This window comes from Pelodiscus sinensis, chromosome 9 (assembly GCF_049634645.1).
Source record: "Pelodiscus sinensis isolate JC-2024 chromosome 9, ASM4963464v1, whole genome shotgun sequence".
Lineage (NCBI taxonomy): Eukaryota > Metazoa > Chordata > Testudines > Trionychidae > Pelodiscus > Pelodiscus sinensis.
The window spans coordinates 32,035,278-32,601,360 of NC_134719.1; the positions used below are offsets into that span (position 1 = coordinate 32,035,278).

The 566,083-nt window shown below is 44.0% G+C and overlaps 5 protein-coding genes and 2 long non-coding RNA genes across 39 annotated transcripts; 4 read left to right on the forward strand and 3 right to left on the reverse strand.

Moving 5' to 3' along the window:
• Positions 1–10,720: 10,720 nt before the first annotated feature.
• On the reverse strand, positions 10,721–195,206 carry LOC112543756 (uncharacterized). Its single transcript, XR_003086975.2, has 4 exons — positions 195,018–195,206; positions 172,256–172,424; positions 12,124–12,252; positions 10,721–11,086 (listed from the first exon to the last, which is right to left on the reverse strand). It is a non-coding gene; the product is annotated as an uncharacterized LOC112543756 (long non-coding RNA).
• A 113-nt stretch (positions 195,207–195,319) lies between these two features.
• Positions 195,320–302,153, forward strand: PKN2 (protein kinase N2). Its single transcript, XM_075936412.1, has 22 exons — positions 195,320–195,697; positions 246,802–247,102; positions 252,572–252,723; positions 263,381–263,498; positions 267,100–267,245; positions 267,340–267,553; positions 272,965–273,150; positions 273,724–273,833; positions 276,456–276,599; positions 276,740–276,815; positions 277,130–277,304; positions 277,584–277,713; positions 278,370–278,506; positions 278,611–278,683; positions 278,768–278,859; positions 282,874–283,050; positions 283,723–283,785; positions 284,121–284,197; positions 285,881–286,023; positions 289,509–289,616; positions 299,591–299,671; positions 299,757–302,153. The coding sequence occupies exons 1-22, from the start codon at positions 195,344–195,346 to the stop codon at positions 299,958–299,960; spliced, it is 3,261 nt and encodes a 1,086-aa protein (XP_075792527.1). The 5' UTR covers positions 195,320–195,343; the 3' UTR covers positions 299,961–302,153.
• A 4,316-nt stretch (positions 302,154–306,469) lies between these two features.
• Positions 306,470–335,175, reverse strand: GTF2B (general transcription factor IIB). The gene is made up of 7 exons (XM_075936445.1): positions 335,038–335,175; positions 332,114–332,220; positions 314,126–314,259; positions 309,448–309,594; positions 309,182–309,311; positions 308,268–308,549; positions 306,470–306,930 (listed from the first exon to the last, which is right to left on the reverse strand). The coding sequence occupies exons 1-7, from the start codon at positions 335,052–335,054 to the stop codon at positions 306,797–306,799; spliced, it is 951 nt and encodes a 316-aa protein (XP_075792560.1). The 5' UTR covers positions 335,055–335,175; the 3' UTR covers positions 306,470–306,796.
• Positions 335,100–353,462, forward strand: LOC142830577 (uncharacterized). Its single transcript, XR_012905950.1, has 4 exons — positions 335,100–335,236; positions 336,156–336,450; positions 351,694–351,789; positions 352,383–353,462. It is a non-coding gene; the product is annotated as an uncharacterized LOC142830577 (long non-coding RNA).
• Positions 342,047–395,907, reverse strand: KYAT3 (kynurenine aminotransferase 3). 6 transcript variants are annotated; one of them, XM_075936440.1, is made up of 15 exons: positions 395,769–395,903; positions 381,513–381,637; positions 381,038–381,138; positions 376,687–376,745; positions 374,503–374,647; positions 371,833–371,982; positions 370,623–370,709; positions 369,221–369,346; positions 368,997–369,117; positions 361,298–361,374; positions 358,618–358,707; positions 357,703–357,889; positions 356,343–356,416; positions 355,713–355,799; positions 349,718–350,126 (listed from the first exon to the last, which is right to left on the reverse strand). In XM_075936440.1, exons 3-15 carry the CDS (start codon positions 381,134–381,136, stop codon positions 349,956–349,958), a joined length of 1,473 nt encoding a protein of 490 aa, XP_075792555.1. In that variant the 5' UTR covers positions 381,137–381,138; positions 381,513–381,637; positions 395,769–395,903; the 3' UTR covers positions 349,718–349,955. The 6 variants fall into 6 exon arrangements, with proteins under 6 accessions (XP_075792554.1, XP_075792559.1, XP_075792557.1 ...); XM_075936439.1 differs by lacking the exons at positions 349,718–350,126; positions 381,513–381,637 and adding an exon at positions 342,047–344,180 and having other exon boundaries at positions 395,769–395,899; XM_075936438.1 differs by lacking the exon at positions 381,513–381,637 and having other exon boundaries at positions 349,719–350,126; positions 395,769–395,899.
• On the forward strand, positions 395,811–453,116 carry LOC102448694 (leucine rich repeat containing 8 VRAC subunit B). Of its 25 annotated transcripts, none has more exons than XM_075936420.1 (8): positions 416,509–416,566; positions 423,119–423,738; positions 427,319–427,374; positions 431,552–431,585; positions 432,719–432,858; positions 442,989–443,202; positions 445,019–447,180; positions 449,725–453,116. In XM_075936420.1, exons 7-8 carry the CDS (start codon positions 445,045–445,047, stop codon positions 449,995–449,997), a joined length of 2,409 nt encoding a protein of 802 aa, XP_075792535.1. In that variant the 5' UTR covers positions 416,509–416,566; positions 423,119–423,738; positions 427,319–427,374; positions 431,552–431,585; positions 432,719–432,858; positions 442,989–443,202; positions 445,019–445,044; the 3' UTR covers positions 449,998–453,116. The 25 variants fall into 25 exon arrangements, with proteins under 25 accessions (XP_075792537.1, XP_075792545.1, XP_075792544.1 ...); XM_075936419.1 differs by lacking the exon at positions 416,509–416,566 and adding an exon at positions 418,630–418,720; XM_075936422.1 differs by lacking the exons at positions 416,509–416,566; positions 423,119–423,738 and adding an exon at positions 395,811–395,949.
• A 34,874-nt stretch (positions 453,117–487,990) lies between these two features.
• LRRC8C (leucine rich repeat containing 8 VRAC subunit C) lies at positions 487,991–523,617 on the forward strand. Of its 4 annotated transcripts, none has more exons than XM_075936447.1 (4): positions 487,991–488,367; positions 488,925–489,008; positions 507,898–508,039; positions 513,718–523,615. In XM_075936447.1, exons 3-4 carry the CDS (start codon positions 507,902–507,904, stop codon positions 515,986–515,988), a joined length of 2,409 nt encoding a protein of 802 aa, XP_075792562.1. In that variant the 5' UTR covers positions 487,991–488,367; positions 488,925–489,008; positions 507,898–507,901; the 3' UTR covers positions 515,989–523,615. The 4 variants fall into 4 exon arrangements, with proteins under 4 accessions (XP_075792562.1, XP_006137355.1, XP_075792561.1 ...); XM_006137293.4 differs by lacking the exon at positions 487,991–488,367 and adding an exon at positions 488,412–488,819; XM_075936446.1 differs by lacking the exons at positions 487,991–488,367; positions 488,925–489,008 and adding an exon at positions 489,013–489,117 and having other exon boundaries at positions 513,718–523,616.
• Positions 523,618–566,083: the final 42,466 nt, after the last annotated feature.

The window sequence follows — 566,083 nt, forward strand, 5'->3', positions numbered from 1 at the left end:
GAGGGCTCACAGCCTCGGACAAGGTCTTTGTTTTCTCCTTCCCTGCATCACAGATCTCCACCAATTTTCCTACTTTAGATCTTACTTGGATCAGAGAATGTGGCCACTATGCTGTAAAACCCCCCAGGAGTCATGTGAATGTGAGCCAGACCTTGTGGGGGGGCCATTTGCAGTGATTACCAGCAGTCACACCGGAACCCACATAAAAATCCCAATCTGCTTCTCGTGGCAGGTGACTCTCTAGGCCTCTGACTCTCTTGAGATCTTCTGGGGTTTGGTGGCCACTTCTGAACACACCTCAGTAGTCTCAGGTTGCATGCTCACTACAGTTATCCCACATGTATTTAACAGCGCTCTCCACAGCAAGCTGTTTAGGGAACCACCAGTTAAAGTCAGAAAAAATCATCTCAGGTTTCATAACCTCATCAGTAACCTAAAGTGATTTTCATGAAGGTAATACAACCTGATTGTGATTCTGGTTAGATTCCCTACAGTCCACATGTGCTATAAGGACCCATCATTAATAAACACTTGTGCATTTCATCAGTATTTCTGATCATTCTTGTATTCAGTATGATGAGTCAAATAAGCCAGAAGTCACCTCGATCTCATCCATGCTGGTATTAGCCTTGATGATAATGATAATAAATTATCATTATTCAGGGAATCAGCCAAACACCAAGGGTATGTCTACACTAGCTCCCTAGTTCAAACTAGGGAGGCTAATGTAGGCATTCGAACTTGCAAATGAAGCCTGGGATTTAAATATCCCGGGCTTTATGTGCATGTTTCCGTCCGGCCGCCATTTTTAGATGCAAATAGTCCGGACTAACTGCCTGCGGCTACACGCGGCAGTTAAATGGTAATTCGAACTAAGTCCTTAGTTTGAATTACCTGTTACACCTCATTCCAGGAGGAGTAACAGGTAATTCGAACTAAGGACTTAGTTCGAATTACTGTTTAACTGCCGCGTGTAGCTGCGGGCAGTTACTCCGGACTAGTGACATTTAAAAATGGCGGCTGGACGGGAACATGCAAATAAAGCCCGGGATATTTAAATCCAGTGCTTCATTTGCAAGTTCAAATGCCTACATTAGCCTCCTAGTTCGAAGTAGGGGGCTAGTGTAGACATACCCTAACAGACTCCATTGGAAAGTAATGGCATAAATTGTCTAATATGGAGTTTCATGTACCTTCCTCTAAAGAAACTGGCACTGGCTAAAGTCAGAGACAGAGCACCAGGCTAAAACATGGGTAACATTTTCCATAGTGCTGATGACATTGTGCCATTGCTATTTTGAAATTTTACCCTAGACATGAATTGCTGAATACTCCAGTATGGCAATTCTTATATCCAGATACAACCCATGTCAAAATCCTCAGGCTAACCTCAGGCCAAAATCCTCAAGAGTCTCTGGTGCACAACAGAAATTGAACTGAAATTTAACATAGAATGCATGTATTGTCTGGGAAGGTGGGATCTTTCACACAGAATCATGGAAGATTAGGACTGGAAGAGATGTCAGGAAGTCAACTAGTCCAACTCCGTGCAGAAAGCAGAACCAACCCCAACTAAATCATCCTAGACAGGGCTTTGTCAAGCCTGCCTTAAAAACCTGTAAGGATGGAGATTCTACCACCTCCTTAGACAACCCATTCCAGTGTTTCACTACCCTCCTATGAAACAGATTTTTCTAATATCCAGCCTAGATCTCCACAACTGCACCTGAGACCACTGCTCCTTATTCTGTCATCCCGGGATTCTCCTTCCTCTTTTTTTGTTGTTTTTGTTTTTTGTTCCTTGCCTCTGCAGAAGTAGCTTCAGCTGTTGGTCTCCTTCAAGCCTCTTCAATGACATTTTTAAGGCCAGCTTCATTCAAAAAAAGGGCTAAAAATATCTTTTTAAAAATCAGTGTGATATGAGTGTCCCTTCATGAAGCCCAATGGCGGATTCTACTAACAAATTATTCATGCAGGGCCCTTTGAGTTCATCATTGCACCTGTCCCTATCACTTTGCACAGAACTGCTACAAAGGCTTTTCTTTGCTGCATTCAAGTGGGAATAAAGCTGATTCCTGGCACCCCAGAAATAGGTTTTTCAAAGCCTCAAAAGCTAGGGTTGCCAGATGGTTTCAACAAAAATAGCGGACACACTTGACATTAGATCACAATCGACATTACATCTTATTTAGACAATATCAGACATTTATATTTTCTCATTTATATTTTCTCAATTTGTTTCCCAAACAGAAAGCTCAAATCCTGGACTGTCTGGTTCAAAACCGGACACCTGGGAACCCTATCAAAAGCAGTGCTTCTCAGGAGAATGAATCCATGAATTTGCAGTTCCTGTGAAATTACATAGACTAGTAGAGATTATTCCACAGGTCTGATATGTTTTAAGCAACAGTTTTATATGCACAGTCAAAATGATTGAATGTATGTCAAAAGCCTGCTTTTTCACATCAGACTTGTAGGTATTGCCCGTACTTTCCTGGTGGAGAATGGGGGGGTGAGCCAACAAATCTTTTCTTGCCTTATTGTTGCAAAAGAGGATATCATTGAAATACATTTAACAAGGCATCTACTGTTTGGGGAATTCACAGTGATTGAGTTCCAGTTCATTACTTTGAGGGCTATGGTGCTATTGTCAAGGCCTTGAAACCAGTAAGATGGCCTAACCCCCAGGTTAGAAAGGCTACAATAGCACAAAGGCAATTATACCGCAAGAAAAATGTTGTCCACTAATCAGCTAGCAATCAATTACTAAGAAGAGAAGATAACCCTATCCCCACTCAAGCTCTTCAGTATTAATAGTGCCATCAAGTAATTACTTTAGGCATGGGCAGGTGCATGAAAGGACAGACTCTATAGTACACTGCATCTAAGATTAATGAGTTCTGTCAATTCGCTCAGCAGACATCTGATTCTTCTGCTTTATGTAGCTACTAGTTTTACACATGCCTTAGGGTTTTCTCCCCTTCAAAAACTAGATTGTAATTTAAATAATTCAGTAAACTTATATCTTTAAAAAAACCCTAATTTTGTAAGTAATTTGATTGAGAAACACAGCAAGTAGTTCCTAATGACTGATATTTTAGTCATGCTTTATTTTTACTTGTAATAATTAGTGATACACAGGGTCCTGAGATCACATAAAACCCCTCCGACTAGCCCAGAATCCAACAGTCACTGTATCCTTCATATAACCCACTCACTGTGCTAAATGCTGTCAATTTCAAGAGATAAAAATGTGACAACATTTCATTAAATAAAAGCATTGCCCAGAAATCAAGATAAAGCAAATCACCTCTCTAAGGAAGGATACTGTTGTTCAGAGTTAGTACACATGCTGAATGAGCACAGCTATCAAAAGCAGCTACATCCTGCATGACAAGCCCTGGCCCAGAGTTAAGTCAGGGATTCCCATCCATTTGCGTCAGGGCAGAAGTTACTTAGATGCTGAAATTAGTATCTGGAAATTTCCTGCTTCCTTCTTAAAGGTTCTATTTATACTGTATTGCAAACAGCAGAGAATCTCAATCTTTAACGACAAAGGGCCCCTTTTAGAGCTGAGGTCAGGGCCAGCTCTAGGCACCAGCAAATCAAGCACGTGCTTGGGGAGGCACATTTCCAGGAGAGGCATTTCCAGGTAAGCAGCCACCCCCGGCAATGCCCCGCCCCGCTGATTTTAAAGGGCCGCGGGAGCTCAGGTCTGGCTGCATGTCCCCGGGAGCTGGCTGCGGAGTGCAGCGCAACCAGGCTCTGCCCTGCCCCAGTCCTGCCACGGCCCCAGCCCCCTTCGCTGTTGAGAGACCGCTCCCTGCCGGCTGCCCAGCTCACTGCGCCTGCCCCACCCCGCACCCCTCTGGCTCCACACTGCCTTTAATCCGCACCACCCCTGCACTCCGCACCCTGCTCCCCTGTACCCCGGTCCCTCTGCTCTCCCTGTTCCCTGCGACTCTCTGGCCCTTGCACCCTGCTCCCCCCGATCCCTGCGCCCCTCTGTCTCTGTGCCACCTGTTCCCTGTGCCGCCCCTGAACCCCGGTCCCTGCGCCCCTCTGGCTCTGCGCCCCCTCTGCATCCTGCAGCCCCTTTTCCTTGTGCCCCTCTGGGTCTGTGCCCCCCATTCCCTGCACTGCCCCTGGACCCCAATCCCTCTGCCCCTCCCATTCCCCATGTCCCATTCCCTGTGCCTCCCCTGCACCCCGCTCCCCCCAATCCCTGCGTCCCTCTGGCTCTGCACCTCCTGTTCCCCGTGCCACCCCTGTACCTCCCCCCACTGTTCCCTGCACCCCTCTGTCTCTGCGCACCCCAGTCCTCCTGCTTCCCCCGGTCCATGCGCCCCTCTGGCTCTGCGCCTCCTATTCCCCATGGTGAATCCTGCTCCCCCTGTTCCCCATGCCCCTCTGGCTCTGCGCTGTCCCTGCACCTTGCTCCCCCTGTGGGTCAGGAGTGAGGGGTGCTTGTCCACAGGGAGGGCTGGGCAGAGCAGGTTGTGACCCAGCAGCGAGTGAATGGGGGGGCGGGGAGTTTACTTGAAGCGCCTTTGCCTTTATGAAAAAAAATTAAAATTATATTTGGTATTTATAGGGCTAAAATGCTGGGACGAAAACGAAAACAAACAAACAAAACATTGCAAAGTGCAAACATGTGTAAAAGCCAACAAAAAAGGGGGTGGGTGGCCAAAAATTTTTTTTGCTTGCGGCTGCAAAAAACCTAGAGTCAGCCCTGGCTGAGGTGCATACAAATATTAACAGGTAGATACTATAAACTATTCAGGCACAGGATGGGGCAGTCCATTATGAGGGACCAATTCAGTAAAATACAGAAGCATATGCTTAAGTCCTATTTAAATCAATAAGCTCCCAGTTTTGTATCAGGTATTTAGACTTCCTGAAAAAGCAGATAGGTGCCTAATGAGATTTTCAAAAGCAGCAGGCGTCGATCTGCATCTTTGAGGACCTAAACACCTTTATAAATCTGGCCCTAAGTGCTTAACTGAATTGGAATGAGATTACCCACATGGTTAAAGTTAAGCACATGCTAACACATACTGCTGAAGCTAGGTCTCTATGTTCAGCCCCTAGCACTACAGGGACCTGCTCTCAGCATGGGAGTCCTGGTGTTACTACACATTAACAAGTAGGACAACCATCTGCTTGCTTTGCCCTTGCAAATCAGGACACTACCCAAATGTTAATATTTGCATGTATAAAGGATTCACCCCTGACATTTTGTAGGTAAAAACTGTATGCACAAAGGAGGTCAGGTGGATATTTTGGCTAGAAAAATAATTCTCAATTGCTTTTTGGTGATGGTACAAGTATTGTCCTATTTCTCCCCAGAGCCAAAGTCATACTCCTCCCTTCCTTTTCTGTCACTACTATTTCTGTGTAAAAAATAAAACAGCTCAGGGGTTTTGTTTTCTTACCTTCCATTTAATGTCACAGTTGACCACCCATGAAATCTTTCTTAAGACTGCATTTATTGGATATTAGATTTTGCTAATTAATTCTCTGGATTAATTTCTTCTGAAGTAATGTTATCAATTGTTTCCAGTAAAGGGGGAAAAAAACCAGACCAGCAGTAACTTGATTTTCACATAAATGGATTAAACCTACACAAATGCGGTGGCTGCAGATATCATTGATCCATGTTCATTGGCTGTTGCTGTTTCAATTGTTATTTGATACGGTAAGGGACAACAGAGCAGGAAATGTTTTTGATCTGGAGCAACTGTTTCTAAGAAGATACCAACACAAAATTCATTCTGTGCCTCTAAAGCCACTAATTCTTTAAGTCAGAAATATTTTTGAAACTCATAGTTAAGGACTTCATCCTGAAAGATGCTGAAGACATGGAAGACATTGGAAATAAAGGACACTCAACACATTCAGTACTCTATACAGCAAAATATGCCAAGAATATCACCAAAAGGAGAAATAGTTTTACAAATAAACAGGAAGCAAGAAAAAAAATCAAGTCATCTTTAAAACCATGAACAGTATATTATCAACTAAATGATTCAGCACACAATAGCAAATATTGAAATACAACTGTATACAATATTTTAGTGAGTGATTTTCAAAGTCACAAATTGTAGACACCTAATTTCCATTGAAAGCTAATGGGAGATGAGCATCTAACTTGTGCTTGTGCCTGTGAACATTTCCTACTTTTATTTCATTGTGCTGCTGTCATTAGAAACACTGTTTATCTTTCCAGAGTAAAGTCTACAGTGCAGACTATTGGGTGTAGTGTGGGAGTAGAGGAACTCAAAAAAGGGAGATAACTGAAGTCATTCAATTCTGATGCCCTTTCTATGCAAATCTATATATTTTAGAAATGCCTGTTGGTCTGTCTGCACATTTGTGCAAGAACTCCTCCTAAAAGATAAAAACTAGGACCACCAAATTTGGAAAGCAGCTTCTTCTTATCCTGACTTAAAGCAAGGTCAAGGCTTGGTTGTGCCAGGAAAACAGGAAGTGCTGGGAATGGGACTGTTTTCTATAATAGGGAAGGGGAGGGGAACAGAGAGGAGGGTCAGAATACTGAGAGTGACCACTGGGGGCAGTGAGGCTGCACAGGAGAGTTATATGCAGAGATACCATTGGGGGCATCCACACAACTAAGGGTATGACTACACTACCCCGCTAGTTCGAACTAGCGGGGTAATGTAGGCATACCGCACTTGCAAATGAAGCCCGGGATTTGAAGCCGGAATGGCTTGCTAGTTCGAACTATCTAGCCCGTGCTGTGTGTAGCCGCGCGGCACGGGGTTCGAACAAGCCGGCATTTAAAAATGGCGCCGGCCAGCTTATGCAAATGAAGCCCGGGAAATTCAAATCCCAGGCTTCATTTGCAAGTGCGGTATGCCTACATTACCCTCCTAGTTCGAACTAGCGGGGTAGTGTAGTCATACCCGAAGAGAGTGGCCAGCTGGGCTGGGGCTCACCATCTTGCCTGCCACCAGACCGAATAAGTGGCTTCCCTGCCCCAAAATCTTCCCCTGCCCCCCGGCCCTTGGCAGAAGTGCCAGAGGAGGGGAGAGAGAAAAGGACCTAGGTAGCCAGGAGGACTGGATGGAGACAGAAGGCCCCTGGCAGCCCATGGGGGCTGGAGGGGAGGAAGGCCTCACCGGCCAGGAGGAGAGACAAAATCCCACTGGATAGGAACCCCCCTGCACTCTGAGATCCTTTTCACCCTCCCAACATTCACTCTCACATACCCTGAACCATCCCCAAGGCTCTGCTCTGACTCCCGCGCCCACTACACCACCAGCTCCCTAATCTGAAGGGACCAGGCAATACTAGGTAAGTCTTCTAGTCCTGATATAATTTGGAGAATCCTGTGCTGCTGGCCAAAATCTCAAGGAGATAGTTGTTCATCCTAACTCTTCCTGTACTGGAGCCAGTGTCTGTCTGTAAGAGGGGAAAAGGTTTGGAGTCTCTAATCCCTAAAGATGTGTCTATTAGGTTACATTTATTTAAGTCACAATTTAGCCTCCAATTTTAAAAAGTCCCCCTTTTGCACATTTGGTAAGCAGAGCACATCCTCAGTACAGGGGCTTACATTCGCCTGATGAAGCGATGCACTGCAGCAGCTATCCCACAGTTCCTAGAGTCGATTGGATTCTGGGTTAGGTTCCCATTGCCTGATGGGACAAAAGCATTTTTTAGGGTGGTTTTGGATACATGTCGTCAGCCTCCCAAGACACACTTGCCCCCCTCTTTCTCTTTATCCTTGAAAGCAACAGCAAACAATTTTTTGCCTATTTTTGCAGGCAGCCTGGTAAGCCCACAAGAAAGAGAAGGGGGGACTTTGGCTACTACTTTTCAAACATCCGTGACTGATCACTTCAAACGGTAGCTCCCCTTTTCCATAATGTCCTAGATGGTGCTTGAGGATGGGCATCAGCATACATCCCTGCAAAAACTGTGTGTGTTAATCTACTAGCTTCTGCTTTTTGTTACTCCACTGTGGCACCAAGTCAGGGGTGGTTAGAGACAGGATTTGTACAGACAATGTGCCCCCCTTCCGCCTTTCTTGAACGTGCTGGCTGTGGTCTGAGATGATCCCTTCCAAGTGCAAACAGGAAGGGGACTTTGTGAGTGGGTGAGAGAGAGACAGAGAGAGAAACTTCCCCCATTTCACTTAGGTACCCATATGCAATGTCACTGTGCTGAGAGTAACAGAGGAGAAAAAAGAGTGGATGCTGCAGGCATCTGGGCACAGACCCTGACCACTTGCAGATATGCTGTGTGCCATGAGGATGCCAGAACACATAACGCTCACAGTGGACTGAGTAAGACAGCCCTTCCCAGAAATCTTCTGCAAAGGATTGCAGAGTACCTTGGTGAGAGCTTCCTAGAGATATCCAAAGAGAATTCCTGGTCCATACCCAGGCATAAGCAGCCTTTTCCAGGGAGCAACCTCAGTATAGCTGAACTGGCCACCACTGCATCCCAATTATTTAATCGGAGGTAAACATACTTGCATTTAACCCCTGTACTGTGATTATAACTGTTTTCTCACAAGTAGGATCCTCCCCATCATCATAGTCAAGCAACAATATGTCCTGGGAGAGGAATGGCTGCTGAGTTAGGAAAAGTTCCTGGCTGCCAGGGAGAATGGATCCTCTGCTTGCCTGCTGAACATTCTCCTCCTCGTTGTTTCCCCGAGGCTGCCTAGTGCTCCTGGGAGGAATCCACAGAGAGTCTGTGTGTACTGATGGGGTCTCTGCCTAGAATGGCAAATAAATGCTCACAGAAGCAGCATCTCTGTGGCTCAGAAACTGAGCGACTTTTTGCCTTCTTTGTCTTCTGGTCAGATCTCCTTTATTTTCACATAGCACTGCTGTTTGTCCCTGCAGCATTTCTTCTGCTGGTTTGGAGCTTTGCCTAGACAAACTCTTCTCACACAACAATCAGATCCAATGTCTCCTGTATGCGCCATGATGCAGCACATTTGCGGCCCTGGGTATCAGCATGATCAGCTGGTGAGCTCTCCACACTGATCACACAGAAAATGAGAATTCAAAAGGTCCTGGGGCTTTTCCTGTGTACCTGGCTAAAGAGCAGTAGAGTCTGCAGTGACTAGGTCTCAGTTGGAGTAGTGTGTCCATTTCTGGGCACCACATTAGAAGAAAGATATGGAGAAATTGAAGACGGTCCAGAGAAAAGCAACAAAAATGATTAAAGGTCTAGAGAACATGAGCTATGAGGGAAGACTGAAAGAATTGGGTTTGTTTAGTTTAGAAAAGAGAACACTGAGAGGGGACATGATAGTAGTTTTCAAGTATCTAAAAGGATACATGAAGCAAAGAAGAAAAAGTGTTCGGCTTCACTTCTGAGGATAGGACAAGAAGCAATGGGCTCAAATTGCAGCAAGGGAGGTTTACGGTGGATATTAGGAAAAACGCCTTATCTGTCAGGGTGGTTAAACACTGGAATAAATTGCCTAGAGGGGTTGTGGAATCTCCATCATTGAAGATATTTAAGAGCAGGTTAGATGATATAGATTAGTGGTGGGCAATAATTTTGGAAGGGGTGGGCACTTCAAAAAATTTCAAAGTGATCGCAAGCCGCCCTGGAAGGGGCAGGGCCTCAGGCAGAAGGAACAGGGTCTTTACATAGCAGCAGTTGAAAGGGTTTGTGCCTACCTTGTGGCTCCCAACATGTTAGCAGTGGGGAAGGAGCTGCGAGCACTTTCAGCTCCTACTATTTCAAGAGCTTGTGCCTTAGTAGCCACCCAGAAGGCATGAGCCCTTTAAATAGAAGCAATTGATAGGGCTCACAGCTCCCAGCCCTGCCGCTAACGCATTGCCTGAGACCCGCCAGGCAGGTGCGAGCCCTTTCAAATGCTTCTCTTTAAAGGGCTTGTGGCTGCTGGGCAGCTGCTAACGTGCTGCCTGGCAGCCTATCGGCAGGTGCAAACTCTTTAGATAGAAGCAGTTGAAAGGGCTCACGCCTCCCCGGTGGCTCCCAGACAGTGCATTAGGGGGCAGGGCCGGGAGCTACTGCACAGGCCCGATGAAAGAGCTTGGTCAGCCAAATCCGGCCCACTGACAGGCTCTTGCCCAGCCCTGATCTAGATGGTGCTTGGTCCTGCCATGAGGGCAGGGGGCTTGATGACCTCGGGCAGTCCCTTCCAGTTCTAGGATTTTAGGATTCTATGAAAGTCACAACAGAACACTTAGGGACACTTCCTGGAGGCCAATCCCTCTGAATTACACAGCGCTAGGTCTACATTACTCCTAAATTGACTCAGGATAATCAATTCTAGCTCTATGTCTCTTATGGCGGTTGAGCACAGGAACTAGTTTTAAAAGCCCTTTAGGTCAGTGGAAGGGGCTTGGTAATGTGGATACATACATTATTAAATTGAGCTAACATGACTTATTTTGACCTCACACTATAGTGCATACCGGACCTGAGTATCAAGAGGAACCTCCACTGTAGTACTCCCAATCACTTGCCGACATTTTGGTGCCAGAATGGTGCAAAGTGTTGAGACAATGAGGCCCTTTATCCTAAAACTGGAGGACATTCGAGTACAAGGAGGAGAGAAATAAAAGGGAGAAGAACCAAACATTCAGAGCTTATTAATGGCACTTCTGAAATCTAGCCACAGCAGTAATTTAGTCTCATTGAATTTTGTATTTTACAGATTTAGCCTAATGTTATTAGACACTTGGGGCCAAATTATGCCCTCACATTAGTTCACATTGCTCCCATTAACTTCTGTCAGGGCAGAATTTGATGAGATATGCATGGAGTTTGTCTCATCAGGCAGGAACTCTGCATTCTGATTTTCAGTATCTTTGGCCTGGCTATCTGAAAACATTTTGCTCAGTCTTTCCTGACATTTTTGAAAAAGCATACCAGCAAAACTTACACTGATAAATACAGTATCCGTGTCCTTCATTTATTACAGATGCTGGATAATACAGTGCATTTTTTTCTTAGTTTAACTACATACTGAATTGACCATCATTTTTAATAGAAGTACTACATTTTTGCACTGAGAATCTCTCTTCTGAAGACATTCCAGTATTGCAATTCAAATGCTCTTCTCAAATTGCTGTAAAATAAGGATATAGCAAAAGAGAGAGAGAGAGAGAGAGGGAGAGAGAGAGAGAGCAGTGCTATTAGTGATAATGAGGTAAATGCTGAAAAGCTTTGAATAACTAATATTTACAGGTTACAACTTGGAATTCACAATACTTTGCTAAGACAATGATCTGTTGCAGATCTGTTATTTGCATACAGGAACCTTCCTGGACATTATAAATGCTGCACAAAATACAGCTGCACTTTTCTAGTGTACTAAAAAACATCAAATACTGTCTGTCACAGAGTTAAACAAGAATGTCATCACAACATGAAACTCAAAATTTGTATTAAAAAATAGGTCACTAAAAATAAAAAAAAGAACTCTGAGTAGTATATAGCTCTATTTTTTAATGTGCTCAATAGAATATTGATATGATCAATATATTTGGTTCATCTGAGCAGTTAACATGAGATATGAATGCAGATGCTGCATTTGTTACATAAGCAGTTGCGTGCTTTGACTATGTACCTAGAAGTGAATAAGCTCCAGTTTCACAGTCAAGAGATCTTTCTCTTATATGTGTATTTATAGTTTTACATACTGTTGTTAGTGTCAAAAAATAATAATATTACCTATTAGCCCTTTTAGTCCAGTGGATACAAGCACAGCTAAAATAGATTTGATTCAGACTCATCTATTGTTAATTAATAAATTGCATCACTCCAACTGCAAGAACCAAATTTTATCAGTCCAATCATTGCAGCTGCAAAAGCCAACATTCTGCCCATTTTGCACAGTGAAAACTGAAGACAGAATTAGGCCTATTGAAATTTTATTACTGGTGATGATTTCGTGAGCTGGAAAAAAAACACTGACTGCTGAACTGGCGGCTAGGGAGTCATCCTTTCCTTGTCAACTCTGCAATTTTAATAGGAAATCACTGAGAGCCAATAAGCATGGAATCCAATGCTATTTTTACTGGGTCACTTTTTAGAGTACTGTTGAAGTTGACAACAAGGACAGAAATCCAGAAAAAATAAATAACCTAACCTTGCTGTATTTACCTGTTCAAATGTATCAGCCACCCATTTCTTTATTCCACTAGAGTCATCCTTTATTGTCCACTTGACCACTTTTGCAGCAAGCTTTTTAATGCTGTAGTCCATGCTTCCCACCCTGATTCACAGAATGCCCTGCAAACAAAACAAAATCCAAATCCACAATCCATGAAACCACTATCCTATTATTCTTCAAATCCCTCCTCAAGACACACTCATCTAGGGACCCCTAGAGAACACTGCTAGATATTAATGGCTAGGCAGGTGGCAAGATGAGACTACTGATCTGCTTATTTGTCTCCATTAGTCCCCAGTAACACTGTATATATCACAAGAAAGCTAATCTACATAACCGAGCTTATTGTCAGTCTTCATTCTTTTCACCTTTTCATTCTTTGATTAATCCATTTAACATATTGTCAGAAACTAAGACTGTAAACTCTTTGGTGGCAGAGATGATCTCTTACTAGATTCCTACACTGCACTCAATACAATAGTGACTGGGTCTTCTCATTGCTACTACAGGTTGAACCTCTCTAATCCGGCAACATCCATGACCCAGCATGATTTTTGGTAGCTGGATGCCCACTTATCATAGGAGTGGCCAAGTTTCCTGTGGTCCCATAAAGTAAAGAACACTGGCTCTCAGTGCTCTGTGCTATTATTTAACTCTAATTTACCCCTAAATGTCTTCTAAAAGCCCAGTAAGCAGTGGAAATGTTGGTAATGTTGCTATACAATATTGATCTCCTGTGACTAGGCAAAGTCTCTGGTTCAACACTGGTCAAGTCCTTAGGGCGCCAGACTAGAGAGGTTCAACCTGTATATTACGAATAAATTAGATTAGGACACTGTGTAGGTTTATTCCAAAACCACTGGGATGCTACTTCTAATGCATAACACAGCTGTTCTCTGTTGTTCAGTGGAGTCACCTGTAGGTAGTACAAAACACTACTACCACCAGCATATCTGCTTCAGATACAATCCAGAGTGCTGATTTTGATATGTATAGTTTAGATCTTGGCTACCTGCTACACTGCCTTTTTTTCCCTAGATCTCCTTTGAGAGCAAGGATTATCTATTACAATTATGCCAACAATCTCTGGATTTCAAAGAGAGATGTCTGCAGAATATTTTCAGAATATTTTCAGCAATGGGACCCCTGATTCAAACTCCTTACTCCAACCAGTGCATCAGAACCTGGCACTGTTGAATTGCAGGCATAGTCTAAAGCTCTCCTATTCCATCAGAACTGTGGTTGGAGAGCAGGGAAAAACAAGACCATTCTTGGGATAGAGTATGGTTTAACACCTCTTCAGTGTTGTCCAAGCTCTTATCAGAAAAAACTATTTTATAACAAACATATACACAAACAAAAGCTTCAGAGGGGTAGCAGTGTTAGTCTATAACTGGAAAAACTTTAAAAACAACAAATAATCTAGCAGCACCTTCAAGACTAACAAAACATGTAGATGGTATCATGAGCTTTCGTGGGCACAGACCACTTCTTCAGATGAAATATTCACATACAAGAATAGTTTGTTTGAACTCTGCAGTCAATTTACCGTTTTCTTTGGTAATATAATTTTTCCCATAAATTCTTGGCATTGAGATCAACTTTCTCAAGAAGTCACCTCATGGGGAACCAGACTATTTGGACACTCTCGGCTAGCAAGGGCCACCACTGTAACTGCAGCCCTCTCCTTCACAGCTTGAGCAGCAGGGTTCAGCAGGGCATTTGCTTCTGGCATATCTTTAAAAATAAGCATTTATTCAGATGGTTAAGGCCTCCCCAATCCTTAGTCCATGCAACATGGCACTTAGGGAGGCATGAGCAAATTCATGATCAGGAAAATGGATCTACTTGTACCCCGATTGGTGGTGTGGATGCAGGGGGCTCCCTCCTCCAATTTTCACTCTCCAATTACCGTTTGTCAAAGGCGCAGACGTATAAGGAATTATATGCCGTTGCTTCTAATGGGAAAGAACCTCCTCTGATTAAGAAGCAGCCTCTTTCTCCATGACTAGCCTTAGGTTTGTGGATCAAGACTCTGTATATAAAAGATCTATATTAAAAGAAGAGCCAGAATTTTATTCACTGGCTTAGATTATCAGAGGAATGAAAAGAACTTCAGAACTGAATTCACTGGGCACTTACTGGCCACCTAACTCTCACAGTTCCATTTGAAAATCCCAGGCTTAAAATGAGTTTTGTACCCTGCAATTTATTTGCTTTGAGTATTAAGGAAACAAAAAACTTCACTTTTCCTCATCTGCTAGTTCAATTTTCTAAATGTTTCTTCTCTTAGACTGACTCAGTAGCCACATTAGAGTAAATCTAAGTGGAGTAAGAATAAGCTTCTTATTCAGCCACACAGTACACTTGATTGGAATAGATATTGTACATAATATGTCCCTGCAGATGTTTTCTCCAGTGGGGCACATTGAATTTCATTTAAATGCCAAGGCACAAAATCTAAAACAATGTGACTTTAACAAAAAATCTGATGAGGAATTTGATGAGAAAATGGCAAGAATTCCTGTGGCATTTGGGTAACAATTTCAAGCCTTCATTTTAATAGAATAAACAGGATCATATTTCATTCAAATCTGGCAATGAGATGAGCTTTGGGTATTACATTGATATAAACCAATAAAGAATTTGCAAATTTGAAGCACTAATTAACAGACACAATATTAAATGAAAAAAGTTTGCTCGAGGGGCAAATATATTTTGAAGACTTTCAACTTTTATTAAAAGACATTTTGAATAGCTTCTTTTGCATTTGACTATTTTGCTAATATTCAAGGAATACGGAGTTTTTAAACTAATGCATTTAATATAGTAGGATCCAAATTACTAATATAAATGTTTCATTTCCTCCATTTTGAAGCAATACCTCAAACTCATATCAGCTCAAGAAAAAAAAATCAGATTAACTTAAGTTTGTTACTAGAAGGGTTCTAGCCATACTTATTCTCAGTTTAATGCATATGTCACCTTCCAGTAAACTGTGTCTCTAAAACCAAGCATTAGTTTATTTTATTTTTAAAATAAAAAGCATTACCACTACAATCAAAGTGCCATTACTGCAGTTCTAGTTGGAAAGGATTCTGAAGCTTTGGTTTACCAGTCACATATGTGCCATAGTAAGAGGATTTTCTCTATCTAATTGCAATGCTGCACATAGTAGCTTTCGTGATACTACAATATCTAAGACTTATGTATCCAAAGACTCATACTTCAGAAAATGGGAATGTCAGCTAGAATATTAAGGAATCAAATCTATGAGACCGACCGACCTTCACATAAGATATTAGAGTCTGTTTTTTGAAACAAGTGGTTATTTCATCCTACGTACGCATATCCTCATCATAAGTCTGCTGATGATAAAGTCACCTGCACTGACAATTCAGCAACTATGCTGCTCTTAAAAGTTGTCACATATTTAATTCATTAGCATGTGAGCAATCTACTTGTTTCAAGAATGAAAATGAACGTATTACATACCATTTCCTTCCATGTAGGGTAATGGGATTATTCAGCACAGGCATTTAATCCTAAAACTGTTTAATCCTAAAACTGTTGTTCTGGAACCCCTCCCTCATACCTTCAGCCTGGCCTACTTTTTTATTTTTATTTTTTTAAGCCTTTCAATATCCCTGTCTTCAGATAGCTGATTGTGGTATCATTTTTTCTTTTTTATTTAAAGGAAATTTTGGAGGTAACTTTTTGAAAAGGTAATTGATCTGCACCTTGTAGATAGAAGACCTGAGCTTTTGTTCAGATACAGAATGTACATCAAAGTCAAGTTTAAGCACTGTGTGTGCACTGCTTAATTCTGCCAAATGAAAACTTGTAGAAAATGGAATATAAAAAAGCCATTAACCATAAAAATAAGTGACAGGGAGCTGGGGACCTGTTGACTGAGGATTTGTGTATCATTTGATTTCAAAATTCATGAACTTTTAACATGCCCACAAAACTGCATGAGTTTTATGAACTTCTTACTTCATAGAATCATAGAATCATAGAATAATAGGACTGGAAGGGACCTCGAGAGGTCATCGAGTCCAGCCCCCCGCCCTCAAGGCAGGACCAAGCTCCGTCTACACCATCCCTGACAGATGTCTATCTAACCTTTTCTTAAATATCTCCAGAGAGGGAGATTCCACCACCTCCCTTGGCAATTTATTCCAATATTTGACCACCCTGACAGTTAGGAATTTTTTCCTAATGTCCAATGTAAACCTCCCCTGCTGCACTTTAAGCCCATTACTCCTTGTCCTGTCCTCAGAAACCAAGAGGAACAAATTTTCTCCTTCCTCCTTGTGACACCCTTTTAGATATTTGAAAACCGCTATCATGTCCCCCCTTAATCTTCTTTTTTCCAAACTAAACAAGCCCAGTTCATGAAGCCTGGCTTCATAGGTCATGTTCTCTAAACCTTTAATCATTCTTGTCGCTCTTCTCTGTACCCTTTCCAATTTCTCCACATCTTTCTTGAAATGTGGCGCCCAGAACTGGACACAGTACTCCAGCTGAGGCCTAACTAGTGCAGAGTAGAGCGGCAGAATGACTTCACGAGTTTTGCTTACAACACACCTGTTGATACAACCTAGAATCATATTTGCTTTTTTTGCAACAGCATCACACTGTTGACTCATATTCAACTTGTGGTCCACTATGACCCCTAGATCCCTTTCCGCCATGCTCCTTCCTAGACAGTCGCTTCCCATCTTGTATGTATGGAACTGATTGTTCCTTCCTAAGTGGAGCACTTTGCATTTCTCTTTATTAAACCTCATCCTGTTTACCTCTGACCATTTCTCTAACTTGCTAAGGTCATTTTGAATTATGTCCCTATCCTCCAAAGAAGTTGCAACCCCACCCAGTTTGGTATCATCTGCAAACTTAATAAGTGTACTCTCTATCCCAATATCTACATCATTGATGAAGATATTGAACAGTACGGGTCCCAAAACAGACCCTTGAGGAACTCCACTTGTTATCCCTTTCCAGCAGGATTTAGAATCGTTAACAACAACTCTCTGACTACGGTTATCCAGCCAATTATGCACCCACCTTATCGTGGCCCTATCTAAGTTATATTTGCCTAGTTTATCAATAAGAATATCATGCGAGACCGTATCAAATGCCTTACTAAAGTCTAGGTATACTTACTGGGTCTAAGGCAAGGTCTACACTATGCAGCAACGCTGACCTAAGATACAGTACTCCAGCTATGTGAATAGCGTAGCTGGAGTCAACATATCTTAGACTGAGTTAATATGGTATCTCCGCTGTGGAGGGTCGATGAGAGAAACTCTTATGCTTCTTGATCAAGTTGAGTACCAGAGCCAAAGAGAACACAATCTGTGGTTGATTTAGTGGGTCTTTACTAGACCTACTAAAATCAACCCCCAGGCAATTCCCAGTAAGTATAAACAGAAGAGTAAGGAGATAGGAGGTTGCTTATGTTTTTAAGGGGGAATGAAGGAAAGTTTGAAACACACATAAAACCCCTATGCAGGACTGAGGGTACGTCTACACTACAGCGCTAATTCGAACTAACTTAGTTCGAATTAGTTAATTCGAACTAAGCTAATTCGAACTAACGCGTCTAGAACTAAAAACTAGTTCGAATTAGCGTTTTGCTAATTCGAACTAGCATGTCCACATTAAGTGGACCCTGAACCGGGCTTAAGGATGGCCGGAAGCAGTGCCAGCAGGGCATCAGAGGAGGACTTAGAGCGTGGAGAGGCTAGCCGAGGGCTGTGCTTAAAAGGACCCGACCCCCACCCCGGACAGACAGTTCTCAGGGGTGCCCTGCTTGCAAAGCAGTCCTGGCTTGGAGTGCCCTGAGTGCCCACACTGGGCACATCACAGCACTCGGCCATCAGCCCGGCTGCACTTGCCGCAGGCTGCCATCTGGTGAGAGGGGGCAATTGGGGGGCTGCAGGAGAGCTTCCACCCCCAGGAGCCCGCAGAGCCAGCCCAGTCCTCCCCATCGGGGGCTCGTGCCCCATTCCTCCCTCACCTCCTTCCACTTACCCTTCCCTAGCCCCCCTTCCTGATGTACAAAATAAAGGACAATTGTGTTCAAAAATGGAATCTGTCTTTATTGAACAAAACTGGGGGAGACTGGGAAAAGGAGGTGGGAGAGGGGAAGAGAGAGGCTGGGAGAGGGGAGGGCAACTACAATGATCAGGGGTTGGGAACAGGTCCCATATGAAGAGAGGCTAAAGAGACTGGGACTTTTCAGCTTAGAAAAGAGGCGTCGGAGGGGGGACAGGATAGAGGTCTTTAAAAGCAGGAGTTGGGTGGAGAGGGTGCATACAGAAAAGTTCTTCATTAGTTCCCATAAAGAAGGACTAGAGGACACCAAAGGAAAGGAATGGGTAGCAGGCTTCAAACTAGTAACAGAAAGTTGTTCTTCACAAAGCAAAGAGTCTACCTGTGGAACTCCTTGCTGCAGGAGGCTGTGAAGGCTAGAACTGGAACAGAGTTTAAAGGGACGTGAGATCAAGTGATGCAGGTTGGGTCCATGGAGTGCTATTAGCCAGGGGGTAGGAGTGATGTCCCTGCCCAAGGTTTGTGGAAGGCTGGAGAGGGATGGCACGAGACAAATGGCTTGGTCACTGTCTTCGGTCCATCCTCTCCAAGGTCCCTAGAGTTGACCGCTGTTGGCAGACAGGCTACTGGGCTAGATGGACCTTTGGTCTGACTCAGGATGGCCATTGTAAGCTCAGGGCTCAGGGTCGGGGGTCTCAGTGGACCCCCTTGATTTTCATGCAAACCTGCTCCTGGGTGGCCAGGCTGGCAGCTCCCCTGCCCTAGACGGCCACTTTCCTGTGCCTAGTGCAGAGATCGTGGACAAGGTCCACGATGTCCGCACTAGCCCAGGCGGGTGCCCGCCTCTTGCGGTCCCGGGCAAGTTCCCGGGAGCCGCCAGCCTGGTCCCGGGAAGAGGGGGAGGGCTGGGGGGCATCGGGTGGCTGGCTCGAGCCGTGCCAGGTGCAGGGTCTGCTGGCTGGGTGCTGGCAGGCTTGCACCTGGCACGGGCACTATAGCCAGCCCGTGCCCCTTTAAGGAGTCCGGGGCCGGGAGGGGGGCAATAGAGTTTCCCTGGTGTTGGCCAGAGTGGCCACCAGGGAAACCTGGGTAGGGCTAGCCTCCCACTAGTTCGAATGAAGGGGCTACACACCCCTTAATTCGAACTAGCTAGTTCGAACTAGGCTTAATCCTCGTAAAATGAGGTTTTCCTAGTTCGAACTAAGCGCTCCACTAGTTCGAATTAAGTTCGAACTAGCGGAGCGCTAGTGTAGCGCCTATCAAAGTTAGTTCGACCTAACGTCCGTTAGTTCGAACTAACTCTGTAGTGTAGACATACCCTGAGACAGTATGAAATCCACTCTCTGTTCTCTAACCTAGAGGTATCACTCAGGATTATAGCATGTACCCCATATGAACTAGAGGAGTGGCTGGTGCCACTCAATACCTTGTAAGTGGGAATTTCCAGCCACAACGTCCATGTGCAATTATATCTAACGTCTCCAGTTCACCCTCAATTCCAGAATATGTTCAGAACCAGCCTGGAACCCATTTTTCTGGGATGTACAGATGCTGTGTGTGGATGTGCATATACATTCTTTAAGCAAAAGGCCACAGCAAGCCCTGTACAATAGCAGGAATTTCACCCTAGTGCAGGGGTGGGCAAGAGGCAGCTAGAGGAACAGATCCAGCCCACCAAGCTGCTAGATCTGACCTGCAGCCATCTCACCAGCACCCTTATTACAGAGCAGCTGCATCCAATTTAAACAGCAGGCTGCTAATTGCTATGCCATCTGAGCAGGCAAGAGAAAGCTTCATGCACTGTCTCTACCCTCAGCAAAATCCCTCAGCTCCCATTGGCCGGTTTCCAGCCAATAGGAGATGAGAAATTTTGCTGATGGCAGGGGCAGTAAATGAAGCCTCCTCACTCCCTCCTTGTCTCCTCCCATTTTCTCCCTCCCTGTGCTGGAGCAGAGTCACATGGAGCAGCCTGCCCAGCACATAGGTAGGGAGGCTCAGGTTCCTGCAGGGATGCTGGCTGGGAGCTGCCTAGGTAAGCCTCTCCAGGCCAGAGCCTGCCTCTGGCACCCCACCTCCTCTTTTCCCCCTAACTACCTGCCCCAGGCCACCACCCAAACCCTCTGTATCCCCTCTCCCCACCTGCTCCAGGCCACAATTCTCTCCCAAACCCTGCATCCCCTCATAAATCCCTCCCCCTACCCAGAATCCTTTCCTGGACACATACTCCTCCCTGACCATACACCTCAATCCCCTACCCCCACATCACCACCCAACCCCTCTGCACTCCCTTTCCCTCCTTCTCTGAGGTCACAGCTCCCTCCCAGACCCTGCACCCCGTGTGTGACGGCGCGTTGGGGGTCCCCCGTCTCCTGCACCCCGAAATGGCACAAACAGACTGCACCAGCCAGTGGAATAGAGGAAGTTTATTGCCTCTCCAGGATACAGCACAGCACAGATGGAATCTGGTCACAGAGCTGGGCTAGGATGCCTCAGGCCCCCTTGAGATGGGGGAGACTGGGCCCCTAAACTCCAGCCCCTTTCCCTAGGCTGTCTCCACCATGCTCCCAGCCCGCAACTAAACTCACTCTCTTCCAGCCCTGCCCCCCAGCCAGGGCAGCCTCCACCTTCCTTTGTTCCTCTCCATGGGGGGTATCTGGTTCAACCAGTTTGGCATCACCTTTGCATAGTGAGGTTTTCCCTGCTGGGTCTTGCTCCAGACAGCAGAGGTCACCACAGCCCAGCAAGTACCCCCACTACGTCACACCGTGCTACAGGCCAGAATCCTCTCCTGCACCTATACCCCCTACTGAACCCTGTGAGCCTCTGTCCCAGGTCATAACCTCCTCTTTCACCCAGATTCCCTCTCAGACCCCACACTACCTCTTGCACCCCAGTCCTCAATCCCAAGCTCCCTTCTACACCGACCCCCATCCCCATCCCCTTGGTAAGTACGGCCCTTGACCACTTACCAAAATCTTGGAGTGGCTGCCCATTACAAATTATTGCCCACCCCTGCCCCCACTGGAAATTAATGCAATTTATTTTCTCCAAGAAAAATACATAGAAAGCAAAGGTTTTAAATGCTCAGGTTCAAAAGTTAAGATTGCAAGGGCTTATCACCTATGCTGGGTTTACCCCAGTAACAATGGACTTTTATGGAAAGAGAAAAGTTGTATGATGGACCGAAATCTGATAGTGGAATTATTGATCAGTTTTAATTTGGTGAGAAGTTAATCTAGCCATCGATTGTAGATACTTATATGGCCTCTATTGCCTTAAAACAGAACATCACACTGGATCAGACCAGTGACCCAGCTAGGCCAGTACCCTGGCTTTTGACAGAGGCCAATACTGTGATGCTTCAGAGGGAATGAACAGAACAGGCCAGTTTTCCAGTGATCTATGCCCCATCAATCAGCCCCAGGGGCTGGCAGTCAGAGGCTTACGGATGCCCAGAGCATGAGTTGCATCCCTGATGATTGTGGCTAATAAACAAGGTTCCCTCTAAGCTGTGCAGTAGCACAGCCCTGCAGCTGCTTAATGAGCCACTGCACAGCAAGGGGCTCAGGACTCTACACGGAGCTGCCTGGCTGGGAGAGGGGCACTTCTCTCTCAGGTACAGCAGCAACTCTTTGCTGAGGACAGAAAGTGAGTCTCTCCTAGCTTATAGGAACACATCCCCTTCCTATCAGCAGGGAGAGACTCGCTGCTCTGTCCTCAGCAGGCAGCTGCTACTGTAACTGAGGGAGAAGTGCCCCTCTCCCAGCCAGGCAGCTCTAAGCATGGAGCCCTGAGCCCCTGACTGGGTGGGCCTCATTAAGCAGCTTCAGAGCAGCGCTACTGTGCAGCTAAGAGAGAATCTTGCTAATATCCATTGATGGACTTATCTCTACTAACTTATCAAATTCTTTTTGAACCCATTTATCCTTTTAGCCTTCACAACATCCTGTGGCAATGAGTTCTACAGATTGACTATGTTTTGTGAGATGGCGTACTCCCTTATGTTTGTTTTAAACTTTATGCCTATGAATTTCCTCATGTGAACCATTAGCTTGTGTGTTATGTGAAAGGGCAAACAACACTTCCTTATTCACTTTCTGAATACCAGTCACGATTTTATAGGCCTCTGTCAAATCCCCCTAGGCTGAAGAGTCCTGGGCTTTGTAATCTCTCCCCATGTACAACCTGTTTCATGCCCTAATCATTTTTTGTTTTCCTTCTTTGTACCTTTTCCAATTCTTATATAACTTTGGGGATGAGGCAACCAGAATTGTATGTAACACTCAAGGTGTGGGTGAAAAATGGATTTATCATCAATCCCTTCCAGCTTCTGATGTATTTTTTAAAATTTTGCTGTTAGTTTGAGTCCTTTACTAGCTGCTTTCCAAGTCTTTATTGGCTTGCCCTTACACTTGACTTAACAGACTTTATGTTCCCTTCTATTTTCCTCACTAGGAATGAACTTTCATACTGATTTTTTTTTAAACTCTGGATACACATTAGTTTGGAAATAATTATTGTGTTTTTAATTTATCTTCATGGAGTTTCCAAGGCATTTCACCCTTGTGAGACAGCTAGCCTCCTCGTTTTTGTGAACTTTCTCTTTTTGAAGTTAAATGCTACTGTGGTGGATTTCTTTGACATTTTTCCCCCTAAAAAGATGTTAAATTTAATTACATTCTGGTCTCTATTACCAAGTAGTTTGGCTATAATTACCTCTTGGACAAGATCCTATGGTCCACTTAAGACTAAACCAAGAATTAGCTCTCCATTTTTAGGTTCCAGGACAAGCTGCTCTAAAGAAGCATCTAAAATGGCATCTAAAAACTTTATCCCTCTTGCGCAATGCCGTTATTCCTGAAAATAATCGGCATACCAGCATTGCGCAAGAGGGTTTTTCTGGCGCAAGAGCTTCTTTTGCAAAAATGGCGGCTCATTAGGTATTCAAATGAGGCTTGGCAATATTCCATGCTTAGTTTCATTTGCATATTTCTCGTGCAAGAAGCTGCAAATGTAGTCATAGCCTTATAGTTCAAGCATGGAATTTCTACCCATAAAGATTTCGTGGTAAGTTTGAGTCATTTAAGATTTTCACTTTGACACCACGCTTTCTTTCACATATAGTGCCACTCCCCCACCTACTTTGTTATTCTTATATAGTCTGTACCCTGGTATTATTATGTTCCATTGATTTTCCTCATTCGCCAACTTTCCACAATACCTGCTCTATCGAGAGCCTCATTTAATGGAAGGCACTCAAATTCACCTGTCTTAGCATTTAGACTTCTAGAATGTGTACATTTTGTCATTATTCAATTGCTTGCCTTTATGTGTTACTTTTTAAATTAGATTCTTTTATGTTCGACTGATCCTCACTATTTCCTACTTCACCAACTGCTTTTCTACTCTCATTTACTAGTATTTAGAGTTGTCTCTTTAATAAACCATGTGAAGTCCTGTGTCACCTTAGCCCTGGTCTACACTAGGCTATTTCAAAATAACAAGCAGAGTGTCCACACTACCAAACCGATTGTTTTGAAATAATGGGCTGGTTATTTTGAAATAATTCCTCCTGTTTTCCTTAGGAAATAAAGCTTATTTCAAAATAGTTACCAAAATTTCCACTGCTTCTATTTTGAAATAACTACTCCCCAGAGTCATTCAAAGTCATTACTCCCCAGTGCTTCCTGGGGCCATAAGTTGAGGTAGCATGTCCACATTCAGGGAGCCTGCCTTGGACTAATTTTGAGGCTTCCCTGTAGTGTTGACATGTTATTTCAAAATAGTTACTTCAGGAATTGTTATTTTGAAATAATTTCCTAGTGTAGACATGCCGTTAGAAACTAAAATATATATATATATATATATATATAGTATCATGAGCTTTTGTGGGTAAAACCCACTTCAGCGGATGAGCTGGGGTGGAAATAACAAAAATCAGGATATACATAACAGCAAAAAAAGATACCTGCCAATTGTAGGACCAGTGCTAATGAGGTTAATTAAGTGAAGTGTCTCATTCTTAGCTTTTGATGTAAAAATACAGTTATTAAAGGCAAGGGGGACTGGCTTTATAATGTGACATCCAGTTAATGTCTATTCAAGCCCAGGGTAGCAATATCAATTTTGTAGATGAATACCAATTCCACACTCTCTCTCTGTAACTGGCTGGTGAAAATTCTTTGTGGAAGAATGGCTACTCTTGAATCCATGATTGAGTGACCAGACAGATTAAAATGTTTCCCCACAGGTTTATGTGTGTTACTATTTCTGATGTCTGATTTGTGTCCTTTTATCCTTTGTCATAGAGACTGGCCATTTTGGCCAATATACATGGCAGAGGAGCATTGCTAGCATTTGACAACATATAACATCAGAGGATGTGTGGCTGTATGAGCTCTTGATGTTGTGGCTTTTATGGTTATGGCCTGTGATTGTGTCGCTGTAGAGATATGTGGACAGAATTAATAAGGAGATCTGTTGCAGGGATAGGTTCCTGAGTGAATGTATCTGAAGTGTGGTATGTGGCTGCTGGAAAGGATTTGCTTCAGGTTGCAGGCTCCCTCCATTATAAGGAGACAAAGAAAACGCTTTAATCAATGAACTGTACTTATTGATTGCAACTGGGTGATGAGGGTCCACCAGTTCAAGCATTTCATCAATGGTGCAAAAAAGAAATTGCTTCAGAGTGGGATTTTCAAAAGTTTTCAGTGTTGGTTTAACTCTACTCTCACTGAAGTCAATGGGAGTTATGTCTGACTTGGGTGGCAGCAGAGTGAAGCCAGCCGACACTGAGCACTTTTGAAAATTCTGCCCTAAGCATTTGCCACTTTAGTTTTTTTATTAGAAAAAGTATATACAAGTCTGCAGAACTTCAGTAAAATATTCAGGGCTGCACATTCATGAAACCAACCCGTCACAACATGGGCATTTATATGTACATCTGGTCTTATATCTTCATATTCTCCAATGCACCTCTATCTTTTCTTATTCTTTCAAGAGTAAATCTGTTTTTAAAAAACACACATGTTGACAATTAAGCAGACAGAAAGTGTAAGTTGTTACATGTGTAAGATCCAAAAGAGCTACTCAAATAAAACCAAATACTCAGAATGAACTCTGTATCATCTTCTTCTGAATATATTTGTTTTAAATAAAAGCCTTTTCTCAACCACTGATTCCAAATTCATAGCAACATGAATGAGATGTTATGTGTATGGATCAACAGGTAAATAGATTCTAGCAAGGGGAAGAAACTGTATGCATCAAGCACCGAAACACTAAGCAGTGGTTCCCAAACTTTTCAGCATCATGCCCCCTTTTTGATTTTTGAGAAACCCTCACACCCTGCCTCCCTTCCCCCCCCCCCCCCCTCCCCCCAGTAGCAAAACTTGTTGAGGAAAAAAAAAAAGGAACTGACCGGGGCCAAAAAACAAAAATAGCAGCAAAACTTAGGGGGGAGTATTGACTGGGTGGGGGGGCTGGGTCATCTCACCCCCCCCCCCCGGAGTTTCTTCATGCCCCCCCAAGGGGGCACACTCCCCAGTTTGGGAACCCATGCATTAAAGCAACTACTTTGAGATGAAAAGGAAATGAGTTTGTATGAATTCTCAAGAAAACAAAAACACAGATCTACTGGAAGTTCTGCAAGAAAACAAAGCTATTACGTCTCCCAGAAATATTGGCTCCAAAAAGTCACACAAATCTCAGGCAATCAGTAACCAATGATTCATTGAAACAAAGCTCATATTTTCTAAAAGACAAAATGAATCCACAGCCTTCCAACAATGCTCCAGAGTACTAAACTTCTCTCCACTCCATTTTTACTTTTCAGTGGAAATAGTTGCAAAGAATTTTGGATATTTCTAGAGGTAAGCTAAGTTTACACTGACACTTTACAGCACTGTAACCTTCTGGTTCAGAGGTGTGGAAAAACATCCCCTCAGTGCAGAAAGTTACAGCACAGTAAAGCACCAATGTGAACCGTGCTACAGTGCTGCTAGCTACTCACTTTGTGGAGGAGGTTTACAAAAAGCACAGTTTCTGCTGTAGCTACATTTTAAACTTTTAAATGTAGACCAAGCCCAAGTCATGATGCTGCTCAAACTGGCATTTCAAACTGAAAGTGAAGGGAGAATAAGCACACCTTCTCTGAAGCCATCACTTGTTTCATACTCCTTTCTCTGCAACTTCCTGGCATTTTTTGACAGACATTTAAGTTTGCCTCTAATTATAGGTTACAGGCCAGCGAATACAAGAGACTGAAAAAGCCTGCTGGAACTGTGCAACACAGATTTAAAAGTATGCATGCTACAATAATTCAAGGCAGGAGCAAGAAAAGACATGGAGTTAATTTTTTTAATATGTGCAACCCAGTTTCATGACTTGCCATTTCAGAAATTAATATTAACAATATTAAAACAAAAACATTTGTTAACTCTTAGCACCCCTGGGAGGTTGATATGTATTATCTCCATTTTATAGATGAGCAAGATGAGGTACTTGCACAAGGTCACACGGTAGTGGCGCAAAGTTCCCTGGTTTTTAGCCAATACAAAATGTTCCCTCACTCAGGAATAGAGGATGATTCAAAAATGAACGAAGGTGAAAGACATGCCTCACATCTAAGGATTTGATGTTGTTGACAATCATCTGAGGGTATGTCTACACTACCCCGCTAGTTCGAACTAGCGGGGTAATGTAGGCATACCGCAATTGCAAATGAAGCCTGGGATTTGAATTTCCCGGGCTTCATTTGCATAAGCGGGGCGCCGCCATTTTTAAATCCCCGCTCGCTCGAACCCCGTGCTGTGCGGCTACACGCGGCACGAACTAGGTAGTTCGAACTAGGCTTCCTAGTTCGAACTACCGTTACTCCTCGTGGAATGAGGGTTCGAACGAGCGGGGATTTAAAAATGGCGGCGCCCCGCTTATGCAAATGAAGCCCGGGAAATTCAAATCCCGGGCTTCATTTGCAATTGCGGTATGCCTACATTACCCCGCTAGTTCGAACTAGCGGGGTAGTGTAGACATACCCTGAGAGAGTTAACATCAAAGGTTTTTCTTCCAAAAAATATAATAAAATTTGTCATTTTCCTTTTATTGCCCAGTGTTTGTGGGCTTGAGCGGAGCAAGCATTATTTAAAGTCAAGAATTTTGTAGGTTGCTCACTATATTGTTTACTCTATGCATTAATTTTATGAAATCAGGACAGAGCCTTAAAAATGTCATTGCACCATGCTATGCTATCAGCTTTCAAGCAGAACTTCCTGTTGAAATGAGTGAGGAATTCTTTAAACAGGCCTGTACTCAGGAATATCTGTGTGGGGAGGGGGGGAAGGAAGGCTTTTTTTGTAAATGTGGACTGCATTTTTTTTAAATATAAAGGAGTTCAAAATAGTCATGCAATGAGTGTTCATAAGAGCAGTTAATGAAAAATTTGAGTGAAAACAGTTATTGGCAAAATGATTTTGTTATAACATACTAAATGTGTACAGTAATAAAGGTGTTATACAAATTGCCTTCCAGGATTATGGCAGGCAGTACAGTCACTATGGCCCCCTCTTCCTCAGCCGTCTCTCCCTGATGCTCCTTTACTTGCTTAGCAAGGTGAGTGCTAGGTGAGTGTGGGCAGGGCTTCCAGCAAGCAGGCCCAGGCCCAGGCTGCTCTTCAGAGGTGGAGGGTACTCTTCTCCCAGCTCTGCTGCACTGCCACCAGCCCCGCCCACCCATCTGTCCGCAACACAGCACTCGTCCATCCCCCTGACACAGTGGTTCTCAAACTTCCTGGCCAGTGGCCCACCTGGCTCAATGCAAACATTTCTGTGGACCGCCTATGGAAATGCACCATTAATTACATAATGACGCACGAGACATTTTGCTAGTGCTGCAGCTAGGGAGAATGATTTAATTTAACCTGTAAGAAAGGAAATATTAAATTACTAAACAGGCTTAGCGCTTTAACTTTCTCCTGTTAGTTTATCAAACTTCATTTTAAATAAAGTAAAATATTAATTTATGTCCAACGCAAAATGTTTCCATGTTTTCTTTATTTATGCTCAGGGTGGGGAACCTTTTTTGGGTTGGGGGGCCACTGACCCACAGAAATAAAAATGGTTGGGGACCACACAAGTGAAAAGCAAAAAAAAACAACCCTCCCAAACCCTCCAACCCTTGCTGATGTGGCCCCCAACAGACACTTCATTCCTCTAACACTCCAGCCCCACCAGTGGAGGGTGAGGGACAGGAAGAACTGAGGTTCAGGACTTCCCATAGGCCAGATTTACTCTTCTGGGGTTCTAGTGTTAGTGGATTTTGTGGACCCCCCCCCCCCAGGCTCTGGGTTGGGACAAAAATGAGGGAGTTCCATGTGTTGGACAGGGCTGCCAGTGAGTGGGATAGTGATAGGGATGCAGGATCTGGGCAGTAGGTGAGATGCAGGAGGAAGGGTGCAGGAGCTGGCTGGGAGTAGGGTGTCTGGCCAGGTGGAGTGGGTAAGAGCAAGGGAAGGTGCACTGTGTGGCCAGAAGGGAGGGTGCAGGAGTGGGCTGGGGGTAGGGTGCCTAGCCAGGGGAGGGTGCAGGAGCAGGGGAAGATGCAGGGACAGTCTGGGGGTAGAGAGTGTCTGGACAGAGGGAGGGTGCAGGAGTAGGCTGGAGATGCGGGGTCTCAGCGAGGTGGTGACACGTGAAGGGGCTGGCACTTACTTGCCTTCATGCCCCACGCTGGTCCCAGGCACTGCCTTGCACTGCTTCCATTGGCCGGATTCCACTGGAGCACCAGTGCCAGCTTCCCATTGGTGGGGGGGGGGAGGGAGGAGAAGAAAGCCCTGCGAGCTGCTGTTCCCCCAGCTGGGAGACAGGGGCGGGTGCTTCTTCCCTGTAAGCCAGATCATGCAGCAAGGCTTAGGGCTTTGTTTTCCTTCATAATTATATAATATTCTGGCATGAAGGGAACTTGACACATTTTTCCACTACAAAATGTATCGAAAGAAGAGAAGTCACATATCTTTAACAGAAAGTAAGAAAGGGGAAAATCTGGGTTCTCCCCTGTCTTTTTTTCCCCATTTGTAATTCCCAAGTAGGCACTTGACATACACTTCATCTGTCTATAATCACACCATGACACACAGGTTAACTTGACTATAGTGCTTGAGTAATACAACATCAACACAAATTTGTCAATTCATTTTTTCCCATTTAGTTTTGCATATTCTGATCCTGAGTGTAAATTCATCTGTACCACCGACTGCTGTAAGTTATTTGTTAATAACAGCATTTGATACCTAACACAAATGGGTGGAAAAGGCAGGCTCAGGAAGGCCCATCATTCAAGAAAGAATTAGTGGGACATAGATTAATAGATTGCAAGGCCAGAAGGGACCCTTACTTCACCTAATCTGACCTCCGGCATACCACAGGCCATACAATTTCACCCCCATCAACTTTTCAGTAACTTATATTTGACTAAGCTACCACTTCCCTGAGCCACTGCACACTGAAAGGAAACCTTCTGAAAAAAAGACAAACGTTTCTGTGCTGGCTGTGCGCATGGGGGCAGGGTGGGACGTAATTCAAGTAAACAATTACAGCATCTCCTCCTCTAGCAGCAAACTTCTAACTCTAGGGCAAACAGTCACTTTTCAATGTCCACTAACCAGCGCATTTACAGCAATTGCCATGCAATTCTAGCACAAGCGCTCTCTCATTCAGCTATGACTCAGCCCCAGTACTTGGAGTATTAGCAATAATTTGGATACAGGAATCTTTCTCTAACTGAAGCAGGGGGGATTGAGGAAAATTTCTCCCCATCTCTCTGCTGGCTGCCTAGTGACCAAAACATATTGGAGTGGCGCTGCAGGCTCTCCTGTGCTAAATGCCAGGGGTACATCTGATTTGCACCAGTTCCCATTGAAACTTCACTGAAAGTACCAAGCTAGTCAGATCAAACAATAACCCATTAAAATATTTATGGGGTACACAATAGAAAAGGATTTTAGTACGCAAGAGCTCATCTCTACTCTAACTCTGCCCTGCCTGTCCCAAAGCCCCCGTCTCTCTCCAACACATTGATAGAAAAGAATAAACAAGAAGGAAAAACAGGAGAGACCATGCTGAAAAAAGGATTTAATGGACACAAATAATTAAATTGTTATATTTTTGACAGAATCAAGTTTTGCTGATTAACAAACAATAGACGTCCTTCTCCCTCTCATTCTGACATTAATTGAACTTCCAGATTGGGAAACTGCTAATCTGTAAAAAGAGACAATCATTCTTCCTAGTCAACTGAATTTACCAAAGAGCAACCAACTCTAATCTGGTCTATTTAGTGGCTGGGATCTGGGAGCAACCAAGTGTTATACAAGATGAGCCAAGCTAGAGAATTACTTTTGAAATACTTTCCATTAAGAAAACCTTTAACCTAGGGTTTCCCAAAGTCTGTGGAGCCTTGGGGCTTCATGTGATGAGTCCAGGGGCTCTGCAAGAGAATATTAATAACAGTTATATGACCCTGTTATTTTGTTACTAATTTTCTAATAGTTTTCTTTTAAAAAAAGAATTCATAAGAAATAAAATACAAAGTTTTGGAATTCTAATATTAATTTGGGTACCTGTTGTGATCACAATATTTTAAGGGCTCCACCAAATTTTCAGGACCCCGTAGGGGCTCCATGGATGAAAATGTTTGGGAAACCTTGCTTTAACCCAGGGCTATTCAACTGTGGAAGCCCCGGGGGCCACAATGATACTCACAGCACATGCCAAGGGCCACAACTTAAGTCTGATTGCATATACATGCAAATATATATGCAAATATATACAAATAGCTTCTTTCACATTGACGGGCATGAATACAAAGATTAAGGCAAGACTACATAACACACAGGCCCCATTTAAGTCAGTTCCTCTGATATTAATAAAATGCAATATTTACCCGATTTCCAGCCATATGACAGCACTGTTTATGAGCAATGACAGTCCAGGAATTTAACTACTAAAATGCATATCAGCACAAGACCATTATATTGACATGCCATTATGGAGCGTGTTTCCAGTGGAGGCCATGTTCAAAGGATCTCACCCGTAGGCCACATGTTCAGTCCTGCTCTCATGGTCATGAGGGATGGCCAGCAGCCTGGGGACTAAGGGGTTAACTGTACCCAAACCAGGTAGCAGTTAGCCAATAGAAATGCAGATAGGGATTTCAAACTGGAACAAAGGAATTTTTGGTTTTTCCCTCCTTTGTCCCTGGGCAGTTTCTCTCCAGATACTGAGGGACAGACATCATGTCTCTCTCCAAGCAAAGACTCTTCACCATCTGTAAGTAGGGCAAAGTCTAGATAAATCCATTAGATTTTATTGTTTTATGGTTTGGGAATGGGAATCTGATGTCTGTGCATTTGAAAATGGGTTTTTCTCTCCTTTGTAACTAAGTTTTTGGCCCATGGGAATTCCCCATGAGTTTATTAATTAGTGGCTCTTACCATCTAGCCAATCCAACTATGCCTGTAACAAGAGTGTTGTTGTGATAATAAAAGTTCTCTTTCTTTTCTTTTTTTTATTAACCTGCTATTGGTTAATTTTTGTGTCCTGGTTTTACTTTAAGGCTGAGATTTCCCCAGTGATCTCTTCCCTGGTTTTCTTACCATTACTTGGGTGGCGGTAGTGGATTTTTATCCCCCAAAATCTAGGTTTTTAAGATTTTGGGTAGGGAGGGAGTTTTATACTAAAGCCTGGAAAGATAAGGTTTTGGGGATCTTTTGCGGGCCCCTACTTCCGCATTCATCATGCCAGTGATGGGATCTATCCTTGACACCCGCGTAAACCCAAACTGCATACATCCCATGGGCTTCATGTTAAGTAGCCCTGCTTTAACCAATAGGCATCTGTCAACTGAAGAAAAGAGAGTCTCCTATACATTGCTTTCAGTAGGGTCGCCAGGAGGTTTCAACAAAAATACTGGACACACTTGACATTACATCACAATCGACATTACATCTTATTTACAAAATACCGGACATTAATATTTTCTTATTTATATTTTCTCAATTTGTTTCCCGAACAAAAAGCTCAAATACTGGACTGTCCCATTAAAAACCAGACACCTGGCAACCCTATCAATAGTAGGCTACAGTTAGGGTTGCCAGGTGTCCGGTATTCTACCAGACAGTCTGGTATTTTTGCCTCCTGTCTGGTAAAAAAAATTTAGAAAATAGCAGACACCTGAAATGTCTGGTATTTTCTGTTCTTTTCCCAGCCAGAAGGCGAAAATACTGAACACCTCGCAACCCTACACACTCGGCAACTGGGCCCAGCCCCCAGAACTCCTCCCCCGGGCCCAGGCCCGGGCCCCTCTGCTTACCTGGTTCTGCAGGGAAGCTCCCTTGTGGCTCAACCAAAAGAAAAAGATGGCAGCTGGCAAAAAGCCTCAAGACCTGAGCAAGGGGAACCAATGCTTCCCATGCGTCTTAGTGCTCAACCTCTCCTCTTCCTATCCCTATTCTGACTCTCCATGCAATTAAGGGGGCCATACTGTTTTAATGCTGTTTTTATTTATTTAATGTATTTAATTTATTTATTTTTGCTTAATAACTCTTGGGGTCCTTTTTTTTTTGCTCAACAACTTTGGTCTCCCCCCCCAAATTTTTTCCCTGGAGTTTTTTTTTTGGGGGGGGTCTGTATTTTTGCTGAAGCCATTGGCAACCCTAGCTACAGTCCATTAGTTTGGTTTACCTTAGACATTTCTCTGTTGCATATCTCTATAGAATCTGAGCACCTTCTGCAGTAATTAAGATTTCTATGATAATTTCCATTGTAGACAATGCAGACTTACTAATGTAATTTATATATCAGAATGGTGCAAATGCCAAATGAAAATAACCCCATTTTACAGCCTGGAAATGTTTACAATAGTTATAGTTTTTAAAAAATCAAGATGACTCTACAGCTGTCAAAAACAACAGAAGTTATTAATGGTATTACATAAGCCTGACAAGACTAGTGGTACTACTTTTTTCATATTTGCTAATTGTGAAGAAACAAAAAGTTGAAACGGTTATTTTAAACTTTTGAAAATAACTTCAGGAAGCTCCACAGCCCCACTTTTCCTTTTAGCCAACTGCTCAGCCACAAGCAGTACTGAAAAGTTATTTTTCCTTTTTAGTACGACAGGTAGGACTGTCACTTAGGGCATCAAGACATTAAAATTGATTCCATAACACTAGCATTCTAGATCATCTCCCATTGCCTTTTCAATCAAGGAAATCTGGCTAAAATTGCACTACCTGACCTTTGGAGTAATGGCCCTGCTTCTTGCTTGTCATACTAATAGAGAGTTTAGGGGATAGTAAAGCCTCATCTGGAAGCAATAGAATTTCAGTCTTTGTCTTTCTTCTCTGGACACTAATGGCTTTTGGTCTGTCCTTTTCACTCAATGTATGACACATGTAGCCATTCCATTTTAGTTGTCCATTAACTTAAGCATTATGACAAGAACAAAGCAACCCCCTAAAGAAGGGGAGTTTGGGTACACAGATTAAGTTTCTACAAAATGCTTTGCTTATAAGGTGCTGTTTCCAATTGTCAGTAATGTTTATCTGAGTGCAACAGTATCCATTACTAATTAAAACAGGCTGCTTAAGCAAATACAAAAGGTCACAAGTCCTGCAGATCAACATATTGGTGTTACTGTTTAGTTTCTCGATGTATCACTGTGGTCTGATGATTTATTTGTGTCTTCAAGTCATCTAGTTTTCTAAGTAAGAAGTGTGGAAAATCAACAAGCAGAGAGCCACAATAGGTGGTCTTATGCCCAAAGCTCCAATGTGGCACTGGATATTGTTTCTTTAAGATCTAGTAATATACAGCATAACATTACAAATTAAAGTTAAAACGTAATTCATTCATTTCCCTGGAGGGTTTGATGATCAAAGCCATAAACTATATAGGAAGAGTACTTTTTATTAGGAAAAGTGACACCAGTATTCTACCACATTTTTAAACAAGATTTTATCTACTGTATAAATATTTGCCATTAAGATACAAATAAAATGTATTAAACACCAGAAGTAGTATTGTATAGAGGATAATTCTTGAAGTATATATTGTCTGTTTATAAGAATTGTATTCTGTTCTGTAATTTGCAGTCCTATATAGCTGGTTGCTTTGTTATAACACTGAAACTGGAAGGATCTTTCCATTCAAGATTTACCTCTTACACTGTATTAAAAATTCCTTTTTAATTAGGACACTAATTAGATAAGACAATCAAAAGAGTTGCTATGAGGTTTGATAAGTTATGCTATACTTGCTGCTGCTTGTTTAGCAAAGAATTAGAAACATCATATTGAAAATTTGAACTTAATTGGTGTGTAGGACTGATATGGAATGATGGCTCTTTATTCTGTTCTGACTCAATTATAAAGATGTTTGGTCTGAACCTGCTCCCACAAGTCAACAGCAAAATGCTCAGAGCCAAATTTTCCAAGGACCAGCTGTGCAAGTGCAGTGGTGCCTACAGCAAGGTTTTGCTATGCCCCCCACAATGATGTCTTTATTCCAAAGCCCGATGGGCAAATGCAGGCAAGCTTAAAATTAAGCCTGACAAGAGCATGTCTAAGATTTGCTTGAGATGAGATTCTGAAGATTGCCAAGCTTCTTAGGGTGAGAAGACAAGGAGAACCCATAATTTTCCTTGCTGGCCCAAGCGCAACAGACCAATATAAGTCTGCTCTCAACTAGGCTCTGGTGCCCCCCACTCCTCTACTTTCAGTTTCTGATGGTCTGAAAGAATCCAAGACATCACTCAGCTGCTCTCCATTTAGTTACAAGATGGACAAAACAACAAGCAGGATAAATACAATGTTTATCATCATCAATGTTAAACTTTTACAATAAACAAAACCAGGAAATCTGATCCAAATGATCCAGCCATTGCAGAAGACCCTCTAATCAGCTTTTCTCTGGCTTTGGGAAAGAAAGAGAGAAGTGTTCATTTACCACTTTAAAATTACTTCTCATTCTCTACACTTTATCCTTACACGGGTCCCAAACCACTAACCTACTGTACCTATGTTTGAATCACTCTGTTTGTTCTCTGGCAGAGTGATGAGCTTTCAAAAGATGCCTCATTTCATCAAAGCACTAAGCACAGGGGGAAATGTTGAGGCGTTTTAAAGGTATATTTAAAATTACATATAGTCAAAGATCTATCTGTGCCATTCAAAGCTAGATCTTCCTCGTCTCTTCGCCCAGCCACACCTCACTTGAATGCCTCCACTCTGGTCCTCAATGATGAAAGACTTGTTGTTTCTCTCTGGCTGCTACTTTTAAATTTCCTTTCTCGTGTAACCCCTGCATAGCTAAGGAGGTTAATGGTGTGCTGTGTGTCATGGAGAGAAATGAAGAATTGTCTGGGTCACTAAGAGGTGTCTGACAGCAACAGATAATTCCAGACCCAGGCCTTCAATCCATTAGTCTCTGAACCCTGAAGGAAAAAGCAAGCTACTAGCTAGAACTGTAACACCTAGACTCAACCTTTTGTCCACAGAGTCGGGCCCACAACTATAGCACCAAAACGCAAGTTCAGAAAAATAAACAAGTTATTTGCCACCTGGAGCACTGTTGTCCTGTTGTGGCAGTACTTGTCTTGGTCCATGCCCAGAAACTGGGCTTCCTGGAGTCAGAAAAGTCATAGAACAGACTCACAAAGATCCTCTTTCATTGTGAACAAGTATCAGAGCTGCAGCCATGCTAGTCTATACATTTAAAATGAGTAGTCCTGTGGCACCTTAAAGACTAACATATATATATATATATATATATATCATATCATGAGCTTTCATGAGCAAAGCCCACTTCATCAAATGAGCTACATGCATCTAGCTTCCATCCAGGACACATCACATGATCTTTCATTGTGATACTGGGGATATCACCTTCAAGATACTTGCATAGAACCACAGTGTACTAGTATCACTGAAGGACCACACTAGTAAACTATAATGGCTACTAAGTTAAGTGGATGCACCCTTCAACACCACTAAGTATCTTCTACAATCCTGTGCAGGGTTTTCCAGGGCAAGGCTGAATAGCAATGACCCTACCTATGACATAGCATATGCTAAAAGGATTAGTCTAATTCCTGATGCAAACCCAAAAGCTCTCACAGAAAGGTACTTCAGGCTAAAAGCAAGATCACGCAGCTCCCTGGCTGGCTCCAATATAGTCCCCTCAGCATAGACTTCTACTGGTTCTTCCGCCCCTTCCACTCCCACAGCAGACTGAACCAGCAAGAATATTTATCCAACACAACCAATTTCTGCTCTCTTACCTTCCTAGAATACTGCCTGGCTCTTTCTTCACACATGCATAGGGACACCACCTGTTCCTACAGTTGCTTCTTCTTTTGTAGGAAACATACAGGCCCGGAAGACACCAGAGGGGTGATGAGAGGGCCCCTTCCATCTACTCCTTATAGCTCACATCTCCCTTGAATATGCCTAAATCAGCTTCAACAGGACCTGTGTAATTCTGAAAATATGTCATTCTTGACTATCTGCATGGTCGCACCCAACTCAACTATTGGCACAAGGCCATGGTTTAGCATACAAAATCCATTCCTGTGCCCATCCACCACCTTTGGAAAACCTATATACACCTAAAGGTTGGACTGCAAAATAAGCACCCATGTGGGAATCTGTAAATGCATGAACTTTAAAAATTCAACCCTGACTGACTTCAGGAAGGAACAGGATCTGTTCCACCCACCCCATGACTTTTTTCCCCAATTTTATAGCACTGTGGATACTTAGTACATGACACCGCTTCATTCACACTCTGGCAATGCTGCTGGCAATGTTAGTTTTGTCCTTCAGTGTGGCCTCATTTTTTCTGATGTGTGTATCTTAGGATACGTAACCGTAAGACATATGAAAACCATGATTCTTTGTCATATTATGAAATTCTGCAAACTTGTAGCATTCACTGTAAAAATCCATTCACCATTTGCACTGCACACAGAATAAAACATTACATTTTATGTTTAACATTACAGCTTTGTGCAGCAAGTGTTCCCAAAGATTCAGAACCATCTACAAGAAGGTTATTCCTAGGTTCTCTGTGTGCATCTATGTAATGTACCATTAAGGCACTCACTATTTCTACTAATGACAGAAATAGCTCAAATATAAGCCTCTATATAAAGGCACCAGAAATGCCACCAACCCGCATAAAAGGGGAAGGAGGCCAGCAGTGAAAGGGAAACCGCCTCAGCAACAAGAAGGAGAGGCACTTGCCAAGTGATAAGGAGCTCTTCCCATAGGAGTTCCTAGCAACCATTGGTGAGATGGGGAAGAGGGGCGCTGATTGGCCAGCAGCCCCTAGCTTCCAGGTTTTAACCAGTGCAAAGACCCTATGGAACCTCTTTTGGTTCCATTCCAGCAACCCATGTGAACTAAGATTGGGAACCCAGCATGACAGATGCTGCAGGTCTAACCCCTTGCCTATTTAAAGGGTCTGGAAGAAAATGTTTTTCCCATAAGCAAATTGGCAGAGGACAGGGAATCTTGTGCTGCTCTTATGTCTGGTTTCCAGTGCTGTTAAGAGAATAAAAGGAAAGAGATCTGGGATTTTGGTGATGGCCCTTGGGTTGACATAATAGGGTGAGATCTTGGAGTCTTTGCAGGCCAAGGTCAGATCTTGCAGCCCTCACAATGTAGGCCATGGTCCCCCTGCTGCACCCTCAGTCCCCTTCCAGAGAGAGCTGAATGCTAAGGATACAGAGGCAGATGAGAGCCTATGTCACATTGTGGGTTATATGATAAGGAACCCTGTACCCCCACATTGGAATCAGTTACATGCCTGGTATAGGACTGTATGAGTGACAAGCTGGTGGTGCTCCTCCCGCCGTGTTAATTAAAGTTGAGGCCTGCCACTTAATTCTATGCATATGTCTGTCCTCATTCTGCTGCTGTGTCCACATCAAGTGCCTTGAGCTGCATAGCATTTTTCAAACCAAAATGCACACATGGTGTCCTCTGGATATACTCTCTATACTACAGTCTATATACACTCAAATTCATGGGATCAATTTTGCCCTTAACGCATGGCTACATCTCCCACTGACATTCTATGAGAGGCCAACATGCTCAGGGAAAGCAGCACCAGCAGAGACACATTTCATGGTCAGATGGATTGTGTTAAGTGAATAAGAGAAAACTATAAGGATGAATTACAGCATGACGATGGAAATCAGTTTTTATTTTAAAATCAGAAGACCGATTTATATGACATCCAAACATTATCTAAATTGACTCAGTAACATGAGAAAGTGTGACTAATTTATAGGATGGGATGAGATAGGATATTTACAAGGGCAGGCTTTGATATTTAAAAACAAGAAGAGCGATATGACCTAGAGAAGAAAGGAGAAGTCTAGGAGAAGTTGATAATATAACTCCACCTATAGCATATACTTTTAAAATACATCTATAATACCATAAGGTTTGACTATATAAAGCAAAAAATAAAATCTGCAATGACATTTTGCTAGTCTATTACAAGCTAACAAAACATATGTTATGCTTTTCAAAAGAATGAGTATTTATTAGAACATAAGGTTTCAATGTCCAGTTATGTAGATCATCTTGCCATAAGTGTTTTAGCAATATTGTGGCTCATGAACTATGCTGCTCATGAACTGTTCAATGAAACAATAAGGTTGGTTGCAACTAAACAGCTAGCTGTAACATTTTCTTCTGATTACAGAGTTTGCATAAATTATAATTATGTCAAGAACTAAGCAGGTTGTTGAAACTGATGTTAATAAACTGTGAAGTACATTGATTTATGACAAATAATACCAATGCACATAAAATTTTGCTTATTCTGGTTTTGCTTTCAGCATTCAGTCTATATTAAGCTATCCAATGTTATGTACTGATTATGATAATTACAATCTATATAATTTATCAGATTTTTTAAAAAAAAATTAAACCCAAGCAACACCTTTCCATATGGCCAATTAGTGGAGTCATAAAATGCAGCAAATATATGATGCCGTATTGAACATCTGTGTTGGTTATCCTATGGGAATTTTTAATAAAGGACCAAACAGCACATTGATGTTAATTCTACGTTACCGGGACTTTAAGTAAAAAAACTAAAATAAATAGCATCCATTAAACTGATCATACTGTTGTAACTCAAATTGTGTTTATTATGCTAATGGAACATGAAATTAAGAAAAAGACCTTTATGCCAGTGGAATTAATTAATGAGCTTTATGAAGGCATTGGGATGTAATTTATTTCTAGATAAGTAAGTCTAATTTGCAGTTCCATGGGTCTCTGCAATGCTGATTGTAATAGTTATTCCTGCAGATGTGCTGCTCACAGCATGTCTTTCCATTAGAACTGAACACCTCATTATATAAACTGTACCTAATTAAACATAATACAGTGGTGACTTGTTAAACTGGCCTTTTTAAGTCAGCAGCTGCCTAAGCTAATAATACCATACACAAGATTTATATCATCTGCCATATAATACTGATATTAAAATATACTGCCCAAGGGACTGATAACTAATTTACTAGTATTTAACAGGTACACTTCAGATTCTGTGATAAGAGATTAAAGACTACTAGTCTATTAAAAATGAAGTAAAATCTACTTAAGGCCATAATTCTGAAAGGTTTTTTTTAATAAAAATGTTATTTTTAGTAGGCAACTGTAAAAGTCATATTAGAATAACCCCAGTCATGGATGCCTGTCTACTTATCTATCAGGGAATTATTCTCACATGTTGCCATTGCTACAGTATTTGAGCACACCTGAAAGATTTTAAAAACTCCATTTGGTTAAAAAAATTTCATCTCGAACTAAAACCCCAGCTCCAATCACTCCCTGAGGTTTGGATCCAACTTCAAACATTGTAAATATGACCTTCTCTAATCTGAACACAATAGGTATCCAAATGTATTAATATTTGTCGCAGGGCAGCCAAACTAGTTTGGTCAGAAAGTCAGGCTGTATCCCATGACAATGAACAAGTTATGTCGTAAGATTTTCAGTATCACCTGATACAGGGTGCATCAGAAACATGGAGACACTAGCCAGGGATGGATTAATACTAAATAACACTTATAGCCACAAAACATTCATGTTCTATACTGAATTTGTATTTGGTATGATGTGTTCTCTGGGTCTTGCATTGTGAGTTCAGATCTAGCCAGCTACAGGGGCAGCACACATACACTGTGCTTACCCACAGACTCATTTTTCTGAATTCTCATTTTGTTGTACTCAATATAAAAGAAATATTTAGACAGCAGTTCAGTTCTCCCCCTCCCCCCCCAAAAAAAGTATCTGTGAAGCCCTTTTATTAGGGTGACCATACATCCCATTTTTACTGGGACAGTCCTGTGTTTAAGGGCTGTACCCAGCATCCTGACTTTAAAAAAAAAAAAAAAACAGGCACATTGTCCCATATTTCTCCTGCAGCAGGGGGCAGGGAGGAGATGCCAGCACTCAGGACTTCAGCTGCTGAAGCCCCAGCACCAGCCCCTCCCCACCCTGCATACTGCGGAGCTCAACTTCAACCCTTCAGTGGGGCAGGGTGGGTGGGCAGCCGCGGTACTTGGAGCTTCAGCCTCTGAAGCCCCAGTGCCGGCGGTTCCTCCTCCTACCACTCTGGGGCTAGAGCCTCGAGCACCCCTGAATGCCAGCGGCTTCACTCCTCCCCCCTCCCAACCACACAGGGCTGGATCTCCAAGTGCCAGCAACTGCCCCACCTTGGTGTCCAGTATTTGGCATGGGGAAATATGGTCACCCTATCTATTATACACACTTTTCTTTCCACCCAGGCTTCACCAGTTTAGTTCAGTCTCTCCTTTCCAGGGGTTCCAAGACTGACTCGTCTTTGACTGATCCTTATTATCTCTCCTCAGAGAGCTCACTCTAACAATCAGCAGTGAACTATGCTGTTCCCCACGACTCTTGTTCCTATATAACCATGGAGCTCAACTCCCAAACATCGTCCTGTAAGACCTGGTTCAGTAACACCCTCAAGCACATGTTTAGCTTTCTGCCAAGGCTTGAGTCCCTCCCTACTGTACAAAACACTTGGGTGCATGTTTAAAGCTAAGCAGTGCTCAAGGAGTTTGGCAAATCAAGACTTTAAATCTGCCCACATGACAGGTCTCTTGCCATATTACAGTACATCTTCTTCTGTACAAAAATTAGGAAAGGCTAAAGTTCACAACAATACCAAAAGAAAAAGCAACCAAGTTATTTCAAGTTTCACAGGAAATTTTGGTTTGGCTTCAGTGCAAGTTTTAGGGGAAGAAGATATGTTCATATTTTATTTCATCTGAGCATCTCCCCCCACCTGCCTTCCTGACAGAGCATATAATAGAGAAACCATGTTTTTATTCTTGTTTTCACTAGTCTGTTACAATTTAACCACAACCCCTAAAGACTGCTACTCTAATTATCTGTTAGTCTCAACCACTCATCTTCCTAGTAACTGCAGTGTCATACTTCCAAGTCTTCTTGGCAAAGAAAATTTGACAGTTATTTCCCTCCTTCCCCACCCCTTTCTGCTAGAAGCCTGTAACCATTTAAAATGTAAGATTCTGAAAATTTTTGGCAAGATCACTGTGTAAGCCAGAAGCTGCACTTCCAGAGAAGAAAGGTCAGTACTGTCTTACAAGGAGAAAATCTAGGAGTGCACAGACAACACAGGACCAGTTCAGAAATGTTTTATTGGCAGGATTTCAATAGCAAGCTTCTCACACTGAAACAGCGAATGTACAACTAACTGAACCTGCCACAGAACAAGAGTTCTTGAGTTACAGCTGATAGCAACCTTAAAAGAATAAAACTGGTATTTACATGGGATCCCAGGATTAGAAGGGAAACCTATAAGAAAACTTGTACCATAATCATTCTGTTTGAACTCTGCCATTATCTAGGTTAAATTATAATCTATTTAATATCAGCCATTGTACTCCTTTAAACAAAATTCACCCACTATGAGCCCCCCAAAATCAATATTGCAGAGATGCAATGTCTTTGATCTTTACCATAGAATCCTCGGGATATTTTCTTTTAATAAAAAGGACACTTCTAACTAATAAAAATACAGGTCTAATTTAGGATACAAATACTATTTAACTCACTTCAGTATCTCTCAGTACTCCTGTGTGAGGGTAACAGACTAGAAATATACATATCAAGTTAGAGTTAAAACTCTGCCAAATCAAGTGACAAGAAGAATACACAGGAGTTTGAAAGAACAGGGGGTCTGAATTGATTGTTAGTTTTAAATTAATATACCGGGAACAGATTAATTTTCTTTGCTTAATATTTTGTTTATTTTAAAGTACTACTTTGATTACTTCTTTACTTAAAATTTGTATTATTTCCACCTTGAAATGGGAACTGCAAGCACTGATAAATTAATTGGAAGTTTACCTAGTTTCATTGCACATTCAGTAGTTACTTCTATATTCTCTGCTGAAATGATCTTTAGTAACTTATTACAGTTAAACCTCCCCCATGAGTCAACCAAGATATCCTTCTACATCCTAGAGCAAGAGGAAATTCAAAGAATATTTCCCCCTTTTTTCTCTTGCAGTATAAATACACAACACTAATAAAAAAAGTTGTGATAAACCAGAAGCACCAACCCAGTGCATGCATGCCAGTAGATCTTGCATTTGAAATGCAGATCTAAAATGTGACGCTTCTCCTTCCTCAATTATGTTATAATACCAATCTTCATTACAAGGCCTCAAAAAGAAGGAGTATCATTCCCCCACCTTCACATGAAATCTAAGATTAGAAATGCACAAAACAGTTCAGATAAAACAGAATAAATACTCAATTTTTACATAGTATCTGAATAGAAAGATTTATTAAGTTCAACCAAATCAGAGAATCATAGAGCTGGAAGAGACCTCAGGAGGTCATCAAGTCCAGCCCCCTGCCCAAGGCAGGTCCAATCCCAACTAAATCAACCCAGCCAGGGCTTTGTCAAGCCGATATTTAAAAACCTCTAGGGATGGAGATTCTACCACCTCCCTAGGTAACCCATTCCAGTGCTTCTCCACCCCCCTAGTGAAATAGTTTTTCCTAATATCCAACCTAAGACTCCTCCACTATAACTTGAGACCATTGCTCCTCGTTCTGCCATCTGTCACTACAGGCAGTCCCCGGGTTACGTACAAGATAGGGACTGTAGGTTTGTTCTTAAGTTGAATCTGTATGTAAGTCGGAACTGGCGTCCAGATTCAGACACTGCTGAAACTGACCGCCAGTTCTGACTTACATACAGAATCAACTTAAGAACCCCAGGCGTCCCCAAGTCAGCTGCTGCTGAAACTGATCAGCAGCTGATTCCAGGAAGCCCGGGGCAGAGCAACTCTGCCTGGGGCTTCCTGTAGTCAGCGCTGGTCAGTTTCAGCAGAAGCTGACTTGGGGACGCCTGGGGCAGAGCAGCTGGGGTGCTACTGGACCAGCCCAGCAGCACCCCATCTGCTCTGCCCCAGACGTCCTGATTCAGCCGCTGCTGAAACTGACCAGCAGCGGCTGAATCAGGACCTGGGGCAGAGCAGCTGGGGTGCTGCCGGGTTGGTCCAGTAGTGCCCACGGGCGCTGAAGGACCAATCGGCAGCGCCCCAGCTGCTCTGCCCCAGAGTCCAAAACAAAAGCCTGGTCTGCTGGGGGGGGGGGAGCACACTAGCTGCGTCCCCCCCCCCCAGCAGACCAGGGACACGGGGAGCAGAGCCGCAGCGGCAGCGGGGTGCCGCGCCTCTGAGGCTTTGCTCTGGCAAAGCCTCAGAGGCGAGGGACCCCGCCACGGCTGCGGCTTCAGTCTGGGTGCCTGTGGTCTGCTGGGGACGGTCCCCAGCAGACCACAGGCCCCCGGACTGAAGCCGCAGCCGCGGGGGGGTCCCGCGCCTCTGAGGCTTTGCCAGAGCAAAGCCTCAGAGGCGCGGGGAACCGCCGCTGCTGCCGCTCCAGTCTGGGGGCCTGTGGTCTGCTGGGGACGGTCCCCAGCAGACCACAGGCCCCCGGACTGAAGCCGCAGCCGCGGGGGGGTCCCGCGCCTCTGAGGCTTTGCCAGAGCAAAGCCTCAGAGGCGCGGGGAACCGCCGCTGCTGCCGCTTCAGTCAAAGCGGCAGCAGCGGCGGTTCCCCGCGCCTCTGAGGCTTTGCTCTGGCAAAGCCTCAGAGGCGCGGGACCCCCCCGCGGCTGCGGCTTCAGTCCGGGGGCCTGTGGTCTGCTGGGGACCGTCCCCAGCAGACCACAGGCACCGGGTCTCAAGGGGCAGCAGCAGCGGTTCCCGCGCTTCTGAGGCTTTGCTGTGGCAAAGCCTCAGAAGCGCGGGAACCCGCCCGGTGCCCCTGGTCTGCTGGAGACGGTCTCCAGCAGACCAGGGGCACCGGAGCAGCTTACGAACGGGGCTTTCTCGCCCCGACTTCCGGGGCGAGAAAGCTCCGTTCGTAAGTGCGGATCCGACATAAGTCGGATCCGCGTAAGTCGGGGACTGCCTGTACTGTGAATAGCCTTTCTCCATCCACTTTGGAACCTCCTTTCAGGAAGTTGAAGGCTGCTATCAAATCCCTCCTCACTCTCCTCTTCTGCACACTAAACAAACCCAAATCCTACAGTCTCTCCTCATAGGTCATGTGCTCCAGCCCCCTAATCATTTTGATCACCCTCCGCTGGACTCTCTCCAATGCATCCACATCCTTTCTATAGTGGAGGGCCCAGAACTGGACACAATATTCTAGATGTGGCCGAATAAAGGGGAATAATCACTTCTCTGGATCTGCTGGCAATGCTCCTCCTAATGCACCCCAATATGCCATTAGCCTTCTTGGCTAGAAGGGCACACCGTTGACTCATCCATCTTCTCATCCACTGTAATCCCCAGGTCCTTTTCTTCAGAACTGCTACTTAGTCTTTCGGTCCCCTGCCTGTAACAATGCTTGGGATTCTTCCATTCCAAGTGCAGGACTCTACACTTGTCCTTGTTGAACCTCATCAGATTTCTTTTGGTCCAATCCTCTAATCTGTCCAGGTCACTCCGGACCCTATCCCTGCTTCCAGCGTATCTACCTCTCCCCCTAGCTTAGTGTCATCTGGAAACTTGTTGAGGGTGCAATCCATCCCCTCATCCAGGTCATTAATAAAGATGTTGAACAAAACCAGTCCAAGAACAGATCCCTGGAGCACTCCGCTAGAAACCGACCACCAACCTGACATCAAGCCATTGATCAGTACCCATTGGGCCCAACAGCCTAGCCAGCTTTATATCCATCTTAGAGTCCATTTATCCAATCCATACTCCCTTAACTTGCTGGCAAGAATATTGTGGGAGACCATATCAAAAGCTTTGCTAAAGTCAAGGTATATCACATCCACTGACTTTCCCATATCTACAGAGCCAGTTACCTCATCATAGAAGCTAATCAGATTGGTCAGACACTACTTGCCCTTTGTGAATCCATGTTGACTATTCCTGATCACTTTCCCCTCTTCCAAGTGCTTCAAAATGGATTCCTTGAGAATCCCCTCCATGATTTTTCCAGGGACTGAGATAAGGCTGACAGGTCTGTAATTCCCTGGATTGTCCTTCTTCACCTTTTTAAAGATGGGCACTACATATGCCTTTTTCCAATCTTCCGGTATCTCTCCCGATCTCCACGTGTTTTCAAAGATAATGGCCAAAGGTGCCGCAGTGACATTTCCAACTCCCTCAGTACCCTCGGATGCATTAAAAATGGACCCATGGATTTGTGTATGTTTAGCTTTTCTAAATAGTTCCTGACTTGTTCTTTCCCCACCAAGGGCTGTCCACCTCCTTCCCATACTGCGTTGCCTCGTGCATTTGTCTGGGAGCTGATCTTGTCCATGAAGACAGAGGCAAAGAAAGCATTGAGTACTTCAGCTTTTCCCCACATCATCTGTCACTAGTTACCTCCCTCATCCTCATGCCCCTCCCTCTCTGATCACCCTCTTCTTGCTAACATGCCTGTAGAAACCTTTCTTGTTATCCTTCACATCCCTTGCTAGCTGCAATTCCAACTGCGCTTTCGCCTTCCTGATAACTCCCCTGTATTCTCGAGCAATATATTTATACTCCTCCCTAGTCTTCTGTCCAAGTTTCCACTTCTTGTAAGCTTCCTCTTGTGTTTAAGCTCACCACGGATTTCGCCGGTAAGCCAGTCTGGTCGCCTAACATATTTGCTTTTCTTGCTGTGCCTTTAATAAGGCTTCTTTAAAATACTGCCAGCTCTCCTGGACTCCTTTCCCCTTCATTTAAGCATCCCAGGGGATCCTGCCTAACAGTTCTCTGAGGGAGTCAAATTAGAATGATTTTTCTCCCATTGCTATTCTCCTGTACATCCTAATTCTGGTTGTGTCTGGAAGCAAAAATGTCAAAATTCTACAAGAAAGGGTGACTTAGTATTTCTGGAGTGACAGATTCTGGTCTATGTTTGGAGATTCAAGAAATATGGAGAAGGATCAGGGAAGCAACACATCTTACATAAGTACTGTATAGCCAAACTGGGTCAGACCAAAGGTCCATCTAGCCCAGTATCCTGTCTTCCAACAGTGGCTGATGCCAGATGCACCAGAGGGAGTGAACAGAACAGGGAATCATTACATGATCCCTCTCCTGTCATCCATTTCCAGCCTCTGATAAAGAAAGGCTAGGGATACTATTCCTACCCATCCTGGCTAATAGCCATTAATGAACCTAACCTCCATGAATTTATCTTAAAGTCTTGATCTTCACAACATCCTCTGGCAAAGAGTTCCACAGGTTGACTGTGTGCTGCATGAAGAAATCTTCCTTTTGTTTGTTTTTAAACTGCTACTTATTAATTTCATTTGATGCCCCCTAGTTCTTATGTTGTGGGAACAAGTAAATAACTTTTCCTTATTCACGTTTTCCACACCAGTCATGATTTTATAAACCTCTATCATATCCCCCCTTAGTCTTCTCTTTTCTAAGCTGAGAAGTCCCAGTCTTTTTAATCTCTCTTCATATGGGACCTGTTCCAAACCACTAGTAGTTTTTGTTGTCTTTTTCTGAACCTTTTCCAAAGCCAATATATCTTTCTTTTCAGATGAGGCAACCACATCTGTATGCAGTATTCAAGATCTGGGCGTACCATGGTTTTATATATGGGCAATAAGATATTTTCTGTCTTATTCTCTATCCTTTTTTTAATTATTCCTAACATTGTGTTTGCTTTCTTGACTACCACTGCATACTGAGTGGATGTTTTCAGAGACCTATCCACAATGACTCCAAGATCTCTCTCTTGAGTAGTTATAGCTAAATTAGTCCCCATCATATTGGATGTATAGTTGGGATTATTTTTTCCAATGTGCATTACTTTACATTTATCAACATTAAATTTCATTGGCCATTTTGTTGCCCAATCAATTAGTTTGGTGAGATCTTGTTGAAGCTTTTCACAGTCTGCTTTTACCTTACTATCTTGAGCAGTTTGGTATCATCTGCAAATTTTGCCACTTCACTGTTTACCCCTTTCTCTAGATCTGTAGTCCCCAATGTGGTGCCTGTGGGTGCCATGGCACCTGCCTGGCCATTTATGTGCGCCCACAGAACAATCTGGGCCGGCCCTGCCCCCCGGGCGCGTGGCACATGCCGGTAATGGCCCCAGGTGCCAGCACATGGGCAGCCTCTGCCCGGGGTCGCAGCACATGCCGGTACCGGCCTCTGGCGAATGGGCAGCCCCTGCCCGGGGTCGCAGCACATGCTGGTGCTGGCCCCGGGCACCTGGGCGGCCCCTGTCCGGGGTCGTGGCACATGCCAGTGCCAGCCCTGGGTGCGCGGCACATGCGTGGCCCCACCCCCAGGTGTGCGACCCATGAGTAGCCCTGCTCCCGGACACACAGCACGTGAGCGGCCCCACCCCCGGGCACCCAGCAGTCCCAAAAGGTTGGGGACCACTGCTCTAGATCATTTATAAATAGGTTGAATAGAGCCTATCTTGGAGGTGCTTACCTGAACAGAACCTTCACATCTTCTGAAAGGTCACTCCATATCTGGGATTATTCAGAGGCCAATTAAGTCTATTCACACAAGCAGTTGTCATGGGAACACTGACAACCACTCAGCATCATCACTTGTAATGGACCATTGGCTACTCCTGTTGGATTTTTGCAACTCTTGCAGTTAGCACCATAGTACTGTTGCAGAATTCCAACAGGAGTCACTGCCTTTTCAGGCTGCTGAAAGAACAGAAGATACCTGTGATTCAGAGATTGTCAATACCTTCTCTGATGTGGGAAAATCTATCACCCACCTTAAAATATGCAAGAGTATGACAATACTAAAGAAACCACAACCCCATACTGGAACCCTCACAAACCACCAGGCATTGTCTTACTTCCCTTTTCTAAGAAAACTCACTGAGAAGCTGGCAAACTTCAAATCAGTTTGTGGTACCAAGTCAGCACTTGCCCTAGCGCAGTGTTCACCATCCTGTAGATCAGGATCTACTGATGGATCCTGCAGCCTCTGGCAGGTGATCCCAGATTTGGCTGGGAGCTTTTCAAGTACTGGCACTTCACCTGCCTCTCCCCAATTGCCATGCTGCTCCTACCCTCTCCCTAGAAGCTGACTCCTAGGAGCCTCCTGCAGTTGTGTAAAGTCTCTGCCCAAGACAGAAAAATGTAAATGTAAGTTTCAGAATAATGTGAATGCAAGTTTTGTAATCTTGGGAGCTCTGTAACCTTCCATTATGTGAGAAAGAGACCAAAAGGATTCTGGTGATTCAGCATGATCACACAGTTGCTCTTAGAAGTAATTAGAATATAGATTGTGTTATAAAGAAAATATGATGAATAATTACAAGTTTGTACTAATAGAAGCTTTGTATTGAAATAGAGTAATACCTTTTGCGTGAACAATTATATCCCTTTTCCCATATGTGAAATGACTGTGTAGTTCCTGGGGACAGGAAGTGAATGAGTTTGGAATGTAAGAGTTTGGAGAAGAGTCTGTAAGACTCAGAAGTGTCAAGATACCATAAACTGAGGCCCAAAACAAAGCAGACTGATGCAGGATATTATAGAAGACCTCAGAGTGTTAAGGGCAATCATCCCATTACAAACTAGACAGCCTTGAAATAACACTGGGAAGGAAGCACCAACATACTGATGTCAGAGTAAAGAATAACTCCCAGATAAACGGTTGTTAAACAGAACGGAGGGTGTTTAAAAACTGACACAGCAAAATGTATAGACTTGAATGGGAGAAAAGTCTTATAAAAGATAGGGTGTCTTGCATGACTCTCTGGATCTCGTCTTGTCAAGATCGGAGCATCAGCATGGACAGAGAGAAGCCCCTGATCTGCCCCCTCACATTTAATTTGCCTGGCCAGTGAGTTTATATGAGCAACAGACTGGTAACTTTAAGCAAAAGCAAGACGGGGGTTGGTTTGTATTTGAGTGTATGGATGTATGTGTGTGATCAGGTTCAATCCCCTTTCCAGTGGCATATAATCCTGGGTTGTTCTTTAGTGAAAATAAAGTAACACCTGCTTTCTGTGAAGAGTGGGGGAGACTGTGGAGGAGGATGCCAAGATGTTAGAGTGTCTCCCTCCTCCTGCCCTGTACTCCATCTCCTGCCCTGTACCCCATCTCCACAGAGTGAAAAGGTTGGTTCTTTGGAGAAGAGGTGCAGCAGGGGCAGGGTCTTAGGAAAGGAGGTAGGGCAAAGGTGTTTGGGTTTGAGGTAAATCCTGGATTGACAATTCAAAAAGTGAACTTGTGCTTTAAAAGGTTGGGAACCACTGGCCTAGTGAACTGAAGTGTATCCACATTTATTTCTGCTCCGTCTTCCTGCGGCATGTAATACATCGATAACTAAATACTGCTGCCTGACCTTCAAAGAATATGGAGGGGTGAATGAAAATGCCTTGAAATTGCACAAGTCTTTCCTCTCCGGTCAAAAACAGAGCATTGTTACTGGCAACTGTATCTCCATGTCTGAAGTCTCATGTGTGGCGTTCCTAAAGACTTAGTTTATTGACAGCTGATATAATACAGGCTGAAGTGCCAGCAGTAAACAGTTGACACACAGTTCCATTTTACAAGGCACCAACCATCCAGCTATGCCTATGACAACTCAAAATCTTCATGTGAGTGAAGGGCAGCTGTCTAAATTTGAATCCTGGCTCCTACATTTAAACACAGGCAATCTTGAACTGACGCTAATAGGAAAAGGGATACATTTTGGAGACCTCCACCCCGTAATATCCCACACTATCAAGGGTATTTGTCCTCAACTATTAAATGGATCTTTAATATTGGGGCCCTTTTGAACTTCAAGATGATTGGATGCCCAATTTTAAAAAAATACCAATTTTCAACCAGACAGAATATTGCTCTAAATTCTGCTGCGTCACATCCAGCCATGGCAACCCGTAAGTAGCATTGATGACTTCTGACAGATGTGCATTTTGAGTAAACTGCTGTATGGTAGTGAGACCTGGAATACCCAAGCAGGCATATCTGAAAACTAAACATCTTCACCACCTGCTATCTTCACTATAATCCTGTAATTAATCCTGCTTATCAAGTGGAGAACCAAAATTCCTGATGCCAAAGTACCTGAGAAAGCAGATTTCCAAAGTCTAATCTCTACTCTCAAATACAGGTGTCTTCATTGGCTTGGTGATCTCCACCTGACTGATGACAGATGCATTCCAAAGGATCTCTTGTCTGGAGAACTTGAAGATGCTCCACAGCCCCTGGGCCAACCAAGACTCAGGTTCAAGGATGTTTGAAAGAGGGACTTGAGAACTTTCAACATTTATACTGCAAACTGGGAAGATGCAGCTAGCAACATGACCCAGTGGAGGGCTGTGTTGTGCTAGGGAGTCCAAGGAGGTGAAGAGGGGTGGTTGAGAGAAAGTGCAGTAGCCATCATGGGCAAGTGTTGTGACAGCTTCATCCTGTAATCCTGTGCCTTATGCCTGAACTATTTGTGGCAAGAACTGAAGTTTGAGAATTAGACTTTATGGCCACTCACAATGCTGCAGCATTTAACTGAACTGCTTTGGCACTTATACCACCATCTTTTGAGACCAACAGTTGACACATTGATCACTGCAACTCATCTATAGGGACAAACCACTTCAACAAATGAAGCTCACGTGTGAAAATCTAGGTTTTAGGGGGTTTTGATGAATATATCACTTAAATGCTCTGCTTTTTTTTTTTTTTGGCTTCCCAAAAATCAGTGTCTTCTTCCTGATGTTCAATACTCTCCGTGGGATTGGTACTAGACAACTGAGAAAACGCTGCTCCCTCTATGATTAGAGAGTCAGATTTTAATGCCAGAAAAGATAATTTTGATTATCTGGTCCAAGCTCCTGTTGGCTTGAGAGGATGGGAGACAGAACTTGCATAAAAGCTTGTCCTAGGCTATGAAACTTGTTTCCTCAATATATCATGCATCTCATCACTTTCAAAATTAAAAGATTATTTTCTTCAACTTTTCCTCAAAGGTTTTTGCATTAATGACACCAAAGATATCCCTTTGATCCTTTAAAAAGCAAACCGACCTTGAAACTAATCAAACCATTTCTCCTGTAGACTGGGAAGGAAGGAAGAGGCAGAACATGCTATTTCTATTTCAATGTTTTGGAGAGTCCCAGAAACTGCAAAGATGCAGGGCCATGTAGGTGCCTAGACAGAACAGTAATGAACAAACCTTCATCAACTCTAATAAATTTATAGCGCTAAAACATGCAGCCAATGGTGTGATCTCCCTATTTGTAACAATTTTGCCATGTGTACAGATAATCCTGTAATTAACATTAATAGGATGTTTCTAATATCATTCAGAAAGCTGATTCTTTTCCCATTGAAGTCATTGACAAGAATCACTATTCGACTTCAATGGAAGAGGGATCAGGCCCCTTGTGTGCGTATCAAATGAAGCAAACACTCCTATCTTAATATTTTCTGAATACAGCCTTGTAGGGGGGTTCTCCCCCTGTGCGGAGGGGCTTACGTCCGCCCCCCTCGGTTCTCCGATTATCGACGCCTTGACGCGACCGATTCCAATTGGTTTGGTTAGGCGGTTGGGGGAAGGGGGTCCGGGCCCGCCCTCTCTCCGGACCCCAGCCCAGGGCCCTAAGGTCGGGGAAAAGGCTCCCCCACCTAGCAGGGGGGGTCGAGACCCCTAAACTCCCCTGCCCTCAGGGTCCGCGTCCCCGCCCTGGGCTGCTTCTTCCCCCAGGTCCCATAGGCTCACCTGGGCCCTTCCTCTGACCCTGCCCAGGGCCTCCAATAATGTCGACCACTCGCCGGCTCGCGGGGGGGGTGCGTCTCCTCGGCATTCCCCCTTACGGCTGGTCCGCTGCGACCTTTTGAGGTGCCCGCCGGTCGCAGGCAGATCACGTCACCCCCCTCGTCGGCCTCTGGCCCCTCCCAGGGCCGTCCTCCCCGTGACGTCTCTGCCACGTCTGCTCGGCCCCGCCCCCTCTCTGCGCTGCCGGCCGGCCCCGGCTCGTCACCCCGCCGGTGTGCCGGCGCCCCCGTCTCTGCACTGCCTGTCGGCCCCGGCTCGTCACCCGGCCGGGGTGCCGGCCCCGCCGTTCGGGGACGGCGGGCGGTGATCCGCTCCCCTCCGGGGGGTGAGTTCTCCCCCCGTGGTTGCGGTGTCCCGGCGGTTTCCGGGAGGGGCGGGGCTACCCCGCCACACACCTTCCCCCTTAAGTCTGGGGCCATACTCGCAGTTCTGGTCTCTGTGTTTTCCGCTGACCGGGATAGCCAGTCCGCGTTCCCGTTGGCGGACCCCGGGCGGTGCACGACTCGGAATTTGTATGGCTGTAAGCTGAGGTACCACCTCAAGATCCGTGGGTTAGTGTCCTTCATTTGCTGCATCCATTGCAGCGGGGCGTGGTCCGTCACCACGGTAAATTCATCGCCTAAAAGAAAGTACCTTAGTGAATCGACAGCCCACTTGAGGGCCAATGCCTCCTTTTCAATTGTCGCATATCCCTTCTCCCGAGGGAACAGTTTACGACTCAGATAGAGGATGGGGTGCTCCTGTCCCTCCTCCTCTTGCGTCAGTACCGCCCCTAACCCCACTTCTGACGCGTCGGTCTGCAAGGTAAAAGGTTTGTTAAAGTCGGGCTGGGCCAGCACCGGGGCCCGGACCAACCGGTCTTTCAGCTCCTGAAACGCGTCGTCGCACGCCGCGGTCCACCTCACCCTCTCGGGTTGCCCTTTCCTTGTGAGGTCTGTCAGTGGCGCGGCCACGGAGGAAAAATTCGGGATAAACCGTCTATAATAGCCCGCCAATCCCAGGAACTGCCGTACTTTCCTCTTTGTCGTTGGGGTGGGGTGTTCCCGTACCGCCTGGACCTTATCTACTAGGGGCTTCAGCTTCCCTCTCCCTACCGTGTACCCCAGATACGAAACTTCGGCCCTCCCAAATTGACATTTCTTTGGGTTGGCCGTGAGTCCTGCTTCCCTCAGTGCCCTTAATACACTCGTAATGTGCTCTAAGTGCCTCTCCCAGGACTCACTGAATATCACAATATCATCAATGTAAGCCGCTGCGTAGTCCTGATGGTCCCTTAAGACCTGGTTCATGAGTCTCTGAAAGGTCGCAGCGGCCCCGTGCAGTCCGAACGGCATGTTTTTGAATTGGTACAACCCAAAGGGGGTGGCGAACGCCGTTTTCGCCTGGGCTTCGGGGGAGAGGGGGATCTGCCAATACCCTTTCGTTAAATCGAGGGTCGACAAATAGGCCGCCCTCCCCAGGCGTCCCAGTAACTCATCTATCCGTGGCATGGGGTATGCATCAAATCGCGAGATCGCGTTGACTTTACGGAAGTCAATGCAGAACCTCGTTGATCCATCTGTTTTGGGCACCAGAACAATGGGGCTTCGCCATTCGCTACGAGATTCCTGTATGACCCCCCACTCCAACATGGCTTGGAGTTCTTCCTTCACCGTGCCCCATAACTTCCGGGGAAGGGGGCGCATATTATCTCTTACCACTCTGCCGGGTTCAGTCTCGATCTTGTGTTGTACTAACGAGGTCTGTCCGGGTCGGCTGGTTAGTACCGTCCTGAACTGGTCGAGAAGGTGGTGCAACTGTTCTCGCTTTGGGCCCGGGAGCTCTTCTCCAACCCGTATGCCCTCGATCCTCACCTCCGGCTCCCCCCACGGACCCAGCTCAATGTCAGTGTCCCGAGGGTCAATCAGGAGGGCCTCCCGTGGATGCCACTTCTTTAAGAGGTTGACATGGTAAATTTGGGTTGCCCGGCGGTTCCCGTCTACCCGAACCTCATAGTCGACCGGGCCAAGTTTCCTGATTACCCGGAAGGGTCCCTGCCAGTGGGCCAGGAGCTTGGACTCCCCGCTAGGCAGCAATAGTAGAACCTGCTCGCCTGGTTCGAACTCCCTCACCTGCGCCTTTCTATCATAGTAGGCCTTCTGCCCTTCTTGCGCCTTCTCTAGGTTCGCTCGGGCCCGGCCCGCTAGGTCGTGGAGGGTTCCCCTCAGTTTCTGTACGTACTGGGCGGCCCCCAAGGCAGGAGACACTGACGTTTCCCATCCCTCCTTTACGAGGTCCAGGATCCCCCGCGGTCGCCGCCCGTATAACAGCTCGAAGGGGGAGTACCCGAGCGATGCCTGCGGTACCTCTCTGACGGCGAACATCAGTGCAGGCAGCAGCTTGTCCCATTCCCGGGGTTCATCTTGTGCGAACTTCTGCAGCATCCCCTTCAATGTGCGGTTGAATCGCTCCACCAGCCCATCGGTTTGGGGGTGATATACCGACGTCCGGAGCTTCCTGATCTGCAAGACCTTACACAGTTCCGTCATAACCTTCGACGTTAAATTCGTCCCCTGGTCTGTCAGTAACTCCCGGGGCAGCCCGACCCATGAGAATAGCTTAACTAATGCCTCCGCTATGGCGGGGGCGGTGGCTCTTTTCAGGGGCACTGCCTCTGGGCAACGGGTGGCGTAGTCTACGATGACCAGGATGTAATTATGTCCGCGCCCAGATTTCTCGAGTGGTCCTACCAGGTCTAATGCTACCCTCTCAAAGGGGGTCCCTACCACCGGCAGGGGCACCAGGGGAGCCGGCGGGACCCGGCCCCCGGCTGTTCTTTGGCACTGGGGGCAGGAGTTACAAAAATTCTTAACTTCCTGGTACACCCCCGGCCAATAGAATCTCTGGAGTATCTTCTGTTGGGTCTTTTCCCTGCCCAGGTGCCCGGCCCACGGGTGTTCGTGGGCCAATTCCAGGACCTTCCACCGGTACGGTCTTGGGACTAACAGCTGCCACCTTTCTTCCCCAGGGAGTTCCCCCGAAGACACCCGGTACAGGCGGTCGTCTTTTACCTCAAATCGCGGCCCGTCCGGCTGATTGGGCAGGTCCCCCTCCTGTGACTCGCTTGTAGTGCGCACCTGCTCCCAGGCCGCCCGTAGTGTGGGGTCCTCGCGTTGTTGAGTGAGGAAGTCCCCTTCTTCTACGTCAAGACGGACGGTGGGCGGTGTCCCGGCGTCCGGGGCCCTTGCTGGCTCGGCCCCCCCCTCATCTTGCTCTCCTTGGGCTACCAAGGTCCCCTGCCCTGTTTCTGGCTCCCTTTTAGGATGTCTTCCGCTATCCCACTGTCCTAGGAGTCGCTTCAGGCCGGGCCAATCCCGCCCCAGCAGGAGGGGGTACGCTAACTTAGGGCCGACGGCGACTACACAGTCTCCTTCCAACTCCCCGTCCCCTATCCGTACCCGGGTCGTAGGGTAATAATGAATGTCTCCGTGGACGCACCGGAGGGCTATGGGGGCACCCCGGGCCCGCCCTGGAAGAATCACGTCCCTTCGGACAATGGTTTGCCCGCATCCCGAGTCGAGAATAGCCTCCACCGGGTTCCCATTAACCCACAGCCGTTTAATTACCTGAGCTGCGCCGGCCGCCTTCCTGTCCGTGCTCCCAGCACGCCTCTGCCCGAAGGTGCAGTCCATCAGGGTGCAGTCCCTCTTGTAATGGCCCTCCTGGCCGCACTGATAGCAGACCACCTTCGGAGCTCCCTCGGGTGGCGGGGTGCCCGGCCTTGTTTCGGTCACCCGGTCTCCCCTGGCCTCACCGATCGGCCGGTTCCACCGAGGTGCCAACCTCCTCGTCGGGAGGGGGCCCAGGGAACTCCCGGCGCTTTCCCCAGCCCGCTGGGCTCCCGTGGGCTTACCCGTCCCAGCCTCGTTCCTTCGGGGTTCTCTTGGTGTCCCAGCGGCTCCTTTCCCCTCTGGCCCTTCTGCGGCTAAGTAGTGTTCCATGAGGGTCACCGCTTCATCCAAGGTCTCCGGAAGGTGCCGCCGTACCCACCGCTGCCCTTCCGCGGGGAGGATGCTGACGTATTGTTCAAGTATCACGAGATCCGCCACCTGGGCCCCCGTCTTAGTCTCTGGTTCAAGCCATCTCATCCCCGCTTCCTTAACCCGTTGCGCCACCGCCCGTGGTCGCTCGCGGGAGTCGTACCTGGCCTCTCTAAACCGCCGGCGGTGGGTCTCGGGAGTCACCCCTAATTGGTCCAGAATAGCCTCTTTAACTTTATAATAACATAAGGCATCGCTGGCGGACATCCCTCGGTATGCTAGCTGGGCCGGCCCCGACAGGTAAGGTGCGAGGAGGGTGGCCCAATGCTCGGGTGGCCACTTCGCGGCGGCGGCCACCCTCTCGAACGTAACCAGGAATGCCTCGGGGTCATCTTCCGGCCCTAGTTTCGTTAGCCGTATGGGCAATTGGGTGCCGACCCCCTCTCCTCCTCCAGACCCCGCTACCGCCCCCGGTACCGTCATTGGTGCGCCTCGCGCCATCTGCTCCTGGCGCTCCTGGAGCTGGTTGAGGAGCTGTTGCAGCGCCTGCATCTGTTGCTGCTGTTGTACCTTCTGGGTCTCTGTCCACCATTCCAGAATTTTATTGGCTTCCATTGTCTCCTGGCAATCAAGACTTTGTTAATCCTTTCCCTTATCCGAACCCCCGTTTCGGGGTCCACTATGCCCACATTCTCCACCACGTGTAGGGGGGTTCTCCCCCTGTGCGGAGGGGCTTACGTCCGCCCCCCTCGGTTCTCCGATTATCGACGCCTTGACGCGACCGATTCCAATTGGTTTGGTTAGGCGGTTGGGGGAAGGGGGTCCGGGCCCGCCCTCTCTCCGGACCCCAGCCCAGGGCCCTAAGGTCGGGGAAAAGGCTCCCCCACCTAGCAGGGGGGGTCGAGACCCCTAAACTCCCCTGCCCTCAGGGTCCGCGTCCCCGCCCTGGGCTGCTTCTTCCCCCAGGTCCCATAGGCTCACCTGGGCCCTTCCTCTGACCCTGCCCAGGGCCTCCAATAATGTCGACCACTCGCCGGCTCGCGGGGGGGGGTGCGTCTCCTCGGCATTCCCCCTTACGGCTGGTCCGCTGCGACCTTTTGAGGTGCCCGCCGGTCGCAAGCAGATCACGTCACCCCCCTCGTCGGCCTCTGGCCCCTCCCAGGGCCGTCCTCCCCGTGACGTCTCTGCCACGTCTGCTCGGCCCCGCCCCCTCTCTGCGCTGCCGGCCGGCCCCGGCTCGTCACCCCGCCGGTGTGCCGGCGCCCCCGTCTCTGCACTGCCTGTCGGCCCCGGCTCGTCACCCGGCCGGGGTGCCGGCCCCGCCGTTCGGGGACGGCGGGCGGTGATCCGCTCCCCTCCGGGGGGTGAGTTCTCCCCCCGTGGTTGCGGTGTCCCGGCGGTTTCCGGGAGGGGCGGGGCTACCCCGCCACAAGCCTTTTGATGGAACAGAGGAGATAAGACAACCTGATAAAAGTAATAGATGAAAGCATATTATTATCTATACCATCTCTATTATAAGACATAAAAAACTCTACAGTATACACATATATTACTATATGCTGCTATGAAAGTTGACCTGGTTTCTGGAGGACATGTTTTTAAGTATGATGCTGCAGCAATTTTCAACTGCACACATTTCTACAACATTTCTCATGCTACTGAAGATTAGATATGTCTGCAAAATACAATATAAATATAGCACCAGAATTTTATCTCATCCTTTCTTCACTGCTATCAGTAAAGTTCTTCAATATTCTTTTCTAAATAAGCATGAATCATTGGTTGTTTCCGTTAGAATTTTTTAAAGGGAAAAAAATAAAACAAACAGCTTTTTAATTGAATGCTTTCTCTCTTTCCTCCCAGAGCTTTCTGGAAGGTGCACAGTATTCTGGCTGTAATGTATTTTTAAGAGCTTTGGCACTTTGGGCTAGATCTATTCACAGTATATGTCAAATTCTCCCACCTCAGGGCTTCAAGCTGCAAAATGCCCACAAGAAAGGAGATGTGCAGCACTATCGCCCTCTGCCAGGGAGACCCATATGGCCCCCCAAATCACTGGAAGAGAGTAGTGAGCTGGAAAGTGGTAGGCTGACCAGATCACAAAAATCAGTACTGGGGGGGCAGGAGGTAAAACAATCCTATATAAGACAAAGCCCAAAATAGCAGGACCTATGGTCACTCTAGAAAGTGGATTGATTCTGTACATCCACTAAGTAGCCTCTAACAGTGAGGCTGCTATGGAACCTCCAGCATAGACTTAGGCCAGTAGCCTTCCCAGGAATTGAAATTAGGGGCGGTGTTCGAATTTACAAGGGGCGGTGTTCGAATTTACAGTGTCAGGGCCAATGAGGGGTAACACCGTGAGGGTGAAGGTGGGCTGTATGGCAGCATAGTTCACAAAACTGGGGAGGTGTTGGGGAAATTCAAGGGGGTATATACTCCCATGGGGGGGTGTAGGGAAATCCCTGATTTAGGCTGTTTCCCTTCAGGCACATTGGCACAATTCAGTGCATTTGCATTCAAAACCCTGAAAGTATGGGACAGTATTACAAACTGAATACATTATTATTTGTATTACAGTGGTACCTATAGGCTCCAGCTGAGGCTGCCTAACACAATGGGGCAGGCCCACCAATGGGGGGAAAGGAGGGAGAGGCAAAGGGGACAATTGCACATGGGGCCAGCATTTCAAAGGGGCCCTGAGCTCCCAGCCACTGCTGCCATAGAAGCAGCAGCAGCAGCAGCAGCAGCTGGGAGCTCCAGGCCTCTCTGAAATGCTGCAGGAGCACCGTTCTGCTGCTCTGTGGGGCTCTAGAAGCTGGGAGAGAGGGCCCAGCGCCATGCTCTAGGTGGCAATAAGGGCTGATTGCCCTCAGCCCTGCCCTTCTGCCTGAGATTCTGCCACTTCTGGAGGCTGTCAGCCCCACTGCAATGGGGATCCAATGTTCAGCCACAAAATAAGGAAGAATACCCCCACCCTCCCAGAAGAGCATATAGTCTACACAGACAAGGCAAAAGGTGGGAGAAAGGAAGTGTTATCTTCCTTGTACAGAGGGAAAACTAAGGCACAGAGAAATTACACACGACTTGCTCAAAAGCACCATTGGAGTCTCATTCCAGTGCTCTGACCACCCCCCCAAAGCCATCCTCTCCCCAAAATAAGGCATCAGCCCCACTTCTTCTGTATTCACCAGTGGCACAAAGTTGCCCTGAAACCAAGCAATGGAAGATTCCTCCATGTAGAAGAATCCCACTTGGCATAGATCACCACAGGCGTGCTTAAATAAACTTCCCCAGCTTTTGCAATGGTTCTTTGGGTATAGACGCAAGCTCGTTCTGAAAACCAGCTTGTTACAACTATAGAGCAAAGACTGATGGAGCAGCAACTGTAGCTTAAAGAATCTTTTGCATTCTCCATTCTGAGTTGTGCCTTTGCTCATGATCTGAGATATATTCTGAAATTAGTTTTGGTATTTTTATTTACCAACAAATATGCTGTTTCAAATGAAACAATTGCCTTTGTTTTGTGCCACTCTCTCATCTATCAACATAAACATATTACTCTTAAACTCTGGAAACTGAGTGCGCATTCTGAATAGACTCTCAAGGTTCAGCATTTGTACTGTCCTAAATTCCCCCATCAAATCACCCCTATGCAGATAGTAACAAAGTTTTGGTTAAGAAGTGATTGAAAGTTCTAGCCCAGCTCTGCAACGGCTCTGTGTCAGAGTGCTAGGCTCTGTACCTACAGAGCCAGTTCCTAATCTAGTGAAAATAGTCATAGTTCCATGGACTTCAACTGAGCTATGAAAATTTACACAAGTTGGGGATCTGGCACCTTTACTATAGTCACTAATGTGACTATCAGACTCAGTGCATGGGGCCTGGCACAAGACTTATTTAATGCTAAGGGGAATTGCATATGCAAATCTTTATACTTAGAGACAAGAAAACGTGCACATTAGAGCTTCTTATTTGTATTGTTTTTCCACCAAATCTGTTCATTTTGCTATACTTTCCTGGCTTACTCCAAAAACACAACATTTGAATAATTACATTTGCTGCTCTGCTAATTTTGCTGCTTTGGGAACACAGTGAAATTTGGCTCCCACACATGTGATTTTTGTGTGTGCATTCAAAATTGCACCACTCATGTATTTAAAAATACATATGATATTTATAAAGCCTACTCAAAACATTACCAAACAGGCCCATGTTCATGTTTTCATGACAATTTCTATGTTTTCCATATGGGCAAGCACTGACAATATGATACAAACTTAATGGAACAAATTGTGGTTTCTTTTTATTGTCTTGGCATTGAAATCTGCACTTGAATAAAAATAAATCTCTCTTCAACATTTTCCAGAAGAGATTTTTTATTAATTTATTACTAAGTAGTGCTCCCGGCTCTTCCCCCACCTCCCTCAAAAATATATGAAGGATTTTTGCTGCTTCTTTTACCACAGTCTCTGCATACCTTAAATTATTCTGAGCAACTATATTCTACATAGAAAGTAAAGTTATTCAACTGAGCAGTCAGTACTCTGTTGTGAGTTCTGTAGAGACCTGACTCTTTGCTTTGCCCCTTTTGTCCTGAGTCAGACAGGATTCATTCCTCCCATCTTACCCTTCTCTGTTCTTCTCTCTCCTTCCCAAAGGAGAAGAATTAGTGCCTGTGTGATTAGAAGAAGGCTGTGCCAACACGCTAAGCCTGAAAATGTCAAAAGCAAAAGATTTTCCATACAAGTTCCCTGGAATGCAGGTATGGTACAGTAAAAACCTATCCTTCTTCCACCCCAATGTTATGAATATTGTAGGCATCCCCATGCAATGTTGGTCTCCCTCCCCCTATATTATTGCAGAGCTGATCTCCTCCTCCCCACAAATACTGCAGTCATAATTAAAAGGATGCTGTCCCTGACTTGGAGCTGCTGGATTGGCAGTCAGATGAGCAAGCTGTCTTTTCATTTGATCTCGTTTCTGCACATTCTTCACAATCATGTCAAATGAGCCACCTGCCAGGCTACTGCCAGCAGTTTTTTGGGCACCCAAGGGGATGCTGGAGAGCAACCCAAACTCCAGGAGAGTCTTGAAGATAGTCAGGAAGATAACAGAACAGGCAAAATCAGGAGCTCCTTGGTGAAATCTGAAGGCTTAATGGATGTGATACCATCCTTTGACTTATCTACTTCAAGTTTGAGAAAGAGAGAGAGAATAGTTCTCCCCCTTTCCCCCCATCATTCATGATAAAAACTTAGTTGATGTTAGAGAATATAAGGTGACGTACGGCTGCATAGGTGCTGGAAGCAGGGATGCAGTGGGTGCTGCAGCACCTCCTGACTTGACATGGTTTCCATTGTATAAAGGGCTTACAGTTTGGTTCAGTGACTCTCAGAACTCCCACCACCAGAACTGTTCTGGCACCCCTGTACAGCTACCCACTTAGAGTCAGGCTCTAGGATCCTCAACCCAAGAACAAACTGAACATTCATGAATGTTGCCAAATTGGTAGAACTGGAAAACTGATCTATTAGAGCATCAGTTTTCAAACTTGGATCCTGGGCCCACCTGGGAAAGCCGCAGCCAAGGCCATGATGCTTTTGTTTATTCAAGTGTCTGAAGGCTCACAGCTCCCATAGGTGAACTGCAGCCAAAGTTTGAAAACCAGTCTAGTAGAGAATGCAGGCATTTAAAGTAATGCAATGTTCCATTACAAGGCTGTTTGGTTCACTCTGCTCTGCCAGCTCAGAGTTCCAGCCAGGGAGCCAGGCAAACCCTGGTGCCCTGACCCCATTACACTCCTGCCTCAACCAAGCTTCACAATGGTCATTAGTCAGTACAGTATTGCTTGTTTGAAGTCACTTAAAGCTCATATTGTATATGCATATTATATCTTTTGTATGACAAAAACAAATTCCCTGGAACCTAACCCCCATTTACCTCATGGGGAAATTGGATTCTCTTAACGTCGTTTTACTTAAAGTAGTGTTTTTCAGGAACAGAGCTACAATGTTAAGTGAGGATTTACTGCGTCCACAAAATATGCAGCTGAAACAGAAACTTTCCTTTCCTGCCTCACTCCTATCTTGGATCGACACTCTCCAGGAAGAAGAGGCTCATTGTGGCAATCTTTGGACACTTTGCTAGTGGAGAAGGGCGGCACCTACCAGGAGATGGGTGGTTCAGGGAATTTCTAGACTCTTTAGGTTAAGCAGCGATAGACCATACACCAAAAATGAAACTGCCGTGATAGATACAGGAGAGCAGTGATGCCACAAACCACGCTCTTCTGGGATGAACTCTCCCACTGGCACAGTATCCCCAGTAGGTTCAGGGTCCCATCTGGACCTCTTGAATATTATGAAAGACTCTTTAATTAATCTGCTCAATGACTGGGAGCATACAGATTGTAGCTCTCCCCTTTTTCCTCTTAGTGAGAGACGCTCTTCTTTTCTTTATATCTTATTTCCGAGCACCCTCCACGAACCTACTAGTTGAGGGTATGTCTACACTACAAAGTTAGTTCGAACTAACGGATGTTAGTTCGAACTAACTTTCATAGGCGCTACACTAGCGCTCCGTTAGTTCGAATTTAATTCGAACTAACGGAGCGCTTAGTTGGAACTAGGAAAACCTCATTTTACAAGGATTAAGCCTAGTTCGAACTAGCTAGTTCGAATTAAGGGGTGTGTAGCCCCTTCATTCGAACTAGTGGGAGGCTAGCCCTCCCCAGGTTTCCCTGGTGGCCCCTCCCGGCCCCGGACCCCTTAAAGGGGCACAGGCTGGCTACGGTGCCCGTGCCAGGTGCAAGCCTGCCAGCACCCAGCCAGCAGACCCTGCACCTGACACAGATTGAGCCACCCACCCGATGCCCCCCAGCCCTCCCCCTATTCCCGGGACCAGGCTGGCGGCTCCCGGGAGCTTGCCCGGGATCGCAAGAGGCGGGCACCCACCTGGGCTAGTGCAGACATCGTGGACCTCATCCACGATCTCCGCACTAGGCACAGGAAAGTGGCTGTCTAGGGCAGGAGAGCTGCCAGCCTGGCCACCCAGGAGCAGGTGTGCAAGAGAATCAAGGGGGTCCACTGAGACCCCCGACCCTGAGCCCTGAGCTTACAATGGCCATCCTGGGTCAGACCAAAGGTCCATCTAGCCCAGTAGCCTGTCTGCCAACAGCGGCCAACCCTAGGGACCCTGGAGGGGATGGACCGAAGACAGTGACCAAGCCATTTGTCTTGTGCCATCCCTCTCCAGCCTTCCACAAACCTTGGGCAGGGACACCACTCCTAACCCCTGGCTAATACCACTCCATGGACCCAGCCTCCATGACTTGATCTCACTTCCCTTTAAACTCTGTTCTAGTTCTAGCCTTCACAGCCTCCTGCAGCAAGGAGTTCCACAGGTAGACTCTTTGCTTTGTGAAGAACAACTTTCTGTTACTAGTTTGAAGCCTACTACCCATTCCTTTCCTTTGGTGTCCTCTAGTCCTTCTTTATGGGAACTAATGAAGAACTTTTCTGTATGCACCCTCACCACCCCACTCATGCTTTTAGAGACCTCTATCCCGTCCCCCCTCCATCTCCTCTTTTCTAAGCTGAAAAGTCCCAGTCTCTTTAGCCTCTCTTCATACGGGACGTGTTCCCAACCCCTGATCATTTTAGTTGCCCTCCCCTCTCCCAGCCTCTCTCTTCCCCTCTCCCACCTCCATTTCCCAGTCTCCCCCAGTTTTGTTCAATAAAGACAGATTCCATTTTGGAAGACACGTTATCTTTATTTTGTACATCAAGAAGAGGGGCTAGGGAAGGGTAAGTGGAAGGAGGTGAGGGAGGAATGGGGCATGAGCCCCCGATGGGGAGGACTGGGCTGGCTCTGCGGGCTTCTAGGGGTGGAAGCTCTCCTGCAGCCCCTCAATTGCCCCCTCTCCCTAGATGGCAGCCTGCGGCAAGTGCAGCCGGGCTGATGGCCGTGTGCTGTGATGTGCCCAGTGTGGGTAGTCCGGGCAATCCAAGCCAGGACTGCTTTGCAAGCGGGGCACCCCTGAGAACTGTCTGTCCGGGGTGGGGGTCGAGACCTTTTAAACACAGCCCTCGGCTAGCCTGAGAAAGCATCTCCACGCTCTAAGTTCTTCTCTGATGCCCTGCTGGCACTGCTTCCAGCCATCCTTAAGCCTGGTTCAGGGTCCACTTAATGTGGACATGCTAGTCCGAATTAGCAAAACGCTAATTCGAACTAGATTTTTAGTCTGGATCTGTTAGTTCGAATTATCTTAGTTCGAATTAACTAATTCGAACTAAGTTAGTTCGAATTAACGTTGTAGTGTAGACATACTCTATCTGTGTAACTAATCCTGCTCTCTGAAGTCACTGGCAACATTTCCATTGATACAAATGGGAACATTAATCTCCCTCCTGAGATATTCTATCCTGATTTTCTTCTGTTAACACTCTCTATTCCAATCTGCATTTTCATTACCTATGATCTTCATTTTGTTCATTGTCATTACTGTTTGGCTATGAGTACATACAAAGAAAAGTCAGAAAAATATACGCAAATTGTGAACCACAATTTGCATATTTTTTTCCACTTTTCTTCTGAAAGAGGCTTTTACGACATTTGGCCCTCTACACGGGGCCAAATGTTGGGAAAAAGCCCTCTTTTGAAACATCCCTTCTTCCTTATAGAAAAAGGTTTACAGGAATGTCAAAAAAGCGCGTCTGCTTTTCTGAATTTTTTTTTCAGAAAAGCAGATGCGTTCCTTGTACACAGCAGAGCTTTTCTTGGATACCTCCAGTATTTTGGAAAAGCTCTGCAGTATAGACATAGTCTTCCTGTTGGAGCTCCACATCCTCTTTCAACAGTTTATGCTTGAGGTCTAAGAAAGTTCAGTTGCTCGCTGCTAACTCTTTTCCCATAGCAGTCCACTGCCAGAACAGTCTTCTCAAAGATTTTTCCTAGTCAGGCAATAAAAAACTTTGGAGCAATAATGTCTTATAGAACAGAAATAATGGTTAATTTGCTCTTTTGCTTTCGTATTATGTACAGTAAGTAGGCAGTTTCAATGAACCAAGTTCTCTGCTGACTTACACATAAACTGTGCCATCCTAGAGAACGCAAAAAAATTGCACAGTGTGCAAATCAATGTGGTGTTTGTGCCATCTCTCAAGTGATGAGCATGAGTGTGACGAAGCTCGATCACTAAAAAGCTCGTAACATGGAAGTTTTTTTGACGCAGAACTGAGTGCTCTCTGTTGATGAGTACTATACAGAACAGTAAGTTTTATTCATGTATCTGCTGCATGGGCTCATTTATCATCTGACAGAAAACTGATTAAACACTTTCTATTCTCCTTGTTTGTCAACAACTGATATTTCAGAGAAAACATTGCTCAGTCATGTGGGGGGAGTCTGCACACAGGAAGCTGGTAGGCCTATGCTGTATTTTCTCAAATCTTCTTTGTCTCCTTTGTGTATGAAAACATAAAGTACAATGGAAATAGTGGAATTACATAAGGCATCCTCTAACCCAGGGGTCTGACCATTGTGGTTCATATGCATTACACCTAGAGCTGCCCAAATTTTTCATTTTGAATTATCTGTTTGAATTCAGCCCCTTCACCAATTAGCAAATTTTCTCAAACCAACCCTGATTCCTCCTTTTGTATTTGTCATTTTTAAGTATTTACCAAACAATTTCCTAGAATAATTTCAACCAATGGGCCCTTTGTTTGCACTGGCATAACAGAACAAAATTAGTTACTTTCTGTGTGCAGAAATGTCATCAGGCGAAATGTTTACATTAATGCTTTGAAATGCTAATCCTACTCCAATAGAGGTAGATTTTCTACTAATTTTGAAAAATGTGAATGTAAATATAAAGCAGCAAATGGCTAAAAACACCTTTGAGTTAACACTGTTTCTCCACTTTCCTTGCTAAGGAAAGATATCATGATTTGCCAGCATTTCCATAAATACATCAACCATGCAAATGCTGACAGATACCTTAATCCAATGAATTACAGCAAACTGAATTCAGCACTTTTCACAAAACATTTGTAAATTGGGGGGGGGGGGGGGGGGTTTCAGACTGTTCCACAAATTCTAATTATGTCATAAGCTGCAATGCACTTTCCTCAGGCACTTTTCCACTTGTCTCCCTCACAATTTGTTTTACTGTTAAAATATTTCCACTAAAAATGAGTTATAAAATATGGTCACTAGCTTTGAATGACATTTGCTACAAGTTTCTATAAAATTTACCAAGTTATGGGCATTTAATTATAAAGGGCTAATATAAAGCTAATATAAAGGGCTTCTACAGAGATAAAAATATAGAGGTCATGTAGCTTGTACTTTCACAAGGAATTCAACAGTTTTATCACCAGACAAGACAGTAGATTTGGCTGGCCGTGGTATTGGGAAGAATGCCAGACAGGAATAGCAGCTTTTAAAAAGCCAGACAGTGAAAAGATGGATTGTTACCATATTTGCCTGTTAGTTTTGGGTAGACTCATTTAGTAGGGTTTCTCTTTTGGGATGGGGTGGTGGTAATTCTATCAATGTGCTGCTTGTATCTGTGTGTTCTTTAACATCTGGAACAGAGATTCCCCATGATGTAATGCTTCCCTGCTTTCTTAGTCCCAGAGTGCAGTGTGGTTCTTGCCTTGGAATTTGTTCTCCATTCCATGTGCTAATGAAGCACTGGAATGGGTTACCTGGGGAAGTAGTGGAGTCTCCATCCCTAGAGGTGTTTAAGTCTCGGCTTGATAAAGCCCTGGCCAGGTTTATTTAGCTGGGATTGGTCCTGCCTAGAGCAGGGGGTTGGACTTGATGACCTTCTGAGGTCTCTTCCAGCTCTATGGTTCTATGATTCTATGAAGATGCAAAATAAGCTGGGGGAGTTTCTTTAATCCTGTCCCCTAATGCCAAGGGGTTTGTGTGTGTCTTCTGCCTTTTTTTGGGGGGGGGGTCAAGTCTTTCTTCTCATTGGCTTTGGTTCAAGCAGAGGCTGGGAACGGGTAGAGTCCTTCATGAGACAGACAGGCTGGATACTTTGCCTTAGTTCACCAAGAACACAGAGCTTGATAGGTAAGAAGATCTCAAAGAGCAAAGGGTTTATTGTGTTTGTAAAATGATTTTAAATAAATAAGAAGGCACTTTGCATATTTTCCAGCATTTTCTCAGGATTCTCATTTTGTTTCCTTCCAGACTGACTTAAAGTGAACAAACACTCAAAACCTATATCCTATTTTTTTTAATTATTTTCTACCTTAATTATTGTTTATATTAGACCTCATTTAAGTGTAATTATGTTATATTTAAATATTCCTAAATTAATCCACATTACTTTACCTACCTCAATTATATTTGAACATTTATTTTAAAATATGATAGCATAAGAATTTAGTCCTTTGGTAGCTCACTTTTATGTCCCTGGGGCAATACAACATCATCCCATCGCCAATGAAAGAGTCTCGGAGCTCTAATACGTGGTATGAATTTGGGACTTTGACCGTTACCATAATGGATTAGATTAATGGTCCATCTAGTCTACTATCCAGTCTCCAGCAGTGGCAATGCTTCAGATTCAGGTGAAAGTAACCCTTCAGTAGGCAGTTATAGTATAACTTTCAATATGTTACTTTGCTTTGTGTAAGACGGGAAAACAGCCACCTCGTATTAACTCTAGGGATGTAAAATATCGATTGAATAAGAATTCTTATCAGTTACTCGACTACTCTATAGGCCCCAGGGAGTCAGCAGACACTCCCAAGGAACCCCCTGCCACGCCGTGCTGCTGCCTTTGTATCAGAGGCAGCAGCATGGCATGTCAGGCAGGAGCTGGCCTGCGAGGGGAGCCAGTTTAAAAAACAGCTCCCCTCATGGACTGGCTGCCTATGGCCCCGCACTGCTGCCTCTCGAGCCATTCCTGCGCCCCGGGCAGCAGGCACGCGACGCATGCGCGGCTCCGCCCTGGGTGCACAGTGCATGCGCGGCCCCACACCTGGGATGCTGCGCCCCTTAGAGCTCCATCAGGTGCCGCACAGCCCCTGGCTCCTGGTGCACGGTGCCTGGTGGCAGCTCTAAGGGTGCAGTGTGCTGGGGGGCGGGGCCACGCATGTGCCGTGCGCCCGGGGCGGAGCCGCACATGCGTCGCGTGCCCGCTGCCTGGGACACAGGAATGGCTCAAGCCAGCCCTGCCTGTGCACAGGCCTCATGCCTGCATCTCTGTCTGAAGTGGAGTCTAGTCCTCTTCCTGAAGTAGAACTCAATCTGCCCAAACACAGCATATCCTCTCTCACAAATGTGTTTCACACTGAGGACTTTTGTAGTGGAGAAGCCAACACCACCCAATTCTAATTAATATTTGTCAAATATGATACCATAGTTTTCTTCCACAGACTGAGGGTATGTCTACACTAGAACCGAACTAGGGGGCTAGTGTAGACATACCCTGAGATACATATGGCTACGTCTACACTGCAGGCTTCTTGCGCAAGAACTGTTTTGGACAAGAGTTCTTGTGCAAAAAGTCTTGCACAAGAGCGAGTCCACACTGCCATGTGCTGTTGCCCGTCCACACTGCCTTCTTGAGAGGGGAGAGGAATAAATCTTGAGCAAGAAGCCCTCTGTTCCGATGCTTTACTGTAAATGTACATGCGCAAGAACGCGCGTGCAGTGTAGATGCTCTGCAAGTTTTTGCGCAAGTACGGCTGTTCTTGCGCAAAAAGCCTGCAGAATAGACGTAGCCATAGGCTGCGTCTAGACTGGCATGATTTTGCGGAAATACTTTTAACAGAAAAGTTTTTCCGTTAAAAGTACTTCCGCAAAAGAGCGTGTAGATTGGCATGGATGCTTTTGCGCAAAAGCATCTGTGCCCAGTATAGATGCGCTTTTGCACAAGAAAGCTCCGATGGCCATTTTAGCCATCGGGCTTTCTTGCGCAAAAAATTAAGGTGCCTGTCTACACTGGCCCTCTTGCGCAAGTATTCTTGAGCAAGAAGGCTTATCCCTGAGCAGGAGCGTCAAAGTATTTGCGCAAGAAGCACTGAGTTCTTATATTAGAACGTCAGTGCTCTTGCGCAAATTCAAGCGGCCAGTGTAGACAGCTGGCAAGATTTTGCACAAAAGCAGACGCTTTTGCGCAAAATCTTGCCAGTCTAGATGCACCTATAGTGTATAACATTATGAAATATTTTCATTGCTAAAGGGCTAGTATATCTTTGCTGACAGATTTTTTATGATTAAATTCTGTTCTCTCTCTCTATATATATATTATTTTAGTCAACAGCCACATATTGACCGATACTTTTCAAACAGCCTTTCTTAGATCCAGTTTAAGAAAACAGAGCGTTAACTATGAAACTAACTTAGCTACAAGTGAAGATAAGCCTACATATGCCAGCCACATCTCACAATTTGTCAATCTGTGGTAAAAGTCACCCAAAATACAGAACACCTGTATTTTGCTCTATGCCACACTTTTTTTTTTAATTATAAAAACTATTTTAAGGAAATGTTTGCCACCATGTTAATTAAATAATACTCTTTATTTAAAAACTGCAAAGAAATTTTGTGTGTAGCCACATAGATTGTCAGTGGAGTTTGAAACTTGGGTCTTCATACTTCTACTACTGGACTAACAGCAAACTGCACCTCTGAGTTTTAGAACTATTGATTAGACAACAACAGAATGCCAGGAATCAAGAATCCTATGATCTGTTCATAACTGTGCAATTGGAATATAGGTCATATGACTAGAGACAGAGTAGCCAAGACAGGGGTTCTCATAATAGGGGTCTTGTCCTCTCAAGGGGTCACAAGGTTATTACTGGGGGAAGGGAGCAATGAGCTGTCATCCTCTACCCCACACCCAACGTAACCTCCAGCATTTATAATAGTATTAAATATAAAAATCAATGTTTTAATTTTTAAAGGGGGGAAGGGTGTCACAGGCTTGCTGAGGCTTGCTGACTGTAAGGGGTCACCAGTGGTAAAGTTTGAGAACCACTGACCAGGAGTGCAGGTTCAGCCTGAAAGGCACAGTGGCTGAGACAAACAATTGACTTGTGTACTTGTCATACACATTGCTAATGAACTTAATCTAGCATACAGATCCAGAGAGGTAACTGTGTTTGTTTTTGCAGATACAGATTATAAGGAGTCCTGTGGCAACTTGAAGACTAACAGATTTATTTGAGCATAATCTTTCATGGGTTAAAAAAACCCTTAGTCAAGTGGTCCCCAACCTTTAGAGGCTGCCGGGAGCCAGGGGGCGTGGCCGTTCGCCTGCCGGGCGCCAGAGGGCGGGGACACATGCACGCCCGGGGGCGCCCCCCATAGCCACGAGCTCGGGGGCGGGGGCCCCCCGCAAGCACCCCACTCCAGGGCCGGCACTCCTCCCAAGCGCCACGCGCCTGGGGCTGGCCCCCCCTCCCCCGCCGCAAGCGCTGCGCACCCGGAGCCGGGCCTCCCCCGCAAGCATCACGCGCCCGGAGCCGGCGCCCCCCCCCAAGCGCCGCGTGCCCGGGGCGCCAGCAGCCAATTCGCGGTGCTCCCGGGGCCGGCGTTTACCATGCGCCCAGGCCGACTCCGGCCCCGATGAATGCACCGCGTGCCCGGGGCGCCAGCGGCCAATTCGCGGTGCTCCCGGGGCCGGCGTTTACCATGCGCCCAGGCCGACTCCGGCCCCGATGAATGCACCGCGTGCCCGGGGCGCCAGCGGCCAATTCGCGGTGCTCCCGGGGCCGGCGTTTACCATGCGCCCAGGCCGACTCCGGCCCCGATGAATGCACCACGTGCCCGGGGCCAGGCCAGCCCCGAGCACTTGGCGGGCGCACACAAATGGCCCTGCGGGCGCCATGGCACCTGCGGGCACCGTGATGGGGACCGCTGCCTTAGTCAGAGACAGGAACCTGTTGTATCTAAGTAGTTTTTACCCACAAAAGCTTATGCCTGAATAAATCTGTTAGTTTTTAAGGTAACAGGACTCCTCATTGTTTTAGCATAAATAGAGTATTACATAGTGCAAGATGCCACCCTAACGAAGGTGGTAGCATAATTTTATTGTACTTGAGAAATAGTAGTTTGCACCTAAAAGGACACAAAGTAAGCTACGTTTAACATTTCTGAGTTTTCAATGCTTATCTGTGTGACTTAGCATGTTCTCTTAGCATGAAGACGTGCACAGAGGGATGGGGTTTGTGGAAGTGCTGGTGGGACCTGTAATACCACATCATTTGGTTATCAACTGATTAACTGAAGTTATGCAAAACTGTTTCTTAATGTGTTATTTTTCATGTGTACCAACATCAACAAATAAACTAAACATACATAGTAATAAATATTTATCAGCTACCTTCTGCAGTCTGGCCTTCCTGGAAAAAGGTCAAGGCATTCAGAGTGCATTTACTCCTGGCTCCAGTGGGTGAAATGTACCCTGTTGACCCTATCTATAATAAAATGGTTTCTCTTTCCTGTATCTTCCCCTATTCTTCTTTGAGGACTGACCAACTTTGGAGAATTTATCAGATAATACTTGTTACACTAGCCAGAACTGAACAATGTCCTCTGTGATATGGTTTAATTTTCAATCCTTTTATTTGTACTTGTTAAAATGTTATCAGTCTTTCTGGGGGTCCGGGACTTTGCTGGTGAGTATGCTTAGATGGTTGGCAGGGCCTCTTTCTTTTCTAAGGGTATGTCTTCACTTTCACTCTAGTTCGAACTAGGGATGCAAATGTAGGCATTCGAAATAGTCAATGAAGCGGGGATTTAAATATCCCATGCTTCATTAGCATGATCTCACCGGCGCATTACTCCGATCAACAGCTGTTTCGAAAGTGAAAGCGCATGATGCGTTAGTTCGAGCCAAACTCCTTGGTTCAAACTAACATTAGTCCTCAAAAAATGAGGTGTAACGTTAGTTGGAACCAAGGGGTTTGGTTCGAACTAACACGTCCCAGCATGCACTTTCACTTTCGAAACAGCTGTTGATCGGAGTAACGCACCAGCAAGATCATGCTAATGAAGCGCGGGATATTTAAATCCCCGCTTCACTGACTATTTCGAATGCCTACATTTGCCTCCCTAGTTTGAACTAGGGTGCAAGTGTAGACATACCCTAAGGGAGTTGCTCCATTCAGGGCCGGACTAAGAGGTGGGCTAGCCGGGCAACTGCCCAGGATGCCAACCTACGGGGGGCGCCCGGCTCCCAGTAGGGTGCAGCGGCCACCCGGGATGGGGGCCATGTTAACCCCTGCAGCACTGGCCAGCAGCGCCCTTCCCCCCATGGCCGCAGGGCCCTGCATGGCCAGGCGCAGCCCGCTCTGAGCAGCCCCAGGCTACACGCCAGCAGCAGTGACCGGGCCAACTGGGCAGCGCATGCGCCGTGCATCCACCCACGTGCCCCGGGGGCAGGCCCGCGCATGCATCATGTGCCCGTAGGCGGGGCCACACGTTTTGGGGGCGGGCCTGCACATGTGCCATGCACCCGGAGGCAGGGCCGCGCGCCCCAGGGTCAGTGCCACGTGCCTGGGGCCCGGGGCACAAAAATGGCTCAGGCTGGCCCTGGCTCCATTCACACCATTTAGTTTATGGAATCAACTTATTGAGAGAAAGAAATATGTTTCCTGGGGTAAAGAGCCTTAATTTAGAAGCTAAACCAAAAGACACAATCAGAAGTCAAACTCAGTCCTGGGATAAGCAGGATCAGCTGTGCTAACGACAATAAACTTCTATCTAGATAAGTCTGTATTTGGTCACGTTTTGTAAGAAGGAAATTACGCACTATACAGGAGTACAGGACTGTTTCAGCTGAAAGTAAAAACTACTGTTATGCTAAGACATTATGCCCAATGGGTTTACACAGGTGTTGCCAAGAGCATAATCAGGCAGCAATGGAATTGAGGAGCTGTACATACGGGCAGAATTTGGCTGCATAACATCAATTATTAGTGGTAATGTTTGGGATGGCAAAACCAAGCTTGATAGTCAGAGGCCAAAGTGAGCTTCTGGGACTTGCATAGAGAGAAAGATATTTTTAATTACAAATTGAGAACAGTAGATAAGGACATTAGTAACGCATGTTGAGTATAGCACCCCACAGGACTATTCTTACAGAGTTAAATTTTAGGATAGGACCACACTGTAAGGGATATGTATTTCCCATTTTAACTCTTATTTTTCTCCTGAGTTTTATATACAGTAAATAAGTTGTTGCAACAACATCTGTCTGTGCACCTACAGCTCATACTCAAGGACCAACTTTACAAAAGTATTTAGGTGCCTAAAGATGCAAATAGCACTTAGTGTCATTTACAAGAACTATGGGAGCTAGATATCTAAGTCACACAGGCACTTTTTAAAGTCCTACTAGGTTACTATGTGCCTCCTCAGATACCTAAATACATTTGTAAACCTGGCCCCAAATCCTGAATACACTATACAATGTGACAATGATCCAGTTTCTGAATTGAATATGATTGTTATACATGTATCATAAATGAGTATACTTAAAAGAAATATACTCCTTATATGTAACTGAGGCACTGAAAACATGTTGGTGGTGGCACTTGGGATTAACAAACACTTTTGCCTTCCATGAGAAAAATCCTAGCCCAGTTTCATAAAGAAAATATTTTTTTTTCCTTTCTCCAGTAAAAGAGAGAGAGAGATCAGCATGTCAAAACACAAGCCAGGATTTTCAAAAATGACTAGTGTTTTTGGATTTTTAACTCAAGGCACCCTATACAGGCCTAATTTTCAGAAATAGTCAAGCACCAAGCATCTCAGAATCAGGGCTTTTTGAACTGGGTACCAAATCACTAGTCACTTTTGAAGCTCTTAGCCACTCTGAACAAATATATTCTTCAAAAAACAGGACCTGATCCCATAGACTTTATTTGCCTACTTAACCCCATGAAAGATAATGGGTTGCTCAGGTGACTAAGAGTTGCACAATGAACACAACATCATTATAAAAAAAAACTCTACTAATTCTGCCTACTTGTTTTTAGTAGGGGCAGTAATGCTATGCTTAATAACCTGAGGTACATTTTAATGAAAGATCCTTGCATGGTTAGCATTGACCCTGATTACTGCAAAGATGCTCATGTAGCCCAGAGGACAAACAGAACAAAACAAAGCCTCGCTGCTTCTCCTCAGTTTGCAGCTTCTTGCAAGGAAGTTAAAATGAGAGGGGTATACAAGTTCATGTTACAAGATAAATCCTCCAAAAAAATAAACTCATAAAATTGCTCTTTAAAAAAAACCAACCCTGATCTGTGTTTTCAGCCCACATAGATATTAAACCTAGTTTCCAAGACCCTGAAAAGCTAATTATGCATTCAATTAGAGTTTCTTAATAAAGATTAAAACTCTGAAGTCTATTACAAGCCCATATTTAATTCAACTGCCATTTTATCCATGCCATGAAAGTGTGAGTGGTAACAATGAATGTAAATTATAATACATGCCATAGAGTGAATGCTATTTGTCCAAGTACGTTACTATAAAGAATTAAATTTTGCTATCGGTTCCATAATCTAGTTAAAATTGGTATTCTTTATTTGGTCTTTCAATGTAGTCCAATTTCCTACTTTGAAAAACAAATTCTAGGGAATAAAGAAAAGAGATTAATTTATCATTAAGACTCTGCTTAATTGAAGTCAATTCCGAACAAACTTGAATTCAATTTCTGCTCATTAAATTGAATGTGCTCTGCGTTTCTCTCTGCATTGCTTTGAGCAGGCAGCTGAGAACAAGGGACTAACATCAAAATTATTAAATTGAGGAGATTTTATTTGGTCTTCACATGCCAGAGCCGCTTTGATGAGGAGCTGTTTTGGCACTGAAAGGAAACGAGAGCAGCTGGAGGAAAAATCAAATGAAACTACGCCTTGGAAAATTGAAGAAAACGCAAGCTTAATAATATTTAATAATTAAATTTCCACAAACAATAGCGGCAAATGAAGTAATCTGCAAAGTCTGCGAGCTCATTTGCATAATTGATGCCGGTCCCCTGTAAATGAATAATGAAGATAATAAAAGATGTTGCTAAAAATGGGCACAATAACAGCAAATTTCATCAAGCCGCGCGCTCTGATTAATCTGCTCTTGCAAATCAGCCGCGAGAGGGGGACGCGTGATTAACCGCGCGGAGGCTGCAGCAGGCGGCAGGCTGCCCTTTCTCCCTGGCTCTCCGGGCGCCTCGCGAGCCCCGCTCCCCCGCGCCGCCAGCTGCCGCCGCCCCCGGCAGGCCCGAGCCCAGCCTGGGCGCCCCTCGGGTAGGGCGCGCCAGCTCCGCCCCAGGAGCAGGGGGTTCGGTCGTTTACTCCCTCCCCTCGCAGGGGCTGTATTGCTGGGGCAGGTCACTGTGCGAGGGGCGAGCTGAGCGGCCAGTGCACACAGATTCAATTCCTCCCAGTCAGCCAGGCCTCCTGCAGGGCCAGTTTCCACGTGCTGGCCTCCTAGGCAGCTCTTCCCCCAGCTGTGGCAGTAACTGCATGAGGGCTGAACATCTGCCACTTTATAGCAGGGCCTGCAAAAGCGAGGGCTGGTGCCCACATTGAGCTTTATTGCACCTGTTATATCTGCCGTATCTATCCCCACTGAGTGATGCAGGAGAGTGATGTCAGAGAAGCTGTAGCCCACTAAACGTTCTTACTGATATTACCAGAGCATCATGCTCAGTGCCGGGTATAAACACACAAGAAAGCCCATCTCTGCCTTGAAGCATTTACAATCTAAATAATTATCTGTGCCCAGATTCTAAACTTTCAGACAGTTCCCAGTCAGGGAATCCATTTGGCCCATCTTCTTTACAGTCTTCTGTGATGTGGTTTATATTCTTCTTTGCATGTTGTTCAATTAGAAAGGCATTTCTGAGATTTTTTTTTTTTTTGGCAGTGTCCCACATGCCAAGGATTTCAAATATAAATCACTAATTAGCCCCAGAGATCCAATTTAACTCTGTCATCTCTGATTCTAGATAGGGGATAATGGTCACAGAGAAGAAGCCACTGTTGACCCTCCAAGAAGCACAATCCCCAAAGCTGGCAAGCTCACTAATCTTTCTTTTCATCACCTAGGGAGGTCACAGTCAGACCAGCCCTTTTCTTCCTCCCATTCCTGCAAGAAATCATATCAGCAAACCCATGGAGAAGGCAAATTTTTCCATGAACCTTCTGTTGACACAGAGGTTAGTGGAAAGTGAGAGCCTTCAACACCTTGCTGGTTGAGACCACCAAACAGCAACTTTAAATACCATTATTTTCCCCCATAAAAGGATTGAGGTAATACAACATGGTGGACTGATTAATCACCTTCAAAAACAATAGAGCTGCAGAAAGAATTAAATGGGTGCAATACAATCCCTATGGACATAAACTGTTGACCAGTTTGTATTCTGCCTCAAAATGGTGTTTGACCTAACTAGTTTCTGGTTTTGACTGTGACATTCATGCTCAGTTTGAAATGTACTACAGATTGGACCTGCCTGCACTCTGTCTGGGATGAGGAATTTTGCCGAACCACGGGACATCATTTCTGGCCCCCTGCTGAAGTCCCACCACCTGCCATGCTGCCCTACCGGGCTTTCCGGCTCCCTCAGCAGCCCAGCTGGGTCACTCGCTGGGCTTCCTACAACCCCACCGACATCTCCCAGCCCAACTGAGCCGCACACTGATCTTCCTGACTCCACCCCTCCCAGCCCACCTTGGCCAAGTGCTGGGCTCCCAGCCTCATGACTGTATCAAACTGGGACTCTCTAATCCTGGAAATTTCGTGGTCCTACTAGACCCCATATGTTGCTGAGCCAGAGAGCCCCGTTTACAGAGGTGCAACCGAGTTCTGTTTATAGAGGTACAACCGGTAGCACATTCTGCAAGGGATCAAGTCTGCAAAATCTTTCTTCCCCTAGTATTTTTTATGGATAAGGCCTAAACGAGGTCTGATAAATCAGGTATGCTACTTCCCACACTTCAGAAAACCAGAAAAGCAATTGTCATTTTGTATGGTAGGAAATAAACACTGACCACGGTAAAGAAGACAAGGCTTTTGTAATAAGGCCATAGATTGAGAACATTTAAGATTTTGAAAATAAGGCTTTCATATAAGAGTAAGAATAGGTGTAGTCATGCAAAATCATCCTCATCCGAGTAGCTCAGTACCCTCAGCAGAACGACTCACACATGTAAGAATCTGCAGGATTGGTCCCAATATTCTTATTATACAGAGTCCAGTTGAATTTTTTATTTTCTTAAATTTGTAATTTATCACACCATCAAATTACTGAAATTACTGATCAAGTAATCAGAGGGGTAGCCGTGTTAGTCTGGATCTGCAAAAGCGACAAGGAGTCCTGTGGCATCACAGGACTCCTTGTCGCTTTTGAAATTACTGAGGGATTTTCACTGTTTAAAATATGTTAAGTGTATTGAATCTAAATGCAGCATACCATCTATTTGGTTTGTGTTATTTTCTTCAAATTCTGGATCCACCTTGACAACTGGCATTTGTTTGAGGTAAAGGGCATGTATTTTATTATAAAATGTAAACTTCAATACTCTGCACATCAAAAGAAGAGCCTTTTTATCCACCTAGTGAGAAAGAAAGGACAGATATATATTCTCCTGTTTACACTCATTTGCAAACTGCAATTCAGTTTATTTAACTCGGCCAGCTTTAATCAAGTCTCATAAAGTACAGCCTCCTTCCTTTAAACTCAAAGCCTCCCCTTTGCAGCAAATACATCCCCTTCATCTTTCCTTTGCACAGGTATTAAACAAGGCCCTGGATCTGACTGTTTAAATCTACATAAAGCATTGTAGTTGGATGTAATATAATTCAGACAAAAGTATCACAGAATGCTTCATAGCAAATTTTATTCAATACACGTACAAACAAGTCTTCTACAAAAGCTCATGCAAGTAGTTTGGGAGGGTAATGCCTAAGATTCTAAAGGTGCATCTACACTATGGCACTATTTGGGGATACTTCCGGTATCCCAAAATAGCTATTCCGCATAATTGAAACAAGCCCATTATTTTGAAATATAACGAGCTCACTATTCCGATGTCCCTGTAAATCTCGTTCCACAAAGATTAAGGGATGTTTTAAAATAGCAGTTCATTTTGAAATTTGGTGCTGTGTAGACAGCGCCAAATTACAAAATAAGCAATTTCAAAATTGACTTGAAATAAGCTATGCAATTTGCATAGCTCAAATTGTGTAGCTTATTTCGAGCTAAGGGTGCAGTGTAGACATACCCTAAGACAATAACAGAGCATAAGGAAATTGGACGAGGGGTGGGGAAAAGTGGGATTTGATTGGTGTCCTTCCTCAAAAAATGAGGTTTACAGAATCTTGTGCAAAAGGGTTTTCTTCCGAAAAACGTCCGCGTTTACACTGCAGGTTTTTTCTCGTAAAAACCTCTTCCGCAAAAAGGATCAGAAGAGAATATGCAAATGAGAGTGTGAGATTTGCAAATGAGCGCTTCATTTGCATTTCCTATACTGCAAAAAACAAACAGTGTAGACCTAGCCTCGGAGATGTAGGGACATATCTTTAGTGTGGAATTAGAGACATAGGGACAATCATAGATTCCAAGGCCAGAAGAGAACCACTGTGACTATGTAATCTGACATTTTATATAATACAGGCCATAGACCTTCTACAAAATAATTACTAGAAAACATATCCAATCTTGATTTTAAAATTGCCAGTGATGGAGGATCCAGCACAATCCCTTGGGAAATCGTTCCAATGGTTATACTCACTAGTAAAAATTACATCTTATTTCCAGTCTGAATTTGTCTAGCTTCAACGTCCAGTCATTGGATTGTGTTACATATTTCTCTGCTAGACTGTAGAGCTTATTATTAAATATTTGTTCTCCATAACTATAATCATGCCACTCTTTATCTTTGTTAAACAAATAGATTGAGCTCCTTGACGATATCACTGTCATGCAGATTTTATAATCCTTTATTCATTCTTGTGGCTCTTGTCTGGACCCCCTCCAATTTTTTAACATCCTTCTTGCTATGTGGACATCAGATCTGGACATAGTTTTCCAGTAGCAGTTGTGACACTCCCAAATACAGAGGAAAATAAACCCCTCCACTCCTAATTAGGGATGTTAAATACTGAGTAATTGACTAATCGAACAGTCGATGCATTTTGCATTGACTATTCAATTAGTCGATAGGATGCCTCCGCCTTTCAAGTGTAACAACCCTAGGGCTTTCAAAGGCAAAAGTGCTGCGTGGAGCCCACAGTCAGCTGGGGACTTGGCAGCACCGCATGGAGACTGGGGTCAGCGGGGAAGTCCACAGCTGATCCTGGGCTCCATGCAGCGCTGCTGCTTTGAAGTACCCCCTTTCCTTCCCCCTCCCCCCGCTGCCTCTATTAGAAAAAGACAGCACAGGGTGGGGGAAGAGGAGGGGTTACTACAAAGCGGTAGTGCCGCATGGAGCCTAGGATCAGCTGTGGACTTCCCCACTAACCTCAGGCTCCATGTGGTGCTGCCACTTTGAAACACTGCATAGAACCAGGCGTCAAGCTGTACGCGGCATTTCAAAGCGGCAGCGCCGGATGGAGCCCAGGGTCAGTGAGGGAGTCCCCAGCTAATCCCAGGATCCATGCGGCACTGCCACTTTGAAGTACCCCCCACCACTTCTCCCTCCCTTGCTGCCTCTTTCTGATAGAAGCAGCAGAACCAACTCGTCAACTAGCCTGTTGACTATCCGATAAGCATTTGCTTATCGGCTAGTCGACTAGTCATTGACATCCCTACTCCTAATTGAGATTCCGTTGTTTATGTACCCCAGGATTGCATTAGCCAATTGGAACACAGCATCAGCTGATTATCTACTATGCCCCCATATATTTTTCAGAATCACTGCTTTCCAGGGTACAGTCCCCCGTCCTGTAAGTATAGCCTCTATTCTTTGTTTCTAGATGTATACATTTACCCTTATTAAAATGCATATTTTTGTTTGGACTTCTGTAAATTCAGCCACCTTATTATGGCTCTCAGAGGCCACTATTTTGGATGATGGTGACTGGGTTTTAGTGCACATTGGCCGTGTCCCCAAAATATCCCCTTCTGTGGAAGGAAGCATTGTAATAGCTATATCAGCTCCATGCTGCCTAGAGCAGTACAAAGAGAGAAAGATTCAGGATCTGATCCACTAAATTGAAATAAGAAGAACTACAGTAATCCAGGAAAAAAAATAAGGCATGAATAAGATTTCTGACATAAGGGATTTGGAATTAATTTCTGATATGGGTGATATTTGAGGCAATAGTAATTAGATGTACATGAGTTTTTAATCAAAGACTGAGATTACTAACAATAGGAGTTCTGTTCAAATTTTAATTGGAGAGGGAGGTGGAAGAATTTTGGCTTAGTATCCTCCAACCCCCGCCTAAAACACACATACTTGTTGATCAGTTTAGGATATGATGAGTCAATGGGTGATATTATGGAATTGGGAGGCTGATAATGCTAACGTGGGGATGAAGTGATAAAATGGTCAAAACAAGAAGAGAAACAACTGAAATATCCACCTGGAGAAGTGAAAAAACAGAGCCAGAAGAGTACCCAGGCATGAACTACTTCAAGACAGGCCAAGAAAAGAAAACAACAGGTCACCACTTGTCATCACCTACAGCTCACAACTTAAACCCCTCCAACGCAATATCAACAATCTATAACCTATCCTGGAAATGACCCCTTACTCTCACAGGCCTAGGGGACAAGCCATTCCTCCCCTACAGACAACCCCCTAACCTCAAACAAATTCTTTCCAGTAACCACATAGCACACTTCCATCATAATCATCCAGCAACCAGCCCCTGCAATCAATCCTGGTGCCAACTTTGTCTACACATCTACACTAGTGATCACAGGACCTAATCACATCAGCCATCACATCAGAGGCTCATTTAACTGCACATCCACTAATGTGATCTATGCCATCAAATACCAGCAATGCCCCTTTGCCATGTATATTGATCAAACTGGACAGTTTCTATGGGAAAGAATTAATGGACACAAATCAGATACCTAAAAAGTTAACACACAGAAACCTGTTGGGGAACATTTTAACTTGCCCTGGCACTCATTAATGGATCTCAGTCACCATACTGTTTCAGGAGAAGTCCACAAGCCAAATATACAGGGAAGCCTTGAAACTTAACTTCATTCACAGGTTTGATTGCTATCACAAAGATATGAACAGAGATATTGGCTGGATGGCCCACTACATTCCACATCCTAATGACATAAAAAACAAACAATGGGTACGTAAGAACAATTTGCAACTTCTCTATCAGCTTCATGTAGCATGGAGACTCTAACTGATGATTTCTTCCCCCTCCCTTTTTTTCTTTGCTCCCCCCATTCCTTAATTATTTCAAAACTGGACCTTTAATAACTCCATTCATCTGAAGAAGTGGGTTGTGCCCACCAAAGCTCATGATACCATCTACATGTTTTGTTAGTCTTTACTGTGCTGCAAGACTATTTGTTGTTTTTTAAGTTTTATCATTTGGGGGGTCATCTGCATGGAAGTAACATGTAGCTTCAAATTCAGAAAAGGGGCAGAAAAGGAAGATGAGACAAACAAGAAGAAAAGAGCACCAAAAATGAGCTCTGAAGGGCACAGTTGTGGAGGTCTAGAAGTAGAAGTGACTCCACTATCACAAAAAATGAAATTGAATTTCAAAATGTCAGAATGTTGCAATAGGGAAAAGTAGCATATAGAATATATAGAATACAAGAAGAAAGACAGGGAACAGGGATAAAGGTTGGAAGCACATGGGTGGGGGGCAGTGAAAGATGTAGTATTGCTGAAGTCATTCTGAAGACAGTCTAGTCAGGACCTTCCATATAAAGTGTTGGATGGACTTGTTCTTAAGGACACTTCCACAATTTGACTGTAGGGTCAAGTTTAGCGGAATTGTTCTGCAATGGGTAGTAAAATGGGAACTAAGGGCAACTCCACCATAACAGTTCCCCAGTTCCTCTGACTAAAGCTAATATAACTCTGCCTTCGTCAATGTCCACTTGTATAGACATCTATTCTTGATTATGGTCATGAAAACAAGGAGGAGCCAGAATTGGAAGAAACCAGAAAGGTGGTTTGTAAATATGTTTCACTGTTTGATTTGAAAGTTACGAAGAGGATTTCCTGAGTTTAGTTATTAAATTCAGATATTAACATGTAAATATCTTAATCTTTGATCTAATCAGCATTATAGTGTAATTTAAAAGTATATAGCCAGCATATAGCATGATAACATTATATGCTTATTTCTAAAGTGTAGTGACAGTTAATGCTGCTAAAGATAAAGGTTTTTGAATGTGGCATTTATAGTTCTTTTTATTCAAAAGTTTATAGCTTAGCAATAAAAGTTTGCTCCAGGCTGAAATTGGCATGTAACATCTCAGCTAGGAATTTAATTGTTCTTACCATTTTGGAAAATGTTTATTTCAATTTAGTCCATTTTTAAGTTATACGTGCCAATATAATAAAAAAGTAAAGTTGACTGGATGTGAAGTTTTCTTGTGCTTATAAAAACAAACAAAAAAACCTTTGAAATTAAAAATACGTATTTGCTAACAATTAGCCCATAATTTTGGTGATAATTCAAACATACATTCAGTCCCCCATTATGTGTCTCTGTCCTGCACAGGTCAGGACCTATGAATGCCAGCGTAAAACAACTGGTATTATGGAATATAATTGATGAGGTAGTATTGCCTAGTCATTAAGACATGGACATTGTCTTAGGAGAACCGAGTCTGAGTCTTGATTCTGCCACTGCTTTGCTGGGTGACATTCATCAATAATGCCTGCAAAATAGGAATAATGATATTGACCTCCCTTGTAAAACCTACTGCCAATAATATTTTTAATGTTTTGTTTTTAAACCAAAAAATTTCCAGCAAAGTTTTTTGGTAATTCATTTCACAAGCTTTTGCATGCCAAACAATATGATTTTTCAGAACATTTCTCCAAGCCAGGTGGGTGGCACCAAAACTGGGAAAGCTGACTATATGTGAACTTTCAACCTAGGAAAGTACTAATGCAAAATTTTAAGGACAATAGGAAAAAAAAGTCAGACTGATGGTCATGCCCATTTGCACAAAATATCGCCTGAGTTAATACTGGTCTCCTTGTGTTCCATTCCCTCCATCAACAGATAAACATCACACCCAGCGAGGCCCAAAAATGGGACACAGTGTGGAATAAAGATTCAAAGTTATTTCTGTAATTTCTGGTTCCTGATTCTTGAGGCCTGGATATATAAAGGGGTATGTGTTTTATGGGTGTGTGATTTCTCAATGGCACTAATGTGAAATAATACAATGTTGAAGTGCATCCGTGCGGAGGGAAGTCTACACAGACCAATGAATGCACAACAGGTTAATGTACTTCCTCTTGTCTACACTAGGACATTATTTTGAAATAACTTTCCCCTCCAGTTGAATTTATAAGCAGAGTATCCACATTGCAAAGACTGTTATTTCAAAATAACAGGCTCCGGAATTCAAAATCTGTACTCCTGCTTTTCATCAAAAGTAACACTAATTCCAAAATAGTTATTTTGAAATAGCGGTAGTGTGGACGCTCCAATTCCATTATTTCAGAATAATTACTCCCTAGAGTAATTCAAACTAATTACTCCTCCGTGCTTTCTGAGGCTCTAAGTCCAAGGTAGCATGTCCACATTGACGGAGCCTGCCTTGGACTAATTTCGAGGCTTCCCCATAGTGTGGACATGCTAGTTCGAATGTGTAAAATCGGGGGTTATTAAGTTGAATTTACTAATTTGAAAATAGTTTCCTAGTGTGGACATGGCCCTTGAGAAATCACACCCAGAGTATTGCCTAGAAAAGTACTATGTATGCCCTTATCTCAGAGGAATCCATTAATTATGAGACGTTAAGATTAGTGCAATATCTTGATAAAAACATATGATTTTAAAAAGCATGCAATTGTAAAAGCTTCATCCAAAGGCCCTTTCTTGGCCAAATCTGGACTCGTATGTATAATATCTAATCACACACTGGTACTGAATCAACATATATTCCAGCCTCCCAAGATGTGGTAGTTCAGCAAATCCCTGTTTAGATCTCCATAGAAAGATTAGCAGCAGGATTTAGAAAGTCTCACGGAGAAAAATGTTCCATTTATAAATTTCACTTGATGTCAGTAGGTCATTTTTCAAACATGAGGTATGTTTGGGTAGGTCTACACTACAGCATTAATTTGAGTTATCTTAATTTGAAATAGTTAATTAGAATTAAGATAATTCGAATTAACACATCTACACACAAAATGCAGTTCGAATTAGCATTTTGCTATTTTAAAATAGCACGTTGACACTGAGTGGACTCTGAATCGGAGTTAAGGCTGGCCGAAACCAGTTCCAGCAGGGCACCAGGTCAGGACTTAATGTGTGAGGCTGCTGTCTGAGGCTATCTGAGGTCTGTGCTTAAAGGGACTCTACCCCCACCCCGGACAGACAGTTCTCAGGTTTCCCTGTTTGCTGTCAGTATCCAGGGGGCCCTGCGGGAGAGCTTCCACCCTGAGGAGTACTAACAGTCTCCCTGGTCTGTCCCCCTGGGGGCTAGTGCCCCATTCCTCCCTCACGTCCTTCCACTTACCCCTCCCTAACCCCCCTTCTTGATGTCAAATAAAATAACTTTTTTTCAAAAATAGAAACTCTGTTTATTTAACAAAATGGCGGGGGGGGGGGGGGATGAACCTCTGGGAAGACCGGGGAAAGGATGCAAGAGACGGGAGGAGAGAGGGTGGAAGAGAGGAGGGGGAAAACTGGGAGGAGGAAACTGGAAGGGGGAAGCAATGGGAGGAAGGGGGAGGGGAAGCTCAGCGTTCAGGGGTGGGGGTCTTGTCAGGCCACATGTCTCCCAGCATGGCGGGTGCGGGGGCCTCGGCATCCCCAGGAGTATGGGGAGGAGGGTGTGGAGATTGAGGTGGGGGTGTGGAGATTGAGGAAGAGGGTGCGGAGGTTGAAGAGGGAGAGGCGGGAGGGGGAGAAGAAGTAGTAGGAGGAATGGTAGCTGGGGGGGCAGCAGGCGCTAGAGCGGCACGAGACAGCACACTCTGCACCAGGGTCTTCAGATGGGCACAGATGGCACGACCCTGAAAAAGCAGCTCCCTCCAGAACTCCCATTCTTCCTGTGCCCACTGCTCCATGCTGTGGGTCAGGGCTCGCAGGGCCCCCAGGTGCTGCTCTCAGTACCCCTGACATGTTGCGGTTGTCCTGTGGAGCCCTCAGGTGCGGGAATATGTCCCGGGCGGGGTGGTGCACCCTGCACGTGCAGCTAGTGTGGCTCTGGAGAAAGAAGAGAAGTGGTCAGTTCTCCCTGGGGACACAGTGGGTGAAGCCCAGCCCCCCTCTGCAAGGTGAGGATGACCATGTCCTGCACCATCAGAGCTGCTGTGCTTGCACAGAGGCCACGGTTGGAATGTCTGGATATCCCCGGCCCGTATGGCACGCAGCTGGAGCCACCTGCCTAGGGGTGGCACGGTACATGCTCGCACATGCACAGGTTGCTGCGTGATGCGTGGTAAGCAAGGGCCATGCGCGCGGTCCCTGGTCTCCCTCCCCATCCCCCAGGAAGGAGTTAGTGACAGCACTTACATGGTGTGGCCTCCCTGGACAACCCTGCTGACTCCTCTCCTGGGACTGCTCGGGGGTCCTGCTGGTGTGGTGGCTCCTCCTCCGCGCCCTGGTCAGGGTCCTCTGGTGCCAGCTTGCTGCCCCCTGGGGTGGCACGGACCATATTGGCTCCCAGGATGTGGTCCAGGGCGTCAAAATAGGGGCAGGTGTCTGCCCCTGCTGAGGAGCTTCCCTGAGTGGCCTTAGTGTACCCCTTCCACCGCTCTTTAATTTTCAGACGCATCTGCTCCTGGGTGTGCTCCTGTGGCCTTTCTGGGCCATGGTGGCAGCTATGCAGCTGTAGATGGCTGCGTTCCTCCGTCTAGTGCGGAGATCATGAACATTGGGGGCCTGTCCCCAAACCTCAATGAGATCCATGATCTCCTCACTAGTCCAGGACGGAGCGTGGCGTCTATGACCCCTGGCTGGCTCCTGGGTGCTGGGGGACTGGGCAGGGGATGGCTGGCTGGCACTGGCTGCCCAGCTCATGGTGGGGCCACTGGGTCAGGGGCAGAGACTGATGGCAGGCCTGGATTTGGCACATGCAGTCTGGCCAGAGTCTACCCCTTTAGGGCTCCGGGGCTGCAGGAGAGGAGAGGAGTTTTCCTGGTTGGGCCCCAGAGCAGCCACTAGGGGAAACTGGGAAGGGCTGGAGGCCAGCTATTTGGAATTAAGTGTCTACACAGCACTTATTTGGAATTAGCTATTTCAAATTTGGCGTTACTCCTCATAGAATGAGGTTTACCAAATTCGAATTAAGCGCGCCGCTATTTCGAATTAATTTCAAAATAGCAGTTTGCCTGTATAGACGCTATTAAAGTTAATTTGAAATAACGGCTGTTTTTTCAAATTAACTTTGCAGTGTAGACATACCCTTCCCGAGTTCCTTATTGTCAATGGATTAACAGAGTTTTGAAAGATTATGTAACACTCACCTATTAGAGGAGAATTGGTGGGATGAGTTATCTGGGCAATACAGGTAACATTTAAAGTACCCTAAGCCTAGCTTCTGACTTAGTATCTGCATATCTGGTCAGCAAACTCAGCCAATGTCTTTTCCACTGTGCAGATCAAACAGATGGGAGACATGTCCATCTAATAAGTTGTGTTAGTCCTTTTGCATTCTGTAGTCTTTTTATCTTTCAGCTGCCAGGATCCCCAGTGTAATCATAGCCAACTTGTCTATTTAATTGCTAGGAAACCAGTTTTCTTGTGAGCATTCCAATTGTTTATTTTAGCTAAAGATTTAAATTGTGCACGATAGACTTCCCATACTGATTGCCCCTAAAGACAGTAGACTTCAGCTAAGAGCTTTGTGGTGCTACTAAAAAGTAATAATATAAAATTGACATGCTGAAAACACTCATTTTTTTTTAAGTCTGAGTTATTCCTGTTGGAAGATTTTTTTCAAGTCCTATGATTTTCTTCAAGTCATTACAGTGCCTATGTTAACTTTTGTTGGACTTCAGATATGAAAAGAAAGGAAACATTAAAAGTGAATTTACATTATTGTTGCTTTGTACTTAGCTCAAGATGGGATTGGACAGTACAAAATTATAGTGAGCAACTTTGAACAGAGCAGTAAAAATACTAGCTATGTCACTGGAGATTGAATTCCTTCTTTTAAGTCCCATTATGAACTTCTCATTCAATCATATATTCATGTATGGATAGTGAAGTTTAATTAACTAACATGATTTTCCACCACGTCTGGTAGGAAGGAGGCTGCAACTGAACATCAGAACTCTAAATTCTCTCTTCTTTCTGTCATCTTCATGACAATCAAATTACTTATCATTCTCTCCCACATTCCCTATATCAAGAATAGCACTGAATAGTTAAACTAATTTACTAACACTGACTTTCTGATAAAGTGTTTGTTCAGAAGTTTTCCAAAGGACTTAACTTGTTAATTACTTTATATGGAACTGAGAAATCCTTGGAAAAAATCAGAATATTTTTATTTAAAAATACTGTAGCCACTCAAAAAATGCAATGTTCTGGAGCAATTTTTCAGGTTTGGCCAGCTTTCTTGTTTCATTAATTTTAGACGGTGTTTTCAACGTAGCTTCCTTAGAGGAACGATATTATACATTCACTTGTAAGACCTTCACCTTGTATAAAGAGAATGAATGAAAATTAAGCTCTTAGCATTGAACTATTCCAGACCAGCTATTTTCATTTATAAATTAACTTAACTTGGAGTTGTTTGCTCTTCAAATGTGATGTGTATGGACAGACTTAGGTCACACTCAGCCTCTTAAAATATAAAGGAAGTCATAGTTTGGCCCAGGTATTGCTATTCTGAATTTTAAAATGTCTTTAAATCTCTTAGTCTCAAATGGAGCTTTTGGACCACTTATATCATACGATTGATAATAATGCCCCAGTACATGTACAGGTCACATGGCTGCTGGATTTACTGTCAATATCGTTTTAAAATAGATCAACATTTTAGGCAATATATTTTGAAGGGATTACTGCAATTCTTAGGTACTGCATCTACATTAAGTGCTTGCTTTCTAATTGATGATTTCTGAAGCATTTAAGAATAGTAATCTATTGAGATCACTTAGCTGATTTAAATTTTCCTTTTTTTAAAGGAAAAACCACCTTGGGGTAGATATAGCCATACTGAAGTGAGGCTCAGGGCAGGATTTAAGCCACACAATTACTATTTTTTTATTACTACTAACACATGCCAAACATCTTCTTTAAAAATATATGGACCCTATTTCTTTCAGTAGTAAATTGGGGGTGGGAGGGAGGAGAATTTGATCGAGACTATGCATTATATATTTAGCAAATACAATCTCAACATCATTAATTTAACATAAAGCAATCAGGTTAGGATGAACAATTTAGCAACTATGGTAGTTAATAAACTAACCACAGTTAAATAGGGTAGCACTGAAGGTGCTTGGTTGCTCATAAAATTATTGTAGAGCCCTTTGACTTCTTACATTCAGTGCTGTGAATAATAAACTGTGGTGTGTTTGTTATACAGGCAGTCCCCGGGTTACGTACAAGATAGGGACTATAGGTTTGTTCTTAAGTTGAATTTGTACGTAACTCGGAACTGGCTCCAGATTCAGCCGCTGCTGCTGAAACTGACCAGGGGCTGACTACAGGAAGCCCGAGGCAGAGTTGCTCTGCCCCCAGCTTCCTGGAATCAGCCACTGATCAGTTTCAACAGTGGCTGAATCTGGAGCCTGGGACAGAACAGCTGGGGCGCTGCCGGGTAGGTCCCCCCAGGACCAATGCTGCAGCACCCCAGCTGCTCTACCCCAGGCATCCACAACAAAAGCCTGGTCTGCTGGGGGGGGGGGGGGGTCGCACTAGCTGCGCTCCCCCCCCCCTCCAGCAGACCAGGGAGACCCGGAGCAAAGCCGCAGAGGCGGCGGGGTCCCGCGCCTCTGCGGCTTTGCTCCGGGTGTCCCATGTCTGCTCGGGATGTCCCTGGTCTGCTGGGAGGGGTCCCCAGCAGACATGGGACACCCCAAGCAAAGCCGCAGAGGCGGCGGGGTCCCGCGCCTCCAAGGCTTTGCTCCGGAGCAAAGCCGCAGAGGCGGCGGGGTCCCGCCGCCTCTGTAGCTTTGCTCGGGGTGTCCCTGGTCTGCTGGGGACCCCCCCAGCAGACCGGGGACACCCGGAGCAGCTTTTCTCGCCCCGGAGGACGCGGTGGCAGGACCACTGCGCATCTGGGTGGTCCCGCCGCCCGCGAGTTCCGGGGCGAGAAAAGCCCCGTTCGTAAGTGCGGATCCGACATAAGTCAGATCCGCGTAACTCAGGGACTGCCTGTATATTAATTTGTCATTGTTCAAAATGTATTATTGAAAGATGCTATATTGGCATAAATGTTGTCATCTTAAATACACAGGAAGTCCAATATTAACAATCTGTAGAGTACCCTAAAAGCAAGGTTTTTTTCATACCTCCTTTAGAAACTAACTGTACTTGCCTTAATTTATGCAAGTGTAGCCTATAGCTAACAGCTTTGTATATTTGTTTCCCCATGGTATTAGTGTTCAAAAAATAGGACACTCTTTCAAGGGCACCTTATAAAAACACAGGACTATAATTTATATAGCAAATTAAAGCTCATATAAAATGTGCACACTGAGGTACAGATTAACATATTTAATTTAAATATTACCTGGAAACCTATTTTTTCCCAAGCACTGCTCTAATTAGTCATATAAAATCAAATCTGTATAGTGTAAGCAATTATTTTAGTGGAAGTAGAAGGATCTGAATTAAATATACTGTAAGAGATAATATCTTATGGAAATTAATAAAGCCATTTGTATCAAGAAAAAATGAGTTCTAGTTAAATGTTAGAAGATTGTTTGGAATTGAAAAACATGTGCTTCAAGTAGAAGTTTTAGTTTCATAGTTACTCACATACCATAATATGAAATTTCTTAAGATCTCAAGTGATGTGCCAATCCTCTTTATTTGATAGCTACAAGTTTATAGATCAGACAATGATGCTAGGAGTTACTGAGGATGTGGAATTTCTTCTATTATGAATATTCACTCCCCCTACAGTCAAAGGTGCAAATTGTTAGCAACAACAAATTATAGAAAATGATTTTCCTTTGCCTATTTAAATATATGTGCCATGCTGAACTATTTATATTTATTTATGTAAATATACATTTAAAATATAAAGATTCAAGATGGACTTTGCACAGTACTATTAGTTTGGATGAACATAAAAGATAAATCTGCCTTCTCCATTTTGCCCAGGAGAAGATCTCAGACTTGAATAGGAAAATAAATTTTAAAGCATGGAGGATTAAATGGCTGTCCATGTGGTACTGAGCCATCACCATCTCTCAGTGCAAACTCCTCGTTTTGATGAGAGTTGAACAGCATGGGCCACTTTTTAATAAGACAGCCTGCCCCATCAAATTGCTGTAATTCATTCTCTCAGATTAGATTTCAGTTGCAGAGACCAGTGTCATAGCTATGCTCACTACACAAGCAGAGGAGAATGTCTGGATACTTTGAAGCTCACAGTTTTCAATGGATCTACAGAGTCCAGAAGCATCTGCACAAAAGCCTTGTGTCTGCACAGCCAGCTCTATGCCTGCCTGCAATTCTCCCTTCTTTCTTGGCATAGCAGTTCCAAACTTCCAGGGCTATTCCACTGCCAGCTTTCCCTGGGACTATGAGGAGGAGTCCTACTGCCTGGAGTGGCCCACAAAAAAGGCCATATAGGCAGAATCCGTTACAGTAGAATTTAGAATCCTAGAATTGTAAGAAACTTTGAGAGGTCATTAAGTCCCATTCCCTGCACTCCATGGCAGGACCAAGCACCAGCTAGACCATCCCTGACAGGTGTTTCTACTAGGTGCTGCAAGAATTATAATAAATCCTCTGACTTTGGCCCTAGTCCACTCTGCTGCTGCCTCGGCCATATCTTTTCCCATCACACTCTACATACAGGCTGTGTCTAGACTGGCAAGTTTTTCCGCAAAATCAGATGATTTTGCGGAAAAACTTGCCAGCTGTCTACACTGGCTGCTTGAATTTCCGGAAAGCACTTACGATCTCATGTAAGATCATCAGTGCTTTTCCAGAAATACTATGCTGCTCCCATTTGGGCAAAAGTCTTTTTCCGAAAGACTTTTGCGCAAAAAGGCCAGTGTAAACAGCACAGTAGTGTTTTCCGCAAAAAAGCCCCAATCGCGAAAATGGTGATTGGGGCTTTTTTGCGGAAACCCACGTCTAGATTTTCGGAAAATCATGCCAGTGTAGACGTAGCCACATAGCTCTGGACTTGTGGCAGTTGCTCCAAAGATTACAGGGTAGAGTGTGGAAAAACCACCATAGACATATGAAAACTGTGTGCCTATAATTTTGTGCCTACAGATTAGTGAAAACAAGGGTTTGCACACACAAGCTGTTGCATTCATGTACACACACTGGGCAGATAGACATTATATTAATAGGTAGCAGGCATGGCCTAAAATCTTATATAGCAGAATTTAGGCACACTATTATGGGCTTACATGTTTTAAATACCATCTTTGAGATTTAGACCCTGAATTAAAAAGGATAATGTATCAAGCTAGCTAAAAATTACCACTGCCATATAGTACCAACACAGGTCAATATTCACACTAATCCAGTATTTCATCAACAGCTCTGGATAACAGCTGATATCCTACCAGAAGTTCTAATGTTGCTCTAATGTTGCCTTATTAAAAAAAACTAATTGTGAATACTAACATGTAATTGTGGCCCAGCTAGTGTGTTCCAAATTCATTTTTAAAATTGTGAGTTCCACAGGCAAATAGTATGTTGCATAAAAATACTTCCTTTTATCCATTTCTAAAATTACTGACTTTATGTCATGTTGTTTATTTCTGTTAAAGATAGCATGGAGCAACTTTTACTGTATGAACCATATATAAACAAATATCTCTCAGTATAGCATTATTTTCTCTTTTTCATAGCTTTTCTTGTGCTGCTTTCCAAACTAAATAGCTGTAATATTTCAAATCTCTCCTCAGAAAGAATGCCTCTGTCCTCTACTAATTTTTTATTGTTTGCCCCTCTCTGAATTTTTAAGATGTTGTTGGAATTCATACTTTCCTCAGATGAGAGTGATTTTCATGTAGCAAAAGATGTTGAGGCAGAACTTAGATTATTTGGGACCTTAATTGAAATTATTTGACCATATAGCGTTTTGTTTTTTTAAAGCTCTTACTGTATTATTTTAAAGGGCAATATACTGTCTACAGTATCTGTCTGAACAGAGGCTATAATAAAAATAGGTTTCAATGTATTCCTCTAGTAGCATGAGAATCCTTCTCAGTTTGATTCACACTCAAAATCTAAAGAGCTTTTGGTAGTTTTCTTGCCAGCACATCAGTAAAATTATTTGGGGAGATGGGGTTGAAGGAGGTAAGACTCATAATATGACAGCTATACCTTGGGCTCACCATAAAGTGAAGTCAGAGTGGCAGAAAAAAAGACAGCCAAATTAAAGAACAAGCTTTGTTTTAGCAATTTTTTGTGACAGCATTTTAAAAGTTTGCTGCGCCATTGCTTTAAAAGGACAGCATGCAGCTGAGCAAAGAAATGTACTGAGTATTTATAAAGGAACTGCCCTGTGGGTATTACATAGGGACTTTAACTTATATCACTAAAATATTAAATTATTTAATCTTTCACAGATTCTGCCCATTTTGCTAATTACCCATGGTTTTTGTGTTTATAAAAACAAGATGTTTATCCTTTTCGACATGCTTGCTTCACCATTTACTTGATACTATAGTCAAATCACAATACTGAATTTGAGAGGTCATGATGTTAGAACAGTTCACGAGACGCTCTGATACATAAACTTGTAATACTGGCTGTGCAACTTCAGATAAGTTTTTTAACCTTTTTGCAAAATTCCTCCCTCTGTCAAAATGCTACTTTTCAGCACTGTTGTGAGGATTAGTTGGTTATGTCCATGAAGTGCTGTGAAACCATTAAATACTAATGCCTAGTCTACACTATAGTTTTAGATTGAAATAATCTATGTTGGCTCAATTTAATAATGAATGTGTCTACATTGCCAAGCGGTGGCTCCTGGCTAGGCTCTGCAGATACTGCAGAATAATGCATGAAGTGTTTGCGATGCTCACAACAGTGTGCAGCTGTGTGGGGTGCATGCTTGCTGTGCTACGGTGTCTGCATAGGTAATCTGGGGCTTAGGAAAAAATGTGTGAAAATGATTGTTTGCCATTGCTTTCAGGGACAGAGGGAAGGAGAGAAGGAAGCAAGTGCCTCATGAGATGTTTTCGCCCCATTAGGCATTGGAAGCCTAGCCCAGAATTCCTATTGGCTCCAGGAACTGTGGGATAGCTGCCCACAATGCAATGCTCCATCCATCGATGCAAGCCCTAGTAGTGAGGATGCACTCTGCTGACCAAATGTGCATAGTGGGGACATGCAGCATCGACTGTAAAATCAGAGGCATAATGACTTAAATAAATTCGACCTACTTGTATAGTGTAGACATGCCCTCTCTCTCAATTCTTTTAATAGCCACAAAGTGTGAAGTCAGAAGTGAACATGGGTTGTGATTTTACTCCAGGATCAAACATCAGGCAAAAATGGCCTACTGAGAAAGCATAAATTTTCTCCACCTAACAAAAAATGGGCAGTTAATAATGAGCTGTAGAATCAAGCCTGTAAGGAAATGACTTGTCATCTCTTTTGCTACTTCTTTCTGTACTTGGGGTGTGGAGGTGGGTTGTTTTTGTTTTCCTTCTTCTGTTGCATTGGCTTATAGTTAGCAAATTAGCATTTGTTTTGAAATTTTGGAAGGCAGATAGTGTTGCTTTAGCAATTGTTCATATTTTAGAAGAAGCTCAAGTAACAAGGATGGAATAGATTTTTCTTACCTATCAAAGGTTTTCCAGCCATTTAATCTATTGCAGTCTTACTCTTCTCAGCTAGACTCTGATACCAAATAACAGTCAAAATGTTTCTGAGGATGAGGTGCTGGAGAGGGAATATTCCAAACAGGATAATATGGCTTACAACTTCCCATATCCTCCTTGGGAGGACTAAGTAGAACCATTTCACTCTAAATTTAACTTGAGAGAAAAAAATCTTTCTGCTTCCTCCCACTCCAAGGGTACGTCTACACTACAGCGCTAATTCGAACTAACTTAGTTAATTCGAACTAAGCTAATTCGAACTAACGCATCTAGAACTAAAAACTAGTTCGAATTAGCATTTTGCTAATTCGAACTAGCGCGTCCACACTGATTGGACGCAGGGGCGCATTTAAGGGCGGCTGAAACCGGTTCTGGCAGGGCATCAGGTCAGTAGTTGCTTTGTGTGGCTGCTGTCTGAGGCTATCTGAGGCTCGTGCTTAAAGGGACCCCCCCCCCCCCCCCGGACAGCCGGTTCTCAGCTTTTCCTGCTTGCTTGCCAACCTTGCCGAGGGACAGCAAAGCGTTGGTCTCTGCGCCCATGTGTGTCGGTGCTTCCCTTCGGGGACGCCGCCACAGGTGGCAACATGGAGCCAGAGCTCGCCCTGCACCTTCTGGTGCACTTTCTGGACTTGCTGCTGCAAGCCTGCCAGCAATGGCTCGAGGCTGCCTGGCACCTCCTGGTGCACGTCAGCCCCCTGCCTGGCCGCCCTGGGGGCCGTGGAGGAGCCGCGGCGGCTCCCCGGCACCGGCGTGCCCCGCCGCATCTGGCGTCTGGACACCAGCAGCGACTGGTGGGACCGCATCGTCCTGGAGCGCTGGGAAGACCGACAGTGGACCCAGAACTTCAGGATGAGGAGGGACACCTTCCTGGAGCTCTGCGAGTGGCTCGCCCCTGCTCTGCGCAGAAGGGACACTCACATGAGGCCCGCCATACCCCTCCAGAAGCGGGTGGCCATCGCCCTCTGGAAGCTCTCCACGCCGGACAGCTAACGATCCGTTGGCAACCAGTTCAGCGTGGGGAGATCCACCGTCGGAGCGGTGCTCATGCAGGTATGGCACTCGTCGGCCACTGCACCGGGGGGGGGAGGGGAACTGCAAGGAGGGGATGGGCCGCCCCAGGGACAAAGGGGGGGAGGGAGGAGGCGAAAGCGCCCCGCACCAGAGGGGTCGGTCTGTCCCGGCCGTACTACACGCCACCAGGGGGGTTGCTTCCGGGAGTGGGGCGTGGGGCACTGCCAGGGCACGAATGCTCCCAGCCACCCGGGCGCCCCACTGATTGGCGCTTTGCTGTGTCTCTCTCCGCAGGTGGTCAAGGCCATCAACTGGGTGCTGCTCCGCAGGGTGGTCCGCCTCGCCAACCCGGACGCCATCATCCGGGGATTCGGCGCCCTCGGCTTCCCCAACTGCGGGGGGCCATCAACGGGACGCACATCACGTAACGGGACGCCTGGTGTTCCGGGGCACGGATGGGGAACCGCAAGGGGTACCTCTCCATCCTCCTGCAGGCCGTGTGTGACCACCGTGGATAGTTCACGGACATTAATGTGGGCTGGTCCGGCAAAGCACACGACACCCGGGTGTACCGCAACTCCTCCGTGTGCCAGCGGCTGCAGGACGGGACCTTCTTCCCCGACCGCCACATCAGGGTCGGGGACGTGGACATGCCCGTCTGCCTGGTGGGGGATGCCACCTACCCACTGCAGCCGTGGCTGATGAAGCCCTACACGGGGCACCTCAATCCCTCCCGCCAGGCCTTCAATGCCAGGCTGACCAGGGCCCGCATCGTGGTGGAGGGGGCCTTCAGGCGACTGAAAGCCCGTTTCGATGCCTCCTCACCCGTCTGGACCTGGCCGAGCACAACATCCCTCCCGTGGTGGCAGCATGTTGTGTGCTCCACAATTTATGTGAGAGAAAGGAGGAGGCTTTCCTGCCAGCCTGGATGGCTGAGGCTGAGCGCATGGCTGGTCACTACGGTCAGCACCGCACCGCCACCGTCCGGGAAGCCCAGCGGGGGGCCGTCCGGATCCGGGAAGCCCTGCGGGAGAGCTTCCTGGTGGAGGAGGAGGACTGACCTCTCCCTGCATGCCCCACTGGGGCCTTCTTCCACCCTGCCCCCTTCCGCTTTCCCCTCCCTACCTACTGTCAAATAAAGACACCTGTTTTTCAAACAAAAATGTCTTTTTATTTCACAGAACTGGGGTGGGGGGAGGGAGGAAGGCGGGTGGGAGAGGGGAGGGGAGGGGGAAACCTGGGACGAGGGAGCTGGAAGGGGAGGGAAGGGAGGAAGGGAAAGGAAAGCTCAGGGATGGGGGTCCGGCTGCCTCTCCTGTCTCTCAACACTGCGGGTCCAGGGGCGTCGGTGGGGAATGGTTGTGGAGGGTGGGGCAGGAGGGACGGGGGGTGTGGAGGAAGCAGGAGCAGGGGGAGCAGGAGGGGGAGCAGGAAGGGGAGCAGGGGGAGCAGGAGAAATTGGGAAGCGGTCGAGCAGGCTCTGGAGGTGGCCTCGCAGGGCACGGCCCTGCTCCTCCAGTGCCTCCAAGCTCCTCCGGCGCAGCCTCAGGTCCTCCTGGACCCAGTGCTCCTGGATGCGGAGCTGTTGCTCCAGGAACCGGAGGTGCCGCCTCTGGTACTCCTGGTTCCTGGCTCTCCTGCTGACCCGGGCGCAGGCGGCTGCTGTAGGCGGGGTGTTGTGCCCTGCAGGCCCAGGTGCTGCGGCTGTGATGAAACAAGAACAGCGGTCAATTACCCCAGGGGCCCAGGTGTGTGAAACCCAGCTCCCCTCTGCAAGGCCAGGGCCCCTGCAGGATCCCCAGCTGCTGCTCTGTGGTGGGCAAGGCCCAGGCGCACGGTCCCTGGGCTCCCTCTCGCCCCAGCCCCCCGTACACATAAGGGGAGCATGATGGTACTCACATGTGGACGCCTCCCCGGCCTTGGACGACACAGGCGAGCGGCTCTGTGGGGTGCCTCGGGGGTCCCGGGTCCTGGGCAGGCTGCCGGCAGGCTCCTGGCTCTCAGAGCCCTCCTCCTCCTCCTCCGTCTCTGGGAGCGGTCGCTCTGCCCCGGGGTCTATCACGTCCCGGGGGGCAGGGACAGCATGAACCCCCAGGAGGCAGTCCAGAGCCTGGAAGTGGGGGCACGCCTCCGGGTCGGCCCCTGGCAGGCAGGCCCGGGAGTAGGACTGCCGCAGGTCCTTGATTTTCCAGCGCACCTGCTCCCGGCTGCGCTGGTGGCCCCTGGCGGCCAGGCTGGCAGCCATGCGGCTGTAGACTGCCGCATTCCTGTGGCTAGTGCAGAGATCGTGGACATTGGAGGCTTCCCCCCAAACCTCGATGAGGTCCACGATCTCTGCACTAGACCACACGGGCGCCCGCCTCTTGCGGCCCCGGATAGGCTCCTGGGAGCCGCCAGGCTGGTCCCAGGAAGACGGGGAGGGCTGGGTGGCATCGGGTGGCTGGCTCATGGGGTGTCAGCTGCTGGGTGAGCTGGCACGGGTGCTGGCAGCCTTGCAACTGGCACAAACTGTGTAGCCAGCCCGTGGCCCTTTAAGGGCTCCGGGGCCGGGAGGGGAGCAGTAGAGTTTCCCTGGTGTTGGCCAGAGTGGCCACCAGGGCAAGCTGGGAAGGGCTAGCCTCCCACTAGTTCTAATTAAGGGTCTACACACAGCCCTTAATTCGAACTAGTAAGTTCGAACTAGGCTTAATCCTCGTGGAATGAGGATTACCTAGTTCGAACTAAGCGCTCCGTTAGTTCGAATTAAATTAGAACTAACGGAGCGCTAGTGTAGCGCCTATGAAAGTTAGTTCGAACTAACGTCCGTTAGTTCGAACTAACTTTGTAGTGTAGACATACCCCAAGAGATATATGTACCCAAGCTGGGAATCAGGCCTATAGTTTGCCGTGCAGATGTAGCTTAATTTAGTACTGTCATAAAATTACCTAGATATTAATAGAACCCTTGCAACATTTACTTCCATTGGACTTTTACGTAGTTAAAACAATATGTAATAACACTTAACATTATATAGAAAGAGTGGTCCTGATCTCACAGTGGCTTCACCTAATCACAACTCTATTGACTTCAGTGAGTTACTCGTGATTTTTTCTTAATGTGACGACAGAATCAGAATCATGATGTTGAGTCATATTCCCACCATCATATTTTGACCAGTATTTGCTTGTGATTAACGTAAACCTCTGACCACACTGGTGGTCATTAGTTTTATGGTGTATTTTAGTAAGTCTCAGAAGGGTAGCCATGTTAGTCTGTAACTTTAAAAACAATGAGCAATCCTATGATACCTTACGGTACATCTACACTTGCTCCCTATCCTATCAAAAAATTAGGAGTAATGTTAGTTCGAACAAAGGGGTTTGATTTGAACTAACGCATCCCAGAGCATACTTCCTGGTTTGAATCAGCTGGTGATCAGAATAGCGCGTGGGCGAGATTATGCTAATGAACCGCAGGATATTTAAAACCCTGCTTCATTAGCAATTTCGGTCGGCTACATTTGCATCTCTATCTCGAGATAGGGAGCAAGTGTAGACTTACCCTTTAGAGACTAACAAATACATTGAGTCATGACCTTTCATGGGTAAACACCACTTCATCAAAATAGTTTGAGTAGAAATTACAGAATCCAGGGTATATACAACAGCAAAATCTGTCAATTGTAGGACCAGTGTTAATGAAGCCAATCAAGTCAGGCTGGATGTGTCCTGTTCATAGCACTTGAGGTGGAAATGTGATATATTTTAATATGCAAAATCTTTTGCAAGTAAATGGAATGTTTGCACCATTGATATCAATGGGATTCATTCAGTTATTTGTATTACAAACAACAGAGTAGTACACTGAATAAAGTAGTTACTTAAGTGATATAAAGATTACACAGTAGCATTTATATTTTCTCACATATTATAGAAGTAGAGAGTTGAATATAAATGAAGAAATAGCTACACCACTGATTTCCGTTCATTTCTCTTGGTGGAGAAAGAAAATCTAAAAGCAATATTACGTACAATGCATAATGTGACAAAATTATATTCAATAAGATTGCTACTAATTACAATCACGTGCATTTTATGAGAGAAGAGCAACAAAAAAACTGTCCTCTGAAATTACTTTCATCAATAAACAAGCAAAAACAATATTTTAATCCATTTTACAATGATTTTAAAGGGCAAACCTAAACCAAAGAATACATAGCCAAGGAAGTCCTTTTCTGTGCTTCATCTAAGGAAAACTAGTGATTGTGCTGTGTCCTTGCCAGGGACATACCTATGGGAGTGTTAGGCTTGGGGCAGAAGTGACAAATCCATTATTTCCAAGACTGCTGCACCAACCCATGGGGGATTTGACGTTCCCTAAGGATAGCTCTGGTCCTTGGCTCATCTTTTGACTAGTTATTACAATCCAAATGCAGCATCAAACAGTGGATTGTCTAATATGGTCCCAATCTTCCATCAAATAAAACTCACATGAAAATAAATGAGAATCTCCTGTGTGCTGCTGATTCTGCAACTTTAAGCTTGCTACTGAAATCCATGAGATCACAAGCTTAAAATTAGACGTATATGTATATGTAGGATCAGAGCCTAATCAACGACTGCAGGACTAGTTCCTATGGGTATGTCTACATTGCATTCCTCCTTCAAGAGAGGATGCAAATGCAGACAAGGGAAATTGCAAATGAAGCGAGGATTTGAATTTCTCGCACTTCGTTTGCATAATTGCATCCGGACGCTATTTCAAAATACCCTATTTTGAGAGAAAAATTGCAGTGTAGACTTGATTATTTTGAAAGAAACCCCTTCTTTTGAAATAACCTTTACTCCTTAAAAAATGAGGTTTAATGGTTATTTCGAAAGAAGGTGTTTCTTTCAAAGTAACCACATCTATACAGCGTTTTTTATCTCGAAATAGGGTATTGCTAGATGCAATTCTGCAAACGAAGCACGGGAAATTCAAATCCGCGCTTCGTTTGCAATTTCACGTGGCTGCATTTGCATTCCTCTCTCAAAAGAGGAATGCAGTGTAGACATACCCATATGGCTATGTCTAGACTGGCAAGTTTTTCTGCAAAAGTGGCTGCTTTTGCGGAAAATCTTGCCAGCTGTCTACACTGGCTGCTTGAATTTGCACAAGAACACTGACGATCTAATGTAAGAATTCAGTGCTTCTTGCGCAAATACTTTGACACTCCCGGTCAGGGATAAGCCCTCTTGCGCAAATGTATTTGCGCAAGAGGGCCAGTGTAGACAGGGGAGGACTGTTTTGCGCAAAAAAGCCCCGATGGTGAAAATGGCGATCGGGGCTTTCTTGCACAAAACCACATCTAGATTGGCACAGATGCTTTTCCGCAAAAAGTGCTTTTGTACAAAAGCATGCATGCCAATCCAGATGCTCTTTTCCGCAAATGCTTTTAATGGAAAAACTTTTCCGTTAAAAGCATTTGCGGAAAATCATGCCAGTCTAGACGCAACCTATGGGTGCATCTAGACTGGCAAGATTTTGCGCAAAAACGGCCACTTTTGAGCAAAAACTTGCCAGCTGTCTACACTGGCCGCTTGAATTTGTGCAAGAGCACTGACGTTCTAATGTAAGAATTCAGTGCTTCTTACGCAAATACTTTGACGCTCCCGCTCAGGGATAAGCCCTCTTGCGCAAGAATACTTGCGCAAGAGGGACAGGCACCTTAATTTTTTGCGCAAGAAATCCCAATGGCTAAAATGGCCATCAGAGCTTTCTTGCGCAAAAATGCGTCTATACTGGGCACGGATACTTATGCGCAAAAGCATCCGTGCCAATCTAGATGCTCTTTTGAGGAAATACTTTTAATGGAAAAACTTTTCTATTAAAAGTATTTCTGCAAAATCATGCCAGTCTAGACGCAGCCACTATGAACAGTGACTGGGAATTTCAGAGGGACTTGGACGCCTAACTTTTTTTGTGCCCTTTGAAAATCTCAGCCAGCATAATTATAATGCTTTATTCCAAGGATAGGAGATCCCTAAGAGTAAGGCATCAGCTAACAACTGACCCAATCCATTCACCATCCATTCCTTGCAAACTGAACCTCTTTAGTTCAAACCTTAAAGTTGATCTTTGTGCACTCTGGCACTTTCCAGGTTCTCCCAAAACTCAATGAAAGAGGCTTTTTCTTGTGATGTTCTTGAAGTGGCAGAAAAAGTGTGCTGCAATTCTTGCAGGAAAAGCCTATTATCACAAAATTTGCCAACAGATTTTCTTCTGCATTTACAGAGTACTTTAATTTTTTCTGCATTTTCAGAGAAAGGAAAAGAAATTGCACCATACATAGTTATCACTGGTTTACAGCATGCCTCTTTACATTTATGTAGCCTTAAAAAACGAAACAAGGGACCAGGGAGCCTCAACAGTGAAGTAATAATAAAGCTGAAAACACACACACAAAAAGAGCAGTAGTGACCTCTACTATGATTCCACTTTGAAAAGTGACTATAAAAATAGCATTGTGGAGGGTTCAACATGTATTACCTCTCAGATGTTTGCTTACAAATAGAGATTTTTTACATCACTACAAACACAGCTTTGAATCCAACACTACCAACAGTAATAAACATTGTACCAGGAGTGGTAGAAGCACCCTAAAAGGGGTGGGGGGGCTTCAGGTGCCCAAACTGTGGCCCTGGCTTCTGCACGATGCTGCCCCCTTGAGGACCTGACCAGGTACCACCCTCTGAGGCCCTCCTTCCACAACTCCCTCTCTGCAAGCCCTTGCCCGATCCCTTCCTGTAAAACCCTACCCCCGAGGTCCTGCCCACCACCCACTCACATTTAAAGCCAGTAAAAAGTCGGAGAGGCATAGCCCTCACTGGCTCCCTCCTGTTTCAGTGCTCCTGCTCTGCACACCAAATTCTACCCTCAGTTACACATGTACATCTCCTTTGTCTTCAATGGGATTGCAGAGGTGTAGCTGACTAAAGCTTGGTTGAATGCAGTGTTGTTGTAGTTGGGAACGTCCCAGGATAGTAAGGAAACGTAGGTGAGATAAGCTCTTTAGCTGGACAAACTTCTGTCATTGAAAGAGAGACAAGCTTCTGAGTTCCACAGAGCTCTTTCTCAGGAGCTTGGTTGCATGGGGTGAATGGAATCCAGCTTGTTCTCTCCTAGCTGAGGCTGTGTCTAGACTGCAGGCTTCTTTCGGAAGAAGCTTTTTTCAGAAGAGATCTTTCAGAAAAACTTCTTCCGAAAAAGAGTGTCCAGACTGATTGGATGCTCTCTCAGATAAAAGGCCACCCCGAACCACTTCAGCCAGGGCTTTAGGTCACCAGTTGCTTCCGAGTGCTGGTGCCAGAGCCTTGCAGAGACATGCTCTTAAAGGGGACCTCCTGGACAGCCATTTCTCTGCTTCTGCTGTACGTTGCTACCTCTTTGAGGGACAGCAAAGCTCTTGCAGTGCCTGCTGTGGTTACCCTAGGGTTTTTTGGATGCCACAGCTTTGTTCTTTGTGCCATGGAGTCAGAGCTGCCTCTGGGCATGTGATGGCCCCACACGGCCATGCTGCAGTTTTTGCAGCCCTTTGTGCCAGCTGCCTTCCTGGTCCTGCATGAGCTTCACCCTAAGCTCATTATGGAGACCCTCTCCCGGGGTGTGGGAGCTACATTCTGGCAACCGCAACCCACTGTGGAGAGGTGTTTTTGGAGGCTCGACACCAGTTCCGACTGGTGGGACTGGCTGGTCACGGAGTGGTGGGACGACCAGCAGTGGCTCCAAAACTTCCGCGTGTGGAAGGCCACCTTTTCGGAGCTGTGTGCCTGGCTTGCCCCCGTCCCCTGGAGATGCGACACCAACCTGTGGCCTGCCATCGCCCTGGAGAAGCGGGTCACCATTGCCTTCTGGAAACTCACCACCCCCAACAGCTACCGGTCAGTGGGCAACCAGTTCGGCATGGAGAAGTCCACCATCAGGGTCATCCTCATGGAGGTAAGGCACTCTTGGGCTGCAGTCCCTGCACGGGGGGGAGAGTCCTGGATAAGGGGGATCTTTGGGAAAGTGGAGTTGAGGGTTGTGGGGAGTGGAGTGGCGGTGCGGGGAAGCCTCATCTCCAGGGAGTTGTTCCATCCTGCCCTCATACAGCCCTGCTGCTATGGGGGGGGGGAGCTCATAGGGAGTGGCTTCTGGGCTGTTTGGGGGTGGGGGGAAGAGATGGTAGCGGGGTGGGCACCTCCCAAGGACTCAGATGGAGTCCCTCTCTCATTCTCTGTTTTGTGTGTTTTTTATTTTCTTCTGCAGGTTGTGAGGGCCATCAACTTGATCCTGCTGTGGAGGGTCATCTGTCTGGGAGACCTGGATTCAATCACAGCCAGATTTGCTGCCCTGGGGTTTCCGAACTGCGGTGGAGTGATTGATGGGACCCACATTCCATTCTGCGCACCTTACTATCGAGCAGCCCAATACCTTAAAAGGGCTACTTTTCTATGGTACTTAAGGCCCTGGTCAACAATTCACAGACATTTTTGTCGGGTGGTCGGGCAGGGCACACGATCCCCAAGTCTTTAGAAACTTTAGCCTGTACTGCAAGCTGGAGTTGGGCACATTTTTGCCCCGCTGGGATTTTGTAGTTGGGGAAGTGCAAATGCCACTGTGCATTGTGGGGGATACGGCCTACTCCCCATGCCATGGCTGATGAAGCTATACATCAGCCACCTGGACCCCAGCAGGAAACTGTTTAATGCCTGCCTGAACCAAGCCTAGATTCAGGTGGAGTGCGCCTTCGGCCGTCTCAAGGCATATTTACAGTGCCTGCTGACCCGCCTCGACATGGGGGAGCACAACATCCCCACGGTGGTCACAGCATGTTGTGTCCTCCACAACATTGTGGAGAGGAAGGGGGAGGCCTTCCTCCTGGGGTGAGGGGCAGATGCTGGCCACGAGGGGTGAGCATTCGAGCAGCCAAGGACAGCTGCCATCCACCAGGCCCATCAGGCTGGGGTGCGCATCCGGGAGGCCCTGAGGGAGAGGTTCTCTCAAGGACCCCAGTAAGTCTCCCCAGGACTTCCCCCCTAGGTGTCTCTGGCTTGCAGCCCTATTCCTTTCCCACCACAATCCCTCCCTTCACCCTTTCCCTGACCTCTCAATAAAGACACTTGTTTGGTTTTGAAAAAAAAATTAAATCTGTATTTATCTAACATTAAGAAAGGTAGGCAGGGAGAGGAGAGCTCATATCCTGAAGGGAAGGGGACTCAGGGCTAGGAGGGGCATGGGCTAGATGTGCCACCTCAAGTGCAGGGACCTCGTTGGACTTGGGGTTGCGAGGATCCGGGGACCACAGGGGGATGAACAGGAGGAGGGCTGGAGTGGGTCAGGAATGGCAGGGGCAAGGGGAGGGAGCCTGGCATGGCATAGGAAGGAGAGGGGGCATGGGCATCACTTGGGGAGGGAGCATGGCATGGGGGACAGGCGGAGGGGGAATGGGCATAACGGGAAGGGCAGGAGGGTGGAAGACAGGAGCAGCGGCATCAGGCGGGTGTGACGTCATGCATGACTTGATGGCATACATGCTGTCACACCACTGCATGAGCTGGTCCCATGCGTGGTTCTGTCACTCCAAGTCCTCCCGGATCTTCTGCACCAGGGTCTGCTGCATGTTGCGCAAGATGCTGACATGCTGGTGAACGAGGTCTTCCTGGACCCTGGAGCACTTTTGGGTTCCCCGCGCTCTGGCAGCTGGCTCTGGTGGCGTGGCTTGTCCCTCAGTCCCAGCTGTGGAGAATACAAAGATGGAGAGGTGGTCAGTCATCCATGCAGACACTGTCCCTGAGGCCGTGCCCTCCTCTGTGAGCAGCAACCAACCATCCTCGGGGCAGAGGAAGGGGCTGTCCTGGGAGTAAGGCTTGGCCTGAACAACAGGCCTTGCCTCACAGGGGCCCAGAGGTGCCCAAGGGACCGTGCTGCCCGCTTTCCACCGGTCCCACCCCCCAGCCCATGGAGAAGCAGGCAAGGGAAGTGTCCAGCCACAATAGGATCCCCTCATGGGCGGCAGAGGAGCCAGGAGCAGGACCTCCCTGGGGTCCATGCACACAGCTGCAGCTCACAGCGCTGTCTGTGGGAGCAGGTGCTGCCTCGCACGTGCGGGCATGTCTGTGTGCAGTGTGCAGCACCCCTCAGTTTGCGTGAGGTCCTGCCTGCACCCTTGTGGCTAGCCTGCTCCCAGCCATCGTGATCCCCTCCCTCAACCGTGGCAGGACGTGTGTGGCCTCCCAAGCCTGGCAGCAGGATCCCACCCATGCTCAGGGGCTGACTGCTGTGTCTGCGTGCCACACACTAACGCTGCACATGGTTACACATGCACGGACCACAGCACAATGTCCAGCCCAAGTGACACTCACACCCCACCCCGTGTGCCCGCCTCCCCCACCCTGTGTGTGACAAAGTGAGACCACTCACCTGAAGATCCCTCCCAGGTGTCCAAGGAGGCCTCGGAGATGTCCTGGCTCACACACATAAGCTCCAGGGACAGGGTCACGATCTCCATCTCCTCCTCTGGCTGGCCCTGGTCCTTCTGCTCCTCCTCCACCGAGACCTCCAGCCGGGTGATGACAAAGGTCTGCAGGCTGGAGTCCACAAGGATGGGTGGGGAAGACATTTCCCCGTCCCCCCAAGGGTTACACAGTGCTTGGAGAGGAGACCCTGAAATGTGTCCTCTTTACCCCACAGCTCGAGGAGGGACAGGATCTCCGCTCCAGACCAGGAAAATGCCCGCCTCTTCATCCCCTTGGATGGGTCCTGGGACCCCTGGGGCTGCTCCCTGTGAGGGCCAAGGGAAAATCGCAGGGGGCTTGAGGCTCGGCCATGACTGGCAAGGCCTGTTTCAGGGAAAGCTGCACAGTGAGGTGCTGCCCTCAGGCCAGCTTCCTGTTATAAGGCTTGTCCAAGGTGCCTGAAGCTTTAAAAGGGGCCAGGAGACAGGAACTATAGCGTCCTAATTACTTTGGATGGAGTGGCCATCAGGGCACCTGTGCTATTTCCTGGAGGCCTCTTCTTCCGAAAGAAAACCCTCCTCCTCATTCTCACACTCCTTTTTCCGAAAGAGCTCTTTTGGAAAAAGGCTTCTTCCTCATAGAAAGAGGAGTGCCAACATCAGAAAAACCCCTCTGTTCTTTCAATTTACTTTCAGAAGAACGTGATTGCAGTGTGGCCGTTCTGTAGTGTAGACATACTCTGAGTGATTTTGTAGGACTAAGAGAAGTAAATCAATGTTAATGGCTTGAAGTTTTGTAACTCAGCTCAGAAGAGATTACTATGGAATACAAAGGAGCAGGTCCATTGAGTAATAAGGTGTCATTTTTAAACAGACACTTTCTAAAATATAAGTATAATTTAAGAAGTACAGAAATCTATGGGCCATGATTTTTTAAAGCTATTTATATCATGGATGTTTGCTCTTTATTTGTGTATCTTCTGAGTATACTTTTATTACATTAAGAAACATTTCTGCAAGCCAACATATTAGTGTTCCCCACCCCCAAATCTATTTCAGTGGCATAGCACTCCCCAAACCATTCACTACTACCTAGTATATGCAGGGTTCTGTAACAACCTATTAAAGGATCTCTCATGGAAGGAGACCCCCTTGAAATTAATCAATTTGTGCTGAGTTCTGTTTACAATGGGGGTTTACAAACATGTGGGGGCGGGAGGAGGAGGGTGTCTGGGGAGCTGCCAAGTGGAGTAGAAACGTAATATGACTACAGCTAGGGTCCTCTAACTCTCTGAAGAATTGATTCTGGTCTGCTTTCAATTATTCCATGAAGAACATATGAATCCTATTTGCAAAGGTCTGAAATGTGGCCTTCAGATACAAAAGGTAATATTTACATGTAGCCTCAGGATTGTATGAATTTCCAGTTCTTATATAAGCCTCACAAACACCTAATCCTTCAGTGGTCTCTCAAACCCTCCATACATGCATCTTCCTAATTTTACCCTTATTTTTCCCCTGGAGCTATCATCTAAAGTTCTGCATGTATCTAACCATCTCCAAGTTCAGACTGGCTTACTGCAATATGGCCACAAGTACAAATGGTGGGCCTGCTCGTGATTTAGCCCCTCCCCCCATCAGTTTTGTTTCCTAAAAAGTCCAACAGCTGTGTTCAAGGAAAACAAATCACTTATAGGCCACTGAGCTGTAGAAAATTCACTGACCATTAGCCACTTCAAACACAATTCTAAATGTCCTTTTTAGGATAAGGAACAGGGAAGAGGGGAAGTGTTAGCTGTTTATTATAGAAAATTAGTAACAATCTAGAATTAAAGTAATTTTGCTTTCACATTGAATTTGGATAACATGTTCTGTTTGGGGCCTATCACCTCACAGTTTGAGGCCTCAAATAAAGTGTAAACCAGACTGGAACCGCTCTGTGCTAGAATTCAAATCAATTCGGTTTATCAGAATTGAAATCCCAGCCTCCTTCCCCTCTCTACTTGAAGTATCAGAGAAGTAGCCGTGTTAGTCTCGATCTGCAAAAGCGACAAGGAGTCCTGTAGCACCTTAGGGTATGTCTACACTACAGAGTTAATTCGAAATAACATCAGTTATTTTGAATTTACTGTAATAGCTGTCTACACATACAAACTGCTATTTCAAAATAAATTTTTGAGGACTTACGGAAGGGCTTTGTTCTTTCCAAATAAAAGGCTAAAGCTCTCCTAACATCTGAAGTGTGTAACACCTGCTCCTTACCTGAAGAATGGGGCTTGGGATTTAAAAAAAAAAAACAAAAACAACCCTAGCAGGGAAATATCTTGGGACACATGATAATGAAACACCACCTTCGGAAGGAAGGCCGGGTGGGGGCATAATCTGACCTTATCCTTAAAGAAAACCATGTACGGGGGGCGGGGTCCAAGGTGAGGGGCCTCAGCTTGGACACATGCCTAGATGACATGATAACCACCAGGAAAAACACCTTCCAAGAAAGGTGCAGCAGCAAGCATGTTGGTAGTGGCTCAAAGAGAGGCCCCATGAGCTTGGACAGGACCAGGTTGAGGTCCCATTGGGGGATGGGTTGATGAACATGCAGTAAAGTCTGTGCAACCTTTTCAGGAACCTGTGTACCATAAGATCTGCAAAGAGGATCTTGCCCCGGGAGCCCAGGTGGAAAGCGGAGATGGCTGCCAGGTATACAATAACTAAGAAGGAAAATAACCTTAGTAGCCTAAGATCAAGGAGATAGTCCAGGACCAGCGGTATCTGGGCCTCCAGGGGTGATACCCCCTTGTGGGCAGCCCAGATAGAGAAGCGCTTCTACTTGACCAGGTAGGTGGCCCAATTGAAGGTTTCCTACTTCCAAGTAAGATCTCCTGGACCCACTCCAAACACTGCAGCGCTGCCACTGTTAGCCATGGTGCTTCCATGCCATTAGGTGCAGGGATCGTAGGTTTGGATGGCGAAGCCTGCTGAAGTCCTGCATGATGAGGTCCAGCACCAACGGGAGAGTGATCGGTGTCTCGCAGGACAGACTCAGGAGAGACATGAACCTGTGCTGCCTGGGCCATTCCAGCCCAATGAGGATGATGCACTCCCTGAATTCCCAGACTCACAGGAATACCTTGTGGGTACTGCTTTGCGGGTGGTGCCTTTCCCTCTGGTTAACTGTCTGAACAACCAGGGACTCCCGAGGCAGGTGAGAAAAAAGGATGTTTGTTCTCTTCCTGTGGAACAAAATACCTCCACTTGACCCTCTTGTCTACTGCGATCTTGGTCACAGTCTTATTAATCAGCAGGGCCCCTTTGGTAGGGGTGTCAGCCTGCAGGATATTGACTGCAGGGTCCGAATCCTCCGACTTCCTCTCTGGCTGGACTCCCAAACTCTGAGCCAGGCAGCAAAGGAGTTCCTGATGGGACCTCAAGTCCATTGATGGCATGAAAGGGAGAGAGCCACCAAGCACCTCATCAAGTGAGGAGGACAAGGACCCCTTCATGCCCACCACCTCCTGATCCTGAGCTTGCTGTGGGGCTTGTGAGACTATAGAAGAGGCCACAGTAACATGCTGAGTAGTGGGAGGCCCCCTTTCCTGGTGATGCCCCGGGGAAGCCTGGCCTAGGGGGAGGGCCTGACCCGATGTCGGGGAGCAGGTCAGTGGGTTGCTGAGGGAGGAGCGCTCGACCCTGAGAAGACCAACTCTGGTCTGGGTGGGTGAGCCCGCCCCCTGGCTCTGATGGTAGGTGCAGGTGGTCCAAAAAGGCCACTGGGTTGAAGCCTGCACCTGAGGTGGCCAATGCTGCTGTAACGCTGGCACTGGATAGGCTGAGGCCACTGCTGCTGCTGCTGGCGGTGCACCGAGGCACTACAGTGCTGAGAACGATGGCCGGAGTAGGACTAATGTCTAGATCGAGACCTGGAGCCCCAGGACGACCAGACAGATTCCGCCTCAGAGTCTGTTGAATACTCCGAGGTTGACCACGGCAGTGCAGTAGCAGGGACAGCTGGTGACCTCCCGGATGGGATGTACTGAGCCATTGACTCTGGTTTCCCCTAGTGCTGAAGAGGAGGTGGAGGCATGGCCAGCAGCGGTGCCGATGCACCCAAAGGAGAAGAGCTGGTGGTTGTGGGATCCAGTGCTGCAGCCGGTGCCACCATAGGCCCCTGTATAGGTGCCAACTCTGATGTCGGTGCCAGTGTAGGTGCTTGAAAAGGAGTGGTGGCTATGGGCGGTGCCAAGGGTGGAGTCGGTGCCACATCCAGGACTGGGGTCAAGGTTATCGGCACTGGGACAGGACAATGGGATCCTTTAGCATCCGGGGCTGGAGTGCTGGATGCCGAGTCCATGGAGCAGTGCCATCTAGATCTTCACTCTTTGGACAGGTCTGGTTCCAAGCTCAGGGAAGAGGTCAGCTCAATTAGCTGCCTCAAAGGTATCCGGAGTTGAGGGCTCCAGAAAGACCCTCGCTGGGTTGGCAATGTGGTGCGGACTCGAGCAGTGCCAATCTGACTGCAAAGGTCCTGGTGCTGTGCTTGTTGGTGCCACGTGCCCCACTTGAGAGGGCATGGAGGGCCCCTCCTAGGTCTCCTCTTCTTCTGAGGTACTGGGCACTGCGACCAGTGCTGAGGCCTTGCAGCGCCAGGGAGGCGTGTGAATGGCTAGGTGCCTCACGCACCGATGCCGGTGCGCTCTGGGTTGTTAGTGCCGGATCGGACGCTGGTGCTGGATGTAAAGCCGCCTTCATGAGGATAATCTTAAAGCAAGACTTCCTTTCCCGGTATGCGGTTTGAAGGCCTTGAAGATCTTACAGGCCTCAGACAAGTGGGCCTCCAGCAGGCATTTAAAACAGGCTGCATGAGGGTCCCCGCAGGGCATAGGCTTCTGGCACTTCTCACAGGCCTTGAAGCCATGGGGCCTGGGCGCGCCCTGCAAGGCCCACTGGGGACACGAAGCAAACCACACATATGAGTACTTAAAACTAAGAACACCACTTACCAGATAATAAAACCTTAGATAAGGAACAATGAACTGAGAACTAATGAACCTTACTACTAAAACAACGAGAAGAACTGCTCAGAGGCACTTGGAGAGCAAAAGTAAAGGCACATTCCAAGGACCTTCATGGGGGGTAAGAAGGAACTGGGGGGGTGGATAGTAAGGGTATATATTAGCTAATATACCAGCACCACTCTGGGGGGCTCCCCTGCAGACCCAATGGGTACTGTTAAGGGAAAAACTTCCGACGAGGCATGCACACAGCGTGCACACACCTGCTACCCTTCCTTTTACTGACAAATAAAAAAGTCTGAATTTTTTATTTCACAATAAGGAGTTTAGCTGTCTATACAGAAAAACCTCCTAAACACTTCCAAATAACCTACTTTAAAATGATCTAGCAAAATTAGTTCCAGTCCTTTGTAGTATTGTTAGCTACTCATCTGAGCTTCATTGCAGTCACCTTTTGAAGCCATAATGGCAAGAATGAAGCCCAACAAGAGGCCTGTCAGCTGATATACATTATCAAAAGCAGATAATGCAGTTCAGCCACAGTGTGGTTATATCACAGTTCAGATAGATTTCTCTCAACTCAAGCAAGTTATGTCTTTATCTTGGCTTAACCTTGAACCAGATGGCCTTCCAAAAAAATACAAATACTGAACATGTTTACAATGTATTGTAGCTATACTGGAACATGACAGTTACAATTAAAGATTTAAAATTGGAAACAGGAGGGGGAAAGAGACTATAAAGTATTGCATTAAGACTAACTTCTCAGGCTATTCTTTATCTTAGCCTTTAAATAACAGTTTTTTAAACAGCACAAATGGAAACAAGGAGATTGACTAGCTGGGTAGTAGAGCCAAGCATTTTCAAGAAATCCAGGTACAGAAGAATTTAGTCATACTCTGAAGTTCATCACCAAAATAGCAATCACCACCTTTTATCCAATTAAGTTTCATGTTCCTTTCTCCATTTGAATACATTCTCTGCAATGGAAATTAAAGAGGGCCAGAAAGGTTTGTATTCTTTCCAACCTGTGCATTGTTAGCATGTGACTCATCTCTTCTGTAAGATAGCAACAGCATGCCTTCCCCTCCATATTCCTTTCCCCGTTATTTAGTCTTCGGTCTGCCTTTTAATGTATTTACCCCCGTCCAAATCATGCCTTTATTACTCCTCCTCCCCCTTTCTATCTACCTTCTTCATCTCTTAAAGTGTCTCTCACTCTGACTTCTACTCTTCACTCCTTTCTCTCTCCCTCAAGCTAGCTCTGGTCTGAAAGGTTTCAAAAGGCAACGTGCATTGTTTTCATCTGCCACTCCCAACCTCTACCCCTCCAGGTCCGCTTTTTCCTCATCCTGTTTCCCCTTCAGGTCTCATTCTCAGCTTCTTCATTCAGATAGAGGAGGAGAGAGACAAGGCTTTGATAATGAACACTGTTATACTTACATATAAATGAACAACATTCATTATTTCAAAGTCACCCTGTATCCCCAAACTCCTAGTTTATCTGAAGTTGCGACAGTGTTTTCTGTCAGCTACAGAAACCAGAAGACCTTGTCACTGAATACACAGGGCCCTGGCTATATATTACATTTTGGTTTCCATGATTACTCCCCTTGAGCTAGATTAGCAGGGTGAGTTAGGGAGGAAAAAAGGGAATCAATTGCTCCTATTTCTTTCCTCTGATGTTTATCTAAAGGAAACCCACATTTACCCTTGGACATCATAGGACATTGGTTGGTTCTCTTGGCAGAAAATCTACAAACTGCTGATCATCCCAATGCATGTCTCTCTGGATCACCCCATTATGAAGACAATAAAAATGATGGTGTTATATATTCTGTAGCTATAGTTTTATGGTTGAACATGTTGTTATGTTTATGTCTCCCAGTTACATCAATGGCTTTATGATTAGTTCTGACAAACAGCAATACAATGCAGTTATAGCAAAGTACCTAGTAATATTTCACATTCTACTTTTCCGATAGCAAAAACAGGTCAGCAACAGTAGGTGTTTTTCAACACAGAGCATGCTAAATTCTGCTCTGATCTGAACGGATATAATTCCAGAAAAACTCCTCTGATTATTTTAATTTAAAAAACATGTAGGTCAGTTCAGTTGAATTATTCCAAACATACACTGATGCAACAACATAATTTAGCCCATTGTTAAGTGCATGCACACGTATACACATACACATAGTAGCTGAAGGTCAGTCATAATACAGCCCTGGTCTATACTAGAGTTAGGTTGACACAAATCAGATTTACTCTGACCTAAATCTATAACTATCTGCACTAAAATGTTGCTTCTGCCAATGTAACTGGCCCATTGCACAATGTGATAACTCCACCTCTTCGAGAGGTGTAGTGCTGAGGTTGACATCATTAAATCAGTACAGTGTCAGCACAAATACTGTTGCTTACATCAACTGTTGATGGCTTTCAGTAGACGTCCTACAAGGCCCTGTACTGAAGTTAAATTAGTGCAAACTTTCCTAAGGAGAAGGTGCACCGTCAATACAAAGAGCACAGCATGAACATGCAAAAGGGACTGAATTACTGTAGGAGCTACATGTTGACATAGCTAAGATCAACATAATTTTGTGGGGTAGACATAGCCTGTCATCTTGCATTAGTTTATCATCAACAGCATTTGGTTAACTAGGGTAGGCTTGTGAAGTGACAAGACATGCATAAACAAACATTTACTGACAACAAAACTATGTAATGTGCCTTATTTCTATTCAATGTACAGCTACCCTATGATTTCAGCTCCTGAGGCTCTTACAGAGACTTAATCCAGCCATACTCCAGCACCAAACTGCAACTACTGCCTGATGTGAACTGCAGGCTGTAGCTGCAGGTTCTTTATGCTAAAGAAAATTCACACCGGCTCAGATCCTGCTGGCTGGGTTATTGCTGCACCTGTGACTTGTTAAATTAGCCACAGCTGGACTAGCTGGGACCTATTGGCTGTCAGTTGTCAGAAAGTGACAGACAGATTCAGCTGGTGGGAGGGATAACTGCTTATATCTCAGCCAAGTCTTAATGAACTGAGAAACAAAACAACAAAAGGGAAGAGAGAAACTCTCTCTCTCTCTCTCCTGCTCCTCTCCCCCCAATCAGACAACACTCTTTCCAACTCTGGAAAAGCTGAATGCACACTGCCACACCTGATCAAATACAACAGGGCCTTTTCCTTTCTACTTTGGGAGAGTTGGAAAGACAGAGAGCAACAGACAGAAGTGAAATAACTAACACTCTTAATTCTCCCCTCCCCATTCATCATTTCTATCTTCTCTTCCACACGTAGGAAAGAATTTCCAGCTCAGAAAAAGAACGAGAAAAGTCAATGAAGAAAATCCATATTCTGGTGAAGGCTAAGAATGAAGTTTGGTTTCCCACCAGGGAGTTCTGCTGTCAGGGTTCTTTAAACAAACAAAACAAAAACCCATTCCCCTTATAGACAGCAAGAAACCCCCATCTTCTACTAACCATTCCATGAGAGCTCTTCTAAATCAGATCTTGAATAAGGAAAACGAAGAATGAAATATGTTTTTAATGCATCTGATTGGCATGATTGGAGGAGAAATAACCTCCCCCTCTTCAACTTGGAATTGCTACATTTGAGATTGGGTGCCTGCAGCTCTCTTTGAAACTTACAAGATAAGTAGTATCAGTCTCCATTCTCTGCATGGCAGCACAAGTAACATCAGAACCTAAACTGAATCCTTCATCCCCAATCCACCAGCAAGCTGGAGTGAAGAGCTATGTGTAGACAGTACTGGAGCACACAATTTTCTATTCACTTTTCCTTTATATATAGCACAGCTACAAGGCATCTGGTGTTTCCAGTGAGAAATAGTTCTACCCAGGTGAAAAAGGCTGACATTTCTCTCAGGTTAAAAACTAAAACAAAACACAGAACTATGTAGCACTTTAAAGACTAACAAGATGGTTTATTAGGTGATGAGCTTTCGTGGGCCAGACCCACTTCCTCAGATCAATTTGTGGAAGAAAATTGGCATAACCATATATACCAATAAAAAAAATGAACGGATGTGAAATTGACTAATCAAATTTTAGAATAGAGTGGGGGTGAGGGGGAAAGGTTAGTGTCTGTGAGGTAATGACATTAGGGGTGATAATTGGGGAAGCTATCTTTGTAATGGGTGAGATAATTAGAGTATTTGTTTAAACCCATACATAAAGTGTCAAATTTAAGCATGAATGACAATTCTGAAGCTTCTCTTTGAAGTCTGCAGTTAAAGTCTCTTTGAAGCAATATGTATGTTTTAAGGTCATTGAGGGAATGGTCAATCTGGCTGAAATAGCAGGCAACAGCTTTCTCTCTGTGAGAGAGTCTTATGTCTGTTCTGTGTGCATTGATTCTTTGGCAAAGTGTCTGAGAAGTTTGTCCAATGTACATAGCAGACGGACACTTTAGGCACATGATGGCATAAATTACATTTCTGGATGAACAGGAATATGTGTTCTTGATCTTGTAATAGGCATAGTTACGTCCAGTAATGGTGTCAGCAGAGTAAATATGTGGACAAAGCTGGCACCGGGGTTTGTTGCAAGGGAAAGTTCCAGGGTTGGTATTCGTGTGACATGTCCTGTAGTTATAGGTAAGAATCATCTTGAGGCTAGGTGATTGACTATAGGAGACTATGGGTCTGTCTACCAGAGCCTCTCGGAGGGTAGTATCCTGTTCCAGTATAGGTTGTAGTTTATTGATAATGCGTTGGACGGATTTAAGTTGGGGGGTATAGGTGATGAAAAATTGTGTTCTTTTGTTGGTTTTCCTGGGTCTGTCTTGAAGTAGATGGTTTTTGGGTATTCGTCTGGCTCTTTCAATTTGTTTATTTATTTCTCCGGGTGGGTAATTGAGGTTTATAAATGCTTGGTCGAGATCCTGAAGTTTCTGGTCTCTGTCAGTGGGATTAGAGCAGATGCAATTGCATCTAAGGGCTTGGCTCTAGACGATGTATTGTATGGTGTGTTCTGGATGGGAGCTGGAGGCATGTAGGTAACTGAAGGAGTCAGTGGGTTTTCTGTAGAGAGTGGTGTCTAACTTGTCATTTTGTACTGTTTTGTACTGTGGTGTCCAGGAAATGGATCTCTCATGTAGAATGGTCCAGGCTGAGATTGATGGTGGTGTGTAGGTTGTTAAAGTCTCTGTGGAATGCATCCAGTGTTTCTTGGCCATGGGTCCAGATCATAAAGATGTAGCATAAGTAGAGAAGGGGTAAAAGGGGACAGGATCTGAGGAAACGGTGTTCTATCAATCTGGTATTCAACTCTGCCCCTTTATAGATGTGGGCAGGTGTTCACATATGAAAATACAATGTAGCAGATCAGTGTTTAGCAAGCCAATATTTGTAATTGGTACTGTATATATAGTTACTAATAGCCAAAAACTGTTTACATTCTCACCATCCTGCTGATGTAAACAGAACTACTTGGATGAGTTAAGGTATGATAGATTTTGACCCTAGTTTTAGTTGCAACATGCTGAATGACCAAGAATGAAAAGGGAAAATTTGAAATAAATGTGAGGCTTTGGGATACAAAGCCATTGTCTCGTTAAACAGGGAATGCAGTGTGGCTAGTTGGTTGCTCGGTAGTTCTTCCAAGTTTGTCATTAGCGCTTCATCCCTATTAACATAGTTAGCTTCAAATAGTGCAGATCTGAAGAAAAATAGAGACATTTGCAAAGGAGAATCTCAAATATTACATGTTTATTTTGTGTACCTATAAATGATTAGTACTCAAGCAGACCTTCTCACTTGTAAAGAATGTCTGGAATTTAATTGCAGAATTATTTGAATACAGCAGATTTCATGGAAAGCAGGATTTATATCTATAATGGTTCCTCAGTAGAGAGTAAAACAACCCAAGATGCTAATTACATCTTTAGACAACATTTAAAAAATATCCTCTCTCATTTTCAAGTTGACAGGATGGAGATTCTCCCTTCAGAGGGGGTATCTTATGGAGTTTTAATGCTTGATAAAATTCAGAGCTCTACATTAACTAAGTGTAATGAAAAGTAAAAATAAAAAAGGGCAAAGGAAAATTTAACATATGCTGAGATGGCCAAAGACACTCCAGAGATCGCTAAATCAGTTGGGAGTACTGTCTGTCCGCCAGGGGAATTATATCCTTATAATAAAGGCAAAGTTTGGTAATGCCAGCACATGTCTATGCTATGCAGAGAGAAGATAAATTTAGAGTGAATGATTTCCTGATTAAATAGGGACCAGAGATTTTATAATGAATCAATTTGCATTTACTTTGGAATATGACACTAGCCGTTTTTCTTATGTTGAAAACAAACCATTATTAATGTAAGTTTGCGTACCAGCCGAAAGTTTTCTAATAGAGACTGTTTCCACATCCAATTTCTGTCCAACTTGTCTAGCAGCATATCATGTTTTGTATTAGCGCACTTTGCTAGGACACCTGCTCAAACCCTAGCAGAAAAAGTAGACAAGAAATCCCTCTAACATGAGATATGTTCTTAAGTAGGTGAAAGGTTAAGATGCAAATGAATTAGGAAAGATCAGGGTGGCAGTCACTCAGCTACATTTTCAGGATTGTTACTGTTGTTAGACCAGTTTTTAAATAACAATGTATGACTGACTGCATCCCTTGTTTTTGTCACCCTTAAGACTGTCACATTTTTAAAAGATTGTTCTAAAATTGTCACCTGAAATTTTATGAAAGCAAATTAAGGATTTTCACATGCAAACGCTTGGAGATGAAATTTTGCAGACTTGAGTTATCTTAAAATATTGGGTACTGGTTCTTTGAAAGCCAAGGCAGGCAAACACTGCACTACTAAATATAATATGGGTATGGAATACATGTTAGCAGCAGAAAAATGCAAAAGGTGCACAAGTGAGACACAAGTTTCAACACATCATTCTTCAGGAGCTTGTGAGGATTTGTGAAAAATCTTAGTGGGCATTCTTGATAACTAGCAATGGTCATAACTAAAAAGGAATGAGAGACGACATTTCCTTCACAAAGTCACAAGTTTTCATGCAGATTTCATTGCCGTTCAATGGAAGGCACTTATCTCTATCAATGTACATAGCCTGGAAACTCTCACTATTGGTTACCTTACTTCCTGGAAGGTAAGGAAAGAACTACACAGTTGTCAGTTTCAAAGGGTAGTGGCAGGTGCTGGATTGATAGCAGGGGAGCAGAATCCTTCCATTTTTCCATATAATAGATACATCTTGGTGAGAAGCATTTTAAATTTTCCCATACAGAGTGCCTCAGCTGTGACCTAGAAGGACTATATACATGCATCAAGAGATGTAGGAGCTTCCATTTGTATTCAGTTGTTGGCCTTTCTGCTGGGACTGTCAACAATGATAGTAATTATTATTATTCAATACTCCTCCAGGAGGAAATGGATTGAGATCACCCACTCATTTCATGTAAGCCACTGAAAAACCACTGGAATATAATGATTTTCAATCTCTATTTCACTTGTTCCAGGTTATCTTGCAACTTGTAAGAACTACAAAAATATCTCTTTTTTTCTTTCTTTTCTTTCTTTCTTTTTTTAAATAAAAGCTCAGACTCTGGAGCACAATATTTTAGCAAGGTGCGAATTCTATGGCAAATTCCACAGATGTGTAATCACAAAATACGCAGGAACCCTCTCTGTGTGAAATTATCAGTGGTCTCAGTCCAGTTCCTAGTAGACAAGTTCCCAAAATCATTATACTATCTCTAAGCTGGTAGCAATGGGCATTTTTATTGCCAATTTCAGCAGCGAATTTAAAGAATGAGGGCAGGAAGACTGTATTTCATCAAGATGGATTAAGGCATGACAGCTAGGGCACTGTTGAGAAGCCTGTACTGCTTCTACCTATATGGGACCTCTTCTGTGGTTAGGGGATTTCATACTCTGCGATCTGCAAGTCAGCACCTTTCACATCTTTTGCCTCCATTACAGTACAAACTCATGGTTCCACAGCTCTTTGGGGAACCCATTAGTGGGTTCCACTGGGTTGTGAAGATGTGGCATAGTCAGGGCCATCCCAAGTAGGACACGGGGCCTCAGGCAACCTTCCCACCACCAGTGTCCCAGGCACGGGACCCAGGAAAACTCCCCACAGGCCCTGCCTCCACCCCTGCTCCACCCCTTCCCCAAGCCCCAATCCTGTTCCATCCCACTCCACCCCTTGTCCACCTCCCTGAACAACATGGCTGGGAGGATACTGGGGGTTTGGCACAACATTAGGGGTCACCTCCACCTGTACTCACCATGTGAATGGCGGGAGCCGGAGCTGCTCAGCAGCCTGCTCTCCCCACCATTCTGCTCTCCTGGCCCACTGCACCCTGCTTCTCCAGCACGGTTCACCAATTCCCTGGACACTTGCCATTTCTGCGGTGAGTGGCAGACACTAGCACATGCCTGTTTTCAATGTGCTGGGCTGCAGTCCCTTGTTCAACACTTCTAGAGCCTTTTGCTGTCGTTCTAGCTGCATCTTTTCCCCTAGATTTTATTTTTAACTAGTCTATCTCTGGCCCCACAAAGTCCAGAGACTTGATCAGTCTTCTCTGGCATTGGGCAGCTAACCGTGCAGAAGAAGGACTCAGAATAAAGAGGCTCTCTGAGGCTGCATTCCTAGCCCCGATACACTCAACATCTGGCCAGAGTTCCACTGAGCAGCATCCACTGACTCCCTTGGTACCTTCTCAGAACAGTGGCCTTTGAACAGAGTTCTCTGCTTACTATCCCACTCTGGCAATTTTAGTTATGACCTATGGTCCCATTCCCGCCCATGTGTAGTTTGTCCCATGTATTTAACTGACCTCAGACTTTGTGGCCCTTTTCCTCTTTTATCATTCCTGGGATAGTTTTCTTTAAGGGCTCTTCCCTGATCCTAGAGGTCATATCCATTGGCACCTTTCACCAATTCTCAGTTCACTTTACAGTAGTTTTATGTGTGATTTGTGATACACTGCACAAAGTTCTTCTCTTACTAAATATTCCACTTAAAAAGAAGAGAGAAGAGCAATAATTTGTTACTCTGAGGCAATGTTTAAGTCAAGGAAGTGCAGGTACCTCTTTTGTAATAGCAACAAGCTGTTCTAGTTCATCCCTCGAGATCATTTTGGTAATGGCAGAGGAACCAATAGGACTCACATTAGCAATATCATTTTCCCCCCATTTTATTTTTGATTAACTTTTCTCAGCCATAGCTAGGGGAGGGTAAAACCCACCACAATAACAAGGCAAGGTTCTGTAATTAGATCAGATTGCCCAGGGGGGAGAATAAAAAAAAGCTCGCAAGATTGAAATACTGTGGTTCAGCTGCTAGGTGAATCATTTGCACACAAAAGTAAATGGACATTTTCTACATAATTTTTTAATTTGTTTTTTAAAATGTCGACACTTTCCTTCAATCACTAGCTATTACGTAGGGGCAAGAGTCTCATTAAACATCATTCACAGCTCTGCAAAAATATAAAATGTTGTTCCCTACAAATTTCATATAAATATAAGGGGGTGTTTGCTGAGGAAAGGAGCGCAAATCAATAAGGTAAGAAAAAGAGGCTTAAATCAAACCATATTGAGATGCAAAACAAAACAACAACAAAAAACCCAAACCCCATTCCCCTACAACTGAGACAAATTGTGTTTGGCCTTCACAAGGGTAGAGAAGTGGGCAGGGGGATGCATTCAAGCAGCTATCTTCCTTTATGCCCCATGCATGTAGCCAGGCACAGCTGCAGTCCTCATGCTCCTCTGAGCACAGGGAATCCGCCTTGCCAGCAACCCAGAGATACTGCCCACTTCAAAAGGGCAAGGAAAAAATGGGGCTATTGCCCTATCCCGTCCATCTAGATGATCCAATATAGATAGCCCCCAGGGAAGGGGCACATTGCACCTCCAAATTGGGGGTATCTGGGATACACTCCCTTTCAGACTGGGAGCTCTAGGAGTCATGTGCTCCATAGTTCTGAGGTATTACACCTCTCAGTTCTCCCCCAGGATGGAATGTGGAATATGGAGATGAAGATGCAGCTTCTTAGCAGCACAATCTGACCCACAATATTAAAAGGAACATTCAACAGACAACAGGAACACTGTCTTGGGCATTTAACTGGAATCCTGCCAGCCATGAATTACTGCCCATGACTCATAAACCATATTTACAGCAAGTCTGAATTAAAAAAAAAATGCTCCAAACACTCAGAATTTCACTGAGACAACATATGCACACCCTCTTTAATACTAGAGGAAGAGAAATGTGAATACAATGTAGAAAGGTTCCAATTGTATAATTAGCCTTTCTTAATTATTTGTGGTGAAGTGTTACATTCAAAGACGCCAAAAGCCAGGATCCTGACTCTCACTTACTCTAGGGCCTGATCTATACTGCAAAGTTAAGTCAATGTAAGCTGCCTTGCATTGACCTAGTTGCGTATATGTCTACACATATTGTCTCCTACTGATATCAATGCCCTGTGACCAGGGTGCAGTAACACCAACTTCCCTAAGCAGCATTGACCCATGGTCAATGTACTGAAATCAATGCAGCATGAGGGCAGACACTATGTTACTTATATCAAATCTAAAACTTCTCCAACAGATGTCCCACAATGCCCAACACTGACTGCTCTGGACACTGGTCCACTGTCCAGGAGCCATGGAGACTGGATCATTACCTCCCCTTTAAAGTCTTGCACATTTTTGAAATGCCTTTTCCCATTTGTCTGGCCTGACAAGCAGCTCTTTCTTGTGTGCAACTGCCCAGCTGACCATGCTTGCTGTATGCATTTAACATGCTCCCATTTGGTTAGACAAGAGATATTGAGTCTCCTGGGGCCCTGGGGAGAAGTGGCTGTTTATGCACAGCTATGGACCAGCTGTAGAAACATGGACATTTATAAGCAGGTAGCACAGAGGATGCAGGAGAAGGGCTTCAATAGGGACCAGCAGCAGTACCACATGGAAGTGAAAGCTGCATTAAGCATATATATCAGAAGACCAGAGAGCCCAACAGTCAATTTAGTGCCAATCTACAAACCTGCCTCTTTTACAAAGAGCTGCATGCACCCCACCCTCTACCATCTTGCACATCATCCTGGTTACCTCTAGGGAGCCCAAGTTATGGGACCCTTAAGTGAACAGAAAGGAGTAGATCAAGGATGGGAGACATGCACCTGTGGGGGAGTAGGTCCAGCTATGGTCTGAACTAGAACCTGTTATGAGACTCCACTATCACTAGTAATATCAGCAATTGAGAATGGGCAAGTCCAATGTAGGGGAAGTATCCTTGGGGGAAGAGGGGAAATTTATTTCCCATTATAATGATGGTACTTCCAACTTAACAGAAGGAAGCTATCAACTTTTCATTAACTTATTCATACCAAAGGAAGTAGTGGTACAACAAAGAGAGGTAGCAATTAACAGCTTTTTATTCCCCTGTAGCGTTAGGCAAGGGGACCATATGGAGCACTTTGTTTATGTCCCTTGAATCCTCCTGCATGATCTTGATTAAACTAAGGATGCTAAGAAGCGGGTAACTGACTAATCGTGTACTCTATACAATTTATATCGAGTACACGATTAATTGATAAGGGGCCCCACTGCGGCTCTACCGTTTATGTGTATCAGGAGCTGGACACGTAGGCAGCTCGGCTCCTACAACATTTAAATGGCAGAGCTGCAGCTTGAGTAGGTCTGGGACCTGGTGGAAGGTAGGACTCAGCAGTCTTGGCTCGCACCAGGTCCCAGACTTCTGTGCCTCTGCCTTTTAAATGTAATAAGAGCTGTGTGGCTCTTACTACATTTAAAAGGCAAAGGCACAACAGTCCAGGACACAGTACAAGCCAGGCCTGAGCAGCTTGCTTGGTCCACCCACGCCAGGTCCAGCAGCCTGGATCTAGCAGCCTGGGCCGCTGCGAAAGGAGAAAACTTCTCCTCCCCACTGCTGCCTCTGATAGAGGCAACAGTGGGGAAATGGGCAAGCGGTACCACGGAGACGGTGTAGGGGGGGAGAAAAAACAGCTTTTAGGAGAGCTCCTGTTCCCCCACTTGCTGCTGCTGATATAAGCTTAGGCTTATAGGGTAGTCGAGATTAAACTTTCCTGGAGTTACTCTGCAATCCTCTCCCAAAGGTTTCTAGCAATGGCAGCCTTATTTCTTCCTCTGTGGTTGGACATTTACTGCCCCATCCTGCAATAATTTCAGGAGACACCATTGCAATACACAGGCTATCCACATACCGGCCCAGGAGGCATTGGGATGCCAGCACCAGCTGTACTCTCTGTGTCTTTGTTACCCACAGGAATTAAATGTCAGCTAAAATCACCACTGCCTGTGGAAACTGGTGCCAGTGTTCAGTGCCATCAGAGTTTCAAATCACAGAGAAATTCCCTCCTCATTCTCCTCACTCCTGGCTGGTGCTATGAGCGACATAGTACACAAACTTTCCAAAGTGGAAGTGTCAATAATAAGCATGTCTTATTTAAAAATTTGGGGAGTAAGGGAAGGGAGTTCTGAATCTGAACTTTCACTTTCCATTGTGACTATATTGACAATATTTATCTCTGTGTATTATCAGCAGCCACTGTGGCCTGAAATGGGTCCCTCTCCCCACCCACAGAATGCCTAATCCAGACAAGAAGAAAGAGGAGCAGTTGGGCTGATGTGTTCCATAAGATCCTGCAAGCTGGTGCTGCATCATGTGAAAGGTCTGCAGACCATTATAAACAATCTGGAGAATGAAAAAGTGGACAGGAGAAAGGCCCAGGCATCCCAGCAAGAAGAAGAGAGGAAGATGAACCAGAACATAATTGGGGTTCTCTAGCAGTAAACCCAGATGCTGTAGACTCCTGTGGACTTAAACAATCAGGAGCTCGTCTCCCTTTGTAGTCCATAGAGAACTCCCTTACAGTTACTTTCTGGGAAATCGACCCCTTGTTCCCAGTCATTTCTGCACGACTCATTTCTGCTCCACCATGCATTGCTAAAGCTTCCTAAAAGGCAGTGTGCTGGATGGTGGTGGATTGCACATTAGGTTACCTGCCTATGGTGTACCACATTATGTATCAAGCACTTCTGGTGAGTAAGGATAATGCCAACACAAGGAACCAAGTATGCATGCACACAAGCCCTCTACTAACGGTGGCAGCTTTATGCGTTGACCAAAGCTTGTAATGCAGATGTGGCCTGATCCTGGTTTGAACTGCATGGACTTTGTAAAGAGACCTAAATGTGGGCATAAAACTCCTTTGCATTGCCAGCATCAGGTTAAGCAGACTTGTGCCTCTTCCATTCCAAGACAACAGGACTCTAATGTGTACTTAGCAGGCAGTAATAGCAGGTGCTTTACCCTTTCTTCAGGCCAATCACTTGAGAGCAGCATCTCCCTCATATTCAGAGCAGGTACATTACAATGTGCCACTTCATTAGTGAGCACACAGGACAGGATATTCCAGCAGGACAGCTCAACAGCCTTGCTATATGTACACTTAGCAATTTAGGTCTGTAAATTGGTGTAATGTTCCCAAGAAGACACTATATGCTGCAGCAAAATGATGTGTTCCCTGCTGAGTGGCACTAGACTGCTATCCAGACACATGTCTCTTTGGACCAATACATCAGCTAACGTACACTCAGAATCATTGTTCAGACCACATTGAACACTGGTGTCAATTGCTGTCTGGGAACAAATAAAAAAGGGTGAAATTCATCCATGCATGGGCGTGGAACCTGACTCAGGGACAGGAGGAGGCTGCTTGAGCCCTATAGCCCTGGAACTGATGGGGCCTGTTGAGCTCTGGAGCTGATTAAGGCAGCCCCCTGGCATATAATTTGCACCTGGCTCATTCTATGAGCCTTGACCTACCCAGGAAATAGCTGGACCTAAGTATATTTGCTCCCACCTGCCCACAACAGGCAAGGTGCAGAGCTTAATTTGTGCCAGGGATGATTCCTGGCATCTCTAGGCTTGGCAGTTCATTGCCCCACTACCTTTAGGCTTCTTGCATCAACTCTGAATGTAAAAAAGAAAATTGCTTCAATCCCAGCACCTAATTGCTTGAGCCCAAGCACCTTTTTCATTGCAAATTTGGCACTGACAAGTTGCCAGTGACAACTATGAATTGTCTATTTGATTCTGAAAGCTGCTGGAATGAGACAGTATGTGGGGAAAAAAAAGCCAGGAGTCACACTCATCAAGGTCTTTTGCTGAAAGCATAAATGAATCAAAGTAAGTTCCTCTCCCTTCCTCCTTCTTAACCCCCATCTCCCAGTTAAGTGAAATGGGAATAACTCCTCAGTTTGGACTTCATTCCTGACCTATGGAGTATAACTTTGCTTTTCCAAAGACAACTTTGCCCTTCCCATCTCCAGCAGCCATTCTAGAACCCCTTTCCCTCAACACATGCATGTAACCATTACAATAGCCTTAAACATGAAGTAAGGGTCTAATTCAAAGGGCACTGCATTTAGATATCTGAGTCTTTCTACTATGTCAATGGCTAGAAATGTTTGTGTCAGAGCTCCTCTGCTTCAACTTGAATTTGGATTAAATGCAAGAGTGATCTATGAAGGCCCAGCTCACACTTCAAAATACCCTTATTCTAATCCACATACTTTTATAGGCATGTCTGCACTACGCGGGAGATCAACCCTGCCACAATCAATCTTCTGGAGTTCGATTTAGCAAATCTAGTTAAGACCTACTAAATCAAACTCAGATCATGTTCCCATCAGCAGCCGGTACTCCTACAAGAAGGGAAGTCTATGGGAGCATTTGCTTCTGTTAGCCTTCCACTGTACGGATGGCAAGGAAACTCAAATTAAGGTATGTTGACTCCAGCTACGTAATTAACGTATCTGGAGTTGCATATCTTGATTCGACCTTTGCTGTTAGTGTAGATCTGGCCTATGAGATTTAATTCCCTTAATTTAGCTTTGTCAAAAACTATTTAAGCTTCATGGCAGACAGCTATACAGTGTGCAATATCTGCAGCTGTTATTGGACTTTATTTTGTGCCATATTTTATGTCAATTTTCCTAAAACAGGACTAGAACATTGTTTATATGATAGGACCTGATCTAGTTTTTATTTGGCTTCTGAATATTAAGGGAAATCCAAAGCTCAGCAGTAAACATTATGACAGTTCCGATTTAAAATGTATTTATGTTTAAGATGACCTATATAAATTGCCTTCTAAACCTCAGTATGAGCTATCAGTAATTCAATATAAACATATTTAGTAGAAGCCTGTCATCTTCCTATGTATTTATTCATTTAAAAATTAGTTTTACTATTCATCAGCACAGACTACAGAAGCCTTCTTCTGAGTTATTCAAAAAGTGGTGAAAAAATACATGCAAGTACAACAGCTGACATTATAAACAGGGTCAATGTTAGGACAAACTAGCCAAAAGGAGCAGCTTTAGCATCATTTTAATCAGCCTTTAGGTATATGAAAAGTCATGCAGTTTCATAGGAAACAAAAGTATTGCTTTTTCAGCTTGTTTCTATTCCAACTAATCTTCCAACTCTTTATTAAACATTATCTTTACCATCTGCTCTGGGTGAATGTTCAACACCTTGCAGAACTCTGGGCTGATTGGATTTTATGGGCAACATGATCTGAGTTTTATGAACATATTTAGGATTATATCAAGGACAAAGAATATGAATAACTCATTCATTATAATAAGTAAGTACACACCAGTGTAACTAAAACATGCTTGATTTCAGCAGCAAAAGCTGAATTAGGGATGTATATATCATATTATACCCACAACCCCACCATGCTAGGTCAGCATTTTCATATACACATGCTCCAATGAACAGTACTTCTGGAAATGAAATTTCAGTCTCAATGCATCAGCCTTTCTAGTGGTGAAATGTCTTTCCACATCTGCTACATCCATAGAAATGGTCCTTCCGAATATGGCAATTGGTTCAACATGGAGCAGATTATAGAAAAATATTCATCCTGACTACAGTTAATGGGTCTATGGACTTCTTATATCCCCAACTTGATGTTAATAGGATGAACCCCATTCTTCTTGGTGGTATACCTCACAGTAGAGGAATCTGTGTTTACAAGATATATTTCTCAGTCATACGGTAACAATTTACATTTTAAAAGAATCGTTTCAGTAATTATGGAAGGTTAGTCAAATGTTACTATCATTTAAAGCCAGTTATTATTTCTAGTCTTGAGTAACCACAAGCATTAAAACAACATTATTACTATTAATCATAATATTTAATGTAATGTGTATTAGCCTACCCGGACCTCATTTGCCACAAAATACATAATTGTAAGACTCTGGTTTCATTCTTATCACAACAATAATTTCATGTAATTACCCATCTCTTTCATGTCTTCACGCCTGTTGTGGTAATTTTGTCTTCCTTTGGTTGACATTTCAGACCAATGTACTTAACTCTTTTTCTTATTATAAAGTTTTTATGATTCCATAATGAACAACAATTATTATGGGATCTGATCACAACGTGTATATTAATGACACAAAATATCTGGCCAATATGTCTTCACTGATCTTATTGCCGAAGGCTGTCAGCAGATATCCTTGGAGCTTAATCCACAGGGTAATTAAAGGCTAAGCTTCCCCCTCTCAGTCTTTTAAAAGCAATTTTAACTTTATTTTCCAGTGAATAACCTCATCATATATAGAAGTCAATATACTTCACTGTTATATAGGCTACGTCTACACTGGCCCCTTTTCCGGAAGGGGCATGTTAATTTCAGCTATCGTAGTAGGGAAATCCGCGGGGGATTTAAATATCCCCCGCGGCATTTAAATAAAAATGTCCGCCGCTTTTTTCCGGCTTTTAGAAAAGCCGGAAAAGAGCGTCTACACTGGCCCCGATCCTCCGGAAAAAGCGCCCTTTTCCGGAGGATCTTATTCCTACTTCAAAGTTTGAAGTAGGAATAAGATCTTATTCCTACTTCAAAGTTTGAAGTAGGAATAAGATCCTCCGGAAAAGGGCGCTTTTTCCGGAGGATCGGGGCCAGTGTAGACGCTCTTTTCCGGCTTTTCTAAAAGCCGGAAAAAAGCGGCGGACATTTTTATTTAAATGCCGCGGGGGATATTTAAATCCCCCGCGGATTTCCCTACTACGATAGCTGAAATTAACATGCCCCTTCCGGAAAAGGGGCCAGTGTAGACGAGCCCATATTGTATTATATATTGATACATAAAGGTTACATCTTTCATTGACTTAAATCAGAATAGCTCTACTGAAACCTGTAAAGGTATGATAGTTTACACCAAGAAAGGATCTGACCCATATATTACTGTGATGGTTCCCAACCTGTTGTCCGCAGAACTCTGGTGGTCCGCAACAGTACTGTAGAGGATCCGTGGAAAGATTAAAAGAGATGTATGGAGCCTCTTGCATCCAGCACGTCCTTCAACCCTCATTGCTTCCTGTGTCTCAGGAGGCATTGTGGGTTGAAGGATGTGCTGGCAGCCAACAAATCCCTCATCCCACACTAGTTCCCAAGCCTTGGGAAGCAATGTGGCCTGAGGGATGTGCTAGCTGCCACCAATGTTGTTTGGAGGGGTCCATAAAATGTTATTAGATTGAAAAGGGGTCCACTCTATTACTGGAATCAGAACAAAGAGTATATCAAGTCCTTGATGTGTAGAATCCTGCAAATTTGCAGAGAGCTGCTTTATATCCATGGATATCCATACCTGGAGCTGTGGATGCTGATATCTGCAGTTCGTTTTTGTGGATGTAGACAAATTTTGTGTCTGTGCAGGGCTCCACTGATGTGGACATAGGAACAGTGACCAAGACATAATGGTTACAGTTAAAATTGGACGCTATTACTGTATTTAAAACTCTGAGGGGGTCACCGTGTTAGTCTGTAACTTTAAAAAAATTAGAAGACGAGTGATCCTATAGCACCTTAGAGATTAACGTAAATATAGAGATAGTATCACAAGCTTTTGTGAGCACAACCCACTTCTTCAGATGAGTGGAGCAAGAGGTCACTCATTTGAAGTGGGCTGTGCCCACGAAAGCTCGTGATACTATATATTTTTCTTAGTTTCTAAAGTGCTACAAGATCACTCATTGCTTTTTAAGTGCATTTAAAACCATTATCCAACTGCCATAATGTCTCCAAAGTACCCACCAAAATTATTCCAGTGGAAACCTCAATTAGGACCAGTAACCTTGGGATGAAGAACCAGAAAGTGAGTGAGGACCATGTCCCTCCTACACCCTCAGACCTGTCTAGGAAGATAAGCTGCAAGCCACAGTCCCAGCCTCCTTCTCTCCTCCACTATGGAGTAAGCGATGAGATGAGGCATAACCCTTACCATGAATTACAGGACAAGGAGTAATGGGCTTAAAGTGCAGCAAGGGAGGTTTAGATTGGACATTAGGAAAAAATTCCTAACTGTCAGGGTGGTCAAATATTGGAATAAATTGCCAAGGGAGGTGGTGGAATCTCCCTCTCTGGAGATATTTAAGAACAGGTTAGATAGACATCTGTCAGGGATAGTGTAGACGGAGCTTGGTCCTGCCTTGAGGGCGGGGGGCTGGACTCGATGACCTCTCGAGGTCCCTTCCAGTCCTATTATTCTATGATTCTATGATTCTTATGAGCACCCCTCTGTGGCCAAGGGAGTCTTATAGAGTCTCTACCCAGATGTCTTTGGGAGAGGAAGTGACTAGTATGTAGCCTGGGGCCAAGCTTCTTCTTACCCCCTGTTGCAGCTACTGGGAGTTTGTGTGGGGACACAGGCCCATCCACTCTTCTGGGTCCCAGCACAGGGACCCTATAAATAGCAATTACCTGCTGAGTCTCAAAGAGGTTGGTTGCTGTTACGTTCCCTGGGCCACTTCTCCAGGAAGCTGCTCTGTCCAGCCCTTTCTCTTGGGCCTTGTGGTCAATTCTTCCCTCTCCAGGGTTGCCGTTGGCTTATCAGCTAGCTTCAGCCACTGGACCTTGTTCTGACCAGGTCCAAAGTCCAGCTCTCACTCAGAGCTGTCCAGAGTGCTGCTCTCACAGTCAACCCTAAGGCCTGCCTGGGTCAAGCTCCAGGAAGGAACTGCCAAGCCCTGGCCCAGAAGTATCTTTTATATTGGCCTACTGCCCTGACTGGCTGAAGCAGAGGCTGCCACTCTATTCTGCTTGGAGGACCTCTCTTCTGCTCCTGTTGCTGGGCCAGGTGCAGAAAAGCCTCCAGCAGAGATATCAGGGCCTAATCCACCCCATCACACAAGGTCATTAATTTGAAGGTACCTACTAACTACATTAAAGGAAACTATCCTGGATCTAGTTTGCATGTTTAAATAGGAAGTATTCCTATCCCAGATTGTACAGATTGTACAGTGTGACCATTTTGAATTTGCGTTTGCAAATGGACTAGTTGACTTTCCTGAGACCTATGATTGTTCTCCATTACATTTTTCTTTTATGTATGAAAGGAGTGGGAGTAAAACCCTGTTCTACTGGGACCTGTTCTATGGCACTTATTTGTTTCAAGAAGTGTTCATGAGAGTGATCCCTAAAGATAGAGGGCAAGGCATATCCTGAGCTGATTATTTTAGTGCCTAACTATCTGTTGCTGTAAGGGATGCCCACACTAGATAAAATGGATGAAGCCAAGAATTTGGGTTTGCAATTTATTTTACACTAAAAGTTGTGGGAAGTCAAAATTGTGGCTTACTTGCTGGTGTTTATAATATTGAAGTCTGGTTCTGTGGTAGTCAATGTCTTTGTGGACTATGGCAAGGTCTGGGGGTTTTGAACTGCTGATGTTGTCATAGGTTTGGGTTGTCTCCGTTTCTGTTATATGGGTGTAATCTTCTGTGTATAGTTGTGTGTGTGTGTTCCAGAGATCTGGGGAACTTTGAAAATCTACCAAAATCATAACCCTTCTGATGGAGTGTAAGCCGGCTGGTTTATTCCTGGGCCCCTGACCTGTGCTCAGGCCTGTAAGTAAAGATCCAGTGGCTCCTCTCAAACCATGGGGCCCATGGGCAGGGCAGGAAGCAATGCAAACACAATCCCCCAGTCAATAATGCCCCAAGCCCTGGTGCAGGGTTGGGCAGCAAAGCAAACTTAGACTCCCAGTTAGTAAGGCCCTGGCCCTGGTTCAGTGCAAGGCAGCAAAGCAAATACAGTTCCAGAGTCAGTACAGGCCAGGCCCTGGTTCAGCGTGGGGCAATCAAAGAAACGCAGCACCCTAGGCATGAGCGGGGAGAGGGAGACTACCACCTGGTATGTGGGGTGGCAGGGAGGACGTGGGCCCTCCTTACTCCACCGCATCCCACCCATGGCCCTAGCAGTGGCAGCTTTGGCTGCCACTGGGGTCAGCGGGGATCCAGTCCACAACATGCTGACACACTTTAAAGTGTTATTAGATCAGCCTGATAGTCATCGACTTCCTAACCCCCCTTCAGCATCTACCTGGTTCCATACCGGCTGCTGGTTCTCGGGGTCGTGGTAGTGTGAACCCTTGGGCAGGGTATAAAAAGTCTCCTCTTTGGAGCATGGGCCCAGCAGTCCGGGCTAGTCCTCAGCCTCTGCTGGGTATTTGAGGCCCTCCTGGCTTGGGAGCTCAGGGCAGGCCTCTGCTTCCTCTGGCAGCTGGGGCCTTACTGAGCTCCTGGGCTGGGCTTTTATGCTCCCTGCCACACCGCTTGGCCTCTGTGAAGTCAAAGGGGCAGGACCGGTTTGGCCCACCCAGGCTCAGAGAGGGGTTCTTCCCCCTCGGGGTCAGTGAGCGGCCACCCCTTCTCACAACATGGGGGTCCTGTAATTCTGCTGTGCCTCAACCAGCCCCTACATCATTCTGAAGAGCAGCGCTCTCATGGGTTCTTCTGGTGGCCACTGCCCCTCAAAGCCCACTTGGCAAATGCAAAGTTTTCTGCTAATCTTTCTATTAACCTCCCCTTACATTCTGAGGTCTTTAAAAAGAAAATAATACATATTTATACATAATTTGTTTAGCTGTTGTTGAATTATAAGACCAGAAACACTGTGGGATGTGGAAAAGGATTTCTGAAATGAGGAACTAGAAAGTACAGTCATGTCTACACTAGGAAACTATTTCAAAATTACTAAATTCAACTTAAGAATTCCCAATTTAACAAATTTGAACTAGCATGTCCTCATGATGAGGAAGCGCCGACATCAGGCTCCATTAATGTGGACATTCTACCTCAGACTGGATAGATGCACGAGGCCTCCCAGAGACCAATAAATTTTAATTATTGGCACGGGAGCATCCATACTACCATTATTTCGAAATTACAGTTTCAGAATTAGCATTACTTCTGATGAAAAGCAGAAGTACAGAGTTCAAATTCCACAGCACATTATTTCAAAATAATGGGCTTGGGAGTGTGAATGTACCAGTTATAAATTTGACCTTGTGGGGGTGGGTATTTGAAAATAAGGTCCTAGTGTAGTCCAGGACTATAAGAGTGGGGATGCTAGGAGAGTCACGGAAGGTGTCCGAAAAAATATGTTGTACGTACCATAACTGATAACATCAGCCATACCCAAAATGGATTTGGTTTGGGTAATCCAGATTATTCGGACAATCAGCCTTTGGGTTAAGTAAAGTTCACTATGTGTCCATCTGTAATAGTGTCACATAAAAGATTAACATTATCTGCATTTTTAGCAATGTGAAATGAAGTACAACTGTCACAGATGAAAAATTCAAATGGAATCACAGCCTCATTTGCTGTTTCTAACAGGGCACCGATCTGCAAAACTTTCATATGAATGATTATCTTTCATTGACCTTTAATACACAACAGTCATCTATAGAAACATCACATTGAAGACTAGCTTCATCTGATTTTTTTAAGTGGACACACTGTGGAAAAACATGAAATTAAGTATAATGATTTGAGCATTTTATACATAATGAGACCATTAAAGAAAAAGGAAGGCTAGTTCTCCATGTATAGTTATGGCAGATTGCTATGACCATAAGAAAGGTTTATCCTAATCTGTAAGTGCTAACTGCTTCAGGAGGGATGCTGAGTATTTGCTACCCCTACTGAGGATGGGCTGGGAGTGCATCATGAAGAAGTACTGTGAATACTGTACTGGTGGGGCCAAACTAATAACTCTCTGGTCCAGAAGATGCTATATTTTACAGTGCAGGACACGAGACTTTAAAGATTCCTGGGGGAACAGGCTAGGAGAAGACAGGCTCCCAAACCGTATTCTGGAAGAAATTGGGAAATAAATCTTTTGGGCACCTTTCATACCATAGGGTATGTCTAGACTACATCCCTCTGTCGCCAGAGGGATGTAAATTAGACATACTGAAATTGCTAATGAAGCGGGGATTAAAATATCCCACGCTAAAAATGGCTGCCGCTTTTTGCCGACAAGACAATTTGCCAGAAAAAAGCGGTAGTCTAGATGGGGATCCATCAGCAAGGAAAGCCTTTTCCGACCAATCCTTTATGCCTCGTGCAACGAGGTTTATAGGATCGGTCGGAAAAGGCTTTCCTTGCCAACTGATCCCCATCTAGACTGCCGCTTTTTGCCGGCAAATTGCTGCGCCAGCAAAAAGCGGCAGCCATTTTTATTCTAATGAAGCGCGGATTATTTCAATCCCCGCTTCATAAGCAATTTTGGTATGTCTAATTTACATCCCTCTGTCACCACAGGGATATAATCTAGACATACCCATAGTCAGGGCTTGACAAATCGCTGTTTCTACTTGCCCGGGGCGAGTAGATTTCAGCTGGTCACCCCGTTCACCGGCAGCACACGCATGCTCAATGCTGGTCTTGCGCATGCGCAGTGCGGGGCTGGTGAGTAGATTTTACCACCGTTTGTCAAGCACTGCCCATAGTGCCCTGAAATGAGGTGATGAAAACCCACTGAGTCTGATCTAGTTTGATCTTTATAGAGTGGTTTTGCTAGGAAGGGGGCAACTGGAGTCCTGTCTTCTAAGTCACTTCCAGATCAGCTCCACAAGTGAGGGACTCAGGAGAACTGGGTTCCAGTTCTAGCTCTGTTACTGGCCTGCTGGGTGACTGTGAGTAAATCAGTCCGCCTCAGTGCTCCCCGTTGTAAAATTGGGATAGAGATATTAACCTTCAGTGTAGAGTGCCTTGAGATCTACTGATAACTGCAGTAATAATATGCAGCTTTTGAGTGTCATCAAATAGCAAACTAATCTCTACAATGAGAATGGGACCTCCTAGAGAGTGAGGACCGGACAGCATCTTGGGAAGGTTCTACTGCATGGGTGTATTAGGGCATCTAAAATGGACTGCTGACATTCAGAGTACTGCATACTGAAGGTGAGGAGACGTGGCTACAGTGGGAGGAGACAGTATAATTCTTGAGTTTTCTCTGAATCACGTTAGGTTCATATAACAATGATTTGTCATACTGGGGGACAGGCAAAGAGACCTCACTCAGATGGGGGTCCTGTTGTACTGGGTGCTATGAGGACCTATAAGAAGAGACAATAAATGCCCTGAAGATCACACGAGCTAAAGGTTTATAAAAGGCAAATAAAAAGGTGGAGAATCCAAGTATTCTTATCCCATTTCACACATGAGAACTGATGCACAGAGCAAGTACATGTCCTCTTCGTGGTCACAGAGCAGAAAATAGGACCCACACACCTCTGAATCACAAGCATCCTTCTTCTTTAGGGTGACTCCTAATTGTTACCTGTTTAACAGACCATCCTAATGAGGTTGGATTGCTGTTGCTAATAGTTGGCTATTAGAGTCGGTTTCACTGTACATGTATTACTAGATACGTCACATATCTGTGCAGTAGTTCACCACATTTTTATGTCCTGGCATTCCTGTTACCAGGCAGAAAGTTACTAATGACTACATTTTATAAATTTGTCTGAAGCATCTTTTATAGCACATGCTGTGTTGGCACCATTGCCCAGTACTGGATGCAATTACTTTTTGTTGTTGTTGCTGAGGGCCAAGCTCTAACAAATTAAATTTAGAGAAGGGAAATAGGCTTATATGCAAATGGAATTAAATGCTGACACAAGGATTTAAGCAGGGTTTTTGCTCAATCATTAGATTTAAAATTGAGGGGACAAATTCATCCTTCATGAAAACTCCCCTGTCCTCACTGGAGCTGCCAGAGGGATGAATTTGTGCTGATAGATTTTTAACAGTTTGTAAGCAATGTTTATGCAGAATGAAGTGGATAAGAGAATTTTTTTTGCTTATAATTTGTTAAATTAAGAAAATGACTTATTATTACATAAAAGGGATAGAGTCAACTGTTATTGATGCCAAATGTTGATCACTCATCAGACCTTATGAACCCTACACTGCATTGAAAGCAGAGCTAAAATACATTCAGAGCCTTCCTAATATTAATTTTCCATTTAAGCAATATCATCAGTTGCCAAAAGAAGGTTATTTGATCGCGTAGACGAGTGGGTAGTCTGCATCAGAGAAAAGCAGCCTGAGAAAAGTTAACGCCCTCTCATGGTCGCATGGCAGTTTTCTCTTTATTAACGTCTTCTACAGCTGCTGGTTGCTGCACCTCTGCAGAGGCCTGCCTCTTCCTTGGCCTTCCAGACACATTACTTCCAAGTCTCACCCATGCCAGGGTAAAAACAAAATAACACAGGGGAATTAACTCAAAAAAACTTAGTCAATATGAGGGAGCAAGGACTCCCTTTCAGGGTGCATCAGGGAAGAAATTCAAACACTGGGGCTGTGTCTAGACTGGGCAGTTTTTCCGGAAAATCAGCCGCTTTTCCAGAAAAACTTGCCAGCTGTCTACACTGGCCATTTGAATTTCCGCAAAAGCACTGACTTCCTACTGTCTGAAATCAGTGCTTCTTGCAGAAATACTATTCTGCTCCCGTTCAGGCAAAAGTCCTTTTTGTGCAAAGATTTTGCGCAAAAGGGCCAGGGTAAACAGCTCAGATTTGTTTTCCGCAAAAAAGCCCCGATTGCGAAAATGGCGATCGGGGCTTTTTTGCGGGAAAGCGCGTCTAGATTGGCACGGATGCTTTTCCGCAAAAAGTACTTTTGCGGAAAAGCGTCCGTGCTAATCTAGACGCTCTGTTCCGAAAATGCTTTTAACAGAAAACTTTTCCGTTAAAAGCATTTCCGGAAAATCATGCCAATCTAGACGCAGCCTTGTTGTTGAGGAAGTTCCTGCTTTTCAACATGAACTGAGTGATGATATTCTCTTCTCTTCCCCACTCTGTCCACAAGTGAGATGTACATGTCTAGCAGGTGCAGTGGGGCATGGCTGGCTACACCCAGAGCAGCTCCTTAACCCCTTTTTATCAGTCTATACAATCTCTATCTTATGAGAGAGCCCATGTTATGGATAAGTTTGGGAATCCCCATGTGTTTAGTGTGTTCTGCTTTTAGTACAAGAAAATACGGATACATAACTTCCCCCTCACCTGTCTCCGCCGAGACTTTTTGCAGAAAGAACATATCATTTGGCAAGTGCTTTGTAAATCAATGTAAAACAAACAATATGTGCAGCTAATGAATAACTAGGGATCTTTGCATTCATCACTAATACTAATTTGACAGCTTTTGATTTTTGGCACCATGCTTTTTGGCAGTTATTCTTTTCATCTCTCTCACTTCTTTCTATTTATTCATTGCCTCTTTCTAATGGCAGCTCGTGTTCCATGCACCAATGGATTCAGATTATCTTCTTCATTCAAGTTGTGCCATGGCTCCAGCAATGTAGGGAACTAACTAGCCAGTGGTTCAGCCAAACCAGACCCGCTGACAGTGGGCAGAAAGGGGGATAGTTCCCCAGGGCACAGTGATTCAAAAGGGCTCAGAGCTCCTGGACGCAGCTGCTGCTACTATGGCAGAGGTGGTGGCTGGAGTCCCAGGCCCTTTAAATCACTGCCAGAGCACTGGGCAGCATGCTCCGGTCCACTCTCAGGGCTGACTAGGGTGTGGGTAGAGCTAGTGTGGCATGCTCCAGGCAGTGCGAAGGACAGGATGCCCCCAAATACCACCCTCTTTCTGGGAGCATGGAACCACCTCACACACACACACACCCCTTCCCCAGGGGCCCAGCAAGGCTGTCAGAGTTTCCTGCTAGGGACACCTGACATTACTAGCTTGTTTGTCATGCCTACCAGCAACCTAGTGCAGTAATAAAAGGATGAAAAGGTTGTTGTTGGAGCACTATTGCACAACCCTGGTTCCCAGCAGGCAGGATGGTCCCTAGGGACTATGGCCAGTTTGCATAATTCAGAGCAGCTCCAACTCTGTTCTGATATTTGCCAGAACTGACAAGGACAGGCTCAGGATCAGGGCTTCAGAACCAGTTTAATTGCCCAGCTGAGAACCCAGCTGAATTTCTGGACCTTATCCTTAGAGCCTAATCCTGGGAAATATTAAAACACCCTCAAGTCCCATAAGTCCCTTGGCACTAATGGCACTCATCGTTTCACATGATCGGGCCCCCTTAGCCAGAGATTAGTTTTGCTTTTAGAAAAAGATTTTCAGAGCAATTCATGTAGACAAAATGGGTACTACATTTCATTTCTTACAACTGGAAATGACTGAAAGAGAGCATCTACACAGCACCCTTACCTCAAAATAAGCTACACAATTTGTGCTACGCAAATTGCATCTTATTTTGGTCTACACAGCGCCAAATTTCGAAATAAAGCTCTATTCCAAAACGTCCCTTAACCCTCATGCAATGAGGTTTACAGGGACATTGGAATAGCGAGCCCATTATATTTCGATATAACAGGTTTGCTCTTAAAACGTGGAATAGCTATTTTGGGATATCAGAAGTATCCCGAAACAGCTCTGCAGTGTAGATGTAACCAAAAGTCCCTGTCTTAGTTTTGGACATTTTAGTGTACACACATTAGAGAATGGCAAAGCCAAACATTTGCCTTTTTTCACTTTTATTTCTGAAATTAGCTATTTGTATTTGTACTTGATGTCCCTAGTGATTTTCCACAGAGCAGCAACAAATATGCTACTAAAAAGCAATGCCCTGAACATTATCTGCTGAGTTATTTGTGGCCATATGATACACTACAACTGTGCTAGACTCATACCAGGAAAACTTGTAAAACTTTTTCTTTTGCTTTTTTTTAGTTTTATTTGCTAATTTCCCCAGTCTAAAGATAAACAGTTGCCATCAGCATGTCACTATGTAGAAATTTCAGGAAGAATATTTAAAAAAATACTGGTAGATTTTATCAACAAAAGAGCAATGTAGTTGTACCAAACAAGGGCTAATTAATATACCACACTATCTTCTCTATCACATATCAATGAAAACCTATTTTCAGAAATATATCAAAGAGTTTATTAAATAACATATTGGTCCTAATTTTGACTTCCCTTCACCTCTGAAATCAGGTTTCGCTATACGACCCGTCCAAGTAAACAAATCTTGGAGGGAAAGGAGAAAAGGAGGTGAACCAGCAAAGAAATAGAAATCTTTACAAATAGTGTTTCTGTACATTGTGTTATGATTTTATGGCCCAGTATCTGGAGACCCTCAAGAATATAAAGCATATGTTGTGTATCCAGTTTAAAAGCTAGGAATCTCCTCCCTCTTCAGAAAGATGTCTGACCATAAATTACAGATAGATATTAACAGAAGCTTCATATTCTGTAGATTTTAAAATATGGAGGACCACCTAAAATAGGAAATGCATATATTACAAAAATATTAAAATATTGTGAAAATCAGTATTCCCCCTCTGAATTGTTTCTACTTGAAAACTTCAGTCATTTTTTGAAATACAATGATGTACTTATTTTCTATTATACCACTACCTGCTCCTTATTTTCTGAGTGGACAGTGCCCCAATGGTAGAATTTTCTTTCTTAAGTCGTGTCAAATTCTAGGCTTGTCAACCAACCTAGAGAATGTTCCTTGAAGAAGGCCTTACAGAGAGGTACTATGATGAGTTATACAAAAATCTTATTAATTTGGAAAAGAGAGGAGAAATAAAATCAGAGAACAGTCATGTATACATAAGAACAGCATGAAGTACCCTTTCAGAGGGAGGGCAAATATCACCACAAACACTTGCAACTAAAAGCTGGCCTAATAATAAAAACCTGACCCATTAATATTTTCACTAATAAAGCTGAGTTTGATTTAGTGTGAGACAATAGCACATAACTTAGATGAGCAAATATACCACATGCATTATGAATAGTGAATAGCTAGTGGTAACAGCTCCATGAACACAGTCTGAGAGCTATTCAGTCAAGCTATTTAACCACATTTTCCCATCACAATAAAATGTGGTTTGGGTGTGTGGGGTTCAAAAAAATATGGCAAGCAGAAGTGTTTAAACAGTGGAGAGGGCCACATGGTACGGTGTTGTACAGGGAGTCCTGGTTTTTAGTTTCAGCACTGCCTCTGTTCTGTTGTATGACTTGTGCAAGTCACTTCATCCTTTTGTTCTGTCATCTCTGTCTTTTCTAGATTATAAACTGTCTAAGCAGGGCCTGTCCCCTTACTATGGGACAATTTACTCTGCAGCAGGAGGGGTAGTTTCCAGCTGCAGGAGGCATACCTGCTTTAGCTCTGATCAAGCTAACACTCAGAAATAGCAATATGGGCATGGGATGGCAGGACAGACTAGCCACCTAAGTACATAAAATAGGGTTTCCAATGGGATCATTCTCAGGCTATATTGCTGAAGCTATACTTCTATTTTTACCACATTAACTTGGTCAGAGCTAGCATAGAGATGTGTACCCACGATGAAATTTACTTCTGGGTACAACAGAGAGATGCAGTTTGTACAATTCCTCCAGCCATATCTATGTTATAAATAATAATAGGTGCTGTTATCATACAAATCATGATACACTTCTAAAGTATCTCTTTTTGGTCAGTGGCTTGTTCACAAACCAATCCCAGTTTTCTCTGAAATAATTCTGATCCTGAGCAATTCATGTGCCATTTGCATAGAGCATTAAGGCCTCTACCATTGTGGTTCTTTTTCTGATTCATTTTCATTGCTGCCCTCTGCACCACTCTTTGAGGGGAAGGTGCAGAGAGAGAAAGAGATAGTTATTACATGCCACACAGGGGATGCGGAGGCCCCAAGAGAGCCATTTTACCACAGGAAGCAACTCATATGTGCCTGATAAGGGTTTTTAGTAGAGTATAAAATCCTGTTTAATTAGTTACATGTCCTCCCCACTGCCGCTTCCATCCCCACCTTCACAAGGCTACTGACTCCCAGCTCTCTATGGCTGCTGGGAGCCAGCAGCCCTCCATCACCCCTCGCTCTACAAGGTTGCAGAATCCCAGACAGCATGGACGATGCTTACTGGGTGACCAGTTAACCACTCACATCCCTAGTTTTTAGCGGTGTCAGGGATCTGATGCAAGCTCCTTGCACTACAGTGATTTTCATTCTTCAGGAATAGTACAGAATCTGGTAAAAAATTAACAGAGATGTGGAAAGCATACTTCAATAGAAGTGAGCTAATTATAATTCTGGCTCCTAATATTTCCTCTAACAGTCAGAATATAATGTCCAGCTGGCATGTTCTTCCACAGGCCTAAGGAAATAATCCCAATTTATAGCATAATCAAAAATCATGTTTCCATATTTTGTTGGTTTTTTTTTAATGTTATTGCCAATAAATCAGCCTATGGAAAAGCCTCTGATTGCTTTCCAAGTGATGGAATGCCAGGATAAAGTGTTTTAACGTAACTGCATTTCAACATTTCAACATGGGTTAAAAAATAACGGTTTGTCTAAATACAAGCATGAGGATAGAGTATCAATCAAGTATGGGCTTTGTGAATCACACAGCCCAGTGCAATTAAGGGCCCATTGTTAATTTTCACATTGCCATAAATCCATTTGAGACAAAGTCAAAAAACAATTATGATAGAATGAAAAGCGGATTGGGTAATCAGCAGAAATGAAATCCATCCCACAGAAACAAAATGCTACAAAAACCAGCCCTGAAATATGTTGCAAGAATAAAAGGCATATCTAACTGACTGCACAAGTAGGGTCTTTTAGAGTATGTCTACACAGCGAAGTTAATTCGGAATAATGGCTATTATTGCAAAATAACTATGCGAGCATCTACACAGCAAGGCTACATCTACACTGGCATGAATTTCTGAAAATGCTTTTAACGGAAAAGTTTTCCGTTAAAAGCATTTTTGGAAAAGCGTGTCTAGATTGGCAGGATGCTTTTCCGCAAAAGCACTTTTTGCGGAAAAGCGTCCGTGGCCAATTTAGACGTGGTTTTCTGCAAAAAAAGCCCTGATCGCCTTTTTCACGATCGGGGCTTTTTTGCGGAAAACAGTGCTATGCTGTCTACACTGGCCCTTTTGCGCAAAAGTCTTTCGGAAAAAGACTTTTGCCCGAATGGGAGTAGCATAGTTTTTCCGGAAAAGCACTGATGATTTTACATGAGATCGTCAGTGCTTTTCCGAAAATTCAAGCGGCCAGTGTAGACAGCTGGCAAGTTTTTCTGCAAAAGCAGATGATTTTGCAGAAAAACTTGCCAGTCTAGACACAGCCCAATAGTGTTATTTTGAAATTATTTCAAAATAATGGGCAGCTTGTTCTGAAATCTGTAAACTTTATTCTGTGAGGAATAACTTGTCTTCTGAAATAGTTGTTTTGAAATAGGGGCTGTGTAGGAAGGGCAGCTGGAGTTATTTCAAAATGAGAGGCCTTCAGCCCTTCCCAAAATGCTCTGCTGGCTGCTCTGTCTCAGGAAAACTCTATATTCCCCCCTTCCCCTGGAGCCCTTAAAACTGCCACCTCAGGGAAAAGGGCTTGTGGCAAGCAAGAGGCCCTGACAGCCCTGAGCCAACCTGCAGCCACCACTGCCTTGCTTTTTTCAAGAATGAGCAACTCTGTTACTCCCGCCCAGCCCTCCACTACTCCCAGGGAGCAGTCAGACAGCTCCCAGGAGACTGCCTGAGCCCTAAAGAGGTATGCACCTTCCTGGTCTGGTGCAGAGATCCTGGACTTCATTGAGGTTTGGGTTGACAAGACCAGCCTCCAGGATCTCTGCACCAGACACAGGAATGTGGATGTCTATGGCTAGATGGCCAAGAGCCTGGCCAACAAGGGGCACATCTGCACTCAGGAGCAGGTGCGGAGGAAAGAACACCACCAAGCATATGCCAGAGCCAGGGGCGGCAGCTCACGCTCCAGGACAGAACCCCACACCTACCCCTACTTCGAGGACCTGGACTGCATCTTGGGGGGCGGGGCAGTGCCTTCCCTCCTGGTTGTGGACTCGGGGCTCGAGACACCTGTCGTTGTCTTCACAGGGGTCAGAGATGAAGAGGAGGAAGTGGCGGAGGAGGAGGAGCCAGATGAAGCCAGCACCATCACCCTCCTGACCCTGGAGCTAGTACCCCTCGCTGTGGACGTGTCCCAGGTGTCGTCTGAGGCCGGGGAAGGAACATCATGTTCCCTTCACAGAAGGGGTGGAAGCGGCAAGAGGTAGCGGGGCACTTTGCACTTGGCCCTTGTGACCTGGGGATCACGCAGCAGCCTGTGCATGAAGGAGCACATGCCGCGCTGCTCTAGGGTATACAGCCCCAGGAGGCTGCCTTGTACTATTGACCACAGGGTGTCTGAAGAAGCTTGCCATACTGACAGCTCCCTCCAGGTCCAACATGTGCGTGGCACAGAGGGAAGCCCAGCTGCCCTGAGGCCCCGCCTCCCACCCACAGAATCCCAATCTGGCCGGCACTTTCACATGCCTGCTTATCCCTGGGACATAGAAATGGTGAGGCTCCCCACATCCACGGGTCGACACTACCCAGGACAGCCTCCTGAACCCGAGGGACTGCAGGTGCCAGAGACTCATGGACAAGTTCCAGAGGAAGCACCTCGCAGCACGCCGATGCCTGGAGCAGACCATTGAATGTAGGCTCCAGGAAGACATCCAGCTGCAGCAAGACACCTTGTGGGAGCTGCTGGAACAGCAGCAATCTCTCATTACTAGCATGGCCATGCAATCTCTCATTACTAGCATGATGCTTGTTCCTGCTTCTGCTCCCTCTCCCGCTCCTCCCCCAACACCTCCCCATTCCCATGGCCGCCTTGGCCCTCGTACCCATGGCAGTGGGATCATCAGAGCCAGGTGTCACTCCCAGCCCCAGCCCTGAGCCAGGCCATGTAAACGGGCATGTCCACATTCCCAACCCTGGTGGTGTGGTGGGGGAGAAAAGTTGCAGTGTGCAGCTTCTCAAAGATGCTGGAGTTTTGGAACAAGAGGGCATGATGTGCCTTCCCCGACCACTTGACATGTTAGCTAGCCCCGGTGGTCTGTGACAGCCTGTAGGACCATCAAAAAGTATCCCTTCCACTTGATGAAAGATGCCTGGTAGGGGCCTGGATGGGGATATGGGTGCCATCTTCCCCCCCCCCCCAAAAAAAAAGTTGAGAATCCCATGTCAACAAAGTCAGCGATAATGGGGTCCACGTAGCTGAGATGGATGACTCTGCACAGCAGGATGGTGTTACTGGCCCACACCAGAAACGTGTCTCCCCTCATCCTAAAATTCTGGAACCATTGATGGTCTTCCCACTGCTCCAAGATGATCTGGTCCCACCAGTCTGCACTGATGTCCAGACACCAGTGCATTGTGTGAACAGGAGGGCGGGTGGGATCCAGCTGCATGAGCCGCACCCACGGAGATCCAAGAAGGGTCTCTCAGAAGAGCAGGGAGTTGGGTTTCTGCAGGGCCTGGGGAGCAGTCTGCAGAAACTGCTGTATGAGGTGCTGCACAAGCTGCAATAGCTGTAGACTGCCCAGAGGCAGCTCCAGCTCCATGTCTGGCAATCTGAGCTGTCCGCAAGGGCAACCACAGCAGGCAGAAAAAAAAGGCTTTGCTTTCCTTCAAGGAGGTAGGCAAAGGAATAAAGCCTGAGACACTGCTGTACAGGGGGGGGTCCCTTTAAGCAAGAGCCTCAGAAAGCCCCAAGCAGCAGCCACATGAAGTTACTGCTGACCTGATGCCCTGCCTGAAGTGGTTCCGGGTGGCCTGAAATGCGAGTTAGCATCCAAAGAGTGTGGAGACACTGTCTATTTTGAAACAACTAAGTGCTATTTTAATGCACATTTGGATAGATATCTTCTGAAATAGCTTATTTTGAAATCAATGTGCAGTGTAAATGTAGCCTTATAGACCAAGGCTATTTCAGAGGCAGGCAGAGGGGTTTGCATAGTTCTAAATAACATTCTTCTATTTTGCTAAATGCATTTCTATTTTGTTTCATTCAACTGTAAGGTAAAACATTGAAACCGACACAGATGCACAAGGAGAATAGCTGTATGACTTTTACTTACTATACCTGTAGCAGCAAATGAACAAAACATCAATTAAAATTATAGTGCTCCATGCAGTGAAGTAGCTTTTTGATTGGTTATTTTGCACCTGCAAGGACAGATGAATCTCTATAGCCCTTTCTGCTAAAATATTGTAGTTCAAATAGCAGTGCATAGTTATCAAAGCACATTACAGACATGCTGATAGCTGATTATTTCTATTAAAAAATCCATGTTAGGCTAGATTCTGGTTATTGTTGCACTAGTGTAAAATTAGGAGTAAATTCAGTAAAGCAGGATCTGAGTTTTTAGTGAAACAGTTTGGAGGCTTGATCCTGTCCACCTGTGCTCGCACAATTACAACCACTAACTTTAATGGACCTCTTCACATTAAGCAAGGGTTTGATGAACCAGTCCTAAATGATGTACAGCTTGCAGCCCTATCATATTGGACTATAATCCAATTAATCACATCAGCTCATACAGATTAAGCACCATCTAGTAAGGATTTGTTATTATTTGCTTGGTGGGCTCCATGGGAACAGCCATAGGAGTAGCTTCACTTTGATTGGGTGTTCAGATTTAAAACAAACCTCCAATTTTCTGTGGCATATTTATTTTAGATGCAATCTTCTGTTCACTTCCCCCTCCACAGTTTCATCCTCTCTTCATATTTGCATGTATGTATATTCAACTGTCTTCACACTGAGCCAATATCTGCCCACTATACTCCATCAGCTAAACTGAAAAGGATTTATTAGCTGTGTGTTTGGAGAGACTGCTGGTCTTCACTTCCCTCTCTGCAATCTCAGCCAGGCAATTGTTTTCCCACAGTACTTTAGAGCTTATCCACAGAGCCCTGCAAATCTGTTTGATATCCAGTTTATATCTGCGGGTATCTGCATCCATGGATATCCATGGTTTAAGATATCCATGGTTTATTTTTGCAGATATGGATGTGGATATGGATATAAATTTTGTATCTAGAACCCTGTAAATTTGTGGATATCTGCTTGATATCTGTGGGTATCCGCATCAGTGGATGTCAATGCGGATATCCGTGGGTCTTTTTTGCAGATGTGCATGCAAATACAAATTTTGTATTCATGCAGCGCTCTACTAATGCAAACTCAAAGCAAGCTTGAGATTGAAGAAAGGCAGAATGGAGGCCTCCTATTGTCTATTACTGCAATTATTGGCCATTATGGAAACCAGCCCCCAGATTTCATTCCACTCTCTTTAGCTTCTCTTGGAAGGCTGCATTTTACACCAGTAAATCTCAAAATAGGGGGAAGACTGGTAGCCAATGGAATGCATCCACACTGTTCAATAGCCAATGGACTGCATCCATGCTGTCTATTACAACAATGAAGATCCTATCAGTCATACAGCAGTAACGCTTTCCTCTATATTGGTAGCCATTACCAAGACAGTTAGGATTTTCAGATTTTTTTTCCTCTCACCAATTAAAATACAAAAAGCCAACCACATCTCTCGACCCTTTGTGGAGACCTCAAGGCTGTCTTTGTTACATCTTTCTTTGGTGTATCAAATTTTCTCAGAGATCTAATTTATAGACAATTGGATTGAAGGAATAGCTAACAAGAAGAATCAAATAGCAAATTGACAAAGAGTGATTAAACTAGTGATCTATCGGTGACGATCTGACAGTATAATTAAACACAGTGCTACACCTAAGGAAAATAAGACAGTCAGACACAAACTGGAGGCATTAATAGTTGGCCCCACCACATTGAGGTGACACAGTTTCCAGATTTTAGCACAATATTTTGTTAAAATCAATTTTTCATGTACCCAAACTCTCTAGGAGCCAATCTGAGAATATCTAGATGTACAGCACTGTAGCGGCACAGCTGCACCAATGCAGCTGTGTTACTGTAGCACAGCTGGTGATGTGACTCTGTCAACAGGAGAGAACTTTCCCTTTGGCATAATAAAATCACTTCAGTGAATGGTGCACCCAACAGAAGAAGCTCTTCCAGTAACATAGTGTAGTGCCCATGAGTGTTTATATCAAGGTAACTTACGTTGGTCAGTGGGTGGTTCATTCAAACTCCTGAGTAACTGAAGGTTGGCCCACTAGGCTCTAGTGTAGACATACCTGTAGTCTTCAAAAATGGTCCACAAATCAGAGGCCTACTGAGTCAGTAGGTACTCAAACTTGTGTGCAAAATATGAATAAAATATTGATTTCATTAAAAATATTAAGGACTACTTAATTCAAAAACATTTTATATGTTTGCATATTTATTTCCAAATTTGCATATCTGTTTGCATATATCTCAGAAAAATGAATGTTAATTATACTTTAAAATCATGTATAAATTGTAACTAAGAATGTTGTATGAATTTTTGAAAAAAGAGACACACTCAAGTATCATTAATTATAAACTGCCATTTAAAGCACAGTGAAGATCTCATATTGAAAAATATTGAGCCCTTGACAAATAAAAAAAACAGCAAGAGTTAACAAGCAGCCTAGCTGATTAATGACATCTCCTACAAGTGCAGCATTGACATTGTGTGGGTCAGTATAAATGACTTCTAATGCCAACATACCATGTTCCCCTACCTTTTCTGAGATTCATAGCATGATTCTCTTTTGAGGGGTTTTCATAAATGACGCTCAGTAATCTGGAATCACAAACTACAGTATTATAATATAACTTCAAAAGCATGTAGCGTTAAGTGTGGTGAGCTGAAGTGATTTTATCAAACAGTAACTGGATTTATAAAACTGACTAATTTCAAAAGAGTTTACAACAGGGTCAGATCCAAGCTTGTTCAAAAAAAAAAAAATCATAGAGAAGAATGTCTAGCGATACTGGGCCCCTGGGCAAGATGGGTATGGGAGGTGTTTCCATGCTCCCAGAAGGTGTGGGGCTTGGATGGAAGGGGTGGGGCTGAGACAGCCACCTCCCTCCTCTTCCTGCCCTGCCCCCAGCCCAACACTTAGAGCGCCTGAAGCACGTGGCATTCCAGTGGAGATTTAAAGGACCCGGGGCTTTGTGCTCCACTGCTGCCACAGTAGTAGCAGTGGTCACCAGGAGCCTTGGACTCTTTAGAATTACTGGACCCCGTGGCAACTGTCCCCATTCACCGCCCCTCCCTTTCCCCCGGTCAGTAGGCCTGAAAGTAGCTCTACATAATGGCTGTGTCTAGACTGCATCCCTTTTCCATAAAAGGGATGCAAATTAGACATATCGCAATTGCAAATGAAGCAGGGATTTAAATCCCCCCTGCTTCATTAGCATAAAAATGGCTGCTGCTTTTTTCCAGCTCGGAGCTTTGCCGGAAAAAATAAATTATTTTCCGAAAGATCCACGTCTAGACTGGCGCTTTTTTCCTATTAGTTTACTTGGTCAGTATATTGCCTCCCAAATCTCAGTACGTTTTCTGTGTTGACTGTTATTTTATAGCCTGTCTGGTGAGCTTGTGATGTTTTGGGGAAATCAGGAATAGGTTTTGACTCAGATGCGGTACAACGACAGGACTTCACAATGTATAGAGTAATGCAAAGACTGACTTGTAACTCATTCAGGTTCACAGAAAAAAGGAAAATGCCCCCATTTTAAAGCAGATATGGGGTAGAACTGCTGATCATATTTGGGGAATGATGACGTATGAAAATCCTGCACTTATCCAGAGATGCACAGAGCAATCTGCAATCATGAAAGAGCAGAGTATATAATAAATTACAGCTTCCTACTCACATGCTCAGACTGACTGTGTTTAACTCACTTTTTGTATTCCATGGAATAAAATGGGGTCTTAATGATGCAGGAGGAAACATTTCCTTTTAATCCAAACTTTAAAATATCTTTGGGTCAATTCAATGATCAGGAAAAGGACCAGGTCTGGTCTTTCATGTATCAGAAACAGTTCACTCATTGGTACTTACAATATAAATGTCAGAACCCTTTTGTTATATTAGATGGTTGTGCTGTCACTGGCAGTACAGTTGAAACACAGAGCAATGAGCTGAGATTCTGCCAGGTAAAGTGATGGGGGAAAAAATCAGCTGTTCCGTTCTGAAATAGGTGTGTATTTGCGATTTTGTAGGAAAATTTTCAATGGACTTTCACACTACATCTGCCAAGCTCACTGTGCATGTACACGAAACCAACCTGCTTCAATGAACAGCAAATTAAGACACAATAATAAAAGGAGATATTGAGCTCAGTTCATTCTAGATGTAACTCGCTGGATTTTCTTAAAGCCAGCAAATTTGGCATTTGGAGACTGAGGTTTACCCCTGCAATCCTTTATCATTAGTAAAAAGTTATTCTTGTTCTAAAAATGATTTGCAACTAGGGGGCACTCAGCTAGTAGCTCTTGCTTGGACTGCACATAGAGCATTAGCTGGACAGAACAGAGCAAGTCTCTGAAACAAGTCTGGAGAAAGTCATATGCTATTTTTTCTTTGTAAGTATTTATCTACTTACATGTCTCCCGTCACTCTAGTAAGCAAGGGCCTCGCATATATTTATCACAAAACCTCTGTGAGGTAAGGAAGTGTTGTTACCTGTTATACATCCATCCACCTTAAAAAAAACAAAACTGACCAGATGAGGAAAAGAGATGAAGGCCGAGGCACACTTAACAATTTTACAGGTTTAAATAGTTTTGTTACTGGTGTGATTTAAAAACAAAACAAAATTTAACTGGTTTAAAAGAAAATTCTGTTCCTCACACTTGTGAAGAATAGTTTGAAAGCATGACTTGAGTGCACCCTAACAGCTCAAACTGGAAAACAAACAATCGATCATCAACCTATTTTTAAAAATCTGATGATTTTAAATCATTCAGATTTTGAGGGGCATAAAGAAGAGGGGCTGACTTGTGATTTTTGAATATTTGCAGCTGACAATATTGAAATACTTAGCCAACAAACTAGGTATCTCCCTGTCCTATGGCCAGGCCCACCTTTGCTGAAGTAGATCTGTTCCTGTTCACTGTTCCTGCCCCACCCACTTAGGGTTTCTGTTGGTCCAGGGAATCTATCATAGCTTCTCAGAGACAGAATAAGCTGAAGGGATGTTGTGAATTAGCATGCCACTTGCCCCACCCACTTCACTCTCCAGCCAGTAGCCTCCCAACATTAGTCTACATTTGCTACCTATGAACTTTCCTTGGTAAAGGGAAAGTTGGAATGCCGCAACACTCACTGGAAAATTAGTAAGACCGGTCACCCTTACCTCAGTCCCTGGAAAAATCATGGAGAGGATCCTCAAGGAATCCATTTTGAAGCAATTCCAAGAGGGGAAAGTGATCAGGAATAGTCAACATGGATTCACCAAGGGCAAGTCATGCCTGACCAATCTGATTAGCTTCTATGATGAGGTAACTGGCTCTGTGGACATGGGGAAGTCAGTGAATGTGATATATCTTGAATTTATCAAAGCTTTTGATATGGTCTCCCACAATATTCTTGCCAGCAAGTTAAGGAAGTATGGATTGGATAAATGGACTGTAAGGTGGATAGAAAGCTGGCTAGATTGTCGGGCCCAACAGGTAGTGATCAATGGCTCGATGTCTGGTTGGCTTCAAGTGGAGTGCCTCAAGGATTGGTTCTAGGGCCGGTTTTGTTCAACATCTTTATTAATTACCTGAATGAGGGTATAGATTGCACCCTCAGCAAGTTTACAGATTACACTAAGCTAGGGGGAGAGTTAGATATGTTGGAAGGCAGGGACAGGATCCAGAGTGACCTAGACAAATTGGAGGATTGGGACAAAAGAAATCTAATGAGGTTCAACAAGGACAAGTCCTGCAGTTGGGACAGAAGAATCCCAAGCATGTTACAGGCTGGGGACCGACTGACTAAGTAGCAGTTCAGCAGAAAAGGTCCTGGGGATTACAGTGGATGAGAAGATGGACAGGAGTCAACAGTGTGTCCCTGTAGCCAAGAAAACTAATGGCATATTAGGGTGCATTAGGAGGAGCACTGCAAGCAGATCCAGAGAATTTATTATTCCCCTTTATTCGGCACTGTTGAGGCCACATTTGGAGTATTGTGTCCAGTTCTGGACCCCCCACCCCATTATAGGAAGGATGTGGACGCATTGGAAAGGGTTATCAGTGGAAGGAAACCAAAATGATTAGGGGGCTGGACCAGATGACCTACGAGGAGAGGCTGAGGGATTTGGGCTTATTTAGTCTACAGAAGAGAAGAGTCGGGGGGATTTGATAGAAACCTTCAACATCCTGAAGGGAGGTTCCAAAGGGCATGAAGAGAGGTTGTTCTCAGTAGTGACAGATGGCAGAATAAGGAGCAGTGGTCTCAACTTACAGTGGGGGAGGTCTAAGATATATATTAGGAAAAACTATTTCACTAAGAGGGTGGCGAAGCACTGGAATGGGTTACCTAGGGAGGTGGTGGAATCACTATCCCTAGAGGTTTAAGTCTCAGATTGACAAAGTCCTGGCTGGGATGATTTAGTTAACGCTGGTCCTGCTTTGGGCAGGAGGCTGGACATGATGACTTCCTGAGGTCTCTTCCAGCCCTATGATTCTATGAAAATGTGGGCCAATGTCTTCAATATTGTAGGCTGCAGTAAAGCCTGATCTGGTAGCTCCTTTTGTTGGTGAATAAGGATGGACCTAAAGTTAATCTGTAAGAAGCATGCGAAGATATCACAGTGTTGGGCTCTTCAAAGGCTTGACACAAATACAATAAATATTAGGGGGAAAGAAGTTTGACACAGCTCTGTTAGAATAATAAAGAAACTCTTAGTGTAAAAAATACACAACAGACTACTGGACATGTAGATCAATAGAAATTGTATATTAATAGGGAGCATGTGATGTTTCCAGCATTTGATGGAAACCCATTTTAAAGAGACTAGTTGAATTTTGTAGAGTCCAAGAAAAGACAAAGTTGAAAGACACATTAGTCATTATGGTATTACACATGGATTTTTGCTTCCTTCTGAAGCTGCTTTTCTCAGAAGCAAAACTGAACCTTATTTTCTACTTCGCTGATAACTATGTTCCTGCATATATTGTACTGAGGTTGGAGTTACTGTCCAACTCTCGCTCTCCTCCCTCCTTCCATTCCAGAACAAAAGGCTGTTCCAAGTAGTTAACATAAGGGGATTTCACAAATTGTTTTTCAGTCACTTACATAGTGATAAAAAATATATAGCTTTTTAAAAATCAAGAATTTAAATAGGTGTGTGTGACAGGGCATCTGCTCCGCACTGGCCCTTTAAGGCTAAAGCCCAGCTCTGGGAGAGGGCTGAGAGCAAAGCCCCACAGCTGAGGCAGGTACTAGCTAATTAGGACCCAGCTGAGAGGAATATAAATACTGGAGGGAAAGAGACAAAGGAATCTTGTTCTGGCTGGGGGAGCAGGAGGGACCTGGCTGCCAGAGAAGCTAAAGGCTTTCTGATACAGGGTAGTGCTAGGAAGAGGCAGGCAGAGTTGAGGAAATCTGATCTGACCTCACTCCTGGGCTGCAGGGCCTGAGACAAGGTCAGAGTGTACTAAAGCTGTAGGGAGGCAGCCAGATAAAGCAAAGGCAGCAGGTCCATACCCCCTTGCCAATGATGAGTGCCCATTTCAGAATGCAGTTTGCTCCTGAGGTAAGGGGTTAGATGATGACTAGCAGTGCTGGTCAGTTTCAGCAGTGGCTGAATCAGGACGCCTGGGGCAGAGCAGCTGGGGTGCTGCTGGGTTGGTCCAGTAGCGCCGAGGGGTGCTACTGGAGCAACCCAGCAGCACCCCAGTTGCTCTGCCCCAGGCGTCCCCAAGTCAGCCGCTGCTGAAACTGACCAGCGCTGACTACAGGAAGCCCGAGGCAGAGTTGCTCTGCCCCAGGCTTCCTGGAATCAGCGCTCATCAGTTTCAGCAGCAGCTGACTTGGGGAAGCTTGGGGTTCTTAAGTTGAATCTGTATGTAAGTCAGAACTGGCGGTCAGTTTCAGCAGCGGCTGAATCTGGACGCCAGTTCCGACTTACATACAGATTCAACTTAAGAACAAACCTACAGTCCCTATCTTGTACGTAACCCGGGGACTGCCTGTATTTCTATTCCTCTCTTTTGTAACGGCTTCTTTTCTTTTCTTGGTTAAGAATGCTTTTAGGAATCCTACTGACACTTGCTCCCAGGTCTCCAGGGGAAGGGAAGCCACCCTTCTCCATCCAACCTTGGGATCCTTGTGTGTGTAGGAATTATTATTACTATTATTATTATCATTACTTTTTGTATACTTAGATAAGTTTGGGATTAATTGTGTTAATGACATCTTGGGAAGGAATTCAAGTGATTTGTGTTCTTACTGTAGTGTTTGTTGTGGTGATCATAATCATTATTCCATTAGCAATAAAACTGTTGTCCATTTCATTCCCTGAGTTGAGGTGTTGTTGTTGTCCGTCATCTGTTGACCCTCAAGAGGAGGAGCCCTGTGGTTCCTTGGAATTGTAATCTGGGATAGAGGATGAATTTAGATCTATTCTGATCAGATTGGCGAGACTTACCCATCCAAAAATCACAAAACTCTTTCCCAGGCTACAAACTTAAATCAGGACTTGTGGGCCTGATCCAAACCCCAGTGAAATCCATGGACTTTAAAAGAAGTTGTATTAGGCCCTTTTGGTCCAATCTTTCAAAAGCATGTGTATACATTAAGCAGTCTCCCTGAAGCCATTGGCACTATCCATGAGAAATATTTGTTTGGAAAAGTAATGGTCACGAGTAAGAATTTGCAGAATCAGGCCCTATTTGAATATATTTCTGGGACTATTAGTTCTTTCTACATTCTTTCCCTGTAAAAAGCCCTCATTTAGGGTTGAGTTTCTTTCAACTGGTAGTGGTAAAATGACAGATTTTTTACACTTAATTATAAGAGAAGAAATATTCTCAATTATTATATAACACTTCATAAGATGAAGAAGAGTATTTGAGATCTTCTTTATAATTCTAAATTCACAATATCAAAGAAATATTCACTTGGTAGTTTTTAACATTAATCAAGCATAAAAGTACATGTTATTCCCTTCCTAACAAATTGTGATGGTTCTGAATAAAAAAACTGGAAAATTATAGCTATCCAATAAAGCCTTGAATATGCAATGTTGCAATTAAAAGGCAAAGCAATAAACACATAAAAAGAATGGAACACAGTTTAGCAGTCATGTTGTAAATAATTTGTCTATATTATTAATTTGAATTCACTATTTAAAGTGAATAATTTTTTTTAAATCACTTGTCTCTATGCTTTATTTACATTTTTCAAGTTAGATAATAAATATTAATAAGGCTAGTTTCAGTGTTTTACGGTCAGTTTCACTTTCAGGTTTTTCCGTGCAGAAAACTAGATTTCAAATAGGGCACAGGGATGCTTATTTAAAAACCAATTGTTTTCACTGGAATCTTTAAATTGGAAACACTCTTATTTGTCTTAGATTTTTATTTATAACTCTTCTTTGTCACAATAATGAAGATTTGGGACAAAATTTAGACCCGACTCAGAAAAGCATGTGTCATAGGAGTCCCCCTGCCCCAGGAGTGCCCTCCTTCAGCAGACCTCAGCACATCATTTACCCTTTCTTCCACCCATGAAATGAACCTAGACTCTCAGGGTACGTCTACACTAGCTTGTTAGCTCAAGCTAGATAGGGTAATTAGGGCAAGCGGAGTTGCAAATGAAGCCCGGGATTTAAATATAAAATATATAGTACGAGGAGTAACGGTAGTTTGAATTAGGATCTTTAATTCGAACTACCTACTCTGTGCCGCGTGTAGCCGCGGGCACGGAGTTCGGACTAAGGGGATTTAAAAATGGCGGCACCCGGGAACATGCAAATGAAGCCTGGGATATTTAAATCCCGGGCTTCATTTGCAACTCCGCTTGCCCTAAATTACCCTACGTAGCTCGAGCTAACAAGCTAGTGTAGATGTACCTTCAGTGTCCAATCCAAAGCCTTCTTTCTGGGCATAATCGTACTATATAGTTTAGAAATATGCATCAATCTGTCTGTCCATCTGTGAATCCCTTTGTTCAAGAATTACTCTTAAATGGTAAGAGCTAGGATCACCAAATTTGGTATGCAGCTTCCTCTTATCATAACTTAAAGCAAGATCTGGGCATGTGCCAGAATTCAATTGTTTCTCATAAAATGGAAAGGGAAGAGTCTGGCAGGTGGGAGAGAGACTGCAGAATGACCATAGGAGAGGCAGCAAGGGGCCAAAGATGGGGACTGGGACAGTTATAACCCCATTGGGCCAGCAGGGGTCTGGTGTGGAGAAAGGGATAGCTATCTACTCTATATTTCAGAGAGTTTGTCCGTTTATGTGTCTGTTTGTCCCCCAGCCGGGGGACATACACCCGTCCCCTGCTCTTCCTGCTGCAGCTGCCATGGACAGGTGCTTCCAACCTGGCTCAAACCTGCTGTGGTGAGTTCTCATCCAAACTCAGCTCTCTACTTGGTCTCATGTAGCACTCTCCCCAACAACTCAGCTTCCATCTCAGCCGTACTGTTTTCTATCTCCCTCCAATCTGGCAGCTGACACCTGCATGTCCTGCATCTGAGTCTTCTCTGGCTCAGAGTCTCTCAGGGTATGTCTACACAGAAGCATTATTCCAAAATAACATAGTGCATGTCTACACTACAAGCCTTTACTTCAAAATAATCTCGAGCTGAAGGACTTCTTCCTCTGACTCGTGGGAACCCTCATTTCACGAGGAGTAAGGGAAGTCGAAGAAAGAGTGTTCTTTCTTTGACTTCCTGCTGTGTAGACAGCACCATAAGCCACATTAAGTTATGTCGATTTAAGCTACACAATTGATGTAGCTGAAATTGCGTAGCTTCATTCAACTTTAGCCCTGCTGTGTAGACGTACCCAGTCTCCTGAAAGTCCAGGTGCCTTTCCTTAAGCCTAGCTGAGGACAGAAGATAGTCAACTGACCTCGTCACCGGTGCAATGGCCGCTGCCCTCTTAAAAGCCCAAGTTCCATCCTATGCTCTCCTAAACATAGGCTTAAAGTTAAGCATGTGCTTAATTTTCATTGAAGTCACAGTGACTTCTATAGGACTTAAGCAGAGGCTTAAAGTTAAGGATGTACTCAAATGCTTTCCTGAATCAAGGTCTTAAATTGCTAGTGTCTGTTTAGAGATCTCAGCATATTTGATATGGAAGACAAAAGTGACAAAACTAGTAGAATGTTTGACAAGTAACTTTCAGATAGAACATTTTGAAGTCATTCTATGTAAACAGAATAAGGGAGTGCTAAGGTGCAGTATACACATTGCCTCTTTGCCTCTCTCTTCCCCACTGATGCATTTGTAATGCTAACAGGTGGAACTCAGCCTGGGACCCCTGGAACATAGTGCAATGAAGCCTCTATTGCTTCAGCTAAAAACCCACTGGCTCTCAAGTGTGGCAATTACAAGGTGTTCACTGGGTAGGAGCAAAAACATTGTCAAATGCTGTCAGGATGGCAAATGGAAGGTGTTACTTCAGTGTTCCCTGTAACCTGAGCACTTGAGCAGTCACTCAGGAGAGATTCAAATGCTGCCCAGCTGATCACCAGAGTGTCAACAGCCTCTCATAGCCAGCAGCATGTGGTACACATCTGCACATAAAATTTATTCTGTACATGGAGGGAAAAAATAGAGGGAATATTGCTCCCTTCCCATTCAAATGTAGCATAAAAGGGAGTACAAGCAGAGCTGGAGGAGAAACCAGGGAACTCTTTCTTCCAGAGCCATGTTTCCCATACTCTACTATAGGCAAAAGCAGGTGGATAAAAATGTATACAGGCAGTCCCCGAGTTACGCGGATCCGACTTATGTCGGATCCGCAGTTACGAACGGGGATTTCTCACCCCGGAGGACTGGAGTGGCAGGACGCCTGGTCCCGCCGCCCGCCTCCTCCGGGGTGAGAAAAGCTGCTCCCCGTCTCCCTGGTCTGCTGGGGGAGCCAGCAGACTAGGGAGACGGGGAGCAAAGCGGCAGAGCACCCGGGCCGGACCCGCGGCCGCTTCCAGATCAGCTGGAAATGCCGCGGGTCCGGCCGGGTCCTCAGCGGCTTTGCTCAGCGTCTCCCTGGTCTGCAGACCAGGGAGACGCTGAGAAAAGCGGCGGAGCACCCGGGGCCGGACCCGCGGACACTTCCAGACCAGGGAGACGCTGAGCAAAGCCGCTGAGGACCCGGCCGGACCCGCGGCGCTTCCAGCTGATCTGGAAGTGGCCGCGGGTCCGGCCCGGGTCCTCTGCCGCTTTGCTCCACGTCTCCCTGGTCTGCTGGGGGGGGACGCAGCTAGTGCCCCCCCAGCAGACCAGGGAAACGTGGAGCAAAGCCGAGGGCCTGTGGTAGAGCAGGTGGGGCACTGCTGGTTGGTCCCGCAGCACCGCTCCTTGGCGCTACTGGACCAACCCGGCAGCACCCCAGCTGCTCTGCCCCAGGCGTCCTGATTCAGCCACTGCTGATCAGTTTCAGCAGTGGCTGAATCAGGATGCCTGGGGCAGAGCAGCTGGGGTGCTGCTGGGTTGGTCCAGTAGCGCCGAGGAGCGGCCGCGCTACTGGACCAACCCAGCAGCACCCGAGCTGCTCTGCCCCAGGCGTCCCCAAGTCAGCTGCTGCTGAAACTGACCAGCGGCTGACTACAGGAAGCCCGAGGCAGAGTTGCTCTGCCCTGGTCTTCCTGGAATCAGCTGCTGATCAGTTTCAGCAGCAGCTGACTTGGGGACGCCTGGGGTTCTTAAGTTGAATCTGTATGTAAGTGGAACTGGTGTCCAGATTCAGCCGCTGTTGAAACTGATCAGTTTCAGCAGCGGCTGATGCCAGTTCTGACTTACATACAGATTCAACTTAAGAACAAACCTACAGTCCCTATCTAGTACGTAACCCGGGGACTGCCTGTAATTTTTTTTAAATAAAAAATTGATTTTTTGTTTAAATCAGATTTTTTATTTTTAAAATAATCAATAAAATGCTATTTTCTCATTTAAAAATAAGTTACAATTAAATTTTATTAAATCAATATGTGACACCTATACTTACAACTCTCATAAAATGAACTAATGACTCTAGTTTGTTCAGCCTAACAATCAGCTCTTGCTCCTTGAAAGTCCTGAGCTCTCAATTTCTGTTAATCTGGCGAGAAACATGTGCAAAGGCAAACACATGGCTGGATAGAATTGGTTTTGTTCTGTGCTCATGTGGTGGTGAACCTAGGCCAAGCATGAAAGAGTTAGTTAAGACACTGTCTAAAGACAGAGACACCATGTATAGGAAAGGACAGAGATAGCATAGAAAGGAACATTGGAGGACAGGAAAGGAAAAGAGAAGTCATTATTCAGCATACCCACAGCTTCCTGTATTCCCCCACACTTTTGCCACAGAAAAACTCATGGCTTCTGGGTGTAAAAGAGACCCTATCCAGGAATATTTTGAAGCACTTTGTTCCCTGGATAAAAAAGTAAAACATGTCAAATGTAAGTAGAGCAAGAAAATGATTCAGGGCTTAGTTGCAAAAATAAAATGTCATAAGGAAAACTGCTTATTGGAAGAAAATTGGATATGTCTGAAGAACAATGCAGATCAACTTTGCAATGCATTCTTCTTCAAGACTCTCTACAGCTACTCTCCGAGTTACGAACAAGTTACAGACCAACACTTGGTCCGTAACTCGAACTGTTTATAACTCGGACTCCACTGAGTTACACGCGACCGCGCTGTTCGTAAGCGCGGGTTGCGTTCGTAACTCAGGGACCGCCTTTACGACAGCTCCATGGGAGCTTTGGTTGTAAGTGCGAACGGTCGTAACTCGACTGTTCACAACTCGGGGAGCGGCTGTATATGCATTTTAGTATAAGTGTTGTGGCAAGTGTGACGGGGTTCCCGGGGTGGAGCTCCTCGCCCCTTCTCTCCCGGCCGCTCTCGGCCCAAGTCTGGGGAGGGGGCGGGGCCCAGCGTACCCCTCCCGCCTGAACTATGTTCGTTGGTCGCCCCACCCGGGGTCCGTCTAGTAGGTTGTAGCTGCGGGGGCGATCACCCCTCAGCCCCAAGGGACTGGGGGGGCTCTGCGACCCCTCCGTCTCTTTCCCCTGCTCCTCGGCCTGGCGGAGTACGGGCGGGTAGTGGCGTGGGAGGAAAAGGGGAGTGGGGGACCCGGGCCCTCCCTCACCTCCGGGTCCCAGCCCGAGGCCCTAAGTGGGGGTTCATGACTGGTTGTCGCTCCCCATGGCGGACGGGGCTGTGGCCCTCAACTCGTCCGCCCACGGGCACCACAGGGGCCCCGCCTCGGGCTCCTTCCACTCCCTGCTGACCTGTCCCACAGGCGGAACAAGCCCCGGGTGACTCACCACGCCGGAGTCGTCGGGCGCGTCCCAGGGCGAGCCGCCAGCTGCCGAATCCGTCTCGCCGGGTCGCCCCAAGGGCTGGGGGCTTGGTGCTCCTGGACGCCAGGGCGCCCGTTGTTGGAATCTTCCCCCTTTCTGGCCGGGACGTCCCCGGCTGTTATAGTCGCCGGGGGATGACGTCGGAGGGGTTAGCTCCGCCCCCCCGGCGCGGCCCCCCTCCCGGGTGTCCCTGGGCGCTCCCGGGTGCCCGCCTGGGGTGTCAGTCGGGGCGGCAGGGACGGGCGCTTCCTGGCCGCTCGCGCTCGGCCCCTTCTCCCGCTCCCAGCTCTTTCCGGGGTTGCGGGGCGTCCTGCCCCCAGTGCCGCTGCCTGGGCACGCTCGGCGGCCGCTGCCGCCGCTTTTCCCCTCGCGGAGGGGGTTCCCCCCGCCGGGTCAAGTGCGGACCCTACCGGGTCCGTCACAGCAAGGTCCTCACCCAGGCCCCTCACCTTGGGACCCCTTCTTGGGTCATAAACCAACCAGAGACCCTTTCTGGTGCAGTTAGGGTTGCCAGATGGTTGAAACAAAAATACCGAACACCTGCTTCCCCCCCCCCCCCCAAAAAAAGAAAACACCGGGAAAAAATTCTGTTGAAGAAAAAAAAAAGCGGGGGAGACCAAAGTTGTTGAGCAAAAAAGAAAAATGTTGTGCCATCAGGCTTGCAGAACCTATAGGGTTGCCAGGGGCCAGCATTTTCGCCTCCTGGTGGGGGAAAAAAAATCAGAAAATACCAAACATCTTAGGTGTCCGGTATTTTCTGAACTTTTCTACCGGACAGGAGGTGAAAATACCAGACTGTCCGTGTGAATACCGGACACCTGGCAACCCTAGGTGCAGTTACCTGTGTCTTTTATTGTCAATGACAATTTCTCACCACCTATTTACAGAGCTTTGGTTTTCTAGAAACTAACTCAGCCAGCCTCTTCTTCTGGCTTGGGAAGAAGACTCAGCCACACCCTTGCACCTCCCTTTTCACATCCCCTCTGGCTGCATTATATAGCCCTTATATGACTAATGAGGGCCACAGCTGCTTCCATTAGCCCTTCAGGCCTGGGCTTGCTCAGTTGGCTGTAACTGGCCTTTTCAGCCAGGCTGACAGCTCTGGCTTAGCAAGCAATCTGTCACAGTGTGATTTAACAGGTAAATTCCCAAGCTGTTTGCTATGTTGGATGTTGCTAGAAAAAAAAGCTAGCTTGGCTAATCTTTGTGGTTTTTTAAATTAGTTAAGTAGGTTTTAGACTATCACCTGAATATACAGTACAGCAAGCTGCAGTAAGAGAAATCTAGAGTTGCCAGTTGCCACTGTCATTTTCTTATTTTATATTACATAATATGTGCCTCTTTTTTTGGAACAGCAGGTCACAGAGCATAATGATGATACCATAAATCCATTTCCTATTTTACGTCAGCATAACTCAGCTTTCCCAAAGGAACCCCACCCTATACTTACTTTCAATGGAGCTTAGTCCAAAAATTAAATGCACTCCTAGCACAGTCTTAGCTTTTGGAATCAAATCTGCATCAAAATCATAGTGGGAGTGGGGAAGATGAGCTTTACTTGTAGAAATTTTAAGGACAGCATTCTGAGAATTTGTTTGTTATAGTTAATACATTTTTTATTTTTATTTTTTAAAGAGTTCAAGGACAGATGGCAACTCAGGAGACTACTTCAATTGCAAATGTGAAGCATTTATGTAACATTTAAGATTTCGTTTAATAAAATAGTATTATTGTGCTTGTGTGTGATTTAATTCTTACCATTCCTAATGTACTGCTGCTGCATCTGCAGCTTGACACAGGTAATGAGTATTATGTTCTATTTCCTAAATTAATAAAAATTGGATAATCTAAAAAAATTATACAACATATCCCCTCTTAGATGACGTAAAATGCTGTACTGAGCTGTAAGTTTTAATGATCAGATTTGTACTGTTTGAAGAAATATGTGAAGTAGTATCAGTGGGAAACTTCATTTAAATCAGAGAGTTTTGGTGATTTAAATAGTGATTTAAATTGATTTGATTTTAATTAATCCACCCTGGGCAAAAGTCTGCATTAAAAATAATTGATTTGTTAATGGTACATGAAGCAACATTAACTCATCCTTCATGCTCTGTGGGCCCTATTAGAATGGGTCACAGAGTGCAGATGCTGGCCACCTGCCAATGGCAGCATGGCCAGGAGCTAGCCATGCTGCCATGACTGGAGGAGGTTCTTGAGAGAAATGCAAAGTCCTTTAACACATTTGCAGGGTTAAGATCCAGAACTCCTGTAGAAGATTCCTCTCTGTGAATGATTTTTGGCTCTGTATTCTGCCAGCACTGCAATCCCAATTCTCCTGTGATCCGAGGAGGCTCAAACCCATAGAGGGCAGGAGTCCTTTGTTCTTCAATGTGTTTTTATGTGGATGCATAATATACGGCTTCCAGTGACTATTAAGCTTTGTTTTTGGTATTAAGCTCAATCACCTCTTTCCATGTTCCAGTCATGAAGTCTACAGTATGTAGCAGGTCCCTGCAAGGCTGCAGCGGCCCCTGCCCACAGCAGGCAGGGAGCCTGCTTACTGGTTAACCAGATAACCGATTAAACTTTCACATCCCTAGCATAGGATAGAAATACATTTCAGCGTAATATGACAAAATCCTCTTATCAATAGTGCATCATTTCCTCTACAAGGTCAAATAATGCACTGGGGTACAACTAATGAATTTGGAATAATGCATTAGAAAAACTTGAAAATAGAGTGGAAATTATTGCCCCACTTTGAAAATATGCTGAAACACAATGAAATATGCAGCGGTGACAATATCAATCAAAAAACTTCAGTGATACTTCATTTCATTATTCACAGAGGTGAAAAAAGCAAAGACGTGATTGGTCCAAACAATTGCAGATACTTAGATTACAATAATCAATTCAGAATGAACAAAATTCTAAACAAATAGGCAATTGTTCTTGTTCTCTTATGACTGATCAAATAAAAAAACTACATAAGGGTATAAAAATAAATTGTAGCTAATATCTTTTACTAAAAAGTGTTAATAAATGTGAGTAGGTTGTTACAAAAGCTCAAATAAAACATAGTTTTGAACTTCTATCTGACCTTGGATTTGACAAAACTATATGGGTCAAGTTTATGAAAGGACTTCCATTAGGAGAAGTTATCTAAATATTGTTCAAACTGGTTTCTAGAATGAAATACTAGGTGAAGTTTGTATTTACTTCATACACAATCACTTTAACCTTGCTATTTGGACAGCAGATGTCTTTTTCACAAGACTACAGAAGCTATAGGCTATAAATTTTTTATAATATAAGCTGTTCATTCCTTGTTTGTCAAAATGCTGCAGGAAAAAGAAAACGATTACTTAACTGAAGAAAATACCAAATGCTGATGCTGCAGTCTCCTATTTTGATTCAATGAGAGTTTTGCCTGAATAAGTACTGCAGAATTGGGACCATTATAAGGAATGCATTATGCTGTATGTGGTTCCCTTGGACCAGGTCTACATTAGAGAGTTATTTTGAAATAACCCCCTCCTTATTTCAAAATAATAAGTGGAGCATTCACGCTACCAAGCCTGTTATTTCGAAATAACGGACTGGTAATTTTGAAATCTGTACTACTGCAGGGAATAATGCTTATTTTGAAATAGTAATTTTGGGAGCTATTATTTCCAATACAGTTGTTTTATAATAATTTCCTAGTGTAGACATGCCCTTGGATACAAATTCCCCACTGACTCCAAAAGCCAGCATTACTGATGACACTAATTGTCATTATTTCTGGAAGCCTCTGGAGTTAAAATAAGGATGAAATGGACACAGGGACTGAACTGTACTCTCACCTACCCAATAAGTCATCCATGAGAAAGTGCAAATGTGGGACAACAATGGGGAAGCATGTGCAGACTCTACCTATGCTGTATCTGTTCTGTAGATAAAGAGAAGACCTCTGCGTTCAGGGCTGCCAAGTACTCTTGAGTAACAAACTCTTTACTGAATTCTTTCCAATATTTCTTTAGTGACTAGAAGAGGGAAAGTGGTGATTCAGCTTTAATACCAAAGACAAAGTGAATCAACAAACAAACAAAAATCCAATGTGAGTTGAAAAAAATAAATGGAAAATAGTGAGGATGTGTCAACACCTAAAGGCAGAAAGCAGGAAAAGACACCCTAAAATACTGTCAGATAAGTACTGAGTTGCTAAAGGGTGAGAGCCAAAGTCTGCTCCAGTCAGAGCAAAACTTCAAAATGAGGCAGATTGTCCTTTCCAAGTTTAAAAGGCCAATTAACCAAGACTGATGCTGGGAAAGACTCCTATCAAGGGTTAGAACAAGGGTGTCTCTTAATTGTAATTTTATGGCAATAGGGTTGAATTCCCTAGCCAATGCACAGGGCCTGTACATGCATATAGTGTACATACAGGAATATTCCTGTCTCAGGGCCAGGCTCCAGCAAAACTCACTTCCCCCCAACCCCTTCCCCTCACGTGTCTCCTGGACCTGTCTGCTGCTCCCAGGCAATTTAAAACACACCAGGGCACCCCATAGTCATCACCAGCAGTGCAGCAAGGTTAGAGCGACTTCCTGCTACTCATTCCCTGGAGCTGCTGGCATGTGCATCCCTATGACCCAGGGGGTAGGAGACAGTGTCTGCAGCTGCTGGAAATAATGCACAGAGACTCCCCCTGCCAGTCATAGGGACACTCATGCAGGTAGCCATGGTGAGCAAGGAGCAGGAAGTCTCTCTAACCCCGTTGTGCTGCCAGTGGTAGTGACAGGGGTCCCTGGGCATTTTATATTGCCCAGGGGTGGTAGGCGGGGCTTGGAGACATGTGGAGGGAGCAGGTGGACAGCAGTGTGTGGAGACCCCTACTCCTCCTAGGAGCCACTGCCAGATGGGGGACCCCATGTAAGTGTGACACCTCCACCCACTACTGCCACATGCCTTTGAGCACCCCACTCCCTCTAGAACCTTCACACTCTTCTCCCACCCCTCAAAATCCATGCCCCCTCAAACCTCAGACTCCTTCCCAGAGCCTATAGCTGGGACCACAGCCAGCACCCAGACTCCATCACAGAGCCTGCACCTCAGATACCCATCTGCACCCACCTTCCCTCCCAGACCCCACCTATCACCCTTCCTGCACCCAAACTCCCTCCCAGGGCTTGCACTCTCATCTTCCCCCTTCCCCTCCCAATCCTCTGCTGCAGCCCAGAGCCTGCACCCAGCACTCAAACTCCCCTGAAAAACCTTAGATGGGGAAGGGAAAGTTTGAGTGGTGGAGGGGTACAGACTCTGGGCATTGTGGGTACCACTAAAATGTCTGCAAACCTGCTGTCCAGAGCCAGTGATCTAAGTGAAAGAAACAGACTTGCAGAAAGTGACCCTAGGATAATGTGCATCTGAGCTAGTTCAATCTCTTGCTTACTTTTTAGTTTTTAAATCTGCCACGAGATGCTGTTGGTATAATTATTATCCAAGTTCTTTTTGAACATCTGCTGTTTTATTTGCACTTTTGATGTGCCACCATTCTCTCTCTCTCTCTCTCTCTCTCTCTCTCTCTCACACACACACACACACACCTTTTGATGTGCCACCATTCTGTCTGTCTGTCTCTCTCTCTCTCTCTCTCTCTCTCTCACACACACACACACACACACACAAAAATAAGATAAAACCAAAAAAACCAAAGCAAACGAAGCAATAGAGCCAAGGGTTAAAGAACTATATGAAAGGCCATTTTATAAGATTCAAGAAGTAGAAAAGCAAATAGCCAAATGTTATTTAAGCAAAAAAAAGGAAGGGTTTAAAAAATATTATTAGTGCATTGGACTATGAGTTTACCTTTTACAGACACGTAGCAGCATTAGGAATGGGAATCCTGAAACACTCAACATTGACCTAACTCTGCTCTCACTGAAGTCAATGACTAGACTCCCCTCAACTTTGGTGGCAGAAAAATTAGGCCAACACAGAGTACCTTTTAAATCCACTCTATGTAAATAATAATCCAACTAGGTGCCATTACAACAACTAAGAACAGCTAAAATGCTTGAGATTTATATGTGCTGGAGCTGATGGCAGAGCGTTTTCAATGGAAAGCCCTCAACTCTGGAATTCACTTTTCCTTACAAGGTTCACCCTTAGAGGATTTTGTAACATTCCCACCTTTTTCCATTAGGATTTTTAAAATTTTGGTCCTTTCAAATAGTCATTGTTCAAGCTCCTGTGGATTTTTTAAATTAGTGTATTTAATAGATCACAAAAATAAAGTATTAATTTGATAAATAAAAACATTGCTGCCTCTGACAAAATTTTCAGAACTGCCTATCTGGGTGTTGGAGAAGTTTAGTAATTCCAAGTTCAAACTAAATATCTTGCTTTTCTTAGGCTACATCTACCCTGCACATTTATTTCAGAATAAGCTATTCTGGAAAAAATTATCCAAAATAGCGTATTTTGAAATAGTGCGTCTGCATGCCAAAAGCTCATCAAAATAGCGCTGAGGTATTTGAAATAGAGTATCCACACTGATTGGATGCTAATTCACATTTAAGGCCACACGGAACCACTAAGAGCAGCTTCAAAGGTAACTGTCTAAAAACCTGCTTCTGCAAACACTATTGGGCTAACAGTGTTGACTGCAGTGAGTCACCTTGCCTATTTAAAGGGAGAATTGTTTTAAAAGAGACAGTAGATGAGATTCCTGTTAGTCTGTGTTGCCCTAGCTATTAAGAGTGTTTTGATTTTTGGGCCCTTAGTTATACAAGCCATGATGATCTGGAATGCTATTAACTTGAGGTCAAATTTGTTGCTGCATTACTAGCTCTTTGCAACCATATGCAAGTCCCACCTTTCTTATATACATTAAACAGAAAGAAGTGCATGCGTGCTGCCAATTAGAAGCACCTCCTGTGAATGGAGTTCTTATGTTCTACAGAGGATTAAATTCTACCTCTGCACTAATGACTGTACACTGTTCACTGGTTATGGAGCTTTCAAAATATCATGATATACCCTGTTCTTATGGCTGATTTTGGCTTGGGTTAAATAGACATTACATTTTTTAAAACCCCACAGAAATGCACATAGTATAATAGAACTGTTTTCCATTAAAACAATTGCATTTACAATACATTGAATCTTTTTGTGTTAACTTAAGCATATTCAATTTTATTTGTTAAAAGGCCTTTTGTGCACAACTAAAATTGCATAGCTCCTTTTTGTTAGTCATAGATTTCTAATTAAAAAGGAATAAGAAGTTCAACTTTAAAAATTACATTTTCCTCCTGAGTAGTATTTTCAGATATTGCTGTAGTAAACACAAGTTCCACCTGAGTTTAAGTTTCATCAGCATTTCTACTTTAAGCCTCTATTTTATGGAGTTTATAACCCAATCCTGGCTCACTGCTCTCAAACTTGGTATGTGGGATGAAGCCAGTACTAAAAGATGGAAACAGTCCTACTGAACTGAGGTGTGATCTGAAAACATTTCTTTAAAGAGCAAACCAGATTTCTAGACTACTGTGACACCTACACGGTGCTGAAAGATAACATGTGCCAGCTAGAGTCAAAGATAACATGAAGAAAACACCTATTGGCATCTCTGGAAATATACTAAAATCATCAAATTACACAATTATTTCACATCTGAGAATAAAAAAGAAAAATCAAATATGAAAACAGAACTCAGTGTTATTATTTTACTTATTTATCTTAGGACCATTAAGAGAAGGTTCCAGCTGAGATCAGGGCCCCCATTAAGAGCTTTACACACACACAGAGCCAGGGATAGTCTCTGCCTTGGAAAGATTACAATTAAAATAAAGGACAGGAGGAAAGGAAGCATTATCTCAATTTTATGGGGAACTGAGGCACTTCAGCTTAAGTGATTTTCTCAAGGTCACAGAGAAAGCCTATGGCACAACTGGAACGAAATATCCCAGGCCAGTATTTTAAGCACAAAGCAATTATTATTATTCTTTTAATACTTTTGCAAAAGGGCCTCAGTAGGTTTTTTTAAACACTTTCAGACAGGACAACCTTTTTCTGGAGCATTATTTTGGAAACATTTTGGGAGAAATCAGGTTGTGTCAATATCCTTGTTTCCGCTTCCCTGCTGAGGCGATGGCAGCTCATGTGGGTTAATGGGCTAGTCTCATGCTGGAGGGGGCAAGGTTGTGCCATGCCAGTCCTATCCCAGGGACTGTGGGATGAAAGATTATCGACAACAGTGTTGGAGGCAACGGGGTCGAAAGGGCCATTCCTAGCCATACACTTTTTAAGTATCCTTCCTCCTCTTCCCCCCCCCCCCCCCAGCAGAATACCTTCCCTGCTGGAGGCCCATCCAGACCAAATTTCAATGAGCAGTGTTACAACCTGGCTTGGACTTCCAATTTTTCCAGCCCCTCCAGTACCATTAGCAGTAGGCGAGGGTGGGGTGGACACTGATGGCTGGTCTGTGATAGGGTTTGCTCCACGCTCAGCTCTGACCCAACTCTTTCCTGTCCAACTGGTGGAGGGAGGTGGGCAAAGGTGACAACATGGTGAATATGAGCCCTGTGCAGTAGTGTCCCACCCTCCCTTCAGGAAGACCCTTGAAATTCAGCTGGTGAGGAGCTATGAAAAATTGAGGGGAGGGTGAGCAAACCAATGTCTGTGGAAGCAACTGCCCTCCCAACCCGCAGCAAGTGACCCTGGCTTTTATTTATTTAAGAAGTTTGATTGGCTTCCATAAGTATGTTTATACTGCAAAAAAAGCCCCATATCAGGGCTCAGGCTTTGGGGAAGTAAAACCACCGTTTAAGCATTTGGGGTCAGGTTAGAGTCTCAGTAGGTCCCAGAGTCACTTTTATTGCAGTGTAATTCCCTATGATCCTACTGCTCACGTTGGGTAAGGCAGGAATGATATGCCTTGTAGGAACTGCTCCTACTTCTCTTGAAGCTGACACGAGTTCAGACTGTTTCCTGTAGAGCAAAAGTGGGTCCAGATTGGACCTCAAACAAAACAATGAGATAATTTATAATAGAAACAATTTATCTATCTTGATTCCCAGATGTCTGAAGCCATCAATGAAGCATTCTGGGGATGTGGCATCCTGTAAATAAGACTATGCTTATCTTGGTTAAAATTATTTTCCTTTCTATCTTAAAGGGAGGCTTAAGGGCCAAATTAATCCATTCTATTATAGTCCTATCTATCACACAACTCTCCAATCTCCCTACTAGAAAACCATATGCTACTACATCTGATACCTTTCGAGAATCAAGGTATCCACCACATTCTCTTTAGTTACTCAATTAGTTATCTCATCAAAGAGGGAAATTAGGTTAGTTTGACATGATTGATTCTTAGTTTGACATGACTGATTGAACAAACCCATGCTGGCTGTTATTTATCACACTGTTCCTTTTCAATTGGCCACAGATTGACTCTCTAATTACTCATTTTAAGTCTTTCCTGAAATTGAAGTTGCACTGATTGGTATGTAATTCTCTTAGTTCCTTTCACCTCCTCCTGCCTTCTCAAACCCTTTTCATTTACTATTTATAGACAATCCCACCATTCACTCTTGGCAGTTTTTAGGGGCCTCTACTTTATACTAGGAGTTTTAAAAAATAATTGCCAGTGAACCTCAAGGTTCTAGGACTTTAGTATTCTTGTATAAGAATTTGGACTCTACTCATGTAAAATCATGATCCAAATATTCCTTCACAATAATCACACACAAAAATGCCATTAGCTAATGGCTAAGATAGTCCAAGCACATTTTCAAATGAATGCAACTGTTTAACTAAAAATAAAATCACCAATGAAAAAGACATGAACCTCCTATTTCTAACCACAAACCATGACAATAGCCAAATGCATTGACATACAGTACCCTACATCTGTGCAACAAACTCCTTTCCAACATCCAACCACAATTCACAGATCCAATTCCTTTGAATCACACCCACATGCACGAACTCAACTGAAACTTATTGCCTTTCTTACCATTCCTCCTTCTCTTTGAATATGTTTTGTCCTGAATCAGATGGAATACTGCACCCTGCCTTCTTCATGTCTTTTTCTCTGGGAAGTAGAAATCTGCAATTGATTGATCCACCCAGATACATCCTGAAGTTCAAATAGTGAGGAAAATACTAAAATTCCCAGTGATTATTTCCCAGAGTCCGCTGCTTACTTTCCATTCAGGGTTTCTGCCTCACAGGAGGTGCTGAGGCTCCCCTGGGTTTGAAAATATTTACCAGAGCTCTGCTCCGGTGGGCTCCAACTGAATTTAAGCCTTGGGAAAACATGTGCTCCAAGGAGCCAAAGTGCAGAAAATATGTTAATTATGAGTTATCTTAGAATCCTATTTTTTCCCTGCTATGCCTAGTTCACAAATCCAGCTGTTTGCCACCACAAATCCCCTCCACTACAGCACAGTCTATCAATCTGCAAGAGAAAGTACTATGTAGCAATGAAGAGTCAGATTAATGAAATGACATGAGGTACATATTAGCTCAGAAACACTGGAGAACTTCAAATAGCCCTGGCATAAGACTTCTATTTTCTGTACATGAAGATTATTAGTGACACTTGTCTATTCTCTTTTTGTAAAGGTAAAGTGATGCACAAAAGGAGTAAGCTAGATGGCTAAGAAACAAAAGGCTTTTCTACATGAAGCCATTTACCAATGTTGGTATTCCAGTACTATTCAATCAGAATAGCAACATTAGTATAACTCCCTGTGTTGTCCTCTTATTCTGCAATAAGAATGTCTTTTTCTGATTTAGCTTAATCTGCTTTCAAAGTTTTGATTCTGCTCTTTAGAGATATGAACCAGATGTAAAATGCAAATAATGAGGTGGGAGTGAGTGCCAGGCCCATCGCTGTTCAGCAGAAAGAAAAGTTAGTCAAACTAAAAACTATCCAGAATTGAGCCATGTATGGTTCATATACCCTTATTTGAGTGATTTTTAAAAAATTGTAATAGACCTGATAAAAATAACTACCTGGGCAACAGTTCCCAAGATCTTTTTATTTGATCGCTACATGAGACAGACTGGCAAATGGTTACCTCTATGGCTATGTCTACACTACAGGCTTCTTGAGTAAGAAGCTTTTTGTAGAAGAGATCTTCCGCAAAAGCTTCTTGTGCAAGAGAGCATCCACACTGCAAAAGCGCATTGAAAAAGTGATGCGCTTTTGTGCAAGAGAGCATCCAGACTGCATGGACGCTTTCTCTTTCTCTTGAAAGAAAGCGCTAATAGCTATTCACAGAATGGCCACCAGGGCACCTGTGCTTTTTCTATAGGGATTTTTTGTGCAAAAAGAGGCAGTTCCCCTTCCACACAAACCTTCTTATGCAAGAGCTCTTGCGCAAAAAGGAGTTATTCCTTGTAGAAAGAGGAATAACTCTTGTGCAAAAACCTCTCCGTTCTGTCAATTTACTTGTGCAAAAACGCACTTGAGGTGTGAACACTCCGCACGTTTTTGCACAAAAACAGCCATTTTTGCGCAAAAACTCTGCAGTCTAGACGTAGCCTATGTGTCCCCTTGCTTCATCCCCCAGAATAGCTATCACCATAACCTTTTTATCTACCCATTTGTATTATAGTAACACCTAGGACCCCATTCCTGGACAAGGGCCCAGTGTTAGGGACTGTACAAAAACATAACAAAGAGTCCCTCAAAGAGCTTGCCATCGAAAAAGGAGAGAGACTACATATGGATACAGAGAGACAGACAGGGGAGTATAAGGAAACAATAAGAGAATATTGGTCAGCATGATAGGCAGTGATCTCATCCTAACTGTTAAATTTATTGTAGGCAACATTTTCTCCTCTCCCTTTATGTCTTTTTCTGCTTGTATGTAGAGCCCCCTCTCCACCTGGTTACCTTCTTTTAAAGCCAATCTCCTTTCAGGTTTGGATGGATAGGACTGGGTTCTTCTGGATCCCGCCACCCACTCAATTTTATTCTTTCTGATTGATGTACTTGGCGGTGCCTCCACCCCCCTCACTTCTTCCTAGCAGGGTCACCAGGGCAGCTTGGGAGGAAAATTCTAGCCCAGGATAATCCCCACATATTTGCCAGATAGTTGGAGACTCCCAGAAAATAGCACAATCACATACACTATAATAAACACAATTATATTAAACAGGAGACAATTATAACAGAACAGGGTAAAACACTATTTTTAGGGTCACTGGTGCCCAGCAACTGTGAGGTTAGTGTCCCGTTGGTACGCGTACTTTGTTAGGGCCCTTGATGACTGTTGACCACAAAATCCTTCTCTGCAGTGGTTTAGCAGTGGAGCTGACGAGGTCCAGTACAGCCCAAAGGACTCACAAATGGGAGAAGGCAGTAAATCCCTCCACAGGTTTAATATGCTGCAGGTAATAAAATCCCCAAACAAATTCCCTGACTTACTAACTAAAAATTGGTGCACTCACACACTCCATGAATGAGCCTCAGGTTGAGAGATGACTCAGTCTCTGCAAAGGGCTGCTCTCTTCTCGCAGGGATCCTCTTCAAGCAGGAACCAGGCTGCTTCGGTCCCAGAATTTCCCCTCACCGTGAAGGAGTGCAGGGCTCAAGGTGCAGACCACACAACTGCACCAAAATTCAAAACTATAGCCTCCCAGCCCAGCATTCACACCCACACAGCAAGCAGCAGCCCTGAACTTGCTGCTAAAGCCAAGCTGACCAAGGGTGCCTCCTCTCACCCAGGGAGCTGGAGAGCCAACTCAGCCTGGCTGGGGAAGCCTCCCAGCAAACTCCACAACTGGGAATCAACAGTGGAGACATAAACCCAGCTGAGGGATCCTGCCTTCAGGTCCCTAGAGGCTAGTTCTCAGGGGGACCCCTGCATGCAGGCCTGGGGCTTACTAGCTCCCACACAGCCAGTCCTCCCCTTGCCCTGGCTGGCTCCAGACTTCTCTCAACAATGGTCTCTCCTTCCCCCTGGGAGGGGCATCTCACTCCCCATGGGTTGCCCAGCAGACTCTGGCCCTGGTAGGGAGGGGAAGCCAAGGCAAAATCAGAGTACCTCTCCCTGAGCTGCCAGCAGACAAGGCCCCAGGGAATCCAAGTAATCTCCTTGGGGGTTACATGTACTTTCCCCCTTCTCATTCATACATTTCTTGGTACAGCCTCCCCCTTTTCGCTGTTTTATTTTTAAATATTTTACCTCCCCCCCACATGGGGCTAGGTTTCTTCTTCCTTGTACTCATTGCTTGAAGTGACTCTGCACCTTTGAACATGTGAACTACTGCAGCTAGCTAGCTGCATTTGGGATCACATCAGGAGCCAAGAAGGAAATGCAATATCTTTTAAGGAGCAGCTTACCATTTTGTCCAAATGTCCTCCCAAAGTTATCAGATATCAATCTGAATTCAAGACTGAATTTCAAAGTCTCTGCCTCTATTGCTTCTCTCCTTTTCTCTGGCCATCCAATCTGGATTCCCTCTACCACCTTTTTTGTACACTGGTGTGAAAATTCGAATTGCTGAGCCAACTAAAATTAAAAGAAACATCACAAACATTATGCATGTCGCTGAAGGGAAAAAGCAACATTAATAACAAGTTTGGTTTAGAAGAGAATCATTCAGCAGCAGAATGTCATCTTGCACTGTATTCCAAATATATACCTTTGAATTCCAAAGTTTTAACTGTATTTTGAGTCTTTTTTTTTTTAAACAAAAAAGATTGGCATCAAGATACAGACGAAATATCTGATTATTTACACAGCTAAATCTCTTTATTTCCAGAGGACAAACCAAACCAAAGAACACAGATTCCAATCCTGCTTGTTCTAAAGTAAAATGCAAAATCCTGAGGGATTAATTATGTGTAGTCCCACCAGCATCAGCTGGATGAGTTGCACAAGAAAGAAGAGAAGGATTTGGTCCCCAAATTTTTAACAGGATTAAACACAAACTGGAGTAAAATGATCAGTTATAATAATTTACCACTAGATGGAGCAGTTCAATTTTAATATTAACATTTACAGAGAACTGCTTCCCCTCTGAGACATTTACAAAGAAAATCTTCTTGTATAGTCTCAGGTTTTAAACTAACACATCTCTTCAATATAACAGTTTCCAACTTGCTCCTTGTACAGTTCAGGACATTTGGAAACACTCTGTCCTTACTGAACAGGGAAGTGAGAAGCAAATTAGTGTATGTGTATTGGTGAGTAATTCCATATTCTTCTGATATTATAGCAAAGACTAGAAATACAGTTGGAATAAGGGTATTTTATAGTTTCTGTTAAAACACTAGTTCTGAAATGTGTATAATTTAGTTATAAAAATAATTCAGCTTGGCACCACATACCAATGTCAGCATTTGGGGGAAATTTTTATTCTGAACAAGATTAAAAAAGTAATAGCCTAAGCTTCACAAATACTGAGTGCCTGCAGCTCTGATTGGAAGTCAATCCATATATTTTAAGTACATTAATTTATTAGTGAGATAAAATTATTTGCTGGAGTCTTATCCTGCTATGATTAAAGCCAAATGAAAATATTGCTATTTACTTCAGTGGGAGCATGTCTTAAGTTTGCAGACTAAACTTTTTGAAGAAATGTTTTGATTACACATTTAGGATGATTCATGTAGTAACACAATAACAGAGCAAATGGGCCCAATTCTTGTCTCATGTATGATGGTTTTACATTTATGTAGAACTACTGACTTCATTTGAGTTAGTTTTCATTTACACTAGTGTAAGGCCCTGTGATGGGCTTAACCCCTCTCACCTAAAAAGCAAGAGAAAGGTCTCAATCATGTTCTGCACCTAGGTGGGGGGGAAAGGTTAACGATTACTTCCTGGAGAGTGTATGGAGCAAAGACATATATATAAGTAAACTGAGGACACTCATTTAGGGAAGAGTGTGGAGGAGATAGGTCTTTCTGATGGAGAGAAGTGTGAGCCTACAAAAGTAAGGGAATTAAAGTCAAGTCCAGGAAGGGTGAAGAGTCTTTGTGTTTGGAATCAGAAGGGGTGTAGAGTTGAACTAAGGAAGGAAACTGAACTGTTGTGTGACTTGTCATAAGGATGAACCATGTAGAAGACCATGTTGAGGGAGTACAGGGGAAAAACTGCCTGGTAGAAGACCCTGCCAAGAAAATGGCTATTAGAAGGTGTGTGTGAGAGGCAAAGTCATTAGGAGCCCTACATCCAGGCATGAGGGAGGAGCCCTAGAGGTGAGGGCATGCACTTACATGTGATACTAGAAATGGGGTTTAGAGGCTCCTCTTCAAGGAGTGAGGGAAATATCGATAACTATAAAAATGAGGGCCAGACTAAAATACTTCTTTCTTTTGGGAAGATGGAAGAGGTAGTCTGTGTGCTTGTAGCCCAATAAGAGCAGACACCAGCTTGTTTGCTGCATCTATTACAAGGGCAGCAACAACAGCAAGAAGCTGAAAAAACTCAGTAAGAACATTTTCTGTGATGCCTAGAAAAGCAGATCCTCAGGAGCTGGGTAGTTTTGGAAAAAGAATTTGGCTAGACCAGGATCAGGCCTGGCAAAAACAGACTCAAGTGATGACCAAAAGGGGTTTCTGTACATTTTTTTAGATGGTAGTGACCACTGTGGGGTGGGCTAAATTCTTTTGGGCCACTTGACTGGACCCATTGAGCTTTTTCTGACAAGAGGGCATGGTTCTACAAAACTGTAAGAGGCTGTTCTGGATAGACTGGGACTGATCCCGGAAGCATACCACCAATATAGGCCTCTGAAGCTGTGCCCTAGAGTAACAGCACAACATTTACAAGATCTGGCAATGCTGTGGTTGCAGCCTAACATTATCTCATTATACAAGGTGAGGGACTTTGTATCTCTAGAATAATTCCTAAGAGTCTTGCTTGTTGGAGCCCAGAGTCAGGTTAGGAGGTTTCAGTCAACTTCTACTCAAGAGCTGATGTCAAGGATAGAGACATATATGGAAACTGATAATACTGAACCCTCAAGAGTGCCACTGCAAAGGAAGCAAGGTGCCTGAGAACCCTTCCCTTGAGATATTAAGGGGGACACATGGAGGCTGTGTCTAGACTGGCCAGTTTTTCTGCAAAATCAGCTGCTTTTGCAGAAAAACTTGCCAGCTGTCTACACTGGCCTCTTGAATTTCCGCAAGAACACTGACGATCGCATGTAAGATTGTCAGTGTTCTTGTGGAAATACTATGCTGCTCCCGTTGGGGCAAAAGCCCTCTTGCATAAATCATTTGTGCAAGAGGGACAGCGTAGACAGCACAGTACTGTTTTGCACAAAAAAGCCCCGATGGCTAAAATGGTGATCGGGGCTTTTTTGCGCAAAAGCACATCTAGATTGGCACAGACGCTTTTCCGCAACAAGTGCTTTTGTGGAAAAGCATCTGTGCCAATCTAGACGCTCTTTTACGCAAATGCTTTTAACGGAAAACTTTTCTGTTAAAAGCATTTGCAGAAAATCATGCCAGTCTAGACGTAGCCGGAGAGTGAAATTCTCAGATAATTTTGTACCTAAGAAAATTATGGAAATCAGGGTGCCTCAGGTTATACCAGGTATCTGGGATGAGCAAGTCAGTTACAAGTCCTGAAAACACAAACCAAAGGCTGGAAGAGGTAAAAGCCTCACAACAGAAAATAATAGAGGAAGCAGCAAAACAAGAACTGGTTCAACAAGCCAAGAAGCTAGTGCATAAAAATTGTCATCAGCAATGGGAATGAGCACTATTTGCCCTGCAAACCATACAACTGTGTGACAATGGGGCCTCAATCTCTGGAAGACAACAGCAGGTATCTGGGATGAGAAGCAGGCAGCAGAACCCCATCATGTGTTTCTGGTGTGGCCAACAGGTTCATATAAGAAAGCACTATCCACTCATAAGAGTCTGACTATTTTGGACTGCTACTGAGGGTGCACATTGGCCTACCAGGTAACTGCTAAAATGATGTCTGGAAATGAGAGGACTGACTTCGGGTGCAGTCAGATGCTAGTTTGGGGAAGTAGTCACCCAGCAGTGAAATTAGATCAACATCTGCCAGTGCACACTGTAGGCTACGTCTACACTGGCTTGATTTTCCGGAAATGCTTTTAACAGAAAAGTTTTCCGTTAAATGCATTTTCGGAAAAGCGCGTCTAGATTGGCAGGATGCTTTTCCGCAAAAGCACTTTTTGTGGAAAAGCGTCTGTGGCCAATCTAGATGCGCTTTTCCACAAAAAAGCCCCAATCGCCATTTTTGCGATTGGGGCTTTTTTGCGGAAAACAAATCTCTGCTGTCTACACTGGCTCTTTTACGCAAAAGTTTTTCGGAAAAAGACTTTTGCCCGAACGGGAGCAGCATAGTATTTCTGCAAAAGCACTGACAATCTTACATGAGATCGTCAGTGCTTTTGCGGAAATTCAAGCGGCCAGTGTAGACAGCTGGCAAGTTTTTCCGCAAAAGCAGATGATTTTGTGGAAAAACTAGCCAGTCTAGACACAGCCTATGTGTATACAGAAGGTCACAGGTCTATCTGAGAGCAGAACTAGAGAAAACTGCAAGATTGGATAAGCAAGCTGAGGGTCAGAATGCTAAGAGACTGCAGCAAGCCTATAACTGTAGGGGGGAATGGCCTAATTTTCCAGTTCTGTTATGAAAAAGGGTATTGCTTGGACCAGTTTCCTACAAGATGACTCTTACCCCAACATAGGGTGTTGGGTTAACTGGCTAGCAGTCAAGATGAGAGGAGTCTGATTGGGAGAAGCTGGTTCAGAGAGTCCAACATTAGACATCAAGTCAGTTACAAGCCCTAAAAATACAAACCAAAGGCTGGAAGAGGTAAAACCCTCACAACAGAAAATAATAGAGGAAGCAGCAAAATAAGAACAAGAACCGGTTCAACAAGCCAAGAAGCTAGTGTATAAAAATTGTCATCAGCAATGGGAATGAGCACTATTTGCCCTGCAAACCACAAAACTGTGTGATAATGGGGCCTCAATCTCTGGAAGACAACAGCAGACCCCTGAGCAAGAGGAAACAAATTGAGTGAGGTTTGTAGGAGACAGATATCCTGAATGAGAAGACAAGAGAAGCTCACCTGTCAGTAGACATTGACCTACTATTAGCCCAAAAGTAACCACAGGAAGCCTGACCAGCAATGGAGAATACACAAATCCACGATCTCCAAGACAAGCCTGTCTAGACACAGGAGGCATTGGATAAGACAACAAACACTGTCAAAATGTGCTCCTGGCAAATAACATTTGTTCATCCAGATATATGACTTGAAAGATGAGCTGTAAGACAACAGGGCTCAGAGCAGTAGTTAAAAGTAAGCCCTGATAGGTACCACCTTGAAATGGAGAGTAGGTGATGAGGCCAAAACCCCAGTACCTTAAAGGAAAAGCAAAAGAACCAAATTAGTCATAATCTGCTCCTGGTGAGGTAATGGATTACCTCCTTGATAGAGGAGGCAAAGTTAAGACATATAAACAGACTGAGGAAAGTCAACTCTGGGAGAAATAGGTCTCTCTGATGGAGAGCTGGTCCTGAGTTAGGACCTACAAGAATAAAGAAATGGAAGTCAAGCCCAAAACTTTTTTTCTGACATTGAGCCTAGGAGGGTGCAGGAGCTCTTGTTTAGAGCTGAATCCTAAAGGGGAACTGGACCTTTGTGAGTTGACTGGATGGCTCAATCACAGAAGAGCCTGGTAAGGAAGTCTTAATGTGAGGACAAAGACTGACTGTGGGGTGATCTCTGCAACTCAAAGTAGTCACTAGAAGGGATGCAAGAGGCCCAAGGAAGCTCCTAGAGGTAAGGGCTGCAAACATGCACACATTTTAAGTATGAGTAACTTTACAAGGATCTATCAGAGAAATTTGGATCAATATCATATACAGGCAGTCCCCGACTTACGCGGATCCGACTTACGTCGGATCCGCACTTACGAACGGAGCTTTCTCGTCCCGGAAGTCGGGGCGAGAAAGCCCCGTTCGTAAGCTGCTCCGGTGCCCCTGGTCTGCTGGAGACCGTCTCCAGCAGACCAGGGGCACCGGGCGGGTTCCCGCGCTTCTGAGGCTTTGCCAGAGCAAAGCCTCGGAAGCGCGGGAACCGCTGCTGCTGCCACTTGGGTCCCGGTGCCTGTGGTCTGCTGGGGACCGTCCCCAGCAGACCACAGGCACCGGGACCCAAGCGGCAGCAGCGGGCGGGTTCCTGCGCTTCTGAGGCTTTGCCAGAGCAAAGCCTCAGAAGCGCGGGAACCCCTGCTGCTGCGGCTTCAGTCTGGGTGCCTGTGGTCTGCTGGGGACGGTCCCCAGCAGACCACAGGCACCCGGACTGAAGCCGCAGCCGCGGGGGGTCCCGCGCCTCTGAGGCTTTGCCAGAGCAAAGCCTCAGAGGCGCGGGGAACCGCCGCTGCTGCCGCTTCAGTCAAAGCGGCAGCAGCGGCGGTTCCCCGCGCCTCTGAGGCTTTGCGCTGGCAAAGCCTCAGAGGCGCGGGACCCCCCCGTGGCTGCGGCTTCAGTCCGGGTGCCTGTGGTCTGCTGGGGACCGTCCCCAGCAGACCACAGGCATCCAGACTGGAGCGGCAGCAGCGGCGGTTCCCCGCGCCTCTGAGGCTTTGCTCTGGCAAAGCCTCAGAAGCGCAGGAACCCGCCCGCTGCTGCCGCTTGGGTCCCGGTGCCTGTGGTCTGCTGGGGACGGTCCCCAGCAGACCACAGGCACCCTGACTGAAGCCGCAGCCGCGGGGGGTCCCGCGCCTCAGAGGCTTTGCCAGAGCAAAGCCTCAGAGGCGCGGCACCCCGCTGCCGCTGCGGCTCTGTTCCCCGTGTCCCTGGTCTGCTGGGGGGAGGGGGCGCAGCTAGTGTGCTCCCCCCCCCCAGCAGACCAGGCTTTTGTTTTGGACTCTGGGGCAGAGCAGCTGGGGCGCTGCCGATTGGTCCTGCAGCGCCCGTGGGCACTACTGGACCAACCCGGCAGCACCCCAGCTGCTCTGCCCCAGGTCCTGATTCAGCCGCTGCTGGTCAGTTTCAGCAGCGGCTGAATCAGGACGTCTGGGGCAGAGCAGATGGGGTGCTGCTGGGTTGGTCCAGTAGCACCCCAGCTGCTCTGCCCCAGGCGTCCCCAAGTCAGCTTCTGCTGAAACTGACCAGCGCTGACTACAGGAAGCCCCAGGCAGAGTTGCTCTGCCCCGGGCTTCCTGGAATCAGCTGCTGATCAGTTTCAGCAGCAGCTGACTTGGGACGCCTGGGGTTCTTAAGTTGATTCTGTATGTAAGTCAGAACTGGCCAGTTCCGACTTACATACAGATTCAACTTAAGAACAAACCTACAGTCCCTATCTTGTACGTAACCCGGGGACTGCCTGTATTGGATTATTACATAGTTTAATAAAGAAAAGGACAGTTAGGGATAAAATGCCTGATAGTGACCACGATGTACCAAAACTTAAATTAAACAGTTTCACTGTTTTCACACCCACTGTATTTCAAAATATTTACACTTCTAAAACACAAAAGGGATTAGACATTACAATTTATCCTGAGTCAGCTGATTCCAGTTCATTCAAAGAAAGAAGGAAAGCAAATTACAAAGCTGAGTGCAGCCCAGCAAGAAGTCCTGTAAGCAGTACCCAGGTATTCAAGAGCCTTTCCCCCCGTTCACCACCATTTCACTCTTATCTCTCAGTTGCTTTGTCTGTAGTTTTTATGATACTCCTGAAGTATCCATAACTTTCTGAATATTTGTTAAATATACAGTGAATGCTGTGAAAAATGCTTAACTGATTACTAAATTATCAGAAACCTCAATCATACCTACCTATCTATAATATTTTCAAGGAGGCTATGTTGGGGCAGGTAAACTCTCTTGCAGCCAATGACTGCATATGTGAACATGCATTACATGTAATTAGTAGAAAATGCAGTGATGGGGGGTTGCAGTATTAAATAGTAAAGGGCAGGTAAAAAAATAAATAGTAGATTTGTTCCTTTGTTTTGGTCTATTATGAAAACATATCCTTTCATGTCCATAGTACATGTGTTATAGTCTTCTAACAAAATATATTCATCATGAAAGATAGTAACAAGAAAACAAACATCTGGCTGTTTATGTAACTCCTTCTAGATAATGGGGGGGGGAGGGTTGTGGTTTTTTGCAAGGCAGCATTAGTCCATACTCAAGATACTGAGGACACATAATTGATGTGTCCCTGTCATCTTTATCATCATTATGACCACATTAAGCTGAGCTCCAATTAAGCTAAACCCTTCTACCTCAATCAAATAGTCCTTAAGAAACTTGCAGTTTAAAATTGGCCTACTTGATTAATCTGAGCATTATAGGAAAAAGAAGGAGAGTATGTAGGACTGGTGACAAGGGGGAAGAGGGATAAGAGCATTATTACTGTAGATGTAAGTTATCCCATTCATTTACATGCCTCACTTCACCAGTTCAGTCCAGGTAATTTCTAATGTGGGATGGGGGAATAATCTAAGATAACAATAATACACTAAATAAGACCTTTCACTACTTATAGAAATCTCTAGCACTTGTATAAGAGCTGCCTTCATCAAAACTAACACAATGACATCACAGTAAGTACTGAGGAGAATGAATGTGAAGAAAATCCAAGTCATCATATTTTAAATATCACCAGAAATATCTTTGCCTTCTCCACTAAACCTATCTCTGTGTGCCTTTGGTATCTCCATGTGCCTGCTCTTTGACTGTGTAGATATAGAAAACTGATCCAGGCTCATGGAAATATATTTTTCATAGATTCTTCAGTAGCTCCTGCCTTCATTTATCTTTCAAAGGAAAAACAAGTTTTCTGAAGGCAATCTACGTGTCTTACAGCAAAGTAACCTGAAAGTGCATTCTATACCTATTGGTAAGTTTTGTAAAATAGTTATAAGAAATTCAAATCAGAGCCAAATTGGTGGCTTCACTAGCATGAAATTTGGATTGTAAAATAAATGTTTTTAAAAATTAGATGTCATTTGTAAGCACTTCATTTTGAATTGCTACTACTCATCCATAGAATCCTATTGGCCAGTTATAAGAACTATCTGGAAAGCTCATAGCTGTAGTGAGGTAGCACAAAGTGGCTGAGAAGAGAAGAATACTTAGATGAATTACTAGATAAAATCTCTTAATTTGCTAAACAATTGAAAAGGGGCAAAATGCCATTAAAGAAAATAAGTTTCTCTGAAGCTTCAGGGGATAGCAGAGTTAATCTGTACAGGATAAACTTAAAAAACAACAAATGGTCTGGTAGCACTTTATAGACTAACAAAATATGTAGATGGCACAGCCCACTTCTTGAGATGACCAGAGTAAGATGACTGAAATTTCATTTTCCAAGAAAACAGCAGTGAATTTCAAAGAGGGAAAGAAAATTCATCCAATCTAGCCAATCATTTTACTTGTTATAATCTGAAAGAGTTAGCCAAGTTATTTTTCCATGTCTCGGGGTTTATTAATTTTATAAAATTCCGTCTTCAACTCATTAATCTTTAAAACTTTTATTGGATTTGCTGAATGCTATATTTTGTTATATCCATGAGATGAGCACACTCAAAGGCCAATCATGTAATACTGGCACAGAAAAGATACAGATAGGTAGCAGTTTCTCCATGGTTAAGTTTGCTGCCAACTTCCATTATTAAAGCTGTAGCTGATCCCTCTTATAACTCTGCCTTGTAAGCCCTGGTCTACACTAGGAATTTATTTTGAAATAACCCCTCTTATTTTCATATAAGTGGAGCATCCACACTACCAAGCCCATTATTTCAAAATAATAGGCTGGCTATTTTGAAATCTGTGCTCCTGCTTACCCAGGGGAATAAAATTATTTGAAAATAATTATTTTGGGAATTATTTCAAATTTAGTTATTTCAAAATTTCCTACTGTAGACATGCCTGTAGTGTTGCCTGAAATTTTACAAATTTACTTGCACAGTAAAGCAGAATGTTTGTGAATACTGTGAAGAGCAATTTAGTTTGTTACAGCTAGCTAAAAATTACCCTGATTAGAATTTATTGTGATTGTTTCCTCATTTCTTTCTTGCTCTAAAAGTAACTTGTTACTGTACTTTTATAAGTATTACTTTTAGTTAATGCTTATTTGCTTCATATATACCAGGACTATGAATTTTCAGTGAGGATTAAATATAACAGTCATTCTTTTTTTTGTTGTGAATAATTCTGAATCCAATCCTGCTCCTAGTGAAGTCAATGAGAATGTTTTGCAAGATCAGGTGTTAGAGGCCTTATTCTCAGTTATAAGAAGAGAAAGAAATGGACCTCTGAGAATACTCTTTGTGAAGAGGGCCTCTCAGCTGGTACAGATCTAGTGTAAGAGCTCTACATGTGCTCTGCTCCCAGTCCCTTCCACAAGAAACAGTTAGTAGTTTGTCCTGGGAAATCTGTACCAACTTTACTTTTTTTACATAATGTAAGAGATCTTAGATGGCGTAAGCAGGCTGCCAGAAGAGCAGAGCAGGGTATTACTAGAATAGGAGATCAGCATGTTAGAGGACATACTGGAGAGGTTGCAGGGGTGAGCTTGCTGTAAAGCTTCCCAGTAATTCTTTTTTTTTTTTTTAAGTTCTCCACTGATTCCATTGAAGGTAGATCTGGCACTTTCACTGATCATCTTAGAACACCAATCAACCACTATGAGTTCAACATGTTGCTTGAAAATTCATATGAATTTTCATACAGTGTTTTGCCCAGGACAAACCTTTAGCTGCAAATGAGGATGTCAAGATCAAGAACTACTAGTATCAAATTCAGATGCTGTTTGGTTTCTCATGCTTGGTATTGTAAGATTGCACGGGGCCTACCCATTCCCCAGTGTATATTAGAGCAGTGTCAAGAGTGTTCTGATTTATGGTCTATTTCCTGTAACCTCAGGAAGCAGAGAATACTAGCTCTGAGAACACAGACACAAAAAGGGAGGGACAGAAAAAGCTATTTGTGACCAGTCATCAAAAACAATTAAGTGATCTATATAAAATTAGTTTGTTTACTTGGCACAATTGGCAGAACTGTTGGTAATATAAGTGTAATCCACACACCTACTATCCCATGTAGTGGTTTACTATCCCATGTAGTGGCACAAAGACCACATAGACAGAATGAGTTTACTCTACAGTCTTAGTTGAGCACCAGCTGGCTTTTTAGCTCAAGTGGTAGAGGCTCATGCACTAAGCTCCAGAGGTGCCAGGTTTGGTTCTGCCTGTTGGCATGGCATAAGCAGATAATACCTCACCTCTAGAAATGGATAGTCTAAGGCTATGTCTATACTAGGGAGAGGTTTCCCAGAAAAACTCCGTTGCGTCCAGAGAATGCTCTGCTCTTCCACTTCTTTCTGCGGAAGGGCAAACACACTTTTTCAGAAGCTCTGTCTTTCTCCTCCCGTGAGGAAGAAGGGCTCTTCCAAAAAAGGAGGCTTTTCCAAAATTTGGCCCAGTATAGATTGAACCAGTATAGATTTTGGAAAATCCTGTCCCGAAAAAACTATCAGAAAAATGTACGCAAATTGTGGCAAGCAATTTGCATACCTTTCAGATAGATCACTGTAGTGTAGACATAGCCTAAGAGGAGGTAGGCGCAGCTGAACTGCTGTAGCACTGAAGATGCTTCTATGCCTAAAGAGCTTCTCCCATCAATATAGTTAATGCACTTCCATGAGAGGTAGTAGCTATGCCAATGGAAGATCACCTGCTAACACAGCTCTAACAGCACTGCATTAGGTTGGGAGAACTGCATTGTTCAGGATGTGGATTTTCCATGCCCCTGAGCAATTTACTTATTCTGACCTAAGTGTAGTCTGAGGGGAAGCCGTGTTTGTCTGTACATTTTAAAAATGATTAGTCCTCTGGCACCTTAGGGTATGTCTACACTACAGCATTATTTCAAAATATCTTATTTCAAAACAGTTAATTCGAAAGAAGTTATTTCGAAATAACGCATTTACACACAATGCATTTCGAAATACCGGATCCACACTGAGTGGACACTGATTTGGAGTTAAGGCCGGCCAGAACCAGATCAGGGTTAGGGCATCAGGTAAGCAGTGTCTTTGTCTGGCTGTTGCCTGCGACTATCCGAGGCCTGTGCTTAAAGGGACCTCCCCCCCACCTCGGGGCAGCCGGTTCTCAGGTGTCCCTGCTTGCTTGCCTGCCTTCCACGTACCCCTCACTAACCCCGCTTCCTGATGTCAAATAAAATACACGTATTTTCAAAAATATAAACTCTTTATTTAACAAAAGGGAGGGGCAAGGGGGGGATGAAACTGGGGAGACTGGGGAAAGGAGGCGGGAGAGGGGAGGGGAAAAACTGGGAGGGGGAAGTAAGGGGAACAAGGGGAAGGGGAAGCTCAGGGGTGGAGGTCTTGCCAGCCAGGTGTCTCCCAGCACAACGGGTGCAGGAGCCTGGGTGTCCTTGGGGAGATGGAGAGGAGGGTGTGGAGGATGAGGAGGAGGGAGAGGCGGGAGGGGGAGAAGGAGTGGGAGGAGGAGCGGGAGCTGGGGAGGCAGCATGCTCTGCACCAGGGTCTGCAGATGGGCACAGATGGCACAACCTGGGCAAGCAGCTCTCGCTGGAACTCCCGGTCGTCCTGCACCCTCTGCTCCATGGTGTGGTGCAGGGCTTGGAGGGCCCCCGGGAAGGGGACAGTGACAGCACTTACATGGTGTGGCCTCCCCGGATGACCCTGCTGACTCCTCTCCTGGGACTGCTCGGGGTACCTGCTGGCGTGGTAGCTCCTCCTCCACACCCTGGTCAGGGCCCTCCGGTCTCAGCTCGCTACCCCCCAGGATGTGGTCCAGCGTGCAAAAATAGGGGCAGGTATCTGCCCCTGCTGCGGAGCTGCCCCGAGTGAACGTGGCATATGCCTGCCACAGCTCTTTGATCTTGGGGCACACCTGCTCCTGGGTGTGTCTGTGGCCTTTGTTGCCCATGGTGACAGCTATACAGCCATAGACAGCAGTGTTCCTCCATTTAGTGCGGAGATCACGGACATTGAGGGCCTGCCCCCAAACCTTAATGAGGTCCATGATCTCTGCACTAGTCCAGGAGGGTCTAGTCCAGGAAGCTCTGCACTAGTCCAAGAGGCTGGGGGAAAGAAGAGTTTTCCTGGTTTGGCCCAGAGTGGCCACCAGGGGAAACTGGGAAGGGCTGGAGACCCACTATTTCAAAATAAGCATCTACACAGTGCTTATTTCAAATTAGCTATTTCGAAATTGCGTTATTCCTCGTAAAATGAGATTTTACTAATTCAAATTAAGCGCCCCGCTATTTCGATTTTATTTTGAAATAGCGGTTTTCCTGAATAGACGCTATTAAAGTTAATTCAAAATAAGGGCTGTTTTTTTTAATTAACTTTTCTGTATAGACATACCCTTACAGACTAACAAATATATATATAAGTATCATGAGCATTCGTCATGATACTATATATTTTTGTTCATCTCTAAGGTGCCGCAGGACTACTCATTAAATCTGTAGTGTAGACTGGGTCTTGATCACAATCAGACATGCTAGCTGAACAATGTGGAGAAATTTGAACTGTACTTCTAGGTGTCTGTGCATAGATCTTGAAGATAGTAGCTTAGACATGGATGAGGCCAAACAAAGACAATACATGCTCAAAATCAATTGAAGTGCTCAGTAGGTATCTTTCCATGCACTACAAGGAGAGGGGAAACAACGAGACTCTCCTCTACCCATTGTGCTGGAGTTACCTACAGTTTCAATAAGGACAAAGCTAGCATAAGTCTAGCATTGCTGGAGTGACAAATGCCTCAAAGAGGGCAAGGACATATTCCTCTTCCTCATTTGCCAACATAACTGAGAACACCTATGCTGCACCCTTTCTAACAGTAGAAGAGCTCCAGATCGAGAATGTGTTCCTCAGAATCAGATAGAATGACTTCCACAGCTGTGCAACCCATTTTCCCATCAGATGCAATGGATGCCATGCAAGCCATGGCTTGAAAGCCACAATATAACTCAAACTGTTTATTTCTGATATTTGTAAAGCCTTTAGCATGATTTTGTGTTCCTTTTAAAGTTCTACACACTACAGCAAATTCTTCAATACCATCAGAGCACTAATTGCAAGTTAACAGATTAAGCATCCATCCTGGTGGCAACCCTAAGTCACAGCTGTCACAACTGTTTCAGAAATGTAGATCTCTTCATACAGGATAACACAGTTTGAATCTTTAATTTGTGACTATGTCTTGCTGGGATCTTATCTCATTTGGATGATGAAAGCCAGTTGAAATACAGTTTTGAATCAGCCACCGTTTGTTGTAATAAAGGAGGATTTGGGGAAGCAATCCTTGTGATTGGAAAAACAATGAAGCAATTGAGACTAGGAATAGTACAGTTGTGTTGCTTACATGAATCTATCTATGTATCTGGTAATAAGACTTTCAGAAAGCTTAGGCCCTGTACTATGAGCCAGGTACATAAGCACAAGGATCCATCTGTGCAGAGCTCATTCAGGTTTAATACATTGAAACCTGATCAAATTGAGTTCAAGTCAAAGTGGCACTGGATGGTGGCAAGGACCAAGTGGTAGGATCGCAGCCTTAACTGAAAGACATCATAAATTTTGTTAGTATTTTGATATATCAGTGTTAAAATACAGTTAACCTAAACTGTCATCTTAAATTCAAACAATCAAAGTTATAATTCTTCACAGCAACAGGTCCTGATCTTCCAACTTAGTCCATACAGGCAGGCCCCTGTGTTCAGCCTCACTGAAACTTGTTGGAGTAATACCCACGCGGTGTGTTGCAGAACTGAGCCCATCAGAATTTTTATCTAATTATTCTTCACACTATTTAACAATCTTTAGGAAGTAAAATATCATTTTAGCCAAATTCTGATACTTTATATAGTCTTTAATTCTCATAGGACTTGAGAATCCTATTTACCTGCCCTACATACTATACTTCAAAAATATATGTATATCATAAGTCTGAGTAATACATTCTAAACTCAAGCCTCATGCATTCAATTCAAGAGAGAATAGTGCTATTTTTGTCACCTCAGAGGACTGGACTGTAGCATTTATATGTGAGCATGTTGTATTCCAAGACTTGACAGCTGAAGCACCTTTTGACTGGTACAGCAGCTAAGTGAGAATGAATCATGTCAGGCCACACTAGGAACCTGATCCTTCAATAGATGACCTAGCACAAATCCCTATGCCTGTATGGAATCCTATTGTCTTCCCTGAAACTGTGCACAAGTTCTATTACGTGCATTTGCAGCGTTGATGTTTAGGGTGCATCTACACAGCAGGACTTAACTCAAAATAAGCTCCACAAATTGAGTTACTTCAATTGCATAGCTTGTTTAGAAATTGGGAGTGTCTACACAGCACTTATTTCAAAATAGAGTACTCTTCTTCCAACTTCCCTTACTCCTCATACAATGAGGCTGTGTCTACATTGGTATGATTTTGCGCAAAAGCACTTGCTTTTGCGCAAAAACTTGCTACGTGTCTACATTGGCAGGGAGTTCTTGCACAGAACACTGACGTTCTAATGTGTGAAATCATGGCTTCTTGCACAAGAACTATGATGCTCCCGCTCAGGAATAAGCCCTCTTGCACAACTGTTCTTGCGCAAGAGGCCAGTGTAGACAGGCAACATTAATTTCTTGCGCAAGAAAGCCCAATGGTTAAAATGGCCATCGGAGCTTTCTTGCGCAAGAGAGCGTCTACACTGGCACAGATGTTCTTGTGCAAAAGCACATCTTTTGTGCAAAGGCACATGCCAGTGTAGATGCTCTCTTGCGCAAATGCTTTAACGCAAAAACTCTTGCGTTAAAGAGTATTTGTGCAAAATTTTGCCAATGTAGACGTAGCCTGAGGGTTACAGGAGTCAGAATAAGAAGTCCTCCAGCTTGACAGTATTTTGAAATAACTTCTTGCTGTGTAGACGTGGACTAAGTTATTTCGAAATAACGCTAGTTATGTCGAAGTAATATTGCTGTGTAGACATACCCTCAGTTTATTATAACAGAGTAATAGCATGGGAAAATATAGCTTTTCTTTAAACTGGCAGACTTTGGAAACATTTTTTTGTTCAGAGATCAAACCAGGACACAGATCATTGCACAAGGTTCTCAAATAACCAAAGGAGACCCCATTGATGGGCATCGGCACCACAATTCCTTGTAAGCTGTTGCTTGTATGGCCACTCAAGGGAGACAGAAATTCTGCCCAGATGATTAGCAGAGTGCCCACAGCTAACTTTTTGTGTCTACTAGTGATGCACATTCAAATGCTTTGGTGCACATAAAAATGCATTCCCCCACGTAGGTGGAAAAAAATCTGCACAGGAATGGGAAGGAATGGAAAAGATTAGAGGGAACAGTGATTAGTACCCACTAGCCCTTTGAGGGAAATCCAGTTAAAGCTTTATTTAAAAGTTTGCTTCTCCAGTTAGCTCCAGTATCCTGAAATAGTCTGTGTCTTAAGAGCAAACCTGTTATATAAAAAAAATAATGGGCTCGTTATTCTGATGTTCCTGTAAACCTCATTGCATGAGGGATAAGGGATGTTTTGAATTAGTGCCTTATTTTGAAATTTGGTGCTGTGTGCCAAAATTTGAAATACTCTATTTCAAAATAACATCAAAATTGTGTAGAGCAAATTGTGTCACTTATTTTAAGGTAAGGATGCTGCGTAGACAAACCCTTAGGTTCCTCTTCACCCCTTAATGGATTATACTGAGCATATGCAGAGAAGGTGGCTAACTACCTGGAAAATTACCTTTCTATTGCAGGACCTGATTTGCTGCAATAACTATTACATGCCCTAAGAGCTAAACTCAAACATCTGAAAACTAGGAAATAATAGAGCTAAAGTAAACCCATGCATCCTTAACTCTGCTCCACTGGAGCTGACAAGAACCCCTAGAAATTATCAAAAAGCTGTCCATCTGCACTCGCTGTATTAGATGCAGCTATACTGGAGGAGAATAAACTGTAACAGCTTGAAAGCACTGTGACTGATATGGGGAGATTTGGATCTGAGTTCTGTCCCCTCCTCCGTATATACCTTATCAAAGGAATGTGGTACATACATACCTAGAAGTTCCCAGGCTGCATCACTTTAATACAGTGTCAATAGCAGGAATCTGGTGCCTTGACATTGGTACTGACAACAGTATGTTCCAAGTGTTGAGCGACATTGCTCATCAAGAACAGAGTTTAGGTTGTCTAGATATTTATATTCACTCTGTTTTTCCTGGTCTTCAGAAGTTTGAATTTTGCTGAACTCTATGGTTTGGAAGGGCATGAGCAATCACCAAGCAACCTTAACTTTCTATTAACAACTTCTTGCTATTTAATTTCCTAAACTGAAAAAGAAACATTTGCTAGTAGGAATTAATGGTCTGTATCATCATGATTTGCCCTGCAATGGCTGGAGGACTGGAACTAGCCAATACTGATTGGAGACTAAAACCTGCCTTAGGAAAAAAAAACTGTGGCAGAAGCTGTGGAAAGTCAGACAAGAGGGAAGGCCTATATAGAAAAACAAACTTTAGGTGCTGGGAGGCCAAAGAAAGGCCTTTGTGGAGGAGAGGCTGTGACTAACGGAAACATTGATGAGGTCAGTGAGTTTTGAGTTCTTCTGGATTACCTAGAGAAAGACTCTGAACTGGCTTTAAGACCTGGAAGGCACCTGGCCCTGAGAACTGAACAAATTGGACCCCATGTTCTTTGGGCTCTGTGAAGTTTAAGAAGAGGGAAACAGAGGCAAAACTCTGCATAGGCATCCCTGGCTATAAGAGCATGCTTTGGAGGCAGCTGAATCCATTACGTTGTTTGTTAGGCAATTGCTCTCTCAACAGGTATGCATCTGATTGATATGCCACTGTGATTAGACAATAATCAAAATACTTGGGCTTCATCTAGGGCTTTTCATCAGATCTCAAATAACTTTACATCTTTATCCCCAGTTTTACAGATGAGGGAAAGTGAAGATCAGAGAGGTGAAGTGACTTGTCAAGGTCACCCAATAAGCAAGTGCTCTTTCCACCAACCCATATAGTTTCTGTGTAATTCTGCAGTGCTCCTTTCCCTTATCATGTTAAACCAGTGGCTGGCAATGCAGAAGCCATTAACGTATGCAAAGTTGCTCCTGATGTCCCTTCCGTCCTGTGCTCTGTGTGTGCATAGCACAGGCAGCAGCTTAATAGAGGAAGCACATGCTCCCTTTGTTATATGGCCAAAGCTGCATGTTGAGCTGGGCCCCTTCACTCCCCCTACTCAGCTCTAACTGTGATGTCTGTTTCTGCTTCAGCCAGCCTTCCTCACCACATGCACTCTGGTCCACCCTCGTTAACCACACAGCAGGGTGATGTGCATCTTAACTTTTTAGGATGGATTTCAGATGTTTAAATTTGTTACCTTCATACCCCCCATTCTAGATCCCAGGTCACATGTGATCTTTCTCAAAAAGTCAGTGGAAGAGGCCAATGCTTCCTGAGATATTTTAATTTGATTTTTCCCAAAAGATCAGTGCATTTTGTTGGAGTAACCCTTGAGTATGAGACCCTTATTTGACTTGTATGTGAATTAAAATGCATTGCCAGAATGTCAACTTTAAGAGAAGCTGGTTTTTTGGGTACCGTAAGTCAAGAACCTCTTGATGAAATGTCTCAAAATTTGGACTGCTACCAGAACCCTGCACTATCCTGAGACACAACAAATTTCAAGGCAATTGAAACTACTATATGGTTTTTAGAACATTAAAAGAGGCAAGCTTTAAACAAACTAATCTTAACTGACCATGTATAAAATGCAAGCACTGTACAATCTTATCAAACATTCAATGATCAGTGGTGGGTCAACAGCTCTATCATGAAAATAACTTATAGACAAACTACAACTGACTTTTAGTCATAAAACCAACAGAATAGTTTAAGAATAGACAAAAATCAAAACCCAAATACCCCTTGGTTAGCAAACAATGAGTGTGGCACCTTAGGGCATGTCTACATTAGGAAATTATTTCCAAATAACTTATTTTGAAATAACTCCCAAAATAACTATTTTGAAATAGCATGTCCACACTACAGGGAAGGCTCCCTTTGGAGTGGAATTCCCTACACCATCATTTCTATGACTGTGATTTTGGGTCCTCAGGCTTGACTTAGACTTGCTGGGACCAAAGCTGAAGCCTGAGCCCCACCACCACTTCTGTCATGGGTGATGGGACTCAAGTTATAGGCCCTCTGCCTGGGGATGAAACTCTTGGTCTTCAGTTCGAGAATCTCTGACCTTTGCAAACCAGTTCACCCAAATCAGCAGCTTCCCTTCATTCAAATTCTTCCTAAAATCCTACTTTTCTCATAATACTTATTAGAAATGTAAAAAGAGAATTTTACATTGAGAGGAAAAAGCAGTTAATCCTCCACTCTCATGCTCCCTGCATGGTTTCTTTGAGCCGTTTTTAGAGCCTTTTAGATTTAAGATCCTGAGTGCTTGTTAATATCACTTTTTCTTATTTCACAGTACAGAAGAAAACCAAAGAACCACATTAAACTTCAGCCTACCCTAACTAGCTTTTGTCCCTAAATACAATTAACAGCTAACTCTTTAGAGCAGTGGCTTTCAATTTTTTTTTTCTCGTGACCCAGTTGAAAATTGTTGATGCCTGCAACCCAACATAATTTGACTAGGGTGTAGGCTCCGGGATGGGACTGAGGATGAGAACTTTTGGGTGTAGGAGAGGGCTCTGGCTTTGGGAAGGGGGTCAGGGCTGGAGCAGGAGGGGCTTACCTTGAACAGCTAAGGTAAGCCGGGATGCTAAGGCGGGTTTCCTGCCTCTCCTGGCACCGCAGACCATGCTGCATGCCAGAAGCAGCCAGCAGCCATTTCCCAGCCAATGGGTGTGTGCAGCAGTGTGTGGAGGGCTGGGGCACTGCACAGAGCCCTGTGCACTCTCTTTATTCACCCGTCCGACATCTAGGAGCCGAGCCTGCTGTGCAGTCTGCAGTATCAGGATAGGCAGGTAGCCTGTCTTAGCACTTACACTGGTCACCTGATTCCCCCTGCAATAATGAGACGCAGTTCCTGACATTCCATGACCAAGTTCTGGGTTTTCTTCTGCCCTGTAGTTTGAAAACGACTGTTTTATAGTGAGGTTTTACTGCCCTCTGATTCACACATGGGAAAAAGAATAAGGGAGGAAAAAAACCTTTATTTTCCAACTTTTCCCTCATGCTTCCATTAATAGTAGATTAGAAGGAAAAACTACCAGAATAAAACTATGTCCTATTACAGTGCTGAGTCAGCATTCTCCATCCCATTTTTCCACACCCAGTGAGCATGCTTCATCTGATAGCCTTTACAAGTTGGCTCCTCAGACCAGCTAGTTTCTCAGGAAAGTTAGGGGAATGAAAACTGAAGAAAGACTTTTGAATCCAGGAACCTCCAAAAGAAACAATTATATCAAGATTAATTCTTTGTAATTCTTAGTTAAAGTTTTATGGCGGTGTTGGTAGTGAATCCTGATAGAATTCATTGGGCCTTTCCACCAGAGAACCATTTTTTTAAAATTAGCCTCTCTGGTGTAATTTTTGTATCCCTGTCCCTCTTGTCATACCAGTTTTCATTAAAATATCCTTTTGCAAGCAGATTTTTGAAAAATTGTTCAATATACTCTATAAATCAAAAGCAATATACTCTATAAATCATTGTACATGTCTGTGTGAGGCTGTATTCTGGGAACTCCTTGATCAAATGGCATTCAACTTGCACGACAAGGTTCACCTCAATCCCTGTTCTGGAATACCAGTTTTCAAGGCAATCTCTTTATGCATATGGATCTTATAGAATTTTTAAAAAAATCTGCTCTAGAGCTCCTCAATCATACTACTTGCACTTGTGGCACAAATGCTAAAAGAAGTCTCTTTGTAGTGCCTCGCCCACAAGCAGTACTTACATAACAAGACACTTCTGGGCATTTGAAAAGGAGAAGACTTGAACTCTTAGTCCTTGAACCTTACTTGAGTGCAGGATAATTGCTTATTTCCCTGAAGCCAGTGTAGTCAATTATTTTTATCATGAGCCAAATTTCTTGGTCAAAATATAGTCAAGGTCCAGAGTCCAGATTAAATTATCAAAAAATAAAGATAAGTAAACAAAAAGATTTTGGAGTCCATTCAAGTGTCTGGCAGTCTGGATTTGGACCATGGTTTGCCTATCCCTGTCCTAAGCCACCAAGTGACTGTCATGTGAGCTCAGCTTCATTCAGATGGTCATCACTGTGCAGTACCCCAAGCTTTAGATGTAGTTTTCTAAAAGGGCATGTGCAAATCACTTTCTTTGACATACATCACAAATTCATGCCAATTTATTGAGCCAGAAACACACTTTAATGACTTCAGATATTTTGAAGAGAGATAATATAGCTCTGGAATCTTTTGGCAAAGTGATGCTACATTGCGTCAACATCCCTACCCTCAGCCAGATGAGACATACCAATTTTCAAGACACTATGAGTACACATGTGGACAGTAACACACAGAAAAACTGGTTCTTAATAAGAGATCTCCATTCAACCTATCATTTGGCAAAGCTGCTCCATGATTCCTTTCTGAAGTCTACAAAATTTAATGTAATCTTGGACAACATTCATTTTCTTATCCTTCCCCTATAGAACTACAATCACCTTTTTAATTAAGGTTCAGTAAATAGCTTTTAAGTTGCATAGAAGGTGAAAACTGGCAACGATGGTAAACTGCACCTATAGAAGATTTAGTATAACTCAAGAAAGGGATTCAAAGGTTATTTTAAATCCACCTTTTTGTTCTCCTAAACAGACTGAATCAATCTCCTATATGATTTAGAGGAGCCTGAAGTAGGCTCATATGAAGTATCTATCTACCCTAAATTTGATGCTATAAATAAGGTGAAAACACTTGACATACCTGTCCTTTCTTAATCCATTAACTGAAAGAACAGCAGCTTTTCCATGGGAACTTAATTTGTCATCATTACCCAAAACCTTCTGGATGTATGCCACTGGTACTTTATCAGTAAAATCAGGATGACCAGTTATGAAATTGCTGAGTAAACCTTATTATATATTCTCTATAGTAGTTTTTAGGACATAGTTGTAATTTTTGTACAACATTGGCTTCAACAAGACTACATTTCATGTGAAAAATCACGTATGTATTTGCAGGATTCAGGTTTAAGTGACTGTTAAGTTTATACACACATACCTGAAATATAGGTATTGATTGGTATAATTAAAGTACTGTAGAATTATTCTGACAGCTTTGTTTTTATGCAGAAGAGACAATTTGCATGTTCATATTTAATGATTTTTACACTGCATGCCAGTTTCTGCATGTGTTTCTGTTTCCTTGTTGCTCAGCAGCAGTATGAATACTCTCAAGCTGCTCTGGCCAATCTCTGCTGGCAAGCCCAGCCTGGAAATAGTCATTGTAATTTATTGTTTGGGTTTTTTTAAATCTCTGCGAAAACATAAATTCCAGTTCTAGCATATACAAGTCACAATTAAAACATAGTCTGTACAGATAAATTGCACTGGTTTAACTATCTAAATCTGCTTTTAATCAGGTGCAAATCCCTGTGTGGAGACACTTCCATTAGTTCATACATGGTAATATCAATGCAGACTGAGCTGCTATGTTTACTGACACAAGCTAAAGTATGTAACCCAGCATCTACACTTGGCCTGGCACCAACTTAAACTAGACTGATTTGAAATCATACTTGCAGGTAAATTGTAATAATTTTGTGTTGGCTGTACACTAGGCCTTGGTATCAGGGAGGAGGAACCAAATGATTTGAAGGTCAGAAAAACTCTCACCTGGAAAATTGGATGGGCTAATTTAAAAGGTGGTAGAGGCGCCTGTCCTGCTCAAATTCAGGCATAAAATTTGCGGTCTATACCACAGATCTATTACAGAACTACCCCTCAGTTGCCTTGTGAGCTATGTTTGGGTGTGGGGTTGCCAACTCCAAATGGTCAAAAAACCCTGAGTCTGTTTTCCTGAAATTATGCTTTAAAATAATTAGTGGTGGGAGGTGGTTCTACGGGTCTCTCTGAGGCGTGGGATTTACCTTCGCAGCTTTTCTCTTTAACCGTGATGCTCAGAAATGTTTGAAGAAAAGGGAGAGTGTCACGTAGTAACAGGGCTGCAGGAGCGGGGGAGTTACGCACCCAGGGCTTCCCTCACCCCCAAAAACACCCTCCCCCTCCCATGCAAATTAACCTTCTCCCCTCCCCCGCTCCTCAGGGCTGGGGATGTCGCTGCGCAGCTACCCCAACTGCGCCCGTCCCCGCGTTGCCCTGTAGGGTTCGCTCCCCTTGAGCCGGCACCTCCCACCATCACGTGCCCACGCGGAGCCGCAAAGCAGCGCTGCCTTTGCGACCGGGTGACAGCCAAATGGTGCGACAGCCGCGGCGGGCGGCCCCAGCCAGCAGCGGTGGAGGCGGCGGCCGAGCGCTGCCAGGGCCGAGCGAGGAGGAGCCAGGGCGGGGGCAGTGGCGCTCGGGCGGGCGACCAGCCGGGGAGCGCAGCACCGGGGCCGACCCCCATGAGAGGGGGGGTGCTTGCCCCTCCCGCATCCCCCAGCCTCCCGCCCGGGCTGAGCGCTCAGCGCCCCCTCCCCCCGATCGCTCCCGGACCCGGACCCGCCTCTCTTCCCTCCCCGGCGGCAGCGTCCAGGTGCGGAGTTCAAATCCGAGCGCAATGGCGTCCAACACGGCCGAGAGGGAGATTCTCCTCACCGACCTCCAGGTAAGCGGGGCCGGGGCCGCTCAGTGCCTGGGATCGGGCCGCCGCGGGGCCCCCGCTCGCCTCCTGGCCCCGCGGGCTGGGCCCCGTTCTGCTCTCAGCCCCGCCGCGGGGAGAAAGCGGCCTCCCCCTCCCTCAGGCCCGGTCCCCGCGGCACGACGCGCCGCAGACTGGATTCTGAGACCCTCCCCCCATCCCCGTCCCAGGCCGGTTCCGCGGGTGCTGAGAGGACGGACCCCACCCCGTTCCCGTCGCATTCCGCCGCTTGGGTCCGGCTCTCGTCTCTCTCCTCCCCCCCCCCCTTCCCAGCGAGGGGATGCTGGAGCAGCCGCCTTCCCCCTCCGCCAGGCCCCCAGCCCCGTCTGGGCTCCTGCTTAGCGCGCGCTGCCCGGAGGATAATCTTCTTGGCCAGAGCCGCTTCCCTCTCTCCCTGTCTCCCTCGTCAGATTAATGCCCGGAGTGACTCAGGAGCGCCCCCCCCCTTGGGCAGGTTGTTTGGGAGGGAGCTAAAACGGCGTCTCCAGGCCTTGTCTCGATCTGGCAAACAGATTAAAAAAAAAAGCCCCTGAAATCCTTGTGCAAGTAGTGAGGTTCCCTGTATTCCACGTGCCAGCTGCCGAGATTTTCCTTTTTTCCCTTCCTGCTCCGTTCAGCCCCTTGGGTGCACATCAAGTATGTTTACAAACACTCGAGTCGGTTCATTGAACGAAATATATGTAATTGGGTAGGCCGTGCTGGGCACCCTATGCATAATAGAGGCTGTTGAATAGAGCAGCTTTTTCAGTTGTGCTTCTTACAAGTGCTGTCTCCAGCAGGGAAACCATCAGATCTAATTCCAGCCTTTTTCTAGGAGAAAGTATTTTTGTTTCTGTTTTTTTACCCCCATTCCCGTTGAAGTGTGTAATGATCACACCAGATGCACCTTTTCTTGGATGTAGGCTTTGGACTTGTAATCCATTCAGAGAAGATAATGAACAGATAGAAATGTTGTTCAGTACATTCAGATAACTCCTTTCTTTGGTTGTATATTAATACTTGTAGAATGTTATGAAAATGTAACTTATTTCCAAGCCTCCCTGAAATTTGTGTAAATATGGAGTTGGACTATAAACAGTGCAACTGTTAAAATTCTCCAATATGTTTTGACTGTATGATTAAATAAATAAGTCGTTAGTAGATCTCTTTGCTGTACCTGTACTGTATGCTCTATTATTTCTCAATCAGGAAGTGGAGTTTGGTAATTCTTGCCACCTGCTGCCCAAGACTGTTTAGACTTCATAACTTCACTAAATCTATAAAAAATGAAGTATTTTTTTTCAGAAAAAGATGCAACTCTGAATATGACTTTCAAGTTAGTAAGCTAAAGAAAAAGTCTAAATGGAAAGTATGTAATTTAAGTGGAAGTGAACAAAAGGTACCCAAAAAGATGTTATACTTTGAGTAATTTGTATGCAACTTTTAAAAATATAGTAGTGATGTCTACAGTAGCATTCAAGGTCCAGATTTCTTGGTCAAAGTATAGTCAAGATTCAGACTCCAGAGAAACATTTTCACACTGCATAACAATAATAATAGGTCAATAAATTTTGTGGTCTATTCAAAAGCGTCCGGCATTTCAGATTTGACCCACAGTCCACCTATTGACTTACTGTCTACAATATAGACTATAGGCAAGGTCCTAACTTGAAAGTAAAACACCAATTGCTGCTTCATAACATGACAGTCTATATAAAGAGTTTATATTGACCTTTCATAAATTGTCATTGCTTTAATACAAACTTGATATTGCTGATACCCAAACCGTGTGGTGGTTTTGAAACATCCCTGTGGCAGAACAGTACTTTAATGGTCATGATGTTATATATACAAAAAAATGAATGGAAGCAAAAATGAATTTATTTAGAAATAATATAAATATTTATTAGAAAAGATTGTAGCAGAATTGCATACTAGAGAACAATAACGTTGTGGAAAAACCCAGGAGGGAACATATCCTGTGTCTTCAGTATTTTGTACACTACTTGTAGTAATGTATGTAATGCTATCAGTTAATACCGGAAATTTATATTAACAAGGAAATCCAACTGAAGTTTACATTTATAAAAAGGAACCATCATATCAGAATTGGCAATTTTGCTGAAGTTTTGTAACTTATTTTCACAGTGGCATAGATTAGGAAAGGGGGATATAAGACATAATTTATATTAACTAAAACTGTGATTGGTTTTCTATTTTTTGGGAAATATGCTTATCAGAGGTTTGAATTTACCATTTTTATAATTTAAAGTAACACTTAATGTGGTGCTTTAAATCATCCACACTATAAAATCTTTTGAGATGTTTCCTAATGTAAGGCACTTTTGTTGCTTACAAAACTGGTGCACCGTTACACTCGTTTCTTTAATGCTCTGACACACATTTTACCTACACATAACACAACTGTAGTTGAAATGTGTTAAGAAAACTTGTTTTCACTGTGCATTTGGCAGAACTTTACCTACTCCGTTTCCCCTGGATAGTCAAGACAGTCTCCTTTTGTTCATGCGGGTCTCTTGGCAAAAAGCAAAACAAAAACGTGGGAGTAGGTGTACTAGCTGAAATTATTTCTAACTTAGAATCATAGAATACTAGGACTGGAAGGGACCTCGAGAGGTCATCGAGTCCAGTGCCCTGCTCTCATGGCAGGACCTTGTTTTTGTGAAATTGACAGATTTCAGGTTGACCATTCTAAATGTCTTACTCAGTTTCTACTAATTTTTTTTCAGTCTTTAAAGACAGTTTTTAATAGTCTCTCGTTTTCACAAGACACATTTTGTTGTACAGGTAGAAACTCTCTTAACTGGGACTCTCTAGTCCGGCAATGGACCATGGATGTTCCAGGACCAGGGAGTCCCAGTGTGGGGCTAGTATCTGAGAGCCCTGCAAGCTGGCAGGGTAGCGAGGCTTCCCAGCAGGATTGTGGGAGCCCCATGCACGGCTGCGGGTACCCTATGCACAGCAGCAGGAGCCGGGAAGCTGGCACGCACAGGCGACAGGGCTGCACAGTGCAACACTGAGAGCCTGGTGCGCAAAGGCAGTGGTGCTGCCTGCCTTGGCAGGTGGAGCAGAGAGAGTGGGGCTGCTTGGCGCAGCAGCAGGAGACTGGTGCACAGAGGTGGTGGGGCTGCCCAGTAGGGCAGCAGGGCCAGCAAGAGGGAGAACCAGCTGGGAAGGCAACTGTCTGGCCAGGCTGAAGGGGGGCTTTGGCAGCAGGGGGTCCAGAGACGACTGCCCCATGTCCAGCAAAATCCCTCATCTGAGACTGGTCAGGTCCCAAGAGTGCCAGATCAGGGAGGTTCAACCTACGTTTTAGTTAGATTAGGTTGGGATTCTACTATGGGGTAAGGAATTGAAGAATGAGAAAACAATAAACTGTGGCTTCTAGTGATCTGGAATTTCCCAGTAACAAAATATGACTTTGTTTTATCTGCCATTAGCATCATTAGAAGCTGCTGGAAAATATTTTTCATCTATGCTCATATAGAGCATTATGTAAGTCAGGTATAGTGTAAGTCTTTTCTAGAATTCTGTAATTAGAAAGGACTGCAACCTTGGCAGAATATGATCATAAGGCAAAAACTTTCACAAGTAGTTGACAGTACAGTTTATTAGGAACTGATGCAGCAGCTATTGTAGCAAATATGCTTGTTTCAAAATGAGCTTGACCTATAAAGAGAGATTTGCCATCTTGTATAACAAACACAAGGCTGGACTTTTAAAAAAGTAATTAAACTTAAATTTTGTTTTTCGTATACAAGCTGGAAAATAGATTTCAGTTGGTACCCTGAATTTTTTTTCTATATCCCTCAGTAAAATACAAAAAAGTTTGAATACTGGATTGTTTGCAGAATTATTGATATGGAAAAATCTTGTACTTGTCTCTAGGTTGCTGGTTCAGATTTCTCAAAGGTCAGAAACACAGATCAGTAGTGATCGAATGAAAATACACAAAATAAGTTTGGTGGTCTGTCAGATTGTTTCATAATAAGTTTTGTTTGGCATCCTTAATGGCTTATCAGAGGATACCACCTACTTTTTTACCTCTAGAGCCGTGTTTCTCAAAATGGGCTTTGGGCCTGCTATGGAAAAGCTGCTAGCAGGTCTGCACTACTTGATTTACCTAAAAGGTCCATAATTGTGGGCTCCCTTGCAGCTCCCCTCGGCTGGAAATGGTGAACTGGAGCCAATGGAAGTAGGGAAACTCCATGGCTATGGACCTTTTAGGTAAATCAAGTGGTGCAGGTTCACTAGCGGCTTTCCCAAAGTGTCTCTTTGTGTCTAGAGCAGTATTTTTCAAAGTGGGACAATCTCTTCATATCGCATAATTCAGGTACTTCTGCAGATAGGGATAAGGAAGAATAATTCTTGATTTATACTCACGTGATTATAACTCCTATTGTGCTACATGAACAGTAGTACTAATTTTAGAGACCGTGGAATTACTAAAAACCTATGAAAAACCTGCTTTTATGATAGTCTTTACTTATATAACATCATCTATTTCACAACTTAAACTAATGTTAAAAAAACCCACCTCCCCTCCAAATATATACTGTCTGTCCCATGAATCATCACATATGCTCCCCTCTTCAACTCCACAGTGTGGAAGTCATTACAAGTAAAGTTTTATGTGTAGTGTTCTGTTTTCTAATTGTAAATTGATAATTTGTACAAGAAGTGTTGCTTCCTTGAAAGTGGTGAAGCTTAATAGAGGCCATATAATTAAGAAATTGATAGAGCTGGATAGTGGAAATGCTTATACTTGTGAATAACTTAATTCATGTATAAATGGAACTACAGCATTTGAGTAAAGTTACTGATGTGCTAATTGTGTATAGTACTTGGTCCTTTGACATTGGTACTGGCTTTGTTTTTTCTCTTGAAATGATTCATTGATATTGTAGGATATATTTGGATAATTAATTTCATATTCATTCAAAATTTTGCCCCAAACAGCTATTCACTCTTAACTCAGAGAACAAACTAAGTATATTATTGTCAGCAGTGTTTAAATTGAGTGGCAAACAATTAGGAGCTAATTCTATCAACACTGTAGGCCAGTGATGGACAACGTGTGGACCTCATGTTGCCCTTGGGCTATCAGGGTTCTATGTGTCCCACAAGACATCTTGTTTACCATTGCTAAAGTGCAGGGTAGCCAGATTCCGTTGGCTTCCTTACATATCATTTTTTTATACTGGTATTACTAAAGTGATAGGTAAAGCAAGGGCACGTGCTGAGATTTGTGCTGATTGCACATAACATTGACTGTAAAAGCTGTCATTCCCTCTGCATCCCCTCAGAGTGCTTCAAAGTATTCAGTCAGCACTTCCCACACATTCTAAGTACGCAGGTGCAGTTACCAAATTGCCCTAAAACCCGGGAGACCATGTTGGTTACCGTCTTGTGGCCGACTGAGATGGAGGTACGCTTGTGGCCCACTCACTAGCCGAGGTTACCCATTGCTGCTATAGCCTAGGATGTTAAGGAATCCCCCATTTTCTTCCAATTGTGCTGCTTAATTAGTATTTTTTTTTTTCAGAATTGGGTCTTAAATGTGAATAAGTATCCTTTATACCTATGGACCTGGATAAAGTATAGAAAAAAACTGTTTTATATTTTCATAGAACCAAAAGAATCTCGCAGCTAAGGTTGATACTGGTTTTGATCATCCTTTTTGTGTCATAATTATTGAAGTATCTGTGAGGGAGGTTAAATGTTTATCAGTTAATTGAATAGTCGATTAATCTCATGAATTCTTATTGGTTAGTCAACTATTTTATAGTCCCTGGGGATTGGGCTGGCAGCCAGTGGAGCCCTCTGCCACTCTATGCTGCTGACTCTATCAGAAGCAGTAGTGTGGGGTGCCAGGTGTGAGCTGGTCCACATAGGGGGGGCAATTTAAAAATCACCTCCCCTTGCAGACTGGCTGTCTGTAGTCTCTGCGTGATGTCTGGGCTATTACATCCGTAGTACTTGTAGAGTAGTCCAGTATTCAGATCTTCGAATACTGACCCCATAACATGGTGGATTATGGAAGAGTTCTCCTCTAACTCTACATTTCTCTGCTTTTGCGGTGTAAAATAAGTTTAATTGTAAATGTTTAACATTTGTTTCTCTTTAAACATGCTTAAAAAGCTGGAAAGTTTTTAATTTTTAAATATAGTTTTATTGATATGTTGGTTTTGAGGCACCTTCTGAACTGATGTCCTGTGAGTTGACATGTTAACATTATGATTTTGACTTCCTTTTCTTTTACTCAGTGGCAGTTGGATCCTGGGTCATTGGATCCAAGAGTGTAGCTTTGACTTTGGTTTGGCATCCAGGTACATGGAATGGGCGATCTCTTTCTCTCTCTTTTTAGAGAGTTTCTGTCTGTCTGTGAGTCTTTTTGTTCAAGAATTCCTCCTAAATAGTAAGAGCTAGAGCCACCAAATTTCATATGCAGCTTCCTCTTACCATAACTTAAAGCAAGGTCAGGGGTGTTTGTGCCAGGAAAACGAGAAGTGCTTGGAATGGGAATGCTTTTCAGAACATGGAAAGGGAGGGGGCAGAGAGGAGGAACATGATACTGCACAGGGACCACTGGTGCCAGCTGTGGAGTTCTCAGCTGTGGACAGGGCTCCACATGGCTGGACACTGGACTAGGTAAGTTCCCTCCCCCCCCCCTTCCCGAAACAGTGCCAGACAGGGGGCAGGGAAAACGGGAGGGGAAGCTCCCCTATCCCACCCTGGGGGCCAGAAGCACAGTCTACTTGCTCTCTCCTCAGGACAGACTGCAGCCCAGGGGAGCAGCTGGGTGACAGGGTCAGACCCTTGACCCCCTTAAAGAATAAAATTGTCAGATACATAGATGAACATAATTTGTTGGGGAAAAGTCAACATGGTTTCTGTAAAGAGAAATCATGCCTTACTAATCTACTAAAGTTCTCTAAAGGAGTCAACAAACATGTGGACAAGGTGGATCCTGAGGATATAGTGTACTTAGAGTTTCAGAAAGCCTTTGACAAGGTCCTTCACCAAAGGCTCTTAAATAAAGTTAGTTATGGGATAAGAGGGAAGATCCTTTTATGGATTGGTAACTGGTTAAAAGACAGGAAACAAAAGGTAGGAATAAATGGTTAGTTTTCAGATTGGAGAGAGATAACTAGTGGTGTCTCCCAAGGGTCTGTCCTGGGACCAGTCCTATTCAACTTATTTATAAATGGTCTGGAGAAAGGGGTAAACAGTGAAATGGCAAAAAGGTAGTTAAGACCAAAGTAGACTGTGAAGAGCTTCAAAAAGATCTCACTAAACTAAGTGATTGGGCAACAAAATGGCAAATGAAATTTAATAAAAATTTAATAAATGTAAAGTAATGCACATTGGAAAAAATAATCCCAACTATACATACAATATGATTGGGACTAATTTAGCTAAACTAGATAAATTCATGGAGTTTAAGTCTATCAATGGCTATTAACCAGGATGGGTAGGAATGGTGAGGAATCACGTGATGATACCCTGTTCTGTTCACTCCTTCTGAGGCATCTGGCATTGGCCACTGTTGAAAGACAGGTTACTGGACTAGATTGACCTTTGTTCTGACCTAGTATGACTGTTCTTATGCTCCTCTGGACAGGTGTGACGGGGTGGAGCAACCCCGCCACTCGAGCGAGGCAGACGGGGCCGCCGCGGAGCCGGCAATCAGCGCGGCAGGCCCGAGCGGGGGCGGAGGGACACGTCATCACGGGGGGCGCCAGTGATGACGTCGGGGGAGCGACGCCAGGGACGGCAAGGGGAGGGGGGATAAAAGGAGCCGGGGAAGCCAGGGTAAAGGGGGTGGAACCGGCGGGACGAGCGGAACCGGCAGGACCAGCGGACCCGACTGGGCCAGGAGGACCGGAGCCAGCGGCGGCGGGGCAGGAGCCAGCGGCGGTGGGGCAGGAGCCAGCGGCGGCGGGGCTAGGAGCTCCAGAGGCAGTGGTGGTGAGACCTGCGGCAGCCGAGCCAGCCGGAGCAGGGGCCCAGGCGAGGGAGGAACGAGCCACGGGAGCCGGGCAAGGAGGCAGCGAAGGCGGCGGGGAGCCCGCAGAGACCAGCGGGTATCCAAAATAGTGAGGGCCGGCGGAGTGGAGCAAGACCCAGGGCGGGCTGTGTAACCCGAGAGCGGGGGTGTTTTGGGGTACCGGCCCCCCCTGCTACCACTGAGAGGGCGCCTCTCAGTGTCAGGGCCCTGGGTCGGGGTCCGGAGAGAGGGCGGGCCCGGACCCCCCACTCCGCCCGGTGATCCAGAGTCAAGGGATCTTGAGCGCGGCCTAGGGGCAAACAGGAGAGGCGGCGGCCCGGACGGGCGGCCTCGTGACAACAGGCTAGGGCTCCCGGAACCCTGCCCTCTTTCACCAGCTGCAAGATGAGGGCTAGCTGAAGGCCAGGGTTGGCTCATGGAGCCCTGCTCACCCCAGACAAACTTGAGGCCAGGGCCAGCCCATACAGGCTCCCCCTCCCCCCTCAGAGGAGCTGCTGACAGGAAAGCGATGCTCTGTCCCTTCCCCCCCCCCCGCCCTGCCCCATCCTCCCTCTCCCGAGGAGTCGTCATCACAGCATTGACACCCTTGTCAGCCCAGTAATCTCTCCCAGCTCCCTCCTCTGAGTTGTGCACCCTCTACCTCCTGCCCTGACTCCTGCTCCCCCACCTCCCTACCCTGAGCTCCCCCTCCACCAAACCCTGTGCCCTGAATCCATCCCTCCTGCCCTCACTCCATCACCTTCTGCCCTGAACTGCTCCCACAAACCTTCCAGCCCCTGCCCACACATCTTAACCCCTACCCCTTACCAAGAGTCCCCCATATCTCTGCCCTGACTGCAACCCTGCAACCTTATATTCCTGCCCTAACTTCCCGCACCAAACCCTGTTCCGTTAGCCCCCTACCTCTTGCCTTCACTCCAGCACCCTTCAACCCCTACCCTGAGTTCCCCAACTCTCCCAGACCCCTGGCCTCACTCCTGCACCCCCACCCCTTTTTATTCTAGCAAGACAGAAAACTTGCAAATATTGTCTACCAACAAACTATATCTGATGTTTTAAACACTTTCCTTTTGATATTAATACAAACTTCCTTTTTCCTTCATTTTTGAAAAATTCTATCATTTAAATAAAGCATGTACATTTCCTTTTATTTTGTAACCTCTCCCCCCCCCCCCCCCCCCCCGAAATTACCTCTTAAAGATCCAGATACACTCATAGGGACATAAATATGTAATCACAACATGCATAATATCGCCTCCCTTTGAGCAGTTTTGTATAATGTGAGATTGGGTATCTGTTATGATAGAATTCAAAATGCCTTAGTGGAATTCCTTACAAAAACTAATTGTACATACATTTCATATTGGGGTTGGGATGATTCAAAGATTTAATAGTGGGGTAGGTTATCTCATCTCTTAAATCCCCATTCAGCAAAGTATACAAGTACATGCGTAAGTGCTTTGATAAGTACAGATAGAGTGCTTGATCTGAGTCTAAAACATCATTTCATGTCTGCCTCAGGTTCATGGTGACGAAGCGCTGTGGACTATATACTTTGGTCTCATATAATTTTTCCCCTTCAGCAAAACCACAGTTGCACTTGGCACTGGTTGGTAGTTTCGTTGCTCTTCTTAGGTGAGGTGTTAGTGATTTGAATGAGAATAAAGACTAAACTGGACTTTGACCTCTAGGAATACTTCCTGTAGAACACGAATTAGACATTTAAATAGTATTGAAGCTTTAATGTTAAAGTGTGTGCTTTACTACATTTGGGAATAGTTTGTGATGCAGTTGAGCTAGCTAGCTTTCACAAGCACTAATTAACTTTTCTTAAAAAAAGTCCTAGGTTTAGGTTTATATATATTAAAGTAAGGATGTTAAAATGGCGTTTAATCAGCTAATCGAGTAGTCTGTGGAATTTCAACTAGTCGATTATTTGATAAGGAAGGAAAACTGCATAGCCACAGGGAGGTTAGCTCCCAGCCCTGGGGCTTTTTATACATTTAAAAGGCCAAAGTGCAGCTGGGGGGACTGGGCTCCTGCTCCCCCTCCCCTTGCTGCCTCTCTCAGCTAGAGGCATTGGGGGGTGGGGAGCGGAGGTGGGGGGAGTGACTAGTCTCTTACTTACCTACTCTACCGGAAGTCTGGTGACAAGTCCAGGATTGGGGAATCTGGTGGCAGGGGGACCAGATATAACCTCCCTTGATCTGGCAAAATCCCTCATCCTGGTCTGGTCAGGTCCTGAGGGTGCCAGAGCAGAGAGGTCCAACCTGTGCTACGGGAAGAATATCTTGTATTTCCTTCTGTTACTGATGAGGCTGCTACTTTTTTGAGGATACATTCCTTTTATTCATGTTTATGGCATATGAAGAGATGTACTTATACATCTCCCCGAATATGTACATAAGTGTAGCAGTTAGTATGAGACGAGTGATGTTTAATCTTTGTCTTGATGACATTGCTGAAGTTAGATGCATGTTCCTTTGCCTTGCATTAAAGCCATACATACACTGGCAGACATAATGTAGTTTATTCAAGAAAAATGTTTTTGGCTGTATAGCAGATTCCAGCCTCCCCTCTCTCTTTTCCACTGGGTGAAGTAAGATAAACTGAGTCTAAGGCCTTCTGCTAGCACAGCTGTGTCATTCAGGGATCACACCTCTTCACATTCTTAACTGACTTTGTTATACCAGCAGATATGTGTAGTTTAGATATGGCCTAGTTAGCTAAAATTATCTTTTGTTTTAAGTCCACTGTTTTTAAGAAATCTGAGTTTCCTGTACTGTAGATTCTATTACTTGGAAACGAACTGCTTACTTGAGTAAGAATAAATCTCAGGATATGGTGGTTGGAGCTGGAAAATATGGATCTAATTCATGGTGGTAATGATTGTTGTTTGTACTTTTATAGTTTAATGAAGTCTTTACAACAAACTGACAGTCCCACTGAGGATTTTTTTTAAAGCACTTTCTTTGTGAACAGTTGGTAACAAAGATTCTAGATTTCAAATTATGAGTTAATCTTACTTTCCATGTTGCAGTAGTTTTCTCTTTCAGGTTGAAAGGTGCGGGAGTGGGGAGGGGTGTTGATAATTGTATGGCAATATTTTTAGGGGGTTGTGTGTGTGGAGTGGGGGAAAGGAAGGATAACTGAAAGGTCTACAGTATAGGCAGTCCCCGAGTTACGCGGATCTGACTTACGTCGGATCCCTACATACAAACGGGGCTTTTCTCACCGCGGAGGACGCGGGCAGCGGGACCGCCCAGATGCGCCGCTGTCCCGCTGCCCGTGTCCTCCGCTGCGAGAGAAGCTGCTCCACTCTCCCTGGTCTGCTGGGGGGGGGGGGGGGCGCAGCTAGTGGTCAGTTTCAGTAGCGGCTGACTTGGGAACACCTGGGGTAGAGCAGCTGGGGTGCTGCCAGGTTGGTCCCCTCAGTGCCGAGGTGCGGCCCAGCTGCTCTGTCCCAGGCGTCCAGATTCAGCCTCTGTTGAAACTGATCAGCGGACGCCAGTTCCGACTTACTACAGGCAGTCCCTGGGTTACATACAAGATAGGGACTGTAGGTTTGTTCTTAAGTTGAATTTGTATGTAAGAGAACAATCAGTAATATATGCATAATGAGGTATGTATAGATGCTTACATATCATGACTTCAGAATTGATCACAGAAGAGTTATTGAGGTATGTCTGTTAGTATTACAGAAGCATTTGCAGCTGCACCAAGTTGGAAAGAGTAACTTTTCCTTTGTTTTATAAATCAGTTATGCAGCAGGCTAGAGTGTATATGCTGATATGCCTGTTTAGATGCGATTTATAGAAGTTGATATTCAGAAGTGATAAAATATCATATTTTTCTCGCTACTTTTATAGACTTAAGAGAACAATATATGTACTGCCCAAGTGCATATATTACGTATCTGCTGTGTGCTTGTTTGTTAAATTACCCAGGGAAGTAGGCACTGAAACTAATGTGGCAGTTATTTTCCTGAGGCGGAAAGATATTTTTGGGCAGAGATTCAGATAACGCCCTCCACATGCAAACAGGTGCAAAGGTATATTGAGAGGTAGGGTGGAGGAATGGAAATACATCAGATCTGTAGGTCACTTCTGACTTCAGGGTGTAGTTAGATTCTTGTATAACTGTTACAAAGACTCAAGTAAGACAGATCTGAACAAATACAACAGTGTTAAACTGTCTATGGGAGTTGGTTGAGAAAGTTACCATTATGTACAAATATTGCTAGGGATAATATCGCTCAGACCTTTCAGAAAGTTCCATGTCACAAGTATCTAGAGGTATGGGAATATAAGGGTACTCAAACAACCTTAACTATGCTTTATAGAGCACACAATATTTTTTTAAATATCTAATCTTCCATTATGTTTTGTAAGTAGATAACTTAAGCATTTTAGATACAGACAATATAGGCTTTGATCTCAGCTAATGTGTAGTACTGCTTGCCCAGTGTGGCAGAGGGAATTTTTGGGGGGTTCATTCTAGAGCTGCAAACTGGCATGTCTGGTATTCATACTATAGGCTGCACTGTATGCTCTGAGACTACAGTTCTGTGGCGAGTTCATAGCACCATGGCTGACAGTCAGGAATAGTCACCTCCATGAGTAGGGGCCAACTTGTTGATTCTCAATTTATAAAGTGTATCATGCGTTGTAAGAGAACAGTAGTTTATCATTCGTTTTACATTTTGTAAACTTGATAGTTGCCTAGAAAACCAAGAAAATTGCAATTCTGCAGTCTGGCAGATGCTTATAATTTTATAAGCACCATATTAAAACCAATTGATAGCCTTTCCAAAAGCCATGGGATGAGCAATAATTTTTGAAGTGATCATGGACCGCCCTGAAAGGTGTGGAGCCTTGGATGGAAGGGATGGAATGTTTAAATAGCAGGAGTTGAAAGGGTTTGTGCCTCCCCTGTAGCTTCCAGGAATTACATGAGCAGAGGACAGGAGCTACAAGCCCTTTCAGTTCCTGCTATTAAAGGGCTCACTGTTCCCGGCCTCACTGGTAGCATGCTGTCTGGGAGCTGGGGACGCTAGAGCCCTTTGAACTACTTCTATTTAAAGGTCTTGAGCCTTCCCCCGGGACTGTTGCCTTTAAATAGAAGTCCTTTAAATAGAAGCAGTTGAAAGGGCTCTCAGCTCCCAGGAGACCTAGCATGTTGCCAGGGAGCTGGGAGTTGAGCCCTTTTAACTGCTTCTATTTAAAGGGCTCATGCCTTCCCTGTGGCTGCCAGGCAGCATGTTGCCCAACAGGCGTGGGGAAGGTGCGAGCCCTTTAAATAGAAACAGTTAAAAGGGCTGGCATGTCTCTGACTCCCAAGCAGCGCACTATGGGGCAGGGCCTGGAACTGCCACATGGACTGGACATGGCCCACTGAGAGACTTTTACCCACTCCTGCAATAGCTTATTATTTGTGCTGGGTTAATTTCTAAGTTTAATTGGAAGTTTTAAAAATGTTATTTGTCCATTGACCTATAGATTGTGTGAGTGTAAGGTATGACAAGAAGATTATTTCTATTAGTGGTGCTGGATCTCAGATTTGATATTAGAAGGAAAAGGCTGAATAAATTGAATGTATTTCCTTTAGAACAGAGACTTATATTCTAGAATTGTGAGGATGCACTAATAGATATAAGATGCTGCTGACTGCCAACCTTAAATACATGGAGGTGTGTGTAGTGGGGAGGAAGGAAATACATTAAATTACAGATTGTAGTTAAAGTTTTTAGAAAGAAAAGCATTCGGGAAAGAGCAAGGGCTATGTATTTTATTACTTGACAAACATAACTACTGAATGATGTTTAAATCAGCAGTGGTTTTAGAGATGTTCTAAAGTTAGCGGCAGCACTAAAAAAGTAGAGTACTGTAAATTGTACATGCTTGACTACTGCTGTAGCATTCTTGAACTGCTGCCCATTTAGGACTCTGCAATCTCCTTTAATGGAGACATGTTTTCTTCAATATTTGGATTTATTGCTAATAAATAAGCTAATGTTTTTAATCAGAGAATAACTTCTAACACTTTGCAGTTTCAGAATGATTAAAACTTCATTTGCAATCATAGTTAATCAAGAAGATGGTTTCCTCATTTTTTTTTTTTGCTTCATTTTTATTCATTAAATTAAACAGATGTGACCAGTCCTGGCATCCAGAGCGTCTTTCAGGAAGAGATGGAAGGTTACAGTTTTGGAGCTCTTTTAGAACTGATATGACACTACTTAATATTAAAACAAAACAAGGTTTATTCCAAAATTTTTCTGATCATCATGTAACCTGATTGGGAATAGAAAAAAATTAAGAGAAGAGCAAAGATGCATAGCTAATCCAAATGCATACAATCTGCATGCTAAATACTTGTCATACATTTTGTTAACTACTTCTTTGATAGAAGAACTTCAAATATGATCCCCTAACTTTTTTTTAACTAAATCATACTTGGGCAGTTACATAATCTCAGTCCTAATTTTTCCACTTGAACATGTAAGCCAAACATTCATGGAGAGAGGGGCCAGATGCTACTTTGTATTAGTGGGTTTGCTATGCAATGACAGTGGTTCCTTCCTCAAAGGCTGGACCAGCAATGCACACTCAGTTCACCAATTCTAGAGAAGGGTATCAAACTAAAGTTCATTCCATAGTTAGATCCCCTTAGTCAGAAATACACCAGCTTTCATGTAGTTCATGCTGGGCTTTGATCTGCATTGGTCCATAGAGAATGATTGCTTTGGCAGTTCTTAGATAAAAATTCATTTTTAATCTGAATCAAGCCCCTGCAATTAATTGCTTTGAAGATTAAGTTATCATTTGAAACTGACTGTGAGTCGTTGGTGGGACTGAGCATAGGCTTGATATGCTGTGGTTTCGTAGACAACAGAAGAGATAGGCAGCCACATTTTGTACTTTTTTGTGTGTGCTGTCGTCTTGTACAATTTTAGATACAGTGAATTATAATAGTCCAGTCTGGGATTGACAGATACATTAATCTCTATGGTCAGGTCCTCTTCCAGGAGCAGAGGTGACATTTTAGTGATCTGGAGGTGCAAGAAAGTGTGTTTAGATATTGATGCCACCTGCATAACCCAATCATTCAGTTGCAATGAGGAGTTGAACAGAATCCAATGGCTCTTCCCCCATTTCATTTAAAGGGAGTTGGACAACGTCTTTGTTAGTTCTTCAAAATATTCTCTCTTCTCTCCCTCATGCCTCTCTTTCCAGCCAGCATTAACTTTGAACTTGATTGGGTTCAGCTTTGGTCAGATGTTTTTCATCCAAGAGCTGGACTGTAGTTGGCATGATGGAATCTTAGTTAATGGAAGGGGTTGCAACAGTAAAGAGTGAGAGATAGTCAAGTATTGTCAGCATATTATTGATAGCAAGGCTTTTCTCATAACCATCTTTCCTAGCGGGGTCTCATAGTTTGTTGTGGAGAGGAGAGAGAAATTCAAACTATGGGCCTCAGATTAGGGATGTTAAGATCAGTTAATTAAATAGTTGATGAGCCTCATGAATTTTTATCAGTTACTGAACTATTCTGTCGACCCTGAGGGGTGGGGCTGGCAGCCAGTGCACTCCAGCTCCACTCCCGAGGAGCCCTCTGCCACTCTGCGTTGCTGCCTCTCTATCAGAGGCAGCATAGGGTGCCAAGTGGGAGCTTGTCCATGAGGGGAGCCAGTTTAAAAACCAACTCCCCTTGTGGATAGTCTTCCTGTTGCCCAGTGCTGCTGCCTCTGTATGAGAGGCGGCAGCATTGGGGGCAGCAGCCCCTGTCCAATGGAGGAGGGGTCTGAACTCCTGGGCCTGGCATGAGCCAGGACGGAGCTGGGCTGCCCTCCCACCTGGCTCCTAATATATTTTAAATGCTGAGCTCAGTGGGAGCAGATCCCAGACCTCATGCAAGCTAGGACTGAGCCAGGCTGCTGGCCAGCCTGCTAAAAAATGTATTGACTGAGGGGAGGAATACATGTAGTCTATAGCATTAACCTATAAGCTTTTGCTTATCAGTTAATCAACTACACTATTACATCCCTATCTCAGAATCTGAAGGCCTTTGGAGTAGGGATGTAAAATTTCAATTAATTTGAAATTTGCTTCGACTATTCGATGAGTTGATAAGGGCATCTCTGCGTTGGAATGTAGCAACAGCCCCAAGACTCCCCATCGTCTGGCTCCCCCAGCTGACCCCAGGGTTCACGTGGTGCTGCTGCTTTGAAATGCTGCGGGCAGTCAAGAATTTGTCAGCTGATTCAAAGTACAAACACACAAGGCCAAAAAAAGCGCCCAAACAGATGCTGGCAGCCTTATGGAATCTTGGCTACTTGAAGCAGTATCTGTGGCCAAGGGTGCACTTGTACTTTGTACCTCTTCAGCTTACACAACAGTGTTTGTGGCGTTCCAAGCATTCAGGAGGCTGTGGGTCTTCCCAGGACCTGGCCTATTCCAGAACTCCAAATTTGGCAGTTCATAGTCTTACAATAGCTAATAAGTTATCTGTGGTGGCCTTTTACTGCAGGTCTCTGGGTCATCCAATGTCATTTATGGTCCACAGAGGGCTGGGACACAGAGCAGTGTCAAGAAGCCAGTCACTTTGCAGGTCAATAGGTTGTTAGTTGAGGATCTTCCTTGAGTCTACTATTAGAGGGGAGGGGCAGTTGAGGTTGTACTTCTCAAGGTAAGGATGTTAAATTGTGGTTACCTAGATAATCGGGTAGTCGATACAATTTGTATCGACTATACAATTAGTTGATAGGACTGCTCTGCAGAGCTGCAGCAGGGATAGCTTCAGGAGCCAGCTTGAGCCAGGACTGAGCAGTCCTGACTCACGCCAGCTTTGTGAGCCACCCATGGTGTGGCTCTACATTTTGAACATAGTGGGAACTGCTGGCTCCTGCCCTCTCCCCTCCCCCACTTGCTGCCTCTGATATAGACAGTGGGGTGGAGGAAGGAAGGAGCGACTAGTCAAGTCACTACTCAACTATCTGATAAGCATTTGCTTATCAGATAGTTGACTAGCGGCTTACATCCCTATTTCAAGGCTACCTTTCTGTGGGCTTTCTATGGGGCCTTTCAGTCAACAGTCTCTTGAATTACAGGGTGTCCAGTGGGATGATAATTCTCTCTATGGCTCAAGATCCGCAGATTGGGATATTTGAGACTATTGCTTTGCATCACTTTGGTGAGGAGGATCAGTGGCCTATATGGATACTGCAAGAATATGTGGCTCAATGGCCATCCAGTGATAATGCCCTCTTCCTGCAAGTTCCTTCCTAACCAGTTTCCAGTTTGTGGGAGTATTCAGAATGGGGTTGTCATTCTTGGGCTTCCCCCTGAGAGAACATGGCTTTTACTTGTTCCAGCAACATCATCTATTCAGTTGAGTGGATGCATCAGACGTCCAGGTTGCAGGGTACAGACAATCCAAGGCCTATATATTTTTCATGTGGCTGCTTGAGAGGAGGTTGAAACAAATGTTGGGCTGTAAGTGCTAGAAGTTTTTAACTTGGTCTGCATCATTTGTGTTTATCATTACAAAACGTATCCACAGTCGTAAGGCAGTGGATATGTGGGCATAGCATAGTGCACTGGAAGAGGCTTGCAGCTGAGCCTCAGTTTGAATACTTTTGGGGGCATTGCTGTGACCAACTCATGCCCCTTTTGCCTAAGATGGTGCCTGATGAGGATATACTGGATGTCTTTATTCACCTAGGGGAGAAGAACCTGAAAAAGCGTTCCAGGCTCAAACTGATTTGGAAGGCTAAGCAGGATATTGGACTGCTGGTGGACATGTTTCTTAGTGTTGAGAGAGAATGTTGGAGATACTGGCCCATAGGGTTTGGCAAACTGTAGTCCATCCACATAAAGATGGTTTGGTCTTGCTCTGGGCTCAATCTGAGGGGATCAGCATGCTTGTATTTGAGATGACTTGTCTATCAGCCTAAGTGTGGTTCAGCTGTATCAAGAGGATAAAGTATACCTTCTTGCTATATGTACCAATTAGGCATTCGCCTAATTCCTAGGTAGCCCATGCATAGGTGCATGAATGCAATCAAGCTGACGCTGGCATCTCCTTGTGGCAGGTTTACAGTGCGAGAACTCACTGCTTTAAACGTCATATCTAAAATGGCAGTGTGTATATTCTCCTGGAGACAAATGTGACCCGTGGGTCAGAGTACTACCTCCAGGGGACCACTGTGCCAGTGTTACCAGCTGGGGGTTGAGGTCTTTTCTCCTCAGCCATTGAAAGGAGGAAGGATGCTATTGAGTGACTGGAGGCACATGCAGACTCTCCCTATGTTGAGCTCTGACTGGTGGGAGCCCCCAAGAATTGGCAAAGGATCAGTGGGGCAGTGATTGCGCTGGATTATATCCCAACGGGAACTTTAGATATAACTTGACTAATAAAGTTTCAGGCTAGTTAAACCCATGTCACATGTTCTTGCCTTCTTCCATGTAGAAGTTGGAGATGGATGGTATGATGAATTGGATCACCAAGACCCTCTTGAGACTGTCACTGCTAATCATACTAGTGAACCTGCCTTCCTGCCCTCACGGATACCCCACCACACTGTCTTGCTGGGCCAGAAGCTCTGGTCTCTCCCAACAAAGGCACAGAGTTGGGGTAACAGTCCCCCAGTAGAGTAACACAGACACTGATAATGGCTCCACTTGGGAGGGCTCCATTAAAGGAACTTGACACACCCAGGGGCATGGTCCCAAATTGAGACCAGTACCCTCAATAAATCAGTCTTATGCTGTATAAGTTTTACACAGAGAGAACTCATAAAGTTCACTCTCTTTATCAATGAAAGAAAGATATACACAGCTGGGCTGCATCTAGACTGGCAAGTTTTTCCACAAAAGTGGCCACTTTTGTGCTAAAACTTGCCAGCTGTCTACACTGGCCGCTTGATTTTGCACAAAAGCACTGACGTTCTACTGTCTGAAATCAGTGCTTCTTGCGCAAATGCTTTGATGTTCCCGTTCGGGCAAAAGTCCTTTTCCGGAAATGTTTTTGCTCACGAGGGCCAGTGTAGACAGCGAAAAACTGTTTTGCACAAAAGACCCCCATGATGAAAATGGCAATCGGGGCTTTCTTGCGCAAAACCGCGTCTAGATTGGCATGGACGCTTTTCTGCAAAAAGTGCTTTTGCGGAAAAGCGTCTGTGCCAATCTAGACGCGCTTTTCCGCAAATGCTTTTAACGGAAAAACTTTTCCGTTAAAAGCATTTGCGGAAAATCATGCCAGTCTAGACATAGCCCTGTTGTCTTCACCCATCCCTAGGAACAGTTATTTACACTGAGTTTGATAATAAACAAAAGTGATTATATTTTTATAAAAAATGGTTTAAGTGGTTGCAAGATCAAAGTTACTTACTAAGTTCAGATAAACAAAACATGGCAGCCAAGCCTAATATATTGAGAGAAATTGTTACAAATCATATTTCTCACCCTAGTTCTTATTTCAGGTGCAGTTGTTCACAAGCCAAAGACTTTTTCTGTGACTTGGGCCCAGCAATGTTCCAAGCATAGTTTAGGCTTTCAGGAAAAACAAAACCATTTGCAGATCATTGCCTTGAGCACCAGGCCATTAAGATCCTTAAGTGCCACTATCAGCTTTCAATAGAATATGTAAGATTAATAAGCAGGTTTATGCTTCATATTTCTAATATTACATACAAGAGTGATATATGCATACAAATCAAATATACACATTCTATGGATTACAAGCTTATCAAGGAGAGATTACATATAGGAATATTAGGTAGTGTTTAATTAGCTAATAGAGTAGTTGATGGAAATTCCGTATCTACCCGATTAGCTGATAAGGGGGGGGCTTCCACCCCTGCCACGGCTCTGCAGTTTAAATGTAGTACCTCTGCCCCCTGCAGAGATGATGCTGAGGAGGAACTAAAGCTGGCTTCCCCCAGCACCGGTTCCTGTTCTCCCCTCTGCCCCTTTTCTGCCTCTGATACAGAGGCGGTGGGGAGAGGAGGGAAGTAGTTGAGTAGTGACTCAACTAGCCCATAAGCCTAGGCATGTATGGTGGGGCAAAACTTTAGTAGGGGTGACAGAGTGGATAGTAAGATCTGCTCAGGAATGGAATTTTCTCTTCCTGTTAGTTATGGCTGTATTCATCTGCAAAGTATGCTGATTGCTTTTCAGTGTGGTCTATTTGAGTCTATGTTGATTGCAGAGCCATAGAAGGTTCTTTACATGCGGTACTGTACTATAAGAATTGTGTACAGTTGGCAAATGTATTTGGAATACTTTTGTTGCCATTGGTGGTTTCAACTTTCTGCCTATGTGATACAGTTTCTGTTGTTCATCTGAGCTGTGGTGATTTAAGTTAGCATGGATGGAGTTGCTGGCTTGGGGATAAAGCATTGATGGTAGTGGTGGTTTGTTTTTCAGTATTTGGGTGGCTTATTCTAGTGTAAGCTGAAAATCTAGAGTTGACTGCCATTTCTGTTGTTCTGGTGGGAAGGAGGCAAGGCTCAGATTTTTGCCTGAAATGAGGTGGTAGTTAGACTAGAAGATATGTTTCCATTGTCCATTTCTAGGCTGACAAGATCCAGTGCATGTCCTGCTGAATGTGTAAGTCTGGAGATTGGGAAAAGTTCATGGTTTCTGCATGGGCCATGAGCAAAAATACTGTTGTATCCTTTGTGTATGGAAGTTCAGATCTGAGAGTACTGGGGATCTGAGGGATTCTGTTATAGTGAGCAGCCCTGTGTCAGTTTCTTGGTGGAATTGAGAGTTTTCCATCTGGAGTTCTATATGCTGCTAGAAGTCCTGTGCTCCTTTTGTTCCTTGCCTCACAGAACATATGGATATACTCCAACTTGTGCATCTGGAGTATTAGGGGAGTAACTGCCAATCTCTTCCCCTGCATCCCTCCCCTACTGCATTTTTAGGGTTTGTCTTGGCTTGTGATATAGAAAGTGTCTTTTGGGTACTATCTGTGCTATAGCACTATTGGACATGGCAATGAACCAGATCTCAGTGACACAAGCAAGGTCAGTTACTTCATCCAAATTAGGGATGTAATAGTATAGTCGATTAACCGATAAGCAAAAGTTTATAGGTTAATGCTATAGAAGCTATACACATCCCCCTCCCCACCCCGCCAGTACATCTTCTTTTTTTTTTTTTTTTTAAAGCAAGTTGGCCAACATCCTGGCTCAGTCCTGGCTCATGCTGGGTCTAGGACCTATCCCTGTTATGGCTGTGAATTTAAAGCTTATTAGGAGCCAGGAGGGCAGGCAGCATGGCTCAGTTCCAGCTTGCGCCAGGACCAGGAGCTTAGACCTGTAGCAGTGGCTGCTGCTATGCTGCACTGCTGCCTCTCTATTGGAGGCAGCAGCACTGGGTGACAGACAGTTGGTCCGTGAGGAGCGCTGGTTTTTAAACTGGCTTTCCTCACAGACCAGTTCCCACTAGCAGCCCATGCTGCTGCCTCTGATACAGTGGCTGCTGGCCCTGCCTCTGGAGACTATAGAATAATCAACTACCCACTAAGAATTCATGAGGTTACTTGAGTATTCAATTAACCAATATTTAACATCCCTAATACAAATGAGATCAGGAACTGGTTCATCACAAAACAGCCTGTGAAACTCTCTGCCAAAGAATGTTGTGAAGGCCAAGACTGTAACAGGGTTAAAAAAGAACAGGATACATTTATGGAGGATAGGCTGTTAGTCCAGGTTGGGGAAAGATGATACACCATTCTCTGAGGTAGCCCTAGGGTCTGTTTGCTAGAAACTAGAAATGGGTGACATAGATGGATCACTTGATGATTACCCATTATGGATGTAAAATCTGGATGCACTGTGGGTCTGGATGGAGCAGCTCTATGTCTCTGATGAGGTGGAGATAGGCCTGAGGTGGGCTTGGCACAGCCTGGTTGGAGCAGCAGCATCGTTAGGAATGTTAATCAAATAGTCGATAGGATTTCCATTGACTATTTGATTAGTCTATAAGGGTGCCTCTTCCTTTGAAATGTACAAGAGTCCTCTGCTGGCCCCATCTTACCTGCAGGGCTTCTGCTTTTGAAGTGTACAAGAGCCCCACTGGGAGAATCGCAGGAGAAGCGGCACGAGCAGAGACTGTTTCAGTTCCTGCTCACACCATTTCTCATTGTGCCTCTACCTCCCCTCCTCCTGGTGGAAAAGGTGCTGGAGCGAACCATCTTTTAAGCTGGCTCCCCCAGCACTGGCTTCTGCTTCCCTTCCCACCTTGCTGCCTCTGTCAGAGAGAGGTGGGGGAGGGGAGGGTGAGAAAGAGAGGGAAGTGATTGGTTACATCAGTAGTTGGCTATCCAATAAGCTTTTGCTTATAGGATAGTTGACTAGTCTCTTGCATCCCTAATCATCATGGGGGCACACTACAGCCCAGCCAGGCCCACTGTGCTGAGTACTACTGTTCCATTCTCTAACTGGGATTTTACATCCCTGTTATCTATTTGCTTCTTTCTCTCTGAAGCACTTGGCATTGGCAACTGTTACATAAGAACAGTCATACTGGGTCAGACCAAAGGTCCATCTAGCCCAGTATCCTGTTTTCCAACAGTGGCCAGCACCAGGTGCCCCAGAGAGGGTGGACTGAAGACAATGATCAAGTGATTTGTCTCCTGCCATCCCTCTCCAGCCTCTGACAAACAGAGGCCAGGGACACCATTTCTATCCCCTGGCTAATAGCCTTTTATGGACCTAACCTCCATGAAATTATCTATCTTCTCTTTAAACTCTATTATAGTCCTAGCCTTCACAGCCTCCTCTGGCAAGGAGTTCCACAGGCTGACTACATGCTGTGTGAAGAAGAACTTTCTTTTATTAGTTTTAAACCTGCTACCCATTAATTCATTTGGTGTCTTCTAGTTCTTCTATTTAGGGAACTAATAAATAACTTTTCTTTATTTGCCCTCTCCACACCACTCATGATTTTATACACCTCTATCATATCCCCCTCAGTCTCCTCTTTTCTAAACTGAAAAGTCCCAGTCGCTTTAACCTCTCTTTATATGGGACCCATTCCAAACCCCTAATCATTTTAGTTGTCCTTTTCTGAACCCTTTCCAAGGCCAAAATATTTTTTTTGAGGTGAGGGGACCACATCTGTACACCATATTCAAGATGTGGGCGTGCCATAGTTTTATACAGGGGCAGTAAAACATTCTGGGTCTTATTTTCTATGCCTTTCTTAATAATTCCTAGCATCCTATTTGCCTTTTTGGCCGCTGCTGCACACTGTGTGGGAAATTTTCAGGGAACTATCCACGATAACTCCAAGATCTCTTTCCTGATTTGTCATAGCCAAATTAGCCCCCGTCATACTGTACATATAGTTGGAGTTATTTTTCCCAATGTGCATTACTTTACACGTATCCACATTAAATTTCATTTGCCATTTTGTTGCCCAATCATTCAGTTTGGTGAGATCTTCTTGGAGTCCCTCACAGTCTTCTTCTGTCTTGACTATCCTAAACAGTTTTGTATCATCCGCAAACTTTACCACCTCACTGCTTACCCCTTCCTCCAGATCATTTATGAATAAGTTGAACAGGATTGGTCCCAGGACTGACCCTTGGGGGACACCACCAGTTACCCTTCTCTATTCTGAAAATTTACCATTTTTTCCTACCCTTTGTTTCCTGTCTTTTAACCAGTTTTCAATCCAAGAAAGGACCTTCTCTCTTATCCCATTGCAATGTAATTTACACAAGAGCCTTTGGTGAGGGACCTTGCCAATGGCTTTCTGAAAATCTAAGTATACAATATCTACTGGGTCCCCCTTGTCCGCATGTTTAACCCCTTCAAAGAACTGTAATAGATTAGTAAGACATGATTTCCCTTTATAGAAACCATGTTGACTTTTGTCCAACAAATTATGTTCTTCTACATGCCGCACAATTTTATTCTTTACTATTGTTCTGACTAATTTGACCGGTACTGAATTTAGACTTACTGGTCTGTAATTGCCAGGATTGCCTCTAGAACCCTTTTTTAAATATTGGTTTGCTGATTGAACAGTTGTCTCCAAGTGCCTAGCTAATGTATGGTGATTTGGGATGTGAAATCCTGTTTAATTAGTTAACCAGTTAAACAGTAAGCTTAGCCGGTTAACTGATGAAACAGGGGCTGTTCCAGCACACTGTGCTGGAGTGGCCCCCGTGCCAGAGGCTGGGAGCTAGCACCATGAGCAGTCCTCCGCCTGGGTTACAGTTAACCATTAAGGGTGATTCTTTCACAAGGGATGTTCACATCCCTAGTGGTGGTGATAGAAGATGCCGCCTTAATTCAGTGGCAATAAAGAATTGGCAGGGTGAGGAGTAACCGAGTTTGAGTCTTTGAGGATGTTGATAGGATAATGAGCGTTGTAGATAAGGGAGAAGCGGTGGATGTGGTATACCTAGACTCTAGTAAGGCGTTTGATACAGTCTTGCATGATATTCTTATCCATAAACTAGGCAAATACAACACAGATGGGGCTACTGTAAGGTGGGTGCATAACTGGCTGGATAACTGTACTCGGAAAGTAGTTATTAATGGTTCACAATCCTGCTGGAAGGGTATAACAAGTGGGGTTCCACAGGGGTCTGTTTTGGGACCAGCTCTGTTCAATATCTTCATCAACGATTTAGATATTGGCATAGAAAGTACGCTTGTTAAGTTTGCAGATGATACCAAGCTGGGAGGGGTTGCGACTGCTCTAGAGGACAGGATCATAATTCAAAATGATTTGGATAAATTGGAGAAATGGTCTGAAGTAAACAGAATGAAGTTTAATAAAGACAAATTTAAAGTGCTCCACTTAGGAAGGAACAATCAGTTTCACACATACAGAATGGGAAGTGATTGTCTAGGAAGGAATATGGCAGAAAGTGATCTAGGGGTTATAGTGGACCACAAGCTGAACATGAGTCAGCAGCGTGATGCTGTAGCAAAAAAAGCAAACATGATTCTGGGATGCATTAACAAGTATGTTGTGAGCAAGACACGAGAAGTCATTCTTCCGCTCTACTCTGTGCTGGTTAGGCCTCAGTTGGAGTATTGTGTCCAGTTCTGGGCACCACATTTCAAGAAAGATGTGGAGAAATTGGAAAGGGTCCAGAAAAGAGCAACAAGAATGATTAAAGGTCTAGAGAACATGACCTATGAAGGCAGGCTGAAAGAATTGGGTTTGTTTAGTTTGGAAAAGAGAAGATTGAGGGGAGACATGATAGCAGTTTTCAGGTATCTAAAAGGGTGTCATGAGGAGGAGGGAGAAAACTTGTTCATCTTGGCCTCTGAGGATAGAACAAGAAGCAATGGGCTTAAACTGCAGCAAGGGAGGTTTAGGTTGGACATCAGGAAAAAGTTCCTAATTGTCAGGGTGGTCAAACACTGGAATAAATTGTCCAGGGAGGTTGTGGAATCCCCATCTCTGGAGATATTTAAGAGTTGGTTAGATAAATGTTTGTCAGGGATGGCCTAGACAGTATTTGGTCCAGCCATGGGAGCAGGGGACTGGACTCGATGACCTCTCGAGGTCCCTTCCAGTCCTAGTATTCTATGATTCTAGTATTCTATGATTCTGTGCTGATGTTCAGTTCTCCAGATTCTGAGGTTTGGTATCTGTACTGTAGTCCAGAAGGTTTGTGATAATGATCCTTAACTGGGTGTTAAACCATGCCTCCATTATGGTTACCTGTGTAACCATGATAATAATACTGTTGTTTATACTCTCAATGAGAGGAATATGAGAAGGGAAATCACATGCATAGCTTGTAGTGTGGACAAAGAGAATATTCAGTGAGGATAACTGTGGCTACTTTGATTGGTCCATTGGCTTTTTGGGACCATGTTGCCCCTTCACTGGTCAGATACTCAAGGTTGTAATTGCTCTGGGGCAGTGGTTGAAATTGGGAAAGATTATATTAAAGTGCACAAGCAAGAAGTGGGTTAGGAAATTACATACCTGAGGGCTGCAGTTCAGATGCCTGCAGAAGGATGTTTGCTTATGATAGTTTTTCCAGAATTTTCAGTAAACTCAATTCTCCATCCTTATTTTCAGGTTCCAGAGGGCCTGCTACAAAGGGTTTGGTCAGTAAGGTGCAAGAAAGTGGTAGTACGCACTGATGCTTAAGTCACTTTTGACACCAAAATGAGCCCCCACTCACAGTAAATTGTTCAGGTTTTCAAATAATTGCCTCTCTTTTTAGGTAGTTAGAAGTATAATTATAAACAAAAAATTGAAACTTAGTGGAAGCTTCTGAGCATTTAACTTCCTAGAACGTTCAGGTATTAAGGATCCTAACTTTCTGCACCCCCCTGGGGGCAGGTGCTCCCCGCACGCACTGGCTTATCCCCCCACCCTGTACTGCTTCTTCTGTACAGGTGGGAGCCAGTGCTCAGGCAGTGGGGTGGGAACTGGCTTAAGACTTCCAGCTTCGGAGTTGCCTCTCCCCACACCCCATACTACTGTCTCTATATTAGCTCCCCTCATGGACTGGCTCCCTGGGAGTGGGCTAGGAGTGCACTGGCCAACAGCCCCCCACGCCTGGGGTCTATTGAATATTCGTGCAACAGATAAGTTTTGGTGTGGTTACATGACTATTCAATTAAACAATATCTAATATCCCTACTACTAACATTAATTAGAATCAAGAAATGGTCTTGCTGCCTTTAAGTAAGTGTTAGAAAATCTAGAACTTCTTTACCTAGAAGACGGGAATTAGGAGTCAGTGAAAGGCTTTCACTTCTTTGAAAGAGCCGAAGAGAGATGAAGCCTCTGTTCTTGAAAAGTAATGTCACGATAATCATCCTTAACAGTAGTGGGAGAAATATGGGGGCAAACACCACCTCAGTAGCTGGAAAGGAAGGCAGCCATAGTTCTCTTAGCAAGTTGGGGTGTTGAGTGAATTTTTGCGCCTTAAAAGGTTACTTCAGATACACATTAGACAAAGCCATTATGAAAATAGTATACACAGACTGAAAGAGTACAGGGATAATGCTAAAGTACAAATTCAAGCATGCATCTGACGAAGTGGGTCTATGCCCATGAAAGCTTCTGCTCCAGTAAATCTGTTAGTCTATAAGGTGCCACAGGACTTCTTGTTGTTTATGCAGATTCAGACTAACATGGCTACCCCTCTGATACTTGTCAAGCATACATTTGTCTCCCTTAACTAGTGTGTACAGCAGCAGTGTTTAAAAGTGTTGTGTTGTCACTGAACTTGACTGAGGAACTCACCTCTCTTTTATTGGTCCCTATTAGATGTCAAGGCAAATTTTTTAAGTTCTGGTAAAATTCTGTCCAAGAAAGCAAAAATTTAATTTCTTAATTGAGATAAAACTACGTAGCCACTTGGCCAATTGCCTCATAAAACAGAAGTGTTGGTTTTTATCACTGATATGTATTGCCACAGATATAATGGCTCAGAATAGTTGGCTGCTAAACATGATGGCATAATTAGAGTGGAATGTAGACTCTCAACTCTTTGGCTAGTTTTGTACTTGGCTAAAAATAACTTAGTTAAAATATAGTAATGCATCACTTTCACAAGCTAAGAATTTTCTATAAGCAAAGTAGATTTTGAATATACTTATAATATGCAACAAAAATATAGCATTGCATACTGGGGATAATTCAGATTTCTGTTAAGCTATTAGCTTTATTATAGAGTTTGTTGTTTACCATTGTTATAAAGATACCTTTTGTCTTTTAGTTGAGGCTTCCATCAATTTCAGCGGGTTTTTTTTTAAACAAGATGAAACTGTGATGTAGTGGGGGTTGTTCGCTCTGTTTGATTTGTAATGCTGTGGTTGCTACTGTCCTGTACTGTTCTGTTGCAACCCCATATATATGCCTCAGTTTCCCTGGGCACTGCCCTGGTACCTGGCTGGGAATGGGAATGTTGGTTGGCTCTCACTGAGGGGGAGGCTGCCCCATCTTTGTATGTACACAACAATAGCTCAGACTGTCTTGTAACCTGAGCCTAGGTGGAAGATTAAATAGGTTTGTACAAAGGTACAGTTAAAAGGTTTAAACCTTTTCAAGCTAGACAAAGGACGAGGCAGAGCTGCCTACAGGGTTAGGGCTGGCTGCTGAGAGTTTGAGTGCTCTCAGCCTTCCAAGAATGCTCTCTCTAAGTTAGATTGTACTTACTGCTTCTGGGTCCAGTGTTAACAAGTCTGTGCTATGCTGTATACCTGTCACACAAAAACCTTCTGTTCAACTTACTGGCGAAGAGTCACATCTGACTGTAGATGGGGGTGATTCCCCAAACTCCATGACAGAAATATTATCTAAACTGTCCATTTGTACAGACTTCCTAATAATTAAGTCAATTTTCAAATCATAGCATTATTCTTGGGTGGTTAAGCCAATGTGTAATAATATTAAAAAATGACCAGCCATAGATTTGGGAGCTGCTCACTTCTAATGCTGTGTTCCCCTTCCATAGATTATTAACGTTTCTGTAACCATATGTATATGGGTAAAATGGACAATCCTTGTCCTAATTAAAAAGTTTCTAATTTCAATTTAACTCATACAAAAATGTAAATTATCAAGAAAACTCAAGCTTGTGGTGGGCAAAGCTCATTGGTCAATTTTAGTGGTTTTCAGAACTTTCATCTCCTCCTACTTAATGACTCAAATTATCATTACAAGCAGAAGTTTAAAATACAAAAGCCTACTTTAATGTAACATGTCTCAGCTGTCCACACTCGAGAGAAACCTATATATAAGTATGGACAAGCAGCACTGAGACTCAGATTGTACCATGTGCATTATAATCTGAGGGGGAATATTTCAGTGGTACAAGAGACAGGTGCCCTTCTTCCATTTACTGCCCTTTTTTCCTTTGAAAAATCTCCCCATGCTGTCACATGCCATACCTCCTATTATACTTATTCAGTTCTCCTACAAATTTAGATACAGCATCTGCTCTGCATGATGCAGATATAACATGTATGTTGCACAACATATTGAAAGTATTTTTATATGAAAAGTAAGCTGTAAAGGCATTTATAATACAGGTGAAGTAAAAGTTATGTGGAAAAACATTTTGTACTGGCACATATGATTGTCAGGCTCAGTCTGGCCTGGCTGGAACTGGATGGGGAGCTGCTCCAGCCCACCTGGGCCTGCCATGCCTCAGGTGGGAGGCTGCGCCACTGGCCCGCCTGTGGCGTGATGCGGTGGGCCAGTTAACCAGTCACACTATATATGTTTAACTAGTTAACATTTAAAATGGGATTTTATATCCGGTTATAGTATGGGCATACGTCATACATAAGTCTGATATAAAGGGTAATCCTTTGTCCTTGCAGAAGTACTATTAGTGTAGCATGGAAGCTGCAGTGGATAGATTCAGAGATGAGAAAAAGCAGAGTCTGTCTCATTCTCACTTATATAAGCCCATTGTTGACAAGTCCCCATCTCTTAAATAGGATGGTGTTTGAGAAAGTATTAATGATATGGTAACATGCTGAAAATGTTGTTTCCCAGAGCTGCCCTGACCTCTTGTGCCCTTGGAAGAGTCATACCGAGATTTCCCACTTTAGGTCTCCCAGTGTGTGTGTTATTGAAAGTAGCTGTTTTAAATTTGTAAATAGCGTTCTCTGGGATTTCCACTGCTGAGGTTGTGTGTTGAATCATGTCTAAAATGTGTCAGTTGCATGGTATCAAAGCATGTATTCACTGGCCTGGCCCAGCCCATGTCCCTTCTCCAGCTTAAGCTACTTGCTGTTTAGGCTTTTTTTAGTCCCCTGCTGATCCCTGCCTCAGCCCCTAATGGAGAGGGCCACTTTTTGCTGGTATCCCTTTTCACTTCTAGGCAATCTGCATTGAGGGCTCTACCCTGGTTTACAGTAACCTGGTGATGAATATAGCCAAATTGTACAGAGTTAATGCTGGAGTGGTAGCTGGAAATAGAAGTCTAATTGGTAAAGTAACATCCTCCTACGGTAGACTATTATTGAATTACAAATATTTCCATATCATGAGTATAACTTCGTTACTATAAAGGCACTTGTTTAGTTCTTCCTCTAACATATTTACACAATGTGCCAAAGTTCCATTTACATTCTAAAGTAGGTTTTATTGTCTATTAAATGCTTCCTGCTATAAGGTACAGCCAGAAACTCATTTGTTAGCATATCGCCATTTAATCGGCGTCCTAATTGATACTGATTATCCACATAATGCTGTATATTAGTTATCTGTAACTTAACCAAATTGGGGTTACAAAGATGAGAGCTGTAACTCAGATTAAATTTAAATCCTGAATTGATAGTATGGTAGCTCACTAAAACTAATGCTACAATATGATGTAACATTCAGCTTTTTGTTCTTGGTATTGAATAGCTGTTGAAATCTTAACCACAATAGCATTTGGTTCTGGGAGAGAGGAAATAGACCATGTAGTTCTAGTAATTAGGAATGTAATTAGCCAGGGAGTGCATTCAATTTTAGCAGCTACACAACTATTCAGTAGTCCCTGGGGAGCCCGCTGCCACTTCGCGCTGCTGCCGCCTCTGTATCAGAGGCAGCAGCACAGAATAGCAGACAGAAGCTGGTTCATGAGGGGAGCCGATTTAAAAACCAGCTCCTCACATAGACCAGCTTCTACCTGACGCCCCTGTCTGCAGGGGGCCTGGCATCCAACGGAGTCGCCTTTGTCTGTGGTGAGCCTGAGTACACCGCAGACAGAGACTGTTCTGCAATGGCTTTCCCTACCCCTCTCCCCCATGCACTGCTGCTAGCTAGAGGCAGCAGTGTGTGGGGGAGTAGGTGTCTCCCTCCGAGCACCGGCTCCTGTCTCCTCCGTCTCCCTCATCCCCTGCGCTGCTGCCTTTGATAGGCAGCGACACAGCTATTCAGTAGGTACCCTCAAAAGGTGAACCTCATCCCAGCCCTTCTTGGAATAGCATTCCTTGGTGGAGGAAGCCAAAGCCCTCCTGGCACAGCCTCAAGCCATTCAAAGCAGCTCCACTTGGTTTCTCTGTGCTGCATGGCAGGGGAGGAGAGGAGGGTTTGCATGCTGCCCTGCTCCACACACAGTGTCACCTCTCACTGGCCTCTGTTTATTTCCATTTCTTAACAATTGGGTAATAATGCATACCCTCCTTGGTAAAGTAGAGTTCTAGGGATGAATACAAGAGGTGTTGGGTGAAGTGACTTGCACAAGATCACAATGCATTGATGACAGAGCCAGGAACAGGACCCATGTTCCTGAATTGTAGTCCTAGAATGCTAGATATAGATCACGCTGCCTGATTAGCAATTACTATTGCATGGTTTCACAAACTAAACTCTGCTTTCTGGGTTGGAAAAATGGGGTACACCTCTTTCTTGTTGTGATCTTCTGGCTTTCCTCTTCTTACTGTAGTTACTTGAAAAATCTAGGTTAATATCCGAACTGTTCTGTTCATGTTCCAAATGATACTTAGGCTGGTTGGGTTTTGTTTTGTTTCAGATGAAGTAAATTCCCCAGTCAGATTCTAGTGAAGGAAAGACTGCACTCCTTCTAAGCCATGTGTTCTCACAAAAAATTTTTGGTGTCCTCAACCCAAACATCAACTCTTGCTGGTGACCACTCTGACAGTTTTTTCCCTGTGTAAAATATTTAATTAACTTTTAGGGGAAACAATAAATTTGCATATAAATGTCCAAATCATTGTAATTTATTTCACAGTTGCAGATTTGCTAGCTAGCTAGAAGGCAGTGAGAAATGATATTAACAAACTTACTAATCACTTTTCACAGCAGATCTACTCAGCCCTGGGAAGATGAGGGACACGCTAAGTGATGGAAAGTGGGTTGGGAGGCAGCAGGGCCAGGGGTGATGGGGCTGGAGCAATGGTGGGATGAGTCCAGGGCCAAAGCCTTGTCTGGACTGTGTCCCCCGACCACAGGACCAGAGTTTGCTGCCTGCCGCCCCAGGGCTTAAACTGAAAGCCTGATCCCCACTGCCTCAGGGAAGGTGGAGACTCTAACACAGGCATGTCCAAAGTCCGGCCCGCGGGCCAATTGCGGCCCGTGTTCTGGTTTAATATGGCCCCACAGGTAATTTGGCAATATCTATCTTTTATGGCCCCCAACGAATCCATATGTATTGAGATGAATACATTGTAAAATCTCAGTTAATGTCAGTCGGTCTAAATCAGTTATAAATATATTTGGACACAACATGTATAGTTGGTGTTATGTTCCTGTTCATATTTTTTGAACTTAAAAGTTGACAGAAAACCTTTATTACTGTAATGTACTTTACAATGTTCCTGACATATATTTCAGCTTCCTGGATTTTTTTTTCATCTGGCCTTCAGATATGAAAGGCAGAGTGATTTAACACCTGTTTAGATTTGTCATCCATGTGACGAAATGAAAAGTATGCCGTTTGCAATAAACTTTGCATAAAATAGTTAATTTGCATTTAATTTTAATGGTTCAAAGAATGTCAGGCAAAATGGTCGGCCCTCACGCATGTTCACTTAATCAAATCTGGCCCTTTTTGAAAAAAGTTTGGACACCCCTGCTCTAACACCAGCTGCCTAGTCCTCTGGTGTTTATCTTCAGAGGAAGGTAAGGCCCAAACCTGGCCGGTAGCCCTGGGTTAGGTGGCCACTCCTGTGGGACCCCACTTCCAGGAGGCTGCGGTTGCAAGAAAAGTCCACGGTGGCTGAATGCATCCAATGTGGTCGCATTTGAGAAATGCTGCTTTAAGTAATACCTTGTGAATAGAGTAAGTTGTTATCTTGCAAACTACATTCTTCAAAGTATATCAAACCTGAAAACTCTTCTTGGCTCCACCAATTACAACTAGATCAGAAATCTTTTCTAGTTCTATGTTTCTTATAGTGAATAAACTGGATAAAACTATGCACATACACCATGTGATCAAAAAGGTCACTGTTACATTCTCGAGTATCAGTCTAGGGCTGTAGGACTATCCTTTCCTCCTAGCAAGTGGAAATTGGAGAATCTCATTTTAAATTAAAATTGCTTCCCCTTTACTCAGTTGCAGCATTGATACCCTGATGCCTTCAACTCTAGACTAATCTCTCTCCATCAGAGGAAATGGCATCAATTTTCATTCCTACATCAGTTTGACAAGTTTCTCTCCCCCCCACCCCCCCTTTACATTTTAAATTACAGGTTGGATAGTACATTCAATTTACTCAGAATGCTGATTCATGGATAATTTGGTTAAGAACCAATTTAGAAAGGGGTTAGGAATTCGAGTTTCATAGGCTGGCATCACTCACCATAGTAATCATTTCCCAACATCAGGCACTATAGATTCAAAATACCACATTGCTAGAACACGTACTGTGACAAAGTTTCTAATTTCGCACAGTGGATCCCATGCTTCTGGGTAATGGTAGGCTGAGTGTTCTCTCCCCATCTGGGGAAAACGGCAACTCCGAAATGCTCACCTCAGAAGCTCACTATGGCTCTGTCTAACTCCTTTACTTCAGGGGCAAGCCATAATCTGGTTTAGCCACTCTCACCATTGGCATAGGAGGGGAGGAAAGGAGAGGAAAAATCTCTAGTGGCCTCTCTGGACGTGAAGAGACAGTCTCTTCCCCTATAGCTGAAGTTTATGTCCCTAGGACTTCTGGGGCCTACAGGGACTGTTGACCCAGCAGGGCTCTCCCTGCCCCACCTGATACCTGAATCATAACGTCTCTACAGTTCATTACCAGGGAAACCGGGACCTGTTTGGAGCTAATATACCTGCTTTCTTTTACTCTCTTGTGGCCATCTGGCCTGACCCCATCACAAAACCAAGTGGTGGTGTTACTTTCAGTAAGCATATCTGAAAAGCTTTTGCTTGGTATGTGAGATTGAAGGCCTTCCATCTTAAATTTGAATGTTTAAATAGTCTGTCTTCAAGCCAGCAACCTAGGTGAAGTTGAGCCCATTAAGACTTTGCAGTAAGTTAGCTAGATCTGTGTTTTCCTATACATTATTTCTTAACATAGTGGTGTCTTGTTTGTGACCTTTGAGAACTTACTGTGTTAACAAATTATCAGTCTGACTACAAATTGAAATATGTTTCTTTTTCAGGTAGTAACTTTGTGGGTATGCCACTTCAGGTATACACGCTTCTCTTGAGGTTTTTTCATTTGAGGGTGTTTTTTTGTGTGTGCGGTTTTTTGTGTTTGTTGCCTGTATGTGCTCCCTGTACCGCCTCATGATGGACATTAAGGCTATGTAGGGATGTGTGGAAATGCCTTAGCTATTATTTCTTCTTACAGTTACTAAGATTGGTTAGATACGTGTTTAATAGTGAGAGAATAGCTTTTATTTATTTTTCCCTCCATTTTTTTTTCTTAGCATTCTTCATACTGAACAAATAACAGCAGGTTCATATAGTGCTTCACCCATTCTTATCCTATCTCTTCAACCCCAACACCAAACCTGGGAGGGAGAGCATAGGAAATGGCTATGCAGAGTCTACAGCAGCAATGGGCAACTGAGACTATTGAGTGGGGAAACATTAGTGGGCCGCTTTCATCTCAGAGGGCTGCATGATTGAAATCCAGTGGGGGGCAACCGATCTACCTGCTGCCCAATTTGTCGACAAAGTGCTGAGCTGGCAAAAACGGTGGCCATTTTTATGCAAATTAAGTACGGGATATTTAAATCCCCGCTTCATTTGCAATGTCGACCTACCTAATCTGCATCCCTCTGCTGATAGAGGGATGTAGTCTAGACATACCCTAAGGTTCCCTCTGTGGCTTGCATGCCCTCTGTCTGTCTCTTCTCCCCCCCCCCCCCCCCCCACACACACATCTCTCCTGCAGTGCAGCCTCACACTTTCTACTCCTTTCCCTCTTTCCCAGCAATTTCAGAGCACCATGAATCTGCTGATTCACATTCTGTCCCTCCCTCCCTCCCTCAGCTTGAACAAGGAGCAGAGACGGAATGCAAATCAGCAGATTCAAGGTGCTCTAAAAGTGCTGGGAGGGAGGGGAAGTAGTAGGGAGAGCTGGGGCTCAAGTGCACAAGAGGCATGGGGGAGGGGACAGACTGGGTGTTCAGGTCACATGTGGAACCCCAGTGGGCTGCATGCAGCCCATGCATCCTGGGTTGCCCTTTACTGTTCTACAGCCAATATGGACTCCTCCATATTATGGTAATCCTCATCAGGGATTGTGTGGGTGCTTGCTTGAACAGCACAAAGGGAGTGGAATGATTCAGCAAACTTGTTCCTGTGTATTGATTGCGTTTAGAATGATTGGCCCTTCAGGTTGAAAAGGTTGGACATCACTGTCTAAAACCAATTTCATAAATGGATGTTGGATTAGATATAATAGTTGAATTTTTTTTTCAAAAACAGAAGAAATGTTCATATTAGAAAGGTAAGCTTCAAGTCTAAGATCTGTAATGAGGTAAATTTAAGAGAAGTGTCAATTTCCAGCATGTTGCTTTATTTAGTTGAGAGCATAAACCAAATGACATTTAAAAAAAAAAATCAGGTCTGTGGGTGTGTTCTTTTGTTGAAGTAGTCACATTCCATAATTTTTAATCATTTTGTTAGAGATCTGATCAGTTTTTCCCCCCTCAAGTGGTTGCAGTACACAGCAGAGAGAGACTGAACTGAGATTCTGATATTTGTATGTATGCTCATGAAAAGAATTAAAAAATAAAATCTGGAATGAACCAGAATACTTCCCAGTAAATCTAGATGTGGAAGTCCTTATGGTTTGGAAAGTGGGATACTATTGAGAAGTCCTTATGTGATATTAAATCTATTTCTTTAATACACTAATTGAGTATTATAAAAGTAGCTTAAAGTTTTTTGTGAAGGAATGTTTAACAGAAAGTATCTGAAAACTTTGACATGCAAGAATACTAAGAAGAGAATTGACTTTATTTCTTAACTAATGTTTAATGATTTCAGGAGTTGCTACATCGCTCTCCCACCTCCATTTTTAATGAAGTCTTTATAAAACATAACAGCCAAAAATAACTACAAAATTAATGGCAATGAATGAATCAGAAACTTGGTGATTAGGGGATGGAATGGAGGTAAATGATCTGAACCACTTGACAGATGAGGACTGTTCTGTCTGTCTGTTGGCCATCTGTCAGCAACTACGGTGTCTGAATCTCAATGTCTTCATGATTGCATGGGCACTACCTTTCAAGGCAATTTCTTCAGAGACTGTGCTAATCTGCTCAGGTGGCTCTATCACATGCCATCTGGGAAAGGAGAGGGGTTCTTCTGGCATTGACTATATGATGCATTTTCAACTCAGCAGTACTATTACTATCATTCTGGGAGTTACTAAGAAAATGGAAAGCTAACTCTTCCTTGGTTTTGTTTAGACATTTTGTGTTACCTTGGTGGGGTTTTTCTTTTAATCTCACATTTTTTTACACTTGAATGGTAGTAAGCTTTTGTCTTTTTTTTTATCCTACTATTTCTGTTTAAGCCTCTTGGCACAGAGCTCTTTTGTAACAACTGCAGAGTGGAATTGCCTTTGGCTGAAGAAGGTCATTAGATGTTGGCACTAAAGCTGTGGGCCTTCAGATGTATGTTCATGAATATATTTTATTTCTTTGTCTGAGTGACACCTTGCAATAAAAGCAACACTTTGTAAAGCATAGCATTTTGTCCCTCATAGAAAACAGTTTGCGTTGGTATATTCTATCAGCTCAGAGTTTGGATCCTTTGAATTTGTCTGGGCTTTTAAAATAGTTATTTGCTTCCTGTAATGATTTTTCTGTTAACTCATTTTAGCGTACAGGCTTGATGTACTTTAACTGACATATCAAAATTGCCAATTGTGAGCCATTATCTGTTGACTCCTGTAAAATCCCATGATAAGTAAATTGTAACTAGATGCCTTATTCAAATTCAGCCATAGTGTAAATCAGGGGATAAAAGTCTGCTAACAAGGTAATCTTTTTCATTTAATTCAAGTAGATCTATGCCAAATTTGTAAGAAAGGCAAATAGGAATCTCTTAATGTTCTTCTGTGTGGGTTTGTTTTGTTTGTTCTGCGTTCTTATTTGCTGTGTATATTGTACTTGGCTTCTACATCATCATCAGTGATGGCATTCATACTTATCAAGAATATAGGATGCAGTGAACTATTGTATTTGTTAGCAACCAAGTGAGCACTGTGGGTTCTTTTATCATTGGGATACGCTATCATACTAGGCCAAATTTAGAGGGGAAGCATAAAGGGGAGTACATTACACCATCTTACGCTAATGTAGGCTTTTAGCTCTATTTACACTTATTCTGCTGATTGTCTGAGTTGCTTTAATTTACACATTGAAGAATAATAATAAGAATTTTAAAGTTGCTCTCACTCTGCTTTTAACACTAAGAAACTCTTCAGCTATTTTGAGACTCTCATGGAACTTTGGGAGACATATCTAAGAACTGCCTAATGAACACTTAGGTTGAATAGTGTCCATTACAATAGGTTTTGTGGGTTTATTGAAAGCTTCATGCATTGTACTTTCTGGGGTATTTATTACGTGACTTACCATTGGACTGAAAGCTAAACATACTAATTTTAAATAGCATGCTCCCTCTCTTGGTATTGTAGTTAGTTAGTATTGTAATATTACTATTTAAAATGTTCAGCTTATGTATAGTACATGTTTTTTCCACACTCTATACCCAAAAAAAGATTACTAGAAACTTAGAAACTTGCTAATACAGAATCAGTTACTAGTAAATATGGAGACGTCAGCTGATTCAAATGGAAGTTTCTCGTGTTATTTGGATCTAGAATGTTTCTAGAATTCCAGAATTAATTAATTCCTGTGTGTATTGGCTCATGAGCCACTTCTTCCTCCTTCCCCCTTCTGCACTACTGCCTCTCTATGGGTATGTCTACACTACCCTCCTAGTTCGAACTAGGAGGGTAATGTAGGCATACCGCACTTGCAAATGAAGCCCGGGATTTGAATTTCCCGGACTTCATTTGCATAAGCAGGGAGCCGCCATTTTTAAAACCCCGCTGGTTCGAACCCCGTGCAGCGCGGCTACACGGGGCTCGAACTAGGTAGTGGAACAAGGTGTACCGGTAGTTCGGAATAGGAAGCCTAGTCCGAACTACCTAGTTCGAGCCCCGTGTAGCCGCGCTGCACGGGGTTCGAACCAGCGGGGTTTTAAAAATGGCGGCTCCCTGTTTATGCAAATGAAGCCTGGGAAATTCAAATCCCGGGCTTCATTTGCAAGTGCGGTATGCCTACATTACCCCGCTAGTTTGAACTAGCGGGGTAGTGTAGACATACCCTATCAGAGGCAGCAGCGTGGGTGAGGGAGAGACAAGTGGGAGCTGATATTCTTAGGGAACTGACTTTTAAGTTAGCTTTCCTCACATGCCAGCTTCCTGGAGCAGCCTCTGTCCATCAGGCCTGTGCTTGCTGTGGACAGAGGCTGTTCTGTGGAAAGTCAGTGCAGCCTATGTCAATGGAAAGCTTGGGCCCCCCCTGCAGACCAAGGCTGCTGCAGTGCGGGATGACAGGGGGCTCCCTGGGAGTAGGGCCGGGAGCGCACTGGCTGCCAGCCCCACCCTGGGACTATAGAATAGTTGTACAACTGATAATATTTTGTTCAGTTAATTGAATAATCATGTAACTGCTATCTACCATCCCTAACATAAATACAAGCAAGGAGCTGAAACAAAACTCACCTACAAACTACATAAAATATTCACCAGTGGCTTGCTGCCTCTTTGTCAGGTACTGATTGTTCCTGTCTTCCACAATGGCAATAAGTGTTTGTATTAAAAATTGATAGCAAGTATTTCATACTCTGACAAATCCCCAAAATGTGGATTCTTCACCTGGCTCCATATACAACTATGCTTATGGTCACATTCATTATGAATAATGAATCTGCCCTATTGATCTAATTTTAGTTTGCATTAGAATAAATTGTTTCTCCATGAACCAGTTTAGTTGCTTGTGCACTACATTTGCATGACCTTGAGTTGCTTAAGCAGGATTTATCATTTTAAACTGCTTATCTGTTGTTTTTCTGTCCCATACATACTCATAGTCCAATCCAAGGCAAAGTGGTGATTCTTGCTAATCTTAGTATTTAGGATACATTTCTGTTTACAAAAATGGCAGCTAATGCCTAGATTTTTTTTTATTCTGGAAGTGTTCTGATAACCTATTTTTAAAAAAACAAACTGTTAGTGAATGTGTACAGAGGAGAACTTGAGTAACATTTTAACAAGTTGTAGTTGTCTGTTTCCGTAGTTTCCTAAGTATACCCATGCCCCAGTCCCCAACACTATAAAAGACAGAAGATCCCTGACCTCCTCTCACTTGCCTCTTACTGTCATTAGGAATCTAAATGGTTATCTGGTAAGACTTAAGATAGGTACCAGTTAACTGGGTCGGGTGGCAGGAACCTGCACAGGGAGGCAGGCGGAACCCCAGCTGACCGTGCGGCAGCCCCAGTCCTGCGCCGCAGGCTTGACTGGGAAGCCCCTTGTGCAAGATCATTTTGTTTAACAGGTTAACTGCTTAACTGCTATTTTAAATCCCTACTGCCCGTGGCAGCATGACAGAACTCAGCAGCTTCTGCCTGTCATCCTGTAATGTCCAGTCATCACCAGCTCAATTTTGTAGCTATTAGTAATTACAAGGGCTAGTGTCGAGACACTTCTCTGCCCTGTTTGCACTGACCTCTTTCATCATTCATTCTCTTTTTCTCTCCTCACTGGCACATACCAGCTCTAGTGACAATGGTGTACCCAAATCCCTAATGCAACTGACCATTGTTCCCTCTAATATTTGATGTCCATGTGCAGAATGAGTTTTCTTATGTGTGCACCAATGTGGAGGTGCTGAGCGACATGGAGGTCCTCCAAATTGGTGCACATAACAAAATTCATCTGTGGTAGGGGCTCAAAGTATGGAAAAGGACACAGGGTTAGGCGGGATGAAGGCTCTGTCTGTAGTGGGTCCGGCTCCCCCGCTGCAGATTACATGCAAGTTATATGCTGGCTCTCTGGCAGTTGGGCTCCTAGGGGCTGCCAGTTCCCCTCTTGGAGAGCTGGCTGCAGAGACCTGCAGTGAAGCCTCCCCAGGAGTGGGGCCTGTTGCCCCTGCCAGCCCCGCTCCCAAGGAAGCAGTTTAGCTGCAATCGCAAAGCTTCCACAAGAGTGGATCTGACAGCTCCTTATTTAAGCTTTATACTGCTGAGTGTAACCACTAGGATTTTTAGCATTACACGGTTACCTTTATGAAACAAATTTTTACACCCCTAGTACCAGCAGATCTGTTTGACTTCTGATGTTGAGAACCTAGCACTGGCTTCAATACAGATGCCATTGGCACAGATCCTTCTCGTGCTAGAAGGATTGAAGAGTCAATACAGGTAGTCTCCTAACCTACGCTTAGAGGTTGGCACTATCTTTAGACTGCATTTACTCCTCCTCCTCTTTTTACCCTGTCAACTCACAATCTTCTTAGTCAAGCAGAGATTCTTCTCTTGACATCCATTTGCTTCTTCATTGCAGGAATTGTTCTAGAGCAGCAACCCTCAGATCACCCTCAAAATCACTGCCAGCATATTTTGAGGGCCCCCCTCCTGGATTTCCTGACATGCATCAGCAAACATCTTTGTGGGCCTTTTCAGGATTATCTTCTGCTGACATTCTGGGGGACCCCGTCTAGATCTAGGAGCTGCAATCTAGGTCTGTAGAAAGAATGAGAAGAGACTCCTCTCAACCCTTTCTAGCTGGCTACTCTGAGAAATCTGCATTCCTCTGGTGACACCCACTAACAATAGTTTTTTCTGACAACTTAAAGTCCTTTCAGAACTGAAAATGGCAGCAAATATAGAGAATGCAATGATTTGTAGTATGGGGGAAAGCATATACCCTTTTTATGTTCACTGTTCTAATCTCCCTGGCAAATTGGCAATGTCAATAAAGGAAGGATTTCTTGAACCCTTTTCCTGACTCCAGCCTTTACCTTCTGAACTGAAACAAGCAGAGAAAACATACCATGTCTCTCTTCCTGCACTACCACACTGCTTTAAAAACATCTACTTACTACTAGACCTAGGAGTCGGATGCATCTGCAACACAGGAAAATCTAAGATAGGACTACTTAAATCACTCCTGGACAAAAGATCCCAAGATACTTTAATATCTTAGCAGAAAGGCCTGTCGGTCCCCCTCGTTGTCAAGTGTCAATATGCAGTTAAGTCCTAATCTTTAAATATGACTAGAGAACCATAGGATAAGTATAATTCACTGACCAGGTCCTACAGAAAGTGAGAGCTATCTTGAGATCCATCATTTCAGAGGGAGTTTGTAAGTTAGACAAAAATTGTCACCAAATAGTCCTAGATACAGCCTGTTCAGTGGTCATAGCATTTGCCAAGAAGAGGGCAATATTGGGGATTCTTAAAGAGGTCCAAGCAGATATTGAAGACATCTCCTTCAAAGGACGAGACCTGTTTAAGTGCTCAACCAATGAGTTTTCATACCCCATGGGACTCTAGAGCTACATTGAAATCCTTGGGTATGTATACAGCTGCAACTCAGAAGAAACCCCAAGGTCAATTTCAGACAGAACTTCCTTCTGTCAGCAACAGAGGCCTGCTGATTTCACTATAGGAAGCTTTACTTCTGCTATGTGACCCTTGTCGTCTTCCTGTACTGGCGGTAACCTGCAGCCCATTGGTATTCTGTGTGGCATGTGAGACATTTTGTTTACTGTGGCTCACATACCAGGTTGCCAGATTCCACTGGTTTCCATCCATATAGTTTTTTCCTACAGGTATTAATAAAGCAACTTGCATGTAAAGCAAGGACACATGACTGTGAAAGCTATGTGCTCCCTCTGCATCCGATCAAAGCACTGGTATGGTTCCATCGGCACACACCACAAGTTCCAGGTACACAAGCACGGTTAGCAAAACTAACTGATCCTGGGAGACCAGCTTGATTATGAAAATTTTGCAACCCACTAGAATGGAGGGCCACTTAAATGGCCCACTCACTAGCCTAGGTTTCCCATCACTGCTCTACTACCTTTACTGCATTGTCTTACAAATGGCAGGTTGAATTTGAGGAGCTTACTGTCTACTATTGCTATTTTTTGCATTTCTCTTAAGCATGGGCTGGGGTTACTTCAATGGGTACAGGAGATTATAGAAGGCCACTCCATACAGTTTTAGTCCTTGCCCTATTATACCCATTCCCCAGTCTCGCTTCAGAAATTAATCTTCCAAGAGATATCTGAAGGAAGAGGTGCGCTCCTTTCTACAAAGTAGGAGAAACAGAAGTAGTACAGTAAAACTCCATTAGTCCTGCATCCAATGCTCTGGCACTCCTGATGGTGCGGCACCATTGGGAACCCGGAAGTGCTCTGGGCAGCCGGACAACTGGAGCTGCTGTGCACACAGCTTCCCCAATTCAGCCGCTGCTGAAACGGACAAGCAGCTGAATCGGAGAAGCTGGGGGCAGAGCAGCTGGGGTGCTGCTGGGTTGGTCCTGTAGCGCTGCCCTTCGGCGCTGCGGGACCAACCTGGCAGCACCCCAGCTGCTGTGTCCCAGGCATCCCCAAGAGCAGCTGGGGTGCTGGTGGTTTGGTCTTGCAGCGCCAAGGGGCGGCGCTACCGGACCAACCCGGCAGCACCTCATCTGCTCTGCCACAGGCGTCCCCAATTCAGCCACTGCTGAAACTGACCAGCAGCGGCTGAATCGGGGATGCCTGGGGCAGAGTTGGACTATCGAAAGGGTGGGCTATGAAGGGTCTGGGGTGGCATGCCCCAACCCCACCCCACCCCAGACTCCTCATAGCTCTCCCCCACTTCTGATAATCCAGCATTTCTGATAATCCGGCATCCCCTGGGTCCTAAAGGTGCCGGATTATCAGAAGTTTACTGTACACAGTATGGCTTCTATTCTCATTGCTATTACTTTGCCAAGAGAAAAAGGGAACTGCAACCTATCTGGTACCTGAAGTTACAACACATTCATGGTAGGAATGTTAAAATGCATTTTATTTTGTAAATCTGTAGCTGCTAAAATTTACAGCAGTTAGTGTTTGTGGGGAGTCATCTTTTAAATCGGCTCACTGTGAGCATTGGTTTCTGCCTGTCCCCCTAATCCCTGTATCAGAGGTAGTAGTTCAGGGGGAAGACAGCACTGCAAGAGCCGGTGCTCACAGAAGCAGCAATGTGAAGGGAGGCCAGGCGACTCTGAAGGAGTTAGGATGCGCAGGAAAAGGGGAGGGACGGAGAGACAGTCCTGAGAGCTGGTACATGCAGGTAACCATCTTAAAAGCCAGCTCTCCCCACACATCAGCTTCCACCTGCCTCCTTCCCCCCTCCTTCACCAGCTGCTGTCTCTATCAGAGGCAGTGGTGGTGGGAGGAAGGTGGCTATACAGGATCCAGTGCTCAGAGGGAGCTTTTAAGCCAGCTTCCTGTGAGCAGCTGCTCCCGCCTGGCCTTCTCCCCCCCCCCCCCCCCCCCCCCCCCCCCCCCCCCCACGTCACGCTGCTGTCTCTACTGCCCCAGGCTCATCATTTAAATGATTAATCGATGAGCCTGGGGCAGTAGAGGCAGCAGCATGGGGTGGGGGAGAGGGAGACGTTTACATCCTTAATTCATATTCTGATTAAAATTGGCATTCATCATCTCCTCTAGAAGGTTGGATTGGTTTGTACCTTTCAACTTCAAAGCACTTATCAATTCATCCAGGCTACAGAAAACTTACTTCACAGTACTCAATTTACTTACTCCAACAGTCTTAGTGCATAAGCGTAACTCACTCCAACAGAATTCTTGGAATGTATGAGAGACCTTGTAGATTTAGTCAACAAAAGCCAAAATCCCTGTAGACAGGTTTCAGACAGTCATATAGCTCATCTCCATCTTCAGGCATAATCTTGAAATGGCAGCAAAAAACTCTCAAAATCTTATAGCACGTGACATCATGCACTTATGAGATGTCCCTCGATGGCTGAGGTAAGGTTTACCAACCATCAAACTTAATTTATAGGAGTTGGAACCATACCAAGTTTTCCTGAACTGCTAAACAAACCTCCAGATACAGTAATTACTCGTTTAACACGTGCCTGCTCAACATGTTTTTGCAATAGCACGATTTTTTTAGGGAACGTTTTTCGAATAAAACAACCGTCCCTGAAATAACATGAAAATAATCAAGTGGCGGGCTACTTTGTGCGGCAGTATAAGTTGATGAAACTAGGGTAATACGCATGAGCGGATGATACATGTGGTCACAGCGCTCTTCTGCTCATTCACATGTTTATCTTTGTGTTTTAAGAAACCGTGGCGACTTGTGTTGCTAGTTATCTTGTGTTGCTAGATATCTAATGTTGACGTTGACGACCCAGCACCAACAAAAAATTGACTTTGCCACCACCACTTGAAATGCAACCCCCTTCTTTTCCATTATTTTTAATGGGAAAATTGACCCCGCATAGCACGTTTTCACTTAGCATGAACATTTTCAGAAACGCATCTGTAGTGTTAAATGAGTGCAAAGGAGCGCCATTCTGTACCTACTTCCCATGATGTCACTGATTACAGGTGCCTCTGTGGCTAGTTGGGAGGGGAGCATCAAAACCACCTCAAATTCAAAGCAGAGTGGCCCTGAACAAAGTCCTTGGTTCCATTCCTGTGCATTTGAACTCTGGGGGTTTCAGCTAGCTTCCAGAGTTTTCTATTATTCTTGAAGGGAACAGTAAAGATCCTGATCAGAAAACATTTCTCCACTGTACTGTAGCAACAGCTGTGTGAGTCAATGTGTGCACCAATGTTGTCATGTTCACAGTATAACTCCCATGACTCTTCACCTACTAGGAGCAAACAGCTATCTGGCAAATAACTTCAGCAAAAAATATTGAGCACGTCATGAATGGTGACTAATAGATTCCATTTTCAAGCCATTATTCCACAGATGGGGCTCCCTTTGGTAGATCTATTTTTGCCATCAGCAAAAAAATTTATCTTCTGCTTCAGAGTATTTACCATGCCAGAGTCGCTCTACAGTGCTTTTCATCCCCTCTAGGATTTTTCTGATTTAATTCCAGTTTCCCTGATGCACAGGTTTATAAAACCTCTTTTTCTCCAGTTTTCAGATTGAGGACAAATTCTCCATTCATGTACCTGTAACTGTTTGTATGGAACTCGCCTATATATGAGCCCACAGAAAGGATTGTAGAATAATTCCTGACAGAATAGGAAACGCTTTACAAGAACCCTTTACTGATCAAAGTGGAAAATATCTTGTATATGGCTTCACAACAAGATCTGAACCCATTGCAAGCTTCTGTTCCAAGATTTCAAGTATCATCAGAGGGGTAGCCATGTTAGTCTGAATCTGCAAAAGCGACGAGGAGTCCTGTGGCACCTTATAGACTAATCTATAAGCTACAGTTCATCTGCAAATTTGACCACACCATTTTAGGATTAAAAAAGACTGTGAATGGCTAGCCAACTACAAAAGCAGTTTCTCCTCTGTTGGTGTTAACACTTCCACATCAGCTGCTAGAAGTGGGCCTCACTGACTGAATTGCCCTTGTTATCTCTAGTCTTACTCTTGATTGGTACTCTTTTCTTGTGCCTGTGTATTTATACCTGCCTCTGGAATTTCCAGTACCTGCAACTGATGAAGTGGGACTTTGCCCACGAAAGCTTATGCTCCGATAAATGTGTTAGTCTACAAGGTACCACAGGACTCCTTGTCGCTGTTCCAAGGTTGTGTTCTCCAGTTCAGACTGTAGCGCAGAGGTCTGCAGCCTACAGCTCTGGAGCCAAATTTGGCTCAGTATGGAACCAAATATGGCTCTCTTGTCATTCTCAAAATACACATTTTTAAATTAAAATGAAAAATTTATTCAAAATTTTAAATACACAATACTCGTGTCAAAATGGGATTAGTTTGGGGTTTTTTTTGGTCTTTCACCTTTAACTGTTCATTTTAATAGCCATCCATCCTCTCCACTTTCCATCAGAGAAAGAGATGACAAATACTGCAATTTTCAAAAGAAATGGGTAGACTTATATGCATTTGTGGATAGTTCTGGATCGCCACACTGTCTCATTTGTAGTGAGAGCCTGTTTTCAAACAAAAACAGTGAATTTCATGGCAAAACATGCGGCATTTGCTATAAAATACTCCCAGGGTGATGCACCAAAAAAGCCTGCGAGGAGCTGTAGCAAATAATGAACCTTGAACAAAACAGCCTGATAGTATGATCCAAAAAAGAGGGGAGCTTAAACTCCACAAGTTTTGCAGGCTCATACAGCATTAATCGAGAGGGGAAGCCTTTCACTGACGGGGATTATGTGAAAAGATGCATGCTAAAAATTGGTCATGAACTATTTGATGAGTTTCAGAACAAGGACAAAATATTACAGAAAATTCAAGACATACCATTATAAACAAAAACAGTCCATGGCAGAATTGTAAAAATGGCCCATCAAATCAACAAGGAAAAAATGAAGATTTTGAGTACAGCTTTGCTTTGCTTTGGACAAGACAACTGACATGTGACATTAATCAGTTGTGTATTCTGGGATGATTTATTTGTGGAAATGCTATGCATGAAGAAATGACTGAGATTACCGATGGAAAAAATGGAACAAGGGGCAACCTATGGTGAACTTTTTAAACGAGAAAAATACAGTTGGATAATCTTGTATCTGTGTGTATGGACAGGACACCTAGCATGACTGGCAAATATGGGGGATTCCTTACTCTTGTCGGAACAGCTGAACTGCTGCTTTTGAACTTTCATTGCATTGTGCATCAGGAGGCACTTTGTGCACAATCTTGTGGAACCGAATTAGGAAATCTAAGATGAAAAGTCCCAGTCTTTTTATTCTCTTTATATGGGACCGGTTCCAAACCCTAATCATTTTGGTTGCCCTTTTCGGAACCTTTTCCAGTACCAATATACCTTTTTTGAGATGAGGTGACCACATCCGTAGACAGTATTCAAGATGTGGGCATACCATGGTTTTGTGTTAGATGTTCTCTGTCTGATTCTCTATCCCTTTAAGAGCCTTTGGTAACAGGTCTTGTAAAAGGCTTTCTAGAAATCCAAGTACGCTGTATCTACTGGATTCCCCCTTGTCCACATATTTGTTGATCCCCTCAAAGAATTCTAGTAAGGCAAGATTTCCTTTTACAGAAACCATGTTGACTTCCCCCAACAAATTATGTTCATCTATGTGTTTGACAATTGTATTCTTTACTATAGTTTCAAGTAATTCGTCCAGTAATGATGATAGACTTACCAGTATGTAATTGCCAGGTTTACCTCTAAAGCCCTTTTTAAATATTGGTGTCACATTAGCTGTCTTCCAGGCATTAGGTACAGAAGATGATCTAAAGGATACATTACAAACCACAGTCAGTAGTTCCTCAAGTTCAAATTTGAGCTCTTTCAGAACACTTGGTTGAAAGCAATCTGGTCCTGGTGACTTGTTACTGTTAAGTTTATCAGTTTTGTTCCAAAACTTCCTCTGACACCTCAGTCTGGGACAATTCCTCAGATTTGTCACCTAAAAAGAATGGCTCAGGTTTGGGAATCTCCCTGACATCCTCAAGCATGAAGACTGAAGCAAAGAATTCATTTAGTTTCTCCGCAATGTCCTTATCTTTGCGTTGGAGCTGGGTTTGTTTCCGAACTGCTGATGGCATTCAAGTCTCATTTTGTTGACTTTTGCAATAGTGCTTTTTTAAGCTTATGATTTGTCCACATAACATGTTCAATGGAGAATTGGATTTGACAGTATCTCAGTCAGTGATTTGGAAATGGGAATAGGAGATTTCAAGGAGTCAGATATCGGGGTGGAAAAATTCATCAAGATGAATTCTGATTTACAATGCCTTGCTCGACAAAGTGCAGAATTGACAAAGCTGCAGAAAAGGTCTGACACAAAGAAATTGGAGCACAATGATTCTGCAGTTTTGGAAAGAATTTCCTGTCTCATACAACACCATGCAAAATGTCAGTTTGGCCTTATTTTCAATGTTTGGCTGCACCTATATGTGAGGCTTTCTCTCATTTGAAATCACATCCAAGGTAATTTGTGCTCAAGATTGACAAGATAGCCTGAATGTGTGCATGAAGCAAAATTTGACCAATTATGATGTAGATTTCTAAGACATGAGCAAAAAAGATGCAGTAGCAAAAGTCCTATTAAATAAAGTCCTTGAGGACAAGGTTTCATTTATACTCTTATTAATCATCATGTCAATTATTAGTATATTTATTATACTAAATATTTAGCATCTTGTATAGTTGTATATTTTCAGTGATGCAAATGGACATTCTTATACTGGCTCTGTTGGCCACTTGTTCTGAATTTTGATGTAGTTTGGCTCTTTGCCGACCCCTGCTATAGGGTCTTGCCATCAACTACATTAGGGACCATTTAGCTGCCATTTTAGCCTGTCGCTTTCACATTCACAATTGTGTGTCCTTTCATCCCAGTATTAAAAATTTCTGAAAGAAATTGTTCACATTCAATTCATTAGCCTTTCCTGTCCTAGAGACTTAAAAATCATTCTTTTGGAACATCCCCACTGCATTTAACACTTATCCAAGTGCTTTTTTTTTTTTTTTTTTTTTACCATCTCTCACTCAAAATCCTCTTCCTAATGGCTGTTCTCTCAACCAGGAGAGTTAGTGAGATTTGGGTATTGATGGCTAATCACCTTCATGCACTATTACACAGGGATAAGGCAGTACTCAGAACCCACCCTAAGTTCCCCAGCAAGATGGTGTCCTATTTGTCACTTAAACTACACCATCAAGCTATCTTCTTTGCTAAGCATCACCCATACCTGCTAGAAACCAAGCTTCATACTTCAGATAACGAAGAATAATTCTGAAGACATTTTAAACAGGATAATGCCATTCAGGAAATAATTGTTTATTGTTCAAAAGCTTCAGAGGGTAGCCGAGTTTGTTTAAGTTTTTCCAGTTTCAGACTAGTAGTCTAGCAGCACCTTAAAGACTAAGTAGATAGTATCGTGAGCTTTCGTGGGCACTCATAATGGATCTCAGAGTCACCATGTTTCAGGCCAATTCCACAAGCCAAATACACTGGGAAGGGTTGGAACTTAATTTAACTTACAAGTTTGATTCCTATTAGAGAGGAATGAATAAAGATATTGGCTGGCTTGCACACTACCTTCCACTTCCTAGTGACTTAACCAGCCAACCAATGTGTACTTATAGAGGTGCAAATTATTCTCGTCAGCCTCTTGTAACGTGAATAATCTAATTCACTATTTTTCTCTCTTCCTCCCCCTCCTCTTTCCCTCCTTCTCCCCCCTCTATTTATTCTTGGATCTGGACTTTTAATACTCCATCTGAAGAAGTGGGCTGTGCCCACGAAAACTCATGATACCATCTACATGTTTTGTTAGCCTTTAAGGTGCTGCTAGACCAGGGCTACTCAACTTTGGAAGCCCTGTGGGCCACAATGATACTCTCAGCATGTGTCAAGGGCCACAACTTAAGTGTGGTTGCATATACATGCAAGAATATATGTAAATAGCTTCTTGCACACTGATGGGCATGAATACAAATCACTTCCCACAGTGCCCTTGTGCTCCCGGCACTACCTCCACAGGGGCTAGAAATGCCGACACCCTGTACCCATCTGTTCTGGCCAACCCGTCTGCTTGCGTCTTTCAGCGCTCACCCCGACTGGAATATGCCTCACTGTTGGGGAGCCTGTTCCCAGTGGAGGCTATGTTCAGAGGATCTCGCCCACGAGCCGTGTGTTGAGTCCCGCATAAACCCAAACCACACTGTGGGCCGAATGTTAAGTAGTTCTGTGCTAGACTATTAGTTGGTTTTTATGTTTTTTGTATTAGGAAAGCTGTGGAATGTAAAATCATTTCTTTCCAGAGATTATACAAGTGGATCAGTGTGTTACTAGTTAGCAAATATACACCTTCCTTCAAGCCTCAAAGACTTTGCAACAGCAGCCCTGGAAACCTCTTCAGCATACCTAAGAGATTACTGTTACAGGAATCTTATAGGAAGCTACCAATAGCTCAGTAACATACCTGTACTAAATGTTATACCCTGGATTTAGAGAATAGATCGTATTCCAAATTAGTAGACCAATTCTGTAATCCTTACTTGTCTAACTGTACTAAAACTTGATGGCTAGTTATAAGGTAGGGATCTACATATATAGACTCTATCTTATTTTATAGTAACTGGTTCTTTGAAATATTTTGTTGGTGTGGCATCTGTAAACCTTCACTCTATCCCTGTTCCTTTGGAATCCATCTTTACTGGGATTCTGAATTCGCAAGAATACTGAAATGGTCAGGGTAGCTTTTCTCTATATGCCCAAGAAAGATGGGGCAAGAGTGTAAGTGAAGTACAGGTATGGCCTATGTGGACACATGCAGCATGTAAGTGGGAATCACACAAATGAAATATTTGAATTGCAGCAAATGTGATTCAGAATAACCATTTTGTATGTCACTCTCAGGGAACCTATTTAGATAAGTTATTCTTCATGCTTTTGGTCTTCCTCTTCCCATCTACCTATGCCAAGAAATAAAGTAACTAGGGATGTTAAAATTTGTTTAGTTTGGTAAACATGTACCCACTAAAATTTTATGCAGCGGGTGGGGACGGTGCACATGGGGAGCCTGCAGCTGTGCTGGAGGAGGGGCAAGTTGCTCTGAGGGAGCTGGAATGCACAAGGAGCCAGCTTAAAAGTGGATACTGCTTAGATCCACTTAGTGTGCTAAAACACACATCTCGAAAAAATACCAATAGGGCTGATAAGCAAGGCATATATGTATGACAAATCCAGAGGTATTTAAATTTCTTTGTGTTAAAATAAGTTTAGCGAAACCTTTACTATGCCTAAAACAAATCTGTTACTTGGAAAGCATAACTTCGCAAAAGTGTACAATTTTATGAGCTTGTTACAGCATGACAACACACAAATGTTTAGCAAGAGGTTAATCTCTGGTGTGGTGTTTTTTTTTTTTTTTTTTTTTTTTTTTTTTTTTTTTTTTGCTGTAGGGGGATGCCCGAAGTCTTCTAGTCTCTGAAAATGTAAGCATTGGCCAAAAATTGGACTTCTCAGATATGATGGTACAACAGAAATTGGATGAAATAAAGGACCAAATCAAACGTGAAATAAGGAAGGAGCTTAAAATCAAGGAGGGAGCAGAGAACCTCAGAAAGGTCACAACGGATAAAAAAAACTTGGCTTACGTGGACAACATTTTGAAAAAATCAAACAAGAAATTAGAAGAATTGCATCATAAATTACAGGAATTAAATGCACACATTGTTGTAACAGATCCAGAAGATGTTACAGGTATATTACTGTAAAAACTATTAATTTTTTTTCTCCTAGCTTAGATATTTAGTACCTTTTTAATGTTGATTTACTTTAAATAAAATCCTCCCATTACAAAAAATTATTATTGTAACTGAGTTACCAATTGCTTTTAAAAAACTTACCAACATGCCTTCATATTTTCCTTAAATTATTATTGGAATAGTTTTAGATTCCTTAAGTAAGTTCTAAATGTAGTCTTGCAGATTACTGGTAGTTCCGAGCACTTATTTGTGGTCAGAAGACCACTGGTTAGGCATGTTGTGCTTGCAATTACTTTCAGTTACTAAAATACTTAAGACTGTCAATCTCACACACAAAAATCCTCTTATTGCTTTTCCATGTAGTTTCCAGAAGGGATGTGTGATTGCAGATGGGTGAGCAGGAGGTACATGAGGAGTGTTTGTGATTTACACTGAAAATGTTTATGAACCCCTTGCCTCAACAGTCTGAAACTAAAATAGTAGCTCTTCTTTTATCAAAAAGTAGGCTTTTGCCATGCTATTCTTTGGCTAACTTGTAGTAAAAATGTCTGTATAGCAAAATCAATTGAATAACTCTTAGGGATTTCCATATGTAGAGGCTCCCATTAACTGATGATCTTTCAAACTAGATTATACTACACGTTGCACCTCTAAAATCCAGGTTTCTCTGGTCTGGCAACATCCATGGTCTGGCATGACCATGGATGTTCCATGATCAGAGAATCCCGACACTCTGCAGGAATCTGGGGGCCTGCACAAGGTTTAGTTGGGCTGTGAGGAGGGAACAAGGAGCATGGCACATCTGGGCTGCGAAGCTTGGGGCAGGGAGCTGCCAGGAGCCTCCATATGGCTCAGATGGGCTGGGGAGGGGCCGTGAGCTGGTGACCAGCTCAGCTGGGCTGCGGGGGGTGAGCCAGGGAGCCAGTGGCTGCAGGGCTGCAATGACCTCCCCTGTCTGGAAAAATCCCTCATCTGGGACCAGTCGGGTCTTGAGGATGCCAGACAAGGGAGGTCCAACCTGTATAACTTGTATTTTCTGTGAACGTGCAGGGAGTTTGTATTAATTTTGAAAAATACCAGAATTGGCTTTTTCAAATGGAATGTTAGCAAAGTAAACAGTCAAACAAATGTTTTTTTTTCCAGTGTTGTGAAATGGCAGGCATAAGGACAGTCTGGTGATTTGACATTAAAATGTTGCTAACATGAGTCTCTATAAATATACTTTCAACCCTGCGCTGATACATATTTTATATCCTTATCCACAAAAAGATACCCACGGATATCCATGAGTTAGGACTCTAAATATATACTTGCCATTGAGAGTGTCTGTTGAGTGACTGTCGCTCTTGAAAAGTTTGGGCAGTGGTAAAAAAGAACATATGAATCTTGTTTTAAAGTAAAGGATGCAGTAAGCATTTTGAAATATATAGCAGTGTTTCCTGTAAGCTGTGTGCTTTTGCAACTCAGGAGAGATTCAGATGCTGTCCAGCTGATTAGTGGAGGACTCAGTTAGGTTTTTTGTTTCTACTGGTAGTGCACATTCACACATACCTCAGTGTGCAATATAACATTTATTCCACCCATGGATAGAAAAATCTGCTCATGGATGGACAAGAGTAGAAGGAATATTGCTGGCAGGTGATTTAATATCTTATAATATGCAGCCAAAGTGGCGAGTTACCCTTGTTAGACTTGCACAGAGTTCAGTGCATTTTATCATTGGCCTTCTTGCAAATTACACTCTCAAGGCTGGAGGAAAACTACTTTGGAACGTGTGAGGCAGAGAGGCTGCTTCAAGGGAGGGATGTTAAATTTAGGTTAGTTAATTGTAATCAAATAGTCGATGGTATTTCTATCAACTATTTTAGGGGTGGCCAACCAGTTAGAGACTGAGCCAAAATAGCTGTGGATAGAGTGCAAAGAGCCATGTATTATAGTTATATAAAAAGATATAGATTATATAGATATGGATACATATAGTACACAAAATGTAGTGATAAAAATAACATTAACATTTTGTACAAAAACTAATAAAAAGTCTCTAGTCACTTAAAAATTCATGGCCAGTCCATAGATCTTCAGAGAACTTGACAAGGAACAAACATCAAATTAAAAAAAAAAAACTTTAAAAATATAGTAATATTCTCACACTAAAAATAAGCACCCCCCACCATGTATTTAAATTTTAAACTACTGCCCTATTATTTCCTGTGATTCTTTTAAAAATTAAACTGAACTGAGAAGTAAATTAGCACAATTTGAAGTACCTGTTTCACTCTAGCTTGTTGATCTTTGGTATGGTTTCCTCAATTTTTTTACTTATGAAGAATAAGTAACTTTTTTTTATAGTTCTAAACATTCAGGTCTGTCCCAGGCTGCAAATATGAGACATTAAAAACAATAAGGGAGAGACTCATGTCTCAGACTAATTGCTTCAGCCTGGCAAACAGTAGCCTTTGAATTTTCTTTAAAGAAACTCAGTGTAAATCCCTTGTACATTCCAGTGAATCAGCCTTTGGAATGTACAAAAGCCCAGGTGAAGCTCTTGTGCATTTCAAAAGCAGACTCGCAACAGAAGTTGCACAAGTGGAGACTGCTTCAGTTTCTGCTCGTGCTGTTTCCTGCAGTGCCTCTATCTCCCTTGCCCCTGGCGGAGAAGTTGCTGGGGGTGGGAACTGGCTTTTAAGGCAGCTCCCCCCCCCCCCCCCCCAGCGCTAGCTCCTGCTCTCCCCTCTTGCTGCCTCTCTCTGATAGAGGCAGCAAGCTGCGGGGGAAGTGACTAGTCACATCACTAGCCAACTATCCGGTAAGCTTATGCTTATCAGACAGTCAAGTTGTCGCTTACATCCCTACTTCAGGGTGGTTTTCAGTAGGCTTCCAAGTGAAATGGAAATGTGTACATTTTTATGAATGTCTTCTAGATATGATATATTCTGAAAACTTTGTATAACTTTTCTCATGAGTCTAAGACTTGCAGTAATTGAGTAACAGAGCATTGCAAAGAGCTAAAGTGGCCAACGATGTGAAGAAATAGGAGACATGTAAGTTGCAGGTATTTATAAAGCTGAACAGGCATAAATGTTAGTGTTTTTATTTAGAGTAACTTCAGAATTGAGTGGAGATATTTGTCACATCCCATGTTCTCTCTGAAATGAAACACTTTAAAAGGGGTCATGTTTTTACGATTTCCAGTGCTATTGTACTACATACAGTAATTCTTCCTGGAGACAATTGCATATAAGATTGGGGTCTCATTTGCTGTAAGCTGTATACAACTCAGCAATTGGTACTTGGAATGTGCACTGTTAGGCTGTGTCTAGACTACATGCCTCTGTCGGCAGAGGCATGTAGATTAGGCACATAGGCAAAGGCAAATGAAGCCGCGATTTAAATGATCGCGGCTTCATTTACATTTACATGGCTGCCGCGCTGAGCCGACAAACAGCTGATCAGCTGTTTGTCGGCTCAGCGTGGCAGCCATGTAAATGTAAATGAAGCCGCGATCATTTAAATCACGGCTTCATTTGCCTTTGCCAAAAACACAAATCTACATGGCTCTGTCGACGGAGCCATGTAGTCTAGACGTACCCTTAATGATTTACATTTTTAAAATCAAGGTTTTGATAGCGCCCCCTTTAAATAGTATGTTTTGAATTCAAAAGATCCCCCTTTTTTAAAATTTTTCTGCTTCTCTGCAGCTGTCCAAGAAGAGACGGGGAAGTGTTTGTCGTGTTCCAGAGCAACAATATGAAACAAAGAGGGACAAGTCCCTCCTCACTCCATTTTATTCCCCTTTGTTCCTCTCTACATTTACCTGCTTCCTAGCTTTTTGGTTTTAATTTCAGCTTCTCTAGAACTAAGTTAACTTTCAGTTAGTAGTAAATAACTTCCATAGGGCCTGGGGAAGACTGCATACAGCTCTGCCTCAAAGTTCACTGTGATGTTTACTATTATATGATCCCGGAAGTGCAACTGTCCATAAAAAATAAAAAGTTTCTCATGAGCTGAGTGATAAGAACCAAGGGAGGAAGTCTGACTCTTCCTTTATCCCTTCCTGAGAAGGCCAGAGCTATCCATCAGCGACTTCCCCATCCCTTTTGCTAACAACTGGCAGATCCCAAACCCTTTTGACCCACTTTATCTTCCATATGGGAGCTTTAAAGTAGAAGGCAAAGAAGATGACCATGAGCAGAGGGGAAACTGTCGTCAGGTTCCTGCTCTGAACGTTCTTGCAACAAACTGTCAACCACAAGAATAAGAAGTGTCTGCTTCTACTTGCTTTTACTTGATATTTTATCTCAGTATTAAATAGTCAGGGCTATTTTTGAATTCTTTCTCATGAAGTTGATCAGTGAGTTTCAGTTTAGTTTGAAGGAAATTAATTGGAAATTTTAAATATGAATAAAATATTCTAACACTCATTTACATATAACTTTCTAAGGAGAAAGTCAGAATGGTTTCTCTGATAGTGCTTCTTTAAATTGTTTCTGCTTTAAAAGAAATAAACAGAATAGATGATATGATGGACATAATTTAGTCGGCTTTTCTGAAAGCTTTGGATAGGGACCCAGTTAGCCACAGGTTAAAGGACTGGGGATTAAAAACTGGTTAAGCAATAGGAAATAATCAGGTGAACACTGATTCTCAGAATGGAGAGAGGTCAATAGTTTGTACTCCAGGAGATGGAATTTTGTAGTCATTAACGTGCTTTTAATCTAGAAGAAGTAGATGGCAAGTCATGGAACTTATTGATGACCGTTTAACTTGGTAAAAAGTGCAGCAAATTCTGTTAAAAAGAATAGGGATTTTTTTTCAAAAAGTAACACTCCCAAACAAGAATATATCATTCACCTTTCCCAAATTGTAATTTTTTCAGTAGTCGACAGCTCAGTTAATTATGCATATACCCTTGATTTCATTACTTCTCTGGAATCAGCAAACACTTAGCACAGTATATACATATTGTAAAGAAGAATTTATCAGTTGCTTTATCATGCTGTAAATTGCATCAGTCATGTGTCTAATGCTTGAAAGTAATTAGTATTAGATGTAATGTATTTAGTATGTCTGTAGACCATATGAATAATTTTTAAATATGGTCATTCAGGCTTCTCTTTCTGACTTAGAGTAGTATTGGTGGATTTGGGAAGGCTTAATGGTAAACTATACTTTACACTTTAAAGATTAAACATTTTAGAAAAGACCAGGTCTCTGGGGAGGAAAGATTTAAAAAAAAAAAATAGGATACCTTTTACCATGCCAGTCATATTAGCCCATGTGCAAGAATCACTAGGCTTTCACTGGCTTTTTCATAGTAAAAGCATATTTGCAATATTGTTGTGTAATTTCTTTGCACAGTTTTAATATTTAAATACAAAGCTTTCTCTTTATTAAATATTTAAAGTATATTAGAAAAAGCTTTATTGGTTTGTTATGAATATTACATCTTACATTTAATTCACAGAGTGTCCCAGAACACCAGATACTCCAAACAGTGACCCTCGTTTTTCTACTAACAATAGATTGATGGTCTTAAAAAAGCAATTGGATATAGAGCTGAAGGTAAAGCAAGGAGCAGAGAATATGATACAAATGTATTCAAATGGCTCTTCAAAGGTAAGGCTTCGGAATACTTAAAGAAAAATGAACTACCGAAAATAAGAAAATGATGTAGTTTGAACATATGAATAATGTGCTGTTCTTAATTTCTATGTTAACGTGTAGTTTCTTGAAATAAAGTGAAACAATTACTGTTATACTCTTCACCTCCAAAAGTATGGTTTCATCCCATGAAAGATGCTCCCTAAGAGTATGTCTACACTACAGGGAAGATCAAAGCTGCCACTGTCGATCTTCCAGGGTTCAAATTAGCTTGTCTAGTGAATACACGCTAATCCGAACTGAGAGGAGCACTGCAGTTGTTGCCAATAGTCCTGCTTCCACAAGGAGTAAGTGTTCTCCCCTTGACTTCCTGCAGTGTTGACAGCGCCAAAAGTTGAGTTAAGGTACTTTGACTTCAGCTGTGCAATTAATGTAGCTGAAGTTGCATATCTTAATTCAACCTTATCCCATAGTGTAGACCTACCCTAAGAAAAGCTTAGTTTTCATTGGTTTTATCCCCATGTGTATAACCTACATAATAAATCCAATTTATGAAATCTATCGCCTATTAAGATTTGATTATGCATTATTCACTTTGAAAAAACAGAGAATGCTGTGCAGTGCTCTGCATGTTGTGACATATAGTGCTTTATGATGCTTATTCTGGGTATTATGGCTTTTATGAGGGGAAATCGTGTCTTATCAGTTTACTAGAATAGCTTGAGGTGGTGAGCAAGCGTGTGAACAGGGATGATAGAGTATACTTGGACTTTCAAAAAGTCTTTTGACAGGGTCCCTCATCAAAGGCTCATAAGCAAAGTAGGAGATCCTAAGAAAAGAAGATCCTTTATGGATCAAGAACTGATTAAAATGTTGGAAACTAAGTAGGAATAAATGGTTAGCTTTCACAACGGAGAGAAATAAATAGCAGGGTTTCCTACGGATCTATACTGGAATCTGTTCTGTTTAACATATTTATAAATTCTTTGGAGGATGAATGGTGTGGTAGCAAAATTTGCAGAGGATACAAAATTATTCAAGATGAGTTGAGTCCAAAACTGACTGTGAAGAGTCAGAGGTATCTCACCAAATTCAGTGACTGGGTAACAAAATGATACATGAAATTCAGTGTTGATAAATTCAAAGTAATGCACATTGGAAAACATAATCCCAACTATACGTATACAATTATGAGGTCTAAATGAGCTGTTACCAAAAGAGGGCTTGAAATCATTGTGGATAATTATCTGAAAATATTTGCTCAATGAGCAACAGCAGTTTAAAAAAAAAAAAAAAAACATTGTAGAGTTTGGAAAGGAGTAGATAATAATGAAACAGAAAATATCAAAATGCTTCTAACTTACTTCATGGAATACCCATAAATTGAATAGAACCTGCAGTTCTGGTTGCCTCATCTCAGAAAAAGATATATTGGAATTGGAAAAAGTACAGAGAAAGGCAACAAAAATGATTAGTGGTTTGAAACCATATGAGGAGAAATTAAAAACTTGGGGAAGAATTTGATAGTTGCCTATAAAATCATGAACAGTATCAAGCAAGTAAATAGGAAAGTATTATTTAGCCCAGGCGTCAGCAAACTTTCAGAAGTGGCGTGTCGAGATTTAACTTATTCACCTGTATGTATGGGACCGAGTGCTGGTGATACTTTTTAAAGTCAGTATAGTACTACTTACAGCAGCTTCATTTATAAATAAAGATGCAGATCATACCATTTAGCGTGACCCTTAGCCCCCATCCCCAACAGGTTGCCAAGCTGCCTCTGCCCCACTACTACGGCTCCATTAGGCTTACTCATCCAAAATGTAGTAATGTAGCCTGTCATAGATATTTCCATCCGGTCTTCTGACGGCAAGCACTTTTAGGCTAAGTAAGGTTCTTTGACTATCCAAGTTAAGATTTTGGACATTAATGCATTATCAGCCAATTGGATTTCTTGGATTATGATAGTGCCTCCAAGCTTGCTGTTATGTCAAAATGTTTGCATCCATTATCTTAAATGACTTAATAAAAACGAACTATAATTTTAACCACTTTTGTGTTTAAAAAATGCATTTTCATTCAGTTAAATTCATGAAGTTTCTTTACAGTTGAAATGATTTAAAAAAAATTATGTAAGGAAAATGTTCTTTGTTTTAAATTGAAGGGTTTTTTTTTCCCCAAAACTTTTTTTCATTTTGGGTTGAGGTTTGGGGTTTTCTCTCTTTTCCTTTCCTGTTCAGTAGAATAGAGATTGGAGACAGAGAAGTGGGTGAAATTTAAAAAAAAATATATTGATGAATGGTGTTTGTTTTTCAACAAGCAGAATAAAACTAGGATTTTGCTTATGTTTTGAAATTCATCATCTATTTCTTCATGGAAATTTTGAATTTTTGATAAGCTATAAAAAGTAGTATTAGACTTCAGAAGCAGCATTAATGCCAGATCTCTAAAAGCTTCTGCTCATCAGAAATCATGCTCAGTTGAGCAGCTTGGGAGGATTGGTGGACTGATTAAATCAAAAGGGAAAGAGGAAGAATAAACTTTGGGCTTGCCTACATGAAAGGGGGTGCATGCTGAGTTGTGGCACTTGAGCTGGAGTTCAGTGCTTAAGCCACAATAAGAGTATACACACAGATAGCTATTTCCTCTTTCAATTCATACCATTGTGTACACATTAAAGAGACTTTGTGCACAGTATCTATGTGGAATGCGGGGATCGTGTGTGGGGGGGGGATCCTTGAAGTTGAAGCAGGCAATTATAATCAGTGACTGAATCTTTTACTTGCCAGTTGATAAATGTTTAAATCAGTCCAGTTTTGCATATGATGGCTGGGTTAGGAAAGGGAGGATGCTGCTGTTGAGCCACTGTCCCTAATACTTTCTGCAACAAACATAAAATAAAATGTTATCTATCCATTCTGTCTGCTCAGTAGTGACTAAAATAGCTGAACTGCTTTAACTTATAAGCATAAAAATTTGAAATTCAATTACTGTATCAAATACAAATTTTAAAAGAACTCAAGTACCTACAACCAATGCAGCTGGAATGATGAGCCAGGGGGTAGAGTGGGGAGGGGAGAACTAGCAATTTCAACCCACTCCCAGTGATCCACCAGGTCTTTAAAAAGCACTTTGTGGCACTCCAACCATTTAATATACAGACTAACTCGTCTCTTTCCTATTACTCCAATTCTGTTTGAGTGGAAGGAATCATAAACTCATAGGAATGCAAGGGACCTCAACAGATCTTCTAGTCCAGTTTCTAAGGACTTGTATTATCTGACCAGCCTTGACAGGTGTCTGTCTAACCTGCTCTTAAAAATCTCCAATAATGAATATTCTACAGCCTCCTTAGGTAATTATTTCAGTGCTTAATGATACCCTAATAGTTAAGTTTTTTTTCCTCATGTCCAGCCGAAACCTCCTCTGCTGAAATTTTTAGCCCATTGCTTCTTGTCCTAAGTGAGAGGTCAGAGAACAGTTTTTTACCTTGTTTTTTCTCTTTCTCTCGGTCACATCACTCTGTGTCCCACAGCCCCTCCTCTCTCAGCCGCCGGCCTCTTCCCTCCCTCCCCAGTACTCCAGTGCGGGGGAGAGCAGGCGCCAGGAGTCCTCCCGCTCCCCTAGCACCAGGGAGGGTGGGGAGTCTGCTCCTGCACCCTCTCAGACACCTACTCTGTGGGGGGTTGGCAAGTGTAGTGAGCAGGGGATGTAGCCCGCTAGTGTACTTAAAAATTGTTGACCTGTATCCTCATAGTCTTCTCCAGTCTAAATAAAGCCAGTTTTTTTTCCAACCTTCCCTTATAGGTCATGTTTTCTAGATCTTTAATCATTTCTGTTTCTCTTCTCTGGACTTTCTCCACTTTGCCCTCATTTTTCCTGAAATATGATGCTCAAAATTGGACACAATACCCCAGTAGAGGCCAGAGCAGAGTGGAAGAATTACTACTTTTGTTGCTTGCTTATAACACTCTTCAGATAATACATCTGAGAATGTTTGCTTTTCTTGTAATAGTGTTACACTGCTCATTCATATTTAGCTTGTGATCCACTATGACTCCGAATGCAATATTTCTTCATTTTGGCAGTCATTCCACATTTTGCATGCATGCAACTGATTATTCCTTCCTAAGTAGAGTACTTTGCATTTGTCCTTTTTGATTTTCATCCTGTTTACTTCAGACCATGTCTCCAGTTTTTCCAGATCATTTTCAATTTTAATCTGATCTTCCAAAGCACTTGCAACTCCTCCCAGCTTGGTATCCTCCATAAACTGTAATATACTATCTGTTATTTAAATGACAGAAGAAGACTGTGAACAGAAGCAGACCCAGAATGGATCCCTGTGGGACCCCATTTTATGATTACTCTCCGGGAACTAAAGAACTTCAGAGGGGTAGTGGAGTTAGTCTGTAACAGGAAAAACTTAAAACAACGACAAATAGTGCCCACGAAAGCTCATGATACCATCTACATATTGTTAGTCTTTACTAGACCAGGGGTTCCCAAACTTTTTGACACAGGGGCCGGTAAATCCATTCACGAGCTTTTGGAGGACCTGTAGCATTCATTTGCATATTTTCATATTGATTAAGCAAATGATGAATATTTAAAGAAGTTGTTTCTGGTCCTCCCAAAGCCCCCTGTGCCAGCTTTAGCAAAGCTCTTGATATTGTCACCCACAATATTCTTGTCAGCAAGTTATGGGAATATGGATTGGATAAATGGACTGTAAGATGGATAGAAAACTGGCTAGACCAGGGTTTCCCAAACTTTTTACTTTAGTTGGAACCCGTTTTTTTTTAAAGTGCTGTTTTTTGCAGCCCAATAATATAAATGCATATAAAAAAAGAATTAAAAATGAATAAATTTTCAGTGTTTCACCTGGCTGTATCCTCTGCCCAGCGTGGGCCAGGGCTTGAGGTACCCAGCACCACATGGGCACTCCAGGAGGCGGGAGCAGGAGCAGACTGGGGGTAGGGTATCTGGTTAGGAGGGAGGGTGCGAGGAGGGGTAGGGTTGCCAGGTGTCCAGTTTTGTACCAGACAGAACCGGGAAACAAATTGAGAAGATACCAGACATATAAAATGTCTGGTATTTTCTAATTAGGTAAGTTTTATTATCATTAGGTGTATCAGTCCATAGCTGCGGACTGCCTGGCTGGTAGATGTGCTCATGATGCATGAGTGTGTCTACCCAGGCAAGCAGTTCGCAACTATTCGGGGGGGGGGGGGGGGGGCAAAATGGAATCCCTGGGGCCAGACTCTCTTGTGTGCCTGGGTCTGCATGTGCCTGGGTCAGTCCTGCTTCCCGCCGGCCGATTCGCTCCGCCTACCTCCACTTCTCCCGATCTCCCCCGGCCAGCCTCGCTGCCCCTGGCCAGTCCTGCTTCCGGTGGCTGGTTCTCCCATCGTCGTCCTCATGATCTCCCCTACCCAGCCCCCCTGCCCAGCCCTGCTTCCGCCAGCCTTCCCAATCTCCGCCGGACAGCCCCACTGCCCCACCCCTGCTTCGGGCTCCCCCTCTCCCCCCGATCTCCACTGGACAGCCCCGCTGCCCCCAACCCTGCTTCCCGGCATCCGGTTCCCCACCCACCGACCCCCCCACACACACACACCATCTCCCAGGCCGCCCTGTCCCGCTCCCCTTCCGGCAGCCATGCTGAGGCCTGGTATTTTTTTTCCTGCGTCCCGGGCTGCAGCCCATAGTATGGGAAACACTGTACTAGACTATTCGTTGTTCTTAAGTTTTTCTCTGGGAACTGTTTTTTTCCAACCAGTTACACACCCACATTATAGTAGCTCTATTTAGGTTGTATTTCCTTAGTTAGTTTGAGAAGTTCATGCAAGATAACATCAAAAGCCGTACTAAAGTTAAATATACCCCATCTACTGTCTCCCTCCCATCTGCAAGGTTTGTTACCATGTCAAAGACAGCTATTAATTGGTTTGACGTGATTTGTTCTTGTCAAATCCATGTTGACTGTTACTTAGCACCATATTATCTTCTTGGTGTTTGTAAATTGATTGCTTAATTATTTGCTCCATTATTTTTCAAGGTACTGAAGTTTAGATGACTGAGCTGTAATTTCCCAGGCTATCCGCATTGCCATTTTTATAGATTAGCAATATATTTGCACCTTTTCAGACCCCTGGAATCTCTCCCATCTTCCAGAGCTCCTTGAAGAGAATTGCTAAAGGCTCCAGTATCTCCCAGTCAGCTCCTTGAGTAGTCTAGGATGTATTTCATCAGGGCCTGGTGACTTGAATTTATTTAACTCCTTCTTTCCCTGTTTTAGCCTCTGATCTTACTCCATTTTCTTGGCATTCTCTATCTTAGATGTCCAACTGATACCATACTTTTTGGTGGAAAAATGAAACAGTTGTTCTATTTAGCACTTCTGCTATTTCTACGTTTTGTGGGGTTTTTTCCTCCTTCATTGAATAATGGGCCTGCCTTGTCCTTAGTCTTGCTTCTGATGTATTTGTAGAACATTTTCTTGTACATGTGATTATATTCATCATCTGTAATTTGACCTTATTTTTACTTTTTGTAGGACGTGTGTGTGTGTGTGGGGGGGGTCATTGATGACTCCTGGCTAAACCAGGGTGATCTCTTGCCATACTTCCTACTTTTCCTATGTAGTAAACTAGTTTTGCTCTTGTGCCCCTAATAATAGCTCTTCGAAAAATTGCCAACTCTTAAACTGTTTTTCCTCTGAGGCTCGCTTTCCATGGAATACCAACTCCCTGAATCTTCTGAAGTCTGCCTTCTTGAAATCCATTATACAGTAATTCCTCATTTAACACTGTAGATGTTTCAGAAAATGATTGTGTTACATGAAAACGTGTTATGCGAGGTCAATTTTCCCATTGAAAATAATGGAAAAGATGGGGTTGTGTTTCAAGTAGTGGTGTCGGGACCAGGACATAAGGTTGGGGGAGAAAGGGGACTGGGTTACAGCAGGGAGGGGAGTTATTTGGCTCTGGGTAAAGGAAGGGGAAGAGAGGGGAGGGGAATTGGGTTGGGAGTATGCCCCTGTGATGAGTCTGCCAGGATCCGCACTGTGTCCAGTGGGGTGGGGGCCCACCGGGGAATGGCGTGGCGAGCGTCGAACCCTCTGCCGCTTTGCACGGAGGTGGGGGAAGCCCTGTGCAGCTGCCAGCAATGGGCCAGCTGGGGAAATCGTGTTATTCCAAGGACAGTCCTGTAGTTCAAAAAATGTTCCCTTAAAAAAAAATCGTGCTATCGTGAAAACGTGTTAAGCGGGCACGCGTTAAATGAGGAATGACTGTATTTATATTGTGGTGTTTTTCCTGTTACATTTCCTTAGTGTCATGAACTATATCACTTCATGATCAGTTTCACCCATGCTGCCTTTTGTTTTCAAATTCTCAACCAGTTTTTTGCTATTTGTCAAAATCAAATCTAGAACAGATTCTCCCCTAGTAGCTTTCTTCAAATTCTGAAATAAAAATTGTCTCCAATAAATTCCAAAAACTTGTTGGATAATCTGTGCCTTCCTGTGTTATTTTCCCAAATGATGACCGAGTCCTCCATCACCACCAAGTCCTGTGCTTTGGATGATTTTTGTATCTTTTTCCTGGTTAGGTGATTTGTAGTACACCTCTACCAGGACATCACTCCGAGGTTTTTTTACTCCTTTTATCCTTACCCAAAGACTTTCAGCTAGTCTATTTCCATCTCAACCTAAGTCAAGGGTATACTTTTTGATATAGAAGACAACACTTCCTCCCCTTTTCCCTGTCAAGCTGTACCCTTTTATGCCAGTATTCCAGTCATGTGTATTATCCCACCAAGTCTCTGAGATACCAACTATGTTATTGTAGTGTTTATTAACTAGCATTTCTACAGCTAAGGGCATTCCACCACACCTTTGTCCCTTCTTTTTAACTAGCCAATTAGCCCATCATAAAATGGGATTTTCAGGTCTCTCCTCCACGTCGGTCTTCCCTCCTGAGCCTCCGGTCGGGGTGTGTCTGTCTCTCTCTCTCTCCCCTCTGCCTCCCCCTCCCCCTCTCAGCTCTCCTCTGCCTTTTGCCTCTCTCTCCGTCTCTTTCTTTTCTCCCCCTCCTGCCTCTCCCTCTCTCTCCACTCTCCTCTGTCTCCGTCGGGGATGCACGCTTGTCCAGGCCCCACCCCCTGAGCATGTACATCACTGCCCTGCCCCCCTTTGCCTCCCACCGTGGCGCTTGGCTGACTTCTATGACGCTCAGCCGCGTGGAAGCAAGTGGCGCAAGCAGGTGTCTGGGCCCCACGCTTCCCATGCAGCACCTCCATCTGCGCTGCATGGGGAGCGCAGACCCCAAACAGCCGCTTGCGCCAACGTGGCTAACCGGCGCAGAAGTCAGCCGGGCACCGCAGTGGGAGGCAACAGCGCTGCCAGAGGGAACAGCCAGCGTTTCAGCATTAGTCACAGACATTGGGCTACTATATATATGACACACCAACACTGGGAAACTACCAGCCTTGTGTTTCACAGCATGTCCTGTGTGCAACAGAAACTTTATATCGTGAGACTAGAGCACAGTGTCCTTTTGAAATACTTTATCTTCTTTCTGTGGGGTTCTGAAAAATTAATAGCCTGTGAGATCATGTGACTCATCTCAGGCATAGAGTGATTGTCATAATTCCAAGACTGCTCTTTATTGCAGCCTTTGTTTTAAAAGGCTCTGACTTTTGGAGCAGCATGTGGCAATCTGTCTGGATCCTGGGACTGCATAAGGGGTTTCTGTTCACTATAAGATCGCCACCTCCTGGCCAGGTGTGGCATAGCACCTTTCGTCCAGTAGCGACTCAGTTACTGTAGTGCTCTCTCTCTCTCTCTTCCTGTAATTGTCAGTGTTTCCTTTTGGTACTCAGCCCTCCTGATGGCTCATTATGTGGTCTCCCTTTCTGGGATATCAGAGTTCTCCTCCTGGACCAGCTGTTGGTATGTTTCCTCCAGCAACCTTGCCTGTGGGTAGCAGTGGAATCCAGACCTTCCTTCAACACTAGGTTCCAGCCCAAGGACCTTATGATTAGTTGCTGCCAATGTCTGCACAGTCTTCCTTGTTGCTGTTTCTCTGGGCTTCTTCCTTTGCTGTTTTCTCAGGTCTTCCTCCTTCTTCACAACTCCTCTGAGTTAGGTCCATCTTCCAAGGCTAGGATCCCAAGGCTTATTAAACTCCTAGGTTTCCTTCTCCCTGCCTCTCTGCTCCCAGCAAGTGACTGCAGAATCTCCCATTGCAGCGCTCTGCTTCTTCAAATGTCTTCTTTGTATTCCTCACCAAGCTCTCCCCTAGCTAGGCTTCATCAGCAATTAGTAATCTATAAATCCCTGGGCCTCTCTTGATATGCAACTATGAAGGTTAATTGGCCTTTTCTGGATCACTTTAACCCCATTAGGGCTGACAAGGGTGCTTTGAAGCATTCTGCATTCACTGAGACTCGGGTATTAAAATAACTAAGCACAACAAATGTTGCAACAAGTACTCAGTTCTGACACTGAGGCTGGGATTGTATCTTTTGTTAAAAACGTGATGTCTCTTATCATGTGTTCTCATGTAGGAGCTGTGGTACCCACAGCTGTATGCACATTGTGTACTGTGCAGATCACTGGTGAGGAGTAAGTCCACCCAGAATGGGTAGCAAAAGAAGTTTGCCCCAGACGCCCAAAGCTGAGTGATGCTGCAGTCCCATACACTGACTTGCAGTACCACTCACTGAAACTTAGCCTGGCAGCCAAGACAGAGGGGCTGCCAGGCCAAAGCTGAGTGTCACTAGTTGCCATGCTAACTTAAAGGAGTAGTTTAATTATGTGCATATAAAAAAATTGGGGAAGCATCCATGTATAGAAGTGTTATCAAGGAGTAAAATAGAAATCTGTAGTAGTAAGTAAAAGCAGTTTAGCAAGTTAGCTAGAACTATGATCTTACAAGATCTAATGTTCCTAAACAATGTCCCATTTATCCAGCATGAACTAAAAATATACCTCCACCCTAGCTTATTTTCCATTAATGTCCTAGAGTAGTTTGGCGAAATGGTCTGCTATGTTATATGATCTGTGGGACCCTACCAAATTCACTGTCATGAAAAACAAATCACAGACTATGAAATCAGACTTTCCCTGTGATATTTAGCTATTGGAGGGAAGGAGAGGGTGTCCCAGCATGGGGCTTATATTATTCTGTATTATTCACTGAACTTCAGCTACTAGGCTGGGCTAGGTTGGTGAGGGACAGGATTTCCTCTTTCCCTACATGGAGATCAGATCCACCTCCACCTCTGGGAACCTCCTCCAGCTCTGAAGGTTTCAAAGAAGTGATGACTGTCATCCTGTGAGGCCCGCCCTTCTCCCCACCTCCCCCCCCCCCCCCCGACCCATTTTGGGTCGAGATCTCCACAGTTACATTACCATTCAATTTCAGATGTAAACATTTGAAAACATTACACTGACCCATTTTTAAACCCTTTGACTATTAACCAAAATGGATTGTGAATTTGGTAGGAGATCCTAATGATGCACTTTGCAAATTCTAAACACTTCATGCTTTGGGAATAAATATCAATGGCTGCTAACTGGGTTTCATCTTTACCTCTTTGTCATCCCAAGTGTTTCCATTTTAAAAGTCTTCCCCCCCCCCACCCTACCCCCTTTTTTTTTTAATAGGATCGAAAACTTCTTGCTACAGCTCAACAGATGCTCCAGGACAGCAAGACGAAAATAGAAGTCATAAGGATGCAGATTCTACAGGCAGTCCAGACCAATGAATTGGCTTTTGATAATGGTGATGAAGTAGAGAAGACAGAAATGTGCTTACTAATGTTAGAATTTTACATAGGGATGTACTAATGCGTTTATCACTTTAAGAATATTTTGGTGGGTGTGGAAGGACAGATAGAAGACAGGCTTTGTTTTTGTAGTGAAATTTAAATAGTAAAGAATACTAGCGATGCCATACTACGTATTCAGACCTGAATGTGATTTTGCTAAGGGGAAAAAAAAGCTTTCCCTTATTTGTAGCTTGTGGTTTGTTTTGCCATTAGTCTTTTTATACCTCATTGTTTCCATTTTGGCTTTTCCTTTAATATATTTCATATGCTCTTGCTCTTTTCTGATGTGGAGAAATTAGGTTCTGTATGTAGATAGTATTCCTCTCTGAAATTTTAAGACTTTATTTTTTAAAAGAAGTTCAGTTTTGATTAAGGACCAAATTCTGCCAGCCTCACTCAAGTGACTTGAGCAGAACTCTTCTCAGGAGAACACTTAAGAGAGTAAGGGAAGTAGGATTTGGGCCCCTGTCAGGAAATGTTAAGCTAGGGATGAAATGATGGTTTTTACAAACCAAAGCTCAACATTGTCTCAAACCAAATCTTTTCATTGCTCAGACACATTTCAGAATGTACTGTTGTAGTATTGTTTTTGTTTTTTGGAAAGTTCCCTTGCAGGTTGTGAGAATGAGAATAATGGTACCTCTCTAGTTTTTAAATCTTGTACATATATATCTTGTGAATTAGTGAAATTGCCTGATCATTGGTGCTTGAAATACATACATGTTAGTGATAAGTTGGAAGTCTTTTTGCTGGGAAGTATCATAAATTCATGAAACTGAAGATTTCATTTTGTCAAACTACTTTCCTAAATCTTATGGTTGCAAAGTGAACCTACTAATACTTCTAGTGCTTCCCCTGCTTCTCCTAGCTTTGCCTAACAGTATTAGAAAGATATCAGTAACCCCGAGAGACAAGGTAGGTAATGTAGTATTTTATTAGATCGACCAACTTCTGTTGGTGAGAGAGACAAGCTTTTGAGTGTGTACCTCTTATTCCGGATATTACCTATCCTGCCTTGTGCATCTCATATTCTGGAACTGAAATGGCTATAACACCACTGCATATACCAATAACACAGATCTGTTCACTCTTACTATTCTGAATGTTGTAGGCAGTGGTGAGTCTGCCAAGAAGTTTTTTCAGCTGCTGCTTGGGGAGATTTGTGAGTACCAACAGGAGGCACTAGAGCAGTGGTCTCCAACCTTTTTACACCCAAGATCACTTTTTAAATGACAGACCAAGCCAAGATCTACTGCCCCGCCCCTTCCTTGAAGCCCCGCCCCTTCCTTGAAGCCCTGCCCTCTCTATTCTCCTCCTCTCCATCACTTGCTATCCCCAATCCTTATCCTGCTGCTTATTATTTTTTTTTTTATTATTATTATTATTCTGTAGGAAGAGGTTTTTCCAACATTTGGCCTGTCTAGACTGGATCAAATGTCAGAAAAAAACCCCTTCTTTTGGAAGCCACCTTATTCCTTGTGGAAGGAGGAATATAGGGGTGACCAAAAGAGCCTGTTTGCTCTTCCACTAAAAAAGCGGAAGAACAAACGCAACCCTGGATGCACAAGAGTTTTTCTGGGATATCTCCAGAATCCTGAAAAACTCCTGCAGTCTAGCTGGACTCTTGCTGTGTTGAGACAGGATGTGTAGGCTCTGGGGTGGGGAGGGATTTGGGTGTGGGAAGGGGTGAGAGGTGCAAACTGTGGGAGGAAATCTGGATGCAGGAGGAGGTGGAGAAGGGGACACTGGCTCGGGGAGGAGGCTCCAGGCTGGGCAGTGTTGGGATACTAAGCAAGCCACAGGCTTGTGGATGTGAGGGTGCAGGAATTTGGGTTGGGGTAGGTGAGGGGCTGAGGGCATGAGGTTCCAGTGTCTGATAGGCTCAGATCTGGGGTCTGGGGAAGGGGGAGTGCAGGAGTGGTTGTGGCTAGATGGGGGCTTGGCCCCAACTGGGGGTTTGTTGGCCAGGCTTCATTTTTAAATAGAATACTATGTTAAACACAAAAAGTTTCTGCATTGTCTTTATGAGAATGGCAGGGAACCTGCCTTGAGTCAGGGGTCACTGACCCATAGAAAAGTCATTTGGGAGCAGGGGATATAGTACTGGGGAGGGGTGCTAGTGGGTTCTGGAGCAGGGAACAGGGTGCCAGTGGGGGCAGGGGAGAGGGGGCAGGGTGCCAGGACAGGTTTCTGCAGCAGGGGACAGGGTGCCAGAAGGAACTGGTTTCTGCAGGGGGGGCAGGGTGCCGGGGGACAAGTTTCTGCAGGGGGGGCAGGTTTCTGCAGGGAGTTCGGGGGGGGGGGGCAAGGGAGAGGGAACGGGGGGCCAGGAGGGCGGGGAACAAGTTTGGGGCAGAGGAGAGGGGACAAGGTTGGGGGCAGGGAGTTCCTTACACCAGCCATGGAGGGAAGCCTCCGACCCGCGCTCCCTCCGGACTGACCGCAGGGCAGCCAGGCTGGAGCAAAGAAAAGCAGCTGCCCGGCCAGCTGGCCATGGTACTCAGCCAGGGTGCCACCAAGCTCCACTTGGGCAGGCGCAGAGGGGAAGCCGCCCAATCAGCTGGAGCGCGGTTCAGCCTCCCCTGGGCTGAACACCACAGCCAGCAGGCCAGGCAGCTTCCCCTCTGCGCCAGCCCACATGGAGCGTGGTGCACCCTGGCTGAGCGCCATGGCCAGCTGGCCGAGCAGCTGCTTCTCTTCCCTCTAGCCCGGCTGCCCTGCGCTCAGCCCAGGGAGGCTGCGCCTAGTTCCAGCTGTGAAAGCCACAGTCAGCTGGCTGGGGTGTTTCAGCCCTCCCGACCTCCCAGCTCCCACCATTCCTCGCAGCTACTCACCTGTGTTGTTGCTCGGTGAGTAGCTGCTCCTCAAATGAGGAAATCTAATGTAAATGAACTGCGCAGACGTGCAGTTCAGAGAGGGCTCAAGAGCTACTCTTAGAGCCCCTGAGATCTACTGGTAGCTCACGATCTACTGGTTGGTGACCACGGCACTAGAGTTATTGACCAAAAACAGTTTTGGAACATCATGGTGTGAAACCTCTCTCATCTCCCATTTTTGCAGCAGCTGGAAAACTTAGGGTATGGTGTGGAATAGGACAACAATTAGAACTTCAAATAGATTAGACATCAACTTGTCAGAGATTGATATGAAAAATGAAGCCTCCAATTTGGGTTAAAAGGCAGAAAACTTGAAGAAAAACTTAAGTGTATTCTTTCCAGAAGGTAGAGCTGTGTGGGAAACTTGGCTTTTTGCGAGGGTTTTTGTTCCTTAATTTCCCTGGGGAGGACCACTGTCTTTCATATCCTAGTTAGTAAGTTTAGTTCTTTGGTCTTTATCAATCTAGTGGGTTTATCAAACTCAGAACATAATTTAAATGCAAAACTTTGAATTTCATTGTTGTTTCTATACCATACGTGGATATAATCTGCTTTTCTTTCCCAGTTTAACAATGCTACATCTGTTTTTCTTATGCTGTAAAATTCTTTAATTGCTAAATATTAAGAACAAAACTAATAGATGCTATTCAGTGAAGATTTAATGTTTGTTTATTTGTAGCAAAACCTGTGATAAGCCCTCTTGAGCTTCGAATGGAAGAACTGCGACATCATTTTAGGATAGAGTATGCAGTAGCAGAAGGTGCAAAGAACGTGATGAAATTGCTTGGCTCCGGAAAAGTTACCGACAGAAAAGCCCTTTCAGAAGTAACTTTTTAATGTAGTTTATTAAATTTGATTTTAAACTCTGTTTGAAGAATGTGGATTGTTCTAAATCTTTTTTTAATTTATATCAAACAAGGCTCAAGCAAGATTTAATGAATCAAGCCAGAAGTTGGACCTCTTAAAGTATTCGTTAGAACAAAGATTGAATGAACTTCCTAAAAACCATCCCAAAAGCAGTATTATTATAGAGGAGCTTTCATTGGTCTCTTCGCCAACACTAAGTCCACGTCAAAGTATAATATCTACACAGAACCAGTACAGTACGCTATCCAAACCAGCAGCTTTAACAGGTATGTGGTTTTGTATAATGTATTACTCATTGTGTTTAAACTTGATAACTCAAGTGACTCATGTATAATATAGAGTAATGTGTGTATACTTTTCTTGGATAAAATATTTGTGCAATATATGACTAAAACACACACAATAAAATTTTACGATTGATTTCACAAAGGTATTACCTCATTTGTATTTAAATATAAAGGCGTAGTGTTTGTTGTGGCTGATGTAATTGCATCCTTATGGGCAATTCTAACTGATTATGAGGTTTCTTAAATATATTTGATATGTGCACACTTAACTTAAGAAAAAAATGTTCTGGTCCTTAATTAGGTGTCTCTAGAATCATTTTTCATTTTTAGAAGATCAAGTGCAGTATAAACATAGGTAAGTCTGGTTATCTCCATTAAACAGATGAGGTACAGAGGAGCTACACAGCAAGTCAGAAAACTAGGAATAGAACTCATGTCTCCTCTCAGCTCTATGCTTTATTCAGTGGGTCACACTGGCTCCCTGGAAGGCGAGATTTATGGGTTTTTTTTGTTTTGTTTTGTTTTTTGTTTTTTAAAGGCGCTAAAAGTATATCAATAGAGAAAAAAATGTCAATATTCCCTAATAGATATGCACAAAAATATTTATTTGTGCTAATGATTTTCCTACCTTAAATAAGAGTTAAGTGTTTAGTATTCACAGGAGTAATTCTCTGCATAGTGGGTTATGAAAGTTAAGATTATATAGTCAATCAGTTTCTCAGAGATGCTGTACATCATGAATTGCAGAACCTCATAAAGGAAAGACGTTTCAATCTGGTATGTTTTTAATGAAGATCTAATGTATCCCTCCAGATTGTACTTTGTTTACTTAAAATTGGTGTTGAATAAAATTGTGTTCAGATATGTTGAGTTTATTAAATAACTACCAAATTAAAAGTGTTAATCCAGCTGTTTCTTTTTCTTTTTCCAACATGCATTTACCTTTAACAGCTATACTGAACTGTACCAGAGGAAGTTCTCTCCCCCCCCCCCCAAAAAAAAACCCCTAACAACAAACACAGCAAGTTAATTTTTTTTTCGCAACACAGAGACTATGGATATATCTGAGGGCAGAGTTTGCCCTTATTAACTTAATTTTTTTTTTAATTGATGCAACAAACAAACTTTTCTTTGTATGCCTGGCTACATTAATGTTAACTTGGAATAACTCTATTTTACATTTAGATGAAATAATAAATGTAGCAAATAGACAAAAAGTGGAGAAAGTTCTGAAAATTCCTCTGTTTTTTTGTGTGTGGCTTTTTTACAGACTCAGCACAGTGCTTCTCCAAATTATTGTGATTTCACTAGGAATTATTAGTGGAGCACTATTGTTTTCAGTGTCTCCGTATGTAATTAATATTTTGACCCTTGATTTTAAAATCATTTTAACCTTTCTCTTTATATATACTTAGTCTTATGACAAGACAGATATCAAGATACGTAAACTTTTAAATATTGCTTATGTAGGGGCACATCTTTAATAAAAATAAAGATTTGTTTGTAAAATTGCTTAATAGCTCAGATCTCAAATTCTTAGTGTTGTAACTGCTGGAAAAGTGGAACGAAGATTTACTTGGTTTCTGTTGACTGGATACCAAGACTTTTCATCACCATCACTTCATCTAGCATGTATCAGGAAGCAGTACTGTTCTGCTAGGACCAGAGGTGGTGGGATTTTTATTTTTGTTCTGTGTTTTTATACTTTATTAAAGGCAGTTTGGAAACAAGTCACCTAATTATCCACACCCATTTCTCTGGTCCACCTTGCAATATGCTTCATCCTATTCTGGAAATGGTGCCTCCATGTATTCAGTTTTCATGCTTATTGAGCTGTTGACCTCTTTGCTTTGGGAGCTGGATGTGTAGGTTTTGTCCCATCTACTCAAGATGGGAAAAGGCAGCCATTTTATTTCACTTAGACCACATAAATTCTTGGATTAAAGTCCTTTATGCTCATTGATGTGTGTCAGATTTCACATGCTATTTAGAAATGAAATACTGCATACCTGTTTAATGTATCCCAGGAGCTAAACCCCACCTTTTTTAATAGGCAAGAGTTTTTAGAGTGTAATTTAACTGCAGCTTCTGGCTATTGCTCTGTGCAAGGTGGATGTAGTAAAATGAAGCCCTAAAATATAAGATCACATATCACAGGCCTGGTGTATGGCCTGAGACATAGACAGCAATGGTCAGGACTTTGTTAATATAAGGCAAAGTGAAGCTGTGAGCAAGAGGTAGGCTCCTGCTCTCAGACAGGGATGATAGTACAGAAACACTCATACCTATGGTACTAGGCACAGGCTGTAAGCACATTCCAGAGGGGTTGTAACAGACCAGCTTGTTCAGAAACACTTCGGTACCAACCTTCTCCACACAAAGAGCAGGCATACTGTCCCAGGTTCAGGACAGGCTCTAAACTGACCACATGATAGTAATTGAACCCCCATGTACAAGGTAATGGGTGAATCTAGTTAACGTCAGAGGGTGGCAGCCTCATACATCAGGATGTGTAACTTGTTTATACCTGTATATAAAAGTGAACCCCAAAGAGTTGTCTTTGGCTGGCCTAGGGGACAGTGTCTCATCCCTGGCACTGGCTGAGTTGGTTCACTGTAATGGGCATACATATGTTAGCCTAACTGTAAATTCTTTGGTCTGGGGAAGCTAGGACCATGCCTTGTCTATAATGAACCTGGCTGAGTGCCTTTGGTCCTTGTGTGGTCCTGCGGTCTTTGGGGGCTCTCTCAGAGTCTGCTGTGTTGACTAATTGTGCGTGGTCAATATAGTAAATGGGGGCAAATGCAGGAACGCACAAAGGTGAACGGTTATCCTAGAGCAGGAGACCTGTCAGGATGCCACACCAATGAATACTGACTGATGCAGTGGGGGTCTTTTGCTGACTTGTCTCGGTGCCAGGTTATGTTTTTAAGATGCCTATTTTATCTGTTACAATGTTTAAATGCCATCCTTTGGTGTGGAGTAGCCATTAGCAATAGTTGTCTTGTGTTTTTTTTGCTGTCAGGATGGCCCATTCCAAGGGGTTACCTAAAAGCTGCAGTCTTACTCCCCTCTCTTCCCCCCCCCCCCCAAAAAAAGTGACACACTGAAGTGCAACAAAGGAAATCAAATGCTTATTTTTGTTTTAAGTGAACTATCACATTAGTGCTTGGGAATAACCTTGAATAAAAATTTTGTTCTCCATGGGAACAGACTCATTTAGTAGGTAGGGTATCTATTCATTTCCTAACTAATCTAATGGTTATTTGGACAGTTTCTTGAGGTTTATTTGCTCCCAGGCAGTGGAATGTGCCATCACTGACTTGTTGAGACTTGAGACAAGTACCACTAGATCTCTGTAGTCCTGGAGATTTTGCCTTCAAAGATTAGGTCAGATTGGCTGAGATGTGGGGGAGGGTGAGTAGGTTGCCTTCCTCTGCAGCATAGTGGCTCGGTTTTAAATTAGTGTAAATGATGGATTATATATAATTGAAGTCTTTAAATCATGATTAGAGGACTTCAGTAACTCAGTGAGACATTATAAATTCAATACAGGATTGATTGGTTGAGGTTCTGTGACCTACAATGTTCAGGAAGTCAGACTAAATGATCAGGATGAACCTTCCTAGTCCAGCACCCTCAGGACCTGACTGGTCCCAGATGAGGGATCTTGCTGGATCAGGGAAGGTCACATCTGGTTCCCCTGCTACCTGTCCCCCAGCCCTGGCTTGGACGGCTTCCTTCTCCCCCTCCCCCCAACACTGGCCCCACTGCCCTGCTAGTCCCATTTCTCCGCACCCTGTCCTTGCTATGCCGAGCAGCCCAGCTCCAGCCCAGCTCCTGGCACGTGGGCTGCCAGCCCCACTATAGGGAGCCCAGCCACCAGCCCTCCACTGAGACTCTGGCATACATGAAATGTTGCCAGAGAGTCCCAGTTTAGAGGTACAACTTGAAAAATTTTTACACTATAGAAGACTCTTTTTTTCTGTAATGGGTGAGGGGGAAAGTCCAGAATTGGACACAGTACTCCAGATGTGGTCTCACCAGTACAGAAGAAAGGGGAATAATCATTTCCCTAGATTTTCTGGCAATGTTCCTACTAATGCATTCCAATATGCCATTCATCGTCTTAGCTAGAAGGACACACTGTTGACTCATATCCAGCTTCTTATCCACTGTAACCCCCAGGTCCTTTTCTGCCTAAGTGCGGTTGATCCCCACCCTGTAACAATGCTTGAGATTCTTCCATCCCAAGTGCAAGATTCTGCGCTTGTCCTTGTTGAACCTTATCAGATTTCTTTTGGCCCAATCCTCCAATTTGCTTAGATCACTCTGGACCCTACCCTACCTTCCAGCATTTCTACCTCTCCCCCTAGCTTAGTGTCCTCTACGAGGCTGCTGAGCATGCAATCCATCCCCTCAGCCAGGTCATTAATAAAGATGTTGAACAAAACCAGCTCTAGAACCGACCCTTGGGGCACTCCACTTGATATTGATCGCCAACCAGACATGGAGCCATTGATCACTACCCATTGGGCCTGACGATCTAGCCAGCTTTCGGTCCACCTGGCGATCCATTTATCCAATCCATACTTCTTTCCATGCTTTGATACATATACCTTGTTCAATAAAGATGTGAGAAGTTTACTTTCTGAAGAATGCCTGTTAGTGTAGAGCAGTGGCTTTTACACCTTTTTTTTTTCTTGTGACCCAGTTGGGAAAAATCCTTTATGCCCATGACCCAATAATTGCATCTTTTTAGACCCACTCCCCCTGCTGCCCCTGCAGAGTTCCCTGAGTGGATGCTAGGGAACTCCTTCTCACCCTTACTACAGAGCTCTGCATACAGTTCTGAGGAGCTCTGGCTGCTGACTGTCCTGTAACCTAGTACTGGGTTGTGCCTCTAAGTTTGGGAATTACTGGTGTAGAGTAGATTTCATTGTATCTGTTACCTAAATCTAATATTAGCCGTCATTTGTGAGAAGTTGCCTTTTCTTTAAATTTCAGTTGAGTTTCTCCTCTTCCCTATCGATGATATCATTCTGTTCATTTTTTGCTTAAATATTAAGAATTGAGATGTTTACCTATAAATATAACAGAATAGGTAGTTTTAAAATTGTTTTGTGCTGTACTTCTGAATTGTAACTCCTACTGGTGTTTGATTCCATATTTGTTTAATCTTTACTTCTTTAATTTCAGTAGCTTTCATTCCAATAAACAATGCTATCTTGAGTCTCTCATCATTTAACTGAAGCACATATCGGCAAATTTTATTACTCAGTAAGCTCTGTGTACGTAAGATGCTAATATGAAATCATTCACTGGTCATTGTACTATGTACACATAAGAACTTAGCATGTGACAAAAGTAATGGTTTTTACTTGTTTCAGGTACTTTAGAAGTAAGGCTCATGGGCTGCCAAGATATTTTGGAAAATGTCCCTGGCCGATCAAAAGCCACGTCAATTACTCTACCTGGTTGGAGTCCAAGTGATGCCAGATCATCTTTCATGAGCAGAACAAGCAAAAGTAAAAGTGGAAGTAGTCGAAACCTTCTGAAAACAGATGACTTGTCCAGTTTAGTATCCTTTTTATTTTTTAAACAGTCTAATTGAAATTCTCAGAAAAAGTGAATTGTTTTAAAAAGATTTGCAGGTGTAAAACTTGATCAGTGACCGTATCTTTATTACAGCTAACCCTCAAGCAATTACTATCTGTCCTGTTAGGCATATTCCTCAGCTAGAAAGATGCCAGTAAACAAATTATTTTAAATCTTACTAAAGGTTTAGAAGGGGTTCTTGGTGGGATTGTTACTATGGTACAAGATGAGTGAGGAAAGGGAGGAGAGGTAGGGAATTGAAAATTTCATCAGATTTATTAACCACATACATGGTTTTTGAGAGAAGTGCATTTTTATATTTGTTTTTCATTTGAATACTGTGACCTTGTATAACTAAGAAATTAATTTCAAACTTGAAAAATGGTCTAGCTCTTCACTGGATACATTGATGGATCAAAAATTCTTTATCCTGAATGTAATTGGTTCATGTGGATATAATTGTATTTTTTAGTAAGTCAGTAACTGTAGTTTTTTTGTTTGTGGAAAATCCTCTTAGAGTTTTAAGCTAAGTTTGTGTAACTTACTTACAGATGAAGTCTGTGCTGTATTGAAGCTGGACAACACTGTGGTTGGTCAAACTAGCTGGAAACCTATTTCCAATCAGTCATGGGATCAGAAGTTTACACTGGAACTAGACAGGGTAGGACACTGTACTGTTTCCATTGATGGAGATTGTCAGTTCGTAGATTAATTTCATGTTTCTCTGTGTCTGTTCTTTACAATGGCTATGAACCTATTCAGATTCCGTGCATATATGTATTCCTGTTCTTCATGGAAGCAGTTTCTTGGAATAAAATGTTAGAGGGTTAATGTTCTAGAAATCTCAGCTTTGATCTAGTTCAAATCTAGTTGTGGTGAACAAATATTTAGCCTCATCCTAGCTCCAAGTGATGGATGTTTTGTTTAGATTATACATGATTTAGGGAAATGAACAAGACTGACAGTTTTGCTTGACATATATGGAACTGTAATGCACATGTTATGTTATACAGTTCAAATGTGGAAACTTGTAAAGTCTCAGATAAATTTTATCTCCCATAGGTAATTCTTAGGATACAAGTATAGAACAGAACTGTGTGCTTCACATTTCTTTGGGCTGAATATTCAGGCTGATTTTACCTCAAATGTTCCATGTGAGATATATTCCAAAGGGGGTCCCCAATTTTCATGATTTGTGATGCCCACTCTCTGAAGTTAAAATCAATTTTTTTCCTATTAAAAAAACAATTAGATTTGCCCCCTTTTGGGACAATCCACACTGCATGCTCTGAAATAGCTATGAGGGGCCAAGGACAGGAGGAGCAAAACTTTTATGTGGGGAGAGGGAAGCAGGAGGAAAGTTAGTGATTCACTGTAGCTCACATATATACATACACACACACTCTCTCTTGCTCTATTGCTTTTGTGCCCACATGCACTGTGCATTTCAAGAGTTGCTCTCAGTTCCTCGCCCTCCTCCCTTCCCCCCCCAATTCTCTCACACATAGTCTCACATTTCCTAACACACAGCATGCAATCCTCTGACACACAGTCACATGGACACAGGTTCTATCTCATTCACACACACAATTCTGGTGTTATTGTTTGGTGGTATTTGTCCGAATGCTGTGGTGAGCCGGGAGTGGTTAGGGGATGCAGGAGGGGAGTGGACTCTGGCAAGATACAACTCTACGTGGCAGTTCGAAGCCTGCTTTGAGCCACTGCTCAGTGTCTGCTACATATGAAGCTTGGCGTATGTCGTCAGTGGGAAGGAGATTCTGGGGTTGAAGGCAGAGTGGCTGCACCCCCTCAGTTGGGGTCAGCAACACCAGCTGGGGACTGCCTTCAGTGGAGCATAGGGACACCAGTTTAATAAAACTGCATAGGTCCCCATAAATCATAGGGATGGGCCTGGAGGAAGGAAAAGAGAAAGCATTCTGATTCTGGAAAGGAGCCTAAGGAGAAGGAGACTGTCATTTTCCCTCTAATCCACTGGTGCACACATCCCTTCAGGGTTTCCTTGCCTATCTTGATGATGCCCTTGGCACACATCCGTCCGTCTTACGGCAGTGGTGCCAAATGATCTGGATTCCTCAATGGAGCCCATATCCCCAACACTGTCAACTTTCCCTCTTGATACTGGTGGCATCTGTCAGAGCTTTTGGCTATGTCTCTGCCTGGCTTTGCAGAATCATATTCATTGTTGGTATCCCCCCCACAGTATTCTTGAGCATGGGAGCCTCAGTTGTTCAGTCTCCTTTGATTTGCTGCAGGAAGCCTACCTGGCTTTATCTACCAAAAGCCCTGTCTGCATGGAAAGACTTCATACAAGGGCACCCTTCAACTCTAGGTATGGGCCTACCATTCAGGCATCAGTGAAGATTTTGCTTGGAAACTAGCAAGGACACTTGCAATCACATTGACACTGATACCTTTCCTGTCAAAGGAGCAGTTTTCTCAGTTTATCCTCATCTCTGGCACTGCTGCCCTTGAGGACAGCCATGTCTGAGTTGGAATAGCTGTGAGCAGTAACAGTCAGCACCATCATCTTTGTACCTCAAGAAGAGTAACATGCTTATGACAATGGTGAGGAAGCTTCTTCGGGGAAAAGTGGTGGTGTACCCTATACAGGACTATACCAATTGTACATCCATCCCCTGATGGATAGATTGGGACTTTGTTCATCAGGAGCACTTTCAAGAACTGATAGGGGAAAAGGCTGACTCTTTAGTTTCAGACATGGGTTTCAGCACCTGCCGCATCCAGTTCCTTTTTTGACATCTAGAAGACACACGACAGTGTCCTAGTTCCTATTCATGACTACTCAAATCCCTTAAAGGACATTTGGCTGGCTGTCGTCATTCAAATTGCACAGCTTATTTCAAGTTAATTTCGAAATAGCGCCAAATTTCAAAAAAAGCTATCTACATCAAATTTTGAAATAGAACACTATTCTGAAACGTCCCTTCCTTCTCATGGAATGAGGTTTACAGGGACGTTGGAATAGTGAGCCTCTTATATTTCAAAATAACGGGTTTGCTCAAAAGATATGAAATGGCTATTTCAGGATACTACAAGTATCCTGAAATAGCTGCGCAGTGTAGACATAGCCTTAGAGTGGAAGGGTGAACTCCCTTATGTAGACTGAGCTAATTACATCATCCTAATGTGAGCATGCTCCTGCAGCTTTTGTATACAGTATCCATCTCAACATCAGAGGGGCTGGATCGTATAAGTTTGATTGCAAATTCATAAGTAATCCTTCTTCTGTTTACTGTTATAGTCACGTGAATTAGAGATTTCAGTTTTTTGGCGTGATTGGAGGTCTCTATGCGCAGTGAAGTTTCTGAGGTTAGAAGATTTCTTAGATAACCAGCGACATGGCATGTGTCTCTATCTTGAGCCACAGGGTACTCTATTTGCAGAGGTAAGAGCACGTAATGCAAAAAGTCAGCCACATTTGAAATAATTAAATGGCAGAATATTTTAGATGGCTTTTAATAAACTCTTAAGAATGCATTATTTTCTGGAAGTGGAATTATAATATACAAATTATCTGAACTGCAGGTTACATTTTTTAATCCAGTTATTGAAAGAAGACCAAAACTCCAGAGACAAAAGAAAATTTTTTCAAAACAGCAAGGTAACAATTTATTAGGCATTACAATTAAATTATAAAATATTGTACAGGTTTGCCATGTTTTATGTACAGTCCTAAAATGAAATTGCAAATAAAGTTGCTGATAGTTAAATCTTTAATATTACATTCAAAAATCTTTGCTTAGAATTGTATATTACGTAGTTGCATTTAATGGTGAATAGTTGAAAATTGCTAAAGAACATGACAAATTCAGTTTGTTCTCCATAAATTATAAGTTGATGAATTTTAATTATAGCTTTTGGTAATATGTAAAGAAATTACTTGCACTCTATTTTCTTTATTCACAATATCTACAGGCAAAACATTTCTCAGAGCCCCTCAAATGAATATTAATATTGCCACTTGGGGGAGGCTGGTGAGAAGAGCTATTCCTACAGTAAATCATTCTGGTACCTTCAGCCCTCAAGCTTCTGTGCCTGCTACAGTGCCAGTGGTTGATACGTGCATTCCTGATCTAGCACGGCTAGCTAGGTAAATCTTTTTTTTTTTTTTAAGCCAAATTTACATACAAAAGTAATGGTGTGGTTTTTATTTATTCGTGTAAATGAAAAACCTTCCTTATTGAGTCTGTGCAGTTTAAAACCTTGACATTTTCTAGTTGGACATCCATTTTGCTACATTTTTTAAAGGGAAAATAAGATTTTTCTAAAAACATTAAACTGGTTTCTGTATGTATTTTAATCCTATAAAATAGCCTTCATTGTACTCTCTCTGTGTGTGTGTGCGTGTGTGGTTTTTTTCCCCCATAAGTGACTCTCCTGTAGCCAAATTGGACTTCGAACTTGAACCTGAACCTCCATCTGTTCCACCCCGTGCGTCATCTCTTGGAGAAATATGTGAATCTTCATCTGAAATAAAGGCACCGGATACACCCAATCAGGCAAGACATTTAAGCTAGTCTTAAAGTGTTGCATAGAACATGTCACATTTTAATTGAATATTTAATATCTGTGTTAAACTCATTGCAACTACATAATATTGTATTTCCTCTTACTTTAAATACAGAATATTAAAATGTGTCCAATTTCATATACACATCAGGGATCTCAAACTCACGGCCCATGGGCCATCCCTGGCTGGAGAAGTTACACAATTCAGCCCCAGACTCCTCGCAGGTTGAGGGAACTATCTGTTCCTGTCTCTCAAGCCCTGCCCCTTCCCGGGGCCATGAGTTTGAGACTCTTGTTGTACATAATTGCACATGATTTGTTTTTATACTGGTTATGGAGATTGGTCTTTTTTTCTGTGGTTTGAGTATTTTCCTATTGGTTGCTTTATGGGCCCAAAAACCATACTCCTTCAATTTATAGAAAAGTGTGTGTTAGTATCCATAAAGATTGGAATGATTTTTAAAGAATAGGATTTAAGAGGCTGTCAGTAAATATAGCATTTTAGGCTAATTGATATTTTGAATTTCACACTGAAGTTTAACAGTATTTTTTTTACTTCAGTTTCCTTAAATATACTAGATTTCTTCATTCTTCAGCAGTCTAATTTTCTAAATTTAGATTTCTGTTTTTTCTCCTTCTTTCATAGGATGCAGAAACTGCTTTTGATTTTGAAAATGAGAGAGAGATAACTGTTACAAAACTCCAATCTGAAATAATTTGTGAGCCTGAAATTCAACACAGAGACATAAAGTGTACAAATATACGAGAGCCAGAAGACAAAAGGTAAAAACAAACAAAAAAAGAACAAACCTAGTGTTCTGTTTTTTTGATAACCCTAACTTGGTTTTTTTTTCCTGTAACTTTTTATATTCATTGCTGTTTTACAGAACACAAAGATTTCAATTTAGTCTGCAAGATTTTAGGTGTTGTGCTGTACTAGGTAGAGGCCATTTTGGAAAGGTAATTTTTTTTTTTATAACTAGAGGTGCATTCAAAAACCAAAAACTCACCTGTTTGAATAAACCATTTATCTTCTCTTTTTAGGTGCTGCTGGCTGAATACAAAAACACAAATGAGATGTTTGCTATTAAAGCATTAAAGAAAGGAGACATTGTTGCTCGCGATGAAGTAGACAGGTCAGTTTCAAAAAAGTTATTAATATATAATGTATGCTTTTTCCTCTGCAGGAAATAGTGACTAGGTTGTAAAATATCATAATCTTCAATAGAATAATGTTACTGAGTCCAGAGTGAGACGTCAGGTTATATTTAGCAGAGAAATTTCATGTAATGCATCTGTATTTCAATTTAGTTGTATTTAATTAAAAAGTAGTATTGTGATTATACATATGTACTTAAGTGGCTACAGTGGAAAGAGATTGTAGCTGCAAATTTGGTTGCCATGAGTTTTGTATCAGTCAGGAACCATTAAGTTCATATTTGCACTGACAGGAAAAGGGAAACCTAGCATACAAGAAATTGCTGTTAGTAGAGGCTTTAATGTTAGTCTGTAGATCTTCTGAGTGCAACTAATCTCCTTTTTTATTTGGGCGAGGGTAATTTATGTGTTCTATCAATGGGATGGGCTAATATATGGTTTCTTGAGTGTACCTTCTTGAGGAATGTTGCCTTAACTGTTGTTGACCAAACATCCAAATGCTGAGGCTTTAAAAAAAAAAAAAAAAAAACTTGATTCCAGGTAACCGTTCCTATGTTTTTAAAAAAGCTTATAATTTCAGAGCCCAGGAAACAAAAACCTTAATTAGAATAAAATCTATCAGAAAGAGAAATATAGCTAAAACCAAGAGTCAGCTGTTTCTTTTATATAGGCAATCTAACAAACTCATTGACTTTTAGAAACTCATTCCATACTTAGCAGCCCAAAATAAACCACCCTTTTACTGAATCTGCAAATAATGTGCTATTTTAAAATAAATGTTGTGATCGCATTCTATAACTATTTGAGGTTTACAACAAAATGTGAAAATCTCTAAACTGAAATATTAATTCCTGAGTTACAAGGAAACCTAGTCCTGAAGATTTTTTTTTTTTTTTTTAACAAACCACTTAGTCCCAGTGAAACTGTATGAAAGCTTCTTGAATGGATCAAACTTCCAGCATCCTCTATTCTTCTTGCCAACAGTGTACAGTAATTACGACCACTCGTTTTAAAGAGAAAATATATATGAACAGAATGAAGGGGCGAAGAGGGACCTTCTATCAGTCCTTGAAGTACTGAATTGAGGTTGTGTGGAGGGACAAATCCCTTTGATTTGATTGTGTGTGTAGGTCTAAGAACATAGATAACATAGTTATGAGGCAACATGTATTCCACTTATTTTTATCCCTTAGGGCTTCAAAAGGAGACATTTGCACATGCAGCATAATAGCCTTTAAAACATTTATTGAAGATCTGTTTGGCAAAAAGGTCTCATCTTATGTATAATATACAAAAAAGTGGGAAAACTGTTACTTACATAGATACATGTTGAGATTGTAGAATTAGTCATAAACTAATTGGAAAATTATACTTGAGGTTCTCTACCAAAACTGAGCTCTGTATTCATAGAGGTACAGAGATACATTTTATTGGACCAACTTCTTTTGGTGAAAGAGGCAAGCTTTAGAGCAGAGATGGGGAACCTGGGGCTCAGGGCTTTCCCTTCCCCAGCAATGGGGAGCCCATGCTGGAACTCCAGCCCCACATCCCTTCATGGGTCTGGACCACGCAAAATCTACTAGCCTGGGCCCCCCTAGGCTTTGGTGTGCAGGGGAATGTGGGAAGTGTCTTTCTCCTCAGTTGAGGGGTTTTTTTGCTTCTAACTTGTATGAGGCCCCTGATTGATTTTTCTGTACATTAGTGACGCCGTCTCAAAAAAGGTTCTCGCCTCACAAAACTCTTCTTCAGGTTTGCCTAAAACAAGTACTTTCTGAGTCTGTTATAAGATTGGCAGACTTAAAGTCCGCAAAGCAAGTGGAAATCAAGAAGATAATTGAACAAAAGCTGCTGAACTCTCCATTGGTATCATTCATCAGATAGAATGCAACATTTCCTGCTTCATTGGAGACAATGGATGTTTCCCCAGAAATTCAAATCCAAGCTAGATCAAAGATTATTGAATTGTGTGATTGTTGAAGGAAACTAAGAACAAAAAGGAAGACTGATGAGAGCAATATTCCCATATAACAATAAATGTGGCAAAAGAGTCACTGATTCACCGATTAAAGTGACAAAAGAAACTTGGCTTGAAGAACAGTGCATCAACATACAGAATCCTTTTGTGGCAAATACTACTAAGAAGGCCTATCAAATAATTAAGACTCTTTTGTGAAAATATTCTTTTCAGGAAAATTGCCTTCATCCAGTAATTGAGATGGATATTGTCAAGAAGAACTCTGTAATATGAGTGAAACACATTAAGGGTTCTATACAAGAAAGCTCAACTTATCCCAATGAACCTACACCTAAAAAGGCTGACAGTGTAGACACTGAAAAGCAGTAAAACCTCTGGCGTGCATAACAAATACAAGCAGAATTAATCAACAGTGGAGGAGAGGTGCTTATCCAGGCATACCATAAACTTGTTGTGATTTGGGAGTCTGAAAGATGGCTCAAAACTTGGACTGATGGTTCCTGTTCATAAAAGGGGAGACCCAGCTGTTTGAGGAAATGTCATTGATACACCTAGCAAAATACTGCTGCATATCATACCAAAGAGAATTGTAGCCAAGATAGAGGTGTACAGTGAAGCAAATGTTCAATCCCCATGTGCTATATTAGTGTGTTGTAGAATAGTGGACATTTTTTGTGAATTTTGCTACGATGTTTGACAGCCTCTTTGACAGGACGAACCTCTTTGGGAAATCATATGGCAGACCAGAATTGGTGAAAATTTAATAAGGGTAAAGATAAACCTACATGGAAGCATATAATCTTTTGTGTTTGGGGCATAAGCAAAATAGTTGGTTTGAATAGAGGGCAAGTGCCAGTCAGAATGCTTGTTATCATGAACCTTCTTCAACCTTTATTTTGAAGAAAATACTAAGAGACACTGATAGATGTGTCCATTGCTGGCTTAAAAGATTAGTCATCTGTGTTTCATTAGTAATATTGACCTGATTGGATTATCACAAGAAGAGATGCAAAATTGCTAGAAAGCGTAGCAGTGGAAGCAGAGGTTAGAACTAAAGATATCCCATTCAAAGACAATGGTAACATCTGTTTGAAAAGATTAAAATATTCCTACCCAAATCTGAGAAACCATTGGAGTGCATTGAACATATCAAATGCCTGTGTAGTGATAGGGATATTAAAAATGACTTAGAGATTTGACATACAGTTGAACTCACAGCAGCGGCTGAATCAGGACGCCTGGGGCAGAGCAACTGGGGGGCTGCCAGGTTGGTCCCACAGCGTCGAGGTGCGGTCCTACTGGACCAACCTGACAGCACCCCAGCTGCTCTACGCCAGGTGTCCCCGAGTCAGCCACTGCTGATACTGACCAGTGGCTGACTCCAGGAAGCCCGAGGCAGAGCTGTTCTGCCCCGGGCTTCCTGGAGTCAGCCGCTGGTCAGTTTCAACAGCAGCTGAATCCGGACGCCTGGGACAGAGCAGCTGGGGTGCTGCCGGGTTGGTCCCCTCCCCCCCAGCGCCACACCTTGGGGCTGTGGGACCAACCTGGCAGCACCCCAGCTGCTCTACACCAGCTGTCCCCGGAGCAGAGCAGTTCTGCCCCCGGCTTCCCCGATTCAGCTGCTGGTCAGTTTTAGCAGCAGCTGAATCGGGGAAGCTGGGGGCAGAGCAACTCCAATGGACCGGCTGCCCGGAGCACTCCGGGTTCCTGATGGTGCTGGATCATCAGGAGTGCCAGACCATCAAATGCCGGACCATCGAAGTTTTACTGTATTAGCGTTTCTTGAGACATTAGTCATATGACTCTCTTCAAAGTCAGTAAAGTTGTACAGTAAAAATTTCAAAGTTCAATGCTGGATTTTTACTCTTTAGAGAGTATCAAATACCATCAACAAAAGATTCAAGTTTTTTGGGGGGTATAGAGGGAGGTCTCAACTAATTGTACTATACGGGATGTTGAAATTTGTAATACAGCATTCAATATTAAGTTTTGTTGCTAAAATATTTTCTTTTGGCAGCCTTATGTGTGAAAAGCGAATTTTTGAAACTGTGAATAGTGTACGGCATCCCTTCTTGGTGAACCTTTTTGCTTGTTTCCAAACCAAAGATCATGTTTGCTTTGTAATGGAATATGCTGCTGGTGGAGACCTGATGATGCATATTCATACTGATGTCTTTTCTGAACCAAGAGCAGTGTAAGTGTGCATAGTTTTAATGCCATTAAATATTTAAAGGTTTTGATATGAATTGTTCTGTTTGAGTGGGCTGAAAAAACTGTGTTCAAGTTTGCTTGTCTTTGCATGCTTGTGTATTAGACCGCTTTATTTAGTACTCCAGTAAACTTAAATGGAGTGAATGTTAAAGTCTCATTAAAAATGCATACAATCCAATTTTGTTAGAATATATAAATAAATAAAATGTTCTAATTAATGATGTGCCATTTTGTTTAGAATGGTCAGAATAGTTTGTAGGCAGTCATGATGCAAATATGAAATATTTTTAGATGCTGTTTTGAAGAATTAGTAGTCGGTTCAAAATGTTACATGAAATAAGATAAAAGTACCAGCTTCAGTGGCAAGTGTTTGAAAATTATGGCAACGAGTGCTAAGGAAAATGAAAATATTGGCAGACAAAATGTTATAGGTCAGGGCCACTTTTGTTGGAACTTCTACCAGGTTAATTTTAAAGCTTTGACTTATGATTTTATAAAATTCCATGTGTACCACATATTAAAAAAAAATCCTTTGAAGAGAAGTTTCTTTCTGCAGACTATCTGCACTCTTCATAAGATGATAAATAGAAACACAGATTAATTAAGCAAGATGGAAATGCACCGAAATTCAAGCTTTATTTAATTTTTCAATCAGATTTTATGCTGCTTGTGTGGTTCTTGGACTCCAATATTTACATGAGCACAAAATAGTCTATAGGTGAGTAATCACTTTCTCAAGACTGGAATTTTAACCGTTTCTCTGTTTTCTTTAACTCTACCCTGATTTGCTTACCCAAAGCATTATCTTTTTATTTATTGTATTTTTTCTATCCTACTAAAAAGTTTGTTCTCGCATACTTTTCTCACATATTTATGAGTATAAACTATCAGTTATTGATCGAAGTCTTAATTCATAAAAGGGATAAATGTATTTTAAGAGGAACATTGCACTGCTTTTTTATTTTTAATAACTTGTTTACCTTCGAGTGAATTAATGAGTACCCCTGTAGCCATATCTGTAATTCTGTTTTACTTTCAAATATTGCTTTTTAGAGATCTGAAGTTGGATAATTTATTGCTGGATACAGACGGATTTGTGAAAATAGCTGACTTTGGTCTTTGCAAAGAAGGTAACTGCTCTTTATTTTTTTTCTCAAATTTTTTTTTAGTGGGATTATACTTGGCTATCAGTTAAGCAGTCCTAGAAATACAAGCACCTAGCACATTTACTCTGTCAGCATAGGAAAATATCTCTGGGATTGTCTTGGCTGGAGAACAGTGGAAACAAAGGACCCTAAAGTTGGAGATCACCCAGGTGGCTGCTGTGAGGGTTCCCCCTCTTCTTTCTGTGTTATAATGACTGTAGATGAGCAGCACCTTAATTTTCCCTAAGAAGAGCAGCAGTAGATGCAAGCTGTCAGCCCTATTCTGTTCCTAAAGGGCTAGAATGTTTTCCCCAGATTTTTTCACAATCCCAACCACTTGGATACTCTTGAGCATATTATGATTCACATGTATACACTGTGATGTCTACAGTAATACTGTTAGTCAGCACTGGTGCAACATATAGTCCCTATCACAGTGGGGGCCCAGTCTCTAACTAGGGCTCTTAGTAACGGTGGTAATACCAATAATAATAATCATGGCAGCTTTAATTGAGATTTATTATGTCACCTTTTTTATATAGTGTGTACACAGTAATTCCTCATTTAACACGTGCCCCTCTTAACATGTTTTCGCAATAGCACGATTTTTTTTGGGAACGTTTTTTGAATGACATGACTGTCCCCGGAATAACACGATTTCCCCAGCCAGCCCATTGCTGGTGGCTGCACGGCGCTTCCCCTACCTCCCTGCAAAGCAGCGGAGGGTTCACTGCTCTCCACGCCTTTCCCTGCTGACTCCTCCTCACTGGACGCCTTGCTCCTTCTCCTCCAGCCCCGCTTGCAGTCCAGTGGCTAGGTTTCCCCAGCCAGCCCATCGCCAGCAGCTGCGCGGGGCTTCCCCCACCTCCCTGCAAAGCAGTGGAGGGTTCGCCGCTTGCTGCACCATTCCCTGGCAACCCATCCCTCCCCCCCTCCTCGCCGGACACAGTGTGGGTCCTGGCAGACCCGTCACAGGGGCGTACTCCCAACCCAATTTTCCTCCCCTCTCCTCCCCCAGAGCAAAACACCTCTCCTCCCTGCTGTAACCCAGTCCCCTTTCTCCCCCAACCTTATGTCCCGGTCCCAACAGACACCACCACTTGAAACACAACCCCCATCTTTTCCATTACTTTCAATGGGAAAATTGACCCCGCATAACACGTTTTCACTTAACACGATCATTTTCTGAAACGTATCTATAGTATTAAATGAGGAATTACTGTACTTTCAGTTAAATCCTGTGTAAGGTTTTCTTTGACTTTGAGGTCATATGCTAGAATCTGGTAGAAGAAATTCTAATAATTTAAAATGTAGTTCTGCTCTGAAAAATGATTGTGTAAAATAAGTGTTACTTTTCTACTTTTTACCTGCTCTGGTTGCAGTTCTGAGAGTGACAAACGTGTTCCATTTCTTATGTGCTAACAGAATGTTTACTGAGTTCCACTTTGTTGCATGTCTCCAAGCACATTGTTTTCAATGTGATGACCAAGGAATAGCCAAGGGTCTACTTTGAGTTGCGGAATCATTATTACTGGTAGTCATGTGCAAAAAAAGAGAATCCAGCTTGCTACTCAGGGCCAAGATGGTGCACGGCTGGCAAATGGGGGGAAAAGATTTGTAAAATAAGAATATACCTTGTTTCTTATGAAAAATCATATTTTTTTTCAGGAATGGGATTTGGAGATAGAACAAGCACATTCTGTGGCACTCCAGAATTTCTTGCACCAGAAGTGTTGACAGAAACATCTTACACAAGAGCTGTGGACTGGTGGGGTCTTGGTGTACTGATCTATGAGATGCTAGTTGGGGAGGTAAGTAAGCATAGTAGTAGCAAAAATATGTGATACAGACATCAAAGTCTTGTGGTGGTGAGCAAGCTTTAAAAAAATCTATCATGGTTACAAAAATAAACTTTATTTCTAGCTCTCAAATTCTAGAATATCCAACCTTTTACAGCTTACAAGTATTATGTCATATAGGTCTGGTTCCATATCTGATATTTTGACTGTAGTTTTTTTTATGGGCTATCTTAATGAGAGAACTTGATGGCATGGCTTTTGTGGTGCTGGTGATTTTAACCCCCCCCCCCCCCCCCCCATTCCCCCCCCCCCCCAAAAAAAGAGCCACAGGTTAGATCCTCAGCATTATTGAAGTTTATTTGACTTCAGTGGCACTATACAGTTTGAATACCAGTTTAATCATTCATAGCTTTCAAACCACTTAACTTTACATTAACTTATTAGGAAGATTTACAAAAACAAGATTGAAGGTCTACCATCAGCCATTCATGACATGCAAATTCAGAATATAGGGTAAAAAAATATTCAATTCTTTTTTTAAAAAATCTAAGATCGTAACCCAAATTGTTAATTTTTTCCAAGCAAAATTAGATATTAAAAAAAAAATACCACAGCCTGTAAGTCATGATGCAGGACACATTCATTTAATGCTAGAAGATTTATCTGGTGTTGCTCAGGTCCTTAACTTAATTTTGTGGTGTTTTTTTTTGGGGGGGGGGGAATAAAATGAAAATGTACATGCTTTATTTAAATCATTACTCTGGAGGGGGGTTGGGGATGAGGGGTTCAGTTTGCAAGCTACCCTAGGGAAAAAGGACCACCTCAGCTCTCTTTCACTGTAGCAGCTTGGAGCCAGGGGGAGGGGAGCATATCCCCTGGCTGGGGCAGGTCCAGGTTCATCTGCTCCCAGCCAAATTGAGGAATGCAGCAAACTGTGCACTTCCCCTCACTCTGAAATGGAACAGTTAGCAATGTTCCTGTACAAATGATGGGGAGGGCTTCAGCCTTTCCCCAGTCTCCTGCCCAGTCTAAAGGGCACGTACCGGAGTGTAAGGCTCAAGGCTGGGACAGTCCCGGATGGGGAGGGTTGCACCCCCCAGACAGCTTTTCTCACCTACCTGATGATTCTGTCTCTCTTCTGTGTGGTTTTATGAAAAGCAATCCCATTCCAGGCACATCCTGTGTTCCTGGCACAACCAAACTCTTACCTTGCTTTGTTATGATAAAAGGAACCTGTATACCAAATTCTGTGGTCCTAGCTCTTACTGTTTAGCTCTTGAACAGACAAACTCACTCAAATATATACTAGATTTGACTTACTGCTTTTCTTTTGAAACACACTAGTTAGTTGTGGTAATAGATCTTATTGGACCAGTTTCTGTTGGTGGCTTGTTCCTTCCCCCAACAGAAGTTGGTGCAATAAAAGATTTACCTACCTTCTCTCGTTTTATATCCTTGTGCCTCATACCATGGCTACAGTGCCATTTTTCTCTTCATACTTCGTTTTAGTGAATGGTCCAATTTGTTTTCTTTTAGTAGCCTAAAAATTCTGCAATATAGACATAAATTAATATTACCTGTCCTCCTGCCCTAATTGCAGTAATTCCTTAGCAGTGATAAAACTGTTTGTTAATAAATACTTCTATATTGCTTTTAATAGCTGTCTTTAATGCAATGTGCATTTTGTCCTATTTTTAAAACAAATGTTAAACACACAACCTACTTTTGTCCTTTTTTATCTTTACCTCTAACTATTTCTTCAGATGGAAACTAGGTACACTAATATCATATGACTTACAAATGTCCATAAATCACAGCTGAAAAACTGCTGGCTGGTATAATGTGATGTTATATCAAAATGAATTTGGGATGACCACATTACCTTGGAGTGGCAGCCAACTGAAACCAAATACAGTAAAACTCCCAAGTGTCCAACATCCAGTGGTCTGGCACTCCCGATAGTCCGGCACCAACTAGAACCCGAAAGTGCTTCGGCCAGCTGGACAATTGGAGCTGCTCTGCACCGCTTCCCCAAGTCTACTACTGCCGCTCCTGAAACTGGCAAGCAGTGGACTTGAGGAAGCTGCAGAGCAGAGCAGCTGGGGTGCTGCCGGCACCGAGCAGGGGGGTGAGGGGCAGTGCTCCGGGACCAAGCTGGCAACACCCCGGCTGCTCTGCCCACCCTTCCCCAAATCCACCGCTGGTCAGTTTCAGCAGCGGCGGACTTGGGGAAGCTGTGGGGCAGAGCAGCTGGGGTGCTGCCGTGTTAGTCCCGCAGCGCCACCCCTCACCTGAGCGGCACTGCGGGACCAACCAGGCAGCACCCCAGCTGCTCTGCCTCACGGCTTCCTGGAGTCCGCTGCTGCTGAAACTGACCAGTGGCGGACTTGGGGAAGCCGTGGAGCAGAGCAGCTTGGGTGCTGCCCGGTTGGTCCCGCAGTGCTGCTCAGGTTGGCCCCATGGCTGCCGGGTTGGGGTGCTGCCAGGTTGGCCCCATGCTGCGCCGTTTCCTGCCCGACTTCCTCCCTCTCCCCTCCCCATTTACCCCCTCCGTTACCCCCTCCAGACCTGTCACAGCCCCCCTGCCAGAATACTTCCTGATACTCCGGCATATCCGATAATCCGGCATCCTCTGGGTCCCAAAGGTGCCAGATTATCGGAGGTCTGCTGTACTAATAAATGCTTTCACACCCTAGGTAGTTTATTATTTATGCTGCAGGGCATGGGAAAACTATTTATAAAAAAAAAAATAAACCATTTTAAAAATGATTAATGGACAGTATCTTGTGGCCTGCCTTGTCTGCTTATAAAAATTACTATTCTATTTTCCCCTATAGAAAAATACTTTATTACAGAGAGGGAGAGAGAGAGAGAAAATAACTTGATGTATTAAGACCTTTCATTTTGAAGGCAGTTCAGAGGTTTTTTTGCCTTACCTTAAATCGGAGAGTGGCAACCAGGAATGGTGGGTGGGCCATGTGAGTGGCCTTCTTCACCTCAGTGGGCCAGAGTAGCTCTCTGGGGTTCTACCTGCAGCCCTGTGTCCTTCCTGTCTGCTGCCCCTCCCCAACACGCCTCTCGTGCATTGGGGCATCGGAGCCTCACACTTATCTGCTTTTCTCCCTCCCTTCCTCCCTCCCTCCCAGCACTTTTGGAGCATGGCATTCTAGCTCTGGGAGTGGGAGGAGCAGAGACAAAGTACAAATCAGAGGTGATTTGCTGCTCCTCTGAAAGTGCTGGGGGGTGGAAGCAGGAAGTGTGGGGCTTCATGGCCCCAGTGCACGAGAGCACGTGGGGGAGCAACTTGTGAGTCTGCAGGCCACAGGTGGAGCCCCAGGGGACCACATGCAGCGTGTGGGCCACCAGTTGCCCACCACTGCCTTAAATACAGCAGAAAAAGATTGCTTTCATTTATTAAGAAACAATAGTCTGATTTTAAAATTTATCTTCCAAAAATGAAATTGTCTTTTTTTCTTCCCCAAACTACTTTTTCATAGTCACCTTTCCCTGGAGATGATGAAGAAGAGGTTTTTGACAGTATTGTAAATGATGAAGTAAGATATCCACGGTTTCTTTCTACAGAAGCCATCTCTATAATGAGGAGGGTAAGTTTCTAGCAATCAGTGACATTTTCATGTTTTTGTTGTGTAATTATTCTGTTCCCTATGAAGAGGGGAATTTAAGGTCCTGTATTACATTTGATATTGTTTTAATCAAATTGGTTTCAGAACTGCTTCACTAATGGTTTGTTGTTTTTGTTTTTGTTTGGTTTTGTTTAAATCAACATCACCATTTTGGTCTAACATGAAACTTTAATTGTTTGATTATTTACATTATCTAATTAGTAAAAAAAAATTACTTCAAAATCTGATTTTCATTCATTAAAACTTCTTACATTACATTTGTATATTTAAACTTTTTGTTCTCTTGATATTGACCCATTCTTTTTCCATCTGTATCTAGGTAGGAAATTCTTCAGGTTCCTTTTGTAACAAAACACCTTCCCAGTGACTCAAACGGTAGCTGAATACTACCTACCACATGAGTAGTCTATGATGAGACTTTGGGATTTTCACACATCATTTAGTCAGAGGGTTGGAAATCCACATTACATCTAAAGCAGGGGTGGGTAAAATATGGCCCCTCCCAAGCTGTCGGATGTGGTCTGTGGGAGCCTGTGTCAGGTTCATTGTTTTCCCCACCCCACTGCATTGCTCAGAGCAACTCTTTACGTTATGAACCCAGGGGGAGGAGAGAAACCTGGCTGAGGAACCCATGTAAGCACCTCCTGATCAGAGCCTGCCTTTGACACCTCAGTCCTTCCATTCCCCCGATCCTCTGCCCCCTATTCTATGTAACCCATACCCTCTGCAGCCCTGCTCCTGCAACCATACCCCCTCCCAGACCTTGTGCCCCCTCCTACATTCCTCCTCCAGGTGACAAAACCCGCTCAGATTTTCCACCCCAATCTCTTATCCCCAGTCATAATCTTCTCCTTCACCCAAACTCAGTGTGCTTTCTAATAGTATAAGAACTCTGGCTAGAAACACCTTAAGAAAAACCCCACTGCAGTGGCAGTGTCCACATGGAACAGACAGGACATTACTTATCATTCAGAAAATGAACTAAATGAACTCTGCTGTTCTCAAATTAATGTCAGAAAACAGATTCCAGTAGTCTGACTAAAGCAGGGGTGGACAATAATTTTTGATGGGGGGGGTTCATTCCAAGAATTTGGAAAGTAATCAAGGGATGCACTCTTCTATGATACTAATGGAGGAGGTGCGGGGGTCTGGGATGGGGGTTGGGTGCAGAAGGGAGGTTGCAGTAAGGAAGGGAGTTTGGGTGAAGGAGGCAGTTGTGACCTGGGGCACTGGACTGGAGTGCAGGGAGTTGGATTGTGACCTAGGGCAGAGAATTGGGGTGCAGGGATTTGAGTTGAGCTAGGGTAGGAGGGGACTGACTTGGGGCATGGGATGGGTGCCATATCTGGGTGGGGAGAGAGATGAGTGCAGGAGGATTTGGGCATGTGGATTGAGGGGACCAGAGGCAGGCTCTAGCCAGGAGCCTTACCAGCCAGCAACCTGTGCCTGAATCAGCCTCCCTGCCAGCCATTGTTCCCTCTGAGCAGTGCAGCAGCTCAGCTTGACTGGGTGTGGCTGATTAATCACCTGTGCTGCTGTGCAGCTTAGCGGGAACACTGCTGCCTGCCCTGCCCCGCCCCAGCACAGGCTGCAGCCATGTGCTCTGGGGAGTCCCTTGTGCTTTATGACTGCCTGTTATTGAAACAGGCAGCTTCCATTGGCTGGTTTCTGGCCAGAAACCAGCCAATGGGATTGTGCTGGGGGTGGAAGCAGCTCCTAAAGCTTTTTCCCCCCCTCCCCTTGGGGGACACAGTTTTTAAAGAAAAACCGCCCTGCAGCCACGTTTGAGCTACATGTGGGTGGGGTGAGGCAAATGGGGAGCCTGCCTGGGGCTCCCCACAGCATCCACAGGCCATATTTTGCCCGAGCCTGGACTAGATAGAGCCTGCTACAATTTGAAACTTGAGATTGCATTGTTTTGTGTTTCAAACAGCCTAGGTCATTAGATCACCCCCTCCCCCCTCATGAACTGGGTTATTTAATTTATCTTCCTTCTGAAATGCTGAAGTATTTCACTCTTTGGGGGGATGGTACAGAAAATAACTTTGCTTACAAATAGTTAATCTTGAAGCTGAAGGAAAGAAATTCTGTACAGCAAATGAAAAGCAACTGTCACTTATCTGTTGAAATGTCATTACTGAGCTTTGTTCTTTTAAATGTTACACTTGAAACATTTTAAGTGCTGGATATAGGGTTGCCAGATGGTTTAACAAAAAATACCGAAACACTCCCCCCCCCCCCCCAAAAACGGAAAAAATTCTGTTGAGAGGAAAAAAAGGGGGAGACCAAAGTTGTTAAAAAAAGGTGCTGCGCCTTTAAATGTGCTCCTCACGCCCCTGCCCCCACCAGATGTGGCAGGGGAAAATTGTCCTTGCCGGGCTTCCATCCGAGGGAAACAGGAAATACCAGACACCTGGCAACCCTAGGTGGATAAAGCATACTGTCAAGAGTCACTAAACCTAAAACTATTGCCATCTATATTTAAATCTTTTCCAAATATATCTAAATGGGGTCATTTTAAATGTAGTAATCTCGTATTAAGAGTAAAGGAAGACTGCACTATGTGAAATGGCATTACAAAATCTTTCAAGCTAAAGTTGGGTACTTCATTCCTTCTGTCTAAACTAGACGGTGCTTTTTCCAGGAGCCTTTGATACTCTCCTGCAATACTAGAACAATAAAATACATCAAAGCCGTTTCCAATGCTTCATAGACTTTAAAGCCAGGAAGGACCATTGTGATAATTTAGTCTGACCTCCCACAACACACAGGCCATAGAATTTCTCCTAAGACTTCCTGTGTCAAGCTCAGTAACTTCTAGTTGAACTAGCGCATATATTCAGGTATTTCCAAAAGCAAATGGAGAATCTAGCATTTTCCTTTGTAATTTTTCAAATGGCCAATTACTTTTGCTACTTAAAAAAATTGTTCCTTATTTCAAATTTTGAATTTATGTAGCTTTTGTTCCAGAGGATAGACAGTAGAAAGGCACCGAGCCCCCCGGTATTTCAACAATAATCAAATTACGTCTTCACCGTTTCTTGGATAAAAGTTAGAGGTTCTTTCAGGATGGGAAATCTTTGGGTCAGGGGCCACTGACCCACAGAACAATCAGTCAGGGACCAACACAAGTGAGGGAAAAACAAACCCAACTGAGGAGGACACACACACTCGAACTTATTTTTTTAAATGTACAAGAGCTCTAGAGGGCTTGTACATTTAATAAAACCAGAAGCGCCTGCAGTAGGAATGGTGAGAGGGGGACTGAAGCAGTTCCCACTCGTGCCATTTCCCTGCTGGGGGGACTTAACATTATGAAATGAAACCAGCTTACAACCAGTTCCCACCAGCACTGGCTCCTGCTTCCCACCCCCCATGCCTCTTTCTGATAGGCATTTGCTTATCACAGTGGTCACCAACCAGTAGATCGGGAACTGCTAGTAGATCTTGGAGCCTCTGACAGGTGATCCTGACTGGTTTGGCTGGGAAGCTTTCAAGCACTGGCACTTCAGTTGACCCTCCACACACTGTCATGCTGCTCCTGCTCTGTCCTAGAGCTGCACCCCCGGGAGCTTCCTGCTTGCTGTGCAGAGTGTGGGGTGGGGAGAGCACTGATGTCTGGGTGTCCTTCCTCCCCTCACTCTTGTATCCTACACAGAACAAAGGGGATGGAGGGAGCTTGGCAATGCAAATCTGTCATTCTTCTACACTATGGCTATGTCTACACTGGCGAGATCTTGCGCCAGAAATATGCAAATGAGGCTAAGCGTGGAATATTGCTGAGCCTCATTTGCATATCTAATGAGCTGCCATTTTGCGGAAGAGGCTCTTGCACCAGAAGGCGCGTCTACACTGCCCCTTCTTGCGCAAAAAAACCCCTCTTGCGCAATGACTTTACGCTGATTATTTTCAGGAATAACGGCATTGCGCAAGAGGGTTTTTCTTGCACAAGAAGGGGCAGTGTAGACGCTCCTTCTGGCGCAAGAGTCTCTTCCGCACAAATGGCGGCTCATTAGATATGCAAATGAGGCTTGGCGATATTCCACGCTTAGCCTCATTTGCATATTTCTGGTGCAATTTCTTGCCAGTGTAGTCATAGCCACAGTGTGTCTGTCATTCTCTCACAAACACACTGGCTACGTCTACACTGGCCCCTTTTCCAAAAGGGGCATGTTAATTTCACAGGTCGTAATAGGGAAATCTGCGGGGGATTTAAATATCCCCCGCGGCATTTAAATAAAAATGTCCGCCGCTTTTTTCTGGCTTTTAGAAGTAGGAATAAGATCCTCCGGAAAAGGGCTTTTTTCCGGAGGATCGGGGCCAGTGTAGACGTTCTTTTCCGGCTTTTCTAAAAGCCGGAAAAAAGCGGCGGACATTTTTATTTAAATGCCGCGGGGGATATTTAAATCCCCCGCGGATTTCCCTATTACGACCTGTCAAATTAACATGCCCCTTTTGGAAAAGGGGCCAGTGTAGACGTAGCCACTCTGTCCTTTTTCCTCATCTCCTAACCCAGCGTACATTGTGTGTGTGTATGGGGGAGGGGGGGAGTTGTTGTTACTTTTACTGCTTGCAAAGTGGGTAATTTTGGGTTTTGACTAGTCTGTGCATTTCATAATTTTCATCTTACACTTAATTCTTTGAATAGTGAGGTCTAAAATGTCTAACCTAGGGGTTCCCAAACTTTTTGACATGGGGGCCAGTAAATCCATTCACGAGCTTTTGGAGGACCAGTAACATTCATATGCATATTCATTAAGCAAATGATGAATATTCAAATAAGTTGTTTCTGGTCCTCCCAAAGCCCCCAGTGCCAGTGTTAGCAAAGCTTTTGATATGGTCACCCACAATATTCTTGCCAGCAAGTTAAGGGAATATGGATTGGACAAATGAACTGTAAGATGGATAGAAAGCTGGCTAGATCTGGGTTTCCCAAACTTTTTACTTTAGTTGAAACCTGGTTTTTTTCAGTACTGTTTTTTGCAGCCCAAAACTATAAACACACATTTAAAAAAAAGAATGAAAAATGAATAAATGTTCAGTTTTCACCCAGCTGCATCCTCCACCCAGCCTGGGCCAGGGCTTGGGGGACCCGGTGCTGCATGGGCACTCCAGGAGGTGGGAGCAGGAGCAGACTGGGGTTAGGGTAGCTGTCTAGGAGGGAGGGTGCAAGGAGGGGTAGGGTTGCCAGGTGTCCGGTTTTGTACTGGACAATCTGGTATTTGAGGGTTTTGTCTGAGAAACAAATTGAGAAATTACCAGACATATAAAATGTCTGATATTTTCTAATTAGGTAAGTTTTATTATCATTAGGTGTATAAGTCCTTAGCTGCGAACTGCCTGGATAGTAGATGTGCTCATGCTGCCTGCGTGTGTCTACCTGCCAGGCAGTTCTCAACTACTTGAGGGAGGGTATGTTGCTTTGGGGGAGGGGAGGGGGGCAAAATGGAATCCCCAAGCAGACTCACTCCTCTGCCAGGGTCTGTAGGTGCCCAGGTCAGTCCCGCTCTCCCCCTTCTCCTCCCAATCTCCTAGTCAAGCCCTGCTGGCCCAGTTCAGCCCTACTTCAGGTGCCCAGTTCCCCCCGCCTCCCACCAATCTGCCCCGGTCAGCCCTGCTCCCCCAACGACACCTCCCGCCCCCCCCCAAACCAGCCCAGCTGCCCCCGTCCAGCCCTGCTTCCTGCAGCTGGTTCTCCCGTCGTCTTCCTCCTGTTCTCCCCTAGCCAGCCCCCCCTCCAGCCCTGGTTCTGTCACCTGCCCTCCTCCATTTATGCTGGACAGCCCTGCTGCCTCCAACCCAGCTTCCGCTGCCTGCCTGCTGGCACCCCCCCCCCCCCCCCCCGCAATCTCCACAGGACAGCCCCGTTGCCTCCAACCCTGCTTCTGCCAGCCACCCGCCTGGATCTCCACGGGGCAGTGCCACTGCCTCCAACCCTGCTTCTGCCGGCCACCCGCCCAGATCTCCACGGGGCAGTGCCACTGCCTCCAACCCTGCTTCTGCCGGCCACTCTCCCCCCAGATCTCCACGGGGCAGTGCCACTGCCTCCAACCCTGCTTCTGCCGGCCACTCTCCCCCCATCTCCGCGGGACAGCCCCATTGCCACCAACCCTGCTTCTGCCGCCTGCCCGCCTGGATCTCCACAGGACAGCGCCGCTGCCTCCAACCCTGCTTCCGCCGCCCACCCACCTGCTCTGATCTTTGCAAGACAGCTCCGCTGCCCCCAACCCTTCTTCCCGGCAGCCAGTTCTCCCTTCTTCCCGCCACCACTTTCTCCCACCCCGCCCCGCTCTGCTCCCCTCCTGGCCCAGTATTTTTTCCCCATAGTTTGGGAAACGGTGGTCTAACCTGTCATGGCTGGAGTAACTGTCCAGGAGCAGCAATTGCCATAATGAAATGGCTGGCATGTCCCTACAGCCCATGAGAAAGGCAGAGCAGAGGCATCTCTACATGCTGTCCTTGCGTGTAGATACTACTCCTGGAGCTCCCATTGATCAGCAATGGGGAACTGTGGCCACTAGCAGCTATGGGCTCAGTGCCTGCAGATGAGGGGCAGCACATGGCACCATGGAGCCATTGCTATATGTGCCAGCTGCTTTCAGGAGTGCTGCAGGGCCAGTGCAGGAGAAAGTCTGTCTTAACCCCACTGCTCCACTACTCTAAAGCCATCTCAGTTAAGTGGTGCCCAGCCAGAGCCTGCATCCTGAATCCTTGTCCCAGCCCTGAACCTCCTCCTGCACCCAACCTCCTTCCCAGAGCTTACATCCTGAACCCCCTACTGGCCTCCAAACCCATATCTGGGGCTAAGCCCACAGCCCTACCCACACTCTGAACCCTTTAGCCCAAGACCAGACAGCACCCCAGCCTCCTATCCCAGCCTGGTAAATGAGGTCTGGGGAGGAGTGAGCAGAGGGAGGCCTAGGAGAAGGGGTGGAGCAAGGACAGGGCCTCAGAGAAGGTCAGGAAGGAAGCAGGGCGAAGGTATTTGGGTTTGAGGTAGATCTTACATTGCACTGAAATTGAAAAAGTGATCTTGTGGTTAAAAAGGTTGGAGACCCCTGACTTATTGGATAGTTGACTAGTTGCTAAAACAATCATAAAAATCCTTGGGCTAGAAGTGACCTCAGCAGGTCATCGTGTTCAGCCCCCTGCCCAAAGCGGGACCAATCTCAACTAAAACAATCTAGCCAGGGCCTTGTCAAGCTGAGACTTAAAAACCTCTAGGGATGGAGATTCCACCACCTCCCTAGGTAACCCATTCCAGTGCTTCACCACCCTCTAGGGAAATAGTTTTTCCTAATATCCAACCTAAGCCTCCTCCACTGTAATGTGAGACCATTGCTTCTTGTTCTACTGTCTGTCACTACTGAGAACAGTGCCTCTCCATCCTCTCTGGAACCTGCTATCAAATCCCCCTCGCTCTTCTCTTCTGACTAAATAAGACCAAATCCCTCATGTCATGTGCTCCAGCCCCCTAATCGTTTAGTTGCCCTCTGCTGGACCCTCTTCAATGCGTCCACATCCTTTCTATAGGTGGGAGCCCAGAACTGGTCAAAATACTCCAGATGTTGCCTCACGAGAGCCGAATAAAGGGGAATAATCGCTTCTGTAGACCTGCTGGCAGTATTCCTCTTAATGCAACCTAATGTTCCATGAAAGCTCATACCACCATCTACATGTTTTGTTAGTCTTTGAACTGCTACTAGACTATTTAAGTTTTTTCCTGTTAGGCTAACTTGGCTACCCCTCTGCTGCTTCCATATGATCAGAATTTAGTTTCTAGAGCCATGGTCACCAACCAGTAGATCGTGAGCTACCGGTAGATCTCGGAGGCTCTAAAAGTAGTTCTTGAGCCCTCTCGCAACTGCGCAGAACATTTACATTAGATTTCCTCATTTGAGGAGCAGCTACTCACTGAGCAACAACACAGGTGAGTAGCTGCGAGGAATGGTGGGAGCTGGGAGGTCGGGAGGGCTGAAACACCCCAGCCAGCTGACTGTGGCTTTCACAGCTGGAACTAGGCGCAGCCTCCCTGGGCTGAGCACAGGGCAGTGGGCTGGAGGGAAGTGAAGCAGCTGCCCGGCCAGCTGGCCATGGTACTCAGCCAGGGTGCACCACGCTCCACATGGGCTGGTGCAGAGGAGAATCTGGCTGTGGCATTCAGCCCAGAGGAGGCTGAACCGCGCTCCAGCTGATTGGGCGGCTTCCCCTCTGCGCCTGCCCACGTGGAGCTTGGTGGCACCCTGGCTGAGTACCATGGCCAGCTGTCCGGGCAGCCGCTTTTATTGGCTCCAGCCTGGTTGCCCTGCGGTCAGTCCGGAGGGAGCGCGCGTCGGAGGCTTCCCTCCATGGCTGGTGTAGGGAACTCCCTGCCCCCAACCTTGTTCCCTCTCCTCTGCCCCAAACTTGTTCCCCGCCCTCCTGGCCTCCTGTTCCCTCTCCCTTGCCCCCCCGACTCCCCTGCAGAAACCTGCCCCCCCCTGCAGAAACTTGTCCCCCAGCACCCTGCCCCCCCACAGAAACCCTGGCACCCCGTCTCCTACTACAGAAACCTGTCCCCCTGCTCCCCTCTGCAGAAACCTGTCCCCCCAGCACCCTGACCCCTGCTGCAGAAACCTGTCTTGGCACCCTGTCCCCTCTGGCACCCTGTTCCCTGCTCCAGAACCCCAGCACTCCTCCCCCTGCTCCCAAATGACTTTTCTATGGGTCAGTGACCCCTGACTCAAGGCAGGTTCCCTGCCATTCTCATAAATAAAGACAATGCAGAAACTTTTTGTGTTTAACATAGTATTCTATTTAAAAATGAAGCCTGGCTAACAAACCCCCAGTTGGGGCCAAGCCCCCATCTGGCCACAACCACTCCTGCACTCCCCCTTCCCCAGACCCCAGATCTGAGCCTATCAAACACTGGAACCTCATGCCCTCAGCCCCTCACCTACCCCAACCCAAATTCCTGCACCCTCACATCCGCAAGCCTGTGGCTTGCTTAGAATCCCAACACTGCCCAGCCTGGAGCCCCCTCCCCGAGCCAGTGTCCCCTTCTCCACCTCCTCCTGCATCCAGATTTCCTCCCAGAGCTTGCACCTCTCACCCCTTCCCACACCCAAATCCCTCCCCATCCCAGAGCCTACACATCCTGTCTCAACACAGCAAGGGTCCAGCTAGACTGCAGGAATTTTTCAGGATTCTGGAGATATCCCAGAAAAACTCTTGTGCATCCAGGGTTGCGTTTGTTCTTCTGCTTTTTTAGTGGAAGAGCAAACCAGGCTCTTTTGGTCACCCCTATATTCCTCCTTCCACAAGGAATAAGGTGGCTTCCAAAAGAAGGTTTTTTTTTCTGACATTTGGTCCAGTGTAGACAGGCCAAATGTTGGAAAAACCTCTTCCTACAGAAGAATTTAAAAAAAGGGCAGCAGGATAAGGATTGGGGATAGCAAGTGATGGAAAGGAGGAGAATAAAGAGGGCGGGGCGGTAGATCTTGGCTTGTTCTGTCATTTAAAATGTGATCTTGGGTGTAAAAAGGTTGGAGACCACTGCTCTAGAGTCTGCAGAGACTGGAAATTGCCATATGAAGACATTTCAGGGAAACGTGAGTTAAGCATTAAGCAGTTTTCAGTCTTCTTTGAAAGATGGAAATGGGGCCTAGGAGGGTGTATAAATATAGATGCTGTAAGGAACCATTTTCTCCCAGGTTAAATGAGGAAAAAGATGACAAGCTTATAGAAATCTTACAATTAAAGAAATTAAGCACAGTTTTAGAGAATTTGCCTTTTCCTCTTCTCCATGGGCAGCACATTTCTTCTGCTATAAGTGTGTGTAAATGCTGCTTTTCTGGTAAATCTCATTGCTCCTTTGGTCTGTAGCACCAGCTACCTGTATTCTATATTTATTTCCCCCAAATTTTGAATGCTAAGGTCTTTAAATGTTTTGTTAGCTGCTGCGAAGAAATCCAGAGCGGCGACTTGGAGCTGGTGAGAAAGATGCTGAGGATGTGAAAAAGCATCACTTCTTTCGGGTAAGTGCAAGCTACTGTAGTTTATATTTAAAAAAAAAAAATAATCCTCAGACAGGAAACTAATGAACAATTGATTGTTTTACAGCTAATAGACTGGAATGCTTTGCTGGCTAAGAAAGTGAAGCCCCCTTTTGTTCCCACCATTAGAGGAAGAGAAGATGTTAGTAATTTTGATGATGAATTTACCTCAGAAGCACCAATTCTCACTCCACCCCGGGAACCAAGGATACTTTCAGAAGAAGAGCAGGAAACATTCAGAGATTTTGATTACATTGCTGATTGGTGTTAATTTCTAGACACTGTGAAATCATAGCTAACTGGCTCAAGAGAACACATCTCAGAAGAATTCTGGCCCTCCATTTGCTCTGTGCCACCTGTAGCTTCTGATTTTTAATCATATGAAGATTCTTTGAAGTACTGTTTTTAATACTCTTAAGAGTGGCCGCCTTGTCATACTTTTAACTGAGCACTGGAAAGCAGTTCTGTGGAGTTTAAGCTGAGTTGGTGAATACAGGCCACATGAAGCTCTCACATGGGCACACTTGGATCTGTACTGTAACTTTTACTTTTCTACAGCAGATAACATTGTAAAATGCATGCCTTAAGTGATGGGGGGAACAGATTGAGCTAGATTGATAACCCTTTACCTTGATTCAGTCATGTTAAAATAGAAGTTTGGAGGTGCTATTGCCATTCATGCAGAATGATTCTCTGGAGAAGGCAAATGGTCAGTTTTAAATATACTGTAATATCCAAAATGTTTAATTTTAGGCTTATGCACACTTTCAGCTTGTTTTAAAATGGAAATTAAGTACAGATGCCTTGTTTTGTACATTTTTCTATGGTATTTATTAGAAAAAAAAATGTGTTAAATGCCTTGCCTTTGGAAGATATCAGTAAAAGTGCTTCCATAAAAACAGACAGGTCCTGAAAGTTTACCAAAGCCACTTGCCAAACAGTTTTTGCCTTTAAGCATGGCTTAATTAAAAAAAACTGAAGCCTAGAAGGTCAGTTCAGGGTTAATCATGAATAGTTGTGTCCCCAACTCCATCCACTTCTATATTCTGGAAATCCAAGCCTTTTCATATTGAGTGGACAAATTAAGTTAATCATACCATATTTAGTTATCTAGAGTTCATCCTATTTGAAGTATACCATATCTGTAGAAAACAAAGATTGTCATTGTATACATGATGTGAACATGTATATTTGGAACTTGTAAAACATTGTTGCAGGCATGTCATTTAATTGTACCACTTCATTAATTTTGCACAGTGGCCATGTGAACACAGCATAGAACTGGTTTAACTGACAAACGTATTCATTTTGGGCCATTGAATTCCAAAACTTAGATTGGCAATTCCTAAGGGTAAAAGCAATATGTTGTAACAGAATGTATAAATATTTTTGATAAGTGTATATTTTATAAACCTCAACACTAAACTGTACCTCAAAAGTCAAGTAGTTTAGACCGGATACTGTGTGCGCTTTTAAACTCTTTCATAGACCTATTTTTGGCTGTCATGGTTCTGTAGGCAAACAGCCACTCTTGGGAAAACAAGTTTCCAGTTTAACTTACTAATATTTATATTTTATCGTGTGCTTAGTCTTGTAGTTTCTTCCTAGCCCACGAAGAGCTAACCGTTGGCAAAGATTCTTAAGAATCCAAAGTCAAATTAGTGCAAATCCTGGAATTAAACATTCCAAATAAAATAGAGAAATGCTTAAACCATGTTGATCTTTAAAGAATGGAGTGGTGAAAATACTTTGCAAAAGTAACACATGGGTGACTGTTTTGTAAGTAAATTACTGCTGATTAAAACACCAGAAGTCTTGGGGAAGAAAATAGGCTAATAGACCTGAATAATGTGTAAGTTTCCTTTTTTAGACAAAAGGGAGTAAGGGCAACAGGACAATACAGAAATCATGTTTTTGGCTTTATTTAATAAGGTCTTAAAGTGGGAACACTTCAATAACTTGTTTCAAGATTATCTTTGAAGCAGGGGAAAAAAAACAAGCTTAAAATTTGAACACTAAATACTTTTGAGGTACAGTCTTGTTTACCCTTTTGGGTTCCCAAATATATATATATATAAATAAAAATATAAGAGGGTGCTTAGCATTTTTAAAGCACCCTGAGAAATACCTTTTTGTAACTACATCTTGTACAGAATTATTTTTCATGAGTAAATCACTAAAAAAAATTAGGGCAGGGTATGTTCACACAGTTAAGCTGAAAGAAAGCACTAATTTTATCTCTGTAGTTTTTTAAAAATTATTTTAGGCAAATTAATATTTTAAACTCTAGATTGTAAATATATTTTGCTATACTTTATCTGTATGAGACTGCTCAAGCACTTTGTAAGGAAACTTAGGATATTTTAGAATGGTACACTATGCATTAAAATGAAATGTGCCTTTAACAATGTCATTCTAAGTGTTTTGCAGTCAATATCACAAATTAAAGTTAATAGTTTGTAACTTGTGTCCTAAATTTTACTGATTGTGTAGTGTACATATTTCACTTCATCCCCCAAGATCTCCTTTTCCATATGGTGGTTAAATATATTCGGAAGAGGCTTCTTATACCAAAACTTTATGGAGTTTTGTTCTAAGGTTTATCACTAATGGCTGTTTACTTTACATTGGTATGTGGTCATGAGTAAGAGCTCCCTTTATCATAGCTCAATTTTTAAACTTTATATACTATTGTTCCTCCTTTAGATTGGATTAGCTATTGGCCTGGTTAAGCACAGCCAAACTTTTTACTTACATTTTACTTACTATGAAGGGTAGTGGGCATTGCTCAGTCTATACAGCAGAGCTAAAGTTGAAATAAGCAACACCATTGATGTAGCTGAAGTTGCATAGCTTACCCTAAAATAGCTTTTCAGCTTTAGATGCTGTCTATACAGCAGGAAGTCCAAGGAAGAGCACTCTGACTTCCCTTATCTAATACATAAAGGAGAATGTTTGCAAGTTTGTGCACTAATAATTTGGACACTATCATAGCTACCACAACTAGACTTCGCATGGGATAACTTTTCATCTAGGAGAAAGTTTTAAGGTACTTTTGAACCTGATTGGCCTAAGCTCAAGCTGTAAAAATCAAAGTAACCTGCAACGCTGCCCTGCCCACCCTAGGTCCTATGCTCACTGCCTGCAGCCCCCAGTTCTGTCCAGGACTTGCCCCCTCCTGCCTGTGAGGTTACATAAGCCACCCTCTTTCTCCCCCCTCCCCCCAAAGCATGCAGTGCCCTGCCCCCCAAATGCACAATGGCTCAGGCACCTGCCCTGCAGCACTGGGCATGAGCTGGGCCTCTCCTCCACCCAGGGTCACAAACCTCCACCCCCTTTCTGGGGATGATTCAGACCTATATTTTAAATCCCTATAGAAATCAGTGCAACTTCTCTACCATTCAGAAAAGATGGACTACTGTTCTACATTTTGTTCCTCCAGTTTCCCAAGCAACACCAGGTAACTTCAGCTAGTTCCTTGTAACTTAGGTTACAGGAGTTAGTAAGAAGTCCTCCAGCTCAACATTGTTTTGACATGTTGAAATAACTGTTTATTGTGGAATGTCGTCACTTTCTGAAATAACACTGCTGTGTAGACATACCTATCCTTTTTAGAAAAGATGCCTTTAATTCTTCAGGTCCTTGGTAGTGCTGTTGAGGGACTTGGCCCTTTTGTTAACTGGGCTGATACAGCACATGATGCATGCTCTTTCATTCTTTCCTGAACAGGTGCCTCTCTTGCTATTGCTCTACAAGGTGGACCATGAGTAAGCATGCACTACCTGCTGAACCTAAATAGCTCTTCTCCATTTCAAGGAGCCCACAGTACATTATCCTAAAGGTCTCATTTTCCTTATTCTGTGAGAAATGGTAGGGAGGAGCAGTATTTGTTTTATTTAACTGGCACCACCATCCATAAAACATCTGGGAATGTTCTCACCAGTATGTGTCACCTTACAAGTTCCTGTGAAAGTATATATTGCTGAGTACCACAGAGCAATGTTTCCCACAACTAGTATATAAAAAGCTCTAATTGTAATTTCACCCAAAATTACTGGCTAGTAACTTTTGCATTCTGAATTACAGCAGCACCATTCAGGACAGGTGCTCTTTAAAAAAAAGCCTTGATCTAAAACAAGTCAAAACAGCAACAAGATGTGATATTCATGGTTATGAATAAAACTTGTGAGAGCTATCAATGGAAATTAGGACCCAAGTTAAAACTAATATTGTACACAATTCAGAAACGGAACCTACAAATTACTAACAGGGCAAAGTGGAATGAAAATACTCTTCCCAAGGCTTGTTGGGGAGGAGGTATCAAGGGCTTCAAGGCTTTTTTTTTTTTAAAAAGTCCTTTATCTACTGCTTTCCTCTAAGGCTATGTCTAGACTGCAAGCCTCTTTCGAAAGATACTTTCGAAAGAGCATCTAGACTGCACATTGAACTTTCGAAAAAGCGGCTTGCTTTTTCAAAAGAAAGCATCCAGTGAGTCTGGATGCTCTTTCGAAGAAGCCCTATTTACATTGAAGAACGCCTTCTTTCGAAAGAGGAACTTTCGAAAAGGCGTTCTTCCTCATGAAATGAGGTTTACCGCCATTGAAAGAAAAGCCATGTTCTTTTGATTTAATTTCGAAAGAACGCGGCTGCAGTCTAGACGCAGAGGAAGTTTTTTCGGAAAAAGGCTACTTTTCCCGAAAAAACCCCTGAGTCTGGACACAGCCTAAGTGATGCTCTGGCTTCAGCCTTAGTTTGTACACACTGTCTGGGGCCCTTGAATGATCTCTCTCAAAAGTTCCCCTAAACAGCTAAATTCAGCACTTAGAAGAGGGAAGGAACTTTCAAGATTACCATCTAGTTACCACTGTTGCTGTTTTCTGTATGATAATTACTTCTACAAGTTAAGAAATTATTCTTGAGCAGCACCTGTGATCTCTCAGGCTAGAAACTAATTAGAGGAATTTTAGTGGAATAACTAAGCATTATCCCTTAATGTTTCAAAAATTAAAAGCTTTTGTCTGGAATAAATTCCCCTCCTGTGTGCTTTGCTATATATGAAAGGGCAAATGGGATAAGAGGAATGTTAGCACTAAATGGGCATGTACACAGGCTAAGTTGAAATGTAAAAAGCAATATAACCACTTGCTTCAGGTAGACTTAAGCAAAATTCACATTAAGGTTTTGATCAGTCATGCCACTTGTCCTCTGCCTTCTAGAGCTGAGGAAATACATGTCACTCAGTATAGCAAGCCTCCCTTGCTACATTCCCTTAGCTCAGCCCCCTTCAAACTGCTGTAATAGCAGTTAGGCAACCCTTCTGCCCACATACAGGCACATAGGAAGTGGAATGCTGGAGCAATCTGCAAAGTAGGCTCCTACTTTTCTTCCCTCTGGGCTTCCACCAGAATGTGTCACCCTCAAGTCAGTGCTTGTGGGACAAATTTTCCTTTCATTAATTTTATGAAATTCTTGTTTGGGTCTGAAACCAAAGTTTGAGGGTGAAATCCCATCAGTACTTTGAGCTTGAAAATGTTTCTCCCCCCCCCCCCCCCCCCCCGTTACCTTCAAGGGTTCTAAAAATTATAAAAAATAAATTAGGGTACATGTAATATTTCAACTTAAACAATACATACTATGGTTACTTTAATGCACAACACATCAACATGGTAAGACCTTCAACCGAAAGGCCATGTTTTTCCTCACAGGCAATGGAACTGTAACAGTAGTTTAAGGGAAGACTATCCAAGGCTATTGACAATCAAGAATTTATGAAGCTTGAATGCAGCTTACCCAAGGTGAAGATACTGGGTTTATTTTACCTTTTACACATAGGCACTGGGACCTTTAATCAGTTTTAGTCAGGACTTCAATGGCATGAGAAGTACTATAGTGTTTCACAGGAAAAACTTAGGAGCTGTCACATTTCAATAACCTTCAGTGAGGGATTAAAATTGAAGCAGCAAGAAAACAGTCAGCACTATTGACAATTAGTAATGTTAGCACTGGGCACAGAGCCCTTTTTTGGATGGATTAGGACCAGATGTGTAACAGCCTGACCCCTTCAGCTGTTCATTTTGATAATTAAAGTAAATCTTGCACCTGTGATGCAAAATTAGCTCAGAAACCAGAAGTACATTTGTTGCTTTGAACACAAAGCGACACTGTCAAGAGGCATCCACTTTTGGAAGCTATTAGTCTGGGGAAGGGAAACAACTTTTGGCTTTTAACTCCTCAGCACCTGGACTATCATTTCAAATACTAAGTGCTAATTTAGAATGCATCAATGCCAAAAGCTTAACTATTAGACAGACAAATTTAATATAAAGTGATAGGTCAGTATCAGTATTTGAAATACTTTTATCATCTTTGGTAGAATGCCAGATGTCAAAGTTGCCAAGAATTGAAATAAGTTTCTTTTAGTTGCTTCATAGTTAAGTGAAATTCACAGAGAGGGTGAGACCTCAATGAGAATCAAGGAGGCTGTGCCAACAATGACTAATCTTTTCATAAACAGTTCAGAAACCTTCAGCAGCAGTTGTGCAAATATTCAAGCTGCTTTTGGGCAACTGTTTGCTCTTGGGTTAAATCTACCATACTGTAAACTGCAGCTAACTATAAATATTATAACTACACTAGAGATTAAAAGTTGCCAAGAAAGCATGTGTGAGAGAAAGTATCCTTGTGACAGGATCCATATTAGTATGGAGATATGCCAGATTACATCCAATCTTCTATTTGGAGCCATATATAACAGTCTAGTGAAATACGCAAGTCGGTAAATGTTTTTGGAAAAGTTTTATTGGGGAATTACATAATTTAAATCGTTTTCCAAAATACATTTTACTAGATTCTCTACAAAAGAAATCTAACATATAATATGAAATTTAACTTGTTCCGGTCATTAAATATTTACTTCCACTAATATATACATACAAAATGCCACAATTATTCTGTTTATCCTTGGAATGTGTGCTGTATTCCAGCAGTTTGATTTTCATATCCTCCTCCAGTTCCACAATATCAAGGCTCAGTAGCAACACTTTGTATATCCTTTATTATAGGCAAAAATCAAATGTTCTTTAGAAATTAAATGTAACCTTAGCAGTTTTACAGCTGGGGTAGTTTGTCCACAGGGGTGTCAAATTTGAAGTCTGCTGGAAAGAGATCTGGAGCTCGCGGATAGATAAGTCTGTAAGACTGTCGGATTGTAACATCAGCAACACCAGCAATATCTCCTATTTCTAAGAAAATGAAGAGACACGAATTAAGCATGGAATAACCATTGTGTCTCCTGCTTTGTTTCACTCGAACACATGTAAGCCATTTTGTTCAAGTTAAAGTTCTGCATTTAATCGGAACCACAATTAAGAGTTAAATACCAAAAGTAAATGAAGGTAAAGGAAGAAAACACTTCTTCGGTTTAAGTCTGCAATGATTGTAAAAGATTCAAGGAGAAATAGTTCACCAACAGAGGAACTTATAGAAGCTCAGCTACTGCTAAGACAAGCAGAGGAAGTAAGGGAAGGAAACCATTCGAGATAAGCAGGAACTAGTTCACGTACGATTTAAAGACAAGGATGGTCATTTTGAACTTGATCATGAAGTGAATGAAGGCCTGTGGAAGTGCCCCCTGCTCGTTACACTTGCCAACCCATCTCTGGATGTAAGCAGCCCTGGCCTTTCACCCTTCCCTGCCGCCGCCACTGGGCAGGGCTGAGGCCAGGTCAGCCCTGGCTTCCCCACCAGCTCGCAAACTACTTCAAATTTGATCCCTCCAATTCCTGTGCTCATCATCCTCCCTCACCCAACATTGCCTATCCCTACCCCCCACTTGCTCCATTCCTACACCCCCATCCTTCCCTAACCCGTCCCTTTATTCCCCCCCACTGTCCATCCCCTGCCTGCAGTCCTATATCCCTTTTACCCCCACTATTCCCCCTTACCACACCACCCAGCCCCACATACACCCTTTCTCCCTCCCTACACACACCATGCCTCCTCCCCTACCCTCAGGGGCACCACCAGGACAGGACAGCCCACCCCTAGCCCAGCCTTTCTGCAAGGGCCTGTTGGGGCAGCTTTGCTCTGAGGTAAGCCCAGGGAGCCTGAAGCACAGAGCTGCCACTCCGGAGAGCTGCAGAAGTAGCCCAGGCGCAAGACCTGCCCAGCTTGCAGCAGGCCCAGCACAGAGTGCCTGAGCCTGGGCTGCACAGAGCAAAGCCACATGGCAGGTGCATAGGCCGGGCAGGCTGGGGGCAGGGCCCAGAGGCAGGCAGATGCTGGTCCAGGGGGCGCATAGAGATGGAACCACTGCCATTTCATAGAGCGATCACATGGTCAGGGCTCCTGGGGATGCAGTGACGTGAGGCTGTCACTGTCATCCCACAGGAAAAGTTTTTTTTATATAAAGAGAAAATGGCAGTTATTGTGGGTCTCGTTGTCCACACATGAACTGGTGACTCATGAAGCTCTTGTAGACTTCAGTGAACCAGATTTTTTTTTTTTTTTGCATTAACTAAATGTATCCATTATTTCAAAACAGGAAATATGTAAGAAAGATGGACTGTGAAGATTTTACCTTTTTGGGTCCTTTTCTCTGCTGAGGCTTGTGATGCCATATAAATAGCTGCAGCTGCTACAGAGATCGGACTCCTCCCAGGAACCAAGTCTAACTCCACGGCTTTACGTGCTATGTGTGTTGCTGCCATCTGTACTTGTTTAGGAAGACCCAAATTTGAACAAAATCTTGACATGAAATCTCCAGTTGTGATCAAATCCACACTGGTTTCCAGAGCCTTCAAAATAAGCTTAAAGCACCGACCTATTTCTTTCTTTGAAATCCTGGACACAGCACATATTTCTAAACAGAGAAAGCATTAAACTGTAAGCTTGTTAGATCTGTTTTCCAATTAAAGCAAGTACATTTCTCCCTCAGTGGTATTTTTCAGTTCCTCTATAAAACAAATTGTCACAAAGCAGACCACCATAAACAATTAATTTTACAATGTGCAAATCCAGTTCTAACTTCTATAGATGACCACTGAGTCTGACTTTTATAAAAGGAAAATGATACACAAAAAAAACTTCCATTAAAACAAGAAGAAAAATATTTATCATGCTTATCAAAATATTTGGCTCAAATTCAGATGGAACAATCCCTGCAATGCTCAGACCATCAGGCAACTTTTTGGACAGCACTAGTGGTATTCAGATGTCACAATCTGAATCATTTTTATATAGTAATGCAGGAACATCCTTAATACAATTAAATCCCAAAATGGCTAAGCCCAATAGTCCATTTCAAAAATCGGCTGCATATAGAAAAATCCTAATTAGTACTATTAAGTGATTAAAATAGGCAAGTCAAACGTAGCCTGCTGCTGAAATTACATTCTTCACTTTAGCCCATTTCTGGAGACTGCCAACATATTGCTATAATACTAGCTAAAAATATTTATTTTGATACGTTTAATCTATACATCTGAAACTTACCTTTAAATGTTCTAGGAACGCCCTCTTGTCTACAGGCTATATAGAGACAAGCAGAAGCAATGGCATCATTACTTCTTCCCTTTAGGCTCTTCTGCTCATACACTTGCTTGAATAAATTATTTGTTCGATCCTTCAAAGCAAGAAGACTAAATTTAATTAACTCTAGGCCATTTAATTAGCAGCAATATCAAAAATTCATGTGCTCATTATATTATGCTAACTAAGTCAATGCCAGAACAATTTAAGAGAAGTAGATGCGAACTTACAACTATATTTCTGGGAAGGTTGATTCTGTCTGCCATGTTAGTAATTTCTCTAAAAGCATTCATCATTGCTCGATCAGAGCTGCTCATGGTCCTGCGATTCTGGTACTTTGAATTTCCAAATTCATCAAAACTTGCTGCACCTGTGCCCTGAAAAAGTATGGTTTTATTTAATATTTCAAGAACAAATTTTCAGGTTTATAAAATTTTAATTCATGTCTTTTGGTTGGAAAAAGTTACACAAATATACACGTGAAAATCTAAAAATCAAGTAGCATTCCAAATTACATGTGTAAGATCCATACTACCAGAACTAGGGATGTTTCATATCAAGTAACAGATTAGTTAAGCACATAAAATATTATCAGTTACTCAACTATTCTGTAGTCCATGGGGGCGGGGGCAGAGGCAGCAGCCAACCGGCCCCATTCCCAGGGGGCCCCCTGCCATCCCATGCTGCTGCCTCTGTAGCAGAAGTAGCAGCACCAGGTGCTGGCAGGAGCCAGTCCATGAGGGGAGCCAGTTTAAAAACCAGTTTCCTGCACAGACCAGCTGCCTGCCACCCCACACTGCTGCCTCTGATACAGCAGCAGCCCCTGATCATAGGGGGTTGGAGAGAGGAGGCTTCCATGAAGCAGCCTCTGTGGCAGGCCCAGGTTTGCCACAGACAGGGGATGGGGAGCAGTCTCTGTCTGCAGGGAGCTCAGCTCCTCCCACCCCACGGTTAGAGGCAGCAGCAGGTGGAGGGCAGGTGGCACCACAGAACTGGTGCCGGGGGGAACCAGCTTTTAAACTGGCTCCTGCTCCCCCCCACCTTGCTGCCTCTGATACAAGGGGATGAGAAAGCACAAGTAGTTGAGAAGATATTAACTGATAAGACTAGGTTTATTGGTTAATCATATACTTGACTACTCGTTTGCATCCCTAACCAGAACTCCACACAAGCGATTACAAAAACTATATCCATTCCCCGGGGGGGAGAATCAAGATTTGGGAGAGAGTTATCAAGAGACCTGGCAATAATTTCTCAATCCAAAATAAAATATAGATACAAGACAAAATGTAATTTGTCCCTTTAAAATAAACTTATGTCGAAGGTCAACATCCTCACTGGTTCACTGTACAGGGTGCTAGAGCCTCTGCTAATAAAGCATTATTAAAACCTACAGCTTGGTAAACATGCCCAGATCCCTTACACAAAACTCCGTTATGTACAATCAACACACAGCCCTGAACTGAACTGGAACACTAGGTATGTCCATTACAATAGCTAAAGCACAAGGCCACCACTAAGCATCATACAACTAATGCTGGAGTGTCATTCAATCTGGCCTGCAGCTAATTTTTGGATGCATGGTGATTTGGAAGGTTTTTGATAGCCATCATTGGAACAACTTGCACCACCTTAACATGAAAATCTGGAACTCAGACAAATGCTCTATCAATTTACAATAATCCAAAACCAAACTGTAGTACACTTGGTATGCTGCTTGCTTAGAACAGGATGTTGTTGCCCATATTCAGAAACCAAAGAGCTATGTTTGAAAAAAACCTGATTCCCATCCTCACCCCAAGAAAAATTGTGAAGTCTAATTTTTTCTTAACAAGACTTGATTACTCAAATTGATAATATCAAACTCCCTGCCTACATTCCCCTCCCCTCATGTCTCTACAATTTACACAAGTGTAAGGTGCTTTCTATTGTGAAAAATCTTATTCCTGCCCAATACAGATGGTTTCAAAAATTTAAGGACTTAAAGCAAACGTGGAAATGCAAACACTGCCATGCCAGATTAAATTACATGGCTGAAGATGTCCAAGAACAGCTGCCTTTTAAACAAAAGAAAAATGACTACTTCATAATTTGTCTTGAGATAATATCTCTGGTGCCACGCAGCTTGTTGAATGACTCTCTTGGAAGCATCTCTGCTCTTTATTGGAGTTATGCCTGGGTACATAAGAGAATGCTTATTGGGGACATTTCAAGAAGCAGTCAAACTTTCCACCTTCAATGGGAATGATAAATTGCAATGTGCACAGATACTACAGAATATCACGGAAGAACAGTGATTTGGTTGCACAATTCCAAAATGTTGCACCTCCTCGTCTTCTCTGTGTCAAACTGCCAAGCTCTAATTACTAAAAAAAAAAAAAAAAAAAAACCACCTGAAAACCAGCTATTGACTTTGTATGTCTGTGTGATGAGTCCCTTTCGCTATTAACTCCTTTCACACTGGAAAGAGATGGCTCCCAAAGTAAAGAACTAACAATTTCTTAAATTATGGACATAAATACAGGTTTTCCTGAATGATCAGCAGCATTCCCTGTAAGCTGAGCACTTGTGACAGCCACTCCAGGAGAGACTGAAATGCCACCCAGCTGATTAGCAGAGTATCCACAGCTAATTTTTGTTTATACTAGTGGTACACATTTGGACATGCCTTGGTGCACAGAAAAGCATTTATTCTGCACATGGATGGAAACAATTAGAGAGAATATTGATGGGCAGCAATCTTCCCTTGCTGACATCATTGAATAATTCATTGCACACAACTTAATGTGATTACAGATGTTTTTGAGTGCTTAAGCAAAACTCATCACTTACAAGATACAAGTGTTCTCTATCCACAACATGGCAGAAATAAAAAATAGGAATTTTAGCTTCATGTGCAAGAAGAAACTTGGTTATTTCAGACTTTTAGGGAATTTAGGAGTCAGTTAAGAAACCTCTGCAACTCAAACATCTGAGGCAACTTCACACGCAAAGCAGGACTATTTTCTATTATGAGCCATACAGGAGAATGTAGTGAACCAGCCACCCTTCTTCCCAGGTGTTCTTGATTCTGTAGCAGGATTGGGGAACCTGCAGGCCAGGCTACCACTTCCCACAGCTCCCACTGGCCAGGAATGTTGAACCATGCCAATTGAGAGCTGCAGGGCTCTGTGTCTGTGGACACTCAGTAAATAAACCACCTTGCAGCCCACCAGCAGCTAACCCTGATGAAGTGCATGCAGCCTGTGGGCTGGAGGTTCTCCACCCCTGGTCTATAGCATTGAGCTGACCTTTGGAAGACCCTTCCTCCTGTGATAAGAAGCCATAAATAACTTTCTCTATTGGACTCAGATTTTGTAGTCTCTGAAGAGACGAGCTTTAGCTACTGAAGTTGTTAGTTTTCACTGTATCATCACAAGTTAGGTTTCCTTTAGTAGTGGTAATCACAGCTGCCTGTCAATCAAAAATGGACAACTATTTCTCTAATTAAACCTTGTATGGAACATCTTTCCTAGTAAGACAGGTGCACTCATCACATGATTAAGTATCAAAACTTTATTTTTAAATGAGTAATCAATTAAACGGAAACTTTAATTGTTCTAGTAATCTAGTTAGAAACTGGTGAAATGTATTAAGAGTTCTGGATAAAGACGATCGCAGATTAATTTTAGTTTAGAAGGTCAATCAGCACCAACAAAGTGGGAAACCTTCCATTAAGTAAAATGAGATTTCACAGTGCAGAATGCTCTTTAGTCACAAACTAGGGAAGATTTTTTTTACAGTATCAAAACAGACCCCAACTTCTAAATGGGTCACACTATTGTGTCAAACTGGTACTAAATTTCCATCCAACTAGTTTTATAATCCTATATGGGTACAACACAGCAAGAAAACAGTACACTTAACCAGTCAAAAATAATGTAGTAGGGATGTTAAAAAGCAAACTCCTTAATTGTATAGTTGACAAACATTTTATTGACCACATGACTAATAGATAAGGGTTAGTACTGCAAGCACTCAGTCCCGGCTTGTGCTGGGTCCCAAGCACTATTCCCACTGTGGCTCTGCATTAGAAATATATTAGGAGCTGGGCAGGCAGGTAGCCCAGCTCAGTTCCAGCTTGCAACAGTAGCGCCTAGGACTCGGTGCCAGCTGGGACTGAGCCAGGCTACTGGCCAGCCCTCTAAAAAAATGTATTGACGGGGGAGTAAGTGGGAAGAAATGCATGTAGTCAATAGCATTAATCGATAATTGGTTAATCATTTAACTGATTACACTATTATATCTCTATAATGTACACTGCAAAAATAAACACTGTCTGAACATTTAGGAACTAGGAAAGAATTCCAAATCTGTATTTTTAATAGTTATACCAAAAAATAATTAGATAGCACTCCTGATAAAAATGCTTGCAGTTATCTTCCTTTTCTATTGTGAATATTCATTTCATACAGAATGTCTTATGAAACAGCTTAGTTTGAATACAGAGTTTATTGATGCCTCAATGTATTTTAAGAATTTTCTAATGCATTCCAAATATGGGGGGAAGGAGAGGGGAGGAAAAATCTACAATTCTAAATCTACATAGGATTCCTTACGACTACACAGCAGTCATTTTTCCAACTGCTTTTTCCTTAGCAACAGCAATGGAAAAGCAATGTAAGTAGCCCCGTAACACTATCAATGAACTTCATTTCTTTCTTATAAAAATTCAATTAGTTCAGTATGCCTTCTTGCTACCTTCTCCACACAGATGAGGAGGCTGCCAAATCTGGAGCATAACAAGTAGTTATAATTAATTCAGTTTATACCAACACTTTATATTTATGGCATTCAATTCTCTGCATAGGTTTCTTGTTGTACTTGACAAACAAATGTTTAATAAAATTTTATACTGTAAAATGTTACCTTGCCAATCATAGTAGTCAAATCCCCATCACTTAAGAGAGGATTCTGGGTGTCTCCAACTCGAGAGGGGTCTTTTGTTGCTTTATCATTGCTGAAAGTTCTCCACTCTGACCCTACATCTATGACCCGGTCACCTGAATTGATAAAAAGTAATAACTTGCATTATTGTAACATATTACTTAAAAATATTTTGCACACATTAAGCCTCACTATGCACACCTCTATCAGCTATAACTCAGGACCACATTCCAATAGGGAATGAATACTGGGATAGTGTGTAGTAGCTATTTAACTCTGCAAAACAACAAGATGGGCAGGGAGTAAAAAGTGCAACTGAAACTGCAGGGAGAATTTAATTACTCAAGTACGTATTTAACCAGAATATACAGTTAAATTTCCCTCCTCTTAGAGTGCCACGGGATCTTTCATGATCTAATGGAATTAAGATCTTAGTTTCAAGAAGGCGTTAGAGATGTAAAATCCCATTTAATTAGTTAACCAGTTAAATGTTAAGTTTAACCAGTTAACTGATTAAATGGAGCCAGCAGTCCCCTAACCACCAGCTGCTTCTACTTCCCACCCCTCAGCCTGCATTAACTAAGGATGTTAAGATTCAATTAATCAGCTAATCGAGTAGTCTATGGAATTTCCATTGACTACACTATTAGTTGATAAGGGAGGGGCTTGCTATCCCCACTGCACCTAGCCCCTTTGAAATGTACAAGAGCCACAGCAGCTCCTGTACATTTCAAAGAGAAAGGGGCAGCTGGAACCCTCTCATGCAGCTCTTGTGCATTCCAAAGGGAGAGTAGCAGCCGTGGGACTGGCACACGTGGGACTGTTTAAATCCCAGCCCATGCGGTTTTCCCCATTGTCCCTGCTTCTCCTGCCCCCTGTGGAAACAGTGCTGGGGGGTAACTGGCTTTTACGCCAGCTCCCCCCAGCACCAGCTCATCCCGCCCCTCCCCTTTGCTGCCTCTCTCTGATAAAGGCAGCAACGGTGGGGGGAAGTGACTAGTCAAGTTCCTACTTGACTACCCAATAATCATTTGCTTATCTGGTAGTCAACTAGTCACTTACATCCTTAGCATTAACCATTACCCAATACTGGTTAACTGGTTACCCATTCACATCCCTACTAAGAGCATATTGTTGCTTTCTAAGGCATTAATAGTACCTTAAAAGGAAGTATGCCATCTACTAGATCATCAGCACCACATCTTGCAGCTTCAAATAGAGGGGCAGGGCAGGAGAAGAGGGGTGTAAACTTGCATGTTAACAGATGAGCCCAGGCTCATGGGTTAACTGTGTAAACAGCTAATCTTTCATCTCCCTAGTTAGCCAAACCAAGACAAACTTCCCTCACAATGACCTTTTAGAAGAAATATATAAACAATGGTTATAGATGCAGCCAGTGGTTCCCTGTAAGCTGTGTGCTTCTGGAGCCACTCAGGAGAGACTCAAATTAAGGATGTGAACGGTAACTCATTAACCTTACTGGGTGTTATTTACTGAGTAATTGGTGAACCAGCACTCAGGATCAGCCCCCTGACTGCAGGCAGAGGGTTGCTCCTGCCCTGCAGGCTGGGGGCCGCTCCCCCTGGTCTAGAGCAATCCCCCACCTGGGATCTCACTTAATCAGTTAACTGGTTAAACCAATCAGTTAACTGGTTAAATGTTAAAGTGGGATTTTGCATCATTAATTCAAGTGATGCACAGCTGATTAGCAGAGCTCTCTGCTAGATTTTTTTTGTTTCTACTGGTGGTGCACATTTGCACATGCCTTATTTCGCAAATTTATTCAGCACATGAATGGAAAAGATTCAAGGGAATTTTGGATGCAACTGCAAAATTCATAGACAAGATTTGTAAAAGGAACATTTTCCTCATGAAGACTGAGCAGGTCTGCCATTCATTAAAATAATCAACTGAGAAAAATCTTTAAATAATACTATTTGTAAAATATGTTCCTCATCAACATAGACTGAGCCTACTTAGCTGTTCAATTCTAAGTGACTGTCAACTATATTCATACCCAGGGCTCGCCAAGCAGCGGCGAGACCCACTCACCAGCCACACGGTTTTGCATGGTTCTGCGTTCTGTGCATGCGCAGATTGTTTTGCGCCAGCTCTTCCGGGTTATAATCTACTCGCCACAGGCAAGTAGATTACATTATTTGTCAAGCCCTGTTCATACCTATATATCACCATGATGCTTAGTTGTTTTGACACAAACCAAAGAGTATAAAAACATCAGTATGAACCTTACTGCATTCAAAAGCATCGAAGTAAAAGTTTGAGAGAATATGTTCTGTATGGTACAAGGAAAGCAGATATCCCATTCTTTCACTACACAAATCTTTCCTCCACCCCAAAGCTCAAATTAGCAGACAGCATGCTCCTCTGGCTCCTGAACTGTGTAAATATTTAAGTAGTGCTCCTTGTATTGCCTAGTAATAACTTTACTTCAAGACACCCCCCACCAAAAAACCTGTTTACTGAAGCTAAAAAAAGCAACATGTACTTAAAGTATTGGCAAGGTATAAATAGAACACTGAGTACAGGGCAATGATGTAATAATTTTCCACACAAATGGGAATGGCCTAAATGACTCACTCAAAGATCTACCTCTTGTGCATTACAAGCCATTCCTGTGCTAATGAAAAAGAGTATTATATCACTGCCCACTTTTACAAAATATTACAAACATAAGACCAATGCTACTATGCCAATATAGTAGAAAGGATTAATGAACAAACCCCCAAATATAAGATATTACATGTATTTAGATGCACTCTGCAAGTATGTTTTACATTTTACATTAGAAAAAAGTATGTACTCTTACAAGTAGAGAAGTACCAATCTAATTGCAGCAAGTCACTAACAAATATTTTCTGTTAAGGAGCAAAGCCTCTGTTTTAAACATTTTATAACAGATTTAGTCCTACAAAATTAAGCATGGCCCATGTATGTATGTATGTATGTATGAAAGAAAAAGAAAAAGAAAAAGAAAAAAAGAAAAAGAAAAAACTTCAAAGTTTTAATGCAAATTGTATAAAAAAACCCAAAAGGACTTAGCCAGAAAATTCAGTTATTCTGAGGCATGCATCCAAAGAACTAAGATGAATTTCCCGAGTCTAATCCTACCTAAACAGCCTCCTTGTTTGGCACCTCACTGCAAGCACCAACACCAATCACTTGTTTGGAAATTGCATTTTTTAAATTTAAGTTTCTGCGTAGTGAATATTTAAATGGGCTTTAACTATTTAGTGCAATTGGTATTTTCATAACTAGTGATGGAAAATGTACAGTACATGGGATAATACACATTTACTTCTGTATTTCCAATCCTCCCATTTTATGCAGAATCCCAAAATCAGTAAGACATTCTCTGCAAGGTCAGCTGGAGGCACTGTAGTTAGGCATACCATTTAACTGGTCATCTGAAGAAGTGGGCTGTGCCCACGAAAGCGCATGATACCATCTACATGTTCAAAGTGCTACCAGACTATTTGTTGTTTAAGTTTATCCTGTACAGACTAACTTGGCTACCCGCTGAAGCATTTAACTTTTGTCAGGAAGACACAAGTAAATCTAAATACAGGTACCGCTCTGGTCTGGCACCCTCAGGACCAGACTAGTTCCGGATTAGGGATTTTTCTGGACCAGGGAAAAGTAATTTCATGCCCCCTGCCACTGAGCTTCCTGGCTCCCCCTGCAGCCCAGCGGAGCCACGCACTGGTTCTCGCCCACCCCAGCCCCTCCAATCCAGCTGAGCCACACACTGGCTCCCACAGCCCAGCTGAGCCACGCATCACTCCCGCCTCCCCCCCTCCCACCTTCGCAGAGTGCTGGACTCTGATCCTGGAATATCTGTGGTCATGCCGGATTAGAGTATCCCAGATTTTAGAGGTGTGACCTGTACTTTCTTCCCTGTTCTGAAAGCCATCCAGAAGAAATCCTTAGTATACAGGGTCTATTCTCAAGGAAAACCATTACTAGGCTAATTTGATGAAGCATCTTCCAAGACATGTGAATACACTGTTTGGCTAAATGTTTCTTTTTCTTCATTCTGTAAACAGATCCTTCAGTATGCAACTACTTTTTACAAATATTGCCCAAGTGTTGAAGATAATTAGACTGAACAACAAATACAGTGAACACAACACAGATTTTAAGTTACCCAACGTGAAAAATCTCATTCAGTAGAATTCAAAACTAGGGCTGTCAAGTGGTTAAAAAAATTTAATCACAATTAGTCGCATGCGCCCCCCACGGCATTTCAATGGGGCAGCACTAGCTGTTCCCAGGCTCCATGTAGAGTCCCCAGCTGACCCTGGGCTCCATGCAGTGTTGCCCCTTTGAAGCGCTGCGGTGGCATGCCAAAGGGGCATCGCAACACAGAGCCCAGGATCAGCTGGAGTCCCCAGCTGACCCCAGGTTCTGGGGAAGCCACACAGAGGCCTCAGCTGACCCCAGGTTCCGCTGCTTTGGGAAGCCCAGGACAAGCTGGGAGTCCCCAGCTGATCCTCGGTTCCAGAGCCCAGGATCAGCTGGGAGGCCCCAGCTGACCCCCGTCTCCACAGCAGCTGCCCCTTTGACACACTAGAGGTGACATTTTAAAGGGGCAGCCATGGAGCCCGGGGTCAGCTGGGGACTCTCCAGCTAATTCTGGGCTCCGTGCAGCAAGACCCCAGCTGACCCCAGGTTTCACACAGCACTTCCCTGGAACCCAGGGTCAGTTAGGAACTCCCCAGCTGATCCTGAGTTCTGGGGAAATGCCATGCAGAGCCCGGGATCAGTTGGGTAGTCCCCAGCTGACCCCAGGCTCCACTGCCCCTTTGAAATGCATGGAGGCGGCGTTTCTAAGGGGTAGCCGCTGCACAGCTGATCCCTGGGGGCTCAGCTGTGAGGCAGCTGCTCCTTTGAAACGCTGTCTCTGCGCGTTTCAAAGGGGCAGTGGAGCCTGGGGTCAGCTGCGGACTCCCCAGTTTATCCTTGGCTCTGTGTTGTGCCTCAGTAGCACTTCAAAGGGGCAGCACAGCATTAGCGCCTGTGATTAACACGTTAATCCTGGACTGCATTCATCACAGGTGTTAAGGCATGCCAATTGACAGCCTTATTCAAAACAGAATACATCAGACAAACATTTGCCTTTTTATATAGGAATCCAGTATCCTGTTCAAGGCAGCATCTAAAATTAAAAATGCCATTTCACATCTTTCTTTAGGATTTAAGAAATGTCTAACCATTATATAAACCATATGTAATATATTCTTACAAAAAAACTGACAGCAAACATGACTACTCAATGGAGGAAATATTTTTGTGGTCACAAAATTTAGTGTTGAAATCATTTTATTTGCAATTATACATCTTAAAGGAACACTATCAACTACTTTACAGTAATGTACACTCCATTTGTAATACCTTATGTGAAATAGTATGCATGTTTACTGATTTTGTTTCCCATTTGGCAAACTTTTATCTTATTTGGAATACAAAGAAATCATATCTTACACTAAAGATGCTTTAGCCAAAGAAAGATTTACAGGATTAAAATTAAAACCTAAAGTAACAGATTCACAGTTTACTAATCATATTGCACCTTGCAACAGTCTCTAAAAATTCCCCTCATGGAAATACTGCAATCTGTTTTAAGTGTTTATTCACTATGATATGCTTTAAGGGTAGCTATACATTTCTATAAAAAAGTACATCTTCTAGACTTTCAACACTTTGGTCTTACAAATGTCTGATTATCAGTAAAATGCATAGTTGTATTTTACATGAACACTACAAATACAACAGAACCATTTTAAAATTCAATTAACAGTTAATTTTGTTCCTATGGTTAATGAATGTGCTGCCATCTAGTGATCATTGAAATTATTGCTCTTTAAATTACAAAATAATGAGCGCTATAACCTTGCAGCATCAAGCAAAGTGCACATGAAAACCAACTAGTGATATAGGAACACAATACAGATTCTTTTTCATTACAGTACTGCTTTTGAGAAAATGTGTTGAGAAAAGCATATCAAGCTCTCAGACTCAGTTTCCTTCCAGAGGGAGTATGCTGAAAATGTGCCCTCCTGATTCACTCTCATCAGACAAGTCTTCAAAATATTAAAATGCAGAGGGAAACTTTAATTAAAAGAACAGTTATGGAGACTCCTCTCCCCCACCAGCAGTCACTCCAGATTTCCACGTTAGGCCTTACTTTCTTTGTCGTACACAATGTAACTTGGAATCAAAAACTATTTCACATTCATGTTCTGTGATTGTTCAGACTTCTTTTAAGTTGCAGAAAATCAGTCCATTTAATTTTAGTTATCAGACTTAAAATATGAATCATTTTTGAAATGCTGACCAAAGTGCCTAACAAAAGGGCTTGCTATTCACACATCCTAATGGACATATACTCTCATGCAAAAGTTAACTTTGTTCAGTAATGTCTAGAAGCATCAGCATTCTTCCTAGTGTGAACATACAGTTCTTTAGCAGACGCAGATGTTAAGTTTTCAATGATGCACTTTTGACAAGGAACACTCTCTTAATTAATGCTTTGGGCAGGGAAAAACCTTTGGTTAAAATTCTATGCGTCAATAGTACTAATCGCTAATGCCCAGTACTCCATCACCACCAAGTAAAATTTTAGATACCAAGACTTTCAAATATTAGAGGTCTGCAGTTTTGAAAGAAAATTTTTAAAGGGGAACAGATATTTCATATGGTATTATACACATTCAGTTAACGTGCAAGTGAAGTACTTGTAACTGCCCTCTACTGAATGAAAATCGAAGATGCTCAAATGCTTCTCATACATGGACTATACTGCCAAAATCTAAAGGTTTCAGGGGGTTAGCCAAATTAGTCAAGCAGGAAAAACTTAAACAAAAAGTCTAGTAGCACCTTAAAGACTAACAAAACATGCAGATGGTATCATGAGGTTTCATGGGCACCGTCCATTTCTTCAATTGACTGGAGTATTAGAAGTCCAGATCCAAAAATAAATAAGGGAAGGGATGCGGGGGGAGACACAGTGAGTAAATCAGGAGTGGCCAACCAGTTAGAGACAAAGAGCCAAAATAGTTGTGGATAGAGTGCAAAGAGCCATGTATTATATATTTATATATAGATATAGTACACAAAATGTAGTGCTAAAAATAATATTACAGGACATTTCAGACAAAAAACAATAAAAAAAATCTCTAGTCGCTTAAAAAAAATTCATGGTCAGTCCATAGATCTTCAGAGAACTTGACAAGGAACAAACATCAAATTAAAAAAAAACCCTTTAAAAATACAGTAATATTCTCAATAAAAAAAGCATCCTCACCATGTATTTTAAAATGTAACACTACTGCCCTATTATGTCCTGAGAGTTTTTTTAAAATTAAACTGAACTGAGAAGTAAATTAGCACAATCTGAAGTGCCAGTTTCACTCCAGCTTGTTGATCTCTGGTATGGTTTCCTCATTTTATTTTAACTTAAGATTATGGCTTTTTTAGAGTTCTAAAAATTCAGGTCTGTCCCAGACTGCAAATATGAGACGTTCAAAAACAATAAGGGAGAGACTCATATCTCAGAATAATTGCTTCAGTCTGGAAAACAATAGCCTTTGAATTTTTTTTTTTTTTTTTTTTTTTTTTTTTTTTAACAGAAACAGTGTAAACCAGGTACATGCGGATTTTTTTTTTTTTTTTTTTTGCGCTCTGGAACTTTAAAATGACATCTATGTTGGCTGCCTTATTCTGCATCAATGAAGACTGAGTTTAAGGTGCTTCAGCCAGGCACTCCCAGACTCCCTGCTCTAATCCAATCCCCATCCACTCCCTCAGAGCCAGGAACCCCTAGCCCCCTGCTCTAACCCAATGCCCTCCCCCAGAGCCAGGCACTCCCAGTCCTCCTCCCCTCCAACTCTAATCCAATGCCTGGGTCCCGGAGCAGCCGCTGCCATGCGATTCCGCGTGTGCAGAGCAGCCAGCTGTGAGCCAACACAGGGGCATGCAGCTCAGAACTAGCAAGAGCCGCATGTGGCTTGAGACCCTCGGGTTGACCACCCCTGGAGTAGATTGTTGATAAGAACAATTGGCACCTGCATTGTTTGGTTGGTTAAATCATTAGGATGTGGAAGGCGGTGTGCAAGCCAACAGATGTGTCTGTTCGTTCCCTTAGCATAAGAATTAAACTTGTAAATGAAGTTAAGTTCCAACCCTTCTGTGTGTATTTGTCTTGTGGAATTGGCCTGAAACAACACAGTGATTTGGAGATCCATTAATGAGTGCCCAAGCAGGTTAAAGTGTTCTCCAACAGGTTTCTGTGTATTGCCTTCACGGATATCTGATTTGTGTCCATTCTTTCCCATAAAGACTGTCCAGTTTGGCCAATATACATGGCAGTAGGGCACACATCACATTAGTGGATGTGCAGTTAAATGAGCCCCTGATGTAGTGACTGATGATGTTGGGTCCAGTGATCGTTTGTGTAGATGCAGGCAGAGTTGGCACCGGAGCAGATTGCATGGGTGGGTTCCTGGATAATTATGATGAAGGTGTGTTGCGTGGGTTAGGGGGTTATTGGTAGGCAAGGACTGGCCTCTCCTTTAAGGCCTCAGAGTGAGGGGTCATTTTCCAGGATAGGTTGTAGATTGCTGATACTGCCTACAACTTAAACCCCTTCAACGCATTAAGTGAGGACAAGTGGAATTCTGTTTTCTCTTTTGGGCCTGTCTTAAAGTAGTTCATGTCTGGGTACTCTTTTAGCTCTGTCAATCTGTTTTTTCACTTCTCCAGGTGAGTACAGGCAGTCCCCGGGTTACGTACAAGACAGGGACTATAGGTTTGTTCTTAAGTTGAATTTGTATGTAAGTCGGAACTGGCTCCAGATTCAGCCACTGCTGCTGACACTGACCACAGGAAGCTGGAGGCAGAATTGCTCTGCCCCCAGCTTCCTGGAATCAGCCACTGATCAGTTTCAATAGCAGCTGAATCTCGAGACTGGGACAGAACAGCTGGGCTGCCAGGTAGGACCCTGCAGGACCAACCCGGCAGCAACCCAGCTGCTCTACCCCAGGGTTCACAACAAAAGCCTGGTCTGCTGACCAGGGGCACCCGGAGCAGCTTTTCTCGCCCCGGAGGTCGAGGTGGCAGGACCGCTGTACTCTGGGTGGTCCCGCTGCCTGCGAGCTCCAGGGCGAGAAAGCCCCGTTCGTAAGTGTGGATCCGACATAAGTCGGATCCGCGTAACTCGGGAACTGCCTGTATTTCAGTTTTAAGAATGCTCTATATAGATCCTGTAGGTGTTTAGTATCAGAGGGGTAGCCGTGTTAGTCTGAATCTGCATAAACAACGGGAAGTCCTGTGGCACCTTATAGACTAACAGATTTATTGGAGCAGAAGATTTCATGGGCAAAAGCCCACTTTGTCAGATGCATGTAGTGGAAATTCCAGAGGAAGGTATAAATATATAGACACATGAAAAGAAAGGAGTACCAATCAAGAGGAAGGCCAGAGATAACGAGGTCAATTCAGTCAAGGAGGACGTGGCCCACTTCTAGCCACTGAGGTGGAGGTGTGAATACGAACAGAGGAAAAACTGCTTTTGTAGTTGGCTAGCCATTCACAGTCTTTGTTTAATCCCAAATTGATAGTGTCAAATTTGCAAATGAATTATAGCTCTGCAGTTTCTTTTTCAAGTCTGTTTTTTACTTTTTTTTGTTGCAGGATAGTTACTTTTTAATCTGCTACTGTGTGTCCAGGGAGATTGAAGTGTAGGTATTTGTCTCTATCTGTGGGATTGGAGCAAATCTGGTTGTACCTTAGGATTTGGCTTTATACAATAGATTGAGAAATGTGTCTAGGATGGAAGCTAGAAGCACGAAGGTAAGTCTAGCAGTCAGTCGGTTCCAGTATAAGGTGGTGGAAATTTGTCCATCATTTAACTGTATTGTAGTGTCAAGGAAGTGGATCTCTCGTGTGGATTGATCCAGGCTGAGGTTGATGGTGGCGTGGAAGTTGTTGAAATCCCTGTGAAATTCAAGGGTCTTTTTCCCCGTGGGTTCATATGATGAAGATGTAATCCAGTGGTCCCCAACATGGTGCTTGCAGGCGCCATGGCGCCCGCCACAGCATTTATGTGTGCTCACCAAATCATCTGGACCGGTCCCGCCCTTGGCGCACAGCACATGCTTGGCCCCCGCCCTGGGCAGCCCCTGCCCCAGGCCCGCTGCCACATGCGTGGTGCTGGCCCCGGTATGTGGTGCATGGGTGGCCCCTGTCCCGGGCACGCGGCATATGGGCGGTGCTGGCCCTGGGCGCGTGGATGACCCCTGCCCAAGGCACACGGCACATGTGCGACACCGGGCGCCCCCGCCTCCAGGTGCCCGGCAGCCCCGAAAGGTTGGGAACCACTGATGTAATCAATATAGCATAAGTAGAGTAAAGGCGGTAGGGGGCAAGATCTGAGGAAACACTGTTCAATGTCAGCCATAAAGATGTTGGCATATTGTGGGGCCATGTGAGTGCCCATGTCTGTGCCGCTGACTTGAAGATACAAATTGTCTCCCAGTCGGAAGTAGTTGTGGGTGAGGACAAAGTCGCAGAGCTCTGTAACCAGGTGTGCAGCCTGTCATCAGGGATGGTGTTCTGGATAGTCTGTAATCTGTCTTCATGTGGAATGCTGGTGTAAAGATTTCAGGAAGTTTACTGATGTTTTGTAGTTTCCTCAGAAAGTTTCTGGTGGTGTCTCAAAGTTAGCTAAGAGTGCTGGTAAAATAGGGTCTGAGGAGAGAGTCAATATAGCTAGATAATCCTGTTATGAGTGTGCCAATGCCTGAGATGATGAGTCGTCCAGGATTTCCAGGTTTGTGTATCTTGGGTAGCAGATAGAAAACTTCTGGTCAGGGATTAGGGTGAGCGTTAGCGTAAATTTGGTCCTGAGCAGAATCAGGGAGCTTCATGAGCAGTTGTTTTTAAATAGTTAAAGGAACTGTCCCTCTCTCATAATATAGAGAACCGAGTTGTTGAAATGAGGACTTGAGTTCAGAATGTCACTGCAATTCCAAACCACCATGAAATACGGATGTGAAAGTGTAAATGGTGAACCAGTAAGCTTGGATTCATCAGTTAACCTTTACTGTTACACGCAGCTCATCCCCACCCCATGCTGTTGCCGCCTCTATGCTGCTATTGCTGGTGCATGAGGCTCCGCAGGAGCCAGTGCTCATGGGGAGACAGCTTAAGCCAGCTGGCTCCCCACAAACACCAGCTCTTGCCTGTTCCTCCCCGCCTCATGGAGCAGCGGCACAGAGAGGGTTCCTCTCCCTCACGTGTAAATGTGTAATTGCTGAAATGTTCAGAGGTTACACCTTTACCTGAATAAACACATTTTAACATCCCTGCCATAAAGTCCAATAGTGCAACAGATTTGTTACATTTCATGCAAAAGATGTGCTGTTAATCAAATCCAAGTTTTTAAAAGTACAGAAGTGATCATCCAAATGAATACAGGCCACTTACAGCTTATCCTGTAACACAAAATCTAGACAAATGAAAATTATATGAAACAGTGCAGCCTAGTAACTGATGAAATATAGCTATTAATAAACATTTCTTCAGATATAGCTATACATAAGCATCTTCAATTTATATGGGCAGTTACTGACTTTGAAGCTTTGGATCAGGTTAAATGCCTCAGGATTCTTTGTTTACTAGCTGAAGAATAAGACTTTTCTCCTTTATCCAAAGAGACTAACCAATGAAATTCTTTTGGTCTTCTATCTTCTGGCTCTATATGGACATTGGAGCCAACAAAAAAAGAATAAGCTAGTGTGACAAGTTCAAGGCAGGCAAGAAATGAACCTCAAGCATAAAGATGACAGGTGAAACTACTATGGCAGGAGTGGACAATGATTTTTGACCAGGGGCTGCTTCAGAAATATTTGAAGTGGCCCTGAGCCATCCCAGAAGAGGCAGGCTCTCAGGCAGAAGGGGCGGGGTCTCAGGATCTAGGGTGGGATAGAGCATAAAGTCTACCGCGCCCCAGAGAGAATCCTCTAGGTGTCTGTGCCCCTGGCAGTGGGAGAAGACTTCATGCCCTACCCCTCTAGGTCAATCTCTCACTCCCTACCCCAGCCCTTCAAAGGAGCACTGCACTGCAGCAGCTGGCAGTTGACTAAGAACTCCGTGCCACTTGTGAGCGGGAGGAGACTTTGTGCACTTCTCTCCACCCTCAAGCCCTGATTGGCCTGGGGGTGGAGGGAAGCGCACCAAGTCTCTTGCTTCCTGCCCTTGGGTGCACAGCGCTTTCAGTCAACCGCCAGCGTTGACTAAGCGCTGCACGCTCCACTGTCCCTAAGCCCTGATTGGCCTGGGAGTGGTAGGGCCGCCGTAGGCCAGATCAACCCCATCTGTGGGTTGGATCTGGCTTGCTGAGGCCCTTTTGCCCACCACTGTACTAGGTGCTATAATACTAGGATTACATCTTATGAACCAACTGGGCAATTTTAAAAAGAAAAAGTAATAATGTTAGGTCTCAGAAAAAAGCTATTCCTTGCTTCAAAGGTGATACACTGAAAGTAAAAAGTAAAGATGACAAATTTGAACTAGACTAGGGATGTTAAGTATCAGTTAATTAACCACTCAATTAGTCAATGGAATTTCCATTGACTAGTAATTAGTTGATGGGGGGCACGCCCACTGTAGCTCTGCACTTTAAATTTAAAGTGCAGAGCCGCAGTGGTCCTGGGAGTAACGCGAGCTATAGGCAACTGTTAGCTCACGCCACCCTCAGGAGTTAAGCTATGGACTTCTTACTACATTTAAAGTGCAGAGCCGCAGTGAGGTTAGTTCCCAGGGGCAGCGCGAGCTGGGACTGAATAGTCCCAGCTTGAGCCAACCCTGGAATCACTGAAGTGCTGCTTCCCCTGAGCCCCCTGCACCGCAGACACAGTGGTGGGGGCAGTGGGGAGACTGGCTTCTGCTTCCTGATACAGAGGCAGTGGGAGGGAGAGAGCGAATAGTCACATCCCTAAACTAGACTCTGATTCTCTCCTGTGTCCTAAAAAGACCCACAGACTGACTGTGTACATGCAGCTTGCTTATATTTTGGTGTTTTCCTTTAGTCTGTGCTGTAATCATCTTTACAGAGAAAGGAGGTCCGAGGAGCTTGTCCATTAAGGACCTCACTGCAACCAACACACTTTCAGCACTGATCTTGCATCACTTCTGATTTAATTCTATTCCAGGACTGGGAGGAAAGTGTTCTTAGTTCACTGAATTTTTCTCATCTTTATGGCAAATAACCTCAATGGGGACAGACACAAATACGAGAATCACAGATTCATCAAGAATTAGGGAAAAACACACTATTTTTAACTGACAGTATCAGATAGTTAACAGGAATGCTAGTTTCCTTAACAAGTGACAGGGCTTAAGATGCTAGAAGTTTCTATATTGGCATTTCTACCTAGTTAAAAACATTAAACTCTTTGGCTTTCTGGCAACTATCTTTGTGCCACCCACTGCAGATGGAAAAATATGACCCAGGGTATGTCGACCAGCTCACTCGTGCTAAGGGGCTGGTGAATTGTGGTGCAGATGTATGGGGTCAGTCTAGAATGTGGGCTCTATAACCCTGCAATTAGCAATGACCCTGGATCTTGAGCCCCAAAATCTCCAAAACAATTAAACATTCCCTTAGCGCAATCCAGACACAAGTGTAACTGCAGTGTAAATATATTAGGGATGTAAAATCCCATTTAATCAGTTAACTGGTTAAATGTTACACCCCAATCTCACTCTTCCCAGTCACCACAGACTCCTGATCAGAATATTAACAGCTAATATATTCCAAATGGGCTTCAGGTAAGCTCAGCGGTGCACTTCTCCTTTGGTCCCATTTAGGGATGCTAGCGAGTAGTCCACTACCCCATAAGCATAAACTTATCAGGTTGTAGTCGACTGGAGTATCGACTGTTCGCTCCTCCCCGCCCCCACCCTTCTGCCTCCCAGGCAGCAAGGGGGGGGGGGGGGGGGGAGAGCCGGTGCTGCGGGAAGCAAGCTTAAAAGCCAGTTCCCTCCAGCCGTGCTACCCTGTCCTCACTCCCTGCTCCCTCTGATAGAGGCACTGAGGTGGAGGGGGGCAATAGGGGAGGCTGCTGCGAAGCAGTCCCTGTCTGTGGGGGTCCCAGCAGGGAGCTGGGCCCCCGCTGCAGGGAGGGGCTACTGCCACCAAGATCCCTCTGTTTGCAGCGGCCCTGGCCGCGGCTATCCCTAGCTGCCATGAACAGGGGCTGATGCCAGAGCAGCCTCTGTTTGCAGCAGACAGGGTTGGCCGCAGGCTGGGGCTGCTCCAGAATCAGCCCCTGTTCACGGAAAATAGGGGCTGCTGGACTCAGCGCAAGCTGGGACTGAGCAGTCCCCGCTTATGATAGTCCCAGAAGTTGCACCTCTGCATTTTAAATGTAGTAAGAGCCCAGGAGCCATAGCATGCATGGCCCTGGGAGCCGGCACAAGCTGGGATTCCTGTCCTGGCTCAAGCTGGCTCCTGAAGCTATCCCCACTGCAGCTCTGCAGAGCGGTCCTTTGTGTCAACTATATGATTAGTCGATACAAACTGTATCGACTACACGATTACGCAGATAACCACAATTTAATATCCTTAGTCCCATTCCCCCTTCGCCCAATGCATAATATATGTGGCTGACTTCACTTAGGCATCTCCCACCTGGCTGCTAGGCTCCACCCTGTCCTCCCCCTCAAGGCAGCTCTGTACTTCACCCCCCCACTCAGCAAAAGTAGCCACTCTCTGCACCTGCTTAGCAGATCAATGCTAATGAGCATGTTTTTCAGCATTATCTAAGCCTCTTTTACTGCCCTTGTCCAGCAGGCAGGAGGAGCTGCTCTGAAGTAATAAAAGGATACAGTAGTCTGGCTTTTAAACCCAAAAGTAGCAGCCACTTTTTCTTCAGGAGACATCCACTCAACTATGAGTAGAGCCCTGCAAATCCACTTTATATCAGTGGGTATCTGCATCGGTGGCTCATTTTTGCGGATTGCACCTCTATAAACCAGCACACTCTGGTCTGGCAACATTCATGGTCCGATAGGACCATGGATGTTCCAGAATCGTAGAGTCCCAGCAGACTGCAGGAAGCCCAGCAGGGCTACATGGGTGACAGGGAGGGGCGGGAGGGGGGGGAGAAGAGCAGGAAGCTGCTGTGCTGCAAATGGGGGGGGAGGGGCAGGGAAGCAAGGGCAGGAGACAGGCAGAGCAGCACATAGTACAGCTGGACTAGAGGTAGGAGCTGGTGCACAGCTCAGCTGGGCTGTCAGAGGACTGGAAGCTGGAGAGCCTGACATGTGGCTCAGCTGGGCTCAATGAGGGGAGCAGGGAAATGACCTCTCCTTGTCCATCAAAATCCGCTTTATACCATGGGTATCTACATTTACGGATATGGATATTCACAGCTCATTTATGCAGATGTGGATACAAATTTCTCTATAAGAACTGCATTGATGAACTTCTGCTGAACCAACACACAAAGCACAGCACATTATTGTACTGTACACCCAACAAAGAGCGGATTAGTTGAATTCAACAGCAGTAGTGCAGATGAACTTAGTGAAATTTGGGCATTTCCCATCTGGCCCTCCACCCCTACCTCATCCCCATGCTGTTGCCTCTGATGTGGTGATAGAGATGCAGCAGCATGGAGGAGTGCTGGGAGTAGCCATCCCTAGTTTAACTAAGGATGTTAAATCGGGAAACTGACTAATCAAACAGTCAATGCATTTTGCATCAACTATTTGATTAGTTGACGCAACCCTAGGGCTGTTGCTACACGTCAAAGGTGATAGTGCTGCACAGAGCCGGGGTCAGATGGGGAGTCCTGTGGCACTGCTGCTTTGAAATGCCATGAGGAGCCTGACACCACGTTTCAAAGCAATGCACCTTATATATTTCCAATGATAAGAGATTTCACAACCTCCCTAGGCAATTTATTCCCATGTTTAACTACCCTGACAGCTAGGAAGTTTTTTCTAATGTCCAATCTACACCTCTTTCTGTAACTTAAGCCCCACTGCTTCTTGTCCTATCATCAGAGGACAAGGAGAACAATTTTTCTCCCTCCTCCTTGTAACATTCTTTTAGGTACTTGAAAGCTGCTATCATGTCCCCTCCTCTCAGTCTTTTCTTTTCCAAACTAAACAAGCCCAATTCTTTCGATCTTCCCTCATAAGTCATGTTTTCTAAACCTTCAGTCATTTTTGTTGCTCTTCTCTGGACCCTCTCCAATTTCTCCACATCTTTCTTGAAATGTGGTGCCCAGAACTGGACAGAATACTACAATTGAGGCCTAATCAGGGGAAGAGCTGAGAAGAATGGTACCCTTTACCACTTACAGGTCAGAGGTATAAAAAGGGACATGATGAATCTTTACAGAGTAATGAACGATATGAAAGATATTTCCGGAACATTTCTATTGACACCAATTTAAAAAACTGTGCAAGTGACTGAAGACATTTAAAATTAATAAAACATACTTTTGCATACAACATAAAATATTAGTCTGTGGAAATTACTGTCACAAGGTATCACTGAGGCAAAACACATCGCAGGATTAAAAAAGGACTTGGAATATGAAGTTAACACACAAAAGGATTTAAACCTTTATCTTTCTGGGCAGAAGCCAACCTCAAACACGGATCAGTAAGAAACTTCTTACAAGCATGATATTCCATAACTACCTTTTGGATTTCTTGCCCTTTTCCTCTGATACAAGTGATACTGATCACTACTGGAGACATAATATTCAACTAGATGACATACTGGTCTGATCAAACAGAAAATATTTCTTTCCTTTGTAATAACATTTCCAAAACATTTTGAAAACAAAACATTAGTCCTAACGTCTAACCCCTTTTGTTAAATCTTGTAACTAGCTGGTGATCACATTTAAAATAAGAATTTTCATGATTAATTTTATATCATGTTTAAATACGCACCTCAATTTACAGTAAAATCTTTACATTTGTCCATGTTACATAAAGCATCCCAGTTTGAAATTAAACAGATGCTTAACAATGCAAAGAACTTAAAACCGCAGGAGGGCAGGGGAAGCAGAGGTACAGTAGGGAACCTGAGGAGAGCGGGGACTGAAGCTGTTCCTGCTTGCACCAGGTCCTGAGTGCTGTGCTTCTTCCTTTTAAATGTAGAAAGAGCCAGGGGGTTCCCCCCAGCACTGTCTCCGCAGGTGAGCAGGGGAGGCAGAGGCACAGCAGGGGAAATGGCATGAGCAGGACTGAAGCAGTCCCTCTGTCTCTGCAGCAGTTGGGATCCAGCACAAGTAGGTACTGCTTGAATCCACAGGTGGCTCTTACTACATTTAAAAGGCAGAGGCACAGTTGGGATAGCTAGGGCCGACCCCACCCCCACTGACTAATAGATTAGCTGATTCATCAAAATTTAACATCCTTACTTTATATAGCTCGTTTCTGAAAGGGCCAGAGATAACCAGAACACAGCCTCTTCAAAATGGTAGGGTTTTTTTTAAGTTAAGGGAAAATATATAGTCCAGCGTTTCTTAAAGTGTGTTCTGCGGCACACACCGGTGTGCCACGAGGCAGTCAGAGGTGCGTCGCGGAGAGAAAATAATTCAAAATGGCCACCCTAAAAAGGAGCAAACTTTTTTTTTTTGGCTCAACAACTTTTCCATGGGGGATTCCCGCGCAAAAAAAAACAAAAACAAAAACAAAAAACCACACACACACACCCCCCCTTGGTGTTCCCCATAAAAAAAATTATTGTTTGGTGTTCCTCGGTCTTAAAAAGTTTAAGAAACACTGATACAGTCAGTGACAAGTAAATGCTTATAATACTGACTTCTCACATACATCACTCTTGAGAAAAGGCAAATTACTCCTTCTGATAGCTGATGTTCATTTTGAGAATGAGTCACAATAACCTAAATAACTACTTACCCACTACTAGTCCACATTCAGGACAGATCATGTCTCCAGCTCTGTAATCCTCCACTAAAATGGAATCTGGATGATTTGGACATGTCACTCTGGGAAGCACATCCAAACTAAGAAAGAAAAAGACTTTTATGTTTAACGTGCACCACAAATCAACTGAGTAATTTACAAACAATATGCAAACTGTTTGGGTGGAGTAGTACATTAGGAGCACTACGTAGGATTTCCACACATAATTCAATAAGATAGGATTTCTTAAATCCAGTTTAAAATTCTTAAATAACTTGCCTCATAAAATCCACAAGGATTACTTTATTTAGTAAAGTGCTCCAAACATAACACACACACACACACACACTTATATATATATAGTAAATTATACCTGAAAATCCATTCTTACTAAATAAATGCCTACCAGAAATCAGTGATAACCATGTCTTTCTAAATAGTCACTCCTGCATTTGGCTAGCCATTTTTTAAAATCCAATTAAAATATTTCTTCGGTAAGCAGTGCATTCTTGACTGTTTTAGAAAACAACTATCTTCTAGCATCCCATGTTCACAAAGCTGACTGCGTATTTAAAAAAAGTGAACTGAATGTAGATGCACAAAGCAGATCTGAGGTCTGACTATCCTTTATCAGCAGCATGATGTACAGGGAAATGCTTCAATAAAATTAATGGCCATGATGTTTACTCAAAGCTTGGCATTTACTTTACTCCTGCTACAAGTTGTGATAACACTGGAAAATGTTTACTAACTCTAGAGCAGATACAGCAGAGGAAATAGTTTGACCCATCACAGTACCTTTAGTCCTGGTTTGAAAGCACTCTCTCCACCCATAATGAAGAAAGAAGATAGTTCAGGCATAGAGACCAATCAATCACTAACCTCTGCTGATAAATGTCTAAAAGGGAAAATTGTGGCAAGAACCCAAAGACTAATCAGATGTAGTTGTCAGTACTGCTAATCTGGCCAAATCAGGAGCCTACTGATACAGGGCATTCCTGCTATAAATTGCCCCGGTATACATTGGTTCCATACTAGCTTTTTTTTTTTTACTGACTGACTGACAGACACACATACACTTCCCTGCTTTACACCCTTTTACTATACACCCATGATGTTTAAAGGTATCTTGGACATATAGCGAGGACACCCTGTTCCACATGATCATGACAAGAAGGAAAATTGGGAATAATGGAATATTGCCTAACAATGAATGTAATGGGTGTGAAATGAAAGAGTTTTTAACATAAGAACAGTCATTCAGGGTCAGACTACTGGTCCATCTAGCCCAGTAACCGGTCTTCAAAACAGTGGCCAGTGCAAGGTGCTTCAGAGAGAATGAACAGAAAGGGCCATTAGCAAGTGTTCCATCCAGTTACTCAGGCCTAGCTTCTGGACAGCCAGAGCATAGGGTTATATTCCTGACTTTTTGGTTAATAGCCATTGATGGATCTAGCCTCCATTATCTATTTTTTTAACAGTTATACTTTTGGCCTTCACATCATCTGTTGGCAATGAGTTACATTAAGCATTGTGTGAAGAAATACTCTTTTTTACTAGGAAACATTTAGAAGAATCAGGATGTGCAACCAGACATGGCAATTCTTCCATCCACATTAAAATATGAAATTTGTGGAAAGGCCCGATTTAACCTTAACGATAGTTTTACACAGCAACACAGTAAGAACAAACTATCCATTTTCTAGGAGACATTGGTTTTAGACCAGAATGCATATTTATTTAAAAGATCAATTATGTAAATTAACATTTAAAGTGCTAGGAAGCAGAGATTTGCAAAATGGGAGTGGGGTGTGCACACAGGTGCAGGTGGTAGAGCAGAAGGGCTCCAGGAGGGAGCACCACTTGCACCCCACCTCAACTCTGAATGTCATTCAGCATGCAAGTCTATATCAACATCTCTGTGCCCACTGTTGACTCAGGCCCCCTGCAATGCTCACATACATATGCCATCCCCTTCTGAAAACCTGAGCATGGAGGAATAGGTATGGGAGTGGGGCACACAGCCAAAAATTGTAACTCAAGGGGGGGGGGGGAAGAGTACTCAAGTTAAAAGAGTTTGAAAGCCACTGCTTTAAAGTCTCCCATCTACCTACAGCAGCAGTTCTCCCACCTTAGGTCAGGACCCCAAAGTGGATCACAACCCCTTTTTAACAGTGTTAGACCTACTGGGCTTTGAGACCAAAGCTTGAGGCCAACCGACTAAGGCATCAGATTACAGGTCTCCCGAAGTCTCTGGGTTTCAGTTCCCCATGCCCTCCCCTCCCCCGAACGTAGGACTCGGGCTTTGGCCCTCCTGCCTGGCGTACAGGATTCACTGGCCAGGTGCAGGCGGGAGGTGAGGGCTGTAGGGGTAACCATCACCGCCCTAGACATCTCCGACTTCCTAGGCCAACCTTTGCAGGCTATTCGCAGCAGCCCACCGGCCACCCCGTCACTTGTGAGCTCCGAGGCCGGGTCACAAAACCCTCGGAAACGGAAGCTCAGGCGGAGCCCGGCGCCCCGATGACCACGGGCCGGAACCTGGGCCTGGCGCACAAACGCTCGTCGCTGCTTCAAGCAGGAGGCGGCGGCGGAGGGAAGGGGCCGCACACGGAGAACCCGGCTACGGAGCCCTTGGGAGCGGAGAGGGGCGCCACAGCGAGGAGATCAAAGCCCCCCCCCCCGGGAGCGGAGAAAGGGCCCGGGGAGAGCGAAGGGTCCGGGGGGGGGGGGAGGGATCGGGACTGACAGGCAGGAACCAGGACCCGAAATAGCAGCTGGGGGGGAGGGGGGGGGTTCAGCGTTGCTGACCCGGGAGCTGAATCTGCGGAGCGACGCGGCCATTTTCTCGCCCCGGCCGACAGCCCGGAATCCCGGCCAGAGACCCCCAGGGGCCCTAGGCCGCCCGCTCCCCTCACCGGCTGGTAGACGCCATGTTCGTTCCTTCCTTCCTTCCTTCCTTCCTTCCTCGTCCCTGTCTCCGTCCAGGTCTGGGTCAGGCGCACGCAGCCTACCCCCTTATATCTCCTCCGACACGGAAGGCGGGGCTCTGCCAGGCGGTCGCTACAGGCTGCGCAAAGGGACAAACCAGAAGGGTTCGCGTTCAGCTGCCTTAACGTAAGTGCCGGGAGACGGCAACAGCAGCGTGGGGAGCTGCGCGCCGGCGGGCGGGGCGTTACAGCGGCTCTGTGCCCGGCCTCTGGAGTCTGGGCCAGGTTCCTTTTCCATTCCCAGGGCGCGCCGCTGCCCCGCGGGGACCCTGCCCAGTGGGGGCTCGTGCTCAGCGTTGTAGCCCCGGTGACCAGCGGCCACAGCCTGTAGAATTGTGGGCGGCGCCCAGAACAGGGCCCGGCCCCTCCCCCACCTGCCTACGGCTCTGGGCGGGGCAGGAGGCTCTGGGCTGGGCTCTGGGAGGGACTGTGGGTGCAGGCTCTGGGCTGGGGCGGAGGTGCAGGAGGAGGGGAGGAATAATACAGGCTCTGGGGGGGAGTTTGGGGCAGGAGGGGCAATGCAGGGGAGGAGGCGGGGGTGCAGGCTCTAGGTGGCAGGTTGAGGTGGGAATGCAGCACTTACTGGGATACGCCCCTCTGGCATGGCTCCTGGGAGAGGGTGTGACAAGGTATCTCACATGCCTCTGCTCTCAGGCTCTGCCCCACAGCTCCCAATGGGCATAGGGGCATTGAGGCTAGGGTTGCCATGCAAAGACCACTGGGATGTGTCCGCCGCTAGGCAAGCGGTAGGAAGCTGTTCTAGCCCTGCGGTGCTGCCGGGGGTGGCAGACAAGGCCTCCAGGCCATTTTAAATTGTACAGGTGAGGTTGGGGGGGAAGACCCAGCCCCAAACTGCTGCAGCAGAGCTCCCAAGCCAGGAATGTTCCTGGTGCCCACTCAGCGTGGGTCCATATCACTTGACACCTCTGGCACTGGCCCTCTTGCTACTTTTCCCTTGAATAGACCTTTGCAGTATCCTGGGCACAATCTTCTCACACAAAGGAAGCTAACCCTTGTACTCAATGCCATCTGCTGCTATATTGCAGGATGCTGTAAGCCCATGGTCACCAACAGATCAATCGTGAGGCCTCAACCAGTTGATTGTGAGGTGTCCGGGCCCTCCCCCCATTTTCCTCCCACCCCCGAGAAGCCCCACTACCTACCTCCTGCAAAAATGGAGGTAGTGCCAGCTTCCCACGGGTGGACGGAAGTCCTGCAGCTTTGCGCCACTTCCGGGGGTTCCGGAAACACGCTGGCTGCTCTGCCAGGCGCGCTGCGGGAGGGGGTTGGGTTGGCCCTGGAAGAGGAGCACCACGACTTCCCTGCACCAGCGCAGGAGGGGTGAGTCTGCCCTGGGGCAAGTGCGCACAGGGTTTCCCTGGTCTGGGGGGGGGAGGTGTTTCGGCCCTGGGGCAGGTGCATGCAGGGTTTCGGTCCTGGAGCAGGCGTGCGCAGGGTTTCCCCAGCTGCAGAAACCTGTTCCCACTGGCTCTCTGTCCCCTGCTGCAGAACCCTGTCTTCTGCCCTCCCAGCACCCTGTTCCCTTTCCCCTGCCCCCAGCCACAGAACTCTGTTCCCACTGGCACCTTGTCCCCTGCCAAAGCACTAGCATCCTTCCCCAGTACTATGTCCCCTGTTCCTACCAACACAGTTGGGGCCACATTAATGAAGCTTGGAGGGGGGGGGGGGTTGCATCTCACTTGTGTGGCCCCAACTGACTTTTCTTGGGTCAGTGACCCCTGACTCAAAACAGGTTCCCTGCCCTTCTCAGAAATAAAGACAATGCAGAAACTTTTTGTTTGACATAGTATTTTATTTAAAAATGAAGCCTGGCCAACAAACCCCAAATTGGGGCCAAGCCCCCATCTGGCCACAGCATCATAACACTCCAGCACTCCCCTTTCCCCCAGACCCTACATATGAGCCTATCATACACTGGAACCCCCTGCCCTGAGCCCCTCACATACCCCAACCCAAATTCCTGAACCCTTACATCCAGAAGTCTGTGGCTTGCTTAGTACCCTAACCCTACATCTGACCCCAACACTGCCCGGCCTGGCACCCCCTCCCTGAGCCAGCATCCCCTTATCTACCTTCTCCTACATATAAATTTCCTCCCAGAGCTTGCACCTCTCACCCCTTCCCACACCCAAATCCCTCATTCCCACCCCAGAGCGTATACATCCTGTCTCAACCAAGCAAGGTTACAGCTAGACTGCGGGAGTTTTTCAGGATTCCGGAGATATCCCAGAAAAACACTTCTGCATCCAGGGATGCATTTGTTCTTCTGCTTCTTTTAGTGGAAGAGCAAACATGATCTTTCGGTCACCCCTATATTCCACTTTCCATGAGCAATAAGGGGGCTTCCAAAAGAAGGGGGTTTTCTGACATTTGGTCCAGACTAGACAGGCCAAATGTTGGAAAAACCTCTTTCTACAGAAAAATTGGGGGAAAAAAGCAGCAGTATAAGGGTTGAGGATAGCAAGTGACGGAGAGGAGGAGAACAGAGAGGGCGAGGCTTCAAGGAAGGGGCGGGGCAGTAGTTCTTGGCTTGTTCTGTCATTTAAAAAGTGATCTTGGGTGTAAAAAGGTTGGAGACCACTGCCATAAGCCTACCCGCATCAATCCTCACAGACATTGCTGCTGCTCCTGATATATGCCTGGAAGTTGCCAGTAGAGTGCAGCATACAAGATAATGCAGAGATCTGAGACCTAGTATAAAACACCAACACTGGTCGGTTGACTAAAGCCACGACAAAGTTTTCTTTACGTGCATATTTTTATCACCCTAACAAACAAAGGTTCAGTTACGGTAGATAAGGGTTGAGAACAACCTGCAAACTGGCTCCCACCGGTCAAGCATCTACCACCTGGTGCATATTATGAGGGAAGATTTTGACAGCCCAGCAAACTGCCTTGACTGCTGCCAGTACTGGAATATTATTATGCTTATTGACAAACAGGAGCTGGAAGGCCTTTGTAGCAGCCTTCACATAACTAAATAGATTGGGGTGGGCAAAAGAGAGAAGGTGACCTTGAGAAATAAGCATGATCCTTTCTTATTAAGCTCTCTTGAAAAATCTGAAGTCTCCGCCTTTAAAAAAAACGTTGTCTAGCTATACCTTGAAATTGTGTAGAAATACAGCTGTGGGACCAATGGCTTAAAATTGCTTGCTTAATGGTTTTTTGTTGATTGACACACTGATGTAATTGTAGCAGTTACTAACATAAAAATGGTAGATAAGTCTGAGGAATTTGGATTTGACCTGAACATCTATTGGAATCCCCAGCCACAGACATATAGCTGGCCACTTACACAGTGTGCATTGACTGCACAACACCCCTGCAGACTATGGGTAACTAATAATTAGGGATGCTCTATGCCTTTTGCATATCTGTATGTGCTTGAAATCTAATAAAATAGTAAGCTTGGGTAAAAGTATTGTGGGTTTCTGACAAGCTTTAATCAGATGGATGTGCTTTGATTTTTTTCTTCCTGACATTGCCTTCCAAAGACTATAATTAGCCCAAGCTTTGAGTTGAGAGAAACTCAGGTAATGCACATCAACCCTGAACTACATTGTGTTATATTAATAGATTGCACTGTAGTTGATTAAGTGAAGGTACATCACTGGCCCCTCTACTGGGGGCAGAGAGCTTCAAAATATGAAGGATCAATACAAACATAAGATTGGCTATACACATTCAAACCAATGGTCCATCAAGTCCAGTATCCTGTTTTTGGACAGTGGCCATTGCCACATGCCCCACAGGGAATGAAAACAACAGGAATCATCAGGTGATCCACCCCATTGCCTATCTACAGCTTCTGGAAAATAGGTCAGGGACACCATCCTTGCCCATCCTAGCTAATAGCCATTGATGGGCATACTCCATCTAGTTGTTTTTCAAACTTTGTTATAGTCTTGGCCTTTACAACATCCTTTGCAAAGAGTTTGACAGAGTGACTGTGTGTTGAGTTAAAAAAAACACTGTTTGTTTTAAAATCTTTGCCTATTAAATTCATTTGTTTAACCCCTAGTTCCTGTGTAATGAGGTGCAAATAATACTTCCTTATTTACTTTCCCCACATCGATCATGATTATATAGATCTCTATCATATTCTCCCTTTAATGTCTCTTTTCCAAACTCAAAAGTCCCAGCCTTATTAATCTCTCCTTGTATGGCAGGCATTCTAGACCCTAATAATTTTTGTTGCTTTTTCTGAATCTTTTCCACTTACGATATACCTTTGAGATGGGATGGCCACACCTGCATGCAGTATTCAAGATGTGGGTGTACCCTGGATTTATATAGGAGGAAATATATTTTCCATCTTATTATCTATAGCTTTCTTAATAATTCTGTTTACTTTTTTGATTGCTGCTGCACATTAAGTGGATGTTTCAGAGAACTAGCCATGATGACTCCAAGATTTCTTTCTTGAGTAGAAAGAGCTAATTTAGACCCCATCATTTTGTATGTATAGTTGAGATTATATTTTCAAATGTGCATTACTTTGCATTTATCAACATTGACTTTCATCTGCCATTTTGTTGCTCACTCACACAGTTTTGTGAGATCCCTTTGTAATTCTTCACAGTCTGCTTTGGACTTAACTATCATGGACTTGTACCATCTGAAAATTTTGCCACTATGTTATTTATGAAGATGTTAAATAGGACTAGTCCCAGTACAGGACCCTGAGGGACACCATTATATACCTCTCCATTCTGAAAACTGACCATTAACTCCTCCCCTTTGTTTCCTGTCTTTTAACCAGTTACCAATCCATGAGAGGGCCTTCCATCTTAACCCAGAGCAGCTTTCTTTGCTTGAGAGCCTTTGGTGAGAGGACCTTTCCAAAAGTTTTCTGAAAATCTAAGTTCACTATATCCAGTGGATCTTCCTTCTGCACATGCTTGTTGACCTCTGAAAGAAATCTAATCGATTGTTGAGGCATGAATCCCCTTTATAAAAAACATGTTGACTTTTCTCCAACAAATATATGTTCATGTACAGGCCTGACAATTTTATTCTTTACTATAGTTTCAAGCAATTTGGCCAGTACTGAAGTCAAGCTTACTGGCATCTCCTGCAATGTCAGCTACGTGCATGCAAATGCTCCTACAGTGACTGGAGTGCAATGATTGGCCAATGGCATGTGCACAGGATATAGTGGAAAGCAGTAGGATGACATGATAAGACCACTTATGTAGCCCCATCTCTTTATGATCTCTTAATCTCTCATCCCTGCTCACTGCTGATTCAAAACATAATTTAGAAAAGCACCACAGATTTTAATAGTTTTCCTCTTGCATTTACAGATCCTCAGCATCTTTGAACATCAGGTCACACTAGTTTAGGTAACAAAATATGGATTTGGGATTTAATAAAGGCCTGACTTAGATGCCTCTGGCCCCAATTTTGCAAACATGCACATGTTTACATTTTACTTATCGTGAACAAAAGAAGTTGAACCAGGTACAAGATATGCATCCAGAATCCATGATCACTTTTGAAAATTTTAGTCTGTGGTATTAGCATCTCTGATGAGGACTGAGTTCTTTGCCCAACATGACTATAAAAGCATCCATTGTTTCAGTTCATGCAAAAATCTATGGTCTGATTCATGAGCCTTATTTGGTAGGGATGATACCTTTTTCACATACACAAAATAAAACTGGGAGAGTTAAAGGAAGTTTGAGGGGAGTATCACACTAAAGTGCATAACTATTTCAAATTGATCAGTAGTGAAATTCCTATACTGTCACAGATAGGCTTTGAGCTGAGAACCCACTAATGAGAGAAAGGTATAGTAGTTCATACCTGTTAAGGCCTGTTTTGATGGGAGAAAATGAGTATATCTTTAAATACATTAGATGGAAAAGTCGTCTTCATGTGCTTTCTGATAATGGAAGAAAACACACTTTTACCAGGGCCGAGAGCTGTTTGTGTCCGTCACTGTGCAGATTTAATAAGACAGTGCTACATGGAGTCACTGTCAGATATTTTTCCTTGGAATCAGAAGGAAATGACAAAAGTTCAACTTTAAACTGAAATATATACTCAAAATAAATAGAATATGAGCTTTAAGAGAACACACACATGAATATATATTTTCTTTTTCTAGTTCAGATGACTTTTTCAGCAAAATATTCAATAGGCATCAATGATTATTAGATAGGCATAATGATGTTTCTATGCAACTACCAAAATGAATATAGCTAACTATATTAAGCATTGCTTCCCCACCCCGCCACGTACAGCCTTTGAAGTGAATAGTAGCATCTGCTACATATTTGCCACATCAGCACTGTTAGTCCGCTCTACATTCCAGTATTATCCTGGCTTCTCTAAATTCCCAACTACACTATGAAAGCCCCCCATTGCTGACTATGTTTGTCACCAGTAGGTCCCTGTGAACCTCTACTTATTAGCTACAGCTGAAAACAGTTTGACTTCTATTGTAGAAGAGACAAAACTATTTCCATAACCATTGCAGAAAGCCTGATGGAGGACTTGTGAAATATGGTCTATCAAATAATAATGCTGAAAATACAAGCAACCCAATTCTTTTTCACACTGGCTGATGTGGGCTATTAGAGATTGATGCTTAACAATTGTCAACAATGGATCGTTTTAATACTTCAAGATCCGTGACCTATATTTGCTCTTTCCCCTTATGGGAGTAGCTACAATAATCCCATGTTAAGGATTGTTATTCTATAATTATCTATTATGAAGTTTCTTGCCACATCCACTGAAGCATCCAGTACTGGTCACTGTCAGTGACAGCACTAGATGGATTTCTGGCAATTATGTTCCTCATACTAGTTACCATTTTCACAATATTATGCAATGGGATACTTACTGTCATTATGAACACCCTATTTTTTGCATGTTCAGCCTTAATAAAAGCAAGTCCACTTTCATGTAAAATTCTTATTTTTAATAGTTTGTTAGATTATCCTACATTCATTCTCTAACATTAGCAGAAGTTAAAGACTACAAAAATTGAGTACATTATGAAAATAGTAAGTAGGTGGGAGAGCTGAATCAATTTCAACCTGCCAGTTCACGTATGTGCCATCTTTTGTGTTTAGACATTTGATTATATGAAAAAATTAGCAGATTACATGCATCTAGTATACTGCTGTAGTCCTACTATCAGATGCTACAGTAATACAAATATAGTAATAATGTTAAACCATTACTATCTGGAGAAGTCAGCCTTTCACAAGTAATGAAATTCACATGGAACAATCTGTGCCATGCTTTATTGCTGTTGTGAGGCTATATCCAATTACTCATTCATCTCAATTATTCAGAAAGCTATGTCCTGACATACAAACTGCTATCTTGGGGACATTTCAACGTAAGCTGTAGAAATAATTGGCATTTCTCATCAGTATTACATTTGTTATGCTCCAAATCTGTTATGTTCAAATACAGATATGGCACTACAGTTATTTGCAATTATTTTTCATAGGTAATTTTAAACTATTGAATTTTGTAAGGTACTGAAACCCTTAGTTTTAAGATCAGAAACCAAAATTCCGGTGTTTTTGTTATTTTGTGTCATCCCTATAAGGGTTCTCAAACTGTGAGGTCACAGGACAGATTTCAGGGAGTCACAAGTGCATGGCCAATGTTAGGCGGTAGCAAGCTGGAGTCCTATGCAACGGGAGGCCCAACAAAGCTAAGTGACATACTTCAGCCTTGCAGCAGGATTTAGGCTTCTGAAAGGGGTACAGTAGTTTATAAAAGTTGAGAACCACTGCTCTACGTAGATATCCCTCAGTTCCTGGAACAGTTCCAGGTACAGTTCCCACTGAAATATTTCTGTAGGTATTGTGGATTTGCTCAGAGACGATGGGATTTTTGGAAGGAGAGATCAGACTGCCATGAAACCCCTGACACTTCAGAATTTCATGGGCATGTATACCATAACTCATTTGGAGGCACAGAGCCTCAATGATATTGAAAGATGACGCAGTTGGTAGAGCACTCTCCACAAGAGCCTCTTTTTTAGGACTTACTCCCCTCATCCTCTTAGCCTGAAATAACCTAAATTTATTAATTCATAGCACAGTACAAGGCCCATTCCTGTTTTCCAGAAATCTATGCTATGTTAGAGCTCTGAAGATTCACTTCTTTCAAAACTGTAAATTTGACAACTCTGGGAAATTAAAACAGTAATGAAATTTAACACAATTGGAATTGTCTATGCACCAAAAATTGCATTGGTTTAACTAAATCAAGTTTGTTCTGTGTGTGCACGAGATGTTAGGTACTACGTCCCGGGGGCTAGTTAACATGCATTATTTAAAAGCATTTCTTAATTTATCTTCACATCAAGCTGCTGCTGCTATGTGAAACCCAACATACCATCTTCAAATCCTGCTATTTCCAACTGGTTCCTATACCATTACATGACAACAGCTCTTACTCTTCTAATTCTTAAAAAATAACAAAAGGTCTGGTAGCACTTTAAAGACTAACAAAACATGTAGATGGTATCATGCGCTTTCATGGGCACAGCCCACTTCTTCATCTTTGCCCATGAAAGCTTATGATACCATCTACATGTTTTGTTAGTCTTCAAAGTGCTACCAGACCTTTTGTTGGTTTTTAAGTTTATCCTGTACACACTAACTCGGCTATCCCCTGAAGCTTCTTCTAATTCTGACTTCTTCCTCCTAACCCTAACACAGTCATAGGATGTACTTATTTTTTCAGTGGTCTAGTAAATCTCCCCCACCTCAAAAAATGTGGATTATCATAATTTTGAGAAATAGTCAACACTTTGGAGAGACTGGAAATAATTCTTTTGAGCACGTTATTTGCAATGAATAAATTATTTTAGCTACTCAGCAGGTAGCCTCCCAGAGTTATTTGCAATTTCATATGCATCATGAAGAGTATATTAGCTTGTAATGGCATAATGAAATACCCTATGTATAAAATAATTATACCACATGGATTAATTAATATAAATATAAAAATCAAGATGTCTGTTTATTCCAGTTCTTCAGGATCACCTCAGCTGCATCCAGTGTGCTGTCTTGCTGCAAGTACAGAATGACACATTACTAGAGCTACAGAGCTCTACAAAATAAGAGTATCAGCCATTTTTATAGCACTACAAATTAGTATTTTTGATAGTTACAATTGTGTGATTTAACTATTCAAAAGATTAAATAAGTTGAAGGTTTTTGTAAATATTATAAAAATGTTGTAAATTTTTCCAAACAAGCCCTTTGCTTTCTTTATTGTCAATATTATTCAATAAATGTAGAAATCACTCCAATTACATTTATAGTAGTTATCTTGTTCACACTACATTTGATGTCATGGTGTGACGTAGTGGGGGTACTTGCTGGGCTGTGGTGACCCCTGCTGTCTGGAGCAAGACCCAGCAGGGAAAACCTCACTATGCAAAGGTAGTGCCAAACTTGTTGAACCAGTGGCCAGACACCCCCCATGGAGAGGAACAAAGGAAGGTGGAATGCTGCCCTGACTGGGGGGCAGGGCTGGAAGGGAATTTGGTTAGTTCGGGTGGAGAGAATGGAGGAGAGCCTAAGGAAAGAGGCTGGAGTTTAGGGGCCCAGTCTCCCCCATCTCAAGGGGGCCTGAGGCATCCTAGCCCAGCTCTGTGACCAGACTACATCTGTGCTGTGCTGTATCCTGGAGAGGCAATAAACTTCCTCTAGCCCACCGGCTGGTGCAGTCTGTTTGTGCCATTTCGGGGTGCAGGAGACGGGGGACCCCAACGCGCCGTCACACTGGTGTCAGAAGTGGGATGCACTGCACCCCGTGGATGGAGCTTCCAGCGGTGAGCGACAAGGCGCTGTAGAAGCAAGAGCCCTGGAGCCAGGCGTGCTGGAGACAAAGCGAAGCGGTTCCTGGGAATCGTGGGGCGCTGCAGCACTAGACTGGTGAGTCTGCACCGAGGGGCCCAGCGGGCAGATGGCCTACGCCTGACTCTTGAAGGCAGAGCTGGTGGGGCTGTGCAGAGAGAGGGGCTTGCCTGTGCAGAAAGCAACCAAGGCCCAGCTGATTGCTCAGCTAGAAGAGAACGACCAGCCACAGGGCCAGGATCTTGTCCCCAGGGGAAGCAGCCAGACCCCCCCTGAGAGTGTGTCAGGCTCAGAGAGGGGGAGGAGTGCTGGAACTCACCGGAGAGATGAGACAGCTTCCCCCAGGAGGCCTGCAAGCTGCAGCCCATCTAGGGCAGGGGCCAGCCAAGCAGAGCTGCGGCGGCTGGAGATCCAGCTGCGGATCAAGGAATTGGAAGTAGAGGACCGAGAGAGGGACCGCCAGGACCGAGAGAAGGAGCGCCAAGATTGAGAAAGGGACCGCCAAGATCGAGAGAGGCAGCGGCAGCATGAGCTGGCCATGGCAGAGCGGAGAACCGGCGGGGCACCGGCTGTGCCAAGTGCGGATGGGCCCCAGGGTCCCGGGACTGCAAGACGCTTGGAGAGGCCCGTGGTGGCCCAATTGAAGGACATGGGTGACATAGACGGGTTCCTCAGCTCCTTTGAGAGGGCCTGTGGACTGCAACGGGTTCCCCCAGCTGACTGGCTGCAGGAGCTCATCCCCGCACTGAACCAGGAGGCGGCCGGAGTGCTCAGTCAGCTGGAGGACCTACAGCCAGGGGATTACAACCGAGTCAAGGAGGCCCTGCTGCACAAGTTCGGGCTGACCCCCGAGATGTACAGGAAGAAGTTCCGGGGGGTACAGAAAGGGCCACGGGAGACCTATGTGGACCTGGCCTCCCGCCTGTCGCAATACTGCCGCAAGTGGGTGTCTGGAGTCGGAGCCTAGACCGCAGAGGAGCTGCTCAAGCTGGTCATGATGGAGCAGTTCTATGAAGCATGCCCACCCAAACTGAGGCTGTGGCTCAAGGACCGGAGACCAGAGAACCCCCAAGAGGCCGGGAGACTGGCGGATGAGTTCACGGAGAGCCGGTCCGGGTGTGAACGGGAGTCCCGGAGAGAAAGGGAATCGCGCAGAGACCGGATCTCGGCTGAGCGACGGAGGGAGTCAACTACGGGGCGAGACCAAGGAACAGGTCGTCTGCGCCCCAGAGAACCAGCCAGGGCCTGGACAGAGACAGCCCAAAGCCTAACTTGCCATCACTGTGGGCAAAAAGGCCACAAGGGGGCTCAGTGCACCAGGTCCCAGGACCGGGGACTTTCCAGGGTTAACTGGCTGGGGCGGGAGGAAGGGCAGGCTGCCCCAGAGGCAGGGGCTGGCAGGCAAACCTCAGCTCAGAGTGGAGGGAAGGATGCTCAGTGCACCTCCCCTGGGAGGTCTGATTCTCAGGAGGCGGATTTCTCCGTGTACCGGGTGGGGGCAGGACGGCCCCTGCGGAGCGAGTGCCTCATACCCCTGGAGGTGGATGGTAGGAAGGTGACGGGCTTCTGGGACACGGGGGCGGAGGTGACTCTGGCCCGATCCGACATAGTGGCCCCGGAGCGGATACTACCCCACACCCAGCTGACCCTGAAGGGCATAGACGGGTCCCCGTTTAAGGTGCCTGTAGCCAGGGTGCATCTGAAATGGGGGGCCAAGGAAGGCCTCAAGGAAGTGGGGGTGCACCCGCACTTGCCCACCGAGGTGCTGATGGGGAATGACCTAGAGGAGTGGCCCCATGAATCCCAGCGGGCTCTAGTCACCACCAGGAGCCAGAGCCAGCGGGGGGGCTGACAACCTGGGTCCAGGGAAGGACTCCGGGCATCGTCCTCAGGGTCCCATCCCAGTGGACACGGGGTCCAGCCAGGCTGGGACTCCGGACCTAGGCAAAGGTGGGGAACAGGTCCCGATCCCTGCCTCAGCAGCTGAATTCCAGGCTGAGGTGCAGGCAGACCCCTCCTTGCAGAGGCTGAGGGACCAGGCTGGCCTCCGTGCAGCTCGGCCCCCGGGGAGAGGTGGCCAGGAGAGATTCCTGCGGGGGCGTGGACTCCTGTTCCGTGAATGGCTTCCCCCCAGGAAGGCGAGGGCATGGGGGGTCCAGCGGCAGCTGGTCGTCCCCCGAAAGTATCGCCTCAAGCTGCTGTATTTGGCCCACGACGTCCCCGTTGGGGGCCACCGGGGGATCCGGAGCACCCGGCTGAGGCTGCTCCAGCACTTCTATTGGCCGGGAATCTTTACAGCCGTGCAGCGGTACTGCCGGTCCTGTGACTCCTGCCAGAGGGGCGGGAAGGCCCAAGACAGTAGGAAAGCGGCTTGGGGGTCTCTACCCCAGATAGAGGACCCTCTGGGCTTGCTGAGAGAGTTATGGGAGGGGAAGTCCTCCCTGGATGGAGCTTCGGGGGTGGAAGCCGCCCTGGCTGTCCAGAGAAGGCTCGCTGGGCTCATGGCCCCGGCCCGAGAGACCCTGGCCAGAGATCAAGGCCAGCGGAAGGGTGGGTGTGACCCCCGAGGACAGGCCTGCGCCAGTCGCCCTGGAGCGGGGCGGCGAGTGGACAGAGGGAAGCCAGCTCATGTGGGGCCTTGCCACGGCCGGCCTGAGTCAAGGGGAGCACCCATGGCCCCAGGGGGGGTTCCCACGCAGAGGACCCGAACTTCCCTAGGTCACGAGCGGAGTGACCCTGCTCAGTTCGCTCTCGGAGGGGGGAGAACTGTGACGTAGTGGGGGTACTTGCTGGGCTGTGGTGACCCCTGCTGTCTGGAGCAAGACCCAGCAGGGAAAACCTCACTATGCAAAGGTAGTGCCAAACTTGTTGAACCAGTGGCCAGACACCCCCCCATGGAGAGGAACAAAGGAAGGTGGAATGCTGCCCTGACTGGGGGGCAGGGCTGGAAAGGAATTTGGTTAGTTCGGGCGGAGAGAATGGAGGAGAGCCTAAGGAAAGAGGCTGGAGTTTAGGGGCCCAGTCTCCCCCATCTCAAGGGGGCCTGAGGCATCCTAGCCCAGCTCTGTGACCAGACTACATCTGTGCTGTGCTGTATCCTGGAGAGGCAATAAACTTCCTCTAGCCCACCGGCTGGTGCAGTCTGTTTGTGCCATTTCGGGGTGCAGGAGACGGGGGACCCCAACGCGCCGTCACACATGGTAGCATAGTTTACCTGACCTGTGTGTAAAGGTGTGGGGGGGAATTCAATACCCATATAATGAAGCTGCCGCAATCATGGGTATTCCATATTCTGGACAGTCTTGTGACTTGGCTGTAGCCATGTGAGTCGTGCAAATAGTCTATAGCGTGATTTGGCTACAAATTGTATAGACATTCTCTTTCAATACTGAACTGGGAAGCCTCACTAGCAATAAACATATTTAATTATCGAGTGATCTGAAAGATTCTTGTCAATGCAGGCTAAGGAGAGAATTAGCTAAGAATCATCTTATTCCCTGCCCACTTTACCCACCCCAGCAAGTGCCACCTCCTTTGAGGGCTGAAAGCTCCTTAACCCAGAAGCACTCAAGGCAGCTTTGTGTTTCTGCAACCCAACAATTTCTGTCACTCCTTCAAATCAGCATAGGCCTGTATTTTGTACAGGCAGTCCCCGACTTACGCGGATCCGACTTATGTCGGATCCGCACTTACAAACGGGGCTTTTCTCGCCCCGGAGCTCACGGGCGGCGAGTCGCCACCCGTGTCCTCCAGGGCGAGAAAAGCTTCTCCCGGTCTTCCTGGTCTGCTGGGGGGGGGGGTCCAGCAAAGCCGCTGGACCCCCCCAGCAAACCAGGGACACCCGAGCAAAGCCGCCGCCTGGGCGGCTTTGCTCGTTTGCCCAAGAGCAAAGCCGCCCAGGCAGCAGCTTTGCTCGTTTGCCCAAGAGCAAAGCCGCCCAGGCAGCAGCTTTGCTCCCGAGCAAACGAGCAAAGCCGCCCAGGCGGCGGCTTTGCTCGGGTGTCCCTAGTCTGCTGGGGGGGTCCAGCGGCTTTGCTGGAACCCTCCCCCCAGAAGACCAGGGGGACAGGAGCAAAGCCGTGGAGGACTTGGGCGGTCCCGCCACCCCCGTCTTCCTGGTCTGATGGGGGTGGGAGGTGCAGCTAGTGCCCCCACCCCCCCAGCAGACCAGGCTTTTCTTGCCTACCCCTGGGGTAGAGCAGCTGGGGGCTGCCGGGTTGGTCCCGCAGCGCCGCTCCGGACCAACCCGGCAGCACCCCAGTTGCTCTGCCCCAGGCGTCCTGATTTAGCCGCTACTGGTCAGTTTCAGCAGCAGCTGAATCAGGACGCCTGGGGCAGAGCAGCTGGGGTGCTGCTGGGTTGCTCCAGTAGCGCCGAGGAGCTGCGCTACTGGAGCAACCCAGCAGCACCCCAGCTGCTCTGCCCCAGGCGTCCCCAAGTCAGCCGCTGCTGAAACTGACCAGCGGCTGACTACAGGAAGCCCGAGGCAGAGTTGCTCTGCCCCAGGCTTCCTGGAATCAGCCGCTGATCAGTTTCAGCAGCAGCTGACTTGGGGACGCCTGGGTTTCTTAAGTTGAATCTGTATGTAAGTCAGAACTGGCATCCAGATTCAGCCGCGGTTGAAACTGATCAGTTTCAGCAGCGGCTGACGCCAGTTCCGACTTACATACAAATTCAACGTAAGAACAAACCTACAGTCCCTATCTTGTACGTAACCCGGGGACTTGCCTGTATTAATTTTTTTCTCCATTTGCTTTTTGTTGGATTCTTAATAAAACTGTTATCTTTCAATCACGCCATTAAAAAGGTCAATATAAAAACAACCAAATAACTAACTGCTTAACAGCAACACATATCACAAAAAAGGAAGTTACTTGCCTTGTGCAATAACGACAGTTCTTCGTGATGTGTGTCCCTGTGGGTGCTCCACTCTTGGCATCAGGCTCATCCTGGCAGCACAGGGCAGAGTTTTTCTAGCAGCATCTAGTCAGGCTGCGCATGCGCAGCAGTGTTAATGTGGGCTTCTTTATCTGTTAATGTTCGCTCTTTTGTAATCAGTAATTCAGCAGAGATGTTTAAGTTATTTGTGGGTTTGCCATGTTGTTTTGAACAAAACAACAAGTGACCCTCCATTTTGGATAGCCTTCTTCCTTGCTTAGGAAAAAGATAGGAAAACAGGGAAAGAGTGGGAAAATGTTGCTATGCAATGGGAGTGCATAAGTAGAGAGCGCTCGGGGTGCTCTGGGCTCTCTTCCTCTAGCCTGCTCACTGACAAGATGCAGTGAGTGCTGCTTCCCTGAGTGACAGGACTCCTCAAAAGACTGGTCACTGGCTTGGAGTTACAGTTGGTATTAAGGTGGCGTAACATCTGAAGGTGTATTTGATCACTGTAGAGCACACTTGCAAGCATGGATCACCTTGACTAAACAGAGCTAACACACACACACGAGATGATGCAAAGGGGCTAGGGTGGGTTCTGAGTTAGGATCTAGCCTAAGTTCCTATTTCTGCTTAGTTGTTCCTGATCCCTGTCATGTGGATAGAAAACTTGAAGTTGTCTTTCCCTGCAGCAGAGTAAAACAGAAGGCCTAACGTTCACTTTCTCTCCCCTGTTGTTCATGTTTGCATGTGTGTGTTATTCCATTCATCCCTTGTCCTTTTTATCTTCCCTATCCTATAGATAATAAAGTATAGTTTCTTTATAACTTTGTGTGTGAACTCCTCATTTGGCACCCTGACAGACAGGTGAAAGGGTAAGAACCAAATATGAGGTTAGATGGAATTCTTTGGAGTTCCTTTCTCTTACAGCAGGGGACACACATAGTTCGCATCTTTGCAGTTCGCGCACGCAGCCTGACTCCCCTTAGTTTCTTTGTGTACATCCTGTTACTTTAAGTGGATCCGAAGAAGAGGGGAAGAAGGGCGGAACATGGAGAACCCCAGGGACACACATCTCAAAGAACCATTATTACTGCACAAAATGAGTAACTTCCTTTTCTTCTTTCAGTGATGTCCCCATGGGTGATCCACTGTTGGTGACTATATAGCAGTACCGAAAAGTTGGTAGGTGGGCTTCAGATTAGCTTTTACGTGCAGATGAAAGGACTAAGTTAGCAACAGCTGAACTTGTCTCCATTCATGTGGAGATTGCGTAATGCCTCATGAAAGTGTGACTGGATAATCAAGTAGCTGTGCAGTGGAGATCCTTGAAAGGGACTCCCTTCAGGAAGTCTGTTGATATCCAGGGTATGTAGAATAGCCTCCTCTCGAGAAGCATGAGGCTTTGGGTAGAAAACAGGGAAGACGATAGGCTCATTAATTTGAAAGTCTGAGCAGACGTTAGGCAAAAAGAAGGGGTGAGGTTGAAGGACAACCTTGTATTTATGAAATACAGTGTAGGGCGGTGATGCTGTGAGAGCAGCAATCTCATTAACTTGCCTTGTTGATGTGATTGCTATTAAAAACACTGTCTCTGCAGTTAATAGAGAAAGCAAGCACCTGACCATGGGCTCAAACAGTGGTCTAGATAGTGCGTTGAGTATTAGCTTCAAATCCCACATGAGGGCTTGTGGTGTACACGTAGGATTAAGATTATGCAGCTCTTTAAGGAACCTCTTAGAAATAGGATGAACAAATACCAAGCACTCATCAGTCAGAGAGTGAAACACTGCCAGCACAGCTAGGTATACTCTGAGGAAAGAGACTGACAGACCTGTTTCAGATGCATGATGTAGTTGAGAAGTGTATGAAGAGGTGCGGTAGCTGGTTGAATACCCTTACTCGCACACCAGGCTATAAAATGCTTCCACTTATAGAGGTAAGTATTACAAGTGGTCTGTCATCTACTCTTGAGTAAGACTCTCTTTACTTGTTGTGAGCATATTTTCTCAGCCTCTAAGAACCAGAGAGAAACCATGCCATCAGATGTAGTATTTCCACTTGAGGGTGGAGAAGGGTGCCCTCATTCTGAAATAGGAGATCTGGGTGGTTTGGAAATGGGTAGGGAGGTCAGAGAGATATCTGATAAAGATAGGGAAACCATAGCCAATGCTGGGGCTATGAGGATGACTCAGGCATCGTCTGACTCGATCTTTCGGAGGACCTGGAGATGAGTGGAATGGGAGGAAAGGCGTAGTAGAGGCAAGCATTCCACGTGATAAGGAAGGTGTCACCCAGCAATCTGGGTCCTATGCCCACCCTGGAAAATATTCGGGGCACTTGGTGTTCTGGTGTGTCGCAAAAAGATCTACAGACAGGCAACCCCAAAGGTAAAATAGGTTATGGAGGACGTGCCTATGAATTTCCCACTCATGGTTTATTGGAAAATGATGGTTGTGTGTGTCTGCAGTAGTATTCTTGACCCCAGGGAGGTATGATGTGATAATGCTGATACTGTTCTGGATATACCAGTTCCACAGGTGTACAGCCTCCACAAAGAGGGATCAAGAATAAGCGCAACCCTGATAACTGATGTAAAACATTGTGGTTATGTTGCTGGTGAGGATGAATACCGTAGAGTCCCAAATGTCTTGAAGAAAGTATCTGCAAGTGTTGCGCACAGTGCTGAGCCTCAGTGGGTTGATATGGAGCCAGGACTCATGGGTGCACCATCTTCCCTGAGCAAAATGATGTTGCAGGTGAATACTCCACCCAAAGAGAGAAACATCTGTGGTAATGTGGTTGGATGGCTGCATTTGATGGAATGGGACACCCACGAAAAGGTTCTCTGGATTGGTCCACCATCGCAACACGATAAGGACCCTTGGGGAATCGAAACCTATTTGCGCACCTGGTTTTTGGACAAGGTGTACACAGAGGCAAGCCAGTGCTGAAGGCACTGAAAGTGCAGGTGTGCATGTCGGACAACATATGTCGTACTGGCCATGTGGCCCATGAGGTGAAGACAGATTAGTATTGACATGGTGGGACATGATGTCATGAATGAAACCAAGCTTCTTATAGCATTGAAGTGCTGATTTGGGAGGTATGCTTGTGCTGTTGTAGAATCCAGATGAGTTCCTATGGACTTCTGCTCATTTATGATGAGGCCAAGACATTCAAAGAGCCTATTGGTAAAAAGAAGCATGTCTTTTGTGGCTTGTCGGGAAGGACCTCGTATGAGGTAATTGTCCAGGTAAGGAAAAATCATAATGCCCTTGCAACATATGTATGCTGCAACTACTGCCAGGGTCTTCAAGAAGACTCTGGGGGCAGAAGAAAGTCTGAAAGGAAAAACTCTATATTGGAAATGTTCTGAAGCAACCGTAAAATGGAGAAAGCATCTGTGTGATGAGTGTTTGGTCACATGAAAATAAGCATCCCGAAAGTCGAGAGCTGCAAACCAGTCTCATCCAATGCTGGAATGATTGCCAAGAGTGTGATCATTTTGAATAATTGTTTGTGGAGATATTTATTTAATTGGTGGAGATCGAAGATGGGTCTCCAACCACCCATTCTTTTCTCTGTAAGGAAGTAGAATGAATAAAATCCCCTGGCCCGATATTGATCGGGTACCCTCTCTAAAGCTCCTATGCGTAGGAGGTGCTCCACTTCTTGACGAAGAAGCGTTTTGTGAGAGGAGTCCCTGAAGAGGGGTGGGGAAGGGTGGGAAGTTTGGCGGAACAGAGGTAAGGGGAATGGAGTATCCGCATTTGATGATCTCTAAGACCCAACTGTCTGTGGTAATTGCTGCCCACTGGTGGAAAAAGGACGCAAACAATGGCGAAATATTGATTGTTCGCAAGGTACTGGTGGAGTGCAGGTCATGTAGGCCCTCAACCAAAACCTCAAACCTGGTGCTTGGAGGACTGCTGAGTCGACATGAGGGTTTTAGGAGCTCACTGGCATTGGTTCCTTGCCCTATTGCGATTTTGGTCAAAGGTCTTTGCTGTTGCCTGGCATAAGAAAAATCTCTCTGTCTCTAGTAGGGAGCGTAATACCTCCTACAGTATGGAGGTGTATAAAGTAGTGCACATGTCTTTGTTGGAATGAAGGATCTCGTCCATCTTTGCAACAAAGAGTTTGTCCTTATCGAATGGGAGGTCCTTAACGTTGATTTGAAGATATTTCAAAATACCAGCTGCTTGTAAGTATGATAACCATCTCATCACTATGGATGTCACCATTGCTTTTGTGACTGTATCAGCAGAGTCAGGTGCCAACTGCAATGCTGTGCGAGATGGGGTGTAGCTTTCCTGTACTATAGATTTTAGGATAGGTCTTTTCTCGTCCAGGAAATGTTGCATTAGTTCTGTCAATGTGGCATAGTTATCAAAGTCACGGCCAGTAGTGCCATGTAATTGACTATTAAGAGCTGCAGCATCAAGGATGAATACATTTTCCTACCAAATAAGTCCAACTGCTTATGGTCCTTACCATGGGTGATGGACTTGTACTGCAGGGTCTTGGACCTGTGTTGTGTAGCATCCACTAATAGCGAGTTTGGTTGTTGGTGAAGAAATAAAAAGTCCATGCCCTTCAAGGGGATGAAATATTTTCTGTCAGCTCTCTTGCTGGTCAGGGAGAGAGGGGGAGAGGAGGCTGAGGCTGGTGTTTTCCAAACCTCATCTACTGCTTCCATGATCGCTTCATCTATTGGATCGCATGCACAGCCCAACTAGATACTTCTAGAAAATCTCCGATCTATCTGCAGTGCCAGGATGAGTCTGACACCAACAGTGGAGCACCCACAGGGACATCACTCGAAGAACAACTCCTCTTTTAGGGCACATCTACGCAGCAGAGCTAAGGCTGAAATAAGCTATGCAACTTGAGCTATGTCAACTGTGTACCTTAAGTCGAAATAGCTTATTTTGGCTTTTGGTGCAGTCTACACAGCAGGAAGTCTAAGAAAGAGCACTCTTCCTCCAACTTCCCTTACTCCTCGTACAATGAGGGTTACAGGAGCTGGGGTAAGAAGTAAGAAGTCCTCCAGCTCGATGTTATGTCAAAATAACTGCTTGTAGTGCAGACATGGACTTCGTTATTTTGGAATAACGTTAGTTATTCCAAAATAATGCTGCTGTGTAGACACAGCCTTAGTGGTTCTCAAAACCAGCGGTTCTCAAAATGTGCTGCAAGGACCACTCGTGGTCTGTGACCATCTTGCAGGTGGGCTGTGGGCTCAGGACTCACCCTCCCCCCCCCCCCACCTACAATGTTAGAGCACTAGCACTGGCTCCTAGCTGCAGGGGGAGGGAGCCCTCAGCCTTGTGGGCCAGATCCAGCTTGCAGAGGGAGGAAGCAACTCGGCACACCACTACTCCCTCATCCCAGCTGGGGGAACAGCAGTGCAGGAAACAGCTCACCTGGAGACTCTCCCCGCTCACCTGGAATCCCAGCCAATGGAATCCCAGCAGGGGGCAGTGCTTGGGGAAGCAGAGCCAGGGAAGAGCCCCTTATCACCCTCCTGCCCAGACTCCGCACCCCATTGCCTTCACTCACACACCCTCCCACAACACCCTTCATCCTCCTCCTGCATCCTCCTTTCCAACCAGCCTGCCCCCCCAACCCAGCCTCCTCCTGCACCCTCCCTCCCACCCAGACCTTGCACCCTCACTCTCTCCTCCACCTATTTTATTATCATGACTGGTTGCTCGGTGGTTGTGCAAAGATTTATATTGACTGGGATGGGCCACGGGCCAAAAAGTTTAAAAACCACTGGATTAAACTAACAGAAATATTTTAGTAATAAGCAACATGGCTGTCAGAACAGTTTTCTAGAGCAGGACACATACTTACTTTGATGAAGCAAAAACGTATATATTTTTCAAACTGCTTTTTGGTCTCTGGGCCACAGAATGCTGTAAGAGGAATTGCTGACAGTTTCTGAAATGATGAAAAGTAAAGATTTGCCTCTTACACAGAGATAAAGTCAATTTTAGGTTTGATAAATTGTACAGCCAAGATTTTGGAGCCTTCTCTTCTTTCTCTATAATTGAACTGGCTCAATTTTCAGAATTCACATGTCATATATAAGGAGCTAATCCTGCACCAGTGAAATCAATGGGTTTATCTAGACTAGGAAGCTTAAGTTAACGTTTAGCATATGCTAGGTAAGTCTGACCTAAACTCAATCACTAGTAGAATCGTTCCTACTGCTAACATATAAGTTTGGAAATAAAAAGCAGTTATTAGAACTTGTTTTTATTGTTTTGTGCTAAGACTAAAAGCTACATTTTCAATAGGATTTTAGCCTCTGAATTCCTACAGTTAAGATTATATACATCGCTAAACCTCTAGGCAATGCTTTAAAATGTAAACATCTTGAGCTGTATCCTTTCATAGGCACAGCTGTATTTTTGTTTTAGGTATAAAAATATTCCTGATTTTTAATATATATCTGATGACTGGCTAAAAGAGACATCTTACCTTAGATTTTATCATCCATTTCACAAATTTATAATCATAATGTTGATTCGCCTCCATATCAGAGAGATCCACATCTAAAATAAAAATGAATATAAAATGGAGTATAATACTATAGGACCTCCCAGAAGTGATGTTAAAAATCATGTATTAAGGTAACTGAGTAACCACTGAAAATCTCAGAGGTTACATGAGTCTCCCTGGGAGCAGGGCTACTAGTCCCTGTGGCCTGGCTCCCCGATAGGTGGCTTCGCTAAGTGTAATCAACATTGTTAACTAATAAACATCTGCTTATCAGTTAAATGGTTAGTTGTTTAACTCAAACATCCCAACATTGTGGTGGGAGGACACTTAACTCACAATACTCTATTACAGTTCATACAAGTGTCATTACAAAAACACTAGGAAGATCTGAACCAAATCTTGTGCTCCATTCAGTCTCTAATCCTGGTTTGGCATAATCTTGTATGACATTGGGAGGAAGAGCAAACCACTTCACTTCTCAATGCTCATTTCCGCATTTGTAGAATTGAGATATTTACCTACTACTGTGAGGCCTAATTCATTAATGCAAGTACAAACTGGTATTACAGGCAGTCAATTCTTCAACACAAAGAGGTCAGTTACCTATGGCAATGGCAGAACCCCTCCCATCAGTGTAGGTAGTGTCTACATTGAAGCACTACAGCTGCAATTTCACATCTGTAGCATTTTAAATGTACACATACCCTGGAACGCATTCCTCTAGGAAAGGTCTTCCTCTGATATTGTGGTATCCTGAACTTTTGGAAGGATTTGTAAACTTTGGTGAAATCAGAAAGTTCTTTTAAATGTAGATTAAACTGAAGTGCTTTATAGTGCCTCCAGTGTTTTGAGTGACTTTTGATTAAAGAAAAAAAATTAAAAGGAAAGTCTGTGTGTGTGGGCCCAAGATTTTAAGACACGATCAGTAGTTCTCAACCTTTTGTAAATCATATATCTTCCTAAAATAGAAATCTAGTTTCCCACCCCTAATTTCACCTCTTCTTTGCAACTGCCATCAGACTTACTTATTATGAAAACATAATACAAAGGCAGTAATTAGAAATCACACCACTCAAAAATGGATGAATGGTCTTTACCAAAACTTACAAAAATAATCACCACTGAGCCAAGTTCTTACGCAGAAAATTTTAGCTCAAATGGAGTTTGTTTGAAAATGTTACGAGAAACTGAAAAAGGGGAGGAAGTTAACATGGAAATTACAGTTTAATCTTAAATATAATGTATGATCCCACTCCTTCACTCACTAAGTGCAGAATAAACCTTCACTCACTAAGTGCAGAAACATCAACAATCATAAATAAAATAAGCCTTCACTCACTAAGTGCAGAAACATCAACAATCATGAAGTATCCTCCATCTGGAATGACCGGTTTTAATCCAACTCCTTGGAGTAGTTGAGCCATCCGATTACGTTTGCTTTCCAACTCTCGAGACAGTGAGTAAAAGTAGCAGTCTGGATCATCCATGCGTTTAAAGTCAATACAAAGAGCTTGTGCCAAAGCCTCCTGCAAGCATAATCAGCATGTAAAGATTTCCTGCGAGTGGATCCTTGCACCTACAAAGAGTTCCTGGGAGACGTCACTGAGACTTTGCATGGTGTATGGGCCTTCTCACACAGACCCCTTTGCAGGACTGGGGCCTTACTGAGTCCACAAATACCCAAACCACTGCATCACAAAAGGTAATCCGTGCATTTATTTTGACGAGTTACTATTATTTCTGATTTCCAGTGTTGTAACACCCAAAATTCTCAATCAGGATCAGGCCTCCATCCTGCATCCGTGCCACAAGAAGTTTACTATCTAATCTGAAGAATAGTTGAGTTTTAATTACTGATGCTAACACATGACAGAACACCAGTAAATAACTGCAGACCATTTGGTAAAAATAATTCTCAGAAATATGAGAGATGCTGCAGCATCTTTGCAACTGCATTTTTGCTAACAAAGGAGTGAGACTGACATGCTTTGTGCAACAATGGTCACTGCTGGAGATTAATACGATAAGAATTTGCAAGGTTCTGGTGTATTTTTTAAATTGCCTCATTAGCAACTCTCAGATTTGCTCTCTCTACCAGCATGCTTATCCCCAAGAAACTGCTGTAAAATACTTACACATCTCAAAATTCATTCTAATTTGTATTAATTGTATTGTAGTAGTGCCTAAAGGCGCCAACTCCTTTATCCAAGACACCATACAAATGTATTCTTTTTCCTTTCCCATCTGTATCTACCTGTAGCGGAGTTGGACATGTATACAGCGTATTCTGCTGAACAACTTGCAAATGTTTTATCAGATGCTGTGGACCAATGGACCATCCAAGCTAAGGAAGAGGGAAAAACATATCTTAAACATATTGCAATTAAGTATCATCATAAACAATTAAAAGTTGAAAGAACTGGAGGTATTCACAATGGAAAGAAGCACTAGTACATTTCTGTTGACCTTAAAAGTGCATAAGTCTTGCTAAATGGCAGGTTTAGACATGCTGGACATAGGACTTATTTACACTAATTACCATTTCCATGAAATCTGCCTGTCAAAGGATGCTGTTGTGTAGCACAGAACTAATGCAACACATCCTATTAGAAAACAACTGAATGATCACACCATAGGTGGGCAACAATTGTTGATGGGGGGGGCACTTTAAGAATTTGGTAAGTGGTCAAGGCCTGCACTCTTCCATGATATTAATGAAGGAGGTGCGGGGCATAGGATGGAAGCTGGGTGAAGAAAGGAGCTTGGGGTAAGGGACCGGGGTGCAGAAGGATGTGGGATCTGGGAGGGAGTTCGGGTGAAGGACGGGGTTGTGACCTGACGCAGAAGACTGGGTGCAGGAGGAGGTGCAGGTCTAGAGGTGTAGGAGAGTGCTGGGTCTGGGAGGAGGCTGTGACCTGGAAGAGAGGAGGAGGGGGTACCAGGTCTGGGGAACAGAAGCAGGGTGCAGAGGGTTTGGGTTATGTGGGGCACGGGGGGGGGGGCTGAAGGTTGAGGAAAGAGAGGGACTGGGGTGCCAGAGGCAAGCTCTGGCCAGGAGGCGCTTACCTGGGCAGCTCTCAGCCAGCAGTCCTGACCAACAGGTTATTCAGCTAGGCTCCCTGCTTGCCCTACCCCTGCAGGCCGCTCAGAACAACCAGTTGGGCCATGTGTCGCTCTGAACACCAAGAGCTGGGGGGAGGAGGAAGGTGTACTTCGCACTTTCTGTTCTGCGAGATTGTGCTGGGGGTGAGAGCAGCGTGAAAAGCCTCTTCTATTCTCCATCCCCTCCCCCACTACAGGGGTTCACAGAGCTCACTGATGTACTTGGCCAATGCAGCCAGCTTCTCTGAGCAGCAGGTGGGGGCAGAGCAGGAAGAGAGCCTGGCTGAGGTTCACGTTACGCCCGCTGGCCAGATCCAGCAGCTTGGCCACCCGGATTCAGCCTGTGGACTGGATTCTGCCCACGCCTGAGTTACATTGTAATTAAAGCCACTCCAGCTTTTTTATAAAAACACTTCCATCTTTTGTTTCCTAGGCACCTACTTCTTGTCACAAAGGGTGGTTTAGTTGCTTGAAATTGCCCGAAAATACATCAAAACTACACTTGGCCAAATGCCACACAGATCCTAGTGTGCTGTGGTGCAGATTAGAGATAGCCGATGAAAAGGACAGAAGAGAACGGTGCTGCTCAGATTATAGATATTTTGCTTATGTGTTTGTTGCAACTGCAGTTGAAAATCTGGCTGCCACATGTTTTAATATTTTTGTATTTGTTTTAGTAATCAAACTATGAAGTATTGCCATAACTTTACCAGAGCCAAATAAAATATTATTATTGGTCACATGTTTAAAGGACCTCAAGCTAGCATCTCCAATAATGTATTATCAGTGCAATATTGCAGGCTAAATAGTTGCACTCAAGCTATGGTATTTCAGACTTATTGGTGGAAGCAATAACATTTTTAAATGTTTAAATGCCATCATTTACACCGCATCATAAAACAGGAAATAGGTTTAATCAATGCTGTATATCATTGTATCTCAAAGTGGGCCATGCGCTTTGGGAAAGCTGCTATGCCACTTTGTCTACCTAAAGGGTCCATAGCTACAGAGCCTCACTGCTGTGGTTCGCTGTTTCTAGCCAAGGAGAGCCACAGGAAGTATCAGCCTGGGCCATGCTGTTTCCCACTGCTCCTCATGGCTGGAAATGGCAAACTGGAGCCAATGGGCCCTGTGAGGCACTGTAGCTAAGGAACCATGACCCACTTTGAGGCTACGTCTAGACTGCTTTCTTCTGCTGAAAGAAGATATGCAAATTTGGAGCTAATTTGCATATCTTCTTCTGATCACGTTATCGGAAGAGGTTTTGTCAAAAAAGAAAGCAGTTTAGATGCAGCTCTTTCGAAAAAAACCACTTTTTCAAAAGAACCCTTCTTCCTAAAAAAAATGAGGTGTGCAGTGTTCTTTCAAAAAATATGTTTTTTTCGAAGGAACCGTGTCTAAACTGCTTTCTTTTTCAACAAAATCTCTTCCGATAACACAATCAAAAGAAGATATGCAAATTAGCTCTGTACTTGCATACCTTCTTTCGGCAAAAGAAAGCAGTTGAGATGTAGCCTGAGGAATGCTGCTCTTTATGTATCCTTTGGTAGTCTTAACATTTTCTCCAAATTGTGTTTCGTAATTAATGTTTTAAATTCTCCCTTTCCTTCCATTTCCCTTTCACAAACATTTATTTTTAAAATTAATATGCACTCTCTAATGATGCACTTATGAAAGGTAGGTACCATTTCCAAATGAATATTGTCTGCAATTTTATGTAAGTGGATGCACACTAAGCTTTCAAATGACAGAATGCAAAAAGAGACAGTTTTGGGTCAGATAAATGCATAGTATTACTCATGTAACAGATTTCTAACTCTTGTTGTTCTTACCTTCCAGCCAGTAACACTATAAGTCTTTCCAGCACTTCCTATAGTTATTGTTCTTTCCCACATGCCTGGCAAAGTAGCTGTACAAAAAATGAAGCGACATGATTGCCAGTGAACATACATGTTCCATATAGTCACAAAACCTGTATTGTTCCTAGCTAAAAGGGGTGGTATTTTAATATATTATTATAACAAACAAAAAAAGCAAGGAGAAAAAATCTAAAATTAAATTTAAAAATGGAGAAATGTATTTTGGAATAAAAGTTTGGCAAGAATCAACAAAAAAAGAAAGTTCAAGAATAGGGCAAGACACACTGGGGCTACGTCTAGACTGCAACCCTCTGTCAACAGAGAGATGTAGATTAGGCACATCAAAATTGCTAATAAGCAGGTATTTAAATATCTCGCACTTCATTAGTATAAACGTGGCCACCACTTTTTTTTTAAACAGAGCTTTTTTGAAAAAATTGGCAGTCTAGATGTGGATCTGTCGAAAACAAACCATTTTTCGACAGATCCTGTATTCCTCAAAAAATGAGGTTTACAGGATCTGTCATTCAATCCTTGTTCACTCTGCTGGTGCTGCCATTAGGAATGTTAAATGGTGTCAGTTGTGGTGACTGAGCCATCCACACCCCAAAACATCTACTAAAGCTAACTCAGCAACTCGAAAAATATCTATCGCTTGAGAATTCATTTTGAACTGAGTGAGAGTGGGTGAAAGAAAAGGCAATGAAGTAGTTTCTCAGCTGTCACTGGGTAACAACAAAATCCAAATAATCATCCTGGGATTGATTACAATGTATCTCAAAATCCATAGTATCTGCCAGTCTTCGCTACAGTTTATAAATACATCGGAATAGCTGAACTGTTACAACTATTACTGAGGCTCATAGCTGTAACTAAGTAATGCAGAGTTTGAGGCTTCCAGTAGCCAGCCAAAGTGTTTATAGCACCTTTTAATATCTCTAGAATTTAAGATTTAATTTAAAAAAATTAAATGTCACACCTTTTTGATTACCGAGGTTGGTGCTATCTCCCCACCAAAATTTAATATTAAAATACCTAAAAATATTTCATCATCTGTGGAAAGTTCAAATGTGGCTTCAGACTTTCAGAAAGTGGATTCTACACTGAGTTTTGCAAAGTTGGGCTATGCCTGCATTAGGAGCACTTTCCTGGAAAAGGACGACTGCTGTATCGTACCAGTAAAGTGCCCCTAGAGTGGATGCAGAGATACTGGAAAAGCTGTGCTTTGACCAATACAGCAAAACTACTCCCTGGGAAAAAAAAAGGTGCATGGGCAAAAACACAGGTATGCTGGTGTAACTGCATCAAAACCAGGAGTTCCTGCATCCACAGCTGTATCCATCAGGCATCACAACTCTTCACACTCTTGACTTGCCAACATAGTTTTGCCTGTCAGGAATGTGCAAAGAGGTTATCCCTGACAGACATAACCATGCTGGCAAAAGTCATCATCGTAAAATCTTACCCAAATTATAGAATAAGCCTTCCTTGCCTATCTATTATTGGTTGAAACTTCCAGATCTGTTCAGACTGCCTAGCATACACAATATACCTATTTGCAGGTAGCTGGGCAGAGCTGCCACCTAAGTACATATCCAGGATCTCAGACATGATTGTGCTTGCACAGATAGCTTGATAGCTTGTGCTATTTTTAGCATACTAACTTGATCAGAACTGGCAGATTTACCATATTTACACCTCCCAGCTGCTATGTAGCTGAACCTAGGAATTCTTTGCTCTTTTCCCAATACTTTCAGGTGGTTCTTAGGCTTCTGGTTTATGCCATGGACCTTGACAGCTCTTTTCCATTTCTGATTTCTGTGGTACCCAGCTATACTGCAATTGTTAGCTGGACAAGTCTGTTAGAATGATCATCAGTGAATTAGTTAACAATGGATATGTCTACACTGGGATTAAAAACCTCAGATGGTCTGTGTCAGCTGACTCAAGCTCAGGCTTCAGGGCTGAAAAATTGCTGTGTAGATATTTGGGCTCCAGCCCAAGCCCTAACATCATCACAGCAATTTTTAGTCCTGCAGCCTGAGCCTAAGTCAGCTGACTCGGGTCAGCCATGAATATGCCACGGGGCTTTTATTCCACCATAGATGTACCAAATGCTGACATTTACCCAGTCATTGCCAGGCCTCAGAATTACTACTGTATTGAGAGGAATGAGTGATAATACCTTTCATGGTGCCTCTTTACTGGGAAAAAAGGTATGTTCTTAATTCGTGTTATCTAATACTTGGGGGAACACCCAGGAAAGTTAATTAACTAATTTAATCTGGGAATTTAAAGTGAATTTGGAAAATCACATTAAATTCTTGTGTGGAAATTCCATTCAGCATTAAGGTGAGCTTCAGTTGGTTTAATATTTAGTGAATTATGCTAAACCAAATTAAGGCTGTTTTAATTCTGGTAAAACAAAATACTTTTTTTGTAGCTGCAGGCTTTTTCACAGACTGCTTAAATTGAATGTCCTTCCTGACTCACACAATCCATGGATCACTTAATATAGGATAAACTCAGATTTGTTTCCCTAAATTGTTGTATATAAGATTAGATGAGGACACAAGGACTAGTGTTTTTTTGAAGTTGTGTTGCATCCCATTCTACCATATTGTCATACTAAGGAGCATGTCCAGCATAACTGTTAGTTTTCTCTAGGGGGGCCCATAAGCCAGATGTCATAGATGTAATGGCAAAATTCCATCAGCAAATTTTCACAGTACCTCCCTGTACTAGAACTGATTCAAGCCAATGCCAAGCACTGTCATTTTGGGGTCCATTTTCAAATGTAAATATAAAACAACTAGCCAATTAGACCATCATAAAAAGGGATTTTCAGGTCTCTCCTCCATGTTTGTCTTCTCTCCTGAGTCTCTGGTCTCTCGCTCCGTCTCTCTCTCTCTCCCCTACTATCTCCCCCTCTCTCTCAGCTCTCCTCTTCCTCCTGCCTATCTCTCTGTCTCTCTCCTTCTCGTCTTCTCCCCCTCCTGCCTCTCACTCAGGGGACCACGGAGCCCAAACGGTTGCTTATGCCACTTGCTCCCACGTGGCAGCCTGGCTGAGCGACACAGAAGTCAGCCAAGCACCACGGCGGGAGGTGAAGGGAGGCAGAGTGGTGACGTTCACGGCCAGGGGGCGGGGCCTGGAGCTGCTGTCACGCCGCATGTCACCGCCTGGCCCTGCTTCGACTCCCGCCGTAGCGCTCGGCTGATTTTTGCGCCGCTCAGCCGGGCTGCCGCTGGGGAGCAAGCGGCGCAAGCGGCCATTTAGGCCCCACACTCCCCATGCAGCATGGGCCTCCCAGAGGGAACAGCCAGCATTTCAGGCAACAGCGCCCCCCAGAGGGAACAGCCAGCATTTCAGGCAACAGCGCCCCCCAGAGGGAACAGCCAGCATTTCGGCGTTACAGACTCACAGACACTGGGCTACTATATATATGATTAGCAAATATGACCCCGTTTTCTAGGAATGTGAATGGTTAACTGGCTAACCACTTAACAGCAGCTGAATCGGGGATGCCTGCAAGAGAGCAGCTGGGGTGCTGCCGGGTTGGTCCCGCAGCGCCGAGTGGCGGCGCTACAGCACCAACCCAGCAGCACTCCAGCTGCTCTTGGGGACGCCTGGGGCAGAGCAGCTGGAGTGCTGCCGGGTTGGTCCCAGCTGCTCTGCCCCAGAGGTCCCCGATTCAGCCGCTGCTGAAACAGATCAACGGCTGATTCCAGGAAGCCCGGGGCAGAGCTGCTCTGCCCCGGGCTTCCTGGAATCAGCCGCTGATCTGTTTCAGCAGCGGCTGAATCAGGGACCCCTGGGGCAGAGCAGGTGGGGTCCTGCCGGGTTGGTCCCGCAGCGCTGTCCTTTGGCGCTGCGGGACCAATCCGGCAGCACTCCAGCTGCTCTGCCCCAGGTGTCCCCAAGAACAGCTGGGGTGCTGCCGGGTTGGTCCCGCAGCCCCGAGAGGCAGCGCTACGAGACCAACCCGGCAGCACTCCAGCTGCTCTGCTCCCGGCTTCCCCGATTCAGCTGCTGGTCAGTTTCAGCAGCAGCTGAATGGGGGAAGCCTGTCCGGCTGCCTGAGCACTTCCGGGTTCCTGATGATGCCGGACCATCAGGAGTCCCGGAGCATTGGATGCCAGACTAATGGAGTTTTACTGTATTCTGAATTTTGATGTAGTTTGGCTCTTTGGTTTGAAAAGGTTGACACTCCTGTCCTAAAGGCTGACAAATGGGCTATAACACACTGTAAGGATGAGTGAATTTCAAACCCACGTGCCCTTTACTTAGACTAAGTCTATAATACGGGTGCTACAGAGCCACAGCTATGAGCATGCCACTTAGTGGAAACACTTCCTACAGTGACAGAAGGGGCTTATCCATTTCAGTAGATAATCGAACTCTCTAGTGGTGAGAGGTAAATGAAAGAGCTGCAACGAAGTCCTGAGCACCATAGTTATTTTGATGTAACTTTTAAATGTAGACCAGATCTGAGACTGTTTTGCCACCTAGTCTCAGGAATTCAAGCTTGGGGATAGATAACAGGACTGTACAATAATAATAGCAGGGAGAAGGTAGAGAGGACAGGGCAGGATGTCACTTTCATAAGCAGTAAATTAATACACAAGATTAAACGGTATGGAGAGCATTTTTCCCATGCCCTATGGTAATGCCATTATATTCAAACTCATCACGGTTTAATATAATTTCAACACCAATCAAGTGCTGGGAATTATCTGTAAAGTAACGCATATAAAATACCTTATCTGAGCTGGCTCTCTGTTGAAATGCCAGCAGAATCCTCAGTTATGATATGAGATCTCTAAATCTGCCACTACAGCTCTAATCATTACTCATAAGAGATTTGTGCTTGTACAAAAGTCAGATAAGGGTTGGGGCATGATGCAGTGTTCTATATTAGAGAAGACTGCTAGGGTGACAGAATAAAGACTATGTTAATTTTATGATATACAACTAGCTATCCTATTAGATTATAAGAACCATCACCAGACTCTGTAATATCCATGTTGTATCTTTCATATAAGTGTCACTGCATTTGACTGAATATGTAAAGCTTAATTTAAAAACATTGCAGTTTCTAAATAGTGAAACTGGGTATTTTTCTTGTATTATTTTTATGTTCAGCTATAAAAACTAAGACGCTGAAGTCACCCTGAAAGTTTTATGGTTTGTAGGTTTTTAACAATAAATTGTAAGATCATTTCATGGCATCTGTTAGAGAGTATGCAGCTAAGCCCAGTTGATTAACACTCTAAGCTTTAATTTTGAGTCATTATCACACTGGAAGTGTACATTTCATGTCAGGCAATAAAAATCCTTTTTGTTCACCTGCCTCCTGGATGGCATTATTACTAGACCCTGCAACTTGTCTCCAAAATAGTTTTTTTTAGTAGCATTAGAAAGCAAAACTCAAACCTGTGGCCTGCAAACTCCATTGACAGCAGCGGGAAAGGAGTATGCAAAAAGGTTGTATCCTCAGCAAGCAGAACGCAATACTTTAATTCAAGTTACACTAAACTAATCTTAATTACCAGTATTCCAAAGTCAATGTAGAAAAAAACAATATTTGCTTATTCCTAGTTAATTATATCAAATATATCATTAATAAAAATTAGTAGCTCTCGTCTGTAAATCCCAAAGCCCTTTAAGAAGTAGGATATACAAATGCCATTTTAAACTATGAGGAAACTGAGGCATGGAGAAACAAAATGGTTTGTTGAAGGTCACACACGAGATCACATCAGAGCCAAGAACACAAGACAGTTCTTCTGACAGCCAGGGGTTAACAGTTTAATTTCAGTAGGGCTGCTTGGCTAGGTGGTGTTGTGATAACACGGGACTGCATAACTCTACAGCTTTCAGCTAGGTGTTCATGGAAGTAGCTACTTCCAGAACCAAAACCTCTGTATAACTGAGAATAACCCTTAGGAATAAATTAGCAAGGCAAGAAATTTCAGACTTCTCACATAAGCCACTAACTAAGATTCAAACTAAGGCCACAACCCTCCAAATACTAACACGTGTGATTAATCTAAGCACTTGTGCAATCCCATAGACTTCAGTAGGACAACTCATGAACACAATATTAAACACACATAAAAGTATTTGCAGAATCTGGATTAGGATTATTGACAGCATACAGTGGGTGTGCTTATAGTAAAATCCAGTCCTAGTGAAGTCAATTGAACTGTTTCCATTGACTTCAATGAGAGCTGGATGAGGCCCCAGGAAAGGAAACTGTTGCAGAGACTCAGGTAGCATTAAATGTTTAGTTGTCTGATTTGTAATAGCTTAGTTTGTCCACACAGCAACTCTGCCTGAGAGAACTGAAATTCATCTCCAAAGGGCCTCAGAGAGATTTCACTGTTTGAAATTCCCATTATTTTTCATACCTTCTACTTGGAAGAAGAGTTAAGGAAATAGATCTTCTACTAATGTTTTCCATTACCTTTTGCCAGATTTTGTTTCTATTTATTATGGGGCAAACAATAATGTGGTTTCCTTATTATGCACTTGTCTCTCTGGCTATCGCAGCAGAGTTCCACAAAAAGGATTGATTGGTAAGCTCCCATTCCCTTCCCTTAACTGGTACTGCAACAAAGCATGCCACTGAGAGGTGGATACACAAACAGTGATTATTATATTATTCTTGGGAACAAAGAATTGAATTAGGGTGGGATTTTCAATAGGAGCTAAGTCAACAGTCTGAAACTCATGGCAAATGGGCCACATATGGCCCAAGCAATTCCACAATCCACCCCATACACTTCTGTTGTCATGTCAGTCCCTGTGGCCCAGGGAGGAGACAGGGTGTCGGTATCCTTCCTCCAAGCCCAGCCCCTGCTCTGCCCCTACCTCACCTCTAGCCCTGCTCCCCCTTCTCTCCCCATTGCACCCCTTCCCTCAAGCCCTCTCCCCTGAGGCATATGGCCTTGGGGATTACTGGGTGCCTGGTAGCAGCAACAGGGGCCAGCCTTCCCACACTTACCTCAGCAGCAGGATCTGTAGGAAAGCAAAGCAACACAGCAGCCTCTGCTCCATTCTCTTGCCGTCTCCCAGGCCAGTCTGGTCACTCTACTTCACCGCTCTGCACACACCTCCCCCAGGCCACATGGATGTGCCGGCAGCAGCACGGAGCTAGCAGCTGAAAGCTGCTCTAGCCCTGCTTTGCTGCCGGTGGTGGCAGCTGGGGCTGACACGCAGGGTGTGGGGGAGAGAAGTGTGTGAGCTGGCAGGCGGGGCCAGGAAACATGTGGGTGGAGGAATGCGCAGAGACCCCCCCCCCCACACTTGCCTCCTGAGTTCTGCCAGAGAGGAGTGACCACTGGTCTGGTAGGAGGATTTGAACACTGGCACTGGCCCAAAAGTAAATTGAGTTTGAAATCCCACTGACTTAAGTGGTTTAGGAGCACTAGGCTCACCTACTTTTTAATGGGATTTGTGCACGTAAATCACTTTGCTGCTTTAGAAAATTTCGTCTTTAATCCTATAAATAAAGATTTACAAAAATAAAGGATTTCCTCCTCAGTTTCATTATTTTAAACTAAACTAAAATTAACATTTGAACTACTTGACAGCATCACTTTCTCTGAGATGCACATTTATGATATCCTTCCACAACTGTCTGCAATGGCTAGACAAAAATCAATACCTATTTTAATGTGTTTATTTCCTTTGTATACAAGCCATTCATACACCTCATCACTGATGCACAGGGTGTCATATTTAATACAGAGATCAGCTATTACTTGGAGTTCTTCTTTGGTAAATACCTAGAAGACACACACACACAAAAAGGGTCAATGCATTAATCAGCATACTTAAGATACACTCTGGAATTACAACTATTATGTTAAACTAGAATGGAAGTCTTACCTTGCCAATAGGGTTATGTGGGGTATTCAGTATAATAGCTTTTGTTCTGGAATTAAATTTTCTTGCAAGTTCAGTGGGATCTAAGATCCAATCAGCACTAGATTCAGAGTTCCCAATAGCAGTTTTCTATAATAGGAATAAATGTCTGTATTACTTAAGTGCAACACGGAGGATAGCCCAGACCATATCTTTCCCCATGGAAAGCCCACAAGAAGACCAGTGAGGAAACTATTTGTGCCCTTGAGGTTATGGAGTTTCTGCTGCAATATTTAGTCAAGAGGAGAAAGCTTCAAGCCAATCAGGGAGCATGTTCTGTCTAAATGTTATAGTTACACATTATAATTACACATTATAGTGCATGAACCTAGACAGACAGGAAATTATAGCTGTCTAGAAATTCACAAGGAAATCACATCACATTCAAGGCATTCTTGGAGAGTAAGTGCATCCATGAGGCTAACCAAGCACTACACAGAATTTCCTGGGACTTCTGTCTCCAATGGGGAAAAAGTCCTGATGTTATAAGCCTCCATGTCCATGCTGACCCAAGAGCTCCCTCATCTAGGTTTTGAAGAGCTGGAGTTCACCTATGTTCATGATGATGGGGTCAATGTTTCTAACATAGGGAAATTCTTGCAAATCTTCAGGGAAGTTATGTAACGAATGCTACAGAACAGTTATCCCCAATTCTGCCTCCCACAAAACTGAAGGAGCTCAACTGCACAGAGTGCAGGCACATTGCCTTCCTCAGAGTGGAAGCTTAATACTAGGTTTCTTCAATACTCATCCCTCTAGATTTTTGCTCCAAAGAACAAACATTTTATTATTTCGTTACAACTAATTAGCAGTTTCTTTCAAATTTCCGTGGTGTTGCTTTTTGAAAATCAACCACAGAGAAATTGCTTATCTACATAACTGAACAGTCATTTCACTTTCTGTTGTAAATGGAAGACCATTCCCAATGCAGTAGGGAGTTTTTGGAATAGAAACCATATCCCATCACTTCACAAGCTGCTGAACAGGATCAGAAACCAATCCTTTAAAATAACAAATACACAAACTGTATGAGCATGTGATCACCCGCCTGTTATTCTGTGTTTTGAAACTTTTCTAATGATCTCAAACAAAAAGACTTCAGGAACTTTCAGCATGCATAAATTGAATTAAATGGGAAACAGTGCCCTACTCTACACAAGATTTGGAGGATACTATGTCTATAACACTTGGAATAGCATCACATCTGAGCCTTATTCTGTTGCAGTTTTTTCTCATTTATTATATAGTTGAACGTTAAGAGAAACTAGGTGTGGATCATTTCCTATAATGTGATTATCAAATGTTATTCTCAAAAGAATTCTGCATTCTATGTTTAACAACAATAAATTTAAAAAAAAACACATACATTTCTTAATGGGATAAAAACAGGTTTTGCTCCTGCCATCTTCACCATTGGTTCGTAGCAGTCAAAAAATGGCTCTATTATAACCACCTGAAATTAAAACATGTAGTCAGAAAGACCCAGAACTGAGAAAATATTATGTTTAGTAACACTGTATTACTTTCTTCAGATTTATTTTGGCCATAAGGATTTACTGTGTACCTAAGAGTATTCCACTCTGCTTTAACTGATGCAAATTTTTCATCATCTTAGGACATTATGTGGCAATGATAATAATTAGAAGACATAGACAACATATATTGGGAGTTCTTCAGAGATTAGACATGGATAGTTCTCATGTTACGCACTACAGTTGCGACTAGCATATAATGTTAGAAGTCCTTAAGAAGAGAGACAAAAAAGATATTAAAAAGTGGAGAGAGGAGTCAAAAGATTTAATGAATAATGGCAAAAGATTAAGGTAATGAGAAGACTCAAAGAATGACAGAGGCAAAAAGAGAGAGAAGATCAAAGCAACAGGGAAGGGAGAGAAAACAGATGAGGACACTAAACAGTAATCCTAAGAAAAGGAAAAAAGCTAATGTTCCACATCAGAAAAAGCACATATCAGGGCCTCCCAAACACTGCTTCTCAAAAAGCCATTGCAAGTATCTGGCAGCAGTGGGAAACAAGGCAATACTGAAAGGATAAATCATCCGAGCTAACACATGAAACCAAATACTGGGTATGATACCTACTTTACTTTAAAAATGTGTATACTTTTTTTCACCTTCACATTGATACCATATAATAGTCTGAAGCAAAATCTGAATTATGATGGCTATTCAGACACTGAAAACAGATTGATACCCTGTGCCATACTCAGATTCTTGATACAGACAGCAGTCCACAAAAAGTATGAAATAGAAATCGGTAAAGTAGTAACGGCTACCGTGATGTGAAAGCTATGACAATTATAACAAATAGGAGAGAAAGCTTGTGTGTTGATGACTGGAATAGAAGCATCCATGAGATGGTCTCCTTACTGAAATATGGCCTAGTCTCTGAAAAAGTTTGCCGGCCCCATATCTACAAGACAGGGCTCTTAAGTGTTTGATATAGGCCAAATAGATAAACCTGTAATATATATATTTAAAAAACCATAAAAACCAAACCATCAACATAATTAATTTTATTTTGGTAGCTACAATAAAATACTTCAGATAAAGCTTACTTCATCTCCTTCTTCAATTAATCCCTGGATTGCACTAAACAGAGATCCATATCCTCCCACTGTGACCAAGATGTCTGTGTAAGGGTCAATTTTCCTTCCACAAACCCTCTCATATATCTGGGACAAGGTTTTCACCAGCAGTGGATGGCCCTGTTCAAAATAAAGAAAAACACATTTGGATGCATGCACTGTATATTAAGTAACAGGTAAGGAGATAATCTATCTACACACAGGTACATGCTTTCTCTCTCAATAAACGGAAATAACTGCGGGCAGAACTACTAACAGTTAGGAGTTTTCTGGTATGACTTAGATGAAATATTCTGTTGGGCTGGATTAAGAAAGGGATTTTAGGGCCTGGAACCCGGGGCCCCTGGCTAAGAGAGGTCCCCTTAACCTAGGGTTGCAGCCCGTAAAGCCCGTGTGTTCTGGGCCAAGCCTTCCTGCCGACTCAGGGGGAGGCTGCTCTGCGTGCTGACGTTCTGCCCCTCCCCCTTACCATGGGCTGAAGCCATGTTGCCAGGAGCAATGGAAACTGATGAAGGGCTGCTCTCGCATGGAGGCTCAACACTCCCATTTGCTAGGAATCATGGCCAATTGGAGCTGTGGGGGGTGGTGTCTACAGGTGACTATGGGCTACACAGAGCCATCTGTTCCCCCACTCACCTAACAGGAACTGCCCAGATACACACCCCACAATCTTACCCTCAGCCCCAGCACTGAGGCCCATCCCACACCCTAACTCCTCCCAGACCCCACACCCCAACCCTGAGACCTCTCCTGCACCCTAGGTCCTATCCAGACCCCACACACCCACCTCAACCACCTGCTCTGCTCCCACACTCTAAACCTTGGCCTCAGCCTGGAGCCCCTCCTGTACCCCTCAGCCCCAGTTCCACCCCAGAGTCTGCACCCCGAGCCAGATCCCTCATCCCCCCAACCCTGAATCATCTCCTACACTCCGAATCCCCCAGCCCCACCTCTGCCACAGATCATCCATGTGCAGAATTAATTTTGTTGTGTGAACCAATATGGAAGTGATCTGTCACATATCATCTCCATATTGGTGCACATAACAAAATTAATTCCACACATGGACACAAAAAATTAGAGGGAGAGCTGGCTGCAAAAATAAAAATGGGGAAGGGAGTTGTTTGTGTCTGTTAGTTTGCTTGCTTTTTTGTAACAAATAAAACTATCCAAAGTTATAGCCTAAAATCACTAGTGGGTTTCAAAAGTGTTGTGGGTGATGGGGAACAAAGAGATATTCAACGTATTGATTCCTACCAGACAATTGTTTCTACATCTGGCGCTCTCTGAGTTCTAAAGTGACCGTTAGCACTTTCCTACCTCAAGGTAGCTCCAGGAGCCTCCGGTGTGGTAGGCAAGTTTTGAAGGATAATATAGGGACACAGAGAGGGAGAATCTCAGTTTCTTTCCTTGTACTCCCCCATTTGCCAGTATTGTAATGGGGTATGCAGGGCCCACACTGGCTGGGAAGAGGTTATTGAGAGCCTGTGAGCTCAATAAGCAACAACCCATAACATGAGCTGTCAAGTCTGCAGGGATGAGATAAGAGAGGAAATCCTAGCTTAGTTTCTGTTGTGAATACTAAGATGAGCAGGCCTATATCTGGCACAACTAGACAAAAGGGGACTCTGAACCCAGGCCACAACTGCATTCTTCGGACACTGAATGAAGAAAGAAAAAAAAAAGATTGGAGCAAAAAATAAAGGCTAATATCAGGAAACCAAAAGGGGACACCAATCAGAGAACCCCAGAGGCGCCCAATGCTCCTCAAAGGCATCTAAGGAGTCTATGTATTGCCCAAAGGAACTCTGCTTGACAGCAACTATAAGAGAGACTGGAAATAGGCCCCCACAGTCATAGAACACAAGAACTTGTCCAGATTCTGTCTCCTGGTGTGATGAATGGCCAGCTTGGCCAGCACCAGGAGAAAACTGACAAAGAGATCTCAGCTTTCTGAGGCCACAGGCCAACTTAGTAGTGGCTAACTAGAAGGTATGGATTAAATGTACTAGCCTCTTAAAGAGAGGCCAGCTGGGCACAGCGGAAAACTACTACGAGCCAGAGTCTCCTTGGGGCAAGTAAGCCTGGTATGGGGCTTTTGCCTTTGCTTTGATCCCTGTAACTAATTTACTCTACTTTTGGTATCTGAGGACAAGCTGAGGTAGGAAGTAACCCATGTACATAGCAGAAAGTCTGAATAATCATACTTTAGCTAGCTTATTTCAGGGTCCCTAGACTACTTCCTCTACTGACCCACTGAGGACATTGGTGTGGAGATCACTGGACACGAGGGCAGGAAGGCCAATAAGTGTGAAATTGGGCTAAAGATTTGTCAGGAAGCTACTAGATTATTGTTATACTGGACTTGTTTTCCCTGGAAATGGGGGGGACTATAAGCGACCTGGCCAGAGGACAGCTTGGTACACATGCTGCACTATAAGATAATAATCTAAGTGAAGGACTCTGCTGTAAATAACCCTACATTGGGAATGTTGCTCAGCAGCTGACAACCAGAAACCCATGCTTAGAAAGAGGAAGAGGAGCCAAGATGAAAGGGGACAAAGTTATTCACCTAATTTAAAACCACGTTATACAGCAGCATTTCATGCAAAAACTTTCCCCAAAGTTCAATGTACTTACAAAGCCACGGGTGTACTGGTTCAGCCTATCAACTGTCGCTGCCTTGGCTAGCTCTTCTTTAACATAGCTAGGAGGGGATATATCTGGAAGGCCTTGACCAAGATTAACAATTGAGGGGTCTGCAGCCACCTTAGTAAATTCAACCCTAGGGAAAAATGTGTTAAATTTTTACCAATAACATGATCCTGCTCCTTTGTCATACTTAATGTTAAAGATAAAAGCAATAGGCCTCTATTAAAGGAAGCAGCATGGGGGGGCTTATTGGGTAGTCAACTACTCGACTACTCACTTACATCCCTATTAGGAACCCCAAATGTGGGCAGAACCACTCGGGGAGATGGTGTGTCCAGACCATATCTCCTGAACAGCCTGCATTGTCAGCACTCATAGGGGAGCCTGTAGACAAAAACTGCCCACCCCCAGCTTGCTTCCTGGAGTAGGACAGCAATGAAACAATATCCCAGGGTGAACCCCGCACACACTCAGGACATAGTGGATCTTGCTGGAAAAGGCAGGTGCAGTTACTGGGGTGAATCTAGTCTAACAGATTACCGAGTTTCACAGCATCATCCAGTCATTTCACTGAACTCTATAAACATTCCTAGTCACACCAGTCTTTGAAACATTCCTAGTCATACCATTCTATAGACATATGGTTCTCAACTGGTGATTCATGGTGACTTTTTCGGTGGTCCACAGGAACATTGTCCAAAGTCACACAGTGTGAGCAGGCGCTGCCGTTAGGCTGTTTTACGCCATGTTCACAAGCACGCGGCGCATCATCCATAGCATCACCTAGGATGTAATCGCGTTGTGTTGCCAGTAACTTCCATCTGAGGCTCTGAGCATCAGCGTAGCTGCTGCTGTCGTGCTGAGCTGTTGCTGTTTCATTCGTCTTGTGCTACATGTGCTGTTTTACAGATGTGGTGTAGTTTGTTTATAATGGCAACAACAGGAAGAAATGTCAAGCTCAAGTATTCGGAGGACTACATCAAATTTGGCTTCACTTGTCAAGAAAAAGAAGGCGTGGATTTGCCACAATGTGTTATTTGTTGCAAAGTCTTGGGGAATGACTCAATGAAGCTAGCACTTCAAGTACCACTCCAAACATTGAAAAGCTTGTCAGTGAGAAGAGAATCCAACAATCTGTTAGTAAAAAATAAATTTCAAACCAAAATGTTTGTTGTCTGCTCTTTTTTATCATGTCTCAGAAAGGAGGTGGTCCACGAAAATGTTTTGATTGGCCTGCTGGTCCGTGGACTGAAACGAGTTCAGAATCACTGCTATAGTGATTTCATAGTTTGATAGTTGTTCCTTTAATCCTACCAAAAGCTAACTATAGCATCTTTAAACTGCAATTTGTTCTTCTCTTATGTGTGCTCTTTCCTTCTGCCCTTCTCTCACCAGCCAAATGTTAACCAGATAAAAACTGTGATTACAATTTCACAGACACAGACATCAATTACAGAGACTGCTGTGATGGGTCTGAGACAGAATGGTCACTTTCAAGAGGGCAGTAAGTGCATTTAAATAATCTGTCCAACCCCTTGGGTAATGTTACAAACTAATGAAATTCCGCTAATTGGCAATGACACATTGACTGATCCACTGAGGCTATTTTGAGACCAATGTAAGTTCTGGATAAAAACAATAAAATATAGTAAGTTAATTTCTACAGTGACAGGTTCAAGATGGTTAAATTAAACAGGTATAAATTAATTAAGCTAAATTGTTCAACAAAACTATAAATCTGTAGGTGCGACTATATCTGAGAATCAAACCACCTGAAACTATGAGTGCTGGGGGGTGCTGCTGTTAGCCCTGGCTTGAAGTGATCTCCATTATATACAGGGTTTACAGTTTGGTACAACAGTTTCCAGCATCCCCCTATACAAACTGTTCTAGCATCCCTGCTGTGAATTAACTTTGTTTTACATTGGTTCATTCTGCACTGCAGAATTCAAACTTAGTCACAGCTTATGACCTTGTATTGGCTTAATTCACACCTTCACCACCATATTTGATCCACTGAATCTACCTTTTAGGCATACGTGTGGCTACAATTCAACATCAAGGCTAACAAGAGATACATACTTCTGAGATGCTGGATACATAATCAGATTAGAAAAGATAACACACTAGCTGACTTTTAGAATTCTGCATATATTTTAATATGTCACTTACCACACATTGACATCGAGCCCTTCAATTCGTTTTGTGTTTTTGTGCTTGAAGGCCATTGTCTACGAGATCAAAATACATAGACAAAGGAGTTTTGTTAAGAATGACAACGTCTTATATTGTTAGACATTGTAACACTGAATGAAAACTCCGATATGCTCTTCCAAAGACACCATAACTGAACAAATTCAAGAATATAATGCTACTGATATTATAAAAGTCTTAATGGATGATGATAGTTTGATTTTAGTGTAACCTGAAAATAACCAAAATGCCTTACATTATCAATTACCCCTCACAAACTCACTGAAGTCAGGGAAAGGATAGAGGTCACAGCAGAATTCAGTGCAACAGCTTTTGCTAGTTACCTACAACAGGGAAAAAATGGTTTGTACACTTTTTGAAAAACATCTATATTTTCTACTCAATTTTCTCTAGAGAAATCTATGGGTAAATTCAGAACAGATAGGATTATGACATCGGAGATATAAGTTCAGAACAGATAGGATTATGACACCAGAGATACCATGGAAATCAAACATTATTCTGTTCTACACAGTTTCTTCCACTATGTTGATCTCCAGAGTATCTGAGCACTTTCTGGTAGTGAACTAAGCAGACATCTGTTGTGGTTTCCTCTCTCCTTCTTCCCTTTCCTCCCCCGCAGAGAAGTGAGTGCAGTGGAGCTTCTTGTTCTGGCAGTTTATGTACACGTTATATAATGTTGCTATGTGTTTGTTAAAAAAGGCAAGATCAAAGAAATGGACCTTGCAAGTAAAGCAGTTTGCGACAGTCATTAAGATTCATTGAAAGGATTTTTATTCAGAACTACTAAAAACATTTTAAACGAGCAGGAGAAAACATTTTTGTTATAAATTCAACACACGCCCTTCAATTAAGGACTGAGAAAATTCACATATAGTAGATCTCCAAGGACCCCCAATAAAACCAGGGATAACCAGACCCAATAATCATGGTATCTTTAAAGTTTACAAAACAAAAAAACAAATCCTAAAAGAGGGAGAGAGTAAGAAAAACTTCCTTGCAGTTAGCACAGGGGGGCATGACAGCTGTTTCTATGCAGTGCCAGGACCCCACATCCTAGTGATCCCCAAAGCTGCATCCTTGGGAGTGGGGTTCCATGGGGGGCAGGGCGATGGTGGGAAGGAGCAGGGTTTGAGGGCAGGTAACAGACAGCCCCACCCTCCTTGGTCCACGGGGAGTCCCTAGCCAAACTGAGCAATTACTCCATCCAGGGATGGCCTACGAGCTGGGGGTTTGAGACCTCTGGTCCAAGAGACTGTCCACAAACAAAAAAATTCCCTGTTTAGCTAAACAGAAAGGAAACAAGGGATGTTGCGTGTTTAAAAGGAAAAAGCTTATTTGACATTTCAAATGCTTTAACTGTTTTTCATTCTTTCTGTATCTTTAATAAAGCCTTATAAAGATTTGTAATGGTGTGTGTGTCATGGCACTGTACTAAGCAGGCTGAGGGTTTTTTATGCCAAACCCTGACCCTTGTTTAAAAATGCTTAATGTTGGATAATATCTGGGTCAGGTTAACACCTTTGGCCCATTTATTCCACCTAATTAAACACCAGCAGGCCTCAGTCCTGCAAACATACACATACTCAACATTATTATTAGTGTGTGTCGTACCCACTGGTTTTGTTTGGACTGTTTGTGCTAGTATAGTTAAGCATATGTTGCAGGTGTTTTCAGAATAGAGGCCTATGATGTCATATCACTTCTTTCATTCTATTTTTATTGCATGGGCAAAATTCTAATCTCAGACATATGGCATGAATTTCATCAGCATAGTACAGGTCCCATTTATTCCAACAAGACATCAAATCTGTTTTGGAGTAGTTGGCAAGAAAATGTGGGATTCTTGCCAAGAGATATATCCAAATTGCAGTTAAGCGGTAGTTTTGGTTAAATATGGGTTTCCTATATTAAACTTGCATATGCAGGTGCCTGTGCCTAAAAGAGTCCTCAAACTTTGCATTGAAGAGCACAATGCAGACTGAGATTAGTGTTTGGCCATAATACACTCCTGTACAGTAATAATATGGATTATTTTATTATGCATATTTCAAATAAGCACGTTTAGCAGCTTTCACATGGTAGGTTCCTTTTTTTACTACGTAGAGCTGAGAAGTCTAGCCCTGAATCTCTCTAGTTAGTATACAGGATCTGTGTGGTCCAGCAGGAAGCTCACTGTATTGATTAACTCTTTAAATCACTTCAATTAGCTAACCACAACAGGCTGATCAATAGCAGGACTGTTATGACTGAATCAGAGTAAGCTTAAACTGTAATAAATATTTCTCTCCTGGCTGAAATCTTACTGAGAACTAAAAGAAGCCTTTGCCTGTTACAGCTTTCCTACCACAGAACATATTATGTTCAACTGATAATAGCTAGGGCTTCCCCCTCTGTGTACCTTCATCTTTGTTTTGATTCTGATGTCATAAAATGGAATTGCTGACCCTGTATTAGCTCTCAAGGACCTTAGCTCAGTTTGGGTTCTAGTGTTGCTTACTTCAAAAAAACTAAGCGATGAATTGAAATTACTAAAATTAAGTAGGATTAAGGACAGAACTTACTTAAGCAGTGTTGTTTTTTTCTCCCTGGAAGAGTGTCCTCATGCTAGGGAGAATGCTGAGGATTTCCTTATTTTATACCATATGACACACTTTCAATTACATCATTGCTTCTACCGACCTTCAAGCTAGGGAATGGAAATGATTTATCTAAGGTGAAATGCCAGCAGAATCATAATTCGCCCTAAGAGAATCAGGGCAACTAAAATTATTAGGGTTTTGGAATGGGTCCCATATGAGGAGAGATTAAAGAGACTAGGACTTTGCAGCTTGGAAAAGAGAAGACTAAGGGGGGGATATGATAGAGGTCTATAAAATCATGAGTTGTGTGGAGAAAGTGAATAATAAAAGTTATTTACTTGTTCCCATAATACAAGAACTAGGGGCCACCAAATGAAACTAATGGGCACCAGATTTAAAACAAATAAAAGGAAGTTCTTCTTCACACAGCGCATAGTCAATCTGTGGAACTCCTTGCCTGAGGGGGTTGTGAAGGCTAGGACTAGAAGAGGGTTTAAAAGAGAACTAGATAAATTCATGGAGGTTAAGTCCATTAATGGCTATTAGCCAGTATGGGTAAGGAATGGTGTCCCCAGCCTCTGTTTGTCAGAGGATGGAGATGGATGGCAGGAGAGAGATCACTTGATCAGTACCTGTTCAGTTCACTCCCTTTGGGACACCTGGTATTAGCCACTGTCGTCAGACAGGGTACTGGGCTAGATGGACCTTTGGTCTGACCCAGTATGGCCATTCTTATGTTCTTAGTGTGAAACAACACAAGGTATTCCCCATTCAACATCTAAATGTATGGTCTCCAAGCACTTTCAGCCCATTAGCAATAAAAGGAGATGAATAAGAGGGAATGAGACAGAGAAGATGCTCCTATTTATCCTTTCTTGCAATAGAAGTACAAGAAGACATCCAGTGAAAGTGAAAAGTAATATGTTCAATACTGATAAAAGGAATTACTTTCACACAATACATATGTAACCTGTGGAATTCAGTGCCATGAATGATTATGGATGCCAAGAGTTTAACAAGATTCAAAAAAAGGATTAGACATTCTGAGTGTGCCTATTGTACTGGGCTGTTGGGCAGATGCCTGCCATCCCCTGGTTTGTGAATATCGGGGTTTAGGCAGGAGATGGGCATCCAGACACCTAAGCAAGGTAGCAATGCATATACAGTACTCAGAAATGGTAACTCAGACACCTACAGAACTTCTACAGTAAAAATATAGGGACCTACATGGTAGGTACCTACAAGGTTAGGTGATGGTACTGAGTTTCAGTGGTCTAAAATTGTGGATCTGGGCCAGAGAAACTGATTTACCCAAAGTCACACACAAAATCTATTGCACAGGAGATAAGTGAACACATCACCCCAGAGTCCCAGGTTAGCCCTAACCACAATACCATCTTTCCCCCCTCGGGTCCATTAATACTATCTTTAAAGCATGAAATCAAAATGTAGAGCAAGAACCCCCTGGTATTATCATGCTAGTGTGGTTTAACATCTGATTGATTTGCACAATAATTTATTGCCATTTTCATATTAGTGTCTGGGATTAAGGCAACAATAAATGAATAAAATGTAACTGCAGAAAACATAATGCTTTGCGGACTTTCTCACAGTAGGCATCCAATCCAATATATGCTTCCTAGCAGCATCACAAAATAAGTACACCTCTAAAATAAATACTGTGTGACTTACATATAGTGTAATCTATGAATTGATGGAATACATACCGCAGAGGTCGAAAATCTGAAGAATCTTACAGGATGAACTATCTTCAGTAGCTTTGTCCTAATGCCAAGGCAGCAGAGGCTTTGTAGAGCAAAAAACATGCCTGCACAATAATTCATAAGATTCCTTTTTTAAAAAAAGCATAAACCTTTATCAAGTATTTACAGATGCAAGACCAGACATGTACATTTCGTATACAAAGTTAAGCAATTTTAGAGCCTGGGATTTTTCGTCTTCTCTCACCTCTCCCCATACCAACCATAACAGATCATTTCCTTATCACACGTTAATATAAGGGTGAAACTTGTTAAATCGTAATTTGCAAGACATTTTTAATATCAGGCAAAAAGAAGTTTTAATCTATTTAACAGACCTGAATTAAATGGATCAAGAGATGGATGAAAATAGAACAAAAATGAAACTCTAAATCCAAAATCTAGACACCTACGGGATTACTAATGGGATATGGAAACTTGTCTTTAATCCATTACTTCACATCCAGCCAGATCAGTAACATCTGAAAATTATCAACATCTGATGGCTCTTCAGTAGAGGATTTAAAACAAGTTGGTGGTTTCAGATGGATTTTTTATGTAGAAGTTCTCACATAAACAAATAAAAAGAAAATCACTGTCACAGTTGGTAGTGAGCACCTGCGAAAACTATTAAGGGGACTTATTTTAAAGTACTTATCAGGGATGTAAGCGACAAGTCGAGTAGTTAATTGCCTCCTGCCCCTCCCCCCATCAGAGAGAGGCAGCAAAAGGGCGGAGCAGGAGCCAGTACTGGGGGAAGCTGGCTTAAAAGCCAGTTCTCTCCAACACCATCTCTGGGGGAGCTGGGGACCAGGTGCAAGCCAGGAATCAGCTGATTCCCAGCTCACACCCAGTCCCAGAAGCTGCACCTCTGCTTTTTGAAAGTATTAAAAGGTGCCAGGCTCCTAATACATTTAAAAGGCAGAGGAGCAATGGGCTATGTATTATTTAGATCTTTTTACAAAAAAGTAACTATAAAGTTTAAACTGCTTTGGCAACATCAAATTCATAAGAGCAAAAAATAATACACCCATAGAAGATATTTTGTATGGAGTAACAGATGATTTACTTGGCTGAAAAATGGGCCCAGTAATCCATGACCACAGAAAGGAAAGAATAAAAGCCACTCTTAGAATGTGTATTTAAGCAAATGTATTGGATAACAATGTCAAAATCATTGGAATGTATTAGAGAAAAACAATATAATCTAACCGATCTACTTCTGAACTGCTACGTCACAGCAATACTGTATAATTAACTTTGTTCTGCAAAGCTAAATGATTAGAGAACAAACACAGGAAAACTGCAGACTGTATGGCCAATGGAGAATTCAAAGAAATATCAGAGGGAATCTGATAAATACTGTCTTTTTTTAAAAAGAGGTAGCCTTCCCATAAATACCTGCACTAGAAAGATTTAGTGGACTACAAACTAAATGGAAACAATTCAGATAAAATGAAAAAGGTCAGAATTAACTCCAGGAGAGCACAGAAGTTCAGTATCCTCTGTCAAGACAAAATGATTGTAACTAGTCCTTAAAATTTGGTTTGTACTAAATTTGTTTTTAAAAACCATCTTGAACTTCCATATTTATTGTTTCAATGACTCCATAACAAATGTGTCCAGTTAAAAATATACTGAATCCCATCACCATCACATACCAGAACTACAAACTTTGTCTCAGACTTTACAGTCAAGATAGCTAGCTTATTTCAATCTCAGGCAGCAATGTTTCAGTAATAAGGGTATTGCAGGCCAAATTAGACCTTCATTGACATCTGGGCAGTCCAACTTTCTTTAACAATTTGCAGCATTGTAGCTGATTGAAGGTAGCAAACAATTCTATTGGCAATCCAGAAACAGAAACAATACCCAGTAACTTCCTCAACTCTGAGAACTGCTGAGTTAACAGAAATAAAACACAACAAAACTTATTTTTGACACAAGTCAGCAGATCTGACTGAAAACTGAAAAAGACAGATGTGTTGAGTTTGATCTGTATCTACTTTTGCAGACTTTTTTCCAACATACTACTTAGTCCATATATGTTATGTTCATTTACAGTAACTGTGAAATCAGCCCAGGTTTTGAAGGCCAGTTCGTGTATATTTCATTTATTTTATCAATGTAGCAGTATGGTATTTTTCAAAATTAGGTTTGCAGACCCCACCAGCCTGCTAATCAACTCCTTCCCCTCCTTCCTTCCCTGTGTTTCCCACATACAGGCAGTCCCCGGGTTACGTACAAGATAGGGACTGTAGGTTTGTTCTTAAGTTGAATTTGTATGTAAGTCGGAACTGGTACATATTGTAGGGGAAACTCTAGCCAAACATTTCTCCAGAGCTCAGTTTTATTCTCCCACACCTCACTTCCCTCAGTCCTTTATTCTCAAGCTGAGGTGTCTGCTGAGAAACGCCGCTCCGCGTCTCCCTGGTCTGCTGGGGGGAAGCAGCTAGTGCGGGGTTGCCTCACCCCGTTTGAAAGTAGGGATCCGATGTAAGTCGGATCCATGTAACCTGGGGACTGCCTGTACTGGGAAACAGCTGTTCCACAGTGTGCACGAGGCACAGGGAGAGAGGGGGAAGAGCAGGGACCAGATGTGCTCAGGGGGGAGGGACAGAAAGAAATGTTGAAGAGGAGGGGCAAGGGTGGAGTGGGTCTGGGAAGAGGTAGGGTATAGGTAGAACCTTGGGGGCAGGGGTGGAGTAGGGACTAAGGATGTAAAATCCAATTAAAGGTGGGGTTGGCAGGTGGGCTGGAGTGCCCCTGCCTGCAGTGCGCCCAACTGGGCTTATCACAGACTGGGGCTGCTCCAGCTGGGTTGAAGCACCCCTGCCTGCGGCGGGCAGCAAGCTGCTCTATTCCCCACTGGTTAATTGAAGATGTTAAGTCTCATTCGCTAAGGATGAGGCTTACCAGTTAACTATTCACATCCCTAGCGGGGCCAGAACTAGGGGGAGATTTGGGGATCTGTAAAATTTTTAAATAAAAATGGAGGTCCTCACGTTGCTTAAGTTTGAGAATTGCTGTAGTAGTATAAACCACATTGATGTTATAAGATCACACAATGGTATTATTTTTCCAACTACTGTACTAGGGCATAGACAGACTTCCTGTAACTCTAATGCAGCACTACATCAAATGTTTTCAGCTATTATTCCATAGTACGGCTTGCCTGCTTTGCACTGCTGTTGCTAACAGAAACAGGAGATGAGACCAGAACAGAAGTAGAAACAAGGACTGAAATTTTGCAAATCTTTGCACATACAAGTGAGTGAAGTTACTCAGGTATGTATGTGATTTAATATGTGATATACCAAAAAAGGAAGTATGATAAGCACCATACAGAAAAGCAAGTGGAAGTCTGATCACAGCAAGAAGCAGCATACATTATGCTGTAGAACAGGGCATTGCAGATGTTAAATATCTATCAATAAGTACATCTGGAAATAAACATTGGGAGAACTTTGTTATCACTGTTAAAATACAACTAAATTGTGAAAGTTTTATGAAGGGCACAGTGGGGGGGAAATTACCAATATTTTGTTGGACAACATGAACAGATAAAGAGCCCAGAGCTCGGCATGTAGTAACCATGAAACAAGACTTGTTAGATGGCCTCGTCCTTAGAAATAAAAATGTTGCTCTTTTATTGTGGTAGAGAGGGATGAGATGTTAAATTATTGTGTCTTAAATTTCTTGCTTTCCCTTTTTGAACTAAGTGGCCAGACTACCTAGGACAGGTCCTGTTTGGGCAAAAAGCAGTGACTCTAGGGGCCCAATTTTCACAGAAGCCGAGCACCTTTGGTTGTAATCAAAGGGTGCTTTGGATGAATCACACCTCTGAAATTCATGCCCCTGACTACTCTAGTCCCTAGAGCAAACTGGAAGAGAAAATAACTAGTGATAGCTCTTACTCCCTCTTTCTGGAAATCTCTAGTGCTGTCCTCTGGTCCTCCTGCTCCCCTCATTCAAGTAAACTGCCTCTTGGTTTTCCTCTCATGCAGCTCCCCAGTTCTCTGCTCAGCATCTGTATCCCACTGCTGCCTGGTGTACTCAGCTGAACACTCTTCCTCTCCAGCCAAGATCAGATTTCAACCATCCCTACCTACTCCCTGCTTTGCACCACTTACCCACAAACTGCTCTCCTGTACCTGCCTCTTCCTGGCAAAGCCACCTAGACTATGTCTACACTCACGGCTTCTTGCGCAAGAATCCACAGAGCGTCTACACTGCCCATCCGCTCTTGCGCAAGTAAATGTACAGTACGGTGTGATAAGAGACAGCTCCTTGAGCAAGAGCCATGCTGTTTTCTATCAGGCTTAAGCTCTTTTGCGCAGGTGCTCTTGCGCAAGAGGGCAGTGTGGCCGTTCAGCAAGCGAGTACTTGCGCAAGAATTGGCCTCCAGTGAAAAACACAGGTGGCCTCTCCGACACTCCATACAGGCAATCACCACTCATTGGTTCCCCCTAACTGGCCCCCCCTTAAAGGCACAGGCACAGAGCACAGCCATTTGCCACGTGCCGCCCGGGTAGCAGCCACAGGGAGAAACGGCAGCTGCCCAGCCACAGCCAGGTCCCTCAGACCCCATGGAGTAGCCACCCCAGAGCACCCAGCAGGCCTGAAGGGGCACCAAGCGCTGGGCTCCATGCTGGAGCACCACCGAGGTGACTGCCCTCCTGGACCTCTGGGGAAAGGAGGAGGCCCTCCGGGACCCCAAGTCCTGGAGGAGAAATGCACACATTTTTGCCCAGATGGCCCAGGCGCTGGCTGCAAAGGGACACCAGGCCTGGACCCTGGAACAGGTCCGGGCCAAGGTGAAGGACTTGCGCCTCACCTACATGCGGGCCAGCGAGCGTGGGGGCGGCGGAGCCACTGCCTGTCCCCAGTATCACTGACTGCACCAGATCTTGGGGGACAAAGGGACCACTCCCTGCTGACCCAGGTGGACATGGCAGTAGCCACCCAGTGGTCCGACCCAGGCCACCAGAGGAGGAGGAGGAGGAAGGAGACCAGTCCTCAGACAAGGAGGAGAAGGTGACAGAGGACAGCAGCCAGACCTCACCATCCCAGCCCAGCACCTGTCAGGATGTGTCCCGGGCATCCTCCGAAGCCGGCGACGGATTGTCTGGTGAGTGCAGTGGCTACCATTTGCAAGTATGCTGGAGAAGGGGGGAGAGGGAGAGGGCCACAGGATGGGGGAGAGGTAGCAGCACATTGCACAAGTGCAGCTAGGGTTGCCAGGTGTCCAGTTTAGAACCGGACAGTCCACTCTTTGAGCTTTCTGTTTAGGAAACAAATTGAGAGGATAAAAATGAGAAAATATACATGTCTGGGATATTTTAACTAAGACGTAATGTAGACTGTCATGTAATGTCAAGTGTGTCCGATATTTTTGTTGAAACCATCAGGCAACCCTATATGCAGCCAGGGCAAGTGGCACAGAGAAGCGGCAGCTAACCCCAGCACATGCCTAGGACCCCAAGGACTCCGCTCGACCAGACTGGGCGGGGGGGGGGGGGGGGGGGAGGTTTGGCCAGGAGTAGGCCAGCCCCAAGGTTGCAGGCCTAACAGCCTAACCCCACACAGCCTAAAGGGTGCTGCACACAGCACACATCCATGGCCACCTCTGGGACACTGTAGCTTCCCCTGGAGAAGGCACAATAGCCCCCCCCAAGGGGGCTCCTGGGCCACCTTGGGACCCCCTCTCCTGCTGCCCCAGGGGAATTCCCCCTTACCAGCCACACCTGTCCCCGGGCATCGTGACATGCTGGGAGGAGGGCACGGGGCTCTGGAACACCATTTGGGACAGGGCTCACTGACCATGTTGCTCTCCTCTGCTTCTCCTGCAGTGGGATCCCCAGCCAGCGAGGGATCTTCCAGCCCCATCCCGCTGGTGCAAAGGATCCGGGGCCCGTCACAGCACTCCCGGGACCACCACCACCTGCTCCACCGCCACATCTGCACGATTGAGCACATGGAGCATGCTCTGACAGAGAAGATCCACGCAGATGTGGAGTGGCGGGAGCGGGTGTGGGGCCAGTACGTGGAGCGCTGCGACCGTGTCTGCACTCTCCTGGGCACCATTGCCGACCGGATGGGCCTTGTGCAGCAGCCCAATGCTGCCAGGCCCCCCTCTGCCACCCCTAGCTCTCCGCCCGCTTCTCCTCCTGCCTTGCCTATGCCCCCTCCCAAGGTCCCCCACCCTCGGCACCTCCTGGTGCAGCCTGCCCCAACCCGGCAGGAGGGGCAGATGAGCCCCCGCACCCGTGGGGGTGGAGAGGCCTCCATTATCCATCATGAAGCTCTCCCAGTTCAGGATCCCCTCCTCCCAGTTCAGGGTCCCCTCCTCCCCACAGTGCACTCCCTTCCCCATGTAAATAAAAAGGTGCCTTATGTACAGCAAGTGAATTTTATTTTTTGGGAGGAGAGGGAAGGGTGGTAGGAAGGGGTGGTGATGGGAGCGGGAAGTGGGGGCATAGGGGAATCCCTGCGGTCAGAGGTGTCAGAGTGGCCTATTGTGGGGCCTGATCCAGCATCACCCGGAGGGCTTCTCGGACCCGAATCCCATGGCGGTTGGTCTGCCAGGTGGTGGCCATGTGGGGCTGGTGGTAGGCCTGGCCCTCACCTACCATCCAACCCGGGAGGAAGGCCAGGAGCACACAACATGCCGAGATGACCTCCGGGATGTGGTGCACCCCCATGTCCAGGCAGGTCAGGAGGCACCTAAACCGGGCCTTCAGACGACTAAAGGCGCACTCGACAGGATTGCGGGCCCATTCCAGGTGGCTGTTGAAGTTGGCCTGGCTGTGGTCCAGGTGGCTGGTGTATGGCTGCATCAGCCAGGCCATCAGGGGGTAGGCCGCATCCCCCAAGATGCACACTGGCATCCTGACATCCCCAATGGTGAATTCCCGCTGGGGGAAGTAGGTGCCCGCCTCCAGCCTGTGGCACAGGCCCGAGCGCCTGAAGATGCGAGTGTCATGGGCCCGCCCAGACCACCCCACATAAATGTCCTGGAACCGGCCCTGGTGGTCCACTAGCGCCTGGAGCACCACGGAGCAGTAGCCCTTCCCGTTTATGAACCGGGCCGCTTGGTGCTCTGGCGCCTGGATGGGGATGCAGGTCCCGTCTACGGCTTCCCCCACAGTTCGGGAACCCGAGACTGGCGAAGCTGGTGTCCACGTCCCTGGGGCGGATCACCCTCTGGAGCAGCACGTCACTGATGGTGTTGACGACCTGCAGAGGGATGCATGGAATGAGACACAGTGTGTACATGGGCCCCTGGAGTGTGCTCACCCTCCCTTTGATGGCCCCTCCCCCCACGCAGGCCAGGGCCCTCTGCCCCCCGGGATCTGCCCCTCCCCACCAGCGGGGCTGTGTGCAGGAGGGACAGTGTGATCCCCTGTGTGCGGGGCTTTCCCCTGCCCCTACAGACTCCTCCCGCCCGGTCTGGTCCCTTCCCTCCCCCAGAACGAGTCCATGGTCCACGGAGGGCCTTACCTGCCGGACAACCGCACCGACGGTGGACCTGCCCACCCCGAACTGGTTCGCCATGGAGCAGTAGCTGTCTGGGGTGGCCAGTTTCCAGAGTCCAATCGCAACCCTCTTCTCCACGGGGATGGCAGGGCGCAGGCGGGTGTCCTGCTTCCGGAGCGCAGGGGTAAGCCAGGTGCAGAGCTCATGGAATGTCCCCCTGCACATCCAAAAGTTCTGCACCCATTGCTGGTCTCCCCATTGTCCCAGCGCCAGGCGCTCCCACCAGTCCCCATTGGTGTCATAGCTCCAGAGGCACCTGTCAGTGGTGGGGTGCAGGTGCTCGAGCCCAGCTGCAGCCGTGGCGAGGTCCTGCACCTGCTGCCCAGTCTCCAGCTCCTGCTGGAGCAATGTAGCTCCCTGGTGGAAGAGCTCCACAGCCTCTGTAATGGCCATGAGGAGCGGATGTTGCTCTCTGGGGTCCTCCTCCGGCTCTATGGCTGTGACGGTGGCAGCGAGGGTGCCCAGGGGCACTTGCCAGCAACAGAGGTGACAGGTGCTGTTCTGGCTCTCGCTCCCTCAAAAGAGTGTGTGAGCATGCAGCCACAGGGAAATGGCTGTCCAGGAGTCCCTTTAAGTACGTTTCCTAGTGGGGGTCCGGCGCATGTCCACAGACGCTGCTGGTGACCTCTTGACAAGGACGATTTGCTTCCGGAGACACGTTCTTGCGCAAGGGCTTCCCACCAATGTGGACGCTTTCTTGCGCAAGAGCTCAGCGTTCTTACAATGCGGTTCTGTAGACATTTTCTTGCGCAAGACATTCCTGCGCAAGAACCCGCCAGTGTAGACATAGCCCTAGTATCAGAACCAACAGCTTTGGCATTATTACCCAACATCTAACTCAACAGGATTCTCAAGGTAGTTCACATAAGGGTCTGTAGCCAAGAAACAGAGCTATCTAGTGGGAAAAGACCAGAAGTTAGGTCAGGATTTGGTTGGTTGGTTGGTTGGTTGGCTTTTAATAAAAACCAAAAGCAACACTTTACATTCTAGCTACGTCTCAAAGTTTATAACAGTTGTAATTCTCCTTTACACTTTGTGGTTCTCAAGCTTGAAGAAACTCTCCAGGGTCTTGAGAGTTAAGCCTGCATGTAGTTTTATATACTGTATATAGCCCCATTCCTTTGTGTGCTTTGGTGAGGAACATGATACTCAAGAATACTACAAACACATCATCCCCAAAGTAACGTGTATATATACACATTTTCTGTTGGACTTGCAAATATAGGAGCTGTCAATATCTCAGACTGGCTTTCTCCCCTGATTTGAAGTGCTTCATGGGCCAAACTGAGATGTGTGTCTTCACATGTGGCTGCTATGTCTGGGAAAGGCTCTCTTCTGAGTCCACTCCAAAGTTTTATTAATACCACTTATAAAATACAAGACAGGTCAACCCAAGAGACTGTCCAATTACTGCTACAGTTAACATTGGAGGGTATGATCAGGGCAGGTGAGCCATTCTCTGGAAGAACACACAAGTTGTCTGTGTGCATGAAAGCCCATTTTTATGTTGTTATTCTGGGCAAGATTTGTTATTTGTTTCCATGCTACTTTCATATTGCATGCAAAGAGAACAAAAAAAATACTCTATGGCAGGTAGTTGAGTTTAAATTTCTGCTTTAGTGTTATTATATAGCTGCTTAATGTTATATTTATTTCATGCTTTCACCAGTAACTGCCTAATCACTTCTGATTATTTTCACCCAGAAGCATATAATATTTACAGCTCAGAAATGGAAGGCCCTGTAGCCCCAGTCCTGCAATCTGATTGGCAAGACTAACCCTCTTAAATTCATATGGAACTTCCTCAACCTCAGTGGGCTACATGTGAACTTAACCGTGCATTATGAGGGTCTAATCGCTTTCAATTGTGATTTAGCAGAGTAATATAAAGAACAGCAAAAATGCTTTCAATGTGAAATAGAACATACATAAGAATGGCCGTACTGGGTCAGACCAAAGGTCCATCTAGCCCAGTATCCTGTCTACCGACAGTGGCCAGCACCAGGTACCCCAGAGAGGGTTGACCGAAGACAATGATCAAGCGATTTGTCTCCTGCCATCCCTCTCCAGCCTCTGACAAACAGAGGCTAAGGACACCATTTTATCCCCTGGCTAATAGCCTTTTATGGACCTAACCTCCATGAATTTATCCAGCTTCTCTTTAAACTCTATTCTAGTCCTAGCCTTCACCGCCTCCTCTGGCAAGGAGTTCCACAGGTTGACAACACGCTGTGTGAAGAAGAACTTCCTTTTATTAGTTTTAAACCTGCTACCCATTAATTTCATTTGGTGTCCTCTAGTTCTTCTATTATGGGAACTAATAAATAACTTTTCTTTATCAGCCCTCTCCACACCACTCATGATTTTATAGACCTCTATCATATCCCCCCTCAGTCTCCTCTTTTCTAAACTGAAAAGTCCCAGTCTCTTTAGCCTCTCCTCATATGGGACCCGTTCCAAACCCCTAATCATTTTAGTTGCCCTTTTCTGAACCCTTTCCAAGGCCAAAATATCTTTTTTGAGGTGAGGAGACCACATCTGTACACAGTATTCAAGATGTGGGCGTACCATAGTTTTATACAGGGGCAGTAAGATGTTCTGGGTCTTATTTTCTATGCCTTTCCTAATAATTCCTAGCATCCTATTTGCCTTTTTGACCAAATAAAGGCCATATCACTGACACATTCCAGCCTCAGGGTATGTTTATACAACAAGCATTGCAGCAGCAGCACTGTGACTATACCACTGTAACACTCTAGCTTAGGGTATGTCTACGCTGGAAAGTTTTGGCAATGCAAAACTGTTGACATGCAAAAGTTGGCAAAAAGACATCATGTTTACACTGCCATCCTCTGTCGACATATCATGCACACATTGTGAGCTCCCCCACTGACAGAAAGACCAAAGCAATGTGGGTATGCATGAGAGTGTCATCTTCAGTCGCTAGGCACTGTGGGAACACACAATATAGCACAAGGCATTTTGGGAACATGAAAAACGTCCCGTCAGCCACATCTTTGCTTCACAGCCCTTCCAGAGCTTATGACTTACTTTTGCACCATTTGAAACTGCCAGTCCTTGCTGCACACTCCAGCATCTGCAGTGAGAAATCATGGATCTCAGATGTCCAGACTCTCTCCTACGCTGTGTTCAATGTGCTTACGACACCATGCATTGCAGCAGAGCTACTGTTGGACTTATTCTCAGAAGAAAAAAGACTTTGATGCAGACAACAGTGTGACACAGACAGCAGCAACTAGGCACTGCATTTTGGCTGTCACAGATAGCTGTGAACAGTAGTGTGTAGCTTTTGAGCTAGGGAAACCAATTCTGCGAGTATATCTACACCGCACCACTATTTCGAGATACCAAGGTATCCCGAAATAGCTATCCAGCATCTAAACAAGCCGCCCATTATTTCAAAATATTTTTCAAAATAACAGGTATGCTATTTCGCCATCCCGGTAAACCTCATTGCACGAATAAGGGATGGCTCGAAATAGCGCTTTATTTCTAAATTTGGCATTGGGCAGATGCGTCAAATTTCAAAATAAGCTATTCTGAAATAAAATTGAAATAAGATACGCCATTTGCATAGCATAAATTGCGTATCTTATTTCTAGCGTAGGGTATGGTGTAGACACACCCTGAGTAGTGGGATCACATTGTCTTGGAGGTATAGGATGAAGAGCTGTGGCTACAGAACTTTCCGGTATACAAAGAAACCTTCCTAGAGCTATGCAATGAGCTGGTCCCTGAACTACGGTGCAGACACCGGAATGAGAGGTGCTCTCGGCAGAGAAGCATGTTGTGATTGTTCTGTGGAAGCTCTTGACTCTCAGTTGCTACCGTTCAGTTGCAAATCAGTTTGAAATGGGGAAGCCTATGGTTGAGGCAGCACTTTTGCAAGTGTTGCAGGGCAATAAAACACATTTTTCTACATAGAACTGTGACTCTGGGAAATATGGATTATATAGTTGCTGGCTTTGCAAAATGGGCTTTTCAAACTGAGCTGAGGCAATCAATGGCATACATCGTCCCATTATAAAACCATCCCACCTTGCCACAGAGTTCAGCATTTGGAAGGGGTACTTTTCAATGGAGCTTAACGCACTTGTGGATCACCGTGGGCATTTCACAGACATAAATGCAGCACTGGAAAGATATATGATGCATGCATCTTCAGGAACAAGGGACTATAAAGAAAGCTACAGGCAGGAACTTTCTTTCCAGACCACAAAATTACAGTGGGGGATGTGGAAATGCTCATAGTGATCCTCAGTGACCCGGCTTATCCCTTGCAGCCCTGGCTCATGAAACCTTACGTGAGGCTTCAATGTAAGAAGTGCTTCAACCACAAGCTACGCTGATGCCGCATGGTTGTTGAATGTGCCTTTGGCAGATTGAAAGCTAGATGGAGATGTCTCTATGGCAGGATGGACTTTCAGGAGGATCATATCCCCATGGTTGTGATCACATGTGGTTGCTTATATAATCTGTATGAGAATAAGGGTGAAGTGTTTGCCTGTGGGTAGAGAACTGGGGCACAGCACCTGGACACATAGTTTGAACAGCCAGACACTCGGGCTATCAGAGTAGCTCATAGAATGGACATCAACATCAGGGAGGCTCTGAAGAACCCTTGACAATGAGGGGCACTGACACGCCTATATTTTAAGATTGCTTCCCTGCCTCATCCCGCTATCCATCCTGAGTAAGGCATTGCCATAAAACCAAGGGATACAGCAGGCTTCCACAAGGGCCAAAGTGATTAGTATGGATAGTGTCACTCAAAATAAACTCATTGAAACCTGAATCAGTTTTATCCTTACTGAACTCTTTCAATCATGGTCACACACATAGTGTGAATGCTTGCTGGTAAGGGAGGGTAAGAGTAGAGGAAAACCTCACAATTGTGTTAACATTCAGCTGTCAAAGTCACTGCTGGGGTGGTGGTAGAGTAAGCTGGCAAATAAAACATCACCAGACAGTGACAAGGAGTGTGCGGACAAGGAGGGAGGGCTGCTGGATACAGAACTTTGCATGTGTTGCTCAGGAGGCTTCTATGTGGCCATAGAGAGAGGGTTGCTAGGTAAAGAATTCTCCATGAGCTGAGCACCTTAATCAGACACTTCAGCGTCTTGGTTTGGTCTTCAATGAGCTTTACCATTAGCTCAGTAACTTCTGTTCTAGCTTTCATCTCCCTGGCCTGCCTTTCCTCCCTCTCCTCAATCTGGAGCATTGAATGTTGCAAAACATCCTTTGCTAGGTCCCCTCTGTCCCCCCAGATCTTTTCCTGAGTTGACCGATTCTTTATCCCATACTGATAAGATCCATAATCTCTGGGTGCTCCAAGCAAGTGAGCATCTTGAGTGAGAGTCACCCCGTTTCCCTGAAAAGATGGCATGAGGAACCCACCATGCTGGGGCAATCAGTAGGAAATGGATTTTAAAGTTCCCAGAGGCTTGCCAAGGGATGGACGCATTTCTATTTACATGTTTACGTGGATGCAGAGCAGCAGAGTTCAAAGCACTGGCCAGAGAGGCTAATCGACCATTGTGGGAAACATCCATTGTGGAGCTCAATAAACTCAACAAACAAACCCCAAACCCTCTTGTAGTACACACTGCATGGCTGTCAACAGGAAAAAGAGGAAGAGGAACAAAAGTCATGAAAATTGACTTTTTTGTCACCAACCTTGGGCACTTTTTGCGACTTTTGTCACACTTCAATAGGAACAGTCTCTGGGTTGTCGCGCCATAAACCTTTCCCATGTAGACAAGCTCTAGGATGCTTATTAGAGTGACGGAAGGGGTTATTTTATTGCTGAGTAAGGTTATATCTGCACTAGTGAGCTGGCAGCAGTATAGCCATACTGACGTAGCTGCACCAGCGTATGATAACTCATGTACTGGAATAATCTGCATACTGTGGGATACTGAGAGCCACTGAACCAAACTGTAAACCCTGGATACAATAGCAACCATGTCAAGTCAGGGTGTGCTGCAATACCCCCAGCAGCCTTAATTCCAGCACTTACATTCATGTAGCTGCTCTATGTCAACTGGTCAATATAATAAAACCTCCTCTGTAAATGGCAGTAACTGTGTTGGTGGGAGACGCTCTCCTGTCGAGGTGGCACTGTTCACACTACCACTTATGTCAGTGAAAACTGTCGCTGGGGGAAGGGAGTGTTTTTTCACATCTCTGAGGCTACATCTAGACTGCAAGCCTCTTTTGGAAAAGAGCATCTAGACTACAACCAATACTTTCGAAAAAGCAAGCCGCTTTTTTGAGAGAGTACCCAGGCAGTCTGGATGTTCTCTTTCGAAAAAGCACAGTTTGCATTACGTAGCGCCTTTTTTCAAAAGAGCACTTTTGAAAAAAGGCGTTATTCCTCCTAAAACGAGGTTTTCCGTGGTTGAAAAAACTTGATTTACTTTCGAAAGAATGCGGCACCAGTCTAGACGCAGGGGAAGTTTTTTTCGAAAAAACACTGTAATCTAGACACACCCTGAAAGACATACATTTTGTCAACAGAAGTGGTTGTGTGGGTGGCCTACATCCATCTTCTGGTTGCTGGACTGATGGAAGAATTCTTCCACAGACCTAGCTGCATTTCTAGCAGAGGTCAGGCTGAGGAAAGTGTGTGAAATTTAAAAAAGGCACCATGCAATGTACCTAAGTCAATCTAACTTATAGGTCAGGTCTGAATCTGCCACGATGCCTTTCCTCTGTTTCCGTTTGGTTAGGATGCCCACAAACCATCAGCCACCCCGCTACACTTGGCAGACTGATGTATTTAGGGTTAGGACAGCCGGTGAGATTTACAGCCTTATTACAGTTTGCTATTTCGAGCTCTGTTTGCAACAGAGACAGGGGCAGAATCCAGCTCCAGCTTTGGTGTCTGCTCCCCGCTCCCCGAAGTTTGGACAGTAGAGGACAGTAGGAAATGTCCCCCACCTAGCCCGGGGCGGGAGCTCTCCGGATCCCTCCCCTCTAGCCTGGGAGCTCTCTGGAATCTGGATCCCCCCAGGGGTGCAGGCCCCTGCCTGCCACTAGCGGCTGGTTTGCCCTGCGGAGGCCGCAGGAGCCCGAGGCACGGCTGGGCGGCACGCCGAGGCCAGACGGGCGCCGAGCGGCAGCGCGGTCTCCTTACCTCGGGGCCGCGCGCGGCCTCTCTCCCGCCTAGCGCGTGCGGCGGCCCAGCCAGCCCGAGCAAGGAGAAGGGGACACGCAACTCGGCTCCGCTTCGCCGGACTCAGCGCCCCCACCCCTACCCCCCGAGGGGCGGGGACAGAGAGAGGGGCGAGGCCGGGACCTCCTACCCCAGGTTCCAGGTGAGTGGCCCTCCCCGCGCGAGCGGCTCCCCTCCCTCCTTCCCCGTCACTGCCCCTAAGGACCCACCCCCTGCAGAGAAATGCCCCGCTCTCTAGTCTAGAGCAAGTTGCAACCAGGGCATGTAATTCCTCCTCCCCCCTCCCCATACAGATGCGGGACCTCACCCATTTCTCCTACAACAGCTGTCACCCTCCCCCCCCCCCCGGCAAAAAGGAATTAATCCCTCCCCCCTTCTCAAATTGGAGGTATTGCCAGGTATTTACATGGGGGTTCCTGTGCTGCCAGCCTCCATCTCAAACCCTCCTTCACCTTCAACATTTATAATAGTGTTAAATATATTTTAAATAGTTTTAATGTATAAAGGGAGAGGGGAGGTTGCACCGGGAGACTTGCTGTGTGAAAGGGATCACCAGTACAAAAGCTTGAGAACCACTGCTGTACCCTGCATGTAGGGTATGTGGCTAAGGTTGCTACCTGTTCAGGTTTCCTAGGATTGTTTTGTGTGTGTGAATTAACCGTTTATTAATGTTCACGATTATTAAAAATACAAAATGATAAACAGTGTACAGCTTCTGTGGGGCACCAAATACCACACAAGTCACAGGATAGCCAATCAATTTATGCAATCATGCAAAGCTGCAAGACCAGCCAAAATAAAGTCAGATGATATTGCAGACATAATGTGTTCAGATGAAGGGGTGACAATAATAAAGACATACACAAATAGGCAAAAAAGGAAGGAGAAAATGGGGAGCAGGATGGGATAAGCAGAAGAGATCAAGGTGAAATGGAAGTCTGATGTTATTTAAGTTCTCTCAGTGTTCTTTATCCAAATGTATCAAGAAACTTGGTTCACAATTTAGATTCTTCTCACAACCATAACATTTGGTTTTTAAATGTAAGCTAACAAAACTAAAACTTCAGAGAAGCACTAGTACAGCACTTGGATGGTTAGCTGCTATATCCAAATGGCAAAGCCACAAATTAATGTTGCATATAATTGCAAAAAAGTGCCAATAAAGTTTTTCTGTCACACCACACCAGCAGGGAGGTTGGTCATGTAATATATTTATAGAAGAGCTATTTTTATGACATTTTATAAACATTCCTACAACATGCTATTGTTTTATTTTTTTGCTCTTGCTACTTGTAAAATCAAGATGATTTAATATAATAAATTCAACTGTATAAAAATTTGAGAGAGTGGGAAAGTTTATAACTGTTATAGTCACAGGACAAGCTACACTTTAGACTCTATTTTGTCCTCCGGGAGTGGATCCTTTACCTGACTGCATGGCTTCTTCTCTCTCTGTGGTGGGGCCACATGGTTCAACCACTCTGGAGGTATGTCTACACAGCAATAGGAAGATACAATTGTAGCCCATGCAGGCCTATCCAAGCTAACTTGCTAAAAATAGCAGTGTAGCTGCAGCAACATAGGCTAGATATCCATGTACAATCCTGCCCACGACCCTAAGTACACACGTGGGTATGTATGGCAGTCTAGACATACTCTGAGAGTGGCTCTCAGTTGTGACTAACATAAGTTTCTCCTACAAAAGTGCTGGTGTGGACTAGGGTTTTGACTGGAATGCCCAGCTGAAAAAGGAGCCTGACAGTTCCAGGCAACATTGCAGATTGGGCTGTTAAAAGTCTGATCGGCAGTGTTCTAAGGCTAAGACATGCTAGTCCCTACTGTCCTGGCTCCACACTGCATCCAGAAGAGGTTGGTAGGTCCAGCTCCTAAGAAGGGGCTCCATGCATTGCCCCTACCCCAAGCACTGGCTCTGCACTCCCACTGGACAGGAATGGTGGCCAGTGTGAGCTGCTGGGGTGGTGCCTATTGGTGAGAGCAGCACATGGGCACAGCGGGCCCCCTGTCTAGGAGCTGGACCTGCTGGCCACTTCCAGGGCACAGCACAGAGTCAGAACAGGCATGGAGCCTGCCTTAACCCTGCTTCACCACTGCCCAGGAGCTGTGCCCTAACCTTGAGTGCCAACCCTCTGCCCCAACCTCTTCCCTAGCCCTGAGACACACACCCAAATCCAGAGACCCCCTTCTTGCAACCCAAACCCATCACCCCTTCCCACTCCCCATCTCCCAGTCTAGAGCCACCCCCCTACATACTGAACCCTTCATTTATGGCCCCACCCTGGAGCCTGCACCCACAGTAGAGAGCCCTCACTCCCCAAACCCCTGCCCCAGTCTAGTGAAAATGAGTGAGGATGAGGGAAAGTGAGCCACTGAGGGAGGGGGAATGTAGTAAGTGAGGTCAGGGCCTTGGAGAAGGGGCATGGAAAGGGCATGATTTCCGGGAAGGGATGAGGGTAGAGCATTTGGTTTTGTGCGAGCAGAAAGTTGGCAAACCTAGTGTGGACAGCACAGTGTCAGAGGGGTAGTTTAATTACGCCAGCAGGAGAAGCAACTACATGGGACACTTTACAGCAGCATAGCTGTAGTGGTACAACTGCTGCTGTAAGGCCTGTAGTGTAGACATAGCCTTAGTCAATGCAATGAATGACTTACATAGGTGGGAGTTTCTTGCAGTTACACTTTTGAGTAATTATGTCAGTCTAACTCTGTAGTGTAGGCCAGGCCTTGCTGCAGTACCATGTGATAGCCAGAGCTGCCCCATCTATAGGACAGTTCAGGGCAGCTACTCTAGGCCCTGTGCATTGGGGAGCCCCACGACTGCTGCCCCAGTCATCCTGTGGATGGGACCATCTCCCATGTTAGCCACATACTGCAACATTTTAGAAACTTCTAAATATGATTTAAATAGCTTTTCTGTACACAATAATGTTGTGATTTTTTCAGGTCCAGTATCATAGAACCTGGCTGGGTTAGAAGAAACAGCATTAATTTTCCTGTTACAATGGTACATAGATATTGCAAGATATTGGATCTTAACCCCGATTCTTATTTCATAACATCTAGCACCACAGATAAGTAGTGCCCTGCAAATCTGCACCTATGTGCCTTATATCTGCAGATATCCGCATCTGCGGATATGGATGCAGATATTCCTGGCTCATTTTTGTGGATCCGGATGCAGATACACATTTTGTATACACGCAGGGCTCTATAGATAAATGTTATTTGGATGGGGAATTATGCATGAGAGGGATAGGAGAATCCATTTTCTGATTTTCAGGGGTCTGATGTAAAGCTACTAGGAGGCCTAGCATGTCAGTAATACTCATGGAAGAGAGAAATTCTCTCTCTCTCTCATTTTCATATATATATATATATAGAGAGAGAGAGAGCGAGAAAGAGAGAGAGAGAGAGAGATTGGGGATATATTTCTGTTAATACATATACAACAAGAGAGAAAAGTTGATTGAAGAGAATCAGTGTGTCAAACTAATCGGAAGAAACCTGCCTAGATATCGCTTGGGTCCCAGGACATTAGAGAGACGAGATAGGTGAGATAATAGATTTTATTGGATCAATTTTTCTCTCAGCAACAGAAATTGGTCCGATAAATGATAGCTAGAAGTAGTCAGACGGCTAGGGGCAGAATGCATGGAGCTAAAGAGATACACATGTGAAAAAAAGATTTACAAAGAGATAAGCATTTTATTTAGCTTTTTTCATTTACACTTCGTAACAATACTTCATTTAAATCATCTAATGTTTCCAAAGCAGAGCTCCCACAGGAGCTCCTCTTTGAAGTAATCTCTCAGAATGTCCACCAGAGGGCAGCAAATGATAAAATTTTTACTTGTCACAATAATCTCTCTCTATAAAAAAAAATTTCTGTGGGACGACAAAGTGACATCATCACGTCGCTCTGCATCACCATGCCCCTAACTCCAAACCCAGAACATGCTCCTCCCCCAGAAACGGCCTCTTGCCACATTATCAGTGCCATCTGCAGACTTCCCCGCTGACTGGCCTCTTCACCCACACCCACTGCAGAGGGCTGCAGTCCCTCTGCTCACCACTCCCAACCCCCTCACTCTCACACACCCCCAGCCTGGTCAAACACTGCCCCGCCGGTGCCTCCCCCACCCAGCCTCTTGCCATGCTACCGGTGCATCTGGCAGGCTTCCCCGCTGGACAGCCTCCATCAGCGGCTCCATCCCCTTGTGCTCCCTGGAGCAGTGTCCGCCTGCCTCTGGACCCTGCTCACAGACTGCCTGGCCCACACGCCTGCCGTGTGGCTTTTCTCTGTGCGGGCCAGGCCTTGCCACAGCGTTTGGGGGCTGCGCTGCAGGTCTCCCCCAGTGAGCAGCTCCGGCATGTGCCAGTGACCTGGGGCCAGGCCCCTGGCTCAGGCACACTCTCCCGGGTCCACCGTGAGGTGGGCAGGTCTTGGCCCACCGCACACCTGGCCATTTGGGGACAGTGCAATTACGCTGCACCCCAGCTGCTTCCCCAGCTCTCTGGAGTGGCCACTGTATGCTCCAGGCTCCCTGGGCTTCTCAGAGCAAAATTGCCCCAACAGGTCTGTTTGGAAAGGCCTGGTTGGGGGTGGGCTGTGGCTCCTGCTGTGGTGTCTGGAGGTGTGCTGCCCGGCCCGGTGGTGCTCCTGGGGTGGAGGAGCACACAGCTTGATGAATTCGTGGGAGGAGGCAGGGTGTGTGTAGTGAGGGAGGAAGAGCAATAGAGTGTGGCTACGTCTAGACTGCAAACCTCATTCGAAAGAGGCTTTTTCGAAAGTATCTTTTTCGAAAGAGCATTTTCAAAAAAAGAAAACGAGGTTTACCGCGGTCGAATAAACTGTGTTTTTTCGATTTACTTTCAAAATAATGTGGCAGTAGGCTAGACGCAGGGGAAGTTTTTTGGAAAAAAGTCTGCAGTCTAGACATACCCTGCATGTGAGGATGGGCGATGCAGTAAGGCGGGATCATGGGGATGAGGGAGATATAGGAATGGAGGTGGGGGGGATGGGCAGTATGGGGGTGTAAAGGGGGAGGGGTTAGGGAAGGAAGGAGGCAGCTGCTGGCCATACTCCCCAGAGCAGCTGGCATGGGTGTGGCCTGGCAATGTGCTGTGGCCCAGCAATAGCAGTTTGTGGCAGCCTCTATGTGGCGGGCAGCTGCCACAGCTGAAGTTGTCTGTTCACAGCAGCTCTTGAGGCCGGTGTTGGGGGATATATTTTGGTGGACCAGTAACAATTCATTTGCATATTTGCATATTCATTACCGGTCCGCCAAAACTTTGCCAGTCCGAAAAAAGCTGGGAACTACTGACACAGCTAAAGCTCTGGGTGATGGGACTCAGGTTACAGGCTTCCCACCTAGTGCTGAAGCCCTTGGGCTTTGACTTAACCCTCCTCCACCCTGGAGTGATTTAGCAATTTTATTTTTTTTTACTAGAAGGGGGTTGTGGTGCAATGAAGTTTGAGAACCCTGTTTTCCACCTAACTACATACACTTACATTTGACTCTTGCATATGTTACATGCATGGGTTTTTTTCATTCAAAACATATTATCCTTTTTCCTGATGGAGTGCAGAATAAAATGTAATGAGGAAACAGCAATTTGTACCAAAAAATTGCTAAAAATGTTTAAAAAAGATATCACAGCTAGTTAGTGTGAGCCAAGTGTTTGGTTTAGCTTTGCCTTACCACTGACTTAGCATCTGAAAATTCTCAGTTCCCAATGACATCATATTTTTAATATCTATAAATCACCCACTTACCTGTGATACTTGCTGAGTAAAGCACAGCATGGATGACTTGAAAAGATAAGAACGGCCATAGTGGGTTATACCAAAGGTCCATCTAGCCCAGTATCCTGTCGTTCAACAGTGGCCAATGCCAGATGCCCCAGAGGGAGCAAATAGAACAGGGAATCATCAAGTAATCCCTCTCCTGTCACCCATTCCCAGCCTCTGACAAAAGCTAGGGACACCATTCCTACCCATTCTAGCGAATAGCCATTGATGGACTTAACCTCCATGGGTATGTCTACACTACCCTCCTAATTCGAAATAGGAGGCTAATGTAGTCATACCGCAATTGCAAATGAAGCCCGGGATTTGAATTTCCCGGGCTCCATTTGCATAAAGCCGGCCGGCACCATTTTTAAATGCCGGCAGTTCGAACCCCGTGCCGCGCGGCTACACGCGGCACAGAGTAGCTAGTTCGGATTAGGCTTCCTAATCCGAACTAGCTGTACTCCTCGTGGAATGAGGAGTACAGCTAGTTCGGATTAGGAAGCCTAATCCGAACTAGCTACTCTGTGCCACGTGTAGCCGCGCTGCACGGGGTTCGAACTAGCTGGCATTTAAAAATGGCGCCGGCTGGCTTCATGTAAATGAAGCCCGGGATATTCAAATCCCGGGCTTCATTTGCAATTGCGGATTACTACATTACCCCCGCTAGTTCGATCTAGCGGGGTAGTGTAGACATACCCTTAGTTTGGTGAGTTCTTTTTGAAGCTCTTCACAGTCTGCTTTGGTCTTAATTATCTTGAGCAGTTTGGAATCATCTGCACATTTTGCCACTTCATTCTTTACCCCTTTCTCCAGATCATTTATAAATAGGTTGAATAGGATTGGTCCCAGAACAGACCCTTGGGATGCACCACTAGTTACCTCTCTGTAGAGAGTAATAGGAATTAATTGGGGCTGTTTGGGTATCTTATCTGATAGACCAGGTATATAAAAAGAAGAAAGACTAGAACTAATGTGAGGGTAAGTAGCCACCCAGAATGAAGCCAGGCTGAAAACCAAAGGAATTATCTATAACTCTCTTGATTTGATTGCCTTTCTTTATGGACTGAGCCTACAAGGCTAAGTGGACCCCATTTTTATTGTAGGATCTGTTAGACTCTAATGTCTGGACCCCCAAGCACAAAATAAAAATGATAAGAAAAAGAAAACAAAAAACTGAGCATTAGTTTTATGTGTCATATACAGGCAATCCCTGAGTTACGCGGATCCGACTTATGTCGGATCCGCAGTTAGAAACAGGGTTTGCTGCCTGTCTCCCTGGTCTGCTGAGACGGGGAGCAAAGCCTCTGAGGACGCCAGCAACAGGACAGCTGCGGCGCCTCTGGCCTGTCCGCTGCCTGTGTGCTCCCCGGCTTTGCTCCCCGTCTCCCTGGTCTGCTGATCTCTAGGGGGGAAAGCCGCGGAGACCCCCCGGCGGCGGGACCGTGGTGCGTATCGGTCCGCCGCCCGCGTCTCCCTGGTCTGCTGGGGGGGGGGGGGACGCAGCTAGTACACCCCCCTCTCCCCCAGCAGACCAGGCTTTTCTCCGGACACCTGTGGTAGAGCAGCTGGGGCGCTGCCGGTTGGTCCCGCAGCGCCGCTCTGGGCGCTACTGGACCAACCCAGCAGCACCCCAGCTGCTCTGCCCCAGGCGTCCTGATTCAGCCGCTGCTGGTCAGTTTCAGCAGTGGCTGAATCAGGACGCCTGGGGCAGAGCAGATGGGGTGCTGCTGGGTTGGTCCAGTAGCGCTGCTCCTCGGCGCTACTGGAGCACCCCAGCAGCACCCCAGCTGCTCTGCCCCAGGGGTCCCCAAGTCAGCCGCTGCTGAAACTGACCAGCGCTGACTACAGGAAGCCCGAGGCAGAGTTGCTCAGCCCCGGGCTTCCTGGAATCAGCCACTGATCAGTTTCAGCAGCAGCTGACTTGGGGACGCCTGGGGTTCTTAAGTTGAATCTGTATGTAAGTCGGAACTGGCGTCCCGATTCAGCCTGTTGAAACTGATCAGAGGCTGATTCCAGGAAGCCCAGGGCAGAGCAACTCTGCCTCGGGCTTCCTGTAGTCAGCCGCTGGTCAGTTTCAGCAGCGGCAGAATCTGGACGCCAGTTCTGACTTACGTACAGATTCAACTTAAGAACAAACCTACAGTCCCTATCTTTTACGTAACCCAGGGACTGCCTGTAGTGTATTTTTCCACAAGATAATAAATTATTCACATACATGCTCGAATTAGCTTGCAAAGACTGCTATATTACTTCCATAAAACAGACTATATATAACATGCAATATTCATCTGAAAATGCATCAACTGTGCTGATGATTATGAAACCCATAAGTTTGGTTCTTTAATTATAGGAATATTTGTAAAATATGGTGACCTGTAAAATATTTTGAAACTAGTAATGCCAGCTTCCCCAAGACTGATATAATATCAATGACCCAATGAAACAGATGGATGAAAATGAGATGCTTTTCAGTGCATGTTCTTGTTTTTAAGACAAATCCCACAATGATCTACCTACAGGCATGAATAAAAACAGAAAGAAATTACTGCTAAAATAAGTAATAATGATACCTAGTGTTGATAGATCAAGATCCAATTCAGAGTGCAGAAGACTCCATAAGAGCACAGCTTGTAGATCACTAACTGGTATTATGAAAAAAGAAATTGCAAAACACTGAAAGAACTAAACACATACATGCAATACAAGCAAATAAGGCAATAATGATCAAATAAAAACACTCTGGTTTTGAGCTTCCACCTCCATTTAGATAGGCATGTATATCCTAAGACACCAACAGATTTCCAGAAGCAGACTTTAGCAAATTCAGGGAGTTGGTAGGTAGGATCTCATGGTAAGCAAGTCTAAAAGGAAAAACAATTTGAGAGAGTTGGCAGTTTTTAAAAAAGATGTTAGGGCCACAATATCTTTCCGTTGCGTAGGAAAGATAGGAAGTATGGCAATAGGAGCTCTGACTTAACCAGGAGATCTTCAATGATCTGAAATTCAAAGAGAGTCCTACAAAAAGTGGAATGTAGGTGGCTCTGGAAAAAGAGGAGGCTGGCACTGGGTGGTCTGGTGGTGGGGGACTCTAAGGGGCAGGGGGCTGGCACTGAGGTGTTTGAGATGGGGGGCTGGCACCGGGGGGCTGTGAGAGTGGGAGGCTGGCCCTGGGGTAGTGGAGGGGTGGGAGGGCCATAGGGGTTAGGGCTGGCACTATGGGTTCTGGGTGCTGGGCTTTTGGCAGACTGGTAATGTTTAATTTTTCATATTTGCATATTCACTGTTTACATAATGAATATGCAAATATTCAAATATAATGTTGCCAGTCCGCCCAAAGTTTGTGAATGGGTTTGCCAATCTCTGGTATCAAAACGGTTGGGAACCACTGGACTAGATCAATGTTTCTCAACCTTTTTTTTTTAATAAAAGTACCCCTTTTTCAAAAAAAATATTATCAGTACCCTCAGTACCTACAGTTTTTAGACACCAATTTTTTTTCTACCATTGCAGCACATTAGTTTAAACAACTTAATCGTAGCCAGGCAAGCAATACATTTTTTGGGTGTAAAAAGTACAAAAATAATAAAGCGCTCTAAAATTTGAAAAAAAAATCCGTTTTCTCCAAATTTCAGTTGTGTTGATGTACCCCCCAGACATCTCTTAAGTAGCCCTATGGGTACTTGTACTACCTGTTGAGAAACACTGGACTAGATGACCTCTTGAGTCTCTTCCAGTCTTACAATTCTGTGATTCTGTGATATTTGACATAGCTTATTGAAATGAAGCCCAGAAGCTGGGAGGTCACACAGGTGGTTCCTTAACACTTTTGGTAAAGGATAAAGGCTTTGGTATCTGCATTGCTGAAAGGTTCATGGCTTTGAAAACACTGCAGTGTTGATGCTTAATACTGCAGATGTGTTTTTGGAGGGGTTTATTAATGTTATTTTTGTCAGTAAATGATATTCACTGAGTGAGATAGATCATTTCAAGGAGCAATGTCTAAAACAAATCTTGTTAGTCTTCTTATGAATACAGCCACAAAACATGAACAATTAAAACAGAAGAATCCAGAACATTATACTACATTATAAGTTGTAGAGACAGATAAGTCAAGATTTTTTATTACTAAGTATCTTACACTCTTAAGGTATGTCTATACTAGCTTGTTAATTTGAGCTAGGTAGGCAAATGAGGCAACCGGAGTTGCAAATGAAGCCTGGCATTTAAATATCCCAGCTTTATTTGCATGTTCTCATCCGGTCGCCAATTTAAAATTTCACTAGCCCGAACTCACTGCCGGGCAGCTACATTTGCTAGATTGTATTTGCTTCTTTTTGCTACTCAGTTAACCTTTTTTTACATTTCAGATTACAACTCAGCTATCTTCTAAACTAGCATCACTTAGCCTGGAACTAGATATTTTATTTTTTTATTTTATATTTTATTTTATTAAAGGTTTTACAAAACCTAAAGGTTTTAAGGAAATTATTATTTAAAAATACAATTTTTAGTTTGGATGTAAACTTGGTTGCAGTGTTTTCATCTTAAACATTATAGTCTAATGCTAATTCTTAAGACCCAGGAACTAAAACTAACCAAACAAAATTGAGGGTAACAATGCTATTTTCCATGTCAAGTTGAACTAAATGCAAAAAGCAAGAAAAGGTAAGGAAAAGAAACGGGCCCAAATGAAAAGCCTGGATCTGAATAAGAATACATTTAAAATATATTTTCCTGTCTTGTAAACTACCAAATTGTTCCAGATGTCTGCAGCAGATAAAGTGTTAGGATTTAAACTGCAATTCTGTAAAGTCATAGTTATAAGTGATCAAGATCTTCTAATGGAGCCAAAGTACATATAAAGATCAGGACCTTAGTAACACTGGAACCTACCAGCATTGTAAATATTTTAAGCTTGTTAGTAAAGCATTAGCAGGCAGATGTCAATCATTAGCAGTGCTGTTTTAAGTGTCACATGCAGCCTTCTGGACCTGCAGGGTTTTCACAGACAGCAAATATTTGTTTTGTGTTGAAAGTTACTAACAGAAGGGTAATTCCCCTTTCTGCTTGGTTAGAGACCACTTTAGACTCTGGTTAATCTTAGAGAAAGATACCAGTGTTAGGGAATGACAACAGTATGTGAGGATCACCAGATGAAAAGCCTATAAAAGTTCTTTGGGGTAGTGGAGTTTAATCCTCATCCTTTACCAGCATTTAACGAGCAGCTGATGGTGTGGAAAACATCTTATTTAGAAAAAGCACTGCTTATGTTATAATGTACCATCTGTTTGTATTTCATTTTCCTTATGTTACTCAGAACAAATCCTTGATCATGACATTCCAATTACTGGTCTATTTTAAACCTTCCCTTTCTTATTAGGCTCCTTCAAAATATCTTTATTTCTTATCTTTCTTTTCTCACAAGATACTCGTCATCAGTGTAGGTTTTCCTCTGGCCACAACACAGAAGTGACTCTCCTCTACGTAGTTAGCTTCTTTCTTTCTACTTTCATATGCCTTGAATTCAGTGCAGCTTTCTGTATGGTAAACTACTCTGCCTTTTAATGATAGGTACCACTTTTAGTCAGTCTTTTGACAATTTCAGTGTTTTCTTTCCATTCCACTTCCTTATTTATCCTAACTGAGGCCATGTCTACTCTACAAGATAAGGCTGATTTTTTGCATCAATTTTGTAACGTCAGAGGTGCATGTGCCCACTCTGTTCAAGAATTCAACATAGTTTGAAGTAGCACTTCCCCAATATGGTGGCCAATTCAGTGGTGAGATTCTGGACTCTTTGATTTCTAGTCTATAATATCCAAGGCTCCGGTGGTGTTGTCATGCAAGCAGAAACTAGGGCTATGTATAGACTACAAAGAGAAGTCTGAAAAAGATACTCAAATTGTGAACCACAATTTGCATATCTTTTTTTGCTTTTCTGTTAAAAGAGGCTTTTCAGAAATTTGGTGCATGTACAAGGCACCAAATTTCAGAAAAACCTCCTTTTTTTGAGCCATCTCTTCACCCTTGTTTTACAAGGAAGTACAGGGATGGCAAAAGAACGCATCCGCTTTTCCAAAATTTATTCCGGAAAAGCATTGCAGTCTAGACATAGCCCAACTGATCTTCCCAACTAGTGGATTCCAGATAAAACTTTTCTGCTTGGCACAATCCTTAGATGAACTAATTAAGAATCCTTATGCAAGTTTGATGCTGTTATTTTAAAAGCTATTTGCAAAATTTCTTATTTGCCTATGTATTGCCACAAGATTTTGGCTGGTCCAGCCACATGTGGATTCAGTCGTTAGATCTTATAAATCCAGTAGAGGTCAATGTTGCTCCAAAATATCCTTTTAAAATAGATTCTGATTTAAAACTGTGATATGCAATTTCAGGAATCACAAAAAGAGCTGTAACCCTTCTGCCAGGTGGAACCAGCAGCAGCATATCTAGAGGTTCCTTTCCAATGATCCAACACAGAATTGACTTGAACCCCAACCCGGAAACCTGGGGAAATCACACACCACTCTTGGGCATCTCTAAGGGCATGTCCACACTACAGGGAAGCCTCAAAATTAGTCCAAGACAGACTCCCTTAATAGGGATGTGCTACCTCAACTTAGAGCCACAGGAAGCACTGGGGAGTAATTACTTTGAATGACACTGGGGAGTAGTTCTTTTGAAATAGCAGCAGTGGAGCATCTACACTAACACTATTTTGAAATAACTCTTGAAATAAGCATTATTCCCCGTGGAAAGCAGGAGTTATTATTTCAAAATAACGAGTCCCTTATTTCAAAATAATGGGCTTGGTAGTGTGCATGTTCTATTTCACAGTTCCTGCATCAAGCACTAACATTTCTTATGACCCAACAATAGCTAAATTCATTACAATAAACGAAACACCATTCAATCGGCACAGTCTAACAGATCTAAGTAATCAAGAACAAAATTTATTTACATGGACACATACAGGATCTCTCCTCCCTTCCAGTTAGCTATCAAGGAAGCAATTGTTCAGACCCTGCTTATACAGGCACAAAAACTTTAGTAAAAGCAAGAAGCAATTGAATAGCATCTGATTTCCTGACTATAACACTGGGAAAGCCCAAAGGATTGTAATTAAAATATTTGTGAATTTACAGTGTTGAGGAGCTGCATTTCAAGGCCAGTCGCCCTAGTAGAAACATTAAGGGCATTTTATAGATTACAGCAGTGGTCTCCAACCTTTTTACACCCAAGATCACTTTTTAAATCTCAGAACAGGTAAAGATCTACTGCCCTGCCCCTTCCGTGAAGCCCCCCCACTCCTTGAAGCCCCGCCCTCTCTATTCTCCTCCTGTCCATCACTTGCTGTCCCCAGCCTTTACTTACACACTCTGATAAACAGTTTATTTTTAAATTATGCGATGTATACAATTAAAATCACGTGTTTATAATTATGAAATAAATGGTCTGTTTTTTATTCATGCTATTTAAAACTAAAATGAAACATTTATAATTATACGTTTTGTGGGGACAGAGTTCTGAGGCTGGGGGCAGGGGAGAGGGAACAGGGTGCTGGGAGGACAGAGGACAGGGTTCTGCAGCAGGGGACAGAGTGCCAGTGGGGACAAAGTTCAGAGAGTGGGGACGGGAATGGGGACAGAGTTCTGTGGCTCGGGACAGAGGAGTGGGGAGTGCAGACAGGGGACGGGCTGTGCCGCGGGAGGGGGGGTTTGGCCCCAGTGCAGGCGCCCGCGGGGGTTGGCCATGCTGCGGAAGGGAGGGGTGTTGGCTGGGCCGTGCCGTGCCGTGGGAGGGGGGTTTGGCCCCGGGGCAGGCGCCCGTGGGGGTTGGCTGCGCTGCGGGAGGGGAGCTGGCCAGGCTGGGTCACGCTGTGCTGCGGGAGGGGAGGGGGTTGGCTTGGCTTGGCTTGGCTTGGCCTGGCCGTGGGAGGGGGGTTTGGCCCCGGGGCAGGCACCCACGGGGGTTGGCCGTGCTGTGGGAGGGGGTTGGCCGCGCTGCACCACGGGAGAGGGGGTCTGGCCCCAGGGCAGGAATTTGCGGGGTTTCCCTGCGCCGCGGAGGGTGGGGGAGTCAGGCCCGGAGGAGGCATGTGCTGGCTTCCCTCTGGGGGGAGGGGGTGGAGAGAATCCTGGAAGGATGCAGATGCAGGGGACTCTCTGCTGCCGCTGGCGCCAACCACCTTCCCTCCCACAGCGCGGCCAAACCCCGAGGGAAACCCCTGCGCTTGACTCACCCCTCCGGCACCGACAGCGCAGGGAAGCCACTGCACTCCTCCAGGGCCGATGCCCCCTCCCCCAGCATGCAACAGAGCTGTGGGAAGGGAGCAGCCCACGTACTTCCGGAACCCTTGGAAGTGACGCGGACTTCATACAGGCCTTCCCTCCACCCTGTGGGAAGCCGGCACTACACTAGAGGTAGGTAGTGGGGCTTCTCGGGGATGGGGTGAAAATAGGGGGTGAGAGTGCCCGAACACCTCTCAATTGACTGGTCGAGGCCTCACGATCGACCAGTCGATCGCGATTGACAGGTTGGTGACCACGGGATTACAGTTATCAGAAGGCCTCCTTGAGCCTCTCAGGATGAGCAGCTGTATCTATATTGCTTCAGCCAGACCGTGCAGCTGTTGTCTTCTGTGTCAGAAAATGGAATGGGGAGAAGCAAAAAGCAGGCCAGAAAAAACATTCGGACATGCACGTGGTGGTCATTGAAAGAAGTTATCTGTCAGGCAAATTCTTTGTTTAAGAGGATTGGCTCAGGGCTTCTCTATGGTGGGAGGGAGCTAGGCATGCCAGATCTACTCTGCAGATTTCTTTGAACAACCTTCTTGAGTGGATATATATGATCTAGGGATGTTAAGTAGCGATTAATTTGCTAGTCGAGTAGTTGATGGAATTTCCACCAACTACTCAACTAGTCGATAAGCACTTCCACGTTCCACCTTTGAAATGTACAAGATTCCCCAGCTGATCCCAGGCTCCATGTGGCGCTGCTGCTTTGAAATGCCGCAAGGAGCCTGAAACCGGGCTCCCTGCAGCATTTAAAGTGGCAGCACTGCACGGAATAGCTGACCCTGGCCTCCGTGCGGCGCTGCTGCTTTTAAGTATCTCCCTCCTCCCCCTCCCATCCTGTTTTTGTTAGTTGAATCAATGTACTAACATTTTAGCCCAGGGATGGGGAACCTCAGACCCAGGGACTGGATGTGGTGCCCATCTTACTTAGATCCAGTCTCCGAGGTTTGGAGAACCCCTCCTCCCCCCAGTATTGGGGAGCCCACAATGGTGCTCCAGTCCCCCTAGGGCTGGAGCACACAAAATCTACTAGCTTCGACCCTCCAAGGATCTGATGTGCAAGAGGAATGTGGAGAGTGTCTTTCTCCTTCTTAGTTGGGGGTCGTAACGGGCTCCATCTGCTTGTGAGCATCCCTCTGTGGCAAAGGGATGCTATGTAAGGTCTTTGCCTGGTCACCTGGTACTTTCCTTGCCCCCGGGTCACTTCCACTGGATGCTGCTTTGTCTGGTTATCTTCAAGGTTCTGAGGCTAGGATCTGACTAGCCTTGCCAACAGTGCTATCGGTTCTTGTATTAGGCTTGAGGCCAGCCTTTGGCCACTGGACCTGGGCCTTACCCAGGTCTAAGTTCAGCTCACAGTCAGAGCTGTCTGTAGTATTGCTGGTCTCCCCACTTGCTGCCTCTATCTGTATAGACCTGCCTGGGTTGAGCTCCTGTGAGGAACTGCCAGGTTCTACCCCAGCAGCTTCTTTTATACTGGTCTGCTGGGTCCTGATTGGCTGCCGCAGAGACAGCCACTCTGTCCTGCTTGTAAGACCTCTTTTCTGCTCTTCTTGCTGAGATGGGGTGTGACTAGGATTCTGGCCTCCTGTAGGGGGTGTTGGGGCTTAGTCCACCCCATCACAGGGGGCCATGTCACTGAGGCTACGTCTGCATTGCCCAGTCTTGCACAAGAACATATGCAAATGAGGCGCAGCAATGAATATCGCTGTGCCTCATTTGCATACTTAACAAGTCACCATTTTGCACAAGGAGCTTTTGCAGTCTACACTGCTCCTTCTTGCGCAAAAACCCCCTCTTGCGCAAGAGCCGTTCTGCTGCTTATTTTCAGGCAGAACGGCTCTTACGCAAAAGCCCCTGGTGCAAAAATGGCAGATCATTAAGTATGCAAATGAGGCACGGAGATATTCATCGCCGCAGCTCATTTACATATGTTCGTGCGCAAGACTAGGCAATGTAGACATAGCCTCTGAGGGTTCTGAGGGTTTTTTGCTTCTCGCTTTTGTGCAGCTTCTATGCCTAAAATGGCTGCATCATCTGTAACAGAAGCTAGCATGGCAGGTATCCAGGGCCATCCTTAGGCATATGCAGCTGCGTAGGACACCACTAAATTTGGGGCACTACTTGCTCCAAATTTAGTGGTGCCCTATGCTGCATATGCTTAGGGCCACCATTAGCTGAAGGAACACCTGCTCTGCCTCCCAGCAACTTTGTCCCAAGTCTCCAAGCCCCAACTCCACCTTCTATCTCTGTTGGACCCAATCCTCCAGCCCCTGGTCTCCCCACCCCAATTCTCTGCCCTCACATTCCACCTACCAGTCCACAGTTTTAGCAGGTTGCTGTGCTCCTCCTTCTCCCTGCTCTGTGTCCCAGCCTGCAGCTCCCTCCAGCTGGCTGTGCCACTCAGTCTGCCTGCTCCCCCATCACCCTCTCTGCCCCCCCACCCGACACAGCTCCTGCCCCCACAGCCCTGCCCCATGGAGTGGTTGCCTCTCCTCACAGGGGATACAGGGTGAGGTGCTTTGGGTGTGTAGGGCACGAAAAATCACAAGTATAGCCCTGCAGATAACAGGTTGTCTTTTAATCTAGCTGCCATTGGGATCCCGAGTCCCCAAAGAGAACCCAGCTCTTAGGGGAAAGCACTTCATTGGCCTTTTCATCATCCAGTGATTCTTGCTGGTTGTTCTTGGGATATGGGGGGTGGAGTGGGCAGCAGCATTTACAACCTTTCTGAGCTGGGTGGTTGTAATTGTGCAAAATCCTCTCCAGTTCCTCACAAATTGAACCAGTTACATGTCTACTGCTGGATTTTTTTTCCATTCCCAATTTAAATGTAGGTTCTCCTTAGTTTCTTGCTCCACCACTGGTCAGCATCACAGCCATGACTCCTCATGGACCTCTGCTTTGCAGTTTCCACAAACAGATCTTTATTCCTATGCCTTCCACATTAACTTTCTGCATTGATGCTTCACCTCATATGGTGATGAGATCCAAGGTCTCAACACAGTTTCAAGTGAAACATGTTGCAGGGCTTCTGGACTAGTATTTAATCAATGATAAAACACTCAAATCCAGGAAATTGATAAAATCTGGCCCTGCGCTAGCTTCTAAACAGGGAAGGGGACATCATAGCAAGGAAGGGCACAAAGGCAAACAGATAAGTCCAGTTTATATCCCCACATAAATTAGCCCTCAAGTTGCAGATAATTCCCTCCAAAGAATTGGTCAATCACAATATTATTGTTCCTACAACTCTGTACAATTAATCAGGGAATGGGGAACTACATATTGATCTCTCTGAAAATATGAAAAAAGCTCAGTTGGCAACAGTTTGCAGCAGATTCAGAGAACCAGCAACCTGAGGAGTGGCTAGCTTTTCTCTAAAATACACTGGGACACTGAAGTATTTCATAGCTACTATCTCATATCCCCAGTGTTCTCAGAACTCAGAAATTGAAGTGATCAAGGTAGATGCTTATTGCTTCACACAGAAATTGACATTGCTTATCAGAATTCTGACAGATTTGTAACTGCTTTCATAGTGGATCAGACACCCATCTAAAAAAGCTTTGATGGCATGGCTGATGAGAAGTGAACTCTGAAACACTATGGATGGCCATCTGCTATCACCAAAGCATATTATGTTAGTGTGGCAGTACTGCTCTAGCAAGGTTGGGAGAAATTCATTGAATTAACATGAAGTTCTATGAACACAATTAACATGGCCTGTTAAAAGATTATAGGTGCACAAATGAAGACCTGCACATTCTTTCAGTGGTTGGGTAACAAATTATTCCCTTTAGACACCTTTAGTCTTCATCTGTTTGTCTTTTCCAGGGTGCAGTTGATGGGTTGAGTGATCTCCCTGTGCCTTTCCTTCTGTTAAGTCAGGAACAGAATGCATAACTGCAAACTAGCAGGTTGGCTTCTGTTAATTGTTAGTGTGGCTGCCATGCAACTTTTGAGGTGTCACATTCAATTTTATGACTTAATTTGATACATTTCCTGTAATTTTTAGCACAGCAGAATGTGTCAGCACTAGTTCTGGCTTTGTAATTTAACAGGATATTAATTAATCTTCTTTTGGCTCTAATCCCATTGCTACCAATGAGACAATGTGGCAGCACTGGATATAGTTCAAGCTTTAAAATTTAGCAGAATTAACAATTATAGGATAAGATGATATTTTATTTATTTTGTTTACAGGAAGGGAAAATTGTTCTATTACAGCTGAATGGATTAAATCAGATATCAGAAAAGCACAGACATAGCAGAGGATTTATCTTACCGATGGAAATCAAGGTTCCATCAGCTGAAGAGCTAGCATTATCATGAGCCAAAAAGCAATTGCTTTTTTAAGGAGAAATTTGCCTGCCTGCTATCTAGTGCTTGCCAGGCATTAAGAAGAGTTCTGAGCTCTGAAATTGGAGACAATTCTATTAGGTCTTTTTTGTTGAGATGTCACTTAAGTGAATTAGATACTGCTAATCAAAGTTCATCACCTGCAGGTGAAAGGGATACTATGGATTAAAAACAACATAACTTCTGTAAACATTTCCTTGCATAGATTGCTAATAATAATTTTATTATTTAATTTTAAAAGCAATTTACATTTCACTGTTTATTATGTTTACTTATATTTTGTATTTCTTTCAGCTTGGACAATTAAGTCAGTTTCACTTTTATTTTCAGGCTTTCAGTGTTGTGATGTTTAGGAAGTGTATTTTTAAAAATAAACATTTTAGTTGGAACTAAAAACAAAATTCTGTTTTTAGTATTTGCATGTGATTGATTTCACAAAATCTAGCATTTGTGGCACTTGATTTATGCTTTTCTCTTGAGTTCTGAACAGAAAGAGTTTGGTGCCTTTCTGAAATTAGATCCCCTTTCCTAAAAGCCAACCTGGTTGTTGCATAAATGGCTTTTTATAGTGGAATGGATATAAAGTGTAATACTGTATTGTGAATTGAATTTCAAATGGATCTCTGTTATTGAGATGCTAAGAATGAAAGCTGGGCATAAAATTTCTGCCAACAGATCAAGCTGTCTATCTGATTCACTAGACAAGAAGGAGACAGAAGCAGTCCTGTTCTAGATTATAAAACCTAGATGCAGAAATCCAAGAATTCTATCTTTAATGGACAGAGGCAAAATAGAAGCCGTTCTTTGCAATCATGTTTGAAAGGAAAGTTTATGCTGCCAGTTATAAAAGATGAAGTGAAGAGGGAAAATCAAATAAATATGAAGATGTATATTTAAATAATTATTCATATTAGTGAGCCAAACCTTTTATTCTTGGGTTCCAAGTGGAATTTGAATTGGCAAGGAAGAGCTATACTCATACGGACAGACAGATCATATTACTGTGACTCTGAAAGCATTTATGTCTGCATGAGCACATTAAAGGAAAATCCTTGCTGCAGTAGCTCATAGGACTGCTGCCACCAGCTTTATTTTGATAGGTCAGTAATATAAGCTCACTTGTATTTGCAGGAAATGTAAAAATGTCACTGAGTACAATCTGTTCTAACACTCCTGAATGGCAACATTATTATTATTTCTAAGTCACAAATGTACCAAGTATTTCATAAGAAACACATACAAATAAATCAGAGTGATATGCTATACAGCAAGAATGATAGCTAGCACTTCTAAGTATAAGAAAAGTTATAATGGCAAATTATTTTCTCATCGGCAAGGAATATATTATAAGAAATAATCTTACATTAGCCTCTGTAGAGGGGAGTTGAACTAGATCAGGACTTGTCTTATCATGGACCACATTTAATAGCAATGTTATCTTTTGGACCACCTTTCTTCCCATTAATAAAACAATATTTTTGTGGCAACATTCTTTTACCTGGAATAGGAATCCTGGGTAAATCATGTATTTTAACTTATTTAAAGCAGTTTAGCTGCGTGAAATACAGAACCAGCTGTCTGTAGACTATAAGCAAGTGCCCTACGTGTAAACCTGAAATCACAATTTGGGAACATCTGTCCTGTCCACCTGTAACGCTCTGACCATATGAGAATTGAAATTCCCGGTCCTAGGAAGGCCAGTGCCTATTTCAGCCACGCCCAGGTGAAGGCAGGAGAGTTGCGCCGCTGTGACTAGCCTAGATCTGGTCCCTGGGACCACATGCGAACTTACAGCTGTTTCTCACATCGTCCCCCGCCCTCTTTCCCCGCTCTCCAGTCGCTAGCGCTTGCGAGCAGTCGCTGTCTCTGGTGCTGGGTGTTTGTAGGTGCCTGGGGCCCCTAGCCTGGCTGGGGCTTTGGGGCGCTCCCCCAATACCGACCCCCCGCAGAGGGGGCCGCCTGGCTGCGGCAGAGGAGTCCAAGGCAGGTGTCGCTCCGCCAGGCGCTGGAGCTCCCGCCCTGCCCAGGGACTCCAGGAGAGCGCAGGCAGCTGCTGGGCTCGCACCTGCTGTTTCCCTCTTGGGCCGAGCCGGAGCCCGGAGCTGGGGCGGGGGTGACGTTCTGCGCCTTTGTCTCCAGCCCTCCCCCCCTCTCCGCGAGCGGTTCCGCCACCTGGGCCCCTATTGGCTGAGGGGCGGCAACGTGACCAGAGAGGCGGGTGGAGCCTGAGGTGCCGGTTGGAGCCGGTCCCCCGCGGGGCGAGCGCGGGGCCGAGGCGGCCTGGCCAGGTAAGAGGGGGCGGCGGGGGGCAAACGCCTGGTTGACCCGATGTGCGGCCAGCGCCCGCCAGGAGCAGCCGGCCGCCCGGTGCCGCTTGCCCATCGCAGGTGCGCTCCGGGACCAGCCCCTGACCCCCGCCCCCCCTCGCGTGGGCGGGGCGTACAAGTTGCTGCCAGAGGCTCTGGCCGGCCCCAGTGACATTGCTGGGGGCAGGGATCCGGCTGCCGCGGGCCCCGGGGGCGGGTCTCCGTCGGCGAGCGAAGAGCCGCTGGGCGTGCGCGTCTCGCGCAGCTGCCGTTAGCCGCGGGCAGGCCGGTTGTTGTGGCGGTTGCTTGCGGGCGATGGGGCCCGTCCCGCCCGGGGCTTTCCTCGGCTGACCCTGCAGCCCGCAGGTTTCCCCGGGGCTTTGCGTCTCTCCCCGCAATGCTGAGGAGCAGAGCGCCGCTGACAAAGGGGCCATCCCTGCCGCCAAGGTGCCTTCTGCCGCCGAGCACCTGCTCTGCTCCGGGGGGGGGGGGGGGGCAGGAGCTGTGGGGACCGGCCTAGAGATGTGGGGGCAGGAGCAGGGCAGAGAAGCAGCAGAGGCCCGGTCACACGCAGGCTCCCGCTATGCTCAGGGAGCCGCAGTAAAACCGGCTCCTGGGGAAGCTCTGCAAGCCGGCTCCCCGCGCGCACCGGCTCCCACGGAGCTGCCTCTGCGAGAGACCGCCAGGCGGGGGAGGAGCCAGTATGCCCTTCTGGACTGCCCCGCCTCGCTGCTGGTATGGGCGAAGGGGCAGGCGGGAGCCGGTTCGGGTGTGTAACTGTGGTGGACACTCCACATAGAACCTTGTCACCTCTGATACGGTTACTTACTTAAACGCCTGCGACTCTTGTGCATTTTAAAGGAAGAGAGACAGCGAGAACCCAGGCCAGCGGGGACGAAGGAAGGAGCCTCTTCCTATGAAATGTACAAGAACTGCAGGCTCTGCATGAGTGGGACTGTTTCAGTCCCGCTTGCGCCGCTTCCCCTCTGCCCCCCCCCCCCCTCGCCTCCCGTGGAGACGGTGCTGGGAGGGGGGGACGACTGGCTTTTAAGCCGGCTCCTCCCCTCCTCCCCCGCACCAGTTCATGCTCCCCACCCCCTTGCTGCCTCTCTCTAGCAGAGGCAGCAAGGGGAGGGGGAGAGAAGTGACTAGTCAAGTTCCTACTAGTCGCTTACATCCTTAATCCAGTTTTCTGGACAGAAATTGGGAACTTGTTTTAAAATAAAATTAAAAAGTCAGTTCCAGTACAATGATAAAACTGTCAAAATTGACTGTCCTGTAGGTTAACCCACGTTTAAAATGGTGTGTCATTTAAACTGTTTGGTTATGGAAACTGTTTCTGAAATAGGCGCAACAATTTAAATTTCTAAATGACCGTATAGTAGGATTGGACAATAATTTTTGCAAGGGGGCCACTTCACGAATTGTGGTAGTGGCCATTGGGCTGGTTCCACCCCCAGAAAGATGGGGCCTCAAGCAGAAGGGGCGGGGCTTCAGATGGAAGAGGCAGTTCCCTCTAGGTGTCACATACCCCTGGCAGGGCCAGGAGACTGAGAATGCTCCTCTGCCCCCAGGCCAATCGAGACCTAGGGGAAGGAGAGTACTTGAAGTCATTCACTGTACAAAATAGCTGGTGGCTCCCTCTAAGCTCCCTGTGCACCTGGCAGGAGGACAGAGCCACCAGCTGCTTTGAACAGAGAATGATTTTGTGTACTTCTCTGCCCCCATGACCCAATTGGCCTGGAGGTGGGAGAGCAGCAGGTTCGTATCCAGCCTGTTGATCGTATCTTGCCCATCTCTGCTGTAGTAGCTTGGGGTACTGAGTCCTTTACACTCTCACATGTGATTGTACATATCCTGATGTGCCTTGGCTTTCCTTCTCTGCCCTTTCTTACTGGACTGGTAAGGTAAGGATCCTGCTATCTTGTGGTAGGATTATTGCACATTTTAACATCCTGCTTGATTTGCATACCATCAAAACAAAACACAGCTGGTATATCTAATTTTAAGTATAATAGCTTTGTGTGTTTCTTTAAACTTTTCAGAAAAAGATAAGAGGGAGGAATAAATAAGAGTAAAGTGCAAATTCACCATCCTTGAGTGTTTAAGTATAAGCCTCTGGATACAGGTTGAAAGGTGATCATGATTATTATGTGCATGGGAGGGTGGGCTCTTGTGCATATACATTTCTTCCTCATATATGGTCTTGCCCAAGTGGTTATATGAGTTATGGGTGCAACTTTGTTGTCAGATACTAGTTGCTGTTGGAGGCAATGTCCCTTCTAATGTTTTCCCCGTCTATGGGCAGAATAAATTTTGTTAGGTGCACTGTGGCATGTGCAGACATGCTTCAGCAGTAGAAATATATCAGCCAGCTGTTGGTACTCTGCTGTTCAGAGCTAGGAAGCACATGAAACTCCTGGGTGGCCACCCAAGTACTCATCTTACAGGGAACACTGGCTGGAGGCATAGTGCTAATTTAGATAGTGGTTCTGGCATGTGTTTTGTGGCAAATCTTAACTGTTGATGTGTACAGTATGGCTTACAAAGCAGTTTGGATGGCATCCCATTCTACATAGGTATTAAATTCTTGGTACCACCCTAATTTACGTCGGTATGTATAATAGCCTAATTATACTGTATCTACTTTTTGTTAATTTTGCTTTTAACAAAGTTTTTCAAAGATGCTTGTGACAACTTGGTTTTTGTACAGATGAGCAAAAAAGCATGTATACCCTGACATCATTTAAGTTCTCTCCATTCCAAACTCTCTTTTTCATTGGTAAAGAGAACTCAGTAACATTAAGAAATAGGAATAGTACCAACAGATCATTCTTCTGCACAGTCAAACAAAGAGGAGTTGATCTAAGTTTTCTGTCACATTCCCTTTCTTCCAGAAAGTTAAAATGCTCATGAGGAGGAAGACAGTTAAATTTTTCCTGTTTCATTTCCTGCATAGTTGTGCTCTGGAGTTGATTAAACTTGCTGAGTAATTTCTGGGTAATGTTCAGCAACACTAAGTAATTATCCCTCAAAATCGGAAATGGGACACTGCAAGATAGATTCTGTAGTGTAGAGTGAGATGTTCAATTACGATTATCTGTCTGATTGTGTAGTCCAGGGCTACTCATCTTTGGAAGCCCCGGGGGCCACAATGATACTCACAGCACATACCAAGGGCTGCAACATAAGTGTGGTTGCAGATATATGCGAATAGCTTCTTTCACACTGATGGTCATGAATACAAAGAGTCATGAATACAAAGAATAAGCCATATGCTGTGGCACCAGATTCAAATGCATCCAGTGTGACCCTGTCAGCACCTCTCAGGCTACGCCCACAAGGCTAAGCATCCAGCACTTTCCACAAAGCCATGGAGCTCCCGGCACCACCTACCTGAGTGCTAGAAATGCCAACACCCTGTACCCTTCTTTTCCAGTCAGCTCATCCATTTGTGTCTTTCAGTGCTCACCCCACCTGGGAGACACCTCTCCATTGTGGAGCATGTTCCCAGTGGAGGCCATGTTCAAAGGATCCCACCTGCAGGCCACGCGTTGAGCCCTGCGTAAACACAAACTGCACCGCAGGCCACAAACGAACAGGCCACAGGCCGCATGTGGCCAACTGACCACGTGTTGAGTAGTCCTGGTGTAGCCGATACAATTTGTATTGACTGCATGATTAGTCAATAAGGACCGCTCCCATAGCCGGCTTGAGCCGGGGCAGAGCAGTCCCAGTTCGTGCTGGCTCTGGGAGCCACCCGTGCTGTGGCTCTGCATTTCAAATATAGTAAGAGCTGCCAGGCTCTTTTAAAATGCAGAGTTGCAGTGTCCTGAACCAGCATGAGCCAGGACTGCTTGGTCCCGGCTCACAGTGAGTCCAGCAGCCCCTGTTTGTGGCAGCCAGGCCTGACTGCAGGTAGGGGCTGCTGCAGAAGCAGCCCCTGCACGCTGCCAGCCCAGGCTGCTGCGAACAGGGGCTGGTTGGTGGCAGCAGCCTCTTTCCATGGGAGGGCCAAGCTCCCTCCTGGGACCCCCACAAAAAGGGGCTGCTGCTGGAGCAGCCTCCCCTATCCCTGCCTAGTCCCTATCACTGATAGAGGCAACGGGGGAAGGAGGAGGCAGCACCTTGGAGACTTGTGTTGGAGGAAACCGGCTTTTAAGCCAGCTCCCCCAAGCACCATCTCCTGTCTCCCTCCTCCCACTTGCTGCCTCTCCATACAAGGCGGTGAGGGGGACGAGTAGTCGAGTACTCCACTCAACTACTCAATAAGCTTGCGCTTATTGAGTGGTCAACTACTCTCTAACCCTGCCCTAGGCAAAATATGGCCTGTAGGCCGGATCCGGTCCACCAAGCCACCAGATCCAGCCCATGGACACAGTGGGGAGCCCCAGGCAGTCTCCCCTACTTGCTCGATAGCTCTGAACACTGCTCAGAAAACCGGCTGCAGGACCATTTCTCTTTTAAAAACTGTGAGCTCTGGGGGGAAGGCTTCAGGCATACCTCCTGCCCCCAGCACAATCCCATTGGCTGGCTTCTGGCCAGAAACTTGCAAATGGGAGCTGCCTATGGGTATGTTTAGACTACATGTCTCTGCCGGCAGAGGCACGTAAATTAGACTACCCGACATAGTCAATGATGCGGCGATTTAAATATCCCCCACTTCATTAAAATTAAAATAAAAATGGCCGCTGTTCTGTGCTGGCTCAGCTGATCGTCAGCACAATGCGGCAGTCAAGACGCGGATCGGTCGGCAAGGAAAGCTTTTGTTGACCGCTTCTGTAAAACTCATTTCATAAGACATAAGGGATCGGTCGGCAAAGGCTTTCCTCATTGACTGATTCGCGTCTTGACTGAGGCATTGTGCCGACGATCAGAGAGAGGCAGCAAGTGGGCGGGGAGCAGGAGCCGGTGCTTCAGGGAGCCAGCTTAAAAGCCAGTTCTCCCCACCCCCAGGACCATCTCCACTAGGGGCAGGGGACAGCAGAGAAACGGCAGAAGTGGGGATTGAAACAGTCCTGCTCACGCTGGTCCCACTGCTGCTCTCCCTTTGGAATGTACAAGAGCTGCCTGCGACTCTTGTACATTTCAAAGGAAGAGGCACAGAGGGGAACCTGCACCAGCAGGGACTGCTTTGCTCCCTACTGACATGGGTTCTCACAGCCTCTCTCCCTTTTAAATGAACAGAAGCTGCCACAGCTCTTATACATTTCAAAGGAAACCCGCTGCCTCTCTCCGTTTGAAATATACAAGAGCCGGGGGCAGCTCCTGTATATTTCAGAAGGAGAGAGGTAGAGGGAACCACTTTGTCTCTCCATTTGAAATATGCAAGATCTGCGGGCAGCTCTTGTACATTTCAAAGGGAGATGCACAGTGGGATAGCAAGCGCCCCCTTTATCAACTAATTCAGTAGTTAATGGAAAATAATCAGAAGTTAATTGAAATGTAACATCCCTACTCCGAGGAGATGCCCTATCAACTAGTTGAATAGTTGATGCAAAAAGCATTGACTATTTTATTAGTCAATTACCTGCAGTTTAACATCCCTAATATGTAGACCAATTAATATTAATTTTAAGATATGTGATAGGCGATGTTTAAGTTGTAGAGCAATTTCTTTGTTTTGTCCCACTAAATTTCCACACTTCTGAATGTCTAGAGAGAACAGATCTGGAAATCATGGCAAGTTTAGGTTTGGACATCAAAATTTGTCATGGGCGGAGTTTTGATAACGCCACAAATATGGCAGGAAATATTCAGGTCTAGAAGCAAGACTGAACAGTGCAAATCCATCTGCTTTATTCATACCATGTTCCAGCCATTTATTAAGTTTAATCTGAAGTGGTGCAACCACATCTTGTGAGGAAGCTACACATTTTTTTTAGTTTGTTCAATACACACTTTTTTTCAGTTTCCACACATTGGTGGAGTATGTCACAATCATGCTTGGAGCAGGCAAATGGAAAATATTTGACAGGCAAAAGAATTTGTGACACCAAGTCATCTGTTTGTGCAGATTCTGTTTTGACTTTGAAAATGAGCTATGATGTTATAAAGAGAACCTTATTAGATATAGTAACATTAAATTCTGAAAAATCGTGTGTGAAAATTAAAGCAAAATCCTTAGCAGAAAAGTTGGAAAAGTATGATAGTGCTATTTTTACTATTTACTTCAAAAAATTAATGTTGTCAGCAAATCACTGCAAAAGTTGACACAAATGTACTGAATATTGCACACTTCTTAGCTTCAGTTACAAGTTTTGTCATGGAAGTTCAAAATGACTATAAATCTATGGAAGCAGAGGCACTAACATTAACAGAAAATATAGGTTACTCTGATCTATCTGATGAGAAGTGTTTACAAAAAACAAACAGGAAGTTACTTTTCCATGAAATTAGAGAAAATGAAATCAATTTAAAAGAGAAAAAGATCGAGACCATCAGTGTTGTTTGTGACATAATAATAATGCAATTGCAGAGTAGAGGTGATTCTCTAAAGAAAACTGTTGATTTATTTTGCGTGTTTTTTGACAGATGTATGGACGAAGATGCTAAAAGACACTACCAAGAGAAATTAAGTGAATTCTACTGACAGGCCATAGACACAAATCTTTTTGAAAACTAAGTGAAACATTTCATTCATTTTATCGAAAATGATGAACTCTGGGCTTCAAGACCATCAGTTGATTTGTATAGGCTTGTACAATTGAAAGTGCCTCTTTAAAAAATATTACTTAAGATGACTTAACTGACAATTTTGTAAAGAAAAAGTGTGGAAAGAAAGTTATCTGAATAATTTTTTTGCAAATTGAGTAAGTGTCTTCAGAGGGAGTTAGCTTTTATTTTTCCATTCATGTGTCATCTATACATTTTTTTTTACACATTTTTCATGTTATTTTAATGCAAATACAAGCTTTCATCTAGACTAGAAGTTCTCAAACTGCACTCTGAGAATTCCATTCAGGTGGACTGAGGAATACTTATGATGTTTTTTTGTATTTTGTTTTTTTTTATTTTAAATAAAGGGCTTTTATCCAAAGCACTTTACAATAGTTAGCTCATGGGACAAACAATATTTGGAAAGATTGCTGAAAGACCCTCAGCAATTTTCAAGCAATCTGTGGAAAAAAAGTTAGACTACAAAAACATTCAAGGTGTACCTCACTTCATTTTCATTTGCTTCTTATTACTTATAATATAGGAGGAGGATGAAGAAAAAAGAATGACAAATAGAAGGGGCAGGAAGAGTGAGTGTTCTTTTTCTTGGCTAGATCCCTGGGGGGGAGGCCAAAAATGAAGCTGAGCATGGGGCCCCATTAACTCTAAATCTACCACTGGACTGGGCAGGGCTGATTAATCACCAGTGAAGCTGTGATGCTGTGTAGTTTAAAGGGAACACTGGTGACAATACGTACATTGAGGAAACACTGTCAGTAACTACAGATTTTATGATGATCATGATGATGATTAGTTCAATAAGTAAAACAGTTCAAACAAGTAAGTCTCTCTTACAGCGTGATGCTATGTATATACTCACTCTATCCATGGGAAGAGCTATAGACTAGAGGGTGAGGCAAACCTAATCTGCTCTGGGATGCTGATAGGGAATTCCAATGGTGGTACCTGGCACCAGATGTTTTCTAGGCCCTGATGGTCCCTAGCTGCTGCATATGTACAAATAGTTCTTCCCTTCTTCTAAACTATATCTTAACTTTTTCATTCTCAAAATGTTGAGGTATCCTTATCCGATGGGTCAATATATCAATTAGGTAAAGCTCATTAGTATATATGTAAGTGGAATTACTATGGTTACCTTCAGTTGAGCATCTGCTGATGTCCCTGTGATGGGGTGCAGTCAGAGCAGACTCCTTTGGATGCTTCCCCAGTGTGCTGATCATGCCACTGACACCCACCTTCTTGCTCTCTGAGGCCTCCCACCACCCTGTCCTGTTGGGCCAGATACACTGATCTCCCTCAGACAAGGCAGAGAATTTAGGGTTACTGGCCCTCAGTAGCACAATGCAGACACTGAACCACTACAACTCTGGGAGGACACAGTTCTAGAGCACAACACCCAGGAAACCAACCCCCAAAAGGGATCAAAACCCTAAATCAGTTTTTCTCTGTGTAAAAGTTTTACACGTGGGAAAACTTATCTGATAATCTCCCATTATCAGTGAAAGAGAGAGAAGCACAGTGGTTATTCCCCCCTACCGTAGGTAACAATTATTTACACTCAGCCCGATAGTAAACAAAGTGTTTTTTATTAAGTACAAACAGGAGGATTTTAAGTGATTGATCTGTCTGTTTTCACTTGCAAAATAAGTTACTAAATTAAAATGAAAAGAGAATGCATAGCTAGTTTAATTCACTAAGGAACTTATTACACACAGACTCTTACCCTCAAGAGTTGTTTTTATTTCAGGCATAATCTTCAAGTCAAAGACAAACTCTCTTTTGTCTTTAAAGTTCTTTGTATCCTTTTAGGGTGTGCCAGCCAGTTTCTCAGGCCAACTGAAGACAAAAGGGGATTGCTTCCCATTGCTTAAATGGACTCTTCTCCTGCAATTCTTTATTTTACATTCTCCCCCCCCCCCCCCCCCTGGAAAAATAATCAGGTTCAATGTCTCTCCAGATCAACCACTTCCAGACTTACAGGACAAAAAAGGTTGTTTACAAGTTGTTGAATTAATCACCCAGTCATTAGATTTCCAGGGCACCAATAATGGATCTCATTAGCACATTTAAAACTGTAAATAGACTCACATTAGAATTCACATTTCTAACTTCACATGCAAGAATGATACATGCACCAAAATAGGATTACATAACAGAAGACCATAACATTAAAATGGATAAGTTACGTGAGGTGTTTTGTCTCAGAGGGCAATTTTGGCCAAAGCATCTGAATTATGCACATCTATATTCATAAGCCAATTTTTTAAAGCACGGGTGGGGAACCTTCACAGTCCCCTTCCAAAAATACTCTAAACTGGCATAATCTGCCTTCTTATGGTTACTTACCAGCAGATTGCAACAGTTGTGACTATTACAAAACAATAAAACCTTGTGAATCTAAGACTAGTTTACTTATGCTGACTTATTGTGCAGCTATTCCTCTTCAGGCTATAAAATCTTGTGCTAGTTGCTTAAGCTATTTTTATTAAGCCTGTTAAAGAGCGGTTATTTGGCTAATTGTGTAGTCTATACAGTTTGAATTTACATGATGAGTCAGGGGCCTCTCTGCAGAGCCAGTAGGGGTAGCTCCAGGAGGTATTATAGAGGCAGCGGGGGAGCACGCGGCACTGCGGAGTTGGCACTTTTAAGGGCACATGGCACTTTTAAGCCAGCTTCCCCCAGCACCAGCTCCTGTTTCCTCCCTCCCCCTGCCTCTTATTGCTGCCTCTTATTGGGTAGTTGAGTAGTCGACTACTCGCTTACATCCCTAATTTTTATAGGTGTAGGCATATAGGTTGCTTGTGTCTCTGATATCAGTTCCTTGCCCCTTTATCATCTAATTTGTACTATGATTGTTACATGACTTCAATTAATATTAATTTAAATCAAGATTTCCTGCCTGTTGATTTTAAATCATGATTAAAATCAATCCACTCTATAGCCATGGATTTACACTGAAAGCCACGTTCTTTTCAAATCCTAATATACTACCCTACAGTTCTTCAGAGCTAGAAAATGAAGTAGAAGTCCAAATCTAAATCCTCCTTTTTTCCAATCTTCTCTCTCTGCTTTGGGCTGTTACAATAAGGAATTGCTTTTGTAACTGGATCCAAACTCTGATCAAAGGCAGAGTATACAGTGCTGGAGTTGCCTTTAGCAACAGTCAGAGAAAATATTTGGCTTTTAAAATTAAATCAGTATAATTATGTAATCTCCTATCCTGAAAACTCTCTCAATGTAGATGCAATGGGAAAGTTCTTAAAGATGTAGTCATACAGAAGAAAACCAATTTGTCAGATTCAAGCAGTAAAGTGGGTACATAATGCTCTCACAATCTGTTTTATGTATGTTAAAGTAAAACATCTAGGGAACAAGCTAGCTTCTATCTATAGGGGAATCATAAAGTGTGTGCTGTGGGCATTGTTAGTTTAATTATTTATTCTTCCCTAACTTTTCTTGCTCTGATCAAGCTTTCCTTCCCAAGGGCCAATGTGAATTGGTTTCCCTCTTTGCCAACTTGCAGAATTTTGCCTATGTATTTGGGTTGCTTTGTTTTCTTGATATACTTTAATGTTTTGTCTGTTGGAATTTTTTGCATGGTGCTGAGATAAATCTAGCAATATTTTTAAAATACAGATGTCCTAATGAGAGGAAGCTGTATATTTCAATTTTGCAAAGGTTTGCCATTGTTAACTCTTTTCCCCCATAATTTCAATTATGCTTGATATTTTGACTTGCCTAACATACTGTGGGATGAGATATAAGGAAAAATTGAAATAAGTTGCTAGAGCATTGTGGTTTACATTAAATACAGTAGCGTCTTCACACTGAAAATAAACAAGTGAAGAGGTTATGCCACTAGGTGGTGCCTTGGTTAAATTGGCCTATTTTCATTTTGTAGGAATGTGGAAAATGAAATTTCCAACAGAATCAATGTATAAATCTTATGTTGTGTTCTCTATAGTGTATCCTTTAAAGTTAATTACGTATTTATTGATACTGAAACCAGTTCATAATTCTCAGTGTCTGAATAAGTGGTTTGCATTATCTCTATAGGAATTGTCAAGCAGAAATTCCAACAGCAGAGTTCCCAAGTGACTGATATTCACCAGGTAAGACCAGTATTTCGAACATTGGAAAAACTCAGCCATTTCTCTCTACGTATGTAAAATAAGATAAGCAGAGGTTTTACCATTTCAGAAACTAAGTAAAAGGAGCAGATGCAGAATTCTTTTACTTATCATTAAAAATGAATTCCACTGTAGACTCTATGTGGCTGTATAGACTGAATTACTGAAAGGATAATCAACAAGCATCAATAAGGTCAAATAAATAAAGCACAAAGAGCTAATGTATCCCTTTATAAAAGCAAAGAATTCATCATTTGTATTCCTTGTAAAATTGATCTGAAGCATACTCTGCAAGATACCTTCTTGTATCTACCTTCACTATATTCACCATTTTAGATGCAGTACTGTAGATTAGGACTTTTGCTTGAGAACTTGTACAGATCTTTGTCAGGCAAATTTATAAGTAATAAACTAAAGGCACAACCATGTTTCATTGACAAAATAATTTTAAAAGGTTACTTTTAAATGCTCTTCACAGTGAGGCTTAGGTTTGTGGAGAGAGGTTAAAACTAGTTGGATTAACATAAATATTTTGATATATTTGGGGAAGATCTAGGAAAGCAGTTGGCTCTAAGTGCTATTAAAGTAATATAGGTCTCAATACACATCTAAACCAAATCTTCTTTCCCTGCCAGGATGACAGGAGAACTATATGCTATGTGCCTGTGCTGAAGACTATCTTGCAAAAAAAAACAAAGGGACTAACTGTGTTCTAGGGCTTGTCTATGTGAGAGAGGGTTTTTTTTTCAGTAAAACTTAAGCATTTTTAGTATAAACTACTTTGTGTCCATGCAAGTTTGTGTCCATGCAAATTTTGTTTTGTTTTAAATTCATCTGGTATCTTACCATGCTTTAATTCATCTGCTTAGGAAGTGAGAGAGCTATTATAAAATGTTTTATACTACTAAAAGACTCATGTGGATATATCCCTATTTTTAATTAACTATACCACTTAAGGTGGTCCTCCCATTCTTTTAGTGATATCTATGTGGCATCACAGAAGTAACAGTGGTGACTGTAAACTTTTCCAACTCATCCAAAGCTATCTGCCTGCATGATTGCTAGTACATCTGATGCACCATGTTCATATTAATGACAGTCAGGATTATGGTGATCAGCAGTGCTGCTTCCATGCTGCCTGATGTATTTGGGTAGTTGGAAAATGATCTGGCCTATCAAAACCAGATGAATTTTTGGGATACCAGGAGGGGGACTCATGTTTGTTTGTTTGTTTTCAATTTTGCATGTCTGATGACTCCAAGTCCCAGCATTCTAATAGGCTTTGGTGGATATCCCACAGTGCTCAGTGAGAAAAATCCCAGAATGCATTAAGCCTGGCAGCAGAACATGAGTTATCTGCCCAAAATGCCGAACAGTTATTTTAAAGAAAAGTGCCATGTAGACACTGTAACTCACAGAAGTAGATTAAACTGTCCTCAGCAAAGCGGTATGGATCCATTTTCACTGTAGTTGACAGCATAATCATAGTAGGAAAAACCTGCATTGAGAAAAATTTTCCTTTGTCTATATGCCCTAAATGTCATTGTTTGACATGACAAATGACATATGAACTAGACAAAAATCTGCTGTGTGCCCTATGTTTCAAGTCTCAGTACAGGCAGTCCCCGGGTTACGTACAAGATAGGGACTGTAGGTTTGTTCTTAAGTTGAATCTGTATGTAAGTCGGAACTGGCGTCCAGACTCAGACACTGCTGAAACTGACCGCCAGTTCTGACTTACATACAGAATCAACTTAAGAACCCCAGGCGTCCCCAAGTCAGCTGCTGCTGAAACTGATCAGCAGCTGATTCCAGGAAGCCCGGGGCAGAGCAACTCTGCCTGGGGCTTCCTGTAGTCAGCGCTGGTCAGTTTCAGCAGAAGCTGACTTGGGGACGCCTGGGGCAGAGCAGCTGGGGTGCTGCTGGGTTGCTCCAGTAGCGCCGCTCCTGGGTGCTACTGGACCAACCTAGCAGCACCCCATCTGCTCTGCCCCAGGGTCCTGATTCAGCCAGAGCAAAGCCTCAGAGGCGCGGGGAACCGCCGCTGCTGCCGCTTCAGTCCGGGAGCCTGTGGTCTGCTGGGGACGGTCCCCAGCAGACCACAGGCACCCAGATTGAAGCGGCAGCAGCGGCGGTTCCCCGCGCCTCTGAGGCTTTGCTCTGGCAAAGCCTCAGAAGCGCGGGAACCCGCCCGGTGCCCCTGGTCTGCTGGAGATGGTCTCCAGGAGACCAGGGGCACCGGAGCAGCTTACGAACGGGGCTTTCTCGCCCCGACTTCCGGGGCGAGAAAGCCCCGTTCGTAAGTGCGGATCCGACGTAAGTCGGGGACTGCCTGTAGTAGACTAGCAATGTCCACATCACCTTACACAAAACATGCAAAAACATAATAAAGATATGGCCAAAAATATCTGCTTATGGTATGATCCACATTGCCAGATAAAGCAGATGGTGGCTAATGAGGACTTTAGGAGAACAGAATAAGTTAAACTTTCCACTCTAAAATTATGAAACTGAAGGAAATCTAGCAGGGGAAGGTGAGATCTTCACTATGTATGTTTGAAGTATAGAGGATTTAGCTACTGAGACATAATTTATGCTTTCCAGAAAAATTTCCCAGAGGTATTCTTTACTTGCCCTTATTATTTAAGAATTTCAAGAGGTTAGAATAATTTGTTTTAATATCAGTGCTGGTATCTATTTATAGTTACTTGCCAGAATAAAACAAAGAATCTTGTCCCTATCGTGCTTTCACAAACAGTAGGATATACCTACTATGACTCGATATAAAATCTTTCAAACAGAGATAAAAAAAGGACAGGGAACCACAAAGCTGTTTAAATGTAGTAATCCAGCTGTAATTATTTGGTTTTAAAACAGACTTTCTGTCTACTGCTGCATGAGGAGACATTGGACACTTACAAAACACTGACGAAGTGGGTCTTTGCCCACGAAAGCTTATGCTCCTACACTTCAGTTAGTCTATAAGGTGCCACAGGACTCCTCGTTGCTTTTGCAGATTCAGACTAACACGGCTACCCCTCTGATATTTGACGTCTTTGTGGGCAGATAATAAACAGTACCTGTTTAAAAAAAGTCTTGTCATAGCTTATATTAAGATGGTTTTCCTTGGTGACATGGACTATTTCTGAAGCATGTTTGGAGCTATGTGAAAATTACAAATCAAATATGTTACTTCATTCCCTCCACTCAGTCACCACTGGAAATTAAAGGGCAAAGCGATTGGTGATGTAATCAAGCAAAAATGTCCATTGACGTAAATTCATGACCGTTTGGCCCAAAGTCTTATAATCATTTCTATCCTGTAGACAATCTTGATGTTTTGGTATAGTTGAATATTTAGTGGTTGCTTACTTAACTGACGATAAATTGAATCCTTTGTATTCAAATCCAGACTGTCCTTCACTGAGTGTAGGAGAATATTCTGTAGCTTGACTCATTGCTGAGATTTAGTCATTCTAATATATGATCAATTGACTTTTGGTCCAACAAGGAATACAGCCTTTTCTTTCAGAGAGTTTCAGCAGCACATAAGCAAGTGAGGAAATAAATTGAAATAAACCTAACTTAGCTCAGTTCAAATTTTAAAATGAAAAGCATTTGTTTGGAAGATACAAGTAGATGATTTTGTTCCAGTCTGCTTAGGATACCACGTATGTATTATTTTGCATATTTTGTTCAGAAAATGAAGCAGTGCAGTGCAAGGGTTGCCATTGTCAGAGAAGCATTGGAATTAGAGTTCATCCGCAAATTCAATTCTCATGCTAATGGACTCAGTGGTGTTGAAGGATGGTTGGGACACTATTTACCTAATAGTCAATGGAGGTGCAAACAGCTCTTTGTGTAAATTCCTATGTCAAGAAGGATACTATCAACTGACTTTGATTCTCATCTGCTTCGTTTTAACTACCCAGTCTTCAGATACTTACTGATTCCCTCTACCTTCTGTTCCCTGTCTCCCATCCCCTTCTTCTCTCCTCCCCCCCCCCTTTTCTCCGGATGGGTCTGCACATCATAAACTCAAAACTTGGGTCATCTGAAGAAGTGGGCTGTGCCCACAAAAGCTCATGATACCATCTACATGTTTTGTTAGTCTCTATAAAGTTCTACCAGACCATTTGTTGTTTTTTTTTCTGTACAGACTAACTTGGCTACCTGTGAAGCGCTTGCTGAGGGTGAGTTTGTTTGTAAGACCTCATCCATATATTACTAGGCCCTTCATCTTAGACATAGAAATGCTGAAGCCTCTGGATTTTAACAGTGTTTGAAACCATTTTCCAGCAATGTTGTGAAATAATGCCAGTTTTATCCAATGCTAACAGTGCTGGAAAACAGGTTTTCAAGCACAGTTACATAACAGTATGTGTGTTAAGAATATGTATGTTGTGGTTTCACTAAGGAATTTACTCTCATGGGTTATTGAAACACTAATTAAGAATTTCCTGCAAGACAATTGTGATTCTGCCTGTGAGATTTTCCAGTGTTGCAGAATTTGTGAAACATCTTTCTTGGTTGCAAAAGGATAAATTATTATGTGTATACTATTTCTTACCGCATCCTCCAGAAAAAGATAGGAGAGTGTTTGTCTTAATTTTGTTGCCTGAGTGCTGATTGTGCTTGATGCTATACAGACTCAGAAAAACACAGTCTCTACCCAGAAGAGCCTACAGTGTAAATTGCATGAAAACAAAGAAGAATAGTTCAAACAAATATGCAACATTGAAAGCCCAAACTTTGAGTCATGTAGAATTTTTATAAATACACTGGTGGGCGTAATGCTGGAAGAATTAAGGAGCCCATTGTGCAATTGGATCTGTCTGGATTGTGCAGCAGCTGTCTGTTGATTTCCATGGAGTCTGATCCACTGTCAGAGGGCTACGTTTGGAGTTCTAATTGCAGAGTCTGATCCATTGTTTTTAAGGACTGGATGTGGAGAAGTGCTTGGTATATGAGAAGGATGGAGCTTCTGACAGAGGTAGCACGAAAGATAATATGATGAATGGAAGAAGGATAAAAATGGGTTTGTTTGATTTGTTTCCTAGTGGATTTACTCTTTTCCCTTTAGTAGTGAATATTGACAGTATCTAACATAATACCTATTACTTAGAGTTCTAAAAACTATCTCTTACACAACTTTAAGCTCAAATTTAGTTTCTTGCTTGGAGTCTTTGCTTTTGAACACTGTTTTTACTCCAAAGCTTCTGAATTTAGTGTAAGAGGACAGGAACTCTAGCTTGCCTTATCTGTGACCTGGCAGTACTAGTACGGGATAATTTTTACTTAAAATGTAATTGGTGTCTCTTATCAGGGCCAGAATGTACCTCCTGTCTCACTGGAATAAAAGAAGGGGGCCTTCTGAAAGACACTGGTTGAAAAAACCTTGATGCGTGTGCTCTTCTGGAAAAGAGAACCTACAGAATTAGAGGGTCAACTAAAATGTTTGACAAGGTGTGGACTGCATAACTCTGTTTTAATTGGTTAATGAACTTAGTTGTAATTTGAGCCAAACAATGCAGAATAGAATGACCATATGTCCCACTTTGCCCAGGACAGTCCCTCTTTTAAGCCCTGCCCTGTCTGTGTTGATTTTTTTTATCAAAAATAAACATTTGTCACATTTGTTCTTGTCATTTTAATCAGTTAGGAAGAACAAATGGGACAAATACTTTTGTCAAAAAAGTGGACTGCAGTGTGGAAGAACATGTGTGGGCAGTGAGTGGAGATGCCATCCCCACACAGTGAGTGGAGATGCCATCCCCACAGAGCTCTTGTGGGGATGGGAGGAAGGATTCCAGCACGTGATGGGGACCACAGGTTTGAGTGAGCAGTGATAGCCTTGAGTGGGGAGAGAGAACAGTAGGATTCCAGTGCCCAATGACAACCTTGTGGAGAAGGGCTGTAAGTAACCAGGAATGACCTCCTGGGTGAGAGGTGGAAGAGAGCCTCAGATAACCAGCTGGGGTGGGGTGGCCTCTGGCCAGCCCCATGCAGTACTCTCTTTTTCCTTTGGGAAACGTGGTTGCCGTATATCTTTTAAAGGCAGCTAGTAATTAGTTATCAACAAAAAAGCAGTATCTCTTTAAAACTAGAATTACAGTTCCTGTTCATTGAATCTCCCTCTCACACACCACACCTACACATCGTTTCCTTTTAGTTCAGCATTCCTAGGAAGAGGAGAAAAATGTAGCTACTGTTAACTGTATAAATGTGGCATAAATTATGCAACTTTGACAAGTCATAGCAAAATCTAGAGATCACAAGACAAAGCAGAGTAACAACTTTTTGGATTTGTAATATTGTATAGGGACTACATGCTTTATAAATTGTAACTAATTATTAGTATTTTGTTTTTGTTTTGATCAGCTTTGTAAGGGTATGTCTAGACTACAGGGTTTTGTCGACAAAAGTGGGCTTTTGTCGACAAAACTATACCTGTGTCTATACTGCCGCCGAGTTCTGTCGACATAACATCGACAGAACTCGGCAGTTTTGTCGACAGTGGTAAACCTCATTCTACAAGGAATAACGCCTTTTGTCAACAGAGTTCTGTCAACAGAAGGCATTATTCCATCTACACTGTCCTTTGCATCTACATTCTCATGTCAACAAAGCAGCTTGCTTTGTCGACAGAACTGGCTGTAGTCTAGACGCTCTTTGTTGACATGTCTGTCGACAAAGCCTCTGTCAACAAAAGCCTGTTGTCTAGACGGACCCTAAGACTTTCCGACCTGAAGTAATTATTTACCTGGAAACTGACTAGTTCCAGTGCTTTGCTGTTGAGATGAGAGGCCAATTTTGTCTGTGGTGTAACTCAAGGACATCCGTGCCCTCTCAAAAGTGGGGGTATTTGGCACCTGCTCCTCCTTTGCCCTGCCCCTGTCGCACTTCTTTCCCCAGGGTCCCTGGTGGGGCTAGGCAACTGGATCCCCTCTCAGCCTAGGGTGGACAGAGGGACTCAGGCTCCTTGCAGGTGGCCACGCTGCTCTCTCTGAGTCAGCTGTGGCAGGGAGGTGAGACCTTGAAGCTTCTGCCCTGCCATGATAAGGGCCATGTGGGCAGCTGTGGGGAGAGAAAGTTCCACCCGCCCATGATGTGGGAAGCTCCACTGAAATCAGCCTTGGATACGCTGTTTCCCATGGCTCCCCTTGGCTGGAAACAGTGAACCAGAGCCAATGGGAGCTGCAAGGCTCCATGGATACAGACCCTTTAGGTAAACAAAGTGGTGCGGGCTCACTAGCGGTTTTTCCAAAACAGGCCTGCAGCCCACTTGAGAAACACCACACATGGTTTAGTTTCACTTTTATATGAAAACATCCATCTATGTATAAACAAAAACTTATGGTAGTTTTTGCTTCATAGGACTATTTTATGAAATTGTCACGAGATAATGCTTTCTTGATATTTAGCTTACTAAAAATATCTAGAGACATATATTCATCAGTCTTTGCATTGAATTGATTTGAGTTTGCAATTTTCTATTCTGACTTACTGCTATCATTTGTAAAAGATATGCATAACTCTTTATCAAATAATATGAAACCTGAGCTGCTTTATTTTACATTGAATTGTATGGGCTGCTGTTTTCAGTGGAGGTCTTGCTTACATTACAAAACAGAATAGTTGCTAACAACTGTTCCATCTGAAAGAGGTCTACACCAGTTTCCCTGCATTTGCAGTTCAACCAGTTCAGTTCAGCTACAGTTCTTGCTAATTATTTGTCAGTAGATCAAATTCAGAATGTAGACAAGGCCAGAGAATGAGACACCCTGTAAAATACATAGCCAATATCTGTAATATTTCACTGGTGTCTGGGCATGTCTTTATAAGTACAAGAAGATACCTTTGTCAGAGATAAGTACTATACTGATGGTGCTGCAATGTATACTTCTTGCATTTTCTATCTTGGTTTCTGAACTGGTTCCTCTCTAAGAAAGATTGGGTGAATAAACAGGAAATGGAGTAAACAGTTGTGCAGGATGTAACAGCAACTTTACACTTCTTGCTGTTTCTTTATAGAACAGTCTCCTGTAGACAGTGCTTAATTTGTGTCTCTAGGCTTGGCAGTTCTTAGCCCTGGAATTTACAAATTAAGCACTGCCTATAGTTACCCTATAGGTATATTAATGAAACACTGAACTATAGTAATTTGTGTATTTTGACAGTATTAAATTAGGATGAATTTTAAAATGGATGAATTAAACTGAATGATGAATAATTTGAAAGTGTGATCCATTGCACAAGAAGAATAAGCTTGAACAACCATGAAAAAAGGTTGAGTATATATTCTGCCAGGAAAGACACACTTTAAGTGTAAAGGATAAACTATAACACAGTACTTATGATCCACTGCTAAGTAGTACATTGATTGAAAATACTACTCTGAGTATGGTGTGGAATTTTGTAAATATAATGAAAGCTTTTTAGCTAATTTGCTAGCCATGGATCTGCCATGATTTGGTGTAACAACTATATTCTGTGCTCCTTGCAGTTGTTATGATGGAATACTAGGACTGGAAGGGACCTCGAGGTTATCGAGTCCAGTCCCCTGCCCTCATGGCAGGACCCAGTACTGTCTAGACCATCCCTGATAGACATTTATCTAACCTTCTCTTAAATATTTCCAGAGATGGAGATTCCACAACCTCCCTAGGCAATTTATTCCAGTATTTAACCACCCTGTTTAAGCCCATTACTTCTTGTTTTATCTTCAGAGGCCAGGAAGAACAAGTTTTCTCCCTCCTCCTTGTGACACCCTTTTAGATACCTGAAAACTGCTATCATGTCCCTTCTCAACCTTCTCTTTTCCAAACTAAACAAGCCCAGTTCTTTCGTTCTTCCTTCATAGGTCATGTTCTCTAGACCTTTAATCATTCTTGTTGCTCTTCTCTAGACCTTCTCTAATTTCTTCACATCTTTCTTGAAATGTGGCACCCACAATTGGACACAATACTCCAACTGAGGCCTAATCAGTACAGAGTAGACTTCTCATGTCTTGCTCACAACACACCTGTTAATGCATCCTAGAATCATGTTGGCCTTTTTTGCAACAGCATCACACTGCTGACTCCTATTCAGCTTGTGGTCCACTATAACCCCTGATCCCTTTCTGCCATACTCCTTCCTAGATAGTTGCTACTCATTCTGTATGTGTGAAACTGATTTTCCTTCCTACATGGAGCACTTTGCATTTGTCCTTATTAAACAGGATGAAGTTTATCTCAGACCAATTCTCCAATTTGTCCAGATCATTTTGAATTATGACCCTATCCTCCACAGCAGTTACAACCCCTCCAAACTTGGTATCATCTGCAAACTTAATAAGTGTACTCTCTATGCCCGTGGTCACCAACTAGTAGATCGTGAGCTACTGGTAGATCTCAGGGGCTCTAAGAGTAGCTCTTGAGCCCTCTCTGAACTGTGCGCCTGCGCAGTACATTTACATTAGATTTCCTCATTTGAGGAGCAGCTACTCACTGAGCAACAACACAGGTGAGTAGCTGCGAGGAATGGTGGGAGCTGAGAGGTCGAGAGGGCTGAAGCACCCCAGCCAGCTGACTGTGGCTTTCACAACTGGAGCTAGGCGCAGCCTCCCTGGGCTGAGCGCAGGGCAGCTGGGCTGGGGCGAAGAAAAGCAGCTGCCCGGCCAGCTGGCGATGGCGCTCAGCCAGGGTGCACCATGCTCCACATGGGCTGGCGCAGAGGAGAAGCTGCCTGGCCTGCTGGCTGTGGCGTTCATCCCAGATGAGGCTGAACCGCGCTCCAGCTGATTGGGCGGCTTCCCCTCTGCGCCTGCCCACATGGAGCTTGGTGGCACCCTGGCTGAACACCACGGCCAGCTGGCCGGGCAGCCACTTTTCTTCGCTACAGCCCGGCTGCCCTGAGGTCAGTCCGGAGGGAGCGCGGGTCAGAGGCTCCCCTCCGTGGCTGGTGTAGGGAACTCCCTGCCCCCAACCTTGTTCCCTCTCCTCTGCCCCAAATTTGTTCCCTGCCCTCGTGGCCCCCTGTTCCTTCTCCCTTGCCCCCCGACCCCACTGCAGAAAACTGCCCCCCTGCAGAAACTTGTCCCCCAGCACCCTGCCCCCCCTGCAGAAACCAGTTCCTTCTGGCACCCTGTTTCCTACTACAGAAACCTGTCCCCCTGCTCCCCTCTGCAGAAACCTATACCCCCCCAGCACCCTGACCCCCTGCTGCAGAAACCTGTCCTGGCACCCTGCCCCCTGCCCCCACTGGCACCCTGTTCCCTGCTCCAGAACCTACTAGCACCCTCCCCAGTACTGTGTCCCCTGCTCCCAAATGACTTTTCTATGGGTCAGTGACCCCTGACTCAAGGCAGGTTCCCTGCCATTCTCATAAATAAAGACAATGCAGAAACTTTTTGTGTTTAACATAGTATTCTATTTAAAAATGAAGCCTGGCCAACAAACCCCCAATTGGGGCCAAGCCCCCATCTGGCCACAACCACTCCTGCACTCCCCCTTCCCCAGACCCCAGATCTGAGCCTATCAGACACTGGAACCTCATGCCCTCAGCCCCTCACCTACCCCAACCCAAATTCCTGCACCCTCACATCCACAAGCCTGTGGCTTGCTTAGTATCCCAACACTGCCCAGCCTGGAGCCCCCTCCCCGAGCCAGTGTCCCCTTCTCCACCTCCTCCTGCATCCAGATTTCCTCCCAGAGCTTGCCACCTCTCACCCCTTCCCACACCCAAATCCCTCATTCCCACTCCAGAGCCTACACATCCTGTCTCAACACAGCAAGGGTCCAGCTAGACTGCAGGAGTTTTTCAGGATTCTGGAGATATCCCAGAAGAACTCTTCTGCATCAAGGGTTGCGTTTGTTCTTCCGCTTTTTTAGTGGAAGAGCAAACAGGCTCTTTTGGTCACCCCTATATTCCTCTTTCCACAAGGAATAAGGTGGCTTCCAAAAGAAGGGTTTTTTTTCTGACATTTGGTCCAGTGTAGACAGGCCAAATGTTGGAAAAACCTCTTCCTACAGAAGAATAAAAAAATAAAATAAAATAAGCAGCAGTATAAGGATTGGGGATAGCAAGTGATGAAGAGCAGGAGACTAGAGAGGGCGGGGCTTCGAGGAAGGGGTGGGGCTTCGAGGAAGGGGTAGGGCGGTAGATCTTGGCTTGGTCTGTCATTTAAAAAGTGATCTTGGGTGTAAAAAGGTTGGAGACCACTGCTCTATGCTGATATCTAAATCGTTGATGAAGATATTGAACAGAACCCTGTGGAACCCCGCCTGTTACTCCTTTCCAGCGGGACTGTGAACCATTAAAAACTACTCTCTGGGAATGGTTATCCAGCCAGTTATGCACCCACCTTATAGTAGCCCCATAATTATGTATGCTTAAGTTATATTCTACATTTTTTGCATCCAGTCCATTTTTTTTATGAGTAGATCTGGATTGTCCATAGTCTGTAAATCAGGGGTGGGCAATAATTTGTGACTGGGGGCCACTACAGAAATGTTTGAAGTGGCCTTGGGCCACTCTAGAAGGGGTGGGGCCTCAGGGGAAGGGGCGGGGCCAGGACACTTCCATGCTTCCCCACCCACAGACCCTGATTGGTCTGGGCCTGGGGGAGCGTGCAAAGTCTTTTCCCCCCCAGAGAGAACCGTCAGCTGTTCTGAATAGCTGGCGGTTACCTCTAGATACCTCATGTGCTCCCTGCTGCTGCCCCCATGCCAATCAGGCCTTGGGGGCAGGAGGAATGCGTGAAGTCTCCTCCTGCACTGCTAGGAGTGTGCGACACTTCTAAGCACTGCACACTCCTTGCAGGGCAGGAGGAGATTTTGCGTGCTTCCCCCCGCCCCCAGGCTTTAATAGGCCTGGGGGCAGAGGGAGCAGCAGGGCCTCCACGGGCTTGATCAACTTGATCTGGCCTACAGAGGCCCTTTTGTCCAGCCCTGCTCTAAATAGTAATAAATAGCATAGTAAAAAAAAAAATGATAAACAATGAAAAAGAACTCAGTTTCTGAGCCAAAGGAGGAAATGAAGTAAGTGAATTGAAATACAATTAAGGGTTGCTAAACACCATTTGAATCTAATTTATCTGTTTATTTACCTGGCAAAACTTTTTGCTTTGTATAAGCAGCAAATCTCTTCTGTTTGAACAGAATCCATTGAGGCAGAGATAAATAAACATCTTTTTAATATGCAATATATTGAAAGGCAACTTTTTTGTAGCTTGTTTTAAGATCATGTTAATTTTATTCAAAGCTTTCTGTTGCTGACCCACATCCGATGTAAAGGCTTATTAACATGCAATAGTAACATATGGACTGATTTTAGGCTAGAGACTATAGGAATAGGCAGTCCCTGGGTTACGTACCAGGTAGGGACTATAGGTTTGTTCTTAAGTTGAATTTGTATGTAAGTCGGAACTGGCTCCAGATTCAGCTGCTGCCACTGAAACTGACCAGGGGCTGACTACAGGAAGCCGGAGGCAGAGTTGCTCTGCCCCCAGCTTCCTGGAATCAGCCTGATCAGTTTCAACAGCTGCTGAATCTGGAGCCTGGGACAGAACAGCTGGGGCGCTGCCCGGTAGGTTCCCACAGGACCAACCCGGCAGCACCCCAGCTGCTCTACCCGAGGTGTCCCGCAACAAAAGCCTGGTCTGCTGGGAGGGGGGGGGCGCGCACTAGCTGCGCCCCCTCCCCCCGCAGGAGACCAGGGAGACCCGAGCAAAGCCGCACAGGCGGAGGGACCCTACTGCCCGTGCGGCTATGCTCCTGTCTCCCTGGAGTGCTGTAGGGAGTCCCCCCCAGCAGACCAGGGAGACCCGAGCGAAGCCACACAGGCGGAGGGACCCGCTGCCCGTGCGGCTTTGCTCCTGTCTCCCTGGTCTGCTGGGGGGGTCCAGCAAAGCCGCTGGACCTCCCCCCCAGCAGACCAGGGACACCCGAGCAAAGCCGCCACCTGGGCGGCTTTGCTCGTTTGCCCGGGAGCAAAGCCGCACAGGCGGCGGGACCCCCGCTGCCTGGGTGGCTTTGCTCCTGTCCCCCTGGTCTGCTAGGGGGGTCCAGCGGCTTTGATGGACCCCCCCAGCAGACGAGGGGGACAGGAGCAAAGCCGCCCAGGCAGCGGGGGTCCCGCCGCCTGGGCGGCTTTGCTCCCGGGCAAACGAGCAAAGCCGCCTAGGCGGCGGCTTTGCTCGGGTGTCCCTGGTCTGCTGAGGGGGTCCAGTGGCTTTGCTGGACCCCCCCAGCAGACCAGGGAGACCGGGAGAAGCTTTTCTCGCCCCGGAGGACACAGGCAGCGACCCGCCGCCCGTGAGCTCCGGGGCGAGAAAAGCCCCGTTCGTAAGTGCGGATCCGACGTAAGTCAGATCCGCGTAAGTCGGGGACTGCCTGTATTCAGGAAAGCTGTGAATTAGGTTTTTGCAACTGAAAGCAAGCAGTAAGTGAGCTGCCTATAAACTGGATTAAAACATAGAAAATTGTGTCTGTATTCTAATTCTAGCAAGTCCTTTTGTGGGCCCCACAAAACATACACAGCCTTCCTGAATAGAGTAGCTTTATATGGCATCAACCTCACATGCAGATAGTCAGAAGGCTCAGAAGCCTTTCTGGAAGGCTTTTGTTAATTTCACTTTATGCCTGCAAGGAGAAAATGGAACTGAAAAAGCCTTGCCAGGGTCATTTGGAGAGTTGTTCTTCAGGTGTTACTGATAGAAGATTGAAATTTTCCTACAGAAAATTTTGACTTTAAAAGAAAGAAAAAAATCCATTACTATTCACCGCACTCCTTAATATCTGATTAAACACTTTGTTAATTGGGGTCTAAGCCTTTGTATTATTTAAACTTGCAGGAAAAATGTAGTTTTGTTTTTATACTAAGTTGGAATTTAATTCAGCAGTTTGACAGCCGTCTTTCTGCTGCAAACTCAGTGCTAGCGGACCCCTGCACCTGCACAAAGCCTCGCTTGTTTAGGAATGGATTTTTGCAAGCATATACCATGGAAGGGAAAATAAGTTGTCCAATTGTTCACATCTGGTGGAGTTTATTTTCTGATATGTTAGCTGTTTTTAGGGGTGGATAAAAGCTATTTGCACCCTTCTTCAGCATCTTTTCATTAAAGGGTTCCTGGTAACTTAGCCCACTGTCACCCCATTTCATAAAAAGTGGCTTCAGCAAAGAGAGGTTTTACCATTCATTCCATCTCCTTGATGTCTTATAGAGGGGCCAGGAAACAGTTCTATTTAATCTTGCCCCAAGGTGCCTTTTAAATTCTTTTGATTTGAGACACCCCCACAGATCACTAGACAAAGGCAGACCTTCTATTCAGTTTCCTCAGCTCTCACATCAGTTAATTTGGGAAAGTAGCATCTAGAGATGTTAAAGACTACACAATTAACGGATAAGCTGTGGCTTATCCGTTAAATTTGTCGACTACACACACACAAACCCCTTGCTGCCTCTCTATCAGATATCAGAGACAGCAAGGGAGGTGGAGCAGGAACCAGGGTCCGTGAGGAGCTGGCTTTAAGCTGGCTCCCTGTGAGTACCAGATCTGCCTCCTTCTCCCACCCCTGCGCTGCTGTCTCTGTTAGACAGGGAGCAGTGTAGAGAGTGAGAGGGGCAGGCTGGAGCTGATATGCATGAGAAGCCTTCTTGAAAGCCCATGCATATCAGTTCCTGTGTCTCTTCCAGCGCATATCAGCTCCTGTGAACCCACCTGCCCCCCCTTGCTGGCTCCTACAGAGGCAATAAGGGGGAGATGGAGGAGGCAGGCAGCAGTATTCCCTCTAAGCTCTGTAGTAGCACAGTTTCACCGTGATTCATCAACCCTGCCCAGTCAGTCAGCTCCGTGCATGGATCCCTGAGACTCTGACTGGGCAGGGCTGATTCTTCACCTAAGAAGCTGTACTACTGGACAGCTTAGAGGGAACACTGGCATGTGGGAGCTGGCTTAAAAGCCAGTTCAACCAGCACCAGCTCCGTGGTGCTGCCTGCCTCTCCCCATGCTGCTGTCTCTATTAGAGACAGCTGTGCAGGGAGGGGAGGCAAGGGAAGCTGCCGCGAAACAGCCTCTGTCCATGGCGAACCTGGGCCTCTTACTGATAGAGGTTGGTCCACAGGAGGTCTGAGCTCCCTGTAGACAAAGGCTCCTGACATGGACCAGCATCTCTCTGCGACCAGGGGCTGCTGCCATCCCACGCTACTGCCTCTCTATCAGAGGAAGAAGCCCAGGGCTCCCTTAGGAATGGGGTCAAGAGCACACTGATTGCTGGCCCCACCCCCAGGGTCATGTAACCACTAAGATTTTATGTGGTTATGCAACTATTCAACTACACAATATCTAACATCCCTAATATGGATATTATATCTTGTGGTTCTTGAAATCATGCAGATTTCTTCCACATAGGTATTTAGCAAGCAACTATAGCATTGCCACCCAGTATTAGTCATGGATAGATTCTTTTATGTGGTTTCTTTTTTGTTTGTTTTTTCATATGCATTTGGCATAGTATAAAAAAGGTTGACCTTCAGATTGTTTGAGTGTATCGTTGCAGCTGCAAAATGGAGAACATGCTGAATTAGAGAAAGTAAAGCATACATTTTCACAGGTTACTTCTGCAGTGGAGTAAGAATTCTGAAGGCTGGAGTAAGAAGGCTGACCAGCTTCCTCTATATAGCAAATAGTCTCAGCTACTTCAACTGTACTCCTGATATTTTTCTACCCAGAATGAAGAAAAATGCAAAGATGGAATGTCCAAGAAACTTTAAAAGGTGTAGACCACCTGATTGAAGATTGTTGTGTATCTTACTTTAACTAGTAAAGTAAGTATGAACATTTAAGTATGGTGTAAATAAATATTGATTTGCACTTGCTGAATTAAAATAAACTCTATTATTTACTATCATTAACATATAAAATTTGAGAGCTTTGCTCATTCACGTTAATTGGGCTACCTATCCTATATATTAATATCATGAATTGGGAATAAGCAAGAAATGCAAACCATATGTCATGATTCATATTTTCTTTTAACTTAGTTATGCTTAATTATAATACCATGCCTGCTAGTTTTCTATTCTGTAGCATATCTTATAAAGCCAAGTGTTGATAAGCATACACTTCTCTGCAGAACTCAGCTCCTAAATTTTTGCTGGGGAAAGGCAAAAGAGGTTGGGGAAGGGGGTTATGTGAGTTATAGAGTGTCAGCCATCAACATTGTATTTATATTTCTAGTCCACTTTGGGTGTTGTTTTTCCTCAGTTGAACAGAATTCTATCTAATATCATGAAATCTGTCAGGCAGTATTGATGATATGTTATTAAGATGAAAATGTTCGTATTGTGCTGTACTAATTGGCTATATTAGCCTGTCTAGGTTAATTACTCCTAAGAGAATGGTACATCAAAAATTAAAAGTTCTGTGCATCATATTTTAAAAATTCTGCATATTTTATTTGTCAAAATAACATAGTGTGCTCATGCCAGTTTCAGTTATTTTGGTAATTTTATTTCAGATTACCTGCCAACAAGTTTGTAGCAAGACAGATAGAAAAAAAATACCAGGAAATTTTTTTGACAAATTCCTCACTAGACATAATAATTCAGAACTTTTAATAATAATTCATTTAAACTACAATACTGAACCATATTTCCTGCACTCCTCAGAAGCAGTGCAGAGACTTGGTAAAGTTGAGGAGTAATGGAGGAGCTAAGGGGGAGAGAAGTCATTGCTGGGAAGCAGTCTGGAACTGAATCTGGATGGTTGTTGGGTGTGAGTGGGAGAAATATGGGACAGGGGTTTTCTCGGGGAAGAAGAAGGGGTAGGATTGTTGGGGAGTCTCTTCTAGGCCCTGCATGGGGGATCCATAGTCTCTCCCATTCAATCAGGCACATCTACACCAACCCCCCCTCTCATGTAGCCCTTGTCTCAATGATACCGCTGCTAGCTTCTGAGCTCATACTCCAGTCTATGTCCCACCCCCACCCCCAGGATTTCCCAACTTATGGGTCACCATTACATTTCAAAAGGTGGCTCTGCCTCCCCTCCCCAGGTGGCTCTGCCTCCCCTCCTCCCCCAGTTTTTGAATTGCCTTGGGTCACCAAGTCTTCCTGAATTGTCAAAATGGGTCCCCATCTGGAAAAGGTTGGGAACGGCTGATTTAGACTCTCTGACCTCCAGTCTGTGACCCTCCAGAAGCCCCATGTGCCCTGCTCTATCCATCCTGTGCCCCCTCACCTGGCCCCACTGGCTGGTTGTCCTCTCTTTTGACACCACAGCAGCTGCTGGGGGAGAGGTGGTGAAGGGTGTAACTGCAGTGCCTCTTCTGCAGAATATAGATTCTGCTGAAGAGAAAAAAAATCTGCAGGGGGACATGAATTCTGAACATGCACAGTGATACAGAATTCCCCCAGGAGTAGGTAATGGCCCTGATCCTTAATTCAAATAAATGGTAGTTTCCCATTGACTTTTGTTGGGGGGTTAAATCAGGCCCTAAATTACTTCTACCAATTCATTATTCAATTTTGTGCAGTTACTAGGCCTACAATTTGGGTATTGCTGGGCATTGCATAGTTCAGTTATATTAAGAAAATAGATTTGAGCTTTTGTTCTAAGGATCTTTCTCTTTCTTTTCTCTAGTTGCTGCTGACCTACAGGTGAAAGTCATGATTACACTAACAGAACTCAGATATTTAGCAGATGCTCAGTCATCCTACCACATATTAAAACCATGGTGGGATGTCTTTTGGTATTACCTCACCATGATTATGCTGCTAGTTGCTGTACTAGCCGGGGCACTCCAGCTCACTCAAACCAGAGTGTTGTGTTGTCTTCCTTGTAAACTAGAATTTGACAGTCATTGTGCAGTGCCTTGGGATTTGGTTAAAGCCAACCTTAATGTATCCTCTAGCTCTGCCACACAAATAATTCTCCCTTCAAGAATTCAAAATGATCTTCATCGGCAGCAGTATTCCTACATTGATGCAGTGTGTTATGAGAAACAGCTTCATTGGTTTGCCAAATTTTTCCCATATCTAGTGCTTCTGCATACCTTCATTTTTGCAGCTTGCAGTAACTTTTGGCTCTACTATCCTAGCACAAGTTCAAGGCTTGAGCACTTTGTAGCCATTCTTCACAAGTGTTTTGATTCCCCATGGACAACACGAGCCCTCTCAGAAACAGTTGCTGAGCAGTCTGTGAAGAGTCTGCCTCTATCCAAATCCAAAATACTGCTTTCACCACCTGTGAGCTCAACAGATACAGAGGCAAGTAGGCAATCTCTGCCATATACCCAGCCCGGTTTAGAAACAACTGGAAGAGAGAACTCTTCGAGTGTTCTGGACAAAAAAGAAGGGGAACAAGCTAAAGCTATCTTTGAAAAAGTGAAAAGATTCAGAGTACATGTTGAAGAGAAGGATGTCATATATAAAGTATACATGAAACAGATTATAATCAAAGTAATTGTATTTATAATAATAATGATTTATGTGTGCTATTATTTAACCTTTATTACACTTGAAATTGATTGTGTAATTGATGTTCAAGCCTTTACAGGTTACAAAAGGTACCAATGTGTTTATACACTAGCAGAAATTTTTAAAGTATTAGCTTCATTTTATGTTATTTTAGTGACCTTCTACGGCCTAACCTGCACATACAGTTTATGGTGGATGTTGAGGAGTTCACTTAAGCAATATTCTTTTGAGAAGTTAAGGGAGAAAAGCAATTACAGTGACATCCCTGATGTAAAGAATGACTTTGCATTTATTCTTCACTTAGCAGATCAGTATGATCCTCTTTATTCACAGCGATTCTCAATATTTCTGTCTGATTTGAGTGAAAACAGACTGAAACAGATAAATCTTAACAATCAATGGTCAGTGGAAAAACTGAAAAGTAAACTAGTACGAAATTCCCAGGACAAGATTGAACTTCAGCTTTTCATGTTAAATGGTCTTCCTGACAATGTCTTTGAATTGACTGAAATAGAAGTGCTAAGCTTGGAACTTATTCCTGAAGCCAAGCTTCCTTCAACAGTGACTCAGCTAGTTAATCTTAAAGAAATGAATATTTATCATTCATCGTTAACAGTGGATTACCCAGCACTAAATTTTCTAGAAGAAAATCTGAAAACATTGCGTCTAAAATCCAGTGAAATTGGAAGAATTCCACTTTGGGTCTTTCATCTAAAAAACCTCAAGGAATTGTGTTTAACAGGATGTTTTGTGCTAGATTTCCACAACTCTGTGTACAATGAAGGTTTTCAGGATTTAAAGAATCTGAGAACAATTTACTTAAAGAACAGCCTTTCCCGTATACCCCAGGTGGTTACAGATCTGTTGCCTTCACTGCAAAACTTATCTATCAATAATGAGGGAAATAAACTGGTAGTACTAAATAACTTGAAAAAGCTGGTAAACCTGAGAACCTTAGAGTTGATCTCCTGTGATTTAGAGCGCATTCCACATTCTATTTTCACCCTAAACAATTTGCATGAAATAGACTTAAAAGAAAATAATCTCAGAACAGTGGAAGAAATAATGAGCTTTCAACATCTCAAGAACCTATCTTGCTTAAAATTGTGGCACAACACCATTTCATATGTCCCAGTGCAAATAGGTGCATTAACAAGCCTAGAACAATTGTACCTAAATTACAATAACATTAAAAATGTTCCACTGCAGCTATTTCTTTGTAAAAAACTACACTATTTGGATCTCAGCTATAACAAACTAACTTCTATTCCAGAAGAAATCAGTTATTTGACAAATCTGCAGTACTTTGCTGTGACAAAAAACCACGTAAGTAGAACTTTTGATTTATTTTAAGCATTAGAAATTCAGACTAACTTCTGGAAGATTCTGAGGCCTGTTAGCACTCACCATTTTTATGGCATTATAAACAAAAGGGACGTGAAACCCAATTAATTGAGAGGGGATTTTTTTTTTCTTTTTTAAAGAAACTGATCAGAGTAGCGCCTAAATGATCAGGAGTTGACTCTGATTTTCAGTGTCAGGTGACCTAGTCTATAGTTTCTGGTCAGTTGTCTTCAGCATTGTCCTATCTAGCTTGATTGTTCACAGCCATGTTAAGATATTATTAAAATGTTTGTAGAGTTCACAAGGCCTCTGATTACCCACTGTACTTAGCAAGGTTCCAAAGGAATGTCATTCATTAAGCATAATTTTTAATGAGGGTAAGTAGGAAAAAAAATCTGAGCATAATAGCAATTTGATTTTTAGATTTTCCTGAAGTTCTGTGAAGAATTAAACTTTTCTCACTTAGTCACATATACCAAAGACATAGGGTATGTCTACACTACAGCGCTAATTCGAACTAAGCTCATTCGAACTAACGCATCCAGACTAAAAAACTAGTTCAAATTAGCGTTTTGCTAATTCGAACTAGCATGTCCACACAGAGTGGACCCTGAACCAGGGTTAAGGATGGCCGGAAGCAGTGCCGGCAGGGCATCAGATGAGGATTTAGAGCGTGGAGCTGCTTCCTCAGGGTAGCCGAGGGCTGTGCTTAAAGGGACCCGACCCCCACCCCGGACAGACAGTTCTCAGGGGTGCCTCGCTTGCAAAGCAGTCCTGGCTTGGAGTGCCCTGAGTGCCCACACTGGGCACATCACAGCACTCGGCCATCAGACCGGCTGCACTTGCTGCAGGCTGCCATCCGAGGGGGGGGGCACTCGGGGGGCTGCAGGAGAGCTTCCACCCCGAGCAGCCCACAGAGCCAGCCCAGTCCTCCCCATCCGGGGCTCGTACCCCATTCCTCCCTCACCTCCTTCCACTTACCCTTCCCTAGCCCCCCCTTCCTGATGTACAAAATAAAGGACACGTGTGGTCAAAAATAGAATCTCTCTTTATTGAACAAAACTCGGGGAGACTGGGAAAAGGAGAGGGTGGGAGAGGGGAGGGCAACTAAAATGATCAGAGGTTTGGAACAGGTCCCATATGAAGAGAGGCTAAAGAGACTGGGACTTCTCAGTCTCCTCTTTTCTAAGCTGAGGGGGGATAGGATAGAGGTCTATAAAAGCATGAGTGGGGTGGAGAGGGTGCATAAAGAAAAGTTCTTCATTAGTTCCCATAATAGAAGGACTAGAGGACACCAAAGGAAAGGAATGGGTAGCAGGCTTCAAACTAGTAACAGAAAGTTGTTCTTCACAAAGCAAAGAGTCAACCTGTGGAACTCCTTGCTGCAGGAGGCTGTGAAGGCTACAACTAGAACAGAGTTTAAAGAGAAGTTAGATCAAGTCATGGAGGTTGGGTCCATGGAGTGCTATTAGCCAGGGGGTAGGAGTGGTGTCCCTGCCCAAAGTTTGTGGAAGGCTGGAGAGGGATGGCACGAGACAAATGGCTTGGTCACTGTCTTCGGTCCATCCCCTCCAGGGTCCCTAGTGTTGGCCGCTGTCGGCAGACAGGCTACTGGACTAGATGGACCTTTGGTCTGACCCAGTATGGCCATTGTAAGCTCAGGGTCGGGGGTCTTAGTGGACCACCTTGATTTTCATGCACACCTGCTCCTGGGTGGCCAGGCTGGCAGCTCTCCTGCCCTAGACAGCCACTTTCCTGTGCCTAGTGCGGAGGTCGTGGACGAGGTCCACGATGTCTACACTAGACCAGGAGGGTGCCCGCCTCTTGCGGTCCCGGGCAAGCTCCCGGGAGCCGCCAGCCTGGTCCCGGGCAAGCTCCTGGGAGCCGCCAGCCTGGTCCCGGGAAGAGGTGGAGGGCTGGGGGGCATCAGGTGGCTGGCTCGAGCCGTGCAAGGTCTGCTGGCTGGGTGCTGGCAGGCTTGCACCTGGCACGGGCATCGTAGCCAGCCAATGCCCCTTTAAGGAGTCCGGGGCCGGGAGGGGGGCAATAGAGTTTCCCTGGTGTTGGCCAGAGTGGCCACCAGGGAAAGCTGGGGAGGGCTAGCCTCCCACTAGTTCGAATTAAGGGGCTACACACCCCTTAATTCGAACTAGTAAATTCGAACTAGGCTTAGTCCTCGTGGAATGAGGTTTACCTAGTTCGAACTAAGCGCTCCGCTAGTTCGAATTAAGTTCGAACTAGCGGAGCGCTAGTGTAGCGCCTATCAAAGTTAATTCGAACTAATGTCCGTTAGTTCGAATTAACTTTGTAGTGTAGACATACCCATATATACAAGACTGTTTTTGTTTAAATAGTGAAAGTAGACTTTCTCCTGACTATAATTTTTATAGCATAAAATTGTCCTTTCTTTACTTTGTATCTAAAATAGTTTTAATTTAAACACATTTTGAGGGTTGAAAGTGCAATGGATAATAAAAAAATGCAGTTTCTATATAGGCTAACAAATTTTAATTGGCTTCTTTTCAGATTGAGATACTGCCAGATGGATTATTTCAGTGCAAAAAGTTGCAGTGCTTACTTTTGGGATATAACAGCCTGACGAGTTTGTCTCCTTCTGTCGGTCAACTGTCGAACCTTGTTCAGCTTGAGCTTATTGGGAACTACCTTGAGGAACTTCCTGCTGAACTAGAAAAATGTCAGTCTCTGAAACGAAGTTGTCTAATTGTAGAAGAAAGGTTGTTAAAAACGCTTCCACCTTGTGTGAGAGAGAGCTTGCAGACATGCTTGGATAAATGCTAAATGATGTAAGAGTATGTTCATCAATAGATTCTTTAGGCCTTTGATTTACTATCTGCATAAAGATAGGTGTAGGTGAAAAGAAGGGAAAGAGAAATAACAAATAGTTTACAATTCATATCTAAATCTACCCATATTGCCCTGAGTCTTTTTTTATAAGGAAAAGTCTTTTGTGTTTTTGTCTTAAAGCAAGCAAACAGAAGTATAGACTTAGCAGACATGCACATTTGTGAATATCCTGAAATGTAAGTGATTAGGCTTCACTTGCTGATGTGCTTTCAGTAGTAAATGTTTACAGTCATGAGTATTGGGATGGAAGAGTTGGTTGCTTCACTGTAGAGTATTTTTCATGGAAATTTTTATTTCTTCTGATAATAATTATTTTAAATGGTTTAATATTCTGTTATACTGGGAGCAAAAATTACCACCTTTTTTTCCAGAAATATACTCTTCACTTATCAGGAGTAATGTGGTAAATTAGGATTCTCCTATTTCAAATAACAGAATTAACTGGTTCATGGTATATTTTGACAATTATTTTGCAATATAATTTTACAATTTTATTTTTTTCCGTGTGACAAAAGGGTTGAACATTAAACTTGTAATTTTGGAAGATGCCATGTTACTCTTTATATTAAAACAATTGGATAAGTTTTCTACGTACCCTCTTAGAACCCACTTCAATATTTTATGTCTTTAAAGTAGCAAAAATTGAGCTGATTAACTATTTTGTTTGCCTACTAGGTGGGATTCAGATGTAGCTTGCTTAATTTTAAAAATCAGTCTGAAGAATCCTAAGTATTCAAGTATATACTGTTCATGTACAAAGGTACTTGCTTTGTTTACCTGTATACTTAACTGAGAAAACATACACTGATAAAATCCATAGTATTTGCCTTCCTTGACTATAACAGCAATTTACAACTGAGAGTTGTGGGGATCCAAGGTGTTAGTACGCTGTTTATCCCCTCTTGCCTCTTAACCTTCCAATTGTTGATTGTCTCAATGTCCTCCCCCTTTGTGGTGTCAATGTACTAATGAAAAACCAACTATATTTTCATCAAAGAGTAACGGATGGAGAGGGAAAGGTACAACTTAAAAAAAGCGGGGAGGGGAAAAAATCCTGTTCAGAAGTAAGTGTAAAAACACCATCAACTTTCTGTCTTCTGCTAAGAGGTATGTGTTTACAAGGTGTGATCTACTTTGTGATCTTACTGCCCATTCTTTTATTTAATATATTATAAACTAGACAATAAAGAAGAAAATAAAGTGGTTGCAGATTTTATATATTCTTTTTCTGTACACTTTATTTCAGTATCTTCTTTTAAGTCTGCTCTTCTGGAATTTATTATCCCAGTTAAGAACTTTGGGTGTTTCCTGTTATGGTGTGGATACACCCACCCATCCCTGCTCGCATGTGTTCAGGGAATATTGTTCTAATGTGTTTAAAATTCAAGTGTAAAATGCAGGCTGATGTGTGCCAAAAACATAAAAATGTTGACTTCTTAAGATTCTTGATGTTGATTAATTATAAACCTAGTTTGTCATTAAATCATTAGAGGATTGATTACAATATCTAGTTTATTTTTGGTCAGTCTTTACTTTCATTTACAATGGTATCTTGGAGTTAAGGCTTAGCTTTAATTTTTTTTAAAAATCACATACTTAGATTATGATCCCCTACATAAAAATAGGAAATGGTCTCCTTAGCTGTCAAACCGGTTAATATTCATCATACAAATGTGCATTCCAAATATTGTTCTAAATAAAACATTTGTCTCAGGGAATCAAACATATGGAACTTCATTCTTTTTCCATCGTTTTCAATCTTTTGTTTTTAGTAGGTGCTGTATTGAATACAGTTTTTTTTGCATCAGCTGGTCAGTCACATCTAAACATAAAGTAGTATTTCTAGAATAGTATCTTTTTTGTAACTTTCATTTCTAATTTTTCAAATTTTAGTTAAAATTGTAATTTTCATGTCTCACGATAGCTCAATGAGTACTTGCATAGTTCACAAACAGCTCGTCATGGAATATAAGTACATCAGTGGAATAACTTGTGCTATTATAGATAGAGTTGAGTTAATTACTGTATAGATGTCAGGACAGTTTTAAAATCACTGTGCGAGAATTTGATGTGCAGAATTTTGACATACAACATACTTTAAAAACATTATTATGCAAATAGGTTTTAGTTTGGGTAAAAGTTTGTTTAATCTTAAGCTTTATTTCATTCCTTTGCTGAAAAGTAGTGTTGATATTTAAAAGATTAAAAGGTTAAACAGGCAACTGTTTGCACCATACATTTAGAACAAAAATTTTTACAGCTTTTTAGTTGTATATTCCTTTTTTATGATTAGTACACTGACTATGCTTAACTATGCCTTTGATTTACTTTATTTATGCTTTTATTTCATCCAGAGTTTGTCCTTCAGAAGTGAACTAGACTAATAGGAAAATAATGTAGAGGCTGATCCTGCATTCTTAAAATGTGCATAACTCCAAAAGAAGCTGGGGAAACTAAGAATTGTGGGATTAGACCCATAAACACTAATGTTTCATGGGTGAAGTCTGTTTTTTAAAAGAGAAAAATGTGCAGCTATATTGGAGAAGTGTCTTAACATTTTGTAATTTTTTTTCCATTTTAAAAAACAAAATTAACTCAAAGCCTAAATCTTAAAGTAAAATAATATGAATGTTATGTTACATCTCCACAGACGCCAGGAAGTTTAAAGGCTGGCATCTCTGGCCTTAACTCATGCCACAGTGTGCCTTTTTTGTTTTCCTTTCTGGGCTTAGACACTCTCCTCCCTAACATTTAAGAATTGAGGATGGAGACAACCATAACTAGAGCTCATATCTATTTCAATTATCACCTTAATGCTGAACATTTGTTCAGAATGAAGAGCTCATCAGGGAATCAGTATATTAATCCATTTTCATAACTACTGCACAGCAAGCTGTGGTAACATCTGCCCTATTTGTATAAATCAGTCCTATACTGAAAAACAAAGGCTTCTCAATTTGTTTCAATACTGTTGTGTAATTTATGTATTTTGTATTAATTGTAACCTCATACTTTGGACAAGAAAATATTAAATTTTTTGCGTTACAATTCTATGCACTTTATTTTCTTTATTTCCTTACTTACATATACGTCACCAGCATTTCTCCCCATCTTTGACACATGAAATTTAATCATTAGATCTTTGATCCCCTTGGTTAAGGGAAATCAGTTATTTTAATTATTTTGAGTGCCTCTGTTTGGGATCAGAAAATGCACTAAAGAAACTTGCTCAAACTGCTTCAGCTGCCTTTAATTTGATTTTAGGATGCAGTATAATCAAATTCTGGATACTTTTTGGTAATGCAGTGCAACATTACACAGTGAAAGACACTGAGCAAAGATCACTTCTGACTGGTTCTTTGCTGTTTTGAGTCTCCTGTGTTGCGCAAATTAACTTTAGTGTATTTAACTCCTGCTTAATGACAGCCTATACATTGCTCATATTATGAATTGTGTGGAAATCTTTATTAACAGGTTGCTAAGATAGAAGAGTCTACCCAGTATAACTGAATTTACTTGACTAAATGGCTTCCATAAATCATAAATGTACATTTGAAACTTGGAAATCAATAGCCGTCATTTTGCCAGGGCAGTGATATGCAGAAAATCCTCACGTTATTATGTTTTAGTTAGTGGGATTTAGCTTCTGCAGGATTCCAGTTTATAGAGCGGAGCTAAACTGAGCATATATTGGCCAGTAATGATTTTGAAATATTCCATTTGTGAAGAAAATAGGTGTGGCAGTGTCAGAAACTTCAGCAGGTGTGTACTGTCTAGGCAGTTCTCAAACAGTGCTGTAAAAGGAACACTTGTTAGTGATAGAAGTTATTGAGTTTTGATCTTCATATTCACTGTCTTGCTACAGAAAGGCCACATCTCCTAACCCTTTCCACTTCTAGGAGCTTCTGATTTTTGTATAAACGGGATGCAGATTGGGGTCACAATGGGAGGGGAGAAAAGGTAATAGTACTCTTCCACTTTCTGCCCCCAGTATAAGTTCTTCCCAGACGAGTAGCCAAAATGAGGCATTGCTCACAGACAATTGTACGTATATTCAAAATATGATCATGTGTGGTCTTTGGACTCGACTGGATTTCTTGAGCTTGACTCCATGATTTAGAGGGATGAATATGTGGTGGTATCTCCCAAATGCTACATTCTTGAGGCACCAGAATGAGACTTTGTGGTAGATTGTGCAGATCTGTGATCATTTTTCATACGAGAGAGGAAGTGAGTAGTTAGCAAGGTTGACATCTAAATTATACTTAATTAATCCCTCACTCTGTAAATGGGGCAGAGTTAGGGTTCCAGGCTCTATGCAGATTTATCTCTCAAATTTGTCTTTATGCATACTTTTATTCTGGAATAAGTGTCCACATGGGGAATTTAAACCAGGATAAATAGAATGGTTTAGATATCAGTATTACCGTGCCATTTAATTTCCCTGTGTAGATCAGCTCTTCCATGGTCACATTTTTGAAGTTTTCTCTACAACCATAATAGCTAGCAATTTAAACAAAATTAAATCAAATAGATTCTGAAGAACTATATGGCAGGAGCTTGAGAGAAAGGCTTGTGTAGCAGATGGGTGTGAGCCCCAAGTACAGGAAACAGCTCGATTTCCTCTTGCAGATTGCTTACATCCACTAAGTTCTAGAATCTTTGAGAATGTGTCAAAACTATTTGGGGTTTTATCAGGCCTTATATTCTCAGTTACAAATCTGTTGTTGCATATCACATGGGGGAATTTGTGTCCTTGGAACATAGAAAATACAGCATATAGTTTGCCTCCATTGTATGGTTTACCTGGATTTGGGCCCCTCAATAAGCCAAACCTGGCTGCAAACATCCACACTGCTGAGCTATTGTGGTGTCATATCTGTGTAACTGCATCCACACAGGCACCGCAGTAATCTTAGACACTAGGATGAGGATGGCATATCCCATGACATTTAGTGCTGCACTAATTTGAGCTATTCTAGGAATTGTTTCACAATATACTTATATGCCCTTCTTGAGATCCTGTGTGGAAGTATTCTTTGTCCACCAACACAATAAACTAAAGGCCTTCTGATTCTATACACTTCGCACTTGTTCATTCCAGTTAGTGCCAAGGCATGGATCCAGCATAGGGCAGTGATCTGTTTCTGCTTTTGGATGAACTGTTACTGTAGTGGAATGAGAGAGGGGAAAAAGATGGTGGCTGCAGTCTTGGTGAGGAGATTGCCATGCTAGCATACATCCTACACGGAGTATAAGCAGCTAATGGAGGTTGCAATAGCTGTGAATTCCCCCTATATAGACTGGTGTTTCTGGTGCAGGAACTTAGAGATGCATTAACAAGTGTTGTTCTGCTCTACTCTGCACTGATTAGGACTCAGTGGGAGTATTGTGTCCAGTTCTGGGCACCACATTTCAAGAACAATGTAGAGCAGTGGTCCCCAACCTTCAGAGGCTCCCGGGTGCCCGGGAGGTGGGGCCACTCACGCGCCGGGCACCCGGGGGTGGGGCCGCTCATCCGGGGGCACGCCAGGGGTCTGGGATGCCCTTGCACCCGGCGCTGGCATGTGCCCTAGGGCCAGGGTTGGGGTCGCCCGAGTGCCTTGTGCCGTGGGCCCGGGGCCGGCGCTGCCGCCTGAGCCACGCGCCTGGGGCCGGCACCGGCGCTGCTTGAGCACCGCGCGCCCGAGCGCCTGCATGTGCCCCGGGGCTGGGGCCACCCGAGCGCCGCGCACCCAGCGCCGGTGCATGTCGCACACCTGGGGCCGGCGCCTCCCATGCGCCGGGGGCGGGGCTGGCCCAGGTTGTTGGCGGGCGCCCACGAATGCCCCGGCGGGCGCCATGGCGCCCACGGGCACCGCGTTGGGGACCACGGATGTAGAGTAATTAGAGAGGGTCCAAGAAGAGCAACAAAAAAGTCTATAAAACATGAGCTATGGGGGAAGACTAATAATTGGTCTTGTTTAGTTTAGAAAAGAGAAGACAGAGAGGGGACATGATAGCAGTTTTCAAGTATCTAAAAGGGTTATAAGGAAGAGGGGGAAAATTGTTCTCCTTGGCCTCCGATGATAGGACAAGAAGCAATGGGCTTAAATTACAGTAAGGGAGATTTAGGTTGGACATTAGAAAAACTTCCTGTCAGGGTCATTAAATGCTGGAATAAGTTGCCTAGGGAGGTTGTGGATTCTCCATCCCCGGAGATACAGGCAGTCCCCAGGTTATGTACAAGATAGGAACTATAGGTTTGTTCTTAAGTTGAATTTGTACGTAACTCGGAACTGGCTCCAGATTCAGCCGCTGCTGCTGAAACTGACCAGGGGCTGACTACAGGAAGCCCGAGGCAGAGTTGCTCTGCCCCCAGCTTCCTGGAATCAGCCACTGATCAGTTTCAACAGCGGCTGAATCTGGAGCCTGGGACAGAACAGCTGGGGTGCTGCCGGGTAAGTCTCCCCATGACCAACCCGGCAGCACCCCAGCTGCTCTACCCCAGGCGTCCACAACAAAAGCCTTGTCTGCTGGGGGGGGGGGAGGGGACGCACTAGCTGCGCCCCCCTCGCTCCCCAGCAGACCAGGGAGACCCGGAGCAAAGTTGTGGAGGCGGCGGGGTCCCGCGCCTCCAAGGCTTTGCTCGGGATGTCCCTGGTCTGCTGTATATATAAAAGGACAAGATATATCTATATCTATCTATATATGGGCTTTCAAAGTTTCTCTTAATACAACATATGAGAATGATACATGGTTCTATGGAAAACTTACAGAGATTTATCCGCACCCTGGCTGGGGGGATCCCTGCTGCTATTGGAGCAGCATGCTTACACATTTCCTCTAGAGACTTTCCCTTCTGCTCTAATAGCAGCAGGGAATGCCTCCAGTGCCTAGGGGTGGCACGCAGCATGAAAACGTGTCCCCTCACCCCTCATGGCCAGACTCTGCACCCCTAGTCTCCTCACTCACCCCTTCCCCCAACGAGACCCTGCACTCCCAGCCTGCTCCTGCACCCTCATCCCCTCCTGCAGACCACCTCCCGCACAGATCCTGTACCCCCATTCCCAGGGCTCGCCAAGCAGCAATGAGCCCCACTCGCCAGCCACATGGTTCGGCATGCTGCACATGCGCAGACTGCGCTGTGCCGGCTTGTAATCTACTCGCCACAGGCCCTGCCCATCCCTATCCCACTCACTGGCAGCCCTGTCCTGCTCACTTATCCCCTCATTTTTGGCTCCACTCCAGAGCCTAAGGGGGCCCACAAATTCCACTCACCCTGGAATCCCAGAAGAGTAAATCTGGCCCGAGGCCTTGAACCTCATTTCCTCCTGCCTGTTCCCACATCACGGGGCTGGAGCACCAGGGGACCACACAGTTTCTCGTTTGTGTTGTCCCCATCTGATTTTTCTGTAGGTCAGTGGCTCCTGACCCACAAAAGGTTCCCAACTCCTGCCATAAATAAAAGACAATGTTGAAACCTTTTGTGTTGGACTTAATATTTTACTTTATTTAAAAATGAAGCCTGGTCAACAAGCCCCCAATTGGGGCCCAGCCACCATTTGGCCACAGCGTCATAACACTCTTGCATCCCCCCCCCCAACACCCCAACTCTGTGTCCTTAGCCCTTCATACTCCCTCATCTCCAGACTCCTGCACCCCCACATCTCCAGCCCCCACACTCCAACACTGTGTCCTGAGCCCATTATATACCTGAATCCCTATCCTGAGCCCCTTATACCCCCACATCCTCAGCCCTCTGCCATAACACTCCTGCACCCCCCACACACCCCAACCCTGTGCTCTGAGCCCATCATACACCCAAACGCCTTGCCCTGAGCCCCTCATATACCTCAACCCAGACTCCTACATCCCCAAATCCCCACCATAAGGTTGACAGATGACAGCCTGAATACATGCATGAACCTGGATTTCATCAGTTATTATGTAAACTTCAAAGAAATGAGCAAAAAGATGCAGCAGCAGAAGTCCCATTAAAGAAAGCCCGTGAGTACAATGATTCATTTATGCTATTAATCAATTATTAATAATATTAAGTTGTATATTTTCAGTCATGCAAATCAGCATTCTTATACGGCTCTTTGTTGACCACTTTTTTTCTGAATTTTGATTTAGTTTGGCTGTTTGGTTTGAAAAGATTGCTGACCCCTGCTCTAGAGGGTGCTTGGTCCTGCCGTGAGGGCAGGGGCCTGAACTCGATGACCTCTTGAGGTCCCTTCCAGTTCTAGTGTTCAAAGATTCCATAACTCATGTACCAAGGAGTAGCACCACGTGATTAAACACACCTACAGTGACCAGCAGCCATTCCAGAATCTCCCCGTGAGGAAGACCATTTCTAGGAACTGTGTGAGGAACTTGATGGGCTCTGCTGTGCCAGAACATGTACATGCAGGTTGCTATTGCCTACTGGAAGCTGTCTGCTCCTGCCTGTTACAGATCAGTGGCTACCTGTGGGGCAAAAGTTTGAGGTGGTTACTGCTGTGATTTACCCACAGATGGTGGACAAACTAATATACCTAAAATAATAGATGGCTTTGAGAGAGTGGGGTCTCCTAAAACATGCTGGGACCCTCGTAGCACAATTATGCAGTTAGTCTACCCTCTCCCCCAAGATTCATATGAATGACAATTGTAAAGGATACTCCTAGATTTTGTGCCCATTCACAAACACCAATATGGGGTCACTTTTAGCATGCTCATATCCTGATGGAAGAGCACCAGGCAGAAGAAGGACTAACTACATATTGAGCAGCTGCAGGTAGCAGTGAAATGTGCATTTGGCCAACAAAGCAAGGTGGTGCAGCTTGAAAAGCCCTTTGGATGCCCCAGTGCTCAGTGCCATTCATATGATCAGGGAATGTGGTGCACTACACAACATCTGTGAAGAAGGTAAGGATCTGTGCAAGCTTTCACCATGAATGAGCTCAAGAAGGTGTTGGTTTACAGGCCCCATACAGGAAACCAGAAAGTGGCCTCTGACAACAGGGGCTGAGGCCATGCAAACAATTGTGTTGTATGGGAGACTGTGATGCTGAGTAATGTTGTAGTAAGGATAACCACTTTGCTATATGCTAGTGCTTTTATTGCTTTTAAGAGGCTGAGACTTCAAAGTGCATATAAACCCAGGGAGGGTTAAACTGGGCTAAAACAGGGTAACAGCCTGAGTTAACTCTGCAATGAAGAGTCATGCCCGTAGCTGTCAATAACTAGCCATCTGTATTGATTTCTTATTTTTAAATGATCAGCCTTGTTCAGTAGAGAAATTGCATGAAATAAAATTGTGCAGGTCAAAACATAGCTTGAAGCCCTTTGTCTAAATAAAATTACTTCCCATATCATGTGGTCTGGTTTGTTTGATTTTTTTTTTATGCCTATAAAATATATCAGAGCCTTAAATAGGTACTCTTTTTTAAAAGGGCTACATTGTTTTTTATAGTCCTGTCTCACAACATGGTATGTTAACAGCTTTTTATGCTTTGGCAGTAATGTACTGCTATCATCTGGCTGTTGAGTCCAGGCACACTAGTAAATTGGCTCAGGGAACACTAGTCTGCTGAACGGTTTCTTGTGTTATTGCTGGAAGAGGACACCTGCTAAGACTTAGGAAATATATGTGTGAATATCAGGAATTCAAAAACAGTCCTTTAAAATGCTGGACTCAATGATATGGAAAACATTTATGTAAGATCATATGATTTACAAAATAAAATGAAGGCAGCACTGTCAAAAGAAAAATGTTGAACTGTCACCTTATCTCACAGATTGAAAATGTGTGTTGTGTAATTGGCTGTTGTGGGAAAGAACAGCCAACTGCAAGAGAGCAAGAGAGCCTTGTCCTCAAGGAAGAAGACTTAGCACTTATTTCTGAATCAGCTACAAAAAGTATAAGACTTTACGCTGATTTATTTTTATTTTCCTGTTAATGCTGTGATTTATTTAAAAAGCAAAACAAAATCTTTCTCTCCTATTCCACGCTGTCAGATACCACCACATAAAAATGCTATTCACAATACTAGCATAAAACCAGCCCTAAATCTAACACAATATCCAGCAGCCAATCAGCAATCACCCAATAGCGACTCAAAATTATTCAATTTCTCTCATCTTTTTTTTTTAAAGCAACACATGAACCCTTTGCTGTTAGTCTTTTCCAATTGTCTGCTTTAAGCAACAAGCTCTGCTGTGGGACTAATAGCAGCAATGGGGTTGGTGAATGCAAGGGAGACAACTCTGCTGACAATTCCTTCTCTTCTTGCAAAGGAGCTGCAGCTGGAGGGTGTTCTCAGTGCAGTTTTAACAATCACATTGAAAGCGCCAGGCTATCCAGGGTTTTATAAGTCAGGACCAACACCTTACACTCCAACTGGAAACATATTGAGTTGTGGGGTTGTATGTTGACAGCAAAACAACCCTCTCCAAGTGACCTGCCACTTTCTGCCCTGGCTTCAATGCCAGAACAGGGCATGATTGCAGTAAGGTGCTTGTGGAAAGGCAGTCTTGGCCACCCTTATAGAATCTTTAAAAACCATTTAGAAATCTAACCAGATCTTGAAACTGGCAGCCACGGTCAACGGAGAGGTCAGTCAGATCTAGCAGATTCCCCCAACCTACCATAATCCCCTTAATTTTAATCTACATTGAGTCTTATTCACCCTGTGTTCATCCAGGCCCTAATCTCATCCAAATGCTGGGAAAGGCAACGAACACTCTCCTTCCTCAGGCAATCCCTGTTTGCTACAGGAAACTCTCCTTTCTTAATTGTACTGAATCCACTTCTGCAAGCTAGTGTGAAAGCCCTGGCTTCCCACTGAAGCCCAAAAGAGTTAGGAGTACTCTGACCTTACCTCATGAATATGTCTTAAATTTTCCAAAGCTGTTTTGATAAATGAAGATCGTTGTAAAGATAGTGGCTATTTTTCTGGTGTGCGGACATAAATTATAACACATGCATGAAGAGGAAATGGAAGCAAAATGATTTGCTATTTTAAAAAATTGGCAAGGAAACAAACAGCAATGTCAAGGTCAAGATCAGAAAAAAAATCTGATTAGAATTAAATACATTTTTATGCCAAGTGTGTGCAGCTCTTGCTAAAACCAGGAAACGACTGGCCTAGATGATCCTGATCTACAAAAGATAAGTGGACTGTTAATGAATAGTTGAATGTAATCCCAGTAGATTTATATATTGTCCAATTTGGAGTATTGCTAGCAGCCACCATGGGCCCTGGGCAAAGGAGGTGGTGGCTCTGCACCCATGACAGGTGTGAGGCCTCAAGCAGAGGGGTAGGGACAAGGACAGTCAGCCCTTACTGCCGCCCAGACTGTGGCATGTCCTCCCACCGCCTTCAGAGCCCTGCAGAATGGCGCTCCAGTGATAACTCAGAGCGGTCCAAGGCACTGGCCATTGCCACTGCTGCAGTAGCAGCAATCGGGAGCTCTGGGCCCCTTTGAATCTCCAGGCCACAGAGCAATTATCCTCTTTGCCCCCTCCCCGGTTGGCACACCTACCAATACAAGTACAGTCATGGCCTTGCAAACTGAATTCCAGTTCTGCAGTTCCTGGGCTATCTAGTTAGAAATTATGTAATTTTATTATTCATTCCATTTTTAAATGAGATTTTTAATTAACTAAATCTGCAAATGTATAATCCAATCATCCAACTTGTTCTTCCAGGGAGGAGGGATTTCAGCCAGCAGAGCTCTGTCCCTCAAGGATGACACCGCTTCACAACCCTGACTGACTTAACTATCCCGGGAGGGTAGCCCAGACATAACCCACATTCAGAGTATATAGTAACAACTTTATTCACTATGCTTACTTCAGGCCAGTCCCTCAGATGCCACTGTGGGGCTAGCCTATGTACCCTGTGAAATAACAAAGCTAACAAGCACCAGTGAAAATTACGCCCATTGGAAAGGGTGCCTTTACGTAAAATAGTGATGTCTTGGAACGTGGACATTTTCCCCTTTGCTGGGTAAGTGAACATTTAGAAGGATACAAATATATGTTTGCTGTCTTCAAAGGGTTAAGATTATAGTTCTGGTATTTGTTCAGGGAGTTATATAGATCTGTGAGACAGTGGGAAGAAGATAGAGAAGACAAATCCAGGCAAGTAAGTTATCCCAATAAATTAAAATATAATTCCTAGTTGTATGATGTACGCCTACATTCAGTCAGAATCATGGGCTTTAGTTGTTGTTTTACATTTCCTTTCCCATTGGCTTTTATTTTGAAATCTTCCTCTAATAATTAATTCTGTGTACAGTAACCTGCTTGTGTCCCTAAATGCTAACTACTGCCCAATGGGTTATACCTGAGACTTCACATAAATGTGGCTTCTAAATGTATTTTTAAAAATCCATGATTCCCTACTCTTTATTTGGGATATGAATAAAAATGTGTTTATCTCTTCAGCTCCCTCTGCTGACACAATAGCAGATTTTTAAAGGACACTTGGAGGCAGGGCTGGATTACCCAATAGGCAGACTAAGCATGTGCTTAGGGGACCAGCAAAGCAGGGGCACAAAAAAAAAAAAAGAAAGAGAGAGATGTTAAGTTTAGTATTGTTTTTATTTTGAATTACATATGGGGGGGCACCATAATCTTTTCAGTGCTTAGGGCCTCTAAAGGACTTAATCTGGCCCTGCTTGGAGGTGATTGAGGAGGAAAAATTCAGGGTTATTTGTTCAATGTTAAACATTTTTCATTCGATAAAAGAATATTAAAACAATATTATCTGAAATTTAAATCTTCCCCAGCTGCCCAGAGAATGCAGGATTGGGCAAGTGTGTGGAAACCAGTTACATTATGTTTCAAGTTCAGTCTTATTTGCATTCCTCAAATAGGATGAAATGTAAAAAGTAAATGTTCTTCCTAAGTGGGAACAAAGCAAATGAGGTTAACAAGTCAGGTTTACTGAAACTAAGGTAAGTAAGGTGGGTGAATACAATTATTTTTTCAGTATATTATTTATTTGCTGCCAGGTCTGCCCAATGGAGGAGGGGAAAGGGGGTGAGAGGGTGGCCATTGTCCCTGCTGTGGTAGTGGGAGCAGCGTTCCATGTTCTGGCCCTTTGAAATAGCCCAGATAGGCTGCAGGGCTCCTAGGCGTGTGCGGGGTGGTACTGGTACTGGAAGTGGTGATGGCAGCCAGGCAGGCTGTGCCACAAGAGCTGGCAACTCACTGCACACCAGCAGCTGAGCCAGCAGCTTGCTGGGCACCAGCCAGCATAGGCGCAGCACTGCCCAAACATCAGGCAGACCAAGTCCCCAGCTTGTGTGTGCGTGGGGGCCAATTACCTGTTCTGCCCTGGGGCCCTGAGTTACTGTGGGCGAGCCTGGCTGCTGCTTAGCAACCCTTGCTCCCACAGCTGCACTGATCTCAGGAAAGAGGCCGCAGCTCAATGGGCACATGCCCACTAACATCTACATTAATGTCAAACTCCATTAGAAGCTGAAGAAGTTAATTCGTTAGATCAAGAGTACACTTATGAACTTTTCAGATGATATCAAGCTGGCAGAGGTTGCAAGTGCTTTGGAGGACAGGATTATAATGCAAAATGATCTGGACAAACTGGATAAATGGTCTGAAGTAAATAGGATGAAATTCAATTAGGACAAATGCAAAGTTCTTCGAGTGGTTGCCCATGTCCATTCGAATGAGGTGTGCGCACCGCGTGCACCGTGTCTCCAGAGCGTTTTCCCTAGTGATACCCATAGCGCCGGCAGGGTGCCCCCTGGAGTGGCGCTGCTGTGGCGGAGCATAAGTACCCCTGCTGGTGCTTCTACACCTCAGTTCCTTCTTACTGCCCGTGATGGTCGTTGGAGCGTGTCTCTCTCTTAGAGTAGTTAATTGTTCCCATTTCTCTTAGTGTAGTGTTTGTAAATAGTTATAAATAGTTTTAATTAGTTAGATAGTTAGCAAGTTCTTTGTTTTCCTTCCCTCCTTTGGGGGTGAGGAATGCCAGGGCCGTAAGGCTTTAAGGCTTGCGCAGTATGTGCTAAGTTCATGCCTAACGGAGACCCTCACGATAGCTAGGGAGCCCAAACGCCTCGATTTAATGGGGCATAAGGTATATGCCACTGGTGGGGTGCAACTCCGCATTGCTAACCAGCAGGCAATGCTACGCCTATAACATATGGTAGGTGATGGATAAGTTCAAAGATAAACTCCCTGCCGAGGCGCGTCAAGAGTTTGGGTCTATGACCACAGAGGGCAGAACTATCACCTGCACAGCTCTTCAGGCTTCCCTGGACGCTGTTGACTCTGCAGCCCGTACCATGGCATCGGGTGTAGTTATGCACCATGGTGCCTGGCTGCAGGTGTCTGGAATACCTCCTGATGTCCAGACTACTATTCAGGACCTGCCCTTTGACGGCAAAGCATTGTTTTCTGAGCTTTCTGACTCGAGGCTCCATACGCTCAAGGACACGAGGTCCACTCTCTGGTCCTTGGGGATCCACACGCCGGCTCCTCAGCGATGTCAGCTTCCCTACAGACAACAGGGGAGAACGCAGTCCCAGGTCCCCTGTGGGGATTACTGGAGATGCCATCCTCACGCTCCCAGTGGGAGTGCGGGGGTGGCTGCAGCCCCGTCTTTGTCCAGAGCTTGTCATCGCCACCCAAGAGGGGACAACCTCCATGGGGTTGGTCAGGGCCCCTCTCAACAGTACAAGCACCCGTTTTGATGGTCCTCTAGAGCGTTGCACACCAGTTCTCCCCCCCCCCCCCCCCCCGACACCCTGTTTGGGGCCAGGTTATTCCACTTTGCCTGTGCCTGTGCAGAAATCACCACCAACGCCTGGGTTCTGAGAATAGTCAGGGATGGCTATACTATCCCCTTCCTGGGTTCGCCCCCTTCCAACCTGCCCGCCCTGTCACTTTTCAGGGACACCTCTCACAAAGGCATTCTCCGCCAGGAGGTGTTAGTGCTCCTCCAAAAGGGAGCGGTAGAGAGGGTCCTTTCACACTTAAGGGGCAAGGGGTTTTATTCCCGGTATTTTATTGTCCCAAAACCCAAGGGCGGGGTTCATCCCATTCTAGACCTCAGGGACCTCAATAAGACGGTGGTGAAATCTAAGTTCAGAACGGTAACCCTGGCCTCTGTTGTCCTGGTATTACATTTAGGCAACTGGTACACAACTCTTGATCTCAAGGACGCTTACTTCCATGTGGCAGTAAGACCCAGCCACAACAGGTTTCTCCGCTTTATTGTATCCTGCTGTCGCTTCCAGTTTACGGTGCTCCCCTTTGGTCTCTCAACAGCACCCAGGGTCTTCATGAAATGCGTGTTGGTCGTAGCGGCGTTCCTCTGCAAAAAGGGGTTACACGTCTTTCTGTACCTAGACGATTGGCTAATTCGTGCTCGATCCTACCGACAAGTGGTGGCTCATGTTTCCTTTACAAGGACTCTCTTCTTAAGACTAGGTCTCATGCTGAACAACGAAAAGTCATCGTTGACTTCCTCTCAGTGCCTCAAATTCGTGGGAGCTCTGTTGGATGCCAGGGTGGCGAGAGCATTCCTCCCCAGGAACAGATTTCTGGCCATAGTGGAGCTGGTCTCTGAGTTAACCCAGTTCCCCATTATGACTGCCCGAGTCTGCTCAAGTCTGCTGGGACACATGGCGGTATGAACTTATGTGGTAAACGGAACCATGCTCGAATGAGGCTCAGATCGCTGCAGGCTTGGTTAGCGAAGGCATTCGACTAGTCCAGGGGTCTCTGGGACATGGTTCTCATGGTGCCTCTGGCGATAATTGCCTCCTTACAGTGGTGGACTCAGGAGGCTGTGGTGTGCAGCGGGGTTCCATTTACCGTACTTCCCCCCTCGGTGACACTGGTCACAGACGCTTCGGACCTGGGCTGGGGAGCGCACCTGGGGCATCACAGGATTCAGGGCTTGTGGTCCCCTGCAGAGCGGGCCCTACATATAAATGTCCAGGAGCTCAGGGCAGTCAGGGGAGCTTGCGAGACCTTCCTGACAAAGCTGTCGTGCTGCTCCGTCCTGTTGCACCTGGACAACACAGCGGCTGTGTTCTACATCAACAGGCAGGGGAGAGCTCAGTCGCCTCCCCTATGTCGCGAGGCTTTGTGGCTATGAGACCTGTGCGTATCGCACGATGTATTTTTGCAGGCAGAATACCTGCTGGGGTGCAAAAATTTGCTGGCTGATGCTCTGAGCAGGTCCTTCAGAGCCCACGAATGGTCCCTCCAGGATCTGGCCCTTTCTCAGGTCTTTCACAGGTGGGGTTGTCCCCTAGTAGACCTGTTTGCCGCAGCACACAACACCAAGTGCCCGAGTTACTGCTCCCTGTTGGGGCTGGGGGACCACTCGAGGGAAGATGCCATGACCATGTCATGGCTGGCGGGCATCCTCTATGCATTCCCACCGTTTCCCCTAATTCCCAGGGTTCTGACCAGGGTCAAGACCTTCAGGACCACAGTTATCCTCATAGCCCCTCGGTGGCCCAAGCAGTTCTGGTTCCCTATCCTGGTGGATATGCTCAGCGAGTTAGACCCCCTCTCTCCACTTGGGACCTTAACCCCGTGTTGTCTAGACTTGTGTCACCCCCCTTTGAACCACTGGCCACGTGCTCTTTGAAGCACCTCTCTATGGAGGTTGCATTCATTGTAGCCATTACGTCGGCTTGCAGGGTCTCCGATCTGAGGGCGCTAACTGTAAACCCACCCTACCTACTCTTCTCGGAGAATAATGTGAGGCTCCACCCTCACCCGGCCTTTCTCCCCAAGGCGGTGTCACCGTTCCATCTGTCCCAAGAAATTTACCTCCCGGTTTTCTTTCCAAAGCCCCATGCCTCTCCTAGGGAGCAGGTGCTCCACTCCCTAGATGCTAGGCGGGTGTTAGCCTTCTATGTTGATAGAACGAAACCCTTTCGTAAGTCCACACAACTGTTAGTTGCTTATGCGGACAGAATGAAAGGGCTCCCTATCTCTACCCAGAGGTTGTCCAATTGGGTCGTGGGATGTATCAGGGAGTGTTATGTCCTGGCTGGGAAGGTCCCGCCCCGGATTACAGCACATTCCACCAGGGCACAGGCATCCTCTGTAGCTTTTGGGGTGCAGGTTCCAATTACTGAAATCTGCAGGGCGGCCACATGGTTGTCAGTGCACACCTTTATGGTGCACTATGCGCTGACACAGCAGGCCAGGGAGGACGCAGGGTTGGACTCTGAGGTCCTTAGCTCCGTGTTATAAATGTGTTTGTTTTTTCTCTGTACCACGTTGCACTTTTTTTCAACAGTTGTCTGTGTTCTGTTACTTGAATAAATATGTTTGGGTTGTTCAACTTTTATGGACTTCTCTTTCTGGGTGCTCTGACCCCTCCTCTGTGAAGTGGGGTTGGCTTGGAAGTCACCTGATTCGAATGGACATGAGCAACCACTCGAAGAAAAGAACAGTTACTTACCTGTAACTGTTGTTCTTCGAGATGTGTTGCTCATGTCCATTCGATTCCGCCCCTACATCCCATTCATCAGAGCATCCGGCAAGAAGGAACTGAGGTGGGGGAGCACCGGTAGGGGTACTTATGCTCTATCTTGGACCAGATAGACTGACATTATTCCAAAGTAATAGAGTCCATGTCTACACTACAAGCAGTTATTTTGACATAATTTCAAAATAATGTTGAACTAGAAGACTTCTTACTCTGACTCCGGTAACCATTATTTTACGAGGAGTAAGGGAAATCAGAGGAAGAGTGCTCTACCTCGAACTTCCTGCAGTGTAGACAGCACAAAAAGCCGAAATAAGCTATTTCGACTTAAGCTACACAATTGACATAGCTCAAGTTGCGTATCTTAGTTCGACTTTAGCTCTGCTGTGTAGACATTCTCATACTGAATGGGAAGCGACTATCTAGAAAGAAGTACTGCAGAAAGGGATTGGGCGATTATAGTGGATACAAGCTAAATATGGGTATGTCTACACTACCACCCTAATTCGAACTAGGGTGGTAATGTGGTCAACCAGAGTTGCAAATGAAGCCCGGGATTTGAATTTCCCGGGCTTCATTTGCATGTTGCGGGGCACCACCATTTTTAAATGTCCGCTAGTTTGGACTCCGTGCCGCGCGGATACACGCAGCATGGAGCAGGTAGTTCGGACTAGGCTTCCTATTCCGAACTACCGTTACTCCTCGTTCCACAAATTACAAAGCACTAAGCAGAGTCCCTCACATGATGGCCTGGGCACAACCTATGCAAGGTGCAGGAATGAGATCTGCAGCCAGGCCAACATGGGAGGGGCAACAGTAAAGCAAATTGTCCTGTGCTGCCCTCCTCACGACCATCTAGAATTCTCCATTGCTTGGGACAGGGCTAGTTCAATCTCCACACTCAGGCAGGTCTTGGGCTCCTTTAGCAGGGATCTGGAAACATGCAGGGCACAATGTCAGTGCAGAGGGCAGTAGGGAGAAATCCACTACGTCCTTGGCAGCTCCCATCCTCACTCCCTTGCTGGCTTCCTGCCACCTCCCAGTGGTGCCTGGGAAACTCACTCCATTTGTGCTCTCCTGCCTCACTCCCAGCATGACGAAGGACAGGCACTGGCTCATTTGTGCTAGGAAAAGAAATACCTGTCAATTGTAGGACCCATGTTAATGAGGTTAATTAACAGTTAATTACCTACAATTGATAGGTGGTACTTCTGCTATTTCCACTCCATCTCATCTGATGAAGTGGGTTTTACCATAAAAGCTCATGATTCTATATATTTTTGTTGGTCTCTAAGATGTCATAGAGAAGTGGTCACCAATAAGTAGATCGGGATCTACTGGTAGATCTTGGAGCCTCTGACAGGTGATCCTGACTGGTTTGGCCAGGAAGCTATCGAGTGCTGGCACTTCAGTTGCCCCTCCCCCCACTGTCATGCTGCTCCTGCCCTCTGCCTTGGAGCTGTCTCCCTGGGAGCCTCCTGCTTGCTGTGCAGGGTGTGGGATTTAATTCTTTGAGTAGTGAGCTCTAAAATGCCTAACCTGTCGTGACTGGAGTGATTATCCCTGTGGTAATTGCTGCTCCTGGACGTGGCTGGCATGTCCCTGCAGCCCCTGAGAAAGGCAGAGCAGTGGGTCTCAACAGGCTGCCCTTGCCTGCAGACACCACTCCTGCAGCTCCCATTGATCAGTAATGGGGAACTGTGTCCAGTAGAAGCTGTGGGCTCAGTGCCTATTGATGAGGGTTAGCACATGGAGCCATTGCTGTAAGTGCCAGCTGCTTTCAGGAGTGGTGCACAACCAGGGTAGGAGTAAGTCTGCCTTAACCCCACTGCTCCACCACCCGAAGTCATCTCATTTAAGCGGTGCCTAACCAGAGCCTGCATCCTGAATCTCTGTCCCAGCCCTGAACTTCCTTCTGCACCCAACCTCCTGCCCCAGACATGAGGCCCCCTGCACCCAAACTCCTTTCTAGAGCTTGCACCCTGAATGTCCTCCTGGACCCCAATTCCCCAACCTAGGCTAAGCCCAAAGCCCCTCCCACACTCTGAACCCTTTGGGCCAAGACCAGAGCCTGCACCCCAAACCCCTGCACCAGCCTGGTAAAAGCGAGTGAGGTTCAGGGAGGAAGGGGGATGGAGTGAGCAGGGTGAGAAGTGGTGGAGCAGAGGCAGGGCCTCAGAGGAGGGGCAGGAAGGAAGCAGGGCGAGGGTATTTGGATTTAAGGTAGATCTTACATTGCACTTAATTGAAAAAGTGATCTTGTGGTTAAAGAAGTTGGAGACCCCTTCCTTAGGACTACTCATTTCTTCTGGGAATGTGTTTGCTCCCACTTGGTCTGAACTTTTAATCCTGGGATTAGAGTCAAGAACCTCTCCACCTCCCCCAACTATTAATCCATGGCTGGCTTCTATCCTAACACTTTATGATGGATGCTTTCATTTACTGGGAAACAGTTCCAATTGCACTTGGGCCTGTAATTGCCATAGATGTGATTTAAAGGCCCTTGCTGGCAGGCAGAGTTTATAATGGAAAATACCATCACTTTGCTGCAGCCATGCCTGGTCCTAGTCATTGGAGTCAGGAGATCTCTGCATTGAGGTGAGGCAGCAGCACTCCGATTGATGAAACTGACACATTTATTGTTTAGCAGAGAGTGTTCCCAAGTGCATGAGGGGGCGAGGGCGGGATGCATGCACCCGTATCGAACCTGAGGAGGACTGCAGAGGCTGGTGATTGCTCCATTCTGACCAAGGACTTTAAGTCCATGGCAGCTGGAAGCCTGCAGGTGTCCTGAGAATACCTTGTCCAGAGTATGGCTGGTGGGTGCATTTGGGAATTGCAATAGTCGTGCTAGAGCAGTAACTGAAATTATGTTTCTAGCCGCCAATGGGACTTGATCATGGTTCTGAAAGTAAATATACCACTCAGCTGACAGGGGTAAGTAGCCACTGACTCCAGTGATTACATGGTAAACTTCATGCAGTCCGTTAACATTTTGATGAATTGCTTAAGGATCATCAGAGCCCTTGACAGTTGTTAAAACTCCCCAGATTCAGGCATACCAGTCTGGCATTCCTAATTTGGCTTCAAATACCTTTTAAAATATGCTTTCCACTCTCTCAGCTTTGTTCCTGTATACAACAATTTGAACTTTGCAAGATCTTTTAAAGCTTGAAGTCTCCAAAACAGGCTGCTGCTGTAAACTAAAATATAGGTGGGAAGGCACAGGAAAAAAATGGGCATCAAAAGAATTTTCTATCTGTGATTAGGTTTCATATCTTCAAAATGACTTTTACAAAGTTTAATTTGGTAAAATAAAATAGGAAAGTCTTTTGGCTTCAAATCACCCATCCCACATGTTAAATTGAATGAACTTTGAAATGGAGGAGAAATCAAGGACGGGGGAAAGAGAAAGGCAAAGTTTAATTTAGGGAGAGTGTGATTCACAATTGAAAGTTCCACCCAGAAAGGATGCCTGTACAAAGTGCAGCCATACTTTTAGCACAATTTATAATTGTATTTAAAAAAGTCCTGGATCCAAAAATACCATAACAAGTATGACAAGAACAAAGCAGGAAGGTGGGCATAGCTCTAGGGCCAGAGTTAAGGTTGTTTCGAAGGCTGTAATTGTGAATTTCTATGTTGTCAAACATTTGAGGTTTTTTTTTGGAATAACATAACTTCCTGCCTTGTAAATGGTTTGTTATTGTTTTATACAAAATTACAGGGTTCTTGTAAAGTTTATAGAACTTGAGTCAGTGATTGTTTTCAGTCTAATAGCACTTTAATAATACTTTTTTGTGCAGGAACTGTTTGACAGAATGGTATAGAGGCTCTCAGCCATATTCTTAGAGATATTTGCTATTAAACATTCTCTCTCCTTCTGCTATAATTTACAGTCATCTCTACCAGTGCTTCGATGAGGTCAAAGAAACTTCAAATGGGCATGTGTGAAGTTCCAAGAGTTACGACTGCTGTGTAATGTACATCTGTCTCTTTGGCACTGCATGCAACATCCTGAGGGAGCATTATTCTAGTGTGTGAGCTGTCTATTATTACTGTTTCAGGTGGCCATGTGGTCTGGAAAAAGGAAAAGAGCACCAAAGTGAGAGGCAGGTGGTTATACTGTTATTCATTTATTGTATTATGTGTACTATAGTAGCATGCACCAAGATTCCATTGTGCTAGGCATTGTACAAACACTGAGTAAAGAGCGTTCCTACCCCAAACTGCTTAAAAATCTAAGGAAGAGAGAATTGGTGGATGCAGACAGACAGACTCAGGAGTACAAAGAAACGATGAGACTGATCAGCATGGTAAGCAGTGATCTGAACACACCACCAGCCTAACTGTTCTTAAGTTTTTGTAGGCATCACAGGTGGAATCTGAAGGAGGACAATGTGGTGGTTTCACAGATGTTTAGGGGAGGTTCCCCCCAAGCATAAGGGGCAGCATAGTAGAAAGCATGGAGTAGCTTGTTGGAAAGGCTTGGAAAGTGAAGACAAGTAGTTTGATGAGAGAGAGAAAGGGGAACTGGGGCAGAGATTCAAAGGAAGGAGTGAGGTCATCAAAGCAACAAGCGAGGAGAAGGATCTTTGCAGCAGCATTCTGAATGGGGCAAGTTGAGATTTGACAAGGCCAGAGGAAAGGATGTTGTAGTAATTGAGACATCAGATAATGGGAGCCCAGAATATATTGAGCTTTGTTGGGGGAGCGGAAAGACTGTATCTTAGAGGTGCTTCGCATAAAGCATTGGCAAAATTTAGAAACAGTGTAAATGTGTTCCATTCCTGAGTCTGATGTCAACATAGTGCCTAGCCTTGGGCAGGTTGTTTCACCCACTTGCCTCTGTTTCCACCACTGTAAAATGAGAAAATACTTTACCTTGCATGGATGTTGTATGGTTGATTAATGGTTGTACAGAACGGTGCATATTCAGTGTTACATAAATGTTAGGCAAAATGGAATGCATATTAATAGCTATTGAGAATAGGGCAGCACAGAAATAGCATCAATCTACATTGTCCCTTTCAAGCCATGTTAATCAATGAGAGAAATAAAATGATTGCTCTGTAGTAACCCTTGCATTTACACAGATGATTTCTGCATTTTCTTGTATGTGGGTTATTGCTGGACCAAGAACAGAAACAGGAACAATAGTAGCAGCTTGAGAAATTGTTGGAAGTATGTTGCAGGAACATACAGTATCTATTTTTTCCCTTTCCACACAAATGCCTTTGTGTAGGCTTGAAAGAATGTTGCAGAATTAGATCTCTGCAGAATAGTTCAATTGAACCCCAGTGCCACTCAGTAGAGCCTCGGATTCAAGGACTGATGTGCTCGAAAGTCTCAGCCAAAGGTCAGTGAAATGGGCTGAGTTAGTTTGTCTGTAGAGTTGGGAAGCTCCCACGCCACAAATCTATCAGATTTTGCACCCACAGATGATGTCTAAGGAAAAAAGGGCTCTCCCATGGTATGTTTGAGGAGCAGATATCCGTTGGGGGTGGCATCATGGCAAAGGGATTCCCCTGAGAGGTTTGAATTAGTTGAACCCTGTGGCTCAATTTCTTCCATACTGAGTAATACCCTGGTTAGAAAGTACTTCCATTGACCTTATTTCTGAAGTTAGGTCCTAGAGGGCATGAGCAAAGGTGGTAATATCTGGCTCTGAATCAATCTGCAAGGGCTGCTTTGTGGCAAGGCTTGTGACACAAACTGTGTGAGACAGATTTTTAACTAAAAACTGCAGGACTTGCATTCCTAGTACATAGACTCTACCTGGCTGTTAATTGTCATTGTACCTGTGTGTCCCTATGCCTAATGAGAGAACCTGTTTAAATCATCCATTTATTTTGGCAAAATGGATGCAGACAACTCACCAACTTGATTATCACTGTGTTGAGTTAGAAGAATAGGAGATTTAGTTTCATAAGGGAAATCATATCATTGGACAGAAAACTATTTATACTGAAAGAACTTGTAATGTTTTGCAATCAGAATCTGCTCCTAAGATATCAAATACCTTTATTAGACTAACAGATCCTTTACACATCTCAGCTTTCTTCAATCTTAGCTATAAGACATGCAAAAAAAATCTTTAGGCCATGTGCAAAACCTTTGTTTAGACCCTCTTCTACATCTGTCTTTCAACTTCCATGAAACATCCTATTCCTGGAAATTCCTCACATTACTTTCAGTGCTGTACTCTATCTGATGTCATATTTCTCAATTAGAATGGTTCAGTTAATTTCCACTTGTGTTTGAAATTTCTGGAAGGCTTTGTCAGAAATGATTGTGTAAAAGGGTTTGATACAGTGAAGTAGGTAACACTCACCACATCCAAAATGCACAGCCATTCAAATACATTGTTAAAAATAGATTTAGATGGCTCCTATGTACTCTGAGTCCATTAAAAATCTCCAGATATAAATATGTAACCCTTAGCCAGAGTAAATGTTCAGACAATTCATTTTCCCCTGTTGAACAAATGAACCATTATACTATACACTGGACCAAGTACAGTGCAGCCTACAGCCTTCCCAAAACAAAGTTCTCAGACATTTCTCCCCCTGGCTTTATATGCATAATAAACAAACACATCTCCTAATGATAGCACTGGCCTATATTAAATATATGCAATAGCTACATTCTTTCACTGCTAAAAACAATGAGAAACTTCTTAATAAACAACAATAATGTTGTATCTAACCCAATAAATATCAGCCTTTTATTTTGAATTAACAGATTTGTACAACAGCCCCCCTAAATTTTTGTTGGTTGCTTGGAACTGGAGTTACTTTTTCATATATACACAAATCTCTAGCAATGCAGTTTAGGCTCCTCAGACCAGTATACAAATCACACAGCAGCCAGGCACACAGAACAGATCAGAGTAGAAATTCATGGGGCTTTTCCAGGACAATGTTCAGTCTATCTTTCACTTGCATGAGTTGGGAATGGCTGGTGGCCAAGAACTAGAGTAGAAAAAACAATTTCAAAAATAAAGACATAGAGACTCCAGAGCCCAGATTCTCTGATCTGGCTGTGTTGTGCCCAGCATGTAGTGGAGAAAGGGGAAAGAGCCGTGTCAGGGAGTGTCTGGCCCATTAAATGGAATTGGACATAGCTCCACCCATGATGGATTTGCTGCCTCTCATCTAAGACTCATCAGTTAGGGATGAGGTGATTATAAAAGCCAGCAAGTAGGCCAGTTGGATAGAGTGTGGCTAGGCAGTCATTTGTTCATGGGGGAGAGCTATAGAAAACTGGCAGAGAGAAAAACCTGAAGGAAACTGATATGCCCTGCAGAAGATGGTGGATTGGGGGAAGGGATGGTTACTGTTCTGTACTATTTACATGTGGAGGAATAAAGCTGAAGCCTTCTGAAAAGGGCCTGAACAAGACTCTGGGCATGGTGTCACATCTTCCTGGGTTGAAGGGACAGGCCAATAGGCTATGCATCAAAAGTGGGTTTATGCTACAGAGATGCTTCAATCCAAAGGCTGTTCTAATTTATGCCTGGCTGTCCGGGTCGCAAGGGGCTGTTCAAGCAATTGGAAGTGCAGTGGTTCCCTGGCTATCAAGTTCACCTTCCCTCAGGGATGCCCCCTTCCCTGATGCTAAACCATAGGGTGGAGGAGGGATTATCTTTTTTACAAGAGGAATTGTCCCAGGTGACCTATGAAGCTGGCTTTTCCTTTCTTTTCCCCCTCCCAGGTGGCATGAAGTGGTCAGACACCCAGCCCAAGATGTTCAATTGATACTAAAAATGGTTTTCCTGAAATGGCTCAGGGCAAAATTTACCCTTATTGAAACAACAAAGAAATAAGTGTCGTGTATGCCAACTTACGGATCAGCTTGTGGGTCACAAAAGGAAAACTCATCCCAGTGTGATCAAGTGCTTCCTTAGTACACCCTGGCTATGGGGGTATGAATAAAAGTGGAGCACAGTCCACAAAAAGCCATAGCTTCCACCAACAAAGATGTGGAAGCATCAGACAATTTGTCCTGGGGAACCAGAATGGATGTGGAGGCCCATTCATTCTGTGTCTGTAATAAGTCCATTGATTTTGAAAACGGAGAGCCCAGTTCTCCCTTGTGTTACACTGATTTTACACACACCTTCAGTGGAGTTATAGCAGGATAAAACTAGCATAACACTGGACCAATAGGGCTGTAGCAGGAGGAACACCTCTAGACTCTAGTAAATATAAAAGCGGATGCTAGAACACACTATATCCACTTATGTCGCAATGTCTAACATTAGAAATGCCAAAATATGAGTCTTGTGAATTGACCTGGGACATTGGTTCTAGATGCCTAATTTCTGGGAACTACAGAGGCACATAAGGCCATTTCACACATCTAGAGGCTACCAAACAGACATCAGCAATATCTGATCCCTAATATCCCACTCTGATCACTAACAAATCAGCACTTCTGTGGTAAAAGCCTCAAAGAGTCTATTTCCTAATCCCTACAGAGTCTTCCAGCCTCCTGCTGAACACTGTATTCCATCAAATCATTTGGGACTGTGTTCTAGCAGAGAACACTGTTTTCAGCAATTACCACCACTACGTACCACCATGTTCTGAAGCCAGAGCAGTTGCTATATTTTAAATCCCCTTGCTTTAAAGATCTTATGCAAGTCTTATCCTTTCCATTTTCATTCCCCAGATAATGACCATACCATATGTCTGACTACCCAGGTTCCCATGCAAAATAGGGAGCAAAAAACTCCACATGAATAACAAACAATCCTTCTAGTTTACATGAAAAAGCAACTGTTTAAAATGCCACAAAACATTGGGGGAACTTTCCTTCAAACATTTACTTCATCGTTGTTGGAGGTGCAATGGGAATTTGTTTAAGAACATGCTGTTTATGTGTTTTAATTAATGAATTATTGACACAAATTTGCTGGCAGAAAGAGCTCTAAAGACAGTGTTTTAAAGTCAGTGGAAGAGAGGCTGGATAATATAATGGTGAGATTTTGTAGGCAAAAACAAGGAACAGAGAAAAGTTTCAACGGTAGCTAAGAATGTAGGAGATGGGCACCTAAATCCCTTTGGCTCCTTTGAAGATCCTAGCCTAAAACAGGTTGACCACAGACCACACTCTGATACCTCTCATAGTAAAAGAAACCAACCACACCATGTCTGCTTGTGTGTGGTGCTTCTTTCTAATATAATGTCACACTGTATATAGAGAATTCTATGCAGAATTTATAATTGCAATAGCAAGCAAAGACTGATAGAATTGGAGCAACTCTGAAATAATTTATGAATACAGTATCAGGCCAATATGCAGGAATTTCTGGGGTGTGTGCTTTTTTTTGTAAATGAGGACCACAAGGGTGTGAATGCATTCCCTATGGTCCCCCAAGTAAGTAGAAAAATCAGCCCCTGCCTTCCCTGGCCAGCCAGAGCGTGTTTCCTTGGGGAACCATTGTGGGGGGGGGGGGGATGCTTTTGCACCCTTCACACACCCCTGTGTACAGGCCTGTGTATAAGCCTATCAGGTTAATAGGATTTTTACTATGTGAATGTACTGGTTTAGTTCAATAGGGAGCTATAAGGAAAAACAAGCAGGAAAGACACAGAATGGCTCTAGATAAGTAACTTCTCTACAAACATGTAAGGGTTAAGTTACAACACCATTAGCAGAAAAGGCCAGCACACATGAGAGATCAAAAGGACCACAGCAGTTTTTTGAATTGGGACTGTTTCAAAGAGTATTTTTTCAGGGTAACCAGTGAGTTCTCTGAAGAAGTTAGCCTTGCCAACTTACTGGCAGGAGCTGGTGGTAGAGCCTTCAGATAAGATAAATATACCTGTCTACTGTTGTTCTAAAATCCGTTTTTTTCTTTTATACTTTGTTCCTATTAAAATAGCCAACCTGTGAGCTGAAGAAGGCTGGCTGATCACTGTATGACACCAGTCAGACTTCCGCGTGGGAGCAAGCGGCACAAGCAGCCGTTTGGGTCCACGCTCCCCATGCAGCACTGGGGTGCTGCATGGGGAGTGCAGGGCCCACACAGCCGCTTGCTTCTGCGCAGCGGCCCTGCTGAGCGGTGCAGAAGTTAGCTGAGCACCACGGCAGGAGGCAACAGCGCCGCCCAGAGGGAACAGCCGGGGGCGGGGCCTGGATGAGCGTGCGTTACTGACGTCAGGATTTGGCGCCGGATTCAAAAGGAGGAAAGCGGAGCAGACACAGAGGACGCGGAGGAGACAGAGAGGGGAATGGAGGAAGCAGAGGACAGTGAGAGAGAGAGTGAGAGAGACGCAGCAGGAGGAGGAGAAGAGTAAGAGGTGAGAGAGGGAGAAGAGAAAGAGAGAGAGAGATGGAGAGAAAGGCAGGAGGCCAATGACAGCTGAGAGAGAGAGAGAGGGCGAGGCAGTAGGTGAAGAGAGAGAGAGGCCATTTGCGCCGCTTGCTCCCGCGCGGCAGCACAGAACTCAGCCGAGCACCACGGCGGGAGGCAAAGGGGGGGCGGGGCGGTGACATACACGCCCAGGGGACAGGGCCTGGACGAGCGTGCATCCCCGACGGAGACAGAGGAGAGCAGAGAGAGAGTGAGAGGCAGGAGGGGGAGAAAAGAAAAAGAGAGACGGAGAGAGGCAGGAGGCGGAGGAGAGCTGAAAGAGAGATGGGGAGACAGTAGGAGGAGGAGGAGAGAGAGAAAGAGACATGGAGCGAGAGAACGGAGGCTCAGGAGAGAAGACCAACATGGAGGAGAGACCTGAAAATCCCATCTTATGACGGCCTAATTGGCTAATTAAAAATAATTACTCCCCAGAGTAATTCGAACTAATTACCCGCCAGTGCTTCCTCGGGCTCTTAGGCTGAGGTAGTGTGTCCAATTAATGGAACCTGTCTCGGACTTATTTCTCACACCAACTATAGTGTGGACATGCTAGTTCGAATTTGTTAAATCGGGAGTTAAGTCGAATTTAGTAATTTCGAAATACTTTCCTAGTGTAGACATGACCTTAGATCCCTCTTTAATGCTAGCTTCTTCTATGATGCCCATAAGACATGCATCAGTAATAATAATATAATAATCATGTTTAAAATAACACATCAGTGAACCATTTCAAAATTCAAATGCTTATGCTGAGTTACCTGGTACTTTTTTTTCTTTCTATAATCCTGTTCTCCTTCCATTTGTGTGTTATCCTCACTCATTAAATCATCATGGCTAAAATTAGCCTGCAAGATCCTGTGGTTTTCTCTTTGTCCTGTAAAATGCCTAATATACTTTGGAACATTGTAGAAGCAACCACAATAATAATGAATAACCAACATATCTGTTTGGCTTCTCAATTAAAAGGGAGTTTTCAGACAGATACTGAAGAGCTTAAGGTTGATCAAAGGCATACTAGTTTTGGAAACAGCATTCAGAAGCCCAGTTCAGCCAAAGTTCAGAAAATGGGAGTCAATCCTTTTTTATGATGTGTGCATAGTTTTTCATTTGTTTAACAATACAGGGTATTTGGAGACCATTGTCAACAGCTAAAATTGTCTCCACAGATAAAAACAATTTGGGTCAAATTTTTCCCTGGTGTAACTGCATAGAGTTACAATTGGGATGAATTTGTCCCATTATCTTTGGGAACAGCAAGAGAGATCAGGAAATTAAATTTCCCTCGAGCTTTTAACTTCTGATTAAAGAAAGCAGTTTTCAGTGTGTCTAAAGTACTCCACACTTTGTAACAGTGATATATATTTCAGCTCATCTAAGAGCTTTGCTTTTCCAGTCCAGATTCACCCCCAATCCATTAATGCTTACAATTCTGAAAGGCACTCTTGTAATTGCCTTTATTATCTGCATACTTTATTTATTTAAATTCATATTAAGATTTAAAAGTATTTTGCCCACTAAAGAAAAAAATACAAATCTGGTGCAAAGCAAATTGTGTGGGTAACCTTAACTGATGAAGGCGGAGGTTTAAAACAGCCCCAGAAATGCCTGGTTTTTCTATTTTAATTACACTAAATCTCAGTCATGTTGTCAGAGGTGCTACTGAAAACAATATTATTTGGTCTGTGTTAGAAATTTACACTGTTTTCAGTAGATGCTCAAGGGGAACGTTTGAGAGAAAGCAATTTCAGCCATGTCTCCATTTCCTTGAGTAGTCAAAACTCTTGATTAATGCCTCTCCACCCAGAAAGAAATGTCCTGCCCTCTAACACTATCTTGAAACACAGAGTGTGAGATCCTCATCCCCGTTCCCTCCCCCACTTCAGTACTACTCACTACTACTTCCCCTCTTCCCACCTCAAAAAAAAACCCCAAAAAACAAAACAAAACAAAAAAAAACAAGCTGAGTTCAGTGGATGTGAGGAAGCTCTCTCTTGAAAGGTGCTAAGCATCTCTGCCGAGAAAGTCCCTCAGGACTATATTAGAAAATCAGACTATTGGTAATTGAATTGGTGGGATGATGCCAGTGTAAGCATTAGTATTGTGATGTGTTCACATAACTCATATGGTTTGGGATTCAAGTTGATTGTAATTTTACTTTTAGTCCAAATCATCCCTGCATTACATTGTTTTGGTTGTAGTGCCTTCTGGGTATATCTTCCAGAGTGTCCAGTGCTGGTGCCTGGTGCCTTTGGAGGTCTTGGGCTTCTGAATTTGGGTTCCAGATCTCAGCTTTCATTGAGTTTCTAAGTTTTTGGATCTGGAGTTTTTCTCTGGACCTGTCACTGGGCCAAATTCTGTTCTCAGGTACACTACTTCAAATCAAGAGTTACTCCACATGTATACTGGTGTAAATGAGAGCACAGCTTTAATATTACCGATTTTGATTTTTTGCTCAAAAGAAACATTGTAAATGGCCAGGAATGTAGACCTAAGGGTCAGCTCACACTTCAGATCTTATCTTCAAGATGTCAGCCATGTCTGTTTTTCAACTTATGTCTATCCTTGCATAAAACTAAACCAACACTTATTAAGGGTATGTCTACACTAGGAAATTATTTCAAAATAACTTATTTCAAAATAATAACTCTTAAAATAACTATTTTGAAATAGTGTGTCTTCACTACAGGGAAACCTCAAAATTAGTCCAAGGCAGGGTCTCTTAATGTGGACACACTACCTTGACTTAGAGCCACCGGAAGCACTGGGAAGTAATTACTTCAAAGGATTCTGGTGAGTAATTATTTCAAAATAGCAGCAGTGGAGTGTCCACACTACCGCTATTTCAAAATAAGCATTACTCCTCATGGAAAGCAGGAGTTGTTATTTCAAAATAACCAGCCTGTTATTTCAAAATAACGGGCTCGGTAGTGTGAACGCTCTGCTTGTTATTTTGAAATAAGGGGAGTTATATAAATAACTCCCTAGTGTAAACCAGGGTTCAGTGACCAAACAAAACAATACACTGGTAACCAGCCACTATGAGAGGAAACACATCAATATGTTTACAATGGGATGCTTACTGAGTACAGGTTTGCTTCTCTCTCAAAATATTGCAGTGCAATTAGTTTAAAGCCAGAAAATTCCTGGGAGCTTTAAGCTACAATTTACAGCATGAGACAATCTATAGTAAAGGCATATTAGGTTAATCAGCAATGATACCTCTTGTGCAGCCTCATCCAAATGATGAAAAATAAGATGAATTCTTTGATTTCAATGGGATTTGGATCTGATCTTCAGTTGGAAAAAACATAAAAGAGGCATAGCTGGAAGAGAAGCACAACTGAAAACTGCAACCACATAAACATTTTCAGTTTTAAAATTGTGTTTATTCTGTCTCCACCTCCATGAACTTGTACAAATATGGTGTTCAACCAAAAACAGTTAAAGTTTTCAAAGCCTCCATAAATGCACCAAAGACGACCCTGGCCCCCAGTCCCGTAAATGCTTACGCTCCTAATGTTATGCACATGAGCAATCTGCAACAGACTATTCTGCTGTACGTAGCTACTCACTTGGATAGGTCTTTGCAGGATCAGGATCCACTTAATCTGCACCAAATATTCCAAAAAAAAGTATGGGCCTGGTCCTGTTCCCATTGAAGTTAATGATAAAATTCCCATTGACTGCTATCTATTATGTAGGCAGTAATAACACACACTTGTCCATAGTATCTCAGTACCTATGTCAGTAGAAGTAATTTTGAGCCAAAGTTCCCTCTAAACCGCATGAACGCACTGCCGCAGAGCAGCCTAGCAAGGGGCCATGCAGGCACTCAGGACTGTGGCAGCCTCAAACCTACCATGGCCAGAGAAAGGTGCTTCTGGAGCTGCTGTGGCTAGGGAAAGGTGCCTCCCCCCTCAACCCAGGTGCCGCTGTGGGAAGAGGGGTCTGGGGACAGTCCTCTCCCTGCCGCAGCTCCTCGGCAACCTATACTCCAAACCCATTATCTCTGGCCCCACCCCACAGCCTGCACCCCCTGCTGGACCCCTCAGCCTCACCCCCACCACATATCACCTCCACCCCCTGCTGGACCCCTCAGCCTCACCCCCACCACATATCACATCCACCCCCTGCTGGATCCCTCAGCCTCACCCCCGCCACATATCACCTCCATACTGGTGCACATAACACAATTAATTCTGCGCATACACGTGAGAAATTAGAACCTCTCAGTTGCACTTTTATAAATACTGAACTTCTGTTGCTATGACCCAGCTCTCGGCTTGTTACCAGATGTATAATTAAAGTACAAAACCATCAGTGTCCTCTAATAAGAATTATTCCTCTGGAGCCTAATTTTTATTTATTTATTTTCAGCACCCAGAAAATTCCCATTCTTGAGTGTTGCACATATCCTGAAAGGAGTCCATAGCTGAGAAACATCATCTCCCATTAAAGAACCAAGAGCTCTACGAGGCCTCACATATCACTATGCATGAAGCCTGCATACTAAAGAAACGTGTGCTATAGTTGTCAATGGAAGCTCCTTTGCCTCACCATATCAAGGATCTTTCCCTGACTGTAAACTGGCTACTGAGAAGTAGGGATGTTAAATTTAGGTTATTTTAGTAATGGAGTAGTCGATAGAATTTTTATCAACTACTCGATAGGGGAAGGCAGCCCCGCTCAGTCCACTAAATTTAGGAGCCGGGCAGGTAGGCAGCCCAGCTCAGTCCCTGCTCGTACCAGGTCGGCGACCAAACCCCACTGCAGCTCTGCAATTTAAAATGCAGTAGTAGCTGGGAGGCAGCTGCCACCTCCTACTGCCTTTTAAATTGTTGAACCACAGTGGGGTTTGGTCCCGACACAAGCTGGAACAGAGTGGGGTTGCCTGCCCAGCCAGTAGCAGCCCCTGTCTGCAGAGGGTCCCAGCGGGAGTTTGGGACCCCCCGTGGACAGGGGCTGCTACCTACGAAGCAGCCTCGGGCCTCAGGGCCTGGCTGTAGACAGGGGCTACTTCGCGGCAGCAGCCCCTGTAAACGGAGGGGGTCCCAACTTCCTCTGGGACCCCCATGGCCAGGGGCTGCTGCTGGAGCAGCCTCTCCTACCCTTCTCCCCCTTCCTCCACTGCCTCTGATAGAGGCAACGGGGGGGGGGGGGGAGCAGAGACAGTGCTGGGGGGAACTGGCTTTTAAGCGGCCTCCCCCCAGCACCAGCTCCTGCTCCCCCCCCCTCGCTGCCTCTGCTATAGAGGCAGCAAAGGGAGGGGATGCGAGTAGTCAACTAATCAACTACTCTTTTGCATCCCTACTTAGAAGTTGATCAACACTTAACACACTTTGGTAACTGAATAAAAATAACCCAAAAATCCAGATTAGGAAACACTAACAATGGCAGGGTTACAGGCCACTATGTCATATCAAATAAATGAATAAGTAGGTGGTAGTTAGAGAAAAGCAACACGATTGTGGAGACAGGCCTATGAGCAAAGAGTAAATAGGCTAAGTGAAGACAGTCTGGGGAGCATAACTATTTACAAGCATTTGAAAGGAGTAAACATCAAGGAGAGAGTATTTTTAAGGTGCCACTAGGAGTTAGAAGTTAGGAGTATTGGAAGAAACTCAAGAAAAGAAAACATAGGCTGGATTTCATGATATTTTAATATTCATCCTCTAACCTTGCTGAATTGTTCATGTGGGCTGTTTTATTTCTCTAGCTATAGCATTATCCTCAAAAATAAACGCTTGATTCTCTAACACTTAAAATCTTTACATCGAAATTTGAGGACTTTAGTACTTTATTCCTGGCCTGCTGCAGGAATGAGTAGGTGAGGTTCTGTGGTCTGCATTTGCCGGAGATCAGACTAGATGGTCACTTCTGGCCTTGGAATCTATGACGGAGTAAAAGCACTGGAAACCACAAGTTCTGCAAAATCCTATGCTTGCTAATGGGAACTTAAATATTACTTAGAGCTCTTAGCTGGGATTGTCAAAGGAATCTAGGAGAGTCAGGCTTACAGCTCTCTTTGAATTCAGGCCTTGCTCCCATAGGCTCCTTTGAAAATCCCATCTTTAGTTTATTACCCCACTTTTAGGGCCTCACTTCAGGAAGGCAGCCTTATACATCTGGGCACTTATGCACAAATTTAATTCTAAGCATGTGCTTTAATCCCATTGATTTCAGTCTCAGTCTTCAGTGGCATGAAGCACATGTTTAATGTTAATCATGTGCTTCTGTGCTTTCCTGACGCGGGGTATGTCTACACTAGAGAGTTTTGTCAGAAAACCAGCCATTTTTTCCACAAAACCTGAGTTACGTCCACACTGCAAGTGCATTCTTTCGACGGTTAATCGAAAGAACAGAGGGGTTTTTGCGGTATTGGTATTCCTCATTCTGTGAGGAAGAAGCCTTTTTGTGAAAGAGCTCTTTCCCAAAAAGGCGTGTGTGGACAGGGAGGAGGGTTTTTTTGCGGAAGAAGAGGCCTCCAAGGAAAAAGCACAGGTGCCTTGGTGGCCACTCCAAACTAATCACAACTCTATAGTTCCTGTCTCCTGGCCCCTCTTAAAGCTGCAGGGACCCTAGACTAGCCTTGTGGCAGCAAGGTGGACAGAGAGCAGCACCCTGATTGCACGGCTGTTCCTGCCACAGCCATTGCCAGCCATGTCCACCCCTGAAGCCCCTAGTGACCTCCCTGACCCTCACAGGGAGCAGCCCCAGGGGTCCCAGGACTCACCCAGGGGGGTGAAGATGCATGCCCCTTCGTGGTCAGTCCTGGATATCCAGTCCCTCCTCAAGGTGTGGGGCAAGGAGGAGACGCTGCAGGATCCCCGGGCCAAGCGGTGGAACATCGACATTTATGGCTGAATGGCTGCCTCCCTTGCGGAGCACGGACACCCAACCCGGACCATGGAACAGTTCCGGAGTGAAGTATGTCTGGGCCACTGAGTGCAGCTCTCACTCAGAGGCAGGACACCTGACCCTACTACAGAGAGCTCCACCATATCCTGGGAGGAGGGAAAATGTCTTCCCCACCCATGCTGGTGGACTCCAGGTTTGAGACCCCCCCCCCCCCCGTCGTCGTCTGGCCACAGGTCACCCCGGAGGAGGAGCTGGAGGACCAGGGCCAGCCCCCCTCAAACACCCCAGGAGCCACCTCCTACGAGGCTGTTCCCCACCCGCAGCAGCACAGCTGTGTGAGGGCGGGACAGCACAAGCTGCCGGGGATGGAGTTTTCCTCCCACCTCCACTCCTCCCTGCCCCCGGCATCCCACTCCCGAGGTCCCCCTTATCCAACACCCTCCTCCCGCCCTGCAGGGACTGCAGCCCGAGAGTGCCTTACCTCCATGAGGTGGGCCCCAGTGGTGGACTTCCCCACACCAAACTGGTTGCCCACCAACTGGTAGCTGACTGGGGTGCTGAGCTTCCAGAGGGTGAGTGCAACCTGCTTCTTCAGGGGGGTGGCAGGCCACAGGTGGGTGTCGTGTCTCTGGAGGGCAGAGTGAGCCAGGCACACAGCTCCAAAAAGGTGGCCTTCCGCATGCAGAAGTTTTGGAGCCACTGCTGGTCGTCCCACCACCCCATGACCAGCAGGTCCCACCAGTCCGAACTGGTGTCCAGCCTCCAAAAATGCCTCTCCATTGTGGGGTGCAGTTGGTAGAGTGGAACTGCTGCAGCCATGGAGGGGGTCCCCAGAATGAGCTTGGGGTCTAGGTCATGCAGGAACAGGAAGGCAGCTGGCAGTAAATGTTGTAAAAACTGCAGCATGGCCATGTGAAGCCATCGCATGCCCAGGGGCAGCTCTGGCTCCATGGCACAAGGGAAAAAGAACAGGGCAACCACAGCAGGCACTGCTGAAGCTTTGCTGTCCCTCAAAGAGGTAGGAAGCACACAGCAGAAGCAGAGAAACAGAGGTCCAGGGGGGTCCCTTGAAGTGCATGTCTCTGCAAGGTTCCAGCACCAGCACTCAGAAGCAACTGGTGACCTAAAGCCCTGCCTGAAGTGGTTCCGGGTGGCCTTTTATGGGAGAGAGCGTCCAATAAGTCTGGACGCTCTCTTTTGCAAAAGCACATCGCTTTTTCCATGCGCTTTTGTGTGTGGACGCGCTCTTTTTCGGAAGACCTCTGCTGAAAAAGGGTTCTTGCACAGGAAGCCTGTAGTCTAGACGTAGCCTCAGGGAATGAATCTACTATTATACACCTAGCACTTAATGCTCTTGCCTTTATTGGAGTGCTAACTATGTCTTCCTAGCTTCCCATTCACAGCCAAAATCTGGCAAGATTTAGATTTTTGGCAAGTTTTTAACTCCTGAAGAGAGAATTCTCTGCAATAAAGACAATAGTTTACTAGAAAGAAATATGGGTCTCCCTACCCATCAACTGTCCAGTACGTCTGCCAGCTTGCAACTTCCTTCTTCATTTCCAGAAAGAGGAACAAGTCAAAATCTCAGTTCTAGATCCTTTAATTATTTCTAAAGGTCCTCTGTTTGAGCTGGAAACTAATGGGTTGTTTCTGGACTAGATTGTGTAGGAAGTCCAGAAAGGTCGGAGTTACATATATCCTTTAGAATGTACTTTTGCTCCAGATCCTGTTCCAGTTCATATTTCATTTAGTCCAGCAACCCTGATGTTTCTAATTCTGTTAGTTTTCTAGATCCCCCACACAGTGTTTATATATTTTCATTTTTTGAACGTTTTCTCATCAGCTGTCTCTAAGTCCTTCACAGCTGCTTCCTCCAATGCAGAAATTTGTCTCCTCTTCTGAGCTCTTGTTCTCCTAGGGACTTGACATTTTTCAAAGATCGTGGACAATACTCTCAGTAGGTCAGTAAAAATACTTGTTTTTAACATCTCTTCTTAATCTATATTTTATGAATTGCTGGAAGAGTTATTTGCACTTTTAATTTTCATTGTCAGAGTCACTGTCATTGCTAATGCCATTTTAAAGATCCCAGACCTCTTAAAGTTTATTTCCATGACTGAGTTTTAGGGTCAAAGACTATCCATAACATTTTCTGTTGTCATTCTCTGGACAAGAATTGAAGCTGGCTGCCAAATGGGAGAAATGATTGTTGTTTTCTTCTTCTTCTTTAGGTGTAAACTATCCACAAGTAATTCAACTATGATGCAACTTAAATTAATTCAAACATTGTATTTTCACTATTTTTTTATGTTGTTATTAACATGCATTTTACTGTAGTACCAACAGGCTATGAGATTGGGGCACTTGAGCGAGGCACTGTACAAACAAAAGGTAACTGACAGTCTCTGGTGGGGAGTCACATACAGAACAAAATGTATTATTAATATTACACTGTAATCTTTTACTTGAGTTCCTGGTAATGACTAATGTACTTTTATCAATAGCATTTCAAAAATGTACTTTTATCAATAGTACTTCAAAAATATTCTTTAGTCCTCTTGTAACATTAGGAATCTATTCAGGATCTTCATATCATTCCTATTCTTTGTTCAGCACTACTGTTCAGAGCATAGATCACAGATACTGTTGTACTTCTAAGGAAACTGTCTATGAACACAGTATGAAATCACCTGTCTGAAGCATATTCAGGGAGAACAGAGCAGCCTCCCGATGGGAAGGGAAAGCCAGAGGAACTGCAGCCCCTGGATGATACCCTCGCTTTAGATCTCAGTGTGGGGAACATTTCCGAAAGCAATAGCCCCATTGATCTCAGAGCGTTCGTTACCTGCATGTCCGTACTCACCTGTTCACAGGCCGGGAGCTAAACGACCCAGAGTTGAGAATGAGGAGGGACTGGCTGGGGAGCCCAGGCAGGCCAGGAACCCAGGGCCTGATGCCTAATGGGGGCTGCCCGGAGGTAGTGGATGAGGAGCAGACCAACGTCCCTGTTCCTATTGGCCAGTGGGCTGGAAGGTGCCTCGGGGATTGGGGTCCTGTGCCAGGCAGTGGAGAGTGGCCGCCGTTGCTTGCGGCCAGGCTGGGCTGGCAGGACTTGCGGGGGCGAGGCCTGGCGATCTTCTCACTGAGTGAGCGCAGCCCCGGGCCTTGGGCTGCCACCCCCAGGAGCCTCCAGGAATTAAAGATGAACGATGATGTCATGTGAGGCACATGAGCCCTGCAGAATATGCCCAGCCGTGAGCCCGGGCTGGGCTGGGACCCGAGGCGGGTGACCCGGTGCCTCGCACAGGCGGCCGCGCGGAGGGTCTGGCGCAGCCCAGGCGAGGAGAAGCCCCCGCGGGGGAGCCCCTTGCGTCGGCGCGGAGCCCAGGGTCGCCCAGCGGCGGCAGCCGGCACAGCAGCAGCAGCAGCGAGGCGGCGGGAGGAGGGGCCGGGACAGCGGTCTTGGCGGCGCCCAGCGCCCAGCCGGGAAGCAGGAGCCCGCGCGCAGTCCCGCTGCCCTGGAACGTGGCCGCAGCCCGGCATCCAGCCCCGCTAGACGGGCGCTCGGCATCCGCCTCCCCGCGCTGCGCCGCGGCATCCGCCCGCGAGCCCCGCCGCCTCCAGGTACCGCCCGCGGCAGGCGCCGCACTAGCCGCTGGAGAAACCCTGGAAGCCGCAGGGCTGGCGCCGCCGCGCTGCGGGGCTGGGGAAGCATCCAGAGGAGCCACGAGGCCTTTCCCCCGCGGGACCTGCCCATCCTGCCTTGTGCTCAGCGGTGCAGGCAGCTGCATTTCCGAGGCGGGGCGGGCTGCTCTGGAGGGCAGCCGCACGGAGCCGGGCGCCTCCACAAGCCAGGGGGGAGCTGCCTCTCTCCCCAGGAGGTGGGGGCCGGGGTGTGCGCAGGCAGAGGGAGCGCGGGGGGACTCTGACCCCCACCTTCGCCCTTCACCGTAGAGCTGCTTTAAACCTAGAAACGCTTCTGTATCGCATCGTGCCCAGTGCACCCCACCCGCGGCTTGCTCTGTACCTCCGCGACAAACTTTATCTGGAATCTCAGGATTTCCTGTGCTGACAAGGTACCATTTGGGTTGCCATAAACACAAAGCTAGTGCCGAGGACAACAGAGGAGCCCCCCAGCGCTGAAACGGGTAGCAATTCTAAACATTTGGTTTTCTGTTTAGAAACAATCGCCTGAGTTACCATGGTAGAAGCAACCCCGAGGAGTGGTGATACAGCAGAGGAAAACAGCAGCAGCAGCTTCTAGTGTAAGTGGCATGTTTTCTTATTCCCATTCTTCTGGGTTACGAAGAATTTGAGTAAAATAAGAAGTCTCAGCAGCTGAATGATAAACCAGTCTGGATTCAGATGGATTAGGTGAGTTAACCTGGTTTTGTTCATATTTGTCAGAGAGAGGAAGGCCAAATAACAGAAAGCTTTGACTATGCAAGCCACAGTAAGTTCGACAGTGCTTTCGGTACATCACTGTGCATATGAACAGAAATCCTGTAAACAAGGGTTAGTCCAGTCCTTGTTATATACTCCAAGCTTAATCAGGAATCTATGAAAAAGCGGCTTATAAGCAATCAATTTGATTAGCACTTCTGAAGGTCTGACCCTGGAAGAGTAGAAACTTTTATATTAGAAATTTCAAAATGGAATAACTCTTATTTATTATGTGTGTGGTTTGGTAATTAGCAGGAAGGTTCCAACATAATGATAAAGGATGACTGAAGAGAAAATATAGTTAAAGGCTCAAGAATACACGGCTCTGATTTTTTGTCAAAAACAAAAATGACCCCGATTTCAAAATCCGTTTAAAAAGAGTTTTGCTATGCTACAATGAGATGGATGTTTTTGTTCATTATAAAGCAAATATAATTTATTGAGTTAACCAAAGACAAAATGAGTAGTATATGAAAGTCTACCAACTATACCGTATAATAATTCCATTATAATTTTTTTTTCAAAATTTACTATTTTTATCCCACAAACATGTACTTAAGCTATAGATTTATTCTTTATTCTTTTACATCAGATGTCGGAGACATAACATTTGGAATTGCATTATTAGGAATATAATATATGATCCACTTAGATTTGCAGGATGAATACATTAAGAAAGAGAAAGGCTCTTAAAAAAATGGATATGTGTGTGGGGGAGGGGTGGGGATTTGCAAACAAAGTTAAGGAAAAAATGTATGTGGTCCAAATATAATAAAACTCAGTAAAAAATCTATGTATTTTAATAAAATTTTTGGCTTGATCCTAGTAATTAGAAGACCAGCACTCCTCATTCACATTTAGTGGTCTGTATTGAAAACTCCCTTTCACTTCTGTTGTACAGGGCTGTGATCTTAAACAGGAGTGGGGGGTGCTGGGTATGTCACAGAATTGGGCCTTGTTTTTTACAGTAATGGCAACTTGCTTGTGACTACATGACCAGTAAACATGACTACATGGCGCCACTGAAGCATAAAGGCATTGTACTGAGCACCTGTGTTGTCTGATTCATTTCCTTTTCCCATCTCACTCTGATTCTGTTAAAAAGTTTGCTGCAGTATTTTTTTGTTTTGTGTGCTTCAGTGTCTGAGTATTTAAAGGCAGCCACTGGACAGCTCATATGCAGGTTTAGATTTTGTGGTAATATTTTTCTCCTGTGAAGTGGTTTCAAATAGGGATCTAAAATCCTGTTTAATTGGTTAACCAGTTAACGGATTAAAGAGGAGTGCTGGGTTACTCCAGCCCAGCTGGGCTGGAGAGGCCTCACTGCCATGGGCAGGAGCTGCTCTGGCTGGGCTGGAGCACTCCTGCCCAAGGCCAGGTCCACTGCAGGCTGGGGCTGCTCTGGCTGGGCTGAGGTGGGCTGGGAGCTGCTCCAGCTCCGCCAGTTAACCGGTTAATGATCATATCCCTAGTTTCAAATGCAAACTTTTGGTTCCCACCTTAAAACATTTGATGAATCAGTGCATACAGTATTTGTGACTAGTGCATCCAAGCTCCCAGTAGAGGCAATCGGAAAGAATTCTTCTAAATTTGATCACAAAGATACTTAGTCAGGTGCTCAGCACTTTCTGGAAATCAGGCCTCTTTAGAGTGTGTCAGTCATTCTGACCTCTCATGAATGAAATCATCTGAAATCCCTCATCACTTTTTAAAATACGAGTGGGTATATTTCTGTAGTATGAGCACGTGTTGGGTGAGGCCTTGAGAAAACTGAACAAAACTAAAGTGGTTGGATGGTCAAGAGTCATCATTATATTTCTTGTATATTTCTTCTTGAAATATACAAGTGGGCCAGAAGGTGTCAGGACTGCTGGAGTTGCAGAACCTTACCTGTCTTTGAGCAGTGTTGTACAGTGACCTTAGAACAACACTTGTTTACTTCAACATTTGCCGTTTCTTAACTGGAAGAAAGATGCTTCCTAATGCAGCACCTCTGAAAGTGAAGGGAAATAAAAGATGTAATTCATCAGAACAATTCATAATAGTGGGATCTGTATATTTCATTCTCGAGCTGATCTGAAGAAGGGATTTTTTTCTTTCTCTGCTAAAATTTTTGATTAACCATTTTTTTCATTTTCATTCATTTTTTTTACTTGTATGGTATTACTTAGAAAACCTGAAAATCAAACTTTTTTATTTGCTGAAATCTGAAGAATGTTGGATTTTCAGGTTTTTGACAAAACCCCCAAATTTTTCAATTAAATAATTTTTTCATGAAATTCTCAGTGTAATTGAGAAACCATTTTCCACCCCAAAAGGATTCAATGGAAAATTGCCACCAGCATTTAACTCCACCCATTTGGTGCACTGAAAGCTGCTCTCTATAGTTTATCCTTAATCTCTCTATCCTGAGGTCTTCTGATATAACACTATTTGGGAACTCAGGGCACAGTGAATGGGGAGCTCTGAATACCACTGATGCCTTGGAGTTATCAGATCTTTTTCTCCCCTAAAAAAAGGATAATATGAGTCTTGCTTCACCCTTTGGGCTCTGCCTGAGTGTGCAGTTGAACTTTCTGCACTTCAGACATAGCTTCATTAGTGGGATCATTCACTTGCAAGGTAGGCCAGGCACTGTTACTACTCTTGTTGTCTACCAAAGGAAACTTCTTTAAAGTTAAACTTGCTCAGGACTTCCTAGGCTGCCCAATAGACACTCTTGAATTGGCTTCTCTTTATTGTAGTCTTATATTAAAGTGCCTGATGGAAGAAGTTAATCAGCTAGAGAATACATTTTAAAACTCTGTCATCAAGAGAAAGTGAAACTTACTTCTGTACTTCCATATCTTACTATATTTTGGAAATGTGCATCTCTGTCCATCCATCTATGAATTTGTTCAACTCCTCCTAAATGGTAAGAGCTAGGACCACCAAATTCGATATGCAGATTCCTCTTATAATTACTTAAAGCAGGGTCAGGGTTTGGTTGCGCCAGGACAATGGCATGTGCCTGGAATTTGATTGTTTCTCATAAAATGGAAAGGGAGGAGGTCTGACAGGAAGGGCAGAATGACCATGGGGGGGGGAGGGGCAGCAAAAGGTTAGAGATGGGGACCGGGACAGCTATACACCATTGAGCCAACACAGGGTAGGGTGGAGAAAGAGACAACTATCTAGTTCAGAGTTGTTTGTATGTCTGTTTGTGTGTATGTCTGTCCCCCAGTTGGCGGACATGTGCCCCTCCTTGGACTGTGCCTGCTATAGCTGCAGAGGCCATGGACAGGCGCTTCTCACCTGGTCCCAAGCTGCTGCAGGGAGAGAGAGCCGGGGTTATCTTTGCTCTGCAGGGCAGTCTGCATACTGAACATCTCATCCACAGCACCTCCCCAGAAAAACAATTTAAATGAAGAAAAATAAAATGTATTTGAATTAAGGACTCAAGCAATGCCGGGTAAATCTTCTTATATTAATATCATCGGGGCTCGCCAAGCGGCGGCAAGCCCCGCTCACCAGCCGTGCAGTTTCGCGCCATTCTGTCCATGCACAGATTGCTCTGCACTTGCACTTCCGGGTTGTAATCTACTCGCCACAGGTGAGTAGATTATATTATTTGTCGAGCCCTGAATATCATGATAATTATTATTTGAAATCTGATTTTTTTTAATTATAATATATAGAAAGAGAGTGAGTTCTGCTTCAGGATCCTGAGGAAGTGACTTGGTATCAAGGAGCATTTGGTCTGATCAGATTGTTTTTATAGTAATTTAGTGCCACCCAAGATAACACAATGTTTCTTGATTTAACAACCCCTCCAGCTGCTATAGTGCTGATTTGAGAGAATTCCGCTTTATGCAGATCTAGTTCTTGTTTGATCTTCTGGCTTTGCAAGATAACAAAATCAGATGTTTTATGTTATTTAACATCATTTTTGAAGTATCATATCCTTCATTTTGTAATGATTTGTTTTTAAAGCAAAACAAATCTCCATGGATATGCAAAAATGACACCATTCTTATTCAAATCATAAGAAAAAATTTGCTCCTGAGATAATGACATTAATAGTCTATTTTTGCTTTCATCAAAGTTAATTAGATTTTTTTCATTGACTATGATGGGAACAGTATTTGGCTCTTTTGGCCCAGTTCAATTTCAGGCCCAATTAATAATCTGCTGAAATAATGGGACTGATGACTTCAATTTCAATTTAGTGTCATTGCAGGTTGCAATTTCATATTTCTAAGAGACCATAATTTTAAAAAGTCTTGCTTCCTGACTTTTTGAAAATACCGAGGGCCAAAATTGTCAGCTTATTTTGATCACCTTTGAAAATAAAGCTATTACAAGTAGAGTCACAAAAAAGATTTAGGGATTGAAGTCCAACAATTAGGTACCACTGAGACTCCCAGAAACCTCACTCAGTTGCTACTTAGATCTGTAGGCACCTGTATTTCCTGTTAAAGTCCCTTAGATGCCTAATATTCTGCCAGTAATCATCCACAGTGCAGCTTCAGTCTAGGCCCCAGGGAGTGGGAGATGATGGCTGGCTATCTCATGCCTAAAGCCAAACCCCACAAGCTAGGCACTCCTTTGCCTGTCTTGCGTGAGGAGCTAGGTACTGATAGGTATTTTCAGAACAAGACTAACCTTATGCAAAATGGCCTGTGAAAGGAGTTGGTGGTAATTAAATATGTAGCAGTGCAGAGGGACTGAACGTTGGTCTGTTCTGTCCCAGGTGAGTGCCCTAATCACAGGGCCATAGAGTTATTCCCACACTGCCTTTGGCACTGTGCATATTTAATTGTTTATACACAGTGGAAAAACGTCAACAGCGGACACTGAGCATGCTCTCCCTCTGTAGGGTTGCCAGATGGTTTCAACAAAAATACCGGACACACTTGACATTACATCACAATCTACATTATATCTTATTTAGACAATACTGGACATTTATATTTTCTCAATTTGTTTTCCAAACAGAAAGCTCAAATACTGGACTGTCAGGTTCAAAACCAGACACCTGGCAATCCTATCCCCCTAAATATCCCACCACTCAATAGTTAGGGTACTCTTCTCTCCCTTTACCACAGGTGGTAGAAGAGGGGAATTGAACCTGGGTCTCCCATGTCTCAAGTGAGTGTGCTGACCATTGGGCTAAAAGGCTATCAGTAGCAACACCCCCCCCCCCCCTCTGTTTCTTGCAAACTACCACTTGGTTGGCTAACTCCAGGTGAACATGCACAGCTGAGAATCCTAGCAGAGATAGGCACCTATCTCCAGTCCAGATTTAGGCACCTAACTCTCTTTGAGGGTAAGGTTGTTAAGAAACAGATAATTTTCTAATTGTGTAGTTGATACAATTTGTTTGGGGAAGTGCTCTGTCCTGGCTCGCCATTGGGTCCAGGAGCTACCCCTGCTGCAGCTCTGCAGTTTAAATGTAGTAGGAGCTGGGCGCACAGGCAGCGGGGGTAGGTCCTAGTTTTGGCTAGGGATGTAAGCAAGTAGTTGACTATCCAAGAAGCCTCGACTTATCAGGTAGTCAAGTAACTACTCGACTACTCACTTCCTCTGTATCAGAGGCTGCAAGGCGGGGAACAGGAGCCGGTGTGTGGGGGAGAGGGAGTAGGGGAGGCTGAGGTGCAGTGGTCCGGGATCCGGCAGGAGCTGGGACTTCTCAATCTTGGCTTGTGCTGGCTCCCGGACAACTGTGCCTCTGCATTTTCAATGTACTGAGAGCCACCTGGCTCATACTACATTTAAAATGCAGAGCTGCAGTAGTCCGGGACCTGGTGAGAGCCTGCACTTTCCTCCTCCTCCCACACACCACGGTTACAAATATTTGACTGTGAAAACAGAAGAAATGGCATTTTTCAATTCACTTAATACAGGTACTGTAGTGCAATCTCTTTATCATGAAGATTGAACTTACAAATGCAGACTTCTGTAGTAAAAACTTGCATTCAAAAAATAAATCAGGGTAAAACTTAAGAGTCTAAAAGTCCACTCAGTCTTATTTTTTGTTCAGCCAGTCGCTGAGACAAACATATTTGCAGGAGACAATGCTGCTCACTTATTTCTCACAACGTTACCTTAAAGTGAGAACAGTTATTCACACGGCACTGCTGTGGATTGCATTGCAAGATATTTACATTCTGGATGCACTAGAGATTCATATGTCCCTCCATACTTTAACCACCTTTCCAGAGGACACGTACCATGCTGACGATGGGTTCTGCTCGATAGCAATTCAGTAGTGGAGACTGACACACGTTCATTTTCATTGTCTGAGTCAGATGCCATCAGCAGACCAATTTTCTTTTTTGCGGGTTCATGTTTTGTAGTTTTTGCATCAAAGAGTTGCTCTTTTAAGATGTCTGAAAGCATACTCCATGCCTTGACCTTCTCAAATTTTGGAAGGCACTTCAGATTCTTAAACATTGGATTGAATGCTGTAGCTATCAAAATCTTACATTTGTATTTTCTTTGCGTTTTGTCAAATCTGCAGTGAAAGTGTTCTTAAAATGAACAACATGCTGAGTCATCATCTGAGAATACTATAACATGAACTATATGGCAGAATATATTGACACCTGGTATAGCAAGATCATATTTCCAGAGAACTTAAATCTTTTATCTTGAGAAATTTAGACATAACTACTAGGAATTACCTTTCTGTGTTTTGTAGTATAACAAAAGATTTTTTAGTAGGGATGTGAAGGACTAGTCGACTAGTTGCTTCCTCTCATTGTGCTGCCTCTATCAGATAGAGGCAGCAAGCTGGGGGAGAAGCAAGGGGTACTTCAAAGCGGCAGCTCCACACGGAGCCCGGGGTCAGTGGGGGAGTCCCCAGCTGACCCCAGGCTTCAGCTCTTTGGCCTTTGAAGTGTAGCAGCAGCCCTAGGCCTTTGCTACACTTCAACGGCAGTGGCGCCCTATCGACTAATCGAAGAGTAGATGCAAAAATGCATCGACTTTTCGATTAGTTAGTTACCCGATACTTAACATCCTTACTTTTTAGTTAAGAAAACTCTAATCTGTCCTCAGAAAGGCACGCTGGACCCTGAAGCCAGGTCTACACTAAGGGGAATATAGATGATTGACTGTCGTGCCACTGCTATGTGGGTTTAACTCCACAATGAAAATGCAGCCCACAGCCATGAAGAAGCTTTTCCATTGCAGTAGGAACACCATGTCCTCGAGTTATGGTGGCTAGTTTGATAAAAGCATTCTTCTGTCAAGTTAACTGCAGCTGCAGGAGGGGGTAGGTGGATTTTTCACTTCCTGAGCACCGTAGCTGTGTTGACCTAAATTGTAAGCATACACTAGAACTGAAAGAGTCCTGTGAAGAGTTCAGACTCAGATCTGTTTTTCTGGATCTTTCAAACCTTTGAGCTTTATGACCTGCAGGGCTAGTCCACAACATTTTGGCACCTGAGGCAGGGAGCTCAAATGACGCCCCCATGCCACCTTTTCTCCTGCCAGCCTGTTATGTCTCTTGTGCCCTCCTTCCTCCAGCACAGCACTCCACCATCTCTGTGCATCTAGAGCAGAGAGAATACATATGCACCAGCAGCAGACACAATTTTCTACACTCTGGGTCCTAGTGGCGCCTCTCCCCCCTCCGCACACAGTTTGGAACCCGAGGCGGCTGCCTCAGTTCACCCCATGGTAAGGCCGGCCCTGATGACGTGTAAGAATCCACTTAATGTTATTAGTTATGCATATATATCACTTGTTAATAGCATTTCTTTTTCTATTCATTCTGAAAAGGATTTTGAAATAAGGCGATTACTGGACCAAGGGCTTAAAAAACAGCAGTGCTACAATTTTTGTATGCCTGTAGATTATCACAGATTTTAAAACTTGAAAGTTATAGAAACTAGCCTTTCCTACTGCCTTGTCGGCCGCGATAGCATTAGTATAAAGTGGGCTACATTTCTGTTGTTGATACGGTCTACAAATTGTGGTCTTTTACACTAAAGAGAAAAATGTGTGATATATATTCCTGGCTGAAAATATCTGTATGCTCTAGTATTTTGGGATTCATGTTTTATAAGAATACTGCAAACTTTAAAACACACCCTTGTGCCACATGCAAGTGATAGAAGAAAAGATCCTTTATGTGAAAAAGGCATAAATCATGAAAGCAGCCACTTCTTTAATTTTCTTTGGCTCCACTACAGTATGGTCTTGAACATTTCAGATACTAGAACTACTTTTGACTCAGAATGGATCTCGTCAGATATTTTATGTATCCTGACCTAGCCATGATTGATTTTAATTTTTAATTACATCATTGACATTTGTTTACACAACTTCAGAGTTATGCATAATGAACATTTGTAATAGGCTGTGACCCATGCATATTTCAAATAAATTACTTACACTGTTTTTTTACAGTGTTATTTATATTCTCTAAAATTGAAGATTATTCCTAAGTGTATTTGTTATCTGACTGTGTTAATTAAGGATTTTTGAAGAACCTAGCAAAACTTTTGTTTCTCTGAATCAGTCTGTTAGATTTTAGGGTGTCTTAAATACCGCTTCCTGAATAATTTCTTCTTGAAGATTTAGTCTAATTTTAATAGATTTTTTTTAATCACGTGTAGAGCATTTTGCTCTTCTGTGAGCAGAGTTCTGTGCTTCAAAGATATATTAACCTTGTGAAGATAAGAGTATTATTCCCAAAGCTGCAAAACGCTAAATATGCCTTTTGAAGCAATGTCTTTTGGGACAGAAAAAGGGAGGACTTTACTGTTTCTTTAAGATGTATAAGTAATCTTTCCTCAATGCTACATAACTTGTGCCCAGACTAGGGATGTTAAATGTCAATCAGCCAATTGAGTAGTCGATGGAATTTCCATTGACTACTCGATTAGTGATAAGGGGGACGCTTGCTATCCCACCCATGGCTCTTGTACATTTCAAAGGGAGGGAGGTAGTGGCAACCTGCACCAATAGGGAGCAAAGCAGTCCCCGCGGGCGCAAGTTCCCCTCTGTGTCTCTTCCTTTGAAATGTACAAGAGCTGCAGGCGGCTCTTGTACATTTCAAAGGGAGAAGAACAGCAGTCAGGACTGGCTCAACTGGGACCGTTTCAATCCCTGCTTGCACAGTTTCCCCGCTTTGACTTCACTGCCCCCTGTGAACACAGTGCTGGGGAACCAGCTTTTAAGCTGGCTCCTTGCACCACTGGCTCTTGCTCCCCCCTTGCTGATAGAGGCAGCAAGGGGGAGGGGAGAAAGCGACTAGTCAAGTTCCTACTTGACTACCTGGTAAGCATTTTGTTATCAGGTAGTTGACTAGTTGCTTAAATCCCTAGCCCAGATAACTCTCATTGGCTTCACTGAGATTTTGGGATGAATGTTACAGCCCTATATTTGTGTTTCCTTAATCCAACAAAATTGAGAGAACTCTTGAGCATGTAGATGTGTTTATGTGACTCACATGAAAATGTATTGGGGCTCTTTATGTAGCAACAACCGCAACAATAATATTTTTGAGAACTAACTCAGCAGCAATAGATACAACTTTGTGTAGGTTGAAATTGCTGCTACACATAATTTAAAACAGAGCATACTAAATCAGTTCCTCTTTGATTTATCTGTTGAGTCTTGAAGTTAGTTCTGAGTTTCTTCTGCAGTAGTTGATGATGTCAAGAAACTTTTTTTTGCATTTCCTCCTCTGTATTTGGTATTGTAGTATCCATTGTTGTTTTCTAGCATTTGCACATAGGGCTATCTGTCTGCAGAATGACACAGGCTATGACTAGGGATTCTGGGTTCCTGTCTGGAGCCAACTGAGGTAAAATCTGGCTCCACTGACACTGATAGCCAAACTCTTAATTATTTCAGTAGAGCTAGGATTTTCAAAAGAGGAGTCTTCAGTTCTTCTTGAAAAGCTGCCTCCCTTTAAAGTATCTCAAGTGTCACAAAATCACCCGTCACTTATAAAAGTCTTGGCCACAGTCCTTGTCTTGAGGACCCTAGAAAGTGGATTAACAGCATCTTAGAACTCAGGGTTATACTGTGAAGCAGGGTTGGAGACTCTCCAGTGCACCAGCTGCATGCAGTTTGTCAGGGTTAGCCACTGTCAGGCTGTGAAATGCTTTGTTTATCTGAACATCTGCCATTCCCAACCAATGTGAGCTGTGGGAAGCGGCAGGGGCTGATATGGAGGATTTTTGTTCTTTTTTTATATCACATGAGCCTAATTTCACAAAGCCATCAAAGAACAATTTTTAGTCACTGCCTCCTCAGACTGGATTGTTTCCAGAGAACTAGAGAAAATAAAATATTGCACTGTTCATCCACACTTCTTGTCATACTTCACAAAGGTAGTAAGCCTCATTATGCACATTTTACAGAGGGGAAAACTGAGATCTAGGGAGATCATGCAATGAGTGAGTGATGGTGCTGGGACTTGGAAACCCAACTTGATCAGCCCTATCCACTAAGAAAATGAATTTCAATTATTTATTTTTATATAATTTAGATATTTTATAGTATTTTAAGAATATAGCAGACATGTAGACCTAAAAATGACTGCTTTGAGGACATAAATGAATTTGTACAAATTTCTTTTTACAACTTTTCCAATTCCTCAGAATTGAGATTATTATTGAGCAGTAGCATCATTTATTTGTATTCCTCATTCACATAGGTTGAGTTTTTCACTTTAAAACTCTTAGATCAACAAACTAAATGTTTGCCCCAAAAAATGGTAAAATGTGCAAGAGCTTTCCAAAAGATCTGTATTCATTGTCGTTTTTCCAGTCCACAGAAAATTGTTGTGCTTCAAAGCGCAACAAAGGAGGATGACTAATTCTTAGATGTATTGTTCTCTTCAAATGCCCAAAAGATAGGAAACATTTAGTAGTAGGAGTTTTATTTATTTATACATATTATTTATACCTTACAAGAGGCCAGAGGCCTCAGTCAGAATAAGGTATCTGCTGTACTGGACACTACTCAAACATATAATAAATAATTGCCAAAACAGAAAGACAAGTCAGACAAGACCTAATTATATACTCGAAGACTTACACAGTATTGCCAGGCTTCAGGGCTGGTCCAGGGTGGTGGGGGCTGGGCGGCCTGCCCACTGGCTTTTCCACGAAGCTGGATGAGAGCAGGGGTGGGGCACGTAAAGGCCTTCCACCCACTTCTCCTGGGGCCAGCCTCGGGTGTGGAGGGGCTGGGCAGGGGTGTGCACAGTCTGTCCACTGGCCTTTTCCCAAAGCTAGTCTGGGGGTGGGAGGGATGCAGGCATCCTGCTGGCTTCTCCCTGGGGCCAGCCCAGAGCAGCAGGGGCCATGCAACACAGTAGGCAGCTGATTCCTGGGGTCATCCCAAGGAGGTGGGGGCCAACCTGACAGTCAGCAGCTGCTCCCCTGTGCTCATTCGTGAGTATAACTGTCCCCTGTGCTTGCTGCCCCCATGGTCATTTTTGAATATAACTGTCCCTGCTATCACAGCCTTGCCTTTCCATTTGATGTGAAACAATCATATTCCACACACATCCCATTGGCCTGACACAGCCAAACCCTGACCTTGCTTTAAGTTATGATAAGAGGAAGCTGCATATCGAATTTGGTGGTCCTAGCTCTTACTGTTTAGAAGGCGTTTTTGAACAAACAGACTCACGGATGGACACACGGACACACAAACTCTATAAACTAATGTATATTTTGCGTACACACACACACACACACACACACACACACATTAAAAGAACTTTATTAAGATGATAAAATCAAGCACTCAAATATCAGAAAATGCAAGATTTAAGGTTGTCTGTGAACATTTTATTCAGCCCTTTTGTGCATATGAATAACAATGCAGTCATCAATTATGTGATCACATACTTTTCTTTCCTTGCCCAACCAGTTCCAGTCTAGGGTTGCCAGGTGTCCGGTTTTCTACTGGACAGGCCGGTATTTTCTGAATTTCCAGCTAGGCGCTGGACGGAAGCCTGGCGGGCGCAGGGGAGTGACTGGGAGGCGGGCCGCAATTGGCACTGGGAGCCCTGTGGTCGCATGCAAAAGCCGGGCAGGCTGGGGCGGGGCGGGGGCAGTGGCAGTGGGACTCCCAGCCACTCCCCCCGCCCGGCTTCTGCATACAACCAGAGGCTCTCAGCGCCAAACATGGCCCCGCCTCCCAGCTAGGAGCCCCTGGTTGCGTGTGGCCCCCGCCCAGCTTCTACAAGCAACTAGAGGGAGTGCCTGCCAGGGGCATGGCCTGTTGGACTCCGGCTGTGGCCAGTGGCTGCATGGCCCCCCCTCCTTTGGCCCCCCTCCTCCTGTCCAGCCCCCCCAACCGCTATCCCCCCCCAGCTCTGCTTCCCATCCCCCCTTCCTCCCGGCCAGCCCCGTGGCCCCCACCAGCCCCGCCTCCTGGCCAGCTCCGCCCCTCTCCTGGCCTGTCCCCCCCCTCCGCCCACGATCAAGTGTGTCCGGTTGTTTTGGGGGGGGTCTACCTGGTAACCCTATTCCAATCTCCCACCTCCAACTCCAAACTTCTTTCCCCAGTCCCAGCAAACCCTTGAATCAGTTTATTCCTTTCCCTCTCCATGGTCTGGCCTCTGTTCCCTCTTCATTCAAGTTAAATGGCCTCCTCCTCCATGCTCACTGGCAGCCAAGGTTTATTGAGATCACAGTGCCCAGCCTGAGGTAGCTGGAAACAGGAAAATGTCTTCAGAGCCCCCCGAGCTTGGAGTTGGAGCACGTTCAGTAACTCTCTAGTGATGGCCTGGGTGTAGCCCAGTTACACACACAAGCTGTAAGGGGTGGAGAATGTTCCATCACTCTGTGGGCATGGCACAAGCACAGTCTGGTCAGCAACAGGACTGAGAGCTGGGAGACTCGAACATATTCAGTGAGGGGTGGAATCTTCAGTTACTTCTGGCTACTAACATCAAAGAAGCCTCCACTGAACATGTTTGAACTGCAGTTTTTCAAAGGCTTATAACTTGGCCAAATTTGGCAGATTTTTGCATGGACAGCAAAAGGTTCATCCTTGACATAAAGACCATGTCCTGCCAAATTTCAAGTCCATGCTTCGAAGCATTTCAGAGAAAAGGTCTCAATAATTTTTTAATATGGGCAAAATGTATTTTTCTCCAGTCTTGTTCTAAGAAATCGTCAAACCATGTTGGTTACATTTTTCTTATTAAAAACAAAAGAAAACTATTTCAGATGGAGGCACACACCCAGAAGTCAATATTTAATGCCAGACAGTTAAAGTTTAGCAAAGTTGTAACAAATTGATAATAAAGTCGTAAAATGGAAAGTGATGGACTACTTCAGTAAATGGTAGAGCCATCCCTGCCTATTCTTCTACATTTCAGCCAAGGTGAAAACTTTGCTGTAATCCATGAGGCTCCAAGTGGATGCAGTGATTTTGTCTAACCCAGCATGCCAGGCAAATGCTGGCTTCAGGACAGTAGCCGTAATTTAGTTTTGTCCATTCTCTCTGGCCAAAGAAAAAACCTAATCCTGTAGTCTCTGTGCAGACAAAAAACACAAAAAATTAGCAAGAAGCTTTATCTGCCCAGAACTTCAGAATTAGGCCCTATGTGAAAAAACTGTTTAGCTTGTTTCCTTAACTTGATGCCTGGCTCAAGGCCAAAGACATTACAATATCCTTTGAAAGTTGCACTAAAGTATTACTCAGTAACAAATGTTTATGGTCTGTGACAAAGGGCTCCAATTTCAGGAGTGCGTAGTATAATGTTTTATGTGAAGTGTAACCAGCACTCATCCAACACAAGGAACATAAAGACTTATAGACTCTGTCAGCCCCCAGCTACTGGACCAGAAATTAATTGCATAGTGGCCATGGCCTGTATGTTAAATATACATTGCTTTCTGCTTCTTTAATGAAGATGAATGTTCCATAATTTGTGTATGGGAACCAGCCCAGAAACCTGTTTACAGTAGTTTTCCCAACAGGCACTTCATAATTCATACTAACACATACAGTATATTTAAGCCATCCAGGAGAGCTTCTTTTGCTTAGCCTAGGACTTTCTGCCATCAGTGGATCTAACCGGCTTGTGTGAATCCGCCACGGTTACCAACTATCCCAAAATCACAGGATAGTCTTGGGGTACAAACCTTCCACTCCCAGCCCTGCTGCTGGTGTGGCCTAGACCTGAGCCTGCCTAAGTCAATGGAAAAAAATCCCACTGACTTCAGAGGTGTAGGATCAAATCCTTAGCTTTGTGATGCACCATCAAGTGTTGCAGTGTCAAGACAGTGAAATGGATTGCCTGCTAATTAATAATTTAATATCTCCTACCCAGTTATTTTAAGAAATCCCACACCTTTCAAGCCTCCAAAGTATACTTAGTTCATTATACCTGCAACCTTGTCTTCCTGTTACTGTCACCTTCATCTCCCCCTCTTCTCCCCCTCCATTGTGATCTTAATTCCTTGTTGCATCAGTGAGCTCTTGAGGACAGGGGCTAACCCACTGAATATTTGCACCCAGCACAATGAGGCCTTGATTCTGTAACACACAGTACATATAACGATTGTCTCACTGTATGGTAACACTGTCTTTTTCACATAGAGAATTAAAATAGGCAAGGGCTTTTCCTGTAGTGAAGACACATTACTCTTGGAGTGGCAGATCTTGTTCCCCTGTCAATGGCCATGTAAGAAACAAAAGTCAGTGGAGCCACCCTTTTATATTGTATGTAACAGACAAGTATAGTGAAGCAGTGTGTGGGGACCCGATCTTGGAGCATTGTTCAGCGAGGATATGGAGATGTTGTGGAAGGTAGCTGGGACAGATGGGGACTGATTAATAGGGTGAACAAATGATACCATCCCCTTGCTGGTGTCTCCCATCTAGGAAGCACAGAACAGTCAGTAGCCTTTGCTACAACCTCCCAGAGGCTATGATATAGCAGTGGTGCAGGGAATGGGAATCCTTCCATCTCCTGCATGTTACCTGTGCACAACACATTTATTTGGCGCTTAAAGAACCTGGGAAAGCAGCCATCCTAGTGTCAACTTATTGTCATTGCTGGGTATTCGATGAAGAAAATGTGTTATACAGACATGTACAAAGACATAGTTCCTATCCCAGTGAGCTTGCAATAGGTAAAATAAAGGAACACTCTTTATAGTTCATTGAATGTGGTTTTCAAATCATAGTATCTATTTACATTTTCATCGAGAAAGCAGAGACAGGTAAGTTAAACAGGTACAGCAGTTTCATTTAACCAAGCCCCTCATTCAGTTAAAGGTTAGTACTTATCCATTAGCAATTATACTACAGAAGTATGATATCCAAAGGAATCTTTTTTTAAAATGACGACGGTAGCCTGATACTGTATTCTATCAGAGACTATACTAGCACTGCTGTTGGTTGTAACTTTTCAATTCAGGACTGTCTTTAGATGTCTTTGTGTGTGTTGTTTTTAATTTATAAAGTATTTTTCAAGACACTTGACACACTGGAGGAAAAAATACAGAAGAATTCTTATAAACTATTAAAACTACCTCTCAAGCATGAGTCTGAGGGTATCAGCCCTGCAAAGGGGTTGTTGGTAAATGGGAGACCCTGCTTTGCTATCATCAGCCCTTCCCAGCTGCATCCTTGAGGTATTTCTGTGAGGTGTCAGTGGTTCAGGAATTGAATTATTTAATTTCCTCATAGCTTGAAATGCACATCATCTGGATGTCTTGGTCTATAAAATATATTCACTTTTCCCTTCAGCCGCATTGGCAAGAACCTTCATTACTTCCTAGCTGTCTATACCACTTTTCTTTATTTCATTTGATGAAGGCCAATTGGAAACAGGCAGATTAATGCCATGGTGCAGCCCTTTTAAGATCACCATTTGATTTAATTTCTCTCATTTATTAATGAGCCTAATTTGTGTCCAATTCCCTTCTTCTCCATCCTCGTCTATTCATTCTTCTTAACTCTTTTAGGTTGCATTAACTCAGTCTAGTTTTTGATGCTTTTATCTGCTCTGAAAGCATTAACTGACTGAGTGCAAGCCAAATTCTCAGCTGATGTAAATGTGTTACTTTCCATGGAAGTCAACGTTGTTCCCATCTATACCACCTGTGAAGATAGCCCTTGTTTTGTTCTTCCTCATATCTCCATTTCTAGCACATGACTGTTTATTATTTTCCTATCCCTTCTGAAGATCACATTGGTACCCTTTTGAGAGTGATGATTTTAACTAAAAAAATAAGAGTTTTTAGAATTCAGTGATTGTCCAACCACATTATAACAACATTTAATGTAGATCAAAGTTTAGGCCAGTCTATTGGGTTTGTGCCTGTAAATTGTAACTGTATTTGAATTGAAGTCAGTTGAGCAGTGTCCATTTACAGCAGCTGAAATTCTAACCCACAATGTTTAAATTAATCTTTCATATTGTAATTCCTTTTAATAATAACACAAGAGAAACTCCAATAGTTAGTGTGTGGCATTGGTTTTAAACTACCTCTGTTTTGACTTGTTAAAAATAGTCATAGGATTATAAATTAAATCTGAACATTTCCATTTGAATGTCCTTGTCACATTGGATTGGAAAGGAATGCATGAATGAAATACTGAATGTATTACTGAATGTAACAGTTCTTTTAGGGTCAGAGTTCTTGTGCAGGCCAGAGGAGATCTTTAGCAATTCTTTGAAAAAGATAAAACACACAGTCTATTTTTTCTGAAGCTTTGGAATCCTCTGCTTATGGAATTCCAAGAAGTCTGCATGGTAACAGGGCTAGAAGTGTAATGTGTAAAAGCAAGTTGCTGTTGCAAAAGAAGTGTATGTATATGCATCTAGTTTTTCTGCAATCATTCAATCCAGCAGCATCAATAAATACAGAATACAAATACCTTCCTTTGAATTTCTTGTTGGCCTTTGTGATGACTTCTAGTGCCACCAACATAGCCTTCCATTAGCAGGAGAAATAATTGTGTTTCCTGAGAGAATGACAGAAAATAGCTCAGATACTTCATATCCTTGACCAGTTTCCATTTGAATCTTGCAAATATCCATGTTAGCAAATTATTGCAAAAAAGGGATCAAGCATACAAAGTCCCCCCTCTATTGACAAAGGACAGTCAATTCAATTCCTGTTCTTGGTATTCATTGTATACTGTCGTTATCTGTTATTAATTCATTCACATCCACCATCGAGTCTATATATTTCAAGTAAGGACTTCTGAACAGGACCTACATAACATTCTGATATAGTTGTCACAACAAAACTGTACACTAGTTTGAATCACCCCCAACAAGTTTTTTTTATAGTTATTTTTTTCTAGTTTGTGTCAATAGTTTTCTACCTATAGTCAAACACAGTTACGATAAAACAACTCTGCTTAAAAATACAAAGAGAAACCAGAATTCTTCTTCGAGGAGTGTCCCTGCAGGTGCCCCACCTTAGGTCTTAAGGTGCCACTGTGTGCCTAGTCAGAGATTTACAGTAGCAGTGCCCTGCGGTGGGCTGCGCTTGCGAGGCAGGTAGGAGGCGCGGTGCCGCTACCACACATTCGCGGCCAACCAGGAGGAGTAACAGTTAATTCGAACTAAGGACTTAGTTCGAATTACCGTTTCACTGCCGCGTGTAGCCGCGGGCAGTTACTTCGGGCTAGTGGAATTTTAAAATGGCGACCAGACGGGAACATGCAAATAAAGCCCGGGATATTTAAATCCTGGGCTTCATTTGCAATTTCGAATGCCTACATTAGCCTCCCTAGTTCGAACTAGGGGGCTAGTGTAGACATACCCTAATAGATTAAAATTGTACTTATATATTGTTTAAGGAATGTACAGTATCTGTCTGTGGGATGTTTGGTAGAAAAGTAACAATTTAAAAATAAAATCTGATGGAATCATTTAGATTTGTACAGGAAATAAAGGAAGGAAAGAATCTTCCTAGCAATGGCCATAAATAGTACAATTTCTAGTACTGAAGAAAAGACACTTTGGCTCTTGCTCAAGAGTCTTTCCTCTGTGTAACACTTCTGGGCACTGTCATGCTGTCAGGTGAAGGATGCCTAAACTATAGTGCTTCACTGATAAGTGCTGGTCAGATCACCTTTTCCACTGTTTTCTAAGAGAGAGTGGAGAGAAGGTTTGTCCTATTAGTCACTCACACCATCTCTTCCTCTTTTGAAGAAGCGCTTTTCTCCTGGTTTCTCTGATGAGTTTTTAGGATAAACACACAGGTATCAGAAGGGACTCTCCGGGCTGGGTGTAATTTCATATAGAGAGCTGTATGCCATAACCGCTACTGCAGTAAACTGGGCATCAGTGCAGGCCTATTGATAGGGACACTGCCTTATAAAAAACCCTGGTTTTTAATGTGGCTTTGTGAAGCAATGCTTCCATGGTAGTAATTTCATTGACAGTGTATGAAGTCTGAAGGATTTAAGACAACTATATGTGAATGTAAATAATCCTTAGAGTTTCTTCCATCCAAAGATCTCCAAACACATTGTGGCTATGAATGAATAATCCACCAACGCCCTTGTCAGGTGACTATAATGCCCATTTTTGGATCCAAGGAGGTGGAGGTGGTGGGGACAGGACATGAAACAAGGAATGCCTAATGACTATAGAAGGTCAACATAGCTTTTGTCTCTCCTTCCCCCCCCACGAGTCAAATATATTTTTTCATGAGTCATATGGAACAGAGGAGGATGGCCTGAAATGACTAAACACCAGCTTTGCTTCTCTTTCAGAAACATGATTCCTGTCACCGAATTTCGTCAGTTCTCTGAACAGCAGCCGGCTTTCAGAGTACTGAAGCCATGGTGGGATGTGTTTACAGACTATCTCTCAGTAGCCATGCTGATGATTGGTGTATTTGGATGTACATTGCAGGTAAATTAAAAGAAGTATAACATAAAGGCATGTTGTCAGGCGTGTTCAAAAAAGCCAGAGCCTTCTTTAGAAAGAACATTGTCAAGTTTTGTTTTTGCTATAGTCGCTATTAGCAGTGCCAAAAGCTGCTGGCCCAGATGAGCCATGTGTTTGAACAGATGAATAAAATATCATGGCCCAGATCCTTAGCTGCTGAATCTCAGAAGTCAGTGGAACAATGTTGGCTTGCACCAGCTGAGGAATTGGCCCATTTGTTTTCTAATGATCCTCAATCCTGGAAAAAGGAAGGTGAGTAGATTTTGTGCCTATTCCTAACCTGGCCAGTTTTTATAACAACTTTGTAAAACAAATCTGACTGTAGAGTTAAATTCTTATTTTTCACTCTTTATTATTTACAACATTCTTAAGGGCTTGAAATATGTTTTTGTCTTTTTTCATTTGGCAGACATCTATTTTATTTTCCCCTGTGTTTTGAATAGAGCTGAATATGCTTATTTAATTCATCACCTCTCAGAATTAATAACTGTGCCTACTCCATGCCAAAACATTTCAAGGGTGCCTGGTACATAAACAGTTGATGTTAACTGCCACTCTGGATTAGTTAAATGTTACTACAGAGCCAAAATCTGACAAAGAGCAGAAAGCACTGTGTATGGTGAGCTGCACAAACTTACCTGTTATTTTAAAAATATAAGCTATTTGGTCAGGATTTTTTTTAACATCTGTAAATGTGAAGGACCTTTCCACCAGGTTTGAGAGTAGATCAAATTGGGGGGCTGCAGGAGAGCTTCCACCCCCAGAAGCCCGCAGAGCCAGCCCAGTCCTCCCCATCGGGGGCTCGTACCCCATTCCTCCCTCACTTCCTTCCACTTACCCTTCCCTAGCCCTCCTTCCTGATGTACAAAATAAAGAAAACGTGTGGTCAAAAATAGAATCTCTCTTTATTGAACAAAACTCGGGGAGACTGGGAAAAGGAGGTGGGAGAGGGGAAGAGAGAGGGTGGGAGAGGGGAGGGCAACTAAAATGATCAGAGGTTTGGAACAGGTCCCATATGAAGAGAGGCTAAAGAGACTTTTCAGGTTAGAAAAGAGGAGACGGAGGGGGGATAGGATAGAGGTCTATAAAAGCATGAGTGGGGTGGAGAGGGTGCATCAAGAAAAGTTCTTCATTAATTCCCATAATAGAAGGACTAGAGGACACCAAAGGAAAGGAATGGGTAGCAGGCTTCAAACTAGTAACAGAAAGTTGTTCTTCACAAAGCAAAGAGTCAACCTGTGGAACTCCTTGCTGCAGGAGGCTGTGAAGGCTACAACTAGAACAGAGTTTAAAGAAAAGTGAGATAAAGTCATGGAGGTTGGGTCCATGGAGTGGTATTAGCCAGGGGGTAGGAGTGGCGTCCCTGCCCAAAGTTTGTGGAAGGCTGGAGAGGGATGGCATGAGACAAATGGCTTGGTCACTGTCTTCGGTCCATCCCCTCCAGGGTCCCTAGGGTTGGCCGCTGTCGGCAGACAGGCTACTGGGCCAGATGGACCTTTGGTCTGACCCAGTACGGCCATTGTAAGCTCAGGGCTCAGGTTCGGGGGTCTCAGTGGACCACCTTGATTTTCATGCACACCTGCTCTTGGGTGGCCAGGCAGGCAGCTCTCCTGCCCTAGACGGCCACTTTCCTGTGCCTAGTGCGGAGGTCGTGGACGAGGTCCACGATGTCCGCACTAGACCAGGCGGGTGCCCGCCTCTTGCAGTCCCGGGCAAGCTCCCGGGAGCCGCCAGCCTGGTCCCAGGAAGAGGCGGAGGGCTGGGGGGGCATCGGGTGGCTGGCTCGATCTGTGCCAGGTGCAGGGTCTGCTAGCTGGGTGCTGGCAGGCTTGCACCTGGCACGGGCACCGTAGCCAGCCCGTGCCCCTTTAAGGGGTCCGGGGCCGGGAGGGGGGCAATAGAGTTTCCCTGGTGTTTGCCAGAGTGGCCACCAGGGAAAGCTGGGGAGGGCTAGCCTCCCACTTGTTCGAATTAAGGGGCTACACACCCCTTAATTCGAACTAGTAAGTTCGAACTAGGCTTAGTCCTCGTGCAATGAGGTTTTCCTAGTTCGAACTAAGTGCTCCGCTAGTTCGAATTAAGTTCGAACTAGCGGAGCGCTAGTGTAGCGCCTATGAAAGTTAATTCGAACTAACATCCGTTAGTTCGAATTAACTTTGTAGTGTAGACATACCCCCAAAGATTAACAGTGTCACTTATCATTTTAAAAAAGGAGGGAAGGACTAAATTGAGATTTTGTGTATGAGGGAGTGCACAGTTGGGCAGACTCAGGAACTACTTAGATCGTGATTTGATATCTCCCAGTTTTCTCCATTCTAGTTAGAGCAGGAACAAGCAACAGTGGCCAATGGGTCAGATGCAGTTCACCAAGGTTAGCCTGTGGCAGGCTTCCAGATGCTTTATTTTCCTGAGTAGGTATGGCCACTTGTAGCTTCTATTGGCTGTGGTTTGCCATTCCTGGCCAATGGGAGCTGCGGTGCGGGCCAGACCACACGTCCTGCAACTCCCGTTGGCTGGGAACGCTGAACTGCAGCCAACGGGAGCTGCGAGTAGATGCACAGGTAAATAAAGCATTTGGCAGCCCGGCAGGAGCTAACCGTGGCAAACTGCATCTGTCCTCCAGGCCACTTGTTGCCTACCCCTGAGCTAAGGCTTGCCCAATGCTTGGCTTATACCTGGTCTGGTATACCTGTAGCTTTTGCTCTACCCCCTGCCTGCCCACCAGTGTAGGGAATAGTGACTCTTCAGTGTCTTCTTCTCCTCTGTTTAGTCCCTTATAGCAGGCCACATTCTGGCCTTTTGTTTCTGTCACTGATCTGAAATAAGCCTCCTCATTTCTTGTTTAACCCCTAATGCCATTTCTTAGCAATTCCAGTTTTCTTAGCAGGATTTTGATCCTGCTCTAACACGGAACTCGTCTTCTTTAGGAAGTGGAGTTAAAGGGACAAACTCTTTGCTGTCATAAGCTGGTAGATTTCTATTGAAATTTGCTCATTGACAGCACCATAGAATTTGCTCCAGAATTTCAATGATAAATGTCCCAAATTGTGCGGGATATAAGTTCTAGGTTTGTTTATATTATGTTTTATAAATATTTTCTGCTGGTATGGAAGCATTTATGTACGTGAAATGTTCAGAAACCCCACTTCACAAGGTCACTTTTTGGGCCAGCAGCCAAATGTTTCTTGACATGAACAAAGCATAATTTCAGTCACTTGCATACTTAACTGCTTGACTGAATAAACCACAAGGGGAATGATGTGTAAAAACAATGCAAATGAAATAGACAAATATTTACATTCGTGTCAATACAAATTTGTAAACCCAATTTCAAGATAATGGGCCAGATTCTCAACTGGTGTTGGGGGTAACTCTGTTGATTTCACTGGAGTCTTATACCAGTTGAGGGCCTGGCTCAGTGCATCTAAAGGAGTTTTCTAAGGCCTTGTCTACACTAAGGATGTTAAGGACTAGTCGACTAGTACACTATCCGATAAGCAAAAGTGTATCCGATAAATGCAAAAGCTAATTGGATAGTCCAGTCTAGTAGTCGATTCCACCCCCCCTTGCTGCCTCTATTATATAGAGGCAGCAAAGGGGGACAAGAGGGACAAGCTATTATATAGAGGCTGCAAAGGGGGACAAGAGGGGATACAGCGCTGCACAATTGAGCTCAGGCTTTGTGCAGTGCTGCACGTTTTAAACGCTGCCGCTGGTTTTCAAAGGGGCAGCACTGCATGGAGCCCAGGGGTCAGCTCCGTGCAGTGCTGGCCCTTTGAAATCCTGAGGCGGCGTTCAAAGGGGCAGCGCTGCACAGCTGATCCTGGGCTCAGCTATGTGGCGCTGCCCCTTTGAAACTCTGCTACAGTGTTTAAAAGTGGCAGCACTTCGTGGAGCCTGGGATCAGCTCGGGACTCCCCAGCTGATCCTGGGCTCCATTTCCACAGAACCCAGGATCAGCTGGGGAGTCCTCAGCTGACCCCGATTCCTGGAAAATGCTGCGTGGAGCCACATGCTGACCCTGGGTTCCATGTGGCATTTCAAAGCATCAGCACCACATGGAGCCTCGGTCAGCATGTGGCGCTGCTGCTTTGAAATGCCATGTGGCGCCCCACGCTGGCCCAGGCTTCATGAGGGTGCTTCCGCTTTGAATGCAAAAGAGCCCTCTCTGGAGACTCTTGTACATTTCAAAGCTGGCACCCTCGTGCAGCCCAGAGTCAGCAGGACTTCCTGCTGGCCATGGGCTGCACATGGAGTTCTGCATTCCTCCTTTGAAATGTACAAGAGCCTGAACACTGCCTGAGCTCTTGTACATTTCAAAGGGGGAATGCGGAAGTGCCTATCGATTAGTCAAGTAGCTGATGGAAATTCCATTGACTACGTGACTAGTAAATTACTTGCTATTTAACATCCTTAGTGTACATTACTGTAATAAGTTGACTGAAGTTATGCTATGTCTGCTAGATCCACTTACTGCGGGGCCTGTATTGCGCAATGTCAACAGGAGATGCTTTCCCCCGACTTACCTTACTCTTCTCAGGGAGGTGGAGTACACAAATAGATAGGAAAATGCTCTCCCATCGATTTTTTTTTTTTTAGAATGTCTTCATCAGACCTGCTAAATCAACAGCTGCTGCACTAATTGCAGCAGCACCAATTTACCAGTAAATTTAGATATGGCCTAAGTTTCAACAGTTACCATGATGGCGATAATTTAAAAATAATGATGGTGTCCAGTTATGCTCCCTCAACTCCTGCTGAAACCAATGGGAAATCAGGGCATTCAGGCAGTATAAGCCCCTGTGGCTACGTCTAGACTGCATCCCTCTGTCGACAGAGGGATGCAAATCAAGCACATTGAAATTGCTAACGAAGCAGGGATTTAAATATCCCGTGCTTCATTAGTATAAATATGGCTGCTGGTTTTTTCAAAATGGAGTTTTTTTTAAAAAAACGGCAGTCTAGACACGGATCTGTTGTGTATTCCTCAAAAAATGAGGTTTACAGGATCTGGTGAAAAAGGGTTTTTTCCAACAGATCCACATCTAGACTGCTGTTTTTCAAAAAAACCTCCTTTTCAAAAAAAGCAGCAGCCATGTTTATGCTAATGAAGCATGGGATATTTAAATCCCTGCTTCATTAGCAATTTCGATGTGCCTAATCTACATCTCTCTGTTGGCAGAGAGGTGTAGTCTAGACACACCCAGAGTGTGTTTGTGGGTTTAATTCTGACTGGTTAGTGCTGAATTCATGCAATGACCATGAAGTCAAAGTCAGAGCTACTCTTTTATAGATTTGTTTACATGGGGAAGATTTTTATATGTATGGAAATGACTAATGAGGTCTGTCTAGTTTTTAGCATTTATATTAAGCATAGGATATCATATAACAAATAATAATAGGTGACATAGCCATTTAGTTGGGGTTGATCCTGCTTTGAACAGGGGGTTGGACTAGATGACTGCCTGAGGTCTCTTCCAACCCTCCTCTTCTAGGATCCTATGATAGCCACTGAACTAGTACTGAGCACAGAGTTCGTCAAGGAGAAATTACAAGTTTCTGATGACGCTATTATCTAAACAGTAATGAAATTCGGTATCATCTCTATGTAATTTGAAAGTGCATCTTTTTGTGTGTTTCAGGTTATGCAAGACAAGATAATATGCCTTCCAAAAAGAATACAGCCTTCACAGAATCACTCTCACATTCCTAATGGGTCTAATGCAGTCCCAAATACTACCCCGCTTCCTCCACCCAAACCATCCACTACTCCTGCCACTGTTGAAATGAAGGGACTAAAGACTGATTTAGACCTTCAGCAGTATAGCTTTATAAACCAAATGTGCTATGAACGTGCCCTGCATTGGTATGCAAAGTACTTCCCTTACCTTGTCCTTATACATACTCTGATCTTCATGCTGTGTAGTAACTTCTGGTTCAAATTCCCTGGATCAAGCTCAAAAATTGAACACTTCATTTCCATACTGGGGAAATGTTTTGATTCTCCCTGGACAACAAGGGCCTTATCTGAAGTGTCCGGGGAAGACTCAGAAGAAAAGGACAACAGGAAGAACAACATAAGCAGGTCAAATACTATCCAACCTAGCGCCGAAGGCACTTTGGTCAAGACACAGTCCTTGAAATCAATACCTGAAAAGTTTGTTGTTGATAAGGGGACAGCAGGGGCACTTGATAAAAAAGAAGGAGAACAGGCCAAAGCTTTGTTTGAAAAGGTGAAGAAATTCCGATTGCATGTTGAAGAAAGTGATCTGCTCCATGCTATGTATGTTCGCCAGACTGTACTTAAAGTTATTAAATTCCTTATCATTATTGCTTACAATAGTGCACTAGTTTCCGAAGTTCAATTTACAGTAGACTGTAATGTGGACATACAGGACATGACAGGATATAAAAATTTTTCCTGTAATCATACCATGGCACATCTATTCTCTAAACTTTCCTTCTGCTACCTGTGCTTTGTAAGCATCTATGGACTAACATGCCTTTACACTTTATATTGGTTGTTCTATCGTTCACTAAAGGAATATTCTTTCGAATATGTTCGTCAAGAGACTGGAATTGATGATATCCCAGATGTTAAGAATGACTTTGCTTTTATGCTTCACATGATAGATCAATATGACCCTCTTTATTCAAAGAGATTTGCTGTGTTCCTGTCTGAAGTCAGTGAAAACAAGCTGAAACAACTGAATTTAAACAATGAATGGACTGCGGATAAATTGAGACAGAGACTGCAAACAAATGCCCATAACCGGCTAGAGCTGCAGCTCTTCATGCTTTCTGGACTTCCAGACACAGTTTTTGAAATTACAGAGCTGCAGTCTTTAAAACTTGAAATAATCAATAATGTTATGATACCTGCAACCATTGCACAGTTGGACAGTCTCCAAGAGCTCTCATTGTTCCAATGTTCTGTGAAGATCCACATTGCTGCCTTAGCGTTTCTGAAGGAAAATCTGAAGATTTTGAATGTCAAGTTTGATGACATCAGAGAGCTTCCACATTGGATGTATGGGCTCAGAAATTTAGAGGAGCTCTACTTAATTGGCTCTCTAAGTCACGATATTTCCAAAAATATTACACTTGAGTCTTTTCGGGAACTTAAAAGCCTTAAACTTCTCTATATTAAAAGCAACATATCAAAAATCCCACAATCTGCTGTTGATGTTGCAAGTCACCTTCAAAAAATGTGTATTCATAATGATGGCACCAAATTAGTGATGCTCAATAACCTGAAGAAAATGGTTAACTTAACAGAATTGGAACTGGTTCATTGTGATTTGGAGCGCATACCTCATGCAGTTTTTAGCCTTCTCAGTCTCCAGGAATTGGATTTAAAAGAGAACAACCTCAAATCAATAGAAGAAATAGTTAGTTTTCAATATCTGAGAAAACTTACAATCCTAAAGCTGTGGTACAACAGTATAACATACATCCCAGAGCATATAAAGAAACTCACTAGCCTAGAACATCTTTTCTTTAGTCACAATAAAATAGAGGTTCTTCCATCTCACCTATTCCTGTGCAACAAAATCAGATACTTAGACTTGTCTTACAATGATATACGATTTATTCCACCAGAAATAGGAGTGCTGCAAAGTTTACAGTATTTTTCCATTACTTGTAACAAAGTGGAGAGTGTGCCAGATGAATTATACTTTTGCAAAAAACTAAAGACTCTGAAGATTGGGAAAAATAACTTGTCAGTCCTTTCACCTAAAATTGGTAATTTAGTATTTCTCTCTTCTTTGGATATAAAAGGCAATCACTTTGAAATTCTCCCGCCTGAACTTGGTGAGTGTAGGGCTTTGAAAAGGACTGGCTTGGTTGTAGAAGACGCTTTGTTTGAAACTTTGCCTTTGGATGTTAGAGAGCAGATGAAAGTTGAATAATTAATTTCTTTTACTCCATTTTACAGAAAGATGCGTCTACCAAATACACTATATAAATAATTTGATAGTCTAAATATGCCTTTATTGGTGTGTTTATTTTATTTTTTTCATTTGTCCTTTTGACACAAAACTATCTGTATAAACAAATGTGGAGTAAGGAATATGAATATATTTTTAAATAAAAATTTACCTGTATTTTTTCACAGTTTAAAATATTTTATGTTTATTTTGCCCTGCTAAAGAGTGACTGAAAAAATTATTTTCTATTGGCAAAAGCTAATGGTTAGATCAGTGGTTCTAAACCTCTTTGGCACCGTTACCCCTTAAGCTTAACCAATAAACCTAAATTACCCCTCCTTTTTAAAATGGCAGTAGACAAAAAGAAAATTATGATTAATTGTTTTCATTGTATTTTGTTTTCCCATACATTATGTTGAACAAAATTGAACACCTGTTCTATTTTAAATGTATTACCTCCTGAAATATGCCAAATTACCTCTCAAGGGGTAATTACCGCCAGGTTAAGAACCATTGGGTTAGATAAACTGTTTTTTAATTGAGGTTAAAAGGAGATGGCATGTTTCCAACTGTCTATCTAAGTATCATATTTTTAATAGATGAATGTATTTTTCCTGGGTCATTGTTAAACTGATTTTAGGATCTAATTTTTAGGGGCTGATCCTGTGAGATGCTGAGCAGTTTCAACCCCTGTTTTCATGAATGGGTTTGAAGGTGCCCAGTACCTCATGAAGCTTGACCTTGATTGAATGTCCTTTTGTTGAGACTTCACACATACCAACTATTCTCCCTAGTGGGAAAAGACATTTAGAAATGTTTTATAATATACAAGGGCTGGAATTTTTAAGGAGCCTAAAGAAATAAGGTGCACAATTTCCATTGAAAGTTAATGGATAGTTAACTCTGTCATGCCCCTCAAGAAATCTTAGCCTCCATTTCATGCTGTATGCTGAACAAAACATCTCTGTTGCCATCGTTCTTCAGAACTGAACTAGTAAGTCTATGATTTGCCAAGTGGTATAGGAACAGGGGTGAAAGTAAGTTAAATTTCTTACAGGTACTGTCATATTGCACCCTGCCCTCTTTAGGAAGGGGCTCAGGGCACAAGGTGGGGGTAGGTTCGGGGCTTGTAGTGTGGCTACCAAGCTGCCTGACAGCCAGATCCCTAGGGTTGGGTGGGGCAACAACCACACTGCCCAGCGGCCCTCGCTACAGGGCTGGACCTTGGATATGCTCTTGCTGTGCCACCCAGGGCCTGTGGCTGCTGGCTTGGGCCCATCAGGGCTGGGGCCTCGCCTTCCCAACCCCAAGCTGTCTGGCACTAGTGCTGAGGGCCCAGGGGTGGTGGTGGGGAGAATGGCTTGTGCTCTTGTGGGGGAGGGGAGCAAGAATGGGAAGAATCCGTTGCCCATGCCCAGTATGGGATCCTTCCCTGTATGGTGGCTGGCAACATCCAGAGCCCTGCCCCCAGCCTGCCACTCTCTTACTGGTGCACCAGCTTACTATCACCTTTGTGCAGGAGAGTCAATCCTGGCAGGATTCAAGTTTGAGATTTCCAAAAATTGCAGATGTAGCCTCCCACCTAGCATGAAGTTGAACAGAATATGTGTGACTAAGTCGCTGCTTTCTGCCAAGCAGAGCTGAAATACCACCATCCTCCAGTAGTGAGTGCCTTCAATTCCCATTGAATTCCCCCCCTGCCCTGGAGGGGCTTGGCATCTCATATGACTGAACTGTTTGAAACTCAGGGTTATTGCACTTAGCTTTGGTTTGTGAACCTTTTGACCAGGAAACAAACTTGCTTCCTGCAGTAAGAAGCAGTGCAGTGGGCTTGGTAGTGTATTACCAGGATGTATAGATTTTCAGAAACCAAATTAAATTTAAAAAAATAGAATATTAACATGTCACATCTCAGCATAGCAGAGGATGGTGGTGAAAGCCACATTTGTTTTAATTTCCCAGCTAGTAATTACATTGAAAATTGGACATTTGGAAGCCTGCTTTTTAAAATAATTTAATCCTCTGTAATAGACTGACATGATAGTACATCAGATTGGGAATTATACCAGCTAAAGCTACGTTAAATTATTTTTTCCTACTCTTGCCATTTGCTTTTTCATGGACAGGTCCGGCAGATCTTATCCATTTTAATTCTGTGTGTTGTTCAAAAGCTAATTTAAGCTTAATTGAAAATAATGGCTTTGAGTGTACATTTGAATCACAATGCAGGCACTGGATAATTGTTAGCAGATAACTAGAAATAAGTACTTCCTTTGAAGGGCAGACATGCTTTTTGTAATCTGCAGAGGCTTGGCTGCTAATTTTTAAAATTATGTGAAGCAATTACTAGGTGAGTGTCAGGAGTATTGCCAGTAAGGCTTGTGTGTCTTGCACTACAGTTAATTTAAGTTTTGGATCTTGGTACAAAAGCATGTTGTTGCTTTAAGAATCTGACATACGGGGCGGGTGACATGAAGAAAGATAAGATTTTTCCACATTAATCCAGGGTGCACAGTGTAGCCGAGTAAGAATGCTTGCCATAGTACCAAAGTCAGACTTACTTTTTCCATATGATTAACAGGAGATGGTTGGACATGAAAGAATCAACGCAAGCTTTTTTAATGGTTCTGTTTAGTGCTATACCAATACAGCTCTATTGCAAAAGCTATTTTTATTTATCTATGGAATGCATTTATAAATACTTTAAATGTGCTTCAGTTGGGTATGACATGGGAGAGAGAAATGCTTCATTGCTTGTATTAATATAAATATGTAAACCAAAGTGCTGTAGTTCCTGATGATTGTAAACTGTTTAAAATGTTCAAGTAATCAGTTAATATGTATAGATGTATCATTATCTTATTTAGATATGGGAGATTACATTAAGGTTGATAAAATCATGATTAATTTTGTGTTTGTTGTTGTCTCCCTTGTATACTGTGGTGTATATTCTGAATGGAAAAATTACACACACCTCGTAGCTAAAGTTTTGAAGGTCTGGCCTACACACTGTTTTTGTGCTGGTATAACTGTCAGTTAGGGATGTGGTTATTTACCTGTTGTATTTGTACCAGTGCAACCTCTAATGCAGTGGTTCTCAACCTTTCCAGATGCTACATATCTTTCAGGAATCTCATTTGTCCATGTTTCACCTCACTTAAAAACTACTTGCTTATAAAATCAGATATAAAAATACAAGTGTGTCCCAACACACACTAGTACTAAAAATTGCTTATGTTCTCATTCTTAGCATATAATTATGAGATCCATTGGAATATAAATATTGTACTTACTTTTTAATGTGTAGTCAGTATAAATAAGTTGTTGTATGAAATTTTAGTTTGTACTGACTTTGCTAGTGCATTTTATGTAGCCTATTGTAAAAATATAGAAGGGAACAGTTTACTCAGGAAGGATAGGTGGGGAAAAAAGGGAGGAGGTGTTGCCTTATGTATTAAAAATGTACACACTTGGACTGAGGTGGAGATGGACATAGGAGATGGGCGTGTGGAGAGTCTCTGGGTTAGGCTAAAAGGGGTAAAAAACAAGGGTGATGTCATGATAGGGGTCTACTACAGGCCCCCAGGTGGAAGAGGTGGTTGAGGCTTTTTTTAAACAACTAACAAAATCATCTAGAGCGCAGGATTTGGTAGTGATGGGGGACTTCAACTATCCAGATATATGTTGGGAAACTAACACAGCGGGGCACAGAATATCCAATAAGTTCTTGGACTGCATTGAAGACAACTTTTTATTTCAGAAGGTTGAAAAAGCTACTGGGGGGGAAGCTGTTCTATACTTCATTTTAACAAATAGGGAGGAACTGGTTGAGAATTTGAAAGCGGAAGGCAGCTTGGGTAAAAGTGATCATGATGAAATCATAGAGTTCATGATTCTAAGGCATGGTAGACGGGAGAATGGCAAATTAGAGACAATGGATTTCAGGAAGGCAGATTGTGGTAAGCTCAGAGAGCTAATAGGTAAGGTCCCATGGGAAGCAAGACTGAGGGGAAAAACAACTGAAGAGAGTTGGCAGTTTTTCAAAGGGACATTGTTAAGGGCCCAAAAGCAAGCTATTCCGCTGTGTAGGAAAGATAGAAAATATGGCAAAAGACCGCCTTGGATCAACCAGGATTGCATGATATAAGAATAAAAAAGGAGTCCTATAAAAAATGGAAAATAGGACAAATTACAAAGGATGAATATAGGTAAACAATACAGGAATGCAGGGGCAAGATTAGAAAGAAAAAGGCACAAAACGAGCTCAAACTAGCTACAGGCATAAAGGGAAACAAGAAGACATTCTATAAATATATTAGAAGCAAGAGAAAGACTAAGGACAGGTTAGGCCCATGGTCAATGACGAAGGGGAAACAGTAACGGGAAACTTGGAAATGGCAGAAATGCTTTGTTTTGGTCTTCACCAAGAAGTCTGATGAAGGAATGCCTGACATAGTGAATGTAGTGGGAAGGAGGTAGGTTTAGAAGACAAAATAATAAAAGAACAAGTTAAAAATCACTTAGAAAAGTCATCAGGGCCTGATGAAATGCTTCCTAGAATACTCAAGGAGTGGATAGAGGAGGTATCTGAGCCTTTAGCTATCAACTTTGGAAAATCATGGACGACAGGAGAGATTCCAGAAGATTGGAAAAGGGCAAATATAGTACCTATAGAAAGGGAAATAAAAACAACCCAGGAAACTACAGACCAGTCAGTTTAACTTCTGTGCCAGGAAAGATAATGGAGCAAGTAATTAAGGAAATCATCTCCAAACACTTGGAAGATAATAAGGTGATAGGGAACAGCCAGCATGGCTTTGTAAAGAACAAATGTCAAACCAATCTGATAGCTTTCTTTGATAGAATAACAAATCTTGTGGATGAGGGAGAAGCGATGGATGTGGTATATCTAGACTTTAGTAAGGCATTTGATATGGTCTCGCATGATACTATCAATAAACTAGGTAAATACAACTTAGATGGGGCTACTATAAGGTAAGTGCATAAATGTCTGGATAACCGTTCCCAGAGAGTAGTTATTAATGGGAGTAACAAGTGGGATTCCACAGGGGGTCTGTTTTGGGACCGGTTCTGTTCAATATCTTTATCAATGATTTAGATATCGGCATAGAGGGTACGCTTATTAAGTTTGCAGATGATACCAAGCTTGGAGGGGTTGCAACTGCTTTGGAGGATAGGGTCATAATTCAAAATGATCTGGACAAATTGGAGAAATGGTCTGAGGTAAACAGGATGAAGTTTAATAAGGACAAATGCAAAGTGCTCCACTTAGGAAGGAACAATCAATTTCACACATACAGAATGGGAAGCGACTGTCTAGGAAAGAGTACGGCAGATAGGGATCTAGGGGTTATAGTGAACCACAAGCTAAATATGAGTCAACAATGTGACGGTGTTGCAAAAAAAAAAAAAAAAAAGCAGCCAACATGTTTTTATGATGCATCAACAGGTGTGTTGTGAGCAAGACACGAGAAGTCATTCTTCCGCTCTACTCTGCACTGATTAGGCCTCAGTTGGAGTATTGTATCCAGTTCTGGGTGCCACATTTCATGAAAGATGTGGAGAAATTGGAGAAGGTTCAGAGAAGAGCAACAAGAATGATTAAAGGTCTAGAGAACATGACCTATGAAGGAAGGCTGAAAGAATTGGGCTTGTTTAGTTTGGAAAAGAGAAGATTGAGAGGTGACATGATAGCGGTTTTCAGGTATCTAAAAGAGTGTTACAAGGAGGAGGGAGAAAACTTGTTCTTCCTGGCCTCTGAAGATAGAACAAGAAGCAATGGGCTTAAACTGCAGCAAGGGAGGTTTAGGTTGAACATTAGGAAAAAGTTCCTAACTGTCAGGGTGGTTAAACACTGGAATAAATTGCCTAGAGTGGTTGTGGAATCTCCATCTCTGGAGATATTTAATAGTAGGTTAGATAAATGTCTATCAGGGATGGTCTAGTCAGTACTGGGTCCTGCCATAAGGGCAGGGGACTGGACTCGACCTCTCGAGGTCCTTTCCAGTCCTAATATTCTATGATTCTATGAAAACTAAGCAAATATCTAGATGAGTTGATGTACCCCAGGAAGGCCGATTTGTACCCCCAGTGAATATGTACATTTACCCCTGGTTCAGACCCACTAATATGAACACAGTTATAATAATATAAATGTGCCTTATACTAGTGTAGCTTACTACCCTTCCTATACAGGAATAGCTGTACTTGTGTAAGCCCATTAATATTAATCTCATATGAGCGGGGTTGTTTTGCTTTAATTATACAGATAAATATAAACCAGAATCATTGTCTTTAGGTAAGTCCTTAAAATCACAGTGAATGGTAAAATATCAACTCATAGTTATCAGTTTAATGTTATGAAATAAACTCAGGTAAACGGCCTGTTGGCTTTTTCTAAACTTCTTAATATCTAGTTTGTGGCATGTATTTTCAAATTACAGTATTTTAGAAATATTCTCTCTAACAAAAGATTGTTTCCTAATTCTGCATGAGATCCAGGAAAGGTTGCATATGTAAATGTAAAAGTGCCATATTTACTCAGCCATTCATTTGCTATCATACCTATATTTACCTACAACAGATTATGGAAAACCTTTCTGGAGACTATGGTAATCTATAAGAATGAACGGACTTTTTGTCGATAATACTATAGGCATGGTTTGAATGAGCATGTATGCCCAGTCACACTGGCACATCTAGACTACAACCCTCTGTCGAAAGAGGAATGTAAATGAGCCTGATTGAAAGTGCAAATGAGGTACGGATTTAAATATTCCACGCTTCATTTGCATATTCACGTCCGATTGCTGTTTCGAAAAATGGTATTTTGAAAGTGAAACCGCAGTCTAGACACGGTTCTTTTGGGGGAAAAAAACCTTTTTCGAAAGAACCCATACTCCTGAAAAACTGAGGAGTACGGGTTCTTTCGATTGGGCTCATTTACATCCCTCTTTTGACAGAAGGATGTAGTCTAGACATACCTAAACAGGTGCCCAGGAACTAACAAAATTCCAGCATATAAACAATGCATTGTCATTATAGAAAATACAGATGCTTTTTATTAGTAGGAGAAGAGATGACTGATAGTGGATCAAACATAAGACAATTACCTTCTGATTTTTAAAAATGTGCACTGAACCTGAACAGCAGGCCCACTGTATGATCAAACTCTGGTATGTTTGTTTCCCCCCATTGTTATAATTAATATTTGTGATGAACTGTTTTATCTAGCCAGTCTGACTAGCTCGTGCATATTCCTAATGAAAAGCACCTGTTCCAGGTCTCTCACCTCACATTTCCAGTACTTACATTAATGCATGTGCTTAAGTGGAGACAAGATCTGTAAGGCTGTCAAGGAAAAGCTTTGAAATGTGACTTAATAAACAAACATCTTAATCCTGTGGTGAGAAACTTCTTTGTTGATAATAGGCCTTCCCAGTGTTATACCATATTAAAGAAAACACACAGCAAAAAATAAAAATTGTTTTTGTAGTTTAAAACTTTGACTGACTATAATGTGGTTATTTGTTTTGCAAATGCTTTTCTTTTCCTGTGTCTGTTTTAGCTAAAGACCATTTATAACCATTTAGTTGATTCAGTGATTTTTGGGGGCTGAGGAGTGAGGAATATAATTTTGAAACACACCAAGAAGTTTTAGAGTTTTATAATAATTTAGTGTTGTGCTGCTGTGTTCTATAACAGAAGTTATACATTTTTCACACAGCAATTCCTGTGTCAGCCTGAAAGCTTGTAATTAAGCAGAGTATGCACAGTGCTCTATTTTATTAGTAATATTTCCATATGCTGTTTTCCTGTATCGAGACTGAATTCCACCTGAAGTTGGCAGCATGGAATTATCAGCCAGTTAAACAATTTCTCTCACAAATTCTCTTGAATCTCTCTCTTTGTATAGTCTTGAGAGAACTAATACTAATGCCACTTTGAGGCGTTACCTACTAATTGTGTAATTTTTGTCCTGCATTAAGAAGGATGAACCCATCACAAGGGATGAAACTTTGAATGGACCCTGGAGACAATGCTTGTTGTCCAGGGAGTGAGAGACTGTGTGGCAGGCTGCTTTGGTCAGAATTTTAACTTCTTTTGGACCTGGAGAGGATGAAGTTTGATTTTGCGAGGTAGCAGTTGATGAGGTAAGCAACTGCTATGTGGCACAAGGGTAATTTTCTTTTCAGTCAAAGGTCACTTTTTAAGTGAACAAACAGCAAACCCTACTTTAATCAAAGTCCACCAATCCAAAGAAAATATTTCTCTTTAAGAAAAAAAAAAGTCTATATTTATACCTGTCAAATCATATAACCAGAAATTTAGTGCTGAAAGAGGCCTTCAGAGATCTAGTCCAGTACCACATGCTGCGGCAGGACCAAATATACTTAAACCATCCTGACAGGTATTTCTCAAGGTGTTCCTAAAATCCTCCACTGATGTGGATTTCACAACCTCCCTTGCTAACCTATTCTAGGGAATACCTATCCTTATTACTTAAAAGTTTTTTTTCTAGTATCTAACCTAACCTTGTTGAAGTTTAAGCCCATTACTTCTTATCCTACCATCAGTGATATAATGGGGTATCTATCCTGCACAAAGCCTGAATAGGTAGAAAGACCAGTTAACTCCATCACAAGAATATAAGAATGGCCATACTGTGACAGAACAATGATCCATTTAGCCCAGTATCCTGTCTGCCAACTGTGTCCAATAGCAGATGCCCCATGGAAGGGAACACAACAGGTAATCCTCAAGTGATCCCTCTCCTGTCACCCATTTCCAGACAAACAGAGGCTATGGATACCATTCCTACCCATCCTGGTGACCCCTAGTTCTTAAATTGTGACACTAAGTAAATAATGTCTCCTTGTTCACTCTTTCCACACCAGTCATGATTTTATATCCATCTATCATACCCCCCCTTAGTCTCCTCTTTTCTAAGCTGAAAAGTCCATGTCTTTTTAATCTCTCTTCTTATGGAACCCGTTCCAAACCCCTAATCATTTTTGTTGCCCTTTTCTGACCCTTTCCCAATGCCATTATATATTTTTGAGATGAGGCAACCACATCTGTACTCAGTATTCAAGATGTGGGCATACCAGGGTTTTATATAGAGGCAATAAGATATTTTCTGTCTTATTCACTATCCCTTTTTTAAGGATTTCTAACATTCTATTTGCTTTTTTGACTGTCGCTGCACACTGAGTGGATATTTTCAGAGGACTATCCGCAATGACTACAAGATCTCTCTCTTGAGTAATTGTAGCCAATTTAGTTCCCATCGTATTGTATGTATAGTTGGGATTATTTTTTCTAATATGCATTACTTTGCATTTATTAACATTAAATTTAATTTGCCATTTTGTTGCCCAATCACTTAGTTGGTGAGATCTTTTTGAAGCTCTTCATAGTCTGCTTTGGTCTTAACTACCTTGAGCAGTTTGCTATCATCTGCAAATTTTGCCACCTCATTGTTTACTCCTTTCTACTCCTTTCTCTAGATCATTTATAAATAATAAGTTGAATAGGATTGGTCCCAGGACAGATCCTTGGGAGACCCCACTAGTTACCTTTCTCCACTTTGAAAACCATTTATTCCCACCTTTTGTTTCCTGTCTTTTAACCAGTTATCAATCCATGAAAGGACCTTTCCTCTTATCCCATGACAATTTACTTACGAGCCTTTGGTGAGGGACCTTGTGAGGGACCTTGTCAAAGGCTTTCTGGAAATGGAAGTATACTATATCCACTGAATTGCCCTTGACCACATGTTTGTTGATCCCCTCAAAGAACTCCAAAGAACTCCAGTAGATTAGTAAGGCATGATTTCCCTTGACAGAAACCATGTTGACTTTCCCTCAACAAATTATGTTATTAATAATGGAGATTACCTATCTCCTAGAACTGGAAGGGACCTTGAAAGGTCATCAAGTCTAGTCCCCTGCCTTCACAGCAGGACCAAGTACCATCCCTGATTTTTGCCCCAAATGGCCTCCATGAGGATTGAACTCACAACCCTGGATTTAGCAGGCCAATGCGCAAACCACTGAGCTATCCCTCCCCCATCAGCTATGTGTCTGACAAGTTTATTCTTTCCTATAATTTCAACTGATTTGCCCAGTACTGACATTAGACTTACCAGTCTGTAATTGCCAGGATCACCTCTAAAGTCCTTTTTAAATATTGGCATCACGTTCGCTATTTTCCAGTCATTTGGTACGGAAGCTGATTTAAAAGATAGGTTACAAACCACATTTAATATTTCTGAACTTTCTCAGTTAAGTTCTTTCAGTACTCTTGGGTGAATACCATCTGGTCCCGATGACTTGTTACTGTTAAGTTTATCAATTTGTTCCAAAACCTCCTCTAATGACACCTCAATCTGGGATAATTCCTTAGATTTGTCATCTAAAAAGAATGGCTCAATTTTGGGAATCTTCCCAATATCCTCAGCTGTGAAGATTGAAGCAAAGAATTCTTTTAGCTGCTCAATGACAAGCTGCAGTTGGAGGAAAGTCAGGGCTGAAAAGCTCAAAATGAGGATTAAGCCCAGCTGAATTGGGCAGGGTAAGATAGTATAAAACCAGGAAATGGAGATCAAGAAAGGGCTTCTTGCAGAAAGAAACACTGCAGTCACTCTTAGGGTATGTCTAGACTACATGCCTCTCTCGCCAGAGGCATGTAAATTAGACTACCCGACATAGTCAATGAAGCAAGGATTTAAATATCCCCGGCTTCATTAAAATAAAAATGGCCTCCGCGCTTGTGCCGGCTCAGCTGATCGTCAACACAGCGCGCGAGTCAAGACGTGGATCAGTCGACAAGGGATGCCTTTGTTGACTGCTCCTGTAAACCTCGTTTCACGAGGCATAAGGGAGCGGTCGACAAAGGCTTCCCTTGTCAACTGATCCGCGTCTTGACTCACGCACTGTGCTGAAGATCAGCTGAGCCGGCACAGCGCGGTGACCATTTTATTTTAATGAAGCTGGAGATATTTAAATCCCGGCTTCGTTGACTATGTCGGGTAGTCTAATTTACATGCCTCTGGCGACAGAGGCATGTAGTCTAGACATACCCTTAGAGAGGAGAAGAATTGATGAGGAGTCCTAGTGGCAAGAAAGCCCTGACACCCTACCTAGAAGTACAGATTGTGGGAGGAGATTCCAGTGGTAATCTAGGGGTAGGCCAGACTACAGAGGTAGGAAAAAGCCCAGGGAAAAAGTGACAGGGTCTGGAATTGCTTAGTCCAGAGCTGCTGGATTTAGGGTGCCAGACACAGTGGCACAGTGTGAATAATGGAACTGCAGACCTTTGGTGGCACTTTGTTACTGAGGGAGGGGGAAACCATAGTGACCTGGCTGGAAGACCAAGTTAGGAAGAGGGGGTACTCTGAGTTCAGAAAAAGACCACAGGATGTGCAACTGAAGGAGAGAGCATCAGACCAGTCTAGAGCTACATACTGCACTCCTGTTCATACATACCAGAATAATTAGCCTTTTTTGAAACAGCATCACATTGTTGATTCATACACAGTTGGTGACCTATACAACCCCACAATCCTTTTCTGCAGTGCTACTGCCTAGACAGTTTTCCCCATTTTGTAGTTATGCATTTCAGTTTTCATTCCTGAGCCCTGGTCTACTCAAGGGCTTTATTTTGCAATACTCCCCTTCAGTCAAATTTATAAGGAGAGCGTCCACACTGCCAAGCCTGTATATTTCAAAATAATAGGCTGCTTATTTTGAAATCTGTACTCCTGCTTTCCTCGGGGAGTAATGCTAATTTTGAAATAGTTATTTTGAAATAGCATTAGTGTGGATTCACCAGTCCCATTATTTTGCAATAACTACTCCCGAAAGTAATTTGAACTAATTATTCCTTACTGCTTTCAGGAGCTCTAAGTTGAGGTAGCGTATCCACATTAATGGAACCTGCCCGAGACTAATTTGGAGGCTTCCTCATAATGGAGGCACGCTATTTCAATTTTATAAAATCGGGAGTAAAGTCAAATTTATCTATTTCAGAACAGTTTCCTAGTGTAGACATGGCCTTACTGCTGTACGTTGTGTTAGTCTTTTTATCTTGTTGGTTTCAGACTAATTCTCCAATTTGCCAAGGACACTTTAAATACTAATTCTGTCCTCCAGAGTGCTAACAACCCTTCCAAACTTCGTGTCTGCTGCAGATTTGATAGGCATACTCTCCATTCCAGTATGGAAGTCATTAATGAAAACATTGAATAGTACCTGACCCAGGAGAGAACCCTGTTGGACCTGTTAGATACCCCCTCCCTGATTGATAGCAAACCATTTCTAGTTACTCTCAGTAGTTTTTCAACCATCCATCTTATAGTTATAGTTATTTCATCTAGACCAGTGGTTCTCAACCTTTTTTATACGAGGGATCGGCAAACCCATTCACAAACTTTTGACGGACTGGTAACATTTCATTTGCATATTTGCAATGCAAATATATGCAAATAGAATGTTACTGGTCTGCCAAAATCCCCAGCCCCTATAACTCCCCAGTGCCAGCCCTAACCCCTAGAGCCCCTCTCCCCTACACTACTCCCCAACACCAGAGTCCCCTGCACCCAACTCCCCCAGTGCCAGCCTCCTGCCCTCAGAGCCCCCCAGTGTCAGCCCCCCACCTGACACCTCCCCACCACCAGATTCCCCAGTGCCAGCCTCCTGTCTCCAGAGCCCCAGTGCACCCAAACCCCCCAGAGCCCTGCTCAGTGCCAGCCCCCAGTCCTCAATATTAGCCCCATCCCCAAAGCCCCCCAGTGCTAGCTCCCCAACCTGGATGCCCCAGTGACCCCCAGTGTCAGCCCCCTGCCTCTTAGAGCCTCCCACCCCTTAGAACTCCCTAGTACTAGCTCCACCCCTGGAGCTCCCAGTGCCTACCCCTGCGCCTGCCCCTGCCCCCTCACATAGACCTGTGCTGCCTCCCAGCGGCCAGTTGAGAACTGCTACCTGGATTGCAGCTGCTCTAAGGCTGCCATGCTGGGCTCCGTGTGGCCTTCCCACTGTGCAGTAAAGCACTCTTCCGTGTCTGGAAAGTGGCCCTGCCCTGCCCGGTGCAGTTGGCTGAAAGATAGGACAGGACACACCTCTCCCAACAGCTGTGGCAGGGGTGGTGAACCCTGGGCCCCAGAGCCATCGCAGCCTGGCTGCAGGCCTTGGACCAGTAGTTGGAAAACCCTCATCTAGATCATATTGCCCTATTTTGCGTATGAGAAAGTCATGTGGGACTATTTTAAATGTATTACTAAAATCAAGATATATCACTTCTGCTTCCTCTCTATCCACTGTCAAAAGAGGAAATTAAGTTTGTTTGGCATGATTTATTGTTTGCAAATCCATGTTGGCTATTGCTTTTTTTTTTTTATCATCCTCTCAATGCTTCAGTCATTTGTTCCATTATTTTTCTAGGCATCAAAGTCAGGCTGATTGGTCTATAATTTCCCAGGCCTTCTTTGTTCCTCTTTTATAAGATAGCTATTATGTTTGCCTCTTCACATCCTCACCCATCTTCCATGAGTTCTCAAAGATAATTATTAATGGCTTCAAGATTGATTTGACTAGTTCCTTGCATACTCTAAGCGGAGTTTAGTCAGGTCTTGCTGACTTGAATATATATAATTTTTCTAAATATTCTTTGACCTGTTCTTTCTCTGTTTTAACTTTCATTTCTTTCTTCTTGCTGTTAATAATTAATTGTGTGGAGTATGTGGTCACCATTAACTTTTTTAGTGAAGAATGAATCAAACCAGGCATTAAACACCTCTGGCTTGTTGGTGTTGTCTGCTATTAGCTCTACAGCCCAGCTAAGTAGTGGACTACACTTTACTTCATCCTTCTCTTGATCCTCAAATATGTATTGAATCTGTTCTTATTGTCCCGTGCTAGGTGCAATTCATTTTGTGCCTTAGCCTGATTTTATACCTAGACCGTCGCACTTTTCTTTTGTTTACATCCTGAGCTACTTGTCCATGTTTCTACTTTTTGTAGGATTCCTTTTTGATTTTCAGGTAATTAGCTCCTAGTCGTTTCTGTTTTCCTACATTCTCCTTTTTGGTTATATAGCCAAGTCATTTATTGCACATTTCCCAGAAATTAACTATATTGGCAGAATAAATTATAGAGCCACAGAATGCATCAACCACACTCAAAATTTTATAGCCCTCACCACCAACATGCTCCTCTCACTCAGATTCCTAGTTGTCATTCTTCCTGTCACTGGGATGCTTGGAGTTTTCTTTTTAAACTAAGTAAAATAGTGAAAACGTTTTGATACTGATATGAAGATTTTCACAGTCAATATCCCATGCAGACAGAGGACCCAAGAAGATCAGCTCTAAAGGGATTTGAGGAAAATGATGCCTGACAAATGAGGAACCAAGGAAAATGGGGGCATCAAGAATCTACAAACTTCAGACTTATACTCCTTATAGAGGTTTTACAAAATGGCCATTGGCATCTGTGGTGAAAAATCAGATTTACTTAACATGCTGGTAAAATGCTGAATGCCAGCAGAGCCTTTCCACTAGTACTCCTTCCAGTCCATCAGTAGAGCAGCTGGGGAAATTTCTTTCTGCTGGTAAAGTCTGAGAAGATTTAGCAGTCTAGGGGAGATTGCCCTTAGCCCATTAATCCAATGAGGTAATAAAAAGTACATGATAAATCTTTTTATCCCATAGCAATGGAATTTATCACACATCTGTTTCAGTCCAGGAATTAAGTTTTACGGCGCTTTATTATTTTTGTACTTTTTACACCCAAACATTTCATTGCCCACGCAGCTACAATTAAGTTGTTTAAACGAATGTGTTGCAATGGTAGAAAAAAATGGTGTCTGAAAACTGTAAGTACTGGGGGTACTAGTATATATATATATTTTAAAAGGGGTACTTTATATAAAAAAAAGGTTGAGAAATACTGTGCCAGGAGGTAACTTAGTGGGCAGAGTGCAAAGGCCTGATCCTTCACCAGTGAAGTCAGAGGAAGTTCTGTCCTTGACTTCAGTGGGAACAGGCTCAGACCACAAGCGAGGTGGTTAAAGGAGTATGATAAATGCAGCGTGCGCCATGAATAGCAGTTCAATGCATTTGGGATACAGATTTACCTTATACAAACATATCTATAAAGACCTAAACTTAGAGAAAGAACCAAGACACAGATTTTGAGCTCTTCAAAAATTCACACATGTTTTGGTTCAGGGGTTTTGGTTCAGTCCTTCATAAAAATATAGGTTGTTTGCAAACCTCAAGCAGCGCCATAACTAAATATTTTTGCACCCGGGGCAAAATATTAGTTATGCGCTCCCCTCTCCTTACGTTAGCATGTATCATGCTCTTTACTTTTGCAGCTTATTTTATTTATTGTGTCTTGGCGCCCCTGATTATGATGTGCCCGAGGCAAGCACCCCACTTGCCCCACCCTTGTTACGGCCCTGACCTCAAGCCTGGATTTTGGTCTCAGACCAAACTGTGTCTAAAACAAAACTTTCATACAACTCTTCTTTCAACCAGTAATAACCTCAGTGCAAATTATTTTCCATATTTAGGCTCAGCATAGTGAAACACCCCTAGCTTTAATTTAAGTTTATAAAAAGAAGTTGGAGGTAGATTTAAACTCCATCCATTTGGGCCTTAATTCCACACATTTCTTGTTTAGAAGCAACTATGCCTGCAAGATCTGCCAAATTAATTTATGACTGTTATTTTTATCCCATCTTGCCTTAATACTGTTGTATTAGAAATCATTCAGCTGTTGGAGTTCCACATTTCTGAGGATTTAGATTCACTCTCCAAGCACGTGTTTATAGTCACTTCAGCCCTCCAGACAATTCCAACCTTTTGTTATGGTCTCTTAAATCCATTTTTCATCATACGGCTTGGAGTCCAATAGACTTTATGGGAGATGTTGAACTGATCTTGCTTTAATGCTAAATCCTAGCAAGCTTTATAGCTTTTAGGATTTGGAATCCATCTTCATTGTGCATTAGCTGCATAGGGTGGTTTTCAATTAGTGAGTCTTATTCTGTAGGGTTTTTTAATAACATGGTGTCACTAGGTTGTTGGTTTTTTAAAAGTCTTCAAAGTGCTATTTGTCTTAGGTCCTAGATTAATGATGCCTGATATAGAATTATGCAAATTTTCTCTCACTACAGTCCACATGGTCACAAGTGTTCTGTAAAACTTCAACTATAAACATTTTTGGTTTTCCTTTTTTGGTTGTGGAAAAGAGAGAGTAGGTATATTTCACAGTGTGTTGGGACTGGTGTGGAACTTGGTCCAGACTCGTTCTTCTGTCCTGCACACACCAGCCTCCAGTCCCATGCCATTATCCTCACCCTCTCCAATTACGATAGGGGTTTGAATACCTTTTCTCCAGAGGAGCAGTTGTTCCGGGTGGAATATACCATGAAGGCTATCAAGCCATGCTCCACACCCATTGGGATCCAGACATCAGAAGGTATTTGGCTGACAGTAGAGAAGAGAATCACCTGCTTGAATGTACCAGAGGGGTAGCCACGTTAGTCTGAATCTTCAAAAACAACAAGAAGTCCTGTGGCACTGTATAGACTAACAGATTTATTGGAGCATAAGCTTTCGTGTGCAAAGACCCACTTCGTCAGATGCATCTCCTTGCTTGTGGAACCCAGCAGTATTGAAAAAATCATAGAAATAGATTCTCATATGAGCAAGAGTGGAGATACAGAATCACTGGTTTACCTACAACAGGGGAGTCCAAACTTTTTTCAAAGAGGGCCAGATTTGATGAAGTGAACATGTGTGAGGGCCGACCATTTTGCCTGACATTCTTTGAACCATTAAAATTAAATGCAAATTAACTATTTTATGCAAAGTTTATTGCAAACGGCATACTTTTCATTTCGTCACATGGATCACAAATCTAAACAGGTGTTAAATCACTCTGCCTTTCATATCTGAAGGCCAGATGAAAAAAAATCCAGGAAGCTGAAATATATGTCAGGAACATTGTAAAGTACATTACATATTATTGGTAATAAAAGTTGTCTGTCAACTTTTAAGTTCAAAAAAATATGAACAGGAACATAACACCAAGTATACATGTTGTGTCGAAATATATTTATAACTGATTTAGACCAACTGACATTAACTGAGATTTTACAATGTATTCATCTCAATACATATGGATTCGTTGGGGGGCCTTAAAAGATAGATATTGCCAAATTACCTGTGGGGCCGTATTAAACCGGAACACGGGCCGCAATTGGCCCGCGGGCTGGACTTTGGACATGCCTGACCTACAATGTCACACAACAGACTGCAAATATTATGGAAGCAGGAAGAAAGCCACTAACTATGGCATGTGAAGCAACATCTGATAAGGGTGAGGATGATCTGAGCAACATAACTGAAAACAGAAGAGCCTGACCTTTTAGAAGGCATGAGGGAAAGAAGAGGAACAAGGTCCCTGCTTAGATTGTGATGCTGACTAGGGCAGAGAGAACTAGTTATTTTTCCTCTTATGATCAAATGGGTGGGGAGTGGGAGGAGCCCTGGCTCTGTCCGCTCTATACACTGGTAAGAGTAGCTGGCTAGACACGCAGTGGACAGCAAACTGGTCCACAGAAAGGTGCAATAACTTCTTCTTCGACTGCTTCCTCACGTGGATTCCATTCCAGGCATGCATGTGCCCACACGTGTGGCCATTGGAGATTGTTTCCTTAGTGGTACCCAAAGGGCTACCTGTGGCATCCTCTAGAGCGCCGTGTCCATGCAGCAGTTTATCAGGCACCACTGGCCCACAACCTCTCATTTCCTTCTTACTGCCTGGGATAGTCAGTTGAATACCTCTCTGCAGTTTTTTGGAGCCCACTCCCCACTATTTTGTACATATTTTAAAATATAGACAACATTTTTAAACAATATCCACTGCATCTAGTCATGTCTAGCAAATCATCCCATGGACCCAGTTGGTAGGTGGTACCTGTGTGAAAATAAAGCTCTTTTTTTTTTTTTTTTTGGCTGGTTCCAGATCCTGGTTCTTAAATGGTTGGATCTGGGCAGAGGAGAGCATAGATCTCGCTTTGAACTAAGGATTAATACAGTGTGTTCTGCTCCTGCTGTTCTCCTTCCTCCGCATTACTTGCAGTTACACTTTCACCTTTAATCACACTTCTGTCTCTGCTTTCAGTGACATTGGCTGCTTATTGTCTTATTCCATTTCTCTTCCTCCTCCTTTCCCCTTTTAAAAAAAATCTGGTTCTTCTCCTAAAACTCCCTCCAGGCACTATTTCACATGCCTTTGCATGGTCCTGAATAAACCAGAATATTGCGTGTATACAAAAGCTTGGAGACCCCCATTCAGGATGGTCACAGAAATCAGAGCTGTTTATTGAAGTGAGTCTAGTAGAGCCATACAGCCAAGCAAAATGATTGAAGGACAGCCAAGGATATAAGGAGAGCTCTCTCTTCCCTGTGTCCAGGGTCCCGCCTCTTGCAGTGTCCGTGACATGCCATATGTTAAAGTAGAATCATAGAATACTAGAACTGGAAAGGTCCCTGAGAGGTCATCAAGTCCAGTCCCCAGAACTCATGGAAGGACCAAGCACCATCTAGACTATCCCTGATAGATATCTAGCCAACCTGCTCTAATCTCCAGAGATAGTATTCCACAACCTCCCGAGGCAATATATTCCCGTGTTTAAGCACCCTAACAGTTTAGGAAGTTTTCCTAAACCTCCCTTGATGCAGTTTAAGCCCATTGCTTCTTGTCCTATCATCAGAGACCAAGGAGAACAATTTTTCTCTCACCTCCTTATGACACCCTTTTTGATACTTGAAAACAGCTATCATGTCCACTCTCAGTCTTCTCTTTTCCAAACTAAACAAGCCCAATTATTTCAGTTTTCCCTCATAGCTCATGTTCTCTAGACCTTTAATCATTCTTGTTGCTCTTCTCTGGACCCTCTCCAATTTCTCCACATCTCTCTGAAATGTGGTGCCCAGAACTGGACACAATACTGCAACTGAGGCCAAAACAGCGCAAAGTAGAGAGGAAGAATGACTTCTCATGTCTTGCTCACAACACTCGTGTTAAGGCAGCCCAGAATCATGTTTTTTTTTTTTTTTTTGCAACAACGTCACACTGTTGACTCGTATTTAGTTTGTGGTTCATTATAACCCCTAGATCTCTTTCTGCCGTACTCTTTCCTAGACAGTCGCTTCCCATTCTGTATGTGTGAAACTGATTGTTCCTTCCTAAGTGGAGCACTTTGCATTTATCCTTATTAAACTTCATCATATTTACCTCAGACCATTTCTCCAGTTTGTCCGGATCATTTTGAATTTTGACCCTGTCCTCCAAAGCAGTTGCAAGCCCTCCCAGCTTTGTATCATCTGCAAACTTAATAAGCGTACTCTCTATGCCAATATCTAAATTGTTGATGAAGATATTGAACAGAACCAGTCCGAAAACAGACCCCTGCGGAATCCCACTTATGTCCTTCCAGCAGGATTGTAAACCATTAATAACTACTCTGAGCACAGTTATCCATCCAGTTATATATCCGCCTCAAAGTAGCCCCATCTAAGTTGTATTTGCTTCATTTATTGATAAGATCATGGGAGACCATATCACATGCCTTACTAAAGTCTAGATATACAATGTCCACCACTTCTCCCTTATCCACAAGACTTGTTATCCTATCAAAGAAAGCTATCAGATTGGTTTGACATGATTTATTCTTTACAAATCCATGCTGGCTGTCACCTATCACCTTATTTTCTTCCAGATATTTGCAGATGAATTCCTTAATTACTTGCTCCATTATCTTTCCCAGAACAGAAGTTAAACTGACTGGTCTATAGTTTCCTGGATTGTTCTTATTTCCCCTTTTATACATGGGCACTGTATTTGCCCTTTTCCAGTCTTCTGGAATCTCTCCTGTTTTCCATGATGATGATAGCTAAAGATGATAGCTAAAGAGTTAGATACCTCCTCTATCAGTTCCTTGAGTATTCTAGGATGCATTTCATCAGATCCTGGTGACTTGCAGACATCTAACTTTTCAATTTTTAACTTGTTCTTTTTGTATTGTATCTTCTAAACCTACCCCATTTCCACTAGCCTTCACTAGTGGAAGTTAGGCTTTCCTTCATCATCAGACTTCAGGTATGTCTATGCTACAGAGTTTTGCAGGAAAAACCTGAATTACATCCATACTGCAATTGCATTCTTCCAAAAGTTAATCGAAAGAACAGAGGGTTTTTTCTGGCATTGGTAATCCTCTTTCTATGAGGAAGAAGCCTTTTTCCAAAAGAGCTCTTTCAGAAAAAGGTGTGTATGGATGAGGAAGAGGGAATTCTTTTGAAAGAAGAGGGAAGAGGAAAAAGCTGAAGTGCCCTGGAGGCCACGCCATCTGTAGTAATCACAGCTTAAAAGTGAGATAGTGTCCATTCAGTGTGGAAGCTGTCTTTCAAAAAAGCAGATCGCTTTTTCGATGCATTTTTGTGTGTGGACGCTCTTTTTCAGAAGAAGTTTTTTCAGAAGATCTCTTCTGAAAAAAGGTTCTTCCGAATGAGGCCTGCAGTCTAGACATAGCCTCTTTGGTGAAGACCAAAACAAAGAAGCTTTTAAGCAGCTCTGCCATTTCCAAGATTCCTGGTTTTGTTTCTCCCTCCTCACTGAGCAATGGGCCTACCCCATCTTGCTTCTAATATATTTATAGAATATCTTCTTGTTATCCTTTATGTCTCTAGCTCTGTGGTTCTCAACTGATGGTCCATGGATCACTGGTGGTCCATGGTGACTTTTTCAGTGGTCCACAGGAACATTGTTCAAAGTCACACGGTGTGAGCAGGTGCCACCGTTAGGCTGTTTTACGCCGTGTTCACAAGCACGCGGCACATCATCCATAGCGTCACCTCGAACACAACCGCATTGTGTTGCCAGTAACTTCTGTCTGAGGCTCTGAGCATCAGTGTAGCTGTCATACTGAGCGGTTGCTATGTCATTTGTCTTGTGCTACATGTGCTGTTTTACAGATGTGGTATAGTTTGTTTATAATGGCAACGACAGGAAGAAATGTCAAGCGCAAGTATTTGGACAACTACATCAAATTCGGCCTTACTTGTCAAGAAAAAGAAGGCGTGGATTTGCCACAATGTGTTATTTGTTTCAGAGTCTTGGGGAATGACTCAATGAAGCTGGCTAAGCCGAAACTCCATCTCGAAAAGTATCACCCCAACTTGTTGCTAAAGGATGAAGATTATTTTGAGCGGCGGTTATCAGGTCTGCAGAACCTCGACTCAATAAGTGCATTCTACAATAAGACAAGCAATGCAGTGTGCGCTTCCTACATTGTTGCATACAGACTTGCACAGGCCAAGAAGCCTCATGCCATCGTACAGCAACTTGTGTTCTCCTGTGCAAAACAGATGATGTGGCTTGTTCTTGGCGAGGAAGCAGCAAGGAAACCGAATGATATATCTGTCTTTAACGACACAGCATCGAGACGGATAAATGAGATATCACAGAACATCAATGAACAAGTTGTGGATGAAATAAAGAAGTCTCCATTGTTTGCCATACAATTGGATGAACTGACCAACGTCGCATTGTGCTCTCCGCTATTGGTGTTCGCATGATACGTGGTTGAGGGAGACTTCAGAGATGAGTTTCTTTTTTGTAAGACTCTTGATACCACCAAAAAGGATCAAGATGTGATGGAAATTGTTAACAATTTATTTGAAGTACATGGTCTGGCTTGGGTAAATCTTGTGGGTGTCACCACTGATGGTGCATCTGCCATGCTGGGCTCAAGATCGGGCTTCCAAACACTGGTGAAACAGTGCGCTCCAATGGTAACCGGAGTTCATTGCTTCATTCATAGGGAAACTTTGGCATCAAAAACATTGCCTGATCAATTGAACATCGTTTTCAAAAGGTTGGTGAAAGTGGTAAATCACATGAAATCATCGGCTCTGAGCACCAGGCTGTTCAAAAGATTTTGCCTGGACATGGGTTCCGACTTTGATGTGTTGCTATTCTACACTTCTGTACGGTGGTTGTCAGCAAGGAACGTACTCAATAGACATTTTCAATTGAGAGAGGAGTTGGATTTATTTCTCCAGGCTCAAGGGAAAGAGGAATTCCGAAATGTGCTGAAGCAGTCAGATTTAGAACTTGTGTATCTTGTTGATATTTTTGGAATCTTGAACCAACTGAATCTTCAGCTGCAAGGGAAAGGTGCAAATCTGTTCTCTCACCAAAGCATCATCAAGGCTTTTCTTGATAAATTGGAACTCTGGATTGTAAGAGTCGAAGGCAATAATTTGGTTCAATTTCCATATGTGGATGCCATGCTTAGGGAAAAGGAAGCCATTCGGATGCAAATTCTCAATCATTTACGGAAGCTACTAGACAAATTCCAACAATACTTTCCGGAGGTGGACAGGACAAGGGATGGATTATCTTTCATCAGGAATCCATTTACAACAGATGTTAATAGTGTTCCTGAGGATCTGCAGGAGGAATTCTTGGATCTGAAAAATGATTTTGCGGCTCAAGTTTGTACCAGAAGTCTACCATAGACAAATTTTGGTCCAGCATGACCGGGTGTTACCCAAATCTCAGCCCACGCAGTCAGATTTCTTTTGCCATTTGCATCAACTTATATCTAGTGTGAGACTGGATTTTTGTGTTTGTTGCACGGTAAGTCCAAACAGAGGAATCGGCTTTCAGTGAAAAGCGATATTTGTTGTGCATGATCAAGTACCACTCCAAACATTGAAAAGCTTATCAGTGAGAAGAGAAACCAAAAATCTGTTAGTAGGAAAGAAATTTCAAACCAAAATGTTCGTTGTCTGCTCTTTTTTATCATGTCTCAAAAAGGAAGTGGTCCACGAAAATTTTTTGATTGGCCTAGTGGTCCATGGACTGAAACGAGTTGAGAACCACTGCTCTAGATAGTCTGAGCTCATTTTGTGCTTTTGCCTTTCTAATCTTGCCCCTGCACATCTGTATTGTTGGCTTATGTTCCTCCTTTGTAATTTGACCTAGTTTCCACTTTTTATATGGCTCCTTTTTTATTTTTAGATCATGCAAGATCTCCTTGTTAAGCCAAGATGGTCTTTTGCCATACTTTCTATCTTTCCTACGCAGCCGAATAGTTTGCTTTTGGGCCCTTAATAATGTCCCTTTGAAAAACTGCCAACTCTCTTCCCTTGTTTTTCCTTATTCTTGCTTCCTATGGGAACTTACCTACCAGCTCTCTGAGTTTACTAAAATCTGGCTTCCTGAAATCCATGATCTCTGTTTTGCTGTTCTCCCTTCGACTATTCCTTAGAATCATGAACTCTGTGATTTCATGATCACTTTTACCCAAGCTGCCTTCAACTTTCAAATCCTCAACCAGTTCGTCCCTATTTTTTAAAATCAAATCTAGAACAGCTTCCCCCTTAGTAGCTTTCTCAACTTTCTGAAATAAAAAATTGTTTCCAATGCAGTGTAAGAATTTATTGGGTAATCTGTGCCCTGCTGTGTTAGTTTCCCAACATATGTTTGGAAAAATAACAAAAACTTCTATGTCTACGTCTACACTACATGATCATTTTGGAATAAGCTATTCCAGAAGAAATACTGCAAAACAGCTTATTTCAAAATAACATGTCTATACTATAAAGAAGCCTGGAAATTAGTCTGAGGCAGGCTCCCCTAATGTGGACATGATACCTCAATTTAGAACCCCAAGAAGTAATGGGGAGTAATTACTTTGACTGGCCATGGAGAGGAGCAGTGAAACATCCACAGTACTGCTATTCTGAAATAGCTATTTTGGAAGAGGGGTTATTCCTCATGGAATGAGATTTACAAATGCTGGAATAAGCCATCCATTATTATTTCCACACTATTTCAAAATAACAGAATACCTGGAATATCAGCGTTATTCCAAAATAATGCTGCTGTGTAGACGTACCCTAACTGAATTCTGACCAATGTACATTAAGGGTGCTGCTTCATTTGTCTGCCATGGCCTTTGCCTCTTTGGTGCTTAGCACCAGCCCAGCGCAGGCTGATTACCGGCACTGATGCAGGGCAGAGATGAAGGGAGTGCGCCATGGAGTAGAAGAAATATGTTCTGCTCCTACTCGGAGCTGGTTCCTTTGTTCTTTCCCTTTTACAGCTGAAATTTCAAGCATTCTTTGGGGAGACTCTTATTTCTTGCTTCATTCTTCATTTAAAATGCCCTCTTTCCCTCTAATTACTCTAATTTCACTACCCGTTTCCATGTCTTTCCTTCTCCTGTTCCCCTGTCATAGAGATTAAACAGCACGTTATGTTCATAATTTTTTTAAAAAAATCCAGACATAGGAAAAACTGGGCTATTTTTAAACTTCCTGCCCCTCATTTCATATCTCATGGGGTGGAGGTTTCAACATCCAGCACTATTTGCTGTCTTCCTATGGCACTATCACTGCAATACAGGCCAAAGCCTGTGGGGTTTTATGCAATGTGGCTTGTTCTCAAGCCCCAGGGAAGCTCCCTCAAGACACTTGTCCCCTTATAAAACTGGGACCTAAGTGGGTAAAAGAGAAACTTTTATTTTCTTGACTAAATAAGGGTCTTTCCTGGTTGGAAGGGGGAGGTGTTGCTCTTGTTAAAACAAAAAATGTACTGGGATTATCTAAGAAATATAAATAAGAGCAGATTATGTAAATAGAACTCCAATGCAGCATACAAGTTGGATGTACCTATAGCCCAGATTTTCAGAAGTATTTAAATTAACTGAATTCATAGGTAATTAGGCACCTAAATAACTTTGATCTAACCCTAAAAGATTTTCCAATAAAAGCAATAAACTAATGTGAGATCACAGTGCATTTGCATGTATGTAAAGCTCCTAGACCCATCCACAGATAACTTTCAAACATAGCACAAGTCAAAGACAGCTGGGAAAGAACAGCATTTTATTGTGTAACTCTTAGTCTTTATAAAACACTAGAATACATAGTCTTTCCCTTTTCTTCATTCCTTTAAAAAAATTGGTAGGATAATAATGAATAATTCAGCAAAAGCCTCACATTTCTGATGGTTTATTTTCCTGCTCTCTCTTGCATTTGGAACTTGTGTTAATAAACAATTGCTTCCTTTTGCCTCTCAGGAAGAACGAGCGATAGCTGAGGGGAAAGGAAACAAAATGAATCTTTTTTCTCCTTCAAGGCTGCAGAGAAAGAGTTTTGCAGAGCCTGCAAGGCTTATCGCTGAGGGAACCAAGCCCAGATGAGGCTCAGGATCGCTCAGAGCTACAATCTGTTTTAGCAGATATGCTTGTGGAATGGTTAAGAACAATGGGACTGCACCATCCTCAGCTGGGTTTAAGAGGAAAGGTGGGGCAGATGGAGTGAAACCAATGAATCCAAGCAGTGGAGGATTAGCCATTGAACCAAAAGGGTCCATGCCCTGCTGTGGCCCAACCAACTGGGGGAGTCTGGACAAAGTGGGGCTCCCACACTCAGCCCACCTGCCTGGCACTCCGACTGATGAACAGGAGATGCCCCTGTACCCTGACCCTGCTCCCCAGCAGGAGCACCGGAGCGGGGCTTTCAGGCAGACAGGGTGGAGAGTGGCCCCTGCTTGCTCTGTCTCAGGGCCCCACAAATCCATAATTCACCTGAGTCCAAGGAAAATGGATCCCTCCACCCTCCCTCCCTTTTCTAGCCGCTATTGGAAGGGTGTTGTGTGACTATCCGTGCTTGGAAAGTGAAGATCCTCATCCAACAGTGGCTCATCCAAAGGGCAGAGAGTGGGACTTGGAATGATATAGAAGTAGGAAAAAGGAGGGGGGTGCCTTTCTTCCCTTGGCCCTCCTTTGTAATGAAGGAAGAAGGCTGCTCTAGACTTAATGTCTATCTTGTTTTTCCTGAAACAGACAATGGCTGACTGGAGAGCTAATAGGACTCAGTCCAACTCCCACTCTAGCCGGTAGTGGGTTTTATTTGGATTTCAGTCCAGACAAACATAGGGCTCTCTATTTTTTTCACTAACAATTAACTGAAAAGCTTGACAAACCGATGTAAGAAAAACACTTGTGTTAAGAATTCAACTAAAGGCTGGCAGAACTCCCAACTTGCATCTTGGCTTCCTCCAGGGAAGACCTTTAGCAAGGACTTGAAATTTCTAAGGTTTAACAATGAGAAAAATAATCTCAAACTCTTAATCTTTTAGGCCATATATTTGTCACAAAAAAGCATAAACACAATCTCTGCTCCCCCCACTTCTGGCCACTTTTAGGAAGAACGTGACTTTTTACCAACAGGAAAAACAATGTGCAATTTTCTTTTCCCTTCAGCAGAGCGGATGATAGGCTTCTGTTCCTCTGACTTCCTGATCTTCACTTACTTTTGATATCTTGAAACTATTACTTCTCCCTTGCTTTCACATTCTCCCTTCTCCATCTTCCTGAGCTTCCCATTTGTTCATTCAGTTTTAAACAGCTACTTAAATCCATCCTATTGGCTGTAGTTTGGCTAATGGGATTGCAGAGGAAGTAATAAGTTTCGGGGGGGGACCGAGACTGGTAAGGAATAAGAGGCATAGGAATGTGCGCCATGGGCTGGCTGCTGATGTACAAACCACGGAGCCTCAATATGTAACACTGGCCTATCAGCACAGATGTGCCTTGCACTTGGAACAAAACATGGTGAGGGTCTTAGATCCTCTGTGAGTGAGCTCCATGGTCTTAGACCAATCCTCCCTCCCCCGAACACAGTTTCCTGCACCGATATGGGTTACCTTTATTCTGCCTGTAACAGACTCCCCCCATGCTTTATGAAATGGACTTAAGGACATGAATATACATAACTCAAAGGTCTTTTGAGCAAATTATTTCATGTAACCCGTCAATCTTCATGTCATGAGCCACTGGTTCTGTTTATTTTACTTCGATGTATGTATCATTTTTGTGTGTAAAATTAGACACATGGCTGTGTCTACACTGGGCCACTTATTCCGGAAAAGCGGCTGCTTTTCCGGAATAAGCTGTGAGCTGTCTACACTGTCCGCTTGCTTTTCCAGAAAAGCAATGATGATCTACTGTAAAATTGTCAGTGTTTTTCCGGAAAAACTATGCTGCTCCCGTTCGGGCAAAAGTCCTTTTCCGGAAAAACTGGTCCAGAAAAGGGCCGGTGTAGACAGCACAGTAGTCTTTTCTGCAAAAAAGCCCCGATCGCGAAAATTACGATCGGGGCTTTTCCGGAAAAGCGCATCTACATTGGCCACGGACGCTTTTCCGGAAAAAGTGCTTTTCCGGAAAAGCATCCTGCCAATGTAGACGCGCTTTTTCCGGAAATACTTATAACGGAAAACTGTTCCGTTTTAAGCATTACCGGAAAAGGGTGCCAGTGTAGACGTAGCCCCAGAGTAAGGAATAATTTGTGGGTTTTAAATGTGTGATTAAGAGACATGGAGGGTGTTACCCTTGATGTCTTGATGAGCAACTGTTAAACAATCTCTTTTGTCCTTAAGTCTGAGCAGTGGTTGGTAGGGAGTGGCCTCAATTTCTTAAAAAAAAAAAAAATAGGGAAGCAGGGGCCTTGGTCTTTTGGCTGGGCTGTACCTGAGGGAAGGAGCCGAAGACCCCAGGGTGGGGAGACAGCCCTGGTTTGGAGGAGCAGCTGGAAAAGAGGTTTTAGGTTGAGTTTGAAAAAGTTTGTTCTGAGGTTTCAGTGTAGAATTAGCCAACCATTTTTGTTTGTTTTGATTTGTGACCTACTTTGCTCTGCCTGTTCTCACTTATTACCACTTAAATCCTACTGCTTCTATTTAATAAAATCACATTTATTTTCTATCAAACCCAGTGTAAATAATTGTTACCTTGAGTGGCAATCTCCCTTTCACTGCTAAATAATTCCTTTGGAGTTCGATCCCATTTGCGGAGTGGTATCCCAGGAAGCTAGGCCCAAAACTGCACTTGGCTTGGACCTGGAGGGGGTTGGTGTCTGTACTGCTTCTTGGTGGGGGCAGGGATCTCAGCATGGGACCTTGGCTGGGGGAGACCAGGGAGCTGGATGGGCAGGACCAGAGGTGAGAAGCCCCAGAGAACAGGAAGGCGAGTGGAATTTGCCATGTCAACACTCCGGGAGGCACCCCCCAAGGGTCTTCTGTGACCTCCCCCCGTCACACTACCATTGAGCACTTTGACGACAAGGAATGAGACCTTGATTTGACTCTCTTCTCTGGGAAGCCAGTGTGCAGAGGACAGGTTTAGGGTCACTTTGCAATACTCCATGTAGTTGCGGAGATGTGCTGAAGCATTCTGTGCTAGTTGGAGTTTCCCAGGTGCTGATGGCTTTATGCCCACAGGTAGACAGCAGTGGTGTAGTTCTGAAGGGAGGTGACAAAGGTGAGTATGATTGAGAGTCAGCATTTTTGTCTAGGCTGGGATGGAGTCTCCTAACCAGCAGGAGATGTTAGATCATGTTATTCATAGCCAGGCACATGAAGTTCACAATGGACTTTTCTGCTGCATTTGCTGGGCTGATGGTTCCCACCTTATTCAGGACTTTTGAAGAGTGAATGAGTTCACTCTTGATGCCTTCTTTGGAACTGCTGCTTCCACACCATAATGGACAAGTCCCCAGGGATGTTATTAGTGTCAACAGGGTGGGACTTCTAAAAACCCAGAAGTAAATGGCTTCTGAGCAGTTTCCACAATCTGTCTTAGGTTTCTACATTTACCTCACATGTTAACATTATTGGCTTTGCAGTAGCAATGAGTCATCTGCTCTGTGTCAGCTTTTATCTCCCTATTTTTCAGCTCTACTCATTAAATATGCCCAGTAATTCAATTTGGATTTGAAAGGAAATATATGAAAAATTAATTGGTAAGACATCAGCAGCAATAAGCTTTGCTATGAAAACTCCAAAGGAAATGAACTGAAGATTCAGTAAGCTGATGTAGTCACTGGCACAGCTTGCAATCTACCTCAGCATACATGCATCTCTGGAACAAGAGAGGGACCCAAACAAATATGAAAAGATTTAACTGCAACTAGACAGTCTTTCTGACCCTTCATTGTTATTTACAGGTCCAAAGTTATGCTAGGTAGCTTACAGCAAACTCTGGATCATGGCTTGTAATGGCAAACTGCTAGATGGCCATAAAACGCTTTGTTTACCTGCACCTCCGCAGGTTTGGGTGATCGTAGCTCCGGTTGGCCACAGACTGCAACTCCCAGCCAATGGGAGCTGTGAGAAGCATTGTCCATTGGTTGGGAATGGCAATTTGCAGCCAATGGGAGTTGTGCCCATACCTGTGGAGGCACAAGTAAACAAAACATCTTGCGGTCAGCTAGTAGTTTGTCCTTACAAGCTGCAACCCAGAGTTTAAAAACCCCTGCCTTGCAGAACTTATAGCAAGACACCATCCCTTTCATGAAGATCTTACAATTTTCAGAATGCCTAATATTTGCTCCTCATGGTCAGGGATCTCTTTCTGTATTGTTAGACCAATGATCCCTGAACTATCAATTTACATTTAGATACCAGCATGGTGCTCACAAAAACATTTTTAGTATCATGTGGCCCCTACTGCAGTTATGAGAAACATAAAAGATAGACAAGTGGGGTATTAAGAGAGACTTAAAAAATTAGGTGTTTTTTTCCATCTAATTTTTTTATTGAAAAGATTCAGATCAGCTGAAACGTTGCATGCCTTTGTGTAAAATTTGCTTAATTAACTGTTTCAGTCAAAATAATCCTCACAAATTAAAAAAATCAAAACTTTTCATGGCAGGCAGGCAGGATGTTTCATAGGCCCGCTGCTCATTCACTCTTTCCCCCATCACAGCATGTGCTCCAGAGTCATGACTTTGCCGTATATATTATTATTAATTGACCCAAGCATAAAATATTATCTCTGTGTAGCCAGGTGTGAAGCAGGAGCACCTTTAAATTAGTTTTTCAGCACTCAATCACTTGCTGTCAAATGAGAAAGGGATAGCTGAATTGTCTGTGTGTGGCACTATTCAATATTTTCATTAATAGCTTGAGTTATGCAGAGGAGAGTGTGCTTATAAAATTTGAGACAGATGTCACCCTCAGAGAGGTTGCAAACACTTTGGAGAACAGGATTAGAATTGAAAACAACCTTGACGAATTGGAGAATTGGTCTGCAGTAAACAAGATAAAAGTCAATAAAGGCAAGTCCAAAACACTTCACTTAGGAAAGAAAAGTCAAATGCACAGTTACAAAATATAGGGAATAACGGGCTAAGTGGGAATACTGCTGAAAAGAATCTGAGGGTTATAGTGGACCACAAAATGAGTGAATCAACAATGTGATGCAGTTGCAGAGAAGACTAATGTCCTTCTGGATGAGTGCGAGTATCATATGTAAGACACTAGGACTTGTCTACACTGCGAGTTTATGTGGCAGAAAATATGCTAATGAGGGACTCATTATATCATTAACATATTTTCTGCCGTTTCTTCTTGCGCAAGGTCCTTATGCCTGTCCCTCATTAGCATATTTTCTGCCGCAAAAACTCGCAGTGTAGACAAAGACAGGAGGTAATTGTCCCACTACTCGGCTTTAGTGATGTCTCTGCTTGTGCACTGTGTCTAGATGTGAGCGCCACTCTTTAAGAAAGATGTGGACAAACTGGAAAGAGTCAAGAGGAAAGCAACAAAAATCGTAAAGGGGTTAGAAAACCTGACCTATGAGGAAAGGTTAACAAAATCGGGCATGATTATGTAAGAAAAGAAGACTGAGAAAGGACCTGATAATGGGCTTCAAACATGTTAAGAGCTGTTATAAAGGAGACTGTGATCAGTTGTTCTCCATGTCTATTGTAGAGATGACAAGAAGCAGGACAAGCGGCCAGCAACTAGCGGGGCCGCAGCCTCTGTGCAGTCTGGGAGTCTAAAGGGGACTTGGCACCGGCAGCAGGGGTTAGTCCCTCCCACACTCACCGGCAGTAGCAGGGGAAAGCAGAATGACACGGTCCTAGCTCGCTCTGTTCTCCCAGCTATCAGTGTGTTGCTCAGGGAGGAGGGGCAAGATCACCCCTCCATTCACTGGCAGGTAGCAGAGTGATGTGGCTGGGAGCAGGGGGAGGAGTGGAAAGAGGAAGAGTCTGGGACAAAGGAGGGGTTGTCCTGGCCCTTCCTTGGGGTAGGAATAGTGGGAGCAAGAGTCATGTCAGGGGAATGGTCATGTTGCTGGTGCCCCCTTTCCCTCCCCATGTCCCTCTTCACCAGTTGTCCCTGACAAGAAGAGATGAGCTTGATCTGCTGCAAGGGAGATTTAAGTTAGATGTTAAGAAAAACTTTCTAACTGTCTGGGTACCTAAGCTCTGAAATAGGCTTCCAAGGGAGGCTGTGAAATCCCATTCCTGGAGGTTTTTGAGACTAGAGTGGACAAACACCTGTCAGGAATGGCCTAGGTCAGGGCTACTCAACACGCGGCCTGCGGACGCATGCGGCTTGCAGCCCATTTGTTTGCAGCCCACGGTGCAGTTTGGGTTTACACAAGGCTCAACACACAGCCCGTGGGTGGGATCCTTTGAACATGGCCTCCACTGGGAACATGCTCCACAATGGCAAGTCAATATAATAGTCTTCTGCCGATATGCATTTTAGTAGTTAAATTCCTGGACTGTCATTGCTCATTAAAATTGCTGTCATACGGGTAGAAATCAGGTAAATATTGCATTTTATTAATATCAGCAGAACTGACTTAAACGGGGCCTATGTGTTGTGTAGTCTTGCCTTAATCTTTGTATTCATGACTGTCAGTGTGAAATAAGCTATTTGCGGATATTTATTTGCATATATATTTGCATGTATCTGCAACCACACTTAAACTGTGGCCCTCGGAATGTGCTCTGAGTTTCATTGTGGCCACCGGGGCTTCCAAAGTTGAGTAGCCCTGCTTAGGTTGTTATTGTCCTGCCTTGAGGTGGGGATGAACCTCATGTCTTCTTATGGTCTCTTCCAGCCCTACGTATCTGTGATTCTAATAGGCCAGGGCTGGGCAAAATATGACTCAGGGGTCGGATGAGTCTCGCCAAGACACTGGATCCCTCAGGCATGCAGCTGCCCCGGTTTAAAGCAAAGTCTCTGCGGCACTCCGCTTTGCAGGGAAAGGGAGGCTTTGTGTGATCTCCTGGCCTCCAGCCCAATCCTCAGCTCCTATAGGCTGGAAACAACCAGCCAATAGGAGCTGAGAGATTGGCCTGAAGGATGGAGGCAGCACAAGTCTCTTTCCCTTCCCGGGCTAAGAGCCACATGGAAGGAACAAGGCTGCAGTTTAAAGTGATCTGGAGCTGCAGCAGGCAGGGAGCCCAGCCTGCCTTGGAGGTGCTGCAGGACTGCTGGCTTAGGTAAGCGCCTCCCAGTCAGAGCCTGCCTCTGGCACCTCTGCCCCTCCTGCATCCTAACTCCCTCCCCTAGGTCACCATCCAAACCTTCTGCACCCTCTGCCCTAGGTCACAACTCCCTCCAAGACCCTGAACTGCCTCCTACACTCCTTCCCCAGGCAAGAATCCTCTCCTGCACCCACACTGCCTCCCAGACCCTGCATCCTAATCCCCTGCGCCAGGTCACCACTCAAACCCTCTTGAAGTCTGCACCCCATTTTCTCCTTCTCCCAGGTCACAATTCTCTCCCAGACTTTGCAACTCTTCCTAGAGCCTCTCCCCCAGGCCAGAATCCTCTCCTGCATCCATATTCCCTCCCTGACCCTACACCTCAATCCCCTGACCCATGTCACAACCCCTCCACCCAAACTTCCTCTCAGACCTCACACCATCTCCTGCACCCCCCCCCGTCCCTTACGCCATGTGCCCTTCTATACCCAACCTTCACCTTAGACCCCGCACCGCTTCCACAAAGTGTGGCCCTTGACCACTTTCCAAAATCTTGGAGTGGCCCTGCACCAAAAATTATTGCTCACCCCTGTATTAGGCTTCAATGGCTCTTCTTTCAGTTGTGAAAATGTAATTTTGTAACTGCCCCAATTCTGAGTGTGCCTACTATTTATCCAACAGACTGTGCCAGCTGTTACCCAAGAACTTAGTAACAACAATGAAATTGATAGAATTTGAACCAGGATCTGATCTCGATTTTGATTTTGTTCCTGACACCAGAAGCACAGGTCCCCTGACAACTGTATCTATCACCAGTGGATTAATTTGGCAGAAATAACAATGCAACTCAAATATAAATTTAACTAGTCTATTAGAGAATTTGAACAGTACACAGCATATGACAACACAGAACTCCAGTACAACCAGTAAACAACCCCACACCCTCGAACCAGAAGAGAAAGAAGATAGAAAAGAATTCCCCAATACAACAAGGTAAGTCAAAATACTTTACAGGTGTCTGGATTAGATGGCAGATGACACTTAGAAGACGAAAAGAAAGATGCAAGCCTAGGACCTTCTTCCGTTCAGCAGGGGACTTGCTGTCAGGGAGGAACACTAGAGTGATCCCACAAAGATGTTGTTTCAGTTTGGATTAATCATGGGTTCCTTAGGTTTTGGAGGGCTTTCACCACAGGGACCAGGATTCTGGAATGAGGCAAAGGAACCTAAGAACCCTGCTGGTTTTAGTTGCTTCAGTGCAGGGCACAATCCAAAATGGAGTTTGTTAAAACAAAATGGAGTCCATTACAATAGAAAAAGTCCTTATACAGCTGTATTGGGATTGCGATAATTTATTGAGAAACATGTCCCTAAATACTTCTTTAATTAATATTGTTATAATTTCCATTCACCACTGACACAATCTTATAGTTTTATAGCATTTGGGAGTCACATCTTGTCAAGGTCAAAGATTTTTGGTTTAAATATTTAGAGCTGTTCTGCCATTTTTTTTCAGGAAGAACGGCTCTTGTGCAAGAGGGGGGTTTTGCACAAAAAGAAGCAGTGTAGATGGCTCCTTTTTGCGCAAAAGCCCCTTGCGTAAAAATGGCGGCTCATTAAGTATGCAAATGAGGAACGGCAATATTCACCACTTCGGCTCATTTGCATATTTTCTTGCACAAGACGGGGCAGTCTAGACTTAGCCCACGTGTATTTGTGCGGCATGGTTACAATTCCACAAGTACACAGTGTACTGCACTGATTTAGTCTAGCAACATCTGATTTCCACAGTTGTAGTCCACATGTTCCACATGAAATGGCTCCCTAGGCACAGAACATACTTTCCTCATCCGTGTATCAAGATGTAAGACACCATGTCAATACCCAACCAGAAAAGGAAACGCCACAAAAGGAGATGCTGTGGCTTCTCCACAGAAGGGCTACGTCTAGACTGGCATGATTTTCCGGAAATGCTTTTAACGGAAAAGTTTTCTGTTAAAAGCATTTTCGGAAAAGAGCATCTAGATTGGCATGGACGCTTTTCTGCAAAAGCACTCTTTGCGGAAAAACGTCCGTGGCCAATCTAGACACGCTTTTGCGCAAAAAAGCCCCGATCGCTATTTTCGCGATCGGGGTTTTTTTGCGCAAAACAAATCTCAGCTGCCTACACTGGCCCTTTTGCGCAAAAGTTTTGCGCAAAAGGGGCTTTTGCCCAAACGGGAGCTGCATAGTATTTCCGCAAAAAGCACTGATTTCTTACAGTAGGAAGTCAGTGCTTTTGTGGAAATTCAAGCGGCCAGTGTAGACAGGTGGATTTTCCAAAAAAACTGGCCAGTCTAGACACAGCCAAGTAGTTACAAAGCCTGCCAGCTCCACACAAAATGGAGTCAGCACATTAGCCGCAGAACACTTTGACTTTTTTCCTTCAGTTTCTGTTTAGGCCTGTAGTTGGCCAAAACATAACATGATTTCTCCAAGCTAATTAATATGGTTACACTGGAACTCGGCGCCAAACAAAACAAGGAGATAATTGCTTTCAAAGGGATCCTGAAGCGAAATGTATATAGAAAAAAGATTCTTCAAATATTATAGCTAAGAGTTTGTCTACATGGAGATGCTATTGCAAAATAAATTAGGGTGTGAATTTAAGGTGTAGTTAGCAATTCCACACTAACTGCCCATGTGGGTGCTCTTATTTCACACTGAGTGTACTTTTTAACAGTTTAATTTAATTCACCACCACACAATGGCAATATTAGTATAGAATAAGAAGTCCACAGGAGATGCAGAGTAGCTATTGCAGGATGTTTGTTTCCCTGTGTAGATGAGCCCTCAGAGCCACTGGGCTAGTAGGAGAGTCACAGCATGGTTCTGAGAATTAGAGCTGTTGCCAATAACTGTACATTGTATCTGACTGATCTTTAAAAATGCTTTTGAAAATGAAGGCCCATCCATTTCCAATTGCAGTAGAGATAAGCGCACAGCCCTCTTCCACCAAATTGAAATTGCCTTCACTTTTGCTAAAGACACGTCCGGGCTACGTAGCTCAGCCCCTGAATCTCTGCATTTTGCAGTAGCATTGTGGAATTTTCTGGGGGATTTTGATGCCAAGAACCATGCTGGATGATGGAAATGGGGCGATTTCAACCCTGAGCATATTTGCAAACACTCAGGAACCTCTGTTCTCTGGAGTATGCTTGCAAGTGCAGCTCAAGTAGCCATACTTGAGCTAATTTTAATGTAGCTAGCTCAGGTACTGGTAAGAGTGAAGCTGCAGCAGCATATGCTTTAGCAAGAGCTAGCCACCTGGGTAATGACCCATGATTCCGGATGGATTCCTAGGATGGGCACTGAAGAATGCAGTCTCATAGCTTCCCTGCTTTGGGAAGTGTAAGAATTCTGATCCTGCCATTGTTATTACACTGACTTTGCATAGATGTAAATAACTATTTGAGGTCAATAGAGAATCTGGCCCCAATATCCAGAGACAGATGGTGAAGGAAAATCTGGTAAGATCAGTGGGGCCAGAGAAGATGGCTCTAAAAGTCCCTAAAGAAGTGTGTGTGGAGAGGAGGGGGGGACCTGAAGAATAACTCAGCCTTGTTTAATCTAATTCAGAAAACAGCCGAAGTGCCTGCTGTAAGAAGAAATATTAATATGGTTTTCATTTTCAAAAAACAGTTACAATGTTTCAGTAGCAGGTAAAATCTTTAGCCTGGGAGAGGGAATATGCATGTCCACATGTAAGTATTTAGGAGAACATGCTACTGAAGGATAAGTATCACGGACCCATAAAATATAGATCCGGTTAGGCTTCTATATAATTGAGTTTGGTAGATGTGACTCGGCTTGTTTTCAGTAAAGCTTTTATACATGACCACATTAAAAACAGAGAAGTTGGCAAAATAAATATCCTGTGGGTAAGAAATCAGCTGGCAGATGGAAGTTACATCATTAATAATTATTCAAACTGGGTGGAGCTCTCTAGTGCTCTCCTACAGAGATTGGCTTGTACTTGTTAATGGATACATTGCAGGAGGTCAGAGTAAGAGATCAGAATGGTCCCTTCACTCCTTAAAATCAATGAATATTAATAATTTGGAGCCCCTCTTAATGCATTCAGCTGCATTCAGAGGTTGTGGCTATACACAATCTTGCCCTCCATGAAGGGGCTGGTCACCTCCCAGCTGAAAAGGGACCCTCCCCAGTCCAGCAAAGATGAGTGAGGGTGGTGGGGGAGAGTGGGCGACAGAGAGAAGGGGGATAGAGTGAGCAGGGCAGGACCTCAGAGAAGTGGCAGAGCAAGGGTGTTCAGTTTTGTTTGGTCGGAAAGCTGGCAACCGTACAAAGGAGGCTGTAACAACCCTGTCTCCATTTCCCCACATCTCAGGGCTTTCTCAATAATATTATAGAGCAATGCTTCTCTAGTCACCAACACCTCTCCTTTGGGCTGGGTTTTTTTTCTTATAACAAAATCATTCCCCAAAAATGTCCATGAAGTTCATCTTCCCAGTCTTTCCTGCTATGGGTCTCACAGGACTTCCCCTCCCGGAGTTTTGTCCCGCCTCAGCTTGTTCCCAGAAGCCATTCCCTGCCTTGGCAAGCTTCTGTTTAAATTTCTCAATCCAGCTTCACCCCAGTTGTTTCTGGGTACACGTAACCTGCAATGAAAAATCCCTGCCACCAAGTCTCAGAGCCGGGGTCAGCAAAAGGTTGCCAACTTCCCTGCTGGCACGAATTGGACACCATTTACAGCAATTGTGTCTGGTCTGTCTAGTACAGGAGAGTTGGCAGCCTTAGGGACTCTAGCTGCAGGACTTCATGGAGTCTTAAAAGCCAAGCGCCAGCCTAAGCCCAAACATCTACATGGCAATTTTATTGTTCTACAGGCAGCCCCAGCCCAGTTCAGTTAGCATGGGCCAACTGGAGTCTTTTATTGACATACTCTTGCTCTTCCTAAGTCTCCTCTTCTGTCTTCCTATGGCTTCTGTTGTTCTTTGTGGGAGAATCAGTTCCTTTGTATCCAGCTAGTTTTACTGAGTAAAGCCCACACCCCATTAGGTTTGCCAGATACTTAAAAAAATACCAAACATGGCAGGGGAAAAATTGGTTGAGCAAAAACCAACCCCCCCCCAAAAACGGGGGAACAAACTTGTTGAGCAAAAAAACCCAAACATGTCTGGCATTTTCCGTGTTTTTTTTACCGGACAGAGGCGGCAAAAACAGGACTGTCCGGGCAAAAACCAGACACCTGGCAACCCTATACTCCATTCCAGATGGGATGGGCAGAGCTCATTAGAAGGGACTGTGCACATGGATATTCTTAAAATCAATTTAAACCTACGGCTTGACATGCTCAAGCTAAACTGTTAAAACTATTTTGAAATTCAGAGGCTTAAATTGATTTGAGTATGTGGAGGCACAGCTCTGGTTTAACTAAACTGGTTCAAAATGATGTTTTCTGTTCAACCAGCGCAAATTCATGTGGACAGAGGGATGTCAGAAAACACCACACTGAGGTTGATGGTGAATTTCAGAGAAGACTGCTCAGAGCAACAGAATGATCCACCAGCTATCTAGAAGTGGGTGGATTCAATGAGGTGAGACTTAGTAAAATCAAACATGAAGTAACAGACTTTGAGAGAATTAACCTGCAGAAATACAAAGGGCAGGCTGCTATTAATACAGGATTACTGAAAATTACTACAGCATAACCGTTTTGGGTCACAGTGGGCACCAGTTCATAATGTTCTGCTGTTGCTAAACAGACAAATGCTATCCCTGGGGAGATGGGATCTGTTTTATGGCAAAGCAGATGACAGTGCTGCTTTATTCAGTCACATCATAATTGCATTTGACTCTCTGCAATTTTAGGCCCGTCACTTTGAAAAGCAACAATATTTAGAGACACTAAAAAGAAAAAAGAAAATAACGACAGCTTGGAGCTATAAATCATTAGGAGCAAATCCTAGAACTCGGACTGTGTCTAAACTGCAGTGAAACACCCACCTCTGGCCCAGGTCAGCTGTCTCAGGCCTGCAGGGCTTAGGCTGCAGAGCTATAAAATTGCAATAGGGTGTAGATGTTTGGGCTGGAGCAGGCCCACCGATGGGGGGAGAGAGAGGGGAGTTGCCCCCGGGGTCCAGCGATTCAAAGGGTCCTGGCTCCTAGACACTGATGCTGCTGCTGTGGCGTCAGTGGCAATCAGAGCCCTGACTCCTTTAAATAGCCACTCCATGTGCTCCATGCGACATTGCAAGTTGGGGGTGGAATGCAGACTGCCCCGCCCCTTCTGACTGAGGCCCCGTCCCTTTCCGGACCATGGAGCTGCCTCCCCAACCTCGCCGAGGGGCCCACAGAAGCTCTTGGTTCCCCTGGGCTGGAGCCTGAGCTCTGGAGCCCTCCCCACTTGCAGAGTTCTGAAGTAAGGGCCCAATCTGGCACCCTTTACTGGCTTCACCAACTTGCGTGTGTGTCTTGGCGTGTAAGGACTGTGGGAACAAGTATGAAAGTTAACATGGTATGCAGGTTTAGAGGAAAGGCTCGATACATCTGGGGTCATACTTGGATTATTGAAAATTAAAATCTTACTTACAAAGTCTCAAGATATATAAAGTACATAACCAGCACTGATCCAGATTAAGGGTGGGCAAGTTTTTAGGGTGAAGGGAATATGTGTTTGGGTTTATCACCCATGGAAAGTTTTACAGAGTTAGTCATGGAAAACAGATGGTAATGGGTGCATATTGTCCCTCAGTCCGTTGTTGTTGTTTTCTTTGGGGGAGGGGGAAGGTAGGCTCTCTATAGGAAAATACAGTCTGTCCAGGAAGAACTGGGCCTACTTTCCTGATTGCATTGGGATTAGTGTAGAGCAGTGTTCCTTCTAAAATTTTCCATCCGTGAGCAGAGCGAGTTTTGTCTTGTGCTCCAATATTGACGTCATGTGTGCAGGCTGCACAGCCTCACCCCTGCCCTGGCCCAGGAGTAGTTGCACCGTGGCCCTGGCAGCAGTCCTGGAACATGGGGCAGACATCTGCCATGCGGCCCTGCCCTCAGGTGCAGCTGGGACTGTGACTGCATGGCAGCTGCTAGGGCAGGACTGCAGCTGGGGCAATGGTGCTATTTTCAGTACTGCGGCCCAGGCTCCATCTCTTGGCTGCCGTGTGGTGGCTGCCCAGCTGCTCCTGGAGCAGAGCAGCCACCTGCCATATGGCCCCGGCCCTGAGGCCGCGGCTGTGCGACTCTGCTGAGGAAGTGGGCAGGACTGAAAATTTTGGGAACCCCAGTGGAGGGGGAGTCTGTGTTAACCTAAGAAATCTTCTTGATCCCATCATTTCTGATTCTAGGATTAATTTGCACATTAACTTTATGAATATTTCTGTTTCATCTTTTCCTTTAGCTCCCACATTAGTTTCTTATCCTTTATTCCTTTGCATTTATTGCATGTCCTTAGTTATCAAAGGCAAGAAAATTAAATAAAAGAGCAGCGCCACAGGGAGGTCACGCTGTACATTGTTATTACAATATTGGCCGCTTTAGAACCAAACTGTGAACAAGAAAAAGATTTTCTCTTATGGCCACATCTCTTATCAATTACATGAATGAAATAAGAGAAAAATGTTGCTCTTTACCTGCCAGATAGTCAATGGATTGTCATACACATTTGGAATAGCTTTGACAGTCCTCTTTGTGAGTGTTAGAGTCACCTTTCATAGTCAAAAGCCATGTCTGGATGAGGAGAAAAGGGGTGATAGAATGTGCTAACTAACATATTCTAACATCTTTTAAAAGTCTAGTACAGGAGACCTTCCTGATTCATGGAATTGCTATTCATGATTTTGCATATTCGTGGGTCTCTCCCATCCCCCCCCCTTGCACCTCATTCCCCAACCTGGGGGAAAAGGGCAAGAATGTGGCCTCAGAGGGAGGGCCTGTTGCTGGATGCCAGCAGCAGTCAGGGCCTCCCCACTCTGCACTCACCACAATGGCCAGGGGCCACAAGGAGCTCCCCATTGGAGCCAGGAGCCACTGCCCTCAGTAGTCGTGGATTCCGTTCCTCCCTGGCCACGCTTGTTTATTCAAGTTCAGCACAGGGACCAGGATTTGGGCCTGGACATACTGGGTTGTTAACCCTCCCACACTGGCCGGAGTCTCCCAGAAGTCGGCTCGATTACTCAGAGGCTACTGAAGCCAATCTGGGAGATTTTTTAGGCTGTTAAAAGTCTGGCAATGCAGTGCGGGTAAGGCAGGCTCTCCACGTGGCTCCCAAAAGGGATGGGCATGTTTGACTCCTAAGTACAGCAGGGACAAGGGGGCCTCTGCACATTACTGTGGCCCTGAGTGCTGACTCCATGGCTCCCATTGGCCACAGTTCCCAGCTAATAGGAGCTGCAGGAGTGGTGCCTGCAGGCAGGGTCAGTGCACAGAGCCGCTTGGCTGCCCCGAGCATAGGAGCCAGATATACCTGTCATTTCTGGGAGCTGCCCAAGGTAAGCTCCACTTGGGTGGACCCTGCATCCCTCACCCGCTCCCGTACCTCAACCCCCTGCCATGCCCAAACTCCCTTTCAGATCCTGCACCCCTCACCTCCTCCTATGCTCCTCACCCTCTCCCGCACCTTCTCCTGCCTCCCAACTTCCTGCTTCAGCCCTGAGCCCCTTCCTGCACTCAAATTTCCTCCCAGAGCTCACACTCCTCATCCCCTCCTGCACCTGAACCCTCTGCCTCAGGCTCAGCCCAGAATCCCCTCTGACACTCTAAACCCCTCAACCCCTGCTCAGAACCTGCACCCCTTCCTGCACTCCAACCACCTGCTCCAGCCCTGTGAAAGTGCATAAAGGTAGGATAAAGTGATGGATGGAGGGAGGGGAAATGGAGTGACTGAGGGGATATGGCCTTAGAGAAGGGGCAGGACAGGGGCCTGGCTTTGGAGGACAGGGAACAAGGGAAAGGTGTTTGGGTTTTATGCAATTAGACAGTCGGCATTGGCAATCCCTTTATTGCTGTAATGCTATTAACTTCGGCAGGGCCAACTTTAACAAACGCCGGGCCCGATTACGGGGGCAGGGCCTGCGCACGCGCCGTGCACCCGGGACGGCACTGTGCATGCGTCACACGCCCGGTGGGAGGATGGGGGGTGGGCACTGCGCATATGTCGCGCAACTGGGGCGGCACTGCGCATGCATCGTGCACCTGGGAGTGGGGCCCCCTTAGGCGTGGGGCCCCATTCTGGGGAATCAGCCGAATCGGCCTAAAGCCAGCCCTGAACTTCAGTGGCATTACTACTGATTTGCACTCTTGTAAGTAATAAGAGAATCCAGATTGTTGCTGTGAATTCTTAAGTCCATCTGCCTTTTTGATTGCTTTGGACATTGCAATAGAGACTTTGTTTCTGCACGTAGTTACATAGTGGCACCTACTACAGCCAATAGCTGGCGATGCCATCACTGTCCCTTCTGGGTCTTATCAAGCCATTCTCCACTGCTGGTGTCACTAACACTTACAGGCTTTCCCTTTCTCAGAGGGCCTGTTGTTCTAAATATCAGTCTTCCCACTGAGTACAGTAGTGACTTAAGATTTGCAATTGTAATGTCTGATGTGATCAGCAATACTCAGAATGCAACAGCCAGCCATTTCCAAGAGAGGCAACAAAGCCCTCTAGTGTCTAGTATTTTCATACACACCTACCCTTTCAAACTTGGTACCATTACATGTTGTATAGCACTTGTTTACCTTATCAAGAAATGTCAAAGTACATAGTCTAATGATAGATTTCAGAGCTCATCAAAAATCGGATATAAGGTACTGGGATCTACAAGGGCAAAGAATGTAGCATCAAATTGGAATTTATGACTCTGCTTCATCAAAATGTATCAGTGCAAACTCATAGGAAATCAAGTTATCTCTGTCTCTCTCACTCATATTTTAGTAATTCAGATGCAGTTTATTTATCACTAAATCCAGAAATTGTTTGAGGATGGAGATTACAGTCCAAGTGCTGGACCTGATCCTGTATTCCTTAATTTCAGCAGGAACCTGATCTAGCTGAGAACCATGGAACCTGAGCCATTAACTGTAGATGTAACTAGATTCAAATGACTAATGCACTAGTGCCTAATCCACTGGATTGGCCATGATCCAAAAATCTATCAGGCTAATCTATTGGTGTGCAGAAATCTCACCCAAATCACAGAGAACAATTATCACAGCTTGAGATGATAGGCTTATTTTCAAGACTAACAAATTAAAACCCCACATTTATGGTAACAATTGCTAAAAGTATGTTTTTCGGTAATCTATTCAAAAGCAATTTTAACATATGCCAACTATACAGTGTCACCTCATGCAATGAAGAGTATTTTATTAAATGTTCTTTGATGCTTACAAGTAAAACAATTGCTTTAAAATAATTACCAGACGTTCCCAGTCTGCTGCAAAAATCAAATGTACTTCCCAGAGATAGATACAAGCTGGTGTCTGATGAGTGCAAGGAACAAGCATGGGCACAGGCATATGAAAACTTCCGTATTGGACTGGACCTATGATTCATCTAGTCCACATCCTGTTTCTGCCAGCTGCCAGCACCTGATGCTCTGTTGCCATGTTATCATGACCACACCCCTTATTGTAATGGCAGCTTTCCTTTATTTGGCCATTTTATTTTATACCGCTGTCAAAAGGCCTGTTAATGGTTTACCTCCCTGCAGATCAGTGCCAACTGATCAGCCTGAGACCTGGAAACACTAAGCAGGGCAAATTGAAGGGCAGTTCAGACAAATCTGGTGGAGAAAGAGATATGAGCTCTTTTTTGCTCCTCACTCGCAGGACTTTTCATGACAGCTTGTCTACCACCCCAGTTTTTGTACTGTCTATTTAGCTCTAGTCAACATGGGGGATTTGTCCTGATTTCAGCCACCTGTGGTCACCAGAAGGGTAGTTACACAGAAACAAACCCTTAGGGTGAAATCCTGGCTCCATTGAAGTCAGTGGCAAAATTCTCATAGGCATTAGTAGGGCCAGGATTTTGCTGGTAGAGTACACAGGCTCAGCTCTGTTTGTACCTTAGCCCTGCTTGGAAATCATGGAAAATTCCACCATGAGGATTCATGGGTGCAAATTCATTGGTGGTGACCAGTGATGGTCGAAATGGGAGCAAATCCCCATAGTCCATAAGTCCTTTTGGATGAGGGCCTTGTTTGATGAGGATATGTGTCCATATGCACATAGTACACTGCTGACACTATACAAATAACTTTTTAAAACTTTGATTGACCAAATGTGTTAATATTAAATAGCAGAACCTGACTGGAAGCGTGGAAACACTTTGGGGTCAGATCTTGACCCTGCCATTCACAGACACACTAGCAGGAGGGAGGGAACTCAGGAGTCTCCTTTTGTGAACTTCGGGTGAGGTGTGGGGCCCTGCTCCTCCCCCCTTCATATAGAAAGACAAGAGGCTGCAAGGGAGCAGATACTGTGCCCCCTTAGATTCTGGACAGACACTGTGCAGGGAGGGAAGAGGCTCCTCCTGCCCTAATGTATCATACAAATGCACACGGCCTGGAAGAATCTAGCCCTTCATTTGAAAGCCCAACATCACCCAGACACTATGGATAACTGCACTGAGTATAATCAGAGGGTCAATGATTGTCTTTGATGTACTGTGCAAAAAAAATTACCATCTTCAGAAGTTTCAGCATCATCTTGCTTGGTTTAAAGAGAAACTCTCTGTCTGCTAATCTGTTGGTTATAAAGGGAAATAGACCTGCACTGAATTCTCAGTCCACTTAAACAGCATCTTCTATAAGATTTGACCTGCTGTGAAACACAATTTATTTCTTGCCAACATTCCTGAGCTTTATTACCTTACCGTGCCTTGGACAAGACGGTCTTTCAGATCAAGTTACACATTAACCCCCGGGTGTCTTATTCCTTTATTTTGCCCCTATGAGCTAGTAGATCAGTGTTTTCTTCTGCATGTTGTGGGTGTATCATACTTTGCATGGTAAACTGGCCAACAATATTTTAAATGCACAGTCACATATGAACTTCTGAATCTAGTACATTTGATATCTGATTCCAAGTATGGTGATAGGGCAAAAATGTACAATTTCCTTAGTAGAGGTCCATGTTTAGTTCCCTCGATAATATATATGGTTTTATGCAGCATGCACTGTGCTAAAGAAAGAATATATTTGCTTTCTGTAACTAAACAGAAGATCCATTCTTTCGAAGTATGGAATTAATACTGAAAAATTCCTAAGGTATCTGCTTCTTAAAAATGGATTTTCAGCAACTGTTGCTGCCTGGTTACTAGTGTTATGGTCACTTTATAAATAGCTAAGGGTCTGCTCCCACTCAAAAGACTGAGAAACATACTATGTATTGAGTGTACATTACAATATTTGTCAGAGGTGAAAGTAAGCGGGTGCACCCTTATTTGCAGCTCTGGCAAGAGCTGGCTGAGCTGCAGCAAAAGCCAGCAGGGAGCTATTTAAAGAGCTGGCAGGGACCTGAGTTGCAATAGGACAGTACTTGATAGAAATTTTAAGTTATTTTCACCACTCATATTTGTATTATAAAAAGTTGCATTTAAGAATTCAACAGAGCATTTGCTAGTACTTGGTTTTTGGCTTATTTTTTTGGAAAAATTTTATGACTATTTCATGTGTGTGCCATGCCCAAAGATGTGCTAAACATTAATGTGTCCTTCCGGCAGCTTCAGCAGATCCTCAGAACATTTCAATTTACATAAAAACCCCATAAGAGGGAGAGCGAGTTTGTAAGCTGCAAGTGTGCAATGGTTAATACACAAACCTGCCTGCATGGCTCTGAGCTGCACATGTTTAAAGGTACTTCGATGCCTCAAGGTGCAGATAGGGGTCTATTGGGATTTTCAAAAGTGCCTAGGCATCTACCAACCATTGATTTTTATTTAAGCTGGTTCCTCGGCACTTTTGAACATCCCAGTTACATCTGTAAGTAGCTAATGACCTTTAAACATCAGGCCCAAAGCACTTAGCATTCTTCCTCATGAGAATCGAGGCTCCAAAACTCTTGAAAAATCTGTACAGTTGCCACAGTAGAATAGCCCAAGAATTCATATGATGATGAATAAATAAGCAGGAAGTTCCAGCATTCTGTCTGAGTAGTTTTCTCTCAGGCTACGTCTAATACTGCAGGCTTCTTTCGGAAAAACTTCTCCTGAAAGAGAGCATCCACAGAGCAAAAGCACATCGAAAAAGCAATCTGCTTTTTGAAAGATAGTGTCCACATTGATTGGACGCTATCTCGCATTTAAGTTGTGATTACTGTGGATGGAGTGACCACCAGAGCACCTGTGCTTTTTCCTAGAGGCCTCTTCTTTCAAAAAAATCCCCTCTTCCCCATTCACACACACCTTCTTCTGAAAGCTCTTTCCAAAAAAAAGGATTATCGCTATGAGAAAAACCTTTGTGTTCTTTCGACTTTCTGTCGAAAGAACACAATTGCAGTGTGGATGTAAGGGAACGTTTTTTCCAAAAAACTCTGTAGTGTAGACATACCCTCAGGTAAGCAAACTAAAAGACTGGGTAGGAAATAGCCCAGGAAAACTAGACATTAACCCAATTGTGGAACCAGGAACAGAGTCAGTCTGTTTTGGAAGGATTCCTACTGACACAGTGGCAGATACACACGCCACTTATAGGGGCCTAGTCTCATTACAACATAGAATCATAGAACGCTGGAACTGGAAAGGACTTTGGGAGGTCATTGAGTCCAGTACCTTGCCCTTATGGCAGAACAAAGCACTGTCTAGATTATCCCTGATAGATATCTATTCAACCTTCTCTTGACTGTGTACACATGCACACACACGCACACTAGATTGGTGTGCAAAACTCACACAAAGTCACCCCCCTTTTGGGGGTTTCTTGTTGTAAAATCTAAGATTTTAGTAGTGCGGATGAGGGAAGTGAGGATAGACCAGAGAGTGTGGAGGTGGAAGTGACAAGATTTGGACATTGACATTGTGTGTTGTACATAGCCCAGGAGGGAAAGGGGGAAGAAGAGATCGGTTTCAAGGGGACATTTTGTTTAGGATAGAGAGAGGCTACAGTGTGATATACGTGAAGGGAAGAAACCTGAGGAGAGTGAGAGGTTAAGCAGAATGCTGAAGGGGATGAAGGCAAGGGAGATCATGAGGCGGGAGGAATCAGAGTTACTGGGTCCATTAGAAATGTAAGAGGAGACAAGCAGGCAGGAAACTTTCTCAAAGGAGGAGTGGAGAAGAGCGCAGGGGAAAGCAAATGTATGGCTGGTCCTTTCAATGTCCTTGAAGAATCTGGCAACATCTTGCACGGAAATGGAGCAAGGGGGAGTATCCGGTCTGGGGGAGGAGAATGAATCAAGGAATGGGAAGGGAATGACTGGGAGTGAGGGTGGAGAGAGAAGGGCCATAGATGGTGATAGAGAAGGATACAGAGGGTGGAAAGGTTGGGGATGGAGAGAAGATGATGGGGGGAGTGGGGAATTGTTCCAGTGGCTAATTATTTTCTGTTTAAAAATACACCATATTTCCAGTCTAAATTTGTATAGCTTTAGCTTCCAGACATTGGATAATGTTATAGATTTCTCTGCTAGATTGAAGAGCTCATTATTAAGTATTTATTCCGATGTAAATATTTACAGACTAATCAAATCAGCCCTTAATTTTTTCTTTGTTATGCTAAGTAGCTTGTAGAGTCTATCACAATAAGGCAGGTTTTAAAATCTATTAATTATTCTTGTGATAGAAATGTAGCCGTGTTAGTCTGGTGTAGCTGAAACAAAATACAGGACTATGTAGCACTTTAAAGACTAACAGGATGGTTTATTAGATGATGAGCTTTCATGGGCCAGACCCACTTCCTCAGATCAACTAGTGGAAGAAAATAGTCACAACCATATATACCAAAGGATATAATTAAAAAAAAAGAACACATATGAAAAGGACAAATCAAATGATTTGTATATATGGTTGTGACTATTTTCTTCCACTATTTGATCTGAGGAAGTGGGTCTGGCCCATGAAAGCTCATCATCTAATAAACCATCTTGTTAGTCTTTAAAGTGCTACATAGTCCTGTATTTTGTTTTAATTATTCTTGTGATTCTTTGCTGAACTCCCTCCAGTTTATCAACATTTTTCTTGCACTGTAACCAGCACCAGACAGTTTTCCAACAGTGCTTGTACCAATGCCAAGTACAAGGTAAAGTAACATTTCTGGTCCTATTCAAGATTCATGTGGTTATGCATCTCAGGATCATATTAGATCTTTTAGCCACAGCATCTCATTGGGTGCGTATGTTCAGTGGATAGTGGGAGGGAGAAAGAGGTACAGCTGGCAGGATTAGTGGTCTAATCTTCCTGTTTAAAATAATTATGCTCCCTGGAGCTGTAGGTTTAAATCTCAGCAGTACTGACTCAGCCCTTTATCCTTCAGATAACTGCCACACTGAGTTTTGGACAATGTACATTGGGTGGGTGTCTTGACATGAGGGCTGTGTTAATATTGGTCCTGTTTTTTCAGCATGGACAAAGAATTCATGCCCCTTTTCATGGGATTCAGACTTGCTACCCTCCATATAGTCACCCCAGCGTGCTGGCCAAAAATTACCTTCCCTTTCTCTTAATGATTTCTGAGCAAATTAATTGGTGTTTTGACTATATAAGTACTAAGTGGAATTGTTTTAACATCTACTATTATAAGCAGAAGACAGAGATGAATGTCCACTTCTTCTTTCCAAAGAAATGGAAATAAAGCTGAGTTGCACTAAGTGCTGCTGTTTCCAGGGTCATTCTTAACAAATTCAAGGAGTACGGAGTTTTAAGAGTTTATCTGAAAGGTGCTGAGGGCTCCTTGTCAAGTACCAAACTCAAACCCCTCACAGGTGTTTGAATAGGTAACTTATCTGTGCAACTTGGCATCTCTATTGGAACTGAGAATGAATGTGCTTGAATGAATATTTTCCACCATGTAAATAGTGTTATTTCCATGCATGGTATGTCCCAGCCCTCATTAAATGGTTTTGCTATTTTGAAGGCTAGCAACAGCATCCAACAGCAGAGGGAGCTCTTTGAGAGGAAGAAGGGAAGAAAAGCTGAAAGTCTGGCAAAGGTTTATTGGGGACCAGGCTTGGCAGATGGAGAGAGAGGCCAACGACACAGGTTAGTGCACGTGAGTATGAAAAGTAACAAAGATGCAGCTTAAAGGCGTTTTTAAAACCTTGAACAGACAAGGAGAAACAGGCAGGGAAGTGAAAGAGAAGCAGCCAACATATAAGAGGAACTTTATAAAAACAAGACAGACATGAAAAAAGCCAGAAAGGGAAGTGCTGGGAGATTATTGGCACGTCTACACAGCAGGGCTAAACTTGAAATAAACTGCACAACTTGAGCTATGCTAATTGCGTAGCTTAAGTCGAAACAGCTTATTTTGACTTTTAGTGTTTTCATAGACTCATAGACTTTAAGGTCAGAAGGGACCATTATGATCATCTAGTCTGACCCCCTGCACAGTGCAGGCCACAGAATCTCAACCACCCCTCTTAGAATAATCCTCTCACCTATATCAAAGATATTGAAGCATTCAAATACTTTGAAGGACCCAACATGCAGAGAGTCCTTCAGCTGTGATCTGTGCCCAATGCTACAGAGGAAGGCGAAAAACCTCCAGGGCCTCTGCCAATCTACCCTGGAAGAAAATTCCTTCCCGACCCCAAATATGGCGATCAGCTAAACCCTGAGCATGTGGGCAAGACTCACCAGCCAGACACCCAGAAAGTTCCCTATAGCAACTCCTATCATCCCTCCATTGACCTATTTCCAACTGATAATGAATGGTCAATTAGTTACCAAGATCATGTTATTTCATCCAACCATCCCCTTATCATAGAATCATAGAACTGGAAGAGACCCCAAAAGGTCGTCAAGTCCAGCCCCCCGCTCTAGGCAGGACCAATCCCATCTAAATCAACCCGGCCAGGGCTTTGTCAAGCCGAGACTTAAATACCTCTAGGGATGGAGACTCCACTACTTCCCTAGGTAACCCATTCCAATGCTTCACTACCCTTCTAGTAAAATAGTTTTTCCTAATATCCAATCTGGACCTCTCCCACCACAACTTGAGACCATTGCTCCTTGTTCTGCCATCTGTCACTACTGAGAACAGCCTCTCTCCATCCTCTTTGGAACCTCCCTTCAGGAAGTTGAAGGCTGCTATCAAATCCCCCCTCACTCTTCGCTTCTGCAGACTAAACAGACCCAAGTCCCTCAGCCTCTCCTCGTAGGTCATATGCTCCAGCCCCCTAATCATTTTGGTTGCCCTCCGCTGGACCCTCTCCAATGCTTCCGCATCCTTTTTGTAGTGGGGGGCCCAGAACTGGACACAGTACTCCAGATGTGGCCTCACCAAAGCCAAATAAAGGGGAATAATGACATCTCTGGATCTGCTGGCAATGCTCCTCTTAATGCATCCTAATATGCCATTAGCCTTCTTGGCTACAAGGGCACACTGTTGACTCATATCTAGCTTCTCATCCACTGTAACCCCCAGGTCCTTTTCTGCAGAACTACAACTTAACTGGTTGGTCCCCAGCCTGTAACTATGCTTGGGATTCTTCCGTCCCAAGTGCAGGACTCTACACTTGTCTTTGTTGAAT

Coding starts and splice junctions, on each gene's coding strand:
- LOC102448694 (XM_075936422.1), top strand. CDS start 445,045: ATGATTACACTAACAGAACTCAGATATTTAGCAGATGCTCAGTCATCC. Junction 447,181..449,724: donor TTGCTGTGACAAAAAACCAC/GTAAGTAGAACT, acceptor GCTTCTTTTCAG/ATTGAGATACTGCCAGATGG.
- PKN2 (XM_075936412.1), top strand. CDS start 195,344: ATGGTGCGACAGCCGCGGCGGGCGGCCCCAGCCAGCAGCGGTGGAGGC. Junction 277,714..278,369: donor CACCGGATACACCCAATCAG/GCAAGACATTTA, acceptor CTTCTTTCATAG/GATGCAGAAACTGCTTTTGA. Junction 299,672..299,756: donor AAAAGCATCACTTCTTTCGG/GTAAGTGCAAGC, acceptor ATTGTTTTACAG/CTAATAGACTGGAATGCTTT.
- GTF2B (XM_075936445.1), bottom strand. Junction 308,550..309,181: donor CGTTCCTAGAACATTTAAAG/GTAAGTTTCAGA, acceptor TTCTCTGTTTAG/AAATATGTGCTGTGTCCAGG. Junction 306,931..308,267: donor AGAGAAAAGGACCCAAAAAG/GTAAAATCTTCA, acceptor TCATTTTCTTAG/AAATAGGAGATATTGCTGGT.
- LRRC8C (XM_075936446.1), top strand. CDS start 489,086: ATGATAAACCAGTCTGGATTCAGATGGATTAG. Junction 489,118..507,897: donor TCTGGATTCAGATGGATTAG/GTGAGTTAACCT, acceptor CTTCTCTTTCAG/AAACATGATTCCTGTCACCG. Junction 508,040..513,717: donor TATTTGGATGTACATTGCAG/GTAAATTAAAAG, acceptor TGTGTGTTTCAG/GTTATGCAAGACAAGATAAT.
- KYAT3 (XM_075936440.1), bottom strand. CDS start 381,136: ATGTTTTTTGCTCTACAAAGCCTCTGCTGCCTTGGCATTAGGACAAAG. Junction 357,890..358,617: donor CATGTCCAACTCCGCTACAG/GTAGATACAGAT, acceptor TTATGCTTGCAG/GAGGCTTTGGCACAAGCTCT. Junction 355,800..356,342: donor AATGGATGATAAAATCTAAG/GTAAGATGTCTC, acceptor TCATCATTTCAG/AAACTGTCAGCAATTCCTCT.